Source organism: Mastigoproctus giganteus, chromosome 13, assembly GCF_048544385.1.
Source record: "Mastigoproctus giganteus isolate SK-2022 chromosome 13, ASM4854438v1, whole genome shotgun sequence".
Classification (NCBI taxonomy): Eukaryota; Metazoa; Arthropoda; class Arachnida; order Uropygi; family Thelyphonidae; genus Mastigoproctus; species Mastigoproctus giganteus.
Genome location: NC_143587.1, coordinates 157,764,875 through 158,341,590, shown reverse-complemented (window position 1 = coordinate 158,341,590; position 576,716 = coordinate 157,764,875). Strand labels below are relative to the sequence as shown.

General features: G+C 39.1%; 1 protein-coding gene across 3 annotated transcripts; it reads left to right on the top strand.

Annotated features, from left to right (window-relative positions):
• The first annotated feature begins 251,959 nt into the window (after nucleotides 1–251,959).
• Nucleotides 251,960–576,161, top strand: LOC150076549 (sphingomyelin phosphodiesterase 4). 3 transcript variants are annotated; one of them, XM_090388183.1, is made up of 17 exons: nucleotides 251,960–252,159; nucleotides 274,528–274,611; nucleotides 317,816–318,031; nucleotides 329,327–329,429; nucleotides 352,282–352,343; nucleotides 375,209–375,375; nucleotides 385,625–385,910; nucleotides 393,987–394,049; nucleotides 413,185–413,330; nucleotides 438,896–438,986; nucleotides 441,848–441,963; nucleotides 456,973–457,096; nucleotides 497,900–497,939; nucleotides 524,679–524,878; nucleotides 536,995–537,213; nucleotides 548,841–549,128; nucleotides 575,624–576,156. In XM_090388183.1, the coding sequence occupies exons 1-17, from the start codon at nucleotides 252,112–252,114 to the stop codon at nucleotides 575,990–575,992; spliced, it is 2,622 nt and encodes an 873-aa protein (XP_090244309.1). In that variant the 5' UTR covers nucleotides 251,960–252,111; the 3' UTR covers nucleotides 575,993–576,156. The 3 variants fall into 3 exon arrangements, with proteins under 3 accessions (XP_090244309.1, XP_090244311.1, XP_090244310.1); XM_090388185.1 differs by lacking the exon at nucleotides 536,995–537,213 and having other exon boundaries at nucleotides 575,624–576,161; XM_090388184.1 differs by lacking the exon at nucleotides 393,987–394,049 and having other exon boundaries at nucleotides 575,624–576,154.
• The last annotated feature ends 555 nt before the right edge of the window (nucleotides 576,162–576,716 follow it).

Here is a 576,716-nt window from a genome sequence, read left to right as displayed (position 1 = left end):
GGATCGATTCAGGATGTGAAAACATGTATTTGACTCCGAACGGTTACGGAATCAAACAGCCGGGCTATGACTGTTTGAATTTAATAAACAATGGCTGGCTATTTGTTTAAAATTCAAACAGCCACTTAGCTCCGTAAATGTTCAGAATTGGACAAAAGTTTCCATTAACTTTATTATTTATTATTATTTTTTTTCTTTTTTTTCAGGCAAAAGGCAGTTGTCTTTACAGGAATTTTGCTAGCAGGAATAAGTAAGTAATTCATCATCCAAGTTTCTTGCGACGACCGACTACATGGTTAAAATGAATTTATTAAAATAAATAAATGATATATACGTAAGATAAAACAGAAATAAAATAAGCTAAAAGCGTTAAAATACAATAAGACAAAAGTGTTAAAATATAATATAATAAAAGCGTCAAAATACATAGAAGCTTTCGAGACGAAGTGCCTTTTCATCAGCTAGTCGGTGAATGGTGTACTTGTATATACTGATGGTTACAATAGCAAAAGTCAGCTGGGCATGATCATGTACCACGAGTCTGGTGTCGGCAGAACAAAATTACGTACACGTGATGACCACCAGCGCTCATTGCACTACAATACAGTACATTCTATAATAGTGTGTAAGTGCACTCCCCTTCTGCGATGCATCGTACTATTATTGGTAGCTATGTGCAATGCTTCAAGCCATGAGCGCTGGCGGTAATAACGTTTATAGTCGACGATTTCAATATCCCGTCGGGGATCAAGATTGTGCTGCTCAACCCAACAATGCTTGGCGACAGCGGAGCGTTCAAAATTAGCGGTTCGCAGAGCCACCTCACGCTCTATTCAGATGTATTATCTTATTTTATCTCTGTTTTATCTTATGCATATATCACTTATTTATTTTAATAAATTTATTTTAAGCAGTTAGTCGGTCGTCGCAAGAAACTTGGATGATGTGCAAGCCGAAGCACAAGGCCTGTTTTCTAAAGCAAGTAATTGTCTCCTTGTATAAGGTCAGGCCACACGTTGAGTATTGCACACAGGTCAGGAGGCCTCATTTTAGGAAGGATGTAGAGTTGCTAAAACGAGTACAAAGAAGGGCAACAAGATTGGTGAGGGACCGAAGGGTTGCTCTTACTATAAAAGGCTTAAATTCTGCAAATTGCAGCGTCTGGAGTCTAGGCGCCTGCGAGATGATCTAATTCAGGTGTATAAGGCTTTGAATGGTTTCAGAAAGCTCAATGTTGATGGGATTTTTCCTCTTGCTCAGATTATTTTGGCAAAGGATGCTAAGAAATTGTTGAAGTTAAACATAGGAAAGGCACCTGGGGCGGATGGGAGCTATCCAGTTATATTAAAGGAAGAGGCAAAGAAAGTAAGCAAACCCTTAGCCATAATTATGTGAGCATCCTTGGACTCAGGGGGAAATCCCCACGGACTGGAGATGTGCAAATATATCTCCAATTCACAAAGGGGAATCAAAGGGTGACACTAGTAATTACAGACCTGTTAGTTTAACTTCTGTTCCGGGGAAAATAATGGAGTCACTAGTTAAAGAAGCATTGCAGGCTTAATATCCAAATATGCAGATGATATAAAGATTGACAGGGTTATTAATGACAGTAATGGCAGTGTGCTACTGCAAAAGGATCTAAAAAAGTTGGGCAGATGGGCTGAGAAGTGGCAACTAAAGTTTAACCTTGACAAATGCAAAGTACTGCATATGGGTAAAAGTAATCCCAAAGAAAAGTACCAACTGTGTGGGTGGTACTACACTTAAGGTGGTAGAAAATGAAAGACTTCGGAGTAATTGTGCAGTCAGATATAAAGTTTTCTGAGTAATGTAGACAGGCTGCCAGAGCAGGTCATTGATTTGATATTATCCTATTAGACCACCCGAATATTTTTATTCATTTGCCGTGCATTGTGCATTATGTCCGGAAATTGCGTGTGTTCTATGGTCGATTTTCCTGTTTTTCTGGACGAAAAACCCGAGTTGCCGGGGGGGGGGTTGTTGTTGTTGTGGGGGTTTCATGGCGCATAAGCAACTTTGGCTATAATGCGCCTATTCATTTATATTAAAGAAAAAGGGAAACAATCGTACTGTCTGAAATGTCCTTAATCAGAAAAGATTAAAAATTCTAATTTGCTTCAGAAAACGGAAGAATTCAGATATATTTGCCTTGTCACCTATCAAATTCTCTAGGGTTATTGGTTGTTGAAGGATAACCAGTGATTGCAGGGTTGAAATTCTGTCTTGTTTATAATAGGGGCAGTCAATAAGAATGTGTTTAACAGTCATATTTATATAGCAATGTGGACATTGTGGTGGGTCATCTCCTGTCAGTAAATGAAGATGGGTCAGGTAAGTATGACCTATTCTTACTCTTGAAAGAATTACTTCTTCTCGTCTTGATGTCCGGACACTGGAGGGCCAGATTTTCGGAACCTGTTTAATCTGAAAGAGTTTATTATTCGTTTGGGAATGCCATATTGCTGTCCATTCTGTTAAGCATGCAGCATGAATCATTAGTGCATAGTCTGAGGCTGGGACAGGGATATTGGTTAAATCTAAGCTGGTTGGGTTTTTTGCAGCTTTATCAGCCTGTTCATTGCCTAAAATACCAGAATGTGCTGGTATCCAGCAGAAGGCGACCAGTTGGTGACGTTCTTTTATCTTTAGTAATAATTTTCTAATTTCAATTATAACAGGATGAAATTTATCTGAGGAACTACACAAAGCGTTGATTGAGCTGAGGGAATCCGTGTAAACTACTGATTTTAATGAGCAGTCAGGAGGGAGATTTTTTAAAGCTAGTTTAATTGCGAATAACTCAGCTGAGAAGATACTGAATTCAGGAGGAAGGGCTGCTGATACAATTGTATTCGGAAACACTGCAGCTGCTCCAACTTTTGAATTTGATTTAGAGCCATCTGTGTATATTGGTAAAAAATCAATATATTTTTGAGTGTGAACAGCATGAACTTGTCTGATATTTGATGATTGCAAAATATTCTTTCCCCACTGACAGAGGTAAGTGTCGCAGGTCGGTATAGGAGTTTGAACCCATGGTGGTTGGGTACAAGTGGCCGCTTGTTGTATGGAATGAATGGATATATTCCAAACCTGCAGTAGTTCAAGAAGGCGATGACCAGCTGGTTTTACTATGCTAGGTTTATTTCTGTACAGATTTTCTAATGGTGGATTGAAAAGATACGGCTGAATGGGATGCAAGGCACAACTTTGTATCTTGACAAAATACTTTAGCAATAGCAATTTCCTACGTAAAGATAGTGGCAGTTCATGAGCATCAATGTAAAGGCTATGTGCTGGCGATGTTCTGAATGCGCCAAGTGCAATCCTCAGTGCACTGTGTTGTACTGGATCAAGCCAGCGTAATGCGCTCTTTCTGGCAGAGTCATAAATGGGAGCTCCATAATCAAGACGGGATCTGATTAATGCCCTGTATAATCGAAGAAGGTAGGTACGGTCTGCACCCCACTTTTGTGCAGATAAAGATCTCAGTATGTTTATCTTTTTTAAGCAGGCAGTACGTACTTTTTTAATGTGCTCTAAAAAAATTAGCTTGTTGTCCATGATTAAACCTAGAAATCTAATGTTACTAGTGACTGGGATGGAAATATTAGAGATGTGAAGTTCAGGATCCAGATGAAATTTGGTTTGTCTACAAAAATGGACAGCAACTGTTTTCTGCTGTGATAGCCTATAGTAGCCGTTAAGGCTGGCCCATTGCTGTATTTTATTTAATGATATCTGAAGCTGTCGTTCAATAGATCTCATATTTTGGGAATGACAGGAGATGGCAAGGTCATCCGCATAAAGGTAAGTTTCTACAGTATTTGGAAGTTGTTTAGTGATAGAATCTATTCTTAGGGCAAAAAGAGTGGCGCTCAGTACTGATCCCTGTGGAACACCTTCTTCCTGAATGTAAGTTGCAGAGAGGGCATGTTGGTATCGAACTTGAAAAGATCTAGTGTGTAGAAAATGCTGTATAAATATAGGAAGGTTGCCCCGCAGACCAAGAGAGTAAAGGTCTCTTAGTATGCCATGCCGCCAGGTGGTATCAAAAGCCTTCTCTATATCTATGGAAACCATTACTAGATGTTCATGCTTAATAAAGGCATTACGAATGGCGAATTCAGCCTTAACCATAAGGTCCAGGCATGACCTGTTTTGACGAAAGCCATACTGACTATTGCTCATTAACTGTTCTGACTCAATGATCCAGACGAGTCTGCAGTGGACAATTTTTTCTAGAATTTTGCTGAGGCAGCTTGAGAGGGATATTGGTCTATAGCTATGGGGATTGGTTGGATCTTTTCCAGGTTTTAGGAATGCCAAAACAGTAGAATGATGCCAAGAAGTTGGATAAACATTTTCTAGAAAAATACGATTGTAAAAGATCAGAAGGAGACGCAAAGCTCTGTCGTCAAGATGTTGTAGCATGACGTAATAGATTCCATCTGGTCCGTCAGCACCATTGTGGGCTGTTCCGATAGCATGCAAGAGTTCGGAATATTGTAGGGGTTTGTTATACGGCAGAAGGAGAGCAGTTTGGAAGCTAACAGAGTGTTGTTCTGCAGTGTTTTTAATTCTCTGGAAAAGTGGAGTATAAGCTGCTGCCGCTGAGATTTCACCAAATGTGTTTAAAGCACTAGATATCTAAAGCACTAGATAGATCTTGCCCATTACAGGACAGAATTGGTGAAGGTACGGTGGGAAACTTACCAGAAAGCTGTCTAATTTTTTTCCATATTATTTTGGTGTCAGTGTTTTTGTTAATGCTTGATGCAAAACGGATCCAGGATTCTTTCTTGGCTTGTCTTTGTATGAAGCGTGCTTTTGCCTTTGACTTCTTATAATTTATTAGATTGGGTGTTGTTGGATATTGCCGAAACAAATTCCAGGCTTTATTTTTTGCTTTTTTGGCTTTTGTGCATTGCTCATTCCACCAATAATTATAATGCTTACGAACCGAAGGATTTGATAGTGGTATTGTTTCTTTAGCCACATTTAGGAGATGTGACGTGATGTATTCTGTCACATCATCGATAGGCTGGAGACGGATTTTTATCTCATCAAAAGATATTGATGACCGGAATTTTGCCCAGTTTGCTAGGGCAAATTTCCATTTTCTACATGGTTGACCTGGAGAAGCCTGTGCTATTAATAGGTTGCATACGATTAGGAAGTGATCACTACCCATTATATCATTTAAAACATACCACTCTATGGTCGGGACCAGTAATGGAGAACAAATGGAGAGATCTATGGCTGAGATATGTCCATTTGGGAGCTGAACGTGAGTGTGTGTGCCAGTATTGAGTATGGTGAGGTTTACTGCCTCTATTAGGCTCTCAATGAGTCGACCTCGTCTATCTAATTTAGGATCGCCCCATAAGGGGGTGGTGCCCATTGAAGTCCCCTAACATACAAAGAGGTGGAGGTATCTGTATAAGGAGATCTTCAAGATCTTTTAAACAGTAGGTACGGTTCGGCTGTAAGTAGATTGATACTAAAGTTATTTCGATATGGAGTGTTATACGCACAGCAACAGCTTCTATTTCAGTTTGAAGTGGAATATGTTTAGTTGGGATCACTGAATTTATCAGGATTGCTACACCACCATGGGCAGCATTTGCTGTATTACGATCCCTTCGATAAAGGCAATAGTTCTTTATCGAAGGAGAAATTTGCAAAGTTAAGTAAGTTTCCTGAACACAAAGGGCAACTGGAGAAAATCGATTTATTAGATCTTGGATATCGACTGTATTGCAACGAAAGCCTCTGCAGTTCCATTATAAAATACAAGGCATTATTTGTGTTTAGTTGATGGAGCTGATTCTGACTGCTTTTTGAAAGTGACTGGTTTATGGCGTTCCAATTTGTGTTTGTCTTTTTTTTGGAAGACTGGCCGACCAGTGTCCATTTACTTCTTCTTCGGCATGGATCTCTAAAAGAGGATCTTCCTCTATAGATGTGCCATCTGTGTCCATGGTTGTGTCTCAAATATTTTTGATTATATTTGAATTTGTAATACATGATGTGGTAGCACTCATTGGAGGAGGAGATTCCGCTGGTATTGTAAGAGGAGTATTATTTGCTTGGTCTGAGAGTTTGGGTTGTTGTTTACGTACATTTGGTTTTTCCTCAGAGAGGACAGTTCTAGCCCAATCTGAAATTGAAATATTAGTAGGAACTGTAACATTAGTTTGAGTAGAGACTGTTTGGTATTTTTTAACTGCATTAGCATAGGAAATATTTTTATTCACAGTAGGTGCCACTAGTCTTCTCGCTTCTGGGTAACTCACTTTGTTCTCGACCTTGTATTTTACAATTTGTTTCTCCGTTTTCCATTTTTCACAAGTTCTGGAATAGGCAGGATGATCACCTTTGCAATTTGGACAGGTCATTTTTGTAGTCGTACAGTCACTTTGTATGTGATCCGAGGAACCACAGTTGGGGCAGACAGGAACTCCTCTGCATACAGTTTGTGAGTGGCCATACTTTTGGCATTTGTAACACCTTAAAGGGTTTGGAATGTAAGGGCGGATTCGGCAAAGTAAATAACCTGCTTTTACAGAGGAGGGTAAGTTGGGTGTATTGAAGGTGAGAATAATATTTCTTGTAGGTGTAAGTACATTATCTTTTTTAATCATTATTCGTCTTGCTTCAATTAGGTGTTGTCCCTGCAGCTCTTGGGTTATTTCTTCCTCGGTAGCGTTTAATAAGTCCCAACTGGATGTCAAACCCTTAGATGAATTTAGGATTGTGTGTGGAGATATTTTAACTGGAATGCCAGCAAAGCTTGTCAGTTGTAACAGCTTCTCGGAATGTCTGTGGTTGGTGGTTTCTACTAGTAAGTCTCCTGATTGCAGTCTCTTCACCATCTTGGGAGATCCTGCAATACCCTCCAGATGTTTTTGTATGACAAACGGAGACAATTTATTAATGGGCTGACTAGTAAGAGAGTGGATAATTAAGAACGATGGGCAAGGTTGCCCCATCTGATCAGTCTTTTGTCTCTTTGGATTATCGTTCTCAATATCCTGATGGTCTGTGTTTGCCATGTTTGCTCCTTTTAGCCCTTGGCAAGTGGACTTACCTGCCAAGATTTCCGGCCCCGCCACGGGGGAGGCAGGAGCAGTGCCGCTAGGAGGCCAAGCGGTTAAAGTGTTAGTTGGTTAGTGTAAATAGAAATATATTAACCGCTAATACTAATACTAATATGGATAAATAAAGAAAGGTGAGTTTCCTTTCTCTGTTCTAACTTGTGGCTTTTAAGTGTAGAACGATATAAAAAATAAATCTGCTAATAAAAATGTACGAAATTAGAAATAACTTTAATCGCTTGTGATGAGCACTCTATATATAGCAGAAAAATCGCTTGACCTCGAATTCGCTTGGCACCCGGGGCCGGGAAACCTTGTTATCTACACGTGAGAGCGATTAACTCAGCCACAGAGTGAAAAAAGCCCATAAAAGTTCCTTGCGTCATCGACGGGATTCGAACCCGTGCCTTTTCCACACGGTGTGGGGAAGAACGGTGAAGATACCACTGTGCTACCGCGCAGACTCAGAGCAGGTCATAGGATATTGTCAACGATATACAGGAATTCTGCTAGTAGCAAGAAGGAGGTGATTGTTTCTTTGTATTAAGGCAATTGTCAGGCCACGCCTTGAGTACTGAGTACAGGTCTGGAGGCCTCATTTTAGGAAGGATGTAGAGTTTCTAGAACGAGCAGAGAGAAGGGTAACAAGATTGGTGAATGGAACGAAGGGGTGCTCTTACTAAGAAAGGCTTAAATTCTGAAAATTGCAGCGTTTGGAGACTAAGCACCTGCGAGGTGACCTGATTGAGGTGTATAAGGCCTTGAACGGGTTGAGCAGGCTCAATTCTGATGGGATTTTTCCTCTTGCTTAGATTACGAATTGAGGAAAGACAGTTATAGAATAGATGTGTGGAAATTTGTCTTTAGCCAGCGGGTAGTTGATTGCTTGAAGAAACTGCCATGCGCCGTTGTGGAAATTGATAGCTTAAATAAATTCAAAGACGAACTAGACAAACTTTTATTAGGATGAATGGATGTATGAAACTTTTTTTTTTTTTTTTTGGCTGATGCTATATAAGCTTGCTTTCTTGCATCATATGCCTCTACTAATGCTAATGATAGCAAGGTCTTTTCCCTAGTGAAAACTCGGGATTTTCATATAGCAAAACAGAAAAACCGACCAGAGGACACAGAAATTTATGCACATGATACATAAGGCTGAATGAAGTTGTTCTCGAGTAAATCTAATATGATAATTTTTTTTGTCTCTATTACACAGTAAATCCTAAAGTAATTCTTGCTAGTCATTAAAATTATTTTCTCAATTCTCAAGGCAAGTAATAGAATTGCATAAAATTTCATGCCTCCGACTACATTTGTGTTTCTGTATCTCAAAAAAAACTTATAGTGATTTGAAAATATATGTTTATTAAAAAAGTATCTTTAAAAAATTAAGGGCCTGAAATTTCTGTTCCTGACTTAGTTAAAAAAATATTCAGTTATTCATTTTCTTCAGCGTTTTTAATATACAGTATAAATGCTTTCCTGATATGTATATATGTAATAATTCACTTGAATGGAACAAATGTGCAATTTTATAGTTTTATGTGAGTTAAGTAAAGGTATTTATAATTTGAAAAGCTTCGTTTATCTTGTTTCTTCCTATAAAAAGTGAATTATACTAGGATCCTAATTTTTAAAATAACAGCAGTACAAACTTTGTGATAATTGGCTGTTAATATTAAAATGGCAACAACTATAACTGGAACTCTATAAAAACACAATATCTGTATAAATAACTTCATAGCCTCCACGGACTCAGTTCATCATGTCTAATGAGTTAGCTTCAGGGTCAGTCTTTCTAGTCAGTCCTGACTTCATTAAAGGTGGTGTGGCATGGAGCTGACCGTGTAACAAGGTTGTTAGTGTTTATGGTTCAATATTTAGATGATTTTTACCAAAATTAATATCGGATAATGAAATTAAAATAAGCAAGTACAGCCAGTTGTTGTTATTGGGTTTTAGGAGCATTAGCAACTAAAGGCTGCCGTAGCCGAGTAGTCAAGTGCGAGGGTTATTTAAGTACACGTGCTTTGAGTGGCTGGGGGTTCAAGCCCGTGACAGCTAAATACAGAACTGTTTCTCGTATTCTCTGTATGGACGAAAAAAAACCGAGTTTCCGGACAAAAACGATGCCACCCTCGCCTGAGACCGACTAACTCAGTCACGTTATGAAAAAGGCCTATAAAAATTCCTCTCGTCATCGACGAGAATCGAAGCCACCCGGTGTGGGGAAGATGGAGATTCTACCAACTGTGATACCACGAGGGCGACAAAGACAATCTGAGGTAACACAAAGAAAGAGAAGAATATTAAAAGAGAGCGAGAGAGAGAGACGGCTGACAGTAATCAGCTCACATCAACATTTCAAATATACAACAAGGCACCGAGGTATAATGAGGAGGAGGAGACTTAGACTCCCAGGGAAGAAGACTGACGCAAGATACTGACTCGGTCCAGTGCATCTCCACGATATTGTTTGTTCTCAACGAATTTTTGAAGTTTTAAACAAATTCGTTATTGTTATTTGTTTATTCAGTTATTATTTGTTCTTCGCCTGAACAAATATCAATAACTGAAATGAAAGGAAATGGTCATTCAAGTGAATTCTGGGAGGCAGGAGGATGCCTGTGGGGACTGGAAAGCAGGATTGCCAACTGCGTAAATTACAAGATGACGCATTGCTAAGTACAGTAGTCAATTCTAAAGTGGGACAGTACACGCGTTTGCGCTGATATTGGTTCAAATCCACATGATTGGTAAATACGGTTAATAATTATCATTACTGTCAAAAGATGTCATATATCCTTAACAAATAACTAGACTAGACAACACATTTTTCCGTTCATTTACTATATTAATCAGTTTAGAGAGAGAGAGAATACAAGAAACAGCACTTATTTAGCAGTCACAGGCTTGAACCCTGTTACGCAGAGCACGTGTACTTATGTACCCTTGCGTTGACTACTCGGCTACGGCGGCCTATAGTAATCAGTCATCCGTTAGCAATTAGGGCAGGCAAACATTACTATCAAAGTTGTAATGCCAATGGTTTGCTGCAACTGGACATGTTTAAGTGTAATCCAATACCTAATATCGGATTTATACATCCGATAGAGATTCACTCGGGTTTCAGATGTCCAAATTTCAGAAGCATATAAAAGTCCAGAAAATAGGGATTGCCAACTATGACCAATTATCATTATCAAAATTTCTTTTGATAATGATGATTGGTTATACAGGAAATACTACATGATTAACGATGTGGACCTGATCTTTGATGGTTTTCCATAACCGTGTTTTGTATTATAATAAAATATTGTCCTTCTCGTGGTGAATTTGAAGAAATTTTTGTTTCTCAAAAAGAACCCATTAAACATTTATGGCTGATTGTGGAAAAAGTTTTTTTTTTTTTTTTTTTTGTGAGCTTCGTTTTACAGTTTTTATTTTTGAAATATAGCTAAAAGAGTCTGCATGACAGCATGAAAAAAAAAAAAAAAAAAAAAAATATATATATATATATATATATATATATAGTTTTACTTCATTTAACGATAATTTCAGAAATAACAAGTATATGTTTAGAGAAAAAAATGATACACAAGATCACAACAAAACATCAAGTCGAGAATATTGCTAATTGAACACCGCAACCCTCGAGGCTAGCAATCACCAATCTTTCGTACTATGCAGAATACACCTCAATTCGAGTCACGTCTAATAGGAGGAACTTGTATTGGACTGTTTTCAATGGTTGTTTAGTGAATTGGCCTCGTGTGCGACGTTCTGTGGGGTTCTGTGGATTTTTCTCCAAAGAACATTGGTTTTTCATTTCATCAAAAAATAAAAATCACACGCAATTTAAAGACACAATACACTTGGTTCTCATAACCTTATAGTTGCTTCGGCGCAAAATAAAAAAAAAATGACAAAAACACCATTCAATACTGTAACTTACTGTTTGCCCAGAAGCACTTCTAAATGCAATAGAAGAAAGATATAAATATATATATATATATATATATATATATATATAAAAACTCTCTTGTGGAGCAATTCTTACTCTTATTCGGAAAAGAAGAATCGCCCCACAAGACAGTTTTCGCAGAAAAGATAAACAAGATTTACCAAGCTTGGAAGCATGATAGAAGGAAAGTTTTTGGATCGTATTAGTTGAGTCAACCTCTTGGACGGTGCACGCTCTATTTCTTAAATCTGAATGCAAAGAAAGAAGATAGAAACTTACAGTAATAATAAAACAACGACTTTAGAAAGCAGATTACCTAACATATTTTGAAGAAGAATTAAATCTTTAAGAACGGTTTCAGACTCTAGTAATCCAGGAACAAGAAAGAAACTTTTAATTGATTATTTTGCTCTCAAATTCTGGCGCATGCTCTTTCAGAGTAACAGCTGATCCTCTGAAAAGTCTAACTTGTCTGGCGGGATTAGCTTGCGAAAGTTAAATAATGCATTGTACTTCTAAGACTAGCTCGACCCGTATTACTGTGCGCAGTTCAGATGTGTCTTGCGTATCGAAGGTTGCTCTTCTGATAGAAGCCCTTCTCTGTGATGGATGGCAAGAATTTATCACGTTGCTATGACAACCATCATCCGCATCACCACCAGCGGCCGGTGGGTCCCAGAGCTCATCAGTCTTTCTAACCGACTTGCGAAAGGCAGACAGTGCGTGGACAGCTACCTCAAGAAAGAAATATGTCAAGTGTTTATTTTGTAACTTCACGCCGAGGTAAAATAGTTCTTGATGGCTATCGAAAGAATATCGTTCTTTGATTTATGGGGTGGTTTAAAAAATATTACACGGGATGCGCAAGCGTCGGGTAACGGTAACGAAATAGGATGCAGAGAGGAGAATAAATTTTTAGGAACAAACATTCCGCAGAAGTTCCTATGAGCATCGAACAGAAGACAATTGTCGGAAATAGCTGCATAATCATGAAGTCTAATGGTTTTCTCCTGGCACTCACAACTATCGGAAAGAGCATTTGACTTCGTGCCAACACACGCATATATACTCGTAGTTTAGAAGGTGTGGTCCAAGTTCGAATTTCGAATTTATCGGCTAAGTTTAAGAAAAGTTGGACTTTACACAAGGAGGCTGAAGGACAGATAGAAGTCAGTCAGTATGCTGCATTACAGAAATTATTCTTACAGAAGAATACTGTAATAGTAACATAGGAAAATATGTTTTAATATCTCATTTCATGCAGAAAGCGAGGAAGTATAGAAAAGCAAAGTATACTTGGTTTCCCTGATGCAATTATGAGCAGCGGATAATTCGGATTCTGTTGCTTCGTGCTGTTTGTATGCGTGTCTGGAACTTCCCTTCGAGTTATATGACTTTATGAAGGCAGAGACAGAAAACGGTGAGCCATCATAATTACAGATGTCTCAAAGAAAGCGGGTCGCACAGGGTCTCTTGTAATGATTGTTATACTTTTAGGAATGGATTTCATGTGAAGTAATCAGAGAAAGAAGCTTGAAAGGATAAGTTTTCAGAATTTAATAAGTGCTGAGTGTGCTCGGCACTATTATGAGTAAACTAGTGTGTGTGTGTGTGTGTGTGTGTGTGTGTGTGTGTGTGTGTGCGCGCGCGCGAGCGCGCGCGTATCGTGGTAGCTCCAAGGCAGTAGCCCATCTCCACCTTTTTTTATTATTATTATTATTATCTGTTTATTTCTCTTCCGAGACACCCATAGACAGCACGTGGCTAGAGGGTGTGGTTACATTATAGTATTTATAAGCATGTTTACATGAACTTATTTACAAAATTTGGAGATGTAAAAACACAGAATATGTGGTTAATGAATTAATTGTTAAGTTGGTTTTATTAATTGCAAATGGTTGTTAAATGCTAAATATTATTATATAAATTATTAAATTAGTCTTATTATATTTATACTTGCCGATACACATTACCAAAGATTTCTGTCCTATACATTTTGTCTGTACATAGTTTCTCTGCATCTATATTTAAATTATTAAAATAATTCACAGTATTTGCTGGGAAAAATCTCCCCAGAGAGTCCAATTGAGTCAGTTGGCACTTGAGACTTGGTTCTTCCCTCTTTATTCTCGGTCGTATCATCCGGGGGCGAGTGATTACGTTTCCCACTTTCGGCGAATCTATTCTCTCCGTTAGTAGCTTTGCCAGAGTTAAGATGTTTCTGGTTGTGATGATATACTTCCAGGGTGTGATGTCCAGATTGGCAGACAAGACCGCTCTTGAGATGGTAAACGGTTTCCCGGCAATCTTGTTTAGCCATCTCAGGAGCCAGTATTCTACTCCTAAGAAGGCCTTGATGTTGCTCTCAGGGGCTGATGACCAGATAGTCGATGCGTACAACGGAATCGGTGTAACGCATTTAAGGATGTATTGAATTATAAGATGAGGGCTTCGGAGACCGGTGAGTTCTTGTCTAGTGCTCCACAGTGCTGCGTATGTCTTTTTCCTAATGTGTTCGAAGTGAGGTATGAAGTTTAATCCTTCATCCCACTTGAGGCCAAGGTCAACATGTGCGGGGGAATTTTGGATTCTGGTATTGTTCACAAAAATCGTAATTTCATTTTTCTTCTTTTTGTTGGTGAAGGTCATTTGGGCAGTTTTCTTTTCATTAAGTTTCAGGCCAATGTAGTGCAGATATTCTTCTAGCTTCTTGATTGCCTTGTTTGCTTCCTCTGATAGATGGGGTGCAGTTTCTTGTTCTTTAGATGTTACATAAAATTTCAAATCGTCAGCATATGTAATAAATTGTTCACAGTTTTGAGCTAAAAATGGGGCTAGTGCTATTGCAAAGAAAGTGGCGGACAATACGCCCCCTTGAGGTACACCCCTGGAGATACAGTAAGACGCTGTTTGTTTCCCGTTTATTGCGATAATTTGTCTTTCTTGAAGGGTGTTAGTGAGAATGCTTAAAGTGCTTCCTGAAATGAGGAAATACTCCTTGAGGATTACTGTTATAGCTGGGATTGAGACGTTGTCGAAGGCTGCTGCAACATCCAGAAAAACGATGTCCAACTGTTGTTTATTGTTTAAAGCTAGCTGTATTCGGAGTAGAGTCTCCATTAAATTAGTAATAGTCGACCTTCGAGGAAGCACAGAATGTAAGTATTCAGGCCTGTCCCCAAAGCAGTGCTGATTGATGGTGCTCAGGATTGCTTTTTCGAATATTTTTTGCAGAGAGCATCCGATTGCGATGGGCCTGAAATCTTTACTGGTTTTAGGATTGCTTATTTTTGGAACTGGTTTTACGTAATATCTCTTCCATTTTTCCGGGATAACCCCCTCACTTAGTATTCGCTGGAAGAGGTGGTGGAGCGGGTCGATTATGTAAGCGCTACATATTTTTATCATGAATAGCGGGAACTGGTCCGGCCCGATCGTTGCTTTATTGGGGAGCGAGTTAATAGCTTCCTTTAAGTTTTCCCTGCTGATATTAATTTCACGTAATACGTTTCTAGCTCTAGTTTGGTTTGTGCCAGTGGGATCCGTCAGTTTTTCAATCATTTTCTGCATCTCGCGGATGTTTTCCTCACAATTTTTCTGCTTCTCATTCAAAGGCTTTCCGAATGTGACTTCTGTCCACTCTCTAAACAGCTGGTCCGTCATTTCTTTTTTGTTGTTTTTCTCGCTAACTATTCTCTTTCCCTTTTTTAATTTTTCCTTCATAACCTCAAAGTATGCTTGTCTTTTCAGTCGAATGAACTGTGCCCTTTCGCGTTTGTACATAGTCCGATCAGTCGGGTGCCCAGTTCTTTTCCACTTTCGGTAGAGCTTTTGCTTCTTTTTAAACATAACTTTTACTTGTGGAGTGAACCAAGAGTTCGCTCTGTCGGAGATCTTTAATACTTTTGCTGCTCCTAGACGGGCGATCTGCAAGAGTAACCTCGAAATCTCCTCTATGGCTTCTTCAGTGGACATCTTATGTAGACTTTGAAAGTTGTATCGCGCTAAGCATTGCAATATGACCTCGCATTTGATATATTTTGTGGAAAATATCAAATTTGATTCATTACTCTGATGAGTGTCGCAGTTCTGATCGGCAATCTGTCTTCGAAGAGCAACTTCCATTGAAAGCGCAGAGTGGTCGGAGGAAAACTGTAAGGAGTTGTCTATTAAGTTAATATCTTGTGCATTGTAATAAATTAAATCCAAGCACTGTAATCCTCTTGTCGCAGGTGTTGTTAATTGTTTCATTCCGAGTGCTTCTACTGTGGCGTCTAGCTCTGCTTTTGCATCTTTATTTCTCGGTAACGGCATATTCAGATCTCCTAAGATGATTGTCTCAATATTTACGTCTAAGTTTGATACCAGCCAGGTAAAGAACTCATTTCTGATCTCTCTCGTATGTTCTGGTGGCATGTAGATAAGACAAAGCTGTACCTTGCTGTTCTTACCAGAGAATGTGGCGATAACAGCTTCGAAGTTATCTGAATTAGAGCTTTGTTCTTTCACAATCTGGAAGTCGGTTTTATATAGCATCATTACTCCTCCGGCCCTTTTGATTTCTCTCCCTCTACCGATGCACTTGTAGCCTAAATTGTCTGCCAGAGCGTTCAGCTGCTTATTATTTTGGAGCCATGTTTCTGTCAGACAGATAAATGAGTGTTCTGAATTGATTAGAAAGCTCTGTAAGGTGTGGAGTTTATTGGATATGCTGCGAACATTTTGTAGGAAAAGGGAGACTTTTGTATCTTCTTTGAAGACTGGCGAGGTGTTCGTTAATTGCTATTGTTTTGCCAGGGTGTTCACTGCACTAGTTGTGGGCCTTGTCGATTGCTCTCTGTATCTTTTAACGAGGGTGCCACTGGGCCATATGTTTCTGTTCAGTAGTTGGGCTTCACAATTAATGGGGCAAGAGATGGTGAAGGAGGAGTAGGCAGGGTGTCTGGTTCGTACTTGACGTACCTCAACATCGATACCAATTCCCTCAACACACATTTCTCTGATGACACCAGGAGTAATATTGGGGTTGATTCGCGACACAAATATTTTCCCTCTCGTTTGAACCGAAGTGATGTACTTTTCGGCAAGGCAAGGACGATATCCTGTGGGAAACCTCGGCGAGGAAACAGGGATTTTATGCATAGGATCTCCGTTTGGTCGCGTTGCATCATGTTGCTGATTGGTAGGTAGCAGGTGGCTTTCTCTTTTAGTAGAACTTTGGTCAGCCGATTTTGATGGGAGAGTAACCCTCTGTGCGTAGGTAGGTTGTTTCGGTGCATATGGCTCTAAGTTGGAACAGCGATTCATATCTATGCAGGGTTGGCTTGCGGGTAACGCAGTGCTAGCGACTGTTGTCACTGCTCTGTTTTCCGTTCTGCGGTCTGGATTTCTTCTGTTCGGGAAGTAGTTTTCAGTACTTTCTACAATTTCAGGTTCCAATCTGTTCTCTGCGGGGAACAGCTTCGTGCAATACTGTTTTTATTTCGCCTGGGAGGGTAGTCCTGAGACGAGTATCATGCTCTTTATTTGATTCTTTAGGATGGGTAGCAGGGCCAGCTCGTAAGTTTTCAGCTGTCTGATTATGTCGTCTGTTAATATGTTGTAGCTGTGTTAGGACGGTGTCTAGTTTCTTATCCATTACTTTTTGACTGGCAATTAGTTTAATGTTTTGCTCTCTTAGTTCGTGAACTTTGTTCTCTGTGTTGGTGTAGCAACTCTAGGCCACTTCGCCACCAGGGAGCAGGGAAGACCTGGACAGCTGCCACCTGGTGCCCGTCCCCAGGCAAGATGAAACCGGCCTGGGTCTACTGCCCCATACGTGCTTATGCGCACAAAATCCCGCGCTACTGGTGGGTGCTAGCAATCTCGCTCCCAAGTTGCCCAGACCTGGGACCCAGCAAAAAAAAAAAAAAGAAAAAAAAGAAAGTGGCATAGTAGTACCACTACATATTTTTTTTTTTAGGTGAGCATGGCACTCAATGCTTAAATGATAGCAATTTAACATTTATCATTGTTTAATTTAGTTTACTCATAACAGTTCCGAGTCCAAACAAGGCCTGGAGTAGCACCAAAACGAGTATAGCTCTTAACATTACATCATCTACACTATTTACAATATAAACATTTTTGTTGCCAGTGCCAAACTCGGGCAAACCCAACGGCAACCATTATAGCATCTTACGTTTTATGTCATCTCCCAAACTGAAGGATTCTTTACAAGTCCTCACCTCAGAGCCATGTACTAACACAAAATCATAGCTGTAGTTTAATTGTAATTAGTACATGCTTGCTTCATTCTCCAAAGTGGATCAGTGTCCAATAGATAATATCCAAGACAGAAAAAGCAGAAAGTTCGTTTGTCTCCAGTTTTCTCCAAAACAGCAATGTTGATAGTATTGAGCCATCGAACAGAGCCGTCGAAACGCGTTTCGCCTGAAGTACACGTCCAAGAAGTCACTGTGAATAGAGTCCTAGTCACACCAGATCTAGAAATCGCACCCGTTGTTTTATACTGTGGTTCTGGGTTAGGTGACGTGTTACAATATGGCAACTATGCCCCAAAGCCGATTTCCATTTTCTACTTTTCAAGATCTATTAAGTGAATTGCCTAGCAATTTGAGCTCACATCTCAATTCTCTTCTTGAAAAAAGCCAAGGTGGAGAAAATCTGTAATGCCTTGAAAATAGATTTTATTTTCGACAAGTATGATTACATTAGCCTCCGTGAGATCTGGAACTGCGGTTTGTAGGTTCAATCTGACCTGTGAGTATAATAGGCAATGAAAAAGTATCATTCTCGTCAGAGGAAGAAAGTTGAGTCTTTTATCACCTTGTTTCATGTACTTTTCAACTTGGGAACCCACGTCTGAATGTTTGTGTAGATTTAACTGAAAGCACAATATAACAGGCAGCAAAATAATATAACTGACTTTCCTTGAAAAGTAAAAATTTTCTTTATTTTTGAAGAATTCTTCAACTTGTAGCTTCCTGGAAGATCCACAACTTCTTCTGAGAGAGAATTATATTTTATTTTTCGCAATAGAGAACCTACCCTGATTCCCTAGAAAGAAATATCTCAACAATACTGTATGTATATCCGGGATAAAAAAACTTCTATACAAGTTCTGGTTTTGTAATGTTTTGAAATACTGGTCAAGTCGTACATCCACCAGAGGGCCGCATAAAATATGAGGAAAATAAGTAATTTCTCCCACTTCCTATTGACACCTCTAATAAGTCCAGATGACCAATAGGGAGGTTTCTATGGGCTGCTGAACCTTTGCTCAATTATAGCCCAACACTAATATTTCTTATCTAGTTGTGTTCAAGTCTTATTTATGGCTATGTCTAATTACTACCTTAATATGAGGGTTTATATTTTATATTATACATTTGCACTATGTTTTCGTAATTTACAAATAAAATAAACAAGAGTGCGCTCTGGCCAAGATGGTATCCTCCTATTTTTGACGCCAATTATTACGAAGACGAAGCAATGGCGATAATGTTAAAATCCCATCGAGACATCACGTGTATGCAAAGCTATGGGAGTAGGGCAGTCATGTTGAAAACATTGTGTTCTATTCACCACACAAAGTGGTGCTGGCGCTGGAGTCTCATTGTACACTTCTGGTTTTTTTTACTGCTCTAATATTTTCTTTAAATAAGCAGTAATATTAGCGAGTCTAAGTTAAAGAAATACATGGATTTGGTAGAGGAAGCTGTTGGCTTTCTGATTTGAATATTTTTAGTCAAGAATTGGTCGCGGCAGTTGAACGTTCTCAGAGCGTAACTGCCTTTTAATGGTTTCCTATGTTTTACACGGGTTTTGAAATGAGAACTAATATGATTCAAAATTCTGGGACTGTTTCTTACTGACAGTCTTATCTTAGGTCATGGTATTAAACCTCTAGCTCGGGATTACATTTGTAGAGGTGGCTAGTATTTAAATTATTTAACTGCGTTCCTTCCATTCAGCTTTGCTTTCAGCAGGCTTCTGAGTCTCTGATGGTATTTTTCGTCAGGCAGGCCTTAATTTCCTTGTGCTGTAACTGCTGAGCCTGCACCATCCCCAAGTATTTGTAGGCCTCTCCCTCTGCCATGGCTTCGATCTCTTTACCAGTCTGCAGCTGGTAGTTTTGGCTGACTAATTTTCCCTGGTGCAATCCGTGGGTCTTGCATTTGTCTAGACCAAATTCCATCCTAATATCATTGCTGAATTCTTCGGTGATCCGGAGTTGTTGCTGGAGTTGCTTTTCAGTTGCCGCGTGGAGCTTGATGTCATCCATGTACATCAGGTGGGTGAAGGTATACAGGTTCTTTTTTCCTTCTTTGAGGTTATATCCGTACTTTCTGCTCTTGAGCATGGTGGATAGCAGGTTAAGTGCTAGACAGAACCACAGTTGACTCAGGGCATCTCCCTGAAAAATTCCTCTCCTGATGGGGATTGGCCTGTTTGTGATGTTCTCGCCCTTAATGGTGGTACTCCGTTTCGCCATCGCTTCTCCTAGGAAGTTTGTCACCATTGGATTCATAATAATAATAATAATTATTATTATTATTATGCAATTAAGTAAAGAATTTCGAATACCACGATGAAACAGTTTTGACATAAAAGTTCGCGATCAACGGTATACAGGTTTTTTTTTTTTTTTCCTTCTTTATCAGTATAGACCATCAACTCAGTTGCCCATGTCAGTTTTCGGAGAAGCAAACTGCCAAAAGGCAAGAAGGATGGTGGTAACAGAACATCCAGGGAGAAAACCATATTGATCAGGGGTCAGGATAGTGCTAAAAAAAGATAACAGCTTACAATGAATAACTGTATCAAATATCTTAACTAGACTATTAATTATAGTCATGTGTCGATAGTTCAAATAGAATTCCATTAAGTTTCATGCAGTTTCAACAACATCTTTTGTTTTTCTTTTTTTTTTTTTTTAATTATAGGTCCTGAAGTCAACAAAGTTGTGTGAACGAGGAAAGATAGACAAAATCAGTCACCGTGCAGTTATCCAATATTTGGGGAGGAAAAGTGGCTAATGCCAAATGCAATTTATGAAGATATGGTCAGAGCATTGGGGGTAGATACCTCTTCCTATTCCACGGTAAAGAAGTGGGCAGCAGAATTTAAACGAGGGAGGAAGAGACTGAAAAATGATCCATGCTGTGGAAGACTTGCAACGTAAGTGGTGTGTGAACGGTTTTACAAGATTACACTTCAGAAGTTATTGACAGTGTGCATGATCTGGTGATGGGTGATCGACAGGTGATAGTTTGGTGCACTGCCAGCGTATTGAGCGTCTCAACTGAACGTGTGTGTACCATAAAATAACAGGCAGAGGTTCTCTCTATGAAAAAAGGTGTCAGCGCAGTGGGTCCAAAAGTGGGTCCTAAATTGGGTCCAAAAGTTGTTGACAGCAGATCAAACGCGCACAAGTCGTCAAGTCAAGTGAATGCTTGCATCATTTTCAAGCAGATCCAGCAGATTTCCTTACAAGGTTTGTGATCATTGGTGAGACGGAGATACATCACTTTCAGCCGGAGACAAAGGAGCAGTCCACACCTCTTTGATCACTGTCAGGGCGAATCGAGGCTTTTTTGGAAGAAGGAAGGGAAAAAAGGAACCTACTCATTATTTTGTAAACAAAGTGTACCTAATAAAGTAGCCGTTCAGTGTATATCACAATACTGATACAAACTTATGTAATAGCTATAAAAAGCATATAAACGTAAAAACTTCAGCTACTTCCAAAATACTGACACTAAAGGTAAAAAAAATAATGAAAACGTTGGATTCGGCACACAAAATATATGCGTACAGCATAATGTGATCGATCAGTTTTCTCGAATAAAAGTGAGTCAATTTTAATATAGACTCCTAATAATTTATGGTCCAAAACATTTGAGTTTAATATTTTTTATTTGAAAATCTGATAGACGTCATATTTTCTCTTTTTTTTAACTCTTCCAGCTGCTTACGGCACCACATTATATCACAAGAAACTATAATTGCCCTCCATCTTTTTCTGTAAAAGAAATGGTTTCTTTCAGTTGTTTATAGCAGCGATGGTGTGTGAACGGTTTAACAAGATTACATGCGCAACTCTTAGCTGTTTCATTTATCTCGTTTCCCAAATACCATAAAATATGGTGGCAATGAAGCTGTAAGAAATGATTTATCAATTACAGAAACTGATTACTTAAGAAAAAATTAAAGTGAACGACAAGTCTTCGTAGAGTCTACTATGAAAACAATCTCCTAAGAAATAATTCAATTTACAAAACCTAATCACATACCAGTAAATAAAGAAAAACTGTGCAGCAGAGTTTAATTCGAACCAATTCACTTGTTATTTCTATACACAAATTAGATTGAGAAAGAAAAAAAGTTGTAATCACTGCTTTGCAAACATTACAATTCTTTCAAAGACAGTAAATTATTAAAAATAGGAAAAATACGCCAAAATGCACAATTTAAAATTCTGAATACTCAATGGCAGAAAGCCTATAAATAAGTTTACAAAAGCGAGCAAAAGGGCTGTTAGCCTTGCATTCTGCACTTTTTTTTTATGTAAACCCCAAACACGAGAGGTATTAGAACCTATAGTACTTAGTACCGTGCTTGGGTTGAGAAGACGAAAGAAGATATTTATTGACATTGTAATTGAACTTCTGTAGATTGTAATTTTCAGGAAACACGTATGAAGGAAGGTTGTTCCAGAAAACAACAGTTGAATGAATAAATGAGGAAGATGAAAAGTTGCTTCTCTGAGTTTGAAGTTGGACAGTAAATGGATGTTGGCTGGAAATATCTGTAGAAGAGGCATGCAGCAGAAACAGTACGTCTATGAGACCGCGAGTGAAGAGAGACTCTGTTAGAGATGAATCGTTAATTAACCTAACTGCCCTCTTCTGAATGGAATCAAGAAGCCTGAGAAAGGTTTTGGAGGCACCACCCCCAGATGTGGGAACAATATTCCATGGTAGGGCCGATTTGCGATTTGTACAGAGTAAACAGCTGTTTGGAAGAAAAGTATCGCCGAAAGCGAAAGAGAAAACCAAGTTTTATAAATGCAGAGGAAGCAATTTTTGTAATGTGCTTGTGCCAAGAGAGATTAGAAGTCAGGGTAATCCCCAAACGAGATATATCATTTTGCCTAGAAATCGGAGTGTCACCAAAGATAAGCATAGGAGCAGAAGAATCCTTTTTGCGAGATATAAGACAAGACTGAATTTTAGAAGGATTGAAATCAACTAAGTTGTCACTGTCCCACTGGAGAATTACCTGGAGATCGGCATTTAAGGAATTGGTAGCAGATTTTCGAGAAGTTGAAGCTGAATGAGCAGGGCAAGGTTTCTCAAAATGGAAAGTGGAATGCAATGTGCTATCATCGGCAAAACTATGGATAGGATTTCCAGTCAATGAAGTCATTAATATACAAGAGGAAAAGAGTGGGGGAAAGAACTGAGCCTTGGGGGAAACCGGCATTAGTGGAGAAGTTAGAAGATAGAGAGCCATCTACCATCACCCTCAGTGAGCGATCAGAAAGAAAACTGGATAGCCAATTACAAAAAACAGTTGTAAAACCATAAGATGGAAGCTTATTTAGAAGACCTTTATGCCAAACACGATCGAAAGCCTTTGAGGTATCAAGAGCAACTGCTTGTGTTTCGACGAATTTTCCATTGAATTAGTCCATAAATGGGTAAAATAAGCCATAATATCACCAGTGGATCGACACTGACGGAATCCATACTTGCGTTCGTAGATTAGACGGAAGGTTTCTACGTAGTTTAAGAGTAGGTGATTAATTGATTTCTCCATTACTTTAGACAGAGTAGAAGTAACTGCAATGGGACGATAATTGGATGGGAGGGATTTGTCACCCTTTTTTAGGAACTGGCTGGATATGAGCAAATTTCCAAGCAGATGGAAAACCACCTTTGGAATAAGACAGTGAAAAAGGCGGAAAAGAACAGGAGTAAGTTCAGGAGCACAGGTTTTGAGAACAAGTGGAGAAATACCATCGGGACCTGGAGCTTTCTTAGCATCAATATTCGTCAAAGTCCTTCTGACATCCTTTTAACGGAAGACCACAGGAGGCATTTAATGGAGCGTGTTGGGAATGGTGGGAGGTGTTTTACTAAGATCATTAATACATGAGTTGGGAGAAAAATGGGATGCTAGCAGGTCAGCTATATCGTTAGCTGAAGTGACGGCAGAACCATCTGTTTTTTACAGAGGTAGGAGCAGAGATGGGCAAAAGTTGCAGCCAGTAGCTTTGGCAAGAGACTAGAATGCTCGGCTACCGTTAGGGCAAGAAGCAAGTTTTCTACCCTTAGTCTGTTCAAAATCTAGTCTGGACTGATTAATAACTGCTTTACAATTGTTGTGAGCTTTGGTGTAGGCAGAAAATGAAATTGAAGAATGAGAAACAAGCCAATTACGATATGGAATGTTCTTCTCTTGAACAGCCTTAGCACATTTATTGGAAACCAAGGTTTAGATAAAGGATGAGATTTTAAAGTGGAGTGTGGGATAAAGGATTCCATTCCTGCAAGAATAATTTCACTGACACGATCTGAGCAAACGTTGACATCAGAAGTTTTGAAACAGTAATCCGACCACGGAAACGAAGAAAAGAAATCTCGCAGGTCATCCCATTTCGCATTCTTGTAAAGCCAAACAATACAAGGTTCGGAATAGCCATGAGATAAAGGCTCCATTGGAGAAGAGACAATCATCAAGTTGTGATCTGAGGTGCCAAAGGACCTGTCACTTCGACCGTGTACTTAGAAGGGTTGTTTGTGATTAGGATTTATGGTTAGGTTTGTCCGGTATTCTTGTAAGTAAACGAACAATCTGTGCAAGGTCATTAGTAAATGCAAAAGCCTCAGTATCTCGACCACCTGGGTCGGTGTGACTAGAAAACGGAAGCCAGCTGGAGTTGTGAACATTAAAATCACCAAGGAAAATTACCTCACTGTTAGGAAAGTTGGACTGGAGAAAGTCAAGTTGCAAAGAGAGGAAGTCAAAGAGCTCCAAGTGATTAGTGGAGTTGGAAGAACGGTAGAGACAACAGATGAATTTAATACAATGAAGTAGAGAGATTTTAAGCCAGAGGAGATCAAAGAGAGGAGATTCCAAATTGCCAAGTCTCTGACAGGGAATATCAGAACGGACATATGCACAAGTACCACCTTTGAGGCGAAAGGAATCATACAGCGAATAATTTGGGCATTTGAGATGAGTAGTAGTTGAATCAACCGATAACTGAGATTCTGTCAGAAAAAGTACATGGGGTTTGGCAGACTGCAAGCAGAAACGGACATCGTTGAAATTCGAATTGAAACCACGTATATTTGTGAAATGTATTAGGAAGTGTTTGGGAGGTTTAGATATCTTCGCAGATAAGCTTACTCTATTAGTTTGACAATTCATGGTGTATTCAATAGTAAGAAAAAGTGGGGGGGGAGTGCTGTGTGAAGTGATGAAATTTTTGGATATGGTGTACACATGGTAAGAATACACCCAGATACTTGACACAACGTGGCCTCGACAATGCCCCCCACATACACACTACTCGGACTCCCTCCAGTCACTATCTGGCAGAGTAGAGGTAGCAAGAGTATACACTAGCTGATCTGGAAGCCTCCTAGAGAGTTACCAATAGGTTCGGTGCACTGAATTACATCTGAAAACGAAATGCACAAGGCACAATTCTTATGGGTTTTGGTAATTAACTATATAGTATCGGTGTAAATACACCATAGTTAAACAATAAATTTGAACTACGTAATACGTCATACAATTAAAACGATGCCTTCTACACTACTTACGTAGTTCAAATTTATGGGTTAACTATGGTGTATTTACACCGATACTAACTGAATTACATCATATATCATTTACAAAAATTGATAATCTCCGAAGTACTCTTGACACTAATGAAGTAGGTTCGGCGGTATTCCAAAAGTATAAAGTGCCAATTGAGAGATACCAAGAGAAGCTAGCATCGGTGTCAGCGGGAAGCAACGGATTTCAATAAAATTTATTAATGCGCTGCCATATGCCACTGCAAATCCATTTGAACCTTCAAAACAGAAGCCGAAGATGGAAGAATAACGGTCAGATGGCAGTGAAGAAACGATTCTGAAAGTCAAGAAATACGGAATAAGCTTACCACATAATTAGGTCATTTAGGGCTTCTTTGTTGTCATAAATGGCCGTTCCTCACGATGGAGCAGCGCAGCAAGTGGAGTCCGTCAGGATCAAAATTTGGAACATTCCTGTTTTTAATCTATCTTAATGACATCGAGGAATATATGGGAAATTGACAGAGTTTGCTTATGATTTTACAGGTTTGTAGATATGGTTTGGTAAATTGCATGTTAAGTTTAATGCTTCTAAACGAAAGTTTACCTAGGGAAAAGAAATTGAGGAATTACTTATAACCTCTAATAATTCCTCAATGAGGAATTACTCCAAAAGAGGAGTTAAAAGTAAGTGGTTCAGGGCGGTAAAGACTTGAGAGGTTATGGCACAGTGAGATATGAAATTTATCATAGTGTAAACAGGCGGGTAGGAAAACGGTAGGTGTCCTGTCCATGATATACGAGTTGAGATCCTTTGTAATTACAGAAAAGGATGTGATGTCACTGTCCCTCTGTATAAGCAAACCCGAATTAGAATATTGTGTTCAAGTCAGCAACTAGCCGTCTAACGAGAACGTGATTGAGGAATACAAGGCCCTGAGGGGAATCAATAAAATGAACGAAGGGAAGTATATTTTCACTGGTAGGAGAAACAAAAACAACTCTATTCACAGTGACTTCTTGGATGTGGACTTCAGGCGAAACGCATTCGACGGCTCTGCATATTATCAACGTTGCTGTTTTGGACAAAGCTGGAGGCTAACGAACTTTCTGTTCATTTGTCTTCATTTGATCACACACACACACACACACACACACTCTGTGTGAATGAAAATGTATATAATATTTTGAAGACTAAGTACTAAGTAGTTAAATTTATGGGTGTATCACCAATATTATATAAGTTTTGTATATATATATGAATGTATATAAACTGTGCGTATGGTTTCAAGTCTACCCGTCCTCATCATCCTCTGGTACCGATACATGGACAATATTTTCGTGATTAGCTCCCGGGGATCAGAAACCCAACTGCTGCAGCACCTCGACTCCTTGCTTCATCCAGTTTACCATCGAACTAGAAACAAACACCCTCTCCTTTCTGGAGGTTTTAGTGCAACGCGTGGACTGGCGGTTAAGAACTTCGGTTTATAGAAAACCCATGCGTGCAGAACAGATTACAAACTACGAGTCTGGACATGCTCTCAGTCATTTACTTAGTACCGCACGCACCTTACTTGACAGCACTTGGATCCATTCCAGCTCTATAGATGACAGGCGGTTGAAAATGTCGAGGATAAGAGTTGACCTTTCAAGTTGCGGCTATCCTGCCCATATTCTAGATAAGTGCTACTTACAAGCTTGTTGCACAACCTAATCTACCCCGTAACAACGACGTAATCTCAACCGCCTACACTCCCTACTACCTGGGCGTTTCGGAACGCCTTACCAGAATCCTACGCGCCTACCGTATAAACTGTTTACAACCTCCCGGTAGAAAATTACGATCAATCTCTAGGGTGAAAGCACCAATCTCCTCCTTCTTACGTAGCGGTTCTGTATACCATATTACACGCCCTGATTGTGATAGTTGTTACGTAGGCGAAACCGCTAGAGGGCTACAAGATCGAGTCTGGGAACAAGAAAGAACTCTCCGAAAGGTCAGTTGACTCCGAACAGTACTGGTCGTCTGCGCGCGTAGCACAGTGGTATCGTCACTGTCTTTCCCAGAGCGGGTGGAAAAAGCCCAGGTTCGAATCCTGTCGATGACGCGAGAAACTTTAATGGTTTTTTTTTCCACTCCATGGCTGACTTAGATGGTCTCATGCGTAGATAGCAAGGTTTTCTTCCCCCCCACCAAAACCTGGGACCCTTTCGTCCAGCAAACCAGGCAAATCGATCAAAGAACACACGCAATTTACAGACATAATACATATGCGGATATATATAATAAATTACGGGTGACCCTAATATAATAATTTGAATACTATTGGTCTGAACAACACGACCTCGATCCCTGACATGAGGTCCAGACTGTTGATCACTCACGTAACTACTGCCAACAGTCGTGACTTGAATCGCTAATCTTCAACCATAACTGGAGTGTGCGCATGCACCGAATTATGGAGGCAGCTGTTTTACAATACGACTTGCGCTGGCATGCGTCTCGTATACGTACCTTACATTCTCAGCACCAAGTATATGATTCTGCCCAGTTTTTTTTTTATATATATATATTTTTTTTTTGTTAGTTGTTGGCGCATCGGCTTCTGTGGCCATATTGCACCTCCCAAGGTTTTTGCATTTTCTACTCTGATCCAAGCCCGAGGCGGGATTCGACCCCGCGACCTTTGGGTTGCCAGGCAGGCAATTTACCCACCCGGCTATCCCAGTTGGCATTCTGCCCAGTGACTCATTCATTGTTCCTTTCCATATAACGTTCATCAACCTCGTGCACGAGCCTTACTCTGTCTAGCGTGTCAGGTGTGCTTGTCTTCCTCGTCATTGGATGGGACAGGAGGACATGTTCTGATAGTGAAAGCAGCTGAGGGATCAAGATTGAAAAATAGTGATGAGGTGCGTTTAGCAGTAACTAAAGAGCTTAAAAGCAGCTTAAAGAAAATTAGGATAAAGAGGCTTCGGAAGATTAGGGATAATGGTGTGGTATTGGAGATGCAAACAGAAAAGGAGCTACAAGAGGTAAAGGAATGCGAGAGCATTAAACGATTGGACGTCATTCTCTCGACTCCAAAAGAGCCAGGGCGAAAAATAGTATTGTATGATGTGGAAAAAACGATCAACAAGGCAGACCTGTTAGAAGACTTATACAACAAAAATTTACTAAATATGAACATCTCTAGGGAGGAAGTAAAGATGGAGACATTTGTACGTTTTTGTAGTATTAATAAAGCAAAAACAGGAAATAATTGGGTCTCCAGGTGTCAAGGCGTATTAGAAGTCATTTGTTACTGCATGGTAGGATTTTCATTGGCTTCATGTCGTATAAGTTCAATGACTTTCATTTAGTTACTTTGTGCTACAATTGTCAGGGATTTGGCCATACAGCCAGAACATGTTATCGCACACCCTGTCTGCAGTCACTGTGCAGGTATAGGACACTCCTACACATTCTGTACTCATCAGCGAGAACAACCGATCTGTTCCAATTGTAAGGCAAAAAATCGAGCTGCGAATCATTCTGTAAGGAGTAAACAGTGTCCAGAATACTTGAATGCACTTAAGTTGGTCAAAGAAACAGCACGGCAATTTGATAACGTTAATGGCAGATACTGATAATCACTTAATTCTTAATCGGTACAATGCAAAATCGAATGGTAACCTACGTATACTACAGATTAATGCTCAGAGATCAAAATCGGTGGCTGATGAAGTTAGACTAGTTATGCAGCAGAGAGAATATTGATATAGCCTGCATACAGGAACCATACTTAGTGAAAAGTCGGCCTACAGGATATCCACTTTCAGAACGTGTACTCTGTGCAGATGAACCAGACTTAAGAGCTGCAATTGTAGTGTTTAATAAGGACATAGTTATCACTGTTATAAATTCGTTGTGCTCTTCACAGATGGTGTGCATAGGGGTAGAGTCAGATCTTGCATCATTCTATCTATGTTGTCTGTATTGTCATCACTCAACAGACATTAATTTCTACATCACGTACATGGAAATGGTTCAAAATCGCTTGGGTAGTAATTCAGTAATATTTGCGATGGATTCTAACGCAAGATCAGCATCGTGGTTTGATAGAATTACAAATGATAGCGGTCGTCAACTAGATGAATTCATGGCTTTTTGTGGATTGTTTATACAAAATCTACCAAGTTCAGATAGTACTTTCTTCACTGCTAATGGAGAATTAAATATTGACTTGACAATCTGTAACGTAAGGGCAGCTGGTATCGTGGACGATTGGCGACTAAGAGCAGATTGGGTCTGCTCTGATCATCGGGCCATTGTATTTTCTGTCAGGGACATAACAAAACAAGCTCCGTCTCAGGAACAGTTACGACGATTTGCTATCGAAAATGCAAAGTGGAATAGGTTTGACGAATATATTTATGTCCGACTTGGGAATCTGGGTATTGGGGCATTCAGTCAGATGTCTGGAGAGAATGCAGTGGAGTTACTTCAGCGCTCTCTCTTTGAGGCTTCCAGCACATCTATGAAGCAAAAGAACTGTAATAGGATTCCAGTTAAATGGTGGTCTGGTGAGTTAAGCCAACTTCGGAAGCAGGTTCATAAAGCGCGGAAAAGGTACCAAAGAAGTAAGCGTGATAATGGGGAGGAGAAAGTTAATGTACTTAAAGTAGAGTATCAGAGGATACGGAGTGCATGCGTGCCTATGATATCTAAATCAAAATTAACTGCCTGAAGAACGTTGGTTAGAACACAGGGCAAGGAGAACCCATGGGGAATTGTACATAAGCTATGTACTGGCAAGACTAAAATATATAATGGAGATACAGCATACTCTATTGGACGTGTTGACCAGGAAAGTACGAGTTGGAGAGAAAGTATGTCTGCGATTTTGGATCATCTGATTGGAGATACTATCTCTGAGCAAGATGATGAGGAACAGATGTTGATGAAAAGGCTTAATCATGCTTACTATGGACGAGGATCCCTTTAGCCTCATTGAACTCTGTGATGCAGTACAACATAAGGAACAATAAATGCCCAGGGATGGACCTCATTGAAGGAGAGGTCATTAAACGAGCTCATCAACTGATGAGCCCGTTTCTTGAAGCTTTTAATAGCTGCCTGCGCTACGGGCCTTTCCATCACCATGGAAGGATGCCCTATTAAAGCTGATACTGAAGGGACCATCTAAGCCAAAGAATGATCCACGATTTTATCGACCTATTGCCCTCCTCCCTGGATTAGGAAAGGTGTTTGAAAGGATGCTGGTGAGACGGATTACTGACTATACTGAAAAAAAATTAGGCCGGTCTGGCAGACAATATGGTTTTACTCCAGGTCGTGGAACTGAAGATGTGCTTCGGGCATTGCGAAACTATATATTAGGCTCGAACGGTAAGTATGTCCTTGGAATCTTTATTAACTTTGAGGGAGCTTTTGACTCCATTCAATGGAGCAGCGTTCTTATTATGTTGTGACTTGCAGGCTGTTCAACTAACATATTTAGGGTGGTAAAGAACTACTTCACGCACCGTAGAGTGACTGTTAAGTCGTCAGTTGATTCTATTGTACGAGAGGTGACCAGGGGATGCCCACAAGGATCGGTTTTGAACACTAATGTGGAACCTAGTTTTGGAGGACTGGTTGCGTAGGGACTTCGAGCATACAGAGATGGTGGCATATGCCGATTATCTTGTGTTGCTTATTGAAGGAAATACACGGATGCAACTAGAAACCAGGTCACAGCAGGTTTTGTTTGAACTTAATAACTGGTGTAGGTTACATAAACTGACTGTATCAGGAACCAAAACAAGGACAACAGTCTTTAAGGATTAATTTTCGAGTAGAAGACCCCCATTTGTCAGAATAAATGGGTCGAGCCTAAAATCGGCAAAGCAATTAAAATATCTAGGCATTATGTTTGACGACTTTCAACTCACATGTTACTTATCTATCAGAAAAGGTGAGTAAATTTATTGGGATGATTACCCGAATTACTAGGGTTGGCTGGGGAATAAAAGGTAAGGCGCTGAACTTGCTATATGAATGAGCATTTATACCCATGGTAACGTATGGTGCACCAATTTGGTTTGAACGTGTAAGTGGAAAAGTATTTACTAGAAATCTCAGTTCCATTCAAAGAGTAATGCTCCTTAGGATGTGCATGGCATGCAGAACTGTGTCGACCCCACTTTGCAGACTGTGACTGGAAAATTGCCTATTGATCTGCATTTATTGTATTGTGCATTGGCTTACTTCATCCGCCGTGGCATTCTCTGTTCTTTTCTGAATATACAGGTGGACATTTTGGCAGTTTCCAGGAAGGAAAGGACAAGAATCTGGGATGATTTGGTAAAAGTCTGGCAAGAGCGTTGGAGTGTTTGTGATAAAGGGCAGATTACACAAAACATTTTCCCAGATTTAAGAAATGCAGCCTCAATAAAATTCAAATGGTCTGCCCCAAACTTACAAGCTATGTTCTTATTAACTTATGATGGTTCAATTAAAGCAAAGTTGCATGATTTAGGAATTAATGAAAGATCTAGTTGCTATTGTGGTGAAAGAGAGAATCTTGGGAACATATTATGTACAACTGTGAGGAGTACTGCGATCTACGAATTGAATTCGTATCTCGGGATAGTAATCTCAGTCTTATGACAGAAGGCTGCGAGACAATTCTAGTTGATAAACAGGAGAACTTCTTGGCTTTCCAAGCCTTTGCAACTGCAATATTTCTTAGGCAGAAAGACTCTTCTGTACCTGGAAGCCTTGGATTTGTAATGCGGTATGGTGTATGCCGAATTACCTAGAATTTTGTGAAATCGTGGAAGCTTGAGTCTGCTATATCCACTGCAACTCCAGTTCCTTGTGCTCAATTACCTAAAGTTCTGTGAAATCATGGAGGCTTGAGTCTGTTATATTCCACTGCAACTCCAGCTCCTTGTGCTGGCATTTCTGTTCTCGACAGCTCCTTGTGCTGGAATTTCTACCCTCGGCAGCTCCTGGCGCTGGTATTTCTCTTCTCGGCAGCTCCTAGTGCTGCTGGCTTTCCAACAGACTGTGAACAGATGCAGATCTTTCCAATGAAGTTTGGACTTTGTCTGAAATTTAATTATATATATATTTTATTTTTTATGTAATTTGATTATTTTTCAATTTGTTCATATCAATCTTTTTTGGTCATGGCAGGTTTTTTTCCTCCCTGTACTTAGGCAAACAGGAGAGGGAGTATATAAGAGTACTGCTAAATTATGTGTAACTGACAGCGGGGTTGCCATTGGTTGGCTGGACCGCTTTACGTAATAAATATCAAAATATCAATGTCTAACGCATGATCACCTCCAGTCTTATATTTAATACAACGATGAAATCCGAAACAAAAGGCTTTTTCGCAAATGCAAGTATCACTTAGTTATGCTATTGCAAGATAGTCGACAGATTTCAAAACAGCAAAGTAGGTCGAGGACAATCCATGGACTGATCGGCCATTTGAAGCAATTAATTTTGAAACAGCTGCCGTCGTTAAAGAAAAAAATTTAGAGAACAGAAAAATTAGTGTCTGAACTTGAAAAACATTTCCCATAAAATCATTTTAACAATAATAAATGAGCATTTTGGAATGCCTATTATTGCACTATCTCGAGTAAGCAACACTTAACCAGTGGAGAAGACTATTGTTACTTATTCTCAGTTGATATTACCATGGGTGGTATCCACCACCCACCACCAGTAGTGCCAGAATTGCACCAGTGCAACTCGTTGCCAGATATTGCACGGTGCCATTTTCACCATTCGGTGATTCACTTACATATAACAATGATGTTATTGCACTAACCATTACATCAAGTGAATTCCCCGTAGGTTGAGGCCATAGCCCTTCCAAATTCTTTCATTCGGAAATGTCCAAAATTTGTGCAAGATGGGATCCAGATACCTATCTATTCATGACAAGCATCAGAATGTGGAGTAATCAAAACAGAATTTAAAATTAATTCTTGCTAATCCAGATAAATTTTTATCCGTTTAGTGACTGGCAATGAAACTTGGCTGCGTTTTTATGATTTGAATCCAAATTAGAAAGCATGTGGCGGAAGCACAAGGGATCTCCAAACTCGAAAAAGTTTCGAAGCCAATCTTCAGCTGAAAATGCGTTGGTCTCAGTTTTGTGGAATACAAAAGAGTTGTTATTAGTTGATTTCTTGCGCATAAAAACCACAATGAAAGGGAAATATTATGCCTGCCTTATACTAAAGTTAAAAGGCTGCAATTCGGGAAAAAAGACGAGGAAAGTTGGATCATCGACTTTTCCTTCCGCATGACAATGCACTCGTGCACAAAGCCCGGGTTACACAGGAGCAATTCACGAATGTGCATTTGAACAATTAACCTCCCCCAAAACAATTCAGATTTAGCCCCAAGTGACTATTATTCGTTCATAAAGCTCAAATCTCGACTTCGTGGAACTCATTTTAAAGGTGTGAAGAGCTTAAAAACAGCTCTGAAGATTTTTTTTTGAAGGATGAAAAATTACATTGGGGGGGAAAAAAAAAGGAAAAAAAAACCCAGAATTTTGTGCCTATGTCTTTTATACTCTGTTTTCAGAATTTTTTTTTCTACCCTTCGTATGTCTATTTACTGTTACAGATGGAATTAATGAGCTTCATCAACTGCAATTCAGATCTGATCAAATGCATTCATAAATTAGCTAACCTTGTCTCAGCTTATGTCCAGGGTTTCACGTAAAGGCCATTAATAGGCCTTCAGTTCATCATGTTTCTTCTGTAATCACACAGTGAATTCCTGAAAGCTGTAAATTGTTGACATCGAATGCTAAGATTCCTCTGCTTGTTTTTTGGCGTAAATGAAAAAAATTATTCAGAATCCTGCATCTTCACCAGAGACTAGCTAACTTATGGTACTTGGAAAGGCCTTAATTCCTGTATCATCCAAGGAATTCTAACCTCAAATTTTCAAGAATTCACTTTGTGAATTCTTGAAAATTTGTTAGATACTGACTAGTAACAAATTCACTTGAGTAACAAAGTAGTAACAAATTCACTACAAATACACAGATAGTAACAAATTCACTTGAGTAACGAGACCATTAAAAAAAAAGAATTGTCACTGGTGTCATCACTGGTTTCTACGAAAATTACTACGAAACAGGAAAAACTCTCAGAACAGTGTTTTTAGTGACTAGAATTGACTTTGCTTTCGCTTTGTAGCAAATCAAAGCAGAAGAAAATATAAATGTCAAAGTATACCGGTCTGCAGTTTAAGAAGAGTTCTCTGATGTTTTAATGCGGATAAGAAATGTGAACTACATTTTTAATGAAAATTTCACAAGTTACTTGAAAATTTTCTCCATCACATGCATGCGGTTTATTTTGTATTTTTGCAGATTTTACAAATAGCTTATTTTTTATCATAGGCTACGTTCTCTATCAAGATTAGATAGCTACAAACCGAATAATTATACTGTAAACAGGGTTAAATTTGCGCTTATTTTTGACATCCTCAGAAAAGCTAGTTTCGGCGACTTTTCTTCTTTTTAGCATTCAGCAGTAATCGGCTATTACATTAACGTTCCATCCCCTTGGTACCTTTTTTTTCCCCATTTCTTTTATATCCTGATGGAATCTTTCCCCTTGCTCTTCACTTAAACTACCTAAACTTGCTGGGAAATAGTCGAAATTAAAGCGCAAGAAGTGTACCTGAAAACTCATAGTCCAACATAGTTTTCTGAACTCCTCCAAATGTCAGTCATGATCATCTCACATGTTTATTGTTCACAGAAAATTGCTTACAATTTTAAAGCCACTTAGGTCGCCTCTTTTAATTTGGTTCATGGAATCTTCAAATAGAGTCTAGCAGCAACTTGCAGATTTGAGGTCTAACAAAAATTCCCGCTTTAATTTTTCGTACGTAAGCGATGGGAATTTATTGAAAACATCCATAACACAATTTCCCACTGTATCAGACTGGACGAACTCTTTCATTAAAACTAGCTTTGCAGAGGAGGTAATATCACACCTTTTTTTGATCACCTAGTGGTTGGTCTTTCTGGTCTCAGACTATTGGTAGCCACACTTTCCTTTCCCGGTGTTCACGTTTTGCTCGACTATTTAATTTGTACAGAAAGCAAGACATTTTTTGTGTAACCAGGTTGTTGGCCGAGACCAATAAACTTAAAACCTCCACACACTAGCCACCACGATCCTTGTGCTAATTTTTTCTAAAAAAACAGCTTAACATTTTAGCAGTTTTCTTTTAAATGGGCTGAATGGGCTACATAAATGGATGCATACTTGTTTCCATTATGAAGGAGAACTCCTTTGAGCATTTGCTTCGATGCGTCAATAAATAGCCTCCACTCTGTTTGCTGGTAGAAAGTTCCAAAAGAGTTCATAACTGCATGAATGTTGTTGCAATATATCATTGCAACATATCAACATATCTTCGGAAAAATGAGGAACCAATTCTCTATCACAATGTCTATATAATGAAAACACTTGGGCCAGCATATCCTTCGGTTTCGTTCTTGACCCTAAAAGCTTTGCAGACCCTTTGAGTAAATTTAAAATTTTCAAATGATCGTCGGGTTCACTTTGTATAAACAGTTGTGGACCGGAGTTGTGAATTTCTTCGTCACAATAGTTAATATCATCCTCTAGATCACAAATATCAAATTCGGGATCTGATGGCAGATGTTAACAACAAGTGGAGTATCGGTAGTTCAGGCCTATAGGCCTTGCACTGAAGAAATTAATACACAATGCTTTTGCTTGTTCTTCATGAGAACAAAAATAACATAGTTTACTCTATTGTTTACTCAGCTACATTTACAGAACAAAAGTAGCAGTCATTGATATGATCCAGGAATTCTTTCCACACCATGGAAATGGCAAACGTCTTGGCTTTCTTGTTATTACATATTTCCACAATCGTAAGCCTTTCAGGCATGAACGGCACAATATGGAGAAAATTTCATTTTTCATTCAGTTATTAATTACACACTATATAGTCTCAAGATTATGTACATAAAAGTATATACATGATTTATATACAAGATATATTTACATATTATATGCTCTGACATAACATTAAACTCTCGTGTGTGTGTGTGTGTGTAAGTGTGTTCTTAATCAGGGTAGCTCCCAGGCATAAGCCCAAATCTACCTTGAGAACTTGGGAATATGTAGTCTTTACAAAGCAGTCCTGAAAAAGTATGTTAAATTACCTGAGTCTGATTTTACTGTAGCGCAATTCGCGCATGAAATCCAGCACCCATTGGAGGTAGTGCAATACCAGTGAGTGCCAGAAATCCCGAGCCCCGGGTTGCCCATACCAGGGAGCCAGCAGGAAAATAAAAAAAAAATAAATTTAAAAAAAAAAATATATATATATATAATAAAACAACAATAATATTCAATAGTCTGGATGGCACAACTATAAACTTCAAAAATCACAGTTCAACTAAATATTTCCTCAGTTGCTGTTCTACATGCACTGGAACCTCCAAATCCAGTAAAGGTACTATCCAGCAAATCTCCAACTATACGCCATGGATAACAGAACCTTTAGAGCACCAGACCCGACGCAATGAATCAGATCCAGCACCCCAGAATCCAGAAGGGAGTATTCATGATCTCAGCACAAAAGACAACTAACCAGAGCACCAGACCCAACATCTTGAATCAGGCCCAGCACCCCAGCTGCTATGCAGAGGTAGAAACAAATAGTGAAACTCCATGAAGACAATCCACTCACAAGTTTGCATCTCAGAGAAAGGCTCTGAGAACAGTTCTTCTTGCAAAAACAGCAGCTGAAAACTCCTGAAACGAATTAAAACAGTCACGATTTGCAATAAGTAAATGCACTGTATCAAATGAAAAGTCAGAAATATGTGCCATCAAAATCTGCCGTTGGTCTTCATACTCCTGACATAAAAAAATTACATGCATCCAAGTCTCCTGTTCATGTACAGAAAGGATCTTTCTCCAATCCTCTCTCTCTCTCATATAATTTGGCCATAAGTGAGCCGTGTCCTGTTAACAAAAAAGAAGTGTACATAGAAGGCCAAGATGCCACGGTTTTTGACAATGGGGAATATATTTCCTCGTCACAGCTCCAACATCACCACTTTCCCATCTGATCTGCCATAAATCCATTAATTTATTCCATATTCGTTATTTTTCTTTTTTAATATTATTCTCCAAATCGATTGTGATATCCAAAAACGTTAACAACATACTTTATGGGGAAAATTTTATTATCTTAGGGTTGCCCGTAATTAAATACATTGACCCGTATTTGTGTCTGTAAATTGCGTATGTTCTATGGTTGATTTGCCTGTTTTGCTGGACGAAAAAACCCCAGTTACTGGGAAGAAAAACCTTGCTATCTACGCCTGAGACCAACTAACTCAGCCACGGAGTGAAAAAAGTCCATTAAAGTTCCTCGCGTCATCGACGGGATTCGAACCCAGGCCTTTTCCACCCGGTGTGGGGAGGACGGTGACGATACCACTGTGCTACACGCGCAGACAATCCACTCACAAGGTTTGCATCTCAGAGAAAGGCTCTGAGAACAGTTCTTCTTGCAAAAACAGCAGCTGAAAACTCCTGAAATGAATTAAAACAGTCACGATATGGGGAAAAGGACAACTTTTATCTTGGTCACCCAAATTAATTCCAAAATATGCAACATATCTTTTTCAACATATCTATATTCAGCCTTTGTTTCGCCGCGATATACCGCAAAAGGAACAAAATATATTGTATTTCTTATTCATACAATCACGGAAATCATGTTAGAAGCAGATACTAGTTAGCATGACTGCAGCAGAAAACAATTGAAGGCAGAGGAAACAATTCGTAAGTTTATATAGCTACCTGACTTGCAGGTCTCGACCTGTCTAAACACATCTAAATAATAAACTATAATTCATCCGAAGATTTCCATTCAGTATTTAATAAAAAGCTTTATTCTCAATTAAGTTACGAAAAGCTTGTTCCCCACACTGGAATAATAAAACAATCGTTTGGCTATATTTCACCAGAGGAAAATTTTAATGTGAACTTGCAAGTCTAGCGTTGCATTAGGACAAGTCAAAACATCCTCACTAGAAGAATACACTCAGCACAAGAAGAAAGAGAAAAAGCTACATACACAAAAGGAATAACAAATATGATAGCATTGATATAGAACTTATTTAAGTCATGTTCTCATGTAAGAAATGTGCCATTTGTTGCTTTCGAATTCTATAGTGATGTAATTTACTAACGAATATTTATTAAATAATAATATACACTAAGTCATTGTAGTGTTAAGTCATTGTAATCATTGTAGTCATTAAGTTGTTAAGCACATACTTTAGTTCTCATGTATGTGCATAACATGAAGTAATAAAAGACATTCCGAACAAAACATAATAACTAAAAACTATTATTTATAATATGTTACAAAAAAATAAGCATATATAAATAAAACGCAACTCCGGATTTTGAAAATTGTTTAAAACGTAATAACTCTGAACTGACTATTTAAACACAGCTAGAGTTTGCAATCTATAATCAGTTTTACCAATAAAAATACCAACTTCACAATTGTTAATTAATTTCACTGAATAAAATAAAAGGCAAGAAGAAGGCTAATCAGTGAGAAGGAGCGGCAAGGAAAAGATGGAGTAAAATCTCGAGTTGAGACGAGAAACTAAAAAAAAAAAAAAAAAAAATCAACGTTGACAAGAATGCGAGAATCAATAAAATTATTAACAAGATTGTAAATAAAATAAAAACTAGGCAAATCGCGCCGAGAACGAAGAGAAAGCAAATTGTACTCGGTGCACAAAGAATTATAATTCCAGCGATGAAACGTTACATGATTGCCATAACACATAAACTGAAGAAATTTTACTTGGATTCGCTGAACATTATCGGATAAATATTCTTTCCTATATTAGATTATTGGACATTGTTGGAAACTGAAGAATGTCACAATAATCTATTATAGGAAGGATAAGTTGCTTGTACAGCATCAAAATAGTAAAATCGCCTCTAAAAGAAAACGTCGAGTGCTTGATTAAACCCACTAATTTGAATGCTCGGAGAACGTGGTATTTATGTTAGAAGAAGGATGAAAATTATAACAAAATGTAACGCCAGATCTTTAAATTGGTCAATAGATTCAGGGGAATCTCCAGAAACTAAATAAGCATTACATTTCTATGAATAAAGAATTTTATTATTATCAAAGTAATGACGATCTGCTGCGGCGCTTAGGATAGAACCTACCTAACTTGCACTTCCTCGGATTCAATACCACATTATTCTCTTCGAGCAAGATCGAAACACTAACAAAACAGACTGCATCAGCCGTACGTCAGACAAAGAATGAATCGTCTAATAAATTTTCATGTCATTAGCAAACAAACTGAACTCTGACAGATTAAATCATCAGCAAACTTCAACAGTACACTCAGAATTCTGATATTGAAATACAGCAGATAAATCAATGATATAAATAATGAATAACAAAGGTCCCAAGGAGAATTGATGGATACCATACGAAAAATTACATATAAAGGACAAAATTCCTTCAATGGCAGGCTGATCAGAATTTAACAAATATTATTATTTAAAATCGGGGTGAACAGAATCAAAAGCAGAGTCGATCTACGACACAAGTCCAGATTTACATGAATAAAATGAGAACAGGGCTGCTAAGTTTGAGCCCGTATATTACGGACCATTCGTCTAGTAGTAGTAGTGGCACATGATGCAAGAAAGCAAGTGTAGGAGCTTATGCAGCATCAGCCAAAAAAAAAAAAAAAAAAAAAACCACACCATTCCCTCCAAATGCCTGTCCAGTTCCTCCTTAAATTTATTTAACCTATCAACTTCCACAACGAGAGATGGAAGTTTGTTCCAGCAATTAACCACCCTCTGGCTAAAGGCAAATTTCCGCAAATCTATTCTACATCTGTCCTTTCTTAATTTGAACTTAAGTCCCCGTAGGTTGGTAATCTGAACAAGTGGAAGGATCCCATCAGAATTCAGCGTGCTCAACCCATTCAAAGCCTTATAGACCTCAATCAGATCGCCGCGCAGGTGCCTAGTCTCCAGCCATTGCAATTTGCAGAACTTAAGCCTCTCTTGGTAAGAGAATCCCTCGTGTTGCTCTTCTCTGTACACGCTCAAGCAAATCTACATCCTTCCTAAAATGAGGCCTCCAGACCTGTACGCAGTACTCAACGCGTGGCCTGACCATTGCCTTATACAGAAGGACAATCACCGCCTTTTCCCTGCTAGCAAAATTCCTGTATATCATTGACAAAACCCCATGACCCGCCCTAGCAGCCTGTCTGCACTGCTCAGAAAACTTCATATCTGACTGCACAATTACTCCCAGGTCTTTTTCGTTTTCTACCACCTTAAGTGTAGTACCACACAGTTGGTACGTTTCTCTGGGGTTACTTCTACCCATATGCAGTACTTTGCATTTGTCAAGGTTGAACTTCAGTTGCCACTTCTTAGCCCATCTGCCCAAATTATCTAGATCCTGTTGCAGTAGCACACTGCCATTACTGTCATTAACAACCCTGCCAACCTTTGTGTCATCTGAAAACTTCGACATTAAGCCTGATATACCTTCATCAACATCATTGATAAATACACAAAACAACAGTGGACCCAACACCGAACCCTGTGGGACTCCACTAATAACATTAGTCCACGAAGAGCAGCACCCATTGATTACCACCCTCTGTCTTCTCCCACTTAACCATCCTTTTATCCATTGTAGCAACTTACCCTTAATATCATTCTGCTCCAATTTGTACAGTAGCCTTTCATGCGCAACAGTGTCAAAAGCTTTCCTGAAATCCAAGTATATGATATCAAAATTATTTTTTGCATCCAGTTCCTTTGTGACCACATCATAATAACCAATCAAAGTTGTCAGACAAGACTTTCCCTTAACAAACCCATGCTGTGTTTGAATTATTGCTGCAGTCTTGTCTAGATGATCCTGCAATGCATCTTTAACCAGCGACTCCATTATTTTACCCGGAACAGAAGTTAAACTAACCGGTCTGTAATTACTCGTGTCACCCTTCGATCCACCTTTGTGAATTGGGGACACATTTGCACATCTCCAGTCCGAGGGAACCTCCCCTGAGTCCAAGGATGCTCTCATAATTATGGCTAAGGGTTTGCTTAGTTGCTTTGCCGCCTCCTTTAAAATAACTGGATAGATCCCATCCACCCCAGGTGCCTTTCTTGTGTTTAACTTCAACAATTTCTCCTCCACTTTGCTCTCAGTTATTACAAAATCATTAAGCACACTGCTACAATTTGATAACCTTCTTCCATTTTCAAATTGTAATAATTCCTCACGTGTGAATGTAGATGCAAAATACTCATTCAGTTTGTTTGCTATCTGAGCAGGATCATCAACAGTCGAACCATCGATGTCAAGTGGACCAATCATATTCATCCCCTTCCTTTTAGAGTTTATATAAGTAAAGAAATCCTTGCTGTTTTTCTTAGCATCTTTTGCCAAAGATTTCTCGTAATCCGCCTTCGCCTGCCGAACCTCCTTTGTGACCTGATTACAGACTAGCTTATATCTGCCACAGGCTTCTGCGTCACCTGATAATTTATATGCATCCCATGCATTTTTCTTCTCTGTCACGAGTCTAATTAGTTCATTTGATAACCATTTAGGCCTAAACCTTGAACGATATTTCTTAATCGGTATATAAAGTCTAGTAGCTTCCACGATTAATTCTTTGAATGCTTCCCACTTAGAATTTACTGGTTGTAACATCGTCAGTTGATCCCACTGTACAGAACTTAAAAACTGTCTGAGACCACTGTACTCCCCTTTACGGAAGCAAAAACCCTTTCCTTTACCCCTGACGGTAGTTACCTCTTTGAGTAAATCCCACTTCAGCACACTGTGATCACTGCCACCTAGTGGTTCCTTTATCTGCAAATTCTTAATACACGAATGATCACTGCTGATAACCAGATCAAGAGTGATACTTTCTCTGGTTGCCTCTCGAACATGCTGCTGCAGAAAACAATCATCCAATAAATCCACAAAAGTCTGACTAGTGTGTGAGTGACCAACCCACAAGTTCCAGTCAATATCTGGGAAGTTAAAATCCCCCATTATAAGACATTCTGATTTACTGGCCCACTCTATTTCTCTGTACAATTGTTCATTGTACTCATTCAAGTCATTAGGCCTATAACACACTCCTACTCTTATTTTTCCTTTCGCAGTACTTATCTCACACCAAACTGACTCAACAGAGCACTGTTCATCTATATTAGCTGGGTGCACTTCCTTTGATTTTATGTTTTTCTTAATTAACAGCATAACACCCCCTCCCTTTCTGTCCTGTCTATCCTTTCTGTACACATTGTACTCCCCAAATTCCAGTTCTGCATTCCTTATATCTTTGTGACACCACGTCTCTGATATCCCAACAATATCCGCCTTTGATGTCTTGACCAACACTTCAAATTCATCAAATTTATTTACTATACTTCTAGCATTGGTATACATGTAAGCATACATGCTCCTATGCCTATTCCTTGTTACCCTAACACATCCCATATACCCAACTATTCCATGATGACTGCCATCCGTCCCTGAAACCCCCAACACCCCTCGCTCCAGGTCGCTTCTTATTCTAATAGAAGTTGTGCAAGAATCACCTTCACCTCTGCCTGCGGTTACTGTTAAACTATTAGTCTTTGTATCCCTCCAAACTAGCAGTTTTCCGACCCACCTAACACTGCCTCGATAGCATCAGCAAATATTCTTGCACCCTTTCTATTTAAGTCTATCCCATCCCTGTAGAAGCAATCTCTCCTGTTAACAAGTACAGTCCAGGCTGAAAAAAATTCTACCCCTTGAGCCTTGCACAATCTTTCCAGGGCCGAATTGATCGACAAGGCTCTCATCATGTACTCCCTCCTATCGTGTCTGGGCAGAATTGCAGACACTTTCAAATTCAACCCTATTTCACGGCTTTTTTTCAACAGTGACCTGTACTTGTTGAGTAATTCCGCCGGTCTCCTACTCTTAATATCATTAGTGCCAACGTGTACAACTATATCACCTTTTGTGCCCTTGAAAGATGATATCCGCTCTACAACGTCATCAACCTTTGCCCCTGGCAGACATACCCTGGTCCTGTTCCACCTATCCTTTTTACAAAGGATGTTCCCCGTTTCCCTGACAATAGAGTCACCAACAACTACTAGTTCCTGTGGGACCAGCGCATTCTGCCTTAGGGGTTGCCGCTGTGTTGCGTGATGACCAAGTGCAAGCTCTGGCGTTGATGTGGGCAGCTGAGAGCCTGATGGGCCCTCAATTTATATCTTTCGAGGGCATCCACCCTGTCCTTCAAACTCTCATATAGGCCCATAACAACGCTGAGTTGTCGCCTGATTTCCTTACACTCCTTACATCGCGCACACACAAAGACATCCCCCATGGCAATATCATGTTCCGTTCCAGAGAGTTCGGCAAACATTTCACAAGTTGCACATTTTTTTAGGCTGTGATGCGTTGGAGAATTGCCCCCCTCAGTTCTCCCCCGAGTCACAGCACTCCTGCCACTTTGTGCCCGTTGCTTTGCTGCTCTAGTCTGGGGCATGGTAGTTTAAATTAATAAAATCAATAAATTAAATATCAATAGTATTTGAATAGAAACTATTAAATAGAAACAGTGAAGCGTATTACTATATAATTATGCGTTAGAGCTACCTAGCTACCTCAATTAATAAATTTGAATTCCCTACCACTATATCCAAAAACAATGGCTACAAAAATGGAACGAAATAACGGTTTTACCTATCGTAAGTAAAATCCACAAAAACTCTTTATCTAAATTAAAAATAAAAAATAACCAGCGTAACTATAACTATATGACTACGTATTAAGTACAATATAAAATAACAATCATGTAAATAAAAGGCAAACACTTATCGTTTTTGCGGAGCCTGTAACTGACAGCTGTAACTTTTAAAGAGATTCAGCGCCCTCTGTCCGAATGGTCCGTAAAAAAACACTTATTCAAGCTATTCTTACGGCGAATTAATGCAACTAATCTAGGAGACATCCAATGAGGATAGCTTGCCCGATTAGAATTGAATTCTCCTTAGGCACGAAATAAAAAATAGTTTCGTACAGGAGATCCACGAATGAATCGATGGAATCAACCTCACTCGCTCTACTTCACTGTACTTCCGAAAAATATTTATTTAATACGAAATTTGTTAACACTTTTTTTCATACGAGCTCCTTGTAAGAAGACACGTTTTTCTTCCTGAAGTTCCTCAAGCCGCCGGATGATCTCTGCATCCCAGGATCATTTAGATTATTTTATCTGATGGTAATGAATTCTTCATTGATAACAATGATCTTAAGAATCTAGATTTGGATGAACCAGTCAAAATATCAGCAGAAGCGATAGAACTCTTACAAAACTTTCCAATTACATAAGACAAATTTACTTTTACTTGTGCTGTCAAGTCAATACTCATAAAGATATCCTACCAGCAAATAATATGCTTATTTATACATTGAGCGACTGTACTGAATTAATAGATTTAATAAAATTAATTAATCAGATGTTTGTCTTGTAAATTTATACTACATTTTCTGATAAATAATAATAATAAAGTATATTTTTTCATAACCCTTACTGAAATTATTAAATAGGTTTATAATTTATATTCTGCAGGGTTATACTACAGGACTATTTTATAATAATTTTTAATCAACATTTTCTCTGCTAGTGCGGTTTTTTTTTTTGCTTATGCTGAACCTGGTTTATTTTTTAAATGTAACGTTTCCATTGCACGCCGGAAGCCCTATAGGCTAATCGCCATATAATTATATATCAGATTATTCAGATATGATTTTTTATTATGGAAAAAAAAAATCTGAAAACAAATCATAAAGGTGAATTCAAGGAAATAGAGTTGTCCTATCGACTGAATAACTATATTGTTCTGTATTGCTTTCTGCAGTTTTTAAACAAAATGAGTGATATTTAATATCATGTTTTTCTAAAGGAAAAAAATTGCAATTCACTCAATTCACATTACTACTTTTATAATATGAAAATACCCTAACTCATTACACATTTGGCCCAAGGATTTTCAAAACAAAAAAAAAAAAAAAAAATGTTTCAAAAATGAGTACTCTACACTCGAGGGATCCCCCCAGACGTGTAGCTCGCAAGATACAAGCGACTGAGGAGTTAATCTGAGAGGTCCTCAGAGTCGTCTGAAGAATTTCCTGAAACTGCTTAGTGTCTCCCTAAAGACATTAACTTTCTTCTAATAGAGGCAGCCGCAAGTGGGTACGCGAGGTAAGCGTCGCTTACTGGCGGCAGTTCAGGAGGGCGCCAAAATTTTTTTGACATATACAAGTCGGACCTCTGTTTAATGAACTTATTTAAAACGAAATTTTCTATTTAACGATATTTTTTGAATTCCCCTTGGTAATTACATTTAAAATAGTTTCCATAGAAAAAAATTTCCATATAACGACGGATTACGAAACTTAACTGAAAACTCATTAACAGTTCGCACCTCTGGCCTTGAGGTAATTGAGACAATTAGTGCTGCTACTAAGCACGAATTATAAGTTAAAGGGATCTGTAACTTAGTAGTACCCATACCTATCCAACCTCCTGCTCCACATACCCAGAAGTAGCGCTGGTCAGCTGATTGATTAACGTTTACCAGTATTCAACACGGCAGGCAAATAATTCATTTGAATAAATACAGTACATGACATTTCAGACTTACGTTAATTTTCTTATTATCTGGATCTGTGTTCAGTGCCGGATTAAGGTACGGGCTAGCAAGGCTCTCTTTCGGGGCGCCAAAAACAGAACAACAATGAGGCAAAAATATATATATCCTTAGTAAAGAGCCCAAAAAAAATCTTTCTGCCCAGGGTGCGAAAATACCTTGGTCCGCACTGTCTGTGTTACATATTTATATTTCGCAGGGTTATCCTCCAGAACGTGGCTACAAAGTCCGTACTTCGACGAGAGAGAGAGAGAGAGAGAGAGAGAGAGAGAGAGAGAGAGAGAGAGAGAGAGAGAGCGGAAGAAAGCAGAGACAGGACGTTGAAGCAACTCCCACTCACTGCTATCCCCCTCTCCTGCATATTACTGGGCGATGTCAGGTGACATCACAATATGTCGCAGCTGAAATGAAGAAAAAGAAACGACAAAATGGCAATTTTTTTAAACAAATAACAAAAATTACCATTACACACAACCACTGCCACAGATTCTTCTCCTGTACACATTACTAAACGATTTCACGTGCATTGACGATGAGAATTGCTCGTGCACGTCAACAGAAATGGTTTTTTTTTTTTTTTTTTTTTTTTTCAGGGGGGATGCTTCCCCACACCCTCGCTAATAGAAAGAGAACCTGATACTAACAATTCATACATACAATTGCTGAAACATCAAATCGTCAAGAAACAACTTGAAAGCAAAAAAAACCTCCATCAGTCCTCGCATGCCAGTTGTTTTGGTTTTTTTTTAGGAGCATTAGCAACTAAGGCCATATTGCTCAGGGGATATGCGGTGGTCCTTCTCTGACCTTTCCGCATCCTCCGTATTTGGTGGTCACGGGCTCGAACGCCGGTCTAATCAAGAAGCGTGTGCTACGCACTGCTGCTCCTGCCCACCTGGCTACGGAGACGCCGCATGCCAGTACACTTCATAAAACATCCGGACTAAAAACATGTATTCCAAAGGTATCAAATTCACACTCAAACACCATTCAGTTACAGTCTTACATCCATCCTTTTGCAAATGGAATAACACGAAATAATAATATCACACAATAACCGAGGACAGCAGAGCAGCACGACGACGACTAAACAACAGCACGATAATTTCGCATTTCCCGCTAAAATCAGAAGCGAATATTCATCCATTCAACAATCAGAACCAAAATGAGGTAAATTACGCATTCCCAATAATCAGCCAATCACAGAACTCGACCGAAAAATCGCTCCGTTCTTCTGCCACGCCAGCAACAGAGATACCCACGTTCTGGAATTCAGCCAGAATAATATATATGATACTATTTTTAGCAAGGCAATGTATAACGTTCAGTGGATCTTCAAAAGATTTATATGAAAATGACAATGGTAATTTTTAAAAACTCTCTGAAACAATTGCTAAATTTGACTCAATTACGGCAGAACATATTCGCCGCATTCAGAAATCTGAATCGAAAAATAGCGTGCATTATTTAGGTGACCAAATAGAAAATTAAATTATTGAAATAATTTCACAAAATATTACAGATAAAATACTACAAATGACTAGAGAAGCCAGTCATATTTCTAGTATTTTGCTATAATCACTGAAGATGAAAATAAAAACATGGATACAAGGAATCAAGCTAAATCAATAGCCTTAAAAATAACATCTTATAAGTTTCTTTGTTCAATTATAATTTGGCATGATATTTTTAAATAAAATTAATCCCATAAGTAAAATGCTCAAAACAAAAAAAAAAAAAAAAAAAGACTGATATAATTAAATGAAGCTCTTGAATGTCTACAAAACATCACGGAATATTTAAAAAATAAATAAATAAAACAGAGGAAGTAGTCAAAAAAATTCTCGATTCAACTAATAATTTGGCTGCTATCATTGGCATTGAAGCTTCGTTTCCAGAAGTAAGCACTGAGGAAAAAAAAAATTGAAAAAACGTCATTTCGATTATAAAAGTAGAGATGAAGGTATTCAGGATCCGCAACAAAATTTCAAAATTAATTTTTTTCTTTCAAATTATAGACACAAAAATTTTCTCGTTAACTGAAAGGTTTACAAATATGAAAGAACTTGTAGAAATATTTAAAATGTTTTATAATATTTCTGAATTAAAAAAAAAAGCTCAGATGACCATTTATTAAATCATTGCAAAGATTTACATATTAAGTTGTGACATTGATCATATTAAGCTTTATGCTAATTTATATTAAATGACATTGATCGTAATGAGTCCGATATTGATAGTTTTGCATTATCTGAAGAGTATTATCTTACAGTTCTTCAAATTTATATTGAATATAAATTTATATACTCAATTTGAAGTGTTACAATATTTTTTTAAAAACGATTTTATAGATACTTTTCCAAATGTAGCAGTTGCATTACGAATTTTTCTAACTTTACCAGTTTCAGTTGCCTCAGATGAACGGTGTTTTTCAAAATTAAAATTAATTTTGAAATTTCTGACAAATTTTAACCAGTTAAAATTAATCGAAAATTATTTACGATCGAAATTGTCTCAACAACTCTCTAAGTGGGCAATAATCGATATAAACTGATCTTTTGGAACAAAAACATAAATGAAATAATAAATTCACATCTCTTAAAGCAAGGAAACATAAATTTGTATAATTTTCCTTTTATTTTATTATTGTACGATGACTGTGATTTAGAATTTATAGTTTATTTTCAGAATGATTTTGTTATATCTGTTTGTTGTTTTATTATATTATATGTGAGATATGTTGTAATTCTTTTCTTTTTCAATACATGAATAATAATTATTTGCGCCTTATTTTATTTTTTAATCCAAATATTTTGGGGCGGCAAATTTGATTTCGCTTACTGACGACACATAGGGTTGAGGGAGCCCTGAATAGAGGAGAGGGTAAATGTTGTGATTTTCAGTAAAAAGGAGTGTAAGTTTACAATGAAAGAGAGGGAGATTGTTTAAATATTTCAATAATCTTATAATGCCCGAGTTAAATTTTAAATAATATGTCCTTTACAGTTTTTTTTTTTTTTTTTTTTTTTTTTTTTTGCAAACTCCAGCAATATCTCCAGAAAATGCATCACCTGTAAGAACAACTGGATTTTTTTTATGAATTTTCTTTAATGAAAAGAACATTTATAAAATAATTCCAGTATTATCCAAGCTTCTTGCGACGACCGACTAACTGGTTAAAATAAATTTGTTAAAATAAATAAATGATATATATATATATATATATAAGATAAAACAGATAAAATAAGTACTTCAGTATATACTGATGGGTACAATAGCAAAAGTCAGCTGGGCATGATCATGTATCACGAGTCTGGTGTCGGTAGAACAGAATTCCGTACACGTGATGACCGCCTGGGCTCATCGCACTGCAATACAAATCATGCCTAGCTGACTTTTGCTATTGTAACCATCAATATATACTGAAGTACACCATTCACCAACTAGCTGATGAAGAGGCACTTCGTCTCTAAAGCTTCTATGTATTTTAACACTTTTATCTTATTGTATTTTATCTGTTTTATCTTATATATATATGGGCGCCTCCGTAGCCAGGTGGGCAGGAGCAGCTGTGCTACGCACTGCTGATTAGACCAGGGTTCGAGCCCGTGACCACCAAATACGAAGGATGCGAAAAGGTCAGGTAATGACCACCTCATATCCCCGGAGCAATATCAGACAAGTATTCCTCTCTTTATTTCAGCTGCACCTCACCTATAGAATTATCTCATGGGTACCACCAGCCAAGAAAAACTTGCGAGAATCAACTCCATTCTCAATCAATGCGTTCGTTCAATTTTGGGCCTTCCCTGGAATGCATCAGTTAGTTCGAGATACAAGGAAGTGAGACTCCTAAGCATCTACCAGCTATTGCAGAAAGCCGAGACGATCCTTGTTTACAATGCTATGAAGACAGCAGACTTTCCCTCTCTCTTCAGATCCTTTTTCATAACCACAGACGAAGAAGAAATATCATACAATCTAAGAAATGAAGCCAACCTGAAGATTCCGCTTTTCAGAAAAGCCATAGGTCAGAAAAGCATTAAATACAGAGGTGCTAAAACCTGGAACAAACTTCCTGCAAAAATTAAAAATGTCACTTCACTAAATCAATTCAAGAAACTACTAATTGAACACATCACCAAATCAATTCAAGAAACTACTAATTGAACACATCACCAGGGATGTCTGATTCAAATCACCTTCCACTCAACTCCTGGATTTTAAAAACACCAACGTGGAAACAACGTACAAATGTTAAAGGAAGCAGTTGGCAAATAGTTTGTAAATTTCTGTGCATGTTTCTCATCATTTTTCTTTTCTCTCCTCATTTAATTGTAAAAATGTTCACAATGATGTTATAAGTAGTGATGCTTTTTGAAGTCTTCTCTAAAGAAATGTACAAAAATACTCCAATTTATTTATGTCTTTCCTGTTGAACATTACTTGTACAATTTCAGAACTGTACATTTTTCAATTGTATATTTGTATATTCATAATTTTTTTAAGGGAACACCCCCCAAAAAGCCATTGGCTTATGTGTTCTCCCTCCCTTTTTGCTGTTATCTCCCAAAAAAAGTGTAACATAAAATATGGATAAATAAATTATTATTATTATTATTATTATTATTAATATGCCTTAGTTGCTATGCTCCTAAAAAAACTATCTTATATATATCATTTATTTTAATAAATTTATTTTAACCATTTAGTCCGTCGTCGCAAGAAACTTGGATGATATGCAACCCGACGCTCAAGGCCTGTTTTCTAAAATTCCAGTATTGTTTTCTAACAGGTAATGCAGTTTCTAGAAGGATTTAATGAATATTTTTGTAACAAAGTTTTTGTTTCTTTAATGAATATTCTTTGAAAGGTAAGAAATTCTTAGTAAGTTTGCTGTTAATCAGCTTTGTGTTCACTTGGAATGTTTTAAAGTGTTCGGAAAGTCACCAGCTCTCTCCAGAGATATGCTCTAATTTCTTTGCTGTTATGTCAGCGGTCTTACATAGCGATGAAGAGCTAGGGGTTCTCGATTGAACCATGTAACACCCATAAACCATCTTTATAAGGCATTATACGTTCATCCCAGACAAAGGAGAAGCAGTTCTGCAACTGCAATGCCCTTGGAATAATGCTAGTAGGTGCCTTGTTACGTTTTAGATTTAATTGCAAATGCAAAATTGAGTGGGCTGTTTTCTTTTGGCCGTGACAAAAATACTTGATGAGGCCATTGCAAGTAATCCTTTTTCAATTAATCTTTCCAAATATATAGAGTTTCCTTTCACTTAACTTTTTAGCAAATATTAATCGGAGAAATCGCCAAGGCAGATTGTCCTTCAATCGTCTTAATGTGATATAATCGAGAAAAACGACGCGACTGCTTCCAATCTAAATTTAACTTAATCTAACATTTAAATTAACTTTAGCCTAACTTAAATTTCATCTCTCGGTCTCATTCTAAATTCTAGCGTGCGATTTTTTTTCTTTTTTTTAGGCTCTAGCCACTGAAATCTTCGGAAATTATGTGGCAGGGCCTGCCAGAGTAAGTCATTTACTGCGATTCCTCTATGCCTGACCTGCCTCCTCGTGGCAAAGTGTGAGAAACGAGGATTCCCACTAGGAGCCTAACGGCTAAAAGGTCAGAGGAACAACAAAACACGACATTACACAATGCAACCACACACTTACACTTTTTATAAAATCTCTGGCTTTCACAGAGTTTCTGTACTACACAGAGTATACAACTTGAAGATGGGGGGAACCCCCTGGTGCAGTTAGACCCAAAACAATTTATTTTACTTTTTCCGAGAAAAACATTTACTTCACCTGATTTATTTAAAATATCGACTAAGATTATATAAATGTATACTATACATTTGTATATTAATGTAACGTTTCAGTTATCTTACCGATACCCATCATCAGATAACTGAAACGTTACCTTAATGTATAGTAATTTAGGCGAAACTTAATAAACTATTTTATTAATTTCACGTCGTATAACAGTGATATATTTAGTAATAATCTTAACGGAAAAAAACCACGTAACGTCCTTCCCTAACTATATTAAAATATCGACATTAAGTAACCGTATATTTTCGAAACAAATCGATTAAATTAATGGCGTATAGTTTGTATTTTTTATTTATAACATTGATGACGTAAAAAAAAACAGAATTTCGAAGCAAAAGCAAACTGATTTCAAGCTTTATTCAACATCAGCCGACTTTTAAAGACGTAGCCGAGTGATCAGCACGGGGGTGAAATAGCACGCGCTGTTTGAGTGGACCGTGGTTTAAGTCCGCGACTGCTAAATACGATTAACATTTGTATTAATTGATTTACTGTAAACTCCATTGATCTGGTGGTCGCGCCGGAGTATAAACAAGAACTTTTTTTATATATAAAACGAATTGTCACATTAAGTTCGCTTCTTATTAGACGACCTTTTTAATAAGCACAATTGACCTGAACATTTATTGTGAATAATCAATTGTTTTTAAGCTTTCTTTCTTTCCTTTAATTTAGGGCGCCCTCTTTCATTTATAACCTGACATTAATTAACGTTGAAGATTTTCCAAGTTCAATTTGAAGCTTCCATCTCATTAAAAATTCATATATGTTTCATTTCTTGAGAGAGAGAGAGAGAGAGAGAGAGAGAGAGAGAATACTTTCTGACTTTACTTAATTCACTTCGTTCATGTAAAACATTAACATTAACTATCCCCAATCATGACGAGTCGTTACCTTCGTGGAATAATTAGTTTAACTAAAAAACACTGTTACTCCACAATAGTTGCCTAGAAAAAAATATTGCTCCGGGAGCTGTATAATTATATATACAACTACCTGGTTGGTCATAAGATAACGTCTTCTCCCTCTTCATACTTCCCTAGACATCCTGCACTGTCCGTTAACTATTATCTCAAATTTTCCAAGCAAATTAACTTAAGGCTCTTCTTTCGCTTAACTTTGTAAGCGGATAAACTGACATTTATGATGATCACTTTAGTTCATAACATGATGATGACATTTAATACTAGAATCGATAACAGCGCCAATTGGAAATGAGAAATTATAACATCGACAGCTAGGTATGAACTCATGAAGACGCATGGTGTCATACTTGAAAAATAACTTAGCCAAACTTTAATATTTCAAACGCAGGTTACTGCAACAACTTCTAAAACAACGTTTCTCTGCGTTAACTTTTGCAATCAGCCATCAGAGGATGCTGTTGACGGTGAGAGCGCTCAAGTATGCGTGTTTTTTTTTTTTTTTGCAATTTATACACGATTCAACTGTTCCAAAACCGGTCACAGCAGTACCTCGAGATTTTTTTGAATACGGATTCATATAACCGTTGGTATTATCCGATTAAAAACGATATTAGTTACTTTAAGTTAACTACCTCAATAGCTGTAGTTGTTTCTAAAGAGCACATAGCAGAGCGCAGCTACCATCACAAGAGAGAGACCACACCGTCCCCTGACGGTTGACTACAGAAGTTAAGGCAAAGAAGCGCTATTTCACAAGCTGGTAAAAAATTTAACCAAAGTGCATAATAATTTTTAAGCTTAATAAGAAAATATTTATTGATTATAAATATCAATAAAATTCAAAAAATAAGGAACTTTTACTATTTAAACTTCTAAAACATTTACTCAAAGACTCACTCCAAGCCTGCAGGGAAGGTCCTGAGGTTTTCTAAGGAGAGAGAGAGAGAGAGGCTAAAGCAGTTAAAGAGAGGGGATAAGCAGTGTTCAGGGGAATCAATAAGCTTTAATCATCATGCAACTGTAAAAAAATTTACATTATTTTGATCATGGGGGAAGCTATAGCCCCTTCAGCTGTATCACTGTGTAGTCTATCGAAACTGGAGTGCATGTTTATATCTGAACAGCTTTGAAGCTGATTGGTATCGTGCAAAGCTATAATTCCATATTTCCCCTCTAGGATAGCCTTTCTCAATCTTTTTACCCTGGAGGAACCTTTGAAATAATTTTCAGGTCTCAAGGAACCCTTGCATAAAAATTATTATATCTAAAGCTTACAGTACTTTAGCGTGAGACGCCTCCGTAGCCAGGTGGGCAGGAGCAGCAGTGCGTAACACACGCTTCTTGATCACACCGGGGTGTGTGAGCCACCAAATACGGAGGATGCGGAAAAGTCAGAGAATGACCACTGCATATCCCCGGAGCAATATGGTCTTAGTTTCTAATACTCCCAAATAACAATAACTTTAGCGTGATCAGTTAAGTTGTAGACGTAATAATTGTCAATGCTCTTTTGAGTAGAAAATGTTTTTCTGTGGATCTGTTTATTTTGGCCAACTTATTAGCCAACTCTTTTTGTGTGGTTCCCCCTCCCCAAAAAGGATATCATCTCTAATACAAGCCAATAGTGTAGGTAGAGGAAACTTCGGTTTTTCCTTTTAATTTCCTACTTGATTTTTTTACCTTATCCCAGTAGGCTTAAAAACCTTTTCACAAATTTCTACAATACAAGATGCTAATGATGTATAGTATGTGCAAGAGTAGTTTTTCCCTATTTAAAACTAAAAATGACATAAAAACCTCATAAGGCAAACATAATAAAGTTCTGTTAAATAACTGGCTTAAGCTGAAGTAGGATTTAATTTTTTTAAAGGTAGGCTCGATAGATTTAATTTAAAAATAAAGGTTTTAAATTGATTTTAATTAATGCTTTTTATAACATGAAAATTTATTGACAGTGTTGAATAGTAAAGTTATTAAAACTATAAGCCAAAGCATCAAGACGATTTCTGTCCTTTCTCTTGATGCTTGTTAAACAAGAAAAAGCTTTCTCACACATGTAAGAAGTCGAAAACTGCAGAAAAATTTTCACTGCTTTCCTATGAATGGCAGAATACTCCTATCAAAGAAATCCAGAACTTGTCTAGGGGTAGATCAGTAAATCTCATCTTGAGTGTACGATCAGACTGCAGCTCACAAAGTTCTTCCTCTTCTCTCAAAGTCAAGTTCTCAGGCTGAACAGAAGATTCAGAAAAAGGGTACCTCACTCAGTCATACACTTGTGTTGAAAAGGAGGGAAAATATTTTAAATTTTGTTCTGAAGTTATTCCAGGTGGTTTTCAATAAGACTTGAGACTTGCTGATATCCTTGCTCACTCTCGAGGCCAAGCAGCAGTTGACTCTTTTCAAGATTTCATTTTACAACATGATTTTTCCAAAGATTCAGTTTCCTTTTAAATCCAAGAATCTTGTCACTTGAAGTCAAAACATTTTCTCCAGTCTGCTAAGTACGCTAATTTCTGCAGCCATTCTTCATCTTCAAAGCACTCAGAAAAATCTGGCCTACTATTTTCTTGAAAGTACTCCTGCAATTCACCTTTCAGCTCAAACACCGTTGAGAACTCTTCCTCTGTTAAGCCAATGGATTTCTGTATGCAGCAGGAGATTTATGTGCTCATTGTCCAATTTTCACTCAGTTTTTAAACATTCTCGAATGAACTAGTCTTTGTTTAATAAAGTTAACCATTTTTGTAGCATTATCCAGAACTTATTTCATCTCCAAGAGTTTTTGACACCAGCACATCTCTGTGAAAAAAGCAGTGCGTCATGACAGCGTCAGGATTTTCTTTTTTACAAGACAGGCGAAACCTCTCATGGAGCCAACCACTGAGGGGGCAGCATCAGTAGAGATGACAGCACAGTTCCTCCAAAACAACCTTTTTTTCCAGATACGAAGACAAAACATTAAATATATCTTTGCCTTTTCTTGTTTGGGGCAGCTCTTTGCAGCAGAAAAAGTTTTCTTGAATTTCACCATCAATTACAAGTCTTACGAAAATGCTACAGCATGACATTTATAGGTGAAATCTGTTGACTCATCAACCTGGATAGAGAAGCTGTTGTTTTTCAGTTTACGCAAAACCACTTCAACATCATGTGACATGCCATCAATACGTCGACTTATCGTTCTGTTTGAGACTGGAACCATTTCAATTTCTCTCACTGCATCTTTTCCTAGCATTTCACTCGCTATAATTTTACATGCTGGCATTATTAGCTTTTCACCAATCGTGTGACTTTTCCTTTTCTGGGCAATTTGATGAGCTGGTGTTTTAGCGCTAACATCTAATGTAATATCTTGGCCACATATCGTGTCTGTGAGTATACTCCGTCTGGGCGATCATTGTGCATCCTGCGGTGATGTGCTGGATTGTTTCTGGAGCCAGGTGGCATCGACAATATGTGTCATCTGTTACCCCGAGGTCCTTGGCGATGCACTTCCAGTAGTTCCTGGTGTTGATTACTTGGTTTTGGATGGCGAGTATGAATTCTTCAGTCTCAGGGAAGAGCTTTCCTTCGTGAGCCAAATGGGCTTTTTTCACTCCGTGGCTGAGTTAGTCGGTCTCAGGCGTTAGCAAGGTTTTTCCCCCCAAAAAACTGGGGTTTTTTCGTCTAGCAAAGCAGGCAAATCGACCAGAGAACACACGCAATTTACAGACACAAATACCGGTTAATATAATCGATTACGGATAATCATAATATAATAATAATAAGTAGTTTGTGAGCCTTGATGTAGTCTTGATGGAGGTCATTTCAGTGTCTTCTTCGCTCATCTTTCTAACTTTGTTTCTTCTGTCCGCGTGAGTGAGGTCCCCTTTTTGAGAATGAGTGTTGTGTTCTGTTTGTCTATCTTTCTTATGGCTTCGTAGATTGGTGAAATGTTTTCCTGGAAATAATCCCACAGATTCTTAATCGCCTTCTCTTGTTCAATGAGGTCAGTCAATTACCTCCCTTCTTTATGGGCGATGGTCAGTCTCTCGATGGCCAACTTCGGGTGGTGCTGGTGCCTCTCGGTCATAATTATCCTGGTCGATCTCTTAATCTCCTGTATCTCAGTGTTGATCCAATCTACGATCCCGAAGGAGTACGTTAGCACTGGGACTGCATAAGTGCTTATGGCTGTAACCATGTTCCCACCATTCAGCTTTGATTTTAGCAGGCTTCTCAGTCTCTGATGTTATTTCTCAGTCAGGCGAGCCTTGATTTACTTGTGTTCTAAATGGTGAGTCTCCATCATCCACAGATATTTGTATGTGTCTCCCTCTGTCATGGCTTCAATCACTTAACTGGACTTCAGCTGGTAGTTTCGTCCGACCAGATGTTCTTGATGTAATTCATGGGTCTTGCATTTGTCTAGGCTAAACTGCATCCAGATGTCAGTGCTGATGTCTTCAGTGATCAGGAGCAGCTATTAGAGTTGATTCTCAGTTGTGGCATAGAGTTTGATGTCATCCATGAGGTGAGATCCGTTTGGTGCAATCCATGAGGTCATCCATAGTCCTCCCTTCTTTTAGGGTATATCCGTACTTGCTATTATTGAGCTTGGTGGACAGTGGGTTGAGTAGTAGACTCAGACCTTTGCTCAGAGCATCTCCCTAGAATATTCCTCTTCTGATGGGTATCGGTCTGATCGTGGTGTTCTTGTCGACCTTGATAGTGATCCTCCATTTTTCCATGGTTGCTTCCAGGAAGCGTATCAGTGTCAGGTTGATTTTGTAGATGTTCGGTGTTTGTATCAGCCAGCTATGGGACACACAGTCAAAGGTTTTGCGGTAATCGATGTAGGCAGTGTACACATGCACAGGTTGCGGTGTTTCCTTTAGGCTTGCTCCATAACTGCAGTGCCAATTGTAAATTGCTCCTTCAATATTTTGCTCATCTGCTTACATTCCTTTTGCTGCTCGGCCATGATGTTCCGACACTCCAAGGGTCTGATATCTTCTTAGTTATGCTGCTTGAACATTAGTGGGAGACAGGTGGGTATCGGTCTGATCGTGGTGTTCTTGTCGACCTTGATAGTGATCCTCCATTTTTCCATGGTTGCTTCCAGGAAGCGTATCAGTGTCAGGTTGATTTTGTAGATGTTCGGTGTTTGTATCAGCCAGCTATGGGACACACAGTCAAAGGTTTTGCGGTAATCGATGTAGGCAGTGTACACATGCACAGGTTGCGGTGTTTCCTTTAGGCTTGCTCCATAACTGCAGTGCCAATTGTAAATTGCTCCTTCAACATTTTGCTCATCTGCTTACATTCCTTTTGCTGCTCGGCCATGATGTTCCGACACTCCAAGGGTCTGATATCTTCTTAGTTATGCTGCTTGAACATTAGTGGGAGACAGGTGATTGGTCTGTACTTAGATGGGTTTGTGGTGTCTTTATCTTTAGGCTTCAGGTGATTCAGTCCCAGAGTTAGAGACTCTGGGATTGTGTCAGGGTGCCTTATTATCTGAATGAAATGCTCTGCTATATAGCTGTTGTACCCCGTTATATGTTGTGTCTGTTACCCGGGTGTGCAGCTGAACTACTTGTACAGCAGTTGCGGATGTTATTATCTATTCCTGGGGTTCGCCAGTTGTAGGACTCCCTGATCGACTATTGTACTTCTTCCTCCCGAATCTCCCATGCTGTTATCTCCTGTACGTTCTTGGTTTTCTTCCTTTCTAAATCTATCCAGAGAGCACAGCCGTTATGGCTAACTTCGCTACTCCACAGATTACTCCAGAACTCCTCGAGTGCCTTCTGATTGGTGGGGAGGGGCGTTGCCTTCCTTCTCCTCTTGTCTGATTTTACTGTAGAAGGCTCTCTGGTTTTCATCAAATATCCTATTGTCTGTTTTCCTCTGGGCACACTTTCCCTTAACGGCAACGTCTCTTGGTGATTGCCAAGAGTTTTTGCTTGAGAGTAACAAGATATTCTTTGATCCTCTGATTATAGGTCTCGTGTTTGGTTTAGATGTTCTCTTTCTTGAGGATGGCATTCACTTTTCTGATAAGCTTCTTACTTCTCTTACCCCGTTGGTACTGGGTCACTTGGCCTATCTTCACTCTTGTCCCTTCTATCTTCTGCTATAACTTTCTTTCCCAGGCTGGTGGTTCCTTGTCTTTGCATTTTGTGTTATTTGTTCTCTGGATTCCCTTTCGTTCATCCTGGTGGCTGCTACAACGGCACAGTAAAAGGCTGTGAGGATGGTGTCTTGTGTTACTTCGTTTTCGTAGCGATAATCCGGATCCGGTATTATTCGCCTATTGAGGTGGTCTGTGACTTACCACAGGGTTCCCCACCATTATTTTAATACTTATCACGTTATACATCACAGAAATCTCATCTTCCCCACTAATACTGATAATATTCTCGTCACAACCGCAACAGGCATCCCTCAAGGAGGTGTTCTCTCCAGTGTCATATTTTCAGCATCTCTACAACCACTCCTACAAGAAAATCCAAATCTGCTGTCTTATGCCGATGATTTAAAGTTGTTTATTATTTCCAAATCTTGTGATGACATTTCCAAGGTTAGCCATGATGCGAATTTACAGATGTGCGGAATTATCAAATATCTGAAGAATCTCAATCTCACTATAAATACAAACAAATCTGCTCAAGTAACTTATTCCTTACAGAAACAACCAAACCACATAGAAATTAAAATTTCAAATGTTTCAATTCCCAACGTATTTGCTCACAAAGACCTAGGAGTTGTTTTTGACAAAAATCTTTCATTTAATTCTCATTATGTATATGTTGCTAAAAAAATTCAAAAATCAAGATGGCTGATCAAGCAAGAAACAGCGGCGATTCAAGATAGAAAAACAGTCATTAACCATGTTCAGAGATGCATTTTTCTCATTCTGTCTTATGCCTCCGAAATCTGGTCTGGCGCTCCTCAAGTTACCGTAAAAAAATTCCTTTCCCTAGAGTATTGGGTTCTTAGATGGCTGAACAATAAACTTCGTTTTCCCCGTACAATATCCAGGCAACAGCTTTACAAAAACTTAAAAACAAAGCCTCTGCAACAGATGATCAACGAGTCTGGAGTCATGCTTCTTGCTAAGTTAATTACTTCTGCATCCAGTTCACCAAACCTGGCCAACATAATAGCTCCCACCAACAGAGAAAACTCAAGAAACCAACAACAATTCAAATCCAAACTCTCCAGACTAAAACAAATGGACAGGATGTTCCCCAATGCATCCCTTCACCTCATAAATTATCACAACATTGATTGTAAGAGGTTGCTCAACTCTGAAGCCTACAGGAGTCTCATTTCCAAACAAATTATGAGAAATACAAACAGCTGCCTACCTACAACCCAGTAACTACATCCAGAGCCAAATGTGATGTTCTGCAATATATATTTTTGATCATTATAATTCATATCGTTGTTAATGTATATATAGAATATGCTATGTAATTTTATATATATATATTTGTCTCCTTTGTACTGAATTAATGCCCCTAGCCTAGTGCTGTGATGGGCTTGCTGTAGTTGCAATAAATGAAAATTTATTTATTTATTTATTAAAGAAGTTGTTCTGCTAATGATATTTATTCTAGCCAATGGTAGAAGAGGGCGGGGCAATTATATCACTACAAATGCGCAGGTAAATAAATACATTGTTGTCCTCCCTTGACAACTGTCTCCATAACGTCACCAACCTCGTGCTTCACTGTCTAATACATGACCACACCCGGCATCATTTGATGTTCCATTGTAATGGAAGCTGATGAATGTACCCTATATTGTTTGTATATTTGTAAATAGTTTAGTATTTTGTAAATATTTTAAATATCTGTATAGTTTGTAAATATTTTAGTCCTGCTCTTTCGGATGCAGCAATATTCCTCACGCATTATGGAACCCGAAGCAAAAGGCCTTTTCCTAACTGACCTATGTAAACGCAGGTAAATAATTACATAGTGATATTTATTCCACCTTGAGAATGCAGCGTGGTGCGGTTGTCACGTGGTACAAGTGAGCGGGGCAATTATCACTACAAATGCACAGGTAAATAATTACATAAGCCAGTTCCTGATTAGATATCGATCAGTGCGTTTCAACATCTGTGTCTTTTACGCAAAAAATAGTTGACTTACTCCGTCATACCACTACATCTTACGTAGAAACGCGTGGGCGGGGGTTAGCGAGCAGGGAGCTAAGTCCCCTAGTTATTATTATTATTCCAAGCCGTTCTCAAATATACAGCATTTGTCAGCGATCTTACCTCGGGCTTTTTCACCTACAAAGAAATGTCATATATCATTCGAAGGGTCTCGACATAGAACAGGGTTTTTTAATATTAGTCAGAATTAAATAAATCGAAGTACGAAATTATGTAACTAAGCAATAGGTATTGTCATGAAGTTGCGCAACTTGGCTTCTCATTAATGTTCACAGTAGTAGATCTGATTAAACGTATTATAAGCAACTTAGCATTAGCATTAGTAGAAGCACATGATGCAAGAAAGCAAGTTTATACAGCATCAGCCAAAAAAATAAAAAACCCTTCCTATTTCACTGATCCATTCGTTCCAGATGTTTGTCTAGTTCTGCTGTGAAGTTATTTAAGCTAACAACGTCCACAACAGACAGAAGTTTGTTACAGAAATCAACTACCCGCTAGCCAAAAGCAAACTTCCGCACATCTATTCTACAACCGACTTTCCTCAGTTTGAATCTATGCCCCTCAGGTTTATAATCTGAGCAGGAGGAAGGATCCCATCGGCACTGAGCCTGCTCAATCCATTCTAGGCCTTATGCACCTCAATCAGATCACATCGCAGGTGCCTAGACTCCAGATGCTGCAACATGCAGAACTTAAGCCTTTCTTCATAAGCGCACCCCTTTGTTACTCTCACCAATCTTGTTGCCCTTCTCTGTACATGTTCTAGCAACACTACATCCTCCCTAAAATAAGGCCTCCAGATCTGTATACAGTACTCAAGCTGTGGTCCGACCATTGCCTTATACAAGAAATAATCACCTCCTTATCTCTGGTCCGAAAATTCCGGTATATCATTGACAAGGCCCCCAGACCTACTCTAGCAGCTAGTCTGCACTGCTCAGAAAACTTCATTTCTGACTGCGCCATTACCCACAGGTCTCTTTCATTCTCTACTAACCTGGGTGTAACAACACCCACTTGGCACATTTCTTTGGGGTTACTGCTACCCACATGCAGTACTTTGCATTTGTCAATGTTAAACTTCAGTGGCCACTTCTCAGCCCATCTGCCCAACTTTTCCAGATCCTGTTGCAACAGCATACTGTCATTACTGTTATTCACAACACTGCTAGTCTTTGTATTGTCTGCAAACTTCTACATTAAGTTTCATATTCCTTCATCAATATAATAATAAATTTTCATTTATTGCAACTACAGCAAGCCCATCACAGCACTAGGCTAGGGGCATAAATTCAGTACAAAGGAGACAAATATATATAACAAAAAAAAAATACATAGCATATTCTATATATACATTAACAACGAATATGAATTATAATGATCAAAAATATATATTACAGAACATCAGATTTGGCTCTCGGATGTAGTTACTGGGTTGCAGGCACGCAGCTGTTTGTATTTCTCATAATTTGTTTGGAAATGAGACTCCTGTAAGCTTCAGAGTTGAGCAACCTCTTACAATCAATGTTGTGATAATTTATGAGGTAAAGGGATGCATTGGGGAACATCCTGTCCATTTGTTTAGTTTAGAGAGTTTGGATTTGAATTGTTGTTGGTTTCTTGAGTTTCCTCTGTTGGTGGGAGCTAGATTTAGTGAACTGGATGCAGAAGTAATTAACTTTGCAAGAAGCATGACTCCAGACTCGTTGATCAACTGCATCATATGCTTTGTTTTTAAGTTTTTATAAAGCTGTTGCCTAAGATCCCAATACTCTAGGGAAAGGAATTTTTTTACGGTACCTTGAGGAACACCAGACCAGATTTCGGAGGCATAAGACAGAATGGGAAAAATGCATCTCTGAACATGGTTATGACTGTTTTTCTATCTTGAATCGCCGCTGTTTCTTGCTTGATCAGCCATTTTGATTTTTGAATTTTTTTTAGCAACTTATGCATAGTGAGAATTAAATGAAAGAATTTTGTCAAAAACAACTCCTAGGTCTTTGTGAGCATATACGTTGGGAATTGAAACATTTGCAATTTTAATTTCTGTGTGGTTTGGTGGTTTCTGTAAGGAATAAGTTATTTGAGCAGATTCGTTTGTATTTATAGTCAGATTGAGATTCTTCAGATACTTGATGATTCCGCACATCTGTAAATTCGCATCATGGCTAACCTTGGAAATGTCATCACAGGATTTGGAAATAATAAACAACTTTAAATCATCGGCATAAGCCAGCAGATTTGGATTTTCTTGTAGAGTGGCTGTAGAGATGCTGAAAATATAACACCTCCTTGAGGAATGCCTGTTGTGGTTGTGACGAGAATATTATCAGTATTAGTGGGGAAGATGAGATTTCTATGATTTAGGCTGTACTGTAGATGGATTTAACCATTGTGTCAATGAGGAAATGATTTTTCAGTATTTCAATGGCTTTCTTGTAATCAATGTTGTCGAATGCACCTTTGATGTCTAAGTAAAAGACATCGTATTGTGCTTTATCCTGAAACGCAGTTTGGATGCGCACAATGGTGTCAGCTAGGCTTGTTGTTGTTGTGGAGCGCCCTGTAGGACCAAAATGCATGTTGACAGGTGAATTAGCGAAGATCGCATTCTGAAGATACGGCAGCATGATCTTATCAATATTTTAGGGATTATTGACGGTACAGCAAATATCACTGATGAATACACAAAACAACAATGGGCCCAGCATCGATCCCTGGGGAACTCCACTAATAACATTAGCCCACGAAGAGCAGTGTCCATTGATTACCACTCTATCTTCTCGCACTCAACCGTCCTTTTATCCATTGTACCAACTTGCCGTTAATGCCACATTGCTCCAATCTGTACAGTAGTCTTTCATGTGCAACAGTATCAAAAGCTTTCCTGAAATCCAAGTATATGATATCAAAATTATTTTTTTGCATTGTGACCAGATCATACCATCAATCAAATTGGTCAGACAAGACTTCCCCTTGACAAACCCATGCTGTGTCTGAATTATTACTGCTGTCTAGTCTAGATGATCCTGAAATGCTTCTTTAAGCAGTGACTCCATTATTTTCCCTGGAACAGAAGTCAAACTAACATGTCTCTAATTACTCGTGTCAGTCATTGATCCCCCTTTGTGAATTGGAGATACATTTGCACATCTCCAGTCGGTGGAGACTTCCCCCGAGACCAAGGATGCTCTCATAATTATGGCTAAGGTTTGCTTACTTCCTGTGCCACCTCCTTTAATATAAATGGATATATCCCATCTACCCCAGATGCCTTTCTTATTTTAACTTCAACAATTTCTCCTCCACTTTCCTCTCAATTATTACAAAATCATTTAAATCCCTGCTAGAGTTTGATAAACATCTGGCCCTCTTCTCCTTGAATAACTGCTCTTGCGTGAAAGTAGATGCAAAATACTGAATTAGTTCGGCAGCTATCTGAGAATGTTCATCTACAGTCAAACCATTGATATCAAGTGGACCAATCTGATCCGTTCCCTTCCTTTTAGAGTTTATATAAGTAAAGAAGACTTTGCTCTTTTTCTTTGCATCCTTTGCCAAAGATTTTTCATAATCTGCCTTCGCTGGTCTAACCTCCTTTGTGACTTGATTACAGACTAGCTACCATAGGTTTATGTCTACCATAGGCTTCTGTGTCGCCTGAAAACTAATTTGCATTCCATGCATATTTCTTCTCTTCCACGAGTCTCATTAGTACATCTGACATCCATTTGGGCCTAAACCTAGAACAGTATTTCTTAGTTGGAAAAAAGCATAGTAACTTGCAAAATTACTTCCATGAATGCTTCCCATTTAGAATTTGCTATTGGTAACATCATCAGTTGATCCCACTGTATAGAAACTAAAAAATCTCTGAGACCACCGTAGTCGGCTTTACGAAAGCAAAAACTCTTCCCTTAACCCCTGATGGTAGTTACATCTGTAAGTAATTCCCACATCAGTACATTGTAATCACTGTCACCCAGTGGTTCCTTTATCTGTAAATTCTTAATGCATGAATAATCACTGCTGATAATCAGATCAAGAGTGTTAGTCCCTCTTTTGCCTCTCTAACATGCTCTCTCTCTCTATGATTATAATTAAAGAGGCCTGTGCGCTCTGGATTCATTATTATCAAAATTACTGTAACTCAGAGCGAAAACGGATATAAAATAGATTGTGACAAGTTTAATAATAGGAAATATACATATATTAGATTAGATACATACAAACAAAAAAAAAAAAACAGTTACGATCCCTCATCTCTAAAGTAAAAACACCGGTCCCACCTTACTACAAAGCCGATTAGTCTACCGCATCTTTTGCCGTGACTGCACCAGCTGCTACATCGGGGAAACTGGGAGACGGCTCGAAAAACGCCTTTCCGAACACGAAAGAGCAATCCGCTTAGCGGATGTGGAACACTCAGCTATTGCCGTCTGGGCAACCTACCACGACATTGACCCACACCGCGATGTCGTGATTGTGGATAGGTCCCGCCACTATCGACGATGCGCCTAGTTGGAGTCGTTGAACATCAAATGCTCCAATACCTCAGTCAACAGGAGCAGTGGATGTCGAGTCCACCCTATCATCGAAACAGCAATCCTGACTATTGACAAACGCTGGCAACGTCCGCATGCATCACAGCCACAGGCTTCAACGTCCAACAATTAATCACGCACTTCACGTACAAGATTGGCAGTACACGCCGTCATGCTCCATTCTTAACTGTCAGTTTAACAGAGGAAGGTTGACAAAACAACCGAAAGCTTTTTGTTTGTATGTAGCTAATCTAATATATGTATATTTCCTATTATTCAACTTGTCACAATCTATTTTGTATCCGTTTTCGCTCTCAGTTACAGTAATTTTGATAATAATGCTCTCTTTCTCTCGGTAACTCTGAATTTTTTTTTTTTTTTTTGGCTTGTGCAGCATAAGCTTCAGGCTTCCTTGCACCAGTGGCAGCTAATAATAATAATAATAACCACCCTGTGTATTTGGTAGCAATACCCGTTACGAGATGGAACCCCCAATCATGGAGAAATAATATAAGAGCAATAGTAATAATCCAAAAAATCCACAAAAGCCTTGCTAGTGTGCGAGTGACTAATCCACATCTGGGAAGTTAAAATCCCCCATTATAAGACACTCTGATTTACTAGCCCACTCTATTTCTCTGTATAATTGTTCATTGTATTCATCAGACCTATAATAAACTTCTACCCTCATTTTTGCTTTCCCATTGCTTGTCACACCAAACTGACTCAACATTGCATTGTCCATCTATGTAAACTTGATGCGCTTCTTTACATTTTATGTGTTTCTTAACTAACAGCATAGCCCCTCCTCCCTTCCTATTCTGTATGTCCTTTCTGTACACATTGTACTCCCCAAATTCCAATTCTGCATCCCTTATATCTTAGATCCAATTCTGCATCCCTTATATCTTAGATCCAATTCTGCATCCCTTATATCTTAGATCCAATTCTGCATCCCTTATATCGTCTCTGATATCCCAACAATATCCGCCTTGGATATCTTAACCAGCACTTCAAATTCATCAAATTTATTTACTCCTAGCATTGGTGTACATGCAAGTATATATGCACCTGTTCTTACTCTTAGTTATTCTAACGCAGCCCATGTGTTTACTTGTTTCATCACTCCCAGCAGTTCCTGAAACCCCAGCAACTTGCTTTCCGGGCTGCTGCTCATTCCCATAGAGCAGTGCAAGAATCGTTTCCACCTGTGCCTGCAGCTACGGTTAATCTATCAATCTGTGAATCTCCCCAAGCTATCAGTTTTCCGTCCCACCTAACATTGCTTCGATAGTATCAGCAAATATTCTTGCACCCTTTCTATTTAAGTATATCCCATCCCTGTAGAAGCAATCTCTCCTATTAACAGGCACAGACCACGCAAAGAAAATTTCTACCCCATTAGCCCTGCACAATCTCTCCAGGGCCGAATTGATTGACAAGGCTCTCATCATATACTCCCTCCTATCGTGTCTGGGTAGGATTCCAGACACTTTCAAATTTAACCCTAACTCGCGACTTTTTTTCAACATTGACCTGTAACTTGCTAAGTAAATCCGCATATCTCCTACATTAATGTCATTAGTGCCACGTGTACAACGATATCACCTTTTTGCCCTTGAAAAATGATATCTACTCTACAACGTCATGAACGCTTGCCCCTTGCAGACATACTCTGATCCTATTCCACCTATCCTTTTTGCACAATATATTTCCCGTTTCTCTGACAATTGAGTCACCAACAATAACTAGCTCCTGTGGGCCCAGCGCATTCTCCCCTGCAGGTTGCCACTGTGTTGCCTGGTGCATAAGAGTGAGCCCTGGCGTTGAGTTGGGCAGCTGAGAGCTTGATGGGCCCCCATTTTAATTCCTTCGAGAGCATCTACTCGACTCTTCAAGCTCTCATAGACGCCCGTCAGAATGCTGAGTTGGCGCCTAATTTCTTCACATTCTCTGCACCTAGAACACACAAAGATATCCTCCATGGCTAGATCATGTCCTGTTGGAGAAAGATCCGCAAACATGTCGCATTTTGCACATTTTTTTAGACTGTGATGATTTGGAGAATTGCCCCCTTCGGCTCTCCCGCGGACCACAGCACTGTCGCTACTTTGCGAAAATTGCTTTGCTGCTCTAGTCTGGGGCATGATTTCCGTTTAAATACAATTTAATTAACAATAAAAATAAAAAGGATTTACAATTTTAATTGATTAATTGGCAATGCTATACTAAGCTAACAGAGTCCTACTACAGTGCTACTACGTGTTACGCTATCTAGTTTTACGTTACACCTCCCTTACGCTATCAAGTTCGAGATTACGTAATGCTATTCCGTATCGATACCACACAATGGCGGCAAGTTTCGAACGGTACAAGTTTTACCGATAGTAAGTAATAACAGACAAAATCTCTATCTAAGTTCAAAATAAATTAAGTACTGTAACTAGGAATATAAATAAAATTCTAGAAAATAAATTAATATACCAATGAAGTCAATAAAATGGTAAAAATTTAAGAAAAACTTCGCTGGAACCGTAAAAGCGTTCCCCCGCACAGAACTAATCTCGTTCCCACTCGTTAAGTAGTAGAGTTTAGGTGTGTGCTTACTTCTGTTTCCTGGTTACAGCGCAAGTAATTGATATACAGACACCGGTGTTCATTTCTTGATTCTTTTGACAAAAAAAAAAAAAAAAATGAACTAATAAAAGTGAGGAAACTTATTACAATGAACAAAGTTTATGGATTAAATAAATTAACTAGTACACTTTATATATATATCCCCAGTAGAATGCTGAGAATTCTTTCGTTTACTGTACTAATATATTAGCATAATATAAAACAAAGAATATTTTATGAAATGTCAAGCAAATGAGTAATAATAGCAAAATTAATTGATCTAAACTCCCCAGAAAATATTAATTTTCCCCTCAAAATTTTTATTCCTATTTGAAAATAAACTGTTCGTAGCAGAACAATTTATTTTCAAGTGAACTTCTGGTTTGCTTCCATATGTTTGAAGGGTGCTGCAAAATTCCAAGAGCTAGGTATTGCAATTTTCTTTCTTTTTTTTTTTTAAGTGTGGATACAAATATATTCCTAAATTTCTACACGAGTTGCGTAGCCATTACGATTGTTTGTTTTGTTTTAGTTAGTTGTTGGCGCATCGGCTTCTGTGTCCATAATGCACCTCCCAAGGTTTTTGAAGTACTGTGATCCAAGCCCGAGGCGGGATTCGAACCCGCGACCTTTGGGTTGCTAGGCAAGCACTTTACCCACATGGCTAGCCCGGTCGGCCGTAGCCATTACAAGAAGTAAGGACGCGACAGCTGATATCTAATATCAGGTTGCTATTTGTTATATGCAGCCTATTTGTTGCAAGGACAAAAGCAAACGCATTCTAAAGAATGAAAGAAAACACCGTCGGATTTCGTGGTCAAGTTAGAACGCGAAATGCAGGAATTACTAGCGCTTCCAATTGTTTACTCTTGCTAGCACAACACCTATGCAATTACAAAAAAAAAAAAAAACTGGAAGCTGTTAACAAAAATAAAAAGGAACAAATACATAGTGTGTCTGTTCAGTTCTCCAAAGTAACTCTATCCTTCGTTCTTTCATACCTTGGAGGTTCGTTTGATTTCTCCTTCGGTGTGTAGTGTTCGTTCACAGTGCTATTGTTATTTTGTGACGCTAATGGCTGAGCGAACTCGATTGTTGCTGTCGTTACAAGGGAAAGAGACTTCAAGAGATATTTTTCACGTTTTTTCCCCTTTTCTTTTCACATTTTTATTTATTTTTTGTAGCTCTGGGGTTCTTTCCACTTGCTGAAAAGTCTTTTAAAAGCAAACACACGGTGTTTTAATACGACTTTCAAAATGACTTTCGAAATCCTTTCCATAGAAAAACTAATCAATATGAGCAATATTTCATTCGGAATAAAAGATACTCTTTTATTTTTAATTTAAAACTTTTAATTAATGAAATGATTCGATATTTTCCAGATGTTGGTGGCTTTTTGTTCGAATTTCTTTTAGCCGTTAAAGTTGGCAAGCAAATTAACAGTGAGATGAAAAATTCGTTTGAAAAAAATCACTTTTATCTAATGTTATTTTTTTACAGTTTCTTCTTACGCAGTGTATGAAAAGAAAAATTTCCCACAGCGGACCATACATGCTATTATCTGTTTTAACGAAAATATTGTTTTGCTTTCTTTCTTTCTCTCTCTCTCTTTCGCTGTCTATGTATGTATTTACGTACAATTTGCTACCCAAGAAGGCGATGAGAGAATGTATTAATAAAAAAAATTTTTAACTTAACCCAATTTACAGAATGTATCTTTCAAATTTCTCCTTTGGGACAATATACAAGCCCACCAAGTCTACCAACGTTAGAAGCATGCTTGAAATTCTATTTTCTAAGTCTCTTTTCCGCTGAGCTTCAATGTCATTTTTGGCTGCAAAATGTAGCACGAACAAGGAGCATGTAAATAAATAAATAAATAAATAAATCTTTATTGTGAAGTAGATTTACAGCACAATATCCCATCACGGCGACGAGCGCCAGGGGTTCACATATAGATAACATAAGTACAAATTCAAATGGCTACAAAATATAGCGAACAGATACAAAAGGCTACAAAATACAGATTACAAATGCAAAAAGAAATACAAATACATCATAAAAACAAGGAGCTGATGGAAGGGGGGGGGGAGGTAAGTGATGACCAAAAGTATTTGGTTTTGGCCAAAAAGAAAACTGTTGGAAAGACAAAAGTGCCTATGAATCCTGAAAACCACCTGAACGTTTGCATTTCTGATAAAGCAAATTCGCCAAAGGCTGTTCACCTTAAAAGTTTACAAAGATTCATGTCAACTCTTTGTTCTCTTGAATCCTCATTTCCTCTAGTTGTTTACTTCACTAAACAGTTTCACATAGGCGAAGTAAAAGAGTAGTGTAAGGCTTAAAAACTACCCAGAACTTTTATACTGACACCTAGATGTAAAAATTCGCACTATTATCGGTTTCTCTTATTGCTGTAAAAGCGACAACGGCCGGGACAGTACCGGTTTCACAGAGCTTCTCGCAGCATCCGAAAGGCTTATTAAAACAATACATTTGTACCGGTTTTGCCGTATTAGGGGATATGACGTAAAATGGTTTTTTTATATAGTGGTTTTTTATGGTATTTTTACTATAAAAAACCAACAGTTGGTTTTTTTATATAGCAAAACAAGCATATTGAACATAGAACACACGCAGTTTAAGGACATAATGCACATGGGCTTATAAGTTCCGTTTTGGGGTGGTCCTAAATTAGTTTATTTGTTTGTTTTTTTTAGCTTGAATGAGATCTATATTTTCTCACCCCTATTTCCTTTTAATTCTTATATTTTCCTTTTCATCTGTTCTATCAGATGTTTACTGTTTACTGGTTCATATTCCGTGAACCAGTCTCGAACAATCCGGGCGGCGTGGCATGTCGCATTATCCTGATGAAAGACGGCACTTCAGAGGGGAAGACCGTTGCCATGAAAGGGTGTACATGGTCAGCAATGATGGTTGGGTAGGTGGTAGACGGCAGAGTGCCCGGCACATGATTGACTGGACGCAGGATATCCCACCAGGACATCACCCAAAGCATGACACCGCCGCAACCGGCTTGTTTTCGTCCCACAGTGCATCCAGGCGCCATCACTTCCCCAGGTAAACGACGCACACGTACCCGGCCGTCCACTTAGTGCAAAAAAAAAATATGATATTAGGTGTTCTTTGGTCGATTTGCCTTTGCCAGTTTGCTGGACGAAAAAACCTTGCTATCTACGCCTGAGGCCGACTAACTCAGCCACGGAGTGAAAAATCCCATTAAAGTTCCTCGCGTCATCGACGGGATTCAAACCCGGGCCTTTTCCACCCAGTGTGGGGAGGAGTCCACATAGTGCAACAGGAAACGTGATTCATCGGACCACCAGCGACCCATACTCACCAGATGTGAGCCCATGGGGTTTTCAGAACTTCTATTTGTCTGTATTTTCACAAAATCTCATCAGTAATGAAATCTTAGAAAATCCTGAAACGTCACCTTTGTAATAAGTTTAATTAAATTATAACTTATAAAATATAACTATTACTTAATTTATAACTAATTTCTCATTAACCACTCTGTTACTAATTTCCCCTTAGTAACAGAGTGGTTAATTTCAAAATTTAAGTCATGGATAATTACCACGTAGCCTTCATTTCAAACTTATATTAAGTTGTCCTTCTTCACCAAATAAAGAAAAATAAAACGGAAAATTAAAAGTAGTTAGTTTTATTTTACTAACACAAGAGGATAACTAGTATTAATTTATTATTCCGGGTTATGGCCAGTATCTCCACAGCCGACATTGAGTGGGGTTGGCGGCTCTTGGTCATCATTGTTCTTGTCTTTCTCATGATATCCTCCAGTTAGTGTTAGTCCATTCTACAGTCCCTAAGGAATATGTTAGCACCAGGACTGCATATATGTTTATGGCTTTAACTGAGTTCCCTCCGTTTAGTTTCGCTTTGCTTTTAGCAGGGTTTTCTGTCTCTGATGATAGTCTCCTTCGGTCAGGCTGGCCTTGATCTCCCTGTGCTCTAACTGCTGAACCTCCATCATCCCCCAAGTAATGTTAGTCCTCTTCCCCTGTCATGGCTTCGATCTGTTTACCAGTTTGCAGCTTCGGCCGCCTGGTTTTCCCTGATGTATTCCACGAGTCTGACATTTGTAAGACCTTCTCGGTCAATTGCCGCGTTGAGTTTGATGTCATCCATGCATTTCAGGCGAGAGAGGGTGTACATGTTGTTCCTTCTTTCTTTGATGGTATATCCATACTTGCTGTTGAGCATGATAGCGGGTTCATTGCTAGAGACAATCACAATAGGATCAGGGCATATCCCTGAGAGTTTCCTGTCCCATAGGAGATATCCCATATCCGATGTTTTCGACCTTGATGATGGCATTCCATTTCGCCACGGTTGATTCTTGGAAGTTTCTCACTGTCGGGTTGACTATGTAGACTTTCAGCGTCTCTTGTTAGCCAGCTAGGAGGCACAGAGTCAAATCTTGTGGTATTCGAGGTAGGCCGTCTACAGGTTGCAGTGCTTCTTGCAGGAACCGAAAAGAGGAAGTTGTTCTATCTCGGCTCCGCATAGGACATTGTCACTTCACACATTGCTATCTGCTGAGGGCATGTGTGTGTGTGTGTGTGTGTATACTGTGTCAGGGTGGTTCCCAGGCAAAAGCCCATCTCCACCTAAATAGTTTTACAACAGAAAATCTGTAAATTGGACCTGAAAAATAAAAAGATAGCTAAGAAATAAGAAGAGTAAAACCTAATTTTGAAAAGAAAAAGGAGGGAGAAAATTACATTAAGTTCATATACTAAATCTAGTGCATAATAAATAGATTTTCGTATAGGAAAGAATGAAAGTATATATACGAGAGATATTTTTGTGAGTGTAGTATGTTGTTTATGTCAGGTCACTTTGCCATCAGAAAGCAGCTGGACTTTTCAACTACAATCTGATGCCCGTCCCCGGCACGAGGAGCCGGACCTGCTACTATATTAAAAGCTGGAGCGCCAAAGCGCAATTCAACACTCAACAGAGAAAGTGCAATACTGTTGAGTGCCAGCTGTCCAGACTTGGGCCGCCCAAACCCAAGAACTGAACAAAAAAAAAAAAAAAAAAAACAACCACTAGAGTGGTACATGCCGAGGAACCCCAGACCCGACCAAAGGCTTCCAGGTCTGAAGTTCCCAAGCCCAGATGCAATCATTGAAGATTCTGGTTGTATACGGCCAGTTCAATGTCTGAAAAGTTTCTTATTATACATCTTCTGGAAAACACAGTATTTGCGAACACCTGTAAGGCCTGAAAGTTGTCAACTCCTTGCACCAATGTATGCACATTATCTTCATCAAAATTAGATATTTGTTCTTTCAAAAGATGCCTTTCTACTTTATAGTAAGGACAAGAAAATAGTATGTGTTGCCAAGTCTCTATCGCTCCACAAGAACACCATGGATCTGGCTCCAATCCTCTAGAGTGCAATTTATCCCGGATCGAACCGTGTCCTGTCAGCAGAAAACTGGTATACATAGTGGGGCAAAACCACGACGACACTTGCTTAGAGATAGCAAAATCTGCCACTGGAATAATCTTTCTAGTTATCGCTCCCACATCGGAAGAACTCCATCTGGCTCTCCATATTCCAACCAAACCAGTCCAAATACGAAGTTTCTCCTCCTTAACTGTAGCCGTCAGATTTAAAGACAACCCTAGATATTGGGCAGGGATACCCTTCCTCATCGCGTACATCATTCCTCGGTATACCACGTATAAATCCAGAGGTAACAAGCCAGCTATCACTTGTAGCGCAGCCGTAGACACAGTCCTTGGCGCATTCAAATAGGTCAGCATCATTGATCACTGCAGCGACATTAACTTACGTTGAGTCCTGATCTTAAGCACAGCCTCCAGCCACACGCCAGCAGCATAGGCGATAACTGGTAGAAAGATCGTTTTGTAATACAAACTCATAGTTGTTTTGCTGAGTCCCCACTCTCGCCTAGAAATTCTTATAACTGAACATATAAACTTCTTTATTTTATCGTTAAGATGTGAAACGTGCAGGTGAAAACCCATCCTGTCGTCCATAATAACTCCTAAATACTTGATATTAGACACAAAGGGAATTTGTTTCCCATCCAACACAACTCTGGGTGGGCGGCGATAATCAAAATGGTTTTTGAACACCATGAATTTGGTTTTAGTAGATGAAATTTTCAATCTGTTCAATGTAGCCCAATTAGAGAGATCCTCCAGGACTTCCTGTATTCTGTGCTCCAGCACGGTTCTAGACCCACCTGGGACCCCCACAATCAAATCGTCAGCATATGCCACTTGTATGCAATTTATAGCTTGAGACTTATTTAACCACTGGTCCAGAACGGCATTCCAAAATATTGGACCCAAAACGGATCCCTGTGGACATCCACGACCTACATATTTACTAAACATCAAGTGCCCTGCACATACTTTCACCAGTCTGTCACTAAAGTATGAACGTATAACTCCATATAGGTTACTATCACAATCAGACCTTCTCAAAACATTCAAAACGCTCTCCCACCACACAGTGTCAAAAGCACCCTCAATTTCTACAAAGACTACCAGACGATCGTCTTATGTGTAGAAATTGTGACACCATTTTAATAGTCCGTCATATTTTAATTGAATGTCCGTCCTTTTATAATGACCGCCGTTTATGTTTTAGCCATCTGTCTGAACCTTATACACTCAGACAGGTTTTATCCGACAATGACAACGTGTCAGCTATTTTTAAGTTTTTACAACTTATTAATCTAAATAATTCTATCTAAAATATTTTTATCGTTTTATGCTCTATGAACGTTTTATATCGTATAATCTTTTACAATAATATACAAATAATTTAAATTTTATATTCTACATCTTTTTGACTTGGCGCATTATAGCCTTAGATGCTAATGCGCCATAAAACTCTAAAACAAACAAACAAACAAACAAGCTTCTTGCAGGCTTTCTCCATAACTTCGCGTCAATGGTCAATTGCTCATTGCATCCTTGGATTACATGACATACTGGTTTTCCAAGTGGTCTGATATATTCTTGGTTATGAACCTAGTCAAGATCTTGTACATTGTTGGGAGACAGTTGATCGGCCTGCATTTCGCCAGATTTCTTGAATCTCGGTCCTTAGCCGTCAGGCAGGTGATTCCTTAAGTAAGAAACTCTACGATGGCTCTGGGTGACTTATTATTCAGGTGAACTGCTCCGCTAGGTGCATCTATTACTCTGCGTTTTTTTTTTTTTTTTTAACTTTTTCTCCTTTATGGGATTTTTCTGCCCAGTGACGCGTACTGCTACCAAGTTCAAGGGGTGGTTGGTTCAGTTAGGTTACTATTATTACTATTCAAGAAATTCTCACTATCCTACTGGTAATCAAAATTGCAGCTTTCCGGAATTTCATGTATGCGTTTTCTGGAATGCCATTCTACTAGGTTCTTATTGAGGCTCTTTGGCACCATGCCAGTAGATAACACGGTGTTTAAGCTGGTCATTGCTCTTTCCATGTGCCACATTTCTTTAACTGTGTTTTCCTGCAAGTAATCCCGCTGGTTCTTAATCGCCTTCTTCTCATAGATTTTCTGGTAGTTGCTGGTGTTGGGCACCGGTCTATCGATCAGGCAAGTAGCCTTCCTTCTTGTCGGTAAGAGTTGTGTCTGGTATCTTATGCGAAATTGTCTTGTCTGTTATTATGGCTCACTCCCAGTATAGTCTGTGAGTAGAGGTATCTAGTACGGCATGGGGTTCGTATTTGTGATACAATACACTTTCTTTGATCAACTGGTATTTCCCACTAGCTTCTGATGTATTATCCTGGCGACCTGGTCATGTCTAAGAGTGTACTCCGCTTAGGTGATAACCCTGCATCCTGCAGTGATGTGCTAGCTGGTTTCTGGGGACCAGACAGCATTATCAACATGCCTTATCTGTCACTTCGGGGTTCCTAGCCATGTATTTCCTGCAGTTCTTGGTGTAAATTACCTGGTCTTGAATGACTTTATCTAGATAGTTAGTCGGTCTCAAGCAAGGGTAGCACGGTTTTTTTCTCTCAGACACTGGGGTTTCTCGTCCAGCAAATAGAAATTCTACCACAGAACACGTGCATTTTACAGACAATATACACGGAACAATATGACCTTAGTCGCTGATGCTACTAAAAATCCTACTACGACATTATCTAATTAGTCTTCATGGAAGTCATTGTTCTGTCTGCCATGGAGTGACTTCTTCGATCGTCTTTTTGTCTTTGTTTCTTCTGTCTGTATGAATGGGGTTCTCCTTTTAAGGTTCAGTGTCTGGTACCGTTTGTCTATCTTCCTTTTGGCTCGATAGAATTGCGTTGCGTTTTATTGCAAGTAATCCTGCTGGTTCTTAATCGCCTTCTTCTCTTGTTCAATGAGGTCAGTCAATCCCCTACCTCCACCTTTACGGGCTATGGTCAGTTTATCGATGACCGACTTCGGGTGGTATTGTTGGCTCTTGGTCATTATTATCCTGTTCGATTTCATAATCTCCTCCAGCTCGGTGTTGATCCAATCTACGATCCCGGAGGAGTACGTTAGTACTGGAACTGCCCAAGTGTGTATGGCAGTGACCATGTTCCCACCATTCAGCTTTGATTTTGGCAGGCCCCTTAGTCACTGATCGTACCTGTCATGCAGATGGGCTTTGATCTTCTTCTGTTCTAACTGGCGAGCCAGTATCATCCCCAGATATTTTTAAGTCTGCCCCTCTGTCTGTCGTGACTTCAACCTCTTCACCAGTCTTCAGCTGGTAGTTTCGTCCAACTGGATTTCCCTGATGCAATCCATAGTTCATGCATTTGCCTAGGCCAAATTGCATCCTGTTGTTAGTACTGAAATCTTCGGTGATCCAGAGCAGCTTTTGGAGTTGATTCTCGGTTGCTGCATAGAGTTTTATATCAACCATGTACATCAGGAGAGGGAGGGTGTACAGGTTCTTCCTTCCTTTTTTAAGGGAATATAGGTACTTGCTGTTTTTAGCATGGTGGACAGTGGGTTGAGGGCTAGACATAACCACAGTGAACTCAGGGCATCTACCTAGAAGATTTCTCTTCTAGTACGGATTAGTCTGGTCGTGATGTTCTCAACCTTGATGATGATCCCCCATTTTGCCATGAGTGCTTCTAGGAAGAGTGTCAGTATCAGATTGACTCTATAAGTCTTCTCTCAGGTAAGAGGTGGGTATTAGCCAGGTAAGAGGCAATGTGTCGAAGACCATGCGGTAGGCGATGAAGGCCGTGTACAGGTTACAGGGCTTTCAATAGGCATGCTCCATAATTGCCGCATCAACGGTCAGCTGCTTCTTGCTTTCTTTGCTCACCTGTTTACCTCCCTTCTACTCCTCCGCCATGATGATCTAGCTCTCCAGGTAGTCTGATATCTTCTTAGTTATGCAGCTAGTCAGAATTTTGTACATTGTTGGAAGACAACTGATTAGTCAATCCTTCGCCGGGATTGTGATGTTTTTGTCCCAAACCTTCAAATAGATGAGTCCTTGAATCAGAGCTGGAATTGTGTCAGGGTGCCTTATTATCTTGGTAAACTGCTCTGCAGTGTCTGTGTGTGCAGATCAATTTATTGTACTAGCAGTTGTGGATGTTATCTATTTCTGCGGTTCGCTAATTGTGAGACTTCCCGATGGACTGTTATACTTTTTCCTTCTGAATCTTCCAATCTGTCATCTCTTGTACATGCTTGGTTTTTTTTCTTCCGTTTTAGGTCTATCCAGGGACACGGCCGTTATGTATTCGCTTCCAGGTTGCCTCAGAACTCCTCATGTGCCTTCTGATATATATATATATATATATATATATATATATATATCGTCACCGTCCTCCCCACACCGGGTGGAAAAGGCCTGGGTTCGAATCCCGTCGATGACGCGAGGAACTTTAATGGGCTTTTTCCACTCCGTGGCTGAGTTAGTTGGTCTCAGGCGTAGATAGCAAGGTTTTTCTCCCCAGTAACTGGGGTTTTTTCGTCCAGCAAAACAGGCAAATCAACCATAGAACATACGCAATTTACAGACGCAAATACGGGTTAATGTATTTAATTACGGGCAACCCTAAAATAATAATTTGATTTTTTTTTGTGTGTGTGTGTGTTATTTTTGAGGCTTTTGTATAGGTAATTTGAATGAAAATACTCACCTACCTAGCTAACCAGGCAGACAATGACTTAACTATAATTTACATAATATATACATTATAATAATATAGGACGTAGCCGACGTATCACACACTCTTTGAGTCGACCAGGGTTCAAGCCTGTAACTGCTAATTACAATTAACATCTGTATTGATTGATTTATCGTAAACTCGACCGACCAGGTGGTCGTGCCGGAGTATAAACAAGAATATTTTATCATCAATTTGCTATGCACAGAACGAATAATTTGAAATGTGTGTACAATTTATACAAATCGTATCGAAAATAAGATGTTCTATAATGAAACTCGTGATTCTATCAATATACTTTTTAAGAAAATAAACACGTTACTTGATACCTTCTGAACGTTTCGCAGATCCCCTGGAACTGCTACGCGGACCCCAGTTTAGGACACACTGCTCTAGAAGACTGGTTTTCACCAAATATCTGGTTTTCTGTTTCTCTCTGGCACTCCTTCAGGCCCTGCTGTGGATCACGGAACAAGTAAATATATCGGCTGTGTAAGAGTAACCTACACTGGTGTGCAAAACTTAAGGACAAACACTATTTCTAAAGGTTACAACCACAAAATCAAACGAAACAGCCTGTGGCGATTTGCATAACTGGAGCCGTTCAGTAGAAAGCTGGTGCATATGCAAACATTTTAATCGTGATGAGAGGGCTCACATAAACAGATAAAAGCAGCAGTTCAGCAGTTATGTGGAAATTATACCGAATGGTGTGCACGATTGTTACAGACGTTCGATTGGTTTCATACAGTGCTTTAGACAACGAAATGGCCAGTAGACAACATCTGGATGACTTAGCATTGCATTAGCATTAGTAGAGGCATACGATGCAAGAAAGCAAGCTTATGCAGCAACAGACAACCCCCCATTTCACCCCTCTGAATAGAGGGGTGAAATAGGGGTTGTCCCCCCCCCGTCCAGCTCAGCCTTAAATTTATTATTAGGCTATCAACTTCCACAACAAAAGATGGAAGTCTGTTCTACCAATCAACTACCCGCTGGCTAAAGGCAAATTTCCGCATATCTATTCTACAACTGCCTTTCCTCAAATTTGAATCTGTGCACCCTCAGGTTCTTAATTTGAGCAAGAGGAAGAATCCCATCAGCATTCAGCTTGCTCAAGCCATTCAAGGCATTATACACCTCAATCAGGTCATTTGGCATGGGCCTACTCTCCAGGCGCTGCAATTTGCAGAACTTAAGCCTTTCTTGGTAAGAGTGCCCCCTTTGTTCCCTTCACCAACCTTGTTGCCCTTCTTTCTACTCCTTCTAGCAACTCTACATCCTTCCTAAAATGAGGCCTCCAGAACTGTATACAGTACTCTAGGTGTGGCCTGACCATTGCCTTGTATAAAGGAATAATCACCTCCCTTCCCAGCTAGCAAAATTCCTTTATATCATTGACAAGACTCCATGACCTGCCCTGGCAGCCCGTCTGCACTGATGAGCGAACTTCATATTCGACTGCACAATTACTCCCAGGTCTTTTTCACTTTACACTTCCCTGAGTGTAGTACCACACAGTTGATACGTTTCTCTTCGGTTATTGCTACCCATATGCAGAACTTTGCATTTGTCAATGTTAAACTTCAGTTGCCACTTCTCAGCCCATTTGCCCAACTTATCTCGATCCAGTTGGAGTAGCATACGTCTTTACTGTCGTTAACAACCCTGCCAACCTTTGTATCATCTGCAAACTTGGATATTAAAGCTCATATACCTTCATCAATATCATTGATAAATATACAAAAGAACAATAGGCCCAACACCGAACCCGGGGGCTTTCACAAATAAAATTTGTCCACGAAGAGCAGTATCCATTAATTACGACTCTCTGTCGTCTCCCACTCAACCATCCCTTTATCTATTGTAGCAACTTACTCTTAATGCCATATCTCTCCAATTTGTAGAGCAGTCTTCCATGTGCAACAGTATCAAAAGATTTCCTGAAATCCAAGTATATGATGCCAAAATTATTTTATGCATTCAGTTCCTTTGTGACCACATCATAGTATCCAATCCAGTTGGTCAAACAAGACCTCCCTTAAACAAACCCATAATGTGTCTTAACTATTACTGCAGTCTTCTCTAGATGATCCTGCAATGCTTCTTTAACCGGTGATTCCATTATTTTCCCCTGAACACAAGTCGAACTAATAGGACTATGGTTACTTGTGTCACATGTACCTGGAGTCAAATAATTGGGAAGTTCGAGGAAGGTCGAAGTGCGAGGAGTGTGGTTGCAGAGTTCAGTATCATCCATAACATCGCTTTACGTGAGTAGTCGGTCTTCAAAACGACAAGTACAGCTGATCGAAGGACCAGTGGCGTCGTCCACGAAAAACAACGCCCAATTTTGACGGCTATATACAAGCCAAGAGGGCCAGACACCAGACAGCGGGATCCATTTCAAACCAGCTGCACAGGAGCACAGGACGCAGGATATCGCGGTTTGCTGTGGCCAAGCGACTCCACAAAGGTGGATTGTTTGCCCGACGATCAGTACGCTGTGTCCCTTTAAAACCTGCCCATCGGAGACACCGTTTAAAGTGGTGCATCGAACACAAGGACTGGACAGCAGTGCAATGGGGTAAGGTTCTCTTTACTGATGAGAGTAGATTCAGTCTCAGCAGCGATTCTGGAATCGGCTAATCTGGCGAGAGGTTCGCACACGGTATCACCCCGCAAATATCACTGAAAGGGATCGATATGGCGGCCGAGGTGTTCTCGTCTGGGGAGGCGTTATCTTGGATGGACCTACACAACTCCAGATACTGGAAGGCGGTACTGTAACCGGTGTACGCTACTGTATTGAGGTAATCCTTCCCCATGTGCGTCTGTTCCGAGGTGCCATTAGTCCCGAGTTCGTGTTTATGGATGATAACGCCACACCACATCGCACTGCAGCTGTTGATATGCTTTTGAAAAGTGAGGACATTGTTCGTATGGATTGGCGTGCCCGTTCGGCCGATCTAAATCCCATCGAACACGTGGGACGCTCTGAGGAGACGCCTAACGGCACGTCACATACCCACCAGAACATTTTCAACAGCTGAAGACGGGGCTAACAGAGGAATGGACGTTGTTACCGCAAAAACTTAACAACATTGTTCAAAGCATGGACAGGCGGTGCAAAGCCTGCATCGACATTAGGGATGGCCATATCTCCTACTGAGGACCACCTCTTCCCTTTGTTCCATCTTTGGCAGTGATGCATCCGTATCATGGCAGCCAGTGCTATGTTGCCATTTTTGAATAAAGTCCCTCTGTACCGTTTTGTTTCCGTTGTTGTGTCGGTGTTGTTTCTTTCATCATTTCTGTACCTCATGAGGTTCTTTTGGTATGCTTTTCCCATATCCAGGCCACTCATATGAGAAGCTACAGGTGAAAACCTGACTGGTCCTTAAGTTTTGCCCACCAGTGTGCGAATAAGAACATGCGCATGTATACTTGCATGGGCACTAGTGCTAGGAGCATTGTAAATAAATTTGATGAATTCGAACTACTGATTAAGACATCAAATTCAGACATTGTAGAGATAGCGGATACACGGTATCACCCAGACATAATTGTTCTTGTCGTTGTTGTTGTTCTGGAGGCTTACTGGCACATAAGCTATTAAGGCTATAATGTGCCTATTCACTTATTATATTAAAACATGAGTTTTCCATAAATAAGTAGAAAATCTGAAATCAGAAATAATTAAAAAGTCCAGTTTGCCTGAGAAAGTCAAAAATTTCATAAATATTTGCCTTATCACCAATGAGATTTTCAAGAGTTATTGGTTTATGAAGATTAACCAGTGAGATCAAGGATGAAGTTCTGTCTTGTTTATAATAGAGGCAGCCAATAAGAATATGTTTTACAGTCAAATTGTTAGAACAATGTATACATTGTGGTGGATCATCTCCTGGGAGTAAATGAAGGTGGGTCAGATGGTATGTCCTATTCTTGCCCTTGAAAGAATTACTTCTTCTCGTCTCGATTTACGGATACTGGAGCGCCAAATTTTCGGATCATGTTTAAACTGAAAGAGTTTATTATTAGTCTGAGAGTGCCAGAGTGCGGTTCATTGTGATAGGCAAGCAGCATGAACGGTTAGTGCATAATCTGATGCTGGAACAGGGCGTCAAGAGCAACTACTTGTGTTTCACCGAACCTTTCCATTGAATTAGTCCATAAATGGGTAACATAAGCCAGAATATCACCAGTGGATCGACACTGACGGAATCCATACAACTTGTGTTTCACCGAACCTTTCCATTTAATTAGTCCATAAATGGGTAACATAAGCCAGAATATCACCAGTGGATCGACATTCACGGAATCCATACTGGCGATCGTTGATCAGACGGAAGGTTTCTAGGTAGTTTAAGAGTTGGCGGTTAATTGATTTCCCCATTACTTTAGAAAGAGTAGAAGTAATTGCAATGGGACGATAATTGGATGGGAGGGATTTGTCACCCTTTTTAGGAACTGGCTGGATATGAGCAAATTTCCAAGCAGATGGAAAAACACCTTTGGAATAAGAAAGTGAACAAAGGCGGCAAAGAATAGGAGTAAGTTCAGGAGCACAGGTTTTGAGAACAAGTGAAGAAATAAAATCGAGACCTGGAGCTTTCTTAGCAAGATTCGTCAAAATCCTTCTGACATACTTTTGACGAAAGACCACAGGAGGCATTGAATGGAGCGTGTTGGGAATGGTGGGAGGTGTTTTACCAAGATCATTAATACATGAGTTGGAAGAAAAATGGGATGCTAGCAGGTCAGCTTTATTCTTGGCTGAAGTGACAACAGAACCATCTTGTTTGGACAGAGGTGGGAGCAGAGCTGGGCAAGAGTTGCGGCCAATAGCTTTGGTAAGAGACCAGAATGCTCGGCTATCATTAGAGCAAGAAGAAATTCTTCTACTCTTAGCCTGTTCAAACTCTAGTTTGGACTGATTAATAACTGCTTTACAATCGTTGCGAGCTTTGGTATAGGCAGAAAATGAAACTGAAGAATTAGAAACAAGCCAATTACGATTTGCAACATTCTTCTCTTAAATAGCCTTAGTACATTTATTGGAAAACCAAGGTTTAGATAAAGAATGAGATTTTAAAGTGGAGTGTGGGATAAAAAATTCCATTCCTGCAAGAATAATTTCACTGACACGATCTGAGCAAATGTTGACATCAGAAGTTTTGAAACAGTAATCAGACCAAGGAAAATAAACCGGTGGAAGAAGCAGCCAACTTGCCCAAATTGCCCCAACTTGCCCCAAATTGAAAAAATCCAAAATTGACATCATATTCCTTGACATAAAGGCAGCTTTCGATAATGTGTCGCTACCTGCACTTGAAAACATATTGAAAGTTTATTTCCGCATTGAGGGCAAACTATTGCAGATCATCAAGACCATTTTGAAGCCAAGGCACCTCATTGTACAACACCAAGAATTCCGTGCAGAATACACCCTCACTTGGGGCATCCCTCAGGGAAGTGTTTTACCAGCTTTGCTCTTTGCTACCGCCCTAGAGCCTTTTCTGGCGCGAAATCAGAATTTTATTTCCTACGCCGATGACATTAAGTATTTTGTTGTTTCTAACGAAGGATCTCTGGTGTCCGACGTCAATTTCCATGCCGACGCTAAGCTGTATGAACTGGAGACATACCTACGCAAAATCGGTTTGTGGCTAAACTCAGGCAAGTCAGCACAACTAACAATAACTAATAAGAAGATAAAAAATAAAATCAAATTATCTATAAATTGAGCACAGATTAAGAAAGTCAACTCATACACCGATCTAGGAGTGATGTGGGACGAGGGCCTTACCTTCCAAAGGCACTTTCAGAACACGAGAACAAAAACTCTCGCTGCCATATGGGCTGTAAGACAGGAAATAACTGGGATTCGAAACCAGCAGCTACTGACCCAATATATCCAAAAATGTATCGTTCCTGTATCCTTATATGCTTCGACAATTTGGTCCTCTGCTCCAAATACTTATATCAGGAAATTTTTCAGCCTGGAATACTGGTTGCTCCGGTGGTTAAATAGGATCGCCGGGAAGCCCTTCACAATTTCGAAATCCATACTGTACGCAAACTTGAACACAACTCCGTGGATTCAGATGATCACAATACGTAACATCTGCACTCTAGCACAACTTCTCACTGGGAGTTTAGATGCCCCTCAAATTGAAAATCTTGTAGTTAGGCCCCGCCCTGGAGCCCGCCTCCACAACCCTCATAGTCTCCGAAGCACTCTCCACCACACGGACAGATTAAAGCGGATGTTTCCTGCCAATACTCTGGAGCTGTTTAGAGACCTCAAAATAGACCCGGACAGGTACTGCCACGAGAAAACTTACAGGAAGCTCATTGCCACGGATCTGTATACGAAACTACAGATATGATGAAGAACGTAATTGAAGAAAGACTTCAAGTGCCCTCGAACTCATAAAAATCTTAAATGAACGATATATTATATTCCAAAAGATTCTTATAGGACTGAGGGTATTCCTTTTGTTCAGAGAATAAAAATGAGGACCAATTCATAGTGTAAATGACGATGTCATTTTTCTATGTATGTACATTTTTTCTGTGTACATATATTGTTTTTGGAAAATTAAATGCACTAGGCATAATCCTTATGGGTTTTGAAAATTAACTATATAATATCGGTGTAAATACACCATAGTTAACCCATAGATATGAGCTACGATTGTAGCGTTGAAGGCATCGTTTTAATTGTGTCTCATAATGTGGTTGCCTTCACAACAAGATAGCTACTATTGAATTACTTCAAATAAATAACGCTTCTCTAGTAGAGAAGTCTACTGTTATTTATTTTCAGCGGTACCACCACCCAGACGATCGTTTCGAAGCTGTGCGGCTTCATCATCAGTGGGCGGGCAGGTACCCAGGTAATACAACAAGCCATCTCAGTTGTGAAGTTATATCCGCATTATGAGAGATGCCAAAAGGGTGTGGTGGTAACGTATTTGGAAAATTAAATGCACTAGGCATAATCCTTATGGGTTTTGAAAATTAACTATATAATATCGGTGTAAATACACCATATAGTTAACCCATAGATATGAGCTACGATTGTAGCGTTGAAGGCATCGTTTTAATTGTGTCTCATAATGTGGTTAACCCATAGATATGAGCTACGATTGTAGCGTTGAAGGCATCGTTTTAATTGTGTCTCATAATGTGGTTGCCTTCACACAGCTTCGAAACGATCGTCTGGGTGGTGGTACCGCTGAAAATAAATAACAGTAGTCTTCTCTACTAGAGAAGCGTTATTTATTTGAAGTAATTCAATAGTAGCTATCTTGTTGTGAAGGCAACCACATTATGAGACACAATTAAAACGATGCCTTCAACGCTACAATCGTAGCTCATATCTATGGTGTATTTACACCGATATTATATATATTGTTTTGTAATTTTTCTGTGAATGCATGATTTCTGTATGTAAGTAATTCTTCTTCTATGTTTATATATCTTATGTATTTGCTGATATTTAATCCTATGTTACACTCTAATAAGTGTATTTGGATGTATGTATGCGCCACCCTCCTAGAAAATTTCTGTACAGGGGTGTTTGTTGAATAAACTGATAATAATAATAATAATAATAATAATAATAATAATAATAAAAGAAGAAAAGAAATCTCGCAGGTCATCCCATTTTGCATTCTTGTAATGCCACACAACACGAGGTTGGGAATAGCCATGAGATAAAGGCTCCATTGGAGAAGAGACAATCACCAAGTTGTGATCTGAAGTGCCTAAAGGACCTCTCACTTCGACCGTGTACTTAGAAGGGTTGTTTGTGAGAAAAAGATCAAGCGTATTGGCTGTACGATTAGGATTGTCTGGTATTCTTGTAGGTAAACGAACAATCTGTGCAAGGTCATTAGCAATTGCAAAAGCCTCAGCATCTCGACCAGCTGGGTCGGTGTGACTAGAAAGTGGAAGCCAGCTGGAATTGTGAACATTAAAATCACCAAGGAAAATTACCTCACTGTTAGGAAAGTTGGACTGGAGAAAGTCAGGTTGCAAAGAGAGGAAGTCAAAGAGCTCCAAGTGATTAGTGGCGTTGGGAGAACGGTAGAGACAACAGATGAATTTGACACAATGAAGTAGAGAGATTTTAAGCCAGAGAAGATCAAAGAGAGGAGATTCCAAATTGCTAAGTCTCTGACAGGAAATATCAGAACGGACATATGCACAAGTACCACCTTTGAGGCGAAAGGAATCATACAGCGAATAATTTGGGCATCTGAGATCAGTAGTAGTTGAATCAGCCGATAACTGAGATTCTGTCAGAAAAAGAACATGGGGTTTGGCAGACTGCAAGTGGAAATGGACATCGTTGAGATTGGAATTGAGACTACGTATATTTGTGAAATGAATTAGTAAGTGTTTGGGAGGTTTAGATCATTTCGCAGATAAGCTTGCTCTATTAGTTTGACAATTCATGGTGTATTCAATAGTAAGAAAAAGTGGGTGGGACATGCTGTATGAAGTAATGAAATTTTTGGATATGGCGTACACATGGTAAGAAAATACCCAGATATTTGACATAACGTGGCCTCGACAATGCTCCCCGCATACACACTACTCGGACTCCCTCCAGTCTGGCAGAGTAGAGGTAGCAAGATTATACACTAGCTGATCCGGAAGTCTCCTAGAGAGTTACCAATAGGTTCGGTCCGGTGTACTAACTAGCGGCCGGCCTGCGAACACCGTTTTAGAGCTGTACCCTCGAAATGTGAGGAATATTGGATCTCTCCACGATGTTCATTATAACCTCGAAAGCCATCAATCATACTGCATGATGGAAGAGATAGGGAATGGTTGATGTTACATGATGTTACAACAGATGCTCGAAGGTTCAACCATGAGACGCGATGCATGCGTGACACCGACGCAGCATGGATTGGCGGACACGGTCGAACACACCTGGAGTTTCTTTGATAGTAGCAGCAGCGCAGACGAGTCTCGCCACGAGATCCATTTCCGTCTCCACAGGCGATTCATACACGATAGATTTGAGGGCCCCCCCCCCACAGAAATAAATCAAGACTCGATAAATCAGATGAGCGTGGGGGCCAGGCAACGGGTCCACCACGGCCAATCCATCGAAGCCCAAAACGCCTGTTCAAATGGTCACGAACACACTTTCCATAATGGGCAAGCGCCCCGTCATGTTGAAACCAAATGTTGTGTCTCACATTTGCTGGAACATCGTCAAGTAACCCTGGTAAAACTTGTTCAAGAAAGATTCGATATTTAGCGGAGTTCATGCGGGATGGTAACAGGTATGGGCCGACTAAGCAGTCACCGACCATACCTGCCCACACCTTTATTGGAAGAAGCGATGTTGTGCCACATGGGGACGCACACCACGTAGGTTGTCGTGAGCCCACACATAAGCATTGTGCTGATTGAATAAGCCTTCCCGAGTGAAACAAGCCTCATCCGTGACCAAAACATAAGCTGGAAAATTCAAGTCTTGAACACTTTCTTGGAGAAACCACTGCGCAAAAGCTACACCTGCAGGATGATTTTGGGAAGCAGTAACTGAACCCTTTGGAGATGAAAGGGGTGTAAGGAATCGTCGTGCCAGACACGCTGTACACAGCAACGAGACACTCGTAAGATAGAGGCAACGGCACGTTTGCTGGTAGTAGGATTATTCTGGACAGCATTCAATACACTTTCTTTTATGGCGGGAGTTCGCGTCGAACGTGGTCTGCCCGCACTACTCCTGTTACCTCTAAATGACCCATAATCGCACAAATTTTGATTCACACGCGCAAACAAACGGTGGTCCGGTACATGTCTGTCTGGGAAGCGTTCTCCATAAATTCGTTGAGCGGCTCGTCCATTGCCCTCTGCTAATCCATACGCTAGGTGCATATCTGCCAGCTCACAGTTCGTATATGCATGCTCTTCGTGCGGCGACTACTGCTTGAATGAGTAAACCAGAAATTTTCCCTCTCGCAAACTGATGAACAGCGCCGTGTACCGACTTAGGTGACGTTTCCGGTTATGGGTTCCTATGCGATTCACATTCCTTTCGATGTTAACTACTTCCCCTAAACGTTTGTACCAATATTTCTGAGACACCCTGTATATAAATTAGTCAGTAATCAAGTTACAAAGGATGTTAGACAAGCTAAGGCATTAGGAGAGGTTATGGAGAAGTCTCTGGCAAGAAATACAAAGAAAAGCATAAAATACTTCTATGCTTGTATTAACAGTAGAAGGAAGGGTTTGAATCACATTGGGTCACTTGATGTCACCAGGTTAACTGTTGATGACCCTGCTCAGGTTGCTCCTAAATTGATTAAGTATTTTTTTATCTACATTCACACATAATGAATTCTTTAGGGGAGGGAATGGCAGAAGTTTATCAAACTCTAACGGGGAGTAAAATGACTTTGATAACTGGAAGGTAAGTGGAATAAAAATTGTTGAAGCTGGACATGAAAAAGGCACCTGTGGTGGACGGGATCTATCCAATCATATGAAGAGAGACAGCAAAGGAGGTAAGGCAAACCATTAGCCATAATTATGAGAGCATCCTTGGATTCAATGGAGTTCCCTGTAGACTGGAGATGCGCGAATGTATCCCCAATTCATAAAGGTAATCAAAAGGTGACATGAGTAGTCCTGTTAGTTTAACAGATGTTCTTGGGAAAATAATGGAGTCACTGGTTAAAGAATTTATGCAGGAATGTAATTTGTAAAATAATAAGAGAAGTTTACCTCAACATAGTGCGTAGAACGCTTCCGTATGATACTCTCCAGAAATTAAAACGAACCAGATAGTACAGGAATGTAATTATATTGCAGTCACAGCATGGATTTGTTAAGACGACTTTGTCTAACCAATCCGATATTTTTTAAATTATTATATTATGGTTATCCGTAATTTAATACATTAACCTGTATTTGTGTCTGTAAATTGCGTGTGTTCTCTGGTCGATTTGCCTGTTTTTATGGACGGAAAAAACCTTGCTATCTACGCCTGAGACCGACTAACTCAGCCACGGAGTGAAAAAAGCCCACTAAAGTTCTTCGCGTTATCAATGGGATTCGAACCCGGGCCTTTTCCACCCAGTGTGGGGAGGACGGTGACGATACCACTGTGCTACCCACGCAGACCGACCAATCCGATAGGCTACTATGATGCAATTACCAAGGAACTGGATGCAAAAAATAACTTTTATTTCATATACTTGAATTTCAGGAAGGCTTTTGACGCCGTTGTATCACAAATAACTTCTATATAAACTGGAACAATGCAGCATTAAGCGGAAATTATTGCTAGGGATAAAGAGATGGTTAAGTAGTTATCAATATTAACTGCTCTTCTTGGACTGATGTTTTAGTGGATTCCCGCACGGTACAGCGCGGGGCCGTTGTTTCCAATATTTAATAATGATTTTGATGAAGGTGTATCAGGCTTAATGTCTAAGTTTGCAGATGATACAAAGGTTAGCAGGCTGGTTAACAAAATCTAGGAATCGGCCGATCGGCTGAGAAATGGCAGTTGAAGTTTAACATTGCCAAATGCAATGTACAGCATACTCTTAGCAATAATCCCGAAGTAACTTAACAACTGTGTGGTACTACACTCAGAGTAGTGGTATATAAAATAGACCTTGGGGGTAATGGTGCATTCAGATATGAAATTCCCTGAGCAGTGCACACATGATGCCAGGAGAGCTCGCGATTTTGTCAATGATAAACAGAAACTTTGCTAGCAGGGATAAGGAGGTGATTATCGCTTTGTACAACGCCATGGTTAAGCGGCATTTTGAGTATTATGTACAGGAGTGGAAGCCTCACTTTATGAAGGATGTAGATCTGCTGGAAAGGGTGCAGAGAAGGGCAACCAGATTGGTGAAGGGAACAAAAGGGTGCTCTTACCTAGAACGGCTTCAGTTCTGCAATTTGCAGAGGCAAATTGTTACCTGTGGGGAGATCTGATTGCGGTGCTTAAGGACTTGGATAGATTGAGTAAGCTGAATGTTAATTGAAATTTTCCTCTTGCTTAGGCTACAGGGGGCATAATTTTAAGTTGAGGACGGATGGTTGCAGGATAGATGTGAGGAAGCTTGGCTTCAGCCAGGGGGTGATTGATTGCTGAAACAGGCTTCCATCTGTTGTTGCTGTGGTGTGTAAGTGGATGGTTTGAATAAATTCAAGGAAGAATTTATTCAAACAAATTCCTGGAAGAATTTATTCAAACAAATTCCTGGAGGGTATGAATGGGTGAAGCGTGTAGTGTTTTTTTTTTTTTTTTGGTTGATGCTATATAAGCTTGCTTTCTTGTATCATTTGCCATCACCACTACTACTGCACTCTCCAAATATCGGCAAATTCTCTTAATGAGCGCAAAGAAGAGGGTGTCCATGTATTCTTTGATCCTCTGGCTATAGGTCTCATATTTGCTATGAATATTGTCTTTCTTGAGGATGGTCTTCATTTTTATAATCAGCTTCTTACTTCTGCTTCCCCGTTGTTATTGGGTCAGTTGACCCATCTTCACTCTTCTATCTTTGCTTCATCCTTATTTCCCAGGCGGGTGGTTCCTTGTCTTTGCGTTTTGTTTTCTCTGGTTTCTTTTCCGTTCATCCTTGTGGGTGCTACAGCGGCATAGTATATGGCTGCGTCGATGATATCTAGTGTTAGTAAGTTGTTGTTGACGCAATCCAATATTTTTCGCCGACTGTGTTGGTCTGTGACTTGCCACAGAATTCTGTTGTGTCTCTGCTTTGGTATGGTGTGGTCCTTTGTGGGGTCCATGCCCTTGAATTCTGTTAGAGCCTTCTTCCACTATTCTATTCTATTCTGGATTCTCGTCTGTTTCCACTTTGGCTGCTCTGAGTGTAGTTCTTGTACTTTCTGTTCCTCCTCCTCCTCCTCCTCCAGTTCTGGTTCGGTTGTCTTTGTATTCTTGGTTCTTTGTAGTTGGTCGATCACATCCTGCTTGGCGTCTCCGTAGCCAGGTGGGAAGGAGCAGCAGTGCGTACCACACGCTTCTTGATTAGACGGGGGTTCGAGCCCGTCACCACCAAATATGGAGGATGCGGAAAGGTCAAGGAATGACCACCGCATATTCCGGAGCAATATGGCCTTAGTTGCTAATGCTCCTAAAAACCAAACAACAACAACAACATCCTGCTTGACTTTTTTCAAGATCGTAGAAGCTATCAGGTTCTTCGTGACGATGGTCTCTCTCTGGTCTTCTATTCGCTATTTGGGAACTATTATTATATTTTATTAATCCATCACGATTCACCCCTGGAGAGCCACAGGCTAGTATCAAATTGTGTTTGATATTTTCAGCCGCGAAGCACCTCCCTGGGAATGAATATACTTTATCTCTCACCCGGCGATGATTTTGGGGTAAGACTGGGAAGTGTATTTTACCTGAAAGTTTTTCACGTAAAATAAATATTTTTTTAATTATTTTATAACTAAAAATAATAATTTGTTAAATGTGATGTATTAGAAATGAATTACTATACGTCCTTTTGCAATAAAATAAATTTTACAATAAATATTTAATTTTACAAATTTCTAATTTCCGATTCAGCCTGTTTGTTTGTAGGGTTTTTAGGCGCATCAGCGAATTAGACCACATTTCACCATAAATATTATGTCTGTAAATTTCGTCCGTTCTGGTCGATTTTCTGTTTGCCGTACGAAAAACCTGAGTTTTCGGGATTACAAAACCATACGACCCTAGCCTGAGACCAACTAACTCAGCCGTGTTGTGAAAAAGACCCATAAATATTCCTTGCGTTATTATCGGGATTCGAACTGAGGTCTTTTTCACCTGGTGTGGTAAGGACGGTGATTATACCAACTGTGCAACCAACGAGTGCTCCGCTTCAGAACTTTATCAACCATTGTTTACGATTTACGACGGGAGTCAACAAGTGGTCAATCATCGTGCATAAAAATAAAAAATTAACATATTTTCTCTAGAACATCAATGCCAGAAATCTTATTAGTTACTTACCTCGTTTATTTTCAAAATTTCTGTACATACTTATTTACCCAATGTGTGCTTTTATAATAATAAAAATATTACAATAAATCTACAATTGGCGTATTTTATATGAAATAGAGATACACTTGCTAAAAGACTGTGAATCTATGAATATACGATCTCTTGACCTTATTTATTTTGGAATGGCTGCTGCCATTTAGTTGAAAACAATGTGGTACATGATACAAGTATTAAATTGTTTCTTAAGTTATATACGTTCAAAATTTTTTTTTTTTTTTCTATCATTCTGGACCCAGAGAAATTGCAATAAAACCTGGAGCCCGAATATGACGTTTAAACCCGAAGAGGCGACAACACTAGAGTACTCTGAAGAATACTTTGAATTTCAGTTGCATTAAGGGTGGAAACTACCACACCAGGCTTGCCACCGTGGGGAGTCCCAAAGGGTCAAACGGTTTTCGTGTGGTTTTTAAAGAAAAACAAGGAAAGAAAGTTCATGATTTACGCAATGGGACCAGAATTTGTAGTTTTGTCACCAAATTCAAAGCCTCTAATCAAAAAGAGTAGTAATTTAAAAATGTGAACGATGATTGCAACACAGTTAAATACTGAAGGTTTTGAACCAGGACAAGTTATAATGAAATTTAAAAATAAATTTGAAAAGGAGTTCACACTGCCACGAGAGGAATTATCATTGCAGTGGTTATAATATTCAAACACCCCTGATAATTTTATTCAGTGAATATAAAACTTTTAACATTCTTTTGTTCGTATAAATTACCCCGTCAATGTTACCTAAATTGCTTTTGCTTCTTATAATTCGCCTCAGCGGGCACACAATGTTTAAGAACTATATTATCTAGCGTATTGACACAATCTCGCTTCACCTCTTCCGCGCCATACAGTATCTTTAGATGCAGTTGTGAAGCAGAGACGCACTGGGTGCGTGTAAATGCCTTCACGATTCGTTCCAGGCAAGCTACTGCACGAATTCTTGAATCACGATCGTGGTTCATGCCCCGTGTAAACCCGGCTTTAAGTTATTTCGAGAACCGTCTCTAAAAAAAGTTTTTAGCTGTGCTGCAGTTTACTAGAATAAATAAAAAATACATAAATAAACAAAAGAAACGATGGTGATATGTGGAGTAAAGTGCTGACCCTACTTTCAATTTGAACTTTCTGACGAATAATAAAACACCTTTGAAGCGTACTATAATAATTATAGATAATTCATGTTAAGGGTATTTATGCATGGGGAAATCCTGCTCTGTTGAATTTACATGTGTATATTGTAGTATAAATCATAACCTTAAGAACTACAAAAATACAGTTGATGACAAGATTAACTATCTTCATACCTTATATTTAATTAAGGCAGTAGATTATTCAAGACATAAGGCCTACAAATGCTATACCTTATTTATGATGATGATGATTTTTTCTTAAAGTCTAATAACTGTTCTACCCTGGGTAGCTTGTGGAGTTAATTTAATGAACCGTAAACTATTGTATTGCACTCTCATTTAATATATACCTAACCATTGCTCTGAATTCAGGTGTTTGCAATTACAGCTATTTACTAATAAAGAACTTTCATTTCATTTGAAAAAGGCATGGAGAGGAAGTAAATAATAAAACAAGGAAACGATACGTTAAAAGTAATATTTTTATAAACGTAAGAACTATAATCTGTTATGTTTATACATGCGAATTGTTTGAGTATATTACTTTTAACGTGTTCGCTGCATCAGCAGCTTCGGTCTTTCAAATGGTTAAAGTCCGCAGTTGATCTAGCTGTTGTGCACAACAAATCCAAATCAGCACGAAGTACAGCCACATTCTTAATTACTACTCTGCTTAATGTTTTCGTGTATAGCTAAAGAAGACACAGTTTAAAATAAACTAAGCTTACTTTTTCCCCTTATCACCCCCCCCCCCTACAATCCCAATCATCATCCCCACTGTTCGTCCGCTCGCTGCAGTCATCCTTCCCCCGCAGCACGTCCCACCTATCCGCTTGGCTGAATCAGTGTCTCGAACATTCTTCGCTTCACGAACCCATAACTCATTGCCCATCGGCAGCGACGGCGACGGTTTCGGCGGCCCGCTAATGACGTTATTTATATGCACGCTGGTCCCCTAGGGGGAAGGGAAAAGAAGGGAGGTAGCAAGCACGTGCAAGGGAAGAACCGAGATTTTGTGTCGATCTGTTGGCCGTCAGTCGACCCACAGACACTCCCTCTTGAAATTGTCCTCCCGTCCTCCGGGTCGGGTCGTAGCATCAAGCTCGTTCCACAGGTAATTGGGCCGTAATCGGCGATTGTTTTAGATGTAGCAGAAGCACGATAACTCCTTTGTACAGCAGTAAAAGGAAGGAGCGATGGATAGGAAAAGAGAAAAGAGGGGTAAAAAACTGCTTTCTTTTTCTTCTTATTGCTGCTCACCTCCCCATCTTCTTTCCCCAACCCTCATAGGACTTCTCTTTGGAACTGATTCCTTTATCTACTGGTAACCCTTGCGAAGTATAAAACTTGCCTATAATCTGTGACAAGCATGTATGCTTTTCGGCACAAATATTCAAGGATACCGTTCTTCTACAGTACTTCGTAATCTGGACAAGTACACATTTCAAATGCGTCGATATTGTTCTCTCTCTCTCTCTCTCTCTCTCTCTCTCTTTGAATGAATCGATTAGTTCTGAAAACAAAGCTACTGGTTATATTCATTAATTATTTGTATTTCCTGTAGTCTTGTGTGTGTGTGTGTGTGGTAGCAAAATACGAGCATTACAGACTGCTAGTGAAGGTTTTGAAAAAAGTAGTCATTCTGCATCATCGCTAGATCCATGGACTACGAAATCCGCGTCATGTTTGGTAATGAACACACTTTCACGCCTGAAAAAAAACAAAAAAAAAAAAAAAAATACGATGTTCGATGCATAACCATACATCTTTTATGAATTATGGTATTTGAATAAGATTTCATTACATATTTTTATTTAATTTTATTTCACACAAGTTCTTTAGCTTCTCTGGAAAATTTCAGAACTTGATTGTTAAAATTTCAAGAACGATGTGATATAAATAATTACTTAAAACACAATGGAAATGCTTCTTTTTTTTTTTCAATAATTGTGTACCACAATCACGTTTTCTAAACATCTTCAACATCATTAAAAGTGGCAACCATTATGACAGTATTAAAGGATTAAATGAAATGAAATCTGATTGGTATCGAACAGGGGAAGAAAGATGAGCAAGACAAGAACTTAGGATTCAGATAAACGTCCTTGGGTTTACATTCATAAATAAAAAAAATTATTAAAATTTTAAAAATAATTTACAATTAAATTGCACTATAATATTTTAAAATTTCCATTAATACAGTACCGTCGGTTTAGTTCAGTATCTTACAGGCTGATAACATAACAAATTGATCAAAGGGAAATAACACCAGTAATTTCTTTGAACTATATTGTTGAATAAATACTTCCAATAAGAAAACTTCTAAGTTATCGCGAAAGGTCCAGTGGAACTAAGCTTGTACGGGCTTAGGATTGCAAAGAGTTTGATTTTCGCTGCTCCACTGATTCAAACATTTTTAAGATACTTTTTGCTAAAGTTACTTGGTCTCGGACCATTCGTTTCTCCGTGATAAACCTAAACACAAATCATTACATGCATGATATTTTGCAACTACACCTATATCTACCGGTTATATTAGAACAATCTGCATTTTATCTTTGGTTACAGTCAAGAAAAAACGCCTGGCCATACAAAAAACAGGTAAACGTCGTTTGCAGAATGAGGGGAAGTTTCAGAATTAACTGTTATTAAAAAGTAAAATAACACTAACATGCAACTAACGCGCGATTCTGCCTCGAATCAGACAGTTCAAGAGTATTAATATAAGTATGTTAATTCAATTCCGATCTTTATGTCAAATTCGGCTGTTAGTCAACCCTGCAATAAAGAAGCAGGTTAGAACAAGGACTTCATGCGATGTACGCTATTCTATCGTCATAACACAACAACTGATGTACGAAATTGCAAATAAGGATATTTATTACAGAAGTTCACTTTCAACCCCAAGAATGAATTATGAAAATAACACTAAGGTTACTAGAATACAAAAATATATGAGAAAAATTCTCCACTCAGTTAAAAATGCAAGTGAGGGTAAAGACGTACATGCTCCACTGTTTTTTGTTTTTGTTTTTTTCCTTCTTCCTTCGGGTGTTAAGAGTTATCCTGACAGAGTTAGCCGGCTTCTTTTATGGTGATAATGCAATCAACGTTTTCTTCTTTCACAAGGCTCTATTAGACAGTTTAAAGGAGTGATAATGTGTACTCAAACATCTCGTGATGGCTGCTCTTGCTATCTATTAGGGCTTGCATAAAACCGAGAAATTTCAAAACCGAGTTTAACCGAAGTTTACTCTTAAAACTGGTTTTAAAAACCGATTTTCTCAGACTTAGGGAAAATAATTAAAAGCTTATAACACAGGTATTTATTTTATCTTGGGTAGATTGTACAAATCGTAATCAAATCTTTTAAACAAAATCTATCACCTCCTATAGTAAAAAAAATAAAAAAATTAAAATGCTCCAAAAAAGTAACCAGCTTGAGATTATACAAAATTACAAATTGTATTCAAATCCTTTGAATAAAAACTATCTTCTCGTATAGTAAACAAAAAAAAATAAATAAATAAATAAGCCCTATAATAACAATAAAGTGAAAAAAAACAGCTTGGGGAAATTACTTTACTATTTATTGCTCAGATTTTTTCTGAAAATGATCCTTTAAAAACACAGTATATTAAGCATTTTTCTTGATAGACTTGACCTTATTTTTGTGTTAAAGAGACCAGTGATCGAAAAATCTCTCTCAGATTGGACACTTGTTGGTTTAATGGTCAGCAGTGCTCTATAAACTTTCTCCAGCTTTTCACTTCTACTGCTAGTTGCCTCCGAAATTTTAAATTCTTTGCTGATTTCCAATTCACTCGGATATTTTGAAGGCTCTTCAGTTAATCTCTTTATTACACTATCATACTCTCACATGAGTGTATCTCCAACATCGGAACTAGACGAGTCTTTGTTTTCTTCTAAAAGAACAGTTCGTTTATTTTCAGTTTCTTCATTCAACGCTAAGACTCCTTCGGAATGTTTTGCAAATAATCTCTGATAAATCTCTTCAGCATGCTTTTTCAAAACTTGCTTACTTGGAAAATCAGAAGTTCTTGAACCTGAATCTTCTTTCCTAAATTTTTGGGATTGTGTAGATAGCTCAGCAAAGCCACAGTTTGGCAATTTCGTCTTGCATTGTAACGCTGCAAAAGGCTTTGGTGAAACTTTAAAGCAAATGGATTTTCTGCTGTATCAAGCTCAGCAAGCAGAAATTCTATTGAAGACTCTGCTTTAAGTAAGTCTGTATCTTCTGAGGTTATAGCCTTCAGAATCATTTCAACTGGTCGCAAAGTTTCACATAGCAATCCAAGTGTTTTCCAGTCAACGTCAGACACGGCTTCAGTTGACAGTACTGCACATAGAGTCCACCCTGCACATAATAGCTGTAAGCGGGTGTCTCTTAGGAGAAAATAAAGATAATAATAATAGAGCATTTGGAATGCAATTTTTCAATTTCAAAAATCTCTCAATAATATAGAATGTGCTATCCCATCTAGTCGTGCAATCTAATATAAGTTTATATTCTTTCCCATTAAATTTTGCTTTAACAAAATTTTGTAATACGTCATTTTTGGTAGGCGATTTTCGAAAAAAGCTTGCAAATTTTTCTGACTTTGTTAATAGTTTGTGCAATATTGGCCATTGGACTGAAGAAATAAATTAGCTCATCGGTAAAGTCGGTTTGATAAAGCATGCCTTGCTGTCTTCAACTTCATCATCACTACTTTCTTCATTATTTTCATTTTCTTCATTGTCTTTGGGAGACTCAGAGACTGTGACACCATAATTGGTTGCTTTTTCATAAAGTACATCTATAACTGACAGATGTATACAATGGACTATACATTGTTAATGATTAGGCGTAATTTGCTTGCCAAACTTAATCATCATTGCTGCTCCATCGGTGGTGCAGGCAACAATATCCTCATCCAAGTTCAAACCAAATTCCTTCAAGTGTCCATTCACAATTTGCTCAGTTCTTCTGCTGTCAAGTGAACCATTAATCTCAATAAGACCTAACGACCAATGATTGTCTTTTGAATGCACATTTATATTCATATACCTTTTATTTTGTATAGACGTATATTCGTCTAGAGTCAATGAATACCGGGCACCCAAAACCAATGAATTTTTGAAATGCTGAATGAGTTCTTCTTTCTTAGTTTTATAATAATTTAGAACCATATTTTTAATTCCATTCACTGAGGCTGGTGGTAATTTATCGTATTTATTTCGCTGAAGGTGAAGGCTTGATTGTATAAACTCATTCTTGTCAATTGAATTAAAAGAAAATCCATCTAAAGCAGCTAATTTTGAAATCTCTTCTTCCATAGATTTTTTAACGATAAAGCTTTCTAATGTTCTTACCATTTTTACGGGAGGTTCACTGTTATCTTGTTTAATGTCAATCTGATGCATTTATTTTAAATGCAACATCAAAGATGATGTAGATCCTCCAGACGACTTCATTATCTTGTGCCATTTCGAACATTGTGCCTTCAACTTTCGAACATTGTGCTTTTTCGAGCAAAATAATTCCATACATTTGATTTCATCTTAGACATATTAAGAGTAATAAATATTAATTAGTAGGAATTTATATCACCGACAATTTTAAATAAAAATATTGAAGATAACAAAGGCACAATACTATGCGTCACTCCCACAAGCACTGAATGAAGAGTCTAAACGAGGCAAGTTTCAAAATTTTCACTAAAGAAATTTTTTATTTATTTACTTGCAATTTTTTTCCCCCAATTAAATCTATTGTATTTTTGGTGAAGCTGCTTTTTGGAGACATTTGATCGCAAATTTAATAGGAATAAAGAAGCAAAACACTTTCTACGATTGAAATTTGATGCAATATTCAGCGAATCTGTTTCTAGTGGGTAACCATCAATAAGGCGCGTTCCATAACTTGCCTGGCGAACAAGATAGATGGAACGGAGAAATGCTGAGCATTTTCTTTTACGCTATCGCTCCGACTCACTCAGTCGTAAATGTCAGCTACCAGGACTTCACAAAGCAGAGCCACAAACTCATGGGAGGCGTCAGTTAACAATATCCTTGACGTAACCTTTCACCCAAATGCTGACCCGCAAACGCCAGAACAATTCCGGATGTGCCAGGAGAAAGACCAATACCAAACGGATGAAAAGGAACGGGCTTTTGCTCTGGAAGAACTCCAAGCAGCCGCATACCGTATCAAAGGGAAAAAATGCCCGGGTCCGGATCTCCTGGAGCCGGAGATCGTGTTGAAGGTTGTTGAGATAGCCCCAGACATACTCCTAAACCTCTATAATCTATGCCTCAGGAATGGAACTTTCCCCAAAGAGTGGAAGAGGGCCAACGTAAAACTAATTATCAAAAATGCTAACAAGCCGCCGGAACTACTAAACTCCTACAGACCAATAGCCCTGCTCTCTGTTTGTAGCAAACTCCTTGAGAGACTCCTCCTGACTAGAATACAAAACCACTACCTTCAAGCAAACCTGGCATCGCCAAAACAGTATGGCTTCCGTCAGGGGCTGTCAACGGTGGATGCCCTGAGAAATCTCTTGGTGCAAGCAGCAGCCACTGATCAAAAGTACTTCCTAGCTATCTCTGTTGACTTTGCCGGGGCGTTTGACACCCTCTGGTGGCCAAGCGTCCTGGCCCGGCTCCGGGAGACCAGCATGCCAGAAAATTTATATAACGTAATAAAAAGCTACCTGTCTGACAGACGTATCACGATAAACACCCCATATAGAACGCTTACAAGACAAATACACAGAGGCTGCCCACAGGGCTCTGTACTGGGACCAATACTGTGGAACATCACAATGGATGAACTCCTTAATACGGACATTGGTGAAGCATCCTCGCAAGCCTTCGCAGATGACCTCATCCTTATGGTCGCCGGAAACAGCAGACTACAACTTGAAACAAAGGCAAACCATGCCCTACAAATTCTTCTGAAATGGACCGAAAAGCACAATCTCAGGATCTCCAAAGAAAAAACTAATTCTATCCTCCTAAGGGGCTTCCTTGATCCGAGGAGACCCCCTCAGATCAAGATTGGTACCACCACACTGAGACTATCAAAAGAGCTCAAGTACCTGGGTGTAATACTTGACGCCACTCTTTCCTTTAAAACGCATCTCAACTACACCAGGAAGAAAATTAGGGGCTACACGGCCCTCATCACCAGGGTCGCAAAAAGGGACTGGGGGCTAAACAGCAAAACCCTCAAGCTCATATACAAAGCAGCCTTTATACCGATAGCAACCTATGCATCGGAAGCATGGTACTCTAAAGTCACCATGGCAGTAAACCACAGGTTACTCGACTCCATTCACAGAGCCATGCTATTAGCCATCACACGGGCCTGCAGCACAGTAAGCACACATGCGCTGCAGGTGCTGGCTGGAACCCTTCCACTCGACCTGGAAGTGGCCAGAATCGATATCCTCTATGAAATTTCTAAGGGGAACGCCTGCACCTTCATGGGCTTCAATGCAGATCCCACTGCTAACCGAGCGACCGAAAAGAAAAGGCTCACTGCCCACCTCACGCAAATATGGCAATCTAGATGGGACAACTCTTCCAAGGGAGCGATCACTAGGAAATTTCTCCCCAACGTGGAGAAATTGCATCCGAAGGCCCCGCTGTGGTTCTCACCGGGCCTCTATACAACCTTTCTACTTACCGGACACGGAGCATTCAAGGCAAAACTCACAGCCCTGGGCATCACAGAGGACCCTGCCTGCTGCTGTGGAGAGTCTGAGAGCTGGCAGCATCTCATGTACGATTGCCGGCTCTACGATGACCTTCGCTGCCAGCTCATCTCCAGGATCACCTTCTTGCTCAGAGACAGAGAAAAGCACCTACTCGACAGTAAAGAGCAATACATTGCATTCTCCAAATTCGCAGAAGACTTCTACAAGAGGAGACGTACCCTCATTGTACAACAACCAAACCGTGACCAACAGCAATAAAACTAATTCAAGCTGAGAACTGAAAACGACAAAGTGTCATGACTGCCGCATCGTGGACCCTACAAGGAAACGGATTCTACCAAGAATAAAGGACATGGCTTACAACCATTAGAATGACTACAACCCTGGACTTTTCAAAGGAACACACCGACCTGGATCGTGCAGTTCACTGCCACCAAGCCATTTTGGCGAACAAAATCGAGCACCTGACTCAATTACTTTAAACCCAAACCCAGGCGGGAAGAGGGGAGACACCCTGTCCCCCCCTCTCTCCGCCGAACCTCCTTTTCCTTCTGGTGAGGCATGGACATGCCTCACTGACCACCTGGGGACATCTACTCTGTCGCCCCATACTTCTACCTTTACCCCCCAGCCTTCTACCTCTCCTCCCCCACTCTATCTATACACGATGTAAACGCCTTACATCCTAAATTAATCAAATCAAAAATAATTTTCGCCCAGTCTCGGCCTATCATATCCACTGCCCTGCTCTTGCCGTTTGAATGCATGGACGCTATGCGCTGTATGCAAACATTCAAAAATAAATTACAACTGCATGTGTATATATATATATATATATATATATATATATATACACACTTATATATCTTCAATTTTTTTTTTTTTTTAAGGTCCTAGCTGCCGAAATCTCAGGAAATTAAGCGGCAGGACCTGCCAGAGTAACTTAAGTCAAGTGAGTTCCTGGTCTGCCTCCACGGGGCGAAAGTGGGGCAACGTTGGGCCTCAATAGGGGTCCAGCGGCTAAATGACCAGATGAACAACGGTACACGACACCACACAAATACAATTCCCACAAACTTTTAAATCTCTGGCTTTTCCAGTCAACTGGTTCACCCACAATGTAAACTACGCGGAGATGGGGGAAACCCCTGGTGCCGTTGGACCCTGAACACACTTTCACTTTCACTTTCAGTTTCAGTCGTAAATGAGTACACCTGCATCGTGCCATGATACAGGTGGGAAGATAAAAGGCAACCCTCCTAGATTTGGGCCACTTGCCCATGAGGTTCGTACCTAAACATAAAATAAAATAAAATAAAATAAAATACAATACATGTTTAAAACATAAAGCAGTTGAACGATCCAGACAAACGAACAAACAAAAGAAGAACAAAAAACTATATTCGAAGGCTAACTAAGAAAATATTCGAATCCGGTTTCAGAAGCTCGGTTTCGGTTTTAACAACTCAATATGAAAACCGATTTAACCGGTTTTATAAAACCGGTTTGCAAGCCCTACTATCTATCTCCTAATGGGAATGGCACCTTCCTTAATGATAATGTATTTACACAGAGAATGAATTTCTCTACTATCCTGCAGTTCCTTATCACTGCAAAATAGGTAAAATAAACAAATCAGTAACATTTACCTAACAAATATAATGGGAAAACGATGCTGTCTCACCTTCTGCATTTGTTAAACTGGCCACTGTATTGAAATATTGGGGTTAGCTGTTTCGTTTTTATTAGAGCGAGAAGTGAGGGTGAAGGCACTATTCATATAGTCTTCTGGAGAACGAGCGTTCCAGTACTAGGTATCGGCGTTTCAAAGAAGTTTCTTTTTTTTCTTTTCTTTTTCTTTTTTTTTCACATGAAAAACATTTTGCAACTTTAAAGTTAAAATTTACATTTCTTACTTCCTACAACTCTACTGCAGAACAGTAAACTGACTACCCTTCCCCCATTAATGCTTGATTTGTCATCTGCTGCTTATAGCTCTGCATAATGGCTGGGAAAGTAAATGCACATCGTAGAGCTTCACTGCGTTCCTGCAGGCAACCGCACCAGTCCTCGGGGAAAGAAAACTCGGAGGGGGTTCCCTCCTCGATCGCGATGACTAAAAACAAAATTCGGACCGCGAAACAACAGACTTCAGCGGCAAATGAACACGGCATACCTGCCGCGGACAACTCTCCCGGCGGCGACGATGCTGATTGTAATGGGGTGAACAGCGATTGTGATCCCGCAGCATCCACGAAGAGAGTTCCTACCCTCAAGAAAAAGGTTCTCAAAAGACCAGACGCATCTGGCTCACTCCCCCCTAAACAATGGGAGGATGAAGAGGAATGGGATGAAATGCCGAATTTATTCAGCAAAGATTTTCCCAACCTGAAAATTATACACAAACTGAGGCGCAAAATGGAATACTGTCTCAGTAGCAAAAACAGCAACGTCACCAGGGCCGTATCATTACAAATTTCGCGCTGCTGGGGCTCTTTAGAGAAGAAGTTATATGAGGTCATTATAGAAAATGAACAGCTGAAGGCCACCAATGCCCAACTCCAACAAACTAATAAAACTCTATCTAAAGTAACTAAAAATCCAACTATAGCAGCTCTGAATACCGGGCTACCTTCCAACAAAGCTTCTGATGAAGATACTCGGCACCAGTTGTCTTATGCTGCCACGCTCAAACTACCTCAGATCCCCACCACACAGAACAAGCATATGCTGATTATAAAAGCTAGAGAAGGGTGCGACATCCCAGATAGCGATGGAGTGAAGGACACCGTCCTAAAGAAGATAAAACCAAAATTAGACAATCTCCAAATCAAAAACATTCGCAAAATTCGCGACAAAGGGATAATATTGGAAGCAGCCACTAAGTCAGATCTAGAACAGATCAAGTCTTGCGGCACAGCTGAAGATCTAACTCTTACCTTTGAAACCCCTAAACTCAGGGGACCAAGTTTAATTATGTTTGATGTAGATGGCTCAATCCAGAAAGTTGACCTACTGGAGGAAGTATATAACAGAAATCTCTTTGAATCCATGAGCAAAGAAGAAGCCATTAAGGAGATGAAAATTCAATTTTCCACCAATGCACGGACTCGCGGTCGACTTAATTGGGTTATAGAAGTGTCCCCCAGGATAAGGAGATTCCTACACAGCCAGGATAGAATTTTTCTGGGCTGGTCATCCCACAGATTCAGAGATTTTGTACCAGTCCTGAAATGCTACAAATGTCTTGGTTATGGGCACACCTCTGCTAAGTGTCTTAAAAAACAACCAATATGTGGGCATTGTGCTGAGGCAGGGCATCTCTACAAGGACTGTCCCAACAAAGCCTCACCTCCTAAATGCTCAAATTGCAAAGCAATTAACAAACCCTACGATCACTCTGTGCGGGATGGAGCGTGCCTTGTATATAGAAGAGCAGCAGATATAGTACGCAATAAGACTAACTATGGAAAATAGGATGCTCAACCCCCCTCTCCCAGACTTCGTATAGCTCAAATCAATGGCCAAAAATCCATCTCAGTGGCAACACAGCTTCATCCCCTAATGGACGAGTTGAATCTAGACATTCTTCTCCTTCAGGAACCATACTGCGTCCGTGGAAGGGTCTCTGGTTACCCCCTGGCTTTCAGGAAAATCCAGACGACAAACCAATTGTGCCTCGCTGCTATCATCGTCCGCAATCCAGACTTAGTAGTAACACAGATAGAATCACTCTGCACTCCCCACCTAGCGGAGGCTACAATAGAAGGCAGCTTCGGCCGTATTGCGGTCCTAACAGCATACTTCCAATTTGGTACAGATATCCTCCCGCACATAGCTCGACTAGAACAAGCTCTTGACCTCCTGGAGAACACTGATGTCATCATAGCCGCAGATTCGAATGCTCGGTCAACACAATGGTTCAACACCTCTACCGATGCAAGAGGAGATATGTTAGATGAATTCATTGCCTCATGCAGCCTTGAAATCATCAACAGACCAGGACAACCAACCACCTACTCTTCGGGAACTGGAGAGTCTAACCTGGATATCACACTAACTACTTCTTCTCTTCGCAATAGACTCCTCCATTGGCAGGTGCATGACACAGCCACTACTAGCGACCATCGCCTCATCACTTACAGTGTCACCGATTCTGCCCTCCCTCGTCAAGTGCCTATCCAGGATATTGTAAGATTCTCTACTAAAACAGCGAACTGGGACCAGTTTGACAATGTAATTCAAGATGCTCTTCATGACCCAGCTAGCAACTTCTACCAATCAATGAACAGTGCGCAGAAAACAGACTTTGTGCAGAGACTGCTCCTCAAAGCTTCAGAGGCTTCCATGAAAAAATGTTCCAGGAAACGAAGATCTGTTCCATGGTGGTCGCAGGAACTCACTAACCTGCGCAATTCTCTGAAGCGCGCTCGGAAAGAATACCAACGCAAGAGAAGGACTGAACCTGCTCACATTGTAGAACAGTATAGAGACCGATTCAAAGCAGTCCGCCGTGAATATACTAACCAAATTTACCATGCCAAGCAAAGCTCCTGGCGTTCCCTTGTCGAGACTGAGGGGAACCGGAATCCGTGGGGTTTAGTCCACAAACTCGTGAGGAATAAGCTGGGATCCACGGATGTCATACACTCTGTCCGCTCTGATGACTCGTCTGAGACTACACACTGGGAAGATACAATCAACCGGATTCTGGATGAACTAATATATCAGGACAATACCAACTCTGACACTGACATCCACAGGAAGATAGCAGTACAAAATTCCAGCTTCCAGCCAGACAATATGGAGGAACCATTCACAGAGGAAGAAGTCGATGCAGCAATTAAAAAAATCAAAAAAGGTAAAGCTCCTGGTCTGGATTTTATTGAAGGCGAGACTGTGCAACGTCTCTGGGCCATAGCTCCAATGATACTTCTTCAGCTCTTCAACACCTGTCTGAATGAGGGTAACTTTCCATCATGTTGGAAGCACGCTAACCTGAGGCTCTTACCTAAGGATCCCACAGGTACCTCCAAGGCATATCGCCCGATTGCGCTGCTTCCCATTCTGGGCAAGGTTTTTGAGAGACTGCTGCTCTCCCGCTTCCAACCCCGATATGAAGCCAGTGGTTTGGCATCCTCGCTTCAATTTGGATTCAAACAAGGGTGCTCCACAATTGATGCTCTATCTAAAACCCTCAAAGTTGCAGAACAGTCGGATGCAACTTATGTACTGGCAATCTTCATTGACTTCAAAGGAGCTTTTGACACAGTGTGGTGGCCGGGCGTTCTTCAGAGGGCCAGAGTCTCTAAGTGTACTTGGAATTTCTACCACTGCCTCAAAAGCTACTTCTCTAACCGCAAGGTCAGCATCAAAACAAAATATCACTGCATCACCCGACATCTAACCCGAGGCTCTCCCCAGGGCTCCATCCTGGGGCCAGCTGTCTGGAATATGATACTCGACGACTGGCTCCTGAGGGACTACCCACACACTACTCAGCTTTCTTATGCCGACGACATGGTTATTATCATTGAGGGCCCCACCCGCGCCACCATAGAAACCCAGGCTACGGTTGTTCTCGCTGCTCTGTCCGTATGGGCCACGGAAAATAAACTCTCAGTCTCCACTGAGAAGAGCAAAACCCTCCTATTAAAAGGCAAACTGGACTTCTCCAGACCTCCTACCATACGTTTTAATGGCCGCCCACTGAAAAACTACCGATCGGTGAAGTACCTGGGAGTAATTTTGGACGACAGGAGAACTTTCATTCCTCATATCCAAGCTATCAAAGAAAAGATAAAAAATTACATCACTATGTTAGCACGCTTTACCCGCAAGGACTGGGGTCTTAAAGGACCGACTCAACGCCTTTTATACTCAGCAGTATTTATACCAATTGTCACATATGGAGCTGCAGTATAGTACCACCGAATGACCTTAGTGCATGTTCAACGTAAAATTCAGCAAATTCAACGACTTATGCTACTACAAATGACCCGCGCATGTAGAACGACATCAACTGCCGCCCTACAGCTACTAACAGGCCGCCTCCCTTTGGACCTCCACGTCGCTTTTATCGGACTTTCTCATGCCATCAAGAAGAATAAGGAAGCTGAATTCCTCACTATTCAAACCCGTACCGATACCGACATCAAAAAGGAACATAAACGTGTGTGGCTACAATTCATAAACTTATGGCAAACCCGCTGGAATAACTCCACAACTGGTGCAACTACTAAACTTTTCCTTCCTGAGGTAACCTACATCAACAAGCAACGTTCCACTTGGTTCTTCCCTAACGTCTATGCTTCCTTCCTATTAACTGGCCACGGGTCCTTCAAGAGACGCCTTCTAGAGTTCGGCCTAGTCGAGGATGCCCTCTGTACCTGCGCAGAACCTGAAGACTGGGATCACGTGATGCACTCATGCAACGTATACTTAGATCTAAGAAACCAACTACTCCTAGACCTCCACACTACATCACTTCGGCCAGAAACCAAGTTATTGGAATCTAATGATGCCTTCCGTGCACTGACCAGTTATGCCAACGAGGTCTTTCGTCGTCGCTGGCATCACCTGCAACTCTCAAACACTACTCCTGGATAACCTCCACTAGACAGCAACTGATACCCAGCACCGGAAACTTCCAGACATGAAACTGCAAATGGCGGTCAGCCCTGTCGACGCCGCTCCGTGATTCTCCATTGTGATGATCCTGGACTCTTTAATTTGAACTTTACCTATTCTTTTCTTCCTACCCACAGTCTTTCTCCAGGACTCCCACAACTGCACCTAGCACTCTTCCTGCTCCGTTTCGCCTGGGAGGATGCCTACGCTCTGTCATCCTCGCTATCTTGTCTGTCTTCCACTTTCCTGTCTCTTCTCCACTCTTTCCTTGGCCCTCCCCACTCTCGCTTCTGCAAGAGTGTGGACGGCCCGTCAGATGTCTTTTACTCCCTGGTCCGGCTCCTCGTGCCAGTGGACGGATGCTGGGAGGCTCCTTCCTGGTGATCGCGCCTCCCAGTAACGAAGAGGCCAGTCAGACAACACAAACAACACACTACTCACACATAACCCACACTGACTGGCTTTGCTATGTTAACAGAGTATTTAACGCGGATTTGTGGGAAACCACGGGAACCGCATAACAAAAAACACTATGAACACACTACTACACACTATTTCTTAAAATGTATTCAACTTTGAGTGTAATGTTTTAAACATGAACCAAAACATTATGACCAGCGAGTCATTATGCAAATCGAAGCAATTGCAGGTGAACCGCGGTGCGTGTGCGGGTCGGGACACGGTATGAAAAACACCTGGTACTGGGTTCCGTTAATCAGAGTTACTCTTGTTCTTCAGATGGGAAAGACAGCGAACTAAAGCGAGGTTGACAAAGGCCAAATTGTAAAGGCCAGACGATTGGGTCAGAGCATATCCGAAACGGCATGGCTGGTGGGATGTACACGGTCAGCCGTGGTTAGCACCTACCGAAGGCGGTCCGAGGAGAGAAAACTCACGAACCGCCGGCGAGGTGTTGGACGTCCACGGCTCATCGATGCTGGAGGTGAGCGAAGGCTTCGAGGATGGTACGTGGCAACAGAAGGGCGACTGTGGCGCAACTCACCGATAAATGGAATGCCGGTGACGGGAGTAATGTGTCACAACACACATTACATCGAACCCTGCTGAAAATGGGGCTGCGTGGCCGCAGCCACTCTGAGTGCTCATTCTAACCACGGTTCACTGGCGACAGCACCTACAGTGGGCATGCGAGCATCGAAACTGGACCTTGAGTAATTGGAAGAAGGTCGTCTGGTTCGATGAATCACGTTTCCTATTGCACCATGTGGACGGCCGGGTACGTGTGCGTCGTTTACCTGAGGAAGTGATGGCGCCTGGATGCACCGTGGGACAAAAACAATCCGGTTGCGACGGTGTCATGCTTTGGGCCACGTCCTGCTGGGATACTCTGGGTTCAGTCATCCATGTGCCAGGCACTCTGACGTCTACCACCTACCTAAACATCAGCAGAATGCAGCTGATCTTGGCTGGAGCCACTCGCATTGGTTCCTAGGTCGATGCTGTTTCATTTATTCTGCTGCATATTACGCCATTTTTCCGTAGTATTTTGCGATCCATTCCTCTGTGTTGATGTTTTATCAGTTTGCCTTTATTTATTATTTGTGGTCATCTATTCGTTGTGGATGGCTATTTCTGTTCGTCGTCTATTGAAGTCAAGTGCAAATCGGCTGAGGGCTTTGTATTCATCTTCTGAATCCAGTAGATGGTACTCTTGATTTTTCGGCAAGTATTGAATCTTAGTTATAAGTCTACTTTTGTGTTCTTCGTAGCATTCACAGTCGTGCATAATATGCTGCCAGGTTTCAGGTTCTCCACAGGTGCATGTGGACTCTTCTATTATTCCGAGTGCGTTCAGTTTTGCTTTAAATGGGCCGTGGCCCGTCAGGAGGAAGGTGGTATTTAGCCCAGGATAGAACCACGAGGGGGCTTTTGGGTACATTTTTGCGACTATCGGTATGAAGCTTCTTGTAACTTGACCCTTTGGCGACATCTCCCATCTGTGCTGCCAAATCTTCAACATGTGAGCCACTATTCGTTGTTTCTCTGTCGTCCGGCTGTTGGTTGAGTCCAAAGTAAAGTCATAGATGGAGGCAGGCATATCCTTGGACAGTAAATACATCAGTCCACATCTAGTCACCTCGAGGTCCAGCGGAAGAGCTCCTGCCAGGACCTGCAGAGCGTGGGTGCTCACCGTTTTGCAGGCCCTAGTTATAGTTAGAAGTGTAAGTGTTTTCAGTGTCTAACGGCACCAGGGGTTTCCCCCATCTCCGCGTTGCTTTTATTGTGGGTGTACCAGTTCACTGGGAAGGCCAGAGATTTAAAAGTGTATGGATTATGGAAGTGTGGTGTTTTGTACCGTTGTTCCTCTGGCCATTTAGCCGCTGGACCTCTTCTGAGGCCCAACGTTGCCCCACTTACGCCCCGTGGAGGCAGACCAGATACCCGATTGTCTTTAGTTCACTCTGGCAGGTCCTGCCACCTAATCTCCTGAGATTTCAGTGGCTAGGACCTTAAAAAAAAAAAAAAAAAGTTTTTTTTTTTTTTTACACATATATGTATAGATACGATATGTATATGTGTGATATCTCTCGATTGCGTAGGGTGATGTCGCTTGAATAAGGATAGACCGAAATATGGGCGTAAGTTAATTTTAATTCATTGAATTTATGTGTGTGGGGGAATTCGCTTGTGTAAAAATAGAGAGGGGGTGAGAATGAAGACTGGGGGGTTAAAGGAGGAAGGATAAGGCCAATAGAGTAGGAGGCCTCAATTTGGTGTCAGCAGGGCATGCCCATGCCCTGCCAGAAGGAAGAATGGGGGTGGCATGGAGGGGAGGAAACAGTATGACCGTCTCCACCCCCCTGCTGGGGTGGGATAGAAAGGGCTGGACAAGGGAGCCGGCACAGGTCACCAAAATGGCATGTGTGCAGCCTGGCTGCAGAGTGGTGGCTAGGCCAGCAGGTTCAGGACAGCATCACAACACTGGCCCCACCAGGAGGTACATCCAGGGACAAGGTCTCTACTGACTTGTTCACAGATCGGTTGAATGCCGGCGTTAGTCATGGGATCAAGGTCTCATCCAGTTTGGTCGTGGTCTTGGTCCTGCATCAGGCCTGGGGAGGTTGGGTCATTGCCCTTAGCCGGGTAAACAGCTCATGTGCAAAGCACGAGAGGGTCTTGTAGTGCTCCTCCTCATATAATACTGTATAAGGTGCTCCCGTTCCTTCACATTAAAGCGTATCTTTGTGATGAAATGACATCTGATGTCCTCAAAGAGGGTACAATCGTGCATTAGGTGTGACCATGTTTGGTTTTCTCCGCAGTGGCATAATGGGGAATCTGATGCCGAAAGTTGACATCTTGGCATTAAAAGAGCCATGCCCTGTTAGAAGAAAGGTGGTGTAGAGCCCCGGTGAGACCCAGTTTGGCTGTTCGGGATACACTTGGGTATAGTTAGAAGTATGTTTCTTTGGATAGTGTTCAGCAGTCTTCTGTTGACCGCGGTTCCGGCCTTCCTGAACCAGATTGGCGATCAGTAGGTGATCGCTGGGATGAATATTGTTTTATAATACAGCGACAAGGTCTTCCTGTTGAGCCCCCAGTCCCTGCGAAATACTCTTGCTACAATTGCTGCATTATTCCTTAGTTTCTCTCTCAGATAGGTGAGGTGAGGTGTAAAGGGCAGGTTTCCATCCAGGATAATACCTAGATACTTTATTTGCTTTGCTAGTTTAGTTTAATGGTGGATCCCGCTATCTTTATTTACGGTGGTCGTCTGATATTTAGAGAGCCTTTTAGTAATACTCAGTTTGTCTTGGTTGGTGAAATCATTAACATATGTTTTTTCGCCCAATTCTGTAGGATTTTTAGTGCTTGGTTTGCCTGTGTTTCAAGTCCCGTTCTGGAGTCCGCGTCCACCATTAAAATGAAATAATCAGCAAAGGCCTGACTGGCCACATTTCCCAGGTCCAGAGCCAAGAAGTCATCAAAGACCATGTTCCACATCAGTGGCCCCAGGACAGATCCCTGTGGGCAGCCCCTTCGGACGCTTTTAACAATTCTTCGGAAAGTTGTGACGACCTCAATTTTCCTATCCGACAGATATGCCTGGACACTGTTATACAAGTTTTCTGGGAGTGCTGCTTTCCGGAGCCTGCCAAGGACGCTCGGCCACCAGACGATGTCGAAGGCCCCAGCAAAATCCACTGCTATTACCAGAAAGCACTTCTTTTTACTTTGGGTTGTCTTGGTTATGAGGTTTTGGACTGCCTCTGTGGCACAGTAGTAAGTGTGTGTTTTTAGGGTCAAGCGGCACCAGGGGTTCCCCCATCTCCGCGTAGTTTACGTTGTGGTGTATTACAATACACTGTAAATGCCAGAAATTTAAAAGTGTATGGATCTTGGATCGTGTAATGTCGTGTACCGTTGTTCTTCTAGCTATTTAGCCGCTGGACCCCTGTTGGGATCCAACGTTGCCCCACTTACGCCCCGTGGAGGCAGGCCAGGAACTCCGTAGACTTAGTTTACTCTGGCAGGTCCTGCCGCTTAGTTTCCTGAGATTTCGGCGGCTAGGACCAAAAAAAAAAAAATTTTGGGTGGCATATTCCAATGATCATCAAGAAAATAAAATAAAGTGATTTTTATTATTTGCGTTGGCGTGGGGATATTATCGCTTTAAGTTTTTAGGCGGAATGCTGGGCGTATGGCGGTTTTGATGTATTAATTTTGATGTGTGGGACTTTCGCTAGCAGAAGACTGGGGGGAAAAGGCAGAAGTATGGAGCCAATAGAGAAGGCGGCCCCAGTTTCAGTGGGGCATGCCCTTGTAAATCTATATAACTGTGTCAAGACATACCTGTCTGACATATCTGCCATGGTCCAAGCTGCTTAATGCAGAGACACACCAAATTCACAGAGGATGCCTGCAAGGGTCTATTCTGGGTCCACTCCTCTGAAACGTGGTCCTCGACGGCTTCCTCACGCTGGACCTTGGTAATGTCGTATCACAAGCCTACGCCGATGATTTTGACTTCAGCAAACCATGCAATCGCCATACTACAAAGCTAGGCAGAACAGAAAAACCTACAAACATCCTCGGACAAAACTTGATCCATCCTACTGAAGGCAACTCTGGACATTAGGAGACCACTCCAGATCCATATTCAAGTAACCACAATAAAGCTTGCCACTGAACTAAACCACCTCGGCGTTGTTTTAGACAAAACTCTGTCTTTCACACCACACTTGGCCTACCTCCGAAAAAAAGTCAGGAGCTACTCTGCGCTATTTGTGAAGATTACCAGCAAGGACTGGGATCTCATAAAAAGGACACTGATACTGTTCTATATGGCTGCCTTCTTACCCATCATCACTTAAGAACCTCACCGTTCATCCTCACCTGAAGTACCTTGCTGTTAAAATAAGAAAATATGCAGCCATGATCAGAAAAATAAGCCGGGCTGACTGGGGTCTGAAGCACAAGGCCTTCTCTCTAATCTACAAAGCGGAATTCGTACCGATTGTCTGGTATGGGACTTCCATATGGTGCACTAGAGCAAAACAGGCATAAACTCGATTCAATTCAGCGATTTATGCTTCTATCTGTTACAAGGGCGTGCCGCAGAGTCAGCACCCCTGCGCTCCAAGTCATCGCAGGATTCATATCCCTCTACCAGGAAGTAGTGAAAAGAGGCCTCTACTAGCGCCACAAGAAAGGTATTCCCACCCAACTACTGGATCTGCATCTGGACCTCACATATGACCATAAGCAAGAAAAAAAGGCGTGTCGCCAGCCACCTGCAGCATATATGGCAGGAGTCCTGGAATGCAACAAATAAAGTAGAAGTAACTAAGAAATTCTTCCCCACAATCGCCCTTACCTATCCCTAGCCTCCACCCTGGTTTCACTTGGACTGCTGGCAACCTTTCTGCTTACTGGGCACGGCCAATTCCAGCAAAAGTTAACAGCGCTCGGTACCGAAAACAATCCTTACTGCCACTGTGGAGATAAGGCGTCCTGGGTCCACGTCCTGTACGAGTGCCCCTCATATGATGATCACCGCCTACGACTCTTCACCGAGATACAATCCAACCCCTGCCAACAGGAGCACATCCTCATAAACGATGAAACATCTTATGCAGCCGTCACACGATTTGCACAGGCAGTTGTTACCACCAGACGGGTTTACCGCACCCATGAAAAGCCTGACTTGGAACGTTCCACCACCACTGCAAACCTCAACAGAGGTAGAATAAATGCATTACCTACAAAGTGCAGGAAATTATAGTAACCAAGCTACCATGCAAACCCCACTCTGGGCTAGGATTATACTGGTACCCTCTTGTTGGTGCGGGATCTATGCTGCTGGCACTCTGCTAAGTGCGGGATATCCCTTCAGAGCGCAAGGCCAATCGCGCTCACACGGAGGCACCTGCCCCTGTGACTTTAATTCCCTATACCCTCTCCCCATTTCGCCTTAAATCACCGGGTGGGCCCTTCACCTTGATCCATCTTTGTTCCTTAACCTACATTCTGACCCACTCTACTCTTATTCTAATTCCTAGTGTGCTCTCTTCAACAAAAAGTTTATTTATTTTTACTTGATTTCTGTCAGGAAGGGCGCCTCCGTAGCCAGGTGGGAAGGAGCAGCAGTGCGTAGCACACGCTTCTTGATTAGACCGGGGTACGGGCCCGTCATCACCAAATACGGAGGATGCGGAAAGGTCAGGGAATGGCCACCGCATATCCCCGGAGCAATATGGCCTTAGTTGCTAATTCTCCTAAAAACCAAATAACAAACAACTGACAGGAAGCTCAGGCGACCCTGGCAGAGACCAGCCAGAGTATAACGGGCAGTCTGGCTCACCTTCCAGTGGTGGTGGTGGCGGGCAACGTAGGATCCGACTAGGGGCCCTGCGGCTAACCAGCCAGAGACATAACAACAGAACAAAGCACAATACTTCATAAACCAGACATTACACTTTTTCTGGCCTTTGCAGTTGTTCTGCATTCCATCACAGAGTACATGAGGCACAGATGTGGGAAACCACCGGTGGCGCCTGACCCAAAATACTCTGCCACTATCACCTAAGCATAGAGGTCTGGTTCAGGAACGCCACGACCGCTGTAAATAGAGCAAAGCTTGAAGCAATCCAACGTTGCATGCTTCTAACAAATTCAAGAGCTTGCAACACTGGGAGCACCCATTCGTTCCAGGTTCTGGCTGGGCCCTAGACCTCGAGATTGTTCTTCGAGGGCTGCTCTTCTGCCTCTCCTGAGGCCGTGAAACCGACTTTCTAGATTTCACGGCAAATCCTGCAAATGACTCAAACCTAGAGAAAAGACACATTATGGAGCATCTCTAAAATATGTGGCAGATACGCTGGGAAGCCTCAACGAAAGGGGCAATCACAAAAAAAATTCCTACCCAACATACAAATGACATATCCCAAGCATCCAAGCTGGCTATCACCAGGCTCCTAGTCACGTATTTACTTACAGGGCATGGTGCTATCAGGAGAAAAACTAGCGTGGTTTGGGCTCAGTGAAACCCCCCTTTGCTTCTGTAGTGAAACTGAATCATGGAAACACCTAATGTACAACTGCAGCTTGTATGACGACCTTCGCTGCCACCTGGTGACCCAGCTCCAATACTCACCAAGAAACCAGGAACACCTAATTCTTATGGAGGAGAAAGACTACAAAAAGTATTCGCACAACATGCTCAGGACCTCTTCATCAAGAGACGGACCTATCCGCAACCTTAGAAGCGTCAAAACTGCCTCTAAAACAACTTATCACTATTTACAAACCTACTCTGACCACAACTACCCTTGATGAGACTCAATGATTAGAACTTCCCTGGACCGGACTTTGTCCCAAGAGCAACCCATAGCACTGTGTGCTGGGAAAATGCTACTCTTCTATCTAGCACCATACAACCTACCCTGGACAGGAACACGACAGTAAGTGATCCTCAGCACCGAGCAACCGAAAGCTTTACAACAGACTGCTAGCTGCAACCTCAACAGCTTGAACTGCAAGGACGGGACTTGTCCCAAGAGTGACCCACAACCCCAGCCGTCGAGAACCATTGCTAATTACCAATCTAAAAATAGAACTACCACGGACTTGACCTCAACGCAGCTCTGCCGCCAATGCCATAGGCAGCAGAGCTGCATACCTGTGCTTTCATGCACGGTACTTTCTTTCCAGTTCTCCCGGGGAGAGAGAGATGGTTTCACTGAATCCTCCCTCCTCGTCCCCCTTTTCCTCCTGGTGGGACATGAGCTTACCCCACTGACCACATGGGTCAACTCCTCTCATCATCATCATCATCAGCCATTTTCAATCCACTGCAGGATGAAGGCCTCTCCAGCAACTTTCCAGTTCCTTCTGTTTTGAGCACTGGCCATCCATTTACGTCCATTTGAGCACTGGCCATCCAACTCCTCTATCAATCCCTTACTTCCTGTTTCTCTCCCAGCCTTCAGTCTACTTCCTACTCTGTTCACTTTCACAGCGTAAGCCCCACACAGTCTATATTTAACACTTTCAAATTCCATTGTGAAAGTGTTCCTCTCCGCCTCTAACCCATTCAGGGATAAATCCTAGCGCATTTTTTTTTTTTTTTTTTTTTTTTTTTATAGGTCCAAGCCACTGAAATCTCAGGAAACTAGGTCTTAACAATATCCATACACTTTTAAAACTCTGGCGTTTACATTGTACTGTAACACACAATGTATATTACGCGGAGATGGGGAAAACCTCTGGTCCCGTCAGATCCTAAACACACTTTACCTATGCATGTAAACAAACCAAGTGACAAAAAAACCAGCGCACGCAAAACTCTTTCGGCTTAAGCCTTTTTCAGCGATATTTCCCCACAATTTTTTTTTTTCAGGCCTTAGCCACTGAAATCTCAGGAAACTAGTGGCAGGGCCTGCCAGAGTAAAATATCAACTACTTGGTACCTAGTCTGCCTCCACGAGGTTAGGTGTGGACAACGTTGAACCCCAGCAGTGGTTTAGCGGCTAAATGGCCAGATGAACAATGATACATAACACTACACTTACAAAATCCATACACTTTTAAATCTCTGGCCCTTACAGTGAACTGTTACACCTACAATGAAAGCAACGCGGAGTTGGGGGAAACCCCCAGTGCCGCTAGACACGAATACATTTTACCCTTTTTACACTTTACCTAAACATCATTGCTGACCAGGTGCACCCTTTCATGGCAACGGTCTTCCCCTCTGGCCGTGCCGTCTTTCAGCAGGATAATGCGCCATGCCACACTGCACGGATTGTTCGAGACTGGTTTGCGGAACATTAGGAAGACTTCCAGATATTGCCCTGGCCTCCAAATTCCTCAAACATCAATCCCATCAAGCATCTGTGGTTTGTGTTGGAACAGCAACTCCGATCTGCGGCGTCTCAACCACGGACCTTACAGGAGTCAAATGTTCTGCTGGTTACGTGTTGGTACCAGATACCACAAGACACATTTAGGAATCTTGTAGCGTTCATGCCTCGCCGGGTATGAGCTGTGTTGGCTGCACGTGGAGGACCAACATTTTAGGTAGGTAGTCACGTTTTGGCTCATCGGTGTATAGAACGTAGTTTAGCTATAAATGGTAGTTTGTTTGAAGTTTTGGTTGTTGTTTGTTTGTTTGTTATTTGGTTTTTAGGAGCATTAGCAACTAAGGCCATATTGCTCCGGGGATATGCGGTGGTCATTCCCTGACCTTTCCGCATCCTCCGTATTTGGTGGTCACGGGATCGAACCATGGTCTAATCAAGAAGCGTGTGCTACGCACTGCTGCTCCTGCCCACCTGGCTACAGAGGCGGCCTGAAGTGTTGGAACTGAGTAAATAATCACTAGCTACCTTCAGCATCTTTGCACATTCCTATAGATACAGATGTTCCACTTGTGAATGGTGAAAGAACCTCACAAATTCTTTCTTCTGTTTTTTTTTCTGATCATACAAAAAGTTTTAATTTCGTGATTAATGTAGTTTAAGTTAACATATACTGGTGTTCAAAGAAAGTGCATAATTTCTTTAGCACCGAGAATTTCCCATTTCTAACCCTTTTTCGCGATGGTATGTTACATTAATCACTAGCATCACAAACAGAAATATAAACAAAAGATAAATAGTTAAGGCAAAAGCTAAGTAATATTTGACAGGTGCTCTCAAAATATTTTTTGCAACCTTTATGCAACAGTTTTTGTAAACACGACAATTATGGCTGAAATATTATCAGATGCCCTCAGTTTGCTTCCGTTTATCATATTAAATGGAAAACAAAATGAAACGTTCACCAGTTGCAAACTAATACAGTATTTAGTTGAAAGATGACAGCAGCACACCACCGAGACATTGACAAGATCAATTTCTGAAGATAATCAACTGATAGTTCGTGCTTCCAAACACGAATTATGAAGTTCACGAAGGGTTTTTGGTTTCTTTCTGGCAACAGCAGATTCCACACGATGCCAACAGTTCTCTATAGGATTCAGGTCCCGGCTGTGTCCTGGCCAGCTAATAGTTGTAATGGGGCGTTCTTCCAACCATCTTTTCACCTGTAACAAATGTAAATACATTATTGTCGAACCTCTAATGCAGGAATGAAGCTAAAGTAACTACAGAAGTGCCTACTTACACTTTTTGCCCGATGACAAGAGCAGAGTCGTCCTGAAAGATGCAGTTACTTGACAGGTCGAAATAGTCTCTAATATTTGGCATCAATTTGCCTTTCAATATAGCCAGGTATCCATTGGCATTTACGGAACATTTTATAAACTGCAGGTGAGCTACTCCGCGATACGAAACGTACCCCCATATCATTTGGCTGGTAGGGAATTTCACTGTAGACACCATACAGTCTGGATGGTATTTTTCACCAGGTCTACGGCGAATCGTTTGTCTCCCATCAGAACCATGCAGGTTGAATTTCTTCTCATCCGAGAAAATAACTGACTTCCAATTCTCAGGGGTCCATTTTACCAAATTAATCGGGCCTTTTTCATTTTTTGTGTGAGGAGGGGCTTCTTCTTAGGACAATGGGCTACAAGTCCATTTTTGAAGAGGCGTCTTCTGACTTACTGCACTTGCTACCACTCCTGTATGTTTTTACCATTCTCTTTTCAGCTCAGATGAAAACGCCTTACGGTTTTTAAGGCATAAGCGCTTCAAAATGCGGTCCGGTTTTGGCGTAGAGACTCGTTTTGCGTCCGGTTCTTTTTTTTTTCTTATCAGCAGATCCAGTATTCTTGAGTTTGGAAAGAATCATTGTCGACTGATTATAATACACTCTATAAGCGACTGATTACAAGCCACTCTATAAGCAATATCACGGGAAGAACATCCATCCTCACGTAAAGCAACAATAGCACTCCTACTTCGTGGTGTCAACTGCTCGTAACTCGCCATCCTGACACAACAAGGAATGACTCTTGCAGAGCGTACTTATATAGCTGAAAATAACAGCTGATGCAATATTACGTCCTCACCTACGCATATCAATCTTATCTGATGCAATCTGTAAGAAATATTGCCATATACTTACGTTATTCGGACGACAATTACAATTTTAAGAGGTGATGCACTTTCTTTGAACACCAGTGTATATCTGTATATAGAGCTTGTCTAAGCTTATTTTTGAGGGTCACAGATTCGAACCTGAGGGTGCATAGATTCAAAATGAGGAAAGACAGTTGTAGAACAGATGTGGTGAAGTTTGCCTTTAGCCAGCGAGTACTTGATTGCTGGAACAAACTTTCATCTGTTGTTATGGAAGTTGATAGCAAAAGCATCATGTTAGTACACAGCTAATCCTAAATTAGCAAATTATTTGCAAGAGCGGCATCGTTTAAGTCATATCTCATATTGTGAATATCTTCACGACGAGTTGCCATGACATTGCACTACTTCGAATAAGTAACACTTCACCCAAAGGAGAAGACTACTGTTACTTATTCTCAGTGGATACCACCACCACTCAGACGGCACCGTTTCAGGGCTATTTGGCCCTTCTTCGGTGGGTGGGTAGGTACCCAAGTGATGTAATGATGGCAAAACAGTTAAGTATAACTCCTAACTTCAAAAGCCTATTTGCCTACGGGGGTAGCACAGTGGTATCTAACCTCCTCCCCACACCGGGTGGAAAAAGCCCGGTTTCGAATCCCGCCGATGACGGAGGAACTTTTATGGGACTTTTTCACTCCGTGTATGAGTTAGTCGGTCTCAGGCGTAGATAGCAAGGTTTCCCCCCTCCCCCAGAAACTGGGGTTTTCATCCAGAAAAACCGGCAAATCGACCAGGGAACACACAATTTACAGACACAATACACACGGGTATATGAATAAACTTTCAGGGTGACCCTAATGTAACAGTAGTGTAAAGACTATTTCCACCGATATCATAACTGCATTTTCTGTTCATCAATATAAATTACAACCGTTTTTCTATAAACCGACCTGATTCACACCACTTTCTTCGACATACGACTGCATTAAGAAGTGTCCTGTGCACTTTAACAGAGATAATTGAGAATGGAAGGCCTTCTTCCATTCTCAAATAGTAGGATAGCTTCGGGGCAGGAGGTTGTGATAAATGGTTATTCCTCAGATTGGGTTAATGCAAGAAGTGCGGCTCTCCAAGGATCAGTATTGGGACCACTGTTCTTGATTTTCCTAAATGACATTGATGAAGGGATAGAGGGCATGTTGCCTAAATTTCTAGTTGGTGTAAAGATTGGTAGAGCAGGTAATGATCACCGCTAAGCAGAGTTTCTTCAGAGTGACCTACATAGACTTCAGGGATGGTCAAAAAAGTGGCAGCTATGCTTTAATCCAGCAAGGTGCAAAGTCACCTCAAAATAACTTATACACTTGGAGTTGAACTAAGGTCAGTAGTGAAAGAAAGGGACATAAGAGTTACAATACGGTCAAATATGAAGTTCTCCGAGCATTGTAGACAGGTTACAAGGAAGGCTCATGGTGTCCTATCGATGATCAATGGGACATTTGCTAGTAGAAATAAAGACGTCATAATCCCCATTATATAAGGCTATCTTTAGTCCACACTTGAAAGTGCCTGCCTGGCAACCCAAAGGTCGCCTCAGGCTTGGATCAAAGTGCTGAAAAAACCTTGGGAGGTGCATTATGGCCACAGAAGCTGATGCGCCAACTACCAAAAAAAAAAAAAAAAACAAAAACAGTCCACACTTGGAATACTGGGTTCAAGTGTGGAGACCACAACTAAAAAAAAAGACATCGAGCTACTTGAAAGGTCCAGAGACTGGTAAATCGCCTGGTGAGAGCGGCAAAAGGACGTCCCTATGAGGAAAGACTGAATATGTGCGTTGCAGAGCTTGGAAACCTGGCACCTTAGAGGCGACTTGACTGAGGTGTTTAAGGCTCTGAGAGGAAATAGTAAAATGAATGAGGATGAATTTTTCACGGTTATAAATGATTCTGGAACTAGGGGTCATAAATTCAAGTTACGGAGAGAGAGAGAGAGAGAGAGATGTTTAGACTAGATTGCGGGAAGTTTTATTTTAGCCAACGAGTTATAAATTACTGGAATAAGTTACCCACATGGGTGGTAGAGGCTGACAGTTTGGGAAAATACCTATGAGAGGAGGGAAATGCATAGGGCATAGGTTGTCTATTTCCTTTTCTCTTGTTATTATTAATTATTTATTTATTTTATTTTATTTTTATTTTTTTATTATTTTATTTATTCATTTTATTTCATTATTATTTTATTTATTTATTTTTTTTTGCTCGTGCAGCATAAGCCTTAGACTTCCTTGCACCATATGGCCATTACTAATACTAATTATATGAGATAGTTCAATTTAAATTCAATAATAACTTCCAATAGTTAATTGGAAAACAGGCTTTGAGCTTCCGGTTGCATATCACAAAACATTCTAGCGACGACCGAAATTCCAACAGATAAATTCCTGGTCCAGAAATAAGATAGGCCTATATTGCTACTTTTTCCATAATGAATTCAAAGTCTCTTCCCTATGTAGAACTGGAAAGAAAGCGAATTTTGTTACAGTTTTAACGCAGTGTTAAAAGCAACTATAAGCTACATGACGTCAGTAAGTTTGTAAACCGCGGGTATTCTGTGGTCGATTTGCCTGTCTGCTATATTACAAACCAGAATTTTCTACAGAAAAACAAAATGCTACCAACGCCTGAAAGTGACTAATGCGACCAAATTGTAAAAAAAAAAACCAAACAATTTCGCACACTGGCGGAATTCGAACCAAGGCTCTCTTTTGTCTTATTTTGATTGATTTTTGATTTGGTAGTTGTTGGCGCATCGGCTTCTGTGGCCATAATGCACCTCCCAAGGTTTTTGCAGTACTTGATCCAAGCCCGAGGCGGGAATCGAACCCGCGACCTTTGGGTTGCCGGGCAGGTACTTTACCCACTCGGCTAACCCGGTCGGCTTTTGTCTTATGGATGGAGAACGGTAATTTTAAACACCATGCTACCTGCAAGGGCAATGTAAAATGGAAGGAAATAGTATGAATAATAATGGGTTTCAGGATAATTGGTTCACTGGTGGGTGCCACATTTTTAGCTTCTAAAGTGTGATGTTTTATATTTGTACAATACCTCCATGAGGCACACATTAGACTAGTATATCAAAATTGAATTTTCTCAATAGTTAAGATGTAATACCTGACAATTTGTAAAGTAGCTGTCTCTCATGTCCAGAAGCATAGTATGCAGTATACATTACTCTCTGGTATGTTTCGTTACTCGCCTCCTAGACACTCCCTGCTTTAATAACTTTCTTTTAAGTGAAGGGGGGCTGGTCCCCTGCGTGTGTGTGTGTGTGTGTGTGTGTGTGTGTGTGTGTGTGTGTGTGTGTGTGTGTGTGTGTGTGTGTGTTCGAATATTATATGCCTTTCTAATTGAACCAAGGCCTAGAACTTGTCTTTGGACAATGTCAGATCATACATCATTCGCAAGCAGTAGGTGCAAGTTGTTTGTACAGTTGAGCCCATTACAGCCTCCCATATACAGAGTGGGAGGGGGGAACACCTAAAAAAGAGATTGCGCTGTACACATTACGAAAAGCGTTTGCACAGTTTTTATTCTCCCTCTATAGTTCTATATACAAATATAAGTGTAATTTGAAAAATACATAAATAAAATACAGAAGCACTATAAATACGACTAAACGCAAGGGTGTTGTCTGAAATAGAAAGAACGCAAAGAGATCTCAAATGAATAAAAGAAAACAGAAACAAACAACTTGTGGCTAAGAGCACAGTATCCACTTAAGATACCTGTTAAAGGAAAATGGTACAGCAGCCGTTTCGATATGCGAAATAAAAGGAAGGATGGTTACAAAATAGATGTGTGGAAGTTTTCCTTCAGTCAACGGGTGGTTGATTGCCGGAACAAGCTTCCATCCGTTGTGGAATTAGATAGTTTTAATAAATTCAAGAAAGAACTAGACAAACTATTGGAGGGAATGTATAGGTGAAATTGGATTTTTTTTTTTTTTTTTCTGGCTGATGTATACGATTACTTTCTTGCATCATTTTCCACTATTAATACACTAATACTAATTCAGGAAATTTGGACGAGTCCAATTGCAACAAAAAAGGAACAAATAAATAAATAAATATGGGTATTAATGGCTCCCAAGCATGCAATCATAACTGCAAGTATATTATGCTCGTAAAAGTGTGTGTTTACGTGCCGACGATTTGCATTTTGTGAGGGCTGAAAAAAAAAAAAAAAAAAAAAATCACGGAAAAACCGTATAACCTCCACCTGAGATCAGCTAACTACAGCCTCGAATGAAGAGGACTTTAGAAATTCTTGCAGTCCTCAAACGGAATGGACCCCACCTTTCGAAACTAAAGTGAAAGACAGCTATGTCATGCCGATTAGGCTGCCACAGAGGGCCAACAGAAGTGGAAAATAAGTTTGTGTCTGTAAAATCCACTAGGTTAAATTTTGCCACTTTAACGTTAAGGTGGAGGTTCTGGGGGTTCCAGCCAACCACCAATTTTTCAATAAAAATATGTCAAATACTTTTCTCCTTGATACTAACACTACTTTCTAAGAATTACTCACCTGGCTTAAAAAACGCATTATTCCCTTTCCGATCAAAAAGACTATAAAGATACACTCATCACATCGACAAACTCATCAGGCGGGCGGCGCACCTGAAATGGAGAGCGAAACAGCACCTGCATTACGTCTCAGACAAGGTCACAGCAACAAACTATCTCAGGACCATCATATATCCCCCCCCGCTACTTTACGCAGCAGAAATCTGGACGTCGGCAGCACTCACGAACATAAAACCCATCTGAGTAGCGGAGTACTGGCTCCTCAAGTGGGTAACCTACAAACACAGGATACCATACCAAGCCCATACGACTGAAATGGTCATGGTCCTGGGAATTCCCAGGCTGCCCTCTCTCATTGAAGAAAGAAGACTGGTAATCACGATAAAGATGCTGACCGGTCTCCTCATATCTCCTTCATTCTGGGACCTCAGTGGCTGGAAGATTCCACCTGCCCATATGAGAGCCACCTTGGATTGGTAGCTCAACCACCAAGGCAGAAGGGCCCGTCCATCGTGGTGTATGATCTGTAAAAGGACACAACATCAACCACCATTATAGAAGAGATTTTGGGCGCCTCCGTAGCAGGTGGGAAGGAGCAGCAGTGCGTAGCACACGCTTCTTGATTAGACCGGGGTTCGAGCCCGTCACCACCAAATACGGAGGATGCGGAAAGGTCAGGGAATGACCACCGCACATCTCCGGAGCAATATGGCCTTAGTTGCTAATGCTCCTAAAAAAAAAAAAAAAAAAAAGAGATTTACAGACGAAACCTGCAACAAGACCTACCAGAGGTTGACCCAGCAACAGCGGTACGGTCAAAATATCAGACAAAAAAGCAGGAACGCTACGCCATAAATTGGGTGATTGAACTAACCCCGGACGTCTAGAGAATCATAACGAGGCACCCCCGAATATCATAAATTGGGGAGCACATCGATACAGGGAGCATGTAGCAGTCCCAAAGTGCTTCCGCTGCTGCCGACTTGGGCATACAACACTTACGTGTTCCCAAACTGTGACCTGCGGCCACTGCGGGGAGAAGGGACACAGTTTCAACTCCTGCCCAAACAAGGTAAAGACCCAGTTTGTGTGAACTGCAGGGACCTGAAGATGCCACATACACACTCCCTTCGCAATACAAACTGTCCCACTTACCTGAAAGCCAAGAGCACCCACCAGGAAAGAATCAATTATGGGAACTCTGAATAAAGGATATAACAACAAGAGTCTAAAATGTATACAAATAAACGCCCAAAGAGCATATGCAGTGGCAGGCCAAATCACAAAAAAGGCAGAAGAAGAAAACTGCGATGTTCTACTAATTCAGGAACCCTACACAGTTTCAAATAAAGTCCGGGGACATCCCTTAAGGTCAAAATTGTGCAGGCAGATGGTGTAACCCCCTGGGCAGCCATCATTGTGCGGAACCAGGACCTAACAATCACCAAAGTCACTCACCTCTGTTCACCTTGGTGAACAGATATGACTCTGTTCACCTGCCTGCGCTCGCATTGCGTCGCCTCTGGGAATGTTCCTCATCTCCCTCTACTGTCGTCCAGGAAAGGACATAATACAAGCAACCCAGTACCTCAACCAAGCGCTAACCGAGCTCCCACAAGACAAAGTACTCATCTCAGCTGACGTAAACTGTCGTTCCCCCTTTGATTCAGCTGCACCCAGGAGCGCAGGGGGTCCAGGAACGGAGTGCGCTTGGAAGAATACATCACTGCCAGTGGACTAATAGTCCTGAATCGCCCCAAAAACTTACCAACTTTTGCCTCCACCCTCTGGGAGGCAACACTGAATGTGACATTAGCTACCAGGTCACTCGCCAATTACGTCACGGACTGGGTGGTTCACGAGGAATGGACCACATCCGACCATCGTACAATTACCTTCACCATTCGGTGAGCCTTGCAGCAGCCAGTGATAGCCAATTTCAAGCAGCATAGGTTTGCAGTGGATCGCACCAGATGGGATCAGTTCAAAGAGCAAATCATACTAAATTCGCAGAACCTACACCAGGATGGTACTCGGACAAGAAATCCTGACACACATCAGCGTGCAGTGACCAAAGAGATTATAAATGCGGCCAATCAAGCCATAAAAAAGAAAAACCCCAAAACAGGAGCAGTGCCATGGTGGTCGAGAGAGTTAGACGCTCTACGCAACCAAGTACAAAGAAGAAGACGAGCTTTCCAGCGGGCAAGACGTACAGGGCCCCCTCAGGATGTTTAAACGTTTAAGCAGCAATACCGGGAGACAAGAAACGCCTACACTGCAATGATCAGGCAGCGGAAGAAGCTGTCCTGGGAGCATCTTGTCTCCTCGGTGGGAAACCAAGATCCATGGGGCACCGTGTACCGGATTACAATGAATAAGATAAGATGCCACGGGGTAAGGTTGTTATATCGGTGAGGACACCCCAAGGACATGTGACCACCAACTGGAGAGACACGGTTGGCATCATTTTGGATGCCATATTCACTCCCCCAAAAGACCAAAATACCCCTGAACAGGAAAAACTCTGCAGTGACAATGATGAGTACAGCACTTGAGTACAGGTGAGTACAGGCCAGGAGGCACCCTTCGCAATGCCGGACTTGCACCTAGCCATCAGCAAACTGAGAAATAGGAAAATGCCTGGAGAAGATATGATTGAACCTGAGATTGCAAAAAAGGTAGTCGAGTTTGCTCCGGACCATTTGCTAAACGTCTATAATCACAGTTTGGCAACGGAACGATTCCCAACAGATTGGAAGAAAGCTGTTATTAAACTTCAAATAAAAAACCCCAGCAAACTACCGCACCTACCGGAGTCATATCGATCCATTACCTTGCTCTCAGTGTTGAACAAGGTCTTTGAGCAACTCCTCCGTGAAAGAATAGAAAAGTATTACAACTTGGCACAACTGCCAGCACCAAACCAATATGGTTTCAGGGCACAAAGAAGCACAACCGACGCACTATAAAACATTGCTCTAGCACTTCAAAACTGTCAGAGTAAATATTTGCTGCTTATCTCAGTTGATTTCGCTGGGGCGTTCGATACCCTTTGGTGGCCGAGCATCCTCGCACGGCTGAGTAGGGCGGAACTGCCCCAAAACCTACATACTACCCCAAAGCCTCAAATAGAAGAGTTGTCGTTAAGACACTCTTTGTCACACTTGAACGACAAATACATAGGGGTTGCCAGCAGGGCTCTGTGCTTGGACCTCTCCTATGGAACTATGTGCTGGATGAATTTCTGGCCATGGATCTGGGGGATGTCCAAGCGCAGGCCTTTGCGTACGATCTCACCTTGCTCATAGCCGGAAACTCTAGGGCGCAGATGAAACTGCTGCCAACAACGCTCTGACTGTTCTCCAACACTGGACCAAGCTACATAGTCTACAAATATCACCGATCAAAACTCATTCCATCTTGCTAAAAGGGCACCTTGCCCCAACGAGACCGCCGCTAATCAAAATATAGGACAAAACCATTACACTAACAACCGAGCTAAAATACCTGGGCATCACCCTGGACAGAAGCCTCACATTCCTACCACACCTAAAAAATCTACAGAAGAAAAATGAAAACATACGCAGCGATGATAAATAGAGTGGCAAGAAAAGACTGGGGGCTGAAGAGGCGTACCCTTTCCCTTTTATACAAAGCTGTATTCATCCCTGCAGTGACTTATGCCTCTGGAGTCTGTTTTTTTTTTTTTTTTTTTTTTTTATGAAAACCCCAAACACGAAAGGTATCAAAATATCAAAACCTATAGTACTTAGTACCGTGCATGGGTTGAAGGAGAAGTATGGGGGGAGGGGGGGGTGCCGGAAACTTTGCTCTAGAGACTAAACATGGGTTTCACCATTTCAAGCCTCCAATACGACTGTGGTAAATTCTAGAAAGCTTCTCACCATCCAAAGACCAGCGCTACGCACCATGACAAGAGCTTGCCACTCAGTCTCCACCCCCCCGCGCTACAAGTGATAACAGGAAGCTTGCCCATTTGACCTGGAGGTGGTTCGAGCTGGGATGAATTTCCAGCTGGGTCGGGTCAAAAGTACCACATACAAAGAGTTCGCAACAGAGCAAATGAAAAGAAGCGGCTTCTAGCTTACCTCCATTGGATATGGCAACAACGCTGGTCCCAAACAACAAAGGGACAAATAACAAAAATATTCATCCCTGAGATAAATACAGTCTATCCAACACTACCGACCTGGTTTTCTCCCAGGTCTTCATGTTACATATCTGATAACAGGACATGGCGCCATCAGAAGTAAACTGGCCACCTTATGATTAGTGGACAACCCCCTATGTGCCTGCAGGTACTCAAGACCTGGGACCACATGGTGCACGAATGCCAACACTACGAGGACCTCAGATTAGTATTAATCACCAAGATCCAATTCATCCTGAGAAATAATGAACACCACCTTCTGGAGAGTGCCGAGAATTTCATAGCCTTTTCCCCCTTTGCCCAGGCCGTATATGCCAAGCGACAAACTTTACCACAACTACCAAACCCCAACTAGGAAAGGGGTGAGATAAATTACAACAAAAGGAATTACCAACATAGGAGAAAGTGCAAACAACAAAATGACACAACCACACTAGGAGAAGAATGAACTGGGACCCTAAGATCTTATCACCCTACAAGTCAAGAAAACCTAAGCTCTCAATAAAGTGACTACTTTCTGCGACAAACAGGAAAAACGCGTCTTCGCTTCACGAGCGCGCGCTAAGAACGAATTAATTCGGAAAGTCGAGAACTACCTGTATGTCAAAAGTTCGTCTATGTTTGCTTCATTTCCTATAAAATGAAACAGATCATGTGAGATATTCAACGTTGAAAGTGACTGAAAGGTGGTTGATCGGATGGTTGAATGTAAGGGACAATCAACCAGAAAATGATAGACCGTAAGTGATAGTAATGATACTCCAGTGCTGGCAACAACATGGTATAATAGTGTTTAATTTTATAAATCACTATTTGATCACACCGCATTTTTATTTTCACATTTTGCTATCTGAAACATGTCAGGCAAGTCGAATCTTTTTTTTTTTTTTTTTTTTTTTTTTTGGTAATGAGGGCGCCTCTATAGCCTCTATAGGGCAGGAGCAGCAATGCGTAGCACACGCTTCTTGATCAGACCGGGGTTCGAGCCCGTGACAACCATATACGGAGGATGCGGAAAGGTCAGGAAATGATCACCGCATATCCCCGGAGCAATATAGCCTTAGTTGCTAATGCTCCTAAAAACCAAATAACAACGACATTTGGTAATGAGAGAGAGAGTGTGTGTGCTCTTGAGAATTTGGTATTTCCATGATGCAGTAATGAGATTCGTGTGGAGGATGGTCCTAGAAATAGCGAAAGGCATCCGTATGCTCTCTTCAGCCAACGGCGGAATCGATACTTCAATCAAAAGAAATATCTTTGAAGAATTGCAGGGGAGGAGACAGACTTGTGGCTTTCGCTTCCCATTTCCAAATTATGGCGACTGTGTATGATATATTATCTCAAAAAAGCTTTTGAAATACTAAAAAATCATTTTCTCGTTGACACAATGATTATTTCCTATCTTCAATACAGCCTAAATCGCAGATTTCTCCTCGTCCCCACTAGTACTGACAATATTCTCATCACAACCTCAACAGGCATTCCTTAAGGAGCCATTCTCTCCAGTACGATATTTTCAGCATCTCTTCAACCATTTCTACAAGAAAATCCAAATCTACTGGCATATGCCGATGATTTAAAGTTATTTATAATCTCCAAAGCCGGTGATGATATTCGCAAAGTTATCAATGATACGAATTCACAGATTTGTGAAATCATCAAGTACCTGAAAGATCTCAATCTGAATATAAATGCAAGCAAATCTGCTCAAATTACTTATTCCCTTCAGAAACAACCCAACCACATAGACATAAAAATTGCAGCTGTCCCAATCCCAAATGTATATGCTCACAAAGACCTTGGAGTTGTTTTTGATAAAAATCTCTCCTTTAATGCCCACTATTTATATGTTGCTCAAAAATTCAAAAAGCAAAATGGTTAATCAAACAAGAAGCAGCAGCGATTCAAGACAGAAAAACAGTCATTAAGCATGTTCCAAGATGCATCTTTCCCATTCTGTCCTATGCTTCCGAAATCAGGTCTGGTGCTCCTCAACTAACCGTCAAGAATTTCCTTGCCCTAGAATATTGGGTTCTTAGATGGCTCAATAGTAAGCTTCGTTTTCCCCATACAATATCCAGGCAACAGCTTTATGAAAATCTAAAAACAAAGCCTCTGCAACAGATGATCAGCGAGTCTGGAGTCATGCTTCTTGCAAAGTTAATCACTTCTGCATGCGACGCACCAAACTTAGCAAATATAATAATAAAAATATAAAGCTGAACCCAACAGGGAAAATTCAAGAAACCAGCGATTCAAATCCAACCTCTCCAGGCTCAAACAAATGGACAGAATGTTCCCCAATGTATCCCTTCACCTCATAAATCATCACAACATTGATTGCAACAGGTTAATCAACTCTGAAGCCTACAGGAGTCAGATCTCCGATAAAATGAAGAAAAATAATCCAACCTAGTAATTGCAACTGAAAGCCAAATGTCCTGTTCTGCAAATTCTTTTTTAACTCATAACTATAATTCCTAGTCATTGTTAATGTCTGTATGAAATCTGCTATGTACATACAGTATATTCGATTATTTTATGTCATTCCCTTTGTATTATTACCCGCCCCTAGCCATGTGCTGTAATGGGCTTGCTGTATTTGCAATAAATGAATATTTATTATTTATTTATTTATATTTTGGAAAGGGAAGGGAATTTTGGAAGGCCAGTGGATGGATATTATCTATTTATTTTATTCCACCCATTCACAAAATTCCTCACTGAGATGGATCGTCGCCCTTCAACGCTTGAAAGCTAAGGAATATACGGTTCCAAAGAAAAATCTGATCAGGTGGATACTCGCTCCAAACTCGCTGGCATATCGGTGGGTTTTCTTTGATAACACCAAATCTTAGCACAACCACCTCTGGAATGTTCTCGTCACACCGCTCAAATTTTTTCCTTTGTGCACCCTGTGCATCATTGTCTCACAGTCATCTGATTGCTACACAAGATGGTGAATGATGGAATTCCTGTCCCTACGCATAAAAACTGCTCCGCTACTCAGAATAAATTCTGTCACCAATCCTAATGACTCAACCGATGACATTCTCATCATCAGTGTAGCAAGTTTCGTAAATCTAAACACTGCGATAGTGTTGCAGGAGATTCATGAGGCGTGGCTCAATTTTATTTTATTTTTTTTATATAATATAACTTACAAAATGCATTTTAATTATGGAACCATCAAGTCACCTTTCATATTCAGTGCTCGCAAGATGAACTTCACCTCAATGTCACATAACTGTTACATCAACTGTCAAAGCTATAAATATTCAATCGTATCTATAATGATTAAACAGAAAAAGGAAAGTAAAAGTATGGATCGATATTTCTCTTTTACTTTACGAGCATTTCCCTTATTTATATATTAATGCACAATCGCTCCCTTAATTTATATATTAAGGGGCGGGCAGTGCAGTCCGCTCCCCTCACCATAATACTGCGAACTACTAATTCTGTAGCAATGTCATAGCACTATCCGAAAACGAAGAGTGCATAAAACAAGTTAGGAAACAGTAAACAAATGAGACCGGCTGCTTCTTGGCATTGTCGGTAATCACGCGCGCGCACACACGAGAGAGAGAGAGAGAGAGAGAGAGAGAGAGAGAGAGAGAGGGCAAATGGTGACTAAGGAAATCATTCAATCGCTGATGTGTAAAGCCTTGCTTCATTTCTTATACATCCCATTTATTTTGGACAGATGAAGAAGGCACACTGCTAGCGTAGTTCTCTAATAGCAGTTGGGAAAGGAGAATGACGGTGCATGACAGGATTCACAATTTATCAGAATGTGACGCTGAACATACACAATTCATGCTTCGATAAGTGCCCGAGCACCCTTTAAAGTTACATGAGCGCATATGTTTGGATCTCTCTAGTTTCCTTGACTGTAGGATCAGTAATGTTACACAAAATAAAATGCAACATAACTAATTTCAAAAATAAATAATACAAAACTTATACAGCATTTTTGTTTATGTAATTAAGTTATTGTGAAATAAATGATCGAAGTACAAAAATATTTATATATCCCAAATGTATAAATATTTATACACTGAGTGATCACTGAATTATGACCACCCCTATGAAAACTGAATGTGACCCGTTGACCATGCGAGGTACGAGAGTGCGGAGTTAGTCGACCTACGTAGTAAAATTCCGAGCGTGATGGGTAAAAGGAAGGATTTATCGGACTTTGATAAAGGACAGACTGTGGGTGCTCGACGAGCTGGTGCCTCGATTTCCCAAACGGTTGAACTGGTGGATTGTTCGAGAGCCGCCGTAGTTAAAGTGTACCAGGACTGGCGTCAAAATGGTCAAACAACGAAATGACGGCAAAACTGCAAAGGTCAGCGGAAGGCTGTTAGGTCAGCGCCAGGTCCGACCACTCGTAAAGGCGAACAGGAGCAGCACTGTTGAAGAGTTGACTACCCAATACAACATGGGCCAACCCGGAACAATATCTGGCATGACCATGCGTCGCACGCTCGCACGTATGGGCTATACCAGCAGACGACCTCTACGGCATCCTCTCCTAACCAAGGTTAATCGGCGTAAAAGACTGGCCTGGTGCAAAGATCCTGCAAGTTGGACGTTAGAAGACTGGAAGAAGGTGTGCTGGTCAGATGAGTCACGTTATTCACTCCACACCGTGGATGGTCGTGTACGGATATGGCGTCAATAACATGAGGTTCTTAATCCATCATGCATGGTATCAAAAGTGCAGGCTGATGGAGGCGGTTGTATGGTGTGTTGCATGTTTCACTATCAAGAACTTGGAACCCTGGTGCATGTGAAACAACGTATCAGTGGCTTCTGCTATCGTCAACTGCTTGCTGACTGCGTACACCCCGCTGTTACACTTTTACCCGAATGGCGATGGCGTCTTCCAAGATGACAATGCGCCGAGCCATCGGGCATTTGTTGTGCAGAAATGGTTTGAGGAACACAGTTCTGACTTCCAGCATATCGATGGCCTTCGAACTTCTCCGATATCAATCCCATAGAGCACTTGTGGGACACTATGGAAAGGCATATCAGGCGTCTGGATACACCAATCACCTCCATACCTGCATTGCTGACCACATTACACACAGCTTGGTTGGCCATACCTCCCGAACGCTTCCGACATCTTGTTGAATCAATGCCACGTCGGTTAGCTGCTGTGTTGAGGGTAAAAGGAGGATCTACGGAGTATTGGGCAGGTGGTCATAATTCAGTGATCACTCGGTGTACAATAGGCTACAAACCTACCAAGATCTAACAAGAGAATTGTTTCATACTTTAAAATAATCTGTCGAAACACGCTGTTTCAATGGTAGAGCATGTTTTAAAAGAGAATTATGGAGGTGCGCGATAGCAGTTATTTCGAAAAAATCGACGTACAAGTTCTATTCCTTGATGAGCATCTTTCACTGAAACCTCTTGCTCAACAACAGTAGGTTCCTTATCTTCATCACTACAAATTTCAGAATATTCTACGAGTTCCTCTTCATTCGTGCATATCCTGAAACATACAATGTACGCATCCACTTCTGTGTAATCTTTGAAACTTAAATTTTCCTGTAAGTTTAGGTGATGACACACGCGCTCAAATATTACTTCCCTATTATCGGACTGTTCTTCACAATTAATAGAGGAAAAAGCATGAGAAACTTCGCACATTGCATCATTCAAGGCGATAAATCCAGCATGTTTGAAGCAGTTGGCGCTCACTTTTTTATCAACTTCATCCCATGTTGAAACACAAATACATTGCCTGCAAGATGTCGATTTCGCATTGATTTTTTGTTTTCAAGACATAGCACAATTTTATTTAATAGCATTCTTCGGTAGTTTTTCTTAAATGATTTTCCTTTCATTAGTTTGTAGAGTCAATATCCATCGCTGCATTTTAACATACATATTCGGTCGTGTAACCTGTTTTCCGAAAACAACATCATCCAACCTTATGCATCTATGTTCGTAAATTGCATGTGTTCTATGTTCAGTTTGCCTGTTGTTTTTCTTGACGAAAATCCCGAATTTATAGGAATAAAAAGACTTGCAGTCCTTGCCAGAAACCAACTAACTCAGCTGCAGAGTGAAAAAGCCCATCAGAGTTCCTCGTGTCGCTGACGGGATCAGAACCTAGGCCTTTTCCACCCGGTGTGGGAGAGCAATGATTATAACCCCTATGCTACCCACCAGGGTAACTAGAGATGAAAGGCCTTCACAAAATAAGTCTGTGAGGCGTCAGTTTCTATAACTGCGTATATGCTTCCGCCGATTTGCTAGTCGACGAAACCAGTTTCCAGTTTGAAAAAACCATACTACCTTCACCTGAGATTGACTAACTCTGCCCGTAAAAATTCCGTAGAGCACTTGTGGGACACTATGGAAAGGCATATTAGGCGTCTGGATACACCAATCACCTCCATACCTGCATTGTTGACCACATTACACACAGCTCGGAAATGTCCTGAATTTGATTACCTAATTGACGGTAATCAAATTCAGGACATTTCCACCCGGTGTTAATGCTATTTATTTATTTATTATTTATTTTGTCGGTGTAGAAAAAAAACCTGTGGCTGCCTTGTACTATAATTATGACTAATACTAAAATTACCTGTAGACCAAAGCTATATGCAATTATCATGACTTCAAACTTTTGACTTTCAAAAAAGCTGGAGATCCAACATTTAAAAGAAGGAGTAAAACAGATTTTTGGGCCAAAACAAGCGAAAAATTGGAGAAAGTACTCTCATTTTTTTATTTATTTATTATTATTATTATTTTTTTTTTTTTTTTTGAAAAAAGGATTGCTTCCCAATAAACAAGAGACTTTTCAGAAACAGCAAGTTTTCTTCAAAGTCCACACTGCAAAATAAATTACTGTCAAAATACACATTTTATATTAAAATACAACCATAGTATACTGGTGTGCAAAACTTAAGGACCAGTCAGGTTTTCAGGTTTCCTGTAGCTTCTCATAGGAGTGGCCTGGATATGGGAAGAGCGTACCAAAGGAACCTCGTGAGGTACAGAAATGATGAAGGAAACAACATCGACACAACAACGGAAACAAAACGGTACAGAAGGACTTTATTCAAAAATGGCAACATAGCACTGGCTGCCATGATACAGATGCATCTCTGCCAAAGATGATACAAAGAGAAGAGGTGGTCCTCAGTAGGAGATATGGCCACCTCTAATGTCGATGCAGGCCTTTGCACCGCCTGTCCATACTTAGAACAATGTTGTTGATAAGTTATTGCTGTAATATCGTCCATTCCTCTGTCAGCGCCATCTTCAGCTGGTGAACATTTTCTGGTGGGTGTGGACGTGCCGCTAGGCGTCTCCCCATAGCGTCCCATATGTGTTCGATGGAATTTAGATCGGCCGAACGGGCACGCCAATCCATACGAACAATGTCCTCACTTTCCAAAACCATATCAACAGCTGCAGTGCGATGGGGTGTGGCATTATCATCCATAAACACGAACTCGGGGCCAATGGCACCTCGGAACAGACGCACATGAGCAAGGATTACCTCAGTACAGTAGCGTGCACCGGTTACAGTACCGCCTTCCAGTATCTGGAGTTGTGTACGTACATCCAAGATAACGCCTCCCCAGACGAGAATACCTCGACCGCCATATCGATCCCTTTCAGTGATGTTTGCGGGGTGATACCGTGTGCCAACCTCTCGCCAGATTAGCTGACGTCCAGAATCACTGCTGAGACGGAATCTACTCTCATCAGAAAAGATTGCCTTAAGTAAAGCTTTTGTGGTTGTATCTTTTAGAAATAGTGTTGGTCCTTAAGTTTTGCACACCAGTGTATTAGTAGTGGAAAATTATGAAAGAAAGCACTTGCATCAGCAACGTAGGCCATATTACGCAGTAAATAATACATATGTAAATTTCATGTATTCGGTGGTCGATTTGCTGTTTGCTAGACGAAAAACTCGAGTTTCAAAGATAAAAAGTATGCTAACCGCGCCTGAGACTGACTAACTCCACAACATTGAAAAAAAAGCACATAAAAATTCCTCACGTCATTGACGGGATTCGAACGCAGATCTTTTATACCCGGTGTGGGAAAGACGGCTAGTCTACCAACAGTGCTAGGCACAAAGAAAGCTAGCTTATACACGTCAGGGGAAAAAAAAAAAGCTAATGCTTTCAATATCACAGGTCCGTTCTTTCTAACAGACTATCCGTTTGTTCCTTGAATTTTTTCTAACTACCCATCTCTACAACGCCAAATGAGAATTTGTTTCAACAATCATCTACTCACTGGCAAGAGAAAAGATTCTGTCTGCTTACTCATTCCAATCAAAGTATTAAACACCTCGATCAGATCCCCTCGTAGGTGCCTACGCTACAATTTGCAGAACTGAACCTTACGTAGTAACAGAACCACTTTGCTCCCCTCATTAAACTCGTTGCACTGCTCTATGCCCGTTCCAATAGCTCCACATGCTTCCTTAAATAAGGCTTCCACACCTGTATGCAGCATTTAAGTATTCAGCTACGTATCCCCGTTTTTAATTTTAAAAAACTATTTTTTTTTTAAATTTTTTGTCACTTTGCTGTATCTTTTTTAAATTTTGCTTTAATTTTGCAAAATTATAAAACCAGTTAGCAAACATTAAAAAATTATTATTTATTAGGGTAACCCGAAAAGTTACTCCCTCTACCCATGTGTATTATGTCGTTAATTGCGTGTGTCCTCTGGTCCATTTGCCTGCTTTGCTGGACGAAAAATCCGGCGTTCTGGGGGAAAACCTTGGCTGTCTACACCTGAGACCGACTAACTCAGCCATGGAGTGAAAAATGCCAATAAAAGTTCCTCGCGTCATCGACGGGATTCGAACTGGAGCCTTTTCCCCCCGGTGTGGGAAGGACGGTGACGAAACCACTGTGCTACACGCGCAGACAGTAATAACAGTAGCCCAAAAAGGGCAATGCATATTGATAACCACTGTCTTCTCCCACTCCACGCTATCGTGGGTAGCACAGCTAGTAGAATCGCCATCCTCCCAACATCGGGTGGAAAATACCTAAGTTCGAGTGCGGTCGATGACACGAGGAATTTTTATAGGCTTTTTTCACAACGTGGCTGAGTTAGTCGATCTCAGGCAATAGTATTATGGTTTTTCTCCAGGAAACTCGAGTTTTTCGTCCAGCAAACGAAAAATCGACCACAGAACACGCAACTTACGGCAGTATATACGGAGCAATATGGCCTTAGTTGCTGATGCTCCCAAAACCCTACAATAACAGGAACTCCACCATCTCTTTATCCATAGCAGTAACTTGCCCTTAATTCCACAATGTTCCAGTTTGTATAGTAGTCTTTTATGCACAACAGTATCAAAAGCTTTTCTGAAATTTAAGTATATGACGTCAAAGTCATTTTTTGCATCCAGTTTCTCTATTACTGTGTAACAGTATCCAATCAGATTGGTCAGACAATATCGCCCCTTTAACAAACCCGTGCAGCGACTGATATAACCTTCTGTAACAGTTATGTAAATATGTAAGTTATAGATGGAATTATTAGTGAATTGTAAATATGAGTTGTATAATGTATGTACAGAATCATTAATGTGTAAATACCGTATATATTAAACATAAAATGTGTATATAATATTTCGGGACGAGACTACGTGTTCAGTATATGTAACCCACTGCACGTAGTATCTCGTACCCTGATATGTACTTAGCACCCTCCTGGCACTTTGCCGTCCCGGGGTGGTTTCCTTATGGAAATAAACAGATAATAATAATAATAATAATAATAATAATATAACTGCATCCTTGTCTCCATTACTTTTTTACCCAGTGACTCCATTATTTTCCCTGGGACAGAAGTTAAGCTAACAAGTTTGTGATTACTTATCTTTTTATCCGCCCCCCACCACCCTTTGTGAATTGGAGATACATTCTCACATCTCTAGTCCATAGGAACGTCCCCTGAATCAAACGGTGCTCGCATAATCATGGCTAAAAGTTACCTCTTTTTGCTTACCGCTTTTGTTGCCTACTATAACGTAGTTGGATAGATCCCATCCACCCCAAGGTGCCTTTTTACTTTTAGCTTGTTCTACATTTTACGGATTGTTTACCCAATACGGCATGCTTTTACATGCTTTTAAATATCAGCTTACCTAGCTGTCTGTGGATTTTCGTTTGGATATTCTATTAGACATCAACGGATTTTGATTACTTCAAGGAAGACACTGCTACTAACTTTAACCTCTTCAGAAAATTTCCGTCAAAGTTTTGTTTACAACAATGACCCTGCTGTCTGAACTTGGCTGTTAGGAGCATATCAAAAGCTTCATCAGAAAGAGATCGGAACTCAGTTTTTCTGTATCTAATCTGGTGAATATTCTCCCAAACTCGGCACTGCTATGAGGAATTGTTAAAATTCCAAGCTTGACTTGGGACAATTCGATATATTACAAACTTCCTTGTGCACGTTCCGTCTCCCAACAGGACCACTGTATATCAGTTCTTTCGTTATCATAATAGAATCTGGTAGGGCCGACAATGAAATTAACAGAACTGATGCTGCAAAACATTTGTTGCTGCAAAACATTTGTTGCTGCAAGTATTTCTTTATCTTTAACGACCCAAAGAATTACTGTAAACTTGTCCACAAAAATTTTTAAATTCGAAAAAAAGATACACTGCCAATTGATCAAATTTGTGCTACCTCAGTATTTATAAACATCATTTTTCAATAGGAACTTGAGTACTATGTACTTATATGAAGCCATAAAATACTTCCTCACTGAGCAAAAGAACAGAATCTTTTCCGCTTGTTTTAGAATTTCCACGACCTCGGCAGTAGAAATGAGAAATGCCTATGCCTAACTGAGAATCATCCACCTGTTTTTTTAGTTTGCTACGGTAATTAATTTCCAAAATGGAAGTCAAAGATTTGAAAACTGTTATTAAAATAAATTTGCGCATAACATTCTTCAAGAAATCCGGAACTAATGATGTCATTACATGGATATCGGATAAGTTGCATTGAAGAGATTTTCGGATTTTCAAATGTTGGCATTTAAAACATTTAAAAGAAACAAGCGAATTGCTTATTTCAAGAAGAGAGAAAATTAACAGAATTTCTGGACGAGTGACGATAACATGCTTGGAATTAGTTTTATCGGCCTGTTTAGGATTGCTTTTACCAGAAGTCTGATTCAGTTCTTTTTCTTGAATTCATCAAAATTGGTCCTCTTTCAAAACTTCTGGATCGTGAATTGGATTTGAATATGGGTCAGTGCCACTCACTTTTCAATTTGGTAGCGCTGAAAAGTACTAATATGCTTTTCTCACCACTTTTAAATTCTTCTTTAAACAGACTTGTCAAAGGTTGCCACTCTTTTACCAGTCCTGTGGTATAATTCAAATTGCACAGAAATTACTGTTAATCGTTTGTTGCTCAAGCACTCGTGGTAGCACAGTTGGTAGAATCGCCGTTCTCACATCGGGTATAAAAGACCTGAGTTCAAGTCCCGTCGATGACATGAGAAATCTTTATGGATGTTTTTCACAACGTGGCTGTAAGTCAGTCTCAGGCGGGGGTAGCATAGTTTTTTCTTCCGGAAATTCAGGTTTTTCGTTCAGTAAAACAGAAAATAAACCACACAACACACACAATTTACAGACAGTACATACGGAGCAATACGGCCTTAGTCGCTAATGCTCCTAAAATCCTACTACAGTTTTTCAGATGATAGTATAGCATGCTATACGATCGGCTGAAATCTGTCCTTCAAACACTAGATTGTGTGGTTTGAAAAGGTGAACCCTAGAAAAACATTTTGTCTTCGTGTTCATTATAAAATTCTTTTTAGAGAATCTGATAATGAACACGAACTTGTTGAATTTGTTGCTAAATTCAACTGCCATTTTCATCATCTAGAAAGCATTTAAATTTGTTTCATCTGTTCTACAGTTTTCAAGGTATTCAATTCATTTTGAAAACAAGGAGATAGTTTGTGATATACTGTATTCAAATTGGTTTTCTTGCTTTCTTGTAATGTTCATTTGGATAAAAATGTCACCAGGTAATAAATTTGCTTGAAAGTTTTTCCAACAGTCAAAATTTCGCTTTCTAATTTTCAGTTAAGATTTTTTAAAATTGATTACTTGTTTCTTGTTGATTTATAGTGATATATATATATATATATTTTTTTTTTTTTTCTGTTGTTCTTTCAATGTTCAGTGCCTTGGGCTAGTCCACGTTGGCTCGGCCCTTAGGTAGCAGCTATGAATTACGAAACAATTACCCCTTACGGGTGGCATAAGGTTAAAATCACCGTCCTGCTACTTCAGCTAAAAAAGACGAAAGTTCGAATATCATCAATGATGCGAGCAATTGTTATGGGATGTATCGCAAAGTGGATAAGTTAGTCAGCCTTAGTCAATGGTTGATTTTTTTTTTTTTTTTTTTTTTTGCTGTCCCGGCAAGTGTCAAGAAAAGTTACCAGAGGATGTCCACAGGGGTCTATCCTTGGGCCCCTGTGCTGGAACTTAGTGTTCGACTCCTGGTTAAATAAACATTTTGATGCAACAACCATGATCTCATATGCAGACGACCTAACCATCATGGTCCAAGGAAACTCCAGGAAGTCTTTCGAAGATGTTGCCAACCGGGTACTGCAAGAGCTGTCTGTGTGGTCTGACGAGCATAAACTCCAGATATCTACAAGTAAAACGTCCCAGATGTTGCTTAAAGGCAGGTTAGACAGAGGCCGTCCCCCTCAAATAAAATATAAAGGACAAGCTATTAAATACAGTTCAACCACAAAATACTTGGGAATTATTCTGGATGATGGTTTGAGTTTTATACCCCATGCAAAATATATTAAAGAAAAATGCAAGTCATTATTATCTAGATTGAGACAAGTAACACGACAAGAGTGGGGCCTTAAAGGTCACTCACTGAGATTGTATTATACCTGTATATTCCTGCCCATTATCACATATGGTGTTGGTGCCTGGGGTTATAGGGCAACCAAGTGTGCCACTGTCAAACAGCTATTACAAGCACAGCGTGCCGCCCTTCTTATGTTATCCAGAGCTTGTAGAACAATTTCTACTGCAGCTTTACAGCTCCTGACAGGAAGGATGCCAATACAATATGAGGTCCAGTATAGATATTTGAGATACCACCTGAAAAAGGCACATCCTACTTCTCTTGATAACGTGGAACTTGACCTGAATGTTCCAATAACAACAGAAAAGGAAAGATTGCGCACTATTTATGTAAATAAGTGGCAGGCTGACTGGTCTGTATCGGAGACAGGAAAGGTGACAAGAGAGTATTTGCCGAATGTAAGGGAATTCAAGAAAAGGGAACTATTGTGGTTTGCTCCTGGACTATATGGAACTACCTTTTGTCAGGTCACGGCAGCCTCAATAGCAAGCTGTATAAACTTGGACTGTCTCCTTCCCCTCTTTGTCTCTGTGGAGGTGAAGAGGACGCAGATCACATCCTCTTGGAGTGTCACTATTATACCGACTTACGGAATGAACTACAACTCATTACTGGTTCTTATGACAGGGAGAATAAGCCTTCTCTGATCCAATCACAAGATGCATTTGAAGCTTTTAACTTATTTGCAACACGAGCATTTAAGCGACGAGAGGAAACGAGAGCTGCTGCCCTGAGATAGCCTGAACCCGGATCAAGAGAAAGACTTGAACAACGACTGAAATTATCTCTGAAGACTTGAACAAGGACTGCATTATTTCTGAAGACTTGATCAACGACTGATATTATTTCTGAAGACTTGATCAACGACTGATATTATTTCTGAAGACTTTCAGACTTTCACAAGAACTGCTAACCAGAAAGAATTCATTAATATAAAGTATTTCAATATTTCAAAGAAGCTTCAACTGCTACTTCCTGCATTTTGTCTCACGAACTTGAGGTGATACATCAGGATGGAAACTAAATCCTTATTGATGGAATGACGAACCTACTGTGTTAGAAATCGTAAATAGTGTTTATAGTATGTCGTTTGACTCTATTTCTAGTGTATTTCTAGTGCTTCAGCTGTGCCATGCCATTGAATACCTATCTAACAATGAAATTAAGCGATTGCTGCAACTACCGAACCTTCTCCTGGTCCGTTGTAGAGTTCTGATATGCCTTTGTTCTAAAAGGATTTCCTATCAAACGATGGGAGTGCCAAAGAAATCTTCAACGTTGAAAGAGCTTCCCTTGAAGCTGAAGGATCTATTGAGGATGCGCCTCGACATCTCCTAATCCTGCTCACAGGACAGGAACTGCTAATCCTAAATTAGGATATGATTGCACCGCGACATGTGCCTTCTACAAAGGCTGAAAATTGCCTCCACCTTTTTTTTTTTTTTTTTTTTCTCTCTCACTTTTATCTTTTCTCAATTTCTCTTAACTTCCTTTTATTACGGCGGGTCCCTTCTCTGACCCCCCCGCTGCACTTCTTTACTTCCGCACCACCCTAACTTTTCCAGCTATTTTTATTTATTTATTTATTTATTTTATTATTTTTGTTTTGTTTTATTTTATTATTATTATTATTATTTTATTTATTTATTTTTTTTTTTATTTATTTTATTTTTTTTCCGAACTTTGCCTATCCTGGAACTTTGTTCCGGTATAGACTAGCATGAAGGTAGTAGATCCTGGCCGCCTCCACGTGGCGGGGATGGGGGGTGGGAAGCTGTGACCAGGTGTTGCTGCTTCCCACTTGCTAAGAGCTAGGTACCGGCCGACTACATAACAACAGAACACATCATAACATTTACACACCCAAAACACTACATACAAATGGCCGGTTCTGGCGTGAGCCTCAAAACAAGAAGTAGTAGCGGCTAATGGGGGAAACCCTGGGGTCCGCCACAACAACACATGAATATCCCCTGAATATCCCCTGTCCCGGAGACTCGGGACAAAAAAAAATTTGTGTGTGAAGAGCAGTCATAGTTTAAGTTAAGCGAAACTTCTTTAGAATCTTTCAAAACGTCCATTATTTCAATGTTACAGTGGTTTAATATTTTACAAGTTGATTACAAATTTTTACAGATCTCTCCTTTGTACTCAATGGAGCTGGTTTCGGAGATCGTTGTAAGGCGTATAGAGCACGTATACGTGCTCTATACGCCTTACAACGCTCACTATTAGTCTTCGGCAAGTTGAATTATAATTTTTTTCCGCCGAATTTTTATTATGCAATACGATAGAGAATGACGAAAGAAATATTTTGGTTTTTAAAATCGGACTGCTAGAAGCTGAGATACGATTTAAAACGTAAACCTGATACGCATGCGAGTTACACCGTGGCCGCGCTGTAGGGGTACTGATTGCGTCGTGCGTTGCTGCTACGTATTTCGTTTCGTATCGCATTTTCGTTGAGATTTTTGTCAATCCACGGACGCAAGTTACTCACATGTTAAACTGCCTGGGATACCCCTAAAAAAGTTTCACTTAAGTAGCATGACGCAATCAGTAGGGGTACCGATAGGGTCATGCGTCGTTCGTGCCTGGTACGGAGTGGTACAATGATAGGGAGAATTATTTCGTGTCGCATTTTCTTATCGATTTTTGTCAATCCACGGACGCATTGCGCGTATACATTCTGTATACGCCTTACAACACTCACAACAGTGGACTCCTGCTTTACAATTGGTTCACTGTACGATCAAACGATGGACAGTCCATAACAAAATAGCGTTCACTACACGATATGTTTTAAGCGCCAGTCATTGTGATCACGTTTACGAATTGAATTTTAATTCTATTAACGGCGATTCTAATACGGGAAAAGAGGAGGAATATTATCCGCAGGCTACAAAAGTAAAGATATGGATGTCAGATGAATTAATATGGCTCGTGGCAGAAAAGAAAAATGTATGGAATGCAAAAAAGACCCAAGTTCGAATACCATCAATGATGGCGAGGAATTGTTATGGGTGCCTCCGTAGCCAGGTGGGAAGGAGCAGCAGTGCATAGCACACGCTTCTTGATTAGACCGGGGTTCGAGCCCGTCGCCACCAAATACGGAGGATGCGGAAAGGTCAGCGAATGACCACCGCATATCCCGGAGCAATATGGCCTTAGTTACTAATGCTCCTAAAAAAAAAAAAAAAAAACACCAAACCGAATTGTTATGGGCGTTATAGCACAGCGGATACGTTAGTCAAGGGTTGAAATTTTTTTCAATTTTTATTTTTAAATAAATTATCAGGCGACATAGAAGCCTATGGCACATATAAAATAGTCTGTAATCAAGTCAAAGGAGATTGCCGCCTCCGTAGCCAGGTGGGAAGGAGCAGCAGTGCGTAGCACACGCTTCTTGATTAGACCGGGGTTCGAGCCCATCACCACCAAATATGGAGGATGCGGAAAGGTCAGGGAATGACCACCGCATATCCCGGAGCAATATGGCCTTAGTTGCTAATGCTCCTAAAAACCAAATAACAACAACAACAACAAAGGAGATTAGGCGGGGGAAGGCAGAATACGAGAAATGTTTGGGAAAGGATGCAAAGAAAAACTGCAAAGAGTTCTTTACTTATGTGAACTCTAGGAGGAAAGGGATGAATCAGATTGGACCACTTAACATAGATGGGTAGACTATTGATGATCATGATCAGGTAGCTGATAAACTGAATCAATATTTTGCATCTACATTCACACATGAGGAGTTATTCAAAGAGTGGAATGCTAGGAGTTTATCAAACTCTAAGGGAGCTAAGTATTTTTATAATAACTTAGAGCAAAGTGGAGGGGAAATTGTTCAAGTTAAACATAAGTAAGGCACCTGGGTGGATAGGAACTATCCAGTTATTTTAAAGGAGGCAGCAAATGAAGTAAGCAAACCCTTAGATATAATCATGAGAGCTTCCTTGGACTCAGGAAAGGTCCCCATGGACTGGAGATGTGCAAATGTGTCAACAATTCACAAAGGGGTTCAAAAGGTGAGACAAGTAACTATAGACCTGTTAGTTTAACTTGTGTTCCCTAATTAAAGTCACTAATTAAAGAAGCATTGCAGGATCATCTAGACAAGACTGCAGTAACAGTTAAGACACAGCATGGGATTGTTAAAGGGAGGTCTTGTCTGACCAATTTGATGTGGTCACAAAGTAACTGGATGAAAAAAATAATTTTGATATCATATACTTCAGGAAAGCTTTTGATACTGTTGCACATGGAAGACTGCCATACAAATTGGAGCGGAATAGCATTAAGGGTAAGTTGCTACAATTGATAAAGGGACGGTTGAGTGGGACACGACAGAGAGTGGTAATCAATGGACACTGCTCTTCGTGGACGAATTTTATTAGTGAAGTTTCCCAGGGTTCGGTGCTGGGCTTATTGTTGTTTTGTGTATTCATCAATGATATTGATGAAGGTATATCAGGCTTAATGTACAAGTTTGCAGATGATACAAAGGTTGGCAGGGTTGTTAACGACAGTGAAGACAGTATGCTACTCTAAATGGATCTAGATAAGTTGGGCAAATGCGCAACTGAAGTTTAACATTGACAAATGCAAAGTAGTGCATATGGGTAGCAATGACCCAGGAGAAACATACCAACTGTGTGGTACTACACTCAGGGAAGTGGAAAGTAGAAAAGACCTGGGGGTAATTGTTCAGTCAGATATGAAGTTCGCTGGACAGTGCAGACGGGATGCCAGGGCAAGTCATGGAGTCAGTCAAGGATATATAGGAATTTTGCTAGCGGAGACAGGGAGGTGATTATCCCGTTGTACAACGCCTTGAGTACTGTGTAAAGGTCTGAAGGCCTCATTTTAGGAAGGATGTACAGTTGCTAGAAGGCGTAGAAAGAAGGGCAACAAGATTGGTGAGGAGAACAAAGGGGTGCTTTTACCAAGAAAGGCTTAAGTTCTGCAAATTGCAGCGCCTGGAGAGTAGGCACATGCGAGATGATCTGATTGAGGTGTATAAGGCCTTGAATGGGTTGAGCAAGCTGAATGCTGATGGGATTCTTCTTCTTGCTCAGATTAAGAACCTGAGAGGCCATAGGTTAAAACTGAGGAAAGATAGTTGTAGAATATATGTGCGAAATGTGCCTTTAGCCAGCGGGTAGTTGATTGGTGGAACAGACTTCCATCTCTTGTTGTTGTTGGTGGTGGTGGTGCATTAGCAACTTAGGCTATATAATGCACTAATTACTGTCTGATATTTTCTTACATGTGATGGGGTGATATTTATTATTTATCAGATAAGGTGATATTTATTTATCAATTTTAGGAAAAGAAAAATATGATCCATGTTCTCTGGATCTCCTAGAACACACTGTAGTGTTAACTGATTGCAATTATGAAAATTAGAGGAAAAAGCTGCTTTCCGTTCTTTTTGATATTGCGGGCATGCTTTACTGTTAATGGCCCTAAACAATTACTGCATTGTGGAGGGTCACAACGGAAGTTGATAGCCTAAATAAATCTGAGGCTGAACAGGCATTTAGAATGAATCGGGGGGGGGGGGGGGATTGGGACGATTTTTTTTTTTTTTTTTTTTTTTTTGCTGGTGTTGCATAAGGTTGCTTTCTTGCATCGCATGCCTGCACTAATGCTAATTATCTTACCAATTAAAAAGAAATGAAAGCATAAAAAAAAAAAAGCCAACTACACACCATGTATTCCCAGGTGGTTTACCCTCTCAAATACTAACCGGACCTAACGATGATTAAGTTCCGTACTTTCAGCTTAGTATGATAGTGGGCTGTTCAGAGCGCCTGTAATTCATTCACCTATTGCTCAGTTTGTTGTGTCGCATTTTCGTTATGATTTTTGTCAATCCACGAACCCAAGTTACTCCCATGTGAAAACTGCCTGGAGCGCGCTTAAAGAAGTTTCACTTAAGAAAAATTATATATATATAGCTGTGACCCCGTATCCGTTGATTCAGTTTCCCGCGGTTAACCACGGAAAAAAAACTTAACACGCACTACTCGCGCGTCCAATACGATGCTTCCCTTTATTTTTTACGAATTCGAGATTTTAAATCGAATAGCTTCCTTCCTTTTATTTTTTACAATGTCGAGTATAGTTTGGTCACCAACATTATAATGGTTCTTTAGAGATTTAACGGATGGACCGTTTTCAAACTTTTGAATACAGTAATACCCCGACTTACGCTACCCCGACTTACGCGAACTCGGAGTTACGCGGTTCTTGATTTTTTTCGTTTGGCAACGCTGCCGCCCACTATCTTCAAGGTCGTTTTTCATATGTTATCGATATACGGTGCGACGGCGGAGAATGAGAGCGAAAGATGAACAAAATTCAACTTTGCTGCTTTTATGTTTTTTATATCAGTGAAGGGGAAACACATTTCACCATAATAACGTAAAAACCAACACAATTCCAGCTATCGGTATAATCGCAAATGCAATTAGATCGAATTTACTACCAGTTTATAACAGATTTCACTAGCAGAAACGCAACTGGATTTTTATTGTTTTATGGTAGTAACCCCTAGAAATGTGAGGTGTTAATAGTGTATCTCTGCCTTTATGGTGTTGTTTATTCAGTTGCTACATGCGCGCAGCTTTGTTTATGCGTATCAAGCGTGCCTCCTCGTTTTGTAATTGTGCTTTATTCCCTAAAAATGAGTAAAATACTTAATTAAAAGGTGTGAAAAGGAAGCGTCCTGGTGAAGACACTGCAGATTCAGAGAGAAAAAGAAAAGCAATTATCGATAAACAGAGGCGGACTGGGTCAAAAATTCTTACCCGGGAAAATTTATAGTGGCGTCATACTATGGTTTATGGCCAAAATCACACTGGCCCACCGGGGATTCCCCGGTAAGGCTTATGGCCAGTCCACTTCTGTCGATAGAGAAAAAATATGAAATCGTGAAACGCTTTGAGCGAAATGAAAGACCATGTGATATTGCACGTGCTACAGGCCTAAATGAAGCAAAGGCGAAAAGCACATGACAATTGCAAACTTGACAGGTTGAAAATTGAAAAGGGCTCAATTGTAAAGGGCTTAAAAATTTTAGAAAACATAGACTCCAACGAAGGACGCGTTATAGCTACAAAGCAAGGAATAAAAAAATTATTAGCTTGCTACGAAGAAATTCTGCGTGAAAAAAAGAACGCGCTGTGTCGTCAGACGAATTTGTTAGATTTTATGAAGCCATCGACATCGAAATAACTTTTTTACGTAAGTCATTTGTTTTTTTTAATACATATTTTGTATTAATATGTATAAAGAACTGCAATTTTATTAATATTTTTCTTCTAAACTAGTGTTTTTGTTAGTCCTTGGTCCCAATTAAGCAAAATTTATATGTATTTATATGCAAAGTTGTACCCCGACTTACGCGAATTCGACTTACGCGATTTTCGTCGGACCCACCTATCGCGTAACTTCGGGGTATTACTGTAATTTCAAGTTTTTGTTTAATTTGAAAGCACAACTCTTGCGTTTGCCCATCATTTTCGCAATTTCTAAGCAAAAAAATAGTTACTATTAAAAAATCCGACATCCCTGACATAAATAACGAAACAAATTTTGTCCTGTTGCGGTGCGACGGAACACAACAATCGACGCTACGCACTAAATCAAACTAAACATTTGGTCTCTTCTTTTTTTTTTTTTTTTTTTTTTTTTTTGAGCGGTAGGTGTGTAGAGAGTAGGGGTTGCAAGATAATCGGTACACTAAACTCCAAATGACGACTTATAACGCCGCTTCTTGTCGCTTATTTACGACTTGCAAAATATATGTTTATACCAATTCTAGTTATTATTTGAATTTTATGATTTCTGTTTTTGTTTTTTTGTTATTTGGAGTCTTGAAGTGTCCCGGTTAATCCAGTCCCGGTAAATCGAGCGTCTGCTGTACTTTATTATTACTGTATTTAATGTTGGTAATGTCTTATTGTGTGTTTAATTTAACAGTGGCATAGTGGCATAGTATTTAGGGTTAGGCGCCACCTGTGGTTTCCCACATCTGAGCCGTATGTACTCTGTGATGGAATGCAAAACTACTGCATAAGCCAGAAAAAAGTGTAGTATCTGGTTTATGCAGTACTTAGCCGCAGGGCCCCTAGTGCCCGCCACCACCACCACTGGGAGGTGAGCCAGGCTGCCTTCATACTCTGGCTGATCTCCGCCAGGTTCGCCCGAGTTTTCTGGACGGAGACCAAACAAAAAAAAGGGGGGGGGAGAGTGGGGAAGATAGTAGAAGTGGTGGAATCAAAGTAGACAAAAGGAGGAGGATAAGGAAAGAAGACATCCTCCAGCGGAAAGAAGAGGTAGGAAGGGAGAAGTAGGAATCACCCCTGGTCTGGGAGCACACCGAAGACCATGGAAAGCTTGCAGAACAAGGAAGGTCTGTAAAGTCGGGAAGGTGCAACTGGAAGTGTCTGAGTTTGATTTATATCAGTTCAGTGCCGTCATTGCGACGCGGAAGATGTCCAGTTAGGTATTCATTCAGTTCTGATAGTGGCCGGTGATGAGGGAAGAGCAAGTAAGAGGAGAGATATCATGGCGGTTTCAGGAACGTCTGGTGTGGATGTTGTGGGATCAGACGTGGAGAGATTACACCAACGCCTTTTTAAGACTGCTGAGTACCTGCATTTAAATCTCTGGCCTTTACAGTGAACTGTTACACCCACAATGAAAGCAACGCGGAGATGAGGGAAACCCCTGGTGCCGTTAGACACGAACGCACTACCTCCTAAAAGCTAAAAACGCTTCTTTTGATTTTAAAAGGTTGCTTTCCGGGCCGAATTTGAGTAAATTTATATCCAGTAACAGTTGATTACGTAGATCCAGGTAGATGTTACACGACTGCATTACATGGTGCCAGTCCTCCAGTTCTCCACAAACACAATGGGCATCGTTTACAAGCCCAAAGTCTGAAGTCGCTTTTTGAATGACCCACGTTCTGTCAGAAGAAAGGTAGCGTGTAAATTAGGGAAGAATCGGCCAATTCTTTGTTTGTTGAGGTAGGAGACGCTAGGTAGAAATAGCATTAGCATAGGCATATGATGCAAGAAAGCAAGCTTATGCAGCATCAGCCAAAAAAAAAAAAAAAAAAAAAAAAACTTCCACTTCATCCATCCGTTCGTTCGAAATACCTGTCCAGCTGAGCCTTAAATTTATTTAGGCTATCAACTTCCACGACAAGGGATGGAAGTCTGTTCCACCAACCAACTACCCGCTGGCTAAAGGCAAATTTCCGCACATCTGTCTTTCCTCAATTTGAATTTATGCCCTCTCAGGTGATTATTCTGAGCAAGAGAAAGCATTGAGCATGCTCAAACCATTCAAGGCTTTATACACCTCTATCAGATCACCTCGCCGGTGCCTAGTCTCCAGACACTGTAATTTGCAAAACTTAAGCCTTTCTTCGTAAGAGCAACCATTTGTTCCATTCACTAATTTTGTTTCCCTTCTCTGTACTCGTTCCAGCAGCTCTACATCCTTCTTGAAATGAGGCCTCCAGACCTGTATAAGTGCTGAAGATGTGGCCTGACCATTGCCTTATACAAGGGAATAATCACCTCCTTATCCCTCCTAGAAAAATTCCTGTATATCATTGACAAGACACCATGAGCTACTCTTGCAGCCCGTCTGCACTGCTCAGAGAACTTCATATCTGCCTGCACAATTACCCCCAGGTCCTCTACATTCTCTACCACTGTCAGTGTAGTACCACAGAGTTGATACGTTGCTCTGGGGTTCCTGTTTCCCATATGTAGTACTTTACATTTGTCAATGTTAAACTCGTTAGCTTGATAGTACCTCCTTTGGTGGAATCATCCCAACGGATTTGCCAGAGGGAAATAAGTTCCTGTCAAGTACGCCGGAGTTCTTGTTTCGGATCTGTCGACAATAGTTTTTATCTCCAGAAATTCAGTTTCTTTGTTCTTTCTGATGGCATGTGAAAGCGCTGTGAAGGCCGCTTGGTGTTTAATTTAACAATTAAACTTTATTATACGTATGCATGTACAAGAAAATCACGTTATATATGGGATCACCAGGTGTTCGCTTATATCCGCGGTTTCAGCCATCCACAGTAGGTCTTGGGACATATCTCACGCGGATATGGGGGTCTTACTGTATATACACTGGTGTTCAAAGAAAGTGCATCACCCCTTAAAATTGTAATTGTCGTCCGAATAACATAAGTATATGGCAATATTTCTCACAGATTGCATCAGATAAGATTGACACGTGTATGTGATGACGTAATATTGCATCAGCTGTTACTTTCAGCTGTATAAGCACGCCCTGCAAGAGTTGCAGTCGTTCCTTGCTTGTGTCAGGATGGCGAGTTACGCGCAGTTGAAGCCACGAAGAAAGAGTGCCATTGTTGCTTTACGTGAGGAAGGATGTTCTTCCCATCATATTGCTTATAGAATGTCTTGTAATCAGTCGATAGTGAGTAGATTTCTTTCCAAACTCAAGAATACTGGTTCTGCTGATAGGCAAAAAAGGAACCGGACACGAACAAGTCTCTATGCCAAAATAGCCCGCTTTTTGAAGCGCTTATACCGTAAAAACCGTAAAGCTTCTTCGTCTGAGCTGAAAACAGAATGGGAAGAACTTACAGGAGCGGTAGCAAGTGCAGTAACAGTCAGAAGACGCCCCTTCAAAAATGGACTTGTAGCCCGTCGTCCTAAGAAGAAGCTCAAAAAATGAAAAAGGCCCGATTAATTTGGTGTAAGGAGCATGTCAAATGGACCCCCGAGCAGTGGAAGTCAGTTATTTTCTCGGATGAGAAGAAATTCAACCTGAATGGCTCTGATGGGAGACAAACGATTCGCCGTAGACGTGGTGAAGAATACCATCCAGACTGTATGGTGTCCACAGTGAAATTCCCTACCAGCCAAATGATATCGGGGTGCATTTCGTACCGCGGAGTAGGTCACCTGCAGTTTATAAAAGGTTCCGTAAATGCCAATGGATACCTGGCATTATTGGAAAGCAAATTGCTGCCAACCAATAGAGACCATTTCAACCTGTCAAGTAACTGCATCTTTCAGGACGACTCTGCTCCTTGTCCGGCGAAAAGTGTAAGTAGTCACCTCTGTAGTTACTTTAGCTTCATTTCTGCATTAGAGGCTGGACAGTAATGTGTTTACATTTGTTACAGGTGAAAAAAATGGTCGGAAGAACGGTCCATTACAACTGTCAGCTGACCAGGAAACAGCCCGGACCTGAATCCTATAGAGAACTGTTTGCATCGTGCGGAATCTACTGTTGCCAGAAAGAAACCAAAGACCCTTCGTGAACTTCATAATTCGTGTTTGGAAACACGAACTATCAGTTGATTATCTTCAAAAATTGATGTTGTCAATGCCTCGACGGTGTGCTGCTGTCATCAGGGCCAGAGGCGGTTCAACTAAATATTAGTTTGCACCTGGTGAACTTTTCATTTTGTGTTCCGTTTAAAATGATAAGCTGAAGGCAAACTGAGGTCTCCTGATAATATTTCAGCCATAACTGTCGTGTTTACCAAAACTGTTGTATAAAGGTTGCAAATGCTCATTTTGGAATATTTTGAGAGCACCTGTCAAATATTACTTAGCTTTGCCGTAACTATTAATAAATATCTTTTGTTTATATTTCTATTTGTGATGCTAGTCATTAATGTAACATATCATCGCGAAAAAGGGTTAGAAATGTGAAATTCCAAGGTGATGCACTTTCTTTGAACACCAGTGTGTGTATACAGGGTGATTCACTACCAGTGCGACAAACTTGCAGGAGGTGTAGAGGCACAAAGACGTGAACAGTGATCCCGCTGGAAGTCAGCATTTGCGAACAGTTTCTGTTGAAGAAACCAAGTAGCAAAAGTCCTCCGGAGTGGATAATCCGGAGGCTCCAATGATTGGACGCGTTGCAGATGGTATGAACTCATTTGGTTTGTTGACAGTATCCTCCATACAGTGGATTGGGAAATACCCAATCGTTGGCCTATCGCTCGAGTACTCGTACTGCCTTCTGCAAGACGTAGGACATTCTCCTCATTGTCTGGCGTCCTCGTCGTTCGCTCTCGATTCATGGTACCTCTCGTGAAACAACCAGTCTCACGTAACCTTCTGTGCACACGTGCGAAAATCATATGATGAGGAGCACGCCTGTTCGGGAAACGTTCCTGGTACAATCGAAGAGCGGCGCGCCCGTTACAGTCCGCGCCTCCATACGCGAGGTGTGTGTGTGTGTATACTGTGTCAGGGTGGTTCCCAGGCAAAAGCCCATCTCCATCTAAATCATTTTAAACAGAAAATCTGTAAAGTGGACCTGATAAATAAAAAGATAGCTAAGAAATAAGAAGACAAAAGCACAATTTTGAAGAGGAATGGGAGGAAAAAAAAAATTTTTTTAAGTTAAGTTCGTAAGCTAAGTGAAGTGTATACATAATTTTTGTACAGGAAAGAATAAAAGTATATATAAGAGACATATGTCTGTGAGTGTAGTGTGTTGTTTATGTCAGGTCACTTTGCCATCAGAAAGCAGCTGGACTTTTCAACTGCAATCTGATGCTCGTCCCTGGCACGAAGAGCCGGACCTGGTACTATATTTAAAAGCTGGAGCGCCGAAGCACAATTCAACACTCAACAGAGAAAGTGCAATACTATTGACTTGGGCCGCCCAAACCCAAGAACTGAACAAAAAAAAAAAAAAAAAAACGCGAGGTGCATGTCGGCCAGTTCAACGTTTGAATACTCTTCCATCCTACTGCCTCGGGAACCGGTGTGCAAATGCTGATTTCCAGCGGGATCGCTGTTCACGCGAATTCCCGTTCAACGTCCTCTACCGCATGACGAAGGCATTTCGAACCCTGCAATGCTATGTGATTCCGATTCGTCTTTGTGACCCCTACACGTCCTGCAAGTTTGTCGCACTGGTAGTGCGACAAACTTGCGACAATCACCCTGTATATATAAATATATATATATATATATTTTTTTATGTTTATTTAATATATATATATATATATATATATATTGTAAGTAGAAAGTGTGAAGAAGATTTTGATTTAAACCTGATGAATATACGGTATACACTGTGAGCGATATATGGTATGAAAAAGAAGAAGAAATAGACAGGAAATTAAAATAAGGATAAGAAGTGAAAAGGCGACCAAAATAAGATGATATTGCGGTGTCTTTCACAATCTCAGTGTCATCATCAGAGGTCATCCACCGAAATTATGAAAAAGACAGCAATGTTCTTGCTGTCTTTTTCGGAAACAAAAGGAAGAACATTGCTGTCTTTTTCAAAATTTCGGTTGGTGACCTGTGATGATGACACTGAGATTGTGAAAGACATCGCAATGTTATGTTATTTTATTTTGGTCGCCTTTTCACTTCTTATCCTTATTTTAATTTCCTGTCTATTTCTTCTTCTTTTTCATACCATATATCGCTCACAGTGTATACCGTATATTCATTGGGTTTAAATCAAAATCTTCTTCACACTTTCTACTTACATTTTATTTTATATATATATATACACACACATTATGGTTGTAGGGTACGTTTTGCTAATGCAGTGTCCCTGATCCATAAGCGATGTTATCTTCTTTTTCGTACAGGCACATTCCACACCCATATTAATTAGCTTCTTAATACAATTATTATTCTTTACTTTATATATAAATATATATATATATTTCAGTAAATGAAGGATTAATAAGCAGGTATGACAGATGCACCTGTAGCATTAAAAATGCCTAATCATGCATCAATATTTGGTTCAGCTGATATCAGATTCTGCATATTTTCCTTACCTATATTCGACCTTTATCTAAATATGTTTCCCCCCATATCTGATGGCAGCTGTACTACTTTTTTGTTTTATTTGTATTTTACTGTACTAATTTTACTTTACAGTTCACCTACCTTGTACTGGCTTTTTAATTCAGCCCATAATTTTCTTAATTCATCATAACTTTTAGGATATTAATATTCTTTCACCTTTCACATGTCTAGTACACTTCCTTTTCTACTATCCTCACCCTTCTAGTTTCTGGCACTTTGTGTGTAATTTTCACATCCATTATATGCATACTTTATTCAATATATTAATACAAACTTATATACACACACAGAAAATATTCAAAATGCCTATCGTTGTGTACCTACAGTTCCGTATAATAAAGTTTATAACTATCTCCATAATATCTATATCTATCTTATGTACATGTACACACAGACGTATAGTTTATAGAAAAGGTATTCATACGGGGCACATAAAAGCCTTATCAAAGTTTAGTTTGATGAAAAATTAATTTTGCCTATTTAGACAGACTATTAAAATTATTTTACTTCCTTATGCGACAACTTCATAGTAGCATATCAGATCAATGATGCATGATTTCTTTTTAATAAACTCATATTGTGTTCTATGTATAATTTCACCATTAGCCTGAGTAAGGAAACCTGAGGCTGTTGCTGTACCAGCCAAAAAAAAAAAAAAATTTCTGAGTTATCCTGAGAGAGAGAGAGAGAACGAACAAGAGTAAGAAGTAGAAGGGAATCACCAAGGAAAGAGAAGAATGATGATATCCAGCTCAGAACCCTGGGTGTGCCAAGCCCGTGCTCACCAGGTGTGAGCCCCTGGGATTAAATATATAATTCTTTTCCTGATCACGGATTCCTTAATTTTCCAGGTTTCCTTGCTGAACGATAAATTTTCAGATATATAGTTATACATTCATCCTTTGTACTACCTTTCTAAACTGGACAGACATTTAATTATTCTATAGGGACTTAGCCTTTATTTTATTTCTTTATATTAGTAAAGTTAAGAAGAGAAAGCTGGCGCCATCTATACGTGATAAGCAACACCATATATTTATTAATATATATACACCATATGTATTGTAGGGTCTAAAATAATAATAAGAAGAAGCAGTACGTACACCTTGGTGTACTTGGTAGCAATACCCATCACGGGGTGGACCCCCAATCGAGGAGAAATAATATAAGAGCAACAACAATAATAATAACCATATAGATCGTCTGTCCAATTCTGATCGGTTACGGAGCTGTAACTGTTTTTAAAAAATTGCTATGGGGTTATGAATGGGGTTAAAAATGATAAAAAAATTAATAAATAAGAAGCAAACCAAGAATAAAAATTTTGCTAGAGTCTATTTATTAATATTTAATTTTCATTAGTTTTATTATTTTTTACCATTCCAAACTGCACAGCCCTTTTTTTTTTTTTATTCACACAGTAATAACTCCGGACACATCTTTACGTGATTTTTTTTTTCCTCTCATTTTGGACCCTAGGTATGTCGAAAAATTTTTGCACATGCTTGTGATACACACTGTACATATGGCGGCTACCTTAGGGAGACTGGATGTGGGATGTCAGTGAGTAAGAAGACACTAGTCAGAAAGCGGTTTTGTTTCAGGAAGTGTTGGGTTCTTTTCATTCTATGCTTTTGTTTTTATGTTTATACCCGTCGTTTGTGTCATATTTAATTTGTGCTTTTATTTATCCATTATTAATACGGAATATGAGGGCTGCCGTAACCTAGTGGTTAGGCGCGCGGGTGCATAATTACACGTGCCTTGAATGACCGGGCTTCAAGCCCGTGACTACTGAATACGGTGCTGATCCTTGTATTCTGTCCATCTTGTTAATCCTCCTCTAACTGTTTGGTCGTCCCGAAGTATAAACAGAAAATTTATATGTTTTTAACTTTTACTATTTTGCTGTTTCTCATATATTTTTGTGTTTCGATCAGCTTACCATAAGGTTATGAAAAGTTTCGGATAAAGAACGAATTTCTATTCTTCATCAATGGAAAGAGATAAAATTACTGACAGTTTTGCATCAGAAACATCCCCAGTAGGCCTTTGGGAGGAGGGGGGGGGGCTCCTCCTATTTTGATTTGGAACCCTTTTAAATCGGAGACCCGGGTGACTTGCTCCCCTTTGCACCATATAGAGCACTGATATATAAAAAGGCAGTCTAGCATTACAATATTTAGATGGACCATGTTAGGCGCGAAGAATGGGGCAGAGATACAACCTGACTGAGTTCCAATGGAGATGATCGTCGGGAGAAGATTACTGGTACGAGTATCTCGAACACGGCCGCTTTCATCCAGTGATCCTCCAGCTGTTCTAACGTATCAGGAATAGAACAACCATGAAATAACTACTAGCTAATGGTTCCATGCAAGCCAGCCATGCCTTGGTGACCAAATGGATGAGGGGAAGATTCAACGTGCTGTCCTGCGGAATATACACGCCACAATGGAACAACTGACCACGCAATGGAACATGGAGGTGACAAGGCCCATTCCAACGAGGATCGTGGGTCGAACACTAGATTGGACTAATGCAGCCAAGGGCCCACCCGAGTACCCTTGCTGACAGCGTGTCATGAACAAATGGGCATGCGACAGGTATGGGAGATAAGCCGCTGAGTTGGTGAATGACTATTAACAGGCTGCCTGGTCGATGAATCGCATTTCCAATTGTACCATGCAGATGGATGGATGTGGATACCGATGTGGCGCACTTGAGACTAACTCCACTATCAAAGGGGGTTGCATAGGATTGGGGGGAAGCATAATGGATCATGTTTGGATAAGAGACCCTGGGTCCCGATCCATAGTCTCCTGAGTACGAATCTCCTCACTGGAGATTAGTACAGACCCATTTCTGACCATATAGATCCATTTATAGTGACCATCTTCCTGAACTGCAAAAGCTTCTTTCGACATGACGATACTCAGTGTCAAAGGGCTGCATATGTGTTGTAGTAGGTCGACGTGTATTCCGGAGATCCTCTGTCCTTCCATTTCCACCAAATTTGCCTGAACTCGGCCAATTAAATATGTGCAGTGTTGAAAGGCGGAGGTGACCGGGGGTACTATCTTCCCCACTCAATCTCACCATTTTTATCCCCCTTCAGGAAGCTCAGGCGGCTTCTTCAAGCTTCTTTCAGGAAGCTCCTGACGGAGAGCAGCCAGAGTACTGTTGAAGTCTGGCTCAACTCCCAGTGGTGGTGGCGGGCAACATGGAGTCCCACTAGGGACCCTACCGCTAAGAAGCCGGAATATTACAACAGAACCCAACACAAAACTTTTCACATACAACACACTACACATTTTCTGGCTTTTACAGAGTTCTGTATACATCACAAGAGATGGCGCAAATGTGGGAAACCACTGGTCGCACCTTACCTAAAAACTATGCCACTGACCAGGGGTGTGTTTTCATCCCCGATAGAATAAAATTACCCCCAGAGAAAAATAGTAATTTTTATTTTAATATTCGTTCAAAGACTTCGGACATTGAAATTTTCGCCACATTTTTTGTTTAATTTTAATTTAAATTTTCTTCTTACTGCGCTTTTTAGCAGCCATATTATCAGTTTAAACAATATTGTAATTAGAAAACACGAATTCAAAAAAATTGTGTCAAATAAACAACACAAAAATTCACATCAACTAAGTGTGGTACTCGTTAAGTGGTACACGGCGAAAATAAATCACAAAAATTCAAAAGACACGAAATTTTCAAAATAATTAAATGGGCAATATTTCTAGCTGCACAGATTGTAACTAAAATCCATTATTTCACGTTTGGCGTTTTAGTTTTATGGTTCCTTTTATTTTCACACAAAGCATCTCTTGATGTTTCGCATAAATGACTTGTGACTAATTTTTTGTTTGTATAACGTAAACAAGACGACTGGATCACAAGCCGTTCATCAATGGTTCCTCAGAATATCGTAATTGGAGAGTGTCTCGCGGCTTTCAGGGGAAATCGTAAACGATGGCTAGGCAGAGAGAGAGAGTATTCTACTGCAGTCACTATTGCAATTGTTGGCAGTTTCGCTTTTTGGTTTTTCACATTCATTTTTTTTTTTTTTTTTTTCTCACAGCAAGAGTCTACTTTTGGCTAATTCTTCCTCTGTATACCACAAACAAGACGGTTTGGTCGCAGCCTATAAACGATACATTTTATAATCATGTATGTATCTGTACTGTAATATTGCAAGATTGCATGAAGATAAGCTTAGAATACCCAAATGAGTTATCGGAAAAATTAATTTATGAAGTATTGATACATATGCAAAAAAAAAAGAGCAAAGAAGAATAAGATTCGAGTAGTGCTATGTCAGAGACCACCCGTCCGTATCAAAGTACCTAGAGTACCTGCCTGCACCATATTTTATCAGAATGTGCGTAGTCTTAGGAACAAGCTTGACACTACGGAGCAAATTCTGATCCCCGGATATTTTGACCTGCTCTCCATCACCGAAACCTGGCTCAATGACGATGAAGACTTCCTAGCAGCAGCTGCCCCAGCTGATTATGGGGTCATATTCACATCTCGGATTGCACGCAAGGGTGGAGGCGTCGCAATATTTTACAAGAAATCCACTTTCAAGCTATTGGATAATAAATCCAGTAACTCCCCTAACTATGAAGCAACCCTCGTTACGTTAAGATACAACTTCGTGACGTTTGACATCTGTGTGGTATACATACCTCCAACGCCTTCCCAGCAAACCATCCTTGAAGTTTCCAACTGGATAATCAATCATCTGCATCCACAGCTTCTCACTTTGTGGCGTTTGTTTGTGTTTGTGGCGATTTCAATTTACCTCCTCAGCTATCTAATCTGAAAAAAGATCTTCTGGCACACTTGAGATGTGCTCATCTACAACTTATTAATGAAGCTCCAACCAGGGGGAATAACCTCTTAGATCTAGTTCTAGCCTCTATCCCTTGCACCCTTGATTACACTGCAGAAACGTCATTCGACTCTGATCATGTCCCAATACATGTGACTGCATATCTGCCAGCCCCCAAATTAGAAACCAGAAGGACAACAAAAAAGGTTGACATCACCAGTCCCAACTTACTTGATGTAGATAAGTGCATCAGAGCCGCCTCTCTCATTCCCCGGGTAACCTTAGAGACTTGTGACCCAGAGCTAGTTGTGAATATTCTCACAAACTGGATCAACACGGTTGCCAAATATGCCGCCTCTAAAAAAATCACAATCAGTCCATATACAAGACTTTGGTGGAATTCAGAACTCAAAATGAGTTTCCAGCTGAAGCAACAGCTCCGTCGCACATGGAAACAGTCGCAAAATGTCAATGATCGCATCGTTTATTCAAAGGCACGAGCTCAATTTAATCGCCTGAAATCTGAGGCAATCAAATTATACGTTAACCGAGATCTGGCTAAAGGAAAAATTCCATACAAGAAAGTGAACCTTCATTTTCCTTTGCAACTTGATCCTGAATTGTGGCTCGATTTCGTCACAAGATTTAATCGTAATCCTATGCCAAACTCAGATCTGGCTCTACTAACAGAGCCCACCCAGCAAGAAGTGTTGAACACCATTCAGTTCACAAAACAACAGCTGATCTTCGCTATCAATTCTCTACCTGCCTCGTCAACCACTGGTGATGATGGAGTCCCCAATTCATGCTCAGGCGCCTCCGTAGCCAGGTGGGAAGGAGCAGCAATGCGTAGCACACGCTTCTTGATTAGACCGGGGTTCGAGCCCGTCACCACCAAATACGGAGGATGCGGAAAGGTCAGGGAATGACCACCGCATATCCCGGAGCAATATGGCCTTAGTTGCTAATGCTCCAAAAAAAAAAAAAAAAAAAAAAGATTCATGCTCAAATGCCTAAGTCTGTGCATTATTCAGCCACTTTTAATTATTTTCAACCAGTTACTCTCGAACCAGATTTTTCCCACAGCAATGGGAAAACTATCTCATTAAACCTTTAGCCAAAGTTCAGTTGCCATCGAAATCGAAACCTAAACACTTCCGACCCATCTCCAACTCCTCCAGCCTGCTGAAGCTCCTGGAGAAGGCCTTACTCCCGATCCTCACCAAGCAGATCTTGCCCAGTAATCCAACCCAAATTCACTATTCCCTTCCAAACAGATCAACGACCACAAATCTGCTAGCCACCACGAATACTATCTTGTCAGCATTCGAGAAAAGGCACGAACTAGCTGTTACTTACTTGGACATTGAGGCTGCATTTGATGCCGTCCAAGTAAACCAACTATTCACTCTCCTGGAATGCCACTTCCAGATCACAGGGAACGTATTATGCTTTCTCTCCTCTCTTCTGAATAACAGAGTTATAAAGCTTCATACAGGAGATCGCACCCTTACTAGATTCGTCACTGCAGGAGTCCCACAAGGAGGGGTCCTTTCGGGCCTTCTGTTTTCATCCATTATCTTCCCACTGGTTGCACATTCTCGATGTCTACTGAGCTATGCGGACGATATCAAGATACTTACTCCCATCATCCCTGGTCAAGACCTTGATCTGGTAAAAACGGAAATTAACAACACTCTCACTGCAGTCACATCTTACCTCTGCCAGTTCGGGCTCAAGATCAATCCTGCTAAGTCCGAATTCATGGTGTATTCATTGAAGCAAACTCCTTCTCTCCAGCCTTCGGTCGGCAACACCCTCATCCCAATTGTGTCCAGCCATCGTGATCTGGGCGTTGTATTCGACTCAAAACTTCGCTTCAGCGCCCACATAGACATGCTCCTCACACGTGCTTCAAGACTCCGGTGGATAGCAAAACAGCATCTCCTTCATATCAGAGATAAAAAGACAACCGTGAGGTACATAAGAACAATCATCTTTCCACCTTTACTCTATGCTGCTGAAATTTGGGCGTCAGCGGCACCATCAATAAAGAAACCACTCTTTGCCACAGAATTCTGGCTCCTAAAGTGGGCCAACAGGAAGCACAACCTTCCAGCTCTGATTCGCAGCACGCAGCTTGCCAACTCTCTCGGGATTCCACGGCTTCCCACCTTAGTCGACGACCAACGCCTCCTACCAACAGTCAAGATGATAACAGGCATAATTGCAACACCTTCATTCTGGGATACCTGTGGCTGGAGGACCCCCCCCCCTGCTGCCCTTAGGGCCAATCCCGAGCTCTATTCGCATTCAGCACGACTGCATCTCTCGGACAGGTTCCTCCCTCAGCAGATGTTCAAACAACCCAAGCACTTGACGCCGATCTGAACAAATTCGCTGTTGACTAGACTTACCGGAAAAAAATTATGACTAGTAGGACTAATCAGCAATGACTGATGGGTACTTTGCATCTGTTCCTGTCTGATTGAGCTGGTGCTCTTATCTCGATGTTAAGCCAGATCAATCAGACCTAACTCTCGTAAGTTCTCTCATTTGTATCAAAATATGTTTTCTTTTGTAAAATTACCTGTGTTTGTAAATTAACTGTTCTATTTTCCCGGAAGTTTCGGGAGGCTGTAAAAATGTAAACCCCTGGCTTTTTGGCCGTGAAGGGCATTAAAGATTATCTCTCTCTCTCTCTCTAAAATTATAATACTCGCATGTTTATTTATAATATGTATGATTTTTTATCCGTGATTTTCATATTATTAAACTGTGATGATTGTCAGTAATGTGGTTTTTGTGAACTGACTATTAGTATTTAGATGAAAAATAATAAATATTTCCTTTTGTTTCCTATCTTTATTTCTCATATTCTCTTATTATAATATTCATAAATATACAGATTTGTTTGTAATTTAGAGTTTGCCATTTGTAAATTGACTGGCAGATAAGAAAAAAATCAAGTAAAAATAAAAATCACCATTCAATACGCTGATGTTTTCTGCAATGGTCCGGTGGTCAGAAACTGTTTATTTTATTTGTTTATTTTTTTGCTGACTTCCAATCGTAGCCCCATCTGGTAATTCATATATACGACTCTTATATCCATACAGCACGAAATACATGGCCTGAATTTCATTTAAATGTCTTCTTAAACTTGGACCACACCACACCACACCACACCACAGAACTCATCAGTATATAGAGATTGTCTAGTAATCAAATTACAGACACGGGACAAAAATAATTCACTTGTCAACAGACTGAACACTTGTATCTGCGACCAGGGTGTATTCAGTGTAAAGTGTGTTTGGGGTCAAACAGCACAAGGGGTTTCCTCCATCTCCGTGTTGTTTTCATTGTGGGTGTACCAGTTAACTGGAAATGCCAGAGATTTAAAAGTGTGCGGATATTGTGTGTAGTGTCATGTACCGTTGTTCTTCTGGTCATTTAGCCGCTGGATCCCTGCTGAGGCCCAACATCGCCCCACTTTCGCCCCGTGGAGGCAGACCAGGAAACACCAGTAGACTAAGATTTACTCTGGCAGGTCCTGCCGCTTAATTTCCTGAGATTTCGGCAGCTAGGACCTAAAAATAAATAAATAATAAAAAAAAAAGGGAAATAATTGCGTAGTGGGTATAATGCTAGGATTTGAAAGGCCGGAAATATTAATGAGCGAATGTAATTAGGTTTGGAAAGTGTGGAGCATTCGCTTGCATACAGATAGAGTGGGGGAGGGAGACTGAAGGCTGGAGGAGATAGACACAAATATTGGAGTCAACAGGAAAGACGACTAATTTCGGTGGGGCATGACCATGTCCCACCAGAAGGGAAGGGCGCCTCAGTAGCCAGGTGGGAAGGAGCAGCAGTGCATAGCACACGCTTCTTTATTAGACCGGGGTTCGAGCCCGTCACCACCAAATACGGAGGATGCGGAAAGGTCAGGGAATGACCATCCCGCAGCAATATGGACTTAGTTGCTAATGCTCCTACAAACCAAATAACTAACTAACCAGAAGGGAAAGTGGGGGTGGCGAGGAGTAAAGTGTGTTTAGTGTCAAGCAGCACCAGGGGTTTCCCCCATCTCCGCATTGCTTTCATTGTAGGTGTGCCAGTTCACTGGAAAGGCCAGAGATTTAAAAGTGTATGGATATTGTATATGTATAGTGTTATGTACCGTTGTTCTTCTGGCCATTTAGCCGCTGGACCCCTACTGAGGCACAAAGCTGTCCGCACTCAGCCCCGTGGAGGCAGGCCAGGTATACCAGCATTATAATTATTTAATCTGGCAGGTCCTGCCACCCAATTTCCTGAGATTTCAGTGGCTAGGACCTAAAAAAATTAATCTTTCGCATGGGGGGGGGGTAATAGCGCTAGGATTTGAAAGGCCGATACTATTGGCAAACAGTAATTTGGACCTGTAGGGCAATCGCTTGTGTACAGATAGAGTTGGGGGGAGACTAAAGACTGGGGGGAGACAGAAATATGGGATCAATAAGGAAGGCGACCCCAATAGGTGTCAATGGGGCATGCCCATGCTCCATCAGAGGAAAAAAATGGGAGTGGTGAGGAGCCAAGGGGACAGTCACCTCCCCCCTTACCAGGGAAGTGGAGTGGAAAGAAAGCCAGGAAAGAGTGCCCAGCTCAGGTTGCCAATTGGTGCATTGGCAGCAAATCTGCTGTTCAAGGTGGGGAAAAGATATGGGTCCAACAAAGCAGTCTGAACCAGTGCCCCCATGTCATTCATGGGCCATGCATCCATCCAGGTAGGTTGAGGTCAGTCACATTTATGGGTTATATACCCGACCAGGGTAGAGTGTCTCATAGATTGTCTTTTGCATCCCGGAGGGTCTGGTCCGTTGATCCTGTTTCCGTCATCATGGAGGGCAGTCCAGTACCTTTTCCATCCAGTGAGCCCATCATTTCTGTGGTGTGTGTGTCCTATTCAAGTAGGTTGGTTGGGTCAGACAATTTGCTCATAGTCCGGTTGTTGTCAAAGTTTCATGTCTGCTAAAAGTGTATGGATATTGTACTGTATATGTATACAAGGCATAATATGCCCTTAGTTCCTGCTCGCAGAACGAGTTCTTCTTCTGACAAAGAGTTCCTGTGCGAATCTAGTGAAGTTCTTATATTCTTCGCTTGTGTCCAAGAGATGATGCTCCCTTGTGGCAGGTAGGCCAATCTTGTTATTAGGTTTCCACGTAGGTCCTCGCAGTTTGTACATTCATGCATGAGGTGGGTCCAGCTTTCCGGTTCGCCACATGAACAGTTGGGGTCTTGGAGGAGGCCCAGAGATGTTAGTTTCTCGTTGAAGGGGCCGTGACCCATCAATAAGTAGGTGGCATATAGGCCTAGGTGGAACCATACATGTAGTTTCGGGGAAACCCTGTCTACATCAGGTATGAAGCATCGTGTCACTTCCCCTTTGGTTGAGTCTGTCCACCAGTTTTGCCATTCCTGTTTTAAGTGTGCCAAGAGTCGAGCTGTTTCCATTTTTATATTGTTTGTGGGTTCAATTGTAAAGCCCGAGTAGGTCACAGAGATTCCTTTTGATAAGTAGTATGCTAGAGTCCGCATCTGACCACTTCGAGATCTAGTGATAAGGATCCAATAAGAACCTGGAGCGCCTCGGGCTCACAGTATTGCAGGCTCGGGTGGTTTTGAGCAATATTGTTCATTGTGTCGAGTCCAGTATTTTTTGTCCCATATTGGTGCACTGTATATGATCGCTGGCAGAAAAGTGGTCAAGTAGTACAGCGACATGGTTTGTTTACTCAGCCCCCAGTCCCTGCATGAGACTCGTGCAATCAGGCCCGAGTAGTTCCTAATCTTGGTCCTGAGTTGCCTGAGATGCAGTTGTAATGTTAGCTTGCTGTCAAAAATGATCCCGAGGTATTTCATTTGTTGGGCGAATTTGATTGTAGCGCAATTTATTTTAATTTACGGTGGACTCCTTATGTCCAATGGTGGCGAGGAGGGGAGGAAACAGGAGGACAGTCTACTCCTCCCGGACGGGGAAAGGGAAGGAAAGGTGACCCAGGCAAGAGTGCTAGCTCAGATCGCCAACATGGCTTGTGCAAGGAAAACTCTGCTGTGTCATCAGTCGGTGGAAGGTCGCTCATGCAACGGCATCCCGACCAAGGTATCCCAAGGTCCAATTTATTTAATAGTCATTCATGGGACTAGTCCTGTACATAGCGTCTTCATGTCTTGCTTCTTGTACTCACTACAGTTGGCAGCTATCGGTGGTTTGGTCTGTTTGCAGACAGTTTATGCCGTTCATGATTACGTTGGTATCAGGTCCAAGCTGTGATTTGCCGTAGTTCGTGCCGGGTAGACTCTTAATGGCTGCAGTTGTGGTTATGGGAACATCCTTCTTCTTGTGAAGAGATCTTGTGCGAACTGGGTGAAAGCATTGTAGGTGGCTTCTTCAGTTAGTAGGAGGTGCTCCTAGTCTTGTAATATTAGTAGTAGTAGTAGTGGCATGTGATGCAAGAAAGCAAATGTATAAGCTTATGCAGCATCAGCCAAAAAAAAAAAAATCACACCATTCCCTCCAAATTCCTGTCCAGTTCCTCCTTAAATTTATTCAACCTATCAACTTCCACAACGACAGATGGAAGTGTGTTCCAGCAATTAACCACCCGCTGGCTAAAGGCAAATTTCCGCACATCTGTTCTACATCTTTCCTTTCTTAATTTGAATTTATGCACCCTTAGGTTAGTTGTGTGCCCTGAAATCACAGCAGATGCCAGCGAATACTCTGGAAATACTGCCTCCCAGAAGATCCAAAGAAGTCATCAGGAGCAAAACCTGCCAAATTGCCCCTTTTCGCGATCACAAAGCTCACATATGGGGTCCTCGCGCTCGAGACTGGATAATGCTCTGGCTGCGGAAGTACATAGCAATTGTGGCTCCACCTCAAACAACGTGAGGGGTAACCATTATACAGGGACTACGATTGTATCTAATGTACAGACACATAGAGACACTACAACGTATGCAATGATTGCAAGCCAACGAACAAAAGAACAAACACTGACCCGTAATCCAACTCTTAAAGAACTGAGCCCCAATCTTAAAGTTATTGGAACCAATTTGCACTTCAGCAAGATGCAAATTGCGAACACTAGAATGAGGGACAAGCGGATGCGTAATGTCTTCATTAGTAGGCTCTCCCCTGCTACCTCAGCCGATGATGTGGAAAACCTTCTTGCTGCATTCAAAATGAATGGTAGAGTCACTAAGCTGTCCACGAAATATCCCACCTACGCCTCCTTTAAGATCGATGTAGCTGATGCAGATTTTGAAGCACTCTTCAATCCTGAAATCTGGCCTGCTGGAGCTCTTGTTATGCCATATCTCGGGCAGCGATATAGAAGTAATGGGAAAGACTCCCACCAATGGTACCCTGATTCATAGCAATCACAGATCTTGTTACCGCAACCAGAATCACAGACACAGAACACCAATATGCCGATCCCTGTGCTCATCAGTCCTAGAGACACCCCGCTGAATCGAGTAGTGCCATGTCAGAGACCACCCGTCCGTATCAAAGTACCCAGAGTACCTGCCTGCACCATCTTTTATCAGAATGTGCGTAGTCTTAGGAACAAGCTTGATACTATGGAGCAAATTCTGCTCTCCGAACATTTTGACCTGCTCGCCATCACCGAAACCTGGCTGAATGATGATGAAGAATTCCTAGCAGCAGCTGCCCCAGCTGATTATGGGGTCGTATTCACATCTCGGATTGCACGCAAGGGTGGAGGCGTCGCATTATTCTACAAGAAATCCGCTTTCAAGCTATTGGATAATAAATCCAGTAACTCTCCTAACTATGAAGCAATCTTCGTTACGTTAGGATACAACTTCGTGACGTTTGACGTCTGTGTGCTGTATATACCCCCAAAGCCGTCCCAGCAAATCATCCTTGAAGTTTCCAACTGGTTAATCAATCAGCTGCATCCCACAGCTTCTCACTTAGTTTGTGGTGATTTCAATTTACCTCCTCAGCTATCTAATCTGAAAAAGGATTTTCTGACACACTTGAGATGTGCTGACCTACAACTTATTAATGAAGCTCCAACCAGGAGGAATAACCTCTTAGATCTAGTTCTAGCCTCTTTCCCTTGCACCCTTGATTACATTACAGAAACGTCATTTGACTCTGATCATGTCCCGATGCATGTAACCGCATATCTGCCAGCCCCCAAATTAGAAGCCAGAAGGACAACAACAAAGGTTGACATTACTAGCCCCAACTTACTTGACGTAGATAAGTGCATCAGAGCCGCCTCTCTCATTCCCTGGGTGGCCTTAGAGACTTGTGACCCAGAACTAGCTGTGAACATTCTCACAAACTGGATCAACACGGTTGCCAAATATGCTGCTTCTAAAAAGATCACAATCAGTCCATATACAAGACTTTGGTGGAATTCTGAACTCAAAATGAGTTTCCAGCTGAAGCAACAGCTCCATCGCACATGGAAACAATCTCAAAATGTCAATGATCGTATCGTTTATTCAAGGGCACGGGCTCATTTTAATCGCCTGAAATCTGAGGCAATCAAATTATATGTTAACCGTGAGCTGGCTAAAGGAAAAATTCCATACAAGAAAGTGAACCCTCATTTTCCTTTACAACTTGATCCTGAATTGTGGCTCGATTTCGTCACAAGATTTAACGGTATTCCTATGCCAAACTCAGATCTAGCTCTACTAACAGAGCCCATCCAGCAAGAAGTGTTGAACAACATTCAGATTACAAAACAACAGCTGATCGTAGCCATCAATTCTCTACCTGCCTCGTCTACCACCGGTGATGATGGAGTTCCCCAATTCATGCTCAAATGCCTAAGTCCGTACATTATTCAGCCACTTTTAATTATCTTCAACCAGTTACTCTCGAAAAAAATTTTCCCACAGCAGTGGAAAAACTATCTCATCAAACCTTTAGCCAAAGTTCAGTCGCCATCGAAACCTAAACACTTCCGACCCATCTCCAACTCCTCCAGCCTGCTGAAGCTCCTGGAGAAGGCCTTACTCCCCATCCTCACTAAGCAGATCTTGCCCAGTAATCCAGTCCAAATTCACTACTCCCTTCCAAACAGATCAACGATCACCAATCTGCTAGCCACCACGAATACTATCTTGTCAGCATTGGAGAATAGGCAGGAACTAGCTGTGACTTACTTAGACATTGAGGCTGCATTTGATGCCGTCCAAGTAAACCAACTTCTCACTCTCCTGGAATGCCACTTCCAGATCACAGGGAACATATTATGCTTTCTCTCCTCTCTTCTGAATAACAGAGTTATAAAGCTTCATACAGGAGATCGCACCCTTACTAGATTCGTCACTGCAGGAGTCCCACAAGGAGGGGTCCTTTCGGGCCTTCTGTTTTCATCCATTATCTTCCCACTGGTTGCACATTCTCGATGTCTACTGAGCTATGCGGACGATATCAAGATACTCACTCCCATCATTCCCGGTCAAGGCCTAGATCTGGTAAAAGTGGAAATTAACAACACTCTCACCACAGTCACATCTTACCTCTGCCAGTTTGGGCTCAAGATCAATCCTGCTAAGTCCGAATTCATGGTGTATTCATTGAAGCAAACTCCTTCTTCTCTCCAGCCTTCGGTCGGCAACACCCTCATCCCAATTGTGTCCAGCCATCGTGATCTGGGCGTTGTATTCGACCCAAAACTTCGATTCAACGCCCACATGGATATGCTCCTCACACGTGCTTCAAGACTCCGGTGGATAGCAAAACAGCATCTCCTTCATATCACAGATAAAAAGATAACCGTGAGGTACATAAGAACAGTTATCTTTCCACCTTTACTCTATGCTGCTGAAATTTGGGCGTCAGCGGCACCGTCAATAAAGAAACCACTCTTTGCCACAGAATTCTGGCTCCTAAAGTGGGCCAACAGGAAGCACAACCTTCCAGCTCTGATTCGTACCACACAGCTTGCCAACTCTCTCGGAATTCCACGGCTTCCCACCTTAATCGATGACCAACGCCTCCTAGCAACAGTCAAGATGATAACAGGCATAATGGCAACACCTTCATTCTGGGATACCTGTGGCTGGAGGATCCCCCCTGCTGCCCTTAGGGCCAATCCCGAGCTCTACTCGCATTCAGCACGACTCCATCTCTCGGACAGGTTCCTTCCTCAGCAGATGCTCAAGCAAACCCAGGCACTGGACGCCGACCTGAACAAATTCGCTGCTGACCGGACTTACCGGAAAAAAATTATGACGAGTAGGACTAATCAGCAATGACTGATGTATACCTTGCACCTGTTCCTGTCTGATTGAGCTGGTGCTCTTATCTCGATGTTAAGCCAGCTCAAGCAGATTTAACTCTCGTAAGGAGTTCTCTCCTTTGTATTATAATATGTTTTCTTTGTAAAATTACCTTTTTGTAAATAATTGTTCAATTTTCCCAAGTTTGGGAAACTGTAAGCCCCTGGCTTTATGGCCGTGAAGGGTAATAAAAGATTATCTCTCTCTCTCTCTAATCTGAACAAGTGGAAGGATCCCATCACAATTCATCGTGCTGAACCCATTCAAGGCCTTATACACCTCAATCAGATCACCGCGCAGGTGCCTAGTCTCCAGCCACTGCAATTTGCAGAACTTAAGCCTCTCTTGATAAGAGGATCCCTTCAATCCCCTCACCAATCTTGTTGCCCTTCTCTGTATACGCTCAAGCAAATCTAACATGCTTCCTAAAATGAGGCCTCCAGACCTGTACGCAGTACTCAAGGCGTGGCCTGACCATTGCCTTATACAGAGGGATAATCACCTTCTTTTCCGTGCTAGCAAAATTCCTATATATCTTTGACAAAACCCCATGACCTGCCCTGGCAGCCTGTCTGCATTGCTCAGAAAACTTCATATCTGCCTGCACAATTACTCAGAGGTCTTTTTCATTTTCTACCACCTTAAGTGTAGTACCACACAGTTGGTACGTTTCTCTGGGGTTACTTCTACCCATATGCAGTACTTTGCATTTGTCAAGGTTAAACTTCAGTTGCCACTTCTTAGCCCATCTGCCCAAATTATCTAGATCCTGTTGCAGTAGCACACTGCCATTACTGTCATTAACAACCCTGCCAACCTTTGTATCATCTGTAAACTTCGACACTAAGCCTGATATACCTTCATCAATATCATTGATAAATATACAAAACAACAGTTATTTTTGTTATTTTGTTTTTTTTTTTTAGGAGCATTAGCAACTAAGGCCATATTGCTCCGGAAAACAACAGTGGACCCAACACCGAACCCTGTGGGACTCCACTAATAACATTAGTCCAAGAAGAGCAGCACCCATTGATTACCACCCTCTGTCTTCTCGCACTTAACCATCCTTTTATCCATTGTAGCAACTTACCCTTAATACCATTCTGCTCCAATTTGTACAATAGTCTTCCATGCGCAACAGTGTCAAAAGCTTTCCTGAAATCCAAATATATGATATCAAAATTATTTTTTGCATCCAGTTCCTTTGTAACCACATCATAATATCCTATCAAATTTGTCAGACAAGACTTTCCCTTAACAAACCCATGCTGTGTCTGAATTATTGCTGCAGTCTTGTCTAGATGATCCTGCAATGCATCTTTAACCAGCGACTCCATTATTTTACCCGAAAGAGAAGTTAAAACTAACTGGTCTGTATATACTCGTGTCGCCCTTCGATCCCCCTTTGTGAATTGGGGATACATTTGCACATCTCCAGTCCGAGGGAACCTCTCCTGAGTCCAAGGATGCTCTCATAATTATGGCTAAGGGTTTGCTTAGTTGCTTTGCCGCCTCCTTTAATATAACTGGATAGATCCCCATCCACCCCAGGTGCTTTTCTTACGTTTAACTTCAACAGTTTCTCTTCCACTTTGCTCTCAGTTATAACAAAATCATTAAGTATCCTACTACAATTTGATAACCTTCTGCCATTTTCAAACCTTAATAATTCCTCACGAATGAATGGAGATGCAAAATACTCATTCAGTTTGTTTGCTATCTGAGCAGGATCATCAACAGTCGAACCATCGATGTCAAGTGGACCAATCAAATTCATCCCCTTCCTTTTAGAGTTTATATAAGTAAAGAAATCCTTGGTGTTTTTCTTAGCATCTTTTGCCAAGGATTACTCGTAATCTGCCTTCGCCTGCCGAACCTCCTTTGTGACCTGATTACAGATTAACTTATATCTGCCATAGGCTTCTGAGTCGCTTGATAATTTATATGCATCCCATGCATTTTTCTTCTCTGTTACGAGTCTCATTAGTTCATTTGACAACCATTTAGGCCTAAACCTTGAACAATATTTCTTAATAGGTATGAAAAACTTTTAGTAGCATCCACGATTAATTCCTTGAATGCTTCCCACTTAGAATTTACTGTTGGTAACATCGTCAGTTGATCCCACTGTACAGAATTTAAAAACTGTCAGAGACCACTGTACTCGCCTTTACAGAAGCAAAAACCCTTTCCTTTACCCCTGATGGTAATTAAATCTAAGTAAATCCCAAGTCAGTACACTGTGATCACTGCCACCTAGTGGTTCTTTTATCTGCAAATTCTTAATACATGAATGATCACTGCTGATAACCAGATCAAGAGTATTACTTTCTCTGGTTGCCTCTCGAACATGCTGCTGCAGAAAACAATCATCCAATAAATCCACAAAAGTCTGCTAGTGTGTGAGTGCCCAACCCACAAGTTCCAGTCAATATCTAGGAAGTTAAAATCCCCCATTATAAGACATTCCGATTTACTAGCCCACTCTATTTCTCTGTACAATTAGTTGGGTGTTGCTTATGATTCAGCAGCGAAGGTCTTCGTACAGTTGGCAGTCGTACATTAGGTGTCTCCATGTTTCCCGTTGGCAACAATGGCATAAGGGGGGGTGTCGCTAAGTCCGAATCCTTGGAGTTTGTCTCTTATAGCGCCGTGTCCAGTAAGCAGGTAGGTAACAAGGAGTCCAGGAGAGAGCCAAGGTGGATAATTTGGGAATACTAGTTGTACATATGTGTGCTTACAGTGTTGCAAGCTCTTGAGATTGTGAATAGAATGTACCGCTGCGTGGTTTCCAATTTTCTTCTGTTAATGACGGTGTTGGCTTCTCGGTACCACATACTGGCAGCGTACATAATGACAGGCAGGAAAACAGTTTTGAGGGTTCTCCTTTGCAGGGCCCAGTCCCTGTGGGCAACCCTCGCAAGTTTGGCAGAGTATCCTCTAATCTTTCTTTGAATGTAGGTCAGGTGGGGAGTAAATGAAAGGTTCTTGTCCAACATGACACTGAGGTGTTTTAGTTCCTTTGTGAGCTTTATGGTTGTTCCATGAATGCGGATTTAAGGATGTCTCCTTATATCTACGATTCCTTTCAGTAGTACTGAACTGGTTTTGATACAGGATACGCAGAGGTTATTATTGTCGGCCCACTCCTGTAGGAGAGTAATGCCATGGGTGTCTGAAGCTTCCAGCATGGCTCTAGTATCCTCCCTCGGTACAGGACAAATCATCTGCATACACCTGGGATGCGACGCGGCCAAGGCCCACGTTCAGAAAGCCGTCAAGAACCATATTCCAGAGGAGCGGTCCCAAGACTGGGCTCTGAGGGTAGCCTCTTAAAATCTGTCTAGTAATGGAGCAGTATGGGGCCTCAACGGTGACCGATCTGTTAGTGAGGTACGTCCTTATGCATTGGAAGAGGTTTGCTGGGATGTTGGCTTTCCGGAGTCAGCAGAGGACGCTTGGCCACACAATTTGTCAAATGCCCCTGTAAAATCTATTGCTATTAGCAGAAGGTATTTTTGGTTAGTTGTCTCTGTAGATCTAGTAATGTTTTCCAGGGCGTCCTGGGTGGACAGCCCACCTGAAATCAAACTGATTTTGTGACTGCAGACCTGAAGTGAAGCCAAGTAGTGAGTTTCAATTCTGTCTCTGAGAAGGTGTTTAAAGAGCTTACTTAATACAGAGAGAAGAGTTATTGGTCGGTATGACTCCGGGAAGTCCGGTTGCGTGTTTGGATTTTTGAGGATAAGGCACAGCCTGGCAGCCCTCCAGGCTTGTGGAAAGTATCGCTCCTTGAGGCAGTGGTTAAATAGGTTAAGTATCACCTCGGGAATGGTCTCTACGGCCTTCTAAACGATCTCAGGCTCCAGGAGGTTGGAACCGGGTGATTTCTTGTTTCATAGCTTCCTAGCGGCGATATCAAGTTCAGTTCTGGTGAGTGGCTCTTCCATGTGGGTGGTGGTGGAATAAGTGTCATTATCCTGGCTTGTTTGTTGTTTGTTTGTTATTTGGTTTTTAGGAGCATTAGCAACTAAAGTCATATTGCTCCGGGATATGCGGTGGTCATTCCCTGACCTTTCCGCATCCTCCGTATTTGGTGGTGACGGGCTCGAACCCCGGTCTAATCAAGAAGCGCGTGCTACGCACTGCTGCTCCTTCCCACCTGGCTACGAAGGCGCCGTTATCCTGGCATAATTATATTTGTTCCGGAGTATATGGGGTGAGGTCTCCTAGGAACATGCTGTTCAAAATATTGTTTATGGTCTCCTGCCACATCTTGGTGTAAGTCCCTTGTAGCATCCTGGTTACAGAGATTAGGGCAGTTCTAACACTATATATCTGCTGCAGAGGTCTGCTGACAAGGCTAGTGGGAGCCAGACGTGTTCAAAGCCGCGAAGTGGATTTTCTTATTTATTGATTTGAAATTATTGTTTTTCTAAAACTTTTGATTTTTTTAGTAGTATAGCATTATTTTGTGATTTTCTAATTAATCTGGTGTATTTATTCTTATAATATTTATTATATTATATTTATTATAAAAGTATCGGTAAGGGTATCAAATCCATGTCTTACAAGATGCAGCTCCGCTGAACGAGAAGTTTTTTTTAGCCATATTTAGCCGCTTTATTGACCAATTGTTACATAAAATTATTTTCTATAAGTAGCTTATAGACTTAGTCAGGATCGTTAGTTTATTCTGAATTGAGACAGCAAGATTTGGAAGTTAATTAATACTGAAGTGTCCGTAGATTTACAGTTCGTAAATTTTCCGCCATTGTTATATGACACAACGTTATATCCCGAACTAGATAACGTTAGTATAGTATAGTATAGTATATAATATAATATTGTCAATTAATCAGTAAAATCTATTAATTTTGTTAAACGTCGTTGTCAATTAAATTGAACTTTTAACTAAATACATATAACGACTTAGATTACAAACGTAACATAATTAATTAATACATAACTTGATATGGAAGTCATATAAACGGAACTCGTAGATAATACTTGATACTGAAAAATATATATAGCGTTATAAATGTGTTGGGATACAAGTTTAGGGTTATAATTTTGTACTGAAATTTAATTTTATTGAAATTAAATCGAAATCATGACTCAGACCAGAGCAGAAAGCAAAAGGCTCAAGCTAATGGGAGTGCTGTGGCTCAGAGAACTGAGGGGGACAGTTGCCCTCTGAATCACAGCTTTTTAAAATGCACTGCTTGCATGATGTTTGTGGACAATTGGGTATGGGACATGATATTTCCATGGGAGAAGTCTTTGTGTGTGCGCGATGCAAGGAGTGTAACGAAATCAAGCGACAACTCAGCGTTGTTATGGGCCTATATGAGAGTTTGAAGGACAGGGTGGATGCCCTCGAATGATCTAAATTGAGGAGCCCATCAAACTCTCAGCTGTCAATATCAACGCCAGAGCTTGCACTTGGTCATCAAGCAAAACAGCGGCAACCCCCAAGGCATAATGCGCTGGTCTCACAGGAACTAGTAGTTGTTGGTGACGGTTGTCAGGGAAACGGGGAACATGCTTTGTAAAATGGATAGGTGGAACAGGACAAGGGTATGTCTGCCAGGAGCAAAGGTTGATGACGTTGTAGAGTGGATATCATCTTTTAAGGGCACAAAAGGTGATATAGTTGTAAACGTTGGCACTAATGATATTAAGAGTAGGAGACCGGCAAAATTACTTAAGTACAGGTCACTGTTGAAAACAAGCCGTAAATTAGGGTTGAATTTGAAAGTGTCTGCAATTCTGACAAGACACGATATGAGGGAGTATATGATGAGAGCCTTGTCGATCAATTAGGCCCTGGAAAGATTGTGCAAGGCTCAAGGGGTAGAATTTTTTTCACCCTGGTCTGTACTTGTTAACAGGAGAGATTGCTTCTACAGGGATGGGATACACTTAAATAGAAAGGGTGCAAGAATATTTGCTGATGCTAGCAAGGCAGTGTTATGTGGGTCGGAAAACTGCTGGCTTGGGGGATACAAGGATTAATAGATTAACAGCAGCCACTGGCACAGGTGAAATTGATTCTTGCACTGCTTCTATTGGAATGAGCAGAAGCCTGAAAAACAAGATGCAGGAAATTTCAGACTGCTGGGAGTCATTGCGGTACAAGTAAATACATGGGTTGTTTTAGGGTAGTGAAGAATAGAAAAAGGTGCATGTATACTTGCGTGTACACCAACGCTAGGACTTTGGTAAATAAATTTGATGAATTTGAGGTATTGCTCAAAACATCAAAGGCAGATATTGTTGGGATATCTGAGACGTGGTGTCAAACAGTTTTATGGAATGCAGAAATGCAATTTGCGGAGTACAACGTCTACAGAAAGGATAGACAGGGTGGGAAGGGAGGAGGGGTTATGATGTTAGTTAAGAAACACAAAATCCAAGGAAGTGAAGCCAATCGACATCACTGCACAGTGGAGTGTCGAGTCAGTTTGGTGTGACATTATCATTGGGAGATCAAAATTGAGAGTAGGAGTGTGCTATAGGCCTAATGACTCTCATGAGTTTAATAAGAAACTGTACAGGGAAATAGAGTGGGCCAGTAAATCAGATAGTCTTATAATGGGGGATTTTAATTTCCCTGGATATTGACTGGAATTTGTGGGTTGGTCTCTAACACATTAGCAAGGCTTTTGTGGATTTATTGGATGACTGGTTTCTACATCAGAATGTTAGGGAGGCAACTAGAGGGAATAATACTCTTGATTTGATTATCAGTAGTGATTCTTCATGCATTAAGAATCTGCAGATAAAGAAACCACTAGGTGGCAGTCATCACAGTGTGCTGAAATGGGATTTACTCAAAGAGATAACTACCATCAAGAGTAAAAGGAAATGTTATTGCTTTCGTAAAGGCGACTACGATGGTCTGAGACAGTATTTAAATTCTATACAGTGAGACCAACCTGATGATGTTACCAACAGCAAATTCAAAATGGGAAGCATTCAAAGAACTTATCTTGGAAGCTACTAGGCTTTACATACCAACTAAGAAATATTGTTCAAAGTTTAGGCCTAAATGGATGTCAGATGAACTAATCAGACATATGGCAGAGAAGAAAAATGCATGGGATACATACCAATTAACACGTGAAACAGAAGCCTATGATAGATACAAGTTGATCTATATCCAAGTTACAAAGGAGGTTAGGCAGGCGAAGGCATTACGAGAAATCTTTGGCAAGGGATGCAAAGAAAAAAAAAAAGATCCCATCCACCTTGGGTGGATGGGATCTATCCAGTTATATTAAAGGAAGAAGCAAAGGAAGTAATCAAACCCTTAGCCATAATTATGAGAGCTTCCTTCGACTCAGGGTAGGTACCCATAGACTGGAGATGTGCAAATGTGACCCCAAATCACAAAGGAGAACAAAGGCTGACACAAGTAATTATAGACCTGTGAATTTATTTCTGTTCCAGGAAAATTAATAGAGGCACTGGTTAAAGAAGCACTGCAGGATCATCTAGACAAGACTACAGTTATAGCTCGGAAACAGCATGGTTTTGTTAAGAGAAAGTCTTGCCTGACCAATTTCATTGGATATATGATGCAGTCACAAAAGAACTGGATGCAGAGAATAACTTTGATATTATATATTTGGATTTTAGAATGGCTTTTGATACTGTTGCACATGCCAGACTGCTGCACAAATTGGAGCAGTATGGCATTGGAGGCAAATTGCTGCTATGAATAAAGGGGTGGTTGAGGGGGAGTAGACAGAGAGTGGTAATCAATGGACACTGCTCATCTTGGACTAATGTTATTTGTGGAGTCCCTCAGGGTTCAGTGTTGGGTCCATTATTGTTTTCTGTGTTTATAAATAATATTGATGATGCTTAATGTCCAAGTTTGTAGACGATACAAAGGTTGGCAGGGTTGTTAAGGACACTACTGACGCTATGCTGCTGCAACAATATATGGAAAAGTACTACATACGGGAAACAGCAACCCCAGGGCAACGTATCAACTCTGTGGTGCTATACTGACAGTGGTAGAGAATGAAAAGGGCTTGGGGGTAATTGTGCAAGCAGATATGAAGTTCTCTGAGCAATGCAGACGGGCTGCAAGTGTAGCTCATGGTGTCTTGTCAATGATATACAGGAATTTTTCTAGCAGGGATATGGAGGTGATTATTCCCTTGTATAAGACAATGGCCAGACCACACCTTGAGTACTGTATACAGGTCTGGAGGCCTCGTTTCAAGAAGGATGTAGAGCTGCTGGAACGAGTACAGAGAAGGGCAACAAGATTAGTGAATGGAACAAAGGGTTTCTCTTACGAAGAAAGGCTTAGGTTTTGCAAATTACAGTGTCTGGAGACTAGGCACCGGCGAGGTGATCTGATAGAGGTGTATAAGCCTTGAATGGTTTGAGCATGCTCATGGGATTCTCCCTCTTGCTCAGAATAATCACCTGAGAGGGCATAAATTCAAATTGAGGAAAGACAGATGTAGAATAGATGTGCGAAAATTTGCCTTTAGCCAGCGGGTAGTTGGTTGGTGGAACAGACTTCCATCCCTTGTTTTGGAAGTTGATAGCCTAAATAATTTAAGGCTCAGCTGGACAGGTATTTCGAATGAACGGAGGGCTGAAGTGGAAGGGTTTTTTTTTTTTTTTTTTTTTTTTTTGGCTGATGCTCCATATGTTTGCTTTCTTGCATCACATGGCTCTACTAATGCTAATTACTCCTCCCCTCGGGAGTTTATTTGTTGTAACTTTGTATACGAATCCCCAGTGGTCGTCTTTATCCGTTGTAGACTCTAGTTGCTCCCAATAGTGTTGCTTCCGCCGACGGATCAGGGCAATATACTGGCTTCGTGCTATTGTTCTCGGAGCTGGTCTACTTCTGCTGCAGGCCAGGAAACTCGTGCTTGCTGGAATAGCTTTCTCCTTCTGTTGGCTTCATGCCTGAGCAGCTGTAGTTGTGTGCACCACCAGGGGACAGCCTTGGGTGTAGGGTTTTTCCTTTAAATGCAGCGGTGGGCGCCTCCGTAGCCAGGTGGGCAGGAGTAGCACACGCTTCTTGATTAGACCGGGGTTCGAGCCGGTGACTTCCAAATACGGAGGATGCGGAAAGGTCAAGGAATGACCACCGCATATCCCCGGAGCAATATGGCCTTGGTTGCTAATGCTCCTAAAAACCAAATAACAAAAGAAACATTGCAGCGGTTTGCAGCCGCGGTGATCAAGCCCACTACAGCGGCTTGAAGTTGGTCAGGCTTTAATTCCTCCGTTTAAAGAGTTTGGGCTGTTTCGCTTAGCGTCGTCTGGAATAATAGCCAGTCTGCTTTCTGTATGGCATATCTGTGTTGGGTTTGAACAGGTTGTTGACGGCTGGCTATGGTGCGGTGGAGTTCGAAAGTTATGATCCTATGGTCCGACGTGGGCGAGCATTCCCTGGTCGTCCACGCAGAGAGTTGGCCGGCCAGAGATCTTGAAGCCAATGTAATGTCGATCGTGGATTCCCACACTGTACTGCAAAATGTGGTAAGGTTGTTTGGCTGGTTGAGAATGGTAAAAGAACTGTTTGCCAGGAAGTCCTCCAGGCATTGCAAATTTGTGGCACCTCGCCTCTCTGTGGTTTCGTTGAACCACGCAGGGGATTGACAGTTGACGTCAGCAGCCATGTCGATCATAGCGTTCTGGAAATCAGTGAGAATATTCTGCAGGTATCTGATAGGTGGGAGGATATTACGCCCCCTGGATGGCAGTAAAGCGAGACTGCATAAAACTCGCCAAGTGAAGTGATAATATGGGCACAAGAGGCCCATGATGTACAATAGCTGGGGATTTTAGTGACTGTGATGTCCGGGTTTCTGACTATGATGCATGCCCAGGGGGTCTCTCTGTTGTCCTGTATAATTTTGTAAGCCAAGGAATATCCTCTTATATCTTACTGTGTGCATATGGCTCTTGGATAATGAGAAAGTCTGAATTTTCTTCATTTGCTTTTTTGGTAAGTTGTCCAGCTACTACTTTTGATCGCTGCGCATTTAGTTGCACAAAACTGACCCTGTTGAGATTGAATGGTTTAAGGCGTATGGCCATAATCAATTCTCATTTAGTATGCACCCTTAGCTTTGCAATAGACGGGGCACTTGTTGTCCCTACGTGAGTGCTCTGCTGAAAGCTTATGTGATTTGCAATTGGTGCAGATTGGTGGTTCCTCCTTTTTGTGCCGAACTCATGGCCTCTCTTCGCGCAGTGGCCGCAGGTAGCCTCCGTCTGGACACAGGTTTGTGTGGTATGCCCAAAACGGCAGCACTGGTAACACTTGGGGACAGACACGTGCTCTTTAAAGCAGTGGCTGCCCCAGTGTATGAAGATTCTGGTTGTTTGGTTGATGGTTTCCATGCCAGAGGTGTGAGTTACACTATCCAATTTGTGTTGCCCTCTGTCCTGGACTTTGATACTTAGGTGTTATCAAAATAGCTGGTTCCATTTCCAGATGCTCATGCTGGAAATTTCTGGTGTATAGTTCCTCCTGCAGTGCCTCTGGCATGGTCTTTGTCAGTGTTGAAGATTACAATACTGGGGCCCTTTCTTTTAGGGGGCGCAGCTTCCCGTCCGAGTGTCTGAATCTTTGGGTTGTTCAGAATTTTGTTAGCGTCTTCCTTAGTTTGCGTTTCAATAATACCTTTATTCCAGGTCTCTTATGGACAGATTTTATCTTTGTAGTTTAAGTCCTGTGAAAGGTTTTTTATTATGGTTTGCTTGACATCTTCGCTGGTGCAATGCTCAGTTCAGGTTGGTTTGAGAATGACCAGGTGCGGTGTCGGCAAGAGAGTCTTGCGTTTGGTTGTAGTTTTCATTTGTGGTTTTTGGGATATGGTATCCAGAGCAGTGTTCCTCAACGCTTGGGCATATGTGGGTCAATGCTGTGGCATTTGTTTTTCCCCACAGTCAATGTAGGCCTGAAATTTTGTGTTTGCTGGTTCACACTCGAGGTAGGCCTCCACCAGGAGAGTGTCCAGTTTATTCCAAAGGGTCACTATTTGTGCCCTTACCCCAGTAGTAACTCCATTTGTCTGTGCTTTGAAAATGTTTTCCAAAGCTGTTTTTAGAAATAGTGACTTTTTATATATCGTACCCTCTGGCAGGGTAGGATCCAGGGTTGGAGCCTGCTGCTTCTCTTTACTAGCCTCCTTTGACGTTGTGGCATTTTCTTGTGTGTTCTTTAATTCGGTTTGGGAACACGTTTCCCGTTCCAATTTCAGGATCATTGGCTTCCTGTTCTTTTTCTTCCCGGTCTGAGAGGCCCCAGAACGGGAGTCCCCAGAATCCTCCTGTTGGTCTAGTATTGTGATACAGTCATCGTTTTTGGTCTGCTGCAGAGGGGGGGGGTGGGTCTCTGGATTTCTCTACTTTTTGCTCCACTTTAGCAATATTCGGATAAACGAGACTAGTCGGTTTAACTGGATTGTTTTGTTCCTGTGAGGTAGCGCTTCGAGAGTTATGGCAAATGATGCCCATCACAAGTTCGTAGTTATAGCAGAAGGCTGGTAGTATGCCTTTAAATTTTTGGACTAACCTCTACTATCCACAGGTGGGGGGGACAGCCAAGTTCTATACAACAGGTGACGATTTTGAGTTCAAATTTATCACTGCACGTGTAGAAGCAATGATACGTTCTGTCCATGGTAAGAACGTTCTGTCTATGGCAGAAAGGGAGGAGGAAACACTAAAGTCATTATTCTTTGTATTAAACCTATACAACACGTCGAAATTTTTGAGACAGAGGTTCTGTACAAAGTCACAATGTTTGGGACACCTCCCCAGTCAAGTGCCAGATAGAAACGTGGCAGCAGCCCAATAACGGCTGCCTCTCTACAACCCTGTCGTCAGCACGTGGTGACCATGCGATCTGGCAACAAAGGATACAGATAATGATGCTTATATTAACCCCAGGGGCTCACATCTGGTGAGTATGAGCTCACACCCAGGGTTCTGAGCTGGATATCATCATTCTTCTCTTTCTTGGTTTCTTCTCCTTCTACATCTCTCTCTCTCTCTGTCAGGGTAACTCGGGATTTTTTTTTTTTTGGCTGGTGCAGCATAAGCCTCGGGCTTCCTTGCACCATACAGCTAATAATAATCTGGCAAAACACCCAATAAAATACCAAAAATTTCTCACCAAGGGACTCGTGTGCTGTTTATCTTCTTGTGAGAACACACTGTAACTTTTTAAACTATAGTTAAAACACATTTTTGATTAAAAATTAACGGAGCGATGAATCGTACGTTCGATCACAATGGCAGCCATAGTGGCGATCGGCGTATTCAGTGGTGAGCAGAGAGGGCATATGCCCCCCTCCCCCCCCACACACACTTAACCAAAAAATCGAAATTAAAGAAAATGAACGCAAAAAAACTGAAAAACCTAGTCGCCATGCCCCCCCCCATTACGATGATACCTGGATCGTCGCCATGCTCTCCTTATGATACCTGGATACGCCGCTGTCTGCGATACATACGCTTGTTTGCTTACAACAAGGAAATTAAAGTAGGTTAACCTGTTTTCTCTATTTACAGATATAAGAATATCAGCTGTGACTGAAATAGCAGGAATTTCCAACGTGAAAACTGGGGCACAGAAAAGATGGTGAGTGGTAAATAAGATTGTTTGTTTGTTATTTGGTTTTTAGGAGCATTAGCAACTAAGGCCATATTGCTCTGAGAATATGCAGTGGTCATTCCCTGATCTTTCCGCATCCTCCGTATTTGATAGTGACGAGCTCGAATCCCGGTCTAATCAAGAAGCGTGTGCTACGCACTGCTGCTCCTTCCCACCTGACTACGGAGGCGTGGCAAATAAGAATGGTAGCATTTGAGTAGATATCTGAAGTACATCCTGTTAAATAAGTAACTATATTTTCTGGTGCTTCAGAAAGAACTTCAATAGAGGTGTATTGCTAAAATAAAATAGTACTGGAACGCTAGTCGTAAAAAAAATAGTACGGGCACACTCGTTCTCCAGAAGACTATATGATAACGCCACATCGACTGTACAGTAATTGAGTTAGCCTTCAGACTCACGGTTCATAGAACAACCAGTTCTAGCGTTCAGCTCATTGCGAATCAAAATGCAGCGTTCGCACGAATCACAATATATCTCATTCGTTGGATCTCTTTATCTAATACACTATACTTTAGTAAGAAAGTTCAAGTTTCATTGCGAAATTTATATTTTTGTTCTTAAATAAATTTTTAAAGAAATCTATTAATTTTAAAGATTACTATTAATATATATTTTTCGTAGCAATGGGTAATATAGACATTTCTCCCTCCCCTTTGATTATGCCATTGTTTCATAATATTAGGTGTATAAATTTAATAATTTTCTATTATGACATTTAAAAAAAGTACCGCTACGTCGTTTCGGTACACACCACTGAACTTCAATAACAGCGTTTTTATTCCTGAGAGAAAGTTGCGTTTTTATTCTTGAGGAGAACACTAAAATGCCATGCTTTATTTGTGAATGGGATAGCAGAGCTAAAGTGCTGCATTAGACAAAGAAGCAATGGCCTCGGAGGCACAATATTACACCGGGGTCAAAAAATATTGTCCACGAAAGTTTGGTGGAGCCAGATAAAATACTTTTACCTGCACTGCATATCAAGTTAGGCATAATAAAGCAATTTGTTAAAAGCACTGAATAAGGATGGCAACTGCTTTAAGTTCCTTTGCGGTAAATTTCCCGGTTTATCTGAAGCAAAACTTAAGGAGGGTATCTTCATTGGTCCCCAAATTAGAAAATTGGTTTGAGACGGCCAGTTTGAAACGACTATGGCTGACGTTGAAAGGGAAGACTGGATTGCTTTTAAAAGTGTAATGGAAAACTTTATAGGAAATCATAAATCACAGGATTATGAGAAAATTGTTCAAAATATGCTCGAAAAGCTTCGCAATTTAGGTTGCAATATGAGCATCAAAATTCACTTTTTGCATGCCCATCTTGATCTTTTCCCCGAAAATCTTGCACAGATGAGCGAAGATCAAGGGGAGAGATTCCATCAGGACATAAAGGAAATGGAGCAGAGGTACCAGGTAAGGTGGAATACAAGCATGATGGCCGACTACTGCTGGTCCTGGTGTTTAAAAAGAGAGAAACCTGGCACTGTACATAAAAGAAAAACGATTAAAAGTTCTTTTCAAACAAAGAAACGAAGGTCTGATTAATGAAAGTTTCAGAATTTTGATTAATACTTGTTAGTTTTAAGTATTTTTTGATATATGAAAATGTAATCCTATCAATTTGTCATTACTAAATACAATAAAGTTATATACTTTCGTAAAAAACAATACTTTTTTATTTCTTAAATCGTGATGTATCTGGATGAGATAGAAAAAAAAATTTAAGTCATACTGTATTTGAAATCACAGCAACATATTTCGGCAGTAAAACCTATTGAAATTCAGACCCCAGTGAACAAACTTAAATTTGTAAACTAGTGTAATTTGCCTTTACAATTCTTTTAACTGTCTGCAGTAAAAAAATAATATCCACCAGTAAAGTAGCCCAGCTATTCCACTCTTTCAGTAGTAGCATAGCAGTCTGCAATCGTTTAGATATTGTTCAGTCTTTGATCATCGTATTAGTACCACCTGACCACTATTATTTGATCCAAAGAATCTGAATTCTGCTTCATTTTATTCAAACATTCAAATCTCTCTTTGCCTTGATTTATGTGACATTTTTCTTTCTTTTGATCACAAAAGCAACACAGCCTTTTAACTTTATTATTACAAGTTATTCAGTGGCGTAGCTACCATGTAGGCAGGCAGGGCAATTGCCTCCGGGCCCGGCGTCTTTGGCCGTCTCTTGTTTTTGCAATTTTCATTAATTAAGTAGGGGCCCCGAACATGTTCTTTACCTCCAGGCCCAAAAAAGGGTAGTACACTACCGAATTTATTATTATTATTATTGTGGTGGTTGTTGTGGTTATATTATTTCTCCTTGATGGTGGGTTCCAAGTTGTGATGAGTACCGGTACTAAGTGCACAGGGTGGTTGTTGTTATGTCTGGTGTTAGTGTTGGTCAAGGAACTCTCTGGCTATCCTACAGGTTCAGGATTGCGACTTTCTGGAGTTCCTTGTATGTGTTTTCGGGGAGACCTATTGCTCCTAGGCTATTATGCAGGGTCTTTGGCACCGTACCAGTGGTAGATGCAATGATCAGGATGTTGATTACTTGTTGCACATTCTACATCTCTTTGATCTCCTGTCTTAGGTCCTGTGTACTTCCTGATATTTTCCTCATGGGCTTTCTGGAAGTCGCCAGTTTTGGGCATCGCTATGTCAATCATATAGATAACCTTTTCCTTCTTGTTGAAAGGGTTATGTACAATCTGTTGTGCAGGATTGTCTTGTTCGTTATTATGACTGAGTCTCAGTACAGCTTGTGAGTTGTGGGCTCTAGTACAGCCTGGGGTTCATACTTGTAATGCAGTACGCTTTCTTTGATCAAATGGTATTTTCTCACTACCTTAAGATGTGTTATCCTAGCTACCTTCAGATGTGTTATCCTAGCTACCTGGTCATGTCTACAAGTATACTCCGTCCAGGTGATCATCCTGCAGTGATGTGTTGGATTGTTTCTGAGGCCAGGTGGCATCGATGACATATGAGGTGCTACCCAAATTTTCCTAAAATTTGAATATTGTGCAAGAACTACGTCTAGTATGGACTCGTGACACTAGGTAACACTGCATGCATCCATCCATTGTGAATCAGTGTGACACGTGGTGTCGGGGTGGATAGAGTCATTGAATATTTATGCGCAGTTCTTTGGAGATGTGTTTCATGTAGTTTGTGATTGTAATGATGGCTGATGTGTGAGAGAGCAACGTGCTTGCATCAAGTTTTGTTTCCTTCTTAACAATACAACATCAGAAACCCATAAGAAGTTGAAACAAGCTTTTGCGGACAATGCTTTAGGCCAGATGCAGAGCTACTACTGGTTTAACTGTTTTAAAAACAGTTGAATGTCGGTTGATGATGCCAATCACTCTGGGCATCCACGATCAAGCACTACCATGAAAAATGTCGCAAAAGTTCAGTCGGAAATCTGTGAAGACCACAGGTGGACCATTCAAAACATTTGTGGCATTGTAGGACTATTAATACAGCATGTGTCAGAGGGTTTTGTCAGACAAGTTGAGCATGAGAAGGAGTATGGCTAAGTCACGGTTACTGAGTGAAGACCAAAAGCAGCATCACATGGAACTTAGCAGAGATCTTCAAGAATGGGCCAGGAATGTTCGAAACTTCCTTTCTATGGTCGTCACTGGTGATGAGAATTGGGTATATGAGTATGACCCAGAAACCAAGCAACAATCATTCCAGTGGAAGAGCCCATCTTTGCCCCAACCAAAGAAAGGACAACAAGTGAGGAGCAATGTGAAGGCCATGCTGATCTGTTTTTTGGACACTGACAGGATTATCCATAAAAAATTCATCCCTCCTGGCCAGACCGCCAACACAAAGTTCTACTGCGATGCCCTGAGGTGATTAAGGGAAGCCATCAGGAGGTAACGTCCAGAGAAGCAGCACACAAAGAACTGGGTCCTTCGTTATGACGATGCACCAGCCCACACATCTCTTGCTGTGGCACAGTTTTTGGCATCCTACAACATGACGATCGTCTCGCACGCCCTTATTCGCCAGACTTAGTCAATATAACTTCTTCCTCCCTTCCCAAGAATGAAAATCAAGCTGAAGGGTTGAGGATTTTACAGCGTAGAGGATATCCAAACTGAATCGCAGGCAATTCTGAACACTATGATGAAGCAGGACTTTCAGAACACATTCAAATCATGAGAGACGTGCTGGGATCAGTGTTTACACTCTCAAGGGGACAACTTTGAAGGTGACAGGGGTGAATAAGACCCAGGCTGAGTCTGTATGGCACTTCGTATGTCATCTAACACCCCAAGCTCCTTGGCGATGTATTTTCTATAGTTCCTAGTGTTGATAAACCTGGTCTTGGATGGTGAACATGAATCCTTCAGTCTCGGGGAAGAGCATCCCAGTTGTGAGCCATGCATTGCAAACCATTTTAACTATGTGGTCTTGATGGAGGTCACTGTAGTGTCTACCATGGAGTGTCTTCTTTGCCCATCTTTCTAGCTTCGTTTGTAACATGTGGGCGGAAGAGGTCTCCTTGCTTAGTTTGAGAGGGGTATGCCACTTGTCTATCTTCCTTATGACTTAGAGTGCTGCTGTGTTTCACTGGAAGTAATGCTTCAGGTTAGCTATCGCTGTATTCTGTTTATCAATGAGGCCGCCTCCCTCCTTTCTGATCTATTGTCAGTATCTCCATGGCCGACTTCGAGTGGTGTTAGCATTAGCATTAGTCGAGGAATACGATGTAAGAAAGCAAGGTTATGCAGCATCAGCCAAAATAATGTTTTTCACCCCCCTCCATTCCAAATGTCTGTCCAGCTCAACCTTAAATTTATTTAGGCTCTCAACTTCCACAACAAGAGATGGAAGTCTGTTCCACCAATCAACTACCCATTGGCTAAAGGCAAACTTCCACACATCTATTCTACAACTTTCCTCAATTTGAATCCATGGCCCCTCGGGTTCTTAATCTGAGCAAGATAAAGAATCCATCAGCATTCAGCTTGCTCAACCCATTCAAGGCCTTATATACACCTCAATCAGATCACCTCGCATGTGCCTACTCTCCAGGCACTGCAATTTGCAGAACTTAAGCCTTTATTAGTAAGAGCACCCCTTTGTTCTCCTCACCAATCTTGTTGCCCTTCTGTGTACTCCTTCTAGCAACTCTGCATTCTTCCTAAAATGAGCCTCCAGACCTGTACACAGTATTCAAAGTGTGGCCTGACCACTGCCTTGTACAATGCAATAATCACTTCCCTGTCCGTGCTAGCAAAATACTGACAAGACCCCATGACCTGCTCTGGCCATCCATCTGCACTGCTCAGCAAACTTCATATCTGACTGCACAATTACCCCCAGGTCTTTTTCAATCTCCACTGCACTGTGTGTAGTACCACATAGTTGGTACGTTTCTCTTGGGTTGATGCTAACCATATGCAGTACTTCGCATTTGTCAATGTTATATTTCAGTTGCCACTTCTCAGCCCATTTGCCCAACTTATATAGATCCTGTTGTAGTAGCATACTGTCTTTACTGTTGTTAATTTGTATCATCTACAAACTTGGGCATTAAGCCTCATATACCTTCATCAATATCATTGATGAATACACAAAACAACAATGGCCCCAACACTGAACCCTGGGGGAACTCCATTTGTAACATTAGTCGACGAAGAGCAGTGTCCATTGATTACGACTCTGTCATCTCCCACTGAACCATCCCTTTATCCATGTAGTCCTTACTTGCCCTTAATGCCATACCTCTCTGTTGGTGGTTCCTAGCCATCACTGCCCTTGTCTTTCTCATGATATCCTCCAGCTCGGTGTTAGTTCAGTCTGTGATCTTGAAAGAGTATGTTAGCACTGGGACTGCATAGGTGTTTGTGGCTTTAACTGTGTTCCCTCAATACAGCTCTGCTTTGAGCAGGCTTCTGAGTCTCTGATGGTATTTTAAGTCAGGTAGGTCTTAATCTCTTTGTGCTGTTATTATTATTTTATTCTTTGGGGAAATAATCACTCATTAAGGAAAAATAATGAAGCATTACTTAATAATGATATTCTACACAACAATTCCATTGAACCCATTTATATTAATGAACATTGTTCCTTGGCTATTAAAAAATTACTGTGGAATATAAGACAGCTGGGCAAACAGATACAAGTTTAAATTTATTAGGTAAGAGCACGAAGAATTTACATTAGAATGAAAAACATAGTATAATTAGAATCTGTATCTCTAATCAGGCAGATTTGAATGAAATGAGATGGGAATAAGGTGGCTATTTCAGGGGAAACTGTACTGATTTCAAAATGAATTACCTTGTAATAGTAGTAATGAAACATGATGCAAGAAAGCAAACTTATAGCGTAGGCTTTTACTCCCTTCACCAGTCTGGCTGCCCTTCTCTGCACCCATTCCAGCAGATCTACACCCTTTCTAAAATAATACCTCAACACTTTTTTATACAGTACTCAAGATACAGCCTATTCATTGCCTTATACAAAAGGCTAATAACCTCCTTATTCCTGCTATCATTGACAAAACTATGACTTGTCCTGGCAGCATATCTCCACTGCTCAAAGAATTTCATGTCTGACATTGGGTTATCTAATGGATATAAAGGTGATTCTGCATTTTAAAACCTTTCTACATCTTATTAATAATGATGCTTTTAAACAAAATATTTTTTGGCTACTTGAAAATCATTACTCTTAATATAAGATCTGTAAGAAAGCATTGATACACTTTCTTATATTACATTTCTTGTGTGAAAGATAAAGTTGACTGCATTCTCCTACTTAAGGTAAATATACAAGAATCTGAAATCTGTAATTATAGACCTGATGGGCTTACAGTTGAAGTTCAACTTCAAGACAATAAAGGAGGTGGAAGAGTTATAATATTTTATAGGATATATCAGGTGTCCATTAAATTAAACTTGAACCCCACATACTGCAAAAATATTAGCATTGGCATTAGTTGAGTTATGAGCTTGCAAGAAAGCAAGCTTATATATGCTTATATATGGCTGATGCTGTATAAGCTTGCAAGAAAGCAAGCTTATACAGCCAAAAAAAAATCCCTTCCCATTTCACCCATCCAGTCACTCAAAATGTTTGTCTAGTTCAGCCTTAAGTTTACTTAAGCTATCAACCTCCACAACAACAGCTGGAAGTCTGTTCCAGCAATCAACTACCCATTGGTTATAGGCAAACTTCTGCACATCTATTAGTTTGTTAGCTACCTGAGCAGGATCATCAATCACCCCGGGGGCTCACATCTGGTGAGTATGGGCTTGGCAAACCCAGGGTCCTGAGCTGAATATCATCATCCTTCTCTTTCTTGGTGATGCCTCTCTCTCTCTCTCTCTCTCTCTCTCTCTCTCTCTCTCTCTCTCTCACACACACACACACACACACACACAGGGGATACCTAGGGAATTTTTTTTTTTTTTTTTTTTTTTTTTGGCTGGTGCAGCATAAGCCTCAGGCTTCCTTGTACCATATGGCTAATAATAATAATAATAAACAGTTGAACCATCGATATCAAGTGGGCCAATCTGATTCATCCCCTTCCTTCTAGAGTTTACATAAGTAAAGAACTCTTTGCTGTTTTTCTTTGCATTCTTTGCCAAAGATTTCTCGTAATCTGCCTTTGACTGCCTAACCTGCTTTGTGACTTGGTTACAGACCAGTTTATATCTATCTTAGGCTTCTGTGTCACCTGTTAATTTATATGTATCCTATGCATTTTTTTTTCTGCCACATGTCTATCATTAATCCATCTGACATCCATTTAGGCCTAAATCTTGAACAATATTTCTTAGTTGGTATGAAAAGCCTAGTAGCTTCCAAGATTAATTCTTTGAATGCTTCCCATTTTGAATTTGCTGTTGGTAACATCATCAGTTGGTTCCACCGCATAGAATTTAAATACTGTCTAAGAACACCGTAGTCACCTTTACGAAAGCAAAAACCCTTCCCATTACCCCTGATGGTAGTTACCTCTTTGAGTAAATCCCACTTCAGCACACTGTGATCACTGCCACCTAGTGGTTCCTTTATCTGGAGATTCTTGATGCATGAAGAATCATTACTAATAATCAGATCAAGAGTATTACTCCCTCTAGTTGCCTCCCAAACATGCTGCTGTAGAAAACAATCATCCAGTAAATCCACAAAAGCCTTGCTAATGTGTGAGTGACCAACCCACAAATTCCAGTCAATATCCAGGGAAATTAAAATCCACCATTATAAGACACTGATTTACTGGCCCACTCTATTTCTCTGCACAATTGCTCATTATACTCATCAGATTCATTAGGCCTATAACACACACCTACTCTCATTTTTCCTTTCCCAGTGCTTATGTCACACCAAACAGACTCAACATTGCATTGTCCACCAATATCAATTGGATGCACTTCCTTAGTTTTTATGTGTTTCTTAATAACAGCATAACCCCTCCTCCCTTCCTGTCCTGTCCTGTCTATCCTTTCTGTACACATTGTACTCCCCAAATTCTAGTTCTGCACTGCTTATGTCTCTGTGACACCATGTCACTGATATTCCAACAATATCTGCCTTAGATGTGTTGACTAGCACTTCAAGCTCATCGAATTTATTAACTATACTCCTAGTATTGATATACATGCACCTGTTTCTACTCTTAGTTACCCTAACACAGCCCATGTATTCACTTGTTCCACTATGACTCCCAGCAGTCCTGGAAATTCCCATTGCCTTGCTTTCCAGGCTGCTGCTCAATTGCATTTCAATAGAAGTAGTGCAAGAACCACTTTTACCTCTGCCAGCGGCCACTGTTAATCTATTAGTACGTGTATCACCCCAAGCTAGCAGTTTTCCAACCCACCTAACTCTGCCTCGATAGCATCAGCAAATATTCTTCCACCCTTTCTATTAAAATGTATCCCATCCCTGTAGAAGCAGTCTCTCCTGTGAACAAGCACAGACTATTCTGAGAAAAATTCTACCCCCTTGAGCCTTGCACAATCTCTCCAAGGCCGAACTGATCGACAAGGCTCTCTCATCATATACTCCCTCCTATCGTGTCTGGGCAGAATTGCAGACACTTTCAAATTCAACCCTAACTCACAGCTTTTTTTCAGCATTGTCTTGTACTTGTTAAGTAATTCTGCCGTCTCCTACTCTTAATATCATTAGTGCCACCATGTACAACAATATCACCCTTTGTGCCTTTAAAGGATATCTGCCCTACAATGCCATCAACCTTTGCTCTTGGCAGACATACCCTGGTCCTGTCCCATCTATCCTTTTTTAAGTAATTCTGCCATCTCCTACTCTTAATATCATTAGTGCCAACGTGTACAACAATATCACCTTTTGTGCCCTTAAAAGATGATATCTGCTCTACAACGACATCAACTTTTGCCCCTGGCAGACGTACCCTCGTCCTATGCTACGTATCCTTTTTGCTTAATATATTCCCCATCTCCGTTGAGTCACCGACAATAACTAGTTCCTGTGGGACCAGCACATTCTGCCTTGGAGATTGCTGCTGTGTTCCTAATGCCAGGAGAGAGCTCTGGGATTGAGTTGGGCAGCTGAGAGCTTGATGGGTCCTTCATATTAATTTCTTTGAGGGCATTTACCCTACACCTCAAACTCTTAGATGCCCATCAGAACGCTGAGTTGGTGCCTAATTTCTTCAGTCTCTGCATCTAACACACACACACACACACACACACACACACACACACACACACACACACACACACACACACACACAAAGACATCCTCCTTGTTCCAGACATCCTCCTCCTTGTCCTCTTCTAGAGAGTCTGCAAATATTTCACATTTCGCTCATTGTTTTAGACTGTGATGCGTGAGAGAATCGCCCCCTTTGGTTCTCCCGAGAGCCACAGCACTCTGGCTATTCTGTGAACATTGCTTTGCTGCTCTAGTCTGGATCGTGATTCCGTTTAATTATAATTTAATTAACAATGAAATTTAATGTGTAATTAATAAATTTTATTGATAAAACTATACTAATTTAACAGATTTCTAATACAGTGCTAGATATTTTGCCATCTAGTTTTATGTTAAACCTTACGATATTCCGTATAATATAACAATTGCGGAAAATTACAAGTAAAATCTACAGACACTAAGTATTAACTTTCAAGTTCGCTCTCTAAATTCAAAATAAACCTCGGAGCTTGGCTAAAACTATAAAGTTACTTATAGAAAATAATTTAGTATAACGATTAAATAAGCTTGAGATTATGTAAATTCTCATCTATGTAACAATTAAGTCAAAAAAAAATGAAAACTTAGCATTCAGAAGAGCTGCAAAAACCTTGACAAACGTGGTAGTAACCTCGTAGCCAAAAATTCAATATATGAACTTATTTAACCTTGAACTTATTTAAGTTTCTGACCTCCACAACAACAGATTGAAGATTGTTCCTACCATCAACCACCCATGGGCTAATGGCAAATTTCCACACATCTAATCTACAATTGTCTTTTCTCAATTTGCATTTATGCCCCTTCAGGTGAGTACTTTGAGCAAGGGGAACAATCCCATTAGCATTTAGCTTGCTCAATCCATTCAAGGCCTTATGCACTTCAATTAGCATTAGCATACGATGCAAGAAAACAACTTATGCAGCATCAGCAAAAAAAAAAAAAAAAAAAACTCCTCCCATTTCACCCCTTAAATTTATTTAGGCTATCAAATTCCCCAAAAAAAGATGGACGTCTGTTCCACCAATCAACACCCCGCTGGTTAAAGGCAAACTTCCGCACATCTATCCTACAACTGTCTCTCCTCAATTTGAATTTATGCCCTCTCAGGCAATTATTCTGAGCAAGAGGAAGAATCTCATCAGCATTAAGCATACTCAAACCATTCAGGGCTTTGTACATCTCAATAAGATCAACTCACAGGTGCCTGGTCTCCAAACACTGTAATCTGCAAAACTTAAGCCTTTCTTCATAAGAGAAACCCTTCGTGCCATTCACTAATCTTGTTGCCATTCTCTGTACTCATTCCAACAGCTCTACATCTTTCTTAAAATGAGGCCTCCAGACCTGTATACAGTACCTAAGGTGTGGCCTAATCATTGCCTTATACAAGAGGATAATCACCTCATTATCCCAGCTAGAAAAATTCCTGTATATCATTGACAAGACACCATGGGCTACTCTTGCAGACCATCTGCACTGCTCAGAAAACTTCATATCTGCCTGCATCATTACACTCAGCTCCTTTTCACTCTCTACCACTGTCAGTGTAGTATCACACAATTGATACGTTACTCTGGGGTTACTACATCCCATAGGCAGTACTTTACAGTTATCAATGTTAAACTTCAGTTGCCACTTCTCAGCCCATCTGCTCAACTTTTCTAGATCCTGTTGCAGCAGCACACTGTCATTAGTGTCATTAAAAACCCTGCCGACCTTTGTAGCGTCCGCGAACTTGGACATTAAGCTTGATATACCGTCATCAATATCATTGATGAATACAGAAAACAACAATGGACCCAACACTGAAACTGGGGGACTCCACTAATAACATTATTCCACGAAGAGCAGTGTCCACTGATTACCACTCTCTGTCGTCTACCACTCAACCATTCCTTTATCCATAGCAGCAATTTGCCTCCAGTGCTGCACTGCTCCAATTTGTGCAGCAGTCTTCCGTGTGCAACTGTATCAAAAGACTTTCTAAGATCCAAATATATGATATCAAAATTATTCTTTGCATCCAGTTCCTTTGTGACATAGTATCCAATAAAATTGATCAGACAAGACTTCCCCTTAATAAACCCATGCTCTGTCCGAGCTATAACTGAAGTCTTGTCTAGATAATCCTGCAATTCTTCTTTAACCAAGCTCCATTAATTTCCCCGGAACAGAAGTTAAACTATCAGGTCTGTAATTACCTGTGTCCCCTTTGATCCTCCTTTGTGGATTGGGGTCACATTTGCACATCTCCAGTCCATGGGTACCTCCCCAGAGTCCAAGGAAGCTCTCATAATTATGGTTAAGGGTTTGCTTACTTACTTTGCTGCCTCCTTTAATATAACTGGATAGATTCCATCGACCCCAGGTGCCTTTCTTATGCTTATCTTCAACAATTTCTCCTCCACTTTACTCTGTTATTACAAGATTATCTAGCTGTACTGCCAGAGTTTAATACACCTCTGGCATTCCCCTCCCTGAATAACTCCTCATGTGTGAATAGATGCAAAATATTCATTTAGTTTGTTAGCTACCTGAGCAGGATCATCAACAATTGAACCATCGATATCAAATGGGCCAATCTGATTCATCCCCTTCCTTCTAGAGTTTACATAAATAAAGAACTCTTTGCTGTTTTTCTTTGCATTCTTTGCCAAAGATTTCTCGTAATCTGCGTTTGTCTGCCTAACCTGCTTTGTGACTTGGTTACAGACCAGTTTATATCTATCTTAGGCTTCTGTGTCACCTGTTAATTTATATGTATCCTAGGCATTTTTTTTTTCTGCCACATGTCTAATTAATCCATCTGACATCCATTTAGGCCTAAATCTTGAACAATATTTCTTAGTTGGTATGAAAAGCCTAGTAGCTTCCAAGATTAATTCTTTGAATGCTTCCCATTTTGAATTTGCTATTGGTAACATCAGTTGGTTCCACCGCATAGAATTTAAATACTGTCTAAGAGCACCGTAGTCACCTTTACGAAAGCAAAAACCCTTCCCTTTACCCCTGATGGTAGTTGCCTCTTAGAGTAAATCCCACTTCAGCAGCACACTGTGATCACTGCCACCTAGTGGTTCCTTTATCTGCTGATTCTTAATGCATGAAGAATCACTACTGATAATCAGATCAAGAGTACTGTTCCCACTAGTTGCCTCCCGAGTATGCTGCTGTAGAAAACAATCATCCAATAAATCCACAAAAGCCTTAATAATGTGTGAGTGATCAACCCACAAATTCCAGTAAATCTCTAGAAAATTAAAATCCCCATTATAAGACACTCTGATTTACTGGCCCACTCTATTTCTCTGCACAATTGCTCATTATACTCATCAGATTCATTAGACCTATGGCACACAACTACTCTCATTTTTCCTTTCCCAGTGCTTATGTCACACCAAACAGACTCAACATTGCATTGTCCACCAACATCAATTGGATGCACTTCCTTAGATTTTATGTGTTTCTTAACTAACAGCATAACCCCTCCTCCCTTCCTGTCCTGTCTATCCTTTCTGTACAGATTGTACTTCCCAAAATCCAATTCTACACTGCTTATGTCTGTGTGACACCACGTCTCTGATATTATTATTATTATTATATGGTGTAAGGAAGCCTGAGGCTTATGCTGCACCAGCTAAAAAAATTTCTGAATTACCTTGAGAGAGAGAGAACAAGAATCAGAAGGGAATCACCATCAAAGAGAAGAATGATGATATCCAGCTCAGGACCCTGGGTGTGCCAAGCCAGATGTGAGCCCCTGGGGTATAATATACAATTGCAATAATATCTTTTGAGGTTAATTACTTCCTCTCTCTCTCGCCCTCCCTCCCCCACCACATCACCTGCTATATTGCAGTAGAAAATAATTTTCGTCCAATGTTTTCCCTGTTAAAACAATCAAAATAATGTATGACACAAAATGGAGTTTTCAATAGTTACCTTATTTGTAGTAATTTTTTCCTGTATGACAAAATTTGTTAAATTATACTACAAAAATATATCTGGTTATAAGCAGCCAATTTAGCTTCCAACTTCTTAAATTGGAAGCAGCCAATTTTAGGGTTGGGACCATGTGCTTTAGTGTCAAAACAACTAGGTTCCTAGGACAATGACATATCATGTTTGTAAACTTCCTGCCAAGGCCCATTTGTCTGCAAGATAAAAAAGACCAGGTGACTCACACCTACCATAAAAGGTCTCTAACTCCCCTATAATCAAATGGATTTTAACCTGGTTCCTTCTTGAGAGTAACAAATCAATTCAACCCAAGCAAGTCCATAATTTTAAGAAAAGGCTACTGTCATTTCAAGTAATTAATTTATTTTCAGAAATTCAAGCAGAAATATAACACTAACTCATTGCTTTATTTTCTTTTGAATGGAACAATAATATTTATATTTTTGAATGGAATCGCTAAAAAATATAAATGTCATTGTTCCATATAAATATCTTTTATTAACATATTTGATAATGAAACTGTTTCACTCACATATAAATTCATTAATGCTTTAAATTTAATGCTGCAAATTTGCTTTAAAAAAAACACTAATTTCCTCATGTTCTTTTTCTACAAGCTTCATGAGCAATGGCTCATAAACTTTGCAAAACAATTCATTACATAGCACCATTAAAAAGTAATGATCCAGTCTAACAAACATGAAGGATGGTGTTTACTTGGTTTATGAACTTTGAAATTTATGCAAATAAATATCTTTTATAACCCCCCCCCCCCACCATATTATACATATATTAAAATCAAGAAATTCTGAAATATCAATAATAAATACTGAATGAATGTTAAAGTTCATTTATGTTAAGCATTTTTCACAAATTTCAATTTCAGGCCTGCAAAAAAAAAAAAAAATAATAAATTACACTGTCATGAAAAATCACGTAAATAAAACAATGGAATGGGAAATAATTTTACTGGTAAGAAAATATCATAATTTAATAAAACCATTGCATTGATCAACCCAACCATCACATTCACCGGCAAAATTCCAGATTTTGTACAAATTTTGTAATTATGTGCAAATTAAAAACTAGTACTAAACTAACAATTCTTAGATCATCGATAATCGAATTCAGATAATAAAACAGGAGAAAACCACTGATTCTATTTCTACATCTTGGAAAAATTAAAAACAATGATACAAGAATAATATACACGCTCGTAAAAATAAAATAATGCTATTTGCAGATATATTCGATTTTACTGCATACAATATGTGATGGGAGATATGAATAGGATACTCGTAGGCAATGTCAGATTTTGATACTTTGGAGCCCTGGCACCCATATTTTTAGATGCACTAAAAATAAGAGGCCTTTGGAGCAACACTACTTGATTGTTTAGGGGACCACCGCGATCTTGTGGCCACAAACAACTGCTTCTCTGCGGCTCGATAAATTCGGATTTGCTCATAGGCGTTTCAATTAAAATAGTGTGTGTTCAATTAAAATAGTGTGTGCTTATGTCTGTGTGACACCACGTCTCTGATATTACAACAATAGCTGCCTTTGATGTCTTGACTAGCACTTCAAGCTCATCAAATTTATTAACTATACTCCTAGCATTTATGTACATAAAAGTGTATACATGCACCTGTTTCTACTCTTAGTTACCTTAACACAGTTCATTTACTTGTTCCACTCTGACTCTCAGCAGTCCTGGAAATCCCCACTGTCTTCTTTCTAGGCTGCTGCTCAATTTCATTTCAACAGAAGCAGTGCAAGAATCACTTACACCACTGCCAGTGGCTACTGTTAATCTGTGCATCCCCCACAAGCTAGAAGTTTCCTGACCCACCTAACCCTGCCTCGATAGCATCAGCAAATATTCTTGCACCCTTTCTATTTAAGTGGTATCCCATCCCTGTAGAAGCAGTCTCTCCTGTTAACAAGCACAGACCAGGCTGAGAAAAATTCTACCCCTTGAGACTTGCATAATCTCTCCAGGGCCGAATTGATCAACAAGGCTCTCATCATATACTCCCTCCTATCGTGTCTGGGCAGAATTGCAGACACTTTAAAAAAAAAAAAAAAAAAAAAGTAAAGTGCAGCCATTATCAACCCACTGCAGGATGGAAGCCTCCTCAACAATTCATGCTGAGGGAAAATGGACCATAATCTGCCACGCTGGTCCAGTGCGGGTTGGCAGATCGACCGTATTCAGCAGTCAGGGGCTTGAACCCCGGTCTACTCAAAGAGCGTGTGCTACTGCACTCCCGCTCCTGCCCACTCGGCTACGGACACTTTCAAATTCAACCCTAACTCATGGCTTTTTTTCAAAATTCACCTGTACTTGTTAAGTAAATCCACTGGTCTTTGCTGTTTTTCTTTGCATCCTTTGCCAAAGATTTCACATAATCTGCCTTTGCTTTCCTAACCTCCTTTGAAATTTTATTACAGACTACCTTATATCTGCCAAAGGCCTCTGCATCACCTAATAATTTATATGTATCCCATGCATTTTTCTTCTCTGTCATGAGTCTCATTAGTTCATTTGATATGCAATTAGGCCTAAACCTTGACCAGTATTTCTTAGTTGGTATGAATACCCTAGTAGCTTCCAAGATTAATTCCTTGAATGCTTTCCATTTGGAATTTTATGTTGGCAATATCAGCATATCAGCTGGTCTCACTGTATAGAATTTAAAAACTGTCTCATACCGCAGTAGCCACCTCTATGAAAGCAAAAATCCTTCCCCTTTTCCCTGATGGTAGTTACATCTTTAAGTAAATCCCACATCAGTATACTGTGTTCACTGCCACCAAGTTGTTCTTTATCTGCAAATTCTTAATGCATGAATAATCACTGCTGATAATCAGATTACTCCCTCTGGTTCCTTCTCAGAACATGCTGCTGTAGAAAACAACCATGTAATAAATCCAGAAAGGTCTTGTTAGTGTGTGAGTGACCAGCGCACAAGTTCCAGTCAATATCTGGGAATTTAAATTCCCCCATTATAGGACATTCTGATTTACTGGCCTGCTGTATTTCTCTGTACAGTTCTTCATTGTACTCTTAATATTGTATTTAGTATGTACAGTTCTTCATTGTACTCTTAGCTCTATATATTCCCCCATTATAATATATTCTGATTTACTGGTCTGCTGTATTTCTCTGTACAGTTCTTCATTGTACTCTTAGTATTGTATTTAGTATGTACAGTTCTTCATTGTACTCTTAGTATTGTATTTAGTATGCACAGTTCTTTATTGTACTCTTAGTATTGTATTTAGTATGCACAGTTCTTTATTGTACTCTTAGCTCTATAACACACTCCTACTCTCATTTTTTGCTTTCCCTGTGCAAAATGTACTACACTCAGGGAAGTGGAGAGTGAAAAAGACCTGGGGGAAATTGTGCAGTCAGATATAAAGTTCACTGAGCAGTGCGGCTGGACTGCCAGAGCAGGTAATGGAGTCGTGTCAATGATATATAGGAATTTTGCTAGCAGGGACAAGGAGGTGATTATTCCATTGTACAAGGCAATGGTCAGGCCACACCTTGAGTACTGTGTACAGGCCTGGAGGCCTCATTTTAGGAAGGATGTAGAGTTGTAGAACGAGTACAGAGAAGGGCAACAAGATTGGTAAGGGGAACAAAGGGGTGCTGTTACCAAGAAAGGCTTAAGTTCTGCAAATTGCAGCACCTGGAGACTAGGCACCTGCAAGGTGATATGATTGAGGTGTATAAGGCCTTGAACAGGTTGAACAAGCTCAATGCCGATGGGATGCTTCCTCTTGCGCAGATTACAAACCTGAGGGGGACATAGGTTCAAATTGAGGAAACGCAGTTGTAGAATAGATATGCGGAAATTTGCCTTAAGCCAGCAGGTAGTTGATTGCTGGAACAGACTTCCATCTCTTGGTGTGGAAGTTGATAACTTAAATAAATTTAAGGCTGAGCTAGACAGACATTTGGAGTGAATGGATGGGTGAAATGGGAGATCTTTATTTTTTATTTTATTATTATTATATACAGGGTGTTTCAGTTAAACGTTTCAGAACTTCTAAGAGGGGTAGGGTACATCCTGACAACTCGAAATCATATAGCAATGTGGGGTCGGAAATGCTTTCCTGAAGCGGTGTTGTACAGAGAAGCACCATAAAGAAAAGAGACCGTAAGTGAGAAATCTTTTTAATAATACATGAAAAGAAGCAAAAGGTACATGGATTAAAGTCAGTGTTCGAAGTTTCTTCCACGGGCTACAATGCACGCCTCACATCTCCGACGCATGGACATCCGAACATTCTGGAATACTCCAGGCGAATTTCTTCGGCAGCGTCTGCGATTCTTGCAACCAGCTCCTCAGCATTGTCAACAGGGTGTCATAAACTAGCGATTTCATATGACCGTGAAAATTCCTTCACAAGGGAAGGAATTTTCAACACGCATAACGACCATATCTGGGCGGTCGAGAACCCGCATGCAATACGACGTCGTGCGGCACAGATTCGATTTTCGGTCAATGTATGGGTCGGTATTATGGGAGATCGCCTCATCGGACCTTATCTGTTACCGTGTCGTCTAACCGGACCTATCTACGTGATCTTTCTGCAGCAAGTATTGCCACAACTTTTGAGAGATGAACAGATTTCTGCATCGACGCAACAGACAATGTGGTTCCAACACGATGGAGCCCCCTGCCCATTATAGCGGAGATGTTCGTAACTACCTGGATGTCACATTTGATCAACAGTGGATCGGACGTGGTGGTCCCGTGCGTTGGCCTGCTCGGTCACCCGACCTATCATGTCTTGATTTTTATTTCTGAGGTCATATGAAATCGCTAGTTTATGACACCCCTGTTGACAATGCTGAGGAGCTGGTTGCAAGAATCGCAGTAGCTGCCGAAGAAATTCGAAATTCGCCTGGAGTATTCCAGAATGTTCGGATGTCCATGCGTCGGAGATGTGAGGCGTGCATTGTAGCCCGTGGAAGAAACTTCGAACACTTACTTTAATCCATGTACCTTTTGCTTCTTTTCATGTATTATTAAAACGATTTCTCACTTACGGTCTCTTTTCTTTATGGTGCTTCTGTGTACAACACCGCTTCAGGAAAACATTTCCGACCCCACATTGCTATATGATTTCGAGTTGTCAGGATGTACCCTACCCCTCTTAGAAGTTCTGAAACGTTTAACTGAAACACCCTGTATATATATATATATATACACGTTTACAATAGTTCGATTTTCTTAAGTACTGGTGTTTTATACATATAGGTATTGGCGTTAATACCATACTGGTCTTTAAGTTAGCCTTGTCTGTGAATTTAAGATAACCGAGACAAGGCTAACTTAAAGACCAGTATGGTATTAACGCCAATACCTATATGTATAAAACACCAGTACTTAAGAAAATCGAACTATTGTAAACGTATATACACTGGCACGTATAATGTTCAATTGGCCAACATGGCAATAACAATGGCATTAACGATGCACAAAAGACAGATTAAGAAACAATAGAATGATAATACAAAAGAATATATATATATATATATATGAATTTTTTTTTTGGCTGATGCTGCAGAAGCTTGCTTTCTTGCATGCCTCAACTAATGCTAATGTCACACCAAACTGACTCAATATTGTGCTGTCCACCAATGTAAACTCGATGCACTGCCTTAGATTTTGTGTTTCTTAACTAACAGCATAACCCCTCCTCCCTTTCTGTACACATTGCACTCCCCAAATTTATTCTGCATTCTTCTTCTTATTATTATTATTAGCCTCATGGTGCAAGGAAGCCTAAGGCTTATGCTGCACCAGCCAAAAAAAAAAAATTCTGAATTGCCCTGAGAGAGAGAGAGAGAGAGAGAGAGAGAGAGAGAGAGAGAGAGAGAGAGAGAGAGAGAGAGAGAGAACAAGAGTAAGAAGTAGAAAGGGATCACCAAGAAAGAGAAGAATGATGATATCTAGCTCAGGACTCTGGGTGTGCCAAGCCCATACTCACCGGTTGTGAGCCCCTGGGGTTATTATAACTGTGTAGCACCATGTCTCTGATATCCCAACAACATCGTCCTTTGATGTCTTCACCAGCACTTTAAATTCATCAAATTTATTTACTACATTTCTAGCATTGGTGTATAGGCTGTGTTATTTACTTGTTCATGATGGCTCCCAGCAGTTCTTGAAATCCCTAGCAACTTGCTTTCCAGGTTGCTGCTCATTCCAATAGAAGCAGTGCAAGAATCACTTCTAGCTCTGCTTGCGGCTAGTGTTAATCTATTAGTCTGTGAATCCCCCCCCAAGATAGCAGTTTTCCAACCCACCTAACACTGCCTCAATAGCATCAACAAATATTCTTCCACCCTTTCTATTTAAGTGTATCCCATCCCTGTAGAAGCAGTCTCTCCTGTTACCAAGCACAGATCACTTTGAGAAAAATTCTACCCCAAGAGCCTTGAACAATCACTCCAGGCCCACATTGACTGATAAGATTCTCATCATATACTCCCTCCTATCGTGTCTGGGAAGAATTGCAGATACTTTCAATTTTAACCCGAACTCGCAACATTTTTTCAACATTGACAGACATTGCCCAGATCACCTACTCTAATAAATGTCTCTATGGATAATGTTCCTTCACATTATAATTTCGGTAAAGTACCTGCCCGGCAACCCAAAGGTCGCGGGTTCGATTCCCGCCTCGGGCTTGGATCAAAGTACTGCAAAAACCTTGGGAGGTGCAATATGGCCACAGAAGCCGATGCGCCAACAACTACCAAATCAAAAAAAAAAAAAAATCACATTATAATTTCAAGGAATTCATAGAAGGGAACATAAAGTCTATGTTTCTAGCAGCAAATGTGACATCCTTGATCCCAGCTTACGGTCTACAATAACAAAAGTGAAGTTTTTTAATTTTCAATTTTGAAGATGAAAAAAATAGAAAACATGAATACAGATCTAGAATCATTAAAGTCATCAACATCAAAAATGTTACTATTGTGGATTATTGCGGACACAGAGCGAAATGGAGACAATAAATAATGGCAAGTTTAATATTAATTGGAAAACACACATATATTAAATTAGATACATACAAAATCTTTCGGTTAGTTTGTTAACCTTCATCAGTCAAACTGACAGTTAAGAGTGTGGAACATGAGGGCATTTATATGAACTGCGTGATGTGATGGTTTTCCAATTAATATTAAACTTGTCATTATTATTCTGTCTCCATTTCGCTCTGTGTCTGCAATAATCGACAATAGTAATAATGAATCCAGAGCACACAGGCCTCTTTAATCATATTAAAAATATGTTTACAATATAGAACTATCATGGAATGAAACTTCTTGTTTAAACATTTACTAAGCCTTGGAGAAAATTTTGGCTCAAGTGTCATGAAAGTTCAGAACTGTTAACAGGGCAATGATGGAGGCAATAACAATTGTATTATAATAAAATAATATTTATTCAAATAATAAATACAACACATTACACTTTATTAGTATAAAAAACAAAGAAAATATACAATAATTAAAATTTGTTTGCATTAGAAGTGACATATGTTATGTTGCAAGAAAGCAAGCTTATACAGCATCAGGGAAAAAAAAAAAAATTGCTTCCCATTTCACCTATCTATTCCCTCCATTAGTCTGTCCAGTTCATGCTTGAATTTATGTATGCTATCAACTTCCACAACAACCGATGGAAGTTTGTTCCAGCAATCAACCACTCACTATATAAAAGCAAACTTCTGCACATCTATTCTGCAACCATCCTTCCTCAATTTGAATTTATTACCTCTCACGTGCATAGTCTGAGCAAGAGAAAGAATCCTGTCAGCACTGAGCTTGCTCAAACCATTCAAAGCCTTATACACCTCAATCAGATCACATTGCAGGTGTCTAGTCTCCAGATGCTGAAATTTGCAAAACTGAAACCTTTCTTAGTAAGAACACGCCATTGTTCCCCTGAACAATCTCATTGCCCTTCTCTGTACTCGTTCCAGCAGCTCTACATACTTCCTAAAATGAAGCCTCCGGGCATGTATGCAGTATTCAAGATGTGGACTGATCATTGCCTTATGCAATAATCACCTCCTTATCTTTGCTAGCAAAATTACTGAATATCATTGACAAAACCCCATGGGCTGTCCTGGCAGCCTGTCTGCACTGCTCAGAGAACTTCACATCTGACTGCACATTTACCCCTTAGGTCTTTTTCATTTTCCCCTACCCTGCGTGTAGTACTACACAGTTTGTACATTACTCTGGGGCTACCCATGTGCAGTACTTTGCATTGGTCAATGTTAGTTATACTTCAGTTTTCATTTCTAAGCCCATCTGTATAACTTTTTCACATCCTGTTGAAGTTGCATACCACCATTACTGTCATTAACCACCCTGCCAACCTTTATATCAACTGCAAACTTGGACATAGGCCTGATATGCCTTCATCAATATCATTGATAAATATACAAAACAAAAATGGGCCCAACTCCGAACCCTAGGTGACTCCACTAATAAAATTAGTCCACAAAGAGCAGTGTCCCCCGATTACCAATCTCTCTCTTTTTACCCACTTATCCAACCCTTTATCCATAACAGCAACTTGCCCTTAATGCCACACTGCTCCAAGTTGTTAAGGATAAACAAATTCTTTTCAACAATCATTATAATCATAGAGAGAAAAAAAAAAAAAAAATCCAGCAAAACATTAAGGAGGTGACACTATAAGATTTAATTAAAAATGATGCATCTCAAAGTCAAGAATTTAATCATGCCATGTTTGAAACTTGCTCTCAATTTAAAATTCAAATTAGCCAAAATTAAATTAATTATTACCAAGGTATTACCTTGCTCTGTACTTTTTTAGTCACGGAATTTAGTTCTCTGATTTCTTATCAACCAATTGGAGGTATCGTTGGACAATTTGTTCTGATATAATATAATTGGTAGGTTAGAGAAAAATAATTTATACTTTAGTTTCTCCTCTGATAATAGCAGTTTATATTTAAATAACAATGATTTTCTCTTTTCTGCATTATTAACAATAAAGAACATAAATTTTTAACTGATTTCAGGCAAAGTGAAGGTTCCAAAGATTAACAGCAAGATTCAATAATGTTTTGCAACAGCTTAGTGCATGATTTGCTTGCAAATAAAATTATGGACAATGCACAAATTAATACACAGTGTACATAGTGTTTAGGGAAGGGTGCCACCATTGGTTCCCACAACTGTGCCATAAGTACTCTTGTGAAGTATAGAGTGTTCTGTAAAAGACATACAAAAGTATTGTGTTTGGCATGTGAGAAGTATGCTGGGTTATGTTGTTGTGGTCTAGCTTTTGGCCACAGGACCCTAATGGGATACACAGTTACAGAAACCAACAGATCTAAATATGAAGAAGAAGAAGGCGAGATTCGATCAAATCCAGGGTCAAAAAATTTCTCATGCGGCCGCCATAACTGCTCTAGGTACAGCTTTACATTATATTGAACAACAGCTTGAATCAACAGTCAATGATGTGATGTTTATATATATTTAGGATGATATAAAAAAAAATGGATGGATTTTTTGCTGCAATATATCACACTCATCATATTGAACAACAGCTTGATTCAACAGTCAATCATGTCATATTTATATACAGGGTTGTTAAAATTAAATTATCCCTATGTAGAAGACTCTGGAGCGAGTTTTAAGGCTCATACTGAAGAGAAATTCGGACAACAGGTACAATAAAGAATGTGCTTGCCATTTATTGGAAAAAAAAATTTTGTTACAAAATTTCACTGTATGACGCGTAACAATCTTAGTTTGATTATGCAGATAACTTATGTTATCTGCAAAATCGTAAGTTATTGCCACAGCGGCACTGCTCAGCTCTACTGTACTCTATAAAAGCAAAGCAGTCTCTTCAAAAGCATACAGTAGATGTTTGCCTGCACTACAGCAGCAATGCCAACAGTGCTGCAGGAAAAGGTGCTATTAATGAAGCTGTACTATCAGAACAGCAACAATGCAGCTGCGGCTATCAGAGAATTCCAGCATCAGAAGCACATAAGACGTGGACCTATGACTCTTTGTGCGGTCCGCAAAATGATTGTGAAATTTGAAGAAACAGGACCTCTAACTGAAAACAAGTAGACTCCTCTCGTGTTGAAGATGTGGCTATGGCTGTCATGGATTTATCAAGTCAATCTCCACGTGGTAGCACAAATGTTTCTCATGAAGTGGACATGCTGTATTCCATTGTAAGGCTAGTAATGCGTCAGGTGTTGCAGTACTATCCTTACAAGATGCACATGCTACGGCAGCTAAAGCATAGTGATGCAGATATTCGTTTCACATACGCACTTCAGTTTCTGGCGCGAATGACAGTTGTTGTTATTGTTGTCATTTTCGTTTTTAGGAGCATTAGCAACTAAGACCATATTGCTCCGGGAATATGCGGTGGTAATTCCCTGACCTTTCCGCATCCTCCGTATTTGGTGGTGACGAGCTCGAACCCCAGTCTAATCAAGAAGTGTGTGCTACGCACTGCTGCTCCTTCCCACCTGGCTATGGAGGCGCCTGCGAATGACAGTGGATATCACTTGGCCATGGAACATCCTTTGGAGTGATGAAGCCCACTTCTGCTTAAATGGACAAGTGAATACACACAACTGTCACATTTGGGCAACAGAAAACCCTCAAGTTATCCAAGAGGTCCCGTTGCATTCTCCAAAAGTGACAGTGTGGTGTGGATTTACAGCCACATTCATGATTGGGCCATATTTTTTTGAACAGGTAACACTGACTGGACCCTGCACATGTTCTGTCAGTGCACAGCGATATTATGAAATGTTGGCAAATTTTGCAATACTTGAGCTGCAACAACATGGATGCCTTCAGGATACCATATTCATGCAAGATGGTGCGCCACCTCCCTCACATCCACCATTGTGTCCAAAGATTGCTAAGGCAACACTTTACATACAAACAGGTCATCAGCTGTTGTTTCCAAACATCTTGGCCACCCCGATCACTAGACCTCACCCCATGCAACTTCTGGTAGTAGGGTTTTTTGAAGAACCAGGTGTATCGGGAAAGATGTTAAACTCTGGCAGATCTGAAGGACAGCATTAGACATCATGTGCTAGCTATTCCAGTTGACATGTTACGTTCTGCTAAAGAAAATGCTGTTCTTTGAATGGAAAGTATTGTTGACCAAAATGGAGGTCACATTGAACAACTGTAGTGCTGTTCAAATGATTTGTATTGCCACAGCGCCATATAGTGACAAATTTTGTAACTCTTTTTTTTCCAATAAATGGCGAGTGCATTTTTTATTGTACCTGTTGTCCAAATTTCTCTTCAGTATGAGCATTAGAACTCACTCCAGAGCCCTCTATATAGGGATACTTTAATTTTAACAATCCTGTATATCTAGGATGATATTAAAAAAAAAGTGGATGGACTTTGATGCAATATATCACACTCATCATCCAAGATTAAATTACTGATGACTGAAGAACCCTCGGAGGTTGGGAGTTGGATACACAGTAACTTCTTGCTTTCACAGACCAAGTGAAAAGAACTTTGTGTGTGTGTGTGTGTGTGTGTGTGTGTGTGTGTGTGTGTGTGTGTGTGTGTGTGTGTGTGTGTGTGTGTGTGTGTGTGTGTGTGTGTGTGTGTGTGTGTGTGTGTTATGGAGGTTTAATGGTGTATAAGCTACTGGGGCTATAATGCTCCTAGAACTCAGTGCAATCAAGAAATTACTATTTATGAAAATTACTGATTTTATGTAACTAAACGCACATGTACTTAAGTGAAAATTAAATACTTAGGTACTAATGTATACTTTTTTTTTTTGATTCTCTGCTTGAACCGACTTTTTCAATTAATTAACCAACTATAGTTTCCGATCACATCACATAAGTGGGCTTAAATTGTAATTATTCCTTTCCACACACTGTTACAACAGTGCACGGGTGGAGACGATAAGGATGACAATCAAAAGAATGTTGAAAGCACGACCAGACTATTCTTCACGCAGACGCAACACAAATTAAATCAACGTCGACTGTAAGAATGGCAAAAAAACTTAAATTTAAGCTCATTGTATTTTATTATTTATTTATTTTATTTTTATTTATAATTTTTTATTTATTATTTTTTTTTTTTTTTTGCATTTTCAAAAATAGAAATTGAATTTTACAGTGCACTACCTACCAGCTGTCACACAGTTCGAAAAGCCCTGATCAAATAAGTTTACTATTTTTTATCACAGTTATTCACCATTTGAGCTTTTAAGTGATCGTATATGCATCCCTTCAACAGTTTGTGTTTTGGCATAACAATAGCATTTCGCTTTATAAATGCAGTTAGATGTTACTTTTTTATTTTCTTTGTAAATACATAAAATTGAGAAAAATACCTTTGAGGCTTTTCCATTTTAAATTTATGTTCCGTGTGTGTGTGTGTCCCAGAAAGAGTAAGCTACCATCAAGATTTATTTACTCAACCCATTTAAGGTATTCTTGCATGCACCTAATTTCCAGATGTGGCATTTTCAGAACACGTCTCCCCCCTTTTTTTGGTAAGAGCATATTTTTGTACCTTGACTAATCTTGTTCCCTTAAGATGAATAACAAATTAAAATAGCGTCCTTGTGAAAATGTTACCTTATTATTAATAAAAGCATTTTATAGTAAATACATTAAGTTAAATGTAGTTATAAATGGAATCAAGAAACTAATTAGAAAGCTTGGACAAATGAAGTGGGTAAAAGTTGTTTTTCCCCCCACTGATATTACATAAGCAGTCTTTTTCTCATTTTACCAACATTAATACAGTACTGTGCTATCCAGAAGGCAGAGTCTATCACAGGGAAAATCAGTTTAAGACGAGCCTACCAAACAACATTCCATCTCGCTGCCAGAGGAATCAAACAGCCCACCCAGCAGCTTAATAATATAATGTAGATCAGCAAAGTTGGCCTGTCATAAACTATATCATCATTCTTCTCTTTCTTGGCGATTCCTTTGTTCAACCCCACGGGCTCACATCTCGTGAGTAAGGGCTTGGCACACCCAGGGTCCTCATGGATATCATCATTCTTCTCTTTCTTGGTGATTCCTTTCTACTCTCTCTCTCTCTCTCTCTCTCTCTCTCTCTCTCTCTCTCTCTCTCTCTCTCTCTCTCTCTCTCTCTCTCTCTCTCTCTCTCTCTCAGGGTAACTCGGGAATTTTTTTTGGCTGGTGCAGCATAAGCCTCAGGCTTCCTTACACCATATGGCTAACAATAATAATAACCCTGGAGCTCGCCAGTAACCACTATACTATCCTCAGATCCCATTCAACTTCATACCTATTCATATCGCAAACGACAGTACCTGTCCAACCAAGATCCGCTTCCGGCCCATCTAGTCCAACCAATTAGATCTGTAAACCATTTCTGCATCCAAATAGGATCATCTGTTTTATTGAAGAAACTGGTTACACTTTAGACCTAAAGAAGCAGGGGGTGAGTACCTTTTAAAAATCTTTATCATCTTTCCGCCCCTCATGCATAACCATTTTATATTTTTAAGTTTATTTTTACAACTTTGTTCATAGTTTAAAATTTATTTAATTCTACCTCCAACAGAGGAAGCAAAGTTTCTTCAGATGGTGTGTGCAAAACTTAAGGACCAACAACTATTTCTAAAAATTACAACTACAAAATCAAACAAAATAGCCTGTGGCAATTTGCATATCTGTGGCCATTCAGTAGAATGCTGGTGCACATGCAAAAATTTGAATTGTGATGAGAGGGATCACATAAACAGATAAAAGCAGCAGTTCAGCAGTTATATGCAAATTACCAAATGGTGAGCACAGTTGTTACAGACATTTGATTGGTTTCATACAGACAACAAAATGGGCAGTAGACAACATCTGGATGACTTTACCCGGGGTCGAATAACTGGGAAGCTCGAGGAAAGTCGAAGTGCAAGGAGTGTGGCTGCTGAGTTCGGTATCGCCCACAGCATCATCTCATGTGCATGGTCGGCCTTCAGAAGGTCAGGTACAGCTGTTCAAAAAACAAGTGGTAGTCCTCCAGAAAAACAAACCTACAGGCCAAGAGGGACCAACACCAGACAGCGGGATCCATTGCAAACCAGCTGCACAGGAGTACAGGACACAGGATATCGCAGTTTACTGTGGCCAGGCGCCCCACAAAGGTGGACTGCTTGCCCAATGGCCAGTACGCTGTGTCCCTTTAACACCTGCTCATTGGAGACACCATTTAAAGTGGTGCATCTTACAGTCTGTGTGGGGTAGCACAGTAGTATCATCACCGTCCTCCACACACTGGGTGGAAAAGGCCTGGGTTCGAATCCCGTCGATGACGCAAGGAACTTTAATGGGCTTTTTTCACTCCGTGGCTGAGTTAGTCAGTCTCAGGCATAGATAGCAAGGTTTTTCTCCGCAGAAACTGGGGTTTTTCGTCCAGCAAACAAACAAATCAACCATAGAACACACGCAATTAACAGACATAAGACACAGCACGGCAGGTGAATTTAATTATTCAGGTGACCTAAATATAATAGTTTGGTTTTTTTTGGTGCATCTAACAAAAGGACTGGACAGCAGTGCAATCGATATGGCAGTCAAGGTGTTCTTGTCTGGGGAGGCGTTATCGTGGATGGATGTACACAACACCAGATACTAGAAAGCAGTACTGTAACTGGTGCACCTTACTGTACTGAAGTAATCCTTCCCCGTGTGCATCTGTTCCGAGGTGCCATTCATCCCGAGTTCGTGTTTATGGATGATAATGCCACACCACATCGCACTGCAGCTGTTGATATGCTTTTGGAAAGTGAGGGCATCATTCGTATGGATTGGCCTGCCCGTTCGGACAATCTAAATCCCATCGAACACATATGGGGCACTCTGGGGAGACGCCTAGCGGCACCTCTACACCCACCAGAAAATGTTCACCAGCTGAAGACAGCGCTAACAGAGGAATGGACGATGTTACCGCAAGAACTTATCAACAACATTATTCTAAGTATGGACAGGCGGTGCAAAGCCTGCATCGACATTAGGAGTGGCCATATCTCCCACTGAGGACCACCTCTTCCCTTTGTTCCATCTTTGGCAGTGATGCAACAGTATCATGGCAGTCAGTGCTATGTTGCTATTTTTGAATAAAGTCCCTCTGTACCGTTTTGTTTCCGTTGTGTCAGTGTTGTTTCCTTCATCATTTTTGTACCTCACGAAGTTCCAAACTGACTGGTCCTTAAGTTTTGCACACCATTCTTTGTGTAAATATGTAAAAAATGTAAACTGCAGCTATTATCAACCCACTGCAGGATAGAAGCCTCCTCAACAATTCATGCTGACGGAAATAGACCATAATCTACCACGCTGGTCCAGTGCGTGTTGGCAGATCGACCGTATTTAGCAGTCAGGGTATACTCCAAGAGCGTGTGCTACTGCACTCCTGCTCATGACCACTTGGCTACAGAAGCCTTATATATATATATAGAGCAATTAATATTGAAGACAATTCAAGAAGACAATACCAAGATAGATTTGTAGAAAATGCAAGGGTTAATGTAAGGTTAGTAGAAAGAAGAAAAAATATATGCAAAAAAAAAAAAAAAAAAAACGGTCAACTACTGAGTGCCAGGAACTCAGGATGAAGGGTCCGTAGTCAAGAATGGTCGTTCGTGTAGTATCTCAAATAGAGAGCTTTATGGTAACTGAAAAAAGTTTCTAATACCCCAGCTTGGCCTAAAACGGAGGAACTAAAGAAAACGTTGTCTATTTGAGTCTTTCCAGTTGTGAATGACAAGGGTGGGAGAAGCAACTCCGACTTCTTCCTGGAGAAGTGATTAAAGTCTTGGGGGGGAGAAGTAACTGGCAGGTGAGGGCCGTGCAAGACTATGTGCAGGTGCCTCCCCACCATCGCCACCTCAACACTGTCTCTCTGAGTACCTCCTTGCCGGGACAACTCCAACTTGGAAAATTGTTTAAAAATACTTCTCGTCGTAAAATTTATAAATGACATTTATAGAATTATTAACTAACTATTTCGCAGCCTTTTTGTCATCAAAAGGAAAGTTACTTAATACAAAGAAGGACGCTATCGAAGTGCAATAATTTTTTTTTTTTTTTTTTAACACAAAATGTAAATGACAGATTTCATTCAGAATAGTTTTCCCTTGGTAAGCACTGAATAATGCATAGCTAATGTGAGTTTTAAATTTTTAGCTCCATTAGCGACGAAAATAGTGAGGGTAAAACGAAAACTACTCACTTTTCCTGTCTGACCCCACCATTTTTAATTTTAAAAATATTTTTAAAGTATATTTTAAACCTAGTCGCTGAGCTCGTTCCAACGGTGAATAACAAGCTATAGGTTTTCGATAACATTTTGTCCACCCACGTTTTACTCCCCCATTTCTCGGACAAATTTTTGTCAACAGCAATCAATATGGCGTTATGTTGGACCACATGATGTACAAACTCATGCAAAATTTAAAGTCAATAGGTTTGGTGGTTCCATAGATACAATGCTATGACAGACTGACAACCAAGTGACATTATAAGGGTTCCTCGTTAGACTACGGATCCTAAAAAAGGGGAAGAAGAGAATATATACACAAAACTTATCGCTATTTATCCACAATCTAAATGACTTCGTCTGGCCTATAAGTATTAGTTACAGTTTTTTACAATTTATTAATTTTCCTTCCATATTACTCAATATATATATATATATATATATATATATATATACACACACAGAGTTGTTAAAATTAAAGTATCCCTATGTAGAGCGTTCTAGAGCGAGTTCTAAGGCTCGTACTGAAGAGAAATTTGGACAACAGATACAATAAAAAATGTGTTCGCCATTTATTGGGAAAAAAAGTTAGTTACAAAATTTGTCACTATATGGCGCTGTGGCAATACAAACCACTTGAACAGCACTACAATTGTTCAATGCGACCTCCATTTTGGTCAACAATACTTTCCATTCAAAGAACAGCATTTTCTTTAGCAGAACGTAAAATGTCAACTGGAATGGCCAGCACATGACGTCTAATTCTGCCGTTCAGATCTGCCAGAGTTTGACCTCCTTCCCAATACACCTGGTTCTTCAAAAAACCCCACAACCAGAAGTTACATGGAGTGAGGTCCGGTGATCAGGGTAGCCAAGATTTCTGGAAACAACGGCTGATGACACGTTCGTCTGTAAAGTGTTGCCTTAGCAATCTTTGAACACAACGGTGGATGTAGGGTGGCACACCATCTGGCATGAATATGGTATCCTGAAGGCACCCACGTTGTTGCAGCTCTGGTATTGCGAAATTTTCCAACATTTCATAATATTGCCGTCCAGGGACAGAACAGGTGATGGGTCCAGTCAGTGTTACCTGTTCAAAAAAATATGGCCCAATCATGGATGTGTCCTTAAATCCACACCACACTGTCACTTTTGGAGAATGAAACAGGACCTCATGGATAACTCGAGGGTTTTCTTTTGCCCAAATGCACAGTTGTGCGTATTCACTTGTCCATTTAAGCAGAAGTGGGCTTCATCACTTCAGTTTCTGGCGCGAATGACCACTGTCATTCGCGCCAGAAACTGAAGTGCGTATGTGAAACGAATATCTGCATCACCATGCTTTAGATGCTGTAGCATGTGCATCTTTTAAGGACATTACCGCAACACCTGACGCATTACTAGCTTTTCAGTGGAATACGGCATGTCCACTTCACGAGAAACACTTGCGCTACAACATGCAGATGACTTGATAAATCCACGACAGCCAGAGCCATATCTTCAACACGAGAGGAGTCCACTCGTTTTCGACCTCTACCTGGTTGAACACCAAGATGTCCTGTCCCTTCAAATCTCTCGATCATTTTGCGCACAGCACAAACAGTCATAGGTTCACGCCTTATGCGCTTCTGACGCTGGAATTAAATGATAGTCGCAGCTGCATTGTTGCTGTTCTGATAGTACACCTTCACTAATAAATAAAAATAAATAAATTTTCTGTTTATACTCCGGGACGACCAAACGGTCAGAGGAGTTCACAAGATAGACAGAATACAAGAAACAGCACCGTATTCAGCAGTCATGGGCTTGAACCCCGGTCACTCAAGGCACGTGTACTTATGCACTAACGCGCCTGACCACTAGGCTAAGCCGGCCTTAATAGCACCTTTTACTGCAACATTTATGACATTGCTGCTGTAGTGCAAGCAAACATCTACTGTATGATTTTGAAGAGACTGCTTTGCTTTTATAGAGTACAATAGAGCTGAGCAGTGGCGCTGTGGCAATAACTTACGATTATGCAAATAACGTAAGTTATTTGCTTAATCGTAACTTAATCGTAATTGAGGGCTTCTGATAACATTTCAGTCTTAATTGTCGTGTTTGCCAAAACTATTGTATAAAGGTTGCAAATGCTCATTTTGGAATATTTTGAGAGCACCTGTCAAATGTTATTTAGCTTTGCCTTAGCTATTAATAAATTACGATTATGCAAATAACGTAAGTTATTTGGTCAATCTTAACTAAGGTAGTTACGCGCCATACAGTGACAAATTTTGTAACTAATTTTTTTTTTCAATAAACGGCGAGCGCATTCTTTATTGTACCTGTTGTCCAAATTTCTCTTCAGTAAGAGCTTTAGAACTCGCTCCAGAGCCATCTACATAGGGATACTTTAATTTTAACAACCCTGCATATATATAAATATACACTGGTGTTCAAAGAAAGTGCATCACTCATTAAAATTGTAATTGCCGTCCGAATAACGTAAGCATATGGCAATATTTTTAGAGATTGCATCAGATAAGATTGACACGCGTATGTGATGTAATATTGCATCAGCTGCTACTTTCAACTATATAAGCACGCTCAGCAAGTGCTGCAGTCATTCCTTTAATGTGCCAGGATGGTGAGTTACGTGCAGTTGACTCCAGGAAGAAAGAGCGCTATTGTGGCTTTATATGAGGAAAGATGTTCTTCCCGTCATATTGCTTATAGAGTGTCTTGTAATTAGTCGACAGTGAATAGATTTGTTTCCAAACTAAAGAATACTGGTTCTGCTGATAAGGAAAAAGGAACCGGAAGCAAACAAGTGTCTACGCCAAAAGAGGACCGCGTTTTGAAGCGCTTATGCCTTAAAAACCGTGAAGCTTCTTCGTCTGAGCTGAAAAGAGAATGGGAAGAACATACAGGAGTGGTAGCAAGTGCAGTAACAGTCAGAAGACGCCTCTTCAAAAATGGACTTTTAGCCCATCGTCCTAAGAAGAAGTCTTCCTCACGCAAAAAAATTAAAAACGCCCGATTCATTTGGTGTAAAGAGCATGTCAAATGTACCTCCGAGCAGTGAAAGTCAGTTATTTTCTCGGATGAGAAGAAATTCAACCTGCAGGGCTCTGATGGGAGACAAACGATTTGCCGTAGACGTGGTGAAGAATACCATCCAGACTGTATGGTGTCTACAGTGAAATTCCCTAAATGCCAAATGATATGGGGGTGCATTTCACATCGCGGAGTAGGTCACCTGCAGTTTATAAAAGTTTGCGTAAATGCCAATGGATGCCTGGCTATACTGGAAGGCAAATTGCTGCGAACCATTAGAGTCCATTTCAACCTGCCAAGTAACTGCATCTTTCAGGACGACTCTGCTCCTATCGGGCGAAAAGTGTAAGTATGCACTTCTGTAGTTACTTTAGCTTCATTTCTGCATTAGAGGTTCGACAGTAAAGTGAAAAAATGGTTGGAAGAACGGTCCATTACAACTGTTAGCTGGCCACGAAACAGCCCAGAACGGTCCATTTCAACTGTTAGCTGGCCAGGAAACAGCCCAGACCTGAATCCTATAGAGAACTGTTGGCATCGTGTAGAATCTGCTGTTCAGAGAAAGAAACCAAAGACTCTTCGTGAACTTCATAATTCCTGTTTGGAACCACGAACTATCAGTTGATTATCTTCAGAAATTGATCTTGTCAATGCCTCGGTGTGCTGCTGTCATCAGGGTCAGAGGCGGTTCAACTAAATATTAGTTTGCGCCTGGTGAACTTTTCATTTTGTTTTCCATTTAAAGTGATAAAACTGAAGAAAATTGAGGGCTTCTGATAACATTTCAGCCTTAATTGTCGTGTTTACCAAAACTGTTGTATAAAGATTGCAAATCGCGAAAAAGAGTTAGAAATCTGAATTAGGTAATGCATTCTTTGAACACCAGTGTGTGTGTGTGTGTGTGTGTGTATTAGAGGCAAGTTAGAGGGGTTTACATAAAATAAGTGATAATGATAACATATATATCGGTGTAGATATACCATAGTTAACCCATAAAATGAAACTTGTTATAAACTACGTTCGTATTGTGAAGGCATCGTTTTAATTATAGCTCATATTGTGGCTACCTTCACAACGAGATACCAGGTATTGCACTACTTCGAATAAGTAACGCTTCTCTACTAGAGAAGACTACTGTTACTTATTCTCAGTGGATACCACCACGAGACGGCACCGTTTCAAGCACTAACGTAGCTACCCTTTTTCGGGCACGGAAGCAAAGAACATGTTCGAGCCCCTACTTAATTAATGAAAATTGAAAAAACAGGAGACAGCCAAAGACGCCGGGTAGTAGTAGTAGTAGTAGTGGCATGTGATGCAAGAAAGCAAGTGTATGAGCTTATGCAGCATCAGCCAAAAAAAAAAAAAAAAAAAATCACACCATTCCCTCCAAATGCCTGTCCAGTTCCTCCTTAAATTTATTCAACCTATCAACTTCCACAACGACAGATGGAAGTTTGTTCCAGCTGTCGTTGTCCAATTGCCTTGCCTGCCTACATGGTAGCTACGCCACTGGTTTCAAGGCTTGTTTGGATGTGTGTGGGTTAATAACGCTACTATCCACTTGTCCCCATTAGATTAAGAAAAGCAAAAAGTAGAGGGAAGTAGGAGTAGAAGAAGCAGAAAAGAAACGGTGTATAAGAATGAAAGTAACCCACTGAGAATAAGTAACAGTAGCCTTCTCTACTAGAGAAGCGTTACTTATTCGAAGTAGTCACGCAGAGGTTCCCAACCTTTCTCGGTTCACGGCGCCCTTAGTGTCCCAGTAATTTTTTCAGGGCACCCCTAGGCCGAAAGAAATACCTAACACAGTGGTTTTCAATCTTTTAATATATACCTATATAATAATTTTATTCTTTATATAGAGGTACTAAATAAAGATCAATTATAGTCACCACAAAATTAAAAAGATACGGTACAATGGACGGTATTGCACCGTTTTATAATGAAATAAATATATAAATTTCAAAATAATAATAACTTTAAGTAACTTAAACCCAAATTACACGGCACCCAGGTTGAAAACCACTGATTAGTAGTGCAATACCTGGTATGTCGTGTTAAGGTAGCCACAATATGAGATATAATTAAAATGATGCCTTTATACTACATTACGTACGTAGTTTAATTTTATGAGTTAACTATGGTGTATCTACACCGATATTATATAAAAAAAAAAAAAAAAGGTAAAGTGCAGCCATTATCAACCCACTGCAGGATGGAAGCCTCCTCAACAATTCATGCTGAGGGAAATGGACCGTAATCTGCCACGCTAGTCCAGTGCGGGTTGGCAGATCGACCATATTCAGCAGTTAGGGGCTTGAACCCCGGTCAACTCAAAGAGCGTGTACTACTGCACTCCCGCTCCTGACCACTCGGCTACGGAGGCCGTTCGATGTTATATAGTTAATTTAAACTCATATGGAATTTATGCCTTGTGCATTTACGATAATAATAATATATGAAATAGGTAACAAACGTGGCGATGAAATAGGTGGTGTGGCTTTTACAAAGGAATGGAATAAAATAAAAATGTAACAAGCTCAGTGAAAATCGAGATAACAAGTCTGCTTATGTGTTAGCCTAAGTACAGTAATAATGTATTTTCCAAAATCTAAATCAATAAATTGCGTTCAGCCAGAACGTAGGGTTGTGTATTTAATTCCCGGTTTTAATACCAGAGTTATCTGGGGAAAATGCCTTTTAATTGCTATACCAGAAAGAATATTTAAAAAAAGAAAACTTGTTAAAGTTAACTTTAACAAGTTAAGTTGAGTTGATTAAAAGAAAGATAATTTCAATCTAACAAATTCTTTTTACAAACATTACATAATGATTAAATTAGTCTCAACGCCACGTTAATATTATTACCGTAGTCCAGCATTTCTCAAATTGCGCGCCAAGGCGCACATTTTAAAATTTCGAGGGAAACACAGTGATACTCGACATCGGTCGGGCACTACTAGCTCGAGGCAGTTCACAGTTTCTACATCACTTAAGTTAGAACTCTATGCCAATACATCACTTAAGTTAGAACTCTATGCCAATAAAGTACTCTTTGAACTATCGTCCTGGTCCTCTAAGAACAAATTAAAATTATCCCCAACAAAATCGAAGATCATGATTTTTAAACACAAATTAGACTATCGTAGACCACCAGTTGTAAAACTTGACAAGAAATCACTTCCACTTGTCCGAAGCACCAAATTTTTAGGAGTCATCATCGACGACCGCTTTTCCTTTACTGAGCATATTCAACATCTGTCTGTCAAAGTTAAGAGTTTTACCGCAATGCTGCTCCAAATTACCAGACAAGACTGGGGACTGAACACTAAAACCCTACATCTATTTTATAATGCTGCCATAATCCCAATTACAACCTACGCTGCCAGCCTTTGGTTTAGACGTACTGCACTCAAAACAGTACAAACCAAGTTATCCACTATTCAACGTTGCTTTCTCCTCAGCCTACTTCACGTTTGCCGAACAGTATCAACTCCAGCTTTACAGACTCTTGCAGGCACCATACCACTTGACTTGCATGTTGTGTTTAGAGGGCTTTGCTTTTACATCCGCAAAGGCATTTCTGTGGAATTTCAGGGACTCATTGTTAACCCTCAGACTGATCCCAAAACTGAGCGAACCAGATGCTGGAATTTGTTAGTGAATACCTGGCAGAATAGATGGAATTCTACCGAAAAAGGAGCTATCACCAAAAACTTCGTTCCCGACGTAACTGCACTACTCTCATCATCCACCAGAAAATGGTTTTCACCCTCACTGTTTACCTCCTACATACTAACTGGACATGGTTCGCTTAACGCAAAACTCTACCAATTCAGACTTTCCAATACAGTCTCCTGTCGATGTGGGCTACCGGAAGACTCTCCTCACGTACTTTTTGAATGCTCCATTTACGAGGATCTAAGATCGGCTCTTAAGGCAACAGTACCAAACTTGTGTCTCGGAGGTGAGAAGATACTCATTTCTGTCAACAATTTCCAGGCCCTTCAAACCTTCTGCAATGCTGCTTTTAATCGCAGGAAGGCTCTCAACCTCAATGTTAATTCAAGAAATGAAACTGAAAATGCATCATAAATCGTAATACAACTGTGCGCTGCCTCGTCGTCCTGATGACGTCATATACAAAATTGTTGTGGCTTTCAAGACCAAGCAAAGATTTTAACAGATGCTGCACTTCTCTGACTCATCCTTTATCAAGACTCTCTTCAACTAAACCTCTGCTCAGTGACACCGTCATCTACCAGAGACTTCTGACACCACTCCAGTTTAACAGAATTCAGAATTATATCTAGAACTTGTTCCTGCCGATCATGATTGAATGACATTACAACTTCTGTTTGACAATACACCTTTTCTCCTTGTGGACCACTTTGGGCAGCACTGCATACAGATGTGGGCAAGAAATGGATAAAGATTTTATTTTACTTTTTTTTTTTTTTATTATTATTATTTATTTTTATTTTATTTTATTATTTTTTTTTTACTTTATACTATTCTCATCCTTATTTCTTCGTCTTCTGCTGTCCTGTCTCCTGGGAGTGTGTGTGCGCTGTTGCCGGCTTGCTGGCGCGGGGTTCTTTTGAATGGCTCCAAACCCTCTTTGGACATTCAGTACGTGACTGTTGAGGTTGGCCATGGTTCTTGCGCAGTTGTGGCCTACCTCCCCGTGGTGTAGACGGACACTGGGCAGGCTTTCCAGGTGATCGCCTGCCTGGTGACAAAACGGCCAGAAACAACTAAACAACACAACAACACACACACACACACTGCACGAACACAACGTTACACACATTTCTGGCCTGTTACAGTGCTCTGTAACCATCACAGTGTACAAAGACGGAGTTGAACTTTCGTTCAGGTGCCGTCCTACACAAGATACTATACATGTCTACATCACTTAAGTTGTTTGGATCTAATTTTGGATCTAAGTACTTAACAAACGGAACTGTTAGGTATTTCTTTTGGCCTGGGACGCCGTGAACCGAGAAAGTTTGGGAACCTCTGATGTAGTCTATATTTATAAGGTAACAGTGCAGGTAACCACAAAAATGTATTGATAAGAATGATAAACGATATCAAAGATAATTATGCATGCAATTATTCTACATAAAACGTACTGTGAGAAGCTCTGAAAAAATACTGATAAATCAGATTACAGCACACGACAATCGATGGATATACAAGAAATACAAAAAAAAAAAAAAAAAAAAACGTATTATTAGGTGATAGATGAAATAGTTGCCAGCTTTTAAAAATCCTAAGTAGACCAGATGTGTGTGTGTGTGTGTGTGTTTTTTAATGCAGCGTAATTGTTTCAATTACGCTGCATTTCATTTCAGGGTGTTTCATTTAAAACGCGCCGAGACCTTCAGTCTCACTTATTTATTTATTTTTATTTATTTATTTTTTACGTTTAGGCTATTTTCCGACCTTTTTAGGCATATCTGGGCTGAATTTTTGAATATGATGTTAAAAACGAACTAAATATTACCCTTTTGATTTTGCGATTTCAAGATTAAAATTGTGTTTCAAGTGTTTTTTTTTTTTCTCCCCCCCCAATGGTAAAGTTATTCCTCGTCCTCATTTTGAGTTTAGTCTGAAGAAAAAAAAAAAAATTGTCATCGGTGAACGTATGAAACGAACGCAAACCTGATTTATTTGAAGGGGGGGGGGGTAGGAAAGGTGGTTTTATGAATGTTCTCTCTTCAGTATGCAATTTAGCTGTACTTGGCCAGATTGTGTCTCCTTACGCTCATTATTATTTATTTACTTTTTCTGCAAAGTAAAGAAAAAAAAATGAAACAGTTGGCATCGTTTTTTATAGGTATACCAATGACGTTTTTAGACTAAACCGACAGTTGGGGCTAGAGTCCTGTGTCGTGGTGTTAGCAAGGCACTCTGGTGGGTCGGCGGCTCCCGTAATCATCAGGCGTTCATTGACCTATTGCGACTAATGATCGCCTGATGGTCTCAGTGGAGACGTTTCTGGCACCTCCATCGCTGAAGACGGCGGTGATTTGTGCCACTTTCGCTCACCGGTTGGCTGAAACAATGCGAGACCAATGTCGATGGCCACGTTAATCCACCTCCTTTTCCCGCCCACAGCAGTGTCCACGATGAGATGTTATTCCGGAAATGGCTTATTTCCAATACACTCTTGATACTGTCGAACAGGGATAGTGTAATTTCTGTACCATCTCCGCGATAGAGTGACCCATGCGTCGGGCACTCACTATCATCCCTCTTTCAAAGTCTGTTAACTCGCGATGTTTATCCATACTGACATGGAATTACCTTTTACGTGAATGCAGTGTACCTATATACCTGCCAAGTGGTGGGTTCGTCCACTAGCGAGAGGGGTGACAGCGTCGCGTTGACCAGGAACCAGGTATTCCCATAATTCTGTCCTTTCAGTGTACTTGTACAATTTTAACATCAAAATTAACATAAAAATTAAAATTAACCGATAAATATACAAATGAAAAATAGTCTAAGCCTAAAATCTGATTCGGGTGCCCTTTAACTGAAACAGCCTGTATTGAAACGAAGTGCCTTTGAGCCAGTGCTGTGAACTTGGGCCTCGGCATGGTACCTAGTTTTAGGGTCAGGCGGCACTGGTGATTTCCCACAACTCTCCAATCAGTTCTCTAGTGTTGAATACAGTACCCAGTAAAGAGCAGACAGTGTGAACGATATGTGGTTTTTGCTGTACTACAGCAGGATATTTACATAAATGCAAATATAGAACGTAAACAGTTTCATAATATAATCGGTTTTATATTATCACTGCCAACAAAAAGATCCACCACTAAGTTTCGTTTTTTTTTGTTTTTTTTTTTTCAGCGTAATTTAATGTAAAGATGGAAAAGAGCACAATACAGTACCTGACATACCTAAAGAAGCATGGAATACAGAAACAGCAACAAAAAAAAAAAAAAAAAAACTCTTTAAAGAGTATGTCCGATAAAACCCTAACCATATTTTTAATATTACAAGATACAATAGGTATATTGTATACAATAGGTACACAGCATACTAATAAAAAAAGAATAATAATAATTCATTTTTTGTGCTAATAATATTTTTTTTTTTTTTTTTTTACACACACTCAGTTTGCAATTATAAACACTAAATAAATTTTCTGATTATGCTTTGGTAAGATCAGAGGATGTCACGGGATAGAAAGAAGACAAAAAGCATTACCCTATTTGGTAATCAAGAGGGTCTGAACCAGAATTACAAAAAAAAAAAAAAAAAACGGCTGGTAATTCTGTCTCGTGTCTGCCCACTCTGTTACAGCGACACATATTGCAATAATTGTTATAAATATTAATAAAAACTACTATTCCTATTTATATGACTAATTTCAAAATCCCAGAATGAATCAACCAATTTATATTTTTTTCTCGTTTTGCGACCCCTCCCAGGAATCAGTTATTATGTTTTATTTGATTTGTAAAATTCAGTGCATGACAAATTAGTATTCAAATTAATAATCAACAGAACTAGCGTGGATCATTTTATCACTACTTTTTGACTACACACAAACACATGCATACAGTTATTTCTTGTGCTCCACTTGTGGAAACGTTCAAGTCACTTAGCAGAAAAATAAAATATATTTTAAAATTATGCACATGGAGAATAATTAATACAAATACATAAATAAATACTCGTATATCCAGTACTATGAAGGAAATCATTATTTCATTGGCCGAGTGGTCCAAACGATTTATGTAATATCAAACCGTAAAGAGTTCTCTTACACTGTATTATATTAAAACTGAAATTTTTCATTTAAATTGAAAAGTATTTTACTTACATAATAATCATAATGTTTCCATTGGATCCTGTTACCAGACTTTGTGTTTTGTGGTCACAAAAATAACTATGGATAATTTATTTAATTAAAAGCACAGAGAAAAATGGCACCAAAGAAGAAAAACACAAGGAAAACTATATGAACAGCAGATAAATTAGACGACAGCTGCTCCGTGCAACGGAATAAATATCAATACCATTATTAATATTCATTTGTTCAGAAAAATATTAAATATAATTAAATAAATGGGTACTATTACGTTGTGATTTTTAAAGTGAATTTATACAAGTACAGTAAAGTTAAGCACATTTCGTTAAGTTTTATAAATACAACAAATTATTAATACTTTGTGGTAGTTCGAGTTGCGGATGCAGCCATAAGTTAGCATTAACAAGGGCACATGATGCAAGGAAGCAAGCTTATATAGCATCAGAAAAAAAAAAAAAAAAAAAAAAACACAGCCCTTCTCATTTCATCCATCCACTAGCTCCAAATGTTTCTCCAGTTCTGCCTTGAATCTGTTTAAGCTATCAACTTCCACACCAACAGGTGGAAGTTTATTCCAACAATCAACCACCCGCTGGCTGAAGGCAAACTTCCGCACATCTATCCTACAACTGCCTTTCCTCAATTTTAATTTATGCCCTCTCAAGCGATTATTCTGAGCAAGAGGAAGAATCCCATCAGCATTGAGAATGATCAAGCCATTCAAGGCAGTGGCGTAGCTACCATTTAGGTAGGCAAGGCAATTGCCTCCGGGCCCGGGCCCTTTAGAGGCCCACCGTCTTTGGCTATCTCCTGTTTTTGCAATTTTCATTAATTAAGTAGGGGCCCGAACATGTTCTTTGCTTCCCGACCCGAAAAAGGGTAGCTACGCTAGTGATTCAAGGCTTTATACACCTCAATCAGATCACCTCGCAAGTGCCTAGTCTCCAGACACTGTAATTTGCAAAACTTAAGCCTTTCTTTGTAAGAGCAGCCCTTTCTTCCATTCACTAATCTTGTTACCCTTTTCTGTACTCGTTCCAACAGCTCTACATCCGTCTTAAAATGAGGCCTCCAGACCTGTATACAGTACTAAAGGTGTGGCCTAACCATTGCCTTATACAAGGGGATAATCACCTCCTTAACCCTGCTAGAAAAATTCCTATATATCATTGACAAGACATTATCAGTTACTCTTGCAGACCGTCTCTACTGCTCAGAAAACTTCATATCTGCCTGCACAATTACCCCCAGCTCCTTTTCACACTCTACCACTGTCAGTATAGTACCACAGAGTTGATACGTTACTCTGGGGTTACTGCTTCCCATATGCAGTACTTTATATTTGTCAATGTTAAAGTTCAGTTGCCACCTCTCAGCCCATCTGCTCAACTTTTCTACAACCTGTTGCAGCAGCGTACTGTCATTAGTGTCATTAACAACCCTGCCGACCTTTATATTGTCTGTAAACTTGGACATTAAGTCTGATATACCGTCATCAATATCATTGATGAATACAGAAAACAACAATAGACCGAACAGTGAACCCTGGTGAACTCCACTAATAACATTAGTCCACGAAGAGCAGTGTCCATTGATTACCACTCTCTGTCTTCCCCCACTCAACCATCCCTTTATCCATAGCAGCAATTTGCCTCCAATGCCACATTGCTCCAATTTGTGCAACAGTCTACCATGTGCAACATGGTATTTATAACTATTAAATTGGAACATTAAAAAATGTTCTATTTTTAAATGGAACATTTTTTAAAGCTCTGATTCAAAAACATATACTAGCAACCCCCGTATAACACAGTTCTTCTACAACTTCGCTCTGACAGGATTGATAAATTGTGACAATACGGTACTTATATAACACGGTTAGAAAATTTCGGTAAACTTCGCATAACACGGTATTTTTGAGCTTTTGTGCAGGGGAAACCCTGCTATTATGTTGGATGTCATTTTTCAACGTTTCCACTCTTTTTGAATCCCCGCTGTTGACTTGCTATTAATAATAAAAAAAAAAAAAAAAAATTGAGAAATCCCTGTATTTTATTTTGTTGGGAAATAACCGTGTTACGTTCTGTGCTATTGAACTTGTACTTGTTGAACTTATGGAAAAATCCAGATTTTTCAAAGTTTTATTACTATTCGACAGCACACCAGGATATCCAGAAGATTTACGACTTCAAAACTGGCGCCTCCGTAGCCAGGTGGGAAGGAGCAGCAGTGCGTAACACACGCTTCTTGATTAGACCGGGGTTCGAGCCCGTCACCACCAAATACGGAGGATGTGGAAAGGTCAGGGAATGACCACCGCATATTCCCGGAGCAATATGGCCTTAGTTGCTAATGCTCCTAAAAACCAAATAACAAACAAACAAACATCAAAACTTTGAAGTTATGTTCCTACCGCTACAGTTGCACTGGGTTGATAGTTGATACAACTTCTTTCATGCAGCTGTTAGATCATGGCATTATATCCACCTTTAAAACTCATTTCAGCAGAAAACCGTTACAATGGATTTTGGAAAAAAATGATTCCGAATCTTTTGAAGTGATGGTGGCATGGAAACATTTCTCAATTGTGGACTGTAACAGAATCATAGCTTTATCGCTGAACGAAGTAAAACCGTCAACGTTAAATGCGTGTGGGAATACGTAATGTTCAGAGTAAGTTCATTCAGGAAATATGATCGAACGGGCAGAAAACGGATTCGGTGCGATAGTAGAACTTCCTACATCGATAGGATAGGAAGGTTTTGATGATATGACTACTGAAGCCCTCGTGGGTAGCACAATTGATAGAATCGGCCTCCTCCCCACACCGACTGCAAAATAACCGAGTTCGAATTCCGTCGATGAATGGAAGAATTTTTATGGGTCTTTTTCACAAGGTGGCTGAGTTAGTTGGGCTCGGGTAGCAAGGTTTTTTCCTCCGGAAACTCGGCTTTTTCGTCCAGCAAAACAGAAAATCGACCTCAGGACACTGGTTTATAGACAATATACACAGAGTAACATGGCCTTAGTCGCTTATAACATGGTCTTAGTGAGGTAAAAAATTAAAAAAAGATATGATTACTGAAGACGTTCAAGAATTACTGATAGAAAAAGAAGCCGGCTGTTGCAGATGGCATCGAAGGTATAATCAAATCAATTCCGATGATGATATCGGAGATGAAAATTCTAAACTTTCAAATTTTACACTAAAAAGCATAGGGGAAAGCATAAAGTTAGCCGAACAATTAGAATCTTATTTTTTGAATGAAAAATCTTCAAAAATGCTTAGTTCCATACGATGAAATTCACAAAGATTTATCAAGAAAAGCAAACAAATCCAGATGACTGATTTTTTTAAAGAGAGCAGAAAATACACGAAATCTAGAATTTTGTATTTTTATTAGTTTTGTTAACATTTTGTTAACGAAATAATGTATTTTTGTTACTTTTGTTAACATTTTATTAACGAAATAGTATATTTTTGTTAGATTTTGGAACAAAATCACCCCCCTCCCCTTTTTTTATACTTTTTCTTAGTCCCGTATAACACATTTCGCCCAACATTTTACAGGAACCTAATAACCGTGTTATACGATGGTTACCTGTATATATAATAGCCTAACTAACTGATTATATAATATATATTTAATCAGTTAGTTAGACCTTAATTCTTATTATTTTGGGCGTGGTAATGCCTCACGCCCAAAACAATAAAAATTTCCCTACCACTCGTAATATAAAAATCAATCTGGACTTTGACCTAAAGTATATATATATACACACACACAGAGTAGACTTTCGAAATAACAGCTCCTTCTGGGATTCAAGGCGCCGTTATTTCGATTTTTCCGTTATCTAGAAAGTTTTATTTATAATATATTTAATGCAGAAATAATGAAGTCAAATTAGAAATAGAGAGATTAAGAATGCAATTTCATTAACGGCACATAAAAAACATAAACATGTTGACGATTCAATGTTATATTCTGCCATTAATACACTTCTGCTTACAACCTGTTCTATTTGCTTTATTATACGAAGTTTAGTCTGCGCGTGTAGCATAGTGGTATAACACCGGTTCGAAAGGCCCGAATTCGAATCACGTCAATAACGAACTTTTATAGGCTTTTTTTCATCCTGTAGCTGAGTTAGTGGGTCTCAGGCATGGATAGCAAGGTGTTTTTCCCAGAAACTGAGGATTTTTAGTCCAGCAAAACAAGCAAATCGACCTGAGAATACACGCAATTTACAGACACAATTCATTTGAATTATATTAACCCCAGGGGCTCACATCTGGTGAGTATGGGCTTGGCACACCCAGGGTCCTGAGCTGGATATCATCATTCTTCTCTTTCTTGGTGATTCCCTTCTACTTTTGACTCTCTCTCTCTCTCTCTCTCTCTCTCTCTCTCTCTCTCTCTCTCTCTCTCTCTCTCTCTCTCTCTCAGGGTAGCTCGGGAACTTTTTTTTTTTTTTTTCCTGGTGCAGCATAAGCCTCAGGCTTCCTTGCACCACATGGCTATTAATAATAATAATAATAATAATAATAATATGTATTGTGAGTATATGAATTAACATTCCGGGTGACCCTAATGTAACAGTTTGGATTATATGAAATTTGTCACTAAGCTTTAATGTTGTTCTTCTTTTGTTCTCTGTATGACGTTTATTAACTTTAGGAGCCATAGTGAGGTGGTTTTTAATTTAAAATAAATGTAAAACAGCGGTATAACCCGTGATATCAGTAGAGAATTCACTTTGAAAACGGCGAACGTAAACAAATACGGTAATCATGTGACTTGCCGTTTTCTCTTTTTTCAGCACTGCAAGACATCTGCGCTGTGTATCCGATCTGAATGTACCGTTATTTCGAGTGTGCCGTTATTTGGGGTGCCGTTATTTCGACAGTCTGTACTCTTTTGTAGAAATGACCCGCCAGCTGTACAAGCTCCGAAAGACATTTTAGTGCAGCTGGATTAGCAGTGAGCTGATATAAAAATTGGTTCCAGTGGGTCGGGTATGGGTAACGAATTTGAAAAACAAATTCGGGTTCGGGTCGGGTCGTCTAGACTTCGGATCGGGCCGGGTAAAAATAAAAAATAAAAATGTATACTCATACAGACCTCTATTAGAAACCTATAGAACTGTAACTATTGTGTATAGAACGCAATGCAATTCATATGTGTAATAAGGTTTAATAAGTATTATTCACATGTTGCGTTAATTTATTATGAATAATGAATAACTATGTAAAAACTGTTTTTCTCCAAAAAATGCCAGTCCAGATTGTACTGATGGTTGTTTTTTTTTTTTTTTTGCCTGTTTTCTTCTATTTTTGAAAGGTAACGCGTTCAACTTCTACCATTCCAAAATCCTACAGAAGCAGAACTACAAGATTCATATCTTAATTGAAGTAGATGCTGATGGCAATGGCACTATAGACTTTCCAGAGTTCCTTACTATGATGGCACGAAAAATGAAAGACACTGATGGTGAGGAAGAGATCAGGGAGGCATGCAGGGTGTTTGATAAGGACGGTAATTGTTTTATTAGTGCTGCTGAATTGCGCCATGTCATGACTAATCTAGATGAAAAGCTTACAGACGAAGAAGTTGATGAAATGATCAGGGAAGCAGATGGTGATGGTCAAGTGAATTATGAAGGGTTTGTTACCACGATGACATCGAAATGAAAACAATACAGCTGCATCTGTAATTAAGATTTACAATTTTTGTTTTCTATTTTTTATGTTGGTGTACAAAAATAGCAGTAACACCCAATAAGTCATTTGGTGTTACCTCTGTAAAATTTTTGTACCATATTTGAAGAGATGCAGGATGCAGAGATGTGGCTTGTCTTTTCCCCTTGTCTTGTGTCAACTGTGGTCTGTTATTTACTATATTTGCTTTTGTAAATGAGTAACTTTCAATAGTCATCTGTGTGTTCAGCAGTTTTATTACACATTCCATTATATTGTTTTGCTGTGTTGGTCTTGCATCTCAGAATTCAGTAAGTTCATTTAGCTTATCTGCTTATTTAATGCTAATGCTAATTCCCATTCCAAGTACAATTCCCATTCCAAGTTCATATTCCGAATGTCATTCTACAATGGGTTTTCATAATTCATCCTTCAAAAACGTATTTTAAATACCGAAAAACCTCGCTTTTCAGCATGGAAAATATTGATTTTCGCTGATATACATGTATATATAATTCCTCCCCCCAGTTATTTTGTTATGAATTTAAAAAACAGCTTCGTCTAAGTGTACGAGAATTGTGCGGTTAGCTTTAGCGATATTATCCAGAAATAAATTGATTTTGGCTGATATACATGTATATATAATTCCTCCCCCCAGTTATTTTGTTATGAATTTAAAAAACAGCTTCGTCTAAGTGTACGAGAATTGTGCGGTTAGCTTTAGCGATATTATCCAGAAATAAATAATGTATCAAATAAATTAATATCAGTGCATTTTATGCACTGATATTAATAACCTATGTCAAGTACTAGAACTGCCTATTTAAATGAATTGATATTATTATTTGCCAAATAAACTTTACTGATTAATAATGTGCAGAATTCCTTTACTAAAATGGCATAATAATGTACGGAAGCGAACTTTTTCTGTATTAAAAAAAAAAAAAAACAGTAAAAAAAATCTCTCATAATGTTATCATCGTCAAAAAAAGTTCTTATCCTATTCTTTCTACCTTGGTACAGTAAATAAATACCAGAAAATAAATTTCATAAGATGTGGTCGACTGTTACGCAATGAAATTTTATTGTTGTGTCCTGTTCTACAACACACCAGTCAAGATATTTTATTTATTTATTTATTGTACTACGCGGTCCCAACCAGCTTTCCTGGCATCCCGCCACTATTTACATACTGTACAGATAATTACAATTGCTCCATTATAACATATTGAAGGTCCGCATTTCATGTGCCTGCTACATTACTCAGTAATGAAATCTTACAGTTCATGTTATGTGAGTTTGAAACTCTGCCAAGAAAAATAGCTAGTGAGAAAATCCTCGCACTAGCCCTCTTGAATAATTTCACCTGTCTTCTTCTATTATATTTGCGCAGCCAAAGAGACATTCTACGTGCATCCGTTTCACTCACGAAAAATTGGAATGTGTCATGGAAGTATCCAGTGAAGCGCAGGGAAAGGTAGTTTTATCAGTATTTTTCTTGCTCCATTTGCAGCAGGACTTGTCTCTTGAAAACTTGTTCTTGAAAATTTTGGAAAGCACAAAAGTGTGTCATTGTCTTCAGTAGAAGGGCCTCACATCCAGAAGTCAGTATTTGAACGATGGGTGCTCCATCAATCAATTCCTCTCGTAGATCCTGGTATTCATGGCGCCTATACAGAAGATGTACCCAGTCTTCTTTTTCTTCACAAGTACAAGATGAACATGCTGAAATATCTAATTCATTTAATTTCCCAAAGAAGGACCCGTGCCCTGTAAGCAGAAACGTTGAATAGAGGTTTGGTTGAAACCAACTTGGCATACCCTTCCCAAACTGTTAAATATTTGGAAGAATCTTTTTGGTTATTAAGCCCTTGGTACAGTCGTTCCATCTGCCTTGCCACAAGTCAATAAGAAGAATCCACAATCGTTTCCTCTCCCCATTATAACCATCGTCACAATGAATTTCAATTGATATCCTTTCACATTGCTGTCTATGCGCAGATAGAAGCACATTGACTTGAATACTAAGACTAGATCCAGTGGCAGCTGTCCTGCTATCTCCTGCAAGGCCTCATTTGACACAGCCTTACAGGCCATACTGAGTTGTAACAACATTGTCCGTTGAATTGAAAATGACGTTTGCCTTTTGCAATGCACAATCTAGCCAGACATGTGCACCATAGTTCGCAGTTGGCAGAAAGATACAGTTGTAAAATTAATTCAATGTCTTTTATCCCCCACTTCTTCCTAGTTATATGCTCAGTCATACCAACAAATTTGCCAATCTTCTCAACGATGTAGTTGATATGTGAGACAAAACATCACTGTCCATCAATCTTAACTCCTAGAAATTTGATTGTCTTCACACACTGCAAACTGGTCCACCTATCCAGCATTGTGGATTTCTCGTAATAGACAGGCATCCTTTTAACATAGTGACATAGTATTATTTGACAAGCGGCACCGGTGGTTTCCCACAACTCCGCGTTTGAATCTCTTGTGAAGCAAAACAGTACTCTGCCAAGGCCAGATAGTGTGTGTTAGTGTTTGCTTAGTGTGGGTTATGTTGTTCATTTGGCCACTTGGCGTAGGAGTACGTGGAGCACCAGATACCGCTAGTTACCGTCACTGGCACGAGGAGCCAGACCAGGGCAGTAGGAAGAGAACTCTGGCTGGCCGATCCCAGGGCCTGAGCTTTCTAGGAGGGCCCATAAAAAATAAATAAAATAAATAATAAAATAATAATAAAAAATAAAATCATAATAAAAAATAAAATAATAATAATAAATGAAAATAATAATAATAAATAAAAAATTAAAAAATAATAAAAATAATGAAATAAAAATTAAAAAATAATAATAATAATAAATTAAATAAATAAAAATTAAAATAAGAGTAAGGGGTGATAGCCTGAAGAGTTGGAGTTACGGTAAGGGAAAAAATATGTAGAAGGAAGGCATCCTCTGACAGAAGAGGGTGAGAGGGTGAGAAGGAGGATGAGAGGAGTAGATGGAGTGAAAGGTAGGGAGTTGGAGGGAGGATGAGGAAAAGGGCTTCTCCAGATAAAAGAAGATAGATAGGGAATAAAGAATGGGTTCCTGAGGTGGGGCCACCCATCCAGCCTTAGAAAAGGAAGAAGTGTCGTGAAGTCCAGTGCCTAGTGGCATGATCCCACATTTGTCAAAGCAAAATTCCAGCAATACCTCTCCCACCCAGGGAGGAGTATTCAGGTAAAAAGATACTACCCTGATAGGATTAGTAGGTATTATCCCGCACCTCGAAAGTAGAGGCACCAGCAGGTGAGTAGATCCCACACTAGTCAAGAACCCAGTGTCAGAAATTAAATCTTTGTTAGCCATGGGGAATTTGTAGGCAGTGAGCAGTGTTCCTCGCTGAGCAGGGTATCAGTGGCACATTATACCTTCATGGGGTCCAAGGCAAAATGGAATCTGGGGGCTCATCTAAAGAAAAAACTAATAAAGGAACATTTTTTAATTTCATTTTATTGCGACAACAACAAAGCAAACAAATTATATGACATAAGAATTAAATATAAAATTTCATCAAAATCGGTAATACCATTTTTGAAAAGAACGCAATTTTCAAATTAATCTTCAAGTAAAATTCATTGACCTCTGCAGGTAGAAATTTCAGTTTCCGATAAAAATCACTTAAAATATTAGTAAAAATCAGCAATGAATTTTTTAAACAGTGATTTTGGGCCCTTTTATAATTGGGACCCTAGGCTGATGTCTTTTTTTACCTATAGGATAATGCACCAATGCAAGGGATTTGAGTCATCTTCTCGATGTATTAGAGGAGTGGAGGCACAAAGATTATTGAAGGTCGAGGATTGTTTGGAGTTCTTGTTTCCCATGTAGAGAAGTCCTTCTGGGGTGGTGGGTTTGTAAGGGTATGAATGTAGATAGAGATTCCTGTTGTGGCAGGATAAAGATCAGCATCCTGTTGGTGATTTGTTTGGTTCTGTTCAGGAGATGTAAGTTGGGTTTGGGGCCCATTATAAGATGGGGGTATGCTGTATGTGTATACGGGGGTATACTTGCTGTAAGTGGCTTGACGCATTTCAAATACTGTCTGAGCAAAAGTAGTGAAGGCTTTGTAGATTTCGTCAGTGACGTAGAGATGTTCCTGCCCTCGGGATACATTTATAGTTCTGATAATTAGGAGACTTCTAGGTATAACGTAAAGAGAGCAATCATATATGAGGTGACTGCAGTCTTCAATGTCTCCTTTTAAAAACACAGTTTTGTTATTTTCTGTTGAAACCACAAGCCTGTGCAATTTACGCCAGGTACTCAGCTCCGACAAAATGAAGTGTGATCGCTCCTGTAATTGGAGCTTCGCGTCAATGTCCAGCAGCAAAACTACGTCATCAGCATACGCAATCACAACGACGTTGTTATAGTCCAGTTTTAACCAATCGTTTAGTACTAAATTCTACATTAATGGACCAAGGACTGATCCTTGTGGGCAGCCTCTTACAACTTGTCTGGTAATCTCCCCCTCACGTGCTGATTTAACTGTAACCGTTCTGTTGTAGAAGTAATCTCTTATATCTGAGTAGCTCTGCGGTGTGCCTTTTGCCTGACGTAATACTATAAGAACACTGTGCTAGTCGATGATATCAAATGCCCCAGAAAAATCTACAAGATACCTAGAAAATATTTTTATCTGCATCGGTGTGCAGATTCCACCAACTTTCCCAGTGCATCATCAGTCCCTTTCACTGCTGTAAATCCATATTGGTTTTCAAACCACTCACAGTTTTCTGGAACGCTTTCCAGAATTCTGCCTGCTAGCAAACGTTCATAAACTTTCCCTAGTCCGTTCAATATGAATCTGCCCTTTCTTTTGGTTTCAATGGCGATTTCAGCAGATGCTTTAAACGTGCATGGTGGTGGAAATACTTCATCTCTAAGACATGCGTTAAAAACGGTCAGCAGGTGCTCCGTATCAGTTTCAGACTCCATTTTATGACCCCCCCCCTCCTCAATGAGGTCCATTATTGTTCTTGATTCTTTCTACTGTCCTATCTACCTCGTTCATCTGGAAGCTGCGCTCTTCCCCACTGCCTCTGTAACTTTCTTTAAGCAATTTCATTTCTAACTACTTACTTTCACTGTCATCAAGGTCCCCATTTGCTTTTATGTCACTCACCAAATTATCTGAAAGTAAACCTGTACTTTCTTCCCACGTTCGAGAAGTACCATCACTAGCCTGTATTCAACATGTGATATTTCCCGTTGGGTGCTTAATTTTATTAGTACATAATTTGTAAATTAATCCCAAAGGGTCACTGTTCCCATATGACTTTGCAAGTTTTTTCCATTCATTAAATTTTTCTTTTGCGATCATATCTTCTTCTTCTCAGTAGTTATAACTTAGGCCTGCGCCTAAGTTATAACTCCAATAGGCGCCTTCTACATAATCTCCTTGTACTGCAGGCCTGGAGAAGATATCACTACAGCCACCGGATACCAGGACTAAGTGACCAACACGCTCCAAGAAGAAAAAATTATCATCGGAGTTGATCCTAATTGCAGATCCCCAGCCTGGTACAGCCACACGCCTGACAGGCAGAGCACCAGTGGTGGACAGCGACTGTAATGGAATGCTCCGCCGCTACACCTCCATACTGCAAACTGGGATCTATTTAAGGAGACTCTAACCGCTAACAAAAGCAGAAGAATAATGAACCTAGAAAACGCCAGCTCAGACGAATTGCAAAGGGCAATCACAGATATCATTATCGACGCTGCCAACACTGCAATAAAAAGAAAACGACCTACTCTTGGCGCTATACCGTGGTGGACCCATGAGTTGCAACGACTCCGGAAAGAAGTCCAAAACAGGAGGAAAAACTTCCAAAGTCCGAGACGGAATTGGCCCGTACAGGAAGTGGAGACACTCAGGAAACTCTATAGAGAGAAGCACGGAACTCATACACTGCACTCATACAGAAAAACAAACAAGAATCATGGGAAGGACTTGTGACTAACACTGGGAAAGCTGATCCCTGGAGCACCGTTTATAAAACCGTCACGATCAAACTCCCCAGGGGGGGAGGTAATTAGCATTATTAGAGGCATATGATGCAAGAAAGCAAGCTTATGCAGCATCAACCAAAACAAAAAAAAAAAACCGTTCCCATTTCAACCCTTTGTTCGGTCCAAATACCTGTACAGCTCAGCCTTAAATTTATTTGGCTATCAACTTCCACAACAAAGGATGGAAGTCTGTTCCAAAAACCAACTACGCGCTGGCTAAAGGCAAACTTCCGCACATCTGTCCTACGTCTGGCTTTCCTCAATTTGAATTTATGACCTCTTAGGTGATTATTCTGAACAAGAGGAAGACTCCCATCAGCATTGAGCATGCTCAAACGATTCAACGCTTTATACACCTCAATCAGATCATCTAACATGTGCCTAGTCTCCAGACACTGTAATTTGCAAAATTTAAGCCTTTCTTCGTAAGAGCAACCCTTTGTTCCATTCACTAATCTTGTTGCCCTTCTCTATAATCGTTCCAACAGCTTTACAACCTTCTTAAAATGCGACCTCCACCCTGTATGCAGGGTGGAGGTCGCATTATGGCCTGACCATTGCCTTACGCAAGGGTATGTTCACGTCCCTGCTAGAAAAATTCCCGTATATCATTGACAAGACATTATGAGCTACTCTTGCAGACCGTCTCCACTGCTTATAGAACTTCATATCTGCCTGCACAATTACCCCCAGGCCTTTTCACTCTATACCACTGCCAGTGTAGTACAACAGAGTTGATACATTAATTTTGGGGCTACTGCTTCCCATATGTAGTACTTTACATTTATCAATGTTAACTCCAGTTGTCACCTCTCAGCCCATCTGCTCAACTTTTCTAAAACCTTTTGTAGCAGCGTACTGTCAATAGTGTCATTAACAACCCTGCCGACCTTTGTATTGTCTGCAATCTTGGACATTAAGTCTGATATACCGTTATCAATATCATTGTTGAATACAGAAAACAACAACAGACCCAACACTGAACCCTATAAAAATACCTATTGGCTATTTCCATAGATTTTGCCGGGGCGTTTGATTTTGGCTCGGCCACCCTATGGTGGCCGGGCGTCCTGGGCCTGCTCCTGGAGGCCATGGCTGCTGGATCTACCTCACAGACAGAACGATCATTAGCATTAGCATTAGCATTAGTAGAGGTATATGATGCAAGAAAGCAAGCTTATGCAGCATGAGCCAAAAAAAAAAAAAAACTTCCACTTCACCCCTCCGTTCGTTCGAAATACCTGTAATGCAATCACTGCCGTGACTAGTATTCGATCCAGGGTTATTGCTGCCACAACACAATGTCCTAACCACTAGACGATCACGGCCTTCATCGTCAACACCCCCCTACAAGGCAATACAGAGACAAATCCACAGAGCCTGCCCAAAAGGCTCAGCGCTGGGACCAAGTATGTGGAACTTCCTGATGGACGATTTCCCTGAATAAGGACCTGGAGGAAGTCCGTTCGCAGGCTTTCGCGGACGACCTTATCTTGACAACAGCAGCCAGCTCCAGACTACAGCTGGAGACGCAGGCAAACCGCGCCATACAAACCATCCAAAATTGGGTTGGACTTCACTTGCTCCAAATCTCACTCACTAAAACTAATTCCATACTCCTCAAGGGAACGCTGGATATACGCAGACGTCCCCAGTTAAAAATAAGCAATACAACCATCCGGTTCAGCAGAGAATTCAAATATCTAGGAGTCATACTCGACACGCAACTGTCGTTCAAACCATATCTCAACAACCGAAGAGGAAGATATGCTTCTGCACTGCCCTGGTTAAAAGAATGGCCCCGCGAGACTGGGGATTAAACCAACACACAATGAAGCTGTACTACAAGGCAGCACTTCTGCCAATAGCAATATATGCAGCGGGCGCATGGTATAAAAAAAAAATTGTCTGCGCGACTAACGACGGTGACGATACCACTGTGCTACCATGGTGGTATCGTCTCCGTCCTCCCCACACCCGATGGAAAACGCCCGGGGTTCGAATCCCGTCGATGACGCAAGGAACGTTAATGGGCTATTTTCACTCTGTACCTGGGTTAGTCGGTCTCAGGCGTAGACAGCAAGGTTTTTCCACCAGAAACTGGGGTTTTTCGTTGAGCAAACAGACAAATCGACCACAGAATAAACGCAATTAACAGACGTAAGACACAACACGGTAGAGGAATTTAATTATTCGAGTGGCCTAAATATAATAGTTTTTTTTTTTTTTTTTTGTATAAAAAATTCGGCACTGCTATCAACCTAAGGATTCTGAATTTCACCCACAGAACTATGCTATTATCCGCTACCCGTACCTACACGAGCACACACGCACTACAGATTATCACAGGACCCTTCCCCTTGATCATGAGATGGTCAAAAGAGGCATTCTCTATGAGCTCACCAGGGGTTCATTGAAATCCTGGTGCACACACAAGAATTTCAATGGAAACCCACAAACAACCACGCTGCAGAAAAAAAGAGGGCTCCAGGCTCACCTGCTGCAGGTGTGCAGGCACTCTGGGATGCCTCCACAATGGGATAAATCACCAAAAAATCCCTCCCCAAAGTTGACAGATTTCAGCCGAAGACGCCAACCTGGTATTCACCAGGCTTATTCACGACATACCTATTAACAGGACATGGTGCCATCAAGACCAATTTGACCTCATTCGGAATTACAGACAATCCCAACTGTACCTGCGTCGAGCAAGAAACCTGGCAGCACCTTATGTATGACTGTCGCCAATATGATGATCTCCACTGCCAAATGGTCACAAGATTACAATACTCTCCCAAAAACCAAGAACAACGTCTCTTAGAAGGCAAGGAGACATACATCGCTACCCCAACAAGCGAACGAAACAACCTAACCAAGAGGAACAGGAGAAACCCGACATGGGGATCTTGACAACAACAAATATGAGGCAAGAAACAACCACAAACAAAATGCTCAACTGACCTAACTACCAAAAATGGTAGATGGACTAAGACCCACCCTTCCGGAGAACAGAATCCCAGCCACAACAAGAGACTCACTAACTGGACACTCTAAAATGACGCACAACCGTATACACAACCCTAACTGAAGACAACATGGACGTGGAACCATGCCTCATGATTGACTATAATCCTAGGACCGGATTAGCATTAGCATTAGCATTAGTAGAGGCATTTGATGCAAGAAAGCAAGCTTATGCATCATCAGCCAAAAAAAAAAAAACCCACTTCCACTTCACCCCTCTGTTCGTTCGAAATACCTGTCCAGCTGAGCCTTAAACTTATTTAGGCTATCAACTTCCACGACAAGGGATGGAAGTCTGTTCCACCAATCAACCACCCGCTGGCTAAAGGCAGATTTCCGCACGTCTACCCCTCGACGTGGGCACCTGTACGTGGTGAGGGGACCTCCCAGTGACGCTGCTGGACATCCAAACTAGCATCACTGGGATCGAACGCCCACAGCCCAGGTTCCAGGCTTACATCAATGGAATCCGGCGTGTTTGCCGTGCGCTGCGACCCTTTAAAATTCGGAAAGGAGGATCCTGGTGGTTGAGGGGCCCAGCTTCAATACACCACTTTGGCCCCTGCTTCGACAAGACGGGAGGTCCTGGAAGGCCCGGCTAGGATCAATCGGCTAGTAGGCTCGCCTGCGAGGGTCAACCGTGTCAATGTCATGCCACTACTCTCACGGTCCGAGGGACAGGATTCAGGCTGGCGGCGGTGCGGGTATGGTGTCTAGGTAGCCCTGGCGTTCCACTCCCGAGCGCATTTATTGCATGCCGGGTAGTGGGCGTCTCTTTGGGCTCTGTGGTGGATGGGGAGACCGGGCACTGAACCATATAAAAACTCTATGAATCCTGATAAACTAACTTCTTCAGGTTCCCCAACCCGGTCCCTATCTGAAACCATTGACAAAGATACAGATAGCATTATTGCTAAAAAGAGGCAGCGAATCGAATTACCATCAGGGCCTGTCCCAAGGTTCTTAATTATTCATTCTACCAATGAAACACCGATTGGTAAAATGTCGCCCTTTTTTATTCAAAAAGGGTTAAATGGGTTAGCAGGTTCACCCAAATCTGTTAAGAGGCTTCGTTCTGGAGACCTTTTAATTGAAACTAAAAATGACAGGCAATCTGAACATCTACTCCGAACAACATCAATCGGAAGAATGCCTATAACAGTGACACCACACAGAACAGTCAATTCATCGAGAGGTGTCATTTCGGAGTGGGACCTTCTCGACGTAACCGAGGAGGAAATCTGCTCCGAATTAAAACCCCAGGGAGTTATTGCTGTCAAGAGAATTACTGCGCGAAGGGATGGAAAAATTGTTAAAACCAGGAGCGTTATCCTGACTTTTAACTCTCCTAAACCTCCTGATGAGATTAAAGCTGGATACATTAATTGTTCAGTGCGTCCATATGTTCCAAACCCTTTACGGTGTTTTAAATGCCAGAAGTATGGACATTCTCAAATGGCCTGCCGTGGAGTCCTTGCATGCGCCTGATGCGGTGCAAAGGACCACGAAACAACAGCATGTTCAGCCGCAAAACCAACCTGTATTAACTGTGAGGGAGAACATCCCGCCTACTCACGAGCATGCCAGAGGTGGAAAGAAGAAAAAGAAATTCAACGGCTGAAGGCAAAACTAAATATATCATACCAGGAGGCAAGGAAATCGGTGAAACCCCTAAATACCAACAAATCTACCTACACCCGGAAGGTAGCAGGGAGATGTTCCGTTGGATATCAGACGGACATGACCATTCCTCCAAAGGAGTCTTTCACTCCTATCGCGCGTTATTTCTTAAGTTCTCAAAAACCTGCACAGAAGGACCAATCAGCTGACACTCCTATATCGGTACCTCCTAATGCTCCACAAGTAACTCCGGAAGCCGCCTGATGGACCCACCAAGCCAAAATAATGGCTAAATTTCTACAATGGAATTGTCGTGGATTCCGGCGAAATATTGATGACATCAAGGCCCTCCTGCAAAAGCACGAGCCAGTTTGCTTTTGCTTGCAGGAGACATATCTAAAGGCAAATGATGATCCCACCATGCACAACATCACAATTTTTCGAAAGGATAGAACTGCCGATGGCTCTGCTCATGGGGGGAAATGGCTATCCTTGTGGGTAACCAGACCCCAGTGTACCCCCTTGCTAATTACAACTAGCATAGAAGCTGTTGCAATTCGCCTTACGGTGGGATTTTTATTAACGGTCTGCTCTATCTATTTGCCATCTGGGACTGACATCTCCCAGGAAGACCTTGATGATCTTCTAACGCAGTTGCCTCCCCTTTTCTTACTTCTCGGGGATTTTAACGGACATAACACCCTGTGGGGTAGTGCTAACATAAACCGAAGGGGCCGAGTCATAGAGCGTATACTCAATGACAATGACCTTTCCCTTCTAAATACTGGAACAAACACCTTCTTCCACATGCCTACCCGTACTTTTTCTGCCATTGATCTCTCTATCTGCTCCCCTTCTCTACTCCCTTCACTCACTTGGGAAGTGGAGGAGAATCCATACGGAAGTGATCACTTCCCGGTGATAACCTTGTTACACAGTTGGAGACCATGCCTTCCTTTTAGGTTACGACTGTGGAAGTTTGATCAGGGTGACTGGAATGCCTTCCAACATCAGGCAAATGTTGACCTCAGTACAGTCAGTCAGGAGCCTATCAATGACGCAGTAAAGTACATCAAAGAAATCATTGTCCAGGCAGCTGCGAATGCTGTCCCAAAAACATCTGCCCGGTTTCCACCATTTCAAAAACCTTGGTGGAATTCGCAATGCACAACAGCAAAAAAGGCTCAAAACAAAGCGTGGGGGATATTTCGCCGATATCCGACCACAAACAACCTTATAGCCTTCAAACGTTCACGAGCCAAAGAACGCTACATCCGTCGTCAGAGTCAAAAGGAATCGTGGATCCGTTTTACATCATCTATTAACCAGTCTACCAACTCTAAGGTAGTCTGGGATAAAATCCGGAAAATGAAGGGAAAATATACATCCCACCCTTCTTCAATCCTAGATTATAATGGATGCACTATTGCAGATCCAACTGCAATAGCCAATGCTCTTGGGGAAACATTCTCTAACATCTCGGCAACATCCTCGTATTCCCCAGAGTTCCTGGTCCTGAAACATAAACTGGAAAAACAAGCACTTAATTTTAAGTCCAAGGGCCTCTATCCCTACCACGTGGCATTCACTATAGAGGAACTGAAAAGAGCCCTCACTCTTTCCAAAGCAAGTGCTGCTGGACCAGATGGCATCCATTATGAAATGATTAAACATCTTTCGCCAAAATCTATGGATTGTCTGCTCCTTCTGTATAACAGAATCTTTATTGAAGGGCAGTTTCCGGACTCCTGGCGAAAGGCAATCGTTCTTGCCTTTCCTAAGCCAGGAAAGGATCCAAAAGTCACCACCAATTATCGTCCTATTGCTCTGACTAGCTCTCTGTGCAAAATCCCGGAGAGAATGGTTAATTCTCGTTTCATATGGTATCTATAATCAAATGACCTTCTCTCCAACATCCAGTGCGGCTTCCGGAGGAACCGGTCCACTTTGGACCATCTTATTAGATTGGAAACATCCATCCGGGATGCTTTCCTAAAACGCGAACACTTGGTGTCGGTGTTCTTTGACATGGAGAAAGCGTATGACACAACTTGGAGATTTGGCATCTTAAAAGATCTGCATAATCTTGGTCTTAGGGGGAAACTCCCCATTTTTATTAAAAACTTTTTAGCCAATCGATCTTTCCAAGTTCGTGTGGGATCCCCACTCTCTCGTTCCTTCAGCCAAGAGGAGGGAGTACCACAAGGATCAGTATTAAGTGTCACGCGTTTTGCCATCAAAGTAAATTCCATCACAGAACAACTTCCTCCAACTGTAAACTGTGCTCTATATGTTGATGACTTTAGCATATTTTGTCAGTCATGCAACATGAGGGTTATTGAAAGACAACTGCAGAAAGCCATTGATCGCCTTAATTCCTGGGCACTTGCTAATGGCTTCAGGTTCTCGCCGGAGAAGACCGTTTGCGTACACTTTTGTCGCAAGCGTAATCTTCATCCTGAACCTGAATTAAGGCTCGGACAAAATGTTATTCCAGTAGTGTCAGACACAAAATTCTTGGGACTTGTGTTTGATAAAAAGTTGACCTTTCTCGAACATATTCGTCAACTTCGTACAAAATGCACGAGGGGACTAAATATTCTCCGCTCTCTCTCCTCCGTGCGTTGGGGAGCAGATCGATGCACCCTACTACGGCTTTACTGTGCACTTGTACGATCCAAATTAGATTACGGGTCCCAGGTATTCTCCTCAGCCAGAGATAGTGTCCTCCGATGGTTGGACCCTGTCCACCATCAGGCTATCCGTATCGCTACTGAAGCATTTCGAACATCTCCTGTCCAGAGCTTATACGTCGAAGTAAATTAACCACCGTTATCCCTTCGACGTAAGCAACTGTCTTTAAACTATGCGTTAAAGTTGAAATCCCTGCCAGACCATCCTACGTGGACACCCGTTTTCGAGCCACGTTGGGAAAACTTGTACAATACCCGTCAGACTGCCAATCGACCTTTTGGTATTCGTGTCCAAGAGCTACTCAGAGAGTCTAACATCACGGTAGACAAGGTTGCAAAAACACTAAAAGAAACTCTTCCACCCTGGCATGCTCATATCCCATCCTGCGACTTTTCCCTTAAGAAATGGGTAAAGTCTGAGACCTCATCATCTGTCTACCAGCAACTCAATGCTGCCCACCGATCCGATTACTGTGATTTTTTTCCCGTGTTCACCGATGGCTCGAAATCTGAGTTGTCTGTAGGATCTGCTGCTATCTTTCCAGATAGTACTACCTCTGGGAAGATTCCCCACGAATGCAGCATATACACAGCTGAGTTGTATGCTATTGAGCTAGCCTTGGACCACGTTAAAACCCGTAAGCACCAAAGATGTATGGTGTACACTGACTCTTCAAGTACACTGCAGGCTTTATCGGGGATGAGGTATAATCCTCATCCGATTGTGACACGGATTCAGCAGACGTTACATTCCCTGTTTGAGTGTTCATTCGATATCCGTTTCTGCTGGATTCCGAGCCACATTGGGATCAGGGGAAATGAACTGGCAGATGCTGCGGCCAGATCACCAGAACCACACAACACTTATTGCCTGTTAGTCCCCTATACAGACTACAGGCAGCTAATACAAACTAAATTACATTCCCAATGGCAACAATCTTGCATTAGCAAGTTACAAACAAGTTCTATCAGATAAAGCCTGTAATCCAACACTGGCAGTCTAGTCTGCGCAGGAACCGCAAAGAGGAAGTTGTTCTAGCTCGTCTCCGCATAGGACACAGTCATCTTACACATGCTTTTCTGCTGAGGGCGGATGACTGTCCTATGTGCGAGAACTGCGGCACCATTTTAACTATTCATCACATTTTAACCGTGTGTCCACGTTTTAGACAAGAACGTGATTTATATTTTACCGTTTTTAGTCATCCGGCTGAGCCTTATACATTCAGTCAGATTTTATCTGACAATGACCATGTGTCTGCTGTTTTTAGCTTTTTAAAATAAATAAACGTTTTTGCTCATATATAAAATTTACATTTTATTGTGATTTTCTATTTATTTAGCCTTTATACATTTGTTATATATTTTGACATAGTGACCTAAGTAATTGGGTCACTGAAAGTTTAAAATTTTTTATATATGACCTGGTCTTGGCGCATTATAGCCTCAGCAGCTAATGCGCCAATAAAATCAAAACCAACCAACCAGCCAACCAACCAACCGCACGTCTATCCTACATCTGCCTTTCCTCAATTTGAATTTATACCCTCTCAGGTGATTATTCTGAGCAAGAGGAAGAATCCATCAGCATTGAGCATGCTCAAACCATTCAAGGCTTTATACACCTCTATCAGATCACCTCGCTAGTGCCTAGTCCCCAGACACTGTAATTTGCAAAACTTAAGCCTTTCTTCATAAGAGCACCCCTTTGTTCCATTCACTAATCTTGTTGCCCTTCTCTGTACTCGTTCCAGCAGCTCTACATCCTTATTGAAATTAGGCCTCCAGACCTGTATACAGTACTCAAGGTGTGGCCTAACCATTTCCCTGGATTGCTACACATGGAGCCCGGTCAACGCAGCTTGCGGCCAATAGCTTTATTAGCGACCTGAATCGAGCACTCTAGCCCGTTTCACTTTAAACCAAACTCGTCGGCGGGCGGGGCGACATTCGGCTGCCTCTCCCTTATCCCGATGATCCTCTCTTGATCGCCGATCCTTTCCTGAAAATTTCAGTCTACAGAAGTTCAAGCCTAATGTCAACAAATATCTTCTTTCGGCTTCTTAACCTCCAACCCAAGCACGGTACTGAGTACTATAGATTTTAATACCTCTCATGTTTGGGGTTTTCATAAAAAAAAAAAAAAAATGCCTAATGCTCCACAGTATCAGATTTCGGAGTCAGGGAGTAGAATGTACCTGCTGGCTACGCTAATATCTGAAAACTTAGATATTAAGGCTGATATACCGTCATCAACGTTTTTAATAAATATAAAAAACAACAAAAGCCCCAGCACTACGCCTTGTCGGACACAACTAATTATATTAGTCCACAAAGAGCACTGTCCATTGATTACCACTCTCTGTCTTCTCCTGTTCAACAGTCCCGTTATCCCTAGCAGAAACTTTTGCTTAATAGCATAATGCTCCAGTTTGTACATCACTCTTTTATGTGCAACAGTATCAAAAGCTTTCTTGAAATCCAAATTATTTTTTTGCATCAAATTCTTATGTTACTGCATCGTTTTTTTTTCACAAAAGATCCCCTTAACAAATTCATGCTGTGATTGCTGTACGATTCTATTTCTGTATAGATGCTCTTACTTTGCCTCTTTAACTTTAATTATTATTTTCCCTGAAACAGAAGTAAAGCTAACAAGTCTGTACTACTCATGTTATCGTGTATTCTCCCTTTGTAAATCGGGGATACATTCGTACTGCTACACTGCATAGGGATATCCCTGGATCCACAGTTGCTCTCATAATTATCGAAAATCGTTTGCTTACCTCCTTTGCTCTCTTCCTTAATATGATTGAATAAATCCCTTGAATCCCGGCTGTCTTTTTTATGTTAAACTGCAACAATTTCTCTTCCACTTTCTTCTCAATTATCGCAAAATCATATACTTCCCTATTACATTTTGAAGAACGTCTACTTTTCTCTCCTTAAAGAGCTGATTATGCGTGAATATAGCAGATCATCAGCAGTTTAACCATCGACATCAAGTTGTCCAATGTGACTCCACCTCTTCCTTTCGCTGTTATACTCTAGTTTTTGGTTCCCTCACGGGGTTGAAATCACCCGAGTTCGCGTCCCGTCGATGATGTGAGGAATTTTTATGGGCCTCTATCACCACTTGGCTGAGATAGTCGATGTCAAGAGAGGGTTCTCGCTTCGGCTGCATGTGACATTCATCCTTACCGGACATGGCCCCTTGTATCAAAAACTGACAGCCATGGGGACTGAAAGAGATCCACGATGGCATTATGGCGAAGAGGAGCTTTGAGGGCATCTCATGTATGAGTGCCACCCCTCCCTACGACACCAAGAGGGAGGGCAGGAGCAGCTGTGTGTAGCACACGCTTCTTGATTAGACCGGAGTTCGTGCCCGTGACCACCAAATATAGAGGATGCGGAAAGGTCAGAGAATGACCACCGCCTATCCCCGAAGCAATATAGCCTTAGTTGCTAAAGCTCCTAAAAAAAACCAAATAATGAAATAACACCAATAGGCTCAAATTCCATACATCAATCCAAAGAAACCCACGAAACCAAGAGTCCTCTTTGCTTATGGACAAAACTACATACAAGGCCTTGAAAGGGTTCAGCACGCTGAATTTTGATGGGATCCTTCCACTTGTTCAGATTACGAACCTAAGGGGGCATAAATTCAAATTAAGAAAGGACAGATGTAGAATAGATGTGCGGAAATTTGCCTTTAGCCAGCGGGTGGTTAATTGCTGGAACAAACTTCCATCTGTCGTTGTGGAAGTTGATAGGTTGAATAAATTTAAGGAGGAACTGGACAGGCATTTGGAGGGAATGGTGTGATTTTTTTTTTTTTTTTTTTTGGCTGATGCTGCATAAGCTCATACACTTGCTTTCTTGCATCACATGCCTCTACTACTACTACTACTACTACTATATACGTACAGCAGACCTTTGCGCTTAGAATAATAAAGATTGCAGAACAGAGAACAGCACTGTATCCCGTGTCTCAAGCTCCGAACCGAACGGGAGTGGGACAGTCCTCTTGGCTGGATGACCATTTGAACGAACATTTTAACTCAACGGGATTGAATGATGATTGCGCCACTAGGTGTGGGATTGCTAACTCTCCTGGATTCCTGTTGGAGAGCAGGATTTAACTGATAACCAAACAATGGGTAGGATATTGCTAGGAGTGAAATTTTGTGGGATTGCTGGCTCTCTTAGACCCTTCCTTGGACAGTGGGATTTGATGCTAATCTACAGTGGGAAGAATATTGCTGGCACTTGTCAGGGTGCGGAATACAAATTTCTCTCACCAGATGGCTATCATGCAGGGGTTCCTCCCCCTGCAACTTTAACTCCCCAACCCCATCACCTACTTTGCCTTATTCAAGGTGGACTACATCCTTACCTATCAGTCTGACCTCTCCTTCCCCAATTTAAAACCCAACTTGTTTATAGCTTATAATCATATCTTTCTCTTTTCTTCTATTTTTTTTTTTTTTGGTCTCAATCAGGAAGCTTAAGCGACACTTGGGGATGCCAGCCAGAGTGTGATAGGCAGCCTGGCTCACCTCCCCCATGGTGGTGGCGGGGAACATTAGCATTAGCATTAGCATTAGTAGAGGCATATGATGCAAGAAAGCCAGCTTATGCAGCATCACCCAAAAAAAAAAAAAAACAAAAAAAAAAAAAACAGTCCCATTTCACCCCTCTGTTCGTTCGAAACACCTGAAGAGCTGAGCCTTAAATTTATTTAGGCTATCAACTTCCACAACAAAGGATGGAAGTCTGTTCTACCAACCAAATACCCGGTAGCTAAAGGCAAATTTCCGCACATCTATCCTACATCTGTCTTTCCTCAATTTGAATTTAAGCCCTCTCAGGTGATTATTCTGAGCAAGAAGAAGAATCCCAACATCATCGAGCATGCTCAAACCATTCAAACCTTTATACACTTCTATGAGATCACATCGCCGGTGTCTAGTTTCCAGACAGTAATTTGCAAAACTTAAGCCTTTCTTCGTAAGATCAACCCTTTGTTCCATTCACTAATCTTGTTGCCCTTCTCTGTATTCGTTCCAGCAGCTCTACATCCTTCTTGAAATGAGGCCTCCAGACCTGTATACAGCACTCAAGGTGTGGTCTTCTACAAGAGAATAATCACCTCCTTATCCCTGCTAGAAAAATTTCTGTATACCATTGGCAAGACACCATGAGCTACTCTTGCAGTCCGTCTGCACTGCTGAGAAAACTTCATATCTGCATGCACAATTACCCTCAGGTCATTTTCATTTTCGACCACTGTCAGTGTAGTACCACAGAGTTCCTACGTTACTCTGGGGTTACTGTTTCCCATATATAGTACGTTACATTTGTCAATGGTAAACTGCATTTGCCACCTCTCAGCCCATCTGCTCAACCTTTCCAGATCCTGTTGCAGAAGCATGCTGTCAGTGGTGTCCTTAACAACACTGCCAACTTTTGTATCGTCCGCAAACTTGAACACTAAGGTTGATATACCATCATCAGTATCATTTATAAATTCAGAAAATAACAATGGATCCAACAGTGAACCCTGACTGACTCCACTAACAGTAGTCCACGATGAGCAGTGTCCATTAATTACCATTCTCTGTGTTTTCCCCTCAACCATCCCTTTATCCATAGCAGCAATTTGCCTCCAATGCCACACTGCTCCAATCTGTGCACCAGTCTTCCACGTGCAACAGTATCAAAAGCCGTTCTAAAATCCAAATATATAATATCAGAGTTATTCCCTGCATCCAGTTCTTTTGTGACTGCATCATATATCCAATCAAATTGGTCAGGCAAGACTTTCTCTTAACAAAACCATGCTGTGTCCGAGCTATAACTGAAGTCTTGTCTAGATGATCCTGCAGTGCTTTTTTAACCAGTGCCTCCATTAATTTTCCTGGAACAGAAGTTAAACTGACATGTGTATAATTTTTTGTGTCAGCCTTTGATCCTCCTTTGTGAATTGGGGTTACATTTGCACTTATCCAGTCTATGGGTACCTCCCCTGAGTCCAAAGAAGCTCTCATAATTATGGCTAAGGATTTCCTTACTTCCTTTGCTGCTTCCTTTAATATAACTGGATAGATCCCATCTACCAAGGGTGCCTTTTTTATGTTTATCCTGAAGAAATTCTCCTGCACTTTCCTGTCAGTTTTTACAAAATCATCTAGTTCACTGCCAGAGTTTACTTCACCTGTGGCATTCCCCTTCCTGAATAACTCATCATGTGTGAATATAGATGCAAGATACTCGTTTAGCTTGTTAGCCACCTGATCAGGATCATCAACAGTTGAACCATCAATATCCAGTGGGCTAATCTGATTCATCCCTTTCCTTCTACAGTTTACATAGTTAAAGGATTCTTTTCTGTTTTTCTTTGCATCTTTTCCCAAGGATTTCTCATAATCTGCCTTTGCCTGCCTATTCTCCTTTGTGACTTGGTTACAGACCAGCTTATATCTATCATAGGCTTCCATGTCACCAATTAATTTATATGTATCCCATGCATCATTTTTCTTCTCTGCCCTACGTCTCCTTAGTTCATCTGACATCCATTTAGGCCTAAACTTTGAACAATATTTCTTAGTTGGTATGTAAAGCTTAGTAGCTTCCAAGATAAATTCTTAGAATGTTTCCAATTTTGGATTTGCTGTTGGTAACATCATCAGTTGGTCCCACTGTATAGAATTTAAATACTGTCTCAGACCATCGTAGTCGCCTTTACGAAAGCAATAACCCTTCCCTTTACCACTGATGGTTGTTACCTCTTTGAGTAAATCCCACTTCAGCACACTGTGATCACCGCCATCTAGTGGTTCCTTTTTCTGCAGATTCTTGATGCATGAAGAATCACTACTGATAATCAGATCGAGAGTATTACTCCCTCTAGTTGCCTCCCGAACATGTTGATGTAGAAAACAATCATCCAATAAATCCACAAAAGCCTTGCTGGTGTGTGAATGACCAAACCACAAATTCCAGTCAATATCTGCGAAATTAAAATCCCCCATTATAAGACTCTCTGATTTACTGGCCCACTCTATTTCCCTGTACAGTTTCTTATTATACTCATCAGAGTCATTAGGCCTATAGCACACTCCTAATCTCAGTTTTGATCTCCCAATGCTTATATCAAACCAAACGGACTCGACACTGCACTGTCCAGCGATGTCGACTGGCTTCACTTCCTTTGATTTTATGTGTTTCTTAACTAATAGAATAACCCCACCTCCCTTCCTATCCTGTCTATCCTTTCTGTACACATTGTACTCCCAAATTCCAGTTCTTCCTTGACACCACGTCTCTGATATCCCCACAATCTCTTCCTTTGATGTTTTGAGCAATACCTTAAATTCATCAAATTTGTTTGCCAAACCCCAAGCATTGGTGTACATGCAAGTATACATTCAGCTGTTCTTATTCTTAGCTATCCTAACACAACCAATGTGTTTACTTGTACCTAAATGACTCACAGCAGTATCTGAAGTACCCTGCATCCTGTTTTCCAGGCTGCTGCTCAGTAGAATAGAAGCCGTGCAAGAATCAGTTTCACCTCTGGCAGTGGCTATCGTTAATCTATTAGTCCTTGTATGCCCCCATGCTAGCAGTTTTCCGACCCACCTAACACTGCCTCGATAGCATCAGCAAATATTCTTGCACCCTTTCAATTTAAGTGTGTCCCATCCCTTTAGAAGCAGTCTCTTCTGTTAACAAGTACAGACCAGGCTGAAAAAAAATTCTACCCCTTGAGCCTTGCACAATCTTTCCAGGGCTGAATTGATCGACGAGGTGCTCATCATATACTCCCTCATATCGTGCCTGTGCAGAACTGCAGACACTTTTAAATTCAACCCTAATCCACTGCTTTTTTTCAAGAGTGACCTGTACTTGTTAAGTAATTCCGCCGCTAATAGCGACCCACTAGAGGCTCTGCAGCCAAGAAGTCAGAGACATAACTACAGAACAAAACACAATACTTCATAAACCGGCCATTACACTTTTTCTGGCTTTGCAATAGTCCTGCGTTCCATTACAGAGTACATACATACTGTGCAGATGTGGGAAACTGTGGTGGAGCCTTCCACAAAACACTATGCCACTATATCACCATTTCGCCGGCGGTTCGTGGGTTTTTACTTCCTCGGACCACTTTCGGTAGATTCTGACCATGGCTGACCGTGAGCATCCCACCGGCCGTCCCTTTTGGGATATGCTCTGAGCCAATCGTCTGGTCATTACAGTTTTGCCTTTGTCAAACTCGCTAAAATCCGCTGCCTTTCCCATCTGAAGAACAAGAGTAACACTAATTAACGGACTCGGTATCAGGTGTTTTTTATACCGTGTCCAGACCCGCGCACGCGCCGTAGTTCACGTGCAGTTGCTTCGATTTTCATAACGACTCGCTGGTCATAATGTTTTGGCTCATCGGTGTAGAATCGCTTTGGTTCCCTCACCAGGTGCAAATGAGCTGAGTTCGAGTCCCGTCGATGGCGTGAGGAATTTTTATGGGTCTTTTTCACCACTTGGTCGAGTTAGTCGATCACAAGAGGGGATAGGTGTATTTTCTTCCAGAATCTCTGGTTTTTGCATATAGCAGTTTAGTTTATCTTTTTGAAGTAGCATATTCTAATTACTGTTAGCTTACTAATAGCATAACTGTTAGCAGCCACTGTCCACCTTTCTGTCCTCCATCTTTTATTTTTATTTTTTTTATTTATAAATGTACGAATATTTGATTTTATTTTCATTTTAATTTGTGTTTTTTGTGTGTGTTTGTGAATGTTCCTTAACATTTGAGCATGAGTGTATACGTTCTTTATATTCATGATTTTTTCATTTAGTTTTGAAGGACGCATTACTTTTGAGAGGTCCAGAGTTGCATAGTTGCTCCTAGCTTTTCAAAATCCTTGTCATAATAAAAAAAAAAAAAAAAAAATGAGAAGCGATAATTAAAAAAAAATTAGGCATGAAAATAATAATGCATTAAAGTGATACAGTATATAATACTAACCTATTTTTCTTAACAAATTCATTTTCTAAATTTTTGGCTGTGCAAATGCACTAATTATTAAAAATGAAAAACTGTATTTTAAAAATAGTTTAAAACCCCTATTGAGAGCGAACTGTGACCCTTCTATCCTCCACTCACTGTGATGGGCCTTTAGGACATCATATTGTATTATAGACATGTCGCAGTATATCTTTTCTTGGATTATCTATAAATATCAGTGAACCATTCAATCAGTCTTTGAGAATTAGTAATGCAACGGGAATTACGATGTAAAAACATGCATTTTAAAAAACATGCATAACATCAATAGCAAAAAGTGTATAGTGCTTACAGTGTATTAAAATATATTTTTGCGTTTTGATTTTACTCTCAAAATATGCTCCCTCTCCTGAAATTAGGCTCGTAGCCGCGGGAAAGTTTAAGTTCAGATAGGTGTTTTTCGTCCCTGAAGTTTTGGGTTTTAGAATACGTTTCAAAGTATGGCGTTATCTTCTTTGGGGAATGCTCATCTAGTTCAGTCTCCTGCAGTAAGTATACGTTACTTCTTATGTAGTGTATCAGTATGTGGAAGCGTATAAACAAGAATTGATTTGGTAGAAAAGAAAGCAGTTATAAGTTTTCATGTGTGCATATTTTAATTAAAGTTACTCTAGTCGCCCGGTGAACACGCCTGTACATACATAATACAAGGACCGATAAAACCATTTGGTACTAGATCCGTTCATGAACAATTATGATTACCAATCAGGTTGTGTGTCGTAGGAAAACTTGTGTTAGAGTTATGCATATTATTGCCCTTCAGAATCCATACGTTGGTACTGTACTAACATATCAACAAGCAATTTCAATTGCTTGTTGAATTGGCTCATTGAATCCAAGCTCCGTTGCATTTGGCTACCATGGCAGTAAAGTGAGTTACTCTTTACACTAGATCGATTTCAAGAAGTATGAAAAGAAACCCTAATTAAAATTTTAAAAATAGTCCTTTGTTATAGGATATTTATTCATCGGGGATTGGCAGTAAATAGGTTGTCCATATTTCCCATAGAAAGTTGTTTTTGAAAGACCTCCCGTTTTCTTCTATCTTGGAGCGTTGTAGAACCTCAAAAATCAGGCAACGTCTGAATATTTCTCCAAAGTTTTGACCATACAGACATAAAGGAAAAAATAGATAGCTGGATTTAAAAAAAAAAAAAAAAAAAAAAAAAAGCATGGCAGGTGCCGGTTAATGTTCTATTAATAATTATCAAACACTATTTTATTCTGTTTTGCATATTTCGTAAACCAGTGGGATTAATTAAAGGGGTTGCAGACATTTTTAAATAAATTTATTTTTTGTGTACATAAAAGCAAAAAAACTTGTTAAAATTACTTTTTCAATACAGTAGGTGTAGAAACCTTGCTATTTGAACTAAGTCTGAGATACGAATGAACCCTACTGCCCACTGCATCGGAATACACCTTAATTTGCTCACTGACTGTGGACACACAAAAAGCAGCTGACTAGTGCGAATTCTCAGTCGGAGATACAAATGAACTCTACTGCCCACTGCATCAGGACTATGCCTTAATTTGCTCACTGGCTATGGACACACAAAAAGCAGCTGACTAGTACGACTTCTCAGTACGTATTAATATGTACTTCTCAGTACTAATCAAATGCTGGGAAGTACTACTGAGAAGTACTACTCAATTAATCCCTTACGGTAATCCCTTTAGCTCTTAATTCATGCTTCCTACAGCACAAATTCTCAAATTGCCTGTACTGTATTGCCTAAAGGCCAGAGGTGCGAATGTGTGGTAGCAGTAAATATACATAGCAAGTATGTTACATGCAGGCATGGCGCTAGGGTTTTTGGAGCTTCTAGGCAGAAAGGTATTTGGCACCCCTATGCCCTGCTTACCAGGCTTACCATGTTCTATTGGCCCTGGTTGCACGCAAGCTTTATTCTGCTTTGTAATTTGGTGCATTCTTCTTGCTACAATAAAAATTATTTCAATTATGCATTGAGAAAAGAGAAAAGTACAGCAACGATTTAAAAACCATTCCCCTATCCAGAGACACAGTTTCAAGGCATATTACAGTTATCGGACAACATAAAATTCAATTCATTAAATCACTAGATGAGAGAAAGTCCAATTTTTGTAATACAGTTAGATGAATCCATAGATACTTCAAACCCTGCTCAACTTATTGTATATGTTGGATACTGCTATGAGGGGGATATTTTGGAAAGTTTTGGAAAGAAGATTTCTGATGTTATAAATATTTTCTTTCAAACAAATAATCTAACATGAATCAACTGCGTTGTGATTTGTACTGATGGCTGCATTAACAGGAGAAAATAAAAGTTTAAAAGGCAAGGTAAAAGAAATTGCTCCAAATATAGTTTTTAATCATTGCATTATACATAGGGAAGTATTAGTAGTGAACGAAATGCAAACTGATTTGCACAAAGTTTTGAAAGATGCAGTAAGTGTCATAAACTTTATTGAAAGTAGAAGCTTAAATAACAGATTTTTCACTGTATCTTCCAATGAAATGAGATCCGTTTGTGAAACTCTTCCTTTATATATGAAAGTGAGGTGGTTAAGTGATGCGACGTCTTTTTGGCCTCAAACATGAAGTTTTATTGTTTTTATCAGATACAGATCAGAACCTTGCTCAGTTGTTTACAATTAAAAAAATGGCTTGGAAAACTTAGCTGCCTTGTTGATATATTTTAAAAACTTAGTGATTTAATTTTAAGTCATGCTCCATAAGCTTGCTTTTTTGCATTGTATGCCTCTACTAAAGTCTTCAAGGACATGGAACAAAATATATTAATACTCAGAAGCTTTCAAAAATAAACTTAAACTTTGGAAAACTGAATTTGAGTGTAATAATACTGAAATGTTCCCACGTTTTTCTGATTTTGTTAATAGCAATAATATTGACATTTTACAATTTAGGGATGTCATTGCCACCCACCTAACAATACTAATTAAGAATTTTTCCAGACAATTGTATCTCCAGAAAAAAATGTTGTATTGGATTCGTGATCCCTTTGCTTTTGAAATTTCTTCATGTCCCGAAATTACCATTGAGCAAAAAGGAAGATCTTATTGACCTGTCATCGACGGAAGCATTACATCCTCGTTCGAGACTACTTGTGAAAAATTTTGGCTTTCTCATCGAGATGAGTATCCAGAATTATTGAAAATGACAATACAAAGATAGCTACCTTTTGGGTCTACATATTTATGTGAGGTTTATTTCTCAAAATTAACAGCTATGAAAAGAAAACAGCATTCCAGACTTGATCCAGAAGATGATGACATGAGATTAGCAATTTCAAATATTGCATCCAAATATGGACCAAATATTATCAGTTATCCAGGCTCATCCTTCTCATTAATTGTTTTGTTTTGTAATTGTTAATTTTTTATTATTTTGTAATCTTAATTGAAGAATAATAATTTGATTTGTTGTTTTTGCTGTATTCAATAAAAATATTAAACAATTATTTTAATTTGTAAATTAAAAAGGAAATAATTTGTTTATTCCTTTCTCAGTACTCAAATAAAATTTTCTACATAATTTATAAAATGCCATTTTTTTCTTCTCTAAAAATGTTGGGGTGTTCATTGAGGGGTTGTACCAATTTTATATTTAATAAAAGGGGTAGCGAGCAAAATAAGTTTGTGTGCCACTGTCTTGGACTGTTTTATTATTACTATATGTTTGCAAAGTATAAAGTCATTCATTTCCAAGACATTCAATATTAATTCATAGTATAGTGCTTAGTACAGTAATACACATTTAATTTTTCAGGTGATTCATTTGTGGAAATTATATCACACTATTTATGCCTCATGTTAAAAAATATTGGACAATTTCAGCATCTGTATATGAGGTAGCATTTAAACTTGATCTTTATTTAATAGGCCAGTATAGTTCTACCACCACAAGAATTAACTCAAGATCACTGCCCTTGTGGCCTCCGTAGCCAGGTGGGCAGGAGCAGCAGTGCGTAGCACACACTTCTTTATTAGACCGGGGTTCGAACCCGTGATCACCAAATACGGAGGATGCGGAAAGGTCTTAGTACTTAGTACCGTGCTTGGGTTGGAGGTTGAGAAGATGAAAGAAGATATTTTGTTGACATTGGACTTGAATTTCTGTAGAATGTAATTTTCAGGAAATGTGTATGAAGGAAGGTTGTTCCAAAAAACGGCAGTTGAATGAATAAACGAGGAAGATGAAAAGTTGGTTCTGTGAGTTCGAAGTTGGACAGTAAATGGATGTTGGCTGGTGGTGGCACGTGTTCGGACTGTTTTGAAAGAGAGAGAGCAGGAATTATAGAAGCTAATTCAGAAGAACAGTGCCCATGGAAGTATCTGTAGAAGAGGCATGCAGCAGAAACAGTAAATCTATGAGACAGCGAGTGCAGAGACTCTGTTAGAGATGAGTCATTAATTAACCTAACTACCCTCTTCTGAATGGAATCAAGAAGCCTGAGAGAGGTTTTGGGGGCACCACCCCAGATGTGGGAACAATATTCCATGGCAGGGCGGATTTGCGATTTATACAGAGTGAGCAGCTGTTTGGAAGAAAAGTAACGCCAAGAGCGAAAGAGAAAAAAAGAGAAAACCAAGTTTTTTAGATGCAGAAGAAGCAATATTTGTAATGTGCTTGTGCCAAGAGAGATTAGAAGTCAGGGTAATCCCCAAAAGAGATATATCATTTTGCCTAGAAATCGGAGTGTCATTAAAGATAAGCATAGGAGCAGAAGAATCCTTTTTGTGAGATATAAGACAAGACTCAGTTTTAGAAGGGTTGAAATCAACTAAGCTGTCTTTGCCCCACTGGAGAATTACCTGAAGGTCGGCATTTAAGGAATTTGTAGCAAATTTTCGAGAAGTTGAAGCTGATTGAGCAGGACAAGGTTTCTCAAAATGGAAAGTGGAATGCAATGTGCTATCATCGGCAAAACTATGGATAGGATTTCCAGTCAATGGAAGAAGGTCATTAATATACAAGAGGAAAAGCGTGGGGGAAACAACTGAACCTTGGGGGACACCGGCATTAGTGGAGAAGTTAGAAGACAGAGAGCCATATACCATCACCCTCAGTGAGCGATCAGAGAGAAAACTGGATAACCAATTACTAAAAACAGTTGGGAAACCATAAGATGGAAGCTTTTTTAGAAGACCTTTATGCCAGACACGATCGAAAGCCTTTGAGATGTCAAGAGCAACTACTTGTGTTTCACCAAACCTTTCCATTGAATTAGTCCATAAATGGGTAACTAAGCCAGAATATCACCAGTGGATCGACACTGACGAATGCATACTGGCGATCGTTGATCAGACGGAAGATTTCTAGGTAGTTTAAAATTTGGCGGTTAATTGATTTCTCCATTACTTTAGAAAAAGTAGAAGTAATTGCAATGGGACGATAATTGGATGGGAGGGATTTGTCACCCTTTTTAGGAACTGGCTGGATATGAGCAAATTTCCAAGCAGAAGGAAAAACACCTTTGGAATAAGAAAGTGAAAAAAGGCGGCAAAGAATAGGAGTAAGTTCAGGAGCACAGGTTTTGAGAACAAGTGGAGAAATACCATCGGGACCTGGAGCTTTCTTAGCATCAAGATTTGTCAAAATCTTTTTGACATCTTTTTGACGGAAGCCCACAGGAGGCATTGAATGGAGCGTGTTGGGAATAGTGGGAGGTGTTTTACCAAGATCGTTAATGCATGAGTTGAAAGAAAAATGGGATGCTAGCAGGTCAGCTTTATCCTTGGCTGAAGTGACAACAGAACCAAATGGTTTTGACAGAGGTGGGAGCAAAGGTGGGCAAAAGTTGCGGCCAATAGCTTTGGCAAGAGACCAGAATGCTCAGCTACCATTAGGGCAAGAAGCAAGTTTTCTACTCTTAGCCTGTTCAAACTCTAGTTTGGACTGGTTAATAACTGCTTTACAATTGTTGCGAGCTTTGGTGTAGGCAGAAAATGAAACTGAAAAATTAGAAACAAGCCAATTATGATATGCAACATTCTTCTCTTGAACAGCCTTAGCACATTTATTGGAAAACCAAGGTTTAGATAAAGGACGAGATTTTAAAGTGGAGTGTGGGATAAAGGATTCCATTCCTTCAAGAATAATTTCACTGACACGATCTGAGCAAACGTTGACATCAGAACTTTTGAAACAGTAATCCGACCAAGGAAAGGAAGAAAAGAAGTCTCTCAGGTCATCCCATTTTGCATTCTTGTAATGCCAAACAACACGAGGTTGGGAACAGCCATGAGATAAAGGTTTCGTTGGAGAAGAGACAATCACCAAGTTGTGATCTGAAGTGCCTAAAGGACCTCTCCCTTCGACCTTGTACTTAGAAGGGTTGTTTGTGAGAAAAAGATCAAGCGTATTGGCTGTATGATTAGGATTGTCTGGTATTCTTGTAGGTAAATCTGTGGAACAATCTGTGCAAGATCATTAGTAATTGCAAAAGCCTCAGCATCTCGACCAGCTGGGTCGGTGTGACTAGAAAACGTAAGCCAGCTGGAGTTGTGAACATTAAAATCACCAAGGAAAATTACCTCACTGTTAGGAAAGTTGGACTGGAGAAAATCAAGTTGCAAAGAGAGGAAGTCAGAGCTCCAAGTGATTAGTGGAGTTGGGAGAACGGTAGAGACAACAGATGAATTTGACACAATGAGGTAGAGAGATTTTAAGCCAGAGAAGAAAGAGAGGAGATTCCAAATTATCAAGTCTCTAACAGGGAATATCAGAATGGACATATGCACAAGTACCACCTTTGAGGCGAAAAGAATCATACAGCGAATAATTTGGGCATCTGAGATGAGCAGTAGTTGAATCAACCGATAACTGAGATTCTGTCAGAAAAAGTACATGGGGTTTGGCAGACTGCAAGTGGAAATGGACATTGTTGAGATTAGAATTGAGACCACGTATATTTGTGAAATGAATTAGGAAGTGCTTGGGAGGTTTAGATCTTTTCGCAGATAAGCTTGCTCTATTAGTTTGACAATTCATGGTGTATTCAATAGTAAGAAAAAGTGGGTGGGACATGCTGTATGAAGTAATGAAATTTTTGGATATGGCGTACACATGGTAAGAATATACCCAGATCCTTGACATAACGTGGCCTCGACAATGCTCCCTGCATACACACTACTCGGACTCCCTCCAGTCACTATCTGCCAGAGTAGAGGTAGCAAGATTATACACTAGCTGATCCGGAAGCCTCCTAGAGAGTTACCAATAGGTTCGGTCCAGTGTACTAACTAGCGGCCGGCCTGCGAACACCGTTTTAGAGCTGTACTCTCGAAATGTAAGGAATATTAGATCTCTCACCACGATGTTCATCATAACCTCAAAAGTCATCAATCATACTGCATGATGGAAGAGATGGGGAAGGGTTGACCGGAACTTAGCTCTAGAGACTAAAATGGGTTCCACCATTTCAAGCCTCCAATAAGCAAAGTGGTGGTATTGCACCGGTTGATGAGAGTCATTTACCACCTAGTACTGCCTGGTAACATAGAGGGGCGGCATTCCTCCATGTGGTGTGGGTACCACACCTCGACCCCTGCTTACGTTGGTTCACACCTGGATTGTCACCCACTATGTACTTGTGCATGGAGGTTAAAACCAGGATTACTAACAGTCCCGCCATCGTGAAGGTGCAAGCAGAAGATTTGGCTGTCACAGACCGTCCGGACTTTGCCGAAATTGGGTCCACTTGACATGAGTGTTACCCGAATATCAGTTCCATCAGCGTTTTAGACTCACAGGTAGCAAGTACAGCTTGTCTGGCATATCTGAGAGAATGTCTGTGACAACCTCAAGGACCAAAGTAATCATAAATTATACATTTATGTATAATCAAAAGTAATCATAAATTAATCAAAAGTAATCATAAATTAATCAAAGTAATCATCAATTATACATTTATGATTACTTTTTGTGTTAATTAAAATTAATTTAAAAATGAAAATAGCGTAATCACCTCATCACCCTGTTCCTTCTAAAATAGACTGCTTCTGCTGCAGATCTTCAGTTCATTCTTGTAACAGTACAAGTATAAGTTACAAACAGTACAACCAAACTGGCAGTGCAGGTTCAATTTTTGGGGTTAAACCCCAGATTGTGGGTACAACTCCAGAGGAAGTGGCTTCTTTTGCTTGAATCCATTCCAAATTACTGGCATAAACTAAGCTAACATTTTTCGCTAGACAAAAATGAAAGTCTTTCAAAAAACCCACACTTATTTTGCTTGGATCCGTCCTGAATTTGGCCATGCCTGCAACACCGTGACAAGGTGTACCCAGAATCTGGAGTTCAATCGATCTGTATTATCTAATAAAGATGAGTTACCTCTGAATACCAAGTAAGAAATACTGTTCAAGATTTAGGCCTAAATGGATGTCAGATGAACTAATGAGACACATGGCAGAGAAGAAAAATGCATGGGATACATATAAATTATCAGACGACAAAGAAGCCTATGGTAGATATAAGCTAATCTGTAATCAAATCAAAGTAGATTATGCAAGCGAAGGCAGATTATGAGAAATCTTTGACAAAGACTTTCTTACTTATATAAACTCTAGAAGGAAGGGTATGAATCAGATTGGTTCACTCTTGATATTGATGGTTCGACTGTTGATGATCCTGCACAGACAGCTGACAAACTGAATGAGTATTTTGCCTCTACATTCACACATGAGGAATTCTGTAGGGAAATAGGGAAGTGGAGGACAGAAGCTTATTAAACTCTATCAGGGAACTAAATGATTTGAAATGACTGAGAGCAAAGTGGAAGAGAAGTTGAAATTACACATAAGAAAGGCACCAGGGGTGGATTGAATGTATTAAGTTATATTAACAGAGACAGCAAAGGAAGTAAACAAACCCTTAACCATAATTATGAGAGCATCCTTGTACTCAGGGGAGGTCCCTGTAGACTGGAGATGTGCAAATGTGTCCCCAATTCACAAAGGGGTAACAAAGGGTGAACAAGTAATTGCAGATCTGTTAGTTTAACTTCTGTTCCGGGAAAAATAATGGAGTCATTGGTTAAAGAAGCATTGCAGGATCATCTAGACAAGTCTACAGTAATAATTCAGACACAGCATGGATTTGTTAAGGGAAACTCTTGTCTGACCAATTTGATTGAATACTATGATGTGGTCCCAAAGGAACTGGATGCAAAATATAATTTCAATATCATATGTTTCGATTTCAGGAAACCTTTTGGAAGTTTGTTGCACTTGGAACCTTTTGATACTGTTGCACTACTGTGAAAATTGGAGCAGTATGGCATTAAGAGCAGTTTGCTACAGTGGATAAAAGGATGGTTGAGTGAGAGAAGACAGTGGTAATCAATGGACACTGCTTTCTGTGGACCAGTTTTATTAGTGGAGTCCATCAGGGCTCCACTAATAAAACTGTTGGGCGCATTGTTGTTTTGTATATTTATCAGTGATATTGATGAAGCTATATCAGCTTTAATGTCAAAGTTTGCAGATGACACAAAGGTTGACAGGGGTGTTAATGACAGTACACTACTGCAACAGGATCTAGAAAAGTTGGGCAGATGAGCTGAAGAGTGGCAACTGAAATTTAACATTGATAAATGCAAAGTACTGCATATGGGTAGCTGTAACCCCAGAGAGAGACGTACCAATTGTGTGGGTACACTCAGGGTAGCAGAGAATGAAAAAGACCTGGGAGTAATTGTGCAGTCAGATAAGAAGTTTTCTGAATAGTGCAGACAGGCTGCCAGAGCAAGTCATGGAGTCTTGTCAATGATATATTGAAATTTTTCTAGCAGGGATCAGGAGGTGATTATCCTTTTGTAAATGGCAATGATCAGTTGAGTACTGACCATTGCCACTTACAAAGTAAATGAGTACTGCGTACAGGTCTGGAGGCCTCATTTTAGGAAGGATGTAGAGTTGCTAGAACGAGTACACAGAAGGGGAACAAAGGGGTGCTCTTACCAAAAAAGCTTAAGTTCTGCAAATTGCAGCATCTGGAGACTAGTCAGCTGCAAGTGGATCTGATTGAGGTGTATAAGGCTTTGAATAGTCTGAGCAGGCCCAGTGCTGATGGGATTCTTTCTCTTGCTCAAATTATGAACCTGAGATGGCATAAACTCAAATCGTGGAAAGACAGTTGTAGAATAGATATGCATTAATTTGCCTTTAGCCAGCAAGTGGTTGCTCGTTGGAACAAACTTCCATGTGTCGTTGTGGAAGTTGATAGTTTAAATAAATTCTAGGATGAACTGGACAAATGTTTGGAGAAAATGGGTAGGTGAATGGGTTTTTTTTTTTTTTTTTTTGGGATGGTCATTACTTGTTTCATATGCCTCAAATTCATCAAATTTATTTACCGAACTCCTAGCATTAGTGTACACGCAAGTATACATGCACCTGTTCCTATTCTTAGCTACCCTAACACAACCCATGTGTTTACTTGTACCACAATGACTCCCAGCAGTCTCTGAAATACCCTGCATCTTGTTTTCCAAGCTGCTGCCCATTTCAATAGAAGCAGTGCAAGAATCACTTTTACCTCTGCCAGCAGCTACTGTTAATCTATCAGTCCATGTATCCCCCCCCAAGCTAGCGGTTTTCTGACCCACCTAACATGGCCTCAATAGCATCAGCAAATATTCTCGCAACTTTTCTATTTAAGTGTGTCCCATCTCTGTAGAAACAGTCTCTCCTGTTAACAAGCACAAATCAGGCTGAGAAAAATTCTACCCCTTGTGCCTTGCACAATCTCTCCAGGGCCGAATTGATCGACAAGGCTCTCATCATATACTCCCTCCTATTGTGTCTGGGCAGAATTGGAGACACTTTCAAATTCAACCCTAATTTACGGCTTTTTTTCAAGAGTGACCTGTACTTGGTAAGTATTTCCGCCAGTCTCCTACTCTTAATATCATCAGTGCCAATGTGTACAACAATATCACCCTTTGTGCCCTTAGAAGATGATATCTGCTCTACAATGTCATCAGCATTTGCCCCTGGCAGACATAGCCTGCTCCTGTTCCACCTATCCTTTTTGCATATCATGTTCCCCATTTCCCCGACATTAGAGGCACCAACAACTGCTAATTCATGTGGGACCAGCACATTCTGCCTTGGGGGTTGCCGCTGTGTTGTTTGATGATCAAGTACAAGCTCTGGCATTGTGGGCACTGAAAGCTTGATGGGCCCCTCAATTTAGTTCCTTAGAGGGCATCCACTCTGTTCTTCAAGCTCTCATATAGGCCCATAACAATGCCGAGGTGTCGCCTCATTTCCTCACACTCCTTACATTGTGCACACACACAGACATTCCCCTTGGCAATATCATGTCCCATACTTGATTGCTCCACAAACATTAAGCAAGCAGTGCATTTTAAAAGGCTGTGATTCAGAGGGAACTGCCCCCCTCAGTTCTCCCCTGAGTCACAGCACTCCCAATTTAGCTTGAGCCTTTTGCTTTGCTAGTCTGGTCTGAGTCATGAATTTGAGGTGTTGGTCAAAACAAAGGCAGATAATGTTGGGGTGTCAGAGAAGTGGTGTCACACAGATATAAAGAATACAGAACTGGAATTTGGGGAGTACAATGTGTACAGGAAGGATAGACAGGATAGGAAGGGAGGAGGGGTTATGCTATTAGTTAAGAAACGCATAAAATCCAAGGAAGTGCAGCCAGTTGACATCGCTGGACGGTGCAGTGTTGAGTCAGTTTGGTGTGAATTATACTCTGGTGTGACATAGGCACTGGGAGATCAAAATTGAGAGTAGGAGTGTGTTATAGGCCTAATGGCTGTGATGAGCATAATAAAAAACTGTGCAGGGAACCTGATCTACTGGCCCACTTGATCACAGTGTGCTCAATTGGGACAGTAAATCAGGGAGTCTTATAAGGGGTAATTTTAATATCCCGGATATTGACTAGAATTTGTGGGTTGGTCACTCATGCACTATCAAGACTTTTGTGTATTTATTGGATGATTGTTTTCTACAGCAACATGTTCGGGAGGCAACTAGAAGGAGCAATACTCTTGATCTGATTAGTAGTACTGATTCTTCATGCATTAAGAATCTACAGAAAAAGGAACCACTTTTTGGGAGAGAGTGGTTCCTTTATGTGATGGGCAGAGAGATGGCAGTGATCACAGTGTGCTCAAGTGGGATTTACTCATATAGGTAACTACCAGCAGGGGTGAAGGGAAGGGTTTTTGCTTTCGTAAAGGCAACTTCGGTGGTCTGACACAATATTTAAATTCTATACGGTGGGACCAACTTATGATGTTACCAACAGCAAATTTAAAATGGTAGGCATTCAAAGAATTAATCTTGGAAGCTACAAGGCTTTACATACCAACTAAGAAATATTGTTCAAGGTTTAGGCCTAAATGGATGTCAGATAAACTAATGAGACCTGTGGCAGAGAAGAAAAATGCATGGGATACATATAAATTAATGGGTGACATGCAAGCCTATGATAGATATAAGCTGGTCTGTAACCAAGTCACAAAGGAGATTAAGCAGGCAAAGACAGATTACAAGAAATCTTTGACAAAGGATGCAAAGAAAAACAGCAAAGAGTTCTTTACTTAACTCTAGGAGGGAGGGAGGGGATGGATCAGATTGGTCCACTTGATATTGATGGTTCAACTGTTGATGATCCCGCTCAGGTAGCTAACAAACTAAATTAATATTTTGCATCTACATTCACACATGAGGAGTTATTCAGGGAGGAGAATGCCAGAGGTGAATTATACTCTGGCAGTGAGCTAAATGATTTTGTAATAACTGAGAGCAAAGTGGAGGAGAATTTGTTGAATTAAACATAAAAAAGGCACCTGGAGTGGATGGGATCTATCACTTGTAACATCACTATAAAGAAGGCAGCAAAGGAAGTAAGCAAACCCTTAGGCATAATTATGAGAGCTTCCGTGGACTCAGTAGAGGTACCCATGGACTGGAGATGTGCAAATGTGACCCCAATTCACAAAGGAGGATCAAAGGGCAACACAAGTAATTATAGACCTGTTTGTTTAACTTCTGTTCCAGGGAAATTAATGGAGGCACTGATTAAAGAACCACTGCAGGATCATCTAGACAAGGCTTCAGTTATAGCTCGGACACAGCATGATTTTGTTAAGGGTAAGTCTTGTCTGACCAATTTGATTGGATTCTATGATGTGGTCACAAAGGAACTGGATGCAGGAAATAACTTTGATATCATACATTTGGATCTTAGAAGGAAGGCTTTTGATGCTGTTGCACATGGAAGACTGGTGCACACGTTGGAGCAGTGTGGCATTGGAGACAAATTGCTGTGGATAAAGGGATGGTTGAGTGTTAGAAGACAGAGTGGTAATGAATGGACACTGCTCTTCTTGGACTAATAGTATTAGTGGAGTCCCTTAGGGACAGTGTTGGGTCCATTGTTGTTTTCTGTATTTATAAATGATATTGATGATGGTATATCAGGCTTAATTCCCAAGTTTGCAGACGATACGAAGGTTGGCAGGGTTGTTAAGAACACTAATGACAGTACGCTTCTACAACAGGATCTAGAAAAGTTGAGCCAATGGGCTGAGAGGTGACAATTGAAGTTTAACATTGACAAATGTAAAGTACTACTTATGGGAAGCAGTAACCCCAGAGTAACGTATCAACTCTGTGGTACTACACAGAGAAGTATAAGGTGTGTTTGTGTCAAATGGCACGAACATACCGGTTGTCACTAATTCTTGTGATCAGTTGTGGTTGTTGAGTCAACTGTTGGGTTGGGAGGAAGGCTGTTTTTCTAGGTGTTTTGTTGTTTGCACTTTTTCCTATGTTGGTATTTCGTTTTGTTTTCATTTATCTCACCCCTTTCCTAGTTGGAGTTTGGTGGTTGTGGTAAAGTTTGTCGCTTGGCATATATGACCTGGGCAAAGTCTGAGAAGAATCTGAATGTCTCAGCACCGTCCAGAAGGTGGTGTTCATTATTTCTTGGGATGAATTGAATCTTGGTGATTAATACTCAACTGAGGTCCTCGTAGTGTTGGCTTTCGTACACCATGTGGTCCCGGGTCTCAAGGGACCAGCAGGCACACAGGGGGTTGTCCACTAGCCGGAAGGTGGCCAGAGTTTACTTCTGATTGCGCCATGTCCTGTCATCAGATATGTAACATGAAGACGGGAAAACCAAGTTGGTAGCATTGGGTAGACTGTATTTATCTCAGGGATGAAATTTTTTGTAATTTGTCCTTTGTTGTTTGTTACCAGTGTTGTTGCCATATCCAATGGAGGTAAGCTAGAAGCTGCTTCTTTTCATTTGCTCTGTTGCTGCAGTATCTGTGGTGAACTCTTTGTATGTGGTGCTTTTGCCCCGACCAAGCTGGAAATTCATCCCAGCTCCGCACATCCACCATATAGCTTCCTGTCATCATTTGTAGCCCAGGGTGGAGACTGTGTGGCAAGTTTTGTCATGGTGAGTAGCGCCGGTCTTTGGATGGTGAGAAGCTTTCTAGAATTTACCAGGCTTTGTTGTACCAGACTCCAGAGGTGTAAGTCACCGCAGGGATGAATACAGCTTTGTATAAGAGGGCAAGGGTGTGCCTCTTCAGCCCTCAGTCTTTTCTTGCCACTCTATTTATCATCACTGCGTATATACTACACTGACAATGGTAGAGAATGAAAAGGACCTGGGGGTAATTGTGCAGGCAGATATGAAATATTCTGTGCAGTACAGACGGTCTGCAAGAGTAGCTCGTGGTGTCTTGTCAATGATATACAGGAATTTTTCTAGCAGGGATAAGGAGGTGATTATCCCCTTGTATAAGGCAATAGTCAGGCCACACCTTGAGTACTGTATACAGGTCTGGAGGCCTCATTTTAAGAAGGATGTAGAGCTGTTGGAGCGAGTACAGAGAAGGGCAACAAGATTAGTGAATGGAACAAAAGGTTGCTCTTACAAAGAAAGGCTTAAGTTTTGCAGATTACAGTGTCTGGAGACTAGGCACCTGGGAGGTGATCTAATTGAAGTGTATAAAGTTTTGAATGGTTTGAGCATGCTCAATGCTGATGAGATTCTCCCTCTTGCTCAGAATAATCACCTGAGAGGGCATAAATTCAAATTGAGGGAAGACAGTTGTAGGATAGATGTGCAGAAGTTTGCCTTTTGCGAGCGGGTGGTTGATTGCTGAAACAAACTTCCATCTGTTGTTGTAGAAGTTGATAACTTAAATAGATTCAAGACAGAACTAGACAAACATTTGGAGTGTGTGGATGGGTGAAATGAGAATGGTGTGTTTTTTTTTTTTTTGGCCGATGCTATATAAGCTTGCTTTCTTGGATCGTGTGCCTTTGCTAATGCTACTACACAGAGCAGCAAAAAAGTAATAAGACTGAATAAAAAAGAAAAGAAATCTGATGCATGTATTAATATCATATCAGTCTTATTTGCAGTGCTATTTGTAGTCCCGCCACCCCAAACACATTGCTTTTTTGTACATATGATTTTTTTGCTTTGTGTCTAACAGTGTCAGAAACAAAAAATGGAACAACGAATTAGTATCGTTTTTGTGGAGAGCTAGGAAAAATTCTCACTGAAACACATATGTTCTGAAGAGCTTATGGCAGTGTTTCCCAACTTTTTTTTGCTGTGGCCCAACTGGCTTTTGGCCTGACATATCATGGCCTAGTGGGGATCATAGCTGAACAATTTTTTGAAATCAAAGAAATGTCAATAACAACTGCAACTTAGTTCAGTTTAAAAGTATTTAATATAACAATGTTTCTCATTTGAACAATTTCTATGTGAAAACAAAACATTGCAAGTATCTGCTGAATAAAAAAAAAAAAAAATAATAAACCCAACCCAGTTTAAGCAGAGCCTAGTTTAATGAGACGTTAATGAGGCATGTTCTCCTGAATTTCTGCACCAGTTTCCCAATCCTAGGTTCTATTGTAGAAAGTACACATCTAAGATCTGTCTCACATTCAAGGCGGTTCCGAGCCTTTGTCTTTAGCTGCACCAACGTTGAGAAGCCTGATTCACAAAGAACCCCAGGGTCCTCTCTCTCTGTCTCGGTGATTCAGAAATTTTTTTTTTTTTTGGCTGGCATAGCATAAGCCTTGGGCTTCCTTGCACCATATAGCTAATAATAATAATAAGTTGTTGCAAATGGCAGGAGTTTCCTAAGGCATTCCTTTGCAATGTTGGGGTAGCTTCCAATCATTTTTGGACAAAACTCGTAGATAGAGGAAGCTTCATAGATATCTTGCATCCAGAATCATTTTGAAGTTCAGTCAGTCCATCTTGCAGGTCATCCTGAACGTTACTGACTTTAACAAGAAAAGGATTCCTCACGAGGCTAGTCCTCTCCCAATTTCTGAAAAGTACTGCAGAAATGGGATATCAGAGACGTGGTGTCACACAGATATAAGGGATGCAGAACTGGAATTTGGGGAGTACAACGTCTACAGAAAGGATAGACAGGATAGGAAGGGGGGAGGGGTTATGCTATTAGTTAAGAAACACATAAAAACCAAGCAAGTGAAGCCAGTCGACATCACTGGACAGTGCAGTGTTGAGTCAGTTTGGTGTGACATAAGCATTGGGAGATCAAAATTGAGAGTCGGAGTGTGCTATAGGCCTAATGACTCTGATGAGTATAATAAGAACTGTACAGGGAAATAGTGGGCCAGTAAATCAGAGAGTCTTATAATGGGAGATTTTAATTTCCCAGATATTGACTGGAATTTGGGGGCTGGTCACTCACACACTAGCAGGGCTTTTGTGGATTTATTGGATGATTGTTTTCTACATCAGCATGTTCGGGAGGCAACTAGAGGGAGTAATACTCTTGATTTGATTATCAGCAGTGATTCTTCATGCATTAAGAATCTTTAGATAAATGAACCTCTAGGTGGCAGTGATCACAGTGTGCTGAAGTGGGATTTACTCAAAGAGGTAACTACCATTAGGGGTAAAGGGAAGGGTTATTGCTTCTGTAAAGGCGACTACGATGGACTGAGACAGTATTTAAATTCTATACAGTGGGACCAACTGATGATGTTACCAACAGCAAATTCAAAATGGGAAGCATTCAAAGAACTTATCTTGGAAGCTACTAGGCTTTACATACCAACTAAGAAATATTGTTCAAGGTTTAGGCCAAAATGGATGTCAGATGAACTAATGAGGCATATGGCAGAGAAGAAAAATGCATGGGATACTTACAAATTAACACATGACACAGAAGCCTATGATAGATACAAGTTGATATGCAACCAAGTTACAAAGGAGGTTAGGCAGGCGAAGGCAGATTACGAGAAATCCTTGGCAAGGGATGCAAAGAAAAACAGCAAAGAGTTCTTTACTTATGTAAACTCTAGAAGGAAGGGGATGAATCAGATTGGTCCACTTGATATTGATGGGTCAACTGTTGATGATCCTGCTCAGGTAGCTAACAAACTAAATGAATATTTTGCATCGACATTCACACATGAGGAGTTATTCAGCGAGGGGAATGCCAGAGGTGTATTCAACTCTAGCAGTAAGCTACAGAATCTTGAAATAACTGGGAGTAAAGTGGAGGAGAAATTGTTGAAGATAAACACAAGAAAGGCACCCGGGGTGGATGGGATCTATCCAGTTATATTAAAGGAGGCAGCAAAGGAAGTAAGCAAACCCTTAGCCATAATTATGAGAGCTTCCTTGGACTCAGGGGAGGTACCCATAGACTGGAAATGTGCAAATGTGACCCCAATTCACAAAGGAGGATCAAAGGATGACACAAGTAATTATAGACCTGTGAGCTTAACTTCTGTTCCAGGAAAATTAATGGAGGCACTGGTTAAAGAAGCACTGCAGGATCATTTAGACAAGACTTCAGTTATAGCTCGGACACAGCATGGTTTTGTTAAGGGGAAGTCTTGCCTGACCAATTTGATTGGATACATGATGCAGTTACAAAAGAACTGGATGCAGGGAATAGCTTTGATATTATATACTTGGATCTTAGAAAGGGTTTTGATACTGTTGCACATGGAAGACTGCTACACAAATTGGAGCAGTGTGACATTGGAGGCAAATTGCTGCTATGGATAAAGGGGTGGTTGAGGGGGAGAAGACAGAGAGTGGTAATCAATGGACACTGCTCATCGTGGACTAATGTTATTAGTGGAGTCCCTCAGGGCTCAGTGTTGGGTCCATTATTGTTTTCTGTATTTATAAATGATATTGATGATGGTATATCAAGCTTAGTGTCCAAGTTTGCAGACGATACAAAGGTTGGCAGGGTTTTCAAGGACACTACTGACACTATGCTGCTGCAACAGGATCTGGAAAGGTTGAGCAGATGGGCTGAGAGGTGGCAAATGAAGTTTAATATTGACAAATGTAAAGTACTACACATGGGAAACAGCAACCCCAGAGCAACGTATCAACTCTGTGGTACTACACTGACAGTGGTAGAGAATGAAAGGGACTTGGGGGTGGTTGTGCAGGCAGATATGAAGTTCTCTGAGCAGTGCAGACGGGCTGCAAGAGTAGCTCATGGAGTATTGTCAATGATATACAGGAATTTTTCCAGCAGGGATAAGGAGGTGATTATTCCCTTGTATAAGGCAATGGTCAGGCCACACCTAGAGTACTGTATACAGGTCTGGAGGCCTCATTTCAAGAAGAATGTAGAGCTGCTGGAACGAGTACAGAGAAGGACAACAAGATTAGTGAATGGAACAAAGGGGTGCTCTTACGAAGAAAGGCCGAAGTTTTGCAAATTACAGTGTCTGGAGACTAGGCACCATCGAGGTGATCTGATAGAGGTGTATAAAGCCTTGAATGGTTTGAGCATGCTCAATGCTGATGGGATTCTTCCTCTAGCTCAGAATAATCACCTGAGAGGGCATAAATTCAAATTGAGGAAAGACAGATGTAGGACAGACGTGCGGAAATTTGCCTTTAGGCAGTGGGTGGTTGGTTGGTGGAACAGACTTTCATCCCTTGTCGTGGAGGTTGATAGCCTAAATAAGTTTAAGGCTCAGCTGGACAGGTATTTTGAACGAACAGAGGGGTGAAGTGAAAGTGGGTTTTTTTTTTTTTTTTTTTTTGGCTGATGCTGCATAAGCTTGCTTTCTTGCATCAGATGCCTCTACTAATGCTAATGCTAATTCTTCTTAGAGACTGCGGAGGTGTGTCACTACATCCTCTGCAACATCTGAATCCAACGGATCGTTAATAGTGACTACTGAAAGAGATTCGAACATGGCAAAGTTCCCTTCCTCAGCCTTTCGTTTCCAGTTTTCAAGCTTCTGAATAAATGCACTGAGAGTGTCAATGAACTGAATGATAGTTGTTCCCTTTCCTTGCAGCTTTAGATTCTGTCTGTTCTGTTGATCAAAAATATCCATAAGGTATGTGCAGCAAAAGACCCACAGTTTTTCATGGAAGGATTTGATTTGATTTGGGTTTTATTGGCGCATCAGCAACCGAGGCTATAATGCGCCAAATACCGTTCATATATAAAAGGTGAAAACATTCACCTTTTCATGGAAGGAAGCTTCAAGTTTGTGTTTTTCTTGCATCTGTAGGAAACTCTGCAACTCTTAGCATTAGCATTAGTAGAGGCATATGATGCAAGAAAGCAAGCTTATGCAGCATCATCCAAAAAAAAAAAAAAAAAAACCCCTTCTACTTCACCCCTCCGTTCGTTCGAAATACCTGTCCGGCTGAGCCTTAAATTTATTTAGGCTATCAACTTCCACAACAAGGGATGGAAGTCTGTTCCACCACCAGTCTCTTCCCAGAGTTAAAACACTTGTGCCACAACATTGTCTTTTGATAGCCAGTGCACCTTGCTGTAGAAGAGCAGATTCTTATGCTGTGCACAATTGCTTGAACAGTCGGCAATTCAAAGCACTGCTTTTCATGTAGTTCAGAATTTTGATGATATGTTCAAGAACATCGTGAAGATGAGATGGAAGGGTTTTTGGAGCACAAGCTTGCCGATGAATCAGACAGTGAACACCAATGATGCCTGGAGATCGATCTCAAACAAGTGTTTGGAAGCCACTTTTTGCTCCTAGTAGAGCTGGGGCACCATCGGTGCAGATTCTACATCGTCCCTCATGGTCAAAGAACTATGATCCTATTTCCATCACATCCACAGCACTGGTATTTCTTTTGAGAGAGAGAGAGAATGACAGAATAAGAATTCTTCTTTGATGGAATCACCCTTCACATACCGAACAAAAACAACAGGTTGGAAACGGTGAAATATCTGTGAATTCATCCAACTGAATTGAAAACAGTCAAAATGCAGCGTCTTTGATTTCAGCAATCACCTGTTCTTTTATGTCAATAGACAAGTCAGCAATCCTCCTGTGAACCGTATTATTCTATAACGAAATTTTGTTGAACCGTTTTTCAGATTCTTCTCCAAGCAGAATATGAGCTATCTTCAGAGCACATGGCTTGATCAGTCTCTCCGACTGTGAGGTTTCTTCTGTTGCATAATGAGGAAGCTGGCAGAATAAGAAGCCTCCGTAAGACGCTTTGCTGAAGCAATGCTCCACTTTGATCCAAGCGCTGGCTCTTTACATTCTTCCATTCGCTTGAAGTAGTCCACATCCTTATGTTGATGTTGTGGATGCATCTTCTCTAAATGGAGTTTCAACTTCAATGGGTGCAAAGAGTGATTTCCAAGGACTTTCTGGCACAGGATGCATTGTCCCTTTAATTGTCCATGATCGTGGGAGGATGTGAATCCAAATTTTATGTATTGCTCATCATATCCTTGTTTTGCCATTTCTGAAGGGTTTCTGGAGTAAAACTTTGAAATACCTAGGAAACAGCAAATAAAAAATAATGTAAAAAAAAAACAAGACTAAAAATGCAGAGAATAGAATAAAATGGACATATGATCATATCCATTAGATCGGATTTCAGATCCAGTAACAGGTTTAGTAGCATGGCCCCCTACATTTTTTATCAGCATGCAATGAATTGATGCTACTTGAGGGATGACCCCATTTATGTATCTTTTCACCATATTATACCACATATATGTGTATTATAACATATATATGTTCTTCACTATAGAAGTTGTTACCACGAAATATATGAACACTGTAACTTTCTTAGAAATAGTGTCTTGGAAGGTGATAAACATGAGAGAGTGACACGCACATCGGACTCAAGTGTGCCACAAAGCACAAGTGAATAAGTTGTCAGAAACTGCCAGAAACCAAACACTATGCAGAACATGGTATGACTCATGTAACTTGCATGAGTCATACCATATTCTGCCAACTTTGTCAGGTACAAATCAAAAATGGTGTGGCTATATGCCTGTCAAGAAAAAAAGTCAAGAATTGGTCAGTCTCTGTGGCCCACCTGGAACATGTGCTGTAGCCCACCAATGGGCCATGGCTCATGATTGGGAACCCCTGGCTTATGGGGATGAGGTTCTGTCTTGTGTACAAACATTTTGGTGGTTTAAGTGTTTAAAGAGGGTAGAGAGGATGTAGGAAATCCTCAAAGTGGATGAATTAAAACTACCTGCAGTCCTGAATGATGACCAGAGTGTGCAGTATACTAGCAAGTGACTGCTGATTAGCACTAAAAATGCTAGTGAGTTAAATGTGAATAAGGAATTGATAAGTTCCATGATTACCATAGACTTGGGAAAATTGAAAATTTACACAGTTTGTTCCACACTGTTTATGCAATGAAGAAAAACTCAGATGATTGGATGCTTGCAAATATTTTGTTCAACCACCTCATAGTGAACCTTGTTTCCTAAATAGCATTATTTCTGGAGATGAGAGTAGGTGATTCCAGTGTGGTGATCAGACCAAAAGACAAAGTGCACAACAGTGATTACAAAGCTTACTAAGACCAAAAAAGGTTTTTCCAGAAATTGCTTATCTAAACTGTTCTCCTTGCATCCTTCGATCACAAAGGAATAATCCATAAGGAATTTGCTCCCAAGCAAAAGATTGCTACCATTGATTAGAACTTAGAGGTTTTGAAACATTTGTTGGCCAGATTGGGAACAGTTTGGTTGGTGGCTGTTGCATGACAGTGTACCTTCTTGCACAGCAATCAACTTGCAGATGTTTCTGGCTCACAAGCACGTTGCAGTGCTCAATCTTCCTTCTTGCACTCTGATTTGGCTACAGCAGATTTTTCCTGTTTCCCAAGTTGAAATTGAGATCGAAAGGATGGTCGATTTAATTGTTTTTATGACATCAGAAGAATGTCATAGTAGAGCTAAATACCATCCTAGCTAATCAGTTTTCCAAGTCTTTTCAAAGCTTTTATGAACACTGTAACATGTATATTTGGTCCCTTGATGAGGGACTGTTTTGAGGGAATTGAGTAATAAAATATTTTAAATGTTTTTCTTATCCATATTTTGCCTTATTTCAATTCATTCTCATTACTTTTTTGCTGCACTGCGCATATGCAACTATATTGTAAGCTTAAAATCCTGTGAAAATTGCCCATAACCTTTTACATTATTAAAATAAATAAAAAACAAAACTGCTGGAGTTATTAGCATGATATTTTTCTTTAAAAAGTACATAGCTTTGTTAATAAAAAATAAAAAAAAAAAAGCATGTTGTTAGTGGAATTTAATTTCTCGTCCAAAGTCTGGATTTTAAAAATCTCTTGATAAAAATGGCAATCTCCATTTTTCCAGAATATAGACGTCAGTTGTGTAGGAAAATACCATGATTTCAATAAATGTTTGTGTTTGGTGCCAATTAAAAAAGTATGTCAAATGCTAGCTTTTCAAAAATGTATATGTATAAAGATAATTATACTAATTATATATTAATTTTTAAAGTGGATTCTATTCAAAATTTGTTAGGTGGTTTTCCAAAATGCCTTACTTGCTCCACTTTCTCAGAGGTGTGTAGATCTGGCACAGCTGCTGCAAACTGCCACTCTCAAGGTTGGTAAAATTTTGAATTTTTTACTAATATATTTATTTTTTAGAGAATATTCTAGTTTTTAATAAAGATCCCTTTAAATGCTGTTTTCATTAAACTTGATGATAGCGACTGCTGACCTGAGATTTTTAGTTCTTATTTCTTTTTCCTGCTTCCAGATGAAGATAGCATTCCTTTTCCCCAATTTCAGACAAAGACCTTGAAATTATAACTGTGCTACTAAAGCTTGGGTGAAAAAAAAAAAAAAAAAAAGTCATTCTTGCAGGAATAAGTACAGATACTCCCCGGCTTATGTAATACTCGACTTACGGAAATTCAGCTTTACATAAGTTTTTGCCGGGTTGTGCAAACAAATCTTGGAAATATATTTTGCATCCCGTAGGAATAAATTGGGTATTGTAAAAATATCATAATGTGATAACACATTTTTTGAGGTAATTCATTCCAAGACCTCAGAAGTTGAAATTTTTGCTATATAAGTAAGCTATTTATCTCTCCAAAAGGTCATTTTTATCATGAAAATTCACTACGTTATCGTTATCGTATGTTCTGTTATAAGAATCAATTTTGAATGCTTTTGTGATATTTTTCTAAAACACATTTCTGGAGGTCACTACCATAAAACAATTTGCACCTTCTGGTTTATTGGGCTTTTCTGTTAGCGCAATCTACGTCAATCAATTTCCGTATTATAAATGCATAGCAAATTCGATATTATTGCATTTATGATAATACCGATAACTGGAATTCTGTGAGTTTTTACATTACAGTATTATGGTGAAATCAGTTCCCCTTCATTAAGATGTACAATCATATAAAAAAAAAAAAAAGCATAAATAAATTTTCAGAATCTTCTCTTCATTCCTATTTACTTATTACAATGGTAAAGGGAAAGGGACCAACGGAAAGGGCAAGTGCTGGCAGTGCTAGGAAAAACAAAATTGATTTTGAAATAAAGGTGATTAATTAAGAAGTACGAAGCAGGACAAAGTTTGTCATCTATTGCATTATCATTAGCAAAGGTACATGATGCAAGAAAGCAAGCTTATACAGCAACAGCCAAAACAAAAAAAAAAAAAAAAAACGCGCGCACACACACACACACCTTTCTCATTTCACTCATCCACTCACTCCAAATGTTTGTCTAGTTCTGCCTTGAATCTATATAAGCTATCAACTTCTACGATGACAGATGGAACTTTTTTCCAGCAATCAACCACCCGTTGGCTAAAGGCAAAACTTCCGCACATCTATCCTACAACTGTCTTTCCTCAATTTGAATTATGCCTTCTCAGGCAATTATTCTGAGCAAGCGGAAAATCCCATCAGCATTGAGCTTTATACACCTCAATCAGATCGCCTCACAGGTGCCTAGTCTCCAGACAGTAATTTGCAAAACTTAAGCATTTCTTCGTAAGAGCAACCCCTTGTTTCATCCACTAATCTTGTTGCCCTTCTCTGTACTCGTTCCAACAGCTCTACATCCATCTTAAAATGAGGCCTCCAGACCTGTATACAGTACTCAAGGTGTGGCCTGACCATTGCCTTATACAAGGAGATAATCACTTCCTTATTCATGCTAGAAAAAATCTTGTAGACCGTCTGCACTGCACTGCTCAGAAAATTTTATATATGCTTGCACAATTACCCCCAGGTCCTTTTCACTCTCTACCACTAAACAGGGCGCCTCCGTAGCGAGGTGGGAAGGAGCAGCAGCAGTGCGTAGCACACGCTTCTTGATTAGACCGGGGTTCGAGCCCGTCACCACCAAATACGGAGGATGCGGAAAGGTCAGGGAATGACCACCGCATATCCTGGAGCAACATGGCCTTAGTTGCTAATGATCTAAAGTTGCTAAATCTAATGAAGAAGGGCCAAATAGCCCTGAAACGGTGCTGTCTGGGTGGTGGTATCCATCTGAGAATAAGTAACATTAGTCTTCTCCTTAGGTGAAGCGTTACTTATTCGAAGTAGTGCAATATCATGGCAACTCGTTGTGAAGGTATTCACAATATGAGATATAACTTAAAACGATGCTGTTTTATTAATAATCTGATTTATTCAGATATAGCTATGTATTCCTGATGCATTTGCACTATATTTATACATAGTCTAGACTCCTTCATAGCTTGAGGCTTATGCCCTAAACGCTTGAGTTGCTAATGATCCTAAAAAAAAAAAAAAAACACTAAACAGTGTAGTACCACACAGTTGATACGTTATTCAGGGGATACTGCTTCCCATATGCAGTACTTGACATTTGTCAATGTTAAACTTCAGTTGCCATCTCTCAGCCCACCTACTCAACTTTTCTAGATCCTGTTGCAGTATCGTACTCTCATTAGTGTCATTAACAACACTGCCGAACTTTGTATTGTCTGCAGACTTGGACATTAAGCCTGATATACCATCATCAATATCATTAATAAATACAGAAAAGAACAATGAACCCAACGCTGGACACCCTTGGGGACTCCATTATTCCATAAAGAGCAGTGTCCAATGATTACCACTCTGTCTTCTGCCACTCAACCATTCCTGTATCCATAGCCACAATTTTCCTCCAATGCCACACTGCTCCAATTTGTGCAGCAGTCTTCCATGTGCAACAGTATCAAAAACCTTTCTAAGATCCAAATAAAAGATATCAAAATTATTCTTTGCATCCAGTTCCTTGGTGACCACATCATAGTATCCAATCAAATTGGTCAGACAAGACTTACCCTTAACAAGCCCATGTGTCCGAGCTATAACTGAAGTCTTGTCTAGATGATCCTGCAATATTCTTTAAATAGTGCCTACATTAATTTCCTTGGAACAGAAATTAAACTGTCAGGTGTGTAAACCTGTCTCCCACTTTGATCCTCCTTTGTGGATTGGGGTCACATTTGCACATCTTCAGTCCATGGGTACCTCCCCTGAGTCCAAGGAAGCTCTCATACTTATGGCTAAGGGTTTGTTTACTTCCTTTGCTGCCTCCTTTAATATAACTGGATAGATTCCATCCACTCTAGGTGCCTTTCTTATGTTTATCTTCAACAATTTCTCCTCCACTTTACTCTCAGTTATTACAAATTCATCTAGCTCACTACTTCCCTCTCTGAATAACTCCATGTGTGAATGTAGATGCAAAATACTCATTTAGTTTGTTAGCTGCCTGAGCAGAATCATCAACAGTTGAACCATCGATGCCAAGTGGACCAATCTGATTCTTCCTCTTCCTTCTAGAGTTTACATAAGTAAATAACTCTTTGCTGTTTTTCTATGCATCTTTTGCCAAAGATTTCCTGTAATTTCCTCTGTCTGCTTAACCTCCTTTGTGATTTGGTTACAGACCAGCTTATATCTATCATAGGCTTCTGTGTCACCTGTTAATTTATATATGTATCTGATGCATTTTTCTTCTCTGTCACATGTCTAATTAGTTCATCTGACATCCATTTAGGCCTAAGTCTTGAACAATATTTCTTAGTTGGTATGAAAAGCCTACATTTCAAAATTAATTCGTTGAATGCTTCCCATTTTGAATTTGCTTTTAGTAACATCATCATTTGGTCCCACCCTATAGAATTTAAATACAGTCTCAGACCACTGTAGTCACCTATACGAAAACAAAAACCCTTCCCTTTACCCCTGATGGTAGTTGGCTCTGAGTAAATCCCACTTTAGCACACTGTGATCACTGCCACCTAGTGGTTCCTTTATCTGCAGATTCTTAATGCACGAAGAATAACTACTGATAATCAGATAAAGAGTATTACTTCCTCTAGTTGCCTCCCGTACATGCTGCTATAGAAAACAATCATCCAATATATCCATGTTTAGTCTCCAAAGCTAAGTTCCGGTCAACCCTTCCCAATCTTTTCCATCAAGGTGTATGACTGATGACTTTTGAGATTATGATGAACATCATGGTGAGATGCAATCTTCCTTACATTTCGAGGGTAGAGCTCTAAAACTGTATTCGCAGGCCGGCTGCTGGTTGGTACACCGGACCAAACCTATGGGTAACCCTCTAGGAGGCTTCCGGATCAGCTAGTGTATAATCTTGCTACCTCTACTCTGCCAGATAGTGACTGGAGGGAGTCAGAGTAGTGAGTATGTGGGGGGGGGCATTGTCGAGGCCTAGTTATGTCAAGGATCTGAGTATATTCTTACCATGTGTACATCATATCCAAAAATTTCATTACTTCGTACAGCACTTTTTCTTACTTTTGAAACCCCCCACTTTTTCTTACTATTAAATACACCATGAATTGTCAAAATAATAGAGTAAGCTTATCTGCGAAGAGATCTAAACCTCCCAAACACTTCCTAGTTCATTTCACAAATATAAATAAATAAAATAAATAAACTGAAGCCATTATCAACCCACTGCAGGATGGAAGCCTCTTCAACAATTCATGCCGAGAGAAATGGACCATAATCTGCCATGCTAGTCCAATGTGGGTTGGCAGATCAACCATATTTAGCAGTCGGGGGCTTGAACCCTGGTCTACTCAAAGAACGTGTGCTACTGCACTCACGCTCCTGACCACTTGGCTAGGGAGGTCTATTCACAAATTTACATGCTCTCAATTCTAATCTCAATGATGTCCATTTCCACTTGCAGTCTTCCAAACCCCATGTACTTTTTCTGACAGAATTTCAGTTATCGGTTGATTCAACCACTGCTCATCTCAGTTACCTAAATTATTCGCCGTATGATTCCTTTTGCCTCAAAGGTGTCATATGTCTGTTCCGATATTCCCTGTCAGAGACTTGGTAATTTCGAATCTCCTCTTTGGATCTTCTCTGCCTTAAAATCTCTCTACCTCATTGTGTCAAATTCACTGTTGTCTCTACCGTTCTCCCAACTCCACTAATCACTTGGAGCTCTTTGACTTCCTCTTGTTGCAGCTTGACTTTCTCCAGTCCAACTTTCCTAAGAGTAAGGAAATTTTCCTTGGTAATTTTAATGTTCACAACTCCAGCTGGCTTCCGTTTTCTAGTCACACTGACCCAGCTGGTCGAGATGCTGAGGCTTTTGCAATTACTAATGATCTTGCACAGATTGTTCATTTACCTACAAGAATACCGGACAATCCTAACCATGCAGCCAACACGCTTGATCTTTTTCTCACAAACAACCCTTCTAAGTACACAGTCGAAGTGAGTGGTCCTTTAGGCACCTCAGATCACAACCTTGTGATTGTCTCTTCTCCAATGGAGTCTTTATCACATGGCTATTCCCAACCTCGTATTGTTTAGCATAACAAGAATGCAAAATGGGATGACCTGCCAGATTTCTTTTCCTTATTTGGATTACTGTTTCAAACCTTCTGATGTCAACGTTTGCTCAGATAGTGTCAGTGAAATTATTCTTGTAGGAATGGAATCCTTTGTTCCAAACTTCACTTTAAAATCTTGTCCTTTATTTAAACTTTGGTTTTCCAATAAATGTGCAAAGGCTGTTAAAGGAGGCAGCAAAGAAAGTAAGCAAACACTTAGCCATAATTATGAGTTATCAGTGGAGTCCCTCAGGGTTCAGTGTTGGGTCCATTACTGTTTACTGTATTTATAAATAATATTGATGATGGTATATCAAACTTAATGTCCACGTTTGCAGACGATACAAAGGTTGGCAGGGTTGTTAAGAACACTACTGAGTCTATGCTGCTGCAACAGGATCTGGAAAGGTTGAGCAGATGGGATGAGAGATGGCAAATGAAGTTTAACATTGACAAATAAAGTACTACATATGGGAAACAGCAATCCCAGAGCAACGTATCAACTCTGTTCTACTACACTGACAGTGGTAGAGAATGAAAAGGACCTGGGGGTAATTGTGCAAGCAGATATGAAGTTCTCTGAGCAGTGCAGACGGGCAGCAAGAGTAGCTCATGGTGTCTTGTCAATGATATACAGGAATTTTTCTAACAGGGATAAGGAGGTGATTATTCCCTTGTATAAGGCAATGGTCAGGCCACACCTTGAGTACTGTATACAGATCTGGAGGCCTCATTTCCAAGAAGGATGTAGAGCTGCTGGAACGAGTACTGAGAAGGGCAACAAAATTAGTGAATGGAACAAAGGGTTGCTCTTACAAAGAAAGGCTTAAGTTTTGCAAATTACAGTGTCTGGAGACTAGGCACCGGCGAGGTGATCTGATAGAGGTGTATAAAGCCTTGAATGGTTTGAGCAGGCTCAATGGTGATGGGATTCTTCCCTTGCTCAGAATAATCACCTGAGAGGGCATAAATTCAAATTTAGGAAAGACAGATGTAGGATAGATGTGCGGAAATTTGCCTTTAGCCAGCGGGTAGTTGGTTGGTGGAACAGACTCCCATCCCTTGTTGTGGAAGTTGATAGCCTAAATAAATTTAAGGCTCAGCTGGACAGGTATTTCGAACCAACGGAGGGGTGAAGTGGAAGGTTTTTTTTTTTTTTTTTGCTGTGATGCTGCCATAAGCTTGCTTACTTGCATCATATGCCTCTACTAATGCTAATGCTGTTCAAGAGAAGAATGTTGCATATTGTAATGGGCTTGTTTCCAAATCTTCAGTTTCATTTTCTGCCTCCATCAAAGCTCGCAACAATTGTAAAGCAGTTATTAATCAGTCCAAACTAGATTTTGAACAGGCTAAGAGTAGAAAACTTGCTTCTTGCCCTAATGGTAGCTGAGCATTCTGGTCTCTTGCCAAAGCTATTGGCTGCAACTTTTGCCCACCTTTGCTGCCACCTCTGTCAAAATCATTTGGTTCTGTTGTCACTTTAGCCAAGGATAAAGCTGACCTGCCAGCATCCCATTTTTCTTCCAAATTCTGTATTAATGATCTTAGTAAAACACCTCCCATCATTTCCAACACGCACTATTCAATGCCTCCCGTGGTCTTCTAACAAAAGGATGTCAGAAGGATTTTGACTAATCTCGATGCTAAGAAAGCACCATGTCCTGATGGTATTTCTCCACTTATTCTCAAAACCTGTGCTGATGAACTTAATCCAGTTCTTTGCTGCCTTTTTTCACTTTCTTATTCCAATTGTGTTTTTCCTTAATGTTGGAAATTTGCTTATATCCAGCCAGTTCCTAAAAAGGGTGACAAGTCCCTCCCATTCAATTATCATCCCATTGCAATTTCTTCTATTCTTTCTAAAGTAATGGAGAAATCAATTAACTGCCAACTCTTAAACTACCTAGAAACCTTCCGTCTGATCAGTGATCACCATTATGGATTCCACCAGTGTCGATCCACTGGTGATGTTCTGCTTTATGTTACCCACTTATGGACAAATTCAATGGAAAAGTTCGGGGAAATTAAAGCAGTTCCTCTTGATCGTGTTGGCATAAAGGTTGCCTAAACAAGCTTCCATTTACGGTTTTCAACTGTTTTTTGGAATTATTTATCTAGTTTTCTCTGATCGCTCACTGAGTGTGATGGTAGATGTTAATATCAAATTACTGTTGCACAGAATGAAAAGGATACAAAATAAATTATGACAAGTTTAATAATAGGAAAATATATACATATATTAGATTAGATACATATATACAAAAAAAAGCTTTCGGTTGTTTTTGTCAACCTTCTTCAGTCAAACTGACAGTTAAGAGTAAAACATGACGGTGTGTACTGCCAATCATGCACATGAACTGCATGATTAACTGTTGGATGTTGAAGCCTGTGGCTGTGATGCATGTGGACGTTTCCAGCGTTTGTCACTAGTCAGAATTGTTGTTTCGATGATAGGGTGCACCCGACATCCACTGCTCCTATTGACCGAGGTATTGGAGCATGTGATGATCAACGACTCCAACCAGGCGCGTCGTCGATAGTGGCGGAATCTATCCACAATAACGACATCGCTGTGTGGGTCAATGTCGTGGTGGGTTGCCTAAACGTGTTCGGCAATAGCTGATTGCTTTACATCCGCTCTACAACAGTAGACCTGTTGACTCTGGGTATGAAATTTGCTGTTCTCCCAAGAAACCCACCAATTACTGATATTGCCTTAGGCGTAGAAGCGTGTTTAACCCGTTTCCCTGAAGATGTGGCAAACACAATTTGCCTAAAAACAGCAGCAATTTTGCACCATGCTCGCCCTGCTTCTTCCAGTCTCAACCGCAGACAAATTTCTGCTCTTAAGACATTGAAACAAGACTCATCCTACCGGCAGATAAAAGACGTTGAACAGTCGTAATGAATTGCACAGATTACGAGACAAAAGCCTTGCTGCTCTTGCAGGACACTTCTGTTTACCAACCCTTAACCGTTCCTCCCATCAAAGCCTAGGCGCCTCCGTAGCCAGGTGGGAAGGAGCAGCAGTGCGTAGCACACGCTTCTTGATTAGACCGGGGTTCGAGCCCGTCACCACCAAATACGGAAGATGCGGAAAGGTCAGGGAATGACCACCGCACCGGAGCAATATGGCCTTAGTTGCTAATGCTCCTAAAAAAAAAAAACCAAACCAAATCCCATCAAAGCCTTGGAACGATGGGAGTCGAAAGTGAACATCTCGTCAACAGTTGGTTTAAACAGAAGAAAATAACAGAATCCACACATAATCGCCTCCGGCTGCCAGATTCCATAATTCTACGGACTACCGAAGGTTCATAAAGAAGGCATACCGTTAAGACCCATTGTCTCTTGTTGTGGCTCACCGAGTTATGAATTAGCAAAGTTTGTCTCGGGGCTCCTTTCTCCCCTAGTAGGCAAGACCACCAACACCGTCTCCAACAATAGTGAATTTATAGAACGGATCCGAACCCTATCCATCTCACAAGATCAAATCAAGGCATCATTTGATGTAGTGTCACTTTTCACCTCCATCCCAGTAGAACTTGCCATCACATGTGCAAAGCAGCTCTTGGATAACGACCAAACCCTTGGCAGCAGAACCGAACTAACACCAGGTGATATCTCCAACGCCCTCAGACTGTGCTTAACAGGTGATGCAATTATGTTCAACGACTCCATTTACCAACAGGTACACGGCACAGCCATGGGTTCCCTGTTAGTTCAGTCACGGCAAATATCGCGATGGAGGAATTAGAGGGTTGTGCATTTACGAATGTACCAGATCCCATTACCTTTTGGTGTCGCTACGTGGATGATGTGTTCGTGGTTATCCCCAGAAATTCGGGTGACCAACTCTTTGATCACCTCAATTCTCTGTCGCCTTTCATAAAATTCACTATCGAGCTAGAATCGGACAACATCATACCATACTTAGACACCCTTGTCTGACGTGAGGGCATGCACTTGAAGACAACTATCCATCGTAAACCAATGTGTGCTGGCCAATTTACCAACTACCGGTCAGCACATGCGCATAGCCATCTTCTTGCCACTGCACGAACCTTGCTAACTCGTGCCTGGACCCACTCTAGTTCTGTAGATGAGAGGCATGCCGAAATTGCTAAAGACAAGGTGGATCTTACGAGGTGTGGCTATCCCATCAATACCCTTGACAGGTGTGACTTACAGACACATGACCACGTAGCGACCAACAGAAACATCCAAGGTAGTGACTCAACCGCGAGCACCTTTATCCCATACTATCCAAACCTATCACAATAGGTTTCTAGGGTCTTAAAATCACATGGGATAATGCGTACAACTCCCACGCAGAAAGTTATGATCTCTCATCTATAAAGTGAAAATACCGGTCACCACCTTACCAAGTCTACCGCATCTCTTGCCATTACTGCACTAGCTGCTACATTGGGGAAACTGGGAGACGACTCGAAAAAGTCTTTCCGAACACGAAAGAGCAATCCGCTTAGCGGATGTCGAGCATTCAGCCATTGCCGAACACGTTTGGGCAACCCACTAAGACATTGACCCGTGTCGCGGTTGTTGATAGGTCCCGCCACTATCGACGATGCGGCTCGTTGGAGTCGTTAAACATCACATGTCCAATACCTCAGTCAACAGGAGCAGTGGATGTCAGGTCCACCCCATTATCGAAACAACAATTCTGACTAATGACAAACACTAGCAACGTCCACATGCATCACAGCCACAGGCTTCAACATACAACAATTAATCACGCAGTTCATGTACATGATTGGCAGTACATGCCCTCATGTTCCACTCTTAACTGTCAGTTTGACTGAGGAAGGTTGACAAAAACAACTGAAAGCCTTTATGTATGTATCTAATCGAATATATGTATGTATTTTCCTATTATTAAACTTGCCATAATTTATTCTGTAACTATTTCGCAACAGTAATTCGATATTAATAATGAATCCAGAGCAGACAGGCCTCTTTAATCAGATGGTAGATGGCTTTCTGTCTTCTAACTTTTCCACTAATGCTGGTGTCCCCCAAGGTTCAGTTCTTTCCCCTACTCTTTTCCTCTTGTATATTAATGACCTTCTTCCGTTGACTGGAAATCCTATCCATAGTTTTGCCGATGATAGCACATTGCATTCCACTTTCCATTTTGAGAAACCTTGCCCTGCTCAATCAGCTTCAACTTCACAAATATCCACTACCAATTCCTCAAATGCCGATCTCCAGGTAATTCTCCACTGGCGCAAAGACAACTTAGTTGATTTCAATCCTTCTAAAACTTAGTCTTGTCTCATATTTCGCAAAAAGGATTCTTCTGCTCCTATGCTTATCTTTGGTGACACTCCGATTTATAGGCAAAATGATATATATATCTCTTTTGGGGATTACCCTGACTTCAAATCTCTCTTGGCACAAGCACATTATAAATATTGCTTCCTCTGCATCTAAAAAACTAAGTTTTTACTTTTGCTCTCGGTGGTACTTTTCTTCCAAATAGCTGTTCACTGTACAAATCGCAAATCCACGCTACCATGGAATATTGTTCCCACATCTGGGGCAGTGCCCCCAAAACCTCTCTCACGCATCTAGATTCCATTCAGAAGAGGGCAGTTAGGTTAATTAATGACTCCTCTCTAACAGAGTCTCTCCACTCACTGTCTCATGGACGTACAGTTTCTGCTGCATGCCTTTTCTCCAGATACTTCCATGGGCACTGTTCTTCTAAATTGGCTTCTATAATTCCCACTTTCAAAGCAGTCCGAACACGTGCTGCCACCGGGATCCGGAAAAGTTGTTCCCCGCATTTTGCCCCGGCACTTCCCCCCCCCCTGCATTTCGTCTCCCACATTTCGCCCCCAGTAGATAATGAATAGGCTATAGAAATGTAAATAATACACCTAATTTTTTATTAATTCTAATTTATGTTGTTTTAATAGAATGAATCAATCAAAGGTAATCAATCATAGAATAAATGTACATTATTATTGTTTAAAACTCGAAGTTGTATGCAATGCCTCTAAGGTAATCAATCACATTACAAATTTGAAAATCTTGGACTATTCTTTTGATTCTAGCAGAAATTGCAGCATACTTCTTGTTCCATCAGAAAACTACTCCTCGCTACGCGCCAATAACTGAAGATTGTTACTAGTGGAAAAAATAAGCATGCGACCCGGGAGCAGTTCTTCCTGAGTGAGAATCATACAGTAAAAATTGTTTAATAGATTTGATAATTGAGAGCTATTAAGTGCTCGATAATTCCTATATTCTATTATATTATAAATCAACAGAGATTACCTTTATTTTAGATATAGGGAGCATCTTTTCCAACTCTCCTAGTCCAACTCGCTAATAATTCTTGAGGATGGCAATATCAATTTTGCAAAACAGGTAGGACATCTTCCCCACTGTCAGAACCGTAGTGTTCAGACTGTGCGGTCTCAACAACGAGAAGTCAAAAAGACTTCTGTCTTCAAACACCATGCCTCTGCCAGCAAGGAAACCATTACGTGGATTGGCATAAAATTAGATTTTTGAAGGTCTAAACTGTTTAATAAATATGGACCGATTATTTTTTTTGGTCCTGTAGCTGGACTTTAGAATTAAATTTAGGGGTCTACTAATTAACTACTGGGGGCGAAATGCGGGGGGGGGGCACTTTTCCGTAAGCCAACATCCATTTACTGTCCAACTTCAAACTCATAGAACCAACTTTTCAACTTCCTTGTTTATTCATTTAACTGCCGTTTTCTGGAACAACCTTCCTTCCTACGTATTTCCTGAAAATTAGTCCACAGAAGTTCAGCGTCAACAAATATCTTCTTTTGTCTTCTCAACTAACGTTCCTAAAAAAACCAGATAACATAGCATTAGATTATATAGCATTAGCCAAAAAAAACCAAAAAAAAACCCCTTATTTCACCCACCCACTCGCTTCAAATGTTTGTCAAGTTCTGCCTTGAATTTATTTAAGCTATCAACTTCTACGACGACAGATGGAAGTTTGTTCCAGCAATCAACCACCCGCTGGCTAAAGGCAAACTTCCGCACATCTATCCTACAACCGTATTTCCTCATTTTGAATTTATGCCCTCTCAGGCAATTATTCTGAGCAAGAGGAGGAATCCCATCCGCATTGAGCATGCTCAAACTGTTCAAGGCTTTATACACCTCAATTAGATCACCTCGCAGGTGCCTAGTCTTCAGACACTGTAATTTGCAAAACTTAAGCCTTTCTTCGTAAGAGCAACCCTTTGTTCCATTCACTAATCTTGTTCCCCTTCTCTGTACTCGTTCGAACAGCTCTACATCCTTCTTAAAATGAGGCCTCCAGACCTGTATACAGTACTCAAGGTGTGGCCTGACCATTGCCTTATACAAGGGAATAATCACCTCCTTATCCCTGCTAGAAAAATTCATGTATATCATTTACAAGACACCATGAGCTACTCTTGCAGATCATCTGCACTGCTAAGAAAACTTCATATCTGCCTGCACAATTACCCCCAGGTCCTTTTCAATACAGTAATACCCCGACTTACGCTACCCCGACTTACGCGAACTTGGAGTTACGCGGTTCTTGATTTTTTCGTTTGGCAACGCTGCCGCTACTATCTTCAAGGTCGTTTTTCATATGTTATCGATATCCGGTGCGACGGCGGAGATTGAGAGCGAAAGATGAACAAAATTCAATTTTGCTGCTTTTATGTTTTTTATATCAGTGAAGGGGAAACACATTTCACCATAATAACGTAAAAACCAACACAGTTCCAGCTATCGGTATAATCGCAAATGCAATTAGATCGAGTTTACTACCAGTTTATAGCAGATTTCACTAGCAGAAACGCAACTGGATTTTTATTGTTTTATGGTAGTAACCCCTAGAAATGTGAGGTGTTAATAGTGTATCTCTTTCTTTATGGTGTTGTTTATTCAGTTGCTACATGCGCTCAGCTTTGTTTATGCGTATCAAGCGTGCTCCTCGTTTTGTAATTGTGCTTTATTCCCTAAAAATTAGTAAAATTAAACGGTGTGAAAAGGAAGCGTCCTGGTGAAGACACTGCAGATTCAGAGAGAAAAAGAAAAGCAATTATCGATAAACAGAGGCGGACTGGATCAAAAATTCTTACCCGGGAAAATTTATAGTGGCCTCACACTATGGTTTATGGCCAAAATCACACTGGCCCACCGGGGTTTCCCCGGTAAGGCTTATGGCCAGTCCGCCTCTGTCGATAGAGAAAAAATATGAAATTGTGAAACGCTTTGAGCGAAATGAAAGACCATGTGATATTGCACGTGCTACAGGCCTAAATGAAGCAACGGCGAAAAGCACATGACAATTGCAAACTTGACAGGTTGAAAATTGAAAAGATCTCAATTGTAAAGGGCTTAAAAATTTTAGAAAACATAGACTCCAACGAAGAATGCGTTATAGCTACAAAGCAAGGAATAAAAAAAAATTATTAGCTTGCTACGAAGAAATTCTGCGTGAAAAAAAGGAACGCGCTGTGTCGTCAGACGAATTTGTTAGATTTTATGAAGCCATCGACATCGAAATAACTTTTTAACCTAAGTCATTTGTTTTTTTAATACATATTTTGTATTAATATGTATAAAGAACTGCAATTTTATTAATATTTTTCTTCTAAACTAGTGTTTTTGTTAGTCCTTGGTCCCAATTAAGCAAAATTTATATGTATTTATATGCAAAGTTGTACCCCGACTTACGCGAATTCGACTTACGCGATTTTCGCCGGACCCACCTATCGCGTAACTTCGGGGTGTTACTGTACTTGATACAAAGTTTAGTTTCAACTTCCAACCGATCAGTATTGTTTAGTGTTTACATAGTTCAGTGTTGCTTTTCCAACAGCTTTTATCTGAATGGCTTTTGATTTAGTTTTTTATAATTTTATATTCATTTGTGTTCCTTTATTCTCTTTCTGTAAACCCATATTTCTATCAAAATGGATTCAAGAAGAATCAAATATGCACTGCTAAGTTCAAGCGTAAAGTGATTGAGATTGCAGAAAAGTTAAAGAATTGTGCAGCTGCAAGATACTTTACTACTATGGGTCTAATGTTAGGAATTGGAGGAAGTGGAAACTAGATTTTGAACAGTCTAAGAGTAGAAAACTTGCTTCTTGCCCTAATGGTAGCCGAGCATTCTGGTCTCTTGCCAAAGCTATTGGCTGCAACTTTTGCCCATCTCTGCTCCCACCTCTGTCAAAACCAGGTGGTTCTGTTGTCACTTGAGCCAAGGGTAAAGCTAACCTGCTAGCATCGCATTTTTCTTCCACTCATGTATTAATGATCTTGGTAAAATACCTCCCACCATTCCCAACATACTCCATTCAATGCCACCTGTGGTCTTTCGTCAAAAGGATGTCAGAAAGATTTTGACAAATCTTGATGCTAAGAAAGCACCATGTCCTGATGGTATTTCTCCACTTATTCTCAAAACCTGTGCTCATGAACTTAATCCAGTTCTTTGCTGCCTTTTTTCACTTTCTTATTCCAAACGCGTTATTCCTTCTCCTTGGAAATTTGCTCATATCCAGCCAGTTCCTAAAAAGGGTGACAAGTCCCTCCCATCCAATTATCATCCCATTGCAATTATTTCTACTCTTTCTAAAGTAATGGAGAAATCAATTAACTGCCAACTCTTAAACTACCTAGAAACCTTCCATCTGATCAACGATCGCCAGTATGGATTCCGTCAGTGTTGATCCACTGGTGATATTCTGGCTTATGTTACCTATTTATGGGTAACATAAGCTAGAATATGGACAAATTCAATGGAAACGTTTGGTGAAACACAAGCAGTTACTCTTGACATCACAAAGGCTATCGATTGTGTTTGCCATTAAGGTTTTCCATCTTATGGTTTGTCAATTGTTTTTTGTAATTGGTTATCAAGTTTTCTGTCTGATCGCTCACTGAGGGTGATGGTAGATGGCTCTGTCTTCTGACTTCTCCACTAATGCTGGTGTCCCCCAAGGTTCAGTTCTTTCCCCTACTCTTTTCCTCTTGTATATTAATGACCTTCTTCCGTTGACTGGAAATCCTATCCATAGTTTTGCCGATGATAGCACATTGCATTCCACTTTCCATTTTGAGAAACCTTGCCCTGCTCAATCAGCTTCAACTTCACAAATATCCACTACCAATACTTAAATGCTGATCTCCAGGTAATTCTCCAGTGGGGCAAAGACAAATTAGTTGATTTCAATCCTTCTAAAACTCAGTCTTGTCTTATATCTCGCAAAAAGGATTCTTCTGCTCATATGATTATCTTTGGTGACACTCCGATTTCTAGGCAAAATGATATATCTCTTTTGGGGATTACCCTGACTTCTAATTTCTCGTGGCACAAGCAGATTACAAATATTGTAATGTGCTTGTGCACCTAAAAAACTTGGTTTTCTTTTTCGCTCTTGCCTTTACTTTTCTTCCAAACAGCTGTTCCTAAGATTTCTTGTAATCTGCCTTCACCTGCCTAATCTCCTTTGTGACTTGATTACAGACTAGCTTAAATCAGCCATAGGCTTCTGTCACCTGATAGTTTATATGCATCCCATACATTTTTCTTCTCTGCCACGAACCTCATTAATTCATTAGACATCCATTTAACTCTGTTTTCTTAGTTGGTATGGAAATCTAGTAGCCTCCAAGATTAAGTCTCTGAAGACTTCCCATTTAGAATTCACCATTGGTAACATCATCAGTTGGATCCCACTGTATAGAATTTAAAAAAATGTCTGAGACCACTGTAGTCATCTTTACAAAAACAAAAACCCTTCCCTTTACATCTTTACATGGTAGTTACATCTTTAAGTAAATCCCACATCAGTACACTGTGATCACTGTCACCTAGCGTTCCTTTATCTGCAAATTCTTAATGCATAAGTAATCACTGGATAATCAGATCAAGAGTATTACTCCCTCGAACGTGTTGCTGTAGAAATCAATCCTCCAATAAATCCATAAATGTCTTGCTAGCGTGCGAATGACCAATCCATGAGTTCCAGTCAATATCTGGAAAGTTAAAATTCCTCATTACAAGACATTCTGATTTACTGGCCCACACCTTGAGTACTGTATACAGATCTGGAGGCCTCATTTTAAGAAGAATGTAGAGCTGTTGGAACAAGTACAGAGAAGGGCAAGATTAGTGAAGGGAACAAAGGGTTGCTCTTACGAAGAAAGGCTTAAGTTTTGCAAATTATAGCGTCTGCAGACTAGACACCTGCGAGGTGATCTGATTGAGGTGTATAAAGCCTTGAATGGTTTGAGCATGTTCAGTGTGGATGGGATTCTTCCTCTTGCTCAGAATATCGCCTGAGAGGGCATAAATTCAAATTGAGGAAAGGCGGTTGTAGGATAGATGTGCAGAAGTTTGCCTTTAGCCAGCGGGTGGTTGATTGCTGGAACAAACTCCCATCTGTCGTTGTAGAAGTTGATAGCCTAAACAGATTCAAGGCAAAAGTTGACAAACATTTGGTGCGAGTGGATGGGTGAAATAAGGAGTTTTTTTTGGGTGATGCTATATAAGCTTGTTTTCTTGCATGATGTTCCTTTGCTCATGCTAATGTCTAGAAACTCCCTCATGCTGATTAATCACTTTATTTAACCAGGCTCACATCGAGTGCAAATTTAAATTTGACTTTAGATGATTCGAGTTGCTCTCCATTTGTGTGGTATTGGCATAGCCGCCGTAGCCTAGTGGTCAGGTGCGCGGGTGCATAAGTACACGTGCCTTGAGTGACTGGGGTTCAAGCCCGTGACTGCTGAATATGGTGCTGTTTCTTGTATTCTGTCTATCTTGTTAACTCCTCTGACTGTTTGGTCGTCCCAGAGTATAAACAGAAAATTGATTTATTATTTATTTATTTATTTGGGGTCAGGTGCCACCAGTGGTTTCTCACATCTACACCATTTGTATAATTGACCTTGAGCTGCCTTCATATTTTAATATAATGTTCTGGAGACCTGCTCAGGGAAGATTGTGGGCTCTGTCTGCATCAGAATTGCCCAGTTCCAAAGCTCTCAGTTCCTGAGACCACAATTTTTCACTTTTTTCCCTTGTCACTCAATGTTGTTTCCTTATTTTCCTTATCACTAAGTTCATTGTTTCGATTTCGTCAGATTCCTTAAATTTGCAGATATTGCCTTAAAGCTTTTCTTTCTTTAAACTAGTGAATGTCAGATCTTGAGGTCCCTCCTTTCATCCTGATTAGGAGTAGATCAGAGTGATGTTTCATCTTCATTCAGAACAGAAATGTCAGGATTGTTCATTTCTTTCTTGTTTGCTGAACTACTTCTGTTCTGATTGTGTGCGTGGTGCAGTTGCCATATATCTGAAGTCAGGTTTGCTCACTATTTTTGATGCTTTCAGATTCTTTTTCTTTACATTTTCTTTCTTCTTTTCATCTCCTTTCAAAACAGGAATGTCAATGTTGGTCGTATCTAAAGTGATTAGATTATTTCCATAGAACATTTGAACCCTGTATCGTTATTCATTCTCTCCTTTGCTGTATCCATTTCTTTTTTTTTTCCTTCTCCCCTTTATCTCTCTATCATTTATCATTTCCATAGTCTTGGTGTCCATGTTAGTATGAAAGTCTATCCCTGTTCTGAATATTTATAATTGCAAGTATAACACAGTACCCAACACAGTTATGCTAAATATAATTAATTCACCCTGAAATAGTTTTTTTTTTTTTTTTTTTTTTATTTAACGGGTAAAACTAACAGTAAGTTTAAGAACTCCTTATGTGCTGTATTATAATGACTAAGTATATTAAAGTAGCATCGCTTAATTTTCAGCACTCACCTCTTGATGAATCCACTTGGATGTGATGAGTTATAGACGACACATAGTTAATAAGATTGAGAGACTTAATTGTATTAAATCATTACTGAAGTTGTGGTTAAATTAAAATTAAACATGAAATTAATCTCTAAAGCATTTAGGGCATAAGCCTCAATGGGAGAGTCTAGACTATGTATAAATATAGTGCACTTGCGCTATATTTAGCTAACTGAAGACTAATATTGAAAGTTGCTCGTGCACAACTATTGGCTTTTCATTAATAATTAATCAATTCAAGGTTATCCCCACCTTTACGATTTTAATTGACAACCGTGGAATGGAATGTGCAATCCCTTTCTTATGCACATATTTTAATGGGTCTAAATTAATTTCATGTTTTTCATTTTTTAAATTTAAATTGAACCATGACTTCAGTAATGATTTAGTACAAGTAAGTCTCTCACTTTTATTAACTATGTGTCTTCTATAACTCATCACATTCAAGCGGATTCATCAAGAGATGAGTGCTGAAAATTAAGTGATGCTACTTTAATATTTTGTAATAACTGAGAGCAAAGTGGAGGAGAAATTGTTGAAGTTAAACAAAAGGAAGGCACCTGGGATGGACGGGATCTATTCAGTTATATTAAAGGAGGCAGCAAAGGAAGTAAGCAAACCCTTAGCCATAATTATTATAACTTCCTTGGACTCAGGGGATATCCCCGTGGACTGGAGGTGTGCAAATGTATCACCAATTCACAAAGGATGTTCGAAAGGTGACACAAGTAGTGGCATGTGATGCAAGAAAGCAAGTGTATGAGCTTATGCAGCATCAGCCAAAAAAAAAAAAAAATCACACCATTCCCTCCAAATGTCTGTCCAGTTCCTCCTTAAATTTATTTAACCTATCAACTTTCACAACGACAGATGGAAGTTTGTTCCAGCAATTAACCACCTGCTGGCTAAAGGCACATTTTCGCACTACTATTCTACATCTGTCTTTTCTTAATTTGAATTTATGCCCCCTAGGTTCGTTATCTGAACAAGTGGAAGGATCCCACCAGAATTCAGTGTGCTCAACCCATTCAACACCTTATACACCTCAATCAGATCACCGTGCAAGTGCCTAGTCTCCAGCCACTGCAGCTTGCAGAACTTAAGCCTCTCTTGTTAAGAGGATCCCTTCATTCCTCCTACCAATCTTGTTGCCCTTCTCTGTACACGCTCAAGCAAATCTACATCCTTCCTAAAATGAGTCTTCCAGACCTGTATGCAGTACTCAAGGTGTGGCCTGACCATTGCCTTATACAGAGGGACAATCACCTCCTTTTCCCTGCTAGCAAAATTCCTATATATCATTGACAAAACCCCATGACCTGCCCTAGCAGCCTGTCTGCATTGCTCAGAAAACTTCATATCTGACTGCACAATTACTCCCAGGTCTTTTTAATTTTCTACCACCTTAAGTGTAGTACCACACAGTTGGTACATTTCTGTGGGGTTACTTCTACCCATATGCAGTACTTTGCATTTGTCAAGGTTAAACTTCAATTGCCACTTCTTAGCCCATCTGCCCAAATTTTCTAGATCCTGTTGCAGTAGCACACTGCCATTACTGTCATTAACAACCCTGCCAACCTTTGTATCATCTGCAAACTTCAACGCTAAGCCTGATATACCTTCATCAATGTCATTGATAAATATACAAAACATCAGTGGACCCAACACTGAACCCTGTGGGACTCCACTAATAACATTAGTCCACGAAGAGCAGCACCCATTGATTACCACTCTCTGTCTTCTCCCACTCAACCATCCTTTTATCCATTGTAGCAACTTACCCTTAATACCATTCTGCTACAATTTGTACAATAGTCTTCCATGTGCAACAGTGTCGAAACTTTCCTGAAACCCAAATATATGATATCAAAATTATTTTTTGCATCCAGTTCCTTTGTAACCACATCCACAAGTAACTACAGACCTGTTAGGTTTAACTTGTGTTCCAGGGAAAATAATGGAAACACTGGTTAAAGAAGTATTGCAGCATCATCTAGACAAGACTGCAGTAATAGTTAAGACACAGCATGGGGATAAATGGGCCTGTTTTACTGGAATCCATAGAATATAAATGATGATTAGGTGTTTAGCCAGTAAAATAATATCTTTAATATAAATAGATACTGAATATCTTTAATTACAAATATATACTGTAGCTTTCGAGACATCGTCTCTTCTTCTTCAACAGAAAATGGAAACTTTAGAGATAAAATTATTTTGACGGACACAGTTGTGCGTGCGAGGGCACGAGGTTGGTCATTTGATCATTAAACTGGTGTTTATTGTTGCTGCATGGATGTACGTAGTTTTTTTTCTCCAGCACTTGTCTAAACCTAAAACGGTTGTCTCTAAGATGGGGTGTAGTCTCATGCCTTTGCAGCAGTTCATGGCTCTCTAATTACACAATATATTGAGTGACTCTAACCAGAGGCGGTGGCGAAAGTGTCGGGAGTGGTCAATTATTTCATAGTTCCGCTTATCCGGAATTATTTCATAGTTCTGGATTGAGGTCGTGGTGGGTGGATCAGAAGTGTTTCGCGATTGTGGACTGATCGGTCTCAGCAAGGCGAATCGCTCTGTCGTATTCTGCAAGGCAGTCTTGAAGACGTCTCTCCTATGTAGCAGCTTTCACAGTCTTTGAAGGCTATGCGGTATATTACACTGCTGCGTAAGAGAGGGGTGACCGAGGTCTTTACATTGGAAACTAGAGAACGTAAGCTTCTACCAGGCAACTGCATGCATTTTATGCGGTATTCTCTCTGAGATCCGGCCTGACATGCCTGGACTGTGAGCTCCTGTGCTTGCAATAAACACTTGTCTAATATGTGTCAACACACATATTAGGGTAGCTACAATTGATCAAGTCTGTCCTCACTCTAGAAATCTCGTTGTGCCTAGCTTCATCTGTGCTTAAATGGCTCCAAGCCCTGGAGAATAGAGTGCGGGCAGTGCTGTTGAGGTGCCTAGGAGTATGGCCGGATCTGTAGTTTGTGAACTGTCCACACCACATAGGCTTATGGTGTACTGAGGTTTCTAGATGTGGGCCCACGCGTTTTACTAGGACGTCCAGGAATGGGAGAGATCCGTCTACTTCTAACTCTAGAGTGAACTGGGTGAACACAGACAGGGAATTGAGATATTCTAGCAATGTTGTTTCAGAGCCATGTGGGATGACAGTGAAGATGTCATCAACGTATCTGCACCATGTTGTAATAGGTACTGGCGGATTCAGGAATATCTGTTCTTCCATGGCGATGTTGGCCACTACGGAACTAACAGGGGTGCCCATGGCTGTGCCATGTACCTGCTGGTATACGGAATCCTCAAAGGTAAAGGTGCTGCTTGACAAGCACAGGTTGAAGGCAGTACGGATGTCGTCAGTAGACAGTGATGTTCTGTTTGGAAGGTTTGAGTAATTATCAAGGAGCCTCTTGGTGCGGTGTACGGCCTGTTGGACAGGGATTGATGTAAATAGCAACACTACATCAAATGATGCCATAACAGCGTTGTCAGAAATTGAGAGCTCTTTAATAAGGCGAATAAATTCGCCGCTGTTAGTGACAGTGTGTGTGGTATTTCACACCTCTTGTAGGAAATACCACCCACACTGTCACTAACAGCGGTAAGTTCATTCATCTTATTAAAGAGCTCTCAATTTCTGACAACGAGGTTATGGCGTCATTCGATGTAGTGTCCCTGTTCACATCAATCCCAGTCCAGCAGGCCGTAAACTGCACCAAGAGGCTTCTAGAAAATTACCCAAACTTACAAAACAGAACATTACTGTCCACTGATGACATCTGTACTGCTCTCAACCTGTGCTTGTCAGGCAGCATCTTTACCTTTGAGGATTCCTTATACCAACAGGCACATGGCACTGCCATGGTGCCCCTGTTAGTTCTGTTGTGGCCAACATCGCCATGGAAGAATTGGAAGAGCATATATTCCTGAACCCACCAGTACCTATTATAACATGGTGCAGATACATCGATGACATCTTCACTGTCATCCCACATGGCTCTGAAGCAACATTACTAGAACATCTCAATTCCTTGTCAACGTTCATCCAGTTCACTCTAGAGTTTAGAAGTAGAGGGATCTCTCCCATTCTTGGATGTCCTGGTAAAACGCATGGGTCCACAGCTAGAAACCTCAGTGTACCGTAAGCCAATGTGGTGCACACAGTTCACAAACTATAGATCCGGCCGTGCCCCTAGCCATCTCAACAGCATTGCCAGCACTCTATTCTCCAGGGCTTGGAGCCACTCCAGCACAGATGAAGCTAGGCACAACGAGATTTTCAGAGTGAGGACAGACTTTTTCGCCTTCAATATCTCTCTAACCCCTGAAGATTTTGAACATTTGCAGCTATCATCAGAAAGCTAAGAGAATAAATTAGTCTGTAATTAAGTCACAAGGGGGATTATGCAAGCTAAGCCAGATTATGAGAAGTCTGGCAAAGAAACCTATGCTTATATTAACAGTAGAAGGAAGCACTTGGATCACATTGGGCTGCTTGATATTAATGGTTTAATTGTTTATGACCCTACTGAGATTGCTGAAAAACTGAATAGATATTTTGCATCTGCATTCATACATGAGAAATTCTTTAGGGAAGAGGATGTCAGAAGTTTATCAAACTCTAATGGTGAGCTGAATGATTTTGTGATGACTGAAAGGAAAGTGGAAGAGAAATTGTTGAAGCTAAACATGAGGCATCTGAGGTGGATGGGATCTGTCCAATGATATTAAGGGTGGTAGTAAAGGAGGTGAACAAACCCCTAGCCATAACTGTGAGAGTATGTTTGGATTCAGCAGAAGTCCGTATGGACTGGAGATGTGCGAATGTATCCCCATGTCACAAAGGAGGATTAAAGGTGACATGAGCAATTAGCCATAATACACATGCCCTATTTGTATAGCCATAATAGAGTAATAGACAGGTTAGCTTAATGTCTCTTCCAGGGAAAATAATAGTCACTTGTTAAATAGGTAATGACAGGAATGCAATTATACTGCAGTCACAGCATCAGTTTGTTAAGAGGCAGTATTGTCTAATCAATCCTATTGGATACTATTGTGCAATAACAAAGGAACTGGATGGAAAAAAGATTTTAATATCATATACTTGGATTTCAGGAAAGCTTTTGAAACTGTTGCACATAAAAGACTATTGTACAAAATGGAGCAATGTAGCATTAAGGTCAAGTTACTGTTATGGAGATAAAGGAATGGTTGAGTGGTTTCAGTGGGTACTTCTCTTTATTAATGGAGTCTCTCGGTGTTCAATTCTGGACTCGTTGTTTTCAATATTTATTAATGATATTAATGAAGGTATATTAGGGTTAATGTCAAGGTTTGCAGATGATAAAAGGTTGAGCAGGGTGGTGAATGACAATAGTCAAGGTAAGCTACTGCAACCAGATCTAGAAAAATTAGGCTGATGGGCTGAAAAATTTCAATTGAAGTTTAACATTGACAAATGCAAGGTACTGCAATACTGCATATGGGTAGCAGTAATTCCAGATTAGCATACCAGTTGTGTGGTACTACACTCAGTGTAGTGGAAAATAAAAAAGACCTGGGTGTAAATGGTGCAGACAGATATGAAGTTCTCTGAGCAGTGCAGACAAGCTGCCGGGAGAGTTCAGGAACTTTGCTAGTAGGGATAAGCAGGTGTTATCCCCTTTTTACAAGGCCATGTTTAGGCTGCATCTTGAGTATTGTATACAAGGCCTCATTTTAGGAGGCCTTTGTAAAATGAGGCTTCTTCAAGAAGGCCTCATTTTATGAATTCAAGGAGGTCTGAAGGCCTCATTTTAGGAAGGACGTAGATCTGCTGGAATGGATGCAGAGAAGGGCAACGAGATTGGTGAAGGGAATAAAATGGTGCTCATAACCAAGAAATGCTTCAGGTCTATTGATTAAGCACTTGCTTTGAGGTGTTTAAGGCCTTGAATGAGTTGAGTAAGCTCAATGTTGATGGTATTCTTTATTTTGCTGAGACTATGCATGTGAGGGTACATAAATTGAAATTGAGGAAGGATGATTGCAGGCTAGAATGTGTGGAAGTTTGCCTTCAGCCAGTGGGTAGTTGTTTGTTGTAAAAATTCTCCATCTGTTGTTGTGTAAGTGGGTGAGCTGAATAAATTTAATGAAGAACTAGACAAATTCTCAGAAGGGATGGATGGGGTGAGGTTGTGAATTTTTTTTTTTTGGCTGATTCTTTATAAACTTGCTTTCTTGTGTCATTTGAAACTGCTAATATTCCATATTTGGCAGCAGTAATCCCAGAATAATATACCAATTAGGTGGTACCATACTGACGGCAGTGGTGAATGAAAAATGAATGGAAATTGTATATTCTGATACAAAGTTCTCTGAGGTGCAGATAGGCTGCTAGAACAGCCCATTAAGTTCTCTCAAAAATATGGGCAGCATGGACAAAGAGGTGATTATCTCATTCTGTAAAGAGTGGTTAGGCTGCATCTTGATCTACTGCAGTTCTGAAATCCCGTTTTAAGAAAGATGTGGTCTCTTTGAATGGGTGCAGAGAGGAGCAACTAGCTTAGTCAAGACTTCAGTTCTGCGGACTGCAGCACTTGGAGACTAAGCACCTGCAAAGAGAGTTGATTGAAGTGTTTAAGGCTTTAAATAGATTGAGTGAGGAAGCATTAAGAGAGAAAAATTCACACAAGGGAGCAAAGTTAAATTGAAAATGGATGGTTGCAGGATAAATTTGTGCGAATTTTCTTTCAGCCACAGAGTAATTGATTGTTGTGACAAACTACCTTCTGCTGATATAATGGACAGATAATGTGGGTATTTTTTTTTTTTTTTTTTTTTTGCTGATGCTGTATATGCTTGCATCATTGCTTTTATTACTACTACTATTAATAATAATAAAATACATTTTGGATGTTGCACAAGCATCAATTTAATATACAGTAAATAAAAAGGAATGCAAACAAAGTTTGTGAAAAGTGGAATCATTATCATAACATCTCATGTTGTGAAATCCTTCATAATGAGTTGCCTAGTCATGCTTTTCAATAAATAACACTTCTGCAGTAGAGAAGACTACTGTTGTTATTTATTTATAAACTATTGTTATTTATTTTCTGTTTTAAGAGCCACCACCCAAATGGCATTGTTTTGGGAATTTTTGTTCATCAGTGGACGAGTAGTCACTCGGTATGTACAAGTAATCAATTTAGAAATGAAATATTTTTTGCAATATGAAAGATTCCAAAAAGTGTAGGAAATTAACTTAGTTAACTTTAACTCCATAAGATTGTTTTTTTTTTTTTTTTTTAAAATTCAACGTGAGAAATTACAATGACGTAGTGGTGGTAGTAATGGCAAATGATGCAAGAAAGCAAGCTTATATAGCACCCAGGTGCATCACCCACCCTCCAAGAATTTGTCTAGTTCTTCCTTGAATTTATTCAACCCATCCACTTCCACAACAACAGATGGAAGCCTGTTCCAACAATCAACCACCTGCTGATTGAAGGCAAACTTCCACATATCTATCCTGCAACCATACCTCAACTTGAATTTGTGTCCCCTCGTGTGTAGTCTCAGCAAGTGGAAGAATCCCATCAGCATTGAGCATGCTCAAACCATTCAAGGCTTTATACACCTCTACCAGATCATCTCGCTGGTGCCTAGTCTCCAGACACTGTAATTTGCAAAACTTAAGCCTTTCTTCGTAAGAGCACCCCTTTATTCTCTTCACCAATCTGGTTGCTCCTCTCTGCACCCATTTCAGCAGTTCTACATCCTTCCTACAGTGAGGCATCCAGATCTTTGTACAATATCCATGGCCTTATACAAAGGGGTAATCACCTCCTTATCCCTGCTAGCAAAGTTTCTGTATTTCATTGACAAAACTCCATGAACTGTCCTGGCAGCATTCTCAGAAAATTTAATGTCTGACTGCACAGTCACTCCAAGGTCTTTTCAATCTCCACTATCCTGTGTGTAGTACCACACAGTTGATAAGTTACTCTGGGGTTACTGCTGCTCATGTGCTGTACCTTGCATTTGTAAGTGTTAAACTTTAACGGCCATCTGTCAGCCCATAGACTCAATTTTCGTATATCTTGTTGCAGTAGCTCACCCTGATGACTGTTGCTAACTATCCTGCCAACCTTTATATCATAAGCCTGATACCTTGTCAATTATATACAGGTATTTTTCTAGCAGGGATAAGGAGGTGATTATTCCCTTGTATAAGGCAATGGGCAGGCCACACCTTGAGTACTATATACAGGTCTGGAGGCCTCATTTCAAGAAGGATGTAGAGCTGTTGGAACGAGTACAGAGAAGGGCAACAAGATTAGTGAATGGAACAAAGGGTTGCTCTTACAAAGAAAGATAGGCGCATTATAGCCAAAGTAGCTTATGCGCCATCAAACCTCCATATCAACATTACAAAGAAAGGCTTAAGTTTTGCAAATTACAGTGTCTGGAGACTAGGCACCGGCGAGATGATCTGATAGAGGTGTATAAAGCCTTGAATGGTTTGAGTATGCTCAATGCCGATGGGATTTGTCCTCTTGCTCAGAATAATCACCTGAGAGGGCATAAATTCAAATTGAGGAAAGACAGATGTAGGATAGATGTGCGGAAATTTGCCTTTAGCCAGCAACCTTTAGCCAGCGGGTAGTTGTTTGGTGGAACAGATTTCCATACTTGCATGTATACCAATGCTAGAAGTATAGTAAATAAATTTGATGAATTTGAAATGTTGGTCAAGACATCAAAGGCGGATATTGTTGGGATAGCAGAGACGTGGTGTCACACAGATATAAGGAATGCAGAAGTGGAATTTGGGGAGTACAATGTGTACAGAAAGGATAGACAGGATAGGAAGGGAGGAGGTGTTATGCTGTTAATTAAGAAAAACATAAAATCAAAATAAATGCATCCAGTTGATATAGATGAACAGTGCACTGTTGAGTCAGAGTGGTGTGACATAAGCACTGCAAAAGCAAAAATAAGAGTAGGAGTGTGTTATAGGCCTAATGACTCGAATGAGTACAATGAACAATTGTACAGAGAACAATTGTAAATCAGAATGTCTTATAATGGGGGATTTTAACTTCCCAGATATTGACTGGAACTTGTGGGTTGGTCACTCACACACTAGTAAGACTTATGTGGATTTATTGGATGATTGTTTTCTGCAGCAGCATGTTCGAGAGGCAACCAGAGAGGGTAATACTCTTGAGCTGGTTATCAGCAGTGATCATTTGTGTATTAAGAATTCGCAGATAAAGGAACCACTATTATTATTATTATTTTTTATTATTATTATTATTTTTTTTTATTATTATTATTAGCCATATGGTGCAAGGAAGCCAGAGGCTTATGCTACACGAGCCAAAAAAAATTTCTGAGTTGCCCAGAGAAACAGAGAATGAGAGAGAGAGAGAGAGAGAGAGAGAGAGAGAGAGAGAGAGAAAACAAGAGCCAGAAGTAGAAGGGAATCACCAAGAAAGAGAAGAATGATGATATCCAGCTCAGGACCCTGGGTGTGCCAAGCCCATACTCACCAGATGTGAGCCCCTGGGTTAATGTTATGATTGATGATCCTGCTTAGATTGCTGACAAACTCGGTAGTTATTCAGTTTGCCAGCAATCTTTTTGGATATGATAAATCATCTACATTTGTATGTGAGAAATATTTTAGTCATGGGAATGCCAATAGTACATAAAATTACAAGTTAAATGTTTCTGTGATAATTGAGAGGAAAGAAGGGCAATTGTTGAAGCTAAATGAAAATAAGGCACCTGGGAAAATACGATATATCCAATTATATTAAGAGAGGCTGCAAAAGAGATCAGCAAACCTTTAGCCATAATAATGAGAGCATCCTTCGATTCAAGGGAAGCCCCTATGGACTGGAGATATGCAAATATATCCCTAATTCACTAATGGCAGATCAAACAGTGAACGAATTGCAGACCTGTAAGTTTGACTTCTGTTGAAGGGAAAATAATGGTATCACTGATTGAAGCAGTAATACAGAACCATCTAGACAAAAATGCAGTTAGAAAGCAGTCACACCATTGATTAGTTAAGGGGGAATCTTGTCTGGCTAATCTCATTGTATACTATGAGCAGTAACGAAGAAACTGGATGGAAAAAATTTTGGCATAATATATTTAGATTTCAGAAAATCTTTTTGATACCATTGCACAAAAAAGACTGCTGTACAAACCAGAGCTGAGCGACATTAGGAGTAAGTTACTGCTATTGATAAAGGGATGGTTGAGCAGTAGAAGACAGAGTGGTTATCAATGGACTAATGTTACTAATGGAGTCCCCTAGGGTTCAGTGGTGGGCCCATTGTTTTTAATATTTATTAATGATAACAAATGAAAACATATCAGGCTTAATTTCTAAGTTTGCAGACAATACAAACATTGACATACTAGTTAATTAGGATATCTACCGCAACAGCATCTACAAAAATTATGCAGATGGAATGAGCAGTGTCAATTGAAGTTTAACCTTGTCAAATCAAGGTATTGCACATGGGTAATAGTAATTCCAAAATAACATACCAACTATGTGGTAACACACTGAGGGTGACAAAGAACAAAAAAAACAACCTAGTGGTAATTGTACAATCAGATAAAGTTCTCTGAACAGTGCAAACAGTCTGCTAGGCTAGCTCATGAGGTTTTGTTAACAATATACAAAAATTTTTCCAGCAGGGATAAACATGTGATTATCCAGTTGTAAAAAGCAATAATTAACACTACATCTTGAATACAGCTCTTGAAGCCTCACTTTAAGAAGGATGTGTGATCTGTTGGATTGAGTGCAGTGCAGAGAAGGGCAGAGATTAGTGAAAAGAACAAAAGTGTACTCTAACCATGAAAGGCTTCAATTCTGCAAATTACAGCATCTGGAAACACTAGGCACCTGTGAGGAGATCTGATTGAGATGTTTAAGGCTTTGAATGGATTGAGTAAACAAAATGCTGATGGCATTCTTCTACATAAAATACACATGATGAGGCATAAATTTAAATTGAGGAAGCATAGTTGCAGGATATGTGTGAAAATTTGCTTTCACCACTTTAAAAAGAAGTTTATTCTAACAATCAACCACTCAAGTGATTTATGGAACAAACTTTCATCTTGTATTGTGGGAGTTGATAATTGGAATAAATTTAAGGAAGAATTATACAAATTTAACAAATAGATATTTATTGTATACCCAGTATAAAATGAAATATAAGTACAATTTCAGTTCAGTAGCTTTCGGAACTCGTGTCCCTTTATCAACTGACAAATTTGAATACATTACAAGCAAACTGTGGCACGTTACTCATTCGTCATTGTTGTAGCACGGACGTGTGCTGCCTTGCGCCAGTGATCATCCATCAATAAAACGGTTGTCTCCAGGATTGGATGTATACGCATGCCTTTCTGGCGATTTAATGCCTTAGGGTTGTTCATTATGTTTAGTGACTCTAGCCATAGGCGGTGGCGAAAGTGTCGCGCGTGGTCCACTATCTCAAAGTCGCGCTTGGGGTCAAGATCGTGGTTGGTAGCCCAAAAATGTTCTGCAAGCGCGGACTGGTCAGTTTCGGCAAGCCGGATTGCTCTGTCGTGTTCCGTGAGGCGATCCTGGAGACGTCTCGATGTCTCACCTACGTAGCAACTGTTACAGGCCCTACAGGTGATGCGGTACACTACATTGCTGCATAAGACAGGTGTGACAGGGGTCTTCACACTGGAGACAAGTGAACGTAGGTTCCTACCTGGTAATTGCACACATTTGATGTTGTAACTTCTCAGTAACTTCTACAGATGTACCGCCCTCAACCTATGCCTCTCTAGCAGCATCTTCACCTTTGAAGACTCACTCTACAAACAAGTACATGGCACTGCTATGGGTGCCCCTGTCAGTTCCGTAGTAGCTAACATCGCCATGGAAGATCTGGAGAAGCAGATACACCAGAACCCACCTACACCTATCACAACGTGGTGTAGATACGTCGACGATATTTTTACCATAATACCACGTGGTTCTGAAACGGTACTACTAGAATACCTCAACTCTCTATCCAATTTCATCAAGTTTACCGTAGAATCAGAGGTGGACGGTTCGCTCCCGTTTCTGGACGTGCTAGTGCATCGCGTAGGCCCACATCTAGAGACCTCAGTATACCGCAAACCCATGTGGTGCGGTCAATTCACCAACTACGGGTCCGGCCACGCTCCAAGCCATCTCAATAGCACTGCCCGCACCCTGTTCTCCAGGGCCTGGAGCCATTCCAGCACCGACACAATTAGACGTAACGAGATCTCCCGTGTGAAGGCGGACCTAACCAGATGCGGTTATCCATCCCATGTACTAAACAGATGCTTGTTACAGGCACAAGAACTTACTTCCAACCCAAGACCTCCGAAGCAAGTCGGCATATCATCCGCCTACATTCCGTACTATCCAGGAGTGTCAGGACGTATCTCGAAGATCCTGAGAAGTTACAACATCAAATGTGTGCAATTACCAGGTAGGAACCTACGTTCACTTGTCTCCAGTGTGAAGACCCCTGTCACACCTGTCTTACGCAGCAATGTAGTGTACCGTATCACCTGTAGGGCCTGTAACAGTTGCTACGTAGGTGAGACATCGAGACGTCTCCAGGATCGCCTCACGGAACACGACAGAGCAATCCGGCTTGCCGAAACTGACCAGTCCGCGCTTGCAGAACATTTTTGGGCTACCAACCACGATCTTGACCCCAAGCGCGACTTTGAGATAGTGGACCACGCGCGACACTTTCGCCACCGCCTATGGCTAGAGTCACTAAACATAATGAACAACCCTAAGGCATTAAATCGCCAGAAAGGCATGCGTATACATCCAATCCTGGAGACAACCGTTTTATTGATGGATGATCACTGGCGCAAGGCAGCACACGTCCGTGCTACAACAATGACGAATGAGTAACGTGCCACACTTTGCTTGTAATGTATTCAAATTTGTCAGTTGATAAAGGGACACGAGTTCCGAAAGCTACTGAACTGAAATTGTACTTATATTTCATTTTATACTGGGTATACAATAAATATCTATTTGTTAAACTATGGACCCCAGTACTCCAGGCCCATTTGTCACTAATTATACAAATTATTAAGAGCTGGACAGGTGATGGAAAGTTTTTTTTTTTTTTTTTTTTTATCTGATGCTGTATAAGCTTGGTTTCTTGTATCACATGCCACTACTAACACTAATGTTATTAGCAGATTACCTCAGAGTTTAATGCTGTGCCCTTTACCAGTTTCACTACTTATTAATGATACTGATGAAGGAACATGAACATTAATATCTAAGTTTGCAGATGATACAATGGTTGGCAGGGCATTAATGACGAGAATCAAGATATACTACTACAACAAGACAGAAAAATTAGATAGGTTCAGAACTGGCAACTGAGGTTTAATACTGGTAAACGTGTGGCAGTGCATATGGGAAGCGGTAATCCCACAACATATCAATTGGGTGTACCACAGTCAAGGCATAAGACAATAAAATAGACCTATTAGTATTAACCTAGGTGTGGTTGTACAGTCCAACATTAAGTTCTCTAAGAAGACAACCCCAGGGGCTCACATCTGGTGAGTATGGGCTTGGCACACCCCAGGGTCCTGAGCTGGGCTGGATATCATCATTCTTCTCTTTCTTGGTGATTCTTTCTTACTGACTCTCTCTCTCTCTCTCTCTCAGGGTAACTCGGGGATTTTTTTAGCTGGTGCAGCATAAGCCTCAGGCTTCCTTGCACCACATGGCTAATAATAATAACAATAATAATCTATTAAAAGCAACTCGTGGGATTCTCTCAATAATATACAAAAATTTTGCCATCATGGATAACGATGAAATTCTGTTGTATAAGGCAACAGTTAGTTCCATCTTGAACACAGCATACAGGTCTGGAAGCCTCATTTTGATATATGTTGAATGCAATGTTCAATCCAGGGGGGTGACCAGGGAGTGAGTTTCACCCTGGTGGAATAAAATTCCCCCCAGCAAAAAATTGCAATTTTTATTTTAATATTCATTCAAAAACCTTGCCACATTTTTTTGTTTAAAATTAATTGAAATTTTCTTCTTACTGAACTCTTTAGAGGCGATATTATCAGCATGGCCATATTATCAGCATGGCCAATGTTGTGATTATAAAACACAAATTCAATAAATTTATGGCTATATTATCAGCATGGCCAATGTTGTGATTATAAAACACAAATTCAATAAATTTATGTCAAGTAAACACAATTCAAAAAATCATATCAGCTAAGTGTGGTACTTGTTAGGTGGTACGCGGCAAAAATAAATTGGTAAAATTCAAAAGACACAAAATTTTCAAAATAATTAAATGGTAAATTTTCTGGCTGCACAAATTGTAACTAAAAGCCACTATTTCAAGTGTCGGCATTTTCACTTTCAGGTTCCTTTATTTGCACACATACATTGTACAGTGAATGGAGAGAAATCATGAGATACCTACCTAGTAACGGGTAGGCTCACCTTTCGCCCAGATAAGGGCAGTCAAATGCCGAGGCATTGAGTCCACTAATTCACAAAAGCGTTCCACAAGTATTTCCATTCATGCTTGCTGCACTGCTGTCCAAAATTCCATCACATTCCTGGGTGGAGGATCTAAAGCTTGAATGGGCCTTTCCACAGCATCCCAAAGATTCTCCATGGGGTTCATGTCCGGTGAATGGGAAGACCATTCCATGGTGATAAAATCTGCGGAATGATCTTCGAACCATGTTGTAGTCACCACGGCTCTGTGGAAAGACTGTGTCCTGCTGGAAGAGTCCCTTGCCCTGTGGGTGCATGATAATCATGAAGGGATGCAGATAGTCTACAAGGATGGACACATAATCCAGACCATTCAGAGATGCGTCTAGATGTACCAGAGGTCCCAATGTGTGCCAGTTGAACACATCCCAGACTATTACCGACTGTGCACCTGCGTGAACAGTTCCTCGTTGACATGACAGGTGCATAGCTTCATGCAATTTCCACCAGATACGCACCCTCCCGGAGACGCCTCCGTAGCCAGGTGGGCAGGAGCAGCAGTGCGTAGCACACAATTCTTGATTAGACTGGGCTTCGAGCTCATGGCCACCAAATACGGAGGATGCGGAAACGTCAGGGAATGACCACCACATATCCCTGGAGCAATATGGTCTTAGTTGCTAATGCTCCTAAAAAACAACAACAGCACCCTCCCAGCCACTCGAAATAACTGGAAATGAGACTCATCTGACCAGGAGACCCATCTCAAATCAACATCGGTGGAAGAACGGTCCAGTGCTGATGTTCTCCACCCAGTTGAGGCGTAGAATCCAGTGTCATGGTGTTAGCAATGGAAATCTGGTGGGTCAGCGGCTCCCATAACCAATTGTAGCTAATGGTCGCCTGCTGGTCTGGGTGGAGACATTTCTGGCACCTCCCTCATTGAAGTCGCCGGTAATTTATGCCACTGCCAATCTCCAGTTGGCTGAAACAATGCAAGAGAGACATCGAAGGCCACATTCATCCACCACCTTTCTCCACCCAAAGTGCTGTCCATGATGAGAGGTTATTCCGGAAATGGAGTATTCCCGATGCACTCTTGATACTATCGAACTGGGATAGTGCAATTTCTATACCACCTCCACGATAGAGCGACCCATGCATCGGGCACCCACTATCATCCCTCTTTCAAAGCCGGTTATCTTGTGATGTTTATCCATACTACATCGAATTACTGTCTACATGAATACAGTGATGCAATGTACCTATATACCTGCCAAGTGGTGGGTTCGTCCAGTAGCGAGAGTGTGATGACAATGTCGCATTGCCCAGGAACCAGGTATTGCATGAATTCTGTCCTTTCAGTGTACATATTAAATAATAATAACAAATATACACATATACTACATGACATGTACCCCCCCAAAGTTTGTTCTTTCCCCCTGGTGAAAACACTGCTTTCAACGCTGGTTCAATGGGTACAGAGAAGAGCAATAATACCAGTCATGGACAAAAAAGGTACTTTTACCAAAAAAAGACTGCAGTTCTACAAATTGCAGCAGCTGAAAATTAAGCACCTACAAGGAGACCAGTGGCACGTTATACCTTCATGGGGCCCAAGGCAAAATAGAATTAGAGGGCCCCATCTAAAGAAAAAACTAATAATAAACATTTTCAATTATATTTTATTTTGACAACAAAACAAAAAAATTATATGACATAAGAACTAAATATAAAATTTCATCAAAATTGGTAAAACTGTTTTTGGAAAAAACTTAATTTTCAGAATTAACCTTCAAGTAAAGTTCATTGACCTTGGCAGGTAGAAAATTCAGTTTCCAATAAAAATCACTTAGTAGAAAATAGCAATGAGTTTTTGAAGCAGTGATATTTTTTTTTTTTTTTTTTTTACTCCAAAACAGCCTGAGCCTTACACAGGAGGAAAATAACAATAATAACACAGATATATATATATATAATCAATAAATAAATGGAATATAATACAGCATATACAACATAAATTAATATATTACAAGAAAAGATTTGCATTTAGGCAATGACTCGATGATAAGCGTATTTTTAACAAAACATTTGTCTTTAATTTTATTATTTGATCATAATTTATAGTTAACTATGAATTAGCATATTTTGTTATTGTTATTTTTTTGTTAATTTATTGAATTATTTATTATTATTATTATTATTTTACGTTCAAGAAAGAAATCCACATTGGATACCTACATTTTGATTTCAGAGACATATCTTTAGACCAGGATATGATTTAGGGATTACTTTTTAGATTTTGATTACAGAATCTTTTTATTTCTCTTTTGATATTGATAATTGAGGTGTATATAATGCATTGAATGGATTCAGCAAGCTCAGTGCTAATGAGATTCTTCCTCTTGCTCAGATTACTCACCTGAGGGGGCATAAATTCAAATTGAGGAAAGACAATTGTAGAATAGATCTGCAGAAATTCACCTTTAGCCAGCGGGTGGTTGATAGTTGGAACACAACTTCCATCTGTCATAGTGGAAGTCGGCAACTTAAATAAGTTAAAGGCAGAATTAGACAAACATATGGAGTGAATGGATGGGTGAAATGGTAAGGGTGTTTTTTTTTTTTTTTGGTTGATGCTATATAAGCTTACATTCTTGCATCATATGCCCTGCTAATGGTAATATCTTCAGCTAGAATATGAACATTAGATTCACTGAGCAATCTTGCAGTTCTATTGAAGTATTTGAATTTTAGATTATCAGTTCTGAAGGGCTCAAATGCCAGCAGATTTTGCCCTCCCAAAGTTCCTGGAAGGCAGCTAAAATTAATGCAGTAGAACAGTTCAAGGGCATTCAGCTTCTCAGTCATGAGATGCAACAGGAATTTGCACTCAGCCACAGCCATTCTTTGAAGGAGTGGTACCATCCCGAAGTGAGTGCAGCATTCATAATAAGACTTTGAATCTATTTCCAACCTAGATTTGTACACTAAAAATCTAATTATGAATTTTTGGGGATCCCGCATCTGATCAGGACCACTAGGCAGATGTCTTTTTTGCCTAAAGGATAACATGCCACTGAAGGAGACCTAATTGAAGTTGTGTAAATCTTTAAATGGATTGAGTAAACAATGCTGATTACAATATTTTCCTTTCTCAGAGAACACCCATAAGGAGACATAATTTAAATTGAAGAAAGGTTGAAAGATAGATGTGTCGGAATTTGCTTTCAGTCAAATAGTTGATTGTTAAAAAAACTTCCATCTGGTGTCGTGGAAGATGGGCAGTTTCAATAAACTTAAGGAAGGATTACACAAATTGTCAGAGGGGATGTACAGATCAGGCAGGTTTTTTTTTTTATGTTAAAAGCTGTGAGATGTTTCCTCGAATCATTTGCCAATACTAATAGCATCACTTAAAAAAAACTCCATAGAAATTATGCCATTTTACCTAGGTTAGAACATTATTTTAGAATTATGAAAATATGTGTGAACAGCAATATATGTTTCAGAATGTTAAATCAATGACAGTTGGTGTTGTATTTTGAACAGTAATTTTGCTGTAGTAATTGCTATAGTGATTTACTATAGTAATTTGCTTGCACACTAGCAAGGCTTTTGTGGATTTATTGGATGATTGCCCTCTATAACAACATGTCCGAGAGGCAACTAGAGGAAGTAATACCAGCAGTGATTTTCCATGCATCAAAAATCTGCAGATAAAGGAACCACTAGGTGGCAGTGACCACAGTGTGCTGATGTGGCATTTACTTAAAGATTCAACTACCATCAGGGGTAAAGGGAAGGGATTTTGTTTTCGTAAAGGTGACTACAGTGATCTCAGACAGTTTTCAAATTCTGTACAATGGGATCAACTGATCAACAGCAAATTCTAAATAGGAAGCATCCAAGGAAGTAAGCTTGGAAGCTACTAGTCCTTGGATCACAGTGTACTGATGTGGAATTTACTTAAAGACATAATTACCATCATGGGTAAAGGAAAGGGTTTTTGCTATTCTGTAAAGGAGAGTACAGTGGTCTCAGACAGTTTTTAAATTCTGTACAGTGGGACCAACTGATGATGTTACCAACAGTAAATTCTAAGTGGGAAGTATTCAAGGAATTAATCGTGAATGCTGCTAAACGTTTCATACCTATTAAGAAATATTGTTCAAGGTTTAGACCTAAATGGTTATCAAATGAACTAATGAAACTTGTGACAGAGAAGAAAAATGCATGGGATGCATATAAATTATCAAGCGACTCAGAAGCCTATGGGAGATATAAGCTAGTCTGTAATCAGGCAAAGGCAGATTATGAGAAATCTTTGGCAAAAGATACTAAGAAAAACAGCAAGGATTTCTTTACTAATAATGTTATAATAATAATAATAATTTTTTTTTATTCCTCTATATCATTAATAATAATAGTGTTATAATAATAAGTTTAATAATAATGTTATAAACTCTAAAAGGAAGGGGATGAATCTGATCGGTCCACTTGATATCGATGGTTCCACTGTTGATGATCCTGCTCAGATAGCAAACAAACTGAATGAGTATTTTGCATCTACATTCACACATGAGGAGTTAAGGTTTGAAAATGGCAGAAGGTTATCAAATTGTAGCAGGGTGCTTAATGATTTTGTAATAACTGAGAGCAAAGTGGAGGAGAAATTGTTGAAGTTAAACATAAGAATGGCACTTGGGGTGGATGGGATCTATCCAGTTATATTAAAGGAGGCAGCAAAGCAACTAAGCAAACCCTTAGCCATAATTATGAGAACATCCTTGGATTCAGGGGAGGTCCCCACGGACTGGAGATGTTCAAATGTATCCCCAATTCACAAAGGGGAATCGAAGTGTGACACAAGTAATTACAGACCAGTTAGTTTAACTTCTGTTCCGGGTGAAATAATGGAGTCACTGGTTAAAGATGCATTGCGGGATCATCTAGACAAGACTGCAGCAATAATTCAGACACGGCATGGGTTTGTTAAGGGAAAGTCTTGTCTGACAAATTTAATAGGATATTATGATGTGGTTACAAAGGAACTGGATGAAAAAAATAATTTTGATATCATATATTTGGATTTCAGGAAAGCTTTTGACACTGTTGCGCATGGGCACCTCCGTAGCCAGATGGGAAGGAGCAGCAGCAGTGTGTAGCACACGCTTTTTGATTAGACTGGGGTTCGAGCCTGTCACTACCAAATACAGAGGATGCGGAATGGTCAGGGAATGAACACCGCATATCCCAGAGCAATATGGCCTTAGTTGCTAATGCTCCTAAAAAAAACCAAATAACAAATAAGTGTTGCGCATGGAAGACTGTTGTACAAATTGGAGCAGAATGGTATTATTAGTAAGTTGCAACAATGGATAAAATGATGGTTGAGTGGGAGAAGACAGGGTGGTAATTAATGGGTGCTGCTCTTCGTGGACTAATGTTATTATTGGAGTCCCACAGTGTTCGGTGTTGGGTCCTCTGTTGTTTTGTATATTTATCAATGATATTGATGAAGGTATATCAGGCTTAGTGTTGAAGTTTGCAGATGATACAAAGGTTGGCAGGGTTGTTAATGGCAGTGTGCTACTGCAACAGGATCTAGATAATTTGGGCAGATGGGCTAAGAAGTGGCAACTGAAGTTTAACCTTGACAAATGCAAAGTACTGCATATGGGTAGAAGTAACCCCAGAGAAACGTACCAAAAAATGGAAATTAAGTTAGTTTTTTCCAGAACAATTCACTCCTATGCTTTACTATGGGAATCCTCCCTATGCTTTACTATGGGAATCAAATAACATGTCGATTCACTTATTTCATGTGAAGGATTTCTATAAAAACGAAGTGTTTCCCACTGTATCTGCGTGAATGAAGTAAACCTGCCCCTTTTTTTCAAGAACGACCCGAAATTAAATGAGTTTTTTCCAGAAAAATTCACCCCTATGGTTTACTATGGGAATATGGTACCAGGTGGAATATCTTTTTTAGTTTCAAGTATTTTGATAAAAACGAAGTGTTTCCTATTAATACTTGGTTAGATAAGTTAACTGGCAAATTTTTGTCGAGAAATAATGAAAATTAAGTGTGTTGTTGAAGAAAGAATTCACCCCTATGGTGATAATGGTAGAAAATTAAAAAGACCTGGGAGTAATTGTGCAGTCAGATATGAAGTTTTCTGAGCAATGCAGAAAGGCTGCCAGGGCAGTCTGTCTGCAGACAGGCTGCTAGGGCAGGTCATGGGGTTTTGTTAATGATATATAGGAATTTTGCTAGCAGGGAAAAGGAGGTGATTGTTCCTCTGTATAAGGCAATGGTCAGGTCAGGCCAGGCCTTGAGTACTGCGTAGGATGTAGATTTGCTTGAGCATGTACAGAGAAGGGCAACAAGATTGGTGAGGGGAATAAAGGGGATCCTCTTACCAAGAGAGGCTTAAGTTCTGCAAATTGCAGTGGCTGGAGAGACTAGGCACCTGTGCGGTGATCTGATTGAGGTGTATAAGGCCTTGAATGGTTTGAGCACGCTGAATTCTGTTCGTATCCTTCCACTTGTTCAGATTGTGAACCTAAGGAGGCATAAATTCAAACTAAGAAAAGACAGATGTAGAATAGATGTGCTGAAATTTGCCTTTAGTCAGCGGGTGGTTAATTGCTGGAACAAACTTCCATCTGTCGTGGAAGTTGATAGGTTAAATAAATTTAAGGAGGAACTGGACAGGCATTTGGAGGGAATGGTGTGTTTTTTTTTTTTTTTTTTGCTGATGCTGCATAAGCTTGCTTTCTTGCGTCATATGCCTCTACTAATGCTAATACCTTCATCAGTATCATTCATAAATATTGAAAACAACAACTAGACTCAGCACTGAACCCTGGAGAATCACACTAATAAGATTAGTCCATGATGAATCACTGCCTATTGACTACTGTCCATCTTCCGCTTAACCATTCCTTTATTCATAGCAGTAATTTGCCCTTAATGGCACATTGCTCCAGTTTGTATAGCAGTCTTTTATGTGCAACAGTATCAAAAGCCTTCCTGAAATCTAAGTATATATTTTAAAATTATTTTTTGCATCCAATTTCTTTGTCACTGCATCATAGTAATCTATCAGATTCATTAGCCAAGACAGCCTCTTAACAAATCTATGCTGTGATTGCAGTATAATTTTTATTCCTGTCCAAATGGTCCTGCATTACATCTTTAACCAGTGATTCCATTATTTTCCTTGGATCAGACATTAAGCCAACAGGTCTGTAATTACTTATATTGCCTTTTGATTTATGAAAATTTATGAGTTGGGGATATATTTGCACTTTTACAGTCTATAGGGACCTCCCCGGAAACCAAGCATGCACTCATAATTATGGCTTAGGGTTTGCTTACCTCCTTTGCTGCCTCCCTTAATACTATTTGTTAGATTTCATCCACCCTGGGTTCTTTTTTTATGTCCATGCTTAACAATTTCTCCCCCAATTTCCTTTCAGTTATCACAAGGTCATTTAGCTACTCATTAGCATTTGATAAACCTTTGGCATCCCTTTCCCAAAGAATTCATGTGTGCAACCAGAGCAGGATCATCAACAGTTAATCCATGAACATCAAGGAGCCCAATTGTGATTCAGCCCCTTCCTTTTACTGTTCATGTAAGCATAGAAGTCTTTGCTGTTTTTCTTTGCATTCTTTGCCAGAGATGTCTCATAATCTGCCTTACCTTGCCTAACCTCCTTTGTGACTTGATTACAGACTAGTTTATATCTACCATAGGCTTCTTTGTCGTCTGATAATTTATATGTATCCCATGCATTTTTCTTCTCTGCCATGTGTCTCAATAGTTCATCTGACATCCATTTAGGTATAAGTCTTGAACAGTATTTCTTTGTTGGTATGAAATGCCTAGTAGAATCTTGAATTTCTTCCCTGAATACTTTCCATTTAGAATTTGCCATTGGTTCCACTGCACACAATTTAAAAACTGTTTGAGACTTCTGTAGTCACCCTTATGAAAGCAAAAGCCTTTCCCTTTACTCTTTATAGTAGTTATGACTTTGATTAAATTTCACATTAGTATATACACTATGATCGCTGCCTGCCTGTGGGTCTTTTACCTGCAGATTCTTAATGCATCAAGAATCGCTGCTGATAACCAGATCAAGAGTATTGCTTTCTCTTGTTGCTTCTCTAACATGCTTCTGTAGAAAACAGTCCTCCAAGAAATCCACAAAAGTCTTGCTAGTGTGTGAGTGAGCAACCCACAAATTCCAGGCAACATCTGGAAAACTAAAATCTGTCATTATGAGACATTCTGATTTGTTGGCCCACTCTATTTCCCTCTATAGGCCTATACACTCCTACTCTCAATTTTGTTTTTCCAGTGCTTATATCATGCCAAACTGATTCAATGTTGCACTTGTCACCAATGACACCTTGATGCACTGCCTTAGGTTTAATGTTCTTCTTAACTAAGAGCATTATCCCTCCTGTCCTGTTTGTCCATCTTGCATTGCACTTTCCATATTTAAATTCAGCATCACTTATGTCTGAGTGACACCATGTCTCCGCTATTCCTGCAATGTCTGCATACGACAACTTAATCAGTATTTCAAATTCATCAAATTTATTACCAATACTCCTAGCATTAGTGTATATATGCAAGTATACATGCACATATTCTTTCTCTTAGTTACCTTAACACAGCCCATGTATTCATTTTTTCCATGATGATCCACAGCAGGGCCTGAAATCCCAGACACCTTGCTTTCCAGTCTGCTTCATGTACCAATAGTAGCAATGCAAGAATCACTTTTTCCTCTGCCTGTGGTTTTGGATAGCAAAAGCATAATTTTAATATGCACCACCCAAACTGAATATAAATAACAATTGATGCCACCCAACACAGCACTGAGATTTAGCAAAAACAGTATTCTCTGTGGGGGAAGACCATTGTTGTTATTTGAATTTATTCAGAAGTGCAGTATGTGATGTTATAATGATGATGATGCTGTGGTTTTGCAAACTTGGTGTTCTTTTTGAAGTTACTGTGTATTAAAACATTTTGCTCTCTCTGATACGTGTTAGTAAATTTTTCCATCACAAGGCCTTGAAGGCCATAAGCTGCTTCAATTAATAATAAATACTTTAAAAGCATTTATGTACATAGTCTTAATTTTCAAAACTTCATGAAGAAACGTACTCCATCGATTTAGCTGCTACCAGGAAATCTCACCGCTCAGGGCAGAGTCATGTTTGGGAAACTCACTCTGGGTACAGTTAACATTGAAGGTATAACAACCTCTTCCCTTACCTGCAAGTTTCCTAGCTGTGTACTCATATCTTTTGCTTTATTAAATAAAAGTAACTTACAAAGAATGTCAACACTATAAACTGCAAACTAGTATAACATACTAATGCAGTAGTTTAGGTTACTTGTGGTGTAGGTCACTACTAAGTTGCCCTAATATTCAAAATAAAATGAAATTTTAAAATTAAAGACCAAACTGAAGTGATAACATCTGTAGATGCACAACTCCCTGCTCAAGATATCCCTAATATCCACTAAAGTAAGAGTGCCACATCCATGATAAATGAAAGCAGGGACTATTTTAGGAGAACATTAGCCCTTGTGAATTTCAAAGGATCATATTTTAAGAGGTTGACTGCCATTTGGCAGGAGCACCAAAGAAGGTCCATTACATTCCATGTACAAAATAAATATTAATGAACAAATGAAATTAAAAAAAAAAAAACATAATAAAATAATAAACAAAAAATAATAATAAAAAAATTACTCTCAATAGTTTAAAATGAACAAACATTGAGACAAAATGCTAATTTCCATGTTGACAACTCCAATCAAAAGGTCAAAAGAAAATCATAATATACTAATTAACCTTAAAACATTATAATAATCAGGATGGCATATGGCATATGTTTTGATTATGTTTTAAGTTCATTTCTTTTCATTCTGTATCTGGATCATATAACAACATCCATTGACACTTTGCTGCATCCTGCTTCTGGCAGTTCAAATGCACCTTTAGAGGTGGGGTACCACTTTAGTTTATTCATTAATTTTATGATTTCATTTTATTTTGAATATTAGAGTATCTCAATACTCAGTTAGCAGAATTGCACCTTGCAAGTATAAATCTTAACTGTAGCATTAGTGTCTTGCTTTTTATGTCTTGAATATAATCCAACTTTTAAGTTAATACCTAATAATAGACTTGATGTATGGTATATTCACAGAGGTGAATATACCATAAGTTGTAGATTTAAATTTTGGAACCTTGCAAGTTATACTAGGTAAATCAGTTTTATGTATTGAAATGCTGTAATAAGAAAATTTTTTACAGAAATTTTTAAATTCTATTATTGTTAACTTTTATTCTACATTTATATTTAATCTATTGAAAGATAAATGGTATTGATTGTTCTATTTGATCTGGTTTTAGTAATCTTGAGGTGATAATGTGTACTTTTATTTTAGGATTTACAGAATCTTTTTACCACGCTTGTTGAAAATATTTTTGGGTTTGGAAACCATCCAGGGTGGAATTTAGGATTGCTTGTTCGTAGTTATCATTACAGAGATTTTGATTCCGTGAAGGCATTTTTAGCACCCGAAGGACCCCTTCTACGTTTGTCATATAGACTTCTTGCAGATGGTTATCCACGATATGAATTTCCCATATCCTGTCTTCCTGTATGTATTGTATTTTATTTAATTTTTTTGTTACTAAAATTTGAGAACCGATATATATAAACCATGTAAAATATAATAAAACTAGATCTTAAATTTATTTTTTAAAATGCTAGTTTTTATTGCACCGAGCACTGCCACTGTTACCAGAGTTTCTCTAATAACTGTTCTGATAGATTGAGATCAGTAAAAAAAAAAAAAAATTCAGCAATGCTGAATGGCCACTTCAATGTCTTCTGTTTGTCTGTCAGGCTATTCTAACAAAGTGCCATAACATTAAAAATAAAATGAACTTATAAAATTAAAGCACAAACTAAAGTGATATAGACCTGTAGTGGTACACTCTCTCGTTGTCCAGGGAAATGCACCCTCACATTCACCTAAGTGTATTACATAAGTGTAATACATAATAAATGCATGTAGTCTAATGAAACACTAGTTGCTGCTCTGATGATTGATTATTTAGATTGTTAATGTTGGGATGTCATTTTGCATTCCACCAGTGCCAGCTCTGACCTGAAAGCTATAGTTCATTGCTTTAGATCAGGGGTTGCCAAACTTCTTTGACCATCGGCCCCTTCAAGAATTTCTTGACTTTTTATCGACCCTCTATTTTACTATTACGTAATTATAATAGGACAAGCAAAAAAGAAGCTTATGTGAGTTTTTAGATTGTTTATTTTATAGTTAGCATTTATTGTATGTATAATATAGTATATATTATTATATTGGCTTAACGTCAAAGGGATGTGTTTTTGACATCCTTCTTAACATTACATATTTGATAGGAGGGATAAATAAAATATAAAATTTAATTTAGATAACAAAATAACAATAATACAATCTTCCTTATATATATATATATATATATGAAAATAAGACTTTTATTATACAGTTTACTAACGTTGTCAATGTGAAGGGTGTGCTTCACGACTCTTGACAAGATTAGCAATGTTGGGTTCAAAATTAGTAAGTTTCAGCCTTAAATCGCCACAGAATTCTATATCTAGCTTATTTCTTCGTTAAAATGGAATTAACATGGCTGAAACCAGCTTCAACCATGTATGAGCTTGGAAATGCAAGCAAAAAGGGGAATACCACTTCAGGAAGTTTTGGATATTTTTCTACAATATTTATATTCGTCCAAAAGTAACTTAAAGTCCTTTTTTAAAAAGCGTCTTAGCTTCAAGATCAACTGACAATTCAATAAGTTCATCTTATAATACAATCTTCCGATTACATTCGATATTTTCAATATCTTCAGAAAATGGCGTGATAATCCAATGTGGATGTTTTGTGTATATTTCTAAGTCTTCGTCTTTTACTTCCAATTGCCGTAGATTCGAAAAGTACTGAAAATCTTTTCATAACAATGATGATTTAAATAAGGCTAATTTAGCTTGGAATCCTAAAACAATTGTCCGAGCTTGAATAATCGTGACATCTTTACCTTGTAGACGGGTCTGTACGTCATTAAATTTTGAAAATAAATCCGCCAAGTAGAAAATATGATTCTTATTTCTCTTCAGTTCATCACTCAAAAACAAATTAACATCTGTAAGAAACTCTAGGGTTGAGTCGAACAACTCAACAAATCTTTGTAGACTTGCACCTCTAGACAACCATCTTACTTCAGTATGCAAGGGTAATTGATTTGATACTTCATTTTTTTCACAAAGTTTGGCAAACAATCGTGATTTAAGAGGATGAGCTCTAATTTGATTAATAGATTTAATACACACTCTTAGAGTGTCATGCAGCTCGTCACTGAGAGATTTTGCCACCAAATGGTTTTGGTGCAACACACAGTGAATAGTAAGTACACTTTGAACTTTTTCTTTCAGAAAGGCAGTGAAACCTCGATAACGGCCCACCATTGCAGGTGCGCCATCTGTGGCTACTGCTGTTATATTAGTAAATGGGATATCATACTTATTTAAATATTCTTCCAATCGCTGAAAATTTGTCAACCCCGTTCCATCACTTTCAAGATATTTTGCAAATAAAAATTCGTCAATAATTTGATGTTTGGTTTTACTATAATATCTTACATAAGCCATAAGAATAGAAGAACTGTCGAATGTAGATTCATCAAGCTGGATGGAGAACTTACTATTTTTGAGTTCTGATACTACAGTTTTTCTACGTCTTCAGCCATTTCACCAATACGCCTTTTCACGGTATTCACACTCAATGGTAAGCATTTTAAAACAGGGCCAGAATCTTTTTTCATTATGGTTTCAATTACTTCTTTGATTGCAGGTATAACAATGTCCTCTGCAATTGTGTATGGTTTTCCTTTTTTTTTGCTATATTAAAAGAAATATTGTAGGAGGTTGTTAATCCTTGTTTATTGTCAGCTTCGGCAGGTGCTTTCATAAATGATTTTATAGTTGGTCAATGTGTGTATTTCTCTTTCAGTTCTTTAAAAAAGTCAAGATCTTTATCTTTCTTATCGGGATGGAGTCTTTAAAGATCTTTCATTTTTGCTGGTTTCATTGCATCGTTACTAAAAGTTTTTTTTCACAAAGAAGACACATAGGCCTTGTTTCGTTTGTTAATGAAGCAATAAACCCAAGTTTCAAATATTCTAACGAATATTGTCTGCATTTCTTTTTAGAATCTGAAGAAAATTCCATCATTGAATATTTATAGGCACAGAGAAATTGATTAAAAAAAATATACCTTTTGTAGGTGAACAGATGATAGCTGCTATAATGCAGCAGCATACCGAGTTTGTTGGTTTACAATATAACAGTTAAATTGGACTTTATTCACGTCCCAAGTAAGTGTGAAATTTAGAAAATTTAATGACTTTGTTTCGATATTTTACCTTTCCAACGTAAAATTGAATCTAGGATGAATATTATTAAACGAATGTAAAATGTCTTGAATAGCAAGAACGTCTAAATATCTCCCATAATATGTAATCGCGGTGGAAAAGGCAAATGTATATGCTCAGTTGCTGAGAGGTAGACTGCCAATATTAAGCCACTTAGGCTCAATTCCATTGGCCATATCACCTTGTCTCGAACGGTGGCTTCAACTAAGAGTTTAATTAAATGAAAAATTTCTTTCATAGGAAGCTTCATATAATTAATTGATATAATCCAAAATACTAATCCAACATAATTACACTTGACTATTAATTGGAGTGTAATTATGTTGGACATAACAAAATAGTGTCCAACATAATTACACTAGATTATTAATTGGAGAAACCATCAAAATTAAATTACATGTGAATTCTGTTAATTTTCGCCATCCATATTGGATCTATCAGTGTTTTAGACTGGTCTGATAACACACAGAGTGCCTGTTCTCCTCTAATCCCCCAAAGAACAATACTGCTCTGAATAGGGTGCCTCCATAGCCAGGTGGGAAGGAGCAGCAGTGCATAGCACACGCTTCTTGATTAGACCGGGGTTCAAGCCCATCACCACCAAATACAGAGGATGCGGGAAAGGTCAGGGAATGACCGGCACATATTCCCGGAGCAATATGGCCTTGGTTGCAAATGCTCCTAAAAACCAAACAACAACAACAACAGCAGCTCTAAATAGAGCAGTATTGTTCTTTGGGGGATTAGAGGAGATTCTTAGATTCTTTTATTTTAGTTTATTCATTTAATCCCCTGTTAATTCTAAAAAATGCCTTTAGTTCATTCAAATCAGAAAGGCATTTACGAGTGGTTGATGGCATGTTTAAATATTTTCTAAAAACTCAAACATCAGTGGCAAAGCTAAAAATTTTGCACCCACCACCACATTACCCAATGTTCCTGATGTGATTTTTAACAACCATATCAGATAAAACCCTTTAGGCCTCCTTAACTTTGCAGGCCATCCCTGCAAAAAATAATGGATGCAAAAAATAATTTTGATATCATATACAGTGGAACTTCTATTTAATGAATTTCTCTATATTACGAATTTTTTCGCGAAACATTGCACCTTGAAACGAAATTACATGTAAAATTAACCCCATATAACGAAGTGTTAGTCTCTCTATAACGAATTTTTAAAAAAATTAGTAAAAGCATTTTTGAAGATTTTCAAGCATTTACTGCTAAACAGCCGCTCAAATATACTGCCTCCTTCCCTCCGAAATTTCCCATTAGCATCTGGAATTAAATAATCATCCTTTTAGTGAACACTTGTGGCCTAGGAGGGTCTTTGTTTCATTTTTGTTGCAGTTATTAAACCAAATGGGTTTTCTTAAAAGTGGTCGTAAACTTTACAATAAATAGGGTAGATTTGTAAATTGATGTTGGCTCAGGGGAAAGCGAAATTCGCTGCGGTAAACCTTTAGCATGCTGCGGCGGCAATACATAGAATGCTACCACAATCGGTTTTTAGTAACGCCTACCGAGTGACATTCGCTTCTCATTCAACTGTACCACGTGATCTTCATGTCAATCATTATATGATATGTCCGTTCTCGTCTAACTGGACCCGCAGTAGATCGTTTTCATGAATTTTTTTTTTTTTTTTCGTTTGTCATCAATCACATAGGCTATATGCCCTTGTTTTGTTTTTTTTTCTGAAAAGTAACATACAGCATACGTTAATCATAAATTTTCTTTGGTGTATATATGAATGAAAGCGGAATAAAAGAAATTCACAAATCACAAAGTCGTATATTTCTTCAAAGTGAGTGATACTGTTGAATTGGCAAGCGAACGTCATTGAGTAGGCGGTACCTGTAATAACAATTCACTATTATGGCCAGCGCAGCATAAGTTTCCGGTTTATGTATCGGCAAGAGCTGCAATCCAGTATTTTTTACAATTGGGAAAACAATTTAAGTATTAACGATAAAGCAAAGATTGTTATGATATTGACCAGGGTTTTAAGAAAAAAGATGTTGCGGAGAAATATGGCATATCTGCAAGCAGTCTATCTACGATTTTAAAAAAATCAAGAATCAATTTTAATGCAACTGAATTAGGAGCAGACAAGAAGCGAATTAAGTTGTGTATATACGAAGATGTTGATAAAGCTGTTCTAAAATGGGTGCAAATGATACGTGATAATTATCCCAATATCGGGCCTAATAATTAAGCAACAAGCTCGAAATTTGCACAGTCTCTTGGACATACAGAATTTAATGCGAGCACTGGGTGGCTAGATAAATTTAAGAAGCACCACAGAATTGTGGAAAAGGTTATTTGTGGAGAAAGTGTTAATGTAAGCGAAGAAGATTGCAACAGTTGGAGGAACAATAAAAATAAAACAACAAAATAAAACCTTAAAGAAGATTTTGGTAGAATATGAGTGTAAGGATGTTTCTAATGCTGACGAAATGGGTTTATTCTTTAAATGTTTACCGAATAGAAAAAAAATTGTTTACCGAATAGAAAAAAAATTGTTTACCAAAGGATGATAAATGTTTTGGCGGAAAGCAAAGAAAGAATCACTGCGCTAGTTGGAGCAAATATGACAGGAAGTGAAAAATTAAGACTTTTAGTCGTCGGAATATCAAAAAACCCAAGATGTTTTAGGGCATAAAATCTTTGGAAGTTGACTACACCTTTAATAAAAAATTATGGATGACAAGTGATATTTTTGAAGAATGGATATTAAAACTAGACAAGCGTATAACAAAAGAAAAAAGGAAAATCGTGTTGGTAACTGACAACTGTCTGGCACATCTTGCCAGTATTTCTGCCAAACTTAAAAGTGCGAAGTTGTTTTTACCACCAAACGTAACGTCAAAACTCCAGCCAATGGACCAAGGCATTATTAAAAATTTTAAATTTCATTATCGAAAGAGAATAATAATGAAGATTGTCAATGCGTTATCAGAAAATAGAAACTTGGAGGTCACAATTAACCTTAGAGATTGCATCTCTGAACTGGCAAAAGTTTGGACAAACGATGTCACTGAATACACTATTCAAAATTGTTTTTCAAAAGCAGGATTTGCATTGAATGCAGAAGTCGAACAACAACTGGACAAACAAGATGAACTGCCCCTTTCACAATTCAAAAACTTTTGGACATTATTAGAATCGTCTGGAAACATCGAAAATGATATTAACACTGGATGGTTATGTTTATGTAGATCAAGGTCTGACTACAACAGAACATCCAAATGAAGATGAAATACTGCTGAACAGTGTTAGACATGACCATGATCACGAAGAAATTAACGATGACACTGAAGATGCATTAGAACAACCCGTAAAAAAGACAACTCGCAAAGAAATTATTAACGCTTTTAAAATGGTTCATATGGGTCTACAGTTTTGTGAAAATGTTCGTGATAATGTTTTAATGCTCTGAACAAATGTGAGGTTTTCTTTGAAAATCAGAAAATTTTTTAATTGTACTGTGCAAACGAAAATTACAGATTTTTTTAATTTATGATATTTAGCGGCGAAAATTGTGTAAACGTAATTTAAATAAGTATGTTTTTGAAATAATACATTAAAAATAAAAGTAGATTCGTTTTCACTTTCTAATTAGATAACAATTTCTAATAAAAAAGATATTCTCTATATAACGAAATTTCTCTATAACGAATTTTTTCGCCGGATTTATCGAATTCGTTATTGGGAAGTTCGACTGTATTTGGATTTCAGGAAAGCTTTTGACACTGTTGCGCATGAAAGACTATTCAAATCATTCAAATTTGAATGATTTGAATTGAAATCCAAATAACAAACCTATGTAAATTCTAGAAGGAAAGGGATGAATCCGATTGGTCCACTGGATATTGATGGTTCAACTGTTGATGATCTGATTGAGGTGTATACAGGTCTGGAGGCCTCATTTTAAGAAGGATGTAGAGCTGTTGGAACGAGTAAAGAGAAGGGCAACAAGATTAGTGAATGGAACAAAGGGTTTCTTATGAAGAAAGGCTTAAGTTTTGCAAATTACAGTGTCTGGAGACTAGGCACCTGCGAGGTGATCTGATTGAGGTGTAAAAAGCCTTGAATGGTTTGAGCATGCTGAATGCTGATGGGTCTCTTGCTCAGAATAATCACCTGAGAGGGCATAAATTCAAATTGAGGTAAGACAGATGTAGGATAGATGTGCGGAAGTTAGCATTTAGCCAGTGGGTAGTTGGTTGGTGGAACAGACTTCCATCCTTGGTTGTGGAAGTTGATAGCCTAAATAAATTTAAGGTTGAGCTGGACAGGTGTTTGGAACAAACAGAGGGGTGAAATGGGAGCGGGTTTTTTTTTTGGGTGATGCTGCATAAGCTTGCTTTTTTGCATCATATGCCTCTACTAATGCCAGTGGTAATGCTAATTAAGCAGTGATGGAATTAAAGTAGTGCTCACAACACTATATCCTGTATCATATATATAAATAATATATATGATATATTATTTGGGGAATAATTCCAAACAACTTTAAAGTCTCCACCTTCATATGTCTTCCCAAGAAACCAGGATACACAAGCTTACAGCAGAAATAAGCCTAGTTCAAAATGGATTCGTGAAAAACAGCAGAACCAGAGAAGGAATCTTTAACTTAAGGATGATAATTGAGAGAAATCTGGAGAAACAAAAAAAAAGCCATCTACATCTGTTTTGTAGACTATAAAAAAACATTCGACTCAGTAGGTCATGAAAAGAGGATTCAGTCTCTGCAAAAAATAGGAATCAATGGTAAAGACATAAGAATTATAACTAATTTATAGCAGGAGCAGTCAGCTTCCATCAGAATTGATGGAGAGTTTTCAAATGAGTTTCTGATACTAAAGGGAGAGTGTCAGGGATGCATCCTATTGCCTATCCTTTTTAACATTTATACTGAAGAAATTTTCAAAGAGAGAGTGAAAACTTAAAGGGCCTTACCATAGGAGGAATCAGAATTAATAACCTGAGATATGCAGATGATACCATTCTACTGGCAGAAAGCAAAACAGACTTAAAAGCTAACATCGACAAGGTAAAAAGCTCCAGTGAAAGACTTGGTCTGTATTTTAATGAAAAAGAAATCCGAAGTAACGTGTAACGTGCATCTCAAAGAAAGAGGAGGAGGAGAATAAAATTAATATTACAGTAAACAATACATTATAACAAGTAAATTCCTATATCTACCTAGGGCTTCTAATCATTGATGACAGGGAAACCTTACAAGAGATCAAAAGAAGAATTGAATAAGGCCTTTCTGGACACGAAGATCTTAACATCAAGGGAATTACACCTAGAGACCAGGATAAGGTTAACAAAATGTTCTGTGGTCAACCCTGTTATATGGATCTGATATTATGGACTGTTACAAAGGATTCTGAGAACCGAATTAGGGCATTTGAAATATGGCTCTTAAGGAGAATCACAAGAATATCTTGGACACAAAGAAAGCTGGCTAAGGTAAAGAAAGCCTGCATGAGAAGCATGCAAAAGTTTGATGAAATTTACTGGTAAAAGCACTTTGCCATAATGGCAAAGTACTTTTACCGGTAAATTTCATCGAAATTTTGCAGGCTTTCTTTACTTTTGCCAGAAAGCCTAATGCAGAAGTGCTGGCTTTAACAAAAGGAAATAAAAGAGACCTCATGACTATCAATAAAAAAAGGAAAACAAGGTATCCCAGTCACATTCTGAAACATGACTCTATACAAAAGAAGCTGTTGGAAGCGATGGTAGAAGGAAAGAGGAGTAAACGACAACAAAGAACGACCTGGATAACCAACATTGAGGAATGGACTAATCTTTCTTATGAAGATTGTACAAGGGAAGCACAGATGCAAAGCTGGTGGAGGCTCATGGTAGCAAACCTCCTGGATAGAGACGACACATGAAAAGAGAGAGTACTATGGATAAAGGGATAGTTGAGTGGGGGAAGACAGAATTGCTATCAGTGGAGACTACTCTTCATAGACTAATATTAATTGTGGAGTATCTCAGAGTTTGTTGCCGGGCCATTTGTTGTTTTCTATATTTATCAATGATATTGAAGAAGGCATATGAGACTTAATGTCTTAAGTTTGCATATGATACAAAAGTTTGCAGGGTGATTAGTAATCAAGGTATGCTACTGCAAAAAAAAAAAAAAAAAAATCTAGATTAACTGAGAAATGGCAATTAAAGTTGAAAAATGTGGGATACTTATTATGGATAGCAGTAATCTCAGATTAACATAGGAACTATATTGTGGTGCTGCATTCAGGGTACTGGAAAATGAAAATGATCTGGGGTAATTGTGCAGTCAGATATAAAGTTCACTGAAGAGTGCAGGCAAACTACCAGGATTGCTTATGGGGTTTTGTCTGTGATATACAAAAATTTTGCTTGGATAAAGAGGTGATTATCCTGCTTTAATAGGCATTGGTTAGATCACATCTTAAGTATTGCATTCAGGTTCGGAGGCCTCAAGATTTGGATTTATTGGACCCGACAACTTTGCAGAGAAGGGCAACAAGATTGGTGAGAGGGAAGAAAGGGTGTTCTTAGCAAAGAATGCTTCAATCCTGCAAATTTCAGTGTTGGAGGCTAGGCTTCTTGCTGCAAGACGATCTGATTAGGGTGTTTAAGGCCTTGAATGGATTGATAAGCTCAGTGATGATGGCACTTTGTTTGGACTACATAGGGAGCATAAATTCAAGTTTTGGAAGGATGGTTGCATGATAGATTTGTGAGAATTTGCTTTAACCAGTAGGTAGTTGGTTGGGAACAAGCTTCCATCTAGTATTGTAGAAGTGGGAAGTTGGAATAAATATAAGGAAGAACTAGACAAACTAATGGAGGGGATGGGGAGGTGATATGGGTTTTTTTTGCTGACGCTGTAAAAGCTTGCTTTCTTGTATCATTTGCTAATACTAATACTAAACTCCCTTCCATTTACACTTGACAATATTAGCATTTTAAGTAGATCCCACATCAGTATATTATGATTATCGCCTAGTGGTTCCTTTACCTGATTCTTAATTCATTAAGAGTCATTGCTGACAATCAGATCAAGAGTATTGTTTTCTCTTGTTGCCCCTCTAAAATGCTGGTGAAGAAACAGTCATCCAATTAATCCACAAAAAGTCTTGCTACTGTGTAAGTGACCACACCACAAGTTCCAGTCAATATCTGGAAACTTAATCCACCATCATAAGACCTGATTTATTGGCCCACTCTGTCTCTATAGTTGTGCATTATGAGCATAATGGTCATTAGGAACTTGTGGTGTGGTCACTTACACGGACTACAGCAAGACTTTTAGCAAGACTTTTTGTGGATTAATTGGATGACTGTTTCTTCACCAGCATTTTAGAGGGGCAACAAGTACTTATGTCACACCAGACTGACTTAGCATTGCACTGGCCACCCAAGTTGACTGGGTTTACTGGCTTAGATTCTACATGCTTTTTAACTAAAAGCATAATCCCCCTCTCACTTGCCATCTCTGTGCACACTGTAATCCCATATTTAAATTCTGCATTCCTTATGTGTGCCTGATGCCATATTTCCAATATCTCTGCAATATCTGCATTGGATGACTTAACCAATATTTCAAATGTGTCAATTTGTTTACTATTCTCGTACCTGTTTTTGGTTTTAGTAACCCTAACAAAGCCCACATATTTGCTTGGCCCATGAAAACCAACAGCAGACCTCATCCTGGCAAGTGAGATGTCACTTGCTAGGATATAAATCCCAGTATAAGCAGTGCAAGAATCACTTTCACATCTGCTTGAAGTTGCTGTTAATCTATTATTCTGTGTATCCCACATTTCTAACCTATGTAACACTGCATGTAAAGGGGCATAAATTCAAATAGAGGAAGAATGGTTGCAGGATAGATGTGCGGAAGTTTTCCTTCAGCCAGCAGGTAGTTTATTGTTGCAACAATCTCCATGTGGTGTTGTAGAAGTGGGTAGTTTGAATAAATTCAACGAAGAACTAAATACCCTATTAGAAGGGATGGAAAGGAAAGGTGATATGGGAAATGGTTTGTTTTGGATGATGTTGTATAAGCTGGCTTTCTTGTGCTGCTTGCCAGTACAGGTAATAATACTTTTATTTCCATAGTGCAATAGTTAGGGAAATATTTCTTAATACCAGTCACAATGCATTTTAACCAACCAACATCCATTTACAATGTTTAATTTTAATCAAAGCACTAATTTTTTTTCTTTATTTATTCTCTCTGGTTTTGTTATCTAGGCATGCCTCTGTATATCTTTGTAAACAAAAAAAAAAAAAAAAAAAAAAAACACCAATGCATGAAATAAAACAAATTTTATTACTGTTGCATAAGATTCATACATTTTACCACTATTCTTAACAGTTAGTTACATTCAATAAAATTGAAAATTTCAGAATAATTATTGTTTTGACTATTTTTGTAGACTACTAGTCGTCGCATGTTAGAAGAAGGAACAGTTCCTTTATTGTATACAAACAAATTGCAGTTTCAAAGTCCTGGACGGCCAGCATCTCACCTTTTGCTTAGTATCCTTTTTTTTTTTTTTTTTTAAGTTGAATATTTTTATAAATTGCTATATATTTGATTGTATTTTATAAATCTTTTTGATGTGATATTCACATTTTTTTTTAAATTTTGATTATACAGGAAGAACCATAATTTCCTAATACTGAAAGGCATATATTTTGATATGCTATGAAAATTATTCATTTTATTCATATACAGGTTGGGGATATATTATTTACCACATTACAAACTGCTGTTAAAAAAAAAAAAAAAGAGAGAAATCTTACCAGTTAAAGAGAAATGGTTCATCTTTTTTAAAAGAACAACTCAAAGTTTTATGAAACTTTCAAATAATGGCATTCCATTATTTGTGATTACTTTGATCTGAGATGATTTATCAGTTATAAACTTGCAAGCTTTGATAGTTAACTTGCAAAAGGTTAGTTAGTTGGGGAAGAAGTCTCCACAAACAAGGTGCAATGCTGAAGGATATAGTTGGTTAATAATCTAGTTTGATATCCCATGGTTGATGTCAAATGAAAGCACTACAGTTAGATATATTATTATTATATTTATTAAGGATAACAGATAACCTCATATGCTGTTGTTTGGCTGGAAACTTTACTAATTAGCATTAGCATTATGCTAATTGATAAACATGAGAGACTAATAGGTTTAAAGTGATTGCCTCGAAAAGTGATTCAAGATAATTTGATTTAAGAAATCTTTCATTAATTTTCCCCTTCTGGTCTCAGTTTTTCCAGATGAATCAGCCCTTCATTTGTCTTATGTGACCAGCCAATTCTTCAACTTCACATTTCTCCATTTCCGAAAAGCATTAGTAGAGGCATATGATGCAAGAAAGCAAGCTTATGCAGCATCAGACAAAAAAAACCCACTCCCATTTCACCCCTTCGTTCGTTTGAAATACCTGTCCAGCTGAGCCTTAAATTTATTTAGGCTATCAACTTCCACATCAAGGGATGGAAGTCTGTTCCACCAATCAACTACCCGCTAGCTAAAGGCAAATTTCCGCACATCTATCCTACATCTGTCTTTCCTCAATTTGAATTTATGCCATCTCAGGTGATTATTCTGAGCAAGAGGAAGAATCCCATCAGCATTGAGCATGCACAAACCATTCAAGGCTTTATACACCTGTACACCTCTATCAGATCACCTCACAGGTGCCTAGTCTCCAGACACTGTAATTTGCAAAACTTAAGCCTTTCTTCATAAGAGCAACCCTTTGTTCCATTCACTAATCTTGTTGCCCTTCTCTGTACTCGTTCCAGCTGCTCTACATCCTTCTTGAAATTAGGTCTAGAGACCTGTATACGGTACTTAAGATGTGGCCTGACAATTGCCTTATACAAGGGAATAATCCAGATCCTGTTGCAGCAGCATAGTGTCAGGAGTGTCCTTGACCACTTCACCCCTCCGTTCGTTCGAAATGCTTGTCCAGCTGAGCCTTAAATTTATTTAGGGTATCAACTTCCACAACAAGGGATGGAAGTCTGTTCCACCAACCAATTATCCTACATCTGTCTTTCCTCAATTTGAATTTATGCCCTCTCAGCAAGAGAGGGCATAAATTCTGAGCAAGATGAAGAATCCCATCAGCATTGAGCATGCTCAAACCATTCAAGGCTTTATACACTTCTATCAGATCACCTCGCTGGTGCCTAGTCTCCAGACACTGTAATTTACAAAACTTAACTCTTTCTTTGTAAGAGTACCCCTTTGTTCCATTCACTAATCTTGTTGCCCTTCTCTGTGCTCGTTCCAGCAGCTCTACATCATTCTTGAAATGAGGCCTCCAGACCTGTATATAGTATAGAGCCTTATACAAGGGAATAATCACCTCCTTATCCCTGCTAAAAAAAATTCCTGTATATCATTGACAAGACACCATGAGCTACTCTTGCAGCCCGTCAGCACTGCTCAGAAAACTTCATATCTGCCTGCACAACTACCCCCAGGTCCTTTTCATTCTCTACCACTGTCAGTGTAGTACCACAGAGTTGATACGTTGCTTTGGGGTTGCTGTTTCCCATATGTAGTACTTTACATTTGTCAATTTAAACTTCATTTTCCACCTCTCAGCCCATCTGTTCAACCTTTCCAGATCCTGTTGCAGCAGCATAGTGTCAGGAGTGTCCTTGACAACCCTGCCAACCTTTGTATCATCTGCAAACTTGGACATTAAGCTTGATATACCATCATCAATATCATTTATAAATACAGAAAACAACAATGGACCCAACACTGAACCCTGATGGACTTCACTAATAACATTATTCCACGATGAGCAGTGTCCATTGATTACCACTCTGTCTTCTCCTCCTCAACCATCCCTTTATCCATAGCAGCAGTTTGCCTCCAATGCCACACTGCTCCAATTTGTGCAGCAGTCTTCCATGTGCAACAGTATCAAAAGCCTTTCTAAGATCCAAATATATAATATCAGAGTTATTCCCTGCATCCAGTTCTTTTGTGACTGCATCATAGTATCCAATCAAATTGATCAAAGACTTTCCCTTAACGAAACCATGCTGTGTCCGAGACTATAACTGAAGTCTTGTCTAGGTGATCCTGCAGTGCTTCCATTAGTTTTCCTGGAACAGAAGTTAAACTCACAGGTCTATAATTACTTGTGTCGCACTTTGATCCTTCTTTCTGAATTGGGGTCACATTTGCGCATCTCCAGTCTATGGGTACCTCCCCTGAGTCCAAAGAAGCTCTCATAATTATGGCTAAGGGTTTGTTTACTTCCTTTGCTGCCTCCTTTAATATAACTGGATAGATCCCATCTACCCCAGGTGCCTTTTTTATGTTTATCCTCAACAATTTCTCCTCCACTTTCCTCTCAATTATTACAAAATCATCTAGCTCACTGCCAGAGTTTACTTCACCTCTGGCATTCCTGAATAACTCCTCATGTGGGAATGTAGATGCAAAATACTCGTTTAGTTTGTTAGCCAACTGAGCAGGATCATCAACAGTTGAACCATCAATATCCAGTGGACCAATCTGATTCATCCCTTTCCTTCTAGAGTTTACATAGGTAAAGAACTCTTTTCTGTTTTTATTTGCGTCCTTTGCCAAGGATTCTCATAATCTGCCTTTCCCTGCCTAATCTCCTTTGTGACTTGGTTACCAACAGCTTATATCTATCAAAGGCTTCCATGTCCCATGCATTTTTCTTCTCTGCTATATGTCTCATTAGTTCATCTGACATCCATTTAGGCTTAAACCTTGAACAATATTTCTTAGTTGGTATGTAAAGCCTAGCAGCTTCCAAGATAAATTCTTTGGGTGCTTCCCAGTTTGAATTTGCTGTTTGTAGCATCATCAGTTGGTCCCACCATATAGAATTTAAATACTGTCTCAGACCATCGTAGTTGGGTTTATGAAAGTGAAAACCCTTCCCTTTACCCCTGATGGTAATTACCTCTTTGAGTAAATCCCACTTCAGCACTGTGATCACTGCCACCTAGTGGTTCCGTTATCTGCAGATTCTTAATGCATGAAGAATCACTACTGATAATCAGATCAAGAGTATTAGTCCCTCTAGTTGCCTCGTGAACATGCTGATATAGAAAACGATCATCCAATAAATCCACAAAAGCCTTGCTAGTGTGTGAGTGACCAACCCACAAATTCCAGTCAATATCTGGGAAATTAAAATCCCCCATTATAAGACTCTGATTTACTGGCCCATTCTATTTCCCTGTACAGTTTCTTATTATACTCATCAGAGTCATTAGGTCTATAGCACACTCCTACTCTCAGTTTTGATCCCCCAATAGCTCAACTTTGCCTTTGTACAACCAGAGCTTGTCGAATGGTTTAAAATGAAGCACTGCACTTGATTGCAGGAAGGCTTCCAATTGATCTTCAAATAATACTGAATGCATTAATGTGCTGCACTAGAAAAAAGATAATGAGATCAGTCTTGAATATAACTTCGTGTCCTCAGATGGATAGATTCTATACTAGAGCAGATCAGAAATTTGAAAAAGAAGAATATTAGACCAGTTGAAAGATATCTGGCAAGAGAGGTAGGTAAGGTAGAGCAACATTTATGTTCCTACCAAATGTCAGAATTTTTGATATAAGAAAGAAATAGTGGCAGCAGTTCAGTATGAACACTGCATTTTTATTGACAGGACATGCCTTGCTAATGGATTATGTCAACTAGGATTGATTGAAAGTGGATTATGCTCATGTGGGAATGAGGAAACAGCTGAGCACATAATGTTGAGTTATGATAATTATGTGGACATTCAAATAGAATTAGAAATATCTTTGGGCCATCTGAAGCATAGTAGTCTTTGTATCACATTCACAGATAGTAGGCTATTTTCTTACTTTAATAAATTTGTTGCTGATGTCTTTAAGAGGAGGAACAGGCTGAGGCTAGATAGTTAATATCGACTAAAGCCTAATTCCTCTAGAATGGTGCTATGTGGTGATGTTCCTCCCAAGTTGTGTTGTGTTACGAGTTGTATTAATTTTAATTAACAAATGTTTTATACACAGCATAGTATAATTTAAGCTGGTGTTGCAAACCACGTATAAGCTTTGGCTTAGATAGTGGGGCAGCATGGAGTATCTTGAATATTTGCCTAGCTTACACTGTGAGCTTGCATTTGCTCTACCTTCTTATTCTGTTAAGTCACTACAATGTTTTGGCCCTATGTGTTTTTCCAGACATCATTCATATATATAATTCATGGAAACCATTCCTGCTTCACCAATGATACAGCAGTCTCGATTAGTAAGGATTTGAATAGTACGAAATTCAGTTTAGTACGAATTATAAAATGATACCAAACCTTATTTAATAAGAGTCAAAATTTGGCTAGTACAAATTTTTATTCCAAATTGGGCCAAAAATTACACATGTATTATCAATGACTCATGCCACCAAAAGGCGCCTCCATAGCCAGGTGGCCAGGAGCGGCAGTGCGTAGCACACGCTTCTTGATTAGACCGGGGTTCGAGCCCGTGACCACCAAATATGGAGGATGCAGAAAAGTCAGGGAATGACCACCACATATCCCCGAAGCAATATAGCCTTAGTTGCTAATGCTCCTAAAAAACCAAAATAACATAACATGCCACCGAACACTGACTCGTCCATACATCTCTGTCTATTGTTGTGTGAAGACGTGCTGCGGCTTGTTATTCTATATATGTGTACAGTACTGTATTAAGATATTTAAAATTTTGATAAACTGCCCCTAGCAAATATGAACAAATGGAAGAATACTTGTAGTGCAAATAATGCAAGCGCAAAAAAGAGGAAGCTTGTTATTACATTAGAACAGAAATTTGATGTAATAAAACGACATACACTTGGCGATAGCAATTCTAAAATAGGCCGAGATGTTGGAATGCATGAATCTGCAGTACGTAATGTTATAAAACATGCAGATGAAATAAAAGAAAAAGGTAAAGTTGCTGATGCAACTTTACCTTTTTGCCAACTACTACTAGGAATAGAAGCTTTAAAGTGATAGAAATGGAGTCTTATCTGTGTCGGTAGAAGATTGCAACCAAAAATCTCTTTCTCTTAGAAAAACAGCAATTCAAACAAAAGCTTTGAGTCTCTTTATTTTTGGCGTTCAAATAAGAAAGCTCTTATTTGAACGGCAAAAATTATAGTTCATAAGTGACCAAATCTCTTTTTGAAGACTGGTTTTAAACATATTTTTTGCCCAGCTGTTGAAAATTATTGCAAGAATAACAATATTGCTTTTAAAGCATTATTGATTTTAGATAATGCCCCTGGTCATCCAACTTTATTGCTTTTAAAGCATTATTGATTTGAGATGCCCCTGGTCATCCAACTACATTTGGTACATTGTGTGAGAATGTAAAAGTCATTTTTTTACCAGTAAACACAACATCTTTATTGCAGCCCATGGACCAAGGAATAATCGTAACATTTAAAGCCTGCTACCTAAGAAGATAGTATTTGCACAGGGAATTGCTCAAACAACAGGTGACAATGCAATTTCTTTAATTGGCTTTTGGAAAAAATATAGCATCAAAGGTGCAATTGAAAATATTTTCCATGCCTGGGAAGAATTAACTGCAAGCAATATGTGTGCAGTGTGGAAACACATTTTTGCCTCATTGAACAAATAATTTTGATGGTTTTCCCTCTCAGGTGCAAGCTGTTGTTGAAGAAATAACAGACATTGTAAAACGGCTTGGTTTAGATGAACTGAACACTATAAATGTCCATGACTTGCTTGAATCACACTCAGAAGAAATGACTTGATGTAGACCATTTTAATTTATGTGAACAGCTTGCATTTGAAGAATCCAATGATGCTGATGAAGAAGTAGACAATGTACAAATGGAGTTCAACGTCAAAGAATACGATAAAATATTTCAAACTCTGAAAGTTTTAAAACAACAAGTTATGGATGCTGATCCCAATGTTGACCGAAGCATACAAGTCTGCTGAGATATGGATAAAGTTTTCAAGAACTACAAGCGCATGTATGAAAACTTAGAGAAAGAGAAGACAGTTCGGTATAGCCTGCTAAAATATTTTAATAAAATTCATATTTTCTTTGCTTAGTTTATAATGAACGTGAATCAAAAATACATTTTTATTATCCTTTTGGTAATATACATTAATAAACAGATAAAAAACTTGTGCTTAAAATGTTTTATTGCATATTTTCATTAGAGTGGGACCTATTATCATACTTTTTTGTTATCATAGCTTTGAATTGAATACTACCAATTCGTTTAATATGATGGTTTTGCAATGTCATTATTCGTACTAATTGAGGCTTTTCTATATTTGCTCTGAATGTTTGCCTATGGCAGTAGTGCTTGACATTTGTGATGATACCCTAATCTATCATAACAGTGCAGTTATTAGAATGAAAACTACCTTAACTTTGTCTTCAGACAAATCTTCTGGATTTGTCTGATTTGTTTAATGCCCTGCAGTATTATCTAAGACTAGCCTTACCCTACTCTGTATGCAAGGTTATTTTTGGTGCAATCTTTACTAACAGCTGGGTAAAAATGATATGCAAACTTCCTTGAAAGGCTGTCTGTGTAACCCAGGTTTTCTTATTTTCTCTTTCCAAAGAATGACATGTTCACTGCTTCCTCATGCAAATGTGTGGCTTTGATTTTTTTAATTCACTTGGAGGGGGGACCATCCTACTTCTAGAACATTTTCTTCCAGTTTGACAGAAATAAAACAATATTTTTGTCAAGCAACTTTTAACAGAGGTTGATTAATTAAGTTTTAAGTTATAGTGAGAAGAAGCCTAAAAATGTGGCTAGTATTTATAATCCAGATTGACTCAATCCCAGGTGGAAAAGTTGGCAACGAAAGTGCTAATGAATACTTTTGGGTTCTGGGAGTAATAAAGTAGCATTGGCCTATGGTTAAAATCTCCTGTAACATTCTCTCCTAACAAAAGAGTTAAGTGATCTTTAGATTTCTTAAATCCTGTCATAGATTCCTGGACAATCAGTTGAACTCAACACAAACAAGAAAGGGGAATGAGGGTTTGGTTATAATGAATTATGGGCCTATAAGCAGTGGTGTATTCGGGCCGGAATGCACCAGAACAACGTTCTGGTACTTTTTTTCTAAATGTTTGTTGTTTATTAAACTACTGTCCACTATTAGAATTATGGAATCCAAATTTTTATGTCCCAACTTGGTTGCGGTCTCATCGTTCTGCTGTTGACCAACAAACAAAAAGGGCAGTCACACAAGAATATGTAATTGATCCTGTATGGGAATTTCTATGATTCTTCTGAACAGTATTTTTTATATTATTTTGGAGTTTTTGTTTTTTTTTTTCTTTTCTGATTTTTTAAATTTTTTCTGTTTTTTACTTTTGAAATTTTTATTTAATAGTTATAAATAAATACTGAACAAATATTCTAATCTTTGACATATTTATTTTTGCAAATGAAAAAAGCATAGGTAATTATTTGTAGTTAATCGACAAGCTTTCTGGTACTATTTTTTTTAGCAATACACCTCTGCCTATAAGCGAGAAGGAGATCAGGGAGTATATATCAAGGGATACATGTAGTCGTTATTGGGAAATGAATCTATTATGATGAAACGAAATAACGCTGTCACTAGAGGAGCCCAGTGAATGACTAATATTATATATGGAGCAGAAATACTGAAATGTTTTTGGCTCTTAGAGAGGGGAACAAAGGGAGAAAGCAAGCAGAGACTTTCTCCCCCTTTGTTTGGATATCGCATTCATTCAGACAAAGAAGTATGTTTTATTTAATACTGATTTGCATATCATACCTCCATTCCCCAAATTGCAGGTTAGGAAACATTATTAAAATTACTTTCACATGTAACTGAAATAAAGCATTTTTGGACCAGTGTTTATAAGACCCCCCCCCCCCCAAATTTTTAGACCATCATAATCATCATTAGCCATTTTCAATCCACTGTAGGATGAAGGCTTCTCCAGTAACTTTCCAGTTCCTTCTATTTTGTGCAATGGCCATCTATTTACTGTCCACAAACTCTTGAATTTCATCTATCAATCTCTGTTGTTTTCCTGGTTATCACTTAGCTCTTCTTGGATACCATTCTGTTATTTCTTTAGTCCATCTGTTATCATGTCTTCACACTGTGTCCTGCCCAAGTCCATCATTTCAGTTCTTTTGTTTTGATAAGAATGTCCTTTACTTGAGTTTGCTGCATAATCCATGTGTTTCTCTTCTTATCCAACAGTCTGATTCCTAATATAATTTGTTCCATCCTTCGCTGTTTAGTTTTCAGCTTCTCTTCCATTCTTTTGGTGAGTGCCCAAGTTTCACTTCCATAAGTAATGGTGTGGAGTATACATTGGTTCATCATTTTATGTTTCAGACAAATTGGGATATTGCTTCTCAGTATGTGACTATATTTTCTGAATGCTATACATCTGAAATTTATCCTTCTCTTGACTTCCAGCCATTTATCATTATTACAGCTAATGACTTGTCCAAGATCAGTTATTGGGAAATTAATTCACATTGACATTGACTCCTTTCTGCGACCAGTCCAATATTCGGAAAGCCTCTTCAAGGGCAGCAGTAAATAACTTTGGAGATACTGTGTCTCTTTGTCGAACTTCCTTCTTAATTTTAAATTTGCTCTGTCTTTGTCTAGTCTAATAAAGGAGGTAGTGTTCTCATATATCTTCTTCAAAGTATATGAATCCGCATTTTTAATTTCTGCTCCTTCAATGATTATATACCTTTCTGTGGCATACTTGTTTATCATTACTTTTGTTTTCACCATATTCATCTTTAGTCTGAAATCCTTACTAACTCTGCATAACTGATTAAGATTTTCCTCCAATTCTTTGGGATCATGGCTTATGATCAAAATGTCAACTGCAAGTTGTAAATGGTTTAGGTTACTCTCCATTCACATTGACTCCTTTCTGCGACCAGTCCAGTCTTTGGAAAGCTTCAAGGGCAACAGTAAATAACATTGGGGATATTGTCTCTCTTTGTCTAGTCTAATAAAGGAGGTAGTGTTCTCATATATCTTCTTCAAAATCCTGATGTATTTGATTCTACGGAGGGTTGATTCAGCCTTTTGATAATGATTTTGACATTAATCCTGTTTGTGATGTACGGCCGCAGTGTAAATTTTTTTTCGCGCAGATGCAGTCCCAAACCTTATGAACAGGTGCATCAGTTGTAGAAGTTGTTTTAATGTCGATATGCCTCAGAAATTGGACCCATGGTTGGAAGGTTACATAAATGCGCTTTCCGAAGAAGGGTACAGTTATGCGAAAATTATTGATAGATGCAAGTCAAAAAATTTTAGTGTATCAAGGTTTGATATCCATAAAGTTTGGATGGCAAAGGAAAATTCTGTTAAGCTGCTGCAAATGGGCAGCAAACACCGAAGAAACTGCAACCTGCTCCAAGTCAAATGAGGGAGGTAGTACGAACAGTGCAGTCGCTCGTTGGTGAAAATCCCAAAACCGAAAGAGCTATAGCATCATGTGTGGGAACCTCCCAGCCAACCATTTGTCGCATAATCAATAAAAATTTGCAATTGGAGAAGAAGCACAAGGCCTGCATACACCACCTAGGAGCAAGGCACATTGCAGAGTGGCGGATCAATGTTCGAAAACTCTACGAAAAATATGTGGCAGCTGAAAGGTGGAAATTCGTATCAACATTGGATACCTCTCTGATTGCAACAAAATTCGGGCAATTTATTACTGTCAACAGGGTGACTGGATGGTGGCTTTTTTCTTTTCATTGTAGATTAGATTTCTTTGTAGCAAGCAAGCATATCATTCACCCCTCTCTTAACTTTTAAGAATCGTTTGCTGTCAGGATCCATCTTCTCAAACCTTGCCATTGCCGGTGCATTTTCATGAAATGCCATTGCCATCTCTCTCTGGTGATGAAGCATCTCAGCTCCTCATTTGGTTCATCTTGAGCTTCGCCAGCATTTTCTTCTTTCACCATCGCTGCCTGCAAATCAATAAGTTCTTCGTTAGATAATTCCTTCTCTTCTTCCTCTATTAACTCCTCCAAGTCTTTGGCATTCATTCATTCATTTTCAAGCTATCAACTCCATCAAATGAAACGATTTCATTAAATATGCCAAAAATGCAATCTGTAAAGGAGCATTATAGTGATTTGTGACAGCATTACTGTCAGATATGGGTTATGATATAAAAACAGTGTTATAGCGAATCAGCGTAAAGCGAAGCGCGTTATGAGTGCCTGCTGTATAATAAAATTTTCAAGCTTTTTTTAACATTTGAAATGGGGAATTTGAAAAAAGCCGAAATCATAAAACAACCTGTTGAGATGATTATTCAGGAAGAAAGAATTAACTGACGATAAAGTTGTTGAAATGCACCCTTAAAGACTCAAAAACGACAATCTATCCTATTTACAGAGGGTTATAGAATATTTATATTATGCTTGCTTTGTAACTTTTTACATTCTACTTGACTTCTTTTTTATTTTGTTGTAATGGTTTAAGGCTCAGCCAACAAACTTTTTTTTATTTAAAATTCCCAATATCAATATCGATTTTGCTGTATGAAGAATATGTTCTGTTGAAATCATTCCATAGAAATATTGAGACAAAAGACCTCAAAAATAACACAATGTTTGTATAAAAATTTTAAATGCATACAAAGTATGTAATATAGAAAAATATATTAATTTTGTTTTTGCTTTGCGTCACTGAAATGCAATAAGTGAGTGAGTATTTAGCTCAATGTTTAATGCATGGAAAAAAGGATAGAAATAAATTAGACCTAAATAACGTTGAAGGAGAACTGTTGCCGAAAACCAATCACAATATGTCATTCAAAGAATTTTATGCATATGTACTAAAAAATGAAAAACAGTTAAAGAAAATTCGCTCAAATGAAAAGTATTGCTAGGTAAATATTTTCTTTTTGATAAAATAAATCAGGTTTATTGAATGTGTATTGTAAACAATTATGTAAAACATTTGATGTTATTATTTATAAAAAGTTTCCTTTAGTGTGTTTATAACTCTTGCAATAAAATTTTCCGAATTAAACGAATTAAAGCACAGGCTATAATTCGGTTAATTTTATTAAAATTTACTAATTTTGCATTCCACGAACTTGTAAAAATCAACAAAATATAGAAATAAAATGGTTGTTATTAAAATTGTTCGGTTTTCTTAGATATAATGCGAGTAACCCTAAATGAGGATTGAATACCCCAAACATAAGCATGAGTACCTCGAGATAAAATCTGGCCACCCTACGTTACAGTGACGTTTCTTCTCTGACAGACTTCGCAGTTTACACTAAACAGGGACATGACAAGAGTCCCGTGACATGATAATGGTTTGTTTCTGCATTAACACACTCCTACTCATTTCCCTTTCTCAGTGCTTATGTCACACCAAACTAACTCAACATTGCACTGTGTCCACCCATGTCAACTGGATGCACTTCCTTAGATTTTGTTTCTTGACTAACAGCATAACCCCTCCTCCCTTCCTACCCTGTCTATCCTTTCTGTACACATTGTACTCAGTCACCAGTCAGACACCAGTCAGTACACCAGTCAGACTTTTGTGGATTTATTGGATGATTGTTTTCTGCAGCAGCATGTTCGAGAGGCAACCAGAGAAAGTAACACTCTTGATCTGGTTATCAGCAGTGATCATTCGTGTATTAAGAATTTGCAGATAAAGGAACCACTAGGTGGCAGTGATCACAGTGTGCTGAAGTGGGATTTACTCAAAGAGGTAACTACCGTCAGGGGTAAAGGAAAGGGTTTTTGCTTCCGTAAAGGGGAGTACAGTGGTCTCAAACAGTTTTTAAATTCTGTACAGTGGGATCAACTGACGATGTTACCAACAGTAAATTCTAAGTGGGAAGCATTCAAGGAATTAATCGTGGAAGCTACTAGACTTTATATACCGATTAAGAAATATCGTTCAAGGTTTAGGCCTAAATGGTTATCAAATGAACTAATGAGACTCGTGACAGAGAAGAAAAATGCATGGGATGCATATAAATTATCAGGTGACGCAGAAGCCTGTGGCAGATATAAGCTAGTCTGTAATCAGGTCACAAAGGAGGTTCGGCAGGCGAAGGCGGATTACGAGAAATCTTTGGCAAAAGATGCTAAGAAAAACAGCAAGGATTTCTTTACTTATATAAACTCTAAAAGGAAGGGGATGAATATGATTGGTCCACTTGACATCGATGGTTCGACTGTTGATGATCCTGCTCAGATAGCAAACAAACTGAATGAGTATTTTGCATCTACATTCACACGTGAGGAATTATTACAGTTTGAAAATGGAAGAAGGTTATCAAATTGTAGCAGTGTGCTTAATGATTTTGTAATAACTGAGAGCAAAGTGGAGGAGAAATTGTTGAAGTTAAACATAAGAAAGGCACCTGGGGTGGATGGGATCTATCCAGTTATTTTAAAGGAGGCGGCAAAGCAACTAAGCAAACCCTTAGCCATAATTATGAGAGCATCCTTGGACTCAGGGGAGGTTCCCATGGACTGGAGATGTGCAAATGTGTCCCCAATTCACAAAGGTGGATCGAAGGGTGACACGAGTAATTACAGACCAGTTAGTTTAACTTCTGTTCCGGGTAAAATAATGGAGTCACTGGTTAAAGATGCATTGCAGGATCATCTAGACAAGACTGCAGCAATAATTCAAACACAGCATGGGTTTGTTAAGGGAAAGTCTTGTCTGACAAATTTGATTGGTTATTATGATGTGGTCACAAAGGAACTGGATGCGAAAAATAATTTTGATATCATATACTTGGATTTCAGGAAAGCTTTTGACACTGTTGCGCATGGAAGACTACTGTACAAATTGGAGCAGAATGGTATTAAGGGTAAGTTGCTACAATGGATAAAAGGATGGTTAAGTGGGAGAAGACAGAGGGTGGTAATCAATGGGTGCTGCTCTTCGTGGACTAATGTTATTAGTGGAGTCCCACAGGGTTCGGTGTTGGGTCCACTGTTGTTTTGTGTATTTATCAATGATATTGATGAAGGTATATCAGGCTTAATGTCGAAGTTTGCAGATGACACAAAGGTTGGCAGGGTTGTTAATGACAGTAATGGCAGTGTGCTACTGCAACAGGATCTAGATAATTTGGGCAGATGGGCTAAGAAGTGGCAACTGAAGTTCAACCTTGACAAATGCAAAGTACTGCATATGGGTAGAAGTAACCCCAGAGAAACGTACCAACTGTGTGGTACTACACTTAAGGTGGTAGAAAATGAAAAAGACCTGGGAGTAATTGTGCAGTCAGATATGAAGTTTTCTGAGCAATGCAGACAGGCTGCTAGGGCAGGTCATGGGGTTTTGTCAATGATATATAGGAATTTTGCTAGCAGGGAAAAGGAGGTGATTGTCCCTCTGTATAAGGCAATGGTCAGGCCACGCCTTGAGTATTGCGTACAAGTCTGGAGGCCTCATTTTAGGAAGGATGTAGATTTGCTTGAGCGTGTACAGAGAAGAGCAACACGATTGGTGAGGGGAATGAAGGGATTCTCTTACCAAGAGAGGCTTAAGTTCTGCAAATTGCAGTGGCTGGAGACTAGGCACCTGCGCGGTGATCTGATTGAGGTCTATAAGGCCTTGAATGGGTTGAGCACGCTGAATTCTGATGGGATCCTTCCACTTGTTCAGATTACGAACCTACGGGGACATAAGTTCAAATTAAGAAAGGATAGATGTAGAATAGATGTGCGGAAATTTGCCTTTAGCCAGCGGGTGGTTAATTGCTGGAACAAACTTCCATCTGTCGTTGTGGAAGTTGATAGGTTAAATAAATTTAAGGAGGAACTGGACAGGCATTTGGAGGGAATGGTGTGATGATTTTTTTTTTTTTTGGCTGATGCTGCATAAGCTCCTACACTTGCTTTCTTGCATCATGTGCCACTACTACTACTACTACTACTACTCACCAAATTCTAATTCTGCACTGCTTATATCTGTGTGACACCGTGTCTCTGATATCCCAACAATATTTGCCTTTGATGTCTTGATCAGCACTTCAAATTCATCAAATTTATTTACTGTACTTCCATTGGTGTACATGCAAGTATACATGGATTCCTTCTTACTCTTGGTTACCCTAACACAGCCCATGTATTTACATGTTCCGTGATGACTCCCAGCAACTTGCTGTCTAGGCTGCTGCTCATTACAATAGAAACAGTGCAACAATCACTTTTGCCTCTGCCTGCGGCTACTGTTAATCTTTTATTCTATGAATCCCCCGAAGTTATCAGTTTTTTGACTCACCTAATGCTGCCTCGATAGCATCAGCAAATATTCTTGCACCCTTTCCATTTAAATATATCCCATCCCTGTAGAAGCAGTCTCTCTTGTTAGCAAGCACAGATGATGCTGAAAATAATTCTAACCCATGAGCTTTGCACAATCTCTCCATATACTCTCTCCTGTCGTGTCTGGGCAGAATTGCAGACACTTTCAAATATAACCCTAACTCGTGACTTTGTCAACATTGACCTGTACTTAAGTGAATCTGCAGATCTGTTACTCTTAAGGTCGTTGGTGCCAACGTGTCACCATTTGTGCCCTTAAAAATGATACATGTTCTTCAACATTATCAACTTTTGCCCCTGGCTGACATGCCGTGGTTCTGTTCCACCTATCCTTTTTTGCATAATATATTCTCCATTTCCCGGACAATAGAGTCATCGACAATAACCGTTCTCTGCACTCTTTCCATCAGATGTGTAAAATGAGGTTTCTAAACTTAATAAATAAATGGACACATTTATTTATTTATTTATTTATTTAATAAATGGACAAATAAATGGAAAATTTAATGATATAATTAGTGCTGATGAAAATAATTAAAAAAAATATCCATGTGGAGCCTTTATTTAAAAACTATAAAAAGACAATACATTTATCCACTGATAGATAGTTAAATGTATTGTTCTTTTGTCTTTTTATACATTTATCAGGTGGTGTTGTCATTGATCATTGCTGTGAATACCACTTAAATACAGTTTCTTCCAGGAACACTTCTTTTGACTTTTTTAATGTTTATCTATTTGATACACTGCTTTTATCACTCGCCACATTGCATTTTAAAGCAAATGTCTTTATAGATTCTTTTTGTTTTTTAATATCTGACACAGCCTGTTGGCCAGTACTAAATTCTTCAGCAATTTTTTTTTTTTTTTTCCAGTAACACCATTTTCTAGTTTGAGCTTGTTAATGATAGTTAAAGTAATGTGTTTTCTTTTTATTCCACTTTTTAATTCTTTAGAACCCATAATTAATTATATAAAATACGTTAACTTATCTACATATGTATATACATCCGTCTATCTTTGTGCAGTCAATCAGCACGCAGTCAGAGTTACTCGTCTACCTTCCTAAATCCCATGTGTTTTTCAAAGTAACTCAACTGTTAACAGAATTTTTCATATTTCGATCCGGGGCAAAACACCAAACCCTGTCAAACCCTGCTCATAACATTAGTCTGCAACTATAGCTACTCTTTCTCCTGACACTTAACTGTCCAGTCCACAGAATAACTTGCCTAAAACGCTACTCTACTATGTACAGTCATTCATATGGAATTGTATTAAAAGTGATATTGAAATCTATATAAATGTCAAAATTATTTTTGGATATAACTTATGACTACCTCATAGTGGCTATTGGATTGGATAAGTATGATCTTCCTATAACAAATCCAGAATTATGAGTATCTTAAAGCTTCATACCTATCCAAATGATGCTGAATTATTTTAAATATCAATTCCATAATTTCCCTGGTACAAAAATCATACTTAGAGGTCTGTAAACAGTTGGTAATCACTATGTGATTATTCATCATATCAGAAAGAATTAATTAAGCCACATTAATATCATATGATAGATTAATTGCAACATTTCAATAAAAACAACTTAACTTTGAAAACACTTAGTAGAGGCATATGATGCAAGAAAGCAAGCTTATACAGCATCAGCCAAAAAAAAAAAAAAAAAAAAAAAAAAACTTTCCCATTTCACCCATCCATTCGCTCCAAATGTTTCTCTAGTTTTGCCCTAAATTTATTTAAGCTGTCAGCTTCTACAACTACAGATGGAAGTTTGTTCCAGCAATTAACCACAACCTAGCTAATGGCAAATTTCCACACAACTGTTCTACAACTGTCTTCCCTCAATTTGAATTTGTTCTTTCAGGCAATTAATCTGGGCAAGAGGAAGAATCCCATCAGCATTGAACTTGCTCGAACCATTCAAGGCCTTATACACCTCAATCAGATCTTCTTGCACGTCACCAGACACTATAATTTGCAAATCTTAAGCCTTTCTTTGTAAGAGCAACCCTTTGTTCCATTCACTAATCTTGTTGCCCTTCAATGCACTCGTTCCAGCACTCTACATCCTTCCTAAAATGAGGCCTCCAGATCTGTATACAGTACTCGAGGAAAATTGTAATCCAGTGTAAACATCCAGTTTACACTGGATGTTTACAATCCAGTGTAAACATCCTCCCCCAATAACTTGAATTTATGGGCCCTAGTTTTAGAATCATTTATAACTCGGGGATAATCACCTCCCTATCCTGCTAGAAAAAATCCTGTATATCATTGACAAGATACAATGAGCTACTCTTACAGACTGTCTACACTGCTCAGAAAACTTCATATCTGACTGCACAATTACCCTAGATTCTTTTCATATCAACTGTGCAGTACTACACCTTGAGTGTAGTACCGCACAGTTGGTATGTTACTCTGGGATTATTACTACCCATATGCAGTACTTTACATTTATCAATTGGCGCACTATGATCTCCGTTTTCAATGCGCCAATAAACAACCAACATTTGTCAATGTTAAACTTTAGTTGCCACCTCTCAGCCCATCTGCTCAATGTTTTTAGATTCTCTTGCAGTAGCGTATTGTCATTAGTGTCATTAACAACCCTGCCAACCTTCATATCTTCCGCAAACTTAGACATTAAGCCTGATATACCTTCATCAATATCATTAATAAATACAGAAAACAACAATGGACCCAACACTGAACCCCGGGGGGGGGATTCCTTGAAGAGGACCATTCTGTCTTCTCCCACTCAACCATCCCTTTATCCATAGCAGCATTTTTCCCTTAATGCCATACTGTGCTAATTTGTACAATAGTCTTCCATGTGCAACAGTATCAAAAGCTTTCCTAAAATCCCAGTAATGATATCAAAATTATTTTTTGCATCCAGTTCCTTTATGACCACATCATTATGTCTAGTTAAATTGGTCAGACAAGACTTCCCCTTAAAAAATCCATGCTGTTTCCCAACTATAACCAAAGTGTTGTTTAGGTGATCCTGCAGTGCTTCTTTAACCAGTGCCTCCATTAATTTCCCTGGAACAGAAGTTAAACTAACAGGTCAGTGATTACTTGTGTCACTCTTTAATCCTCCTTTGTGAATTGGGGTCACATTTGCAAATCTGCAGTCCATGGGTAATTTGCACATCTCCACTTCAGTACTAACACTTACTTAAACAGTTCAGTGAATCACCCTTGTCTCAGGTCTGTTGGAGTGGCTTTTCGACTGAATTTGCAAGGAGTACACAAGGTAACGAAGTACACATCTAACAAAGAATTTCAGTTTGGTATCAAGTCATAAGTTTATAATGAAGCTACTAATAGGTAATTTGATTTGTGTACCTCTTGCGAATTCAGCCAGAAGCCACTCCAACAAGGCTTAATATAGTAATAGTCATGTAGTGCAAGGAAGCCATAGGCTTTTGCTGCACTAGCCAAAAAAAAGAAAAGAGTAGATAAAAAAAACAAAAAAAAAAAAACTAATTCTTTGCTTTCCCCCTCCCCTCACGTAGGTAACGATCCTATATATAGTTGACCTTTGAATTTATTCAAACTATCACCATCATCTACCTGTAAAGGCAACCTGTTCTAGCAATCAATGACTTGCTGGCAAAAAAAAAAACTTCCTACAATCTAGTCTACTTCTTTTCCCCTGTAATTTGAATTAATGCTTACAAGTCCTGGAATTCTCTTTTAACAGTGAAAATTCCCCCTTCATTAATTTTATTAACCCCTCTCAGAGCCTTATAAACCTCAATTTAGGTCACCTCTGAGGTGCCTGGTTACCAAGCTCTGTAGTGCACATAATTGGAGTCTTTCCTCATATGGTTGTCCTTTTGTCAATCCCACTATGCGAGTTAGTATTAACCATATGGTGCAAGGAAGCCTAAGGCTTATGCTGCACCAGCCAAAAATAAAAAACTCTAGCTGACCTTTGAATTTCCCCTAACTGTGAGCCTCAACCACTGTAGATGGTTGAGGCTGACAGTTTGGAAAGGAAATAATTTATAACTCACTGACTAAAATAAAACTTCCTACAATTACAATCCAGTGTAAACATCCTCCCCCAATAACTTGAATTTATGGGCCCTAGTTTTAGAATCATTTATAACCGTATAAATTTTGTTGTTATTCATTTTACTTTTGCATCTTGGAGCCTTAAACACTTCACTCAAGTCTTCTCTAAGGTGAGTTGCCCATCTTTGGACCCTTTCAAGAAATTCAATGTCATTTTTTCAGACGACATCTTCATACTTGAATGCAGTATTCCAAATGTGGTTTTTCAAGCACCTTATACAGTGGGTCTGTAACATCCAATAGGACACCATGGGCTTTCCTGGCTGCCTGTTTACACTGCTCAGAAAACTTTATATCTGCCCATGTTGTAAATTCCAGATCCTTTCTTCCTCTGCTATTTTTAATTGCTATTCCCGAAGTATAAGACCTTGAATTTTACTAAAACATAGCTGCTGCATTTCTGACTATTCTTGCAGCCTGTTCAAGTCATCCTGAAGAAGTGCTATTTGGTATTAGTAATGGGAAACAGTGTATTCCTGAAACATCACCAAGTTATGCAACTGTTGGAATTGAGATATTTTCAATTTAATTGTGACATTTCAATAAAATCAACTTTATCTATCATGTGATATATTAGTGTGGTTTTATTAATTCTTTCTTACAGTCTGTAATTATGCACTTCACCTTTGAACCACCTTTATGAATAGGAGATATCTATTTGAATTAAGTCAATGCAAATTTTAGTATTCATGCAGTATCATTTTCACTTTTGATCTGCATCATTAAAATTGCAAAAATATGTTCATGTAAAAAAAATTGGTTAGCTCACTTTTGGACTGAGAAAGTCCAAACCTATCCACTATTCTTAATGAATTTCTAGAAAGCACTAGAGGCCCAATAAGCATTCTCTGGTATTTTTGTCTCTTTGGATTTTGATTTGTATTTTTGTTTAAAATGAGGTAGATGTAGCAGCTTTCAGTTCTCTCAGAGTAATAGTTTACAGTAATAATTTATTAATTTGTTTCTTACTGCTAATAGACTGCCATCCACGTAACAAAGAATTTCAATTTGGCATTAGTTCTTACAAGTTTATAATGAAGCTGCCAATAGATAATATTTGTATTAAATTAATTATTAGGTCAAGTGTTTATCAAAGAAAGTAGAATGTCCAAAATCTGGACATTTTTAAGATAATTTTTTTTTTTTTGCAATACAGTCTTTTTACCTTTGTGCAAAAGACTTGTTCTTTGAATAGTGTAATTGGATTACAAACTGGGGAATTTGATTATATTAAATTAAAGTTAAATAATCTTTAATGCTTCTGAAAACTCAGTGCATAGTTTTTTTATTTATGCTTTCTGTGTTTGTTAATCAGCAGACTTTCATCTGCCTTAAGTAAACATGCTATAGTCTTAACAGTAGAGAGAAAGATAGACTTCTGGCTGCACTGCCGAGTACTTAATTTGCCAAATTTATTTCTAAAGCCATATATTTTGTACTATGAGCATATTAAATACTTGGTGTTTAACATATAGTTGGATCACATCAGCATAAACTTTGATGGCATAACTGCACTAAGGCTGTGCCTGAACTGGCTGTAATCCTTTATTAATGTGAGCAGATGCAGATTGTGAGATAGAGCCCATATGCTGCCACAAAAAAGGCAGTGCCCATTGTTGTGCTGTTTAATCTAAAATAGTTTCGTTTTATTCCTGTATGTGGTTGGTTTTGCCTTAATCTGTTAGTAAAATAAAAAAAAAAAATTCATGAAGTGCTTTGCCTTTCTGTTTATTTTTTCTCTTTGTTATTTATTTTTTTTCATGGAATATTACTGAAGTGATTTTGTATTTTTCACGGGTAACATCATGGTGCTAAGTTTCTTGTTTACAAATTTGACCAATAGCTTAAGGGATGAAAAATAATAAGAATGAAATATAATTTATAAAAGTTATCAGAAAGTAAATGAGTTCACTGCCAATGCATTCTCTCTTTATCTGTGTTTGAATTTTGACATTTCATGATTGGCTAAATTTATGTCCAAAAACCAGAAAAATTCTAGGTCTTAAGAATTCCAGACTTTGAACGTTGCACTTCTATAACAATGTGGATTTCAGAAAACAGTTCTTCCTGTAACCTGCTTTCTTTTTTATCTGCACTCAGTGCAAAATGGTCACAAAGTTTTTTCCTATTTGGCAATGCCAAAAACTGGTGGCAGATAGAAAAAAAAAAACTGTTATATATTGACACTCGGTCTTATATGGGTGTCAGTATATAACATTTCTTGAAGTTTTGTTATCAGATAAAATATATCCAAGAAGATATTCAAAAAACAATAAAATCTATTACAGTTATGCTTCATTTCATTTTGTGGTTAATTTAAGATGAACACAGTTTCCTGTTTCTGTATCAATTGTGATGCTGAAGTTCTTCACAGAAATCGCATTTGCTATTTTCAGATAAGTCACTTCTTCAATCTTGCTATACGACTTAAAAAAGAAAAAAAAAAAAGAAGTAACTATTGCAAACATGAAACAAACAACAATAACCTATAAGTAAAATGTATAAGGTCTTATATTACAGAGAAGCCCAAAACATAGTTGTTCACATAGTCCAATAAACTAAAAAGTTTCAATACTTTTTCTGATAAAACTATATTTTTTTTATTGCAATACATATACATTGCAATTAAAAAAAAAAAAAAAAAAAAAGAAGCCACATGGAAGAACAATTTTGCAACAGATTCTACTTTTCTGCCAATTGTGATGCTTTCCTAATTGTTATGCTGATGTTTCATACATGATCCCACAATTTTTCTGTTTGTTCAACAATTAATGAAGATTTCTAATCTTCATTAATTGTTGAGCAACACTTACTGACAATAAAATCACCAGTATAGATATTATGGAAAGAACTTTTTTGAAGGTTATTTCAGTTTTAGTTGTGTGGATAAGGTGAATGAAGAGCATAAAGGACCTGAAATTTGATGTTCAAAGGAATGGAAATTTTCCCCAAAAGCTCTTGTGACAATAAAACCTGTAAAACTGATTCAGAAATTTTTAAGAAAATTTAAACATTTAAAATCAGTACAGACAAAACTTTGTTTATGTGACATGTATATTTTTATAAATATATATATATATATTAATTGAATATGTATATTACCTGTTATATTACACTAATAATACTGGCAACAACAAAAAAAAAAAATTTTTTTTTTACCTCTAGAGCAAACAATGCAGATTCTAACTAAAGAAAATTGATCCACTGATTTTAAAAATACAAAAATTTAAATACATGGTATAAAAATTTTTGTACCATTAGCTAATCTGTAGCATGCTTAATGAATCTTGAATAATTTGATATTATAATTTATTATATTACCTTAGGATTTTGTTTCATGACAATTTATAATCACCCTATGCATTTTTCTTCTTATCATTTTGTCTGTTGTCCATTTTAGTTTAAACCTTAAAAAATCTCTCTTTTGGGTATAAATAGTTTGGTAGCTTCTAGGATTACATCCAAAACACTTTCCATTTGGCATTTTTATTTGTTATAAGCATCTTGATAACATTATATCTCTTGACATGCTGATACCGGTAGCAATCTTTTCACTGAAAAAAATTCTAAAAAATGTCCGAAACCATTGTAATAACCTGTGAAGAAACAAAAATCCCTTCCTCTTTCAATAAATCCCCAAGCACACTATAATTACTCCCACCTAATGGTTCTTTTACTTGAATATTCTTAAAAAATGATTTGCTACTGATAATCAAATCAAGAATATTGATTTAATCTGCTGAATCTTACCCTCTACTTATTATTAGGATTGAATTAAATACTGTATTTGGTCCCTTTGGACTTTTTTTTTTTTTTTTTTATAAATTTACTGTAGGTAAAAGTTTCAATGTTTAATAACTTGGAAATTATGGATTATCCTTATCAACTTTCAGATGCCTTTGAATATTATCTCTTCCATTTTGCATACTATATTACTAACCCATCCCAAAAGAAAGTAAGTGTTCTTATTTTTATACCAGTTGATAAATTAAGCAGTCTGATTTACATTGGTGAGTTACACTCACTGGCTAGTTTATGAGATACACTTCTGTCACCCAGAGAATTGACTTTCCATGAGAGAGAGAATTGTATGCCTGGGCTAGTATATTAATATTAAGTCAGATATTGAAGGATTGTGTGTGTACAGTTAAGCAAGGGACTGAACCAACATGATCTAAGTCGCTCTGAGTATGATGTGATATTCTGAGCAGTTTGTGCCAGTGCAACTTGCTTAAGCACTACTGCCTGTCTGGTTTGTTTATCTACAATAGTGTCTAGAGTATGCTATAAATGTTCCAACAATCAGATAACACACTTTAACAGATAGGCAACAATTCAGTCAAATCATAGAACCGAACACAACAGAGTAGATATATTGGAATGGGCAGTGCATCAGAACCTGTTACAGGTTCTTGCCATGCTCAAAAATTATGGTTGCTGTTCCTCATTTTAGGATATAGCAACGATAGCATGAATCAGTGGACCCATTGTGTGAGTTGCCATGGTGTGGAATGTATTTTTTGTCACACACTAGGTCTCCTGATACCAGTGGATTTCATTGCCATAATCTGTTGAATTATTGCAATCTAGGTGCATCCCTTCATGCTCACAGCTTATCCATTTGGTAATGATTACTTCCAGCAGGATAGCAGGCCGTATCATGAGGTATGGATCTCAGGAATTGTTTCCGAAGCATGGGGGGGGGGGCTTTACTGTATTTCATTGGCCTGCTCACCCATGAATCTTGACCCAATTGGGCATCTGTAGTATGTGATGGAATTGAGCTGTTTGCAGCAAGGATCCACCACTGTTCAACCTCGGGCGTGGGATGCAATAGAGTTTGCATTGGCCAGCATTGTTGTTGAATGTTATTTGTTGGATCCACTCTGATGAAGTGACACTGCTGTGAGAGCTAAAGGACTTGCCATTAGGTAAGTGTGCCTAATAAACTTGCCATTTGGTGTATATGTATATATCAGCATTAAATATATACTTAAATATAGTTTTAATATATATATCACAGATGTGATCTGTAGCAACAACAGTTATCAATTCATGTTATAAATACAATAACATATGCTCAGAAAGTGATTCCCATGGTGCAAAGTGATGCACCATAGGGGGAAAAAAATAGCAATAACTCCAAAAACAACTTGATTGCCTTAGAAGATTGTATTTTTTGATATTAGTTATCAGGTTAAGGGGTTGAAATTCACTTAAAATTAAGGGGTTGATTTACACTATAGTCATCAAGATGCATTTAGGACTAAAGCCTCAAGCTGCGAGCAAATTTAGACTATGTATATATTAAGTGCAATAGCATCATTAATACACAGCCATTTCTGAATAAACAGAATATTTATAAGGCGGCATCATTTTAAGTTATATCTCATATTGTGAATACCTTCACAACGAGTTGCCATGACGTTGCACTACTTCGAATAAGAACGGTTCACCTAAGGAGAAGACTAATCTTACTTATTCTCAGATAGGTACCACCACCCAGACGGCACCATTTCAGGGCTGTTTGGCCCTTCTTCGGTGGGTGGGTAGCTATCCAAGTGATGCAATGATGGCAGGCAAAACAGTTATGAAGTATAACTCCACAATATGAGAGATGCCTGATGGTGTATGATGTGTTTAAACTAAGATGCATTTAGGGCTAAAGCCTCAAGCTGCGAGCAACTTTATATGTATATATTAAGTGCAATAGCATCATTAATACACAGCCATTTCTGAATAAACATGGCTGTGTATTAATGATGCTATTGATTAAACATTAAAAAAAAAACAGGCATCTGCGGCAGATGAAATCTATCCAGTTATATTGAAGGAGGCAGTGGGTGAAGTTAGCAAACACTTAGCCATAATTATAAGTGCATCCTTAGATTTATAGGAGGTCCCAATAGACTGGAGATGTGCAGATATATCCACAAAGAGAGTTTAAAGGGTGACACAAATAATTATAGACCTGTTAGTTTAAGTTTTGTTCCAGGGAGAGTAATAATGCAGTCACTGGTTAAAGAAGTGATTCAGGATCACCTTGACAAGACTGCAGTAATAGTTCAGACAAAGCATGGGTTTGTTAAGGGGAAGTCTTGTCTGACCAATTTGATTGGATACTACCATGTGATAACAAAGGGACTGGATGCAAAAAATAATTTTAATATATACTTGGTTTCAGGAAAGTGTTTGATACTGTTGCACATGGAAGACTGCTGTACAAATTGGAGCAGTATGGCAATAAGGGCAAGTTGCTGCAATGGATAAAGGGATGGTTGAATAGGAGACAGCAGAGAGTGGTGAAAAATGGACACTGCTCTACGTGGACTAATGTTATTAGTAGATTCCCGCAGGGTTGGTGCCGGGCCCATTGTTGTTTTCTGTATTTACCAATGATACCGATGAAGGTATATCAGGCTTAATGTCTGAGGAAATGATACAAAGGTTGGCAGTGTTGTTAATGAAAGTAAAAACAGTATGCTACTGCAACAGGATTTAGAAAAGTTAAGCAGATGGTTTGAGAAGTGGCAACTGAAGTTTAACAGTGACAAATGCAAATTACTGCATATGGGTAGCAGTAACCCAAGAGAAACGTACCAACTGTGTGGTACTACACTTAGGGAAGCGGAGAATGAAAAAGACCTTGGAGTAATTGTGCAGTCAGATTTGAAGTTCTTTGAGCAGTGTAGGTGGGCTGCCAGAGCAGGTCATGTGGTTTTCTAATGATATATAGGAATTTTGCTAGTAGAGACAAGGAGGTGATTATCCCCTTGTATAAGGCAGTGGTCAGGCCACACCTAGAGTACTGTGTACAGGTCTGGAGGCCTAATTTTAGAATGGATGTAAAGTTGCTAGAATGAGTATATAGAAGGGCAACAAGATTGGTGAGAGTAACAAAGGGGTGCTCTTATGAAGAAGAGGCTTAAGTTCTGCAAGTTGCAGCATGTGGAGACTAGGCATCTGCAAGGTGATCTGATTGAGGTATATAAGGCCTTGAATGGTTTCAGCTGGCTCATTGCTGATGGGATACTTCTGCTTGCTCAGATTAAGAACCTGAAGGGGTTCCAGATTGAGGGAAAAACAGTTGTAGAATCGGAAGTTTGCCTTTAGCCAGCAGATTGTGCCAGAGGCTTTAGCATTAGCATTAGTTGAGGCATATGATGCAAGAAAGCAAGCTTATACAGCATCAGCCAAAAAAAAAAAAAAAAAAACCTTCACATTTCACCTATCAGGTCACTCAAAATGTTTCTCTAGTTCAGCCTTAAATTTATTTAAGGTATCAACTTCCACAACAGCAGATGGAAGTTTGTTCCAGTAATCAACTACCCCCTGGCTAAAGGCAAACTTCCACACATCTCTTCTACAACTGTCTTTCCTCAATTTGAAGCGCCTCCGTAGCCAGGTGGGAAGGAGCAGCAGTGCGTAGCACACGCTTCTTGATTAGACCGGGGTTCGAGCCCGTCACCACCAAATACGGAGGATGCGGAAAGGTCAGGGAATGACCACCGCATATCCCGGAGCAATATGGCCTTAGTTGCTAATGCTCCTAAAAACCAAATAACAACCTCAATTTGAATCTATGCCACCTCAGGTTCTTAATCTGAGCAAGCAGAAGTATCCCGTAAGCATTGAGCATGCTCAAACCATTCAAGGCCTTATACACTTCTCTCGGGTCACCTCTCAGGTGCCTAGTCTCCAGATGCTGCAACTTGCAGAACTTGAGCCTTTCTTCATAAGCACACCCCTTTATTCCTCTCACCAATGCAAGAATATTTGCTGTTGCTATCGAGGCAGTGTTAGGTCGGTCGGAAAACTGCTAGCTTAGGGGGATACAAGGACTAATAGATTAACAGTAGCCACTTGCAGAGGTGAAAGTGATTCTTGCACTGCTTCTATTGGAATGAGTAGAAGCCTGGAAAACAAGATGCAGGATATTTCAGAAACTGCTGGGAGTCATTGCGGTACAAGTAAACACATGGATTGTGTTAGGGTAGCTAAGAATAGGAACAGGTGCATGTATACTTGCGTGTACACCAATGCTAGGAGTTTGGTAAATAAATTTGATGAATTTGAGGTATTGCTCAAAGCATCAAAGGCGGATATTGTTGGGATATCAGAGACGTGGTGTCACACAGATATAAGGAATGCGGAACTGGAATTTGGGGAATACAATGTGTATAGAAAGGATAGGGGAGGAGGGGTTATGCTATTAGTTAAGAAACACATAAAATCCAAGGAAGTGAAGCCAGTCGACATCGATGGACAGGGCAGTGTCGAGTCAGTTTGGTGTGACATAAGCATTGGGAGATCAAAATTGTGAGTAGGAGTGTGCTATAAGCCTAATGACTCTGATGAGTATAATAAGAAACCGTACAGGGAAATAGAGTGAGCCAGTAAATCAGAGAGTCTTATAATGGGGGAATTTAATTTCCCAGATATTGACTGGAATTTGTGGGTTGGTCACTCACACACTAGCAAGGCTTTTGCTTTTGTGGATTAATTGGATGATTGTTTTCTACATCAGCATGTTTGGGAGGCAACTAGAGGGAGTAATACTATTGATTTGATTATCAGAAGTGATTCTCATTCTATACAGTGGGACCAGCTGATGATGTTACCAACAGCAAGCTGACCGGGCTAGCCGGGTGGGTAAAGTGCCTGCCTGGCAACCCAAAGGTCACGGGTTTGATTCCCGCTTCGAGCTAGGATCAAACTACTGGAAAAACCTTGGGAGGTGCATTATGGCCACAGAAGCCTATTTGCCAACAACTACCAAAAAAAAATTAAAAAAAATAAAAAAAACCCAACAGCAAATTCAAAATGGGAAGCATTCAAAGAACTTATCTTGGAAGCTACTAGGCTTTACATGCCAACTAAGAAATATTGTTCAAGGTTTAGGCCTAAATGGATGTCAAATGAACTAAAGAAACATATGGCAGAGAAGAAAAATGCATGAGATACATATAAATTAACATGTGACACAGAAGCCTATGATAGATATAAGTTGATCTGTAACCAAGTTACAAAGGAGGTTAGGCAGGCGAAGGCAGATTACAAGAAATCTTTGGCAAAGGATGCAAAGATAAACAGCAAAGAGTTCTTTACTTATGTAAACTCTAGAAGGAAGTGGATGAATCAGATTGGTCCACTTGATATCGATGGTTCAACTGTTGATGATCCTGCTCAGGTCGCTAATAAACTAAATGAATATTTTGCATCGACATTCACACATGAGGAGTTATTCAGCAAGGTGAATGCCAGAGGTGTATTCAACTCTGGCAGTAAGCTAGATAATGTTGTAATAACTGAGAGTAAAGTGGAGGAGAAATTGTTGAAGATAAACACAAGAAAGGCACCTGGGGTGAATAGGATCTATCCAGTTATATTAAAGGAGGCAGCAAAGGAAGTAAGCAAACTTAGCCATAATTATGAGAGCTTCCTTGGACTCAGGGGAGGTACTCATAGACTGGAGATGTGAAAATGTGACCCCAATTCACAAAGGAGGATCAAAGGCTGACACAAGTAATTATAGACCAGTGAGTTTAACTTCTGTTCCAGGAAAATTAATGGAGGCACTGGTTAAAGAAGCACTGCAGGATCATCTAGACAAGACTTCAGTTATAGCTCAGACACAGTATAGTTTTGTTAAGGGAAAGTCTTGCCTGACCAATTTGATTGGATACTATGATGCAGGGAATAACTTTGATATTATATACGATACAAAGGTTGGCAGGGTTGTTAAGGACACTACTGACGCTATGCTGCTGCCACATGGAAGACTGCTGCACAAATTGGAGCAGTGTGGCATTGGAGGCAAATTGCTGCTATAGATAAAGGGGTGGTTGAGGGGGAGAAGACAGAGAGTGGTAATCAATGGACATTGCTCATCATGGACTAATGTTATTAGTGGAGTCCCGAGTTCAGTGTTGGGTCCATTATTGTGTTCTGTATTTATAAATAATATCGATGATGGTATATCAAGCTTAATGTCCAAGTTTGCAGACGATACAAAGGTTGGCAGGGTTGTTAAGGACACTACTGACACTATGCTGCTGTCACGGGATCTGGAAAGGTTGAGCAGATGGGCTGAGAGGTGGCAAATAAAGTTTAACATTGACAAACGTAAAGTATTACGTATGGGAAACAGCAACCCCAGAGCAACGTATCAACTCTGTGGTACTACACTGACATAGGTAGAGAATGAAAAGGACCTGGGGGTAATTGTGCAGGCAGATATGAAGTTCTCTGAGCAGATCATGGTGTCTTGTCAATGATATATAGGAATTTTGCTAGCAGAGACAAGGAGGTGATTATCACTTTGTATAAGGCAAAGGGATAATCACCATGGTCGGGCCACACCTTGAGTACTGTTTACAGGTCTTTTTCATTCTCTACTTTCCTGAGTGTAGTAGTAACAGTTGGTACATTTATCTTGGGTTACTGCTATCCATATGGAGTACTTTGCATTTGCCACTTCTCAGCCCATCTGTCTAACTTTTCTAGATCCTGTTCAGTAGCAGCTGTCTTTGCTGTTATGCTGTTTTTAAGAATCCTTGCTAACCTTTGTATCATCTGCAAACTTGGACATTAAGCCTGATATACCTTCATTGATATCATTGATAAATACAAAAACAACAATGGGCCCAGCACTGAACCCTGGGGAATCTCCACTAATAGCATTAGTCCACGTAGAGCAGTGTCCATTAATTACCACTCTCTGCCCTCTCCCACTCAACCATCCCTTTATTCATTGTAGTAACTTGCCTCTGATGGAATACCGCTCCAATTTGTACAGCAGTCTTCCGTGTGCAACAGTATCAAAAGCTTTACTGAAATCCAATTATATGATATCAAAATTATTTTTTGCATTCAGTTCCTTTGTGACCACATCGTAGTATCCAATCAAATTGGTCAGACAAGACTTCCTCTTAAGAAACCCATGCTGTGTCTGAACTATTACTGCTGTGTTGTCTAGGTGATCCTGTATTACCTCTTTAATCACGGACTCCATTATTTTCCCCGTAACAGAAGTTAAGCTAACAGGCCTATAATTATTTGTGTCACCCTTTGAATCCCCTTTGTGATTGGGGATACATATGCACATCTCCAGTCCATGGGACCTCCCCTGACTCTAAAAATGCCCTCATAATTATGGCTAAGGGTTTGCTTACTTTCCTTGCTGCCTGCTTTATTTTAACTGGATAGATTCCATCTTCCTCAAGTGCCTTTTTTATGTTTAACTTCAACAAGTTCTCCTTCACTTTGCTCTCAGTGGAGGAGACAAGGAGGTGATTATCCCCTTCTATAAGGAAATGGTCAGGCCACACCTTGAGAACTGTGTACAGGTCTGGGGGCCTCATTTTAGCAAGATGTAGAGTTGATAGAATGAGTACATAGAAGTGCAACGTGATTGGTGAGAGGAACAAAGGGTGCTCTTACAAAATAGAGGCTTGAAGCTCTGCAAGTTGCAGCATCTGGGGACTAGGCATCTGCAAGGTGATCTGATTGAGGTGTATAAGGCCTTGAATGGTTTGAGCTGGCTCAATGCTGATGGGATTCTTTTGCTTGGTCAGATTAAGAACCTGAGGGGGCATAGATTCAAATTGAAGAAAGACAGTTGTAGAATCGATGTGTGAAAGTGTGCATTTAGCCAGCGGATTGTGTCAGTGGCTTTAGCCAGTTGATTGCTTGAACAGATTTTCCATTTGTTGTTGTGGAAGTTGATAGCTTAAATTTATTTAAGGCTGAACTGGAGAAACATTTGGAGTGACTAGATGGGTGAAATGGGTTATTTATTTATTTATTATTTTTTTTTTTTGCTGATGCAATATAAGCTTGCTTTCTTGCATCATATGCCTCAACTAAAGCTAATGCTAACTAAGAGTGAAAGGAATGGTTATTATTATCTTTGCTGAGAGGCATTTGAAGAAAGGCAGAAGATAGGAAAATTGGCTTTCGCTGATTAACAGAGTAAAATAATCTACCAAATTTAATATACAGGTAAACCCTCGTATAACATGGTACTTCTACAACACTGTTTCGCTCTAACACGATTGATGAATTGTGGCTGTCCTCGGCACAACACGGTCCTTATATAACATGGTTTCGCTCTAACATGATTAGAGAATTTTGGTAAATCTCACGTAACAGGCTTTTTTTGAGCTTTTGTATGGGGAAACCCTGCTATTTTGTTTGATGTAATTTTTAACCATTTCCATTCTTTTTGAACCCCCACTGTTGACTCACTAGTCAAAAAAAAAAAAAAAAAAATTGAGAAATCCCTGTACAGTCAGTCCTCATATAGCACAATAGTTGTGTTCCTAGAAACCCTCGTGTAATGCAAAATCATGCAATATAAATAACAGGCCCTATGGGAAAAATAGGGTTAGGTGCCGATCACCCAAGATTGAACACGCATTTGGAACCAAAAAATTACCAAACACAATAAATAATCTTAATAAAATGGTTACATATTTTATTACGACTATTACATAATAAAATATTGATAATGCTTTTGCTTCTATCGTAAGCAAATTTGTTCTTTGTTTGATGTTCTATCCAAACAGATGACAGCCGTTCCTTCTCCAATTCTTTGTATCTTGAGCTAATGGATTTTGTTACACTTCGAGTTGTTCTGTGAAAGTTGTTTTTATTTTCTCTGTATTCTTTCTAATTCTTGGCATTGCCTCATTTAGGCCTGTAACACGTGCAATATCACATGGTCTTTCATTTCGCTCAAAGTGTTTCACAACAGTTTCATTTTTTTTTTTCTCTATTGACAGAGGCAGACTGGCTATAAGCCTTATCGGGGGAAACCTGGTGGGCCAGAGGCCAGAAGATGGTGTAGGTTGGTGTGATTTTAGCCATAAATGCTAGTATGAGGCCACTACAAATTTTCCCAGGTAAGAATTTTTGACCCAGTTCGCCTCTATCTATCGATATTGCTTTTCTTTTTCTCTCTGAATCTGTAGTAATCACCAGGACGCTTTTCACACCTTTTAAATATTTTACTCATTTTTAGGGAATAAAGCACAATTACAAAATGAGGAGGCACGCTTGATACACATAAACAAAGCTGCGCAAGGCAGAGACACACAATAACACCTCACATTTTACTAAAGCACATTTCTCGCAGTTACTACCATAAAACAATAAAAACAATTTCCGGTTACTTTTTTGTTAGTGGAATCTGTTATAAATGGGTAGGAAACTTGATTTAATTGCATTTGCGATAATACTGATAGCTGGAATTGTGTGGGTTTTTAGGTTATTATGATGAAATGTGTTTCCCCTTCACTGATATAAAAAACATAAATACATTTTCGGAATCTTCTCTTCATTCCTATCGTTTTGCTTTCAGTTGGGGTGATTCTGCGTTTGACTGCCGTTTCTTGTAAACACAATGGCGACTCGTGCATAAACGAATTCGGTTTGTGTTATATACAATATCGTTCCCCTATTTATAAATTGTGTATGATCGAATTCGTGTAGTGTAAACACATGTTATATGAGGACTGACTGTATTTGATTCTGTTGGGAAATCCATGTGTTACATACTATGCTGTTGAACTTGTGGAAAAATCTAGATTTCAAAGTTTTATTGATATTGGATAGCACACCAGGCTATCCAATTGTTGAAGTTTACCACTGTTGTACTAGGTTAATATAACTTCTTTCATTCAGCCATTTGATCAAGGCATTATATCCACCTTTAAAAATCATTCCATCAGAAATTCGTTACAATGGGTTTTGGAAAAAATTGATTCCGAATCTATTGAAGTAATGGAAACATTTCTCAATTATAGACTGTTTTAGAATCATAGCTTTATCATTGAAAGAAGTAAAACCGTCAACGTTAAATGCACGTGCAAAAATGTATGGCCAGAGTCAGTTCATTCAGGAACTATAGTTAAACCGGAAGCAAAGGGAATCAGTACGATAGTAGAGCTTGCTGCATCTGTAGGAGGGGAAAGTTTGATGATGTGACTACTGAAGCCCTTGTGGGTAGCACAATTGATAGAATTGCCCTTCTCCCCACACCGGGTGGGAAAGTCCTGAGTTCGAATCCCGTCAATGATGGAAGGAATTTTTATGGGTCTTTTTTACAACTTGGCTGAGTCAGTTGGTAGCATGTTTTTTTTTCTCCCCAAATCTCAGTTTTTTTTTTGTCCAGCAAAACATTAAATCGACCTCAGGACATGCAATTTATATACAATATGCACAGAGTAACATGGCCTTAGTTGCCTATGCTCCTAAAAAAATAGAAAAAAGATGTGATTACTGAAGACGTTCAAGAATTACTGTTAGAAAAAGAGGCTGGTAAAGCAGATTTGGTGGAAATGGTATTGGAGGTAAAACCAGATCAATTCAGAGGATGGTAGTGCGGATGAAAATTCTAAACTTCCAAATTTTATACTAAACAGCATATGGGAAGGCATAAAGTTAGTTGAGCAATTAGAATCATATTTTTTGAATGCAGATTCATGAATGAAAGGAGCCCAAAGTTCAAAAGGGAGCTTCAAAAAATTCTTAGTTCCATACGATGAAATTCACAAAGATTTATTAAGCAAAAGCAAACAAACCCATATTACTGATTTTTTAAAGAGAGTAGAAGACACATGAAATCTAGAATGGTGTATTTTTGTTAGCTTTTGGAATGTAACCTCCCTTTTTTTTTTGTACTTTTTCTTAGTCCCGTATAACAGGGTTTCACACAACACGACATTTTGTAGGAACCTAACTACAATGTTATATGAGGGTTATCTGTATTCAAGAACTGGGATACTGATCCACATATAGCATTACTAGAGGCATATGATGCAAGAAAACAAGCTTATATAGCTTCATCCATCCATTTACTCCAATGCTTGTCTAGTTCTGCCTTGAACTTATTTGAGTTTAGGGAGATTAATATTTTATATATTCAATATTAATTGTATATTGGATATATACAATGTTAATCTCCCTAAACAATGGAATCCAGTACACCATTTTATTTATACTTATTTGAGTTGTTGACCTCCACTATGACAGATGGAGGTTTGTTCCAACTATCAACCAACCACTGGCTAAAGGCAAATTTCCGTGGATCTATTCTGCAATTGGCTTTCCTCAATTTGAATTTATGTCCCCTCAGGTGAGTAATTTGAGCAAGAAGAATTCCACCAGCATTGAGCATGCTCAAACCATTCAAGGTCTTATACACCTCAGTTAGATCACCTCGCAGGTGCTTAGTCTCCATAAGCTGCAATTTGCAGAACATAAGCTTTTCTTGGTAACAGCAACAATTTGTTTCATTCACCAATCTTATTGCCCTTCTCTGCACTTGTTCCAGCGGCTCTGCATCCTTCCTGAAATGAAGCCTCCAGACCTGTATGCAGTACTCAAGGTGTGGCCTGACCATTGCCTTATACAAAGGTATAATTACCTCCTTATCGCTGCTAGCAATTTCCTTTATAGCATTGGCATGACCCCTTGAGCTGCTCTGCCAGCCTGTCTGCACTGCACAGAAAAATTCATATCTGACTGCACTATTTACCCTAGGTATTTTTTATTCTCCACTACTCTGAGTGTAGTACAACACAGTTGATATGTTACTCCGTGGTTGCAGCTACTCATATGCAGTACTTTGCATTTGTCAATTTTAAACTTCATTTGCTACTTCTCATCCCATCTGCTCAACTCTTTTAGATCCTCGTGCAGTAGAATACTGTCATTTCCGTCATTAACAACCTTGCCAACCTTTGTATCGTCTGCATACTTGGACATTAAGCCTGATATATCTTCATCAATATCATTGATAAATACGAAAACAACAATTGGTCCAACCCTGAACCCTGGAGAATTCCACTAATGACATTGGTCCACGAAGAATAGTGTCGTTTGATTAACACTTTGTCTTCTCCCACTCAACCACCCCTTTATCCATAGCAACAACTTGCCCTTAATGCCATACTGCTCCAGTTTGTACAGCAGTCTTTTATGTGTAACAGTATCAAAAGCTTTCCTGAAATCCAGGTATATGATATTAAAATTATTTTTTGCATCCAGTTCATTTGTGATTGCATCGTAGTATCTGATCAAATTTGTCAGACAAAATCTCTCCTACACAGACCAATGCTGTGGCTGAACTATAACTGCAGTCTTGTCTAGATGATCTTTAAGTAGTGACTCCATTATTTTCTCCCGGAACAGAAGTTAAACTAACAGGTCTGCAATCACTTGTTACCCTTTGATCCGCCTTTGTGAATTGGAGATACATTTACACATCTTCAGTCCATGGGGACCTTCCCTGAATACAGTGATGTTCTCATAATTTTGGCTAAAGGTTTGCTTACTTCCTTTGCTGCCTCCTTTAATATAAGTGGGTAGATTCTATACGCAACAGGTCAGTTATTAATTTTAACTCCAATAATTTTCCTCCACCTTGAACTAAATTATTATAAAATCATTTAGTTCCCTGTTAGAGTTTGAAACTTCTGTCCTCTACTTCCCATAGAATTCCTCATGTGTGAAGGTAGATGCAAAATACTCATTCAGTTTGTCAGCTGCCTGAGCAGGATCATCAACAGTCAAACCATCGATATAAAGTCTACCAATGTGATTCATTCCCTTCCTTTTAGTGTTTAGCAAAGTAAAGAAGTCTTTGCATCATTTTCCAGGGATTTCTCATAATTTGCATTTGCTTGCCCAAACTCCTTTGTGACTTGATTAGAGACTAATTTATATCTACCATAGGCTTCTTTGCTTTCCTGATAATTTATATTCATTCCATGCATTTTTATTCTGTGCCACAAGTCTGATTAGTTCATTTGACATCCATTTTGGTCTAAATTTTGAATAGTATTTCTTAGTTGGTATGAAAAGCCTAGTGGCTTCTAGGATGAATTCCTTGAATGGTTGCCATTTGGAATTTACTGTTGGTCCCACTGTATAGAATTTAAAAACAGTCTGTGACAAGTGTAGTCATCTTTTCGAAAGCAAAAACCTTTCGCTTAACTCTTAATGGTAATTAAATCTTTGAGTGAATCTCATATCAGTATGCTGTGATAACTACCACCAAGTGGTTCCTTTATCTGCCGATTCTTAATGTGTAAATAATCACTGCTGATAATCAGATCAAGAGTATTACTCCCTCTGGTTGCCTCTCAAACATGTTGTTGTAGAAAACAATCATCCAATAAATCCACAAAAGATCCGTATACTTGTACTAGTATACGAGTGACCCACCCACAGTTTCCAGTCTGGGAAGTTAAAATCCCCTATTGTAAGACATTCTGGTTTACTGGCCCACTCTGTTTCTCTGTACAGTTGTTCATTGTACTCATCAAAGTCATTAGGCGTATAACACACTCCTATCCTCAATTTTTGCTTTCCCAGTGCTTATGTGACAGCAAACTGTCCCGACATTGCACTGTCTACCAATGTCAACTGGTCTTTGCCTTAGATTTTGTGTTTCTTAACTAACACCATAACATCTTCAGTAACATCTTCACTATTTCAATCCTTTCTGTACTCATTGTACTCCTCAAATTCCAGTTCTGCATTCTTTATATCTGTCACCACATCTCTGATATTCCAACAATATCTGCCTTGGATTTCTTGACCAACGCTTCAAATTCATCAAATTTATTTACTATACTCCTAGCATTGGTGTACATGCAAGTATACATGCACCTTGAAATCCTCAGCATATTGCTTTCCAGGCTCATTCCAATAGAAGCCATCAAGAATCACTTCCACCTCTGCCTGCTGCTCCTGTTAATCTTCCCAGGCGAGCAGTTTTCCGACCACCTAACACTGCTTCAAAAGCAGCAATTAATATCCTTGCACCCTTTCTTTTTAAGTGTATTCTAGCCCCTGAGACTTAATTTACAATTAATGGATTGATCGTATACTCCCTTCTATCTTGCCTGGAAGAACTGCAGACACTTTCAATTTTAACCCTAATTAGCAGTTTTTTTTTCAATATTGACTTGTACTTGTTAAGTTAGTCTGCAGATCTTGTACTCTTAATATCATTAGTTGCCACATATACAACAGTATCTTTTGTGCCTTTAAAAAATATATGCTCTACAATGTAATCAACTTTTGCCCCTTGCAGACATACCCTTGTTCTTTTCCACCTATCCTTTTTGCTCAATATATTTTCCCTTTCCCTGACAATATAGACACTGACAATGACTCGTTCGTGTGGGACAAACTCATTCTGACTTGAAGATTGCTGCTGTATTTCCTGATGCTCAAGAGTGAACCTTGCATGGAGTTGGGCAGCTGATAGCTCGATGGGTCCTAATATTAATTCCTTCGAGGGCATCTACCCTACTCCTTAAACTCTCATAAACGCCCTTCAGAATGATGTGTTGCTGCCTAATTTCTTCACACTCTGCACTTAACACACACAAAGACATCCTCCTTGGATAGATAATGTCCTGGTTCAGAAAGGTCTGCAAATATTTTAGAAATTGCACATTTTTGATGTGAGAACATCTATGCCGGCACTAGAGTAAAATCGATTGTTAACAAAATTATCTTGTAACGGAAATGATGCAGTTGATTGGTAAAGAAGAAAGCTGTCCATTTAGATTTTAAATGACGCAAATTACATCACTTCCTAAAGTGGTGATGCTAACTCAGTTACTAATGTTGATTCAATAGGGTAAGTAGTTGATTCAGTAGAGTAAGATTATACTAAAATGCAGAAATGACGTCACTTCCTAAAGGCGTCTAACTCAGTCACTAACGTTGATTCGGTAGAGTAAGCAGCGGGTAGCAATATTATGCAAGAATAAACGCTTCGAAGCCACCGAAGAAGCCTCTCATGTTGAAAAGAATGGGTTCAAAAACATGGAAAACGAAAAAAATGTAGACTTTAATAAAATGTGGATTTTATTAAAAAATGTTCTTTCACACAAGACCATTTCATTGCTTAAAATTTAAACAGCTTTGATTCAAGGGCGCAACAATAAAACAATCACTTCAACAAACAATGGCTCTTGCAGTAGTTTTTGATTATGACATCATATTAATCTACAAATGAATTTTGCTAACTATTGAATTGTAAAAATACCTATAAAAGTATTTCGAAGATGGCCAAAACTCCAGCTGAGGGAAATTAAGAGAAGTATGCAAGAATAAAAGCTGCAATGCCACTGAAGATGCTTCCCATGTTGACAAAAGAACAAGTTCAAAAACACAGAGAACAAAAATGGAAGTGATTTTTCGACAAACTGTTGGCAAATCTGTAAGTGTTAGACCTGTTGGAGATATTTGTGCAGCTGAATGCCTTCTTCCTGATGGTCAAACGATATTGTCGGTAGTCATTTACATTTTACCTAACTAAAAGATCGAACACTTCATTGAATTCATCCATTTCATTTTACTTCCTTACATGATATGCAAGGTATCCTTGACTTAACCTTGTATGCATATTACATGTTTTTTTATTCAATTGTATATTATGTTGTGTATATATATATATGTAAATAAACTTTGTTGTTGTTATTAATCTGAGCTTGTTATTCCTGAACACTCAGCCTTTCCGAAGGGAATTATACACAATTGAGAAGTTCCCACGAATCTGGAATTCTCCTAGGAAGTAAAGTCAGATGCGTAAAGGAGCTACATTGCAACAAGAATTTTCTCACAAGAAATGCGACTGAATACCAGTGATACTTAGCAGAGGTTTCAATGTTAATTTTGCAGATACTCAATCCAAACCTTTGACTGATTTCTTAGAAAATAAATTTGGTGACGAATGGGCCTGGAGTACTGGGGTCCATAGTTTAATAATTTTCAAATAGATATTTACAGTATACCCAGTATAAAATAAAATATAAGTACAAATTCAGTAGCTTTCGGAACACGTGTCCCTTTATCAACTGACAAAGTTGAATACATTACAAGCAAAGTGTGGCACGTTACTCATGCGTCATTGTTGTAGCACGGACGTGTGCTGCCTTACGCCAGTGATCATCCATCAATAAAACGGTTGTCTCTAGGATGGGATGTATACGCATGCCTTTCTGGCGATTTAATGCCTTAGGTTGTTTATTATGTTTAGTGACTCTAGCCATAGGCGGTGGCGAAAGTGTCGCGCGTGGTCCACTATCTCAAAGTCGCGCTTGGGGTCAAGATCGTGGTTGGTAGCCCAAAAATGTTCTGCAAGCGCGGACTGGTCAGTTTCGGCAAGCCGGATTGCTCTGTCGTGTTCCGTGAGGCGATCCTGGAGCCGTCTCGATGTCTCACCTACGTAGCAACTGTTACAGGCCCTACAGGTGATACGGTACACTACATTGCTGCGTAAGACAGGTGTGACAGGGGTCTTCACACTGGAGACAAGTGAACGTAGGTTCCTACCTGGTAATTGCACACATTTGATGTTGTAACTTCTCAGGATCTTCGAGATACGTCCTGACACTCCTGGATAGTACGGAATGTAGGCGGATGACATGCCGACTTGCTTCGGAGGTCTTGGGTTGGAAGTAAGTTCTTGTGCCTGTAACAAGCATCTGTTTAGTACATGGGATGGATAACCGCATCTGGTTAGGTCCGCCTTCACACGGGAGATCTCGTTACGTCTAATTGTGTCGGTGCTGGAATGGCTCCAGGCCCTGGAGAACAGGGTGCGGGCAGTGCTATTGAGATGGCTTGGAGCGTGGCCGGACCCGTAGTTGGTGAATTGACCGCACCACATGGGTTTGCGGTATACTGAGGTCTCTAGATGTGGGCCTACGCGATGCACTAGCACGTCCAGAAACGGGAGCGAACCGTCCACCTCTGATTCTACGGTAAACTTGATGAAATTGGATAGAGAGTTGAGGTATTCTAGTAGTACCGTTTCAGAACCACGTGGTATTATGGTAAAAATATCGTCGACGTATCTACACCACGTTGTGATAGGTGTAGGTGGGTTCTGGTGTATCTGCTTCTCCAGATCTTCCATGGCGATGTTAGCTACTACGGAACTGACAGGGGCACCCATAGCAGTGCCATGTACTTGTTTGTAGAGTGAGTCTTCAAAGGTAAAGATGCTGCTAGAGAGGCATAGGTTGAGGGCGGTACAGATGTCATCAGTGGATAGTGACGTCCTGGATTGGAGGCTTAAGTCGCTCTCAAGGAGCCTTCTGGCGCAGTGCACGGCCTGTTGGACGGGAATCGAGGTGAATAAAGAAACCACGTCAAATGATGCCATGACAGAGTTATCAGGGATTGAAATGTCCTTAATGATGTTAATGAATTCACTGCTGTTTTTAACGGTGTGAGATGTATTACCTATAAGAGGCGAGAGGAGGCTCGCGATGTGTTTGGACAGTTCATACGTTGGGGCACTGCAGCAAGACACTATAGGTCTGAGAGGAATACCCGGTTTATGGATCTTTGGTAATCCGTAGAATTGCGGTAGTTGGCAGCCAGTAGCACGTAGAAGATGGTGAGTCGCGGTCGGGATCTTCTTATCTTTAAGCCATGCGTGGACGAGTTTATTAACATTTGCTTCCAGACGTTTCAAGACTTTAACGGGAGGATCAGGTAGAGGTTCATATACGTTAGGATCGAGTAATAGGGCCAAGGCTTTCTCTCGGTAGGCTGATCGGTCCAGCACAACAGTCCAGCGCCCTTTATCCGCAGGAAGTACAACGATGGAGTTGTCTTTTCTTATAGATGACAGGGCGGCACGCTGGCGGTGGTTGAGGTTTGAGCACGTTTTTCGAGTGTTGCGGAGGACTGCGGCAGCCTTGAATCGGATCTCGTTAGCAGTTTCTTCGGGAAGGTTGGTAATACTGGCTTCTATACCCATAGCGAGCTGTGTGATGGGAGGTTTCGATGGTATAACGGCGAATTTCATACCGTTTGATAAAACACTCAGCTGTTCGTTGGACAGTTGTTTGTTACTTAGATTCAAGACGAAAGAAGTCGTGTCGTCTGAACGAGTGTTCGCCTTTAAGGAGTTAGCTTCTATGCTTAAGTTTATGAACTTGCGCTGTTGGCGTGAACGGTAGGTATCCGAGGTCTGACTAGCCCGATGGCAGATGGTATGTATAAGGTTTACAAACCTTATACCTTAAGGTTTACAAGTAACAGCTGATGCAATATTACATCATCACCTACGTATGTCAATCTTATCTGATGCAATCTGTAAGAAATATTGCCATATACTTACATTATTCAGATGACAATTACAATTTTAAGCGGTGATGCACCTTCTTTCAACACCAGTGTGTATATATATATATATATATATATATATAAAAATCCCAAACACAAAAGGTATTAGGAATATGTAGGAGCATGCAGGGTTGAAGACTGAGAAGACTGTTGACATTAGACTTGAATCTGTGTAGATTTTAATTTTTGAAAAAAATGCATTAAGGAAGTTTGTTCAATAAAGCAGAAGTTGAAGGGAAAATGAGGAATAGGAAAAGTTGGTTCACTGAGTTTGGCAGTTAATGGACGCTAACTAGTTTGGAAGAGAGTGAGGGAGTTACAGATGTGCCAATTTAGAAGAATATTGCCCGTGGAAATATCAATAGAAAAAGCATGCTACATAACCGAATACATACGAGATAAAATTGAGACTTTGTAATAGACATGTTATTAATTGACCTGACTGTTCTCATTTGAATGGGATGTTAGAGTCTTGAGAGAACTTTTGTGGGTACTGCCCCAGATATGAGAATAGTGTTCCGTATTAAAGCATGTTTGAGCTTGTGGAGTGAGTAGTTGTTTAGAAGAAAAGTAACACTGAGAGTGAAGAGGAAAACCTTGTTTTTTGGATGCAGAGAAAGCAATATATGTAATGTGTGTAGGCCATGAGAAATTTAAATTTAGGGTTTATTCCTAATAGAGATATGTGATTTTGTATGTAAATTTGGATGTCATTGAAGATCAGAATAGAAGCTATAGACTCATTCCTTCTTTTGAGAAATAAGTCAAGAATGAGTTTTTGAAGGATTGACATTAACTAAGTTTTCTTTATCCCATTGGAAACTTAGCTGGTTATCAACATTTAAGGAATTGGTTTTGGATATTTGAGAAGTTGAAGGCTTTGTGTGGGACACAGTTTAAGAATGTGTTCTGCACAAACGGAATGTGGAATGCAGCCTATTATCATCAGACAAACTATGGATTGTTTCCATTCGGTGGAAGAAGGTCATTAATATGCAAAAGGAAAATAGTGGATTAAAAAACAGAACCTTAGGGAACATCCATGTTAGTGGAGAATATAGGAGCCAGAAAGCTATCTACGTTGCTTGCAGACAATGCCCAGAAAGAAAACTGAATGCTTAATTGCAAAAAAAAATTTGGTAATCCATATGATGGGAGATTGTTTAGAAGGCCTTTTTTGCCATATGTGATCAAAAGCCTTGGTAGCATCAAGGGCAACTGCTTGAGTTTCACCAAGAGATGAGTATCTGAAGCCGAGGCTCAATGCTGGAAGAATCAATGTTGGCAGTCATTAATCAGATGGAAGGTTTCTAGATAGTTTGAGTTGGTGGTTCATGGATTTCTCCATTCCTTTGGAAAGAGTTGAATTGCAATAGGGCAGTAATTGGATGGGAGGGATTTGTCACCTTTTTTTAGGAAATGGTTGGACTTTAGGAAATTTTTAAGCAGAAGGCCAAACACCAGTGGAAAATGAAAGTAAAAAGGTGACACTGAACAGATTTTGGGATCAAGTGGAGAAATGTGATCAGGACTTGCTTGGCTTCAAGATGTTTCAGAATTTTTCTAACATCCTTCCCTAGGAAAACCACAAGTGGCATTGGGTAGAGTGTATTGGTATAGTAGGAAGTGATTTACCAGGACAGTCATTACATAAGTTAAAGGAAAAATATGATGCCAGTAAGTTGGCTTTATCTTTAGTTGAGGATGCAAAGGAACCATTTGGTTGTATCAGAAGTGGAAATATTGACACAAAGACATGGCACAAAAGACTAAAATGCTCAACTACCATTTTGAGAAGAAGCAAGTTTTATAATTTTATTGTACTCCAAATCGAATTTGCATTGAATAATGATTGTTTTTGATTGTTACAAGCTTTAGTTTCGTCAGAAATGGTGGGTATTTGGTTAGGATTATCTGCTATTCTGGTAGTAAAAGAACAAGTCAAACGAGAGCATTAGGAATTGGAAAAAGCCTCAGATTCTTGGCCTATTGCATTCATGTGACTAGAAAATCAAAGCCAGCTGGAGTTGTGAATTAAAATCACAAAAGAAAATTATTTCACCGTTAGAAAAGTTACGCTGGAGAAAGTTGTTTAAAAGAAAGGAAGTCACAGTTTCAAGCAATTGGTGAAGTTGGGAGAATGATAGAGGCAGTAGATGCATTTGGCAGAATGGGTTAGAAGATTTTGTGTCAATAAAGATAAAAAAGGAGATTCTAAATTAGGAAGTCTCTGAGAAAGAATATCAGCAACATATTCACAAGGTACCACCTTTAATGTGAAAGGAATCATTGAGTAAATGATTAGGAAAACTGAGATGAGTAGTGGTTGTGTCAATCAATGATTGGGATTTTGACTGTACGTAGAAATGGATATCATTGAGGTTGGAACTGAAAGCACATATTTGTGAATTGAAGGAGGAAGCTGTTTAGAGGTTTAGATTTTTTTTTTTTTCACAGATAAGTTCTATGTGTGATGCATTCAATAGGTAAAGTAGAGGTGGGCAACATGTGCAAATTAATAAAGTTTTTGGATATGGCAAACATAAAGAATATATTCAGCTCTTTGACGTAACTGATCCTCAACAATGCCTCCTACATACACACTAAAAACTATTTGAACTTCTTCCATTCGCTAGTAAGTAGAGGCAGCAAGATTATATGCTATTCTATCTAGTTCCCGTCCTGCAAAAACTTATTTTAGAGGTATACCCTTGAAATGTAAGCAATATTGGATCTCACCATGATTTCCATCGTAATGTCAAAAGGCTACATGATGGAAGAGATGTGGTTTTTGAATAAACATGGGTTTGTCCACTACAAGCCCCCAATAAACAAAGTGGTATTGCACTGGATGATGAGGGTCATCTACCACCTAGTATTGCCTGGTGACACAAAGACATGGCATTGCTCTGTGTGATGTGAATGTCTCACCTTGACCACTGCTTATATTAGTTCACACTTGGGTGGTCATTTCCAGTATACTAGCTGCAATGTTTCACACTTTGTACAGTGGAGTATATACCTAGAGTTACTAACAGTTCCACCATTGTGAAGGTGGAAGCAGAGTATTTGGTTGGCAACCAGACGTTACCAAAAATTTGGTTTACTTCACAAGTGTGACCTGAATACCAGTTTCCATTAGTTTTTGGACTCCCTAGCTTTTTTGTACCTGGAAGACTGTCCACCCCCAGGTATTCTATTGAATTATTCAAAAGTACATAGGTGACTGTGACAACCTTGACTTCTTTGTTGTGTGCTAAAATACCAGAAAAAAATGATTGAATATAATTAAAATGTGATGGAAAAAAAAAAGGGTTTCAAATACTCAGGCTCAGTTAAGTCAGGAACCACAAGATGCTAGTGTCTGAAACAGCCAAAGAGTTTTAGCATTTCAAAAACCTCTAAACCTAAGAAAGGCTAAAGGGCTGTGGTCCTGTGTATGCAAACCACCAACGAAATACTCACTGACCTAATAATGGCAGAAGTTTCTGGGCGAAAATTTTCTGAAGATCCCTTTCCACATAGTCCTCTGTTGAAAATTATGTTGGAATGGGTGCAGCAGAATGGACAGTTTATATTTAAAATACTAGTATTTAGTTAAATGGATAAAATATATCGAAAAATGTACTTTGATATTCCAGAATAACCAATAGATATGAAGATAGTACTAAATATCAAATTTTCTATAGAAGAATCAAAATTTTTCTGTGTGTGGGGGGGGGGGGAAAGTTGTTGTTGGAATATCGTGGTTTTGTTTTTGTACTGGGTTACATTTTTTTTAATATTTTCATAAATTATCCATTTTTCTGGGTCCATTTACTTTTCATTAGAGGGTGCTGTGTGTGTGAGTTGAACTTTGAAAAGTTTCTTCCCAGACTTCTTTTGTATCTTCTGTTGGGTAAGCAAGTACTAATTTGTAATTACTAAGTACTGTTTTGTTTGTTAGTAGTTTTGCATAGCATAGCACCATAACCTTTCAGGGCCTTTGGTAGGTTTAGAGGTTAGTGAAATATTATGTTTTATCGTTATTTCTGATTCTGGTGCCTTGTGCTTCCTTCTCTTTTCCATTGTATGTTTTAATGCAGAGATGTGTTATGCGAGTTTGTAAATCCGAAACATCACTTTCTTTACTTTATTCATCCACATGGATGATAAAGTAAAGGAATCTGTGAAATAGTGGTGCTAGAAGCAACTGAAAGACTTGAGTAAGGTATGAAACATCTGGTGTACAGATGAGATAAATGCCTCAGTTGCAGTGGAGATTTTTTTGAAAAATGAAGTACCACACATGGTGAAAAAAAATAATAAATATATAATAATAAAATAATAAGTTTGTGATGGTTCTTTGTCCTTAGAATATTGAGTAGTAATATATCCCACACTTAATGGTTTTTCAGGATTATTACTGGTCTGTATATTATGTAAAAGTTATTTCCTTATTTTATAAACCTAGAGGTTCTACATATATTGTCATGTATATGTGGTTAGTTAAGGTTTTTTCTGATGGAAAGATATTAGCTGAGGTCGTATATATTTATTAAAATTGTCACAGTAGAAGTTTATATTTATTCATTCTAGAAATATTTTCATCACCGAGAAATATAGTACCCTAATTTTAAGTGTAGGTTTTATTTATCATGTTTTTTAATATAGAATGTTCTTGAGTCCATCAATCCATCGGCATCCCTGTATTGCTGCCTCCTAGAGGACTACTTATCCTTTTTTTTACCAGCAGATGGCAGTACAATTCCTCCATTGCCAGTTCCTACAAATCTAATAACACAAGCTGGTCAGCATGTATTTCCTACATCTTACTTCAGGTAAGAGGTATTGTGTAAATTTTGATGGTACTTGGTTTCATTTTTGATTTCTCTTGTACTTTGTGTACTTTATTTTCATTATATGAGTCTAGAATTACTTACAGAAAAATAATTTTTTGCCTGCAATCACATCTAAATGTTATCGTTAAACAGATTGTTTATATATTATTATTTGAAAACTTTGCCATTGTTGATCATATAATGACTTGGCCATTGCTTATTACACTGGAATGAGTGAGACATGTTTCAGAGTTCACTGAAGACCCATAGTATTTATTCTTAAAAATAATAATAAAAAAACAGTATACCACAATATAAATTATTAAACTACTCTGTTTATCCAAAATATTTTTCAACCCATTCGTTTTTGAAAAATTAAAAAGAATAGCTGTCAGATGAACTAGTGAGAAGAGAAGAAAAATGCATGGGGTGCATATACATTATCAGGTAATTTAGAAACCTATTGTAGATATCAACTAGTCTGCAGTCAAGTCACAAAGAAGGTTTGTGACTTGATTACAGGAGGTTTGGCGAGCCAAAGCAGATTGCGAGAAGTCTCTGGAAAGAAGCAGCAAAGATTTTTTTATTTATGTTAACAATAGAAGAAAGGGGTTGAATAACATTGGTCTGCTTGATGTCAATGATTTAACTGTCGAATTTGCTCAGGTTGCTGACAAGCTGAATAAGTATTTTGCATCTACATTCACACGTTGGGAATTCTTTATGGATGGAGGAGATGCTAGAAGTTTATCACATCCTAACAGGGAGCTAAATGATTTTGTAATAATCAAGAGTAAAATTAAAGAGAAATTGAAGCAAAACATAAAGAAAGCACCTGGGGTGGATGGGATCTATCCAGTTATATTAAGGGAAGTAGCAAAGGGGGTAAGCAGACCCTTAGCCCTAATTATGAGAGTATCTTTGGATTCAAGGGAGATCCCGGTCGACTGGAGATGTGCAAATGTATCCCAAATTCAGAAAGGGGATCAAAGAGTGGCATGAGTAATTACAGATCTGTTAGCTTAATTTCTGTTCCAGGAAAAATTAAGGTGTTGCTGGTTAAAAAAGTAATGCAGGACCATCTAGACAGGAGTGCAGTTATATTTCAGTGACAGCACGGGTATGTCAAGGGGCAAGCTTATCTGACCAGTATGATTGGATACTATGATGCAGTAACAAAGGAACTGGATGCAAAAAATAACTTTTTTTTTTTTTTTTTTTTTTTTTTTTATCTACAGCAACAAAAGCCTTTCCATTTTTACAATCAGTTCTCTGCCTTTTTTGGATTGTGTTAAATTCATCACTTTGATTTTTTTAAGGTTTTCTTTTTGTTTCACTATGATAGAAATGTTTGACTGGGAAAAACCGTATTCACGCACTAATGAACTAATTTTAGTATCATCATGTGTTTTCATTATTTCTTGTTTGATATCATATACAGTGGACCCCCACTTTACGATATTAATTCGTTCCAGAGACACCATCATAATGTGAACCCAATAACACATTGTTTTTTGATAATTCGTTCCAAGACCTCAGAAGTTGAAATTTTTGCTTTATAACTAAACTATTTATCTCTCTAAAAGGTGATGCTTTATAATGGAAATTGTTTTAGTTTTATATAGAATACTGAATACCATATTTTCCCTTGTATACCACGCAACTTTTATCTGAAAAAAGTCACCCTAAAATTGTGATATGTCTTATACACTGGAATAAACAGTAAAACATGATGAAAATTTTAAAAAGAAAAAAAGATAAAAAATGCTGATGGTGCCACATTTTTACTTATTTCCCTTCATCCCAAAATGTTGTTTAAAATGATAGTTATAAACAGTAAAAAACAAGAATGGTAATTTTCATTTAACTTACACTGGAAAAGCTGTTTCAATGGTGGTGTGGTGATGGAGTTGAAAGGGAATCTTCTACCATCAAGATATCAGGACAACTTTGCTTTAAGGTGATGGCTCTGTCTCCTGAAGTCTCTTCATATTTGCAGGTCATCGATTTAGTGGTTACAGTATCCAGGTTTTTTCTTACTGTCTTCTTCACAACATCCCATGCAGCAAACATGCTTAATTTCTTGAGTTGTTGCTACTTGGTCACCCTACTCATGTTCCTCGTCTCCAATGTCATGCTCACCCAACTTCTCTAATTCCTGGAGCCCTGTTGTCAACTCCCTTCTGTGGTTCTCAATTAACTCCATCAATCTCAAGAGCGATAATTTTCCTGCTCTAGAACACCTTCAGCTTCAAATTCTTCAAAATCATGGATGTCTGAAGGCCACAAATTCTTCCAGGCTGCATTGAGGCACTGAACTGAAACTTCATTCCAAGAATTGACAATGATTTTTACAGTCTAAGATGTTAAACCTCATCTTCCAGAATTCCTTTAAGTTGATGGCTCTGTCTCCTGAAGTCTCTTCAAAGCACTTGGCAAGCATCTTCTTCTTCGTGTAAACTTTTTTAAAGTTGGCAATCACTTGCTGATCCATCAGCTGAAGCAGTGGGGTGGTTATTGGGTGGGAGAAATTTGACAGTAACAAAGTCAAATTGCTCCTCCAGAGATCGGGCAAGTTTGGGATCATGGCCTGGAGCATTATCCAGAAATTAACAGTGCCTTTAAAGGAAATTTGTTCTTTTCTGAGTAACTTTTGACTGAAGGATAAAACACTTCAAATACTCATTCATTGAAGAGGTGTCTTGTCATCCAGACCTTCTTGTTATACTGCCAGAAGATACCAAACCTGCCTTTGATGACCTTTTGTAGTTAAACACTTGTGGAGTTTCTGAGTGGTAAACCAACATTGGCTTAAGTTTAAAATCACCAGAGGCATTGGACTCTAATAGCAGAGTAAGCCTATTCTTCATAGGCTTACTCTGCATTCTTTTCCAAAAGGTCCCCATTTCATCTGTATTAAAGACGTTGAGGAAGATAACCCTCCTTCTCAACGAGCTCTTGAAACTTTACCTTAAAGTTTTCAGCTGTTTCCTGGCCTGCACTGCAAACCTCTCCATGCCGTATGACAATTTTTAATATTGGATGTTTTTCTAAAACGGTCTAACCAATCTTTGCTGATTTTAAATTCCCCATATCGGTATCACTAGTTGAAGGTGTTTTAGCCTTTAAGTCCTTAAAAATCTGCTTTGCACGTTTGTAGATGTATTTTCCAGGAACGGTATCACCCTTTATTTATTTTTCTTTCTTTTTTTATCCACAGCAACAAAAGCGTTTCTATTTTTACAATCAGTTCTCTGCCTTTTTTTGGATTGTGTTAGATTCATCACTTACTTTAACGTTTTTAAGGTTTTCTTTTTCTTTCACTATGGTAGAAATGTTTGACTGGGAAAAACCATATTCATGCACCAATGAACTAATTTTAGTATGATCATCATGTGTTTTCATTATTTCTTGTTTAATTTTAATTGAAATTTTCTTCATACTGTGCTCTTTAGGGGCCATATTATCAGTTTACACAATATTGTACATTCAAGAATTCAATACAGTAAATTTATGGAAAATAAGCACAAAACAAACAAACACTTAAACTAAAGGATGCAAGAACAAAACACGTGGCCAACACGTTTACAAACGCTGCTATTGGCTGAGAGAAAGGACCACATGGTCTGGTCAGAGACAAATGTAAGCCCATCGTAAAGTGAAATAAGTAGGTGTAATGATCACTGGTCAGTAGAATCAAATTTCAAAAAACCAATTCAGATCATTAAAATGCATTACACTTTCACTGTTAATTGCTATGCTTGGTTATAATAATCAATTTTGAACACCTTTGTGATATTTTTCAAAAGCACATTTTTGGAAGTCACAACCATAAAACAAGAACAATTTTGCAGTTTCTAGTTTAGTGGGATTCTGTTAGTGCAATCTGTTATAAACGGGTAGTAAACTCGATTTTATTGCATTTGCAATAATACTGATAGCTGTAGTGGAATTATGGTGGAATGTATTTTCCTTTCCATGAAATCGTCAGACATGTAGAAAACAAAAATAAATTTTCAGAGTCTTCTCTTCATTCCTATTTTTTTAAGCTTTGTAAACTTGTTACTCTATATCTCACTTGCATGTATACTGTTAGTTGCAATTTGTGCATGCCGTGTTCTTTGTTATTGATTGCTTATCTTTTTTACTGTTTTAAATATTACAACCCAAAAAAAAAGCCACTGAACAGAAATATTAGTTAGTACTAACTAATTGATATTTCTGTAGTATGTATATATTACAGTATTAATTAAGCTATATATGTAAGCATAAATTTATTTTTATTATGCTAACATGGAAATATTCTACCAATTTTCACATATCGTTTAATTTTGTTAATTGGTAAGGTAATAAAGTAAATTTGTGCTTTATATCTTTACTTTTGTATCCTGTGGATACAAAAGTAAATATTCTTCCTGTTTTTGCTTATTAGAATTGTCATTTAATAGAATTAAAATTCAATTCACAAATGTGATCACAATGTCCTATGCTTAATACATATCATATAGTGAACAGTATTTTATTATGGAGAGTCCATGGTAAAGTGATTTGATCGTACAGTGAACCAGTTGTAAAGCTGGGGACTACTGTACTTGGATTTCAGGAAAGATTTCGATACTGTTGCATATAACGAACTACTGTACAAATTGGAGCAGTGTAGCATTAAGGGCAAGTTATTGTCATGGATAATGGAATGTTTCAGTAGTAGTAGTGGAATGTGATGCAAGAAAGCAAGTGTATGAGCTTATGCAGCATCAGCCAAAAAAAAAAATTACAAAACAATCCGCTCTAAATGTTTGTCCAATTTCTCCTTAAATTTATTTAACCTATCAACGTCCACAACGACAGATGGAAGTTTGTTCCAGCAATTAAACACCCGCTGGCTAAAAGCAAACAGCACATCTATTCTCCATCTGTCTTTCCTCAATTTCAATTTATGCCCCCTTAGGTTCGTAATCTGAACAAGTGGAAGAATCCTATCAAAATTCAGCATGCTCAACCCATTCAAGGCCTTATACACCTCAATCAGATCACCTCACAGGTGCCTAGTCTCCAGCCGCTGCAATGTGCCTTGGCAGCTTGTTTGCATTACTCAGAAAACTTCATATCTCACTTCACAATTACTCCCAGGTCTTTTTCATTTTCTACCACCTTAAGTGTAGTACCACACAGTTCGTACGTTTCTCTGGGATTACTTCTACCCCTATGCAGTATTTAGCATTAGCATTAGTAGAGGCATATGATGCAAGAAAGCAAGCTTATGCAGCCATCAGCCAAAAAAAAAAAAAAAAAAAAACCACTTCCACTTCACCCCTCCGTTCGTTCGAAATGCCTGTCCAGCTGAGCCTTAAATTTATTTAGGCTATCAACTTCCACGACAAGGGATGGAAGTCTGTTCCACCAACCAATTATCCTACATCTGTCTTTCCTCAATTTGAATTTATGCCCTCTCAGCAAGAGAGGGCATAAATTCTGAGCAAGAGGAAGAATCCCATCAGCATTGAGCATGCTCAAACCATTCAAGGCTTTATACACTTCTATCAGATCACCTCGCTGGTGCCTAGTCTCCAGACACTGTAATTTGCAAAACTTAACTCTTTCTTCGTAAGAGTACCCCTTTGTTCCATTCACTAATCTTGTTGCCCTTCTCTGTGCTCGTTCCAGCAGCTCTACATCATTCTTGAAATGAGGCCTCCAGACCTGTATATAGTATAGAGCCTTATACAAGGGAATAATCACCTCCTTATCCCTGCTAAAAAAAATTCCTGTATATCATTGACAAGACACCATGAGTTACTCTTGCAGCCCGTCAGCACTGCTCAGAAAACTTCATATCTGCCTGCACAACTACCCCCAGGTCCTTTTCATTCTCTACCACTATCAGTGTAGTACCACAGAGTTGATACGTTGCTTTGGGGTTGCTGTTTCCCATATGTAGTACTTTACATTTGTCAATGTTAAACTTCATTTTCCACCTCTCAGCCCATCTGTTCAACCTTTCCAGATCCTGTTGCAGCAGCATAGTGTCAGGAGTGTCCTTGACAACCTTGCCAACCTTTGTATCATCTGCAAACTTGGACATTAAGCTTGATATACCATCATCAATATCATTTATAAATACAGAAAACAATAATGGATCCAACACTGAACCCTGAGGGACTCCACTAATAACATTAGTCCACGATGAGCAGTGTCCATTGATTACCACTCTCTGTCTTCTCCCCCTCAACCACCCCTTTATCTATAGCAGCAATTTGCCTCCAATGCCACACTGCTCCAATTTGTGCAGCAGTCTTCCATGTGCAACAGTATCAAAAGCCTTTCTAAGATCCAAGTATATAATATCAAAGTTATTCCCTGCATCCAGTTCTTTTGTGACTGCATCATAGTATCCAATCAAATTGGTCAGGCAAGACTTTCCCTTAACAAAACCATGCTATAACTGAAGTCTTGAAGTCAGAGTTCTAACTGAAGTCTTGTCCAGATGATTCTGCAGTGCTTCTTTAACCAGTGCTTCCATTAATTTTCCTGGAACAGAAGTTAAACTCATAGTCTATAATTACTTGTGTTGGCCTTTGATCCCCCTTTGTGAATTGGGTCACATTTGCACATCTCCAGTCTGTGGGTACCTCCCCTGAGTCCAAGGAAGCTCTAATAATTATGGCTAAGGGTTTGCTTACTTCCTTTGCTGCCTCCTTTAATATAACTGGATAGATCCCATCCACCCCAGGTGCCTTTCTTGTGTTTATCTTCAACAATTTCTCCTCCACTTTACTCTCAGTTATTACAAGATTCTCTAGCTTACTAAAAGCAAATTTCAGCACATCTATTCTCCATCTGTCTTTCCTCAATTTCAATTTATGCCCCCTTAGGTTTGTAATCTGAACAAGTGGAAGAATCCCATCAAAATTCAGCATGCTCAACCCATTTAAGGCCTTATACAGCTCAATCAGATCACCTTGCAGGTGCCTTGGCAGCCTGTTTGCATTGCTCAGAAAACTTCATATCTGACTGCACAATTACTCCCAGGTCTTTTTCATTTTCTACCACCTTAAGTGTAGTAACACACAGTTGGTACATTTCTCTGGGGTTGCTTCTACCCCTATGCAGTACTTTGCATTTGTCAATGTTAAACTTCAATTGCCACTTCTCAGCCCATCTGCCCGAATATTTTAGATCCTGTTGCAGTAGCACACTGCCATTACTGTCATTAACAACCCTGCCAACCTTTGTATCATCTGCAAACTTCGACACTAAGCCTGATATACCTTCATCAATATCATTGATAAATAGACAAAACAACAGTGGACCCAACACCAAACCCTGTGGGACTCCACTAATAGCATTGGTCCACTCAACCATCATTTTATCCATTGTAGCAACTTACCCTTAATACCATTCTGCTCCAATTTGCACTGTAGTCTTCCATGTGCAGCAGTGTCAAAAGCTTTCCTGAAATCCAAGTATATGATATTAAAATTATTTTTTGCATCCAGTTCTTTTGTAATCAAATCATAATATAATATGCGATCAAATTTGTCAGACAAGGCTTTCCCTTAAAAAACCCAGGTGTGTGTGAATTATTGATGCAATTTTGCCTAGATGATCCTGCAATACATCTTTAACCAGTGACTCTATTATTTTACGCGGAACAGAAGTTAAACTAACTGCTCTGTAATTACTTGTGTCACCCTTTGATCCAACTTTGTGAATTGGGGATACATTTGAACATCCTTGTACTCAGTGGAGGTTCCCACGGAACCTCCATGGGAACCTCCCCTGAGTCCAAGGAAGCTCTCATAATTATGGCTACGGGTTTGCTTACTTCCTTTGCCGCCTCCCTTAATATAACTGGATAGATCCCATCCATCCCAGGTGCCTTTCTTATGTTTAACTTCAAAAATTTCTCCTCCACATTGTTCTCAGTTATTACAAAATCATTAAGCACCCTGCTACAATTTGATAACCTTCTGGCATTTTCAAACCTTAACTCCTCATGTGTGAATGTAGATGCAAAATACTCATTCAGTTTGTTTGCTATCTGAGCAGAATCATCACAGTCGAATCATCGATATCAAGTGGACCAATCAGATTCATCCCCTTCCTTTTAGAGTTTATATAAGTAGAGAAATCCTTACTGTTTTTCTTAGCATCCTTTGCCAAAGATTTCTCCTAATCTGCCTTCGCCTGCCTGACCTCCTTTGTGACTTGATTACAGACTAGCTTATATATATCATAGGCTTCTGTGTCGCCTGATAATTTATTTACATCCCGTTCATTTTTCTTCTCTGCCACGAGTCTCATTTGTTCATTTGACAACCATTTAGGCCTAAACCTTGAACAATATTTCTTAATAGGTATGAAACGTTTAGTAGCTTCCACGATTAATTCCTTCCATGATTAATCAGTTTCAACTTCTCGAATATCTGCTACCAATTTGTTAAATATCGATCTCCAAGTAATTCTCCAGTGGGGCAACGACAACTTAGTTTATTTCAATCCTTCTAAAACTCAGCCTTGTCTTACATCTTGCAAGGATTCTTCTGCTCCTATGCTTATCTTTGGTGACACTCCGATTTCTAGGCAAAATGACATATCTCTTTTGAGGATTACCCTGACTTCTAATCTCTCTTGACACAAGCACATTATAAATATTGCTTCCTCTGCATCTAAAAAACTAGGTTTTCTCTTTCGCTCTTGGCGTTACTTTTCTTCCAAAAAGCTGTTCACTCTGTACAAATTGCAAATCCGCCCAACCGTGGAATATTGTTCCTATATTTGGGGCAGTGCCCCCAAAACCTCTCTCAGGCTTCTAGATTCCATTCAGAAGAGGGCAGTTAGGTTAATTAATTTTGACTCATCTCAAACAGAATCTCTCCACTCGCTGTCTCATAGATGTACTGTTTCTGCTGCACGCCTTTTCTACAGATACTTCCATGGGCACTGTTCTTCTGAAATGGCTTCTATAATTCCCGCTCTCCCTCTCTCAAAACAGCCCGAATATGTGTTGGCACCAGCCAGCATCCATTTACTGTCCGACTTCAAACTCACAGAACCAACTTTTCATCTTCCTCGTTTATTCATTCAACCGCCGTTTTCTGGAACAACCTTCCTTCGTACTTATTTCCTGAAAATTACAGTCTACAGAAGTTCAAGTCTAATGTCAACAAATATCTTCTCTCTTCTTCTCAATCTCCAACCCAAGCATGGTACCAAGTACTGTCGGTTCTAATACCTCTCGTGTTTGGGGTTTTCATAAAAAATTTAAAAAAAAGCACACCATTCAATATCAGAATGTTGCTGTTTTAGCAACAAAAATCCTGAAGTTCTCAGCATATTTCATTGAGGAATTTCATATTCTGAACAAACTAAAAGACAGTTTACATATATTTAGGTAGGGTGATAATTCCCTCCCCAGCCCAAATATATGAGGCTAATTCAGAATAAGCTTTGCATCTTCATTAACAAAGAATTTCCATAGCAGCTGTAATGCCAAAGACAACCATAATTGAGATGAAGCTTCATCACCTGACATTGTCAACAGAAGAGTAAGCATCCATGTTACTCTCTCCCTCTTTGCTGCTATGTTGGTTGCAATGTAAGCAATGAAAATCCTTCTTCCACTAGATAATTCCTAGACCAGTCTGTCTAAGTAATCCTGTTAATCCAGACTTCTGGGAAATTCTCAGTATACAGCTCCCTAAACATCTTTCTCTTAATTCTGCTTCAGCTCATGGTGTTTCTGATTTACTTATTTGTTTGATATGTTTCCAAATTGTATTTGAATTAGGAGGAAAGAGCATAGAGCTGAAAAAACAATGTCGTTTTACATTTTAAATATTTAAATTATAGAATTCCTATGTAGTGCATTTCCTATATAGAAATGATGACACTGCATAGGAATTCTGTGTCATTATTTCTGCAATTGCAATCCCTGCATTAATAATAATGCACGAATTGCAATAAATAAATGATATAATAAGGTATCTAAGTAACAATATTTTATTATTTGAACATTCAATCTTATCAGTGTACACATTGTACCGAATTATATCAGCACCTGACATTTACTTAAATGAGGTTCTGGCACATTCCCTCACCAAAATAACCTCTTATAGCCTACAAGTGCAGTTTTTGTAGAACATTTTTAAGCCATGTTGATAGTAGTTATTAAAGCAGTTTAAAATTCAAGGTTTTATTTTGACAGTTTCTAATAGCAATAGATTAAAAAATCTTCCTTTATATTTAGTTCAGTGTATCCCACTTTTGGCACTGGACCAGGACGAATTGGTACCCTTCATAGCCCAACTCACCCTGTTGTAGCAAGACCACATCTCTATATGTTTCCAAGGCCATCCATCTTCAAACAGAATGCATATGCTTTATTACCATCCCCTGGATGCAGCTCATCTGGACCTACTGATTCCAGCCAAGTAGAAACTTGGCGATCAGAAACGTTGGTCCTTGTGCTGACAGAATTCTGGTTAAATCAAAATTCTCTGGAAAATCGGAGAAATGGTTTGAACCAATGTATGGTAAGTAAATTTACAACTTTGGTGTGTAATATTGTGTGTGTGTGTAAAAATGTTTTGTTCTTCATTATAAAGCTGGAAATGTATTAGCATTTGATATCTAAATTTTGTTTTCTCTAATCACGTAATTATTGCTTGTAGCTTATTTATTTATGTATCTCAAAAAAGTTTAGAAATATTTAATGATATTCTCTCATGTAGTTTCCCAAAGGGTTCAGAGTGGGGATTTATACATAATTAGCATTGTTTGGAAGAAATTCATTGTCATTTCATTTCCATCACTACTTAAGGGCTATACTAGATGAGCGCTTGAAGTGCAGCTTTGGCAATGCCTTCCAACACCCAGTTTTAAAGGAAGCAGAGGATAAAGGCATGCAAACTAGATGGGCTCTTCGAACGCTGCGTAGGAGGACGTAAGCTGGCGTAAAATGCCTGCCAATGCCTTCGGACGCATTACAAACACATACTCCTTGGCATTTCCACAGCCTGAGGAGACATTCTCCCCGTGCATGGTGTGGTTGGCTTTGTTTGTGAGTTTATTTGTGAGGCGGAAAGAAGCCCTCCCTTGTATCATTAAAAGACTACTCCAGCAAAGAAATAAAGACAAGTGTTGTATTGAAATTGGAAAAGAAATGTTTCTGAACTGGGATGAACTATGTAATGATGAGAAGAATCAGAAAACCCAGTTCTGAACCTTATGTTTATTGTAAATATTACTTCTATTTTAGTACTGTTTCATTAGTTAACGAAATACAAGTTTGTTCACTTGCAGAGAGAAATTCTGTGTACGGAATCACGAACGTATATAATTTAAGTTAATAAAGAACCTTATTATTATTAAATTAGGTCAAATCAGAAAACTGCTGAAGAATATCCACTGCAACAGTACAACTAATGTTGGCATTAACAAATGAAAATCACGTGCAGTCTGTCTTCTTCCAAAACCAAATTTGAAAACTCTTCATTTCAAACATAACTGCGGTGTCTTTCTTTTTTGAAACGTATTGTGAAAACAATGAAAACACGCAGTAAGCTGCAAAGTGCAAAGTCCTTGCCAGTGTCATACAGGAAAAAAATATATAATAAAATAATAATAATGCACGCAACTGTTTCTTGGCATAAAAAACATAACCAAAAGAATTGCAATGGATTGTTTTTGAAAAACGAAAAGTTCGTACTTCCTTTCTTCAATGTGTATTGCATCTACTAACACAAAATCAAGGAAATTCATATGTTGGAAGCCACACTGGAAATGGGAAAAACTGGTGTAAAACTGAGAACACTGCAATGCACATTTGATAAAAAAATAAATAAAGATTGCTTTATTGTAATTGTTTTTACGGATCAATATCGGTACAGCACATTTTCAGGATGTATATTTGATATTCTAACGAAATTTCAAGAAAATATTTCTATTGGTAGCTGCATTACAAACTTCAAAAACTGGTGTCTTCTCATGGACATTCATAAAACCAAACAACATTAATCCTTCATTGCGCGGAAAGTACTCCGTTACAGTGTGGGTAGTTTATTTATTTAAGCTATGAACTTCCACAATGACAGATGGAAGTTTGTTCCAGGAATCAACTACCCGTTGGCTAACGACAAATTTCCAAACATCTATTCTACAATTTTCCTTCCTCAATTTGAATTATGTACCCTCAGGTTTTGTAACCTTAGCAACAGGAAGAATTCCTTCAACATTGAGCCTGCTCAACCCATTCAAGGTCTTATACACCTCAGTTAGATCACCTCGCAGGTGCCTAGTTTCCAGACACTGCAATTTGCAGAATTTAAGCCTTTCTTAGTAAGGGCATTTCTTCATTCCCCCTCACCCAAGGCAGCTTTCTGATCCAGAAAAACAGCTTGAAGAACAGAGCCTTGTTCCCAGGCCTGAAGGGTATTCAAATTTAGTCTGTAGACATATCTGTAGGTGATCTGTTGGTGTAACTTGATTAATTTCATTAACTTCTGTAATTGGAATTCCAGGCAGTTCATTCAGTATTTGCTGGCATGAGCCCACACTGGCTTTAATCTCAGTGAGTAAAATAAGGATAACAGGTGTTTACTCTTATTCCAATTTTCAAAGCCATTTTCATGCTGCCTCATGTTATTAAAGCTGTCTACTATTACTTGAAATTGCAGATAACAGATAGTAGCATGTACTTGTGTAGTGTCAAGAGTAATCCATACACATACAGAATTACTATATCCTCTGCCCCACATACTTGTGAAAGGACTGATTTATTGCTGCATGCTGTGGTGTGTGCGAATGTTCTCAATGTTAAGTTAATGTAATGCATTCTTGGAAAAATGCATTTTAACCAAATCATCATGCTTTCAGATTTGTTTCAGTCTCTTTGTGTTTAAAATTTCCTCTTTGAAATTTTCTTGGTAATTGTCGAAGTCATAGGCAACTGTGGGAAAAGTTTTCCAGATTGTAGCAGTGTTTCTTTTTAGCCATAAGGATATTGTAACTGTTCCAAAATTACACAAGTTGTTGTTTCTTTCCCATTGGTAGTAGCAATAGCTTCAGTTGTGGTTCTCAAATAACCCTGCTTAAGGGTGAAAGTTATCCCCTTGAACCATAGACTTGGAGTAGGGCAGTGGTGTTTGGGGGAAGAAACACTAGTTTTTTCTTGAGGGTGTGAATGCAGTATAAGGATTAACGTTGTTAAGTGAGGATTGTGTGACATGTGACAATCAAGGATTAAATGACATATTCTTCTCAAACAAGCATTTTTCCACATTTGGTAAAAATATAATTCAGAAACCATTGCTGTAAAACAAAGTAATCCATGCTTTCTTATTCAATTTACATCACTAACAGGAAACAAATCTGAAAGCATGATGGTACCATAAAAGTGGCTTTAATTTGAAATTGCCAGTTGAATTACCACATATTAAAATAAGGTCAGTCTTTTTCATCTTTTATAAATAGCAAATTTTTTTCATCAGCTGCAGCATACACATACATGAGGGTATCTTTCAGAATCTCATTTCATCCACCCATCCCTCAATTTCAGAAAACAGGTCCGGTAACCTGTGTCTGTTCCTCAATCTGCACTAAGTGTCTCTCACAATTTTATGTTATGCAGTTCTACACTAATCCTCTATCTTTGAAACCATCCCCAACTTGCATTACATGGATCAAAATTATTACCCACACTTTCACCCCCACTCCTGTGAGTTTTCAGATTCTCACGGATATGCTTTACCATACTGAATCATTGTGAGGTTAGCTGAAATTGGATGCATACATTTTTGATCTATCTGTATTTTCATTAAAAGTGCAAAAATTCATACCAATTCTTGTTCACATATTACTGTATTTTGCAGTTTCATTTAACTCTACATGAACAACAAATCACCTGGCAATTTTTGCAAAAGATATTTTCCCAGCCTGCCTGTAAAGCTTTATGCCACTGAATTAAAAACCAAATGGATTACCATGAACTGATGAAATTAAAATTGCAATACACAGCTTTCAGCAGTAAATCTTGTCTTTTTCATCTGTTCATTATAATCCATTAGGTTTTTAAGTGAATAGCTTAGTTATTTATATTGTAATATATTTTGATTTTGATGTTTATTCAGATTTTAATTGTATCACATTAAATTTATTTTAATAATTATAGTACAGTTTCTGATGTACTATAATTCCAAATAAACTATGTTGACATCATATCTGTCTAAATATACCTGGATTGCACTCTTAATCATTTTTTTTTAGATTTTTCCTAACACTGAAGTCTGACTAACTGGTCTGTAGTTATTGACTTCATAGAATTGCCTTTATGTATTGATGATATGTTGATATGTTATGTCAGCACTTCTCCAAAATCCAAAAGAATCTATCCTGAGTCCAAAGATGCCCTTGTAATTAACTTCAATAGTTCAGTACACTCCCTGGTGGCCTCCCTAAAATTACTGGGTATATGGCATCAATTCTGGAAGCCTTACTTGCCTTTATGCTTGCAAGATTTTCTGATTAACAACCCTGCCAATCTTCATATCATCTGGAGACTTAGACATTAATCATGATATGTCATCATCAATATTGTTAATAAATATTGAAGACAAAAATGAGACCAGCACAGAACCCCTGAAGGATTTCACTAGTAACTTAGTCCAAAGAAAGCAATATCCATTGATAATCACTCTCTCATTTCCCATTAGTCATTGCAATCCTTTTATCCATAGAAATAAATTGCCCTTAATGCCAACTGCTCCAGTTTTCTGCAGCAGTTGTCATTAAGGATACTGCAGTCTCCTGTGTGGAACAATATCAAATGCTTTTCTGAAATCTAAGTATAGGATGGATTCAGTTCCTTTGTTACTCCATCAGATTACTTAGGAAAGCTCACCCTTAACAAATCTGTTCTCTGGCTGTGGTATAACTGCATTTCTGTCTAGATGGCCCTGCATTACTTCTTTCACCAATGACGTTTTCCTTGGTACAGAAGTCAAGCTAACTGGTCTTTAACTACATTACCAACTGGTTAGCTTGACTTCTGTACCAGGCTTAGCTCTTTTCAGCAAATTCCTCTTTATTTCTGTAAACACTAGACGGAAAGGGATGAATCAGTTTAGTCTAATGGATATGAATGGCTTAATTGTTAATTATCCTGCCCAGTTTGCTAACAAACTGAATAATTTATTTTACATTTTAGTAATTTTAGGGATGAAAATGCCAGAAATATGTCAGGTTCTAATTTTGTGATAACAGAGAGGAAAGTGAAAGAGAAATTGTTGAAGCTAAACATACAAAAGCAACTGGGGTCGATGCAATCTATCCAGTTATATTGAGGGAAGCAGAAAATGATCTAAACAGAACTTTGGTTATAATTATGAGTGCATCTTTGGATTCAGGGGATGTCCCTATGGGCTGGAGATGTGTGATGTATCCCAAATTTGCAATAGGGAGATCAAAAGGTGATGTGAGTAATTACAGACCTGTTTGCTTTACTTCTGTTCTAGGGAAAATAATGACATCAGTGGTTAAAGGAGTAATGCATTACCATCTAGACAAGGGTGCAGTTATACTGTAATCACAGCATGGACTTGTTAAGGGGAAATATTTTCTGACCAATCTGATTGGATGCTATGGTGCACTTATAAAGGAACTGGATGCAAAAAAATAATTTTGACATCATATACTTAGATTTTTTTTTATAGTATACAAAAAAGACTGCTGTACAAATTGGAGAAGTGTGTCATTAGGGTTAAGTGACTTAAATGGAAAATTATTGAGTGGGAGATGACAGAGGGTGGCTGTCAATGGGTACTATGCTTCTTGGACTAATGTTATTAGTGGAGTCTACTGTGATTCTGCACTGAGTCCATTGTTTTCTGTATTTTTTAATTATATTGATGAAGGCATATCATGCTTAATGCCTAAGTTTGCAGATGATAGTTTGGTAGGGTGGCACAATTATCCCCCAGATCTTTTTCATTCTCTACTTTGAGGGTAGTGGAAAATGAGAAAGATCTCATTGGAGAGGGGGGGGGTAAGAGTGCAGTCAGAGAGTTCTCAGTACAGATAGCCTGCCAGGACAGCACATGGGGGGGGGGGTGTTTTCAGTGATATACAGGAATTTTACCAACAGGGATAAAGAGGTGATTATCCCATTGCATAAGGCAATGGTTAGGCTACATCTCGAGTACTGCATACAGGTCCGTAAGCCTCATTTTAGGAACAATGTGGATCTTTTAGAATAAGTGCAGGGAAGACCAATAAGATTAGTGACTGTAATGAAAGGATGCTCTTACCAAGAAAGGCTCGAAATCTGCAAATTGCGATTTCTGGAGACTAGGTACTTGCGAGAAGATGTGACTAAGGTGTTTAAGACTTTGAGTGGATTGAATAAGCTCAATGCTGATGGCATCCTTCCTCTTGCTCAGACCATACACTTAATGGAGCACAATTTCAAATTGAGGAAGAATGGTTGCAGGATAAATGTGTGGAAATTTGCTGTTAGCCACCGGTAGTTGATTTTTGGAACAAAGTTTTATCTGTTTTGTAGAAATGGGTTGTTTGAATAAATTCTGGGAAAAATTAGAGCATGGACAGGTAATATGGAAAAGGTTTTTTTTTTTTTTTTTGCTGATGCTGTATAAGCTTGTTTTCTTGCATCAAATGCCCTAATTAATTGTTGACCAAAATGAAATATTTATTTAGTTGTGTTGTAATCTAGTAGTGTTATAAAGTTGCTGGTGGCTATTTAGGTGTTAATTTTCAAAAATGAATGAATGGCTTTGTTACTTGGCATTGTCTGAGACTGTCCCCAATACGTTTTGGTTTAATTTGGAATTGTTGTCATGGAGAAATGCCTACTTTCCTGAACTATTTGAATTTATAATAAATTTCAGACTAGATCTAGCTGATGGACAGTGAGACCTGTATGATAAAATTTTTAAGAACAGATATGCCATTTGCTCATTTTTATTGCAGTAAACAAAAGTTGAAATTATTTCAGAATTGCAGGTGGGTAAAGTAGGCCCCCGTAGTCGAGTGGTCAGGAGCAGGAGTGCAGTAGCACACTCTTTGAGTAGACTGGGATTCAAGTCCCTGACTGCTAAATACGGTCGATCTGCCAACCTGCACTGGACCAGCATGGCAGATTATGGTCCATTTCCCTCAGCATGAATTGTTGAGGAGGTTTCCATCCTGCAGTGGGTTGATAATGGCTGCAGTTTGCCTTTTTTTTACCGTAATGAAAGCTACTTATGGTGTGCCATAAAAACTAAAACCTACTTATGGTTGGAGGATCATCATTTGATGGGCAATGGTTGAGTTCTCTTCACATAGGAGGGTCATAGCTATAGATGATTGGCATAGAATACCCTAGCTCCACACATCACACTGGACTATCTCTTTGCTTTCTGTTTTGTGTTCATGTTTGTGACATGAACACAAATTGAGTATGCTATGGACATGCTATTCATGTCCATAGCATACAATGTCTGAGATGAGAAGTTCCCCCGTAATGAGATTTTAAATCATTTCTGTGACGATATTTAAAATTGAAATTTTAAATTGAACCAAAACTATTGCAATGAATCAAATTTGAAGCAAATGTTTTCCTTTAGGATAAAGCATATAATCAAGCTGCTCACTTTCAGAACTTAGCCTGTTTGGTTTTTCATCTCATTTTGATGAAATGAAATGAAAGTTGGTTTAAATATTGAGGAATTTTGTTAGTGTGTAATATATTCTCTCCCTAATATCAGGGTGAGTCAAATGAAAGTGAGATTCAGTTGTCAGAATTTAAATTGCTGCCACAGATGTAAACTTAAAGATTGTTACTACTGCTGTTACCAAAGTTAAGCACTTTGGCTCCCATGTATGTGCATGTTCTGCAGCAGCAGAAGCAGTATTATGTTTTTATTGCTTGACATACTACTGTGTATGATGTTTGTGTAGTGTATATCCAAGCTGTCTTATGGCAGATTCTCTCTCTCACACACAGAATTCACTGGTTTATGGAAATTGCATATAATAATAGTTGTATGTCATACCATTCAGTGTATGAATGGGTAAATCACAGAGAAGAAAAAACAGGCAGATAACCTCATCCAGGACTTGCTTACACTTTTCACAGAAGAAAATATCTTGGCAGACAGCATCAGAATGGATATGTGTGAGGCAATTGATGGGGACAGGCAGCTGGATGCGAGTTGTAAGTCTGCCTACATCACTATCCATAGTTTTCATGTTTTTAGATGATTGAAAAATGATCTGGTTGGATGTTGATTTGAGTTTCAGGCAACATATCAAATAAATTGTTATAATGTGGTGTTCATAGTGGTGTTATGTTTTAAAGAGTCCTTACCTTTTGCTATGCCTATTTTAACCATTTAACAAATGATTTGAGGCCCAATTCTGTTTTGGGATTCAGTTGCTGTGCAAAAAGTGGAAGGGGAAACAAAAAATTTTATGTTATGTTTTTAAAATTCTCTTTTAATAAGATTTTGTTTTCTTTATTTAATGATATATAATTGATAATTAAATATTTTTTTCAGTTTCTGGTTTATTGAGAATAGCAGATTATCTCAATGTGCTTCTTTTACTCACAGGCTCAACGTACCATTTTTGCAGATTCTCCAGAATTAGAGAATAGATTTGTTACACTTTTTACCGTAAGTTTTATCTATTTCAACATACAGGGATTAAGTAGGATCATTACTAACACCCACTCACACCCTTTTACCTTTAATGAACTTAGTTGGTGTGCTTATTTGATTATATATCATTATAAATATCTTTTAGTGTCAAGTTTCATCCATTTGAACGTGTTCTTAGTCACATAATTTTTTCTGGAAAAACTAATTTGTAACGAAACTCGTTAAAACCATATTGTATTTCACTTTAGTCTGAAAGGCTCTTGTAAAGATGTTTTTAGGTATTGATGATAAAATTATTTGATGTGATGTAAAGAATGTAGGTAATTTGTATCAGTCTTTATGTGTACATTGTGTTTTGGATGAGTGCATTTATTTCCTGCCTCCCAAACAAAGAAGAATAGTGCTTTCAACGTCACTAATTTTTGCAATATAAAGTGCCTTGAGTTACCCTCCGAATGCAACATTGTATTCATGTTTGATTTTCCATATTGCTCTTTATATTTCTTATAAAATATGGGATTATTGAAAGCTTAATATGCTGTTGTTAATGTCAGTTATTTATCTATACTAGTTTACTAGAATAAGTATCAGCCACTTTTTATTATTATTTTTTTTAAATGTCATTTACAGCACTATAACTCCATTTTTTATTCCATAATCCAGTTAATTGAATTAAATTTTATATCTCACTCTATTCATCGAGTCCTCTTTTGTGATTATTTTCATCAACTAATTGAATGGCACTAAATGTATGGGATGTTCCATAAATCTGGAACTGTAAAGACCATTTATGTATTTATTCTGTTGCAATTGTGACTAATTGCACTGAATAAAGATGAGAGTGTAAAAGTAATTGTGTTGTATGGATATTGTAGCAAGTGAGAAATTAAAAAAAAACATTCAAATTTGCATCACCCAGAATGGTACCCCGACACCCATTTCTGTGTGTAAGTTACTGGTGAAATTCAATACTGTAGACCTTCACAGAGAATTTCATAAAGAAACAGTGATGCAGTTCTTGAAAGTTTTGCACTAAGCCCAATGTAAAAGAAATCAGTGGCATCCTTATAGACTGCTAAATCTGTTGATAATGAATTAGAATGATCATGATTGGTGCCATAGAGTTTATGAATAGACATTGTTCTTGTAGCAAGAAATTCTGGTTTCTGAACAACTTACTTTTCAGTAAAGAGGCTGTTTTGTGCATTGGGTGAGGTTCCCCTTGACTTGGGTATTTTATATTGGTGATGGGATCTACTTATGCTTCTGGCCTTCCAAATTAGCATCACTGGGATCCACTGCTCACATATACATTCCAGGCTAGTACTGTAGAAATCCAGCATATTTGCAATCATTGCAAAATATGAAAATACCGAGGAAGATCTTAGTGGTTAAGGGGCCCAATTCCAGCACATCACTTTTGCTCCTTTGAGAAGATAGATAGTGGAAGAGTTCACTCAGGATTACTTGGCTACTTGGCTAGTAGGCTCCTCTGCATGGGTCAGCCCTATTGAAGCCACATCACTATCAGCCATGTCCCAGTATCCCCTGGCCTAAAGGACAAGATTTAGGCTTTTGAATGTGCAGTTATAGTGATTGGTTAGCCCTGTCATCCACTTGCAAGTGCATTATTCATTGCTGGATTGTGGATATGCCTTTGGGCTCTGTGGTGGGGGGCTCTAGGGACTAATTCATAATTACAAATCCTGCTCAGGATCCTGGGATCTCAACAAGGTCCCTATCAGAAACTTTAGCATTGAATTAGCTGTAATCGCCATAGCAAAGAATAGAAGCAGCAGCATCAGGTCTTAAAAGTAGTTTCCTAATTACGCATTCTAACATTGAGAAACTCGGAAAGATGTTTCTTTTTTTCATACAGAAGTGATTGGAGGTTTTGGAAAGTTCTGTGTCAGTTAAGAGACTTTATTCTCTGTGATCTCTTGATTGAAATCAAAAATGAAAGACTGAATAACTGCTACTGGTGGAATATAATTTTGTTGTTTTTATTCCCAGTTAATCCCAGGGAGTAACAACAACAAAAAAAATATGTAGAAAATTGGGTGGAAATCTAGCTATAAACACATGGGTAGAAATCTAGTTCCAACCAGAAACTTCATCTTTACTTTAACTGTCCAACATCAAATGCATTGCAGCTGGTTATATATATTTCAGAGTAAGGTCACATATACAAGATGTTGCAATAAAGTTCCTAGACTGGTGCGATCATGTTTGATGAGTTTGAAGATAAACAGAAGTGGTATGTTGTAGTTCAAACTTCCTCCAACAGATAATGGTGCAGAGATTGTCCAGTAGGCTAACAGGTTGCAAGTAACAACCACTTTTGTTACTAGTGAAATCCATTGCGAAATCATGACATTCCATGTCATGATTTCGCAATGGTGCAATGAATGAATATAAAATTTTGCTTTAAATCGACAAAATCTGCAAGTGAAATGCAAAAACTTGTTTATTGAAATGAAATGTTAAGTTGTACCAGTTTTTGAATAGTATAAGTAGTTCAAAGACAGATGTGAGGATGTTTGGAATGACCCAAGAATTGGGTGTTTGTCAACCACTCGAAATGAGAACAGAGGTGAAAATATTCAGAAAATTATGGCAAGAGATCATGGTTTCAGCCTTGGAACGATGGCTATGTGTGGGATGTGAATAAGGAGACGATTCATCAACTTCATGAAGATTTTGAGAAGAGGAAGATCGCTGCAAAAATTTGTGCTGCTCAGCCTACAGATGAGCAGATGCAATGAAGAGTGTCATCATTTGAAGACTACATTCAGATTTGTCAGTACAATCCTAATTTCCTTGACTGTATTGCTACCGGAGATGAGTGTTTCAGTATGATCCCAGAGACAAAGCATCAGAGCATGCAGGGGACTTCAAAATAATACAGCCCAAAACATTACAGAAGACCAGGATCAAGATTATGTAGATCAAGTTCATTGGCAAAACAGGGCGTGATTCACAAGCCATTTGTATCTGGGGTTGGGGGTGGATGGAAAGAGTCAATGCTGCGTTCTGTGTACAGGTGCTTTAAAAATTATTGAAGTGCATTTCTAAGGTAAGACCACAATTTTGAGAGAAAGGCAGCTGGTTGTTGTTGTTGCAGAACAATGCCCTTGGAATTCCACGCATGTTGTGAAGACATTTATAATGAAACATGGCATTGTACATATCAGCCATCCACCCTGTTCTCCCCATCTAATATCAGTGACTTCTTCCTCTTTCCCAAAACAAAAACTACCCTCAAACGAAAATGAACTGATGAGGCTCCTGGCAGAGAAGAAAAATGTATGAGATGCATATAAATTATCAGGCAACAGAAGCCTATGTTGCCTGATAATTTATGACTAAACTCCTTTGTGATTTGATAATATCAAGTCACAAAGGAGTTTAGGCAAGTAAAGGCAGAGGATGAGAAATCTTTGGCAAAGGATGCAAAGAAAAATAAATCTCAGAGAACTGCCAAGCTAAATGAGTATTTCACATCTACATTCACACGAGTTATTCAAGGAGGAGAAGGCCAGATGTTTATCAAACTCTAACAGGGAGTTAAATGATTTTATAATGACTGAGAGCAAAGTGGAGGAGAAATTGTTGAAGTTAAACATAAGAAAGGCACCTGGAGTTGATGGGATCTATCCAGTTATATTAAAGGAAGTGGCAAAAGAACTAAGCAAACCTTAGCCATAATCATGAGAACATCCTTTGACTCAAGGAAAGTCCCCATGGACAGGAGATGTGCAAATTTAACTTCTGTTATGGGTAAAATAATGGAATCATTGGTTAAAGATGCATTGCAGGATCATCTAGACAAAACTGCAGCAATAATTCAGACACAGCATGGGTTTGTTAAGGGAGTCTTGTCTGACAAATTTGATTGATGTGGTTACAAAGGAACTAGATGCAAAAAATAATTTTAATATCATATACTTGGATTTCAGGAAAGCTTTTGATACTGTTGCATATGGAAGACTACTGTACAAACTGGAGCAGCATGATATTAAGGGTAAGTTTACTACAATGGATAAAAAGGTGGTTGAGTGGGAGAAGACAGTAATAATTAATGGATGCTGCTCTTCGTGGGCTAATGTTATTAGTGGAGTCGCGCAGGGTTCGGTATTAGGCCCACTATTGTTTTGTATATTTATCAATGATATCGATGAAGGTATATCAGGCTTAGTGCCAAAGTTTGCAGATGATACATAGATTGGTAAGGTTGTTAATGACAGTAATAGCAGTGTGCTGCTGCAACATGATCTAGAAAATTTGGGCAGATGGGCCGAGAAGTGGCAACTGAAGTTTAACATTGACAAATGTAAAGTATTGCATGTGGGCAGAAGTAACCTGAGAGGAACGTACCAATTCTGTGGTATGATACTTAGGTTGGTAGAAAATTGAAAAAGACCTGGGAGTAATTGTGCAGTCAGATATGAAGTTTTCTCAGCAATGCAGACAGGCTGCCAGAGCAGGTCATGGGGTATTGTCAATGATATACAGGAATTTTATTTTGGTAGTAATGAAAAGGAAGTGATTATCCCTTTGTATAAGGCAATTGTCATGCCACGCCTTGAGTACTGCATGCAGGTGTGGAGGCCTCATATTAGAAAAGATGTTGAGTTGCTTGAGCGTGTACAGAGAAGGGCAACAAGATTGTTGAGGGGGTCAAAGGGGTCCTCTTACCAAGAAAGGCTTAGTTCTGCAAATTGCAGCGGCTGGAGACTAGGCACCTGCGAGTTGGTCTGATTGAGATGTATAAGGCTTTGAATGGGTTGAGCATGCCGAATTCTGATGGGATTCTTCTGCTTGCTCAGATTACGAACCTGAGGGGGCATAAATTCAAATTGAGGAAAGACAGTTGTAGAATAGATGTGTGGAAATTTGCTTTTAGGCAACAGGTAGTTAATTGCTGGAACAAACTTCCATCTGTCGTGGAAGTTGATAGCTCTGAACAAATGTTTAGAGGGAGTTGTTGTGTGAAATTGTTTGATTTTTTTTTTTTTTTTTTTTTTGCTGATTCTACATAAGCTCACATGCTTGCTTTCTTTATCACATGCCTCTATTACTACTACATTCCGGGATATTAAGGGCATAAAGATGTAGCCACTCTTCTCAGAAACTTTTAGAATGGTGTAATAAGTTCATTCTGCCAGGTGGTGATTACTTTGAATGAAAATAAAACCATTTTTGAGCTCCTTCATTTTGTGTTCTTTTTATTGCAACAGTCCCGGGAATTTTATTACCACACCTTGTACATCTCCTGATGGTAAAATAGCCAAAAAAAAAAAAGTACAGTTATGGAAGAACAAAAACAATAGGCATTGTTAGGGAAGTTGCACCCATAGGAAAAGATCTATTGATGGCTTGGAAAAGCCACGTTATGTCCAGAAGCTGGGTATGTTCTTGCCACGTGGTCACCATATCTAAAAATTTCATTTCTTCGTACATGTTCCCCACCTTTTCGTGCTACCGAATATGTCACGAATACTCAAACTAAAAGGAAAAATTCTGCGAAAAGATATAAACCTCCTAAACACTTCCTCATTCATTTCACAGATATACTTGGTCTCAGTTCCAAACTTAATAATTTCCATTTACAGTCTGCCAAACTGGACAGGGCCATGCTGGGGGTGAGGCAAAGGAGGCTCTTGCCTCAGGTGAAAAGCTGAAAGGGGTGCCAAAAGAAAAATTAAATAATTGCCATTGTTAACAGCAGGGTGCAATTTTTCATTCTTGCCTCGGATACTAAAATGGCTCGGCATGGCGATGAAACCAGATGTACATTTTCTGGAAGAATCCCAATTGTCAGTTAATTGTACCATTGCTCATCTCACTTGTCCTAAATGTTCACTGTATGACTCCTTTTGCTTCAAAGGTGGTATACATAAGTCCACTCTTATGTTGTGAGAGATTTACAAATTTGCAATCTTCTCTTTTCGATCTTGTCTGGCTTAAAATTTCTTTCCCATTCTGTCAAATTCATCTGTTGCCTCTATTGTTCTCTCATTTCTACTAATTGCTTGGAACTCTTAACACTTCTTCTCTTTGAAACTTGACTTTCTTCTGTCAAACTTTCCTAAAACTGAGGTAATTACCTAAAACTGAGGACTGTACTTGTTAACAGGAGAGATTGCTTCTACAGGGATGGGATACATTTAAATAGAAAGGGTGCAAGAATTTTTGCTGATGCTATCGAGGCAGAGTTAGGTGGGTCGGAAAACTGCTAGTTGGGGGGGATACAAGGACTAATAGATTAACAGTAGCCACTGGCAGAGGTGGAAGTGATTCTTGCACTGCTTCTATTGAAATGAGCAGAAGCCTGAAAAACAAGATGCAGGATATTTCAGAGACTGCTGGGAGTCATTGTGGTACAAGTAAACACATGGGTTGTGTTAGGGTAGCCAAGAATAGAAACAGGTGCATGTATACCTGCGTGTACACCAATGCTAGGAGTTTGGTAAATAAATTTGATGAATTTGAGGTATTGCTCAAAACATCAAAGGCAGATATTGTTGGGATATCAGAGACGTGGTGTCACACAGATATAAGGAATGCGGAACTGGAATTTGGGGAATACAATGTGTATAGAAAGGATAGACGGGACAGGAGGGGAGGAGGGGTTATGCTATTAGTTAAGAAACACATAAAGTCCAAGGAAAGCCAGTCGACATCGATGGACAGGGCAGTGTCGAGTCAGTTTGGTGTGACATAAGCATAGGGAAATCAAAATTGAGAGTAGGAGTGTGCTATAGGCCTAATGACTCTGATGAGTATAATAAGATATTGTACAGGGAAATAGAGTGGGCCAGAAAATCAAAGAGTCTTATAATGGGGGATTTTAATTTCCCAGATATTGACTGGAATTTGTGGGTTGGTCACTCGCACACTAGCAAGGCTTTTGTGGATTTATTGGATGATTGTTTTCTACATCAGCATGTTCGTGAGGCAACAAGAGGGAGCAATACTCTTGATCTGATTATCAGTAGTGATTCTTCATGCATTAAGAATCTGCAGATAAATGAACCACTAGGTGGCAGTGATCACAGTGTGTTGAAGTGGGATTTACTCAAGGAGGTAACTACCATCAGAGGTAAAGGGAAGGGTTTTTGTTTTCGTAAAGGTGACTATGATGGTCTGAGACAGTATTTAAATTCTATACAGTGGGACCAATTGATGATGTTACCAACAGCAAACTCAAAATGGGAAGCATTCAAGGAACTAATCTTGGAGGCTACCAGGCTTTACATACCAACTAAGAAATATTGTTCAAGGTTTAGGCCTAAATGGTTGTCAGATGAACTAATGAGACATGTGGCAGAGAAGAAAAATGCATGGGATACATACAAATTAATGGGTGACATGGAAGCCTATGATAGATATAAGTTGGTCTGTAACCAAGTCACAAAGGAGATTAGGCAGGCAAAGGCAGACTACAAAAAATCCTCGGCAAAGGATGCAAAGAAAAACAGAAAAGAGTTCTTTACCTATTTAAAATCAAGAAGGAAAGGGATGAATCAGATTGGTCCACTGGATATTGATGGTTCAACAGTTGAGGATCCTGCTCAGGTGGCTAACAATCTAAACGAGTATTTTTCATCTACATTCACGCATGAGGAGTTATTCAGGAAGGAGAATGATGTAGGTAAAGTAAACATTGGCAGTGAGCTGGATGATTTTGTAATAACTGAGAGGAAAGTGGAGGAGAGATTGTTGAGGATAAACATAAAAAAGGCACCTGGGGTGGATGGGATCTATCCAGTTATATTAAAGGAGGCAGCAAAGGAAGTAAGCAAACCCCTAGCCATAATTATGAGAGCTTCTTTGGACTCAGAGGAGGTACCCATAGACTGGAGATGTGCAAATGTAACCCCAATTCACAAAGGGGGATCAAAGGCTGACACAAGTAATTATAGAACTGTTAGTTTAACTTCTGTTCCAGGTAAATTAATGGAGGCACTGTTTAAAGAAGCACTGCAGGATCATCTAGACAAGAATTCAGTTATAGCTCAGATGCAGCATGGTTTTGTTAAGGGCAAGTCTTGCCTGACCAATTTGATTGGATACTATGATGTAGTCACAAAAGAACTGGATGCAGGGAATAACTTTGATATTATATATTTGGATCTTAGAAAGGCTTTTGATACTGTTGCACATGGAAGACTGCTGCACAAATTGGAGCAGTGTGGCATTGGAGGTAAATTGCTGCTATGGATAAGGGGATGGTTGAGTGGCAGAAGACAGAGAGTGGTAATCAATGGACACTGCTCAACGTTTACTAATGTTATTAGTGGAGTTCCTCAGGGTTCAGTGTTGGGTCCGTTGTTGTTTTCGGTGTTTATGAATGATATTGATGATGGGATATCAAGTTTAATGTCCAAGTTTGCAGATGATACAAAGGTTGGCAGGGTTGTTAAGGACACCACTGACGCTATGCCGCTGCAACAGGATCTGGAAAGGTTGAACAGATGGGCTGAGAGGTGGCAAATGAAGTTTAACATTGACAAATGTAAAGTACTACATATGGGAAACAGTAACCCCAGAGCAACGTATCAACTCTGCTGTACTACACTGACAGTGGTGGAGAATGAAAAGGACCTGGGGGTAATTGTGCAGGCAGATATGAAGTTCTCTGAGCAGTGCAGACGAGCTGCAAGAGTAGCTCATGGTGTCTTGTCAATGATATACAGGAATTTTTCTAGCAGGGATAAGGAGGTGATTATTCCCTTGTATAAGGCAATGGTTAGGCCACATCTTGAGTACTGTATACAGGTCTGGAGGCCTCATTTCAAGAAGGATGTAGAGCTGCTGGAACGGGTACAGAGAAGGGCAACAAGATTAGTGAATGAAACAAAGGGTTGCTCTTACGAAGAAAGGCTTAAGTTTTGCAAATTACAGAGTCTGGAGACTAGGCACCAGCGAGGTGATCTGATAGAGGTGTATAAGGCTTTGAATGGTTTGAGCATGCTCAATGCCAATGGGATTCTTCATCTTGCTCAGAATAATCACCTCAGAGGGCATAAATTCAAATTGAGGAAGGACGGATGTCGGATAGATGTGCGGAAATTTGCCTTTGGCCAGCGGGTGGTTGGTTGGTGGAACCGACTTCCATCACTTGTTGTTGAAGTTGATAGCCTAAACAAATTTAAGGCTCAACTGGACAGGTATTTCGAGCGAACGGAGGGGTGAAATGGGAGTGGTGTTTTTTTTTTTTTTTTTTTTTTTTGGCTGATGCTGAATAAGCTTGCTTTCTTGCATCATATGCCTCTACTAATGCTAATTTTTGTTTGTGACTTTAATGTTCACAACTCCACCTGGCATCCGTTTTCTAGTCACAAAGACCTCCGCTGGTCAAGATGTCCTTTGACTTTTGCAACTATTAATGACCTCATGCAGATTGTTCATTTACTTACCAGAATACCAGATGATCCTAACCACAGAGCCTGCACTCTTGATCTTTTTCTCACAAACAACCCTTCCAAGTATGTGGTTTTCTAGGCACTTGAGATCACAACTTGTTGTTTGGCATTACAAGCAAGATGGGATGACCTGTGAGATTTCTTTTCCTTGGTTCAATTTGTGTTTTAAGTCTTCTAATGTCAATATTTGCTTGGATTGTGTCAGTGAATTTATTCCTGTAGGGATGAAATCCTTTATTTCACAGTCCACCTTAAAATCTCATCCTTTACTTAAACCTTGGTTTTCCAATGCTGTTCAAGATAAGAATGTTGCATATCCCATTTGGAACCTGGAGATTTGGATGCAAATCTCCAGGTTCATTTTCTGCCTACACCAAAGCTCACAACAATTGTAAAGCAGTTATTAATCAGTCCAATTAGATTTTGAATAGGCTAAGAGTAGAAAACTTAATGGCCAAATGGTAGTCGAACATTTTGGTCTCTTGCTAAAGCCCTTGATCACTTTTGCTCATCTCTACTCCCACCTCTATCAAAACCAGATGATTCTACTGCCACCTCATCTAAAGATAAAGCTGCCCTGCTAACATCCTATTTTTCTTCTAACTTGCATATTGATGATCTTGGTAAACCACCTCCTACCATTCCCAGGACACTCCATTCAGTGCCTGCTGTGATCTTCCTTCAAAACGATGGCAGAAGAATTTTGAACAGTTTTGATGCCAAGAAGGCACCAGGTCGTGATGATATTGCCCCACTTGTTCTAAAAACTTGTGCTCCTGTCTGTGTCAACTTTTTACACTTCCTTTATTCACTGGTCTTTTCACTTCTGTGTAAAAATTTGTCCATATCCAGCCAGTTCCTTAAAGGGGTGACAAATCCGTCCCATTGCACTTATTTCTACTCTTTCCAGAATAATGGAGAAATTCATCGACTGCTGAATTGTCCAGGAATCTTCCATCTGATCAATGATCGCCAGTATGGATTCTGTCAGCATTGATCCACAGGTGGTATACTGGTTTAAGTTACCCATCTAAAATTCAATGAAAATTTTGCTAAAACTCAGGCAGTTGTTCTAGACATTTTAAAAGCTTTTCAACATGTTTATCATAAATTTATTCTAAATATGCTTCCATTTTAGGTTTGCCAACTGTGTTGTGTTTTTTTTTTTTTTTTTTTTTTGTAATTGTGTATCCAGTTTTCTCACTGTGGGTGTGATGGTAACTGGTTCTCTGTCTTCTAATTTCTGCACTGACACTGGTGTTCCACCATCTTGACTGAGCCTTATACACTCAGTCAGATTTTATCTGACAATGCAAATTTATCAGTTATTTTGCTATTTAACATGTTTAAATATTTTTACATGTATTTAAAAGTTACTGTCTTTATAAACTTTTTACATATCCTTATTTCTATACACCTTGACGTAGTGACCTAATTTTTTAGGTCACTGAAATATAAATCTTTTCTTTTCCAAGACCTGGTTCTGGCACATTATAGCCTTAGTCGCTGATGCGCCAATAAAACCCAAAACAACCAACCAGCCTGATCATTGCCTTATATATTGGAATAATCACCTCCATTTCCTTGCTAGCAAAATTCCTATATATTATAGACAAAGGCCCATTGTCTTGGCAGCCTGTCTGCACTGCTCAGAGAATATCTGACTGCACAATTATCCCCCAGGTCTTTTTCATTTCCACTTCCATGAGTATGATACCACACAGCTGGTATGTTAATCTGGGATTACTGCTACCCATGTGCAGTACTTTGCATTTGTCAATGTTAAACCCCGATTGCCATTTTTCAGCCCAACTGTCTAACTTTTTTAGATCCTGTTTCAGTAGCATACCTTGATTAACTGTCATTAACTACCCTGCCAACCTTTGTATCATCTGCAAATTTAGACCTTAAGCCGGATGTACCTTCATCAGTATCTTTAATCTCTGTATATTACTTTCACTATCATTATATCTTTTGCTTCCAGCTAACTCGCATGCACAGTTTCTCTGCTGGCATAGTTTCTTTCTATGTGCCAGAACCAGGTCTTGGAAAAGAAAGCAAAAGCTTTTCTCACTCAGGCATGCTCTTTTGATAAAAAAAGCTTGACACCCCCCCTCCTACCTTCCCTATCTTTCCTAAATACATTATACATACCATAGTGGAACTCATCACCCCCAATTTCCTGCTGACACCAGGTTTCTGTTAGCCCTGTTATGTCAGAATTAGTTGTCCTATACAGTTCAGATTTAGCCATTTTATTGACAACACTCCTAACATTTACTGTACACACAGTTAACACTGAGTATTCCATTTCCCTCAACATGAATTGTTGAGGAGGCTTCCATCCTGCAGTGGGTTGATAATGCTGTTTTTTTTTTTTGTTTTTTTTTTAATTATTCTATAGTTTACTACTGTGACACATCCATTGCAGTTATTTAAGCTTGTTTCCTTATGTTTATCATCCTACTCATTTGAAATGTTGCTACTCTCTCAGAACATCCTGCCAACATCAGATGTTGTGGCAATGAAAAAGAATTCTCGAAGTGAGTGCAAGCACATATAATCATTTGACACATATCATCAGATAAATGCAGCTCTGTATTATCCTTTTTTCTCCTTAACTAGCAGTTTCCCCGAACTGTTGAGGTATCATCAATGATACTGGCAAAAATCTTCCACCTCATTTGTTCAATTGAATGCCATCTCTACAAAATAGATTCCTTTCACTTATGTGTGGGGCCAAACTGATAATCCCCCCCCCCACCATAGACCCTTGCAGATTCCCTGAAGTCTTGAGCGTTAATCCACAAAGCTTTCAGCATATAATCCCTCCTGTGTGTCTGGGCAGAATTGCATACACATTTTGACCTAACAGCATTTTTTTCAGCATGGTCTCCTATATTTATCCAACAAATGGTCAGTCCATATTCATTTAATGTCATTAGTCCCCACATGAATATTAATGCTCTCTTTACCCCACCCCCCTAACTGACAATCTGTTGGTAATGTCATCAATTGTTGCTTTTGGCAAACACTCCCTGGTTATGACCCACCTTTTTTTTATTTAAAAAAATATTACCCGTTTCCCTGACAATAGTCTCCCATTAAAACTAGATCACCTTCAACCAGAGTGGTATGTACTTGACTATTCTTTTCTGGAACGGGAATCGCGGTGCATTAGGGTTGAATTTGAAAGTGTCTGCAATTCTGCCCAGACACGATAGAAGGGAGTATATGATGAGAGCCTTGTCGATCAATTTGGCCCTGGAAAGATTGTGCAAGGCTCAAGGGATAGAATTTTTTTTCAGCCATGACTGTACTTGTTAACAGGAGAGACTGCTTCTACAGGGATAGGATACACTTAAATAGAAAGGGTGCAAGAATATTTGCTGATGCTATCGAGGCAGTGTTAGGTGGGTCGGAAAACTAATAGCTTGGGGGATACAAGGACTAATAGATTAACAGTAGCCGTAGGCAGAGGTGAAGGTGATTCTTGCACAACTTCTATTAGAATAAGTAGTGACCTGGAGCGAGGGGTGTTGGGGGTTTCAGGAACGGATGGCAGTCATCCTGAAATAGGTGGGTATATGGGATGTGTTAGGGTAACTAGGAATAGGAGCATGTATGCTTGCATGTATACCAATGCTAGAAGTATAGAAAATAAATTTGATGAATTTGAAGTGTTGGTCAAGACATCAAAGGCGGAATTGTTGGGGTAGCAGAGACGTGGTGTCACACAGATATAAGGAATACTGAACTGGAATTTGGGGAGTACAATGTGTATAGAAAGGATAGACAGGATAGAAATGGAGGAGGTGTTATGCTGTTAATTAAGAAAAACATAAAATTAAAAGAAGTGCATCCAGTTGATATAGATGAACAGTGCACTGTTGAGTCAGTTTGGTGTGACATAAGCACTGCGAAAGGAAAAATAAGAGTAGGAGTGTGTTATAGGTCTAATGAGTACAATGAACAATTGTACAGAGAAATAGTGGGCTAGTAAATCGGAATGTCTTATAATGGGGGATTTTAACTTCACAGATATTGACTGGAGCTTGTGGGTTGGTCACTCACACACTAGTCAGACTTTTGTTGATTTATTGGATGATTGTTTTCTGCATCAGCATGTTCGAGAGGCAACCAGAGAAAGTAATACTCTTGATCTGGTTATCAGCAGTGATCATTCGTGTATTAAGAATTTGCAGATAAAGGAACCACAAGGTGGCAGTGATCACAGTGTACTGATGTGGGATTTACTTAAAGATTTAATTACCATCAGGGGTAAAGGAAAGGGTTTTTGCTTCCGTAAAGGTGAGTACAGTGGTCTCCGACAGTTTTTAAATTCTGTACAGTGGGATCAACTGATAATATTACCATCAGTAAATTCTAAGTGGGAAACATTCAAGGAATTAATCGTGGAGTTTCTAAAAGTTTCATACCTATTAAGAAATATTGTTCAAGGTTTAGGCCTACATGGTTATCTAATGAACTAATGAGACTCGTAACAGAGAAGAAAAATGCATGGGATGCATATAAATTATCAAGCGACTCAGAAGCCTATGGCAGATATAAGCTAGTCTGTAATCAGGTCACAAAAGAGGTTAGGCAGGCAAAGGCAGATTACGAAAATTCTTGGCAAAAGCTGCTAAGAAAAACAGCAAGGATTTCTTTACTTATATAAACTCTAAAAGGAAGGGGATGAATCTGATTGGTCCACTTGATATCGATGGTTCCACTGTTGATGATCCTGCTCAGATAGCAAACAAACTGAATGAGTATTTTGCATCTACATTCACACATGAGGAATTATTAAGGTTTGAAAATGGCAGAAGGTTATCATTGTAGCAGGGTGCTTAATGATTTTGTAATAACTGAGAGCAAAGTGGAGGAGAAATTGTTGAATTTAAACATAAGAAAAGCACCTGGGGTGGATGGGATCTACCCAGTTATATTAAAGGAGACGGCAAAACAACTAAGCAAACCCTTAGCCATGATTATGAGAGCATCATTGGAATCGGGGGATGTTCCCACAGACTGGAGATGTGCAAATGTATCCCCAATTCACAAAGGGTGATCGAAGGGTGACACGGGTAATTACAGACCAGTTAGTTTAACTTCTGTCCTGGGTAAAATAATGGAGTCACTGGTTAAAGATGCATTGCAGGATCATCTAGACAAGACTGCAGCAATAATTCAGACACAGCATGGGTTTGTTAAGGGAAAGTCTTGTCTGACAAATTTGATAGGATATTATGATGTGGTTACAAAGGAACTGGATGCAAAAAATAATTTTGATATCATATATTTGGATTTTAGGAAAGCTTTTGACACTGTTGCGCATGGAAGACTATTGTACAAATTGGAGCAGAATGGTATTGAGGGTAAGTTGCTACAATGGATAAAAGGATGGTTAAGTGGGAGAAGACAGGGTGGGTGCTGCTCTTCGTGGACTAATTTTATTAGTGGAGTCCCACAGGGTTTGGTGTTGGGTCCATTGTTGTTTTGTATATTTATCAATGATATTGATGAAGGTATATCAGGCTTAATGTCGAAGTTTGCAGATGATACAAAGGTTGGCAGGGTTGTTAATGACAGTAATGGCTGTGTGCTACTGCAACAGGATCTAGATAATTTGGGCAGATGGGCTAAGAAGTGGCAACTGAAGTTTAACCTTGACAAGTGCAAAGTACTGCATATGGGTAGAAGTAACCCCAGAGAAACGTACCAACTGTGTGGTACTACACTTAAGGTGGTAGAAAATGAAAAAGACCTGGGAGTAATTGTGCAGTCAGATATGAAGTTTTCTGAGCAATGCAGATAGGCTTCCAGGGCAGGTCATGGGGTTTTGTCAATGATATATAGGAATTTTGCTAGCAGGGAAAAGGAGGTGATTGTCCCTATGTATAAGACAATGGTCAGGCCATGCCTTGAGTACTGCGTACAGGTCTGGAGGAAGGATGTAGATTTACTTGAGCGTGTACAGAGAAGGTCAACAAGATTGGTGAGGGGAATGAAGGGATCCTCTTACCAAGAGAGGCTTAAGTTCTGCAAATTGCAGTGGCTGGAGACTAGGCACCTGCACGGTGATCTGATTGAGGTGTATAAGGCCTTGAATTGGTTGAGGACGCTGAATTCTGATGGGATCCTTCCACTTGTTCAGATTACGAACCTAAGGGGGCATAAATTCAAATTAAGAAAGGACAGATGTAGAATAGATGTGCGGAAATTTGCCTTTAGCCAGCGGGTGGTTAATTTCTGGAACAAACTTCCATCTGTCGTTGTGGAAGTTGATAAGTTGAATAAATTTAAAGAGGAACTGGACAGGCAATTGGAGGGAATGGTGTTATTTTTTTATTTTTATTATTATATTTTTTTGGATGATGCTGCATAAGCTCATACACTTGCTTTCTTGCATCATATGCCACTACTACTACTACTTGACAGTTCACAAGATACTTGGGTGCCTCCGTAGCCAAAAGTGGGAAGGAGCAGCAATGCGTAGCACACGCTTCTTGATTAGACCGGGGTTCAAGCACATCACCACCAAATACGGAGGATGCGGAAAGGTCAAGGAATGACCACCACATATCCTGGAGCAATATGGCCTTAGTTGCTAATGCTCCTAAAAACCTAAACAACAACAACAACAAGATACTTGAATCCCTGACAAGCTCCCAGTTACATTTGTTTCTGGGGAGAGCACTCATTTCTTCTGTGACTCGCATTCTTTTCATAATGAAGAATTGAATAATTGGGTAGATTCTCTCCTTCCAAGTTGCCTTTTTATGTTTAAGTCTTCCAATTTCCTGTCATTTATTACAAAATCATTTAGCTCCCTGTTAAAGTTTGTCAAATTCTAGTATTTGACAAAATGCTAGAAATTTGCTTGATTAAATTATCACTGCTGATAACCAGATCAAGAGTATTACTCCCTCTAGTCGCCTCTCGAACGTGCTGCTGTAGAAAACAATCATCCAATAAATCCACAAAAGTCTTGCTAGCGTGCAAGTGACCAACCCACAAGTTCCAGGCAATATCTGGGAGTTAAAATCCCCATTATATGACATTCTGATTTACTGGCCCACTCTATTTCTCTGTATAGTTGTTCATTGTACTCATCAGAGTCATTAGGCCTGTAACCATAGTCCTGCCCTCATTTTTGCTTTACCAGTGCATATGTCACACAAACTGACTCAACATTGTAGTGTCCACCATTGTCAACTGGATGCACTGCTTTAGATTTTGTGTTCTTAACTAATAGCATAACACCCCTTTCCTGTCTGTCCTTTCTGTACACATTATATCCCTCAAATTCCAATTCTGCATTTGTTATATCTGTGTGACATCACATCTCTGATTCCTGACCAAATCTAAGGCTGTGCCTTAGATTTGGTCAGGAATGTTTGTGTTTCTTAACTAACAGCATAATATCCCCTCCCTTTCTATCCTTCTTCTCAAATTCCAATTCTGCATTCCTTATATCTGTGTGATACCATGTCTCTGATATCTGAGTAATATCTGCCTTTGATGTTTTGACCAGCACATCAAATTTATTTACTATATTTATAGCATTGGTGTACTTGCAAGTATACATGCACCTGTTCTTAATCTTAGTTTCCCTGACACAGCCCATTTATTTTTCTTGTTTCATTATGACTCCCAGCAGTTCTTGAAATCGCCAGCAACTTGCTTTCCAGGATGCTGCTCATTCCAGTAGAAACAATCCCTGTGACTACTGTTAATATGTTAGTCTGTGAATCCCTACCCCCAAGCTAGCAGTTTTCTAACTGACCTAACATTGCCTCATAGCATCAGAAAATATTCTTGCACCCTTTCTATTTAAGTGTATCCCATCCCTTTAGAAGCAACCTCTCCTGTTAACAAGCACAGACCATGCTGAGAAGAATTCTACTCAATGAGCCTTGCACAATCTCTCCAGTGCTGAATTGATTGACAAGGCTCTCATCATATACTCCCTCCTGTCGTGTCTGGGCAGGATTGTAGACACTTTCAAATTTAATCCTAACTTTCGACTTTTTTCAACATGCTGAGCAAGTTGTTGATTCTAGGCATATTCTTCTCACTTGTGCATGATAATGTTCTGTTTACATTTATTTCTTCTGGCTTGGATAAAGCAGTTTGCGTGTTTCTCTTAAATTTTTGCCAGTATTTTTAAATCTGCAAGTAGCTCTTCAATCCAGTGTACCTCGCATCCATGTATTCAGGTCATTACACCTTGATATGTCGTAGAATGGTATGTGCAAATCTGTTATACCAACAGTTTTTAAAATCTTACAATTCTATTTTGAAAGTTGATTACCAAAGCGGACCAAACCAGAAGAATAATTCCGACTTAGTCAAAAGAATTTCTGCTGCAAAGTCTTTGATAGTTTAAAATATGGAAAATTCTGTTCTTTTGTTCTATAAAAAAGTATATTATTGCTGATTGTGAATACCTAGTACACAAGTTCCCATTGAAAAATATTTCTATAGATCCTGAGGTCACACAAATTTCATCAGTTCACAGTGCATCCTTTTCAGTTTTGAAATTTTTTTGGACAACTTTTTAGTACTTCTTGGTATTGTTAAGGATAAATTTTAAAAAAAATAGTAGTTTTGTGGCATCAGTTTTATCACTTTAAGTGCGAGAACCTACCAGGCATTATTATGAAAGAAGAGAATTGATTGATAGTGGTATTTGGTCAGGGAACTGACAAATGCACAAGAAAGCATGAAATATAACAAGTCTGTCCTAGTCATTCTTGACTTGACATTTAAAGAATTTTTTCATGGCAATGCTAAGTGTCAGAAAATATTTAACCAGGTTAATTTGAATTTGTAAAAAAAAAAAAAAAAAAAAAAAAAACAATTTGAATTCAGATCTCTTTCTGGTGAGGGTTTGGATTGGAAGTGTTCTTAACTTGACATTTCTGCAGGCGTGCAAGGTCTTATACACTATTTTTTACACTAGTTTTCTTGAATATTATACAATATACAATATTTTTCTTGAAGCAGTCATAATTTGTCTAACAGACAATTCAAACAGAAAGCCACTTAAAGAATTATCATGTGTAAGTTAAATTTAAATGTCTGTTTGAATGCATACTGTACTAGCAAATAGCCCTGTGGCTGTGTTTTTATATATAATGTGTATTTTGTCTGTGAAATTTAATTCTAGTGGATTTTGGACTGAATATTTTTTTTCCTGTCCAATTATTTGGACAGGAAAAAAACTCCTGTATTTTCTGAAAAATCTGTTTTGCCCCAAAAAATCTCATTTTCTACTGCTTATAACTGCCTGATCTCCAGCTTTGAATTAAAAAGTTGACAATTGTGCATTCTGATTTATTTTTATAGAATAATAACATCTTTCCCTTCCTCTCCCTTAGTTTGTTAATTGTCATTATTATGCATTCTTATCCACAATTTATTGAGTATAATTTTATGAACTACATTAGATTTCTTCAGCTGTGAATTGTAATGCTCCCATTTTTGTGTGTGGAGTTTGTCATGCATAATGTGTCACATACAGAACCACTGTACTGTAATAATCCTACCAGTATAAATTTTGAAGCCATGTATAGAAGCACAGTGCTTCGATAATTTGATTGTTGCATTTTGTTTAATATTATTCAGTATTTTTATATTAAATAGTATTTGAGATATTATTTATATATTTATTCATTTTTCACTGACCAGCAGTTAATGTGACATTACAGGAAACCTTTATCCCATCTCATGACCATGTTCGAATGGTTCGGATATTTATCAAGCAGCTTCATTACTTTGTAAATAGCACCCAGCCATCATCGCAACTTCCTGGATATCCTCAAATGCCTGCTAATGCAATGGAAGAATTAAAGTGGTAATTATTTATCATTTAATATAGGTATCAGTATTAACAACATGATGCATGAAAGCAGTGCTTATAGAGCTCCAGCCAAAAAAATACCATCTTCATTTTTTTATTCCTCCCAATTTGTTCAAACCTTTAAATTTAATTAAACTACCACTTCCACTTTACTAGCTGGAATTTATTTCAGCAAACAGTTACTCTTTGCTGAATACAAATTTCAATACATCTATTCTAAAACCATCCATTTTCAATTTAAATTTTTTCCTTACAAGTGCGTAACCTGAGAAATAATAAATATGTCATCAGTATTTAATCCTTTTAAGGCCTTATACACTTCAATTAGGCAACCATGCAGATTCTTAATTGAAGTGTATAAGGAAGAAGTGTTTCCAGAGATTTTAATTTACTGAACCCATCTTTCTTGGTAAGAATATCCTCTTGTGTTCCCAAACTAATATGAAGAGAAGAGTTAATTTTGCTCTTCTCTTGCACCCTATCCATCAGTTGTATTCTTCCTCAAATGAAGTTTCCAAACCTGTATTTAGTATTCTTGATAAAGCCTAGCCATTGCCTTATAGAATTGAATTTACCTCTTTGTTCCTGCTGACTGATTTGTTTATATCATTGACAGAACCCCATGGGCTGTTCTTTGTATTGCACACAATAACATACTAAAGTATGTTATTCTGGGTGTAATACACCTCAGTTGCAACGTTTCAGCCCATCTGCTTACTTTATTTAGATCTTGAAATAGCATACCCTGGTTACTGTGCCCACCTTTGTATCATCAGTAAATTTAGACTTCAAATTTGAAGTAATACTAACATCACTGCCATTAAGTAGTACTAACATCACTGCCATTAAATATAACCATTAAAAATAGTAAGGCCCAACACTGATCCCTGTGGTACCCCACTTGCATTAGTCTAGGAAAAGTAGTGAATATTTATAACCACCCTTCTTTCCTACCACTTAATCTCCCTTTATCCGTATAATAACTTGCATCTAATGCCACATTGCTTCAGTTTATTCAAAATTTGAAATTTGTACATGTGCTACTGCAGTAAAGGTTTTAAATTTAAATATGTGGTGCTGAAATGCATCCTGATCATCTGATTAGTTACTATGTGGTCATCACATACCATAATAGCTAATCAGGGGACTGGCATGATTTGCCATAAACAAATACATGGTGCAATTTCCCATGGCTGTACTCCTATTATTGATCTTACATTACTTCTTTAATTACTAAGTCCATTATTTTCCTCTTGTACAGAGGTCACACTTACTGGTTTTTAGTTACTCACTTCCTATTCATAAGTATGGTTCCAAAGAACTACACTTGCGAGTAGGAAATACATTTGCTCATCTCCAAACTGTAGGGACTTCTGAGGGTAAGGATGCTCTCATTATTATGACCAAAAGTTTAACTACCTTCACAGATTCTTTTAATATAAATGGACGGGTTCCATCCATTTTTTTCTAAACCTTGAACAGTATCTCATAGGTGCTATAAAATGTTACAGGTTTGTTTACCTCTCTGACCACTTCTCATTTGGTGTTTACACTTTTTGACAACATATAATTGGTCCGATTGAAAAAGAGTTTAAAAAATGCCTGAGCTCATTATTACAATCGATTTTGCAAAAATATAGTCCCCTCCTTTTACCCTTGATATTAGTTATTTCTTTGAATAAATCTGACATCAATACATTATGATCACTGCCATCTAACAGTTTCTTTACTTAAAAATTCTTAATACATGCTGAATGACTGATAACTAGATCAAAATAGTTGTCCAGCAAATCACAAAATGTTCTATCAAACGAGCTGCCAATCCATAAATATGTGGAGAGTTAAAATTCCCCACGATAAGGTATTCTGATTTGCTGGCCTACTCTGTTTATCTTTATAGCCATTCATTACACTTTTCATAGTCATTTGGCTTATAACAGACTTCTACTGTCGTTTTTATTTTGCAGTGCTTATGTCACACTAGACTGACTCAGTATTACACTGGCTGTCTAATAGTTGTGCTCTTTTAGAGTCCATGTGCCTCTTAACTAAAAGTATAACTCCTCTCTGCTTTCTATTATGTCTGCCCTTTCTGTACACATTATAATAATTATTCAAATTCTGCTTCTTTGTTATACAAGTGACACCATTTTTTCTGTTATACCTACCTACATGTTGGCATTTAATGACTCGGCCAATACTTCAGACTGATCATATATATATATATACACTACACGTCTAGCAGTAGTGTGTATAAGTAAATAAATGTGTGCCTATTCATGTTTTTAGTAACTTTTATACAACCCGTGTAATTGCTAATTCCATGTGAACCTTCAGCAGGCCTTATAATCTCCTATACCTAGCATCTGCAGACCACCTCCCCAAAAGGGCATTGATAACATGAGAAAATATTTTGCCATCCTTCTATTTAAGTATGTCCCGCCTCTTATAAAAATAATCCCTTTTGTTAACATGTGCTGAAAAAATTCTACCTTATGAGCCTTGCAAAGTCTCTCCAGGGCTCAATCTTTTGAAAAAGTTCTCACCATAAACTTCCTCTTATTATGCCTTGACAAAATTATGGACACTTTTAGATTAAGCCCTGACTCAAGACTTTTTCTTCATCACCTCATCTTTGTTAAAGCTTCAGATTGTCTATGGTTAGCACATCATTAACACCAGCGTGTACAACAATGTTATGTTTTGTTCTTGTTCTATTAAAAGATGATGATTATCCTACAGTATCACAAGCTTTTTTAATCTTGTGACATACCCTGATCATATTTTACCTATCCTTATTAAACAAAAAATTCTTTTTCCTGTCAATAGAGATTTCAAGAATAACTACTTCCTTTAATACTTTGGTTCTCTTTTGGGACTAGTGCATCCTGCTTATAGTGATTTTTGCTGTGCAACAAGATGTGTGAGGGTAGACTAATGTTAGGGTGGACAGCTAAGTACTTGAGTTAGTATTAGTAATGGCCACATGGTGCAATAAGCCTATAGCTTATGCTGCACCAGCCAAAAAAAAATAATAATAAATAAATAATAATTAATAAAAGAAAAAGAAATTAAACCTATCATCCTATGTGCTTCCCTGACCCGAAGGTACTATCCAGATGACCTTTGAATTTCCCCAAAACTGTCAGCCTCTAACTCGTTGGCTAAAATAAAACTTCCTGCAGTTCTCTGATTTAATTCCTTCAAAGATAATGGCCATTTTCCTCTAGCATTAGCATTAGTAGAGGCAAACAATACAAGAAAGCAAGCTTATGCAGCATCAGCCCAAAAAAAAAAAAAAATATATATATATATATATATATATATATATATATATATATATATATATATATCTCCCATTTCACCCCTCCATTCGTTTCAAATGCCTACCCAGCTCAACCTTAAATTTATTTAGGCTATCAACTTCCAGAACAAAAGATGGAAGTCTGTTCCACAAATTAACTACCCGCTGGCTAAACACAAATTTCCACACATCTATTCTACAACTGTCTTTCCTCAATTTGAAATTGTGCCCTATCAGGTTCTTAATCTGAGAAAGAGGAAGAATCCTATCAGCATTCAGCTTGCTCAACCCATTCAAGGCAGGAGTCTCCGTAGCCAGGTGAGAAAGAGCAGCAGTGCGTAGCACACGCTTCTTAATTAGACCGGGGTTCGAGCCCATCACCAGCAAATACTGAGGATGTGGAAAGTTCAGGGAATGACCACCGCATATCCCGGAGCAATATGGCCTTAGTTACTAATGCTCCTAAAAACCAAATAACTAACTATCCATTCAAGGCCTTATACACATCAATCAGGTCACCTCGCAGGTGCATACTCTCCAGGCACTGCAATTTGCAGAACTTAAGCCTTTCTTGGTAAGAGCACCCCTTTGTTCACACTCTCCAACCGTGTTGCCCTTCTTTGTACTCATTCTAGCAACTATACATCTTTCCTAAAATGAGGCCTCCAGACCTGTACACTACTCTAGGTGTGGCCTGACCATTGCCTTGTATAACAAGAGAATCACCTCCCTGTCCTGGCTAGCAAAATTCCTATATATCATTGACAAGACTCCACGACCTGCCCTGGCAACCCATCTGCACTGTTCAGTGAACTTCATATTTGACTGCACAATTACCTCCAGGTCTTTTTCACTTTCCACTTCCCTGAGTGTAGAACCACACAGTCAGTACGTTTCTCTTCGGTTATTGCTACCCATATGCAGTACTTTGCATTTGTCAATGTTAAACTTCAGTTGTCATTTCTCAGCCCATTTGTCCAACTTATCTAGATCCAGTTGGAGTAGCATACTGTCTTTACTGTCATTAACAAACCTGCCAACCTTTGTATCATCTGCAAACGTAGACATTAAAGCTGATATACCTTCATCAATATCATTGATAAATATACAGAACAACAATGGGCCCAACACCAAACCCTGGGGAACTCCACTAATAATATTCGTTAATGAAAAGCAGTGTCCATTGATTACCACTCTCTGTTGTCTCCCACTCAACCATCCCTTTATCCATTGTAGCAACTTACCCTTAATGCCATACCTCTCCAATTTGTACAGCATTCTTTCATGTGCAACAGTAACAAAAGCTTTCCTGAAATCCAAGTTTATGATATCAAAATCATTTTTGGCATTTCAGTTCCTTTGTGACCACATCATAGTATCCAGTCAAATTGGTCAGACAAGACCTCCCTTTAACAAATCCATGCTGTGTCTTAACTATTACTGCAGTTTTGTCTAGATGATCCAGCAATGCTTCTTTAACCATTGATTCCATTATTTTCTCCGGAACACAAGTTAAACTAACAGGTCTATAGTTACTTGTGTCACCTTTTAGCATTAGCAAAGGCACATGATACCAGTATAGCATCAGCCAAAAAAAAAAAAAAAAAAACTTATTTCACCCATCCACTCGCTCAAAATGTTTGTCAAGTTCTGCCTTGAATCTATTTAAGCTATCAACTTCTACAATGACAGATGGATATTTGTTCCACCAATCAACCACCTGCTGGCTAAAGGCATCTGTCCTACATTCCACACATCTATCCTACATGTGTCTTTCCTCAATTTGAATTTATGCCCTCTCAGGTGATTATTCTGAGCAAAAGAGGGAGAATCCCATCAGCATTGAGCATGCTCAAACCATTCAAGGCTTTATGCACCTCTATCAGATCACCTCCCCGGTGCCTAGTCTCCAGACACTGTAATTTGCAAAACTTAAGCCCTTTCTTCGTAACAGCAACCCTTTGTTCCATTCACTAATCTTGTTGTCCTTCTCTGTACTCGTTCCAACAGCTCTACATTCTTCTTAAAATGAGGCTTATAGACCTGTATACAGTACTCAAGGTGTGGCCTGACCATTGCCTTATATAAGGGGATAATCACCTCCTTATCGCTACTAGAAAAATTCCTGTATATCATTGACAAGACACCATGAGCTACTCTTGCAGACCGTCTGCACTGCTCAGAAAACTTCATATATGCCTGCACAATAACCCCCAGGTCCTTTTCATTCTCTACCACTGTCAGTGTAGTATACCACAGAGTTTATACATTACTCTGGGATTACTGCGTCTCATATGTAGTACTTTACATATGTCAGTGTTAAACTTCATCTGCTCAACTTTTCTAGATCCTGTTGCAGCAGTGTACTGTCATTAGTGTCATTAACAACCCTGCCAACCTCCGTATCGTCTGCAAACTTGGACATTAAGCCTGATATACCATCATCAATATCATTTATAAATACAGAAAACAACATTGGACCCAACACTGAACCCTGAGGGACTCCACTAATAACATTAGTCCACGAAGAGCAGTGTCCATTGATTACCACTCTGTCTCCTCCCACTCAACCATCCCTTTATCTATAGCAGCAATTTGCCTCCAGTGGCACTTGCTCCAATGTGTGCAGCACTCTTCCATGTGCAATAGTATCAAAGGCTTTTCTAAGATCCAAATATATGATATCAAAGTTATTCTTTGCATCCAGTTCCTTTGTGACTATATCATAGTATCCAATCAAATTAGTCACACAAGACTTCCCCTTAACGTGTCCGAGCCATAACTGAGTCTTGTCTAGATGATCCTGCAATGCTTCTTTAACCAGTGCTTCCATTAATTTCTCTGGAATAGAAGTTAAACTAACAGGTCTGTAATTACCTATGTCTCCCTTGGAGACATAGGTAATTACAGACCTAGTTATTAATTACCTAGGTCTGTAATTACCTATGTCACAGGTCTATAATTACTTGTGTCAGCCTTTGATCCTCCTTTGTGGATTGGGATCACATTTGCACATCTCCAGTCCATGGGTACCTCCTCTGAGTCCAGGGAAGCTCTCATAATTATGGCTAAGGGTTTGCTTACTTCCTTTGCCGCCTCCTTTAATATAACTGGATTGATTCCATCTACCCCCAAGTGCCTTTCTTGTGTTTATCTTCAACAATTTCTACTCCACTTTACTCTCAGTTATTACAAGATTATCTAGCTTACTGCCAGTGTTGAATGCACCTCTGGCATTCCCCTCCCTGAATAACATAACTCCTCATGTGTGAATGGCGATGCAAAATATTAATTTAGTTTGTTAGCTACCTGAGCAGGATCCTCAACTGTTGAATCATCAATATCCAGGGTACCAATCTGATTCATCCCTTTCCTTCTAGAGTTTACGTAGGTAAAGAACTCTTTTCTGTTTTTCTTTGTATCCTTTGCCAAAGATTTCTCGTAATCTGTCTTCGCCTGCCTAACCTCCTTTGTAACTTGGTTACAGACCAGCTTATATCTATCATAGGCTTCTGTGTCACATGTTAATTTATATGGATCCCATGCATTTTTCTTCTTTGTCACATGTCTAATTAGTTTATCTGGTATCCATTTAGGCCTAAATCTTGAACAATATTTCTTTGTTGGTATGAAAAGCCTAGTAGCTTCGAAGATTAATCCTTTGGATTCTTCCCATTTTGAATTTGCTGTTGGTAACATCATCAGTTGGTTCCACTGTATAGAATAAACCAGACCAACGTAGTCACCTTTACGAAACCAAAAACCCTTCCCTTTACCCTTGATGGTAGTTACCTCTTTGAGTAAATCTTAGCACACTGTGATCACTACCACCTAGTGGTTCCTTTATCTGCAGATTCTCGATGCATGAAGAATCACTACTGATAATCAGATCAAGAGTATTACTCCATCTAATTGCCTCCCGAACATAGTGCTGTAGAAACATTCCAACCCACACATTCCAGTCAATATCAGGGAAATTAAAATACCCCATTATAAGACACCCTAATTTACTGGCCCACTCTATTTCTCTGCACAATTGCTCATTATACTCATCAGATTCATTAGACCTATAACAGACACCTTTTTTCCTTTACCAGTACTTATGTCACACCAAAAAACCTCAACATTGCATTGTCCACCCACATCAATTGGATGCACTTCCTTAGATATTTGGTGCTTCTTAACTAACAGCATAACCCCTCCTCGCTTCCTGTCCTTTCTGTACACATTCTACTCCCCAAATTCCAGTTCTGCACTGCTTACGTCTGTGTGACACCATGTCTCTGATATCCCAACAATATTTGCGTTTGATGTCTTGACTAGCACTTCTAGTTCATCGAATTTATTAAGTATACTCCCCTAGCAGTGGTGTTCATGCAAGTATACATGCACCTGTTTGTACTTAAATACAGCCCATGTATTTACTTGTTCCACTATGACTCCCAGCAGTACTGGAAATCCCCATTGCCTTGCTTTCCAGGTTGCTGCTGAATTGCATTTCAATAGAAGTAGTGCAAGGATCACTTTTCCTCTGCCAGCGGCTGCTGTTAATCTATTAGCTCGTGTATCTCCCCCCAAGCTAGCAGTTTTCCGACCCACGTAACTCTGCCCCGTTAGCATCAGCAAATATTCTTGCACCCTTTCTATTTAAGTGTATGCCATGTCTGTAGAAGCAGTCTCTCCTGTTAACAAGCACAGACCGGGCTGAGAAAAATTCTACCCCTTCAACCCTGCATAATCTCTCCAGGGCAGAATTGATTGACAAGGCTCTCATCATATACTCCCTTCTATCATGTCTGGGCAGAATTGCAGACACTTTCAAATTCAACCCTAACTCACGGCTTTTTTTCAGCTTTGTCGTATACTTGTTAATTAATTCTGCCGGTTTGCTAATCTTAATATCATTAGTGCCAACATTTACAACAATATCACCCTTTGTGCCCTTAAAGGATGATATCCTCCCTACAACGTCATCAACCTTTGCCCCTGGAGACATACCGTGGTCTTGTTCTATCTATCCTTTTTGCACAATATGTTCCCATTTTCCCTGACAATTGAGTCACCTACAACTAGTTCCTTTGGAACCAGCATTTTTGAACCCCCTTTGTGAATTGGTGATACATTTTCACAAATCCAGTCCATGGAGACCTCCCCTGAGTCCAAGGAAGCTCTCATAATTATGGCTAAGGGTTTGCTTATTCCTTTGCTGCATCTTTTAATATAACTGGATAGATCCCGTCCACCCCAGGTGCCATTTTTTTTGTTTAACTTCAACAATTTCTCCTTCACTGTGCTCTCAGTTATTACAAAATCGCTTAGCTCCCTGTTAGAGTTTGATAAACCTGACACTCCCCTCATTGAATAACATCCTAATGTGTGAATGTAGATGCAAAATACTCGTTCAGTTTATCAGCTACCTGATCATGATCATCAATAGTCAACCCTTCTGTGTTAAGTGGTCCAATCCGATTCATCCCTTTCCTTCTAGAGCGTACATAAGTAAAGAACTCGTTGCTGTTTTTCTTTGCATCCTTTGCCAAAGATTTCTCGTAATCTGCCTTTGCCTGCTTAACCTCCTTTGTGACTTGGTTAGACTAGTTTATATCTGCCATAGGCTTCTGTGTCACCTGATACTTTATATGCATCCCATACATTTCTCTTCTCTGTCACATGTATAATTGGTGCCTCCGTAGCCGGGTGGGCAGGAGCAGCAGTGCATAGCACACGCTTCTTCATTAGACTGGAGTTCGAGCCCGTGACCACCAAATATGGAGGATGTGGAAAGGTCAGGGAAATACCACTGCATATCCCAGAGCAGTATGGCCTTAGTTGCTAATGCTCCTAAAAACCAAATAACAAACATGTCTAATTGGTTCATCTGACTACCATTTAGGCCTAAATCTTGAACAATATTTCTTTGTTGGTATGAAAAGCCTAGTAGCTTCCAATATTAATTCTTTGAATGCTTCCCATTTTGAATTTGCTGTTGGTAACCTCATCAGTTGGTTCCACCATATAGAATTTAAATACTGTCTCAGACCACTGTAGTTACCTTTACGAAAGCAAAAACCCTTCCCTTTACTCTTGATGGTAGTTACCTCTTTGAGTAAATCCCACTTCAGCACACTGTGATCACTGCCACCTAGTGGTTCCTTTATCTGCAGATTCTTGATGCATGAAGAATTACTACTGATAATCAGATCAAGAGTATTACTCCCTCTAGTTGCCTCCCGAACATGTTGCTGTAGAAAACACCCATGGTGCCTCCGTAGCCAGGTGGGATGTGGAAAGGTCAGGGAATGATCATCGCATATCCCCAGAGCAATATGCCTTAGGTGCTAATGCTCCTAAAATAAATAAATAAATAAATAAATAAAATAACAAAACACCTATCCAATAAACCCACAAAATTCCTGCTAGTGTGCGAGTGGCCAAACAACAAGTTCCAGTCAATATCTGTAAAGTTAAAATCCCCCCTTATAAGACATTTCGATTTACTGGCCCATTCTATTTCTCTGCAAAATTGCTCATAATACTCATCAGATTCATTAGGCCTAGAAATCACACCTACTCTCATTTTTCCTTTCCCAGTGCTTGTGTCACACCAAACAGACTCAACATTGCATTGTCCACGAATTGGATGCACTTCCTTAGATTTTGTGTTTCTTAACTAACAGCATAACCTCTCAACCCTTTCTGTACACAATGTACTCCCCAAATTCCAATTTTGCACTGCTTATATCTGTGTGACACCACGTACCTGATATCCCAACAATATCTGCTTTTGATGTCTTGACTAGCACTTCAAGCTCATCAAATTTATTAACTATACTCCTAGCATTGGTGTACATGCAAGTATACATGCACCTGTTCCTACTCCTAGTTACCCTAACACAGCCCATGTATTTACTTGTTTCACTATGACTCCCAGTAGCCCTGGAAATCTCCGTTACATTGCTTTCCAGGCTGCTGCTCATTCTAATAAGAGCAGTGCAAGAATCACCTTTGTCTCTGCATGCAGCCAATGGTAAACTTTTAGTCTGTGTATCCCCCCCCCCAAGCTAGCAGCTTTCTGACCCACCTAACACTGTCTCGATAGCATCAGTAAATATTCTTGCACCCTTTCTATTTAAGTGTACCTCATCCCTGTAGAAGCATTCTCTCCTGCCAACAAGCACAGACCAAGCTGGAAAATATTTCTACCCCTTGAGCCTTGCACACTCTCTCCAGGGGCAAATTGATTGACAAGGCTGTCATCATATACTCCCTCCTATCGTGTCTCGGCAGAATTGCAGACATTTTCACATTCTACCCTAACTCGCGAATTTTTTTTTCAACATTGCCCTGTACTTGTTGAGTATATCTGCAGATCTCTTACTTATAAGCACTTATATTCATCCAACAAAATGCTAAATTTCTGTTCAATTTCCTTGCTCTCTGCATGAAACACACATATACATATTCATCTCCTGTGGTTGTTATGCCTAGCTGCAGTTTACGTCTAATCAGTATACATGCTACAGAGGACATGCAGTAAGAACCAGATTTCTTGAACTGCTTCAGCAGCTCCCTCCGCTATATAAAATTTATAGGTAAATACTCCACAGAATTATACTTATCCCATTTCTGTTTAGTAATGACTTACATTGATTATGCAAAAAAAAAACCTCAAAATTATCTCAAAAGCCCTGTATTTGTGAGCTGGCTAACTTGCCACAGATCAGTATCAAATATATGGCTTTAGCGTTAGCAGAGACCTATCATACAAGAAAACAAGCTTATACAGCCTCAGCCAAAAAAAGAAAACCTTCCTTCCCGTTCACTCCAAAAGTTTTTATAATTCGGCTTTGAATTTATTTAAGCTGTCAATTTTCATGACAAATGAAAGTTTGTTTGAGCAATCAACCACCTGCTGGTTAAAGGCAAATTTCTGCCCACCTATTCTACATTTGTCTTTCCTCAATTTGAATTTGTCCTTTTAGGTTCGTAATCTGAGCAAGTGGAAAGAAAATCCCATCTAAATTCAGCATGCTCAACCCATTCAAGGAGTTATTCACCTCAATCAGATCACCTCACAGGTGCCTAGTCTCCAGCTGCTGCAATTTGCAGAACTTAAGCCTCTCTTGGAAAGAGGAACCCTTCATTCCCCTCGCCAATCTTGTTGCCCTTCTCTGTACACGCTGAAGCAAATCTACATTCTTCCTAAAATGAGGCCTCCAAATCTGTATGCAGTACTCAAGGAATGGATTGACCATTGCCTTATACAAAGGGATAATCACTTCCTTTTCCCTGCTAGAAAAATTTCTATATATCATTGACAATACCCCATGACCTGCTCTGGCAGCCTGTCTGCATTGCTGAGAAAACTTCATATCTGACTGCACAATCACTCCCAGGTCTTTTTCATTTTCTACCACCCTAAGTGTAGTACCATACAGTTGGTAAGTTTCTCTGAGGTTATTTCTACCTATATGGTACTTTGCATTTGTCAAGGTTAAACTTCAGTTGCCACTTCTTAGCCCATCTGCCCAAATTATCTAGATCCTGGAGTAGCACACTGCCATTACTGTATTAACAACCCTGTATTAACCAACCTTTGTATCATCGGCAAACTTCGACACTAAGCCTGATATACCTTCATCAATATCATTGATAAATATACAAAACAACAGAGGACCCAACATCGAACCCTGTGGGACTCCACTAATAACATTAGTCCACGAAGAGCAGCACCCATTGATTACCACCCTGTCTTCTCCCACTCAACCATCCTTTTATCCATTGTAGCAACTTTCCCTTAATGCCATGCTGCTCCAGTTTGTACAGTAGTCTTTCATATGCAACAGTATCAAAAGCTTTCCTGAAATCCAAGTATATGATATCACAATTTTTTGTGCATCTGATTCCTTTTTTTTTAACCACATCATAGTATCCAATCAAATTGGCCAGACAAGACATCTACTTACCAAACCCATGCTGAGATGATCCTACAATGCTTCTTTAACCAGTGACTCTATTATTTTCTCCAGAACAGAAGTTAAACTAACAGGTCTATAATTATAGTGACAAATGGGCCTGGAGTACTGGGGTCCATAGTTTAATATTTTTTTTTTTTTTTTTCAAATAGATATTTACAGTATACCCAGTATAAAATAAAATATAAGTACATTCAGTAGCTTTCGGAACCCGTGTCCCTTTATCAACTGACAAATTTGAATACATTACAAGCAAAGTGTGGCACGTTACTCATGCGTCATTGTTGTAGCACGGACGTGTGCTGCCTTACGCCAGTGATCATCCATCAATAAAACGGTTGTCTCTAGGATGGGATGTATACGCATGCCTTTCTGGCGATTTAATGCCTTAGGGTTGTTTATTATGTTTAGTGACTCTAGCCATAGGCGGTGGCGAAAGTGTCGCGCGTGGTCCACTATCTCAAAGTCACGTTTGGGGTCAAGATCGTGGTTGGTAGCCCAAAAATGTTCTGCAAGCGCGGACTGGTCAGTTTCGGCAAGCCGGATTGCTCTGTCGTGTTCCGTGAGGCGATCCTGGAGACGTCTCGATGTCTCACCTACGTAGCAACTGTTACAGGCCCTACAGGTGATACGGTACACTACATTGCTGCGTAAGACAGGTGTGACAGGGGTCTTCACACTGGAGACAAGTGAACGTAGGTTCCTACCTGGTAATTGCACACATTTGATGTTGTAACTTCTCAGGATCTTCGAGATACGTCCTGACACTCCTGGATAGTACGGAATGTAGGCGGACGATATGCTGACTTGCTTCGGAGGTCTTGGGTTGGAAGTAAGTTCTTGTGCCTGTAACAAGCATCTGTTTAGTACATGGGATGGATAACCGCATCTGGTTAGGTCTGCCTTCACACGGGAGATCTCGTTACGTCTAATTGTGTCGGTGCTGGAATGGCTCCAGGCCCTGGAGAACAGGGTGCAGGCAGTGCTATTGAGATGGCTTGGAGCGTGGCCGGACCCGTAGTTGATGAATTGACCGCACCACATGGGTTTGCGGTATACTGAGGTCTCTAGACGTGGGCCTACGCGATGCACTAGCACGTCCAGAAACGGGAGCGAACCGTCCACCTCTGATTCTACGGTAAACTTGATGAAATTGGATAGAGAGTTGAGGTATTCTAGTAGTACCGTTTCAGAACCACGTGGTATTATGGTAAAAATATCGTCGACGTATCTACACCACGTTGTAATAGGTGTAGGTGGGTTCTGGTGTATCTGCTTCTCCAGATCTTCCATGGCGATGTTAGCTACTACGGAACTGACAGGGGCACCCATAGCAGTGCCATGTACTTGTTTGTAGAGTGAGTCTTCAAAGGTGAAGATGCTGCTAGAGAGGCATAGGTTGAGGGCAGTACAGATGTCATCAGTGGATAGTGACGTCCTGGATTGGAGGCTTAAGTCGCTCCCAAGGAGCCTTCTGGCGCAGTGCACGGCCTGTTGGACGGGAATCGAGGTGAATAAAGAAACCACGTCAAATGATGCCATGACAGAGTTATCAGGGATTGAAATGTCCTTAATGATGTTAATGAATTCACTGCTGTTTTTAACGGTGTGAGATGTATTACCTATAAGAGGCGAGAGGAGGCTCGCGATGTGTTTGGACAGTTCATACGTTGGGGCACTGCAGCAAGACACTATAGGTCTGAGAGGAATACCCGGTTTATGGATCTTTGGTAATCCGTAGAATTGCGGTAGTTGGCAGCCAGTAGCACGCAGAAGATGGTGAGTCGCGGTCGGGATCTTCTTATCTTTAAGCCATGCGTGGACAAGCTTATTAACATTTGCTTCCAGACGTTTCAAGACTTTAACGGGAGGATCAGGTAGAGGTTCATATACGTTAGGATCGAGTAATAGGGCCAAGGCTTTCTCTCGGTAGGCTGATCGGTCCAGCACAACAGTCCGGCGCCCTTTATCCGCAGGAAGTACAACGATGGAGTTGTCTTTTCTTATAGATGACAGGGCGGCACGTTGGCGGTGGTTGAGGTTTGAGCACGTTTTTCGAGTGTTGCGGAGGACTGCGGCAGTCTTGAATCGGATCTCGTTGGCAGTTTCTTCGGGAAGGTTGGTAACACTGGCTTCTATACCCATAGCGAGCTGTGTGATGGGAGGTTTCGATGGTATAACGGCGAATTTCATACCGTTTGATAAAACACTCAGCTGCTCGTTGGACAGTTGTTTGTTACTTAGATTCAAGACGAAAGAAGTCGTGTCGTCTGAACATAATAAACAACCCTAAGGCATTAAATCGCCAGAAAGGCATGCGTATACATCCCATCCTAGAGACAACCGTTTTATTGATGGGTGATCACTGGCGTAAGGCAGCACACGTCCGTGCTACAACAATGACGCATGAGTAACGTGCCACACTTTGCTTGTAATGTATTCAAATTTGTCAGTTGATAAAGGGACACGGGTTCCGAAAGCTACTGAATGTACTTATATTTTATTTTATACTGGGTATACTGTAAATATCTATTTGAAAAAAAAAAAAAAAAAAAATATTAGGTCTATAATTATTTGTGTTACATTTATTAAATTAATGTCTATTAAATTAATAAATAAAATTAAAATAAATGACCTAAATAATATAATATTTCCTATTATCTGCCAGCATAGAATCTGTGGTGTGAGTTTAGAAGCAAAGGAACAATGAGAGTGAGAGTAATCTACAGAGCAGAAGATTGTGAAGAATATAATGAGTCTTTATATGCAGATGGAATGGGCAAGCAAGCATGAATGTCTTATTATGGGTGACTTTAATCTGTCCCAGATTTATTGGAATAAGTAGGAGGGTAACTTGCCATGGGGAAAAACTTTCTTAATCTAGATGATTATTATTTATATCAGCATGTTAGAAAAAGTACTAGGGATAAGAATATTTTTGACTCGTTATTACTAACAATTCAGATGACATCGCAGGACTTTAATTACAGGAACTATTGTCAGTTGTTGTTGTTGTTATTTGGTTTTTAGGAGTATTAGCAACTAAGGCCATATTGCTCCGGGGGTATGCGGTGGTCATTCCCTGACCTTTCTGCATCCTCCGTATTTGGTGGTCACGGGCTGGAACCCCGGTCTAATCAAGAAGCATGTGCTACACACTGCTGCTCCTGCCCACCTGGCTACGGAGTCGCCCGATTATTGTCAGGAAGTGATCATTGAATTGTCAATTGGAAGGTGAAGAAAGGAGCTGCAGTTAAAGGTAAAGGCACAGGTTTTAACTTTGGAAGAGGGGACTTTGACAGTTTAAGGCACTATATGGCATCTGTGAATTGGGTGGACTGACAAGGGATGGCAGATACATTTGAATTATGGAATACTTTTAATGCAAAAAATCAGAGAAGCATACATACCTTTAAGAAAATATTGTAGGAGGAGGAGGATGCCGAAATGGATGACTGCGGAGATTGGCTGGTCAAATAGAGCAGAGAAAGTACATGGGACAGTTACAGAGCAATGAAAAGTACTGAAACCTACAATAGATACAAGTTGATGTGTAATAGTACCAAAATAAGGTCAGAAAAGGCAAGGAATTTTTGAATACAACAAAGAAGAAATCTAATCAGATCGGACCCTTATGCACTGGTTTGGAAAAGGCTTAGATAACCCAGCTGATGTTGCAGATGAATCAAATAGTTACTTTGCATTAGTGATAAGAAGAGGCTGTGCTGCAAGTTGGGCTGAGCCATATGAAATTAGAGATGTCGTAATTATGGATGATTGTTCATTCAATAAAAAACTTTTGAGCATAAAGCAAGAAAGGCTCCTGGGAGTCAATGGCATATACTCTATGGTTTTGAGGGAGAGCACGAGGGAGTGTTTTGAACTATTGATGTTAATTATGAGTTCATCTTTGGACTCAGGGGTTTCCTTTGGAGAAGTGCCAATATATCACCAATACTTAAAAGCTGTTCTAAGAGTGAGGTTAGTAGTTACAGACCGGTTAGACTGACTTCAGTGGTATGAAAAATCATAGAGGCAATTAAGAGTGCAATTCATTTAGATAGATCAAGGGACATTTAGATAGATGTGGCATTCTGAAGGACATACAGCATGGCTTTAAGAGAAAAATCATGCTGAATTAATTTAGTAGCATTTAGTAGGCTATTTTGATACAGTTACTCATGAGCTTTTTTTTGGGAAAATTTCAACATAGTTATTTGGATTTTAGCAGAGCATTTGACTTTGTCCCTTATGAGAGGTTACTCTATGCGCTTGATCAGTTTGGGATTACTGGTAAGATTCTAAGATGGGTAGCTGCAGGGCAGAAGAGAGAGTTGTGATTAATGCATCTTCAGATTGGTGTAACATTAGGAGTGAAGTCCTTCATTGGACCACTGTTGTTTCTTATTTTCATAAATGACATCGACAAAGGGATAGAAGGCGTGATGTCAAAATTTGCAGATGACATACAGATTGGCAGAGTCATAAATGATCAATGCTAAGCAGTGCTCCTTCAGGATGACTTGAACAGACTTCAGAAATGGTCAGAGAAGTGTCAGCTATGTTTTTATGCTGCTAATGCAAGGTCTTAAAAACAGTGGAGGAGGAAAGGGATCAGAGCTTTGCAATACAGGCAGATATGAAGAGTTTTGAACAGTATAAACAGACTGCCTGGAAAGCCCATAGTGGCCTATCGATTTATCAGTGTTATCCTGTTGAGATTATAGAGGTCATAATCCTACTGTATAAGGCAATTATAAGACCACATTTGGAATATTGTGTTGAAGTATGGAGACCTCATCTGGGTCCAAAGATGGGCAACTGAAATGGTGATATTGGCAGAAGGACAACTGTACAAGGAAAGACTCCGATTATGTGGGCTACAGAGCTTAGCAACCGGGCACCTCAGAGATTACCTAATTGAGGTTTATAAGCTCTGAGAGGGATTAGTAAAATGAATGGTGGAATTTTTGTTATAAAGAATTGCAGAACTAGGCTTCATAAATTCAAATAGCTGGGGTTGAGGTTTAGACTATTCTTTTAGCCAGCAAGTCGTTGATTGCTGGAACAATCCACCCTCAGGTAGTCGAAGCTGAAAATTTGAATAAATTTGAAGGTCAACTGGGTAGTTGCCTGTGTGAGGAGGGAAGCATATAATTTGTATTTTTTTATCTACTTGGATCCCACCCCCACCCACTACAGCAAAAGCCTTTGCCTTGCTGGTACTATATGGTTGCTTAAGAAAATTGTTCCAGTTAGAACACTTGAAGTTTTGATTTTTGGCTGGTTTTTATATGCAGTCTTCAGTATGGAATGCTAGGACAGTTCTTATGACTAAGTCAGTAATATATGTCAATTTGCAAACAGAGGTAAAGTGGTAAGTTATATTAAAGGAGGCAGCAAAGGAAGTAAGCAAACCCTTAGCCATAATTATGAGAGCATCCTTGGACTCAGGGGAGGTCCCCACAGACTGGAGATGTGCAAATGTATACCCAATTCACAAAGGGGGATCAAAGAGTGACATGAGTATTTACAGACCAGTTAGTTTAACTTCTGTTCCGGGTAAAATAATGGAGTCACTGGTTAAATATGCATTGCAAGACTGCAGCAATAATTCAGACACAGCATGGGTTTGTTAAGGGAAAGTCTTGTCTGACAAATTTGATTGGATATTATGATGTGGTTACAAAGGAACTGAATGCAAAAAAATAATTTTGATATCATATACTTGGATTTCAGGAAAGCTTTTGACACTGTTGCACATGGAAGACTACTGTTCAAATTGGAGCAGAATGGTATTAAGGGTAACTTGCCACAATGGATAAAAGGATGGTTGAGTGGGAGAAAACAGAGGGTGGCAATCAACAGGATGCTGCTGTTCGTGGAGTCCCACAGGGTTCGATGTTGGGTTCACTTTTGTTTTGTATATTTATCAATGATATTGATGAAGGTATATTAGGCTTAGTGTCGAAGTTTGCAGATGACACAAAGGTTGGCAGGGTTGTTAATGGCAGTGTGCTACTGCAACAGGATCTAGAAAATTTGGGAAGATGGGCTGAGAAGTGTAAACTTAAGTTTAACATTGACAAATGCAAAGTACTGCATATGGGTAGAAGTAACCCCAGAGGAACGTACCAACTGTATGGTACTACACTTAAGGTGGTAGAAAATGAAAAAGACCTGGGAGTAATTGTGCAGTCAGATATGAAGTTTTCTGAGCAATGCAGATAGGCTTCCAGGGCAGGTCCTGGGGTTTTGTCAATGATATACAGGAATTTTGTTAGCAGGGAAAAGGAGGTGATTGTCCCTCTGTAGAAGGCAATGGTGAGGCCACGCCTTGAGTACTGCGTACAGGTCTGGAGGTCTCATTTTAGGAAGGATGTAGATTTGCTTGAGCGTGTACAGAGAAAAGCAACAAGATTGGTGAGGGGAATGAAAGGATTTTCTTACCAAGAGAGGCTTAAGTTCTGCAAATTGCAGCGGCTGGAGACTAGATCTGATTGAGGTGTATAAGGCCTTGAATGGGTTGAGCATGCTGAATTCTGATGGGATTCTTCCACTTGTTCAAATTAAGAACCTAAGGGGGCATAAATTCAAATTGAGGGAAGACAGATGTAGAATAGATGTTCAAAAATTTGCCGTTAGTCAGTGGGTGGTTAATTGCTGGAACAAACTTCCATCAGTCGTTGTGGAAGTTGATAGGTTAAATAAATTTAAGGAGGAACTGGACAAACATTAAGAGGGAATGGTTGTGTGAATTTTTTTTTTTTTTTTTTTTTTGTCTGATGCTGCATAAGCTTGCATATGCTTGCTTTTTTGCATCACATGCCACTACTACTATTACTTTTCACTAAAGCACCAGGGAATATAAATTTAAATTGAAAAAGAATTGCTTTTTCAATTTAAATTTTATTTCATCCAGAGCATTGGCTTTTGCTATATAAGCTTGTTTTCTTCCTTGCATAACATTTATTAATATTAAATGTTTCCTTTACTTTAATTTGTACCTGAAATATTTACTTAAATTTGTACCTGCTGCTCTCCCTTTGTTTTTCTAAGTTTCACATTTTTTAATATATGCTTTATTCTAAAAGTTCTGGTCACCAGTGATGGGAAAGAAAATAAATTTTATTTTAGAAATTAACTCCTTTAGGAGTAAGTTACTGCAAGTGTATGCACCCTAAGTGCTTAGTTTTCTGCTAGTGGCTGGCTGTGTAGAGTAGGTTTCTTCATGAAATTTTGAAATTCCTAAAAATAAAAACTTTTTACATACCTGCTTTTAAACGAGGGGTGGATGATCATTTAATTTGCAGATTGATGCAAGATTTTATGTTTACCACGAACTTTCTATAACTGCCACTGGAGGAACCGTCCCTAATCGCTACTGAGCAGACTTTATGTGCACATTCTAGTACTGTCAATCTAGTGTTGGGTGAAAAGAGTCATTGACGATTGTTTTGAAGCAAGTATCAGGTCAGACATATAGGTTGAACAGCGATATGTGATTCTTTATTGTCAGACGGGGCTTAAATGCATCAGAAACATTAAAAAGATGAATGAAGCATGTGGTAATGAGTGTCTTTGTAGGAGGCCATATTTAAATGTCACAAGTGATTCATTGAAGGCCATGAGTCCGTTGCAGATGACCCAAGACCTGGTCAGCCTTCCTCCTCAACAACTCCGGAGCAAATCACAAAAGCCCAGGAAATCTTGGATGAAGACAGGCTAATTACACTTTGTGAATTAGCTGTTAGAATATCCATTTCATGTGGTAGTCCCCACAATATTGAAAAAGATCACCTGAAAATGTCGCAAATCTATGCCCGCTGGATTCCACACAATTTGACTCCAGAACAAAAACAGCAAAGAATAGACTTGTGCAAAGAAATGATTGATTGAAACTTCGATTTTTTTCACTGTGATTCAGAGATAAAATAACAGTCGAGCGAGTGGAACATTCTGATTCACCAAGACCTAAGAAATTTTGTGCTTCTCATTTGGCTAACAAACAAATGGTTCATATGTTTTTTGACATAGAAGGCATTCTTGTTATGCATTTTGTGCCTGTGGAACAACAAATAAGGAAACATCCTCTGAGGTTCTCAGAGGCAAACTTCATGCCATTCGTGAAAAACTTCAAGAAATTTATGGCGTGAAGTGGTTTTTCCATCGAGACAATGCTAGGCCCCATATGGTTAATATTGCGTAGGCAGTGATCACTGCCATAATTGCTGAGGTTCTTCCACATCCCTCTTATCCACCAAACTTAGCCCCTTGCGATTTCTTCCTGTTCCTGTTTCCACATCAGAAGAAAGCTTTGAAAGGCAAACGTTTCACGGCTGACAACGATGCTCACAGAGCCACAATGGAAGCACTTCACAGTCTTTTGAAATATGGCTTGCAAGAAGCATTTAATGCATGGGTACAGCAATGGCGAAAGTGTGTAAAGTTCAAGGGAGGATATTTTGTGAAGAAGAAATCCACAGAAGATTCAAATGATGACAATTAATTCAATTCTGCATCCCTTATTTCTGTGGCGCATTATAGCCTTAGTTGCTAATACGCCAATAAAACCCAACAACCAACATTATTTCTGTGTGACCCCATGTCTCTGATATCCCCATAATGTCTGCATTTGATGGCTTGACTAGCACTTCAAGTCACCAAGTGTAATTAGGTTTTAAGCACTTAATGAACTTTGTCTTTATTATTCATTACAAAAACTAATTAATGCCAAAGTGATCTAGTATGTAATTTAATGGGGCCCATAAACCCCTTTCTCATGGCTAAGTGGCCAGAGAAACAACATACCAACACTACACTGAAACTCAGACGTATATACACTATGCCCTTTCTTTACACATTTTACTCCCCATATTCAAATTCTGCATCCCTTATTTCTGTGTGACCCCTCCCCCATGTTTCTGATATCTGCATTTGATGGCTTGACCAGCACTTCAAATTCATCAAATTTATTTATTATGCTCCCAGAATTGGTGTACATGTAGGTATTCATGAACCTGTTCTTCATCTTAGTTACCCTAAAACAGCCAATGGACTTGCTTGTTTCATGATGACTCACAGCAGGCCTTGAAATCCCCAGCACCTCGCTTTCCAGGCTGCTGCACATAAACAGTGCAAGAATCAATTCTTCTGCCTGCAGTTCTTGCTAAACTATTAGTCTGTATATTCCCCCAAGCTAGATGTTTTCCGACACACCTAGCACTGCCTCGATAACATCAGCAAATATTCTTGTACTCTTTCTATTTAAGTGTATCCCATCCCTGTAGTAGCAGTCTCTCCTGTTAAGCACAGACCATGCTGGAGAAGATTTTACCCCATGAGCCTTGCACTGTCTCTCTAGGGCTGAATTTATTAACAAGGCATATTGTCTGTATTCATCATATTCTTCCTCCTGTCATACCTGGGCTGAATTGTAGGCACTATGAAATTCAACCCTAATCTGACTTTTCCTCAACACAACCCAGTACATGTTAAGTAAGTCAGCAGTTCTCAACTCATAATGTCATTAGTGCCAATTTGTACAACAATATCACCTTTTTGCCCTTAAGTGATGATATCTACTCTGTCTTCAACTTTTACCTGGCAGACGTATCTGGTGCTGTTCCATCTGTCCTTTTTGCACAATATATTTCTCATTTCCCTGACAATGGAGTCACCAACAATAGCTACCTCCTGTGGGACCAGTTACCCTACAGGTTGCTTCTGTGCTGCCTACTCTTTCACCAGTTATGCAGCAATAAATTATGCTATCGAGTTTACGAGCCATTGCAAATATGACATCTGTTAATTACACATTTACATTATATGTATTACACTCAAGTGTATGTTATATCTACTATGCTATACCATTATGTTTGTAAAGTTATAAGTTTACTTTAATAGATAATAAAATTATCTAACTGATGCCAGCCTACGTGATTCGAACTATCAGAATACTTATTTACCTCAACATTTAAATAGTTAATTACCCCTGCCACTCACTGCAGTATAAGTTACGAGATACGATATTCATGCCAAATCACCAATACAAATGCTCTGTGTATATTAAGTTGTAACTTATTACAAAGTCTCTAGCTAAATAAAAAAATAAGCTAACGAATGTGACTAAGACTGTTAAACTATTTTTTGAAGACAATATGTTAAGTCAAAAGGACAGAAAAATTTTCCAAAAAACTTATCTTTTCCAGACTCTCAATTTTTTTAAGATTGTGGCATATTTCTTGTAGCTTATTTCTTGACTCACTCTGATTGTTCATTATGAATTTGTCCTGCATGGTCAAACATTGAACCAAGAACACCTACAGATAAATAGATAGAAATAAATACTTATACTTAAATTATTATTATTGTTTGTGCCCTCATGAATATTCATTCCCTTGTCTTGCAAATGCATGCAATTTTTGATGCTAGATCATCAAGAAAATTCATATTAGCAACAATTTTGCAAATCAGTAATGTAGTATGCTGTTGTATTGTACTATCTGCAGAATATAGATTGATTATTATTAAAAATTTTATTAAATATTTTTAAAATATACTGTGAATATTTTATTCTGATTCATTTTACTTTCAAGAGGTAAGATTCCATACAGTCAGGCTTTCAATTTATAAATTGAGGTGCTAAGAATTGTTGGTTGTAAGATCAGATGCTCATAAAGTTCCTGATACTGGAACATCTTGATGCAAATAAACATTCAGCATACGTAATGTTAAACTTATTTATGACATGGTTCCCATTAGTGGAATAGCAAAAAAAAAAATACAATTTTAAACGAACAAAAACAACATGCATTGATAGGGGAAAATGCATGGAGAAGAAATAAGAATGACAACTCTAAAAAATGGATCATTTTAGCTGTAGATGTCAGTAATTGGAGTGATTCCAAGCTATTTCCCAGTGTGGTGATGTATTGTAATTAAAATAATAATAAAAAAAATATATAAAAAATCGAAAGCTGCTTGCACTCAGTGCCAGCATTGGAAGGTGATTCTATAGGCTACAACACTGGACATCTGAACAACCTGAAAGCATGTGGAATTCCTTCAAAAACTGTAGGTTATTTAGTATTGATAATGCACTTGTTATTACATGGCCTATACAGCCATATAATAACGCCACCACTGGAGAAAGACATGGAGAACTACTCCAGTATTTTTCACCGGGAAACTTTATGAATGAGCTCAGGAATAAATGATAGTGCTAGGAAAGGTCAGTGGAACAAGGAGAAGAGATCGGCAAAGAACATGATGCTCAACACCATCAAAAGCCACACTGGCATGAGCATGAAGAACTTGAAAGAAGCTGTTCAAGACCAGACAGAATGGAGCCAGCTCGCCCATAAAGTCTCCGAAAGTCGGCTGTGACTGAACAGATGAAAACAACAACAATGCGCTTCTTATGGTAGATATGAAAAATGGAGTAGTGAAGGTATTAAGAGAGGAGATGGAGCACTTGGTGGTAATAGGTGGTCTTTGTCAGCTTATTAATTTGTGTGCTGGAAGAGAACTACATGCTTTCCTGTGAAAGTGGATGAATACTTGGAGAAATTTACTACCATCTATAAAGAAGTGCTTAAAGGAAAGATTTAAACAATTTCAAATGAAGTAAAAAAAGGTTTTGAAGTGTGTGTGTGTGTGTGTAATCATTAGCTGGACATCTGAGCAACATGCTGGAGAAGGTTGACATTTTGTCAAACAAAATGTCAAACTTCTCAAAGGTTGACTGTTTTCTACCATACTGGTAGAAAACAGTCAACCTTTGAGAAGTTTGTTAGAAAAGGTTAGAAGTGCTGAAATGAGCAATATGAGCTCTTCTCAGAGTTAATCAAATTAAAAAGTAACGATAAGTGTTAAAATCCACTTCACAATCTAAAAGTTTTGAAAGTTGACAACTTGAGAAAAAGAACTTCTGGTAAAAGCAATTCTGGCCAAGTAATCTGATAATTCTAGTCATGTTATCCACACTGATGCAGAAACGTTGTTTGTGTCTCTTTCTCTCTTCTGTTTTGAATAAATCAGCTTGTTTGTTTGTTTCTTTCTTTTAAATGTTATGCCAACATTTGTGTTATGTGGCAAAACATCCTAAGTAATTATTCCTAGATATGTTGAAGAATGCTGTGCAAGTTTGTTTTACAAACAGTTTTCAAATTTGGAAATTGATTACCATAGTGGACTAAACCAGAAGAATGAGTCTGACTTAATTGTAGGTCATGAAGAATCTAAAACAAGAGAGAAGATTCTGTTTTATTGATGGGTGAAGAAGTATTTTGTCTTCATGTGACTATACGTGGCGCACAAGTTTCTATTGAAAAATGGTGTTCTTATAAATGCTAAGGTAGTGCAGTTTTTATCAATTGGCAGTGTTTCTTTTTTTTTTTTTTTTTTTTTTGTAGAGAAGGTTCTAGTATTTCTTTGTACCATTAAGGCTAAAGAAATAGATGAAGCAGTAGATTTTGCAGCAACAGTAGAAGAAAGAATTGATGTACAGTGGTCCTTGGTTGGGGACACTGACAAGTGCATAAGAATGCCTGAAGTAATTGAGCATTGTATTTGTTACAAATTATTTCTTATTATTTATAACAATTCCTTATAGCAATGCTGAGTATCAAGGAATGGTCAGTGTTTACTGAATTCGGATTTTTTTTAAGCTGTAGAAATACTCAACAGCCAAGTCTAAGTTTTATTCAACATTTCTGAAGAGCATAGTCTGCAATGATATCTTTCTTAAAGCAGTCAAAATCAGTTTATCTAAGAGAATATTCCAAAACTAAATCCAGAAACAGAAAAATGTTTGGTAATCTAATGTTTAAAATCGTACAGTATTGGTAAACAACGGTGGCTGTATTTTAATATGAATTGTGTATTTTTCCAGTGAAATTCAATTTCTAATACAGCTGCAGACTTAAAAATAACTTTTTTTCAAAAAATCTCATTTTCCTCCAGTTTTTTTTTGCCTATTTTTGTCCAAAAATCTCCTATTTTCTCCCACTTACAAAATGTCTGATCATCTGGTTTTTTAAAATTAAAGATTGGCAGTTACGTATTTGCCATTAAAATATCAATTTCTTTTGATCTGATTATCCCAAAATTACATTTTAATCCATGATGAATGGATTAAAATGTAATTTTGGGATAATGATTCAGTGTTTATTTTAATTTTGAAAAAATATGTTTACTGTAACTGTTTAATGAAATAAAAAGATTAAAGCATATTTTATTCTTATGCTTTGTTTTTTTTGTGCCATTTATGACCATAGTAATGTCCTGCCGCAGATGGTCCAAAAAAAAATATATAGTTTCTTAAGGCTTACATTCGATCATTGGCCTTTAGATGCATCCTTTCGTTTGGTAAGTAATTTTTTGATATAGCACATATAAACTTATATTATAATGAATGTTTTTCAAGGTTCCCAAAAGTTTCTAAAAATTATTATTCTTAGAACAATTTCCACCATATATATACTGAATAAATGCCTCTACACAGTCTCTACTTGTAATGCTAAGAATAAAACTACCTTTGCTAACATCAAAACTATACTGAAATTCAAACTTTAATATTCCCACCTTTACTGAATCCTGAACACAGTGTATAATGGCTGCCACACTGGCAAAAGCTAAACTATAACAGTAGTAACAATGGTTGACATCATAATGGTGATAGTGTAGTAGAAAAGCTCAGGCAAAGTGGGGCCAGAATTAACAAAAAACCACTCACTTGGTAGATCTTCAAAAGCAGCATACCAAAGGTAAGTATACTTACCTAAATTTCCCAAAAAATCATGTTTATCCAAATGAAAATTCCAAAACTCGTGGAGCTTCTCACACCATTGACCACCCTTCCTGTGTCCTCTTGCCCCTCCAAGATAGAGTATAGAGTATTTTCAGTTCTAAAAGGCATCAAGGATTTACCCCATCTCTGCGTATGTTCTCTGTATCGAGAACAGTACTCTGTCAAAGCCAAAGCTTTAAAGTGTGTGGATTATGTGCTTGTGTAATATGTTGTGCCCATTGTTCTTCTGGCTTGATGGCCGCCAGGCCCCTAATGGGACCTGACGTTACCATACTCTGCCACGGGGAGGCCAGCCAGGTGTACCCATTTATTCATTTGTTTCTCTGGTAGATCCTGCCACCTACTTTCCAGAGATTTCAGTGGCTGGCTAGAACCTTAAAAAAAAAAAAAAAAAAAAAAAAGTATACTGTATATTGTGGTTCAGTTTTGCCTAAGTTCATTTTAAGAACACTAGTTGGGTTTGTACGCTGATAGGATAAGTTAGTGCCTGAAAGGTTGGGCTAAATTCTGATGTGTGGGACTGTGTGCTGTGAAAGGTGAAAGTAAGGGAGGATGGGAGACTGAAGACTGGGGGGTAGAAATAGAAATAAGGGGTCAACAGAGAGAATGGCCCTTTGTAATCAGTGGGATATGTCCATGCCTCACTAGAAAAAAAGATGGGTGGGGCAGGCAAAGCCCCCCCCTACTATTGATACAAGGATGGTTGAGTGGGAGAAGACAGAGTGGTAATCAATGGACACTGCTCTTCGGGGACAAATGTTATTAGTGGTGCCCCCAGGGTTCGGTGTTTGGCCCATTGTTATTTTCGGTATTTATCAGTTATATTGATGAAGGTATATCAGGGTTAATGTCTAAGTTTGCAGATGATACGAAGGTTGGCAGGGTTGCTAATGACAGTAATGATAGTACACTACTGCAACAGGATCTGGAAAGTTGAGCAGATGGGCTGAGAGGTGGCATTTAACATTGACAAATGCAAAGTATGGGTAGCAGTAACCCCAGACTGGGTAGTACTACACTCAGAGTAGTGGAGAATGAAAAGGATCTGGAGTAATTGTGCAGTCAGATATGAAGTTTTCTGAAAAGTGCAAAAAAGGCTGCAAGAGTAGCTCCTGGTGTCTTGTCAATGATATACAGGAATTTTGCTAGCAGGGATAAGGGGGTAATTGTCCCTTTGTATAAGGCATTGGTCAGGCCACATCTTGAATACTATATACAGGTCTGGAGGCCTCATTTTAGGAAAGATGTAGAGCTGCTGGAACGAGTATGGAGGAGGGCAATGAGATTGGTGAGTGGAACAAAAGGTTGCTGTTACCAAGAAAGGCTTAAGTTCTGCAAATTGCAGCTTCTGAAGACTAGGCACCTGTGAGGTGATCTAATTGATGAAGCTGCAATTTGCAGAACTTAAGCCTTTCTTGGTAACAGCAACCTTTTGGGCTATGTTACTGACCTGGTAATATTCATAAAAGATCACAGTACCTGTTTAAATCTTTGCATTATAGAGAGTGATTTTTGTGCTGTTCAAGTGCTAGGGAGAAAAAATTTCTGCCGAAAACTTATTTAAATAGAATACCACATCCCTTGACCTAATTTTCAGATATGAAACATACTGGTATATTTGTGTAGTAAATCTTTGTTTTGCTCAAAGAGTCAAATTATCTGTAAATATCCATGGGTTGATAACAGTATATGAGGTGTGGCAATGAAGTTCCCACTTGGTCCTGTTGCAATTCAAACTTCCTCCAAAAGATGGTGGTACAAAGATTGTCCAGTAGACTAACAGGTTGCAAGTAACAACCAGTTGCGGTGGTAGCATTAATGTTCTGTGTCACGATTTTGCAATGGAGTAATGAAGAGATATCAAATTTTGCTTTAAACTGAAAAAGTCTGCAATAGAAATGCATGAAATGTTCAAAAATGTTTATGAAATAAACAGTTTTTAATATTTTAACTGTTTATTTCTTTAATAATGTTTAAAAAACTGTTTATTTTTTTTATATTAAAAACTGTTTAAAGTCATATCAATGTGTTTGAATGGTAATAGGTGGTTTGAAGACAGACGAGATGCATTCAGTAGATAAGGTAAAAGTGGGTGGTGGGAGGACATGTATGAAGTAATGAAACTTTTGTATATGGTGTTCGTATAATGAAAATATACTCAGCTCCTTGACATAACATGGCCTTAACAATTCCCTATTCATAGACACTACGGACTCCCTGCAGTAGCTGTCTGGCAGAGTAAGAGGCAACAAGATTGTACACTAGCTGATCCAGATTCCTCCTAGAAAGTTACCAATAGGTTTAGTATGATGGACTATCTAGCATCTGGTTGAAAATAAAAAGTTATTTAAAATAAGATTTTTTTTTTTTTTTTTTGATTGAATTATTGATCATATGCATTTTATTACTTCTTTTATAGCCACTTGAGGCATGGTTAAGTTACATACAACCTTGGAGATACACAAATGTTTTCCCTGACATTCATCGATTTACTAAAGAAAGAGATGAAAAGGATAGAATTGTTGATTCCAAATGGTAAATAAAAAATTTTTAGGTAATTTCTAGGTAAAATTTTTAGGTAATTTCTAAGTAAAATATTTAGGTAGTTTCTAGGTAATTTCTAGGTAAAATATTTAGGTAGTTTCTAGGTAATATATTTCATTGTTAGGTAGTTATTTCATTTTAGGTAGTTTTTAGGTAATATATTGTATTGTGGTCACTGGTTGTATAAGAACTGTGGTCTTGCCAGTCTATTATGTTTCTTGCTATTCCTTGAGTTGAGAGGGTTACATCTATGTAAGATTGACCTATCATGGTACAGTAAGTGGGAGTGGAACCTGGTTTATTTAGGGCCGTTAAATTATTTGCTAGGATCATGTCCTCCAGGAGATGGCCCATTTTGTGTGGGGGGGGGGGGCTGTTTCACATGGTGAGCAGGCTTTAGAATCAATTCCTATTATGAGGTCTTGGCCTTTGAGCATTTCCAAGGCTTTGTCTAGGTGAGTAAGATATGGCTCAATGGGTTGGTTGTGTTTTCTGCACTGTAAATATGTAGAAATGACTTGCAGCTGCCCAAAAGGACCTTCCAGCAATGCACAGACTGCATGAGTATTGCAATGGCCTGCCACTGTGGTTACTACTACTGCCTGGGTTTGTGACCACTACAGAGGCCCAGCAATGGGCCACTGCATTGTCCCCTTGTAATTGCCTCAGCTTGTACAAGTTTAGCACTTGAAGGGATGCCTTTTACTATCCCCTTATATGAGTATGGTTCCTTAATCGGTAATATATGCTGATCTTGGGCTAGTTTGAGATTTAGTTCATGACTGTGAGGGATTATTGTGTGTTGATTTGTGTTATTTTGATAAATTCTCTGTTCACTTGGTTATTGTTAGTGTATTATTCATAACTGATTTTATTCTTCAATTGATCAACTATTCTGAGGCATTCCTGACATTTGGGGCTTCTATAAGAATATGGTGCTCCCTTTTTCTCATTTTGCAATTGGGGCATTTGGATTGTTCCTTCTTGTTGGGACAATCTGCAAATGTGTGACCCATGCCGGCACAGTGGCCACAGGTGCTTTACCTCTTGCTTACAGGCAGAGGCAGACTGGGTCAAAAAATTTTACCGGGGAAAACTTGTAGTGGCCTTATACGAGTGTTTATGGCCATATTGTTTATAGCCAAAATCACACCAGCCTCTACCAGTCTGCAGCCCACCAGCGTTTCCCCGTTCAGTCTTATAGCAAGTCCGTCCCTGCTTACATGTCTTGGCAGTGTGGTTATTGCCAAGGCACTTATACACAAAATCCTTAATTCCATGGGATGTCCAGCCTACATAGGCTCTGTTATTTTAATCCTGGAAGGCCCTCCAGACACCTCTAGGATCCAATTTGTAGTATTTTTAGCTTTAGACTTAGAGGAAAACCTTACCTTAATGAGGTTGTTTACTTCCTCCTGTGTGTAGCATGAGTCTGGGATTATTGAGATAAAGATGCTCAAATAGTTCCTCCTTTGTCACTTCATTGGGTATGTTGTACAGTATCACAGTTGGCCCTATTTTCTTGGGCTGCTCAGTCTTTAGACTTTGCTCTTCAAATTCCTTGCAATCCTGTAACTTCTGTATATCTTTGGGGGGGGGGACTGTCTCAATTAAAATTCCTTTTTCTTTTATTTTCCTCAAATTTTTGATTTTTATTTCCTTCAGTAGCGATTTGAATTTAGTTATGACTGCATTTTTTACCTCTTCCCTAGTTTTCATGTTGCTTTTATTAGTATGACTGATTGCTTTTAATTTTGGTCTTTTTCTTTGGCTGTGGTACTGGGATGTTTCTTGCTGTTATTTGGGTATGTGTGTTGCCTTGGATTAAGTCTGGTCTAGGGCTTCTCCTTTCAGTTTTTACACCTGGGCATAGTGTTTCTTATGTAGCAGCACTGTGGGGTTCCCCCTACAAACCACAAGGTATGTTTGTGACACAGTACAGACTCTGTAAATGCTAGAGATAGTGTAGTATTTGTGTTAGTTTGCTTAGTATAGTGTGGAGTTATGTTGGTCTGTTGTTCTTCTGACCTTTAGCCACCAGGTGGTACCCTTCATTTCTATCCACTACTGAAACCAGGAGGCAGCCGGTTACAGTAGAATACAGACTGGCAGTGGCAAACCCTGGATTGTGACTGAGCTTCCAAGGGAGGAGCACTCAGTGGGGAAAAAAAACCATTAGAGGGGGAAGATGTGAATGGGATGACAGAGGAGGGAGCAGAGCAAGAAGGTTAGGGTGGATCATGAGGAAGGCTGTCCACCAAGAAGTGGAAAGTTAAAGGAATAGAAGCCCATCATCCACAGGGGGGGGCAGACAAGAAAACTAAAAGATTTGTAGTGGTAGGGTCCACCAGGCAAAAAATAGAGAAGGGAGTATGGATAATTTGGGAATAAAGCACATAGGGCTAGGCATGATCTCTGTTGGGAGAGATCACACTGAGGACAGTGGTTCACTATGAATAATCCCATACTAGCCATTGGGCAAGAAAAAAATATACAACATGAAAGGACCTCCTGGTTTGAGAGCAAGATCGCTGCACTGAGAGAGGCCTATAGGACTCTCAGAAATAGCTATGCCACCCTCATTAGAAATAAGTTGGTGGACCCTTTTTGGAACATCTAGTAATGTATGGGGTATTATATACTGAATCGCCATGAACAAAATGTCCAGAGCAGAAATGGTTCGTACCATCATAACTCCCAATGGAGCTCTGACCCATTCCTGGGAAGACCATGTTAACAATATCCTCAATGCTCTATTAGCATTAGCATTATTAGTAGAGGCATTTGATGCAAGAAAGCAAGCTTATGCAGCATCAGCCCAAAAAAAAAAAAAAACCACTTCACCCCTCTGTTCGTTCAAAATATCTGTCCAGCTGAGCCTTAAACTTATTTAGGCTATCAACTTCCACGACAAAGGATTGAAGTCTGTTCCACCAACCAACCACCTGCTGGCTAAAGGAAAATTTCCGCACGTCTATCCTACATCTGTCTTTCCTCAATTTGAATTTATGCCCTCTCAGATGATTATTCTGAGCGAGAGGAAGAATCCCATCAGCATTGAGCATGCTCAAACCATTCAAGGCTTTATACACCTCTATCAGATCACCTCGCTGGTGCCTAGTCTCCAGACACTGTAATTTGCAAAACTTAAGCCTTTCTTCATAAGATCACCCCTTTGTTCCATTCACTAATCTTATTGCCCTTCTCTGTACTCATTCCAGCAGCTCTACATCCTTCTTGAAATGAGGCCTCCAGACCTGTATGCAGTACTCTAGGTGTGGCCTGACCATTGCCTTATACAAGGGAATAATCACCTCCTTATCCCTGCTAGAAAAATTCCTATATATCATTGACAATACACCATGAGCTACTCTTGCAGCCCGTCTGCACTGCTCAGAGAACTTCATATTTGCCTGCACAACCACCCCCAGGTCCCTTTCATTCTCTACCACTGTCAGTGTAGTACCACAGAGTTGATACGTTGCTCTGGGATTGCTGTTTCCCATGTGTAGTACTTTACATTTGTCAATGTTAAACTTCATTTGCCACCTCTCAGCCCATCTGCTCAACCTTTCCAGATCCTGTTGCAGCAGCATAGTGTCAGTAGTGGCCTTGACAACCCTGCCTACCTTTGTATCGTCTGCAAACTTCGACATTAAGCTTGATATACCCTCATCAATATCATTTATGAATACAGAAAACAATAATGGACCCGACACTGAGCCCTGAGGGACTCCACTAATAACATTAGTCCACGTTGAGCAGTGTCCATTGATTACCACTCTCTGTCTTCTCCCCCTCAGCCACCCCTTTATCCACAGCAGCAATTTGCCTCCAATGCCACACTGCTCCAATTTGTGCAGCAGTCTTCCATTGTGCAACAATATCAAAAGCCTTTCTAAGATCCAAGTATATAATATCAAAGTTATTCCCTGCATCCAGTTCCTTTGTGACTGCATCATAGTATCCAATCAAATTGGTCAGGCAAGACTTCCCCTTAACAAAACCATGCTGGGTCCGAGCTATAGCTGAAGTCTTGTCTAAATGATCCTGCAGTGCTTCTTTAACTAGTGCCTCCATTAATTTTCCTGGAACAGAAGTTAAACTCACAGGTCTATAATTACTTGTGTCAGCCTTTGATCCTCCTTTGTGAATTGGTGTGACATTTGCACATCTCCAGTCTGTGGGTACCTCCCCTGAGTCCAAGGAAGCTCTCATAATTATGGCTAAGGGTTTGCTTACTTCCTTTGCTGCCTCCTTTAATATAACTGGATAGATCCCATCCACCCCGGGTGCTTTTCTTGTGTTTATCTTCAACAATTTCTCCTCCACTTTACTCTCAGTTATTACAAGATTCTCTGGCTTACTGCTAGAGTTGAATACACCTCTAGCTTTCCCCTCGCTAAATAACTCCTCATGTGTGAATGTTGATGCAAAATATTCATTTAGTTTGTTAGCTACCTGAGCAGGATCATCAACAGTTGACCCATCGATATCAAGTGGACCAATCTGATTCATCCCCTTCCTTCTGGAGTTTACATAAGTAAAGAACTCTTTGCTGTTTTTCTTTGCATCCCTTGCCACAGATTTCTCGTAATCTGCCTTCGCCTGCCTAACCTCCTTTGTAACTTGGTTACAGATCAACTTGTATCTATCATAGGCTTCTGTGTCATGTGTTAATTTGTATGTATCCCATGCATATTTCTTCTCTGCCATATGCCTCATCAGTTCATCTGACATCCATTTAGGCCTAAACCTTGAACAATATTTCTTAGTTGGTATGTATAGCCTAGTAGCTTCCAAGATAAGTTCTTTGAATGCTTCCCATTTTGCATTTGCTGTTGGTAACATCATCAGTTGGGCCCACTGTATAGAATTTAAATACTGTCTCAGTCCATCGTAGTTGCCTTTACAAAGTTACCTCTTTGAGTAAATCCCACTTCAGCACACTGTGATCACTGCCACCTAGTGGTTCATTTATCTGCAGATTCTTAATGCATGAAGAATCACTGCTGATAATCAAATCAAGAGTATTCTTCCCTCTAGTTGCCTCCTGAACATGCTGATGTAGAAAACAATCATCCAATAAATCCACAAAAGCCTTGCTAGTGTGTGAGTGACCAGCCCCCAAATTCCAGTCAATATCTGAGAAATTAAAATCTCCCATTATAAGACTCTCTGATTTACTGGCCCACTCTATTTCCCTGTACAGTATCTTATTATACTCATCAGAGTCATTAGGCCTATAGCACACTCCTACTCTCAATTTTGATCTCCCAATGCTTATGTCACACCAAACTGACTCAACACTGCACTGTCCAGCGATGTCCACTGGCTTCACTTCCTTGGATTTTATGTATTTCTTAACTAATAGCATAACCCCTCCTCCCTTCCTATCCAGTCTATCCTTTCTGTAGACGTTGTACTCCTCAAATTCCAGTTCTCCATTCCTTATATCTGTGTGACACCACGTCTCTGATATCCCAACAATATCTGCCTTTAATGTTTTGAGCAATACCTCAAATTCATCAAATTTATTTACTAAACTCCTAGCATTGGTGTACTCGCAAGTATACATGCACCTATTTCTATTCTTAGCTACCCTAACACAACCCATGTGTTTACTTGTACCGCAATGACTCCCGGCACTCTCTGAAATATCCTGCATCTTGTTTTTCAGGCTTCTGCTCATTCCAATAGAAGCAGTGCAAGAATCTCTTTCACCTCTGCCAGTGGCTACTGTTAATCTATTCGTCTTTGTCTCCCCCCAAGCTAGCAGTTTTCCGACCCACCTAACACTGCCTCGATAGCATCAGCAAATATTCTTGCACCCTTTCTATTTAAGTGTATCCCATCCCTGTAGAAGCAATCTCGCCTGTTAACAAGTACAGTCCAGGCTGAAAAAAATTCTGCCCCTTGAGCCTTGCACAATCTTTCCAGGGCCGAATTGATTGACAAGGCTCTCATCATATACTCCTCTTATCGTGTCTGGGCAGAATTGCAGACACTTTCAAATTCAAAATTCCCAGAGGGAGACTAAGCCCTCACAGAAACACAATGACATTTGTGCTAATAACACTCCGTATGCAAAATGAACAGCCCTTTACTCATGAGGAAATGAATTCAGCTTTAGAATGCAATGAAATTAAAACGTTATTGTTTTTGGAGCATTCTGAGGAGATTGGCAATCTAATCACCTCCAGCAGATTGTGTGTCCTGGGCACACAATCTGTTGGAAGTGATCAAATTGGCTGCTTCTGTCTTCCCATACCGGGCGCCTCCGTAGCCAGGTGGGCAGGAGCTGCAGTGCATAGCACACGCTTCTTGATTAGACTGGGGTTCGAGCCCATGACCACCAAATGCGGAGGATGCGGAAAGTAGTGGCATGTGATGCAAGAAAGCAAGTGTATGAGCTTATGCAGCATCAGCCAAAAAAAAAAAAAATCACACCATTCCCTCCAAATGCCTGTCCAGTTCCTCCTTAAATTTATTCAACCTATCAACTTACACATCGACAGATGGAAGTTTGTTCCAGCAATTAACCACCCGCTGGCTAAAGGCAAATTTCCGCACATCTATTCTACATCTGTCTTTTCTTAATTTGAATTTATGCCTCCTTAGGTTCGTAATCTGAACAAGTGGAAGGATCCCATCAGAATTCAGCGTGCTCAACCCATTCAAGGCTTTACACACGTCAATAAGATCACCGCACAGATGCCTAGTCTCCAGCCACTGCAATTTACAGAACTTAAGCCTCTCTTTGTAAGAGGATCCTTCATTCCCCTCACCAATCTTGTTGCCCTTCTCTGTACACGCTCAAGCAAATCTACATCCTTCCTAAAATGAGGCCTCCAGATCTGTACACAGTACTCAAGACGTGGCCTGACCATTGCCTTATACATAGGGACAATCACCTCCTTTTCCCTGCTAGCAAAATTCCTATATATCATTGACAAAACCCCATGACCTGACCTAGCAGCCTGTCTGCATTGCTCAGAACACTTCATAACTGACTGCACAATTACTCCCACGTCTTTTTCATTTTCTACGACCTTAAGTGTAGTACCACACAGTTGGTACGTTTCTCTGGGGTTACTTCTACCCATATGCAGTACTTTGCATTTGTCAAGATTAAACTTCAGTTACCACTTCTTAGCCCATCTGCCCAAATTATCTAGATCCTGTTGCAGTAGCACACTGCCATTACTGTCATTAACAACCCTGCCAATCTTTGTATCATCTGCAAACTTCCACACTAAGCCTGATATACCTTCATCAATCATTCGTAAATATACAAAACAACAGAGGACCCAACACCGAACCCTGTGGGACTCCACTAATAACATTAGTCCACGAAGAGCAGCACCCGTTGATTACCACCCTCTGTCTTCTCCCACTCAACCATCCTTTTATCCATTTTAGCAACTTACCCTTAATACCATTCTGCTCCAATTTGTACGGGTAGTCTTCCATGCACAACAGTGTCAAAAGCTTTCCTGAAATCCAAATATATGATATCAAAATTATTTTTTGCATCCAGTTTCTTTGTAATCACATCATAATATAATATCCTATCAAATTTGTCAGACAAGTCTTTCCCTTAACAAACCCATGCTGTTTCTGAATTATTGTTGCAGTCTTGTCTGGATGATCCTGCAATGCATCTTTCACCAGTGACTCCATTATTTTACCCAGAACAGAAGTTAAACTAACTGGTCTGTAATTACTCATGTCACCCTTCGATCTCCCTTTGTGAATTGGGGATACATCTGCACATCTCCAGTCCGTGGGGACCTCCCCTGAGTCCAAGGATGCTCTCATTATTATGGCTAAGGGTTTGCTTAGTTGCTTTGCTGCCTCCTTTAATATAACTGGATGATCCCATCCACCCGAGGTGCCTTTCTTATGTTTAACTTCAACAATTTCTCCTCCACTTTGCTCTCAGTTATTACAAAATCATTAAGCACTCTGCTACAATTTGATAACTTTCTGCCATTTTCAAACCTTAATAACTCCTCATGTGTGAATGTACTCATTCAGTTTGTTTGCTATGTGAGCTGGATCATCAACAGTCGAACCATCGATATCAAGTGGACCAATCAGATTCATCCCCTTCCTTTTAGAGTTTATATAAGTAAAGAAATCCTTGTTGTTTTTCTTAGCATCTTTTGCCAAAGATTTCTCATAATCTGCCTTTGCCTGCCTAACCTACTTTGTGACCTGATTACAGACTAGCTTATATCTGCCATAGGCTTCTCAGTTGCTTGATAATTTATATGCATCCCATGCATTTTTCTTCTCTGTTACGAGTCTCATTAGTTCATTAGATAACCATTTAGGCCTAAACCTTGAACAATATTTCTTAATAGGTATGAAACTTTTAGTAGAAACTTTTAGAAACTCCACGATTAATTCCTTGAATGTTTCCCACTTAGAATTTACTGTTGGTATCAGTTGATCCCACTGTACAGAATTTAAAAACTGTCTGAGACTACTGTACTCACCTTTACAGAAGCAAAAACCCTTTCCTTTACCCCTGATGGTAATTAAATCTTTAAGTAAATCCCACATCAGTACACTGTGATCACTGCCACCTAGTGGTTCCTTTATCTGCAAACTCTTGATACACGAATGATCACTGCTGATAACCAGATCAAGAGTGTTACTTTCTCTGGTTGCCTCTCGAACATGCTGCTGCAGAAAACAATCATCCAATAAATCCACAAAAGTCTTACTAGTGTGGGATGTTAAAATCCCCCATTATAAGACATTCTGATTTACTGGCCCACTCTATTTCTCTGTACAATTGTTCATTGTACTCATTCAAGTCATTAGGCCTATAACACACTCCTTCTCTTATTTTTGCTTTTGCAGTGCTTATGTCACACCAAACGGACTCAACAGTGCACTGTTCATCTATATCAACTGGATGCACTTCTTTTGATTTTATGTTTTTCTTAATTAAGGTCAGGAAATGACCACCGCATACCCCGGAGCAATATGGCCTTAGTTGCTAATGCTCCTAAAAACCAAATAACAACTTCCCAGACCATCTCCTTAATCTCTTTAACAACTGCCTTTCCCAAGGTGTTTCCTGACATCTGGAAGCAGGCAAATCTAAGGCTGATACTCAGAAATCCAGATAAGCATCCAGCTTAAGCAAGGTCTTATTGACCAACAGTTTGCTACCTGTGCTTGGTAAGATTCTCGAGAGAATGTTACTGTTGAGGTTAATGACCATTTCCCCCAAGCTAATTGCAATCTCATAGGCAGCATGAATTAAAACCAGGTAAATCAACAGAAGGTTCAATAAACTAGCTAACCCAAGTAACAGCTAATACTCAAGAAATATATATGCTGGGGCATTTGACACCTAGTTGATGCTATAGCATCCTGTGGAGGCTACGGCATGCAAATTTCCCACTCTGCTTACACTGAAAGGACAGAATTCGTGTGATACCTGGTTCCTGGGCAATTCAATGGTTGTACCCCACCCCTTTCGCTAGTGGACCAATCCACCGCTTGGCAAGTATATAGGTGCATTGCAGCACTACATTCATGTAGATCAGGGGTGGCCAACCTATGGTGCATGCGCCAAACGTGGCGCTTTGGAAGATTACAAGTGGTGCATTTCATCATAAAATTTCTCAAGTACCCAAAGCCCATATTGCCAATTCTTTGGTTCTATTTCCTTTGATTTCAGGTCCTTCCGCATATGGCTTAAGACACTCACCACCTTCTTTCCACTTACACGCACATAAACTTTTAATTCCCTCAATTTAGCAAAAGAAAGAAATTAAATAGTCTCCAAAAAAATGCATTTCTTAATTTTGACTGTAAGTGATCTATGGCTATGAAAATATATCGAGCACCTAGTCATCCATTCTTTTGTACAGCCATTGCCTCCTGCGCTCGACTCTATGCACAAGTGGGAAAATAAATGCCGTGACTTTTTCAGGGGACTGAGAATATACAAATAGATCCTTTGTCGGAAGTCTTTCAAGTTAAAAGGAAACAATGAAATGATAAATTTGAGGTTTTTTTCATCTACGAGAAATTTCCATCAATCGCATTTCCAAATTGCATTTTGCCAACTCAAGAAATAGTAGGGGGAGCTCCCCTCACCCCACCCCCATCGCGCCTGCTCATCAGTTCGTCAAAATTTTTTGACAATTTACAATTGATATTCTGTGTGATACGACGTACATACTTGTGATCTGTTTGTTCTTTTTCAACATTTAGACTTCTAGAGTTTTGTACTTTTCTGGTTTTTTTTTTTTTTATTCCTTCTATCCACCACAGTGCAAAAGAAAAGCAGAAAGTGATATTAAATGTGAATTTAATGAACAGTGGGAAAATGAGTTGTTATTTATAGCAAGTTCATCAGGAAAACCGTTTTGCATTGTTTGTGAAAGTACTCTTTCACATAATAAAAGACATGATCTTAATAGACACTAAATCACAGCATCAGCATAGAAGGAAAAATGAAGCTCGTCCTTGAGTCTGAGCTAAGAAAAGAATATGTGACTAAGAAAAAGGAAGAAATCAGAAGAAGACAAAATATATTTGCTAAAGTAAGTTGTGAAGACTTGGCAATGATAGAAGCATCCTATGAAATTGCTTTAGTATTGGCAAAAAAAATGAAACTTGTTTCTGACAGAGAAGAAATTGTTAAGCCTTGTCTCCAAATATTTGCACGCCACCTTGGTAATAAAGGTATTGAAAGGAAAGCAGACGAAATTGCTATATCAAGGCAGACAGTTACGAGACGTATCGAGGAACTCTCTCAGGATGTATCTCAGAAACTGGAATATCTTGTCCATTCTTGTACTTTCTTTTCTCTAGCTTTGGATGAATCGACGGACATATGTGGTGTAGCCCAGTTAAGCATTTTTATAAGAGGAATTGATGATAATTTTAATGTCTTTGAAGAACTTGCCAGTCTGGAGTCATTGCATGGTAAAACAAGAGGATCAGACATATTTGAAAAGTAAACTCATCAGTGTGTGTACTGACGGAGTGCTGACAATGATAGGTAAAGCCAATGGCATTACAACTTTGCTTGAAAAATTTTTAAATCGTTCTGTACTAAAATATCACTGCATTATACACCAAGAGGCACTGTGTGGAAAAACTTTAAATATGCAGCATGTTATGTTACCGGTTGTGAAATTTGTGAATAAAATTAGAGCAAGAGCATTAAACAGATGAGAATTCAGAGAATTTTGTGAGTTGTTAGATTTGGAATATGGTGAACTTGTCCTTCATTGTGAGGTGTGCTGGCTTTCTGGAGGACAGGTTCTGAGTAGATTTTGGAAATTGAAAAATGCTGTTTATAACTTTTTAGAACAGGAAAATGAACTACCTGATGAAAGAACCTTATTATTAGATAACAACTGGCTATTTGATTTGGCATTTTTAGTTGATGTTACTAGTCATCTCAATGATCTAAATTCAAAACTACAAGGCATGAATAAATTATTTCCTAGCTTACTAAATAGCATCAATTCATTTAAAATGAAATTAAAACTGTTCATCTCTCAGTTAGAAAATCAGGATTTAAGTCAATTTCCACACTTGAAAGAGCAGAATGAATGTGCTGTGGGTGATAGCAATTGGACCAAATATCTTGAAAAAATCAAGTTATTGCAAGTGTCATTTGAAAGTCGTTTTCATGATTTGGCTAAAAAAGAAAACTACATGCTCGCATTTATAAACCCATTTTTATTTAGTGTATAAAACATAATTGAGATGCCTAGTAATATACAAATGGAACTTATTGATTTCAAAACAAATTCATTATTAAAAATGAAATTTCATGAGCTTTTTTCAGATCAAAATGCTTCTGACATGATTAATTTCTGGTGTTCATTACCCTGTAAACATTTCCCAGAACTAAGAAAATTTGCAAAAAATTATATGTCGTTTCGAAACGACATACAGATGTGAACAAGCATTTTCATCCATGAAATTGATCAAAAGCAAAACGAGGTCGCGAATGACTGATTCAAATTTGAAGAATTCTCTGCTGCTCTCAGTAACAAATTTAACACCAAACATTGAAAGACTGGCAAAATCCAAACAGGCTCAAAAGTCTCATCAATGGCAAGTAATGTTTATGTGCTGTAATAGAAATTGCTTTACATACAATAATTAAATCATTTAAAAATGTTGATTATGTTCATAAACATACTTTTATTAAAAAGGTTATTAAGGATATGCCTGGACTCCTTCTAGCGAGCAGAGAGAACAGATGACTCCAAGTTCCAACATGATCTCACTCAGAGCTCTCTCTCTCATCACATCCAACAACTTGGTACAGAGCTGTCTTCACCAAACGAGACTCTCCGGCAGCTGTATCACCATCAACGGGTTCCACGACAGCGGTCGCCCTCTCGTCCAAGAGATCATCTCTCACCTTTGTAGATTGGTGCTCCAATGAACATGTGTGTTTTGAACTGGCATACATTATTTAATTTAGTTGCATATTTGAGTTATTCTTTTTCCTCCCCTAAGCAAAGCAGATCCTACCCCTATCCCTATTTTCCAACCCCAATCATGAACGTAAGAAGGTAGAAAAGGTGCTTGAATTGTATGGCGCATCTGAACTCGTATGTGAAAAAATTGGCGCATGGTATGTAAAAGGTTGGCCACCACTGGTGTAGATGGTAATTCAATGTCAGTATGGATAAATGTTGCGAGTTAACCGACTTTGAAAGAGGGATGATAGTGGGTGCCCGATGCATGGATCACTATCGTGGAGGTGGTACAGAAATTGCACTATCCCCATTCGACAGTATCAAGAGTGTATCGGCAATACACCATTTCCGGAATAACATCTCATCGTGGACAGTGCTGTGGGCGGGGAAAGGTGGTGGATGAACGTGGCCATTGACGTCTGTCTCACATTGTTTCAACCAACAGGAGAGCGACAGTGGCACAAATCACTGCTGACTTCAACGTCTTCACCAAGACCATCAGGCAATCATTAGCTGCAAAAGGTTATGGGAGCTGCCGACCCCCCAGAGTCCCATTGCTGACACCACAACACAACTGTATGACTCAACTGGGCGAAAGAACATCGGCAGTATACCTTGGACGGTCGGAGACTGGTCTCCTGGTCTGATGAGTCCCATTTCCAGTTATTTCGAGCAGACGGGGTGCATATCTGGCAGAAACCGCACGAAGCTATGCACCTGTCATGTCAACAAGGAACTGTTCAGACAAGTGGACAGTCAGTAATGGTCAGGGGCATGTTCAACTGGCACATGTTGGGACCTCTGGTACATCTAGACTCATCTCTAAACAGTCCATCCTTGCAGATCATCTGCATCCCTTCGTGGTCATCATGCACCCACGGGGCAGTCTAAAGTGTGTTAGTTGTCTGATGGTACCAGGGGTTTCCCCTCATCTCTGCGTTGTATTCTTTGTGAGTGACACAGAACTCTGTGGAGGCCAGAGATTTAAAAAGTGTGTGGGGAGTTCATTATGTTCTGTTGTTTCTTTGACCATTTAGCCATTGGGCCCCTATGCACCCACGGGGCAATGGACTCTTCCACCAGGACAGCGCACCCCCCCACACAGAGTCGTGGTAGAACGTGATTCGAAGAGCATTCCGCAGATTTTACCACCGTGGAATGGCCTCCCTGTTCACTGGACATAAACCTTGGGAGCATATTTGGAATGCTGTGGAAAGGTCCGTTCGAGCTTTGGATTCCTCCATCCAGGAATGCAACAGAATTATGTACAGCGGTGCAGCAAGCATGGATGGAAATACCTGTGTAACGCTTTCGTGAACTAGTGGACTCGATGCCTCACCGTGTGACTGCCCAGGCGAAAGGTGGGCCTACCCGTTACTAGGTATCCCATGATTTCTGTCCACTCAGTGTATATAAAATTATAAACAGTTATCTGAGCAATAGAAAAGTTACAGGCTGAACCACATATCAACAGGTAAACAGAACTGTCTCCAGAGGATGCTCCCAGAGCTTTATTCTGTGCCCATTCTTCTGGAGCATTGTAATGGATGGATGAATAACAAAATACTAATCTCTCTCTCCTACAGAGGTTATTGCCTATGCAGATGACCTGGTTCTGATTGCAAAGGCAAACTTCCATGCCCCCTCACTTTTATAGCTTCATGTGAGCGTGCTTTGATGTGTTTCCTGCAATGCAGCAGATTGTTCAATACTTTGAACAGCAATGGGGTTCTTCTTGTAGCAATGAAGAAATAAAACCGTGTGTTTTAGATTTGTTAGAGCAGTAAGACACTACACCTAGTTAGTAGCGAAATATCATTTACTTTTCTGATTTTTGTTAAAGAAAGGGTACTGCCCATTAAAATACAATTTTGAGTAAAAAATTAAAATTTAAAAATTAAAATGATTTTTTTAAAAATTGTAAATACAAAAAATTAAATTTGGCTTAAAAAAGCCAAAACTGGAGGAATTCTCTTCAATTCGCATCCAGAATTGATCGAACCAAATTAAATGATATACAAATATGTGTAAAGTATTTTGTTGTTGTAGAGTATTTATGTAATTTTTTTCTTTTTTGATTTTGACAATTTTATTCTAATGCTATGCTAGACAATAGAGTTAAATTGAGAAGAAATTAATGTTTAAAAGCATTATAATCAAATTTTTATGTCATATACAAAGTTTTCATTTTTATAAAACTTAAATTTCATTAAGAGACTCATTTGAGAGAGCTTACCCTATCTGATAGCCTATTTAAGTTCAGGAAACTTAATCAAGAAAAAAACTATATTGTATGGAATTACTTTTTTAAAAATTATTATTTTGACTGGTGATGCCCAATGTTGTATCCCCCCCCCCACACAAATGATCATAGGAAGCATTTATTGCATTCAAATTAAAAGTCAGACCGTCGTATTGTAATGAATAATTTTAATTATACAAGGTTGTGCATCACAGAATGATTTTCTGTTTATAAGATAACCTTAAATAAATGCTAATTTTACACCATACATTTTAACAGGAAGAAATTTGTAGCTGAGAATCTTCTATTTTATACCATGATTTTTCAACAGCTGCTACCCAGGTTTTTGCGAATGGAACTGAATTCTCCCAAAAATGCCTACATGCTGTTTCGTGTAACCAAGGTAACATTTGCAAATTCTATTTTGTATATTAAAACAAACACTTAACTTATCATTTAAATGTTTTTTTTTTTTTCCAAAAGAGCTTTCATTTTGAGGATGAGATATTTCATTGCATTAATGCAGCCTTTTTTTTTTTTTAAACTACACATCTTGGGTGTTCTCCGGGAGTCCTCTTCAGCAAAAATATCTGCACAGAGAAACAGACTAGAATATATTTACATATTTACCAAAAAATTCTGGTATGCATTTAACGAATTTTTTTTTGTCCATACACTAGTGGGGATGTGCGCAAACCCCATATGGAATATAGGCCAGTCACCTGCAAGTAATTTTCAACTTTTTTTTTTTTTTTTTTTAATTCTTTGTGCTGTAACATTTATAACATTTGGTATAAGTATTTTTTAAGCTTTGGTTTTTCCAAAATGATTCAGTTGATTTTTGGTTATTCATTCAGAATCTAGAAACATCATTATTGTCACATTTCCTCAGTATATTCTGACAGCCTAAATAAGAGGGTGATTTTGTGTAACCCAGATTAAAATGTCTAGTTATTCGTAAAGTTATTTCTGAAACTATAGGATAAATTAATAATTTTGGTTAAGGGAGAACTTTGATATGTTTTCTACTTGTCAGTGAACTTTATATTTATTAATAAACTTCATAGTTCTTATGTTGGTCTTGATGTGTAAATTAATTAATTTTCATCATTATCAAAATCTGTTATATGCAATGGGTGTACAGAATTGCTTATGTAGTATAGATCAATAAAATATAAATGCCCTTTATTTGAGTTGGGAGTGAGATGAAGTCAACCAAATGATAAATGAAGCTTGAAAAGTCAACCAAGACGATTATGTCCCTCTAAAAATCAAGTAGTTCAAAGAAAACTCTAAATGCCCTTTATTGGGTCAGAGTGAAATATGTATGGTATTCTACCAGCCAAATGGGAAATAAAGCTTGAAGTTAACTAGAGACATTTATTCCTCTTTATTGACTTAATTTGACACCAGTACCAATTTTTAACGAAATAAAATGTCTGCTTAAAATATGTAGAATGATGGGAACTAAAAGGAAAACTCAAATGTCAGTGGTATGGTATATTTCTTTATGAGCTTGAAGTAATTCTGTGAACAGGAGCTCCCTGACTTACATAATACTCAACTTATGCAAATTCGACTTTACGTAAGTTTTTGCCGGCCAATGCAAACTGAAAAAAAAAATATATATATATATATATATATATGGAAACATATTTTGCATCTGTAGGAATAAATGAAGGTATTGTGAAAATATCGTAATGTGAACCCAATAACATGTTGTTGTTTTTTTTTTTTTTTTTTTTGTAATTTGTTCCAAATCCTTGGAAGTTGAAAATTTTGATATATTACTAAGCTAATCTCTAAAAGATCGTATCTATAATGGAAATTGCACTATGCATTCATCGTTATCATATGTTCTCGTTATAAGAATCAATTTTGAACGCCTTTGTGATCTTTTTCTAAAGCACGTTTCTGGAGGTCACTACCAAAAAAACAAAAACAATTTGCGCTTTTCAGTTTATTGGGCTTTTCTGTTAGCGCAATCTATTATAAACGGGTAGTAAACTCAATCTTATTGCATTTGCGATAATATGGATAACTGAAATTGTGTGAGTTTTTACATTATGGTATTATGGTGAAATGTGTTTCCCCTTCACTGAAATCTTCAATCATATAAAAGACAAATTTTCAGAAACTTCTCTTCGTTCCTATTTACGTATTACAACAATGAAGGGAAAGTGCAAGTGCTGGCAGTGCTAGGAAACAAAACAAAATTGACTTAGAAATGAATATGAATAATTAAGAAGTACGAAGCAGGACAAAGTTTGTCATCTATTGAAGGGAATTTGGTTTCACTGCTTCAACAGTGAATACTATTTAAGGGGTAGGGTCTATATAAAAGAACGTGTTAAAGGATCAACAGTGATCACAAAACAGCATTCAGGTGCTATATTGAAGATGGAAAAGCTATTAATAATATGGATGGAAAATCAGATTCAGAAGCGAGTGCCCCTGAGTCCAATAGCCATTCAAACAAAAGCAAGAAGTATTTATGAAGATATTAAGGATAAGTACGGCGAACCCCAAGCCAAGTTCGTGGCAAGCAGCAGGTGGTTTAATAGGTTCAAGCATTGTGCTGGTTTCCACAACATTAATGTATGCAGGGAAGTCACCAGTGCCGATTCTGCAGCTGCAGAAAAATTTTGTGATGTGTTGGAAAAAATTATTGATGAAGGCGGCTATTCAATGCAGAAAATTTTTAACGTTGACGAGACTGCTCTGTATTGGAAAAAAATGCTGGCTCGAACATACATTGCCAAAAGGAAAAGACAATGCCAGGTTTCAAGGATTCAGAAGATAGGGGTCATGCTCTTGCTTGGGACTAATGCAGCAGGAGATTACAGATTAATACCACTGCTTGTGTACCATTCTGGAAATCCTCGTGCATTTAAGGGCATCAATAAAGCCACCCTACTCATGCATTTCCAATTGAACCAAAGTGCATGGATAACAGTATCTCTCTTTGAGGATTGGTTTAAATGCTGCTTCATTCTCGAGGTTGAAAAATATTGTAAAGAATGCGATGTTCCTTTCAAGATTTTGCTTCTATTAGATAATGCTCCTGGACATCCTGTGCATCTAGATGATTTCAATTCGATCGTGCAAGTCATTTCTACCACCAAACATGACTCCACTCATCCAACCTATGGATCAGGGTGTTATTTCGAATTTAAAAGCATACTATTTACACACAACATTTGCTTAGGCATTGTCTGTAGTAGATGACGAGAAAAATTTTACATTAAGAGACTTTTGGAAATCTTACAGTATTTACCACACCATCTTAAACATTAATAAGGCCTGGGCAGAAATTATTAAAAGTTGTTTAAATGCTACATTGGAGAAAATATGCCTACGGCACGTAAAAGGCTTCAAAGGATTTGAAAAGGATGAAAATCATGTGAAGAGGTTACAGATAAGACTGTAAAGGTTGCAGAGCTACTTTAGTTGGAGGTTGATGCCAAAGACGAGAAGGAGTTAGACGAAGAAGAGAAGGAATTATCTAATGAAGAACTTATTGACTTGCAGGCAGCAATAGTGAAAGAAGAAAATGCTGACGAAGCTCAAGATGAACCAAATGAGGAGCCGAGACCCTTCATCACCAGAGAGATGGCAATCGTTCGCTGTCAGGATCCATCTTCTCAAAATGGCATTGGCCATTTTGAGAAGATGGATCCTGACAGCGAATGATTCTTAAACGTTAACAGAGGGGTAAATGATATGCTTGCTTGCTACAAAGAAATCTAAGAGGTCCAGTATTCATTATCAAGGCAAGGAAGTCACAATATCAGATTCTGATGGATCCCAGGCCACACAGGAATAATTGGGAACGAAAAAGACAAACAGTAATCAAAGCTGCCACCTCTGACTATGCCTTTCATTCAGTATCATGTACAGATTACAAATCCTTTGTCCACTAAAGCAGTATAAAGTAGTGGCAACAACACTGGCAAGACTAAAAACAGACTTCATCTAATTAAACCTTCAACCATGGCATACTAGCTTCCAATCTAGCAAACACGATGTGTCCCTTGCTTGTTTACAAATTGAACATACACATAATTCACTCCTACTGAAACCTGCTTCGACAAGGGGTGGTCCTGAATGGTCCTGCTAGGATCAGTTGACTATTGGGTTCGCCTGCAAGGGTCAACTGTGTGAATGCCATGCCCCTACTCTCATGGTCCGAGGGACAGGATTCAGGCTGGCGACAGTGTGGGTATGGTGTCTGTGTAGCCCTGGCATCCCGCTCCCGAGTGCAATTATTGCTTGCCGGACAGTCGGTGTCCCTTTGGGCTCTGGTGGGTGGGGAGCCCGGGCACCAAAGAAATACAAAAATACTATGAATTCTGATAGACTAGTTCCTTCAGGGGCCCCAATCAGTCCCTATCTGCAAGTAACAACAGAGAAACAAAGTGCTATTGCTGCAAAGAGACAGCAAACTGAGATAACATTAGAGCCTGTCCCAAGGATTTTTAATCATCCACTCATAAACAGCGAAAACCCTATTGGAAAAATGTCTCCCTTTTTTATACAGAAAGGTTTAGAGGGGTTAGCAGGATCCCCTAAATCAGTTGATGCTCCGTTCTGAAGACGTCTTAATAGAGACAAAAAGTGACAGGCATTCTGAACAGCTACTCCGAGCAACATCTTTCGGAGGAATATTTTGCTCGGAGTAGCTGCGAGCAACATCTTTTGGAGGAATGCAGATAATCGTGACACCACATAGAACAGTTAACTCATCGAGAGGTGTCATTTCAGAGTGGGACCTTCTCAAGATTACCAAGGGGGAAATCTGCTCTGAGCTAAAACCATGGGGAGTAGTGATTGCCATTAAGAGAATTTCTGCACATAGAGATGGGAAACTGTTCCCACTAGAAACATCAACCTGACTTCCAATTCACTAATGTCTCTTAATGAGATTAAAGCTGGCTACGTCAACTGTCCAGTCCATATATACCAAATCCTTTATGGTGCTTTAGGTGTCAAAAATATGGACATTCCCAAATGGCTTGCCATGGAGTCCTTGCATGGTCCTTTGCACCACACTGAGCGCATGCTCAGTGTGGTGCAAAGGACCACGAGCAACATGTTCAGCTACAAAACCCGCCTGCATTAACTGCCAAGGAGAACACCCAGCCTACTCAAGAGCATGCGAGAGGTGGAAAGAAGTAAAGGAAATTCAACGACTTAAGGCAGAGCTGAACATATATCAGGTGTCAAGGAAAACAGTGAAACCTATAAATATCAACAAACCAAACCCATCTATGCTCAGAAAGTATCAGGGAGATGTTCCATCAGATCTCAGATGGGCATGACCATTCCTCCAAAAGAATTATTCACTCCCATATCAGTACCTCTTAACTCCATATGTAGCAAAAGCAATTGCCAGAGAAAAGACCAAGAAAGTGGAAGTACCCAAGAAAACATGGATGTTTAGGAGGAGGTACAAGATGATGATGATGAGTCTTGGAACTCTTTTCTAAGCAGGAAATGGACACAGGACAGCATTCATACTTCCCCAAAAAAGATAAATCCAAGGCTTGAGAGTAAGCTCCCAGCACCTCAGAAGCCACCTGGTGGACCCACAAAGCCAAAATAATGGCTAAATTCTTAATGGAATTGCCGTGTATTCTGGCAAAACAATGACGACATCATGAGGCAGTTTGCTTTTGCTTACAGGAGACAGACTTGAAAGCAAATGAAAACCCTTCCTTTCTTAATTCGTTTGAAAGGACATAACTGGGGACAGCCCTGCTCGTGGAGGCGTTACTATTCTTCTGGGCAACCATATGCCATTTTAACCTATTCCGCTCCCCACCAACATAAAGTGGTAGCAGTTTGCCTTAGTAGGGTTTTTACTAACAGTTTGTTCGGTTTATTTGCCAACTGGGGCCGACATCTCCCAGAAAGACCTTGATGATCTCTTTTTAGCATTTAGCATTAGTAGAGGCATATGATGCAAGAAAGCAAACTTATGCAGCATAAGCCAAAAAAAACGCTCCCATTTCACCCCTTCGTTCATTCCAAATACCTGTCCAGCTCATTATTTAGGCTATCAACTTCCACAACAAAGATGAAAGCCTGTTCCACCAACAAACTACCCGCTGGCTAAAGGCAAACTTCTGCACATTTATCCTACAACTGTCTTTCCTCAATTTGAATTTATGCCCGTTCAGGTGATTATTCTGAGCAAGAGGAAGAATCCCATCAGCATTGAGCATGATCAAACCATTCACGACTTTAAACACCTCAATCAGATCACCTCGCAGTTGCCTAGTCTCCAGACACTGTAATCTGCAAAACTTAAGCCTTTCTTCGTAAGAGCAACCCTTCATTTCATTCACTAATCTTGTTGCCCTTCTCTGTACTCATTCCAACAGCTCTACATCCTTCTTAAAACGAGGCCTCCAGATCTGTATACAGTACTCAAGGTGTGGCCTGACCATTGCCTTATACAAGGGGATAATCACCTCCTTATCCCTGCTAGAAAAATTCCTGTATATCATTGACAAGACACCATGAGCTACTCTTGCAGACAGTCTGCACTGCTCAGAAAACTTCATATCTGCCTGCACAATTACCCCCAGGTCCCTTTCATTCCCTACCACTGTAAGTGTAGTACCACACAGTTGATACATTACTCTGGGGTTACTGCTTCCCATATGTAGTACTTTATATTTGTCAAAGTTAAACTTCATTTGCCACCTCTCAACCCATCTGCTCAACTTTTCTAGATCCTGTTGTAGCAGCGTACTGTCATTAGTGTCCTTAACAACAGTGCCAACCTTTGTATCATCTGAAAACTTGGACATTAAGCTTGATATACCAACATCAATATCATTTATAAATACAGAAAACAACAATGGACCCAACACTGAACCCCGAGGGACTCCACTAATAACATTAGTTCACGATGAGCAGTGTCCATTGATTACTTCTCCCACTCAACCATCCCTTTATCCATAGCAGCAATTTTCTGTCAATGCCACACTGCTCCAATTTGTGCAGCAGTCTCCCATGTGCAACAGTATCAAAAGCCTTTCTAAGATCCAAATATATGATATCAAAGTTATTCCGTGCATCCAGTTCCTTTGTGACCACATCTTAGTATCCAATCAAATTGGTCAGGCAAGACTTTCTCTTAACAAACCCACGCTGTGTCTGAATTATTGTTGCAGTCTTGTCTGGATGATCCTGCAATGCATCTTTCACCAGTGACTCCATTATTTTACCCGGAACAGAAGTTAAACTAACTGGTCTGTAATTACTCATGTCTCCCTTTGATTCTCCTTTGTGAGTTGGGGTCACGTTTGCACATCTCCAGTCCATGGGCACCTTCCCTGAATTTCTCAGGGGAGGTGCCCATGGATTGGAGTCCAAGGAATTTCTCATAATTATGGTTAAGGGTTTGCTTACTTCCGTTGCTGTGCGTCCTTTAATATAACTGGATAGATCCCATCCACCCCGAGTGTCTTTTTTATGTTTATCTTCAACAATTTCTCCTCCACTTTTCTCTCAGTTATTACAAAATCATCTAGCTCACTGCCAGAGTTTAATTCACCTCTAGCATTCCCCTCCCTGAATAACTCCCCATGTGCGAATGTAGATGCAAAATACTCATTTAGTTTGTTAGCCACCTGAGCAGGATCATCTACAGTTGAACCATCAGTATCCAGTGGATCAATCTGATTCATCCTTTTCCGTCTAGAGTTTACATAGGTAAAGAACTCTTTGTTGTTGTTTTTTGCATCCCTTGCCAAAGATTTCTCATAATCTGCCTTTGCCTGCCTAATCTCCTTTGTGACTGGGTTACAGACCAGCTTATATCTATCATAGGCTTCCATGTCACCCATTTATTTATATGTATCCCATGCATTTTTCTTCTCTGCCATATGTCTCATTAGTTCGTCTGACATCCATTTAGACCTAAACCTTGAACAATATTTCTTAGTTGGTATGTAAAGCCTAGTAGCTTACAAGATAAATTCTTTGAATGGTTCCTATTTTGAATTTGCTGTTAGTAACATCATCAGTTGGTCCTGCCGTATAGAATTTAAATACTGTCTCAGACCACCGTAGTCGCTTTTATGAACGCAAAAACTCTTCCCTTTACCCCTGATGGTAGTTACCTCTTTGAAGAAATCCCACTTCAGCACACTGTGATCACTGCCACCTAGTGGTTCCTTTATCTGCAGATTCTTAATGCATGAAGAATCACTACTGATAATCAGATCAAGAGTATTACTCTCCCTAGTTGCCTCCTGAATTTGATGATGTTGAAAAGAATCATCCAATAAATCCACAAAAGCCTTGCTAGTGTGTGAGTGACCAACCCACAAATTCCAGTCACTATCCGGGAAATTAAAATCCCCCATTATAAGACTGATTTACTGGCCCCCTTTATTTCTCGGTACAGTTTCTTATTATACTCATCAGAGTCATTAGGCCTATAACACACTCCTACTCTCAATTTTGCTTTCCCAGTGCTTATGTCACACCAAACTGACTCTACACTGGACTGTCCAGCGATGTCGACTGCCTACACTTCCTTGGATTTTGTGTTTAACTAATAGCATAACCCTTACTCCCTTCCTATCCTATCTATCCTTCCTGTACACATTGTACTCCCCAAATTCCAGTTCTGCATTCCTTATATCTGTGTGGCACCACGTCTCTGATATCCCAGCAATATCTGCCGTTGATGTTTTGAGCAACACCTCAGATTCATCAAATTTATTTACCGAACTCCAAGCATTAGTGTATACACAAGTATACATGCAGCTGCCTACTACTATCTTATTCCTGGGCAATTTAAATGGACATAACACCATGTTGCTAGTGCTGATGTTAATGGAAGGAGATGTGTCATAGAGCATATGCTCACTGACAATGACCTTTTCCTTCTAAATGTGGGAACTAATAACTTTTTTTTTTCCACATGCCTACTTGTGCATTTTCTGTATTGATCTCTTTGTGTGTTCTCCTTCTTTCACTCACTTGACTGGTAGAGTAGAACCTTTATGGAAGCGATCACTTCTCCACGATAACCAGCCTACTTAAAAGGAGGCCATATCCACCTTTTAGGTTATCGCGATGGAAGATTGGTCAGGCTGACTGGAATGCCTTTCAACACCTGGTAGACTTGAACATCAGTACACTCAGTCAGGAGCCTATCAGTGATGCAGTGGCATACATCACAGACAAGATTATCCATGCAGCTGCAATTACAATCCTGAAAACATCTACCTGTTTCTGCCATTTCCATATCCTTGGTGGAAAGCTGAATGCATAGCAGCAAAAGAGACACAAAACAAAGCTTGGGGGATATTCCAATGATATCCTACCACAGCCAATTTTTTAGCCTTTGAACGTGCACATGCCAGAGCATGACATATTCATCATCAGAGCCAAAAGGAATCAGGGATCCACTTTACATCCACTATTATCCAGTTGACCAGCAGTAAAGGTGTCTGGGACAAAATCTGGAAAATGAAGGGGAAATATACATCGCACCCTTCATCAGTCCTGGAATATAATGGATGCTTTATTGCAGACCCAACTGCAATAGCCAATACTCTTGAGGAGACCTTTTCAACCATCTCGTCAACATTTTCTTTCTCCCAAGAATTTCTGGTCCTGAGAAACAAACTCAAAGAAGCTGCCAATTTACTTTAAATCTAAAAATTAAATCTATAATGGGCCCTTCACCATGAAAGAATTAGTAACAGTGCTCTTACTAAGGCAAGTGCTGCTGGACCAACTGCTCTTTTTATATAACAGAATATTTCTAGAAGAGTAGTTTCCATATTCCTGGCATAAGGCAATCATGCTTGCCTAAGCCAGGAAGGGATCCCAAAATCCCAACAAACTACTGTCCTATTTGCTCTGACTAGCTGTCTGTGCAAAATCCTGGAAAGAATAGTAAACAACTGCCTTATATGATGTTTGGAAGCAAATGGGCTTCTCTCCAGAGTACAGCGTGGCTTCCAAAGGAATGAGTCCACTTTGGACCATTTAATCAGGCTTGAAACTTCCATTCGAGATGCTTTTTAAAACGAGAACATCTGGTGTCCATGTTCTTCAATATGGAAAAAGTGTATGACACAACTTGGAGATTTGGAATTTTAAAAGACCTTTATAGCATCAGCCCCACCATATAACATCATCCCAGCTTTTATCAAAAACTTTTTATCTCATTCGATCTTTCCAAGTTCATGTAGGATCTACCCTCTCTCTCAGCCCTTCAGCCAAGAAGAGGGAGTACTTCAAGGACCAGTTTTATGATTTTTGTAATCAAATTGAATTCCATCACAGAACAACTTCATCCACCTGTAAACTGCACCCTCTATGGTAACAACTTTAGCATATTCTCTCAATCCTGTAACATGAGGGTAATTGAAAGGCAACTGTAATGTGCCATTGACCACCTGAACTCATGGGCAGTGAATAATGGATTCAGGTTCTCCCCACACAAGACGATTTGTGTGCATTTCTGTCACAAGCACAATCTTCACCCTGAACCCAAATTTCGGCTTGGAGAATATGCTTTTCCAGTAGCACCTGAGACTAGATTTCTGGGCCTCAGCACATCCGTCAACTACATGCAAAGTGCACGAGGCTTGAATATAGTACGTGCAATCTCCCCTAATAGATTACGGGTCCCAGGTATATGCATCTGCTAGACTCGGCATACTCCGATGGCTGGATGGGAATCCACCATCGACTCGTATTGCTACTGGAGCATTTCAAACAAACATCTCCTGTCCACAGCCTATGTCGAAGGGAACGAGCCATCATTATCCCTTTGTAGGAAACAGTTGTCTTTATGGTATGCTTTGAAACTGAAATCCCTGCCTGATCAACGTGGATCAGAAATGGGTATCCACTTTGGGAAAATCTGTACAACACTCGCCAGACTGCCAATCACCAATTCGGTATTCGTATCCAAGGGCTACTCAGAGATTTGCACATAACATTAGATAATATTTCCCCATCACCAGATGGGGAAATATTATCTAATGTTGGGTCATGCTTGTGTCCCAACTGGGGAATGGACAGCACCCCATCTGCTGTCTATTTGCAGCTCTTTTCATCACACCGATATGAAAAATCTGACTTCTTGCCAGTCGGCACAGATGACTTGAAGTCAGAAGTGTCTGTGGGATCTACAGCTATCCTCCCAGACACCACCATATCTGAGCAGATCTCCCACGAATGTAGTGTATTCGCTGCAGAGCTGCATGCCATTGAGTTAGCTTTGGATCATATAGAAACCAACCACCACCAAAAATGTGATATTTATACTGATTCTCTCAGTTCATTGCAGGCCTTGTCATCGCTGAGATTCAGTCCTCATCCAGTCCTGTACCAGATTCAGCAGAAACTGTGCTTCCTCTCTCTCTCTCTCTCAATCATATTTTGATGTTCATTTCTGCTGGATTTCTGGCCACATTGGTATCTTAGGAAAGATTTGGCAGTTACTACAGCCAAATCATGACCCTTTTCAACTCATGCATGTTAGTCCCCTGTACAGAATAAATGCCATTAATACAAAAGAAACTTTTTTTTTCCCAGTGGCAAAATTCTTTGCACGGGCAAAGCAAAAAGTTGTTTGGTTGGTTTTTAGGAGCATTAGCAACTAAGGCCATATTGCTCCGGGATGTGCGGTGGTCATTCCTTGACCTTTCCGCATCCTCCGTATTTGGTGGTGACGGGCTCGAACCCCGGTCTAATCAAGAAGCGTGTGCTGCGCACTGCTGCTCCTTCCCACCTGGCTACGGAGGCGCCGTCTTTGCACGGGCATCCTATCAAACAACTTATATGAGATTAATCCTGTAATTGAACATTTGTGCAATCTAGTTTGCACAGAAACCAGAAAGAGGAAGTTCTACCTCGGCTATGCATGGGAAATTGTAATTCGACACATTGCTATCTGCTCAATTGAAGAAGATCATTCTATGTGTAGAAATTGAGACAGTTTTAGCACAGTCATTTTAATTGCATGTACATATTTTAATAATGATCATTGTTTGTGCTTTACCATCTGTCTGAGCCTTATACACTCATAGAGTTTATCGGACAATGACAGCGTGCGTGTCAGATATATTTAAGTTTTTACAACTTAATTTATATAATTTTATCTAGAATGTTTTTTTGTTTTATGCTCTATAACTGGTTTCTATTGTATACCCTTTTATAATAATATACAGGGTGTTTCAAAAATGATGATCAATAATTTAAAGGTGAAAAGTACAAACTGAAATAAGCAAAAAAGTCCCAATGAACATCGGGCTGCAAATGAACCGTTTTCAAGATAATGCACATTTTCTGTTGAGATCTGCCAGTGACTATGGGAACACCAGTTTAGCAAAAAGCTGTGAATCCTTTGCTAAGGGTGGTTTCATTAAACATAAGATAATACGTTTTTAATTTTTGGTTTCAACACCACAGGATTTTACAGATATTACATTGTTACAGGCTGTTACAAAAGGTGTTCAAAATGCTGTCCTTGCATCCGTATGCAGCTTTGTAGTCTTCTCTGCATTGAGTTGCGAATCCTCTCAAGGCATTCCTGGGTCATTTCTGATTTGCTGAAAGGCTCCTTCAGCCTGACGCCTCAACTGTGTTAATGTCAGAAGTGTACGCCAAGCTTTTTACATTACCCCAGATACAAAAATCCAAAGGATTTAAGTCTGGTGATCTGGGAGGCCACATTACAGGCCCACAACTACCTATACACCATTGACTATACATTTTCATTAGATACCGAGTAACAACTCGAGCAAAATGTACATAAACCATCATACTTAAACCACGTTCTGGCATTGCTGAAGTGGAACATTATCATCATCATCATCAAGGAGGTCTGGAAGAACATTCTGCAGGAACTAAAGGTATAGCTTGCCTGTAGCCTGTACCTTTGACAGAAAATGTGGTCTAATTAGATGGTCTCCTAGTAGTCCTGCCCAGACATTCAACGAGAAACGTTACTGATGTTGTGACTCATGAATTGCATTAGGAATTTTGTCAGACCAAACATCACAGTTATGAAAATTAAAAATACCATCACGAGTAAACCCATCTTCGTCAGTGAATGAAATTTTGTTTAAAAATTGTGGCTTCAGGACACACTGTTGTTGCATCCACTGGCAGAAGTTTACTCTGTGAGGGTAGTCTGTATTGTTGAGACCTTGTACACACTGGATATGATAGAGGTACAGTAATTGATGATGTAAAATTCGCCACACAATGCTATGACTCAGTACACAAGCTCTTGCAGAGCAACCCTCCTTGTCGAAATTCAGGTGTTATGTCTTCTTTCTAACACCCTTTCCTCAACATCAGGTGTTATGTTTCTGGGCCTGCCTGCTCGTCCTTCATGTGCGAAGCACCCATATTCTCTAAGGCCTTCAGCGGGGAAATGCTTCTTGGTACAAATGTGCAGCCTCGAGGACACTGCCGTTGGCTTACCATACGTGAAGTGCATGTTTGCATACTCTTCGTTGCTATAACCTCTTTCCATTTTAACTATCCTTTGACAAGTAATAGTGTACCTGCTACGTCTCAGAGCATTGAGATGGAAAGGGAGAGAATGAGCATAACCTAACCTAAACAAACAAGTCAGTGGATCCCAACTAGAAATGTGCAATTTCTCGAAAACGATTCACTTAAGGACCCATGTTTACTAGGCTTTTTTTGCGTATTGTAGTCTGTACAGTTCACCTCTAAATTATTGACCATCACTTTTGAAACAGCCTGTATATATAATAATTTATTTTTATATTTTATACCCTTTTGACTTTTGCAATATAGCCTCAGATGCTGATGTGCTATAAAACCTCTAAACAAACAAACAAACAAATCCTACTCAGAGGTGAACACCCTCGTCAGTACCATATTGTATCAATTTCCACTCGTGGTACTGTGAACTGTCCAAAATTTGAAAGGGAATGTCTTAGAACATTTCAACCTGTAATGAATGCACAGAACAACCAACCTACCTCTCAAAGTAATTCTAGGTGACCAGCCAGATATTACTGATTTCTTTTTTATTAAGTTAATTTGCTACTTCTAGCAAATATAAAAGTTAATACTACATCATCTTTGTAGGAACTACATAAAAATGGTTATAATTAAAGTGACCAGATCCTTAGAATTCCATTGTGGGACATCTGGGGGGGTAAACCCCCCCCCTAGAAACAGTATACACATCATTTTTAATTTTTTATATAAAAAAATATTCACATACAAAATATAAATTATATTAAATATATATACAGCAATACCCCGCATAGCACTGATAATTGGTACTGAAACTGTTCCATGTTATGTGAAACCGTGCTGATTAAGGTATAATTATAATGGGTTTTAATTGAATGCGTACCAGAGAAACAGTCTATAAAAAAATTATAATAAATCTACAAACAATTTGCACTTGAGAGCCAATTAAAAGGATTTGAAATAAAAGAATATTGCAAAAATTTTATTAATGAAAAGGTATTTCTCATCCTGAGAGATGAGGAAAAAGCTTTATTGTTTATTTAGGTATTTCAATAATGAAGTCTGGTGAAGTCGTCTCTTCTTTTTCTCAGCATACAGGTCTTTGTAGCATCAAATCCCATCTTGTAAAATTTGTCGTATCTTGATGTAACGTTCCACATTCGGATCTCCGTTCATAATCGCCTCGCTGGCCATGTCAACTCACCAAAAAACTTCCTCTAATTCTTTTGATGCTACTTCAGTGTTATCCACTTCAGAATTGTTTTCCTTTTCTTCTTATGCAGTTTGCTCATCAATTTCAGTGAGAGTTGCATCATCGAAGTCATTTGCATGTGAGTCAATGCAGTGATGTACATTGGTAGTTGGTGCCTCCGTGGCCAGGTGGGCAGGAGCAGCAGTGCGTAGCACATGCTTCTTGATTAGCCCGTGAGCCACCAAATACGGAGGATGCTGAAAGGTTAGGGAATGACCATCGCATATCCCCGGAGCAATATGGCCTTAGTTGCTAATGCTTCTAAAAAACCAAATAACAACAACATTAGTAGTGTCCAAAGTTTCGAACCCCAAGTCTTTTCCAATCTTCACAATGTCTTCAGCAATTGTCTGAACTTGCGATCCAGAACCAGTGAAATCATTTGCCAAAGGGGACAAAACATGCTGTCAAACAGAATGCATGTTATTAGCAGTGATTACTAGCCAAGATGCAGATATATTTTCAATCGCATTCCTGATGATATAATTTTTCTAAAATTAGCATTAGCATTAGTAGAGGCATTTGATGCAAGAAAGCAAGCTTATGCAGCATCAGCCAAAAAAAGAAAGAAAAAAAAAAAAAACCACTTCCACTTCACCCCTCTGTTCGTTCAAAATACCTGTCCAGCTGAGCCTTAAACTTATTTAGGCTATCAACTTCCATGACAAGGAATGGAAGTCTGTTCCACCAACTAACCACCCGCTATGTTTGTAAAGATGATGATCCCACTCCCGTTGAAGCTTCAATCGCTTAGGAAAAACTACGCCGCAGATAATATGCCTAATAGGCTTGAATGTAGCAATTACACCTTGATCAATGGTTTGGAAGAGAGATGTTGTGTTAGGTGAAAGAAAGCATATTTTTATATTTTCATTGAGATCAGAAATTTCAGGTGGATGGCCTGGTGCATTGTCTAAAAGCAACAAAATTTTGAACTCCATCCCTTTATCTTTGCAGTAACATTCAACCGTTGGACAAAAATAATTTGTGAACCATTCTGTAAACAATTCTATTGTAATCCATGCTTTCTAATTGGATCGCCAAATTACGGGCAGTGTGCCTTTTACACAACCCTTTAGAGCTCTTGAGTTTTCTACTCTGAACACGAGTAGAGGCTTCAATTTAAAATCCCCAGATGAGTTTCCACCCAACAAAAGTGTTAAACGATCTTTTGATGTTTTATATCCAGGTTGGGCCATTTCATTTTCAGCTAAAAAAAGTTCGCGAGGGCACCTTTTTCCAGAACTGTCCAATTTCGTTGACGTTAAAAATTTGTTCGTCCTTGTAGCCACCTTCCTCAATGATGGCTTTCAATTCACTGGGAAATCTTGCAGCAGTGTCTTTGTTTGCACTTTCACCTGAGATGCGAACATTGTGAAGCCCAACACAGTTTTTAAATCAGAAAAACCAACCACAACTGGCTGTAAATATTTCTTTATTCTCCTCCTCCTAATTTTCTTCTTTTTACTTCAGCATGTTATAAAGCCTCATGGCTTTCGCTTGAATGATGTTTTTACTCAAAGGAATTCTCTTTTGATTACAATCTTCTATCCATATCAATAAAAGACATTCCATATTAATCAATAGCGAACTTCTTTGCTTAATTATCACTTTCATCATGTAAGATGCTGTAGAAATTCCCTACTCTTTATACTGATCCTTCTTTCAAATAATCGTGCGCACTGATACTTCATTCATTCCATTTTCACACGCAATTTTAGTATACGATGCACCATCTTCGTGGCACTTGATAGTATCAAGTTTTTTTTCTAATTTAAGCCATTTACGTTTAGTAGCTCCACTGCTTTCATTACTTTTCCTTTTTTGATTCATTGTTTCGTATTTAAAGGGGTAAAAAATAAATTGTGAAATAAAAAGTTTGAAAATCTATTACCTTGTCTCGTCAGGATGGAACACTGTTGCCACTGACTGCCTGAGGAGAGCTATTAGCACCTGTGCATGTGAGACAATAGAGTTGGCACCACAGCATATATGTACGCATACCTAGGCTATGACAATGCAGCATATATGTGGAGCACATGTCTAGGCTATTACTGTAAATTTTAGACTTAAACTTAGTCATAAAGTTTATTGCTTCCTCTGAAAACTAATAAATTTATTATAAGTTAAAATACAAAAATATAAACAAACAGGAGCTTTCGGGGCAATGGAACATTATAGTCATAAAACAAACTTTGTGACTATTATGGAATCCGATACCAAAGACTTTGTCGCAGACTTAAACTTAATTGAAAACCGTGCTGTTTGAAGCCGTGCTAAGCGAGGTATTGCTGTATATATATACCGGGTGGTTATAAAATTTGACACTAGGGTTTCCCTATTCGGGAGACCCTAGTGTCAAAACGGTTAGAGATAGTGCTTTGAAAATTGGTGGGTGTGTCATTTAGGGTATAGGGAAGCAATTTGTAGAAGAAGAAAAACTAGTTCAAATTTCTGCTACCAGGGGAAAAAAGTTGTAGCATCTTGCATGAACACTACGCCTTTCTTGCAGAGTGGGAATAATATAATGTCTTAGAAGAGTATAGTACTGTGCACTAGTTACCGTACACCTTACAAGGCCATGATTAGATTTTAATACCTGAAATTATAAATCTATAGATGTTGTTCTATGTGCTTTCCTTCACTTGAGAAGACATTCTGAAAATGGAGGACTGTGTGTGACAGTTTTGCATAACATCTAATTGGGGATGTTGGCTACATACTGTTTAATGCTTGCTTTCAAATCGACAAGCATCTGTATGCCACCATGGTAAACTCTGTTTCTCAGGTATCCCCATAGCCAGAAATCACAGAGATTGAGATCTGCTGATCAGAACTGCAGAAAGTCTCTAGAAATAATTTCCGAATGTTGAACAGAGCATTCCTTCACTTGTCAACCAATGTGGGGAGGGGTAGCATCTTGCATGAACACTACGCCTTTCTTGCAGAGTGGGAATAATATAATGTCTTAGAAGAGTATAGTACTGTGCATTAGTTACCGTACACCTTACGGGGCCATGAAGTGTAAACTCTTGAAAGAAAAATGGTCCGATTATAAACTCTGCTGTGAATCCACACCATACTGTAATCTATGGACTTTGCAGTGGTCTTTCATGCACATCAGATGGATGAGAAGTTCCCCATATTCAGCAGTTTTGTGCATTTTACAGCCCCATGAAGAGTGAAATGTGCCTCATCAGACCACAAGATCATTCGAGGCCGTGTATTATCAAGTTCCATACAAGCCAGAAATCATAGAGCAAAGTCCATTTGTTGTTGCTGATCACAAGACTAGTTCTTGCACCATATGAATCTTGTATGGGAACCAGTGTAAAATTATTTGAAGCACTTTACGTACAGTAGACTACGAAGGTTCAAGTCTCTTGACACACATCTGGCAGGAACTACTGACTGGTAGTGTTTTGCATTCTGACCATTGCAGTCGCCACTTCATTAACTAACTCCATTGTGATGCGTGGTTGACCCCTGCCTGGAATTAAACCTAACTCCCCGGTTGCTTCAAATTTCTTTATTAGTTTTCGCAACCCCACTGACGTCAAAGGTCCTTTACGCAAACCTTTAAGTTTCCGATATTCACGTAGTGCTACATTAACATTACTATTATTCTAATAAAACAGTTGTACTAAAAGAGCATGTTCCTTTTTTGTAAGAGCCATAATGGTTATTGATGGCGTTGGCCTTTTGCTTTTATCTAACAGGATATCATTTGCATAATCAGTGTGTGTCTTGAAGTAAATGACAACTTTTACATATGTGCAGCAGTTTTTCCCCTGGTGGCAGACATTTGAACTAATTTTTTTTCTTCTACAAATCGCTTCCCCATACCCTAAATGACATACCCACCAATTTTCACAGTGCTAACTCTAACCATTTTGACACTAGAATCTCCTGAATAGGGAAACTTTTTTATAACTACCTGTTGTGTATATATGTATGAGTAATGACATTAAAATAGATAAATAAGAAAATAAAATAAAAATAAATATGAAGTAGTCATTTGAGGCAGTAAAATACACATCCTTCACATGACACCCAATACACTGAAATTACGTATAAAAATTAATAGAAATGCCAGTAGTATGCCAAAACTGTAGAGCAAAAATTTAATATAAACCTAACAAAATAATCATAATAGGTAGGGAAGAGAAGGGGTAACTTTTTTTTTTTTTTTTTTTTAAGACAGAAACTGTAGCCAAAAGCTTCCAAATAATTTAGAATAATTTAAACCCAATTCAAATAAATCCATTTTAAAATTTAAAATATAAAACCAATTGTATAACAATTTAGTGGCACCCTCTGGTAAGGTACCAGTTCCGAGAAACGTGAAATATCACCAAAAGAGACTAATCAAACTACTAAAACAAAATAAAAATAGCCTGACCATTATGCCCCATATTTGACAGAGGACCACGAGGCTAATAATGGTCATGGGAATCACTGCATTTCAATTGCTAGACAAATCGTTGCATAGGCGAACTGATTGAAGGACCTATCCATCCCTCACTCCTCCGATCGAACCACAAATGCAGAGGATTTGCATACCGGTGGTCCTTATGCAGCGAAAAATAAACAATAGAGCAGACTAGCACTCCAAGGCAAAGCGACACCACTGACATACTGAAAGCTTAACCAGCTTATATAGAGACAGAAAATATATTTATAGATGGCAGTACAGGCGCAGCTTTAGCACGTCAAACCCACTACTACCATCTGATTTACATATGTATGAATAATGACATTAAAATAGATAAATAATAAAATAAAATAAAAATAAATATGAAGTAGTCATTAGAGGCAGTAAAATACACATCCTCCACATGATACCCAATATATTATTGAAATTATGTATAAAAATTAATACAAATGCCAGTAGTATGGCAAAACTGTAGAGTGAAAATTTAACATAAACCTAACAAAATAATCATAATAGGGAGGGAGGGAAGAGAAGGAGTAACAAGACAGAAACTGTAGTCGAAAGCCTCCAAATAATTTTAAATACAGTCCATTCTGGTTATTTGGGACACATCGGGACTAGTGCATTTTGGCCCGATTAAACGGCTGCCCCAATTATCCGAAGGTTCACGTAAATAGTTAAAAATACAATGTACCCCCCCCCCCTTTACAATTAGTTCACTGTACTGTACAATCAAATCACGTTACGACGAACTCACCATAGTACAGTACTGTTCACTATACGATGTGTAGTAAGCGCCGGTCATTGTGATCAACGTTGTGAATTGAATTTTAATTCTATTAAACAGCAATTCTAATTAGAGAAAATAGGAGGAATATTATCCACAGACTATAAAAGCAAAGATATATTTACACAAATTTTATTACCTTACCAATTAAAAAATTAAATGATACGTGAAAATCAGAAGAATGTACGTGATAATCGGAATAATTAAAACGCACTATAATATGTACATACAAACCAGTTGACATTTCTGTTCACTGACATTTGTGGGCGGGGGTTAAAATATAAAACAGTAAAAAGATAAGCAATCAATAACAAAGAACACGGCACACACAAATTGCAAGTAACAAAATACGTGCAAGTTAGAACGGAGTAATGAGTTACAAAGCTTTAAAAATAGGAATGAAGAGATCTGAAAATTAATTTTTTTATATGATTGAAGATTTCATGGAAGTGTAAACACATTTCACCATAATACCCACAGAATTCCAGCTGTCAGTGTTATCGCAAATTCAGTAAGATCGAGTTTACTGTTCGTTTATGATAGATTTCACTAACAGAAAAGCCCAGTAAACAGGTGACTGCTAATTGTTTTTATTGTTTTATGGTTGTGACCTCCAGAATTTCGACCGAACCACGCGGTACTGTCAGAGACAATCGTAGGGTAATTTCCAGTGCTGTGGTCTCCTGCCCCGATTAAACGGCATTTTGTCCCAATTAAGCAAAGTAAACCCTGGCTATTTTCTCGATTGGTTTCTGTTTTTTAAGATTTGCCCCGATTAACCAGTGGCCCAAATAACCGGAATCCACTGTAATTTAAACTAAATTCAAAGAAATCAAATTTAAAATATAAAACCAACTGTATAACAATTTAGTGGCATCCCCTGGTAAGGTACCAGTTCCGAGAAACATGAAATATCACCAAAAGTGACTAATCAAACTACTAAAACAAAATAAAAATAGACTGACCATTATGCTCCCTGTCGAAAGAGGACCATGAGGCCAATAATGGTCGTGGAATCGCTGCATTTCAATCACTAGACAAATCATTGCATAGGCGAACTGATCGTAGGACCTATCCACCCCTCCTTCCTCCAATTGAGCCACAAATGCATAGCATTTGCATAGCAGTGGTCCTTATGCAACAAAAAATAAACAATAGAACAGACTAGCACTAGAACACACCACCGACATATTGAAAGCTTAACCAGCTTATATAGACATAGAAAATATGTTTATAGATGGCTGTACAGGTGCAGCTTTAGCATGTCAAACCCACTACTACTTTCTCTTCCCTTCCTATTATGATTATTTTGTTAGGTTTATGTTAAAGTTTTGCCATACTACTGGCATCTGTATTAATTTTTATACATAATTTCAGGCGCCTCCGTAGCCAGGTGGGAAGGAGCAGCAGTGCGTAGGACATGCTTCTTGATTAGACCGGGGTTCGAGCCCATCACCACCAAATACAGAGGATGCGGAAAGGTCAGGGAATGACCACCGCATATTCCGGAGCAATATGGCCTTAGTTGCTAATGCTCCTAAAAACCAAAATAACAACAATAACAACCACTACTACTTTCTCTTCCCTTCCTATTATGATTATTTTGTTAGGTTTATGTTAAAGTTTTGCCATACTACTGGCATCTGTATTAATTTTTATACATAATTTCAGGCGCCTCCGTAGCCAGGTGGGAAGGAGCAGCAGTTCGTAGCACACGCTTCTTGATTAGACCGGGGTTTGAGCCCATCACCACCAAATACGGAGTATGCGGAAAGGTGAGGGAATGACCACCGCATATCCCTGGAGCAATATGGCCTTAGTTGCTAATGCTCCTAAAAACCAAACAACAAACCCCATGACCTGCCCTGGCAGCCTGTCTGCATTGTACAGAAAACTTCATCTCTGATTGCACAATTACTCCCAGGTCTCTTTCATTTTCTACCTCCTTAAGTTTAGTACCACACAGCTGGTATGTTTCTCTGGGATTACTTCTACCCATATGCAGTACTTTGCATTTTTCAATGTTAAATTTTAGTTGCCACTTCTCAGCCCATCTGCCCAAATATTCTAGATCCTGTTGCAGTAACACACTACCATTACTGTCATTAACAACTCTGCCAACCTTTGTATCATCTGCAAACTTCGCTACTAAGCCCGATATACCTTCATCAATATCATTGATAAATATACAAAACAACAGTGGACCCAACACCGAACCCTGTGGGACTTGACTAATAACATTAGTCTACAAAGAGCAGCACCCATTGATTACCACGCTCTGTCTTCTCCCACTCAACCATCCTTTTATCCATTGTAGCAACTTACCCTTATACCATTAATGGTATTACCCTTATTCCATTCTGCTACAATTTGTACAGTAGTCTTCCATGCGCAACAGTGTCAGAAGCTTTCCTGAAATCCAAGTATACCATATCAAAATTATTTTTTGCATCCAGTTCCTTTGTAACCACATCATAATAACCAATCAAATTTGTCAGATAAGACTTTCCCTTAACAAACCCCATGCTGTGTCTGAATTATTGCTGCAGTCTTGTCTAGATGATCCTGCAATGCCTCTTTAAAGAGTGGCTTCATTATTTTACCCGGAACAGAAGTTAAACTAACTGCTCTGTAATTACTCGTGTCATTCTTCGATCCCCCTTAGCGAATTGGGGACGCATTTGCACATCTCCTGTCTGTGGGGACCTTCCCTGAGTCCAAGGATGCTCTCGTAATTATGGCTAAGGGTTTGCTTACTTCCTTTGCCACCTCCTTTAATATAACTGGATAGATCCCATCCACCCCAGGTGCCTTTCTTATGTTTAACTTCAACAATTTCTCCTCCCCTTCGTTCTCAGTTATTACAAAATCATTAAGCACCCCGTTACAATTGATAACCTTGTGGCATTTTCAAACCTTAATAACCGCTCGTGTGAATGTAGATGCAAAATACTTATTCAGTTTGTTTGCTATCTGAGCAGGAACATCAACAGTCAAACCATTGATATCATGTGGACCAATCAGATTCATCCCCTTCCTTTTAGAGTTTATATAAGTAAAGAAATCCTTGCTGTTTTTCTTAGCATCATTTGCCAAAAATTTCTCGTAATCTGCCTTTGCCTGCCTAACCTCCTTTTTGACTTGATTACAGACTACCTTATATATATCATAGGCTTCTGTGTTGCCTGATATGCCTCTGTTTCCAGGTGGGCAGGAGCGGCAGTGCGTAGCACACGTTTCTTGATTAGATCGGGTTTCGAGCCCGTTAGCCACCAATTACGGAGGATGTGGAAAGGTCAGGGAATGACCACCGCATATCCCCGGAGCAATGTGGCCTTAGTTGCTAATGCTCCTAAAAAAAAAAACCAAATAACAAGTTGCCTGATAATTTATATGCATCCCATGCATTTTTCTTCTCTGCCACGAGTCTCAGAGGCCTAAATGGTTGTCATTTGACAACCATTTAGGCCTAAAGCTTGAACAATATTTCTTAATAGGTATAAAACATTTAGTAGCTTCCACTATTAATTCCTTGAATGCTTCCCACTTAGAATTTGCTGTTGGTAACATCAGTTGGTCCCACTGTACAGAATTTAAAAACTGTCTGAGACCACTATACATTAGGAAGGAGAAAGCAGATTGCAAGGATCCTTCGCAAAGGATACAAAGAAAAACAAAGAATTCTTTACTTATGTAAATTCTAGAAGGAAAGAGATGAATCAGATTGGTCCACTTAACATAGATTGGTTGACTATTGATGATCATGCTCAGGTAGCTGATAAACTGAGTATTTTGCATCTACATTTACACATGAGTAGTTATTGAATGAGGTGAGTGCCAGAAGTTTATCAAAGAATAACAGGGAGCTAAGTGATTTTGTAATAACCGAGAGCAAATTGGAGGAAAAATTGTTGGAGTTAAACGTAAAAAAGGCACCTGGGGTGGATGGGATCAATCCAATTATATTAAAGGAGGCAGCAAAGCAAGTAAGCAAACCCTTAGCCATAATTATGAGAGCTTCCTTGGACTCAGGGGAGGTCCGCGTGGACTGGAGGTGTGCAAATGTATCACCAATTCACAAAGGGGGTTCAAAGGTGACACAAGTAACTATAGACCTGTTAGTTTAACTTGTGTTCCTGGAAAAATAATGGAATCAATGGTTAAAGAAGCATTGCAGCATCATTTAGACAAGACTGCAGTAATAGTTAGGACACAGCATGGGTTTGTTAAAGGGAGGTCTTGTCTGACCAGTTTGATTGGATACTATGATGTGGTCACAAAGGAACTGAATGCCAAAAATAATTTTGATATATGTATATATATCAAAAACCTGATTTCAGGAAAGGTTTTGTTACTGTTGCATATGAAAGACTGCTGTGCAAATTGGAGAGGTATGGCATTAAGGGTAAGTTGCTACAATGGATAAAGGGATGGTTGAATGGGAGACAACAGAGAGTGGTAATCAGTGGACACTTCTCTTCATGGACAAATATTATTAAGAGAAGTGTCCACTGATTAAATACGGATTGCTCCCAGGGTTCGGTTTTGGGCCCATTGTTGTTTATATTTATCAATGAAGGTATATCAGGTGTATCGCCTGATGAAAGTGATACACCTGATGTCCAAGGTTGCAAATGATACAAAGGTTGGCAGGGTTATTAACGACAGTAAAAACAGTATTCTACTCCAACTGGATCTAGATAAGTTGGGGAAATGGGCTGAAAAGTGGCAACTGAAGTTTAACATTGACAAATGCAAAGTACTGCATATGGGTAGCAATAACCGAAGAGAAGTGTACCAACTGTTTGCTATTACACTCAGGGAAGTGGAATGTGAAAAAGACCTGGGGTAATTGTGTAGTCAAATATGAAGTTCGCTGAGCAGTGCAGAGGGGCTGCCGTGGCAGGTTATGTAGTCTTGTCAATGATATATAGCAATTTTGCTAGCAGGGACAAGGAAGTGATTATTCCATTATATAAGGCAATGGTCAGGCCACCCTAGAGTACTGTGTACAGGTCTGGAGGCCTCATTTTAGAAAGGATGTAGAATTTCTAGAATTAGTACAAAGAAGGGCAAGAAGATTGTGTTTATATTGTGGTAGTAGTAGTATTAGTGGCGTGTGATGCAAGAAAGCAAGTGTATGAGCTTATGCAGCATCAGCCAAAAAAAAAAAAAAAAATCACACAATTCCCTCCAAATGCCTGTCCAGTTCCTCCTTAAATTTATTTAACCTATCAACTTCCACAACGACAGATGGAAGTTTGTTCCAGCAATTAACCACCCTCTGTACACGCTCAAGCAAATCTACATCCTTCCTAAAATAAGGCCTCCAGACCTGTATGCAGTACTCAAGGCGTGGCCTGACCATTGCCTTATACAGAGGGACAATCACCTCCTTTTCCCTGCTAGCAAAATTCCTATATATAATTGACAAAACCCCATGACCTGCCCTGGCAGCCTGTCTGCATTGCTCAGAAAACTTCATATCTGACTGCACAATTACTCCCAGGTCTTTTTCATTTTCTACCAACTTAAGTGTAGTACCACACAGTTGGTACATTTCTCTTGAGTTACTTCTACCCATATGCAGTACTTTGCATTTGTCAAGGTTAAACTTCAGTTGCCACTTCTTAGCCAATCTGCCCAAATTATCTAGATCCTGTTGCAGCAGCAGCACACTGCCATTACTGTCATTAACAACCCTGCCAACCTTTGTATCATCTGCAAACTTCAAAACTAAGCCTGATATACCTTCATCAATATCATTGATAAATATACAAAACAACAGAGGACCCAAAACCGAACCCTGTGGGACTCCACTAATAACATTACTCCACGAAGAGCAGCACCTATCGTTTACCTCCCTCTGTCTTCTGCCACTCAACCATCCTTTTATCCATTTTATTAACTTATCCTTAATACCATTCCACTCCAATTTGTACAATAGTCTTACATACGCAACAGTGTCAAAAGCAAATTGCAGCACCTGGAGAATAGGAACCTGCGAGGTGATCTGATTGAGGTGTATAAGGTCTTGAATGGGTTGAGCAAGCTGAATGCTGATGGGATTTTTCCTCTTGCTCATATTAAGAACCTGAAGGGGGACAGATTCAAATTGAGGAAAGACAGTTGTAGAATGGATGTGCGGAAATTTGCCTTTAGCCAGTGGCTAGTTGATTGGTGGAACAGACTTCCATCTTTTGTTGTGGAAGTTGGTAGCCTAAATAAATTAAAGCTGAGCTGGACAGGTATTTTGAACAAACGGAGAGATGAAATGGGAGCGTGGTGTTTTTTTTTTTTTTGGCTAATGCTGCATAAGATTACTTTCTTGCATCCTATGCCTCTACCAATGCTAAATGGTAATTACATACAAATGCATATACAATAAAAAGGTTATAAAATGTATTGTTTATAGGCTGTGACCAAACCATCTTGTTTGTGGTATACAAAGGAAGAATTAGTCACAAGTGGACTCTTGCTGTGAAAAAAAAATAAAGGGAATGTGAAAACCATAAAGTGAAACTGCTGAAGATTGAAATTAGTGGCTGGAGTAGACTCCTCCCTCTGTGGGCACCGCCGTAGCCAGCTGGGCAGGAGCAGCAGTGCGTAGCACACGCTTCTTGATTAGACTAGGGTTTGAACCCGTGACCACCAAATACAGAGGATGCGGAAAGGTCAGGGAATGACCCCCCCCCCGCATATCCCCGGAGCAATGTGGCCTTAGTTGCTAATGCTCCTAAAAAAACCAAAAAACCAAACCTCCCTCTGCCTGAACATCATTTCATCCTACCCCTGAAAGCCACTGGACACTATAATGATAATAGCATTTATCAGGAACTAATTTAAGTGAACCTATTCGCAGCCTGCGATCTTGTTTGTGATATACAAACAAATTAGTCGCAATTAGACAGAGGCGCCTCCGTAGCCAGGTGGGAAGGAGCAGCAGTGCGTAGCACATGCTTCTTGATTAGACCGGGTTTCGAGTCCATCACCACCGCATATTCCTGGAGCAAGATGTTAGTTGCTAATGCTCCTAAAAACCAAATAACAAATAACAAGCAAGTAGACAGTTTGTGTGAAACACTATCAAGAGATGGCTTGTGCAAAAATAAAGGGAAACTGATAACCATAAAATGAAAATGCGGCCACTTGAAATAGTGGCTTTTCGTTACAATTTGTGCAACCAGTAATATTGCCCGTTTAATTATTTTTTAATTTTCATGTCTTTTGAATTTTGGCAATTTATTTTTGCCATGTACCACTTAAAACACTTAGTTGATGTGATTTTTTATGTTGTGTTTATATGACATGAAAACACAACAACATCGACACTTAGTTGATGTGATTTTTCATGTTGTATTTATATGACAAATTTATTGAATTCGTGTTTTACAAAATAAAAATTACTATTTTTCACTGGTGGGAGGAATTTTATTCCACCGGGGGTGTTTCATCTCCGGCACTCCCCCCTGGATTCAACACTGAAAGCGGTGGTCTTACCAAGAAAGGCATCGGTTCTGCAAATTGCAGCATCTGACAACTAGGCACCTGAGATCATCTGATTGAGCTGGTTAAGGCTTGAGCAAACTCAATGTTGGTTGGATTCTCCCTTTTGAGGAAGAATCTTATGACATGAGGGGCCATAAATTCATAAATCCTATGCACATGAAGGGGCATAAATGGAGATTGAAGATGGATGTTTGAAGAATATGTGTGGAAATTTGCCTTTGGCCATCAGGTGGTTGATTGCTGGAACAAACTTCCATCCATTGTTGTGGAGGTAGATAGTTTGAATAAATTCAAGGAACAACTAGACAAACTATTGAGTAAATAGATGAAAAGGAATAATTTTTTTTTTTTTTGCTGACTCTGTGAAATCTTGCTTTCTTGCTTCATTTGTCGTTATTTATACTAATACCAATATTCATATTTTTCTTCAGATCAGCCAGATCTGAAGGAAGGCATCATAATGCATATTACCAACATTCTGTATGACAGGCTTCAGGCAACAGTTTTCCAACCTTGTGCTGCACATCAGCATATTTGCATTACAAATGGCTCTGACATTGAGTGCTTTTTATCTTCACAATCTGCGCTCCCATACTGTACTATAACTTGATCAAATAAATTGATGTATGCAGCACCAAATGTACCCTATTTTGTCACTTGTTTTTTGCAACTGTTTTTGTGCATTTTGTTTCCTCTTGGTCCAGATGTAGTCCTTTTCGATTTTAATTTATAGACAGTTAATAGTTTACCACCCTGCAGATAACCAAAGTGATGCAATGGAATTATAACTATTGTGTTTATATATCTTATTAGTATTAGTAGTGGTGATGCAAGAAAGTAAGCCAGCATCAGCAAAAGAAAGGGGGGAACAGCTATTACCATATCATCTATCCATCCCCTCTAACAGTTTTTCTAGCTCTTCCTGGAATTTATTCAACATACTCACGTCTATAACCCCAGGTAGAAGTTTGTTCCACCGACCAACTACCCACTGGCTGAAGGCAAGTTTTCTCATATCTGTCTTGCAACCATTCTTCCTCAATTTGAATTCATGTCCCCCTCATGAGGAAGAAGGAGGATTTCATTGGCTTTGAGCTTACTCAATCCATTCAGAGCTTTAAGAACCTCAGTCAGCTATCCTTGCAGGCGTCTAGTCTCCAGATGCAGCCGTTTGCAGAACTGAAGCCTTTCCGGCAAGAACACCCTTTTATATCCCCTCGCTAATCTTCTTGCTCTTCTCTGCACCTGCTCCAGCAGATCCATGTTCTTCTGAAAATGAGGCTTCCAGCTCTGTATGCAATAGCTCAGTGAACAAAGAAAAGAAGTTAAGATAGTATATAGAAAAGGTGAAGAAAAAAGCTTACTAGGACAAGCTGGGAGTGTAATTTCCCAACTTAAAGAGAGTGCCATTTACATTAAATTCAAGTGTTTTATGAGATAGGAAAAATAGAAAATAATTTAGTGTATATAACATTTTAGAAAGATTAGATTCATACTTGCAGCTGTTAAGATTAAAAAAAAAAAGTTAAACAGAGCCAATTCATGTTAAAATAACGGAATGAAAGCTAAGCAAGGACATAAGGCAGTGGTTTTCAACAGGGGTGCCGCAACAACATTCCACGGGTGCCACGTAATTTGGGTTTAAATTACTTAAACTTATTATTATTTTTTTAATTTATATGTTTATTTCATTATAAAAAGGTCTACAGTATCTTTTTAATTTTGTGGTGATCTAAAATTGATGTTTACTTAGTATTGCTATATAAAGAATAAGATTATATACTGTATATATATATATATAATTTGTATTATGAAATGTAATTTTTGTAATTATATTATTGTAATAAATATCATATAACTTATATTTTTTAATATTATATATATATACAGAGAGAGAATCGGATCTAAAACAGGCAGAAAATTGAGTTAGGGGTGCCGCAAAATAAAATAAATTATTTAGGGGTGCCGTTATTAAAAAAGGTTGAAAAACCACTGCCATAAGGTAATATCATCCATCCACCTGTAGAGGCCAAGTTCATATTTATAAAATAAGAGCTATTTGTAAGTATATAAAATAACTAATAATAATTACCGATGTCAAATATATTTAAAAAACCTACAAAAGTAAGCTATGGAGACAGGCATCTTTCAATCAAATATTTATATATATATTTTTTTTTAAGTAAACCCCAAACACGAGAGGTGTTAGAACCTATAGTACTTAGTACCGTGCTTGGGTTGGAGGTTGAGAAGACGAAAGAAGATATTTGTTGACATTGGACTTGAACTTCTGTAGACTGTAATTTTCAGGAAATATGTATGAAGGAAGGTTGTTCCAGAAAACGACAGTTGAATGAATAAACGAGGAAGATGAAAAGTTGGTTTTCTGAGTTTGAAGTTGGACAGTAAATGGATGTTGGCTGGTGGCAATGGATATTGTTCCCCAGATGTGGGAACAATATTCCATGGCAGGGCAGATTTGCGATTTATACAGAATGAGCAGCTCTTTGGAAGAAAAGTAACACCGAGAGCAAAAGAGAAAATCAAGTTTTTTAGATGCAGAAGAAGCAATATTTGTAACGTGCTTGTGCCAAGAGAGATTAGAAGTCAGGGTAATCCCCAAAAGAGATATATCATTTTGCCTAGAGATCGGAGTGTCACTAAAGATAAGCATAGGAGCAGAAGAATCCTTTTTGCAAGATATAAGACAAGACTGAGTTTTAGAAGGGTTGAAATCAACTAAGTTGTCTTTGCCCCACTGGAGAAATACCTGAAGATCGGCATTTAAGGAATTGGTAGCAGATTTTCGAGAAGTTGAAGCTGATTGAACAGGACAAGGTTTCTCAAAATGGAAAGTTGAATGCAATGTGCTATCATCGGCAAAACTATGGATAGGATTTCCAGTCAATGGAAGAAGGTCATTGATATACAAGAGGAAAAGAATGGGGGAAAGAACTGAACCTTGGTGGACACCGGCATTAGTGGAGAAGTTAGAAGACAGAGAGCCATCTACCATCACCCTCAGTGAGCGATCAGAGAGAAAACTGGATAACCAATTACTAAAAACAGTTGGCAAACCATAAGATGGAAGCTTGTTTAGAAGACCTTTATGCCAAACACGATCAAAAGCCTTTGAGATGTCGAGAGCAACTACTTGTGTTTCACCGAACCTTTCCATTGGATTAGTCCATAAATGGGTAAAATAAGCCAGAATATCACCAGTGGATCGACACTGACGAAATCCATACTGGCCATCGTTGATCAGACGGAAGGTTTCTAGGTAGTTTAAAATTTGGCGGTTAATCGATTTCTCCATTACTTTAGAAAGAGTAGAAGTAATTGCAATGGGACGATAATTGGATGGGAGGGATTTGTCACCCTTTGTAGGAACTGGCTGGATATGAGCAAATTTCCAAGCAGAAGGAAAAACACCTTTGGAATAAGAAAGTGAAAAAAGGCGGCAAAGAATAGGAGTAAGTTCAGGAGCACAGGTTTTGAGAACAAGTGGAGAAATACCATCAGGACCTGGAGCTTTCTTAGCATCAAGATTCATCAAAATCCTTCTGATATCCTTTTGACGGAAGACCACAGGAGGCATTGAATGGAGCGTGTTAGGAATGGTGGGAGGTGTTTTACCAAGATCTTTAATACATGAGCTGGAAGAAAAATGGGATGCTAGCAGGTCAGCTTTATCCTTGGCTGAAGTGACAACAGAACCATCTGGTTTGGACAGAGGTGGGAGCAGAGATGGGCAAAAGTTGCGGCCAATAGCTTTGGCAAGAGACCAGAATGCTCGGCTACCATTAGGCAAGAAGCAAGTTTTCTACTCTTAGCCTGTTCAAACTCTAGTTTGGACTGATTAATAACTGCTTTACAATTGTTGCGAGCTTTGGTGTAGGCAGAAAATGAAACTGAAGAATTAGCAAGAAGCCAATTACGACATGCAACATTCTTCTCTTGGACAGCCTTAGCACATTTATTGGAAAACCAAGGTTTAGATAAAGGACGAGATTTTAAAGTGGAGTGTGGGATAAAGTATTCCATTCTTGCACTTCGTCCTTTTACTTAGAAGGGTTGTTTGTGAGAAAAAGATCAAGCGTATTGGCTGTATGATTAGGATTGTCTGGTATTCTTGTAGGTAAATCTGTGGAACAATCTGTGCAAGATCATTGGTAATTGCAAAAACCTCAGCATCTCGACCAGCTGGGTCGGTGTTACTAGAAAATGGAAGCCAGCTGGAGTTGTGAACATTAAAATCACCAAGGAAAATTACCTCACTGTTAGGAAAGTTGGACTGGAGAAAGTCAAGTTGCAAAGAGAGGAAGTCAAGGAGCTCCAAGTGATTAGTGGAGTTGGGAGAATGGTAGAGACAACAGATGAATTTGACACAATGAGGTAGAGAGATTTTAAGCCAGAGAAGATCAAAGAGAGGAGATTCCAAATTGCTAAGTCTCTGACAGGGAATATCAGAACGGACATATGCACAAGTACCACCTTTGAGGTGAAAGGAATCATACAGCAAATAATTTGGACATCTGAGATAAGCAGTAGTTGAATCAACTGATAACTGAGATTCAGTCAGAAAAAGTACATGGGGTTTGGAAGACTGCAAGTGGAAATGGACATCGTTGAGATTGGAATTGAGACCACGTATATTTGTGAAATGAATTAGGAAGTCCTTGGGAGGTTTAGATCTTTTCGCAGATAAGCTTGCTCTATTAGTTTGACAATTCATGGTGTTTTCAATAGTAAGAAAAAGTGGGTGGGACATGCTGTATGAAGTAATGAAATTTTTGGATATCTCGTACACGTGGTAAGAATATACCCAGATCCTTGACATAATGTGGCCTCAACAATGCTCCCCGCATACACACTACTCGGACTCCCTCCAGTCACTATCTGGCAGAGTAGAGGTAGCAATATTATACTCTAGCTGATCCGGAAGCCTCCTAGAGAGTTGCCAATAGGTTCGGTCTGGTGTACTAACTAGCAGCCAGCCTGCGAACACCATTTTAGAGCTGTATCCTCGAAATGTAAGGAATATTGGATCTCACCACGACGTTCATCATAACCTCAAAAGTCATCAATCATAATGCATGATGGAAGAGATGAGGAAGGGTTGACTGGAACTTAGCTGTAGAGACTAAACATGGGTTCCACCACTTCAAGCCTCCAATAAGCAAAGTGGTGGTATTTCACCGGTTGATGAGAGTCATCTACCACCTAGTACTGCCTGGTAACATAGAGGGGCGGCGTTCCTCCATGTGGTGTGGGCGCCACACCTCGACCCCTGCTTACGTTGGTTCACACCTGGATGGTCACCCACCATGTACTTGTGCATGGAGGTTATACCCAGAATTACTAACAGTCCCACCATCGTGAAGGTGGAAGCAGAGGATTTGGCTGTGACAGACCATCCAGACTTTGGCGAAATTGGGTCCACTTGACTTGAGTGTCATCTGAATATCAGTTCCATCAGCGTTTTAAACTCCCAGGTAGCAAGTACAGCTTGTCATTAAATGGCAACAGGAAGAAAGAGTAGCAGTCTTAAATATAATTAGCTGTTGTGATAGAATAGACAGATATGAAGTCAATTGCTTTTTTTCAAAATGTAATAACAGAGTTAAAATCTGCTAAGTCCTTGTTGTATATAATTTTTTTAATAATAATTTAGTATTGGCACTTGATACAAGGGAGCAATCCATTACAGCATCAGCCAAAAAAAAAAAAAAAAAAAAAAAACACCCTTCCCACATCACTCATCCATCTTCTCCAATAATCTGTCCAATTCCTCCACAAATCCATTTGACTGCCCACTTCAACAACACCAGGCAGAAGTCTGCTCCAACAACCAGCCATCCGTTGATTGAATGTTCTTGTTTATACTCCGGCATGACCACTAGGTCAGAGTAGTTTACAATAAAATAAATCATGGATACAGTTGTATTTAGCAGTCACAGTCTTGAACCCCAGTCCACTCGAAGAACATGTACTACTGCACTTTTGCTCCTGACCACCAGGTCAGATCATCATCATTATCATCATCAGCCATTTTCAATCCACTGCAGCATGAAGGCCTCTCCAGCAACTTTCCAGTTCCTTTTGTTTTGAGCACTGGCCATCCATTTACTACCCACAAACTCATGAATTTTATCTATCCCTCTCCGCCTTTGTCTTCCAGGTTTTCTTCTATCTCCTCTTGGATACCATTCTGTTATTTTCTTAGTCCATCTGTCATCATGTCTTCGAGCTATGTGCCCAAGACCATTTTAGTTCTTTAGTTTTTATAAGAATGTCCTTTACTTGAGTTTGCTGCCTAATCCACGTGTTTCTCTTCTTATCTAACAGTCTGATTCCCAATATAATTCGTTCCATTCTTCACTGTGTAGTTCTCAGCTTCTCTTCCATTCTTTTGGTGAGTGCCCAAGTTTCACTTCCATAAGTCATGGTAGGTAGTATACATTGGTTCATTATTTTACGTTTCAGACAAACTGGGATATTGCTCTTCAGTATGTGACTATATTTCCTGAATGCTACCCATCCAAAATTTATTCTTCTCTTGACTTCTAGCCATTTATCATTATTACAGCTAATAATTTGTCCCAGATAAGTATATGACTCCACCTTTTCAATTACTGCTCCTTCAATCATTATTTCCCTTTCTGTGGCATACTTGTTCATCATTACTTTTGTTTTAGCCATATTCATCTTTAGTCCAAAATCCTTACTAGCTGTCCATAACTGATTAAGATTTTCCAGTAATTCTTTGGGATCATGGCTTATGACCACAATGTCATCTGAAAATTGTAAATGGTTTAGGTACTCTCTGTTCAGATTGACTCCTTTCTGCGACCAGTCTAATTTTCTGAATGCTTCCTCAAGGGCAGCAGCAAACAGCTTCGGAGATATTGTGTCTCCTTGTCAAACTCCTTTCTCGATTTTAAATTTCCTACTGTCTTTGTCTAGTCTAATAAAGGAGGAAGCACTCTCATATATTTTCTTCAAAATCATAATATATGGGGTATCAATGCCTTGTCCTTCCAGTGCCTTAAACATTGCCTTATGCAGTATGGAGTCAAATGCCTTTTCATAATCCACAAATGGCAGGCATAATGGTGTTTTATATTCATTTGCTTTCTCCATTAGCTGTGATATTACATGAAGGTGATCCGTAGTTGAGAACCTATCCTAAAGCCAGCTTGCTCTTTCGGTTGATTCTCATCAAGTATTCTTTCTAATCTGTTAGTAATGACCCTTGTGAACAACTTGTAGATGTGAGATAACAAGCTAATTGGTCTATAATTTCCAATTTCTGATTTATCTCCTTTCTTATGTAGCAAAACTATGATTGCATTATTCCACTGCTTAGGCGTCACCCCTTTTCGAATCACTTTGTGAAGAGCCTTGCCAGTTTTTGTGTTATGTCTCTTCCTCCCAATTTTAACAACTCTACAGTAACTTCATCTTCCTCCGGGGCTTTCTGATTCTTCATTTTCTTCAATGCATGTTCTACCTCATCAGGAAGAATATCGGGTATGTCATATGTGTTGCTACTTTGCAATCCATCTTCCCCACTGCTGGCATCATTCCCTCGTTCCTTGTATAATTCTCTATAGTCTTCTGCTATTTGAATTATGCCTTCTCTGTTTATAAGTACACCATCGCTATTCTTCAGTTTCAGTATCATTTGTCTATCATTTGTCGACTGCTGATTTAAATCCTTTGTTTTCCCTTAATGCTTGTTCTACTTTTCTTGTGTTAAATTTTCTTATGTCCTCTCTGAGTCTCTTTCTAATGGCTTTGCATAACTCAGTATACTCAATTTTCTTCCTGTCAGTGTTTTTCTTGCTCTTCATATGTCGTCTTCTGTTCATCATAACAAGTGTTTCTTGACTAATTTTTTCTTCTTTGGATTTCTTTTTCCCTATAGGTTTCTTGGGCTTTATCGCTTTCAGAAAGTTGTAATATTCCTCATCAATATCTTGGTCCTGAGCAGCCTGCAGAAGCTCAAACTTGTTCTTAAGTTCCAGTACATACTGCTTTTTCTCCTCTTCTGTTATCTCAAAGACCTTTGTATTATTTACTCGAGTCAGTTTTTTCCTTTCCTACATTTATGTCATGTGTACATCTTACCATTCTGTGATCACTTCCAACATTTACCTTATTCAGGACGGTAACATCATTCACAATATATTTTCTGTTAGTGAGGATGAAGTAGATTTCATTAGTTTTTAATCCATTTGGACTCTTCCATATCCACTTTCTGTTCACCTTTTTCTTGAAAAAAGTGTTCTTTACTGACAGTCCTTGAGATTCTGCAAATTCCACAAGTCTTTCACCAATTCCAAAATTTCCTATAGTTCCCCTTTCTGCGCTGTTTTGTCTTTTTCCAGCCTTAGCATTGAAGTCCCCCATAATAGTAGGGTAGTGGGTTTTCTGCTCATCGAGAAGACTCTGAATTTCGGTGTACATTTCTTCAACCTCTTCATCATCATGGCTCGATGTTGGTGCATAAATCTTGAGTATTAGTCTTGACACCCTTGGTGATGTACTTTTGAATTCCAAAATGTTGTTTTTAAAATCTTTATGGACCAGAAACCCAACTCCACCTTCACTCCTTTCACTGTTTCCTTTGGTGTATAGCAGATTTCCACTTGATAAACTTATAAGTGATTCATTTCTTCTTCTTGTTTCAGCCAAACTGATGATATTCCAATTCACATTTTCTAATTCCTTTTCCAGCTCTAATATCCTGTCTTCACCGATGAGTGATCTTACGTTATAACAGGCTAAGCTCAGTTTCCGTGCATGGCAGCCTGGTCGTTACCAGAGATTCTTAGCACCCTCTGCTTCCACTCGGATCCTCTTGCTGCCGTAAGAGGGAGAGTGAAAGCTGCTGGGGACTGAGGGCGATTTGTTTTGTTGTGCTGTCATATGCTGGAGGGTTTGGTCTTTTTCTCTTCATACTGACCAGGCGTCTTGAAGAGAACCACTCTACATGTTCATTGCCACCTAAGTACGTAACAGGGCTTACCATCGGGAAGGTGTACATGAGTGGATTTTAGGGAAGCAGGCCAACCGGACTTCTCCTAAATCTTCTGTAATAGAGAGATATTGGATCCATCAGTGTTTTAGGCTGAGTGTCTGATAATGTGGGGACAAATGATATTAAACGTACACGATCTGACGATTTGTTGGAAAAATACAGAACCATGCTGAGGAAATGTCGCGAGCTAGGCCATAATGTCTATGTGTCTGCAATTCTGCCCAGACACGATAGGAGGGATTATATGTTAAGAGCCTTGTGGATTAACTCAAGACTTGAAGGAATCTGCAAGGCTTTAGGGGGTAAATTTCTATCAGCATGGCCCACACTTGTAGGTAGAAGGAATTTGTTTTGTAGGGACGGGATACACTTAAACAAAGGAGGTGCAAAAGTTTTTGCCAGTATTGTTGAGGATACCTTAAAGGTTCAGGGAAACTGCTAGTTAGGGGGGGATGTGGGTAATACTGACACGCGTTTATCTGATAATATTGGTCAATGTAACTCTTGCCCATACCTTAAGAGTTCTTATCTGTTACCCCAACTGGGCGTATTATCTAGATGTTCTGGGGGCAAAGACGTTTCACGTGAGCGGGTAGCTAATATCAGGGAAGAGAGCCTAAAAAACTTCAAGGGTTGTGTTAGGGTTGTTAAATATACAAGAACAGTAAATCTTAATTGTTTATACAGTAACATTAGAAGTGTCGTCAATAAAATGAGCGAATTCGAACTGCTGGTTAAAACAAGTAACGCCGACATAATAGGGCTTACAGAGACGTGGTGCCACCCGAAAATTGGGGATGATGAGTTTCAGTACAGCTTGTATAATGTATTTAGGAAGGATAGGTTAGGTAGAAGGGGTGGTGGGGTAATGCTTCTTATCAGAAGCAGCCTAAGTGCGACGATAGCTTTCCCGGATTCAGACATTTCACATGCTAGTATAGAGTCTGTATGGTGTGAGATAGTTGGAAACAAAGGTATAATGCGAGTAGGAGTAATCTACAGACCAGGTGATTGTGAAGATTATGACAAAAGCCTCTACATGCAAATGGAATGGGCAAGTAAGCGTCAATGCCTTATTATGGGTGATTTCAATTTGCCTCTAATTGATTGGAGTAAATGGGAAGGAAACTCAACATGGGGAACAAAATTTTTAAATCAACTAAATGACTGTTATTTGTATCAACATGTCAGGGAAAGTACTAGAGAAAAGAATATCCTAGACCTCATCATCACACATGAATCAGATGACATAACAGGGCTGACAGTAGAGGAACCAGTAGCAGGAAGTGATCACGGAGTTCTACGGTGGATGATGACGAGAGAGGTAGCAGAAGTAAAAGGCAAAGGAATGGGTTTTAATTTCAGAAAAGGAAATTACGATGCCTTAAAGTACTACATGGCCTCTATTAACTGGGTAGATATCGCGCAGAGAATGAATACAATTGAACTGTGGTATGCTTTTAAAACATTAATCACAGATGCCTTGAATGCGTATATACCATTAAAAAAATACTCCCCAAGAAGGGTTCCAACTTGGATGAATAGTGAAGTTGCCACATTACTTGAGCAGGAAAAAGGTGGCATGGAAAGGTTACAGAGCAATAAAAAGCACTGAAGCCTATAACAGCTACAAGGTGATGTGTAATAGAGCCATAGAAAAGGTTCGACAGGCAAAGGCAGTTTATGAGAAATCACTAGCAAACAGAGCAAAGAGGGGGGATAAAGAATTCTTCACATATATAAATGCCAACAAGAGCAGGACAAACCAGATCGGACCTTTACGCAAGGGAAAGGGGATAGTAATAAATACACCAGCTGCCGTTGCAGATGAACTCAACAGTTATTTTGCATCGATATTTACAAATGAAAAGCCTTTTGTGGCAATGGGAAATTGTGGGAGCGAAGTTAAAAAATATGTAATTAATGATGTTGAAATTTCGCAAGATTATTTAATGAAAAAACTTTCAAGCCTACAGACCAGTAAGGCTCCTGGAGTTGATGGAATATACCCTATAATCTTAAGAGAGGCGGCAAGCGAGTGCATTGAACCATTGAGGCTAATTATGCGAGCATCACTAGACTCTGGGGAGATTCCCTTGGATTGGAAAAGTGCAAATGTATCTCCCATACATAAGGGTGGCTCTAAAAGTGAAGTTGGAAATTATCGACCTGTCAGTCTGACTTCAGTAGTAGGGAAAATCATGGAGGCAATGATCAAGGGTGGAATTCAGGATCATTTGGATCGAATTGAAATTCTCAAGGATACTCAGCATGGTTTTTTTAAAGGGAAAATCATGTTTAACAAATCTGGTTCGCTATTTTGAAAGGGTCACTCACGAGCTGGATTTAGGGAATAATTTCGACATTGTTTATTTAGATTTCAGCAAAGCTTTTGACTCAGTCCCACATGAGTGGTTGCTTTATAAGCTGGAACAGGTTGGAATCACTGGGAAAATCCTTAGATAGATAGAAGGATGGCTTCAGGGCAGGAGGCAGAGGGTTGTGATAAATGGCTATTCCTCAGATTGGGTTGATGTAAGAAGTGGCGTTCCCCAGGGATCAGTATTAGGACCACTGTTGTTTTTAATTTTCATAAATGACATTGATGAAGGGATAGAGGGCGTGATGTCTAAATTTGCAGATGATGTTAAAATTGGTAGAGTAGTTAATGATCACTGTCAAGCTGAGCTTCTTCAGAGAGACCTAGATAGACTTCAGGAATGGTCAGAAAAATGGCAGCTGTGCTTTAATCCAACAAAGTGTAAGGTATTACACCTGGGAAACAGTAATCCCAAAAAAACTTATTCACTTGGTGGAGTTCAACTAAACCCAGTACTGGAGGAAAGGGACTTGGGTGTTACGATACGGTCAGACATGAAAACAGGTTGCAAGGAAGGCCCATGGTGTCCTATCGATGATCTATCGAACTTTTGCAAGTAGAGATAGGGACGTGATAATCCCATTATATAAGGCTTATGTTAGACCACACTTGGAATACTGTGTTCAAGTATGGAGACCGCACCTAAAGAAACATCGAGCTTCTTGAAAGGGTGCAAAGAAGGGTAACTCGCCTGGTGAGATCGGCAAAAGGGCGTCCTTATGAAGAAAGACTTCGAATATGTGGGTTGCAGAGTTTGGAAACTAGACACCTTAGAGGAGATTTGATTGAGGTGTTTAAGGCTCTGAGAGGCATCAGTAAAATGAATGAAGACAAAATTTTCAAGATTATAAATGATGCTAGAACTAGGGGACATAAATTCAAGTTACGCGGGGAAATGTTTAGATTGGACTGCAGGAAGTTTTATTTTAGCCAGCAAGTTATAAATTACTGGAATAAGCTGCCTTAATGGGTGGTAGAGGCCGACAGTTTGGGGAAATTCAAAAGTCATCTGGATAGTACTTTCGGGTAAGGGAAGCGCATAGGATGATAGGTTTAATTTCCTTTTTATTTTATTTTAATTTTATTTATTAATTATTATTATTTAGTTATTTATTTTATTTATTTATTTTTTTTTTTGTTTTATCATTGGTTTTTTTTTTTTTTTTTTTGGCTGGTGCAGCATAAGCCATAGGCTTTCTTGCACCATGCGGCCGTTACTAATACTAATACTAAAACACAGATACCTGTTCCCCTCTAAGCCCCCCTTATAAGGTCAGATAAGTTTATATAAATTATTTTGACAATGAATACAATCATAAATAACTAATTACCTTGTTACCAAATAATTATTAATTGATTAACTAATTAACTATTGAAAAGTAATTGTTTTCATTTCATTACATATATTTCCAAGCAGTATTCACTCCACGCATTGTAATACCTAGGAATACAATCAAGGAAGAGCTAGACAAATTCTTGGAGGGACTGGATGGGTGACTTGTGTATTTTTTTTTTTTTTTTCTCTTTTTTTTTTTGCTCTTGCTATATAATCTTGCTTTCTTGCATGTTTTGCCTACTACTGCTATTATTAACCATATTTAGCAATCACATAGGCTTGAACCAAGGTCTGCTCAAAGCACGACTGCTTACACGCCCTCATCCCTCACCACTAAACTTTGTCGGGCCAGTTCAAATTTCGAATATGTAGCTGGAACCCACCTAAAGTCCAAACCTGTGTCCCCATTATATCTGTTATCAGGGCCATAGCAGGGATGTCATCAACATTCATTGCTGCAATTTATACAATTCTATGCTGATTATTGAAAAATTAATTTAATTACCACTTAAAAAATATGATTAAGGTCTCGGCCCAGGCCATTGAAGGACTGTGGGCCCATGTACTGTAGATCACTAATCACTTCACCTCCCCTCCCCTGTTGGGTGTGATGGCCACTTCTCAGCCCATCTGGCGAATTTGTCCAGACCTTATTGCAATTACATACCCTGATTACTGTCATTAACTACCTTGTTGTTTACAAACATTACAGACTTCTTTTTCATGTAACCATTCACAGTGAATGGACAAAAAGCTATAGCTGAGTGGTCAGGCACATGGGTGCATAGGTATACGTGCTTTGAGTCACTGGGGGTTCAAGCCTGTGACTTCTAAATATGGTGCTGTTTTTTGTATTCTCTCTATCTACTCTCTCTCATAAACTCCTCTCACTGTGTGGTTGCCCTGGAGTATAAACAAATTTTATTTATATAAAATATGATTTTTTTTTTAATAGGTGTTTTCTCAACCTGGTCTTGGTGATATGATTGCAGAAGGTATGTTTGTATAATTTAATTAATAGATTTGCATTTATTAACAGATAAAATGAATTGCATACATCTACATTATCTGTTAATCCTTAAAATATTCTTTAAATATTTTGCCTGTATAAATAAATAATAAATTTCCATTTATTTGTTGTGTCAGAGAATTGCATAACCTTCGATTGGTGACAACATACCTTTTGGCCAATGCCAGATGAGTTTACAGGAGATTTCAGATATACAAAGGGTACTAGGAAAGTTTTGCAATACAGCTTTGTTTATTTAATTTTTTCAAAGTAATTTCCTCTACATTCAATACACCTCTCCATCCTCCGAAACCAATCTTTAAACCAGTTCTGCCAAGTTTCACTAGAGAGTAAAGCACACTCGTTGTCCCAAGCCCGTAGAAGGTCCTTATCACTGGAAAACCGCCTCCCTTTTAGCTTCATTTTCACATGCGGGAACAGTGCAAAGTCGCAGGGAGCAAGGTCTGGACTGTAGGGAGGGTGCTCGAGAAGTTTCAGTCCTGTCGTGGTCAAATATTCGGTGCAGGCTTTGGCGCGGTGAGCTGCAGCATTATCGTGATGGAGGTACCAGGTGTCCATTCTTGACTTTGGCCGCAGGTTCTTCATAGATCCAATGACTTTAGGCAGGCATTGTTCAGTATACCACTTAGCTGTGACTGTCTTCTGCGTGTCCAAAACGACACGTTCCACAATTCCACTCGATTTGAAAAATACAGCTATCATTTTCTTCTTTACAGATTGGGATTTTCTGACAATTACGGGTGTGTCGTCATCATCAAAGACCCAAACTTTGTTTTGAGCCTTGGTCGGCAGATCGTAATAGTACAGCCAAGTCTCGTCACCTGTCACGATGTTGTTCACATACCGAGATTGTCCCTTATCAAACTTTTTTAACATCTCCCGGCACCAAGTCACACGTCGTGTCATCTGCTCTTCAGTCAGTTGATGCGGCACCCAGAGAGAACAAAGTTTCTTCACGTGCAAATGATCTTGCAGAATCGAACGAATTGCTGGTGCATTTAGGCCCAAAGTATCCTCTATCTGTTGGTAGGTCACTCGCCTGTTTTCGTCAAGCATTTTCCTCACAACAGTAACGTTTTCCTCCGTAACTGACGTTCGTGGCCTTCCTGGCCTCTCAGAATCCTCCAGAGTGAAATTTCCCCTTTGGAATTCTCTATACCACCTGAATATCATTGTACGATGTGGACAATCATCATCTAGTGCAAGAGTCATTTCTTCTAAGCACTGGTCTATGGTTAAACCACGCACGAAATTATACCGCAAAACTGTCCTTATCTCATTTCGTGACCACGATGCCATCGCAAGCACTTTACACTCTCACTACTAATGAATAACTGAGCCCATCGACTTGGCGCGGCGGCTACTATGCACGTATGAACATGTCTCAACATGCAGCAACAAGCAGCTTCCTGTGATTCATTGTTGCATCATATTGCAAAACTTTCCTAGTACCCTTTGTATGTACATAAAAGCAATAAAATTGGTCGATTCAAATATTAACAAAAACAGAAGGGGGGAACCGTGAACAGTCACAAACAATGTTAGAAGAGATAGAGTGGCTTTGACAGTTTGCTTGTGGTATTGGTGGTCTTCGGAGAATAAGAATATATTGGGTTTCCAGATCAGTTTGAGGGGTGAGGGAAGAAGATATTGAAAAAAACAATTCCTTTACAGAGAGGATTTAATGGAGGTTTTTGCCTAGCCTAGTACTTCTGAGGGGAATAACCAGCCAACCTTATCCCAAATGGAATGGGTCTGCCAAGCATTCAAGAAGAGTTTGGCCTCTGCATATACTGATTTTATCTGGTGCATCTTCAAGATTTCAAAGCTGCACTCATGCATTGCAGCCATGGCAATGATAGACTTGGAAGTAGGCACATTGTCCTGGTGGAACAAGACTCCTTTGCTGAGTTTTCTTCGGCATTTGTCATAGATTTTTTTCTCACAGACACCTCACAAGGTCTGTGTAATATGCCCCGATGACTAACTGGTCTCTTTAAAGGTAATACACTACCAGCACTCCATCAGCATTCCAAAAAAAACGATGCCATCACCTTACCAGCAGAAGGAATTGACTTGCCTTTCTTTTGAGGGGTATGCAAATATTCACTTGACTTGACAACATTTGTGCATTTTTGATCTGCAACTTTGGGACCCATTGTGCCAACACCTTTTTCACAGAGAGAACCTCTGTTATTATGTGGACATCTCATCTGAATGTGTTATTATTACACATCCAGATGAGATTGCCTAAAATGTTGGCAATGTACCAAACTGTCAACAGCTTCCCAAGTGACAGATGTTGCAATTCTTGATTCATTGATTCTTCACTTCTCACTTGGTTCAATATGATCATCTCGATCTCGATTTCCGAGATTAAAATTTCTGCCTTTTTAAAACCCATATCAGAACAACTGAGGGTAACAGGTGCAATCTTGTCCTCCAATTTGTGTTATCTTCATCATAAGCTTTCTGCTATTAGTTGAAAATACAGATAACAGATAGTGCTGCACTAACTATGAAATTCAAGACAGTTTATACAAAAATTAGCATTAGTAGAGGCATATGATGAAAAAAGCAAGCATATATAGCTTCAGCCAAAAAAAACCTTCCATGTCAGTCATCAATTCACTCCAAATGTTTGGCTACTTCTGCCTTGAACTAAAGTTGTTGATCTCCACTACAATTGATGGAAGTCTGTTCTAACTATCAACCACCCGCTGGCTAAAGGCGAATTTCTGGACATCTATTCTACAATTGTCTTTCCTTGGTTTGAATTTATATACCCTCAGATGAGGAATCTGAGCAAGAGATAGAATCCCGTTAGCATTGAGCTTGCTCGAGCCATTCAAGGCCTTATACACCTCGGTTAGATCACCCTGCAAGTGCCTAGTCTCCGGAAGCTGTAATTTGCAGAACTTAAGCCTTTCTTCGAAAAACTACCCCTTTGTTCCACTCGCTAATCTCATTGCCCTTCTCTGCACTCCTTCCAACAGCTCTACATCTTTCCTAAAATGAGGCTTCCAGACCTGTTTACAGTACTCCGGATGTGACCCAACCATTGCCTCATACAAGGGGACAATCACCTCCTTATCCCTGCTAGCAAAATTCCTGTATATCATTGACAGGACACAATGAGCTACTCTTGCAATCTGTCTGCACTGCCAGAAAACTTCATATCTGACTGCACAATTACCACCAGGTCCTTTTCATTCTCCACTACCCTAAGTGTAGTACTACCCAGTAGATACGTTTCTCTGGGGGTTACTGCTACCTATATGCAGTATGTAGCATTTGTCAATGTTAAATTTCAGTGCCACCTCTCTGCTCAACGGTTCCAGTTCCTGTTGCAGTAGTGCACTAACATTACTGTCATTAACAACTCTGCCAATCATTCTTATCATCTGCAAACTTAAACATTAACCCTGATATACGTTCATCAATATCATTGATAAATACAGAAAACAACAATGGGCCCATCACCCCTGGGGTACTCCACTAATAACATTAGTCCACGAAGAGCAGTGTCCATTGATAAGTACTCTCTGTCTTCTCTCACTCAGCCATCCTTTTATCCATTGTAACAACTTGCCCTTAACGCCATGCTGTTCCACTTAGTATCTGTGTACCACAGTATCAAAAGCTTTCCTAAAATTCAAGTATATGATATCAAAATTATTTTTTTGTATCCAGTTCTTTTGGGACCACATCATAGTATCCAATCAAATTAGTCAGACAAGACTTCCTCTTAACAAACCCATGCTGTGTCCGAACTATAACTGTAGGCTTCTCTAGATGATCCTGCATCACTTCTTTAACCAGCAACTCCATTATTTTTCTCATAACAGAAGTTAGACTAACAGGTCTGCAATTACTCATTTCACCCTTTGATCCACCTTTGTGAACTGGGGACACATTTGCACATCTCCAGTCCATGGGGACCTCCAGTGAGTCCAAGGAAGCTTTCATAATTATGGCTATGGGTTTGCTTATTTCCTTTGCTGCTTCCTTTAATATAACTGGACAGATCCCATCCATCCTAGGTGCCTTTCTTATTAGCATTAGCATTAGTAGAGGCATTTGATGCAAGAAAGCAAGCTTATGCAGCATCAGACAGAAAAAAAAAAAAAAAAAAAAAAACCCCACTTCCACTTCACCCCTCTGTTCGTTCAAAATACCTGTCCAGCTGAGCCTTAAACTTATTTAGGCTATCAACCTCCACGACAAGGGATGGAAGTCTGTTCCACCAACCAACCACCCGCTGGCTAAAGGCAAATTTCCGCACGTCTATCCTACATCTGTCTTTTCTCAATTTGGATTTATGCCCTCTCAGGTGATTATTCTGAGCTAGAGGAAGAATCCCATCAGCATTGAGCATGTTCAAACCATTCAAGGCTTTATACACCTCTATCAGATCACCTCGCTGGTGCCTAGTCTCCAGACACTGTAATTTACAAAACGTAAGCCTTTCTTCTTAAGAGCACCCCTTTGTTCCATTCACTAATCTTGTTGCCCTTCTCTGTACTCGTTCCAGCAGCTCTACATCCTTCTTGAAATGAGGCCTCCAGACCTGTATACAGTACTCTAGGTGTGGCCTGACCATTGCCTTATACAAGGGAATAATCACCTCCTTATCCCTGCTGGAAAAATTCCTGTATATCATTGACAATACTCCATGAGCTACTCTTGCAGCCCGTCTGCAATGCTCAGAGAACTTCATATCTGCCTGCACAACCACCCCCAAGTCCCTTTCATTCTCTACCACTGTCAGTGTAGTACCACAGAATTGATACGTTGCTCTGGGGTTGCTGTTTCCCATGTGTAATACTTTACATTTGTCAATGTTAAACTTCATTTGCCACCTCTCAGCTCATCTGCTCAACATTTCCAGATCCTGTTGCAGCAGCATAGTGTCAGTAGTGTCCTTGACAACCCTGCCAACCTTTGTATCGTCTGCAAACTTGGACATTAAGCTTGATATACCATCATCAGTATCATTTATAAATACAGAAAACAATAATGGACCCCACACTGAGCCCTGAGGGACTCCACTAATAACATTAGTCCATGATGAGCAGTGCCCATTGATTACCACTCTCTGTCTTCTCCCCCTCAACCACCCCTTTATCCATAGCAGCAATTTTCCTCCAATGTCACACTGCTCCAATTTGTGTAGCAGTCTTCCATGTGCAACAGTATCAAAAGCCTTTCTAAGATCCAAGTATATAATATCAAAGCTATTCCTATGATGCAGTCACAAAAGCACATCCAGTTCTTTTGTGACTGCATCATAGTATCCAATCAAATTGGTCAGGCAAGACTTCCCCTTAACAAAACCATGCTGTGTTTGAATTATTGCTGCAGTCTTGTCTAGATGATCCTGCAATGCATCTTTAACCAGTGACTCCATTATTTTACCCGGAACAGAAGTTAAACTAACTGGTCTGTAATTACTCGTGTCACCCTTCGATCCACCTTTGTGAATTGGGGACACATTTGCACATCTCCAGTCCGTGGGAACCTCCCCTGAGTCCAAGGATGCTCTCATAATTATGGCTAAGGGTTTGCTTAGTTGCTTTGCTGCCTCCTTTAAAATAACTGGATAGATCCCATCCACCACAGGTGCCTTTCTTATGTTTAACTTCAACAATTTCTCCTCCACTTTGCTCTCAGTTATTACAAAATCATTAAGCACACTGCTACAATTTGATAACCTTCTTCCATTTTCAAACTGTAATAATTCCTCACGTGTGAATGTAGTTGCAAAATACTCATTCAGTTTGTTTTCTATCTGAGCAGGATCATCAACAGTCGAACCATTGATGTCAAGTGGACCAATCATATTCATCCCCTTCCTTTTGAAGTTTATATTAGTAAAGAAATCCTTGCTGTTTTTCTTAGCATCTTTTGCCAAAGATTTCTCGTAATCCGCCTTCGCCTGCCGAACCTCCTTTGTGACCTGATTACAGACTAGCTTATATCTGCCACAGGCTTCTGCGTCACCTGGTAATTTATATGCATCCCATGCATTTTTCTTCTCTGTCACGAGTCTCATTAGTTCATTTGATAACCATTTAGGCCTAAACCTTGAACGATATTTCTTAATCGGTATATAAAGTCTAGTAGCTTCCACGATTAATTCCTTGAATGCTTCCCACTTAGAATTTACTGTTTGTAACATCGTCAGTTGATCCCACTGTACAGAATTTAAAAACTGTCTGAGACCACTGTACTCCCCTTTACGGAAGCAAAAACCCTTTCCTTTACCCCTGACGGTAGTTACCTCTTTGAGTAAATCCCACTTCAGCACACTGTGATCACTGCCACCTAGTGGTTCCTTTATCTGCAAACTCTTGATACACGAATGATCACTGCTGATAACCAGATCAAGAGTGTTACTTTCTCTGGTTGCCTCTCGAACATGCTGCTGCAGAAAACAATCATCCAATAAATCCACCAAAGTCTGACTAGTGTGTGAGTGACCAACCCACAAGTTCCAGTCAATATCTGGGAAGTTAAAATCCCCCATTATAAGACATTCTGATTTACTGGCCCACTCTATTTCTCTGTACAATTGTTCATTGTACTCATTCAAGTCATTAGGCCTATAACACACTCCTACTCTTATTTTTGCTTTCGCAGTGCTTATCTCACACCAAACTGACTCAACAGAGCACTGTTCATCTATATTAACTGGGTGCACTTCCTTTGATTTTGTGTTTTTCTTAATTAACAGCATAACACCCCCTCCCTTTCTGTCCTGTCTATCCTTTCTGTACACATTGTACTCCCCAAATTCCAGTTCTGCATTCCTTATATCTTTGTGACACCACGTCTCTGCTATCCCAACAGTATCCGCCTTTGATGTCTTGACCAACACTTCAAATTCATCAAATTTATTTATTATACTTCTAGCATTGGTATACATGCTCCTATGCCTATTCCTTGTTACCCTAACACATCCCATATACCCAACTATTCCATGATGACTGCCATCCGTCCCTGAAACCCCCAACACCCCTCGCTCCAGGTCGCTTCTTATTCTAATAGAAGTTGTGCAAGAATCACCTTCACCTCTGCCTGCGGTTACTGTTAAACTATTAGTCTTCGTATCCCCCAAACTAGCAGTTTTCCGACCCACCTAACACTGCCTCGATAGCATCAGCAAATATTCTTGCACCCTTTCTATTTAAGTGTATCCCATCCCTGTAGAAGCAATCTCTCCTGTTAACAAGTACAGTCCAGGCTGAAAAAAATTCTACCCCTTGAGCCTTGCACAATCTTTCCAGGGCCGAATTGATCGACAAGGCTCTCATCATGTACTCCCTCCTATCGTGTCTGGGCAGAATTGCAGACACTTTCAAATTCAACCCTATTTCACGACTTTTTTTCAACAGTGACCTGTACTTGTTGAGTAATTCCGCCGGTCTCCTACTCTTAATATCATTAGTGCCAACGTGTACAACTATATCACCTTTTGTGCCCTTGAAAGATGATATCCGCTCTACAACGTCATCAACCTTTGCCCCTGGCAGACATACCCTGGTCCTGTTCCACCTATCCTTTTTACAAAGGATGTTCCCCGTTTCCCTGACAATAGAGTCACCAACAACTACTAGTTCCTGTGGGACCAGCGCATTCTGCCTTAGGGGTTGCCGCTGTGTTGCTCGATGACCAAGTGCAAGCTCTGGCATTGATGTGGGCAGCTGAGAGCCTGATGGGCCCCTCAATTTAGATCTTTCGAGGCCATCCACCCTGTCCTTCAAACTCTCATATAGGCCCATAACAACGCTGAGTTGTCGCCTGATTTCCTTACACTCCTTACATCGCGCACACACAAAGACATCCCCCATGGCAATATCATGTTCCGTTCCAGAGAGTTCGGCAAACATTTCACAAGTTGCACATTTTTTTAGGCTGTGATGCGTTGGAGAATTGCCCCCCTCAGTTCTCCCCCGAGTCACAGCACTCCTGCCACTTTGTGCCCGTTGCTTTGCTGCTCTAGTTTGGGGCATGGTAGTTTAAATTAATAAAATCAATAAATTAAATGTCAATAGTGTTTGAATAGAAACTATTAAATAGAAACAGTGAAGCGTATTACTATATAATTATGCGTTAGAGCTACCTAGCTACCTCAATTAAAAAATTTGATTCCCTACCACTATATCCAAAAACAATGGCTACAAAAATGGAACGAAATAACGGTTTTACCTATCGTAAGTAAAATCCACAAAAACTCTTTATCTAAATTAAAAATAAAAAATAACCAGCGTAACTATAACTATATGACTACGTAATGAGTACAATATAAAATAACAATCATGTAAATAAAAGGCAAACACTTATCGTTTTTGCGGAGCCTGTAACTGACAGCTGTAACTTTTAAAGAGATTCAGCGCCCTCTCAAGGAGTTTTTTCGATGTCGATTGGCTTCACTTCCTTTGTTTTTATGTGTTTCTTAACTAATAGCATAACCCCTCCCCCCTTCCTATCCTGTCTATCCTTTCTGTAGGCGTTGTACTCCCCAAATTCCAGTTCCGCATTCCTTATATCTGTGTGACACCACGTCTCTGATATCCCAACAATATCTGCCTTTGATGTTTTGAGCAATACCTCAAATTCATCAAATTTATTTACTAAACTCCTAGCATTGGTGTACACGCAAGTATACCTGCACCTGTTTCTATTCTTAGCTACCCTAACACAACCCATGTGTTTACTTGTACCGCAATGGGCCCGATCAGTCTCTGAAATATCATGCATCTTGTTTTTCAGGCTTCTGCTCATTCTAATAGAAGCAGTGCAAGAATCTCTTTCACCTCTGCCAGTGGCTACTGTCAATCTATTGGTCTTTGTCTCCCTCCAAGCTAGCAGTTTTCCGACCCACCTAACACTGCCTCAATAGCATCAGCAAATATTCTTGCACCCTTTCTATTTAAGTGTATCCCATCCCTGTAGAAGCAATCTCTCCTGTTAACAAGTACGGTCCAGGCTGAAAAAAATTCTACCCCTTGAGCCTTGCACAATCTTTCCAGGGCCGAATTGATCAACAAGGCTCTCATCATATACTCCCTCCTATCGTGTCTGGGCAGAATTGCAGACACTTTCAAATTCAACCCTAATTCTCGGCTTTTGTTCAACAGTGACCTGTACTTGTTAAGTAATTCTTCCGGTCTCCTACTCTTAATATCATTAGTGCCAACGTGTACAACTATATCACCTTTTGTGCCCTTAAAAGATGATATTCGCTCTACAACGTCATCAACCTTTGCCCCTGGCAGACATACCCTGGTCCTGTTCCACCTATCCTTTTTACAAAGCATGTTCCCCGTTTCCCTGACAATAGAGTCACCAACAACTACTAGTTCCTTTGGGACCAGCGCATTCTGTCTTGGGGGTTGCCTCTGTGTCACGTGATGCCCAAGTGCAAACTCTGGCATTGATGTGGGCAGCTGAGAGCTTGATGGGCCCCTCAATTTAGTTTCTTCGAGGGCATCCACCCTGTCCTTCAATCTCTCATATAGGCCCACAAGAACGCTGAGTTGTTGCCTGATATCGATACACTCCTTGCATCGCGCACACATAAAGACATCCCCCATGGCAGTATCATGTCCTGTACCCGATTGCTCTGCAAACATCAAGCAAACAGTGCATTTTATAAGGCTGTGAGTCAGAGGACAACTGGCCCCCTCAGTTCTGCTCTGAGCCACAGCACTTCCATTAGCTTGAGCCTTTTGTTTTGCTGCTCTGGTCTGAGTCATGATTCTATTAATTTATTAATTAATTATAATTAATTATGTTATGTTATTAATTATGTTAAATATAATTAATTATGTTACGTTTGTAATCTAAGTCGTTATATGTATTTATTTAAAAGTACAATTTAACTGCTAACGAAGTTCAACTAACGCTATCTAGTACGGTATATAACTATCGTATCACAAAGGCGGGAACTTACGAACTTTATATCTACGGACTCTTAAGTATTAATTAACTTTCAAATCTCGCTGTCTCAATTCAGAATAAACTAACGATCCTTACTAGGTCTATAAGCTACTTACAGAAATAATTCGATGTAAAAAATATTCAATCAAGCGGCTAAATATGTCTCAAGAACTTCTCGTTCAGCGGAATTGCAAACACGTGGATACCCTTACCGATACCTTTATGCAATTACAAGGCCGAGTAAAGAATAAATACACCAAATTAATCAGAAAATCACAAAATAATGTTATACTACTAAATTTAATCAAAAGTTTTAGAAAAACAATAATTTCAAATCAATAAATAAGAAAAATCCACTTAGCGGCTTTGAACACGACCGTCTCCTAGTAGCCTCGTCAGCAGAAAGTTCTTATGTTCAGTTTCAACAATTTCTCCTACACTTTACTCTCGGTTATTACAAAATCATAATAGCTTCCTTCCAGAGTTTGATAAGCTTCTAGCCTCCACTTCCCTACAGACCTACTCATGTGCAAATGTAAATGCAAAATAATCATTTTGCATTTACATTTGCACATGCGGTAAGCTGTGGTTACCGCAGTAGGTTTATCAACAATTGAACCGCCGATGTCTAGTGGACCAATCTGATTCATCCCCTTCCTTCTAGAGTTTACAAAAGTAAAGAAGATTTTTCTTTGCATTGTTTTCCAAAGATTTCTCATAATCTCCCTTTGCTTCTCTAATGTACTTTATGATTTGATTACAGACTAACTTATATCTGCCATAGGCATCTGTGTCTCCAGATAATTTATATGCATCCCATGCATTTTTCTTCTCTGCCACGAGTCTCATTAGTTCATCTGACATCCATTTAGGCCTACTCATTGAACAGTATTTCTTAGTTGGTATGAAAAGTCTAGTAGATTCCAAGATTAATTCCGTGAATGCTTCTCATTTAGAATTTGTTGTTGGTAATATTATCTGTTGGTCCCAGTGTATGATATTTTAAAAATCTCTGAGACCCCTGTAGTTACCTTTACAATAACAAAAACCATTTGTTGTCATAAGCAATATTATATACTCCCTCTTATTGTGTCTAGGCAGAATTGCAGTCACTTTCTAATTTAACCCTAACTTGCAACTTTTTCTTCAACATTGACTTGTACTTGTTAAGTAAGTCTACAGATCTCCTACTCTTAATGTCATGTCATTAGCGCCAACATGTACAACAATATCACCCTTAATTTCATACTGCTGAACACAAAAAATCACATTAAAATTTGTCGATTGGCTATCATTTTCGAATTACTCTACATTATCAACTATGGCTCTCAGCAAAATGAATGGCAACACTGCGATTTCAGTACCACCACGCTGTTATCATATGATCGGCAATGTTGCCTCACTCTGCATCATGTGATAAGCTGTTGTGCCTCAAATATGTGTTCAACTCTGTTGCAGTAATCCTCGAATATGGCTAGGTACTAGGTGATTAGTTCTTAGTTAATGGTTGTTCTCTCTGATATTCCTACTTTTTGGCAGTATTTGGGTCATATGAGATTATGCTCCATAATTGTGTGAATAGTCCGGATAACTTCTGTTACATATGGAGAAGTCATGTTGGCTTCAAGAAAGCATCCTTTAACTTGGCCATAAAAAAGGCCTACTTCTTGTGTACTTTGGGTGTAAAGTAGGTGACAAGGACAAGAACTGGGGTGTGTACATATGCTGCACTACCTGTTTATCAAAACTCAAAGCATGAGTGAATCAAAAGGAACATTATGTACCTTTCGCAGTGTCTTTGATATGGTGGGAGCCAACAAATTGCATCACAGACTAACTTTTGTATGTTACCTCCTATTAGAAAATGGATGACAATAAAAAAAAAAAAAGTGGACAGTGACTTAGCATTAGTGTAAAGGCACATGATGCAGGAACGCAAGCTTATATAGCATCAGCCAAGAAAAAAAAACCCCTTTCTCATTTCTGCCTTGAATCTATTTAAGCTATCAACTTCTACAACGAAAGATGGAAATTTATTCCAGCAATCAACCACCCACTGGCTAAAGGCAAACTTCTGCACGTTTATCCTACATTGTCTTTTCTCAATTTGAATTTATGCCCTCTCAGGCGATTATTCTGAGCATTGAGCATAAGGAAGAATCCCACCAGCAGAGCATGCTCAATCCATTCAGGGCTTTATACACCTCAATCAGATCACCTCGCAGGTGCCTAGTGTCCAGACACTGTAATTTGCAAAACTTAAGCCTTTCTTCATAAGAGCAACCCTTTGTTCCGTTCACTAATATTGTTGCCCTTCTCTGTACTCATTCCAGCAGCTCTACATCCTTCTTAAAATGAGGCCTCCAGGTCTGTATACCGTACTCAAGGTGTGGCCTGACCACTGCCTTATACAAGGGAACAATCACCTCCTTATCCCTCCTAGAAAAATTCATGTTTATCATTGACAAGACACTATGAGCTAATCTTGGAAACCATCTGCACTACTCAGGAAACTTCATATCTGCCTGCACAATTATCCTCAGGTCTTTTCATTCTCTACCACTGTCAGTAGTACAGAATCAGAGCTATCCGAAAAATCAGGAACCCCAGAATAGTTATTGAAACGGCAACCAAAGAAGAAGCACGCAGATAATAACAAACCCCAAAATCTTCACCCTAGGCCTTACCGCAGAGGCCCACAAAAGAAAAGGGCCATCTGTAATCATTTTTGATATTGACCAGAATATGACATCTGGAAGTGTAAGGGAAGAGATATACAGGAAAAACCTACTAAACAAATTACCTGACAAGGATGAAAAACAGCTGATTATACCCAAGCACAGAACAAAATCTAGAAATAGTGGAAACTGCAGCTGGGTGGTAGAGCTGGCCTCCGAAGCATGGCAGATCCTACGAATGCAAAACACCATATACATTGAGTGGAGCAGTCATAGATTTAGAGAAGGTGTGGATGTACCAAGGTGCTTCTGATGCTGCAAGTACGGCCACACAACACACCTGCGCCCAAAAAGAAGCAACTTGTGGCCACTGCTCTGAAATGGGCCACAATTACAGCAGCTGCCCAAAGAACGAAAAAGATCCCATCTGTACCAACTGCAAATACATGAGGTTAGATCATGCCCATTCCACACGCAACACAAATTTCCCAACCTACCAAAAAGCTAAGAGTTCATACCAGTCACGAATCAATTATGGGGGATACACCATGAGAAATTTAATAACATAATATCATGAGTGCCAACGTGTACAACAGTATCACCTTTTGTATCCTTAAAAGATATCTGCTCTACAACGTCATCAACCTTTGACCCTGTCACAAATACCCTGGTTCTGTTGCACCTATCCTCTTTGCACAATATGTTCCCCGTTTCCCTGACAATAGAGTCACAGACAACTAATTCCTTTGGGATCAGCACATTCTATCTTGGGGGTTGCCACTGTGTTGCGTGATGTTCAAGTGCAAGCTCTGGCATTGATGTGAGCAGATGAGAGCTTGATGGTCCCCTCAATTTAAATTCTTTGAGGATATCCAACCTGTCCTTCAACAGCACTGAGTTGGCGCCTGATTTCCTCACACTCCTTACATTGCGCACACACAAAGACATTCCCCATGCTTTATCACGTCCCGTTGCTGATTGCTCCACAAACATCAAACAAGCAGTACATTTCAAAAGGCTGTGATATATATATATATATTTGAGTATCAAGTATTATTTCCGAGTTATGTTATATGACTTTCGTATCTCCTGTCAAGTTATATGTATTAAATTATAATGTTACGTGTGTAAAATCTAGGTCATTATATGTATTTAGTTAAAAAAGTACAATTTAATTGACAGTGAAATTTAATGATTAATAAATTTTACTGATTAATTGATAATACTATGCTAAGCTAATAGAGCTACGTGTTTCGCTATTTAGTTTTAACCTTACATAATCTAGTTCCGGTATATACTGCATATCATATAACAATGGCGGCAAGTTATGAACAGTAAATCTTTTTTTTTTTTTTTTTTTTAATATTTTAACATATGCAATCAGTACGCATGAATTTTATTTTATTTTATATTATCTTAATAAAGACGTTTTACAGATTCGTGTCAGTGTTATTTAGTAGCATTACAGATGAACGGTAAATCTACGGACACTAATTATTAATTAACTTTCAAAATAAACCAAGGAGTTTGACTAGGTCTATAAGCTACTTATAGAAAATAATTTAATATAACAGTTAAGTCAATAAAACGGCTAAATATAATTAAAAACTTAGCATTTGCCGGAGCTGCAAAATCTTGACGGTGTATTTGGGTAGACTTACCCAAACAGTAAATCTACGGACACTACATAAGTATTAATTAACTTTCAAAATAAACCAAGGAGCTTGACTAGGTCTATAAGCTGCTTATAGAAAATAATTTAATATAACAATGAAGTCAATAAAATGGCTAAATATAATTAAAAACTTAGTGTTTGCCTGAGCTGCAAAATCTTTTCTAACACTTTGATTGGATACCCTTACCAATACTAAGTAATAACCTACAAAATTCTATCTAAGTTCAAATTGATGGTATATTTGGGTAGGTATTCCAATATCTACGGACACGGGTATTAATTAACTTTCAAAATCACTATCTAAATTCAAAATAAACCAAGGAGCTTGACTAGGTCTATAAGCTACTTATAGAAAATAATTTAATATAACAGTTAAGTCAATAAAACGGCTAAATATAATTAAAAACTTAGCATTTGCCGGAGCTGCAAAATCTTGACGGTATATTGATGGTATATTTCAGATGGTGTATTTGGGTAGACTTACCCAAACAGTAAATCTACGGACACTACATAAGTATTAATTATTAATACTTTCAAAATAAACCAAGGAGCTTGACTAGGTCTATAAGCTGCTTATAGAAAATAATTTAATATAACAATGAAGTCAATAAAATGGCTAAATATAATTAAAAACTTAGTGTTTGCCTGAGCTGCAAAATCTTTTCTAACACTTTGATTGGATACCCTTACCAATACTAAGTAATAACCTACAAAATTCTATCTAAGTTCAAATTGATGGTATATTTGGGTAGGTATTCCAATATCTACGGACACGGGTATTAATTAACTTTCAAAATCACTATCTAAATTCAAAATAAACCAAGGAGCTTGACTAGGTCTATAAGCTACTTATAGAAAATAATTTAATATAACAGTTAAGTCAATAAAACGGCTAAATATAATTAAAAACTTAGCCTTCGCCAGAGCAGCAGAATCTTGACGGTATATTGATGGTATATTTAGGTAGACTTACCCAAATATACCATCTGAAATTTGTCCTGTGCATCACAGTGAAGTACTTCTATTCCTCAACCGCCTGAACATTTTTCTGTACACTCTGAGGAAGATGAAGATACTGATGAACCTCAACTTGATATGCACAAAGAAGTACAGTCTCAACGGATCCCCTTTTTTGTCGAAACCTTTATTCTTTTGAACCACATAAAATCACAGAAAGTGAGCTTAATGACCTCATCAGGGAACTCTGACTGCTGAAGAATAAGGCAGAGCTTTTGGCCTTGAGGCTACAACAGCGGAATCTTCCAGCTCAATATGTGAAGGTGACAACGTTTCATACTCGAAATAAAGGCTATGATAAATTCTATCAAAAGGATGTTGGTCTAATGGCAGAAATGAATATGATGCATGTTCCCAAAGAATGGCAACTGTTTATAGATGCTTTTAAGGTAAGCCTTAAGGCTTTGTTGTTACACAATGGAAATATGCTGCCTTCAATACCTCTTGTGTATGCCGTCCACAAAAAAGAAACATATGCAGACACTGAGAACATCCTCTTAGGTGTAAACTATCAGAAGTATGAGTGGTGTTTTAAAGGTAATTGCCATTTTATTAGGACTACAAAAGGGTTATGCTACGTATTATTGCTTTCTCTGCAAGTGAGACAGTCGTGCCAAGAATATGCACTACGAGAAGAGGAGTTGGCCTAAACGAAAATCATTAACACCTGGAATGAAGAATGTACCATTTGAATCTCTGGTAGATCCAAATAAAGCTTTGCTTCCAGCACTGCACATCAGACTGGGGCTCATGAAAAATTTCATGAAGGCTTTGGAAGTGAACGGTTCTGCATTCACATACTTGCAAGAGAAAAATTTTCAAGACTTAGTACAATGAAGATTAAGGCAGGCATTTTCATTGGTCTACAAATAAGACAACTTTTCAAAGACAAACAGTTTGAATGTGTCCTTAGTGGTAGCGAGAAATAAATGTGGAAATCCTTTGAAATGTTTCAGCTCTTTTTCTAGGAAATGTTAAAGCTGGCAACAATATACAGCTTGTGGAAGATTTCATTACTTCTTACAAAAAACTGGGGTGCATCATATCATTGAAAATGCATTTCTTGCACTCACACCTGTATTTCTTCTTGCCGAACCCCAGGGTGCTACGATGTTAGCCGATTATTGTTGTATGGTGAAAAGGGATGTTCTTGGAGCTGGATACAAGCGAAATGCAAAAAGGGCCCTTGTTTGATACTGGTATGTTCGTAGCTACATCTTACTGCCGTATAAATATAAAAAACTACTCTTTTCAAAAACAAGAGCCAGTTTCCCATTTTAAGCACTATTTCCATGTTTAGCACCTTAAAATCTATAAAGTAAACTTACTTTCATGCCCGTAACAAGATATGACCCAAAATTTCTTGTTCAGTGTAATTAGACTCTATTTTTAACGGGAATGTGTTTAATGCATGCATATGTGTTAAATGTGTTTAATGCATGCGTATGTGTTAAATGTGTTTAATGCAAGCATAAAAAATGCAATTTTCTGTATACAGCAATTCTCTGAAACTTCAGTGTATCTGAAGTTTCAGAGATGGGATTAGCAAAGGTCTGTCAAATACTGATTGGGAACTAAATGATTTTATAATATAATACATAGAGGGGCGGCATTCCTCCATGTGGTGTGGGCACCACACCTCGACCCCTGCTTACGTTGGTTCACACCTGGATGGTCGCCCACCATGTACTTGTGCATGGAGGTTATACCCAGGATTACTAACAGTCCCACCATCATGAAGGTGGAAGCAGAGGATTTGGCTGTCACAGGCTGTCCGGACTTCGGCGAAATTGGGTCCACTTGACTTGAGTGTTACCGAATATCAGTTCCATCAGCGTTTTAGACTCACAGGTAGCAAGACAACTTGTCTGGCATATCTGAGAGAATGTCAGTGACAACCTCAAGGACTCACGTACCTGACACCAGTATAACTGGTGTCAGGTACGTGATGCGATTATCCACAAAAGGCAAATTTTTTCTATTCTCCCTGCTCATTTTGTAATCTAAGCCTCTGATCCATTGTACATTTTTGATCATGTCCAGGCCTTTTGGTTTACTCAATACATAGTTGGCAGCGTTTTCAAACTTTTAAAGTATTGTGGCTTCTGGGCTTTCCTAGCTGGATTAAGAGAGGAAGCTTCTCTATGCCAGACATGTTTGCTGCTGGGAGAATGGTAATCCATTGTTTTTCCAATTTCATCAGCATTGAAGGTGCTGACCAAACTGGTTCTGATTGTATGTCATTCTGATCGTATGTCAACAAATCATTTTTTTAAAACACTCTCCTTTCATAGCTTCGTTGTCAATGGGTGCCCTTTCACTGCCTACTTTTTTTGAAAAGCAGCCCGTGGCGAGTCTTAAATTTCTGGAGCCATCCATTGGAAGACTTAATCTTCCATATTCATTTGATGCACAAATAATTTAGCCTTAGTTTTTAAAAGATTTCTGGCTACAGTAATGTTTTATGCATCATTGTCTCATAATACTAATATGAGGGGGTATCAAAAAGTTCATGCCCTGACCTTGATAAAACATCAGTAGGAAGATGCTGTTTTTTATATAAGTTATCTATATATTCAGTAACTAAAGTGTGAAATTTCATTCCCATAGGTGATTGTACACCACAGGTGGAGCCTGGAATCTGAGGAAGGATGCTGTGGTTGACAAAGTGGAGTATTGAGCAATGATCAAGTTCCTGCATTTGCAGGGCAAGAAAGCTCAGGAAATTGATGAAGAAATTAAAGCTGTGCATGAGCAGAATTGTCCATCCTATGACACTAAAAATATGAAAACGGGAGTTCCAGTGCAGTCGTATAAGTATCTTTGACGAGCAAAGAAAAGGAAGGCCATCAACATTCATAGACAGTGAGATGGTTGCAAAAGTTGAGCAGCTGGTGCTGAGCGACAGACGTGTGACAATTCATATCATCGTAAATGCAGTGGGAATTAGTTATGGCCTACAGCATTTTACATGACCATCTGCATGTGTCTAAGGTCTCCGCACAATGGGTTCCAAGAATGCTGATGCCTTTGCAGAAGCAATGTTGAATGCAATGTTCTTGCCAACTGTTGGATTTGTGTAGTGCAGATGTTGAGAGTTTTTTTTCTGACCTAGCACTGTCAGACTTCTTTTTTCGAGAAATAAAGAACCCATTGTGTGGACGGCGCTTTGATTCATCTCAGGAAGTTATCAATGAAGTGGAATCATTGTTTCAGGCAAAAAGTGCAGATTCTATGTTCAGGCATTAAACAAATGATACATAGAAAAGGATTAAAATTCCTGTGAAGTTTCACCTTTCTAGAGCTATTATTTCTAGGTAAGAGTAAAAACTTTTTGATACCCCCCCCCCTCCCATTGTAGATAGGTGCAATATGGTCAAAGTTGCTTTTGCGCCAAAAAAAATCCAAACAATTGGATTTTTGCCCAATTTCCTCGACTATATTGTCACTGGAGATGAGTGTTGGGTGTTTCAGTAAAACAGAGTGCTGATCATATTTTTTTTTGGCAAAACGTTATGATTCACAAGAAATTTGTACCTAAAAGGGAGAGAGAATTAATACCAAGTTCTATATATAGAAGCTTCAAAGACTATTCATGCACTTTTCCTGAGTTAGGCTGCAATTTTGAGAGAAAGGCAACTGGTTGTCGTTGCAGGACAATGCCCACACTTGTTATGCCACGCAGCCTCATTTATGAGCAGAAGCACAAAGGATGTCATTATGTTAAGTCTTCCTTTCATGTGAAGACCTTTCTGATGAAACGTGGCATTGTACAGATCAACCATGCACGTTACTCTCCTGATTTAGCACCATCATCCTGTAATCTCTTTCCTTTGAGGGCAGTTTCACCTTGAGAAACTGCCCTCAAAGGAAAGCGATTACAGGATGTTGAGGACATAAAGAAAAAAATGTAACTGCCAAACTTAACATCATCTCTTTGGATGCCTTTGCTGACTCTTTTTAGAAACTTTTAGAATGGTGTAATAAGTGCATTCAATCAGGTGGTGAACTCCTTTATCTTTTGCTCATTTTATCTATGCCAGTCCAGGTACTTTATTGCCAGGTACTCATATGTTCAAAAATCATCAATAGGACACCATGGGCCTTCTTTGCCACCTGTCTACACTGCTTGAACTTTGTGTCTGCCTGGATAGTATTCTCCAAATCTCTCCTGCTGTCTTGAATTCCTGCACCCCTTGTTCTGTAAGTTATTTTGGGGTTGTTATTTCCCAAGTGAAAAATCTTGTATTTTCAGCATTAAGGCACATTACTAGACTTTTTTTGGCCTGATGCTTAGCTACCACTTTTTTAGTAGTTCATTAATGGCACATTGTTTGGTACCAAGCATTAATCACTCCTGATTTTGTCATTCACCCTGTATTCCTTAATTATAATTTCCACAATTTTTGGATTTTAGTCAAATCTTTAGAGTAACCACTTTCTAACCTGTGCCCTGCAGCTACCTTGTAACCTATCTAAGGATCTTACATGTGATCCTAACAGCTTATATAATAACCTCATGTGGTACTGAGTCATGCTTTAATATCCAAAAAAGTGTTGAAATTATAATTTTCCCTCTTCAAAACTATGCTTCATTTCTTTCAGCATGCCATTTCCATCTATGACATTGTCACTTTTTCAATCCAGAGGAATCTCTCCCAATGATTGTTTAATAGTTAATGTTAAATTCAATGCACTCTCTCTCTCTCTCTCTCTCTCTCTCTCTCTCTCTCTCTCTCTCTCTCTCTCTCTGCTGCCCTCAAAATTAGGGTAATTCCTACTCCAGTTGCTTTTCTTGTCTTTAGGCTTGAAAGCTTTTCTGATAAACAATTTTCTGCAATTGCAGTATTGCTAATGTCATACTGCCAAGCTTTACTTGCATAGTTTTTCCTAGCAACAGAGGCTAAGAGATTCCTTCACTCATAGAAGGACCTGATCTGATTTGTTCTTTTCCCCTTTGTACTCATTTATGTGAAAAACTCCTTAATAATTGTGTGTTCTCTTTTGGCCAAGAATTTCTCATAATTAATTCTGAGATGATGAGAAATTCTTTTGTCCAAGAATTTCTCATCATCTTTTCTGTGGTATTGTTACTGTTATTTGTTTCATCAGTTTTCATCATTAATTTTTAAGGGATCTTTTCTGCCCTATTAAACTGGCTAACTTATTATTCATCCGTCTCAGCTTCCTGCTCGTGGTATATATATGCTGTAGCTTCTGTGACTACTGATTTTTAAAGATATTCCATAATTCTGTTATATTCACCATCTTTACCTTTGATAACTTTAATATATTTTGCCATTCATAAAACATGTCACTGAACAACAACAGGAAGAAACTGTTGATCATTTTGCTTCCTGGACATCAACTAATTAGATTTTCAAAATAGGAGATCATTTTTTATGTGTTGCTGTCACAAATGTAATTTTCATCCTGGCTAAGAATTAAGGCTTTGGCTTTTACTACCCAGTAGTAGTAGCAGAAGCCAAATTTCTAAGACTTATTTTTCTTCTGACATTTCTTCAACATTTGTCAGTTTAGGACAAGATGTACAAAAGGGCTTAACATTCTTCATACCTTTTCCACATGTTTGTGGTATGCAGATCAATGCACTCTTCTTTACCTCTCGCAAGCTCTTGTCCATTTGAAACTTGATTATAGTTCCTAGGTGCATGCTTCTACTCCAGAGAGAGAGAGAGACCAACCAAATAACCCACAAGGACATCAGTTTTTGAACCAGAATGGAAAAATGTCTAAAATACCTGTTGGAACAGGTGATGACATCCAAACCTTTGGTATTTAAATTCAAGGGTTCTTAAGTGAGCTAGATATGATGGTATACAATTTTTTTTATGCAGAGCACCTTGGCATGCTCTGCCCATATTTGCGACTTTCAAGGTATTCAGGGAAACTACCACATCACTCTCTGTAAGTAAAAGTTATTTACAGAAAAAATAAGAAAGGAGTGACTGCTGTCTACTGTTCATCACTACATTCATTCATTCCATAAAATGAATAATCTACATGAGCATAGCATGTTAAGGAAAGTACTAGGGATAAGTAAATTCTGGGCTTGATCATCAGACATACACAAATCATGGGGTAGACAGTATGTGAACCTGTAACTGGGCTGATCATAGAATGCTAAGGTGGATAATGATGAGTGAGGCCTCAAGTAAGGTAATGGCGGGAATATTGTCTTACAAAAGAAAACTATGACAATCTAAGACTATGAAGAGTATAAGCTTCCTATCAAATAAGGTAGACAGTATGAGGAGGGAAAATATAGAAAAATTATGAAATAACTTGGCATCTTATCATGGAAGCTGTGAATGCATGTATATTATTCGTACCAAATGTTATTGGACCTGGGTATCTGCCAAGGGCAAAGGTTGATGTTGTTGTAGAGCATATATCATCTTTTAAAGGCACAAAAGGTGATATTGTTGTACATGTTGGCACTAATGATATTACTTAACAAGTGCAAGTCAGTGTTGAGAAAAAGCCGTCAGTTGGGATTGAATTTGAAAGTGTTTGCAATTCGGCCCAGACACGATAGGAGGGAGTATATGATGAGATCCTTGTCAATCAATTCGGCCTTGAAGAAATTGTGCAAAAGGCTCGGGGGGGGGGGATTTTTCTCAGCCTGGTCTGTGCTTGTTAACAGGAAAGACTGCTTCTTCAGGGATGGGATACACTTAAATAGAAAGGGTGCAAGGATATTTGCTGATGCTATTGAGGCAGTGTTAGGTGGGTTGGAAAACTGCTAGCTTGGTGGGATACACAGACTAATAGATTAACAGTAGCCACTGGCAGAGATGAAAGTGATTCTTGCACTGCTTCTATTGGAATGAGCACCAGCCTGGAAAACAAGGTGCAGAGGATTTCAGATACTGCTGGGAGTCATTGCAGAACAAGTAAATACATGGGCTGTGTTAGGGTAGCTAAGAATAGGAACAGGTGCATGTATACTTGTGTGTACACCAATGCTAATAATTTGGTAAATAAATTTGATGAATTGAGGTGTTGCTCAAAACATCAAAGGCAGATATCATTGGGATATGAGAGACTTGGTGTCACACAGATATAAGGAATACAGAAATGGAATTTGGGGAGTACAATGTGTACTGGAGAGATAGACAGGAAAGGAAGGGTGGAGGAGTTATGTTATTAGTTAAGAAACACAAAATTCAAGGATGTACAGCCAGTCGATATTGCTGAACAGTGCAGGGTCGAGTCAGTTTGGTGTGACATAAGCACTCGGAAAGCAAAATTGAGAGTAGGAGTGTGTTATAGGCCTAATGACTCTGATGAGTATAATAAACAACTGTACAGAGAAATACAGTTGGCCAGTAAATCAGAGTATCTTATAATGGGGGATTTTAATTTTCTAGATATTGACTGGAATTTGTGGGATGGTCACTCACACACTGGCAAGGCTTTTTTAGATTTATTGGATGATTGTTTTGTACAGCAGAATGTTTGATAGGCAACTAGAGAGAGTGATACTCTTGATCTGATTATCAGTGGTGAGTCTTCATGCATTAAGAATCTGTAGATAAAGGAACCACTAGGTGACAGTGATCACATTGTGCTGAAGTGGGATTTACTCAAAGAGGTAACTATCATCAGGGGTAAAGGGAAGGGTTTTTTCCTTCGTAAAGGCGAATACAGTGGTCTGAGACAGTATTTAAATTCAATACGGTGGGACCACCTGATGATGTTACCAACAGCAAATTAAAAATGGGAAGCATTCAAAGAATTAATCTTGGAAGCTAATAGGCTTTTCATACCAACTAAGAGATATTGTTCAAGGTTTAGGTCTAAATGAATGTAAGTTGAACTAATGAGACGTAGCAGAGAAGAAAAACGCATGAGGTACATGTAAATTAACAGGTGACATGATATAAACTGGTCTGTTTATATCTATCATAGTTTAGGCAATCAAAGGCAGATTACGAGAAATCTTTGGAAAAGAATGCAAAGAAAAACAGCAGAGTTCTTTACATAAGTAAACTCTAGAAGGAAGGGGATGAATCAGATTGGTCCACTTGACATCGATGTTTCAACTGTTGATCCTGCTCAGGTAGCTAACAAACTAAATGAGTATTTTGCATCTACATTCATACATGAGAAGTTATTCAGGGAGGGAAGTATTGAGCTAGATCAATTTGTAATAACTGAGAGCAAAGTGGAAAAGAAATTGTTGCAGATAAACATAAGAAAAGCACCTGGGATGGATGAGATCTATCCAGTTATATTAAAGGAGGCAGCAAAAAGAAGTAAGCAAACCCTTAGCCATATTTATGAGAGCTTCCTTGGACTCAGAGGAGATACCCATGGACTGGAGATGTGCAAACGTGACCTCAATTCACAAAGGAAGATCAAAGGGAGACACAAGTAATTACAGACCTGTTAGTTTAACTTCTGTTCCAGGGAAATTAATGGAGGCACTGGTTAAAGAAGCATTGCAGGATCATCTATACAAGACTTCAGTTATAACTCGGACACAGAATGGTTGTGTTAAGGGAAAGTCTTGCCTGACCAATTTGATTGGATACTATGATGTGGTCACAAAGGAACTGGATGCAAAGAATAATTTTGATATCATATATTTGGAGTTTTGAAAGGCTTTTGATACTGTTGCACATGGAAGGCTGCTGCACGCACAAATTGGAGTAGTGTGGCATTGGAGACGAATTGCTGCTATGGATAAAGGGATGGTTGAGTGGGAGAAGACAGAGTGGTAATCAATGGTCACTGCTCTTCGTGGACTAATGTTATTGGTGGAGTCCCCCAGGGTTCAGTGTTGGGTCCATTATTGTTTTCTGTATATATTAATGATATTGATGATTGTATATCAAACTTAATGTCTAAGTGTGCAGACGATACAAAAGTTGGCAGGGTTGTTAATGACACTAATGACAGTACGCTACTGTAACAGGATCTAGAAATGTTGAGCAGATGGGCTGGGAGGTGGCAACTGCGGTTTAACATTGACAAATGTAAAGTACTGCATATGGGAAGCAGTAACCCCAGAGTAACATATCAACTGTGTGGTACTACACTGACAGTGGTAGAGAATGAAAAAGACCTGAGGGTAATTGTGCAGGCAGATATGAAGGTTTCTGAGCAGTGCAAAAAGGCTGCAAGATTAGCTCATGGTGTCTTGTCAATGATATACAGGAATTTTTATAGTAAGGATAAGTAGGTGATTATCTCCTCGTATAAGGCAATGGTCAGGCCACACCTTGAGTACTGTATGCAGGTCTGGAGGCCTCATTTTAAGGAGGAGGACTGTACTTGTTCCAGAACTGCTGGAACGAGTTTAGAGAAAGGCAACAAGATTAGTGATTGGAACAAAGGGTTGCTCTTACGAAGAAAGGCTTGTTTTGCAAATTACAGTGTCTGGTGACTAGCCATCTCCGAGATGATCTGATTGAGGGGTATAAAGCCTTGAATGGTTTGAGCATGCTCTGCTGATGGGATTCTTCCTCTTGCTCAGAATAATCACCTGTGAGGGCATAAATTCAAATTGAGGAAAGACAGTTGTAGGATAGATGTGTGGAAGGTTGCCTTTAACCAACGGGTGGTTGATTGCTGGAACACACTTTCATCCGTCGCTGTAGAAGTTGATAGCTTAAATAGATGCATGGTAGAACTAGGTGAACATTTGGAGCGAGTGGATGGGTGGAATGAGAAAGGTTTTTTTTTTTAGATAATGCTATATAAGCTTGCTTTCTTGCATCATGTGCCTTTACTAATGCTAATACTAATTTGTAATTATGAGAAAAACATATATTTATTCAAAGAAATTAATAATGGCCAACCTTTGACCATAACAACTGCTTCATTGTGTCATGAAAGATTACTAACTACTGGAGTCTTCCATGGCAAAAAGACTTTTTTGAAAGCTTGTATTGCTGTGCTTCTCTTCTTCAGTGCATTCTTGAGCTCCATTATGAAGAGAATGTATTGGCCTTGTCTTAATCTCAAGAATGAAACTGGAAATTTTGTGAAATGGAACACTCATTGAATAATTTCTTTTAGTGATAACTCTATAAAAGACAAATGAGATGTGCATTTGTTATACTATGTGAAAGCCACAACTAAAAAATATTTTCTTGAAGAACAATATGCCTGATGAGATTGGCAAAATGGTGCCCATATAAGGAGAGACTTCAGATATGTTGGCTACAGAACTTTGTAACCAAGTGCCTCAGAAGGCATATGTTTGAAGTTTATATGGCTATCAGACCTAGTGCTAGGGACGTACAAGTGAGGCATTTGCCACAGCTGCCACCTAAATTGTCGCTGCACTGTTAATAAAATGTTTTACATTTAATATTCAATATCAAATTTGTTGAGGAATTATTAATAAACTGTTTTGTTAAGTGCTGCCTTTTAATGGTTCAGAGTGCAGATGCTTTTCTGTGGGGGCACAGGTAAATTTGTGAGGGTTTATTTAAGTCATTAGTAATTTTCTTTGGGTTAACCGTGCAAACTGAAATGCTAGATGTGCTACTGCATATATATGCAGTAGCACATCTAGCATTTGTATCTTAACACTCATCTAGCATTATTAGTGTTAAGATACAATATGAATTAGGCACAATTACAAGGTTTTGCCTCAGATGCCACAAACGCTAGTGCCATTTCTGCTGGCAGTGGTGGGTTAGTAAAATGAAGGAAGTTGAAATTATTATATTGAACAAAGCTTGAAGTTTTGCATTAGTAAACAAGTTGTTCATCATGAATACATTGCCTTCAGTGGTAATTGAAGCCAGTGAGTTGGAGAAATTCAGAGTCCTGCTGTTGATAAATATGGGAAAAAGGTAATAACATGTGGGCCCTGGTGTGTGTGTGTGTGTGTGTTTACTGAATCAGTAAAATTCCAGCTTCTTTGCACTGTATGGCTAATAATATTAAAATGAATTAATTTAATTAAAACAATATTACTTAAATTATAATTATATCTTAATAGTTTTTATTAAATCATAATTTACTAACTGAATAAACTAAATAGTTTAAATATTAATTAAAAATATGTAAAAGTGCATTTCTGATATTTTTTGTAAGTGCTAAAAACTCCCAGTGATGTCTCTAATTTAGAGTCATTATATATGACTGTCCCATAGCCCAAGTTTCCCTGTTGTTCAACAACAAGTACTTAAAGCTTGAACACAATTTTATCAAAATGAATAGGTATTAATCTATCAGAATACGGGGAACTAATGATGCAAATTTTAATCAACTTGATTTTGAAATTGGCAATTGAGTGTTTCCAGGTTTTGTTCCCCAATTCTGCTACCAACATATAATTTTTCAGTGTTGTACAACTGAATTTATTTAATGGTTACAGCATTTTTTTTTTTTTTTTTTTTAATAGCTGAATCACAACTGCAAGAATCAAATCCCAGATCATCTTTATCTTGGACATCTGCTAGTCCAAGCACTTCAGCTCATCATCATTCAACACGAGCGCCAAATGATCAGTCTATTTTTAACTCACTCAGGCAACAGTTAGTTGAACTAGAAACTTCAGATTTCAGGTTTCTTCCACTTTTTGGAGATGAAGTTTGCTCTCAGGTAAATATATATCTTTTTTTAAGGTTGTCAAAAGTTTCCTGAATGAAAATGGAAATTTTGAAATCAGGTATATTGGGAGGCCTATATATAAAGTTTTCTGACTGTGATTAGTAATATTATTATATTTATTTATGAGCACCTTCAACAGTGATTACAAAAGTATTTAAATTTTTAAAACTTCATTCCTTAACAAATATTTTCAAATTTATCGTAATGTATGGCTAATATATAACTACCATCGGGGATAAAGGAAAGGAAAGGGGTTTTTGCTTTTGTAAAAGTAACTACAGTGGTCTCAGACAGTTTTTAAATTCTATACAGTGGTACCAACTGATGATGATGCTACCAATAGTAAATTCTAAATGGGAAGCATTCAAGAAATTATTCTTGGAAGCTACTATGCTTTTCATACCAAATAAGAAATACTGTTCAAGGGTTTGGTCTAAGTAGATGTCATATGAACTAATGAGACTTGTAGCTGAGAAAAAATATGCATCGGATGCATATAAATTATCAGGAGACGCGGAAGCCTACGGTAGTTGAAAGCTAGTCTGTAATCAAGTCACAAAGGATACAAAGACTTCTTTACTTATGTAAACTCTAGAAAGAAGGGGGATAAATCAGATTGGTCCACTTGATATCAATGTTTCGATCGTTGATGGTTCTACGCAGGTAGCTGACAAACTGAATGAGTATTTTGCATCTACATTCACATATGTGGAACTCTGTAGACATATGGAGGTCAGAAGCTTAAGCAAAATGATTTTGTAATAACTGAGAGCAAAGTGGAAGAGAAATTATTGAATTTAAACATAAGAATGGCATCTGGGGTTGATGGGATCTATCCAGTTATATTAAATGAGGCAGCAAAGGAAGTAAGCAAGCCCTTAGCCGTGATTATGAGAGCATCCTTGGAATCAGGGGAAGTCCCTATGGACTGGAGATGTGCAAATGTATCTCAGCTCCAATTCAATTGGAGTCCAAGGGAAACATGAGTAATTACAGACCTGTTAGTTTAACTTGTGTTCCGGGAAAAATAATGTAGTCACTGGTTAAAGAAGCATTGCAGGATCATTTAGACAAGACTGCAGTAATAATTCAGACACAGCATGGGCTTGTTAAGGGGAAGTCTTTTCTGACCAATTTGATTGGATACTATGATGTGGTCACAAAGGAACTGGATACAAAAAATAATTTTGATATCATATACTTGGATTTCAGAAAAGCTTTTGATACTGTGGCATACAGATGATTCCTGTACAAATTGGAGCAAAATGACATTAAGGGCAAGTTGCTGCTATGGACAAAGGGCTGGTTGAGTGAGAGAAGACAACAGTGGTTATCAATGTACACTGCTCTTTGTGGACTAATGTTATTAGGGCAGTCCCACAGTTTCAGTGCTTTTGTTGTTTTGTTTATCAGTGACATTGATGGAGGTATATCAGGCTTAACGTCCAATTTTGCAGATGATAGAAAGGTTGGCAGGATTGTTAATTACAGTATGCTATTGCAACAGGATCTAGAAAAGTGGGCAGATGGGCTGAGAAGTGGCAACTGAAGTTTAACATTGACAAGTGCAAAGTACTGCATATGGGTAGCAGAGAAATGTACCAACTGTTTGGTACTGCACTCAGGGTAGTGGAGAATGAAAAAAGACCTAGGGGTAATTGTGCAGCCAGAGCAGCTTGTGGGACCTTGTCAATGATATACAGAAACTTTGCTAGCATGGATAAGGAGGTGATTATCCCTTTGTATAAGGTGATGGTCAGGCCATTGCTTGAGTACTGCATACAGGTCTGGAGGTCTCATTTTAGGAAGGATGTAGAGCTGCTGGAACAAGTACAGAGAAGGGCAATGAGATTGGTGAAGAGATCAAAGAGTTGCTCTTACCAAGAAAGGTTAAGTTCTGCAAATTGCAGTATGTGGAGACTAGGCACCTGTGAAGTGATCTGATTGAGGTGTATAATGGTTTGTGGAAGCTGATGGAATTCTTCCTGTTCAGATTATACACCTGAGGGGATATAAATTTAAATTGAGAAAAAACAGTTTTTTTTTTTTTTTTTTTTTATGAGAACCCCAAACACGAGAGGTATTAGAACCTATAGTACTTAGTACCGTGCTTGGGTTGGAGGTTGAAAAGACGAAAGAAGATATTTGTTGATATTGGACTTGAACTTCTGTAGATTGTAATTTTCAGGAAATACGTATGAAGGAAGGTTTTTCCAGAAAACGGCAGTTGAATGAATAAATGAGGAAGATGAAAAGTTGGTTCTGTGGGTTTGAAGTTGGACAGTAAATGGATGTTGGCTGGTGGCAGCACGTGGTTTGGACTGTTTTGAAAGAGAGAGCAGGAATTATAGAAGCCAATTCAGAAGAACAGTGCCCATGGAAGTATCTGTAGAAGAGGCATGCAGCAGAAACAGTGCGTCTATGAGAAAGCGAGTGGAGAGACTCTGTTAGAGATGAATCATTAATTAACCTAACTGCCCTCTTCTGAATGGAATCAAGAAGCCTGAGAGAGGTTTTGGGGGCACCACCCCAGATGTGGGAACAATATTCCATGGCAGGCCGGATTTATACAGAGTGAGCAGCTGTTTGGAAGAAAAGTAACGCCGAGAGCGAAAGAGAAAACCAAGTTTTTTAGATGCAGAGGAAGCAATATTTGTAATGTGCTTGTGCCAAGAGAGATTAGAAGTCAGGGTAATCCCCAAAAGAGATATATCCTAGAAATTTTGCCTAGAAATCGGAGTGTCACTAAAGATAAGCGTAGGAGCAGAAGAATCCTTTTTACGAGATATAAGACAAGATTGAGTTTTAGAAGGGTTGAAATCAACTAAGTTGTCTTTGCCCCAAGGAGAATTACCTGAAGATCGGCATTTTACGGAATTGGCAGCAGATTTTCGAGAACTTGAAGCTGATTCAGCTGGACAAGGTTTCTCAAAATGGAAAGTTGAATGCAATGTGCTATCATCAGCAAAACTATGGATAGGATTTCCAGTCAATGGAAGAAGGTCATTGATATACAAGAGGAAAAGAGTGGGGGAAAGAACTGAACCTTGGGGGACACCGGCATTAGTGGAGAAGTTAGAAGACAGAGAGCCATCTACCATCACCCTCAGTGAGCGATCAGAGAGAAAACTGGATAACCAATTACTAAAAACAGTTGGCAAACCATAAGATGGAAGCTTGTTTAGAAGACCTTTATGCCAAACACGATCAAAAGCCTTTGAGATGTCAAGATCAACTACTTGTTTCACCGAACCTTTCCATTGAATTAGTCCATAAATGGGTAACATAAGCCAGAATATCACCAGTGGATCGACACTGACGGAATCCATACTGGCGATCGTTGATCAGATGGAAGGTTTCTAGGTAGTTTAAGAGTTGGCGGTTAATTGATTTCTCCATTACTTTAGAAAGAGTAGAAGTAATTGCAATGGGACGATAATTGGATGGGAGGGATTTGTCACCCTTTGTAGGAACTGGCTGGATATGAGCAAATTTCCAAGCAGAAGGAAAAACACCTTTGGAATAAGAAAGTGAAAAAAGGCGGCAAAGAATAGGAGTAAGTTCAGGAGCACAGGTTTTGAGAACAAGTGGAGAAATACCATCAGGACCTGGAGCTTTCTTAGCATCAAGATTCATCAAAATCCTTCTGATATCCTTTTGACGGAAGACCACAGGAGGCATTGAATGGAGCGTGTTAGGAATGGTGGGAGGTGTTTTACCAAGATCTTTAATACATGAGCTGGAAGAAAAATGGGATGCTAGCAGGTCAGCTTTATCCTTGGCTGAAGTGACAACAGAACCATCTGGTTTGGACAGAGGTGGGAGCAGAGATGGGCAAAAGTTGCGGCCAATAGCTTTGGCAAGAGACCAGAATGCTCGGCTACCATTAGGCAAGAAGCAAGTTTTCTACTCTTAGCCTGTTCAAACTCTAGTTTGGACTGATTAATAACTGCTTTACAATTGTTGCGAGCTTTGGTGTAGGCAGAAAATGAAACTGAAGAATTAGCAAGAAGCCAATTACGACATGCAACATTCTTCTCTTGGACAGCCTTAGCACATTTATTGGAAAACCAAGGTTTAGATAAAGGACGAGATTTTAAAGTGGAGTGTGGGATAAAGGATTCCATTCCTGCAAGAATAATTTCACTGATACGATATGAGCAAACGTTGACATCAGAAGTTTTGAAACAGTAATCAGACCAAGGAAAAGAAGAAAAGAAGTCTCGCAGGTCATCCCATTTTGCATTCTTGTAATGCCAAACAATACGAGGTTGGGAATAGCCATGAGATAAAGGTTCCATTGGAGAAGAGACAATCACCAAGTTGTGATCTGAAGCGCCTAAAGGACCTCTCACTTCAACCTTGTACTTAGAAGAGTTGTTTGTGAGAAAAAGATCAAGCGTATTGGCTGTATGATTAGGATTGTCCGGTATTCTTGTAGGTAAATGAACAATCTGTGCTAGGTCATTAGTAATTGCAAAAGCCTCAGCATCTCGACCTGCTGGGTCGGTGTGACTAGAAAACGGAAGCCAGCTGGAGTTGTGAACGTTAAAATCACCAAGGAAAATTACCTCACTGTTAGGAAAGTTGGACTGGAGAAAGTCAAGTTGCAAAGAGAGGAAGTCAAAGAGCTCCAAGTGATTAGTGGAGTTGGGAGAACAGTAGAGACAACAGATGAATTTTACACAATGAGGTAGAGAGATTTTAAGCCAGAGAAGATCAAAGAGAGGAGATTCCAAATTGCTAAGTCTCTGACAGGGAATATCAGAACGGACATATGCACAAGTACCACCTTTGAGGTGAAAGGAATCATACAGCAAATAATTTGGACATCTGAGATGAGCAGTAGTTGAATCAACTGATAACTGAGATTCAGTCAGAAAAAGTACATGGGGTTTGGAAGACTGCAAGTGGAAATGGACATTGTTGAGATTGGAATTGAGACCACGTATATTTGTGAAATGAATTAGGAAGTCCTTGGGAGGTTTAGATCTTTTCGCAGATAAGCTTGCTCTATTATTTTGACAATTCATGGTGTATTCAATAGTAAGAAAAAGTGGTGGGACATGCTGTATGAAGTAATGAAATGTTTGGATATGGCGTACACGTGATAAGAATATACCCAGATCCTTGACATAACGTGGCCTCGACAATGTTCCCCGCATACACACTACTCGGACTCCCTCCAGTCACTATCTGGCAGAGTAGAGGTAGCAAGATTATACAATAGCTGATCCGGAAGCCTCCTAGAGAGTTACCAATAGGTTTGGTCCGGTGTACTATCTAACGGCCGGCCTGCGAACACCGTTTTAGAGCTGTACCCTCGAAATGTAAGGAATATTGGATCTCGCCACGACATTCATCATAACCTCAAAAATCATCAATCATACTGCATGAGGGAAGAGATAGGGGAGGGTTGGCCGGAACTTAGCTCTAGAGACTAAACATGGGTTCCACCACTTCAAGCCTCCAATAAGCAAAGTGGTGGTGGTATTTCACCGGTTGATGAGAGTCATCTACCACCTAGTACTGCCTGGTAACATAGAGGGGCATCTTTCCTCCATGTGGTGTGGGCGCCACACCTCGACCCCTGCTTACGTTGGTTCACACCTGGGTGGTCACCCACCATGTACTTGTGCATGAAGGTTATACCCAGGATTACTAACAGTCCCACCATCGTGAAGGTGGAAGCAGAGGATTTGGCTGTCATAGACCGTCCGGACTTCGCCGAAATTGGGTCCACTTGACTTGAGTGTCACCCGAATATCAGTTCCATCAGCGTTTTAGACTCCCAGGTAGCAAGAACAGCTTGTCTGGAATATCTGAGAGAATGTCTGAGACAACCTCAAGGACCAGAATAGATGTGTGAAAATTTGCCTTTAGAGCCAGTGGGTGCTTTATTGCTGGAACAAACTTCCATCTGTCATTGTGAAAAACAGCTTGAATAAATTAAAGATAAAACTGGACAAACTTTTGGAGCGAGTGGATGGCCAGTGTGGGCACCCCTCCCCCCAATGCTGTATAAGCTTGCATCATATGCAAATTTATACAGCATCGGCTAATGCTAATGGAGGATGTACTCTAAACCACTAACAAAAATCCAGTGCCTTGCTACCTGATAACACACTCTACAACTGAGAAACATAGAAAAAATGTCACCCTTCTTTATCCAGAAGGGTTTGGAAGTGTTTGGCAGGTCTGCTAAGTCAGTCAAACTGTCAGTCATCCTTGTAGAAATAAGAAGTGAAAAACATTCAAAACAGCTCCTCCAAGCCACGGGTATTTGAGGGAATTCAGATCATAGTTGCCCCTTGCAGAATACTGAATTCATTCCTTGGTGTCATCTCAGAATGGTATCTCCTTGAAGTGTCTAAAGAGAAAATCTGATCTGAATTAAAACCCAAGGAGTCCGTGTGATGGCCGGGCACCTGGACTCATTGGGGTTTTAATTCAGAAGGACTCCCCGGGATGTCCCTTGGGACTCCTTGGGGACTCCATGGTGGCCGGGAACCTGATATTCCTTTATTATTTTTATAATAACACTGATTTCTCCCAACTGAGGAAGGACTAGTCACTTAAGTCCAAAAGGTTTAGGTGATTTATTTACTTTATTTTTAACTTGTTTTAACTTGTTTCCATTCTAATATTAAAGAATGTTTTACCCAAAACCCGTTGTTTTATCTGTCTTCTCAATAAAGCTGAATTATATTCCTATAAAGCTACTAAATTTAAGATGTTGGCTGCCTTAGTATTAGTAAATTTGTGACAAATATATGTTACCCCAACATTTTCAGAACATGTTTGATCAATATAGTTTATTTATTTATTTTTATTTTATTTATTTTTTTTTTCTTTAAAGAATGGCTTATGTTTTCTTTAATCAAATTTCATTTTGCAATTGTGTTCATTCATGCCAAAAATTGAAACTTCATGTTTCAGACCTATGTTGTTTTGGGAATCCCTGTCACTTGGGAACAGCTAAGTTATAATTAGGATGAATACTTGAATTAATTTATAAGTCAAGAGTATAGTTGGATATTTGATTATAACTCTTCCCTGCAATTGATTGTCGCTGTTGTCTTCCCATATATCTTCAGATTTGTTTTGTTTCAGGAAAAGAGATCCACCAATTCATAAGATCTTAATACTGTGGACACAGTTGGTAAGGATTTAAATTTAGTTAAACACAGAAAGTCTGTAACTTCAGTTTACTTGTACCCATATGAAGTACCTGCATTTGTCAGTGTTAAACTTCAGTTGCCACTTCTTAGTGGCACCTCCAAAGCCAGATGGGCAGGAACAGCAGTGTGTAACACATGCTTCTTGATTAGACCGGGGTTCGAGCCCGTGACCACCAAATACGGAAAGGTCAGGGAATGACCACCGCATATCCCGGGAGCAATATGGCCTTAGTTGCTAATGCTCCTAAAAAAAAACCACTTAGCCCATCAAGTCTAATTTTTTTAGCTTTTGCAGCAGTAGCATACCCTGATTACTCTCATTATACACACTGTCAACCAGATTGAGACATTAAGCGTTAATCAATATGTCATTATATCTGCAGATTGATACATTAAGCCTTAATCAATATCGTTAATAAATATAGAAAACAAGATTGGGCACAGAATTAAACCCTGGGAAACTCCACTACAACCATCTCTTTATCCATAGCAGTATTTGCCACTAATACCACACAGCTCCAATTTGTACAGCAGTCTTTTATGTGGAACAACATCCAAAGCTTTTCTGAAGACTAAGTATGTTAGAATTTTTTTTTTTTTGCATTCAGTTCCTTTGTAATTGCATTATAGTATCCAATCACATTGGTCAAACAAGAATGTCCCTTCACAAATCCATGCTACGATTACAGTATGACAGTATTCCTGTCTATGTGGTCCCACATTAATTCTTTAACCAGTGACTTCATAATTTTCCTGTGATCAGTTGGTCTTACTGAAGTAGAATACAAAATTGGGATTCTAGTATAAATGAACACTTTTACAAATAAAAAAAGTCTCCCTAAAAACATCCTCTTTCCTTAAAATCGTTCATTTTCCTAAAATAATCTACAAAAATCAAAAAAATTAAAATTATTTATATTTTTTAAGAAAATATAGGTTTAAGCAAAAAAATAACTAAAAATTCTCCCTTTTTAATAAATTTATTTCTTTCATTCATATTTTCTGTTTTAAATCAGTTATGAGCTTTGTTTTTTTCCCACACTTTTTCCATACTTTTTATTAATTAATTTCATTTTTATTTTATCATAATCTTTAATATTTTTATGCTATTTCTCTGTTGAATCTATCTGGTAAAAATACTTTAAATTCATTTATGTGAACAATTACTTATCTCCTTTTTTCTGTTTTTATTATTTAAAATTTTTTAATTGGGTAAATACATTAAGATAAGTCTTGTAATTTTTTGAATGGAATAGATTGTAATTGCCAAATGTTTTATAGTCATTTTATTAGTTCTATTTATAAAACACAATTTTTTTTTCAAATATGGTTATTCAAATAATTTTTTAATTATTTGAAAAAATTTTTGAAAAAGTGTTTATGAATGGAAATAAAATTATGTAAGAAAAAAATGAAAGTGAATTTAACATATCTCACCCATATTGTAGAGATTGTAATAAAGCATATCAAAAAGAATAATATAAATCTAAAACATCACTTAAAAGCAAAGAAGTTATTTTATGTGAAGGTGAAAGAGAAATGTAAAAAAATCATAGAAATACAGATTTACGTGTAAGAAGTCTTTATGGAAATTAAAGTGAAAATGCAAAAAAGAAAAAACTTTTGCAATTTCCAAAATATTCAAGTATTGAAAGATATCATACAGTATATAAAGAATGTGCAAAAAATTGTCACATTAACAAGTATAATTATGTCATCAAAATAGTTGATGGATTCGAGATCATGTTTCTTCCACCAAATGTTTCCTCACTCCGTCAACCGATGGACTAGGGAGTCACCGAAAATTTGAAGAGGATCTAAGATTGTGGAATGAAAGTTCATAAATTAAGAATATATAATCATAGAAAATCGGAACAATGTGAAAAGAATCTTGCAGAAAAATGAGAAAAATGTGAACTGATTTTAAAAATATAAGAAAATCATCGAATTTTTTTACTTATTTTACCCATAAAAAAGTAAAAAAACTCAATAATTAAGTAATTTTTATTTAAAAAAAAAACTAATAAATTAGTAAGAAAATGTACTCTGCATTAAGTCAAATGACTGTTAGAGACTTAAAAGATGTTTGTGAATACTATAAATTTATAGAATAGAGAAAATTTAAGTAATTTTATAATGCGAGAAACAGTTACATAGAGTTACATATTTTCAATAGCGTTCAGTATATTCTTGAAAATAAAAGTATTAGCGAATTTAAAAAATATTGTGATGGAAATCATCTTCATGGCTATACAAGAATAATAAATAAAGAAGCTTTAATTGAATTTATAATGAATGAAATTGAAAAGTAAAAAAGCCAAAAAACATTATAAAAGAGAAAGACAAATATTCACTACAAATGCACAGGTGAATAATTACATAGGTCATTTCCTGATTAGATATCAATCAGTGCGTTTTGACAGGTGTGGGCGCCTCCGTAGCCAGGTGAGCAAGAGCAGCAGTGTGTAGCACACACTTCTTGATTAGACCCGGGTTCGAACCCGTGACCACCAAATACGGAGGATGCGGAAAGTTCAGGGAATGACCGCATATCCCTGGAGCAATATGGCCTTAGTTGCTGATGCTCCTAAAAAAAAAAAAAAAAAAAAAACACAACCAAAATTGACAGGTGTGTCTTTTACATAGAAAAGATTTGTCTTGCTCTGTCATACCTATACATTTTATGTAGAAAAGCATGCATGGGGGTTATATATATAGTGTTATTATTGCATTGGGATATAAGTTTAGTGTTATTTTTTATATTTTTAATTGTATTGAAATTGAATTGAAATCATGCCTCGGTGTTAATTGTAAATGTTCTGTTACAACTTTTTGTTGCAATGTGTGTTATATCTTTTATTCATATTTAAACCCTTCTGCTTAAATATACATTTCTGAATATTATATATCAGAATATAATAAAAAATAATGATTATTATATGTAATAATTTTTCATATACAGGTGACCCCATCTTAACGCTGATAATTTGTTCCAGAAAAACAGAGCACTAAATGAATCAGCGCCATATTCCTGTAATACAACATGTATATTTGTGAGTCATGGTCTATTCCACCGTGACTCACAAATAATAAACGGTAGCAAAAAGATGCCAAATGTCAGTCAAAATATTTAATATTAAAAATCTGTACATATAAAATATTTTCCATTACTTGCGTATATAATTATGTGGTAAGTAACTATATTACGTATCAAAATTAAACTTAAAATCATGAATCTATTACTGCTTTGTGGTGATCATTAATTACCCTACCAATCTTTACATCATCTGCAAATTTAGACATCACACCCTTTTTCCCTTCATCGATGTCATTTAAGAAAGTCGAAAACAACAAGTAGTCCCAAGACTAATCCTTGGGGAATCCCCACTTGAATATTAACCCAATGTGAGGAATAACCAGTTATCACAACCCTCTGCCTCTTGCCCTGAGGCCATCCTGCTATTTATCTTAGGATTTTTCCTATGATTCCAACCTGTTCCAGCTTATAAAGTAACCGCTCATGTGGGGCTGAGTCAAATACTTTGCTAAAATCTAAATAAACAATGTCGAAATTATTTCCTAAATCCAGCTCATGAATTACCCTGTCAAAATAGCTAACCAGATTTGTTAAACATGATTTTCCCTTTACTAAACCATGCTGCATATTCTTCAGAATTCCATTTCTATCTAAATGAACCTGAATTCCACCCTTGATATGCCTCCATGATTTTCCCTACTACTGAAGTTAGACTGACAGGTTGGTAATTTTCCACCTCACTCTTAGAACCACCCTTATGTATTGGAGATTCATTGGCATATTTCCAATCCAATGGAACCTCTCCTGAGTCTAGTGATGCTTTCATAATTAGACTAAGTGGTTCAATGTACTCACTTGCTGCCTCCCTTAAAATTATAGGGTTTATGCCATCAACCTCGGGTGCCTCTGTAGCCAGGTGGGAAGGAGCAGCAGTGCGTAGCACACATTTCTTGATTAGACCGGGGTTCGAGCCCGTCACCACCAAATACGGAGGATACGGAAAGGTCAGGGAATGACCACCGCATATTCCCGGAGCAATATGGCCTTAGTTGCTAATGCTCCTAAAAACCAAAAAACAAACAAGCCATCAACCTCAGGAGCCTTACTGGCCTGTAGGCTCAAAAGTTTTTTCATTAAATAATCATGTGAAATTTCAATATCATTAATTACATATTTTTCAACTCCACTCCCAGAATTTCTCATTGAAAGAGTTATTCTTTTGTAAATATTGATGCAAAATAATTGTTGAGTTCATCTGCAACTGCTAATACTGTCTTAAGTCCATTACATAAGGGTCCAATTCGGTTTGTCCTCCTCTTTGCATTTATCTATGTGTAGGATTCCTTCACATTGTTGCATATTAGTTGCCTGTTTCAGATTAGTGGCTCTTACTTTGTCTAGCTCCCTAAATATAAACATTTGGAAGTGACATGTTGTTTACACAGTAAAATAAAGTTACTAACAGCTTCATCTTTATATATTTTCCAGGGCTAATTTGAAATAGAGGAGATCCGCATTATTAGTTACAAAGTGAAGGTTGCATTTGTGGATAGATGGACAGGTGTAATATCCACTTTATCAGATTAATATATTGATTCCATGTCACTTTAGTTAAGCTTTCTATAACTTTTGCTCATCCACTTTTGAAATTCAATTAATTATGGACTATTCTGTCACTTTTCTCCCAACTTGAGAACACATTCAAAATAAGTTCAAAATATTCCTGCTGAGGAATTTTTTACCCCATTTTGGCACCACTCTCGCATTTATTTTTTTCTAATTTGTTGTTTGATTGCCTGATTTGGTATTCCATTTAATTTTTTTGCATTTTATCTTCAAATGAACAATGTAAAGTTTACTTCAGATTAAAAATAATGACTATTTATCAGGTTAATCGACTGCTGATATTAATAATTCAAGCTAAGGAAGCAGTTTTTAACCAGATGGAGGCAGAAAGAAGTGCTAGTTGTGGATGGTTCTTGTCAATGTGGAAAATGCTTTCCTTTAGAGAAGGATTTTATGGATCAGCAGAATACAGTCCAGCTGATTCTCAGAAATTAGAAATGCATTTGGAAACAGCAGCTAGTCATCTGTGCCAACTCTTTAAAGTATGTATGTGTATATATAAAATAACAATATTGTAATAATAATAATAAGCAAACAAGTAGGTGTAATGCAGCACTATCTTATTATTAGCTATATTAGCACTCAGTATTAGCTATACAATGATACACTAAGTTTTATCAAACTTAAAATAAGATCTGACAAAATAACTGTCATGGCATAATAGTGTTTGCAGTATTTCTGAAGATGTGTAAATTTTTTAAAAATAAATCAGTTATTTAAAGTAGTGCCATAAAGTTATTTTTGAATATATGTGGAAATGTGTGTATGCATGCTCGTGTGTGTATGTGTGTGTGTGTGTGGGGGGGGGGTACTGATGCAGTAAACAGAACAGAAAAAATACTTAAATACAGTTATAACTGAACTAAAAATAGCATATAAATGTCCTTTATCTGTATCAGGAATGAGACGTGTAAAATTCCTGTCTACACCAACCAAATGGAAATCATGCTTGACAAAGTCAACTGAGATAGTCACCCTGTTTGCTATTTAAAATTTCACAACAATAATAATAAATTTAAGGAAATAAGCAAAGATTGCCTATATACAAAACATAGAATGACTGGAAGAAATTTTAAAAGTGAAATGAAAAATTCCACAAAATTCCTCCCTTCTGAAATTTCTTTCAATCATTCTACCTACTTCATTTTTGTATTAACTTGTAAGCTAATAATAAACTTCTGCAACTGTCAGTTTGAAGTTTATTATTATTGTTGTAATAAATTTATTATAACAATTTAAGGTGATAAATTGTCTTTTGACTTTTTCAAGCTTCATTTCTTGTTTGGTCAGCATCGGCAAGAATTTTACATGTAAAAATAATATAACTGTGTAAATCTCCACCAAGTGAAGTAAAGTATCAGTTTTATCCAGAATAATAGCCAAACAAAAGTACAGTGAATGATGTATGTATATATGTTGTGGAGAGTAATAGCAACATGTCCTCTCATTTGTGAATATACATAATCACAAATAAGAAGCTATTGTAAGAATGTGTAGCTGCTGCACATTCTGATAATAGCTAATATATTCAGATCTGTTATGTAATATTTTTAATTTCTTTACTGTGTTTGTCACAGATATCTATTCAAGAATAAACTTATTGTACTAATTTACCTAATTTATGTGGGTAAATTTTTCCCGGCATGGCCTGCCATAGTTGGTAAAAGAAATTTGTTTTGTAAAGCTGTAATTTATTTGAATATTGGTCATGCAAAGATTTTCATAAATAGTATTAGTAGTGGCAAATGATGCAAGAAAGCAAGCTTATACAGCATCAGCCAAAAAGAAAAGAAAAAGAAACACAACACTTCCTATTTAACCTATTCATTCCCTCCAATAATTTTAGTTCTTCCTTGAATTTATATATGCTATCAACTTCCGCAACAACAGATGGAAGTTTGTTCCAGCAATTAACGACTCGTTGGCTAAACTTCCGCACATCAATTCTGCAAACTTCTTTCCTCAATTTGAATTTGTGCCCACGTGTGTAGTCTGAGCAAGAGGAAGAATCCTATCAGTATTGAGCTTTCTCAATCCATTCAAAGCCTTAAACACCTCAATAAGATCACCTCGCAGCTGCCTAGTCTCCAGATGCTGCAGTTTGCAGAACTGAAACCTTTCTTGGTGAGAGCACCTTTTTTGTTCCCCACTCACAAATCTCATTGCTGTTCTCTGTACTCATTCCGGCAGTCTTCCTAAAATGAGGCCTCCATACCTGTATACAGTACTCAAGGTGTGACCAGACCATTGCCTTATACAATTGGATAATCACATTGTATCCCTGCTAGCAAAATTCCTGTATATCATTGATAAAACTCCATGAAGTGGTGAGATATGAAGTTCAGAGAACTTCATATCTCACTTCACAATTACCCTCGGTATAGTGCTACACAGTTGGTACACTTCTCTGGAGTTACTGCTACCTATATGCAGTACTTTGCATTTGTTAATAAACATGAATTTCCATTTCTCAGCCCATTCTGCCTAATTTTTCTAGATCCTGTTGCTGTAATATACTGTCATTAACCACATTTTCAACATTATATCATCTGCATATTTGGATATTAATCCTGGTATGTCTTCATTAATATCATTGATAAATATGGAAAACAACAATGGGCCGAACACCAAACTCTGGGGTAATCCACTAATAATATTAGTCCACAAAGAGCAATGCCCATTGATTACCACTCTTATGTTCTCCCACTTGACCATCCCTTTATCCATAGCAGCAACTTGCCTTTAATGCCACAATGTTCCAATTGTACAACGGTCTTATACCAAAATTATTTTTTTTGCATCCTTTGTGGCCACATCCGTAATATCCAATCAAATTGATTAAACAGATTTCTCCTTAACAAATCCATGCTGTATCTGAAGTATAATTGCAACCTTGTGTAGACGATACTGCATTACTCTTTTTACCAGTGATCCCATTGTTTTCCCTGGAACAGAAGATAAATTAACAGGTCTGTAATTATTCATACCACCCTTTGATCCCCATTTGTGAGTTGGGGATACATTTGTACAGTCTGCAAAGACCTCCTCCGCATCCAAGGAATCTCTCATTATGGCTAAGGTTTTGCTTTTTCCTTTGCTGCTTCCATTAATATAATTAGATAGATCCCACTGCCCCCGATGCCTTTCTTATGTTTAACTTCCACTTTCACCTCAGTTATTAAAGAATCATTTAGCTCCCTAATAGAGTTTGAAAAAACTTCCTTCCAGCAACCCCATCTAAAAAATTTGTGCATGAATGTAGATGCAAAATACTCATTCAGTGTGTCAGCAAAAAGAGCAGGATCATTAACGGTAAAACCATTGCTATTAAGTGAACCAATTGATTCATGCCTTCCCTTCTAGTGTTTACATAAATTAAAAAGTCTTTGCTATTTCTCTTTGCGTCCTTTGGCAATGATTTCTCGTAATCTGCCTTTGTTTGCCTAACTTACTTGGTGACTTGATTGCAGAATAGTTTAACTTTAACATGGGCTTCTGTGTTCCCTGATAATTTATGTGCATCCCATTTTCTTCTTTGCCACACGTCTCATCACTTTATCTGACATCCATTTAGTCCTATATCTTGAAGAGCATTTTTTAGTTGTTATGAAAAGCCTAGCAGCTTCTATGATTCATTCCTTCAGTTAGTCCCACTGTATAGAATTTAAAATTTGTCTGAGACCACTGTAGTGACCTTTATGAAAGCAAAAGCCCTTCCCTCTATCCTTGATGGTAGTTACATCTTTATGTTAATCTCAAATCAATACACTGTGATCACTATCACTAATAGTTCTTTTATTTGCAGATTTTTAATGCATGAATAATCACTGCTGATAATCAGATCAAGAGTATTATTCCCTCTGGTTGTCTCTTGAATGTGCTTCTGCTGTAGAAAACAGTTGTTCAGTAAATCCACAAAAATTTTGCTAGTCTGCGAATGACCAACAGGTTCCAGTCAATATATGGAAAGTTAAAATCCCTCATTATAAGACATTCTGATTTACTGGCCCACTCTATTTCTCTATAATTTTTCATTGTACTCATCAGTTATTACTCTTCATTTTTGCTTTCCTAGTACTACTACTACTACATCAAACTGACTGAACATTGCACTGGCCACAAATGTCAACTGGATGCACTGCCTTAGATTTTGTGTTTCCTAACAGTATAACCTCTCCTCTCCTCTCCTCTCCTCTCCTCTCCTCTCTTCCTATCCTTTCTGTACACATTGTAGCCCAAATTCAAATTCTGCATTCCTTATGTCTGTGTGGCACCATGTCTCTGATATCCCAACAATATCTGCATTTGATGTCTCGAACAGTGTAGGATATGATAGATAGCACTTCAAATTTAGTACTGTGCTTCTAGCATTGGTGTACATGGAAGTAAACATACACCTATTTGTACTCTTAGTTACCCTAACAATAGCTCCTGTTTAATGATGAATCCTTGCAGTATTGGAAATTCCCAGCATCTTGCTTTCAAGTCTGCTTCTTGTTTTGGGGTTCATTTGTAATATTTTCTGCTGGAGTTGGCTTTTATATTTGATCCATTATCATATCCTACACTCAAAGTATTGATATCCAAATTTAATTCCTTTTATTTTATCCAAGTAAAATCAGATACAGCTCATTATTCTGCTCTAATACACCATCTTACAATTTGTACTTCAAGTTACATTCTTATTTATATGATAAATAAACCATTATTATGTACCAAAATTTAAAGTTATGTGCACAAAATGAATGCTTACACTCTTTTTTTATTAGCATCATTACAGTTTAACAGAAACATAGTGCCACCCAGAAATTGGTGATGATGAGTTCCCCTATGATATGTATAATGTATTTAGGAAAGGTGAGGCACTTTTCCAATCCAAAGGAAACTCCCCTGATTCCAAAGATGCCCTCATGATTAACCTCAATGGTTCAAAACACTCAGTCATGCTCTTGCTCAAAACTACAGGGTATATACCATTGAGCCTTACTTGCCTTTATGCTCAAAAGTTTTTCTGATAAACAATCATCTGTAATTATGACATCACTAATTTTACAAGGCTCAGCTTCTCAGCACAAAGGGATCTTTCGTCATTGAAGACCAATGCAAACCTGTGCCTTTACCTTTAATTACTGCAACATCTTTCTTCATCTTCCAACTGATGATTGCATGATCATTTCCTGGATGATCATGCAATCATCAGTTGGAAGATGAAGAAAGATGTTGCAGTAATTAAAGGTAAAGGCACAGATTTTAACTATAGAAGAAGGAACTTTGACAGTATATGGCACTATGGAGTCTCTGAATTGTGCAGATTGCCGAGGATGACAAATACATTTGAATTATGGAATACTTTTATAGCAAAAATCACAGAAGCCACAAACATACCTTTAAAAAAATATCGCAGGAGGAGGAGGAGGAGGAAGATGCCGAAATCGGTGACTGCAGAGCTGGCTGGTCAGCTCTGCAGTCACCGATAGAAAAAGATACATGGAACAGTTACATAGCCATGAAAAGTATTAAGGCCTACAACAGGTATGAGTTGATCTGTAATAGTACCAAAATAAGGTCAAGGAGGCCAAGGCCGCATATGAGAATGCATTGGCTAAGAGAGCAAAGAATGGAGGCATGGAGTTTTTCATGTATGTGAATACAACATAAAGAAAGCTAATCAGATCAGACCATTGTGCACTGGATGTGGGGAAAGTTTTAGATAACCCAGCTGATGTAGCATATAAATTGAATAGTTACTTTGCATTGGTCTTCAATGACGAAAGATCCTTTGTGCTGAGAAGCTGAGCCTTGTAAAATTAGTGATGTCATAATTACAGATGATTGTTTATCAGAAAAACTTTTGAGCATAAAGGCAAGTAAGGCTCCCGGAGTCAATGGCATATACCCTGTAGTTTTGAGCAAGAGCACGACTGAGTGTTTTGAACCATTGAGGTTAATTATGAGGGCATCTTTGGAATCAGGGGAGTTTCCTTTGGATTGGAGAAGTGCCAGTGTATCACCAATGCATAAAAGCTGTTCTAAGAGTGAAGTTGGTAATTACAAACTGGTCAGTCTGACTTCAGTGGTAGGAAAAATCTTAGAGATAATGATTAAGAATGCAATCCAGGAACATCTAGATAGATATGCCATTCTGAAGGACACAACATTTTGTTAAGGGAAAATCATACTTAACTAATTTAATAGGCTATTTTGACACAGTTACTAATGAGCTGGATTTAGGGAACAATTTCAACATAGTTTATTTGGATTTTAGCAAAGCATTTGACTTGGTCCCTCATGGGAGCTTACTGTATAAGCTTGAACAGGTTGGGATTACTGGTAAGATTCTAAGATGGGTTGCTGCATGGCAGAATGCAGAGGTTTGTGATTAATGCATATTCTTCAGATTGGCGTAACGTCAGGAGTGGAGTCCCTCAAGGATCGGTTCTTGGACAACTATTGTTTCTCATTTTCATAAATGGCATCGACGAAGGGATAGAAGGCATGATGTCAAAATTTGCAGATGACATAAAGATTGGTAGAGTTGTTAATGATCAGTGCCAAACAGCACTTCTTCATGATGACTTGATCAGTCTTCAAACATGGTCAGAATAGTGGCAGCTATGTTTTAATTCTTCTAAATGCAAGTTCTTACAGTTAAGGGATAGCAACCTACAAATAAATTTTACAATTGGTAGAATTGAATTAACAACATTAGAGGAAGAAAGGGATTTGCGAGTTTACAATACGGGCAGATATTAAGTTTCCTGAGCAGTGTAAACAGGAAGGCCATGGTGTCTTATCAGTGATTTATGGAACAATATCCTGTGGAGATAGGATGGTCAAAAGGTCATAATCACACTGTATAAAGCAATTGTAAGACATAATTTGGAATACTGTGTTCAAGTATGGAGACATCATCTGAAAAAAGACATTCAGCTTCTTGAAAGGGTCCAAAGACAAGCAACTTTGAATGGTGAGATCGGCAGAAGGATAACCATATGAGGAAAAACTCTGATTATGTGGGCTATAGAGCTTGGCAGCCAGACACCTCAGAAGTGACCTGATAGGAATTAGTAAAATGAATGAAGGTGGAATTATCATGGAATTATCACTGTTATTAAGAATTCCAAAACTAGGGGTCATAAATTCAAAATTCCAGTGGGTGAGATTTAGACCTGATTGTATGAAGTTTTCTTTTTGTGAGCGATTTGCTGGAACAAGTTGCCCTCGCAGGTAGTTGAGAAGCTGACAGTTTGAATAAAATCAAAGGTTAACTCTGTGTGTGTGTGTGTGTGTGTGTGTGTGTGTGTGTGTGTGTGTGTGTGTGTGTGTGTGTGTGTGTGTGTGTGTGTGTGTGTGTGTGTGTGTGAGGAGTGAAGCATATAATTTGGGTTTTCTTATTTATTTATTTTTTTTTTTTTTTTTGCTAGTGCAGCAATAGTCTAGCTTCTTTGCACTATATGGTGATTACTATTACTAATCCATGAGTGTGTGTGTTGCCTATTTTGATCTGTTATATATATATTCTATGTAAAAAATGTATACATAGTTCTTATATATTTATATTGGTACTACCTGTACTGAAAACAATGAAGAAAAAGGCAGTGGTTTCAAAAAAAAAAAAAAAAAAAGAAAGAAAAAAAAAAGCAGAATGCATTAAATGTTGAAATAAAATGGAAGTTTAAAGTTTTAATAGAAATGGTTTCCAGTATAGATCCAGACATCAAAAGAAGCTGCACATTCAAATGAAAATTTGGTGACCTGGTGAGCAATTACAGATTTATTTTAGAAGAGAAAAATGCATGTTAAGCAACCAACGATCTTTAAAATAAAAATTGGCCCAATATACAATATTTCTTCCTTCCCCCTTCGATATAAAAGTTAGCCATCAAAAACAAAACAATAATTCTTATATATGTTTTATTTGAAGAAGCTTTGCATTTTACATATTACACTATAACATACCAGTTATAGCGTAATATGTATTTATTAAAAAAAAAAAAATAGGTTGAAAATGGGATAAGTATGGATAATTTATAGCTTTTACATATGAAACTTATGCCTGGCTGTTTTATCTGATAGTGTGCATGCATTGTAGTTATACATGGTGGTTTTTTTTTTTTGGTTTTTTTTGCAGAATTCAGTGTTGCTTACTTATCACTACTAATCTATTTAACTATTAATCATGATTATAGCTGAATCTGCTCTAATTCTTTTCTAGTAGTATCAGTAATAGGTCAAAAAGATACATGAATTTTAAATGGTGGAGCACATGTTAAAAATATAATCATATTTATTTGTTCGTTATGGCATTAAATGAATAATGCAGTCAGCAGTAGGGTTGCTAGTTTCCCTAGTTCTCTTGTTCCACTGTCCTGAAAAGACTTTTCAGGACCATCAAGTATTTCTCAGTTTCAGAAAAAGAAAGAGATAAATATAAGTGATAGAGTTTATGATGTCAAGAAAAAGTTGCACAGTTCCTTGTTATTGAATAATGAATCCAGAGCACACAGGCCTCTTTAATCATACAGTTCCTTGTTTTTCAGTAATTTTTATCCTGATAGAAGTACATTACATGTGTTTAAAAAAGAATTTTATTTGAAAGAAAATGTTCATTTTATTTTGATAAATTTATTTCTCATAAAAATTATGATGTATGTTTCATATGATTTTTTATATATATATATAAAATGTGGCAACTCTAGTCAGGAATAATGGAAAATATTTTTATTTTATGGTCTTCAATATCCAGTTGAAAGTTGGACTCTTGTCAACAAACCATCAAAACATCAATGAAGTCTACACAATGATAATTTGATTGGATTGACAACTGACCAGTTTAGAAATTGCCAAGTAGAACTTTATTTGTTCAGTTTGGACCATTTTTAATTAGAATTTGTTTATTTGAGTTCGTCTGTTTGCAAAGACAGAATCATGTCCTCTTTTTATCTGGGTTGTTTGAGAAAGCTGTGTTGGATTCCGCAGTTTTAACCCTGTGACAGACACTGTGGCTGTAATACTGTGAAGAGCTGCATATCTCACATTGCTGTTTTTATTTATTGGCAATAAATAATTCAAAATTTTCATATTTTTATGCTATCCTGCGTGCATTTCTTCTTGTTCAAATTCTGCCCACCTTATTTGGGCATGACATAATTTGTTTGCCTTGGAAGGAAGAAGCCCCATACTGCTAAGATTAGTAAGGGGTGGTACTATTGAAAAACAAACTTTCTTCGTAATAGCACTGGAGTTGTTTATGCCACCTCTTCATTTGCACATGTGAAATCAAAATTCTCACATTCTTTAATATTGGCACTTCAGTTGTTTACATAAACATTTGTATGTCAATTTGAACTGCTCCTTTGAAACACATGATGATAATGTGCTACCAGAATTGGACAGAACGCCCCACTAATTTTAAATTTGGATTTTTTATAATTACATAAGTTTAATGAAACCATGTTATTTTATTAGTTTATGGCCAAACATCTTCATTAACAAAACAATTAATGATGCAGTTTGCAGTTAAAAAGGAAACACAATAATTGAGGAATACTAAAATTGACATTGTTGCTCAGATAGATAATTTTTTCTTTACATTTAATGACTGCTACAGCATTTTTGTCATATATTCCCCTCGCAGGACACATACCACCAAATTGTATAAAAGTTGTAACAGGGGATTATCCTTGATTCAGTCAAGGCCAAAAATGCCCAGTAGTAAAAATTACATGTGAAGTCATGCTGATTGCATTTTTTGACAATGCGTGATTGGTGTTATTAGAATTCCTTTCACAATATGACACTGTTAATGCAGGTATCAGGAAGTTTTAAGATGGTTGACATCTTTCACTGTGATATTGTGCTGTCATTTGGTGTGTGATAATTTTTGACTGACAAAAACTTTCCCATCATGTTGTGCCCATCTTATTTGCCTGATTCGGCACCATGCCAACCTTTGGCTATTCCCAAAATGGAAAAAGAACTTGACAAGAATGTGATTTAAAGAATTCAGTCACACATGACGAACCACTTAAAATCATTAACAAAAGACTTCTTCCAGAAATGTTTTTGTCATTGACAGGCACAATGCAGAATGATTGCAGAAGATTATACTAAAGAAAATTAACAATGTAAATATTCATCATTGAATAAGGTTAAACTTTTGCAACAGTCACTGCACATTTTAATAAAGCTTCCTGTTTAGTTTTATTGTGCTTTTTTTTTTTTTTTAACTTTACTGGGTGTGTTAAAATTGTAACAATAGCAGTCATGCTGGCAGATTTTTTTGCACATTGTTAGGCTTTCAGTAAATCCATGAACTAATTCAGAATTATTCACTTTATGAAACCTCCTTTAATTTTCAATCTATTATGAACACATTTGTGAAAAACTCATTTTTTTTAAACTGAAATTGTGTATTTTTAATTGGTTTTTTTAAATAAATCCCTGTGACAAAATTTACACATATGCACACTGTTTTCTTAATGGCTGGTACCTCCACTGTTGTTGAGCAAGCCTTGAAAAAACAAAATTCGAAAAAAAAACTGTGAGTTGAGTGACCAACCAAGAAGCTTGCCTCAGATCAAAGATTGCACCAATGAATGCCTTTTATTGGACACTCATCATCATCATCAGCCATTTTCAATCCACTGCAGGATGAAGGCCTCTCCAGCAACTTTCTAGTTCCTTCTGTTTTGAGCACTGGCCATCCATTTACTACCCACAAACTCATGAATTTCATCTCTCCATCTCCGCCTTTGTCTTCCAGGTTTTCTTCTAGCTCCTCTTGGGTACCATTCTGTTATTTTATTAGTCCATCTGTCATCATGTCTCCGAGCTATGTGTCCTGCCCAAGACCATTTTAGTTCTTTAGTTTTGATAAGAATGTCCTTTACTTGAATTTGCTGCCTAATCCATGTGTTTCTCTTCTTGTCTAACAGTCTGATTCCCAATATAATTCGTTCCATTCTTCGCTGTGTAGTTCTCAGCTTCTCTTCCATTCTTTTGGTGAGTGCCCAAGTTTCACTTCCATAAGTCATGGTGGGGAGTATACATTGGTTCATTATTTTACGTTTCAGACAAACTGGGATATTGCTCTTCAGTATGTGACTATATTTCCTGAATGCTATCCATCCAAAATTTATTCTTCTCTTGACTTCCAGCCATTTATCATTATTACAGCTAATAACTTGTCCCAGATAAGTATATGACTCCACCTTTTCAATTACTGCTCCTTCAATCATTATTTCCCTTTCTGTGGCATACTTGTTCATCATTACTTTTGTTTTAGCCATATTCATCTTTAGTCCAAAATCCTTACTAGCTGTGCATAACTGATTAAGATTTTCCTGTAATTCTTTGGGATCATGGCTTATGACCACAATGTCATCTGCAAATCGTAAATGGTTTAGGTACTCTCCGTTCACATTGACTCCTTTCTGCGACCAGTCTAACCTTCTGAAAGCTTCCTCAAGGGCAGCAGTAAACAGCTTCGGAGATATTGTGTCTCCTTGTCGAACTCCTTTCTCAATTTTAAATTTCCTACTGTCTTTGTCTAGCCTAATAAAGGAGGAAGCACTCTCATATATTTTCTGCTAAATCATAATATATGGGGTATTCAATGCCTTGTCTTTCCAGTACCCGAAACATTGCCTTATGCTGTATGGAGTCAAATGCCTTTTCATAATCCACAAGTGCCAGGCATAATGGTGTTTTATATTCATTTGCTTTCTCCATTAGCTGTGATATTACGTGAAGGTGATCCACTAGGTGTTGCTAATTTTAAATTCTTTCTTTAGAGCACTTGATTATTTTCATTGCTAAATAGCAACAAATAACTAAAGAATTAATGATACAAATGGAAAGTCAAACCAATAATAGATATTTTTATTTTCAAATATAAGTTAGTTTGGTGGACATCACCATGATGCTGGTAAAGGATGAATAGCCCTCTTCCAAGAAGCATGTATATTTTTAAAGATAATTTGAATTTGTTTTATGGTTGCTTTATGTATATGATTGAATGTATAGTGTATTCTATAATTGGAATATAAAGTTACACATTCACTCCAAAGTAATTTACAGTATTTTTAACCTCATTTAATAATTTCAGCTTCAATTCCCAAGTCTTCCATCACTACAAAATTCACAGTCATTTACTGAGAACAATGGACGTTTGTCACCTTCAAAAACACCACCACCACCTTCCCTGCCACCTGAATTTGTTCTAGAAAATGATGTACCTCAGTTAACTCCATTAGGACGTTATCAGTTAATAAATGGACTTAGAAAATATGATGTGACTTATCAAGGAAATCCAGACCTTCAACCAATTAAAAGTTCTGAAATAACATTCTTAGTCCGAATACTGTGGATCATCTCATCATTCATTAATCAAAAGGTAGGATAGAAACTTGCATAACAGTATTTTTGAGCTTTTGTGCAGGGGAAACCCTGCTATAGGATAGATGTGCAGAAGTTTGCCTTTAGCCAGCAGGTGGTCGATTGCTGGAACAAACTTCCACCTGTCGTTGTAGAAGTCTAGAGAAACATTTGGAGCGAGTGGATGGGTGAAATGAGAGGTGTGTGTGTGTGTGTGGCTGATGCTATATAAACTTACTTTCTTGCATCATGTGCCCTTGCTAATGCTATTAAGTTGGATATAATTTTTCAACATTTCCATTATTTTTTGTGAATCCCTGTTATTGATTCACTAGTCATTATGCAAAACAATTATTGGGAAATCCTATTATTTTACAGTGGACCCCTCTTCACGATATTAATCCATTCCAAAGACAACATTGTATCACAAAAATATCTATTTGGATTTCAGGAAAGCTTTTGACACTGTTGCGCATGAAAGACTATTGTACAAAATGGAGCAGAATGGTATTAAGGGTAAGTTGCTACAATGGATAAAAGGATGGTTAAGTGGGAGAAGACAGAGGGTGATAATCAGTGGGTGCTGCTCTTCGTGGACTAATGTTATGAGTGGAGTCCCACAGGGTTCGGTGTTGGATCCACTGTGGTTTTGTATATTTATCAATGATATTGATGAAGTTATATCAGGCTTAATGTCGAATTTGCAGATGATACAAAGGTTGGCAGGGTTGTTAATGGCAGTGTGTCTAGATAATTTGGGCAGATGGGCTAAGAAGTGGCAACTGAAGTGAAGTGGCAACCTTGACAAATGCAAAGTACTGCATATGGGTAGAAGTGACCCCAGAGAAACATATCAACTGTGTGGTACTACACTTAAGGTGGTAGAAAATGAAAAAGACCTGGGAGTAATTGTGCAGGCAGATATGAAGTTTTCTGAGCAATGCAGACAGGCTGCCACGGCAGGTCATGGGGTTTTGTCAATGATATATAGGAATTTTGCTAGCAGGGAAAAGGAGGTGATTATCCCTGTGTATAAGGCAATTGTCAGGCCACGCCTTGAGTACTGCGTACAGGTCTGGAGGCCTCATTTTAGGAAGGATGTAGAATTGCTTGAGCGTGTACAGAGAAGGTCAACAAGATTGGTGAGGGGAATGAAGGGATGCTCTTACCAAGAGAGGCTTAAGTTCTGCAAATTGCAGTGACTGGAGACTAGGCACCTGCGCGGTGATCTGATTGAGTGTATAAGGCCTTGAATGGGTTAAGCACGCTGAATTCTGATGGGATCCTTCCACTTGTTCAGATTACGAACCTAAGGGGGCATAAATTCAAATTAAGAAAAGACAGATGTAGAATAAATGTGCAGAAATTTGCCTTTAGCCAGCGGGTGGTTAATTGCTGGAACAAACTTCCATCTGTCATTGTGGAAGTTGATAGGTTGAATAAATTTAAGGAGGAACTCGACAGGCATTTGGAGGGAATGGTGTTATTTTTTTTTTTTTTTTTTTGGCTGATGCTGAATAAGCTCATACACATGCTTTCATAAGCACATGCTTTCTTGCATCACATGCCACCACTACTACTACTACTATATCGTAATATGAGCCCAATAACACATTGTTTTTTGGTAATTCGTTTGAAGACCTAAGAAGTTAATTTTTGCTATGTAACTAAGCTGTTTATCAGTTTACACAATGTTGTATGTACATGAATTTAATACGGTAAATTTATGTCAAATAAGCACAACACAAAAAATCACTAAAACTAAAGGATGCAAAAACAAAATATACGGCCAACACATTTACAAACACTGTTGTTGTCTGAGAAGAAGGACCACATGGTCCGGTCAGGGACAATCCTATCCCCATCGTAAAGTGAAATAAGTAGGCACTAGTTAACATGATCACTGGTTATTAGAATTGGCCGTTATAGAATAAAATTTCAAAAAACCAATTCAAATCATTGTTATCATATATTCGGTTATAAGAATCAGTTTTGAATGCCTTTGTGATATTTTTCTAAGGCACATTTCTGGAGGTCACCACCATAAAACAATAAAAACAATTTGCAGTTTCGGGTTTATTGAGATTTTGTGTTTAGTGCAATCTATTATGGACAGTAGTAAACTCGATTTTACTGTATTGGCAATAATACTGATAGCTGGAATCTGTGGATTTTTACGTTACAGTAAACCCCCGCTATTCGCGGTTTCGCGTATTCGCGGTCGTTGATTTAATATAAAATGAAACCTTAAAAAAATGTGAATTTTAAAGCGCCGTTAACATTTTCCGCCATAAAAAAACATGGGCGTGGCTAAAATTATCTTTCCCGGTCAAAACAGCGCTCAGTGGGTGGGGGGAGAGGGGTGACAAAATCGCGAGCGTGGATGTTTCTCACTGATCCTTGTTCAGTATGTGTTATGCTCTTGTCATGGAACGTTTCCTCGTTTGCTTTTAATTTATATGCTTATAAACTGAATAAATTTATCAATTTATAAATTGATATGCTTATAAAAGTGATAAATCTACCGTTTTGCAGTGTAAAACAGACTTTTTTTGAGTGTGTTAATGGAAGAAAGTGACTTTATTGTGGACAAGTTCTTTCTAACCCATACAAAAATATGGCTACGAATAACAAGGGAAATGTGAAAAGATCAAAGGTGATGACATTAGCGAATAAAATTGAGTTATTAGATAAAATTTCTAATGGTGAAAGTGTCTCCTCAGTGGCAAAACATTATAAAATCAATGAGTCAACGGTACAATCAATCAAGAAATCGAAAGAAAAAATCTGCCGTAGTGTCCGTGAAAACGCGCTAATTGCTTCAAAAATTTGCTCTGTAACTCATGATGTTAAATTTAAAAAAGCTTTAAATCTGTGGATAGAAGACCGAACTCAAAATAAAATTCCGTTAAGTTCACCCATCATTCGTGAAAAGGCAAAACTTTAGAGAAACTGGTGATAGCACTGGCGCTGGTTTGAAAGATTTGTTTGAAATTTCTAATAAATATTACATTTAATATTAAATTGTTTCTTATTTTCATTTCGATGCCATATGCTTGCATTTCACTACGTACTGTCTATGTACATAGTCATATTATGAAGGTAAATATAATACATACATAGACAAAATTTTAGACTAGTTTTTCTTATATATTTCGTACTTTGGAACGGAACCCCTTTATTACTGTGAGAGCCATAACTCAGTATTCGCGTTTTCGGTATTCGCGGCATTTCTCAGGAACGTAACCCCCCGAATAGTGGGGGTTTACTGTATTATGGTGAAATGTATTTCCCCTTCACTGAAATCTTCAATCATATAAAAAACATAAATAAATTTTCAGAATCTTTTCTTCATTCCTATTTTTTAAGCTTTGTAAACTTGTTACTCCATAGCGCATATTACATGTCGCACACAAATCGCAACTAACATCACGTTAGTTGCGATTTGTGTGTGACATGTTTTTGTTATTGATTGCTTATCTTTTTACTGTTTTTAAATTTTGCAACTCAGAAAAAAAAAGTCAGTGATCAGAAATATCAATTAGTTAGTATGTACATATTACAGTATTAATTAAGCTATAAATGTAAATTTATTTTAATTTTGTTAACCTGTTGAACATATTTTTCCTATTTTCACGTATATTGTAATTTTGTTAATTGGTAAGGTAATAAAGTTAAATTTGTGCTTTATATATATATATTTTTTTTTTTTTTTTTTGTTTTTTGGTTTTTAGGAGCATTAGCAACTAAGGCCATATTGCTCCGGGAATATGCGGTGGTTGTTCCCTGACCTTTCCGCATCCTCCATATTTGGTGGTGACGGGCTCGAACCCCAGTCTAATCAAGAAGCATGTGCTACGCACTGCTGCTCCTTCCCACCTGGCTACAGAGGCGCCTTTATATCTTTGCTTTTATAGCCTGTAGATAATATTCCTTCTATTTTCACTTATTAGAGTTGACATTTAATAGAATTAAAATTCAATTAGCATTAGCATTAGCATTAGCAGAGGCATATGATGCAAGAAAGCAAGCTTATTCAGCATCAGCCAAAAAAAAAAAAAAAACCCACTCCCATTTCACCCCTCCGTTTGTTCGAAATACCTGTCCAGTTGAGCTTTAAATTTGTTTAGGCTATCAACTTCAACAACCAGTGATGGAAGTCGGTTCCACCAACCAACCACCCGCTGGCCAAAGGCAAATTTCCGCACATCTATCCGACATCCGTCCTTCCTCAATTTGAATTTATGCCCTCTGAGGTGATTATTCTGAGAAAGATGAAGAATCCCATTGGCATTGAGCATGCTCAAACCATTCAAAGCCTTATACACCTCTATCAGATCACCTCGCCGGTGCCTAGTCTCCAGACTCTGTAATTTGCAAAACTTAAGCCTTTCTTCGTAAGAGCAACCCTTTGTTCCATTTACTAATCTTGTTGCCCTTCTCTGAACCCGTTCCAGCAGCTCTACATCCTTCTTGAAATGAGGCCTCCACACCTGTATACAGTACTCAAGATGTGGCCTTACCATTGCCTTATACAAGGGAATAATCACCTCCTTATCCCTGCTAGAAAAATTCCTGTATATCATTGACAAGACACCATGAGCTACTCTTGCAGCTCGTCTGCACTGCTCAGAGAACTTCATATCTGCCTGCACAATTACCCCCAGGTCCTTTTCATTCTCCACCACTGTCAGTGTAGTACCGCAGAGTTGATACGTTGCTCTGGGGTTACTGTTTCCCATATGCAGCACTTTACATTTGTCGATGTTAAACCTCATTTGCCACCTCTCAGCCCATCTGTTCAACCTGTCCAGATCCTGTTGCAGCAGCATAGCGTCAGTATTGTCCTTAACGACCCTGCCAACCTTTGTATCATCTGCAAACTTGGACATTAAACTTGATATCCCATCATCAATATCATTCATAAACACCGAAAACAACAACGGACCCAACACTGAACCTTGAGGAACTCCACTAATAACATTAGTCCACATTGAGCAGTGTCCATTGATTACCACTCTCTGTCTTCTGCCACTCAACCATCCCCTTATCCATAGCAGCAATTTGCCTCCAATGCCACACTGCTCCAATTTGTGCAGCAGTCTTCCATGTGCAACAGTATCAAAAGCCTTTCTAAGATCCAAATATATAATATCAAAGTTATGCAAACTTGATCACGACTAACGGTTACTACATATTGCATTATGGCTTATCATCGTAAAGTGGTTTGATTACAGTGAAACAATCATAAAATGGGGGTCCACTGTATTTTGTTGAGAAATCCCCAGTTTAGTTTCTGTGCTATTGAACTTGTGCTTGTTTGAGACCATAAAAAAATTGACTTCAAAGCATACAGTTTGTAACTGTTAAGGTTTTTGTAAGGTTATTTTGGTTTTTATTTGATCATTTATAAATTTTACTGGGTATGTATTACTAAACTTTGTTCTAAAGAATCGTATTGGAATAATTTTTTTTTTTTGTTGCGATTTAAATTTCAGTCCTAAGGAAAGCAAAAAAAGCACTGCTCAAACGAAACTTTATTTCTCTAGAATCAAAGATACAAATTTTGGATCGTCTTAAAAAAGGGGCAAAGGTATCATATGTTGCAAACGGTTTAAATTTAAATGAAGCAATAATCTGGTCCATAAAGAAAAGTGAACAGAAAATTAGAACTGCTGTTACAGGACTTTCATTTCTGCAAATATGAAAGCTTGTTCCTGAGCACCGATAATTGAGAAAATGGAAAAAAGCACTCAGTATTTGGATTGACAATAGCAGTAAAAAATGGATCCCATTAGACAGCAATGTAATTAAACAAAAGGCACTAAAAAATTTATAACCATTTAAAAGAATAAAAATTAAATTCTGTACCAGGTACATAGTGTCCTGCCGCTAGCATATTTAACGTGTTTTACATTTAACACGTTCGCTGCTGGTCATGAGTCAGCATGCTATCGTCAATAGTGCAGCATAGGAGGAGGAGACTGTCACGAGAAGCCGGCTGTGTTTCCTTAACGAAAAAGCTTGAAAATTGGTAATAAGGGATTGTTAGGTATACCATATCAATATTCAAGTGTCGTATAAGCAGTTTCCAAAAGAGTTTGTGATTCACACACCAGCACGTGATAGGAACTGGAGGTCAAATTTGGCTGTAAATGCCGCATCACGCTCTGGCGCGTTACACAAAAACATAATAATATAGTACGTAAATAAAACAAAAAAACATGGTAACATTAAGAACTACATAATATTTCATACCAAACCAATACAGATTACAAATACTATGTGTAAGAATGTTACTTAGGTATAATGTTCGCATAGTCTAAGCAATAGCCATGTGATCCTTCACAAACACTGTAGATATAGATTGTATCCTTACGTTTCCCTTCGGAATAACAACGTTTGCATTGGTTCCTTAATATCTTTCCACCTTTTCTTCCCGCGGTTTGAGCACATATTCCAGTTCTGGTACATTATGCACAGTATGCGGGAGATCAGATGGCTGTTTCAATAAAGATCTGATCACTGATAAACGGAAGTCAAAGTTGCATCTTGTTATGTGAATATTTAGTATAGATATGGTGTGAATTCATCATTGTTAGTTGCAAAATATGCATAAATATTTTTGTAGGCCGCCTAATGGTTTTCCTTTCGCAGGGATAAAGGAAAACATTTGATCTTGCTTGTCAATGCCTGACATAAACCTATTGTATTCAGTTATAGGCAATGGTTTTGATTTCAGTTCGCCTCGTTTGTTCTGCGTTTCCACCATATCATTTTGGTATTCTGTAGATATGTAACTGACATCTCTTCTGTCCTTCCACTTAGGAATCATTACATCACGGACACACCTTGATAAAGTTTCCCCTTTCTTCAGCTTTTTTTCTCAAACCTCTTTTGGAACTGTTTTCCTATTACTTCTGATTGTCCCAGTACAATGGGTTTGTTTGTCAGCGAGACACTTAGTGAGTTCATAGCTATTGTAATAATTGTCCATAAATATGCTATGCCCGACATCTAACATCCCATTAAGTAAGTTCATGACGACTTTTTGTGCATGTCCTTTTCCACCAGAATCATCTAACATACCGTTATATACTTGAAATTTGATAACCATGCCAGTAGGCGTTGTGATCATATATAACTCTATGCCATACTTATGGCGTTTGTTTTGAATGTACTGTCGAAAAACAAGCCTTCCACGCCACAATATCATAGACTCATCGAAGCTAATCTCACGTCCTGGATGATATATTTCCGACATTCGTGCATTGAACAATTTCACCATTTTTCGAATTTTATATAGGCGATCCTGTGGACATACCTCTTTCTTCTCTGGATTTTTTGCAAAATGTAAGGCCTGCAGTAATAATAAGAAACGATTCCTGCTCATGTTATTTGTGAACACATGTAATCCAAACAGTTTATCTGTTTTCCAATAATCTTGTATGCGGTTCAGTCGAATGGTTCCCATATGTAAAATCAATCCAAAAATACCAGCATTTCATCTCTAGTGGTGTCCTTCCATGCATTTATTCGAGAATGTTCTTTATTTTCTCGGGGAAGAAAAATTTCACGAGCATAAACATTTGTTTATGTAATTATTTCATCCAATAATTTATGATGAAATAAATGATGAAAGTAATCTATAGGATTATCATCTGACACGGGTTGCAGCAAAGACTCGGATTTTGTAAAACGAAACTGTTTCATCAATGTTACGTCATTTTCCGACATGACGTTTTCCAACCCACCGGAATCCTGCTGTGGAAGTGTAGCCTCTTCCACAATATCTTCTTCATCTACACTTTCTGAATCCGAAGCGTCCTTTGGAGGGATAAAATCTTCGTCATCATCGCAACTGACGTCACCGGGATATATGTCAGATAACTCTTCCAACGTTTTTGCAATTTCTTCATCTGTAAGTAATTTTTTATATTGCGCTTTTCTTCTTTTTGGGCGCAGCAGGCCTGCTAAACTATCATCTGCACAACTCATATTACAAGGCTTTTCCGCACGTCACATAACAAAATGTTCAACACCACATACAACTACATATAGTTTACACCCTTTACTTGACGCCGAAACAACTATATAACAATGCCAACTGAAGTTGAGAACTTCATACTAACGTCTAACGAATCCCGCTCGTGATTGGCCACTGGGTAATGATTCTACATCCCGTGCCTGCACATGATCGGCTCTTCAATACTGCTGCGACATCACACGCTGGCGCATGATCGGCAGCGAACGTGTTAGTCATCAGCAGGCATTAAAAACGTTTAAATTTTGAAATATTAATTAAATTCATGGATAATAATATAACAATGTTTTTATTTTATTAATGATAATTACATATTGGTTACTGAAAGTATTGGTCTGTGATGACTAAAAGTAGAATATATAATTTTTACATTGAAGATTTTAGTTCACGACTAAATACACCATTTATAGTTGTTCCATTACATGTAGTATTTATCGAAAGATCTGATGACATGCCCAATTTAAAGAATGTTTTCATAAATGTGCAGAACTCTTTGCCAGCCTCAGAGTTTAATTGTAAAGAAAATAAAATTACATTCAATCTGAAAACACCAGGTGGCTTGAAACCAGAAGCATTTTCAAATTAATACATTTCCCAGTTTCCTAAGTTTATTTGTATCTTAAAACCTTAATATTTCTGTTTCTAAATTCCTTAGCTTTCCAACGATATGCTAATGTCCACATTATCCCATTTATTACATGAGAAAATTTCCTTGAACACGTGTTCATATTTTCCACTATCCTGGAAAAACTACTGCAATTTTCAGAGATTGAAGGTTTTTTTCTCTAGTCTAGAGCTAAGATGAACCTCCGTGCCAAATTTCATTAAATTTGGTCCAATAGAAGATAAATTAAACTGGAATAAATTTTCATAACGCTTTTCACATGACAGTTTTTCATTACAAAATTTTTGGAATAACGCCAGTAAAAACGTTGTTAACATCAAAATGGAGACTCTTCTGTTAACCTGGAGTTTGTTGCCAGTAAAGGTTGGTTTGATAAATTTAAAAACCAATTCTCGTTACATAACAAGAATTCAAGGAGAAAGTGCATCGGCTGATAATGAAGCTGCCAAGAAGTATGCAGAGGAATTCCAAAAAATTATTGAAAAGCATGGATACATGCCACATCAAGTTTTCAGTGCCAATGAGACAGATCTTTGGTGGTAAAAAATGCCCAACAGAATGCTTATTTCAAAAAAAGTAAAAATCTGCACCAGGTTTTAAGGCATCAAAAGATCATGTAATATTACTTATGTAATATTATGTAGTAACATAATATTACATAAGTAACATAATATTACATAAGATGCAGTAACACATCAGGAGATTACATGATAAAACCTATGGTGGTTTATAGATCCCCTAATCCTTGTGTAATGAAAGATGTAAATAAAAATGCGTTACTGGTATTTGGATAGCAAATAAAAAAAGCTTGGGTAACTACCGATTTGTTTAAAGAATGGTTTCTAAATTATTTTGCCAGCTGTGGAAAAGTATTTAAAACAGAAAAATGTAGATTTAAGTTTTATTACTATCAGATAACACGCCAAGCCATCCAAAAGATTTAAGTTATCCAAACATTGAAGTAATGTTCCTACCACCATACAACTTCTTTAATTCAGCTGTTAGATCAAGGCATTATATCTACCTTTAAAGCCCATTACATTGGAGATTGTGGACTGCATTGAAATCAAAGATTTATTGCTCAAAGAAGTAAAACCGTCAACATTAAATATACATTGGGAAAGTGTATGGCTAGAGTCAGTTCATTCAGGAAATATGGTTGAACCAGCAGAAAGTGGAATCAATGCGATAGTAGAACTTGCTAAGTCGGTAGGAGGGAAAGGTTTTGATGATATGACTACTGAAGATGTTCAAGAATTACATGTAGAAAAAGAGGCTGGTGAAGCAGATTTGATAGAAATGGCATTGGACGTAAACCAAATCAATTCAGAGGATGATAGCACAGATGAAAATTCTGAAGTTCCAAATTTTACACTATAAAGCATACGGGAAGGCATAAACTTAGCTGAGCAATTGGAATCTTATTTTTTGAATACAGAACCTTCGACTAAAAGTAGCACATAGTTCAAAAGGAAGCTTCAGAAATGCTTAGCTCCATACCATGAAATTTACAAAGATCTATCAAGCAAACAAACCCAGATTATTGATTTTTTTAAAGAAAGCAGAAGATACATGAAATCTAGAAGAAAATTCAGAAGGTGAAGATATTCTGCAACAGAGAAAACATTCTCGTTTGATTGTGCTTAGCAGCGATGAAGAAAGTTAAATGAATGTACATGGCCTGACATACATGTATCACAGTTTGTGAGATGTTTGTTCAGTTATTACTATTTTTAATAAAAATGAAGTTTCCTATAGTTATAAAAAAAAATGGTGTGTTTTTGTTAGCATTTGGAACGTAACCCCCCCCCCTTTGTACTGGTTCTTAATTTCGTATAACACATTATTTTGTACACCTGTTATTATACACACGTTTCACACTACATGAGTTTTATAGTAACCTAACTACCATTTTGTACGAGAGTTACCTGTACATCCAAGAATTTTTAAGTAAGTAAAATAAAATAAATTATTTTTTGAAGCAGTAATAATTTCTTCATCTATTTATGAGCATTAGCAAGTTTGTCCTTCATAACCTATTCCCAACAGTTTCACTTCAGGAAGTGCATGTGCATGCATGCACATCATTTATGCATAAGTTTTCCAAACTTGGGCTCCTTGTAGTGAATTTTAATAAGGATAGGCTCTGTAGGAGTTTTGATTCATGTGGTTTTAAATATTAATTTTGTATTGTGATGTGATTGCCTATCATTAAAATCAAATTAAGAAACACATAAATAGATGAAGAATATATTATTGTTTCAATTTTACAATTTTCAATAAAACAAAATTGTAAAAAAAAAAAAAAAAAAATCCAGTTATTTTTTGAAGCAGTAATAATTTCTTCATCTATTTATGTGTCATTCAATTTGATTTCATCAACTTCTGGATCTAAATTGCAGAGAATTTTGTCTTTAATAAGCCAGAATTGAACAACAGTTTCCAAGAGGTGCAGTGTTGCCACCCAGTTTTCAAAGTTATTTTCTTTCTACCTTCTATTAAAACTGGTCAGTTATTAATTGGAAACACAGTAGTGGCACATTTTAGAAAAATTGAGGCAATGTGTGCATGAAAAAGACACATTACTTGAAATGATGACCTCCAGGTCATTTCAAGTAATGTCTTATGCACTCCCCAGAGCCCACACAGGTACAACATGCTTTTTGTATTTGAAAGACAACCAATCATTCAGTCGAATGGTATAACAACAACCAATGTTTTTATGGTAAGCAGATTTCCATCTTCTGTAACATGGTGTGGTTGGTAATTTTGTTTTTTTTTTTATTGTGTGCATCTTTTACTACAAATAGCAATTATCACAAAAAACTGATCTTTGCCTCTTTAGACAGTAATTACAAAGTAAGTGGAATTTACAGAGGGGCCAAACAGTAATTTAACGCGATATACCACCGTATATAACAGGTTAAACAATAAGTTAACATTTTCTATACAGTAGATACTGCTTATTGTAATCACTTAGGGAGACAAATAATAAAAATAACTGATGAAACAAGAATGCAAGCTGTGTAATGTTGTTTATTGACACAGAGCAGAATGTGTACATAAAAAGGTGGAAGTAGACAAAGAAAATCAAGGAATACTTTAATTAATACAGGTGACCCCCGCTTAACGCTGATAATTCGTTCTGGAAAAACAATTCGTTCTTGATCTGCACTTGCTGCTTCTCCCTGGATTTTAAATCTATTCAATCAGCTCTTACTAGTTTTAAATGGTTCCACATTTTTTTTTTTTTTTTTAGGTGAGTTTTCTTCAGATCATCATATAGGCTAATCTCTCAATCTCTCTCTCTCTCTCTCTTTTTTTTTTTTTTTTTTTATAATATTAACTTAACTAAATTCTGCATTGGATATTATCTTCAATAAAATTAGTTAAAGTCTCTCCATTTCAATCCTAATAGCTGGCCTAGCCCTAGGCCTGCAGTGGAACAGCTGTCTTTCCCACTCCTAAAATTAATTCTTTATTTTTTATAATTGTTCTTACATTTAAACTGCCAGTCCTAAATTATGGCACACATCCACTTGTCGTTGACCAGAATTGATTCGCTTCAAAATGTCTAATTTAATTTTCAAATTCAGTCTTTTTCTTACATTTATAGTCTTCATACTGCATCCAGACGTTGTTGCTTTTTCATTCTTATCCACCCTCTTCGAAAATGTAACTGCGTTGGTTACATTAATTATGATGCAATGTTCGAGTAAACTGTCCGTTACACACGATGCCTAATACTGTACTGAGTGATGACTAGACTTCGGACAAATGCATATAACGCAAATATTACAAGCAATATACTTGATAATTTTTTAAAATGTTGATCTCGGAACTACGTGACAAGTCACTGTACTGCAATTAAATTAGCGTGCGAGAAAATTTCACTGAGCATGGGAAAATTTCTCAAGTCGGCGTGGGAAATGTTTTAATGCTGTTTTGCTATTCATTTTCAAGTTATCGACTCCATCAAATGAAACGATTTTGTTAATTATGCCAAAAATGCAATCTGTAAAACAGCGTTATAGTTGAATACTGGTTATAATATAAGAACAGTGTTATAGCAAATCATCATAAAGCGAACTGCGTTATAACAAGGGCCTGCTGTACTTTAATTTGGCCGTCAACTATTTCTTTGAGAAAGTTATCAATAAAAATGAAACTTTTATGTTTCTGGAAATCCATACGAACCATTAAAAACAAATTAAAAATAAATATTAAAGTCAAAGTTTAGGAAAGGGTTAATGCTATTGCTGTACAGTCAGATTGGTAGGAGTACGTATACAAAACTTTCACAAAATAAGTACAGAGTAACAACACAGACAACTATACAAAATGTACAACAGCAGTAGGAAATGCAATATGCCAGAATTCAAGAAAAAAAATTGGGATGTTATGTAATCACTTCCACTGCACATACATAAATCCTAATAAGACAAAAAAGCAATACCAAAAACCGATATGCTGATTACAATAAATGTTATTTTTTCTTTGTATTATTATTATTATTATTATTATACATCTGGTCGGGACATTATATAAGCTGTAACATTACGCAAATCATAACATTATCCATGATCACAGTAAATTCCATGCATTGTGTATACAGAGATGTTCCTTTTTAAAAGAAAACCCAAAAACAATCAAATTCAGTTTATTATCAGAATATAGAACAACTAGTAATTTTTACAACCAATGCTAGAAGTGTCCTCTGCTAGCAATACTTAAATTATCTTTTGATCATGTTGCTAATTTGAGCTTTTTGTGAATTGCTCCCATAAGCTTTCTGCTTTAAAAACCTCCATAAATGATCCTGCTCAGGTAGCTAACAAACTAAATGAATATTTTGCATCGACATTCACACATGAGGAGTTATTCAGCGAGGGAAATGCCAGAGGTGTATTCAACAAAAGGAAGATCAAAGGCACTGCAAAAGCAAAAATAAGAGTAGGAGTGTGTTATAGGACTAACGACTCGAATGAGTACAATGAACAATTGTACAAAGAAAATAGAGTGGGCTAGTAAATCAGAATGTCTTATAATGGGGGATTTTAACTTCCCAGATATTGACTGGAACTTGTGGATTGGTCACTCACACACTAGTCAGAGATCTGCAGCAGCAACATGTTCGAGAGGCAACCAGAGAATGTAATACTCTTGATCTGGTTATCAGCAGTGATCATTCGTGTATTAAGAATTTGCAGATAAAGGAACCACTAGGTGGCAGTGATCACAGTGTACTGATGTGGGATTTACTTAAAGATTTAATTACCATCAGGAGTAAAGGAAAGGGTTTTTGCTTCCTTAAAGGTGAGTACAGTGGTCTCTGACAGTTTTTAAATTCTGTACAGTGGGATCAACTGACGATGTTACCAACAGTAAATTCTAAGTGGGAAGCATTCAAGGAATTAATCGTGGATGCTACTAAAAGTTTCATACCTATTAACAAATATTGTTCAAGGTTCAGGCGTAAATGGTTATCAAATGAACTAATGAGACTCGTGACAGAGAAGAAAAATGCATGGGATGCATATAAATCATCAAGTGACTCAGAAGCCTAAGGGAGATATAAGCTAGTCTGTAATCAGGTCACAAAGGAGGTTAGGCAGGCGAAGGCAGATTATGAGAAATCCTTGGCAAAAGATGCTAAGATAAACAGCAAGGATTTCTTTACTTATATAAACTCTAAAAGGAAGGGGATGAATCTGATTGGTCTACTTGACATCGATGGTTCGACTGTTGATGATCCTGCTCAGATAGCAAACAAACTGAATGAGGGCCGACCGGGCTAGCCAAGTAGGTAAAGTGCATGCCTGACAACCCAAAGGTCGCGGGTTCGATTCCCGCCTCGGGCTTGGATCACAGTAAAATGCAAAAACTTTGGGAGGCGCATTATAGCCACAGAAGCTGATGCGCCAACAACTAACAAGAAACAAAAAAAACTGAATGATTATTTTGCATCTACATTCACACATGAGAAGTTATTAAGGTTTGAAAATGGCAGAAGGTTATCAAATTGTAGCAGGGTGCTTAATGATTTTGTAATAACTGAAAGCAAATTGGAGGAGAAATTGAAGTTAAACATAAGAAAAACACCTGGGGTGGATGGGATCTATCCAGTTATATTAAAGGAGGCGGCAAAGCAACTAAGCAAACCCTTAGCCATAATTATGAGAGCATCCTTGGACTAGGGGAGGTCCCCACTGACTGGAGATGTGCAAATGTATCCCCAATTCACAAAAGGGAATCGAAAGGTGACATGAGTAATTACAGACCAGTTAGTTTAACTTCTGTTCCGGGTAAAATAATGGAGTCACTGGTTAAAGATGCATTGCAGGATCATCTAGACAAGACTGCAGCAATAATTCAGACACAGCATGGGTTTGTTAAGGGAAAGTCTTGTCTGACAAATTTGATAAGATATTATGATATGGTTACAAAGGTAATTATGGGATGCAAAAAATAATTTTGATATCATATACTTGGATTTAGGAAAGCTTTTGACACTGTTACGCATGGAAGACTATTGAACAAAATGGAGCAGAATGGTATTAAGGGTAAGTTGCTACAATGGATAAAAGGATGGTTGAGTGGGAGGAGATATAGGGTGGTAATTAATGGGTGCTGCTCTTCGTGGACTAAAGTTATTAGTGGAGTCCCACAGGGTTCGATGTTGGGTCCTCTGTTGTTTTGTATATTTATCAATGATATTGATGAAAGTATATCAGACTTAGTGTCGAAGTTTGCAGATGATACAAAGGTTGGCAGGGTTGTTAATGACAGTAATGGCAGTGTGCTACTGCAACAGGATCTAGATAATTTGGGCATATGGGCTAAGAAGGGGCAACTGAAGTTTAACCTTGACAAATGCAAAGTACTGCATATGGGTAGAAGTAACCCGAGAGAAAAGTACCAACAGTGTGATACTACACTTAAGGTGGTAGAAAATGAAAAAGACCTGGGAGTAATTGTGCAGTCAGATATGAACTTTTCTGAGCAATGCAGACAGGCTACCAGGGCAGGTCATGGAGTTTTGTCAATGATATATAGGAATTTTGCTAGCAGGGAAAGGAGGTGAATGTCCCTCTGTATTAGGCAAAGGTCAGACCACGCCTTGAGTACTGCATACTGGATCGGGAGGCCTCATTTTAGGAAGGATGTAGAATTGCTTGAACGTGTACAGAGAAGAGCAACAAGATTGGTGAGATGAATGAAGGGATCCTCTTACCAAGAGAGGCTTAAGTTCTGCAAATTGCAGTGACTGGAGACTAGGCACCTGTGCGGTGATCTGATTGAGGTGTATAAGGCCTTGAATGGGTTGAGCACGCTGAATTCTGATGGGATCCTTCCACTTGTTCAGATTATGAACCTAAGGGGGGCATAAATTCAAATTAAGAAAGCACAGATATAGAATAGATGTGAGGAAATTTGCCTTTAGCCAGTGGGTGGTTAATTGCTGGAACAAACTTCCATCTGTCGTTGTGGAAGTTGATAGGTTGAATAAATGTAAGGAAGAACTGGACAGGCATTTGGAGGGAATGGGTGATTTTTTTTTTTTTTTGGCTGATGCTGCATAAGCTCATACACTTGCTTTCTTGCATCACATGCCACTACTACTACAAGTAATTATAGACCTGTGAGTTTAACTTCTGTTCCAGGAAAATTAATGGAATGGAGGCACTGGTTAAAGAAGCACCGCTGGATCATCTAGACAAGACTTCAGTTATAGATCGGACACAGCATGGTTTTGTTAAGGGAAAGTCTTGCCTGACCAATTTGATTGGATACTATGATGCAGTCACAAAAGAACTGGATGCAGGGAATAACTCTGATATTATATTCTTGGATCTTGGAAAGGCTTTTGATACTGTTCCACATGGAAGACTGCTTCACAAATTGGAGCAGTGTGGCATTGGAGACAAATTGCTGCTATGGATAAAGGGGTGGTTGAGGGGAGAAGACAGAGAGTAGTAATCAATGGACACTGCTCATCGTGGACTAATGTTGTTATTGGAGTCCCTCAGGGTTCAGCGTTGGGTCCATTATTGTTTTCTGTATTTATAAATAATATTGATGATGATATATCAAGCTTAATGTCCAAGTTTGTAGACAATACAAAGTTGGCATGGTTGTTAAGGACACTACTGACACTATGCTGCTGCAACAGGATCTGGAAAGGTTGAGCAGATGGGCTGAGAGGTGGCAAATGAAGTTTAACATTGACAAATGTAAAGTACTACACATGGGAAACAGCAACCCCAGAGCAACGTATGAACTCTGTGGTACTACACTGACAGTGGTAGAGAATGAAAGGGACTTGGGGGTGGTTGTGCAGGCAGATATGAAGTTCTCTGAGCAGTGCAGACGGGCTGCAAGAGTAGCTCATGGAGTATTGTCAATGATATACAGGAATTTTTCCAGCAGGGATAAGGAGGTGATTATTCCCTTGTATAAGGCAATGGTCAGGCCACACCTTGAGTACTGTATACAGGTCTGGAGGCCTCATTTCAAGAAGGATGTAGAGCTGCTGGAACGAGTACAGAGAAGGGCAACAAGATTAGTGAATGGAACAAAGATTTGCTCTTACGAAGAAAGGCTTAAGTTTTGCAAATTACATGTCTGGAGACTAGCCACCGGCGAGGTGATCTGATGGAGGTGTATAAAGCTTTGAATGGTTTGAGCATGCTCAATGCCGATGGGATTCTTCCACTTGTTCAGAATAATCACCTGAGAGGGCATAAATTCAGATTGAGGAAAGATAGATGTAGAACAGATGTAAATTTGCCTTTAGCCAGCGGGTGGTTGGTTGGTGGAACAGACTTCCATCCCTTGTAGTGGAGGTTGATAGCCTAAATAAGTTTAAGGCTCAGCTGGACAGGTATTTTGAACGAACAGAGGGGTGAAGTGGGTTTTTTTTTTTGGCTGATGCTGCATAAGCTTGCTTTCTTGCATCAAATGCCTCTACTAATGCTAATGTTCATAGCCTAAATAAGTTTAAGGTTCAGCTAGACAGGTGTTTCGAATGAACGGAGGGGTCAAGTGGAAAAGTTTTTTTTTTTTTTTGGCTGATGCTGCATAAGCTTGCTTTCTTGCATCATATGCCTCTAATAATGCTAATGCTAATAAAAAAAAAAAAATTGTCACTTTCCAGTTTTGTGACATCTTCAATTAACCTTTAAAATCAAACTATGAACAATGGAGAAACCCAGATCTTGGGTCATATTTGGTATATACTAAGTTCAGTCATATTCATTATCTCAGATTGTCCTCTTTATTTGTAATTTATTGGTGGAGGTCATGTCTGTATATGCACAATCTTAGATAATTGCACAGCTGATAAATAGCATAATTCAAATCGAGACAGAAACATGTTCTTCCACTAATGAAACTTTGAGCTGATCCTAAATGGCATGAGGATAGCATGCATATTTGCATGCTATCCTCATTTATCCTGGTTTAGAGACATCTCAAATTGTCAGTGTTCAGGTTACCTGAACAATATAAGCACCAAAGCCAAAGAATGCAAGAGTTTCATTTTTGCAAGGGCCACTCTCCACTAAACTTAGCAGTGCAAGGCTTCTCCTTCCCACAACCAAACATTCTATTTCTGGATTTAAACAGAAAAAAAATGTGCATGCCACAGTGGTGTTATTTTAAAAAATTCTTTAAAAATGTATGTTCTAAATATTAAAAAAAAAAGGATTGTTCATTGGCATTAGTTGAGGCATACAATGCAAGAAAGCAAGCATCATCCAGAAAGAAAGAAAGAAAAAAAAAACTCCCAATTTCACAAATCCATTGACTCCTAAATGCCTGTCCAGCTCAGCCTTAAATTTATTTAAGCTATCAACTTCCACAACAGGAGATGGAAGTCTCTTCCAACAATCAACTACCCACTGGCTAAAGACAAGTTTCTGCACATCTATTAGCATTAGTTGAGGCATATGATGCAAGAAAGCGAGCTTATAGAGCATCGGCCAAAAAAAAAACTTCCCATTTCACCCATCCGGGTACTCTAAATGTTTGTCTAGTTTAGCCTTAAGTTTATTTAAGCTATCAACTTCCACAACAGCAGATGGAAGTCTATTCCCGCAATCAACACTACTCGCTAGCTAAAGGCAAATCGCCGCATATCTATTCTTCAACTGACTTTTCTCAATTTGAATCTATACCCCTCAGGTTTAATCTGAGCATGAAGAAGAATCCCATCAGCACTGAGCTTGCTCAACCCGTTCAAGGCCTTATACATCTCCTGATGCTGAAACTTGACGATTTAAGCCTCTCCTGGTAAAAGAACCCCTTCCTTTCCTCTGTACTCGTTCTAGCAACTCTACATCCTTTCTAAAATCAAGCCTCCAGACCTGTACGCAGTACTCAAAGTGTTGCCTGACCATTGCCTTATACAAAGGTATAATCACCTCCTTGTCTCTGCTAGCAAAATTTCTATATATCATTGACAAAACTCCATGACCTGCTCTGGCAGTCATGCACTGCTCAGAGAACTTCATATCCAACTGTGCAATTACCCCCATGTCTTTTTCGTTCTCCACCTCCCTGAGTGTAGTACCACACAGTTGGTAGTTTCTCTGGGTTACTGCTACACATATGGAGTACTTTTCATTTGTCAGTATTAAACTTCAGTTGCCATTTCTCAACCCATCTACCTAACTTTTTTAGATCCTGTTGTAGTAGCATACTCTCTTTACTATCATTAACAACCCTACCAACCTCTGTATCATCTGCAAACTTGAACATTAAACCTGATATACCTTCATCGACATCATTAATGAATACAAAAAACAACAATGGGCTCAGCATCAAACTCTGGGGGACTTCACTAATAACATTAGTCCATGTAGCCCAGTGTCCATTTATTACCACTCTCTGCCATCTCCCAATCAACCACTCTTTTATCCATTGCAGAACTTGCCCTTAATGCCATACTGCTCAAATTTGTACAGCAGTCTTCCATGTGCAACAGTATCAAAAACTTTCCTGAAATCCAAGTATATGATATCAAAATTATTTCTTGCATCCAGTTCTTTTGTGACCCCATAATAGTATCCATTCAGATTGGTCAGACAAGACTTCCCCTTAACAAACCCATGCTGTGTATGAACTATTACTGCAGTCTTGTCTAGGTGAACCTGCAACACTTCTTTAGCAAGTGACTCCATTAATTTCCCTGGAACAGAAGTTAAAAGGTGACAACTTCTGTTGTGTCACCTTTGAGCACTCTTTGTGAATTGGGTCCAGGGAAGTTCTCTTAATTATGGCTAAGGGTTTGCTTTTACTTCCTTTGCTGCCTCCTTTAATATAACTGGATGGATCCTATCCACCCCTCGTGCCTTGGTTATGGTTAACTTCAACAATCTCACCTCAACTTTGCTCCCATTCTTACAAAATCACTTAGCTCCCTGTTAGAGTTTCATAAACTTCTGGCATTCCCTCCTTGAATAACTCTTCATGTGCAAATGTAGATGTAAAATACTCATTCAGTTTATCAGCTACCTGAGCATGATCATCAATAGTCAAACCATCTTTATTTAGTGGACCAATCTGATTCATCCCTTTCCTTCTAGATTTTACATAAGTAAAGAACATTTTGCTGCTTTTCTTTGCATCCTTTGCCAAAAATTTTTCTCTACTCTGTCTTTGCCTGCCTAACCTCCTTTGTGACTTGATTACAGATTAGCTTATATCTGCCATAGGCATCTGCTTTGCCTGATAATTTATATGCATCCCATGCATTTTTCTTCTCTTCCACGAGCCTTATTAATTCATCTGATATCCATTTAGGCCAAAACCTTGAACACTATTTCTTAGTTGGTAAGAAAATGCCTAGTAGCCTCCAAGTTTAAGTCCCTGAAGGCTTCCCATTTAGAATTCACCATTGGTAACATCATCAGTAGAACCCACTTTATAGAATTTATAAACTTTCTGAGACCACTATAGTCACCGTTATTAAACCAAAAGCCATTCCCCTTACTGTTGATGGTAGTTAAATCTTTAAGTGAATCTCACATCAGTACACTGTGATCACTGTCATCCAGTGTTCCTTTATCTGAAAATTGTTAATGCATAAATAATCACTGCTGATAATCAGATCAAGAGTATTACTCCCTCTGGTTACCTCTCAAACACGCTGCTGTTAAAAACCATCAAGTAATAAATCCACAAAAGAATTATAGTGTGCGAGTGACCAATCCTCAAATTCCAATCAATGTCTGGAAAGTTAAAATCTCCCATTATAATATTCTGATTTATTGGTTCACTCTATTTCTCTGCACAATTGCTCATTATACTCATCAGATTCATTAGGCCTATAACACATATCTACTCTCATTTTCCCTTTCCCAGTGCTTATGTCATACCACACTGATTCAACATTGTTGAATCAGTGTGGTATGACAATAATGTACTTCCTTGGATTTTGTGTTTCTTAACTAACAGCATAAACCTTCCTGTCTTTTGTATCCTTTCAGTACAATTGTACTTCCCAAATTTCAGTTCTGCACTTCTTATATATGTGTGACACCATGTCTCTGATATCCCAACAATATCCGCCTTTGATGTCTTTACCAGTACTTCAAACTCATCAAATTTATTAACTATACTTCTAGCATTCATGTACATGAAAGTATACATGCATCTCTTCCTACTCTTAGTTATCCTAACAACAGCCCGTGTATTTACTTTTTCCTCTGGGACTCCCAGCAGTCCTGGAAATCCCCAGCACCTTGCTTTCCATGCTGCTGCTTAATCTAATAGAAGCAGTGCAAGAATCACTTTCGCCTCTGCCTGCAGCCACTGTTAATCTTTTAGACTGTGTATCCCCCAAGCTAGTGGTTTTCTAACCCACCTAACACAGCCTCGATAGCTTCAGTTCTCGAGGCAGTGTTAGGTGGGTCGGAAAAATATATTGTCAAGAAAATTTCCCTTCAGCAAATATTCTTGCACCTTTCTATTTAAGTGCACCTCATCCCTGTGGAAACTGTCTCTCCAGGACCAAATTGATTGACAAGGCTCTCATCATATACCTCCCTCCTATCATGTCTTGGCAGAATTGCAGACACTTTCAATTTCATCCCTAACTCGCAACTTTTTTCCAAGGTGTACAACAATATTACCTTTTGTGCCCCTAAAAGGTTATATCTGCTCTACGTCATCAACTTTTGCTCCTAGCAGACATACTCTGGTCCTGTTCCTCTTATCCTTTTTCCACAATATATTCCCCTTTCTTGCTGACAATAGAGTCACCAACAGTAACTAGTTCCTTTAGGATCAGGCCTGTCTTGGAGATGGCCGCTGTACCAGAGTGAGCTCTGGCATTGACTTGGGCAGCAGAGAGCTCGATTAGCCCCTCATAATAATTTCTTTGAGGGCATCTACCCTACACCTCAAACTCTCATAGATGCTGATCAGAACATTTACTTGGTGCCTAATTTCTTGACACTCTAGGCACCTAGCACACACACACACACACACAAAGACATCCTTCTCAGCTAGATCATATGCTGTTCTAGAAAGGTCCACAAACATTTCCTATTATGCACATTTTTGGAGACTGTGATGCATTGTTGAATCTACCCATTCGTTTCTCTCCCGAGCCACAGCTCTCCGGCTAATCTGTGCACGTTGCTTTGCAGCTCTAGTTTGTGTCGTGATTTCCGCTTAAATACAATTTAATTAACAATGAAATTTAATAAAGATTAATAAATTTTATTGATTAATATAACTGACTTTTGTTTTTTAAAAAATACTTTACTTTTTTTTTTTTTTTTTTTTTGTCTTTTAAATACCTTACTTTTGCTTTTAAATGCTCACTTTAGAAAATTTACAACCTGAAAAAGATCAGTGCTTTTCAATTTGAAGGTAAATAAATAAATATAATGATACACCTAAAATTTGAAAATATTTGAAAATTTTAAGTACAATACACAATGACATTTACTGAACAAAACTTAACATATAATGAGAAAATTTTGGTTAATAATTTATAAAATTTAAAATTCTGTTTTAGTTCACTTTCCGCCCAGGCCATATACATATTATTCTCAGGCCGTAGGTTGTTCTAGATCATTCTGTGCGAGTGACAACATTTTGTAATCGAAATAGACTATCATAAATTCTATCAAATAGAAGGTGAACTCGCTGATTGTAAGGATGTTCATCATCTAATGGCAGCTCATTGCTGCCATTAGATGAGCATGAGGCACATTCCCAAAGAATGGCAACTATTTATAGAAGCTTTTAAGCTTAATCTTAAGGCTGTGTTATTACACAATGGAAATATGCCGTCCACAAAAAGTAAACATACGCAAACATGGAGAACATCCTCGTAGGTGTGCACTATCAGAATTATGGGTGGCAGATATGTAGTGTTTTAAAGGTAATTGCTATTTTATTAGGACTACAAACGGGTTACACTCGCAGATAAAGCAGTTGCTTTCTCTGCGAGTTAGATATTTGTGCCAAGGTATGCACTACAAGATGAGAAGTTTGCCTCAACGAAAAATCATTAACACCTGGAATGAAGAACTTAGCATTTGAACCTCTGTTAGATCCAAATAAAGTTTTGCTTCCACCACTCCATATCAAACTGGGACTCGTGAAAAATTTTGTGAAGGCTTTGAAAGTGAATGGTCCTGCATTCACGTACTTGCAAGAGAAATTTCCAAGACTTAGTACAGAGAAGATTAAGGCAAGCATTTTCATTGGTCCACAAACAAGGCAACTTTTCAAAGACGAACAGTTTAAATGAGCTCTTAGTGATAGTGAGAAATCAGGGTGGAAAGCCTTGCGAAATGTTTAAACTGGTTTTCTAGGAAATGGTTAAAGCCGACAACTATAGGCTGCTTGTGGAAGATCTTATTACTTATGAAAAACGGGTGCAACATGTCAGTGATGATGCATTTCTTGCACTCACACCTGGCTTTCTTCTTGCCAAACTGGTGCCATCAGCAACAGACATGGTGAGTGCTTCATCAAGACATCGCAGCGATGAAACAAAGATACAAAAGCAAATAGAGTGCCACCATCTTAGCCAATTATTGTTGGATGGAGAATAGGGATGTCCCCGAAGCTGAATATAAGTGAAAGGTGAAAAGGTCCTATGTTTGATACAGGTTTGTTCGTAGCGACATCTTACTGCCATATAAATAAAAAAATACCTTGTATAAATATAAAAAAGACTTTTTTTGAAAACAAGAGCCAGTCTGTCATTTTATGCACTATTTCAGTGTTTATGGCAACAATGAACACTCCAAAATCTATAAAGTAAATTAACTTTGATGCCCGTAACAAGGTATGACCAAAAATTTGTTGTTCATTGTAATTTGTCTAGTTCTCAAATTCATTCTAACGACAATAAAGTACTAAAATCTGGACTGCTCAGGGACTGGATCAATCCGGATTCTTGGGCAGTACTTTTAAAATTCAAATTTAAGATTGAATAAATAAGAGATTAACAGGTAAATTTTGACAGTTTATTCATTAGCAAATAAAGCATGCTTCATTTATCAAAACAAGCAGTTTTAAAGAAAAATAAAATCAACACCTGACAAAGATGTAAACATAAATATTTTCACCACAAAAAAAAAAAAAAGCATGTAATGCTTGAAATTGTGTTATAATGCTTTGAATAATTTCTTGATTAGTGAAAGTTGCTGCAACTTCAACATCATCTTCAATGAGTATCCACTCTTCTATATCATCAGCATTAAGTTTGCGTAGAGGGTTGTCTTCCATACATAATTTAACAGTTTCCATCAGTTCTTCCACTTCACCTTTATGTAAAATCCTTCAAATTCTTTGTTTCAATCAGATTTTAGATCTGCAAACATCACTTTGGCTATAATTTTCACCATGCTCTTAAAAGAGTTACAGGCTTGACTGCATTCCATGCAGTCGCGAGTGAAATTGTTGCATCTTTGATTGTAAAACTGCGTTGAAATTCTGAAGGGTTGACATTCTTATGCATAGTTTTCATTATAAAATCATTTTTATAGTGACATTTAAAGTCCCTAATGACTCCTTGATCCATGGGTTGAATTAATGGTGTTACGTTTGGTGGCAAGTAACATGCAAAAATATTTCTACAATCAGACACTAATTTTGATTTGTTTGGGTGGGCCCTACAGTTGTCGAGAAGTAACAGGCACTTTGTATTTGCAGGCTTCCCCAATTTTCTCAAGTTTTGATGAACTGATTCAACAAAATCATGAACAAACCAATTGCAGAATATATCTTTGTCCATCCAAGCATTCTTTTGAGCTTTATAGGTCACAGGCAAGTGCACAATTCCTTTAAAGGTCCGTGGGTGCTGAAATTTACCAATCTCCAAAAGCTTAATTTTATGCTGACCTGAAGGATTAATACACATAAGAACAGTTACTCTTCCCTTATTAAGCTTAAACCCTGTTGCATCCCGTTCTTGGTTTCCAGCCAAAGTTTTTGCGGGTAAACACTTCCAGTAAATCACTGTTTCATCAGCATTATAAATTTGATCGACTGTAAGGTCATAGTCAGATACAGTTTTTTCAAATGTTGCATTTATATTCTGTTGCTGCTTGTGTATCAGCTGACTGTCTTTCTCCAGCAATATCTAACTGTCTAATACCATGACGAGTCTTGAAATTCCTAAGCCATCCATCACTAAATGTGCACTCTGATTCAATGTTCATTTGCTCCTTAAAAGGCCTTGCTCTTGGTAATAAGCATCGGTCCAAAAAATGGGCGCCTCCATAGCCAGGTGGGTAAGAGCAGCAGTGCATAGCACACGCTTCTTGATTAGACCGGGGTTCAAGCCTGTGACCACCAAATACAGAGGATGCGGAAAGGTCAGGGAATGACCACTGCATATCCCAGCGCAATATGGCCAAAATAAAAACCAAAATAACAAACAACGACAACAATAACGGCCCAGAAATTGCCATACCTTCCCATTGTTTTAGCAAAAACCATTTGTACAACACTTTATCAAGATTTTCTAATTTTGGCCGATGTAAACTTTTTCTCTTAGCAATTTTATTGTAAGGCTCAGACGAGGCTGAATTCTAGAATTTTATTCTCTGCCTTTTTTATATCGTAAATTGTTGGCTTTCTGATGTTTCCATTAAAACAGTATTGCTCACACCACTTTCTAGTTTCTTAATTTGAAGTTTGTCACTTAATTTCAACGTGTTCTTATTTTTCTTCACACGATGAAGTTTATATATTTTAGGAGCCATTATTGTGGGCTTGTAAATATGTATGCTCTATATGGTAAATGGAGAGAGTAGGGGGTAGGGCTAAAATTATAGTGTTGCCGTGGTTTGATTGCTCGTTTCAAAATGGCGACCGTGAGCTCGCTTGTTGTCGCTAGGCATCTGTGGCACTCACGCATGTGCACGCGCACACAAAAGTCTGCTAAATTTAAAACTTTAGAGTTTTTGAAAAGTCCGCATTTTCGGACTTTTACTGTATCCACTTTACGATATTAGATAATTGTTTAGGCAGTCACTGTCTGTCTGAAAGCACTTTTTCACACATGTATTCTACAACCATCCTTTTTCAATTTATGTCCACTTACGTGTGTGTCATTTGAGAGCAAGGAAATCAGCATATCTGCAACTGCAAAATTCAAATTGTTTGATTTATCACAAGATTAAACATTTTAAAAAACTGATTTCAGAGGTGACATTTATGATTGGTGGTTGTGACTGAAGCATGAATTTTCTTTAATACATTCATTTATGTATGAACGGTTAAACATTCATAAATATAATCATTAGTGGGTTTTTTTTTTTTTTCCCTTAACATTCCATTGTAATTTCTTTACGCTTATTTTATTTTCCAGTTTGGCAGAGAGATCCATGACCTCTACTATCGTAATGATTTGCTGGGACATATTGGTCGCCAACTTTTGTCTCCTCCAGGCATTTACTACAGAGAAATCAAGGATGGCACAATGACTTCATCTCCTAGACAATCCTATATACTTCCACCTCGTGTTAGTCTACGCTTCATGGCCCATAAGCAAGTTGTAGGATACCTTCTGGGGCTGTGTTTATTTGCATATTCTTGGGGATACAGCCCTGTAACTGTTATATTTATATTAATTTTATTGACTTTTCTAATAATCATAAGCAGATCAGTAATGTTCCCTTCATCTGTTGGTCTGCCAGATACTTCATCACTTGATGAATCAGGACCATCAAATAGATAATGTTGCTGTGTTCAAGATACTGTTTGCTGGAAACAGTAATAATTTTTAAAATAATCTACAGATTTACTTAATTTTGTGTATGGCATTTATTAAATTGTTGAATGTTGTATTGAAATGTAAATAGGATCATTAAACGTAACTTCCATAAATATTTCAAGCTTTTGGAAGGTTAGACTTGTTAACAGTACTTTTTAATTTATGAATGTTTTGTTTTTAAAATATTTGTTTACATAGTTCTGTTGTACCTTTCCCTCAAAGTACCTTAATACATTATTAATTATAATATATCTGCCAACTTTTGACTTTCAAAAAACTGGAGATTGGGAGTAAGTCCACAATGCCCTAGAAATTCAAATTCACTGACAATATGTGCATTTTATATTAAAATACAAGCAGGATTGTTTACCAGTATAGTATGCTTTGAAACATTTTCTTACCTATGATTTTTTTGTTTGGATTTTCTGTTAGACACCAACCGATATTCATTACTTCAAGAAAGAGTTTCAAGAGAATGTTTGTTTCAAACTTTTGTTCATAACAGTGGTCTGTTATGAATAAAACTTTAAAACTAAAAAATAAGTCTGCAGTCTAGACTTGGTTGTCAAGAGCATTTCCAAAGCTTCACCACAATGATCTGAATTTTTTTAAATAAATAAAACATATTATGTACTATTAATGTTTTATTTCCAATAAAATTTGAATATAATATATGTATAATGTAATT

What these genes read in the sequence shown, in the direction of transcription:
- LOC150076549 (XM_090388183.1), top strand. Translation starts at nt 252,112, where the DNA reads ATGGCGTTATCTTCTTTGGGGAATGCTCATCTAGTTCAGTCTCCTGCA. An exon ending in AGAATTGTTGATTCCAAATG is followed by an intron (nt 441,964 to 456,972) that starts GTAAATAAAAAA and finishes ACATTTTAACAG; the next exon opens with GAAGAAATTTGTAGCTGAGA. An exon ending in ATCTGTGCCAACTCTTTAAA is followed by an intron (nt 537,214 to 548,840) that starts GTATGTATGTGT and finishes TAATAATTTCAG; the next exon opens with CTTCAATTCCCAAGTCTTCC.